Source organism: Rhinatrema bivittatum, chromosome 3, assembly GCF_901001135.1.
Source record: "Rhinatrema bivittatum chromosome 3, aRhiBiv1.1, whole genome shotgun sequence".
Taxonomy (NCBI): domain Eukaryota; kingdom Metazoa; phylum Chordata; class Amphibia; order Gymnophiona; family Rhinatrematidae; genus Rhinatrema; species Rhinatrema bivittatum.
Window position 1 is genome coordinate 432,129,756 of NC_042617.1, and position 487,587 is coordinate 432,617,342.

The following is a 487,587-nucleotide window of genomic DNA, read 5'->3' on the forward strand; positions in this document are numbered from 1 at the left end:
GGCACATGACTGGCAGGATTCCACATAGAATCGGACATCCTTGTTGACCTTGGGCCACCAATAGTAATGGCGAAGGGTCTGTAAGGTCCGATGCTGTCCCAGATGACCGGAGCAACGGGAGTCATGAGCCCACGCCAGAACTTGTTTCCGCAGGTGCGGCGGAACAAGAGATTTCCCGGGAGGGATGGTCATGGTGGCGGACAGCAGGACGCATGATGGCTCGATGATAAACTGGGGATCGTCTGAAGTTTCTGTAGTCTCGAAGACACAGGACAAGGCGTCGGCCTTAAGATTCGTCCAGGTCGGTCTATAGCGTAAGATGAAGTTGAAGCGGGTGAGGAATAATGCCCATCGTGCCTGTCGAGGATTGAGTCGCTGTGCCCGATGCAGATACTCAAGATTTTTATGGTCCATATAGACCGTAAACTGATGTTGTGCCCCCTCCAACCAAGGTCGTCATTCTTCTAAGGCCACTTTAATGGCTAGGAGCTCTTTATTGCCAATGACATAGTTCCACTCTGCCGGGGAGAACTGGTGAGAGAGGAAGGCACAATGGTGTAGCTTGTGGTGGTTCAAAGTCTGACTCAGGATGGCCCCCACGCCTTCTGAGGATGTGTCCACTTCTATGACAAATGGCCATTGCGGATCCAGATGGGGAAGGCACGGCTGTTGTAGGAACGCCTCTTTAAGTCGGAGGAAGGCGGCCTCCGCTCCCAGAGGCCAGTTCTTGGGGTCCGCGCCTTTACGAGTCAAGGCCGTCATCGGAGCAACAATGGACGCGTAATGGGGAATAAAGGAGCGGTAGTAGTTGGCGAAACCCAAAAACCACTGGAGTGCCTTCAGTCCGGACGGTTGCAGCCATTCCCGAATGGCTTTTAGTTTCTGGGGGTCCATGTGGAATCCCCTCACTGGAGACAATATACCCCAAGAAGGGAAGGGACTCCTGCTCAAAGAGGCACTTTTCTAGTTTGGCATAAAGTCTGTTTTCTCTTAAACGTTGAAGTTCCTGGACGATGTGCTGATGGTGAGTGGCAAGGGAATCAGAGAAAATCAAAATGTCATCAAGGTACACGACCACACACCGATACAAGAGATCGTGGAGTTTTTCATTCATGGTGTTCTGAAACACCGCTGGAGCATTACAGAGCCCGAAAGGCATCACTAGGTACTCATAGTGGCCGTCTCGGGTATTGAAGCCATTTTCCATTCGTCTCCCTCCTTGATGTGAATCAGATTATGGGCCCCTCGGAGATCCAACTTAGTAAAGACCTTCACACCTTGCAGACGATCGAAGAGCTCGGAGATGAGGGGCAAGGGGTACCGGTCCTTGACCGTTATGGCATTCAGGCCCCGGTAGTCGATGCAAGGGTGAAGGGTTCTGTCCTTCTTCGCAACGAAGAAAAACCCAGTCCCCGCTGGGGATGTTGACTTGCGAATGAAGCCCCTATCCAGATTCTCTTTGAAGTATTGAGTCTTGGCTCACGTCTCCGCAAGCGAAAGGGCATAGGTGCGTCCCCGAGGAGGTTCAGTGCCAGGGAGGAGGTTGATGGCACAGTCGAATGGTCGGTGAGGCAGAAGTATCTCGGCCTTTTGCTTGGAAAAGACATCCGCGTACATGGCATAGGAGAGTTGCTTACCTGTAACAGGAATTATCCCAGGACAGCAGGATGTAGTCCTCACATGTGGGTGACATCACTGGATGGAGCCCTATCATGGAAAACTTTCTGTCAAAGTTTCTAGAAACCTTTGACTGGCACACTGAGCATGCCCAGCATGCCATGATCCCTGTATCCACAGGGTCTCCCTTCAGTCTCGTTTGTAGCAATAAGTACGAGCGAAAAAATAAAATAATAAAACGTTTCGGACCCAACTCCACAGGGTGGCGGGTGGGTTTCATGAGGACTACATCCTGCTGTCCTGGGATAACACCTGTTACAGGTAAGCAACTCTGCTTTCTCCCAGGACAAGCAGGATGGTAGTCCTCAAATATGAGTGATTAGCAAGCTACAGGCTGACTCATGTTTTATCAGGTCAATGGCACGCAACTCGTGCAACAGGCAGAACAACTGGGATGCCATTGATTATGATGAGGCAGCCTGAATCTCAGCAGGTGGTTGTGGAAGGAGTTGGGTATTATACTGGAAATAGATTTTTCAAGACAGATTGTCCGAAGGCAGAGTCTTGACGTCCTTCCTTATCTAAGCAGTAGTGAGCTGCAAATGTATGAAGAGAACTCCAAGTCGCAGCTTTGCAGATGTCAGCAATCAGTACTGAACGGTAGTGTACTACAGAGGTTGACATAACCCTTATTGAGTGCGCTTTTACTCGCCCCTGGAGAGGAAGGCCTGCTTTCTCATAGCAGAATTTGATACAGTCTGCTAGCCAGTTGGAGAGAGTTTGTTTGCCCACTGCAACTCCTGGTTTGTTTTTGTCAAAAGAAACAAAGAATTGGGTGGATTTTCTATGAACTACAGTGCAGTCTAGGTAAAATGTGAGTACACATTTATAGTCCAAGGTGTGCAAAACTCTCGCCCTGGTTAGAGTGAGGCCCTGGGAAAAAAGTGGGCAAGACTATAGACTGATTCAAGTGGAAGGCAGTAACCACCTTGGGAAGGAATTTAGGATGAGTACGTAGGACCACTCAATCATGTAGGAACCTGGTATAGGGTGAATATGTGAAGTGTATGTAACTCACTGACCCTCCTAGCTGATGTAATGGCTATTAGGAAAAGGACTTTCCATGTAAGAAAATTTACATCACAGGAATGCAAAGGCTCAAACGGGGATCGCATGCGCCTTGTAAGCACTATATTTAGGTCCCATTCTGTAACCGGTGGTCGAATGGGAGGTTTAAGCTGAAGTAAGCCCCTCATAAACCGACTCACTAGGGGTTACTGTTATTGGGGCATCCCCTATTCCTTTGTGGTATGCCGCAATGGCACTCAGGTGTACAGGTACAGAAGATGTCTGGAGATCAGAATCTGAGAGGTGCCATAGATAGTCTAATAGAGATGGAGTGGGGCAAGAAAAGGGGTCAATATCTTTTTGATTGCACCAGTTGGTAAATCTAGTCCACTTACAATGGTAAGATTTACATGTGGAAGGCTTTCGTGAAGCTACGAGAACCTAAGAGACTTGAGTTGAAAGATTGAGAGGTTGTAGGATCAAGCTTTCAACATCCAATCTGTTAAGGCAAGGGTTTGTAGGTTTGGGTGGCGTAATTTGCCGTGATTCTGTGTTATGAGATGGAGATCCATGCCCAGATGAATGGGTGTCTGGGCTGAGAGATCGAGACATATTGGAAACCATATTTGTCAAGGCCAGTATGAGGCTATGAGGATCACTGACCCTCTGTCCTGTTGTAGCTTCACGAGAGTTTTGGCTATGAGCGGTATCGGAGGATACGCATATAGAAGGCCTTTGTTCCAGGAGCGAGCAAAGGTGTCCCTGGTGAACATTTGTCGACGACTGTGGAGGGAGCAGAATCTTTCCACTTTGTGGTTCAGTTTGGACACAAAGAGGTCAATGGTTGGGTGACCCCAGCATTGAAAGATTTTGCTCGCTACACAGGGATCCAGAGACCATTCGTGGGGATGGAAATGTCAACTGAGATTATCCGCTAGGACATTCTGTATGCCTGCCAGATAAGTGGCCCTGAGATGCATGGAATGTGACAGGGCCCAGGCCCAAATCTGCACTGTTTCTTGGCAAAGCAGATACGAGCCTGTGCCTCCCTGTTTGTTTATGTACCACATTGTTATTATTTTATTATTTTAAGTCTTTTCTATACCGTCATTTGGTGGGGACCGTCACAACGGTTTACATTAAGGCACATAAAAGTAATGATACTACAATTTGTCCATTTACATAGGTGCCATAAGGTTCGGTAACATAGTTTATTATCAATGTTAGATGTTAAATGTGATTAATCATGTCCATGTCTTTCCTTCTCAGTTTTAATTACAGAGCTAATTTTACAAATGTAACTTATCCATTAGTAATGGTGTGCTATATCTTAAAACTACACACTTAGTGAATTTCTGCAGTGTGTATGGTTGTTTAATTGTTCGTGCTTTGCCCATTCCCGGCTTCTATTCTCCCTTCTCTCTCTGGAAGGCCTGTTTAAATAGCCAGGTTTTCAAACCTTTTCTAAAGGTTTTGCTGTCTCTTTGTAGTCTTAAATCCAAGGGTATGGAGTTCCATAGTTTGGGTCCTGCCAATGATGGTGCCCTCTCTCTTACTTGTGTTAGTCTTGCTGTTTTGACTGATGGTATGGTCAGGAGGGCTTTGTTTGCTGACCTTAGGTTTCTGTTAGGGACGTGTACTCGGAGGGCTGTATTTAACCAGTCTGCGTTTTCGTTATGTATTAATTTATGTATGGTGCACAATGTTTTGTAATGGATTCTTTGTTCGATCGGAAGCCAGTGTAGTTCAACCAGTGTTTCCGTGATATGTTCTCTTTTGTTTTTGCATTGCTACTGTGTTGTCTGTTTGTATCAGCACAGTCTTGTGTGAGAGTCAGTCTTTGAAGGCTTAAAGGGCACAGCGTAGCGCTCAAAGTTCCAGAAAGTTCATTTGATACTTTGCTTCGAGCGGGGTCCACGTACCTTGCATTTGTAAGTTGTTGAGGTGAGCTCCCCAACCCAAGGTGGTGCATCCATTGTCAAGGTTATTTGAGGAGCTGGTTTCTGGAATGGCAGGCCAATCCATAAGGCGGGTTTGTTTGTCCACCAGCGAAGTGAGACACGTAGCTGGTGGGTGACTCGTATCAGGGAGGAAAGAGGTTGAACCACTTGGAGCCACTGAGATTTCAAAGTCCATTGAGTCCTTCACATGGCTAACCTCACCATAGGGGTAACGTGGACTATAGATGCCATGTGGCCCAGTAGTGTAAGAAATTGATGGGCAGAAGCTACCTTGCATATGCTTAGAGAATTTGCAAGATTTGCAAGGTTGTATGCATGGTCATTTGGCAGAAAAGCTTTTGCGACTGTGGTGTCGAGGTCTGCTCTGATGAAGGTGAGGAGCTGAGATGGGTTTACATGTGATTTTTGATAGTTTATTAGGAATCCCAGGGAATATAACAGAGTTATGGTGCTTTTTAGGGCAGCGAGAGTTCCCTGTTTGGATTGACTCCTGATGAGCCAATCGTCTAGGTAGGGAAAAATGTGAATGCTGTTTTTTCTGAGATGCACAGCAGCTATTGCAAGGCATTTTGTGAACACCCAAGGTGCTGAAGCCAGTCCGAATGGTAGAACTCGATATTGGAAATGTTTTTGCACCACTTTGAATTGTAAATATTTTTGATGTGGGGAAATGGGGATGTGAGAGTAGGCGTCTTGAAGGTCCAGAGAACAGAGCCAGTCTCCTTGTTGTAGTAAGAGAAGAATGGTCCCAAGGGAGACCATCCTGAATTTTTCTTTTTGAAGAAATTTGTTGAGATTTCGGAGGTATAGAATAGGATGGAGGCCACCTGTTTTCTTTGGAATTAGGAAACAGCGGGAGTAGAACCCTCTGCCTTGTTGAGACCGGGGGATAGTTTCAACAGCTCTGGAATTCAGCAGGCCGAAGAGTTCTGAATTTAGATGAGATTTGTGGTTATGTGACCACAATGGAGTGGGTGGTGAATTCGGAGATATTGTGAGAAATTTGAGACTGTACCCTCAGTTCATGATGGCTAGCACCCACTGATCTGTGACTATAAGGCACCAGTTTTGTATAAAATAATGGAGTCGACCCCCCACAGGCAAGTCTGGTCTTAGATTGTTGGATTGGCTGCTGCTCTCTGGAAATCTTTCAAAATCCAGATGCCAGTCCTGTTTACGGGGCTGGCTGAGTTCTGGTTTGTTTAGTCTGGCATGGACGTCCCCATTGAGGTGGTCTTGTAGGTCACACACTAGATGCTGATGGGTAGTATCGATGAGGTCGGTAGAATGGTTTCCTAGTGTTCTTTCTTATGGGCTTCCAAGCTGAAGATGGATGCTCAGCCGGTAACTGTGAAAGCTGGCGTAGTGTCTCATGGTGGTCTTTTAACTGTGAGACAGCATCTTGAATTTTATCACTGAAGAGGTTGTCTCCGGTGCATGGGAGATCTGCCAGCTTATCTTGCACTTCTGAGCAGAGATCTGAAGCCTTTAATCAAGCCCATCTTCTGGCACTGATTCCTGTAGCTGACATGCATGCAGAAGTTTCAAAAGAATCATACGCCACTCAGACTTCGTGTTTACCTGACTCAAGTCCTTTTTGGATAATGCCACTGAGTGGTTACCTTTGTTGTTGTGGAAGATTGTCAGTTATGTCCTGTACCTGCTTCCACAGGTTTCTCTGGTACTGTGTCATGTAGAGCTGATAGGGTGTTATACATGACAGTAGCATGGATCCTTGGAAAATATTTCGGCCTAATACATCGAGAAATATTTGCTCTTTTCCTGGTGGGGCAGAAGAATGCGGATTTTGTTTTCTGGCTTTCTTCTGTGCCAATTCCACCACCACTGATTGATGTGGAAGTTGCGGTTTTTGGAAACCCGATGTATACTGTACAAGGTACGTAGCATTCGTTCTTCTATTTACGGGTGGAACTGTACAGGGATGTTCCCAAAGACAGTGCTGTAAATCTAAAAGCACTTCATGGACTGGTATAGCCATGACTTCTTTGGGGGCATCGACAAATTGTAGGATTTCTAGTGTCCTCTTCTGTGACCAGGTCAAATGGTATTGTCTCAAGCATTTCTTTTATGAAATTTGAGAAAGACAGGTCTTCCAGTGGAGGCTTTCTTCTTTCCTCTTGTGGAGAGGGCTCTGAGATGAGATCATTTGTATCAGTGTCCGTATCCACGTCTTCCCATGGATTATACTGGGGTTCTAAGTGAGACCCAGGTGGAGGATGAGTATCCTGTATAATAGGAAGTTTTGGTAGCGATGAAATTTTCAATGCCTTTCAAGGAGCATACTTCGACATCGAAGGTGGTAAGTCAGGCATCGATGGTGATTCAGATGGCATCGATGGCCTCGATGGGAATCGATGTCTGGTGTCCCCCGATGGACCGGGAAGAGGCATCAAAGGCATCGATGGAAGTCTCGGTCGATGGGTTTTTGAAAGCCCCGATGGACCAGGTAATGGGTCCGATGTTGATTCCTCATCTTCCAATGAACCCGGAATGGGTATTGTCGGTGGAGTCATCAGAGGTTCCATCCGTGTCACCAGCATCGGTTTTGTTGGGAAGGCACCGATCAAAGCATCGAGCCTGGTTAACAGTGGCGCAAATACCGATGGCTCTGGTGTCAGTGCCGGTACAAGGGCTGGTATCAGTGGAGGCTGTAAATTCTGGACTGCCTCGATTACTGCCTGTTTGACTAGGACATTCAGCTCTTCCCTGTAGACTGGGATGGGATCCACTGTCACAGGACAAGGCATGATGGGCGCTACTGGCTTATCCACTTGAATATGTGGTGGTTCAGTCTCCAACACTGGTCCCGGTGGGGAGTGCCTCGGTGCCTTGGGTACAAAGGGCATGGAGACTTGTGTACCCAGGCCCGCTTCGCTATCAGATCGATGGCCATCGATGCCGATGCGGTATCAGTTCCTCCACTTGCATGGGATCGGTCCAATGATGGTAACGTCTTTTTCCCCAATGCTCAGTCTTGTCTTTACCTGGCACTGAGGAGGAAGTCACTGATGTCCCAGATGGAGTCGGTGATGGACGGTCATCCAGTGACTTTTTTCGATGGAAGAAGGTATTATCAGTGAAGATCGTGTCAATGTTGATGGAGTAACTTTTTTGAAGAGATTCTCCATCTTATCTAGATGGGCACACCTGCCCTTTGGAGTCATCTGTGAGCAGGTGGAACATGTGCAGACATCATGACTGGGACCGAGGCAAAGTACATATATTTCATGCAGATCAGTGATAGACATCGTTCGGGGGCAGTTAGGACATTTTTTAAAACCCGTGGCCATGATTAAAAATAAGGCCAGAAACGGTGAGGTAACAGGAACCAACTGAAAAAACCCCCAGAACAGTACTCACTGGACGTTGATTGAAGGGAGACCCAAGTAGGGAACTTTAAGAGAAAACTTTGAATTTCCATGAGGAAATATTTGTGAGAAAACTCAGAGCTCCTTATACATGAGACTAAAAGCAACGCGGATAAAAGAGACTGAAGGGAGACCCCTGTGGCTGCAGGGATCATGGCATACTGGGAATGCTCGGTAGGCTCAGTGTGCCAGTCAAAAGTTTCTAGAAACTTTGACAGAACGTTTTCAGTGATAGGGCTCCATCCAGTGATGTCACCCATATGTGAGGACTACCATCCTGCTTGACCTGGGTTAATATAGTAAGAACATAAGAAAATGCCATACTGGGTCAGACCAAGGGTTCATCAAGCCCAGCTGTTTCCAACAGTGGCCAATCCAGACCGTAAGAACCTGCCAAGTACCCAAAAGCTAAGTCCATTCCATGTTACCATTGCTAATGGCAGTGGCTATTCTCTAAGTGAACCTAATAGCAGGTAATGGACTTCTCCTCCAAGAACTTATACAATCCTTTTTTAAACACAGCTATACTAACTGCACTAACCACATCCTCTGGCAACAAATTCCAGAGTTTAATTGTGCGTTGAGTAAAAAAGAACTTTCTCCGATTAGTTTTAAATGTGCCCCATGCTAACTTCATGGAGTGCCCCCTAGACATTCTATTATCCAAAAGAGTAAATAACCGATTCACATCTACCCGTTCTAGACCTCTCATCATTTTAAACATCTCTATCATATCCCCCCTCAGCCGTCTCTTCTCCAAGCTGAAAAGTCCTAACCTCTTTAGTCTTTCCTCATAGGGGAGCTGTTCCATTCCCCTTATCATTTTGGTAGCCCTTCTCTGTACCTTCTCCATTGCAATTATATCTATTTTGAGATGCGGCGACCAGAATCGTACACAGTATTCAAGGTGCGGTCTCACCATGGAGCGATACAGAGGCATTATGACATTTTCCGTTTTATTCACCATTCCCTTTCTAATAATTCCCAACATTCTGTTTGCTTTTTTGACTGCCGCAGCACACAGAACCAACAATTTCAATGTGTTATCCACTATGACGCCTAGATCTCTTTCTTGGGTTGTAGCACCTAATATGGAACCCAACATTGTGTAATTATAGCATGGGTTATTTTTCCCTACATGCATCACCTTGCACTTATCCACATTAAATGTCATCTGCCATTTGGATGCCCAATTTTCCAGTCTCGCAAGGTCTTCCTGCAATTTATCACAATCTGCTTGTGATTTAACTACTCTGAACAATTTTGTGTCATCTGCAAATTTGATTATCTCACTCGTCGTATTTCTTTCCAGATCATTTATAAATATATTGAAAAGTAAGGGTCCCAATACAGATCCCTGAGGCACTCCACTGTCCACTCCCTTCCACTGAGAAAATTGTCCATTTAATCCTACTCTCTGTTTCCTGTCTTTTAGCCAGTTTGCAATCCACGAAAGGACATCGCCACACACATTTCAGTTTTGTTTAAAAAAGAATAGGCAAAAATTATTTGTGTACAGAATCAGAAAATATATGTTATGTTATGTTCCTGGGCCATAGTTTGCTCTGTGAAAGCTTAGTGCACACTCCCAAATTTTCCTGTAAGAACAGTAACTAAACAATATGGCATCTAGTTATAACTTTTAATTTTTGAAACTGAACAAAATGTTGTATACAGGACAGTATGATTTTTGTTGCATAAAATTATTTATTAATTTTGATGAATCATATTTCTTATATATATATATATATATATATATATATATATATATATATGTCAATGCAATGTACATAATCAAAAATACACATACCATACATTAAAGCTAATAGTGATTAAAAACAAATTAAAATTCAGGATCTTAAAACTAAAATTTGGAATCTTAAAACAAAGAAAAGATAAAAATGAAAATAAAAAATCAGATACAGACAATAGTAATTATAATAAGTAAACTTAAATACATGTATAAAATTAAGTAAAACTTGAATACATATAAAATCAGAAAATAATTTGGGAAGGCCTTTGTGAAAAGGAAGGTTTTAAGAGGCTTCCTAAATTTAAGATAGTTTTCTTCCAGGCATAATGTCAAAAGAAAAGAACTCCAAAGACTGAGAGCCAAAAAAAGAAAAACATATTTCATGAGTGTATTCCGGTTTTATCAATTTAGACAAAGAGAGAACTAATAGCTCTTGTAGTGAGGAACGTAGAGTGTGTGCAAGCAGGTATGGGATATGAAGATTGGATAAATATGACTATGTTACTATTGCCCAAATAAAAGTCGAGTAGTATCATGGAATGTAGTAAAATGCTCAGATATTTGCTAAACCTCAAGAAGTATTATGGGTAACAGAAATTTGTTTGAGAATGTTGGATCCCCTATCTTTCAAAACAGCATGTGTTTTGTGTGTTGTGATCCCATATTCTGAACACATGAAATTTGTAGAAGGGGGAACAATCAGGCAGATTTTTTGTTGCATCTCATCTCTCCTCCCTTCATCCCATCACATACCAAGCAGTTTCCTCCCCTCTAATTTCTCTTTCTACCCTGTCACTCCTATTTTTCTTCTTTTCTTATTCTTTCGTCTATAATCCATCCCCCAACTGTCTCTCTCCTTTGCCAGAAGGCTAAGACTATTTTGCTGGCCTCTCTTCCTCTCTGCTTCCTTGCTAATTGAAGCAGCAAGGTTTTTGGTTAGACAATTTTACCTCAATACCTTAAATAAGACTGATGCACTTTCCAGTACTTCACTTACCACTGCTCCCTGTGTTTGCTATGATCATGTCTGTAGGAGTGAAGGAGGAGGGCAGGTCTAATATACAGTGTATATACCATTGGGGGATGAATATATTCTAATAGTGACCAAAGAGTTAAAATGTAACATTGTTAGTGCCTTTTTAATAAATCATGTGCTTCTATTAACATTAGTGCTAACCCTTTGGTGCTGATCTAAAGCTTCATACATCAGCCTCATAGTGCAGAGCCATGAAAATAAAAGTCAGATAACAACTTGCGTATCAACACCTCATGGCACTTTACAGAAACTGTATATCTGGTATTTCTCACACACAAATAAATTGGTTTTTATACTAGATCAGAGTTAATCGACTCTGGTCCCTCAGATAAGAGCAGGTACCTATCACACCAAGATGAATTGCTCAAAGCATTGTTAATAATGTCTATTGCAAGGTCGGCAGAGTTTTCATAAAGTTAGCTGTGACCACAAAGAATCTTTCAATTCCTCTACCAGCTGCCTTGCATGCTGATATTTTCTCCATTTGCAGCTTTTCAAGCATTTTAGCCTCAAACAATGTCATGGCTGGACAGGTCTGCTACTTTAAAAAAATTATTTCTTAGTATTGAAGAATAAGGTGACATGGATTTTTTTTTTTTAAATGTGTATAGCTATTCACCCCTTTATGGGGTCTAACTAGAATACAGAATGGGAATGAACCCTCTAATTTTAACTCTGCATAATCTTTTCCAGGACAATAGCAGCATTTCAGCAGCCCCAAACATCTGTCTTACAGAAAACCGAATGACAGATGCAGCTGCATTTATATAGTTCCAGCTTCCACCCTTCACATACAAAATGATTCATTATGTGCAGCTAAGCCACACATATCAGTGAATATGCTCTGACTCAAAAATACAAGCACTTCAAAGTCCTGACTGAATCAATCAAAAAAATAAAAATTACAACCCTAAAATTATCCCCAGAAAGGCCTCATCTTCACTTGAAACACCCAGCCAGAGTTGGAAAATCTGAGAAAAATCATAATAGGCCTACAATCACTTCTTCTGGAGGATGAGTCATGGAAAGAAATGCCCCCAGTTTTGCTAGTACTAGCACTCCAGTAACCACCTAATCTAAAGCAAAAATCAGTAAGAAGGAAGCATCTAACAGAAACTGTGAAAGAAGAAAATAGCACAAATCCCTGCAACCTACCATGCTGCAAACTATGCCAGCACATATCAGAGGATCCCATAGCCACCCACTTGAGAAAGACAATTAACATAAGGGGGATTCTATCATGCTTATCCTCTTAGTAGGGATGGCCATTTGGGAGAAACAATATAGGAAATGAGATGAAATTTCCTATTTCATTTTGGGTCATTTTCAAAATGGAACAAATTACATTCTGATGAAATTTCATTGGAATCTCATTTTGTTTTGAAAATCGATTAAAAAAAATAAAGTCATAGGTTGGGTCTATGCCAAAATCCAAAGTTGAGGCCTTGCTAGGGAATAGGCTGAGACCCAAAGTAGAGATCTCGGCCTTCGCCCGAGCACAACACCAGAGTCTCAACCTAGACCTTGGCCCAATTCCAAGACCTCAGCCAAGATCCAAGGTGAAGTGTACCCTTGGGCTGAGGGGGAAGTTGGCATCACCTGTTTTCTCAGACACATTTCTCAAGAATGTAATGCCGCTTTATTTTACCACATGTAATTAGTCCCTCCTGATGCAGCCCTTGAGAAACACGGTCCATGTTGGGGGACTCACATTTCAATAAAGATTTGGCATTTTGGAATTATTGAACTTTTCCTGTTTTAATTGGTTTTTTTGTTTGTTTGTTTTACATGGACCTTTGCAATTGGTTTTCCTACACACCTGTTGGATTGTATTTATTACATTAATACCCTCCAAAGCCTGGGGCATAAGCAAACCTTTTCAAACTGAACATTTTTATCACACTGTATAATAAAACACTTCGCTTTATTAGCATGACATTAGTTGAAACTAGGTGGCGCCTCACTGTAAGGCTCATAATAAGCTGGATGAGGCTTATTAATAACCACCCCACAAGGCAGGTGGCACTGAATAGAATACTCTGTGGGGTGAGTCAGATAAATGTTGGAAACCACCCCATGCTTATTTATTTATTTATTTATGTAGAGGCTTTTCTATACCGATATTAGAGGGTACATCATATCGGTTTACATCCAAACTGAAGATAGAAATGACATAAAACCGGGAAGGGGGATGGGATAACAGTGATTAAAAACTAAAAAACAACTAAAGGATGGTGAAGGAAAAAAACTGCAGAGAAATAGTATGATAACATCATAACATGGTAACATCATAACATGATTATTAGACATTTAGAGGCAACAAATGTGGGGATAAGTTTATGGAGGAGGGTCCTAATCTGGGTATGCCTGTTTGAAAAGCCAGGTCTTTAATTTTTTCTTGAATTTGATGGTGCAGGGCTCGAGGCAGAGGTTTGCAGGTAGTATGTCCAGCGGGCAGGGCCTGCAATGGACAGGGATCAATCTCTTATGGAGGAGAGGTGTGCCTTTTTGAGGGAAGGGATATGGAGCATGCCATTGTGGCTAGTTCGGGTGGGACGGCTCTTCAAGCTAGTTAGAATTGTGTATGTAAATGGATTAATAAATAATGGTAAGGGTTTTGAAGAGGATACGTGAGGGGATAGGGAGCCAATGAAGGTCTTTGAGGATGGGGGTGATATGGTCGGATTTGCGGGCATATGTAATGGTTCAAGCTACAGCATTCTGCAGCATTTGGAGTGGTTTTGTGGTGGAGTAGGGGAGTAGGGGAGTAGGGGAGGCCAAGAAAAAGGGAATTGCAGTAGTCCAATTTGGATGAGAGGGTCGCCTGAATGACTGTGCGAAGATCGTAGATGTGGAGAAGCTGTTTGAGCTTTTTCATAATGTTGAGCTTATAGAAGCCTTCCTTTAGTACTTTGTTGATGTGTTTTTTCATGTTTAGAGACTGGTCAATCAGGACACCAAGGTCTCGTACGCAGGGCTGAGAAGCAATAGAATTGAAGGCTGGGTCGCTTGAGAGGGAAGGCTTAGGGCTTTGATGGTTGGATATGAGAAGCAGGTCAGTCTTGGAGGAGTTAAGGGCAAGGTGGAGATTTGCGAGTAAGGGGTTTATGGAGTTGAGACATTTCTCCCAGAACTTTAGTGATTCTGAGATAGAATCTTGTATCGGTATGATGATTTGGACATCATCAGCGTAGATGTAAAATTTGAGGCCCAGGTCGGTTAAGAGGTGGCAGAGTGGCAGGAGGTATATATTGAATAGGGTGGAGGAGAGGGATGAGCCTTGAGGAACTCCTTGGGTGAGGGAGTAGCGAATGGATTCTGAGTTGCCTATTTTGACAGAGAACTTTCTGTTGACAAGGTATGATGTAAACCAAAGGAGGGCTGTGCCACAAATGCCAATATCGGTGTCGAGATAGAAGGAGGTTGTAGCTTATTGTGTCAAACGCTGTGGAGAAGTCGAGGAAGGCGATTGATGTTGCTTATGCTTATGGATGTTGCTTATGCTTATGGATGGATGTTGCTTATGCTTATGGACGTTGTGGCCCAAACATGTTTCACACATCCACCTGGCCAACCTTCGGGGGTAATCAGGATGGGCTCTCCTGAGCCCAGGATCAGAGGAGTTCTTCACAATCTTCAATCAGCCTCCTCCAACAGACACTCCTCATGGTTGTTTACCACAAACTCCAATATGTGCATGGAAACATAGGAGTAGTGGAGTCCGAATTCGGTCAACACTCTCCTGCAAACCAGCCTCTCTGCCTGGGAGGATTTCAGCAGATCATGCTGGTTGCTGCAGGTGCTATGCACAACCAAAGACTACTTGCAGATGTCTGTGTACATAGCCTGATTGAATAGTTTGCTGGGTATAGTGACTCTGGTAGCAGCTGCTGGAAAGTAGGCTTAGCTGGGGACTGGAGACTGACATTGATGAATCCTGCAACCCCACTCCAGGTGAGCCGGTGCCTGATTAAGAGATGTTCCCCAATGAGATGCCAGAGCTAGTAGACACCACGCACCCCCTTGGAGGAGTGAGTTAGCAACAGTATTAAAAAAAAAAAAGTCCCTGTCCCCGGGGGCTTAACAGTGTAAGAGGCCTATTTTCTAAAGGCTTTCTTCTAGTCTGTTTGTGGGGAAAATACTTAGTAAATAGGGCCCTCACTTTGTACCCGAGGTAGTGAATGGTAAAGTGACTGCCCGAGATTGAATGGAACTTGCTGGGCAGACTGGATGGACCATTTGTTCTTTGTCTTTACTATGTAATCCTGGAATGTGTGGTAGTGCTGCTCTAATACTAAATGATTGCTCCTGATGCACTGCTCTCTGCCTCAAGGCTGTTGCTGTAGCAATTGAATGAAATTTACTCTTTCATTGGAAAATTAAAGAAAAATGAATAATCTTTTAATATCTTTAAAAAATGTGGGGTCTCTCATGGTTCTTATAGTAAAAATAGTGAGGCAGGAGTAGTGGAGTTTGCTTCTGCCTCATTCAGAGCTGGCAGAATAAAATACTGAGGAAAGGGGGTGGAGATAAGTTTGGAATTTTAAAAAATATTTATTGGGGGAACCCTAGATAAGATATTTATTTCACTTTTTCTTTAAATTAAAACCAGGCAAAGGAACATAAAAACATGAAAATGTGTACAGTACTCATGACCAGTCTAGGAAGAGGTGCTGGGTGGATTCCTGTTAAAATATGGGAACAGTCCCCAGGTGGCTGGGACCTTTTAAGGTTAGTGATGTCGTCAGCCCTGGTTCTGTCTAAGCCTGAAAAACACAGGATTTAAATATTGAAAATCACTGCCACCTTAATTGATTTGAAATATAAAACTGGAGGAGATCTCATTCTTTTGCAAAGCATGGGCTGAGGGGCAAGTAAATTACATTAGACATGTTCAGGAATAAATGGTTGAGAAGGAATGAGATGTGGGATGGGAGAAACGTGCATTCTTCCTCATGATCTGATATTTAAAAATTAACAATTTTAGGCCATTCCCATTGTATATATATTATATATATATATATATATATATATATATATATATATATATATATATATATCTCCTTTCAAATAGTAAAACAAGGGATGCTCTATGAAACTTAACCAGTAGATTCAAAATAGAAAGTACTTTTAGCACGGTACCAAGCTGTGAAATCTGTTGCCAGAGTATATGCTCAAGGTGACATGCATAGTGGGGTTTAAAATGGATCTAGAAAAGTCCCTAACACATTATTAACCAGGTAGACTAAAAGCTATTGCTATCCCTGGGAGTGAGTGATAGGAATTAATCTACTTTATGGGATCTACTAGGTGCCTGCACTCAGGATACAGGATGCTGGACTTGATGGACCTTAGTCTGACTCAGCATGGCAATTATGTTATCATAGACATTGCGCAGCACTCTCAGTAGCTTTGCAGTTCTTTGGCATAAAGATTGATTTCTAGAGTGGCGATCACAAATCTCTCCTGTGTCATCCAGGCACTAATAGCCATGTTCCAGTCCAAAACCCCTTTACTTTTCTCCTTTGAGTGATATTGGAGTCCTCCTGAAGACCTGAAGCTGAAGGATCAGGTATCCAAGTCCAGCTTCTGTCATGACCCAAGTCCAAGGGTCGCAGAGCGTTGGGAGGCTCCTCTTTGTCGTAGCTCAATTACAGGTCTCCTGAGGGCAGGCCTACTTTGTTCAATGTTATTTTTCTTCCTCCACTTCCACTCTTGAAGCTTCTTCTACTGTGAATGACCCTCCCAGGAGGGAGGGTCATTCACAGATTGACTGATGATTCCGCCGCAATTTCTGGTTTGATGGTAAGGGCGGCCACTTCTGAGGTCACACTCACCTCTCCCAAGCCTTTTATGTCACCACTCACTGTTGGAGCAGTGGATCCCTGCGGTCCTTCCAGCAGGGTTCCCCAATGGGCGGCATTATCACCAAGTCCCTCGGATGTCACTGATGGGGAGATAGAGCATGCCTTTAGAGCAGCTGGCTCGAGCTCGAAGGCTGAGGGCAACCCAGAGATGTACATCACTGCATGCAAATTGGGAACCAGGCCTTGGTGTAGACACTGGTGGCACTGGAGCTGTAATAGCTGCGCTGGCTGGAGGTTGCAGCAATCATCACATTCCACTGTGCTCATCAATCATGCTCCTTTCAAAGTAATTTTCATCCTCCCGCAAGGGATGAAGAACATAGGAGTTTTTCTTACCTCCATAGAGGTCCCAGCTGCTGCCCCGGAGGAGGAAGTGATGTTCCGGTCTGGTGACCTGGTGCTGATCCCCATCCTGGGATGGTCCCCTAGTCCCTCTTCTGAGCCGTAAACCTATGGCTGCTGCCACATCACATCGAACTGGCCATCAACATTAGCATTCGAAGAAGTGCATCATAGATTTTTGTGCTCGCTGCTGCATTGCCACCCAGCTCTGGCCAGGCTGTTCCTCAAGCTTCATGGTCAATGTGATGACATTGCTTGTGAGTCACAGTGTCGACCTGGCTGAAGACTTCAGACGCCAACGCATGCCTCGCTGCCCCGCCCCTTTCCTTTGGTGCGCTTTGATTTGGTGTGAACAATTTTGGCGGGAGTGGCTTAGGCATAAACTACAACCATCATGGTAAAGGTCGCATTTTTTTTCTATATAGTATCCAACTACGATGAGTAGCTGTAACCCGGCGATTATCAAGTCCACATTGACTTGATGCACACTCCCGCACTCGTTCGAGCCCCAAGACTTGGTAACCCCAACTCCAGGTGCGGACTGCTACCTGATGAGGCCATAAAATATTTGTTGTTCTTGTGGAGACAGGAACCCTGCCAGGCTAGCTCAAGTACTGACGCTTCCTTCCAGGGACTGGATCCTTGGTCAAGTGAGGGCAGGGAGGTAACTCCTAGGGCCCTGAGTGCTAAGGTTGGCTTCCTTGTCTCTTTTTGCTTTCTCTCTTGGGCAACCAATGTATGTCTGTCCCAGAGTGTGTTGGGTGTGCCAAAGAAATATCCAAATGAATAGTTACTGATGAAAACAAAGAAAACTAGCACAATCTTAATTCACAGCAGCACAATGAATTCTCTTGTCACAATTTCCTTCTCTATCTTTGCAGGAAGGTCAAAAGCCAGCCAAGGGAATTTCTACTCTCCAAGGCTTGGAAAAATAGGATACCCAGGTGGGCAGGGTGTCTTTTTGATGGGCAGAACCACTCCTTCCAAATGGAAAGGATATTTTGTGGCAGTCTGGACACAGAGAGATAAATTCCTCTCTCTCTCCAGGGTTTGGAAGCACCGGTTGGGAGACTTCTTGATTAGTAGGCTTTGCCTTTACTCACAGTTTGTTGGATTAGTCTTGGTTACTGTTTCAGTCCTTGTTCTTTTCTTTCTTTTGGATCCCTGATGGGAGGAACTCAGGAGCAGGACTCTTAAGGCTCCTCTCAGGATGGAAGGGCAGTCAGAACATCTGACCCTGATTTTGAAATTAAGATTACCCAACTCAGGAAAACTCTGGGGTTGCTCACAGCAGGTTACTACACCCCATTCTTCACTGAGGCTCAAACAGAGGGCAGATCTTCCCTAACCTGTCCAGGCCCAAACCCAGGGTTCCCCATTCCCTGAGCCAGGCATTGAACAGGCGCCAGAAAGTCCCCAATACTTAAAGAGTAAAAGTTCCAACAAATGACTCGGAGGGGAATAACCTAACCAGATAGGTTGATTACTGGAAAGGAACACCTCCTGACCCTGGCTAGGACCACCAAGCAGGGCTTTCCTGGCTGATTCCAGCTGGGCCTGTAAAATAACAAAAATCTCTAACTCCTCTCTACCTTCTGTACTTGTCTATTTATTTATTTATTTATTTATTTATTTATTTAAAGGCTTTTATATACCGATGTTCATGTACTGGTACATATCACGTCAGTTTACATAGAACCAAAGTTGGAAATTACATCGAACAAGAGGGTACAAATAACAGGGCTAACTTTGTAAGAACTTATAGATAAAGCTGAGAATGACTTAAAATTATTACAAATAACAAATAACAGTCAACAAACTCGGATTTACGACAGGCTTAATAAGCATGGTTGTGTATTAAAGTACAACTGACAGGAGAATTACTTAGTACTAAACCCAAAGGACTGCCTCCCGAGTTGAAGCTAGTGCATGGTTATATAGCATTACAAGTGGGATGGCCATAGCAAACCCCCAAAGGAGGAGGGGCTGCATCTGCATGGACCTCCCAAATCCTTCTCTGACTAGCTGAGATTATCACTAAACCCAGGGCTTACTGGTGTAGCACCCCCTCAAGAATTATGCTGCCAAGGGAGAAGGGCTGCACATGAAGAATAAGCCCCACCTGCCCCTTTGGGTATGATTATCAGAGTGGGGGGTTGCGGGTTACGTTAGTATCTCTGGGATAAATGATCCAAATGCCCCGACCCATCTCTTCTAGGAGCCTCTGTGGTTCTCACTCCCTCTCTGGGAACAGTGTACAGCACTAAAATCACCACTTTACTGTAAACATTAACTTCTTTTACTGTTAACAGATACACAGAACACTGCAGAAATGATAAAGCAAACAAAGTGAAAATAATTAGTAATAGCACGCATCCATAAGCATAATCAATCACAATTTGGCCAAATATTATTCTGGTACATTAATCAAACTGCCCAGTAAAGCAGGGCTATGAGCAACTTGAATTTCAGTAGCAGCCTGAGGATACTCCTGTTCAGACTGTCTTCTGGCAAACCTTATGGTTACCCAAGACCTTAAGGGTAAATGTCATACCAGTGCACAAAATAAATGTTATATGGTTATTCTCATTAGTCCCCAGTCCTAGGAGTGTATAACGTCCCCCCCCCCCAAAAAAAAAAAAAAAAAAAGGAAAATCCCAAGAACGTTGGGCACGAGTATCAGTAAGAAAGTAGTTGTTATATCCTAATCAATGCAGGCTGTATACGTTGAGAATGTATTGGCATTCTCTGGAAATTCCAGTCTTATAGAGGCTCCAACACAGAGGAAACAAGCTGGTTCCCTGCCCTGATGCAGGGATTTAAAAAGTCTGGGCCGGCCTCTACTTGGTAGCAAACAGCAGGGGTTTATCTTGCAGCTCACTGATGCAACTGTCTGGGGCCCAGAATGACAAAGGAATCTCTGTACTGCTGCTGAGTAAATTAGGATTACTTAGCTGAACTTTATCCTGCAAGAGGGGGATGCCAGTTCTCAGCTCCTGGAATCTCCTTCTGCTGTGCTCTGCATCCTGGTAGCCATGGGCGAAGGGCAAGGAGGGATCCTAGCCCAAGCACAGCTCTCTCTCCCCGATCTCACACACAGCCTCGTGAAGTGTTGCCAGGTTTTCATGAAAGAACAAGCACTTTTTTCCAAAAAAAAACAAGCCCAAAAAAAGCCCAAAACACGTGAGATTGAAACTTTTTTTATTTTTTATAGCATTTAAGGCTTGAAATACTTTTGTAATGCACACAAAACAGCTGACTTTATTGTAATAAATTGTTGTAGCGCTCTCAGTTAACTAAAACAAGGTCTGACAATTAGTGATAACAGCCAGTTCTTCATTCTCTATATTGTTAGCATTGTCACGATACATAGTTTTGTTGAATCGTTTCAGCATATTACTACCTGGCAAAAAGCTGGTACAGCAAATCTCCTCATGCTCATTCCCCCCTCCAAGCACATCCCTGGCCCCCACACACTGATTCCCCCCTCCCTACCCTCTCTGAGCACATCCCTGGTCCCCCACACATTGATTCCCCCCTTCCCCACCACATCTCTGGCCCCCCACACTCTCATTCCCCTTTCCTTACCCCCTCTGAGCACATCTCTGGCCCCCACACTCTCATTACCTCCTCTGAAAACATCTCTGGCCCCACACTCTCATTACCCCCTCCCTAACCCCTCCAAGCACATCTCTGGCCCTCACACTCTCATTCCCCCCTCCCTACCCCCTCTGGGCACATCTCTGGCCCCCACACTCCATTCCCCCCTCCCTACCCGCTCCGAGCACATCTCTGGCCCCCACACTCTCATTCCCCCCTCCCTACCCCCTCTGGGCACATCTCTGGCCCCCACACTCTCATTCCCCCCTCCCTAACCCCTCCAAGCACATCTCTGGCCTCCACATTCTCATTCCCCCCTCCCATCATACTAATTCCTCCCCTCCTGATAACTGGCTGTAGCTGCAGTCTGAAGATTCCTTCTCTGTTGCTTGCTGCTGCACTGCAATGTCGTGCTGCTGGCCTTCCAGGTCTGCCCACGTGGGATGCTTGTGCATGCCATGCTGGACGGTGCTGGGTCTGCCCACAAATGTGCTCGTGAAGGTTTGCAGCTCTGATCGGCTTACTGCTAGCAATATAGGGTACGCGTGCTATGGACAGGCTTCATCGCAGCAGCAGCCAATCACTGTTACTTCAGAGCACAAGTCCCGCCCAACAAGCCCAAAAAAACGCGACTGGCAGAAAAAATAGCCCAATTAAAAGCAACCCACAAATCGTAAAAAAAAAACCCACGAATGACTAGAAAAAGAAGACCAATCTCGCGCTAAATAAGCGAGGTTGGTAACACTGGCCTCGTGTCTTTTTTAGCTTGCTCCGCAATGATTGGTCTGACGGTCTCTCCTCTCTCTCTCTCGGTAGTAAGCTGGCTCCCCATTGGCTCATTGTAGTAACTGAACCCCCCTGTGCCTCTTGTAATCCGATACTGCTGCTTTTTGCAACAGCACAAGTCTCATGCTGGATCTAAACTGAAACAGTTTTATTATGACCTCTCTCTGCTCCACAGGGAAAAACAACAGTGCCCAGTTGTCCCCTTGCTGCAAATTCTGAGATACAGTTGTCACCAGTCCAGTTACTCTCTGTTGTCCTTTTATTTTTCTTGTCCCTGGGTTACACCATACCTCTCTGCCCAGGTAAGGTCTGGGGGGCAGGGACCCGAATCAGGCAGACCAGCCACACTGATAATCTGAAAAGAGCATGGGTAACAAATATGTCCCAGTCACTGTCACTTGCCCTGCAGCCAACTTAATGGGAACTGAACTCCAGGATCTCTGGCAGAATACACATTGCTTTCTGGAGCAAGCAGCAGAATGGTCCAAAAGAGAGGATGGGTGACAAAAATACCTCCTCTCAACAAAAGGAATTCCTTTACTAAAATGTCAAAAATCTTCTGTGGTAACCCTGTCACTGCAGCTCTTCTCTGTTCTAGAAGTGTACTTACTGAAAGATCTTCAGTGACCTGGCTTCCAGATCCTGGGAAATGCTATCTCCAAGAGTATCAGGCTGCAACCTAGCAAAAACGAATCTCAAAGTAGTCAAAAATCCTAATAAAGTCTCTTTCTCTAACTTGAGGTGTATTCACAACCTGGCAGCGGATACACAGGAAGGAGTATCCTCCATTAGAGATGTGCAATCGTTTATCACTAATTAGGCAATTGCAACGAAATTGCCTAATTCGTCGTGGTTCGGGGACCCTGAAACCCGAAAAGGATTTTCCCCGAACTTCGGGGAATTTTCGTTTTTCGGGTTTGTGTGGGGAGAGGGGCACATTTTTTTTTTAAATTAAAAACCACCCCAAACATTAAGATTAAGTACAATACAACTACCCTCCCCCCATCCCAATCCCTCCCCAAGATTTACTAACATCCCTGGGGGTCCAGCGGGGTCCCGGGTTCCATTTGTCCCTCCGTGCCCGGTGTGCTCCTGCAAGCCGTGCTCAAAATGGTGCCAAATAGCCTCTGAACTACTATGTCACAGGGGCTACCGGCGCCATTGGTCAGCCCCTGTCACATGGCCATCGGTGCCATCTTGTGCTCATACCATGTGACAGGGGCTGACCAATGGCGCCGGTAGCCCCTGTGACATAGTATGGGCAAAGGCTATCGGCACCATTTTGATTCCTGGCATCCGATGGTACGAGTGAAGGAGATCACTCTTGGACCCCCGCTGGACCCCCAGGGATTTTTGGCCAGCTTGGGGGGGCCTCCTAACCCCCCCCCCCAAGGCTTGCCAATAATCCCTGGGGGTCCAACGGGGGTCCGGGAGTGATTTCGTTGTCGGCTGCCAGGAATCAAAATGGCGCTGATAGCCTTTGCCCATACTATGTCACAGGGGCTACCGGCGCCATTGGTCAGCCCCTGTCACATGGTATGAGCACAAGATGGCGCCGATGGCCATGTGACAGGGGCTGACCAATGGCACCGGTAGCCCCTGTGACATAGTAGTTCAGAGGCTATTCGGCACCATTTTGAGGAGCACGGCTTGCAGTAGCACACCGGGCACGGAGGGACAAATGGAACCCGGGACCCCGCTGGACCCCCAGGGATGTTAGTAAGTCTTGGGGAGTCTTGGGGAGGGATCGGGATGGTGGGGGGGGGGGGGTTGTATGCAATGTAATAAAATGAATTTAAATGCTTGGGGTGGGTTTTTTTTTAGCTTCGTTTCCCGCTTCGTTTTTTGGGCCGGTTTCGGGTTTCCTCGTTTCGTTTTTCAAAAAAACGAAACGAGAAAACCCGAATTTTACCATGAAGTATCCGAGCCAAAAAACGACCCGGTAGAAAAAAACGAAGCACATCTCTATCCTCCATACATTTACTAAGTAAGAATGTAGGCTTCAGTAAAAGGAACCACTCTAACAGAGCTCCTTTCTCTACAAAATCCCAATTCAAATGCCACACCTCCTATTAGGTCAATCCTTACATATAAGAAAGGTCCACACACTCAGCCTCTAGATGAGGAGCTGAACTGTGGTATCCTTCTAGCTGGTTTGTGGGATACTAGGGACATCACATGGCCAACCTAGAGGGGTGTCACACTCCTCTTTTGGCAAAGACCAAATCATAGCAAATCCCTTACTCCTTCCAGCTCTCTTCAAGTCCTTTCCTTTAACCTATGAGCATTCTCCAGGGTGTATATATATTATCCAGACACAATCCACAAAAAGGTGGGAATAAAGCAAGAGGCGGATTAAAAAATGAAAAAAAAGACAAAAACCCTCTCCCTGATGGAAAAGATGGGGAAACAATGTAGTGGCAGGCAAAGCCAGGTCACACAGTGAAAAAACATTATGAGGGAGTTGAAGGAAAGGATTCCCTAGTGCAAAGGATTTCTATGACTTATCACTGACTATATTTTTTTATTTTTTTTTTTCTATATGGATTGTACTAGACAAGTATACTATGCCAAATACTGGGGCAGATTTTAAAAAACTACGCCCGTGCGTACTTGTGCGACCACCGAAAAAACAAGAGTACGCCGGATTTTAAAATCTGGGGTCGGCACGCACAAGGCTGCGCAAAATCGGCAGCCTGCGCGCGCCGAGCCGTGCAGCCTGCCTCCGTTCCTTCCACCTCCCGCACCTTCCCCTCCCTTCCCCTACCCAGCCCAATCTAAACCCCCCCCCCCTACCTTTGTTTGAAAAGTTACGCCCAAGGCAGGCGTAACTTGCGCTCGCCGGCCGCGCAATTCCCCATCGTGGGAGCAGTTTCGGAGGCCTCAGCCACGCCCCTGAAATGCCCCCAGGCCGGAACCATGCCCGCGGCCCCGCCCCCAGATGATGTGCCGCTGCGACATGCCCCCCAACAAGCCCCCCCAGGAAAGTCCCGGGACTTACGCGCGTCCCAGGGCTTGCGCACGCCGCCGAGCCTATTCAACATAGGCTCGGCATGCGCAGGGGGAACTTGGGGCAGGTTTTCGGGGGATATGTGCGTATCTTACGTGCGTACCCCTTTGAAAATCTGCCCCACTGTATTCATCTGCATTAAATACCTCAGTAAATAGATTTATGTTGTAATAACCCTAGAATGTGTGGTCTTGTGCTTAATTTCCTAAGAGGTGACAAAAAGACATTCTATAAGCATAAGGGCCTTGAAAGAATTCTCTTTCCCCTGTTTAGTGGGAACAAACCCAGGGAGCATGGGATGTTGACTTACTGATCCCAAATGTCCCCCTAAATTCTACTCGCCGGCAGAACAACGATTACAAAAGTATTAAATTAGTCCAATAAAAAGCTATCAACATATATTAATTTTTGCTTGTTAACCTTAATTTCCATGTAGTACCATAGACACTGATGAAGAGTGCCTGGAAATTATTAAAACAGAGAACAAAGTGGAGATGGTATAATGATCGCCTTGTTTCTCCAGACAGAATAGATATAGATTTTCTATAAAACTTTGAATTGAATGTCTTTCAAAATGGCTGAAGTAAATACGTTCATATCTAGAAAAGCAATATTGAGCATCTTATCTCAGTTGTTTCCTTAGAGTCACTCTGCCATCTTCTGGCCAAATGAGAGAGCAGTCTCTGAACTTATGTTCTCAGATTCCTATATGCAAAGAAAAATGAAAAGTGCCCCCTTGCAAAACTATTTACTCAAAATTCCCAAATTTCATCTACTAATCTAACAGGATTCATAATAGTAAACCTGAAGATACATATATACAAATTACTTTGCCCATTATCTGCCTTATCCTTAAGTTGCCGGTGAGACACCATAGTCTCCTTTATCCTTTAATAAATCTGTCCAGTCCCTAACATGATTACTAGATATTCATGAGGCAAAGCATTAAATATTCTAATAAGTGTAAAGATAGGGAAATAAAGGGGTGATACATAGAAATACATCTATCAAATCCCTGAATTCACAACGTTGTTCAAATTACTAAGTTACCTTTTGTTAGTTTTTATATATAGTATGGCTGTAAGAGATAGTGTTCTGACCACCACTTCCCTCTCAAGATCTAAAGAGTAGAAGGATGACAAATCTGCAAGATAATCTCCTAAATTCCTCAAAAATCTTGCAAAATTGGTGAGGAAGATCACATGAGAGTGGCAAGGACTTTTTTTTTTTTTTTTTCAAAATGAATCCTGGGCGTGATGAACCTTTGGTCTGATCCAATATGGCATATCTTTTGTTCTTATATTTTAAATCCAGAGAATACACCAAAAGTTTCAATAGTGTTAATTACATGCAATAGCAAGTGCTCAGAGAAAAAGGGGGAAAGAGGAATTGCATTCAGGCGACAGCCAATACAGGCCCTGACTTTAACCGGCTGGGGTACTGATACTCAGACATAAGGGAAAAAGCACAGGACTGCTTCTACAGCTAAGTCCAAAAGCAAAGTACAACAAGCACAAGCAGCATTATCTGAATTTTCAAGACGGCTCCTCACTCAGTAAAAATGTTGTTAGCAGAAATATTTTTATGGGTTTGGCATTTGCTTACTTTTGTTTGTAAATACTATTACCCTTGTAAGGTTTGGGGATAACTGCACGGAGTGACAGTTACTATCCTTAAAAGAAACATGGGAGTAACCTGCATGGCGAGATAGATACTACCGTGGGAATCTTGCTGTGCAGACTGGATGGATCATTTGGTCCTTTTCTGTTGTCAATACCAAATAAAAATAGACTTAGTTTTTGGGTACTTGCCAGGTTCTTTTGGCCTGGATTGGCCACTGTTGGAGACAGGATGCTGGGCTTGATGGACCCTTGGTCTGACCCAGTATGGCATTTTCTTATGTTCTTACTATGTTACATAAGCATATCCTCTCTACAAATAGAGGGGGCCCTGGAGACTGGATGCTGAATAGTGGGCTGTCATTTGTCCCGGTGTTTTGTCGGGGCTCAGGAGGCCCAAGAGGTGATGGCCTGGTGATGGTTAGGGTTCAAAGATTCGGCTGCTGCATTTTTTTTTTTTTAATGAAGTGCTGGGAGGAAGAGCAGCATGTTGTTGCTGCTATTGGCTTTAAGTCACATTTGAAATTGAAAGCAGCAGGCAGCCGCGAGGTGCAGAGGGCTGTGGGAGCCTTGGGCAAGCTCCTTGCAGTGAAGAAAGAAGGCAGAAGGCAGGCCACATGGTTCGGGAGCCAGATCAAGCAGCAAATCTGACTGCTGCTACTGCTCTGGGACTCCCAATGCCACTGGGATGGCCCCAGAGAACAGCGGCAGTACTGTGCACTCTGCCACTTTAGCAGGAAGCCAGCACAAAGCGGTTGCTGTGGGAACGCCGCTGTTGCAAGACTGAAGGCACAGTGATCGGGGACCTTAGGCAAGCCCTGGTGCCATGTGTATGTGCAGGCCTGAGTCCCACTGATGTCAGCAGTGACATCAGCGGGTGGCCAGAGAAACTGGCTGAAGCAAACTTTAAAGTTAAAGAAAAAATAAAACAAAATTAAATAAAATAATGAAACTAATTTGATTTAGGTGGGCCGCTTGTGGAGAGGCTCCCACCCAAATCTCAGCCACTGGGAAACAGATCGGTGGACCTGGCACCAAAAGTATAAAAACATTTTAAAAATGTAGAATCTTTGGGGTTTGCCAGTGGTCAGGTTAGGTTAGGGGAAACTGCTAACCTGACCACAACCAAAATTTGAGGTTAAAAGTGTTTTTGAAAGAGATTTTTTACCTGTTTTCTTTATGGGGTCTCTGAGGTCCAAAAATAGTTAAAACACTTTAGTGGTGATCACCTGAAGGGATCATAAGAACACTGGTTTGGCCATTTATTTGAGTAAATATATTTTAATTTTTGAAATATGAACATAGTTGTCCCTTGGGTATTTATATTGGGTTCTGTAAGTAAAGACACAGGAAACCTGTGAGGGATTTAGGTGAGGTTGGGTTGATTTAGTCCAGTTCTTGTGTCAATGGAATTTTTATAGTTTTATTTTATTTAATTTTCTGCATTTATTACAATGGATTGTGCTGAGGCAGGTAAAAAAAAAAAACAAGGTGCATTCAGCTCTGAAGGTAGAAAAATACAGGGCTCTGAAGCTGTATCCAAGGAGACATTGTGGTAACATCATAGCAACCCTATATGTACCTTGAGCTGTCAGGTAATAAGTTCAGTGTAATGACATCTTAAATGGTCAAAGTACAGTAACATTTAATAATTTAATTTTACTAAAGGAAATTTTTAAAGTTGTCAAAAATCTTTTATTATCTCACATCCCTGTGTCAAGGAGTTTATGTTTGGGTTCATAGGGTTTAAATGGGATGTTTAAGTAAGGTCAGATCTATTCTACTGAATGACATCAGCAATGTATGAATATCCTATCAGAAATTCTTGTTAGTGACAGAATGAGATGAGAGCTGCACTGGGAGAGGGACAGAGAAGCACCATGCTGCCTGTTTCTGTCACCAAGGCCCAATTAATATGGGAAAAACAATCCAGTAGAAAACGCTGAATTAGTGTGAATGAAAGTTGTGTTATGATATTTAAAACTGGCAAAGATAAGATAAAATTTTAATCAACTTTAAGTTAATAAAGCTGATTCATGGGAATTTGGCAGCTTAATTAGATAGCTGGATGTGAGAAAAGCTGAATGGAAGAACTTTGGTGATTCTATTTGAAGTGAACACCAAATAAAAATTCTATTACAGCTAAGTTAAGGAGTATTTAAATTTCTTGTAAAAGCCTGAGAAATTTTAATCATGGCAACCTGTATATAAAGGTTGATGTTCCTTTGAAGGAATACCCAGGAATACAGGCTGAAGGAAGCTGAAAGTGGTGTGATAAACTGGTCTTCATGACTATTATTTTAAGAAAGGTGATAATAATTAAATACTGTTTCAAAGTACATAAGTAACTGTAATTTATTATTACCACTGAGACACTATCTTTGAAAGAAAAAAGGATAAATTAAAAGGAAACAAAATAGTTAATTTGCTGGAAAAGATAGTGAATGAAGCAGAGGCTTTCCAGATTAGCTATACCTGAGCTGTGCCAGTGTGAGAGACGTGAGAATGCAGGAATGAGAAGATAAATTAGTACACTGTCCTGCACTCTGACTTTCCCTTTAAGAACGCTTACTGCATATACCATCTCCTAACATCCACACTCAGCCCCTTACTGTCGTTAGCTAGGGATTTAATAATTTTCTTTTTTTTTTCTTTTAAATAGTTTGAGAAATAGTTCAATAAGATGATGAGACACACAGCCAGGGCAACATTTTTAGTCTATGGAAGATTAGAGTTGTACAGAGAGAGTTTTTCTTGTGAGTTTGTTTAAAGACAGTGTAGTAGGAAAAGACAGCTGCATCCAGGAAGTCAGGGTCAAAAGTGGTGAACCAGAGGTTCCTGTCAGCACTATCAAGCAGGAAAGATAGCCCCATCTACTAGCCAACAAAGATTCTCATCATTCCTGGAATCCTGATTCGAAGCTCCCTACTGACACTCTCAAGCCCCACCCTCTAGCAACTACAACAGTGAAAGTAGAAATAAGTGCACCAATGTATTGTTGCAAAAGTGTGAGAAACACTAAAGACTTCTTTAATTGCAAGCACCGTTTAATACAAGTGAAAGTAATAAAAAAACAATACACAAAATAAGAAAGACAAATATATTAGTAAAATGTTAAATATATAACATACAACTTACCTGTATGAATTCTTTGAACTGTTAGAGAATCCTGAAGAAACCTGAAACGATAGAAAAAAAATCACAATCAATTCTTATAGTGAAAATTGAATTGAGTATCTAGTTACATTGAGTAATAGAGCGAGAAAAGAAAATAATTTAATTTATACTTCTCTGATCTTGTTTGAAAAGTGAAGTCTTTTCTAGAAACCGGATTCTGATCAATATTTCTGTGTCTGAAAATATAAAAGTATTTTGCTAAATACTTTTGAGAGTTAACAAAGATCTCCAATTTTTAACAATTGTATTGAAAGGTTTTATTGTTGAAATAGCAGAAATTGTTTTTCAGAAACTGAAACTGTTGAAACCCAGAACTTACCTATCTGCCAGTTAAAGTTTGCTCTTCTTATACAGAAATGTCTTTGATTTTTAATAGTGAAAATACACTGTGTGTACTAACAAACTATTTCTTTAAACTTCTATAAAATGGAAATACCTACAGCCTAAACCATTTGGCTATCCAAGTGACATTGCCGGAAATAGTTTCCTCACTCAGGATGTTTACAAATCAATGAGATTTTCACTTCCTGCTTGCTTATTTAAAAAAAAAAAAAGAGTAAGGTCCCTCAGAGCAATGCCAAGAGATTCAATACCATTAATGACAAGAATTGGGAACAATCTTCTCTGGTCCCTTTCTTTACAAAGAATACACTAGACAAGGTATAATTAACCAGAGGAACTACACATGGATTATGTAATGCTCCTTACATCCAAGCACCTCTGGCATAGCATCCCATTCCATGCAGCATCCAAGGGCCATGTATAGCACTTTCTACATCAGGTGCCCCTCTTATAGACCCTGCTACCAGGATTTCATTGGGGGCTAGCTGATGACATCACATCCTGTCTAGCTATATAAGCAAGTCCTCTGCTTCAAGCCAGTGCCTCACAACAGGTCTCCTGCTGTGTGTGTGGTGATGTGAGTCTGGCTTTGTTCAGTCTTATCTTACCATGTTCCTGCCTGTCTTACCTTCTTTGCCTACCCTACCCTGTTTTGCTTTACCTTCCCTCTCTTATTAGCCTTTCCTTGGACTGTTTTGCTGTTGCTGACCCGGATTGCCTTCTGACCTTGCTTGATCTCTGCCTGGTCACTGACCTTACTTGATCTTAGCCTGCCCCAACCCTCTGCATTGACATTGTCTTTGTGGATCTCTGCCTCAGTTCCTGCAAGCCTCAGAACCCAAAGGTTGTCTGAGAAGAAAAAGGCTGATACAGGTGATATTGTCCTCTTACCATTCCAACCTGTGGTATAACTGTTTCTGCCTGTGCGGGCCTGGTCTATGTTTCACAGACTGGGCAGTATCAACTCTGCAGTAGTCTAAGGGCTCACATTCCACTGAGTATGACAGGTTAGAGGAAAGTCACCTGACGTCATCAATGTATAACCTACAGAAACCAAATCACCCATTAGAACAAAAACTCTTGTTGAAGTGATATCAGAATTGGTAACATCCATTTAACATGGAGAAACTTCTAGTTTTTGAAGGTTCATTTAGCATGCAAAAGGGAAGAAAGTGATGCTTGAGTGACAGTGTGGCCCTTATCCTAAAGAAGCATATACATTTGGGAGTATAAGAGAGGCTGTTCCACATGGAACAAGGGCTGGTCACTGAGGAAAGGGTCTCTGAGAAGGGAATCTCTAGAGGGGTCTGAGTCATAGGAAAGGGAAAAAGTATTACCCACAGTGGTGTCACAAGTGTTAAGAGGAATTAAGGAGCTGAGAGGAGTCTGGGGCTTCAACAAGCTCTAAAGAAGTGAGTCAGAAGAGGAAGGAGCTGGGAATGTGGAGTTTGGAGAGAAAGAGTAACAGAGTCTAAGGAGATTAAAGGCTGGAGAACAGTGAGAAGAGAGAGGAGCAGCAGTGGAATCTGGCAGTACCCAAGGAAGAGTGGGGCCTTTGTGCAGTTCCAGAGCAGGGCTCTGGAACTGCATCTGCCTACAGGAGGTGGTGAGTTACCCTGGATCCATTCCATGTGCTGTGAAACTGGACTGTGAGAAAAGGAAGTGACTAAAAGCCTTTGAGCGGCTGAGGAAGTTGTAAAGAGATTTTGGGAGGAGAAACATGGGGGAAAGTCTTTGTTTTGGTCTGGGACCACACAGGATCTGGAACAGGATACAAGAGAAGTAACTGTGAAAGAACAAGATGTTGGCAGAGTGTGACTGTAACTTCTGATTTTTTTTCATTGTGCTTTTCCTGATTTTTTACTATAGTTCTGCACTATGAATTCAATATGGGGCAGATTTTAAGAGCCCTGCTCGCCTAAATCCGCCCAAATCCGGGCGGATTTAGCCGAGCAGGGCCCTGCGCGTCGGTGCGCCTATGTTCAATAGGCCTACCGGCGCGCGCAGACCCCGGGACTCGCGTAAGTCCCGGGGTTTGGCGAGGGGGGGGTGTCGGGGGCGTGTCGGGGGGCGGGCCCGAGCCGCGCGGCGTTTAGAGGGCGTGTCGGCAGCATTTTGGGGGCGGGCCTGGGGGCGTGGTTACGGCCCGGGGCGGTCCAGGGGCGTGGCCGTGCCCTCCGGACCCGCCCCCAGGTCGCGTCCCGGCGCTGGCGCGCAGGGATTTACGCCTCCCAGAGGGAGGCGTAAATCCCCTGACAAAGGTAAGGATGGGGTTTAGACAGGGCCGGGCGGGTGGGTTAGGTAGAGGAAGGGAGGGGAAGGTGAGGGGAGGGCGTTAGAGGATTCCCTCCGAGGCCGCTCCGATTTCGGAGCGGCCTCGGAGGGAATGGGGGTAGGCTGCGCGGCTCGGCACGCGCCGGCTATACAGAATCGATAGCCTTGCACGCGCCGATCCAGGATTTTAGCGGCTACGCGCGTATCTACTAAAATCCCGCGTACTTTTGCTGGCGCCTGATGCGCCAGCAAAAGTACGCCTATTTGCGCGGTCTGAAAATCTACCCCTATGTGTGTTGTGTTGCTGAACTGGTTATTTGTGGAAGTAAACTGTCTTTATTTTGGAGCTCAAATATAGTCTGGACATTGTTTTTTTTTGGTTGTTTTTTTTTGGGGGGGTTCAGGGAAGTATATTCAATTCTTCATCCCTTTGCAGGAGAGTCTGACCTCCTGCCCAAGGTATCTAGAGAGTGTGAACCTTCCTACCACCCTGGATGAACTGAACCAATGCTTCCCAGGGCTAGGAAAGTAACCCCTGGTGAATGTGGGGTTACAAAAGAAAGCAAGTAAAGAAGAGAAGAAGAACAGAGAAATAAATGTGATACTAAATTCCATACTTCTGCTGGAATGGATACTATATTCTCTCAAAAAATGGAACCCTGTTTTCTTCTCTCAGTTATAAGAATTTCTATATCACAAACCACCCTCCAGTTTTAACATGACCAATACATCTGATTTTAATATTAAAATGATGTGATCCAGAATGTGATTACATTAAATTCCACATTAAACTGAACCTAATCATTAGGGATGTGCAGAAGGAAAAAATTCATTTCGATTCATATTCGTTTCACCAGGATCCAAATGCATTGCATTCGTTTCATGGGGGAAAAACCAATTCGTTTGATTCATTTTATTCATTTTCCGTTTTCCCATTAAAATCAATGGGGAAGTATTTGCAGCCTATTTTTGGCTGCAGAATTGGGGTTTTCTTATCAATTCTGATGAAACTTCTGGGGAGCAATCATCAGAACGAGAAAAGAGCTCCAATGTACTTAGACTGTGGCAAAGTGGCACTAAAGTGGCATGAATAGCCTAAGGCACTGTAAAGGGGCAAAGGGGTACCAGGAGTATATAGAGTTCTTTAATAGAGGTGCAAAGCAGCAGCGAGAGTGTCAAAAACACAGCACAGCTTCAAAAGAGAGCACCAATAACAGTTGCAGTAACCCTCGAAGGCAGCACAACAGGCAAAGTGGCAAGCAAGTGGCATCAACATCCTACAGCACAATGAAGGGGGAACATAGCAAGTAGAAAGAATAGCACCAACACACGTGGTCTCGGGTGGTGGCTGGCTGCACTATTCTTTTTTTTTTTTTGGCCCCGCTGGCCTACTCTCCATCGGCGGCTAACTGCTCCGGTCTTCATTTCTCCAGCGGCGGCTGGAAGCTGCCATCTTCATTTCTCCAGCGGCAGCGGCTGACAGCAGCCATCTTCTTTTCTTCGGCCCTGCCGGCCTGCTCTCTTCATTTCTTTGGCCCGGCGCCCTCAATGGCCTAGAGCAGAGGAGGCCACATGATCCACTAGTCCGGCCCACCGGGGGAAGCCCGATCCCTCGATAGGCCAATCCGCCCATACTCTCACAATGCCTTCTATTTCAAATGGCGTGAACCAAAAGAATAAAACTAATGATATGTTGCATTCATGGGGGTTCGGCATGCGTTTTGCGGATCCACGAATGCAATGAATAGGGACCTATTAGTTGCAGATTGTGCATTCATTCAAAACAAATGCACATCCCTACCAGACACATTAACATTGTCGGATTCAGTGGTATTCCCTGAATCCCATATTAGCTGGCCCTGAAAAATCAGGTTGATTAATGTAGACTTCAGGAAAACTGATGCAAAGAAGGAGGGAATTCTGCCTCACCTTCTTCCCAAAGATGAACACTATTGTCTTTGTCCCAATCTCCCTCCTCAACCCCCCCAATAAATAAAGTATCCCAGTCCAATAAACCCTACATCTCTGAACACAAAAAGAGACTTCTGAACCCTCCCTTACAATCACCTGTCCCAGATCCCTCTCACCCTTTAAAAGATTTGCAGAATCTTCTGCTGGAAGCAGAGATAAAATCAAAATGGTACTGCTAACACTCTGACCAACACTGCCAAAGTACACTTTAAAGCAGTGGTTCTCAACCTTTCTAATGCCGTGACCCCGCAATACAGTTCCTCATGTTGCGGTGACCCCTCGCCCCGCCCTCGCCCCGTGAGGGTGGGGTGAGGGCGGGGCTTTGGTCATATGGGGGCGGGGTTATGGATGGGGTTGGATTTTAGTGCACACTTAACATTTAATTATGACATTTATAATGTGAATGTAACTCAACTCACCATAGGTTCTCACATGCATGGCACACTGACCCATGATCGTCACGGGGCTAGATGTAAAAGTACAGTTTGTATCCACAGGAACCCCCCTGACCCACAATAATGGATGTAAAGCAGAATTATGACATTCCCCATACAACTCACCCTACAAAAAAGATATTCTGGTTCTAGTGACATCTCAGTAACAGCAACTCAAACTCCTTCTATTTCCAGGCTCAATAGCCCTACTTATGAAAAGACAGCAGTTTACCACCAATGCATGTCCTCTGAGAATACACAACAAATAAGACCGATACAAACGCTTACATGCTAGCAAAATATCTCATCTCGGTAACAGACACAGAACCGACCTAACATACTCCCAGGATCTGTAGTAATGCACATAAACTAATCCGCACACAGTTACACCTGTATTATGGAATACACTCAAACAGGAGCAACCCTATCTATGAAAAGGCAACACTACAAATATTAAATCAGGTCCTAAAAACCAATACACCTCTTATTAGGAAAACAGAACTAGCAAGCAGCTATAGATCCCCACACAGAAATAATTGTAAAACTATACTAATAAGCAGAATAAATGTTTCAAAACAGCTATGAAAATCCAACAATTAAAAACGCATAAAAACTATTAAACATTCTCCAAACACCAATAAAATATTTCAAAAAAGCAGACATCACACAATTAAAATGGCAGTCAAGAAAAATAAACTTAAAAAGCCACCTTTACTTACCCCCTCCAGCAGCTCTCCTACTCCCCTTCCCTGCAGGCCGTGGCACTCACCAGAAGCAGCAGTAGAAGCTAAGCTCTATACTCCTGGTCCTCCTCACACACACACACCATACCAGTCATGCCCCCATGACCAGTTTCTGTCTCTCACACACCAATCATCTCCCAAACAGTCTTTGGCACACACACACCAGTCACCTTCCTGAACAGTTTCTCTCATGCCATACACACACACACACACACACACACACACACACAGGCTTCCCCACTCCCGTGTTCTACTTACATATATGGGCTTCTCACTCTCATAATCACTTTCTCTGTCTCTCTCTCTCTCTCTCACACACACACTCACTCACCAGTCTCTCACTCCCATGCTTGTTCTCTCCACATGCACAGGCTTCTCATTCCCATAATCACTTTCTCTCTGTTACACACACACCAGTCTCTCTCATTTCCATGCTCACTCTCCACGTGCACAGGCTTCTCATTCCCTGAATCACATTCTCTCACATTCACACACACACACCAGTCTTTTTCTCTCACACACACCATCACCTTACCAAGCAGTCTCTCTCTCTCATGCATGCACACTCACGCTGGTTTCTCACTCCCATGCTTTCTTTCACCCACACAACACCAGGCTACTTACGCCCATGCTTTCTCACATATCCAGACTTCTCCCTTCCATGCTTTTTCTCTCTCTCACACACACACATCAGTGACCTCCCTGACTAATGTCTCACACTCTCACACACACATCAGTCACCTCCCTGACTAATGTCTCACACACACATCAGTCATCTCCCTGAGCAATCACTTTCATTGTCTCTCACATACACACACACATCAGCTCTCTGACCAGTCAATCACACACAGGCTGGCTGGCTGCTTCTCTCTCTTTCTCTCACTCACTTCCTCTTCTCCCCCGAGCACAAATGGGAGCTGCAGCAGCCTCGCTGGCCAAGAAAGAAGAATCCCATCGGCCGCGGGAGGCTCGTGCTGCTCTCTCCTTTCTCCATTACCGGCTGCTTCAACTGCTCGGGGGCCGATGCTGCAGCCGCCGCTGCTACTTTTTCGCGCGGCACGGCTCTCTCTCCTTCCCGCGCACCACGATTCACTTCCTGTTCCGGGTCACGGGAGGGGGGGGGGGCAGGCGCAGGAAGAAGAAAAGGCCCAGCCGCGGGTGCAGAGCTTCTTCTAGCGCCGCTGCCGTTCCCGCTGAGCTTGAACGTGCTGACAGCCCGGCGGCAACGGCAGCGGGAGAGACCGGGAGCGCGCGACCCCTGCGTTTTGGGCGTTCGACCCCCGCCGGGGTCGCGACCCATAGGTTGAGAACCGCTGCTTTAAAGGGATGCATGGGATATAGGCCAGAGGACCCTTTTGATGATCAGGGAGTATAAGAGGCCTCGGAGCGAACGGAGGAAGGCTGTGCGGCTTGGCGTGCGCAAGTTGCACAATTGTGCACCCCCCTTGCGCGTGCCGACCCTGGAATTCATAACATGCGAGCGCATGTTATTAAATCGGGCCCAGAATTCCAAATGAGGTCTCACCAGGCACTTCCCATTTTTCTTCTGACATTCCTCTCCCTATACATCAAAGCATCTTTCTGACTTTTGCCATCACCTTATCCAGCAATTTCATCATCCTGAGATTCTCAGATATGATCACACCCAGATCCTGCTCTTGTTTCATGCATAGAATTTCACTGCCTATTACTGAACAGCTCCCTTGGATTTTTGCAGCCCATATATATGACTCTGCATTTCTTAGTATTAAATCTTAGCTACCAAACTATAGACCATTCCTCAAGCTTCATTATATCCCTCTGCAAGTTTTCCACACCTTCCTGGGGACCTATCCTATTATACATTTTGGTATCATCTGCAAAAAGGCAAACTTTTCCCTATAGTCCTTTTGCAATATCACTTACCAAAATGTGGAAAAGAACCAGTCCTAGGACCGATCCCTGAAGCACACCACTGGTAATGCCTTCTTCTTTGGAGTAAGCTCCATTTACGACTACCCTCATTTGCCTTCCACGTAACTAGTTTCTAACCTAATCAGTCCTTTAGGGCTCGCACCAACAGGCTGATGCAATAATCTGAGCATTAAAAAATTGTGCACTGATTTGCAGCGCACATTTTTAATACTCAGATTTTTTTTAAAAATGACTCCCGATACAGTAAGCTAATGTTATGCAAATGCATCAGGAGTTAAAAACATAGTAACATAGTAATGATGGCAGAACAGGACCAAATGATTCATCCAGTCTGCCCAGCAAGCTTCTTATGGTAGTATCTGCTGCACTGTGCAGATTACCCCTATGTTTCTATAACGGGTAGCAATTTCCTTTCTGTGCAGTTTTCACTAAGCCTTATGATAACCCATAAAAATTTACTGCTAGCAACATTTTTACTGGATGACAAGCCTTCTTGAAAATTCAGACAGTGCTGTTTGACGTGCTTTGCTTATGGACTTGGTCTTAGAAACAGTCCGGTACTTTTCCCCTTATATCTGCATATCAGCACACCAGCCCATAAAAGTTAGGGCCCGTGATGTTATCTGAATACAATTCCTCTTCCACCTCCACCACCGTCAAAGCAGAGAGCAATGTTGCAATTGCATCAATAGAATCAAGGCTTATTGGTTAAGGATGGTAATACCAAGCCTTATGTAAAGGGTAGTAACTGTTGCAGGTTACCCCCATGCTTAATAGCTCCCCAGACCGTAAAAGTCGGAGCCTTCCTTGTCTGAATCCAACTCCCCTTTTCCCACTGTGGAGAGCAATGTTGCAGTTGCATCAAAAGCATCAAGGCTTATTGGTTGAGGGTAGTAACAACTGCACCAGTAAATTACCCCCATGAACCCTTTTCTTCATTTCCATCCTGTAGCCTTTAGGGATACACAATATTTATCCCATGCCACTTTGAATTCTTTGACTGTTTTTATCTTCACCACCTCCTCCAGAAGGGCATTCCAGGCATCTACCACCCTCTCTCCATGGAGAAATATTTCCTGATGTTGGTTCTGAGTTATCTCCCCCTAGAATTTCATTTCATGATTTTTTCCAATGGAAAAGGTTTGAAGTTCATGCATCATTAAAACCTTTCAGGTATCTGAAGGTCTGTCTCATATCTCCCCTGCACCTCCTCTCTTCCGGGGTATACATATTTAGATCCTGCAGCCTTTTCTCATAAGTCTTCTGATAGTAACTCCACACCATTTTGATAGCCCTTGTCTGGACCACCTCCATCCTGTGTCTATCCTTTTTGAGATACGGGCTCTAGACATGAACACAGTACTCCAGGTGAGGTCTCATTCAGGGCTTATAGAAGGGAGTTATCACCTCCTTTTTCTTGCTTGTTATTCCTACTACTACTACTACTACTTAGCATTTCTATAGTGCTACCCGACATAAGCAGTGCTGTACAAACATACAGAAAAACAGTCCCTGCTCATAGAGCTTACAATCTAATAAAACATACAGGACAAGATACTTGGTTAAAGAAAAAAAAGTTAGGTAAGACTAAAAGCAGACAAGCAGGCATAAGATTTAAAAGCAGTTTCAAAAAGGTGGGTCTTTAGATGGGCTTTAAACATGACAAGAGAGGAAGCATGATGCACCAGTTCAGGAAGACTATTCCATGCACACTGTGTAACCAGGTGGAAAGCACAGAGTCTGGAATTGGCAGTAGAGGAGAAGTGCATGGATAGGAATGACTTATCCGATGAGTGGAGTGCATGAGGAGGGGTGTAGAGAGAGAAGAGAGGAGAGGTAGTGAGGTGCTGCAGAGTGAAGGCATTTGTGGGTGAGAAAGAGGAGCTTGAACTGTATGCAGGAGTGGATAGGGAATCAATGCAGTGACTTCAAAAGAGGAGTTATGTGAGCATAGCGACTTTGGTGAAATATAAGTTGCATAGCTAAACACCGAGGTCTCTTATTTTAGTGCCAAGATTAATCTGAAGGTTTTCATATTGAAAGTGATGCTTATTGTCTCTTAAAGATGTTTTCCTTTCTAGGAGTATAATTTCAGTTTTTTCTATGTTTATGCATAATTTCATTTGTGTTAGAAGTTGTTTTATCACATTAAGGTACATAGCTGTAATTTGAAATGTATTTTCTAGATTGTCAGTAATTGGGATAATGATCTGGATGTCGTCTGCATAGATGTAGTAAGTTAAACCTAGGCCCGAGATGAGATGACAGAGAGGAATCAAGTATAGATTGAACAGTATTGCTGATAAAGTAGAACCTTGTGGGTCTCCTGTTTCATGTTTTATAAGATCAGATGAGGAATTATTTAATATTGACTCGATAACTTCTATTGTTGAGAAAGGAGGTAAACCATTGTAGTATCTTATCGCTCAAACCAATTTCAATAAACAAGAGGAGCTTGTAAGACTGGACGACTGGTCTTCCAAATGGCAGATGAAATTTAACCAAGACAAGTGCAAGGTGATGCATATAGAGAAAAATAACCCTTGCTGTAATTACACGATGCTAGGTTCTACCTTAGGAATAACCACCCAGGAAAGAGATCTAGGCATCCTAATGTATAATACATTGAGATCATTGGCTCAGTGTGCTGTGGTGAACAAAAAAGCAAATAGAATATTCGGAATTATTAGGAAGGAAATGGCAAATAAAAGGATGGAAGTCCTTTTATTTGCCATTTATTTATTTGTTACTGTAAATAAGCCATGTTTAACGTTTTCAATGTAAAAAGTTTTAAAGTTTTAATGCAATGTTATGTAAATTTAATGTTTTAATGTAAAAAGCCCTGGCCAGACAAGCCCCGGGCGAGTTCCCGTTCTCTGTAAACCGGATTGATTTGTATCTCATACAGGAATTTCGGTATAGAAAAATTAAAAAATAAATAAATAAATAAATAAATAATGCCTCTGTATTGCGCCATAGTGAGACCACATCTTGGATACTGTGTGCAATTTTGGTCACCACATCTCAAAAAAGATTTAGCTGCACTAGAGAAAGTGCAAAGAAAGGTGACCAAAATGATAAGTGGCATGGAACGGCTGCTCTATGAGGAAAGGCTAAATAAGTTAGGGCTGTTCAGTTTGGCAAAGAGACAACTGAGGAGGGATATGATAGAGGTCTACAAAATCATGAAATGTCTTGAACAAGTTAATATAAATTGGTTATTTACTCTCTCAGATAACAGAAGGACCAGGGGGCATTCCATGAAGTTAGCAAATAGTTCATTTAAAACAAATTAAAAAAATTATTTTTCACTCGGGGTAGATTTTATAAATTTACGCAAGTGTGTACTTTTGTTCGCGCACCAGGCGCGAACAAAGGTACGCTGGATTTTATAAGATACGTGTGTAGCCGCACGTATCTTATAAAATCCGGGGTCGGCGCGCGCAAGGGGGTGCACATTTGTGCAACTTGCGCGCGCTGAGCCCGGCGCGCGCTGCCTGTTCCCTCCTAGGCCTCTCCGAAATCGGAGCGGCCTCGGAGGGAACTTTCTTTCCACCCCCCCCCCCCCCGCACCTTCCCCTCCCTTCCCCTACCTAACACACCCCCCCCTAGCCCTATCTAAACCCCCCCTACCTTTGTTGGCAGATTTACGCCTGCTGAAAGCAGGCGTAAATATGCGCACGCCAGCGGGCTGCTGGCGCGCCATCACCCGATCCGGGGGCTGATCCGGAGGCCTCGACCATGCCCCCAGGCTGGCGCCATGCCCCCGGTCCCACCCCTAACCGCCCCCTGACCCCAGACATGCCCCCAGACACGCCCCCTCCCTGCCCCTTTTATGAAGCCCCGGGACTTATGCGTGTCCCGGGGCTGCGCGCGCGCGCCAGCAGCCTATGCGAAATAGACGCGCCGGCGCGTGCAGGGCTTTTAAAATCCGGCCCTCAGTGCATAGTCAAGCTCTGAAATTCATTGCTGGAGGATATGGTTACAGCAGCTAGTGTAACTGGGTTTAAAAAAGGTTTGGATAAGTTCCTAGAGGAAAAATCCAAAGCAATAGTAGCTCATGATTTATTTAATGTTTGGGTACTTGCCAGGTATTTGTAACTTGGATTGGCCACTGTTGGAAACAGGATACTGGGCTTGATGGTCTCTTGGTCTGACCCAATATGGCATATCTTATGTTCTTATGCTGCTTTACGGTTTTCCTCATGTAATCCAATTAATAATGTCGGTGTTGAACTTCTTTTAAGGACTCTTCATCTAACCACAGCATTTCAGACCCTTTTCCCTCCAAGTTACTACTGGAACCATCTCTCTCTCTCTTTTTGACCCTATTTCCCATATGATTAATAATTCATTGTCTAGTAGTTACTTTCCTAATCTGTTAAAGATTGCTAGAGTCAAACCAATCTTAAAAAATTACCCCAGTCCTGAAAAGTTTACACTGGCTGCCATCACTATACCATACTAAATTCAAGATCCTGATCCTGACCTATAAATCCCTCAAAGATCTAATTACCATCTAATATGCCATCACACTTACAAAGGTCACTGTCTCAGACCCACCTTGAGATCCCATCACCAAGATCCATGTGCCTCATGAACACCAGAAAGAGAAAATTTGCAGGTCCTATGAAGCTCCTCCCTACTATCAAGCTTGCCTCTGACCTTCATAAAATTGATAAAGGCTTGGTTGTTTGAATCAGCCTTTAGTTCTACCCACTAATTACAAACCCCTGCTAAGCCTACATGCAGTCACCTAATCACTTGCATCACTATGAACTTGCCAGAACTTATATTTAAATACTAATGAACTATACTGTTACCTATTTTATGTGACCTATTGAACATAACTCTATTTGAAATGTCTGGACTATACCAATACCTCCTTTAAGACTGATCCATTTTATCTGCCATTAGCCTGTCTGTAACTCACTTCGAACTCTTTTGGTGAAAAAGTATGTCACAAATAAAACAATTATGATGATGCAATACCATTCATAGGAATAGTACTTTGTATTTCCTCGAATAAATCATCATAGAAGCATTGCCCTCATGAATAAAACCATGTTCTGTTGTAATATTTGGTTGGTGTTGGTGTTTTATGTTTTTTAACCTTCTGCCCTCTTAGGCCTTTCTTTCCAGCTGCTTAAGCCTCCAAATTTACCATCCCTGTTGAATGTAACTTTGATTCTTCTGTTTATTTACCTGTTTAAAAAAAGTTTACTCTGTTACAGTCCCCCTGTTCGATGTAAACCGATCTGATATGGTATTTAACCATGAAGGTCGGTATAGAAAAATGCTAAATAAATAAATAAATAAATAAATAAATAAATAAATAAATAAATGTTTTATTACTTACAGTGGGGGTAATTTTCAAAAGGAGTTACATGCGTAAATGTAGCTACTATTGTAGCAATTTTCAAAAGCCATTTACTCAAGTAAAGTGAATTTATTTATTTATTTATTTATAGATTTTTCTATACCGGCATTCGAGATTAGGAACCCCATCATGCCGGTTTACAAATAACAAGAGGGTGTGCACAAAAAACAGAACATAAACAAGTGCAAACAAGTGCAAGTTTACAACCAGTAAACCTGGTTTTTACTCGAGTAAATGCTTTTTAAAAGCAGGCCCATTGTGCATAATTTTCCAAGTCATATTTACTTATAGAATGGAAAAATATCTTATACTATTTTAACTTAATGCTCTTTACAATATACACAATAAGTCTTTATTATACTGCTTCATATATTCTAATTTGGAAAATATTATTTTAACCTAGCAGTCTATGACACATTTGATTCAGCTATCAGGTACAATTCCTTTTTACGGCAATATTATATTAAAAAGTTAATCTAAAAATAGCCTTAGCAAGTTACCTTCAAATATACATTTAAAATACTTTATACTTTCACATCCATGTCAAAGAGCTGAAGGAAGAGAGCAAGATCTAAGCAATATGTAATGCTAAGAACATGAAAGAAGTAGATAAAGTAATAGGATTATTGATTTAACAAGCTATTTACACATATGTACGCATATATAGAGACTTTCAGCTAACTGCTTTACCAGCTTTATTCTATGAGTAGTTATTGTCATTTCAGTGACCTGTAAGTTCAAAGAAAGAAAGCCATTACATAAAAAAAAATACATCAAGAGACACATTAAACTCCATCTTAGTCATTTTGGGTAAAAGAAACAAACAGCAGAGGAGTAGGGGCAGGGAGAAAGTTCTGCAAGAATTGTTAGTGAAGTGAAGAATTGACTTTGTTAGGTTAGAAGGGGAAAGATAGTTTTATTGGGGTTTTATGTAATAGAGGTTGGATGGGAAGAGAAGGGTGGGTTTGTTTATATGCATTTGTAATGTTTATAAGAACATAAGAAATTGCCGTGCTGGGACAGACCAAGGTTCCATCAAGCCCAGCATCCTGTTTCCAACAGAAGCCAAACCAGGCCACAAGAACCTGGCAATAAATGATGAATAATGACATTTTTATGGTTGTATTGTATAATTTTTATGCTATAAATCATTTCATGCTATTCAGAGGTGATCAATGTAAATGAAATAAAAATGACATTTTAATAGCTAAAGTCTCTGATCCTTTGTAATTGACGTATTGCATTTCAATTTGTCAAGTGAATTAATTCTAGTATTAAACTAGAAATGCCAAGATAATTTTTATTGTACCTACTGTCTATAAAATATGAGGAATTTTGTGGATACTCTCCATGGATCAACATTCTCTGTTTTTAGAAATTACCAGTATTTAAAGCTGGATTTTCTAAGGTCACAGACATTTAAAAAAATCAAATAAATTATTTTTCACTCAATGCACAATTAAGCTCTGGAATTCATTGCCAGAGGATGTGGTTAGGGAAGATACAGTAGTTGGGTTTAAAAAAGGTTTGGATAAAGTCCTGGAAGAGAATTCCATAAACTGGATATTAATCAATAGGGAATAGACACTGCTTGTTGCTGTCATTAGTAGCATGGGATCTATTTAATATTTGGGTACTTACCAGGTACTTGTGACTTGGATTGGCCACTGTTGGAAGCAGAATGCTGGGCTTGTTGGATCCTTGGTCTGACCCAGTATGACATATCATCTATTCTTATTTAAATGAAAAACAAATCAAAATAAAAAATGTTGAATCCAGCATGAGTCCCAGGCTCCTGCTGTGAAAATGTACACAAAAACTCTCCCAACAGCCTTTTGCTTCATTTGTTTTGGCTTCACAGGGAAGAAACAATCAACAGTCACTCTTATCTTGCTGGGGCAATAATGCAAAATGGCACCAATTGACCCGAGGCCAGGTTCATTTTGTTATCTAAGAGAATTTCAAAATTGTGCCAGCCTCAGATTGGTTGGTGTCATTTTTTATGGAGCAGGTGAAAATGAAGATGGTTCCTACCCTGAGAAGACACAACAGTTGGGATAAGAGGCTAGGGTAGGGGAACTTGGGAAAGGGCCAAGGAAGTTTTTTTTTTGTGTTTGCTTTCATGGCAGGGGTAAGTTGAAAACAAAAGGAAATGAAAATGAATTCAATTCTGATTATTTTTCTGTCATTTCACGTGCAGTGATGTTTTTTGCACACAGAGAGAGAGAGAGAGAGAGGAGAGGGAGAGAGAGGGAGAGAGAGAGGAGGAGAGAGAGAGAGAGAGAGAGAGAGAGAGAGAGAGAGAGAGAGAGAGAGAGAGAGAGAGAGAGAGAGAGAGAGAGAGCACCTTACTATAGTGCCTATGCCCTACATAGGTATTTGAATCCCTATGGGAGGGCTACCTACTAACTCGGGGTGGGGATTAGGTATGAGCGTCGGGGGTTGGGGGCCACTTTCGCATTCCACATGAGACCTACGGACAGAACAGTGGTCTCTAGTGCAGATTTGCTGGCCGTCGGAGTGAGGACGCTCACTCCAAGAAGTGGTTTGGGCAACGTTCTCTCTACCTAGCTTGATGGACACTCTACCTGAGCAACAACATGCTAGGTGGAGAGAATGTTGCCCAAATCTCCTCTTGCAGTGAGCGTCCTCACTCCGACGGCCAGCAAATCTGCACTAGAGACCACTGTTCTGTCCGTAGGTCTCATGTGGAATGCGAAAGTGGCCCCCAACCCCCGACGCTCATACCTAATCCCCACCCCGAGTTAGTAGGTAGCCCTCCCATAGGGATTCAAATACCTATGTAGGGCATAGGCACTATAGTAAGGTGCTCGCTCTCGCGTTCTCTCTCTCTCTCCCCCCAAAAACATCGCCGCACACAATGTTTCCCCACTGCATGAAAGAAGCCTCATTTGCATAAACAGGTTCCCACTTTACATATGCTCTGCCCCCTGAATACCAAATTACTAATTTGCATTCACAAATTGCATTAACAGCTGTTAACGCAATTTGCGAATTTATCGCACTCAGTAAAGTGCTTGGAAAATGAGGCCCTAAGGCTTTTTCCTATACTGTGTCTATGAGGGAAAAGCTTAAGAAATCAGGCCCTGTGTCTGCTTGTGCTCACTTGGCACTGCGAAAAGACATACCATGCTCACTTCACACAATGAACAAGTATTTATTAAAAGAATAGAAAGACTGAATGTCAACACTCACTTGTCTATCGTCAGATGTGTCCATTTCTTTCTGCATGTCATGTTGCCTAAATGTCTAATGAAAGGGATAAAGGATATCATAATGAAGGTCAAATCAATGTAAAGAGTCTAATAGGAGGTTTTTATTTATGAATGTACCAACAGTGTCACATTTTACACAAGCAGAATTCTAAGGTTGCTAGCAGAGATCCCGAACTCCAACATGAGCCGTGTTTCGCTACAAGGTAAAAGGAAAAACTGACACAGAAAGACCTGTGTCCTCCCTTTCTCTTGCTATTCACATACTATTTGTTACATTGTTCACCATCATTGGACAGTACTTTCTCCCCTACAGTTATTTCATAACTCTCCCTGTTTTGCTTTCAAATGTGGGTGTAATTTCTGTGACTCCCTGGTTTCCTCAGATTTACTCTTCTAGCCGAATCGGAATTCTTTCAGTGTTACTGGCAACAACCCATACGGCTCTTGTGCCACCTGTATTTATTCATTAACCATTTTAGAATGTATCCATCCATCTTCAGGACATTCTTACCCTTTGAAACATAATACCGACTCTAACTCTTTTGGGGTTGCCTATGTAATTTATTTTTGTTTGATTTGTTTTTCATTTGCCGGTTGCCATTAAAGTCAAAGGGGGAAGCACTGCTGCCTATAAGGTAGATTTTGAAAGTCTTGCACTTATAAAAATGGCCACTACGCATGTAAGTGGTCTGTGCAGGAGCTACGCAAATTTTAAATAGTTGATTTGAATACTGCATCTCTGCTAGTTGCATTGTACAAATAAACTCCTTTTCATCACTTACAAGGTCAAAAATGCTTTAATGATGTCAATTTTACAATGGATACCTCTGAAAGTATCTGTAACAACACTCCCCTAACCCCAACCCACCTCCCAAAAATTCACCCCACATCAAAGTGCCCCCTTACAATGGTCCATATATAGAGTATCAGACAAATCGACTCTTTTTCATCACTTATAAGGTCAAAAATTCTTCATTGATGTCAATTTTACATTGGATACCTCTGAATGTATCTGTAACAACACCCCCCTAACCCTAACCCACCTCCCAAAAACTCAGCTCAAATCATCGTGCCCCCTTACAATGGTCCATATATAAAGTATCAGACTGAGCCCTATACAAAGTCTCTCTCTCTCTCCCCCACCCATGGACATTAAGTGCATCAGTGCTGGAATACCCATGCTCTGCCGCTATTTGTGGGCACGTGTACCTCAATATATGCACACCCATCCCGACTATTTAAAATTCACGCAGTCCCATGTGGCCCACTTATGCGTGTATATGACCGTTTTTGCATACATAAGGCTTTTAAAATCTAACCTTTAAGACTGTAGAGGGGTAGAAGAAAAGGAAACAATATAGAACAGGTGCCATGCCATGGCAGTAAAATCTGTATCTTTACTGTTTTCAAATGTTTGTTCTGGGGACAAAACACCCCAGTATAACAAACCAAGAAGAATACTCCAAGGCTCCAAAATAAGGCACTAACAACATTATGGTAGGTTGGTATTTGGCAGCTGGTGGTAAGTATGACAGTATAGCAGCTAGGAGGGTAGGTATGACACAGCAAATTAATTGTAGGTGAAACTTGTTTCTTTTGTCTTTTTTCACATTTTTGTTCTGTGGACAAAACACCCCAGTGGAACCAACAAAAAAACAGAGTGGGAGAACCAGGCTGGGATCATTATAGAGAGGTTAAAACAAAATAAAGAACCACAAAATTGGTGGAGGGTTGGAAGCATTTTTTTTTAATGTTTTACTTTTTTTTTCTGGAGAAAAACAATCACATCAAGAAACAAACAATAGCATACAAAATGGAAGCACAAAAAGTATAGTAAGTAGGCAGAGCAGTAACTATGGTGGTATTAGGGGTATAGCAGGTAGGCATCAGGCAGGAAGTCCCCCTATGGTGGAACCAGGGGAATGGTAAGTAGACCTGTGCCAACATGTCCTCAATGGTGGTATAAGGGTTATGGCAGCTAGCCATGTGCCAGCAAGTCCATGTGAGGGAGTATATAGGCAATTCCTTCAGAATACCTTAAAGGACTGGCCATTGCTATCTGGGCTTTTTCTCCTTAATAACCAACCCTGTAAGAGATTCTGGACTGAGGGAGACTCCACTCACTACAAGATAAGAAGTCAAGACTCAGAAGAGTTAGAGGTGACCTGGAAGAAGGCAAGAAACCAGTCTATACAAGGACTACCTATATTTGAGAGTTTTTGACTAATATAAGAGACTGCTGAGATGGGCAGCTTTTATACTATACATTTTTCTTGCCTGTAAATAAACTATTCTGGGTGGAACCAGCCAGAATATAGCCTCTTATAGCCTCCTTTTGCTCTCTTGATTGTTTCTGAACCCGTGGCTGCTCATAAGCATCCATAGTTCCCTATGATGGTATAAGGGGTATGGCAGATAGGAATGTGCCATCAAGTCTCCTATGCTGGCATTACTAGGAGTACTGAGAGTAATAAACCCAAAAGGTAAACAAAAAAGAATAAGCACAAAAAAGTTTTACCAAAAAAGTCTAGCTCCAATATTATCCCATATGAGATAATACCAACAGATGATCATATCACCTGAGATGCTGACTGTATTCAATAATAGTGCAACTCATGTCTAATGATCCAACAGTGACTATGAGTTATAATAATTAGTCATCCACTTGTAGCATATTGGGGGTGTGGGGGTGGTGGTGGTATAATTTTTAAGTGAAATAATGCAAAGAGAAAATTATCTTAGCAAGAAGAGTGAGAATTAATCTCTTCAAAGCTGGCCTGACAAAATAGCAGGGTTTCTTGTGATCTGCATCAAAGACACAAAACAGAGCATAAGTATTGTCATAATGCTCATAAACATAAATGAAAAGATATATTGAACAGAGGAAACATAACAAATAACAAATGAGAACATGAAAAAGACAGTACCTAATGATAATAATATGGATTTAAATAGTTAAATGATGAAATTAATGAAACAGTTTTTCCCATGAGAATGGAATGTATTTGCCTTTATTAGCAGGCAAAACAAATATGGTAGGAGAAACAGAAACTGTTTTGCGTAGTGAACTGTCTGCAATTCAAGGCCTAGTTACTGAGATAAGGTATTTTGTAGTATTTCCCAGTAACAGTACGTTTCAGTAATTCTCTACTCCAAGAAAGGGGGGTGGGGCATCCTAGAGAACACTGTCAGCGAAATTCTGTATATAAGACTGTAATGTGTAACTAAGAAACTGAGAAGACTTAGATAAGTCACTGTCAAGATACTCTAAGTCACTCCCAGGAAAACTTGTATCTTTTCCTGTATTCTTCTTCTGGCTTTTACTTTGCTGTTCTATAATAAACAGTATTATTGAGAAATACAAAGAACTGTCAGTGTTTTCTATAATAAGGTAGTAAATTAAGGTTTAAAGTGGTTAATTATTTGTGAAGTGCCAGCCTTCATTGAACTGTCTGGGATACGCAGCCCCACATATATGAACATAATAGTAACCGTCCGACGTGATATGATTAAAGACTGGCTGAGTAACGGTGCCAGCGTGTCCCCATGATGAGGTAAGCAAAAAAATAGAAGAAATTGCGCTCAGGAGCATTGGGTGAGTTATAATTTTGTTTTATTATTTTGTGTTGTAGTAATACATTTGTGAGTACTCCTTATTGTTTTATTAAGCACTGTATCCAGTGCTCAAAGTGCCCCTACAGTCTTATACAAGACTGCCCAGAGAAGACCATCTCGTGGAGTCTTTGGTCCCTGAGACAGAGGTCTAATCAGCGTAAAGAGGTACAATGGACCCAGAGAAGAGACCCTAATTTCATATGTTGGCATTGTGGTAAGTGAGGACATTATTCTCGTGAATGTCGTGGTCTGCCTTACCAGGACAGAGAAGCCCCATATCCCAAGGATGGGATCCAGATCAATGGAGACCTACCTCAGCCCCACGTCAATCTCCCCCTACCCAATGACCAACAAAGGGACAAGCCTTAGTGGTACACACTTGGTATCAGAAGCTTGAGTGCCTTAATATTAGTTTGTGAAGAGTTTCTGCATGAATGTATTGTGTGGGCGGAGCAGAATGCGTTTACGAGCTGGTCTGAGGACGAACGTTTTTTCAGCTTCGGTTTGGCAACAATTGCTGCAGTTTATTAAACATAAAAAGACAGGAAAGTCTCTAACATAATATTTACATTATTTTAAAATGTTCATGATTACATGAAAGTATTAGATGAGAACAGGATCAGATTCCCAAGCGGCAGTGTCAGTTTTACGCTCCCATCCCCCTTACGAGAGTCAAGAATCATAATTTACCCTTAGATAGGCTACAGCACAGGAAAGCCTGTCTCTTATAGAAGTACAAGATTTTCTTTTCCAAATTGTCCAGCATACTTAATGAAAGCTTATTCGGAAGTGATACTTGCCTGTATAGAGTTAAATTTGATATTTTATCCCTATTATTCCAAGAGATGAGGTGAAACATGTAGTTAGTTTCTGAGTGTTTTTCTCTTTGAATAATTTCTTTTAACTTCTTCTACTTTCTGAGCTTTCTGAGTTAATATATTAGGAAAGTGTTATGCCAGTAACTAGATGAGAAATTCTAGAGTTACTTCTGCAGTAAGAAAGTTCTTTCCTATTTGTCTTTGTTTGTTTATTGTTCCCGTTTTCTGCCCTGCACTATGGAATTGTAAGACATTGCTTTTCCTTGTTTCATACACAAAAAGAATTCCCAGGAGAGTTAATGGTTGATTGTTTTCTGGAATTATTATAACATGTTTGACTGGACTCTAGCATAGTTACTATAAATTTATAGCGCTAAGTTAAAATACTAATTTGATTGCTAGGAAAAGTTCTTACTAGTGTTAAAGTTTAGAACTTGAAAGGACACTGGCAGTTAAGGGTTAACAGCAGAGATGATTACCAGAGAGAAAGAGAAAAAAAAAGGTCGAGCCAGTGTGGGTAAATGCTGAGAAGTGCTTTCTCCAGTGAAGACGAGCGGAAAGAAAAAATTAAGTTTTGTTTGTTTAAACAGAGCATTATTATTGGATATTGTTTGAAGGTGTGTGTATGTGGATAAAGATGGAGTTGTGGAATGATAATGTTAATTAAAGGGAAATAACTACGGAGAGAATTGAGATTGTTTTGAAAGCACGGAGATACATTGATTTCTTGGCATGCAATCACTGATGGAGGTTGGAACAAAGCATTCAAAAGTTTAGTACTCGCACCAGGACATTTAAAGCACTCCCAAGGTTTTTTTCTTGCATATCCAAATTGAATAACATATGAATTGCCCTAACGATGTTTTGCTTTTTCACAGAAATGAACGAGGTTTTTCCAGCAGTAAAGGGAGAGATATCTTTGTAGCTCAGAGTTATGTTGAACGAATTTATTTCACCAAGGTTATAAATTAAAATTGGTTTTATTCCACAGAGCTGCTTGCGGTAGCACCCATAATAGAAATACGAAAGAAGTTAAAAAATGTCACTTTAATCATTCTATTAATAATTTTGTTGTATGCTAGATTTTATTTTCCAGATTCACAGCCTTCCTGCCATGATAGAAGTGAGGCTGATATTTTTATTTTTCCAACTTTTTCCAGTTTATTTTCTTTTTCAGTTTTAAACAGAATTCTGATTTTTGTTTTACCCTGGCCAATCCAAACATTTTCCAGACATTTTTTCAAACACCTTTTTTGGTCTAATTTTACTTTTTGATTTAATTTTTTAGCTTGAAATATGTGTTAACTGTTGTCTGTCTTGATGTTAAGAAGGCAATGAACAAACATTTGTGCAATGAATGGATGTGTGACAGTTCAGTGAAAAATATGTTTCTATGTAATGTCTGAGTACCTGAGTTGTTGTGGTCCTGATTATTGCAAACGAAGTCTTATAATTGATTAATTTGAATTTGTGTTGCTCTATTACATTACATTAGGTTTTGATCCACACACACATCTCACTTATGCCTCAATGATAAAAGAAATACACCATATTGAAAGAACTGTATACACCATACGTTATTGATTCCAGAAATCAGCCCATCACGCCTTTTCCATGCTTTTGCCACATACATCATGCCATTGTCACAAAAGTCAACTTGACCTCTTCATTACTCCATTTGCCTGATTTTCACTTTGTAATTGTTTTGTTTTGTTATGCCTTGCCCAGATGCAGTTTTTCTTGATTGTATGAATCAATGTACTTTTGTCTGACATGTGATAATTGATTGTCACATATATCTAGTCAATATGCCTTTTTGCAGATGCCATTGTTTGGATTTTCAAGTTGATGATACAATTTGAGTTAATGAAGTTTTATTAGTCCCTACATTCCAAGTGTTATGCAGCATTTTAAAACTAGTCTGAACATGTTTAAGATTCCAGGAATATATAATTCTTTTTCCTTTTTCCTTATTTCTTGTTTTTATTTTCTTGAATTTCTTCACTTTCCTGTGCAGAGTCTCACGCAGATGGTTTAGTACATTAATTTGCATTTGAACACATAGCTTGCTGAGCACCTTCCCACAGAGTGAGCTGTAACTTGTTTCAGTGTCCTTACATACACATTATCTGAATTTGTCTGTAGTTCCATGTGTTTATTTACTTATTCCTGGTTACAGGTTAAAGAGAGAATTGCAACAGTCTTTAGATTTCCTAAATCTTAACACCACGACCCTACTAGCAATTATAGGTGTCATTCCATTAGTTACAGGGATTTCTTTTCCAATTTATGGTACACAAATACAGAGCTTACAGGCCATTTTTAAAAGTTGTTTCTTGTGAATTTGAATATATTTTAACACAACTATTAATGAATTGTCACAGCCATATGTACAAATGATTGTTATTATCCCAGAGCAAAGTATGTCAATTTTAAAAGGACAAGGCTGTATTTCCATTGAATTTGGTCTAATTGGCGGGAATAACTGTTAAATTGGCTCACATTTCTAGAGGTAATTGTCGGTGATTTCTTGTTGCTTGCTCTGATCCTTTGCTTGTGAGTGTGGAAGCAGTGTGAATGTGTTTGCCTACCTGTTTATTGTTTTGATGGGCCTGAAACAACGTCTTCTATCACCTGGAATACATTCAATATTAGAGGTCAACTATGACACAGAACCTCCATGCTTACTTTAATGCAAAAAGTGCCCTTTCAAAATTCTGCCAGCCCCCGACTTGCCCTGCCTCCGCCCCCCCCCCCCCCCCCCCCCGTGCCACCCTCCTGACGCCCCCCCTGGTGGTCCAGTGGAGGGCCCGGGAGCAATCTGCCACTGCTGGGGCCTCGGCTGCCACTAACCAAAATGGCGCCGGTAACCTTTAGCCCCTACCATGTGACAGGGGCCAACCAATGGCACCGGTAGCACCTGTCACATGGTAGGGGCTGAAGGACACCGGCACCAGGATCGGATTGCCCTATCAGAGGATCGTACCTTCCCCCGCTGGGGCAATCCACCTCTGGCGCCGGTGGCCTTCCCAGCCAAAGAGAAGAAGAGGGTCTGCTGGCGCACGGCCCGAAGAGAAACCTGCGGGGCCACAGCAGAGCCATCCTGCCACAGCTGAAAGACAGCCATGTGGGGCCAGAAGAGAGGCCTGCAAGAGCTGAAGAATGAAGAGGGGCTGCAAGCCCCCGCTGAAGCTCAAGCAGAAGGGGCTGTGAGCCACTGCCAGAGACCAAGCCAGCGGTGGCTAAAGAAAGGAAGAGGGGCTATGAGCCGCTGTGAAAGCCCAAGCTGGCGGTGGCTGAAAAAATTAAAGACAAACCCATGTGTCGCTGCTAGAACCTGAGAGAGTGACGTCGCTGCCAGCCGCCGCCCGCCAGAGACCAGGCCGGCGGGGGCCAAAGAAAATAAGATCGGCGCTGTCAGCTGCCGCCGGAGACAAGGCTGGTGGGCTGAAGATGAGGTTGTTCAGCTGAGGGCCTTTGTGTGTGTCTGTGTGGCATGTATGTGAGACAGGGAGGGTGCTTCTGTGTCTGTGTGGCATGTATGTGAGGCACAGAGGGTGCTTCTGTGTCTGTGTGTGGTGTGTATGTGAGGCAGGAAAAGTGCTTCTGTGTCTGTGTGTAGTGTGTCTGTGAGGCAGGGAGGGTGCTTCTGTGTCTGTGTGTGTGGTGTGAGGCAGGGAGGGTGCTTCCATGTGGTGTGAGTCAGGGAGGGTGCTTTGGTGTGTGTGTGTGTGTGTGGTGTGAGACAGGGAGGGTGCTTCTGTGTGTGTGTGTGTGTGTGTGTGTGAAATGTGAGACAGGGAGGGTGCTTCTGTGTGTGTGTGTGTGTAGTGTGAGACAGGGAGGGTGCTTCTGTGTCTGTGTGTGTGGTGTGAGGCAGGGAGGGTGCTTCTGTGTGGTATGAGTCAGGGAGGGTGCTTTGGTGTGTGTGTGTGTGTGTGTGTGGTGTGAGACAGGGAGGGTGCTTCTGTGTGTGTGTGGTATGTGTGCAAGAGAGAGATGGAGCATATTTTTGGCTGGCTGTGGCTGTGAGAGAGAGGGGGCATATATATGATTGAGCCTGTTTATAAGTGAGATAGAACATGTGTGTGACTGAGAGCTTTTATGTAAGTGAAATAGAGAGAGCATGTGTGTGATTGAAAGCCTGTGTATAAGTAAGAGAGAGTGAGAGCATTGTGTGATTGAGAGAGCTGGCCAGAGAGTTGACTTGTATGTGTGAGAGAGACTGATCAGGGAGATAACTGGTATATGTGTGGTGTGTGTGTGTGTGTGTGTGTGTGTGTGTGTGAGAGAGAGAGAGAGAGAGAGAGAGAGTGAGTGTGTGGTTGGGGAGATGATTGGTGTGTGAGAGAAGAAAAACTGGTCCTGAGGATGTGACTGGTGTATGTTTGTGAGAGAGAGAAGAGATTAGTTGTGGTGCCTAAGGAAGAGAAGGACAGCTTCAGCAGCTACTGCTGCTTCTGGTGTGGCCTGCAAGGGAAAGGAGTAGGAGAACTGTTGGAGAGGGTAAGTAAAGGTGGCTTTTTAAGTTCATTTTTCTTCATTGACTACCATTTTAATTATTGGGTAGTATGTGATGTGTCTGCTGTTTTGAAATATTGTATTGGTGTTTGGTAAAGCTTTCAAAATTTGCATGAGTCTTTAATTATTGGATATTCTATTCATCAGCTGTTTTGAATTTATTGTATTAGTATGATTTTACTATTATGATTAATGATTTATATATCTTGATTTTATTGATTGTTTCATGAGGAATGATGATTTTTGTTTTTCTATTGTGCACTGTAGAGTCTGGCATGAAGCATTTTACAGTTCAGTTTTTGTCTGCACATTTCTATTTATACTAGAGGTGTGAATCGTGTGATCGATCGTCTTAACGATCGATTTTGGCTGGGGGGAGGGAAATCTTATCGTCGTGTTTTGTTTTTTTTAAAAATCGTTAAAAATCGTAAATTGGGGGAGGGCGGGAAAACCGGCACACCAAAAAAAACCATAAAACCCACCCCGAACCTTTAAAATAAATCCCCCACCCTCCCGAACCCCCCCAAAATGTTTTAAATTACCTGGGATCCAGTGGGGGGGTCCCGACGCGATCTCCCTCTCTCTCTGGCCATGGCTGCATTGAGAAATGGCGCCGGTGGCCCTTTGCCCTTATCATGTGACAGGGCAAAGGTAGCGCCGGCGCCATTTTGGTTCCTGGCTCCTGACATCACGCGTGCAGGAGATCACCCCCGGACCCCCGCTGGACCCCCAGGGACTTTCAGCCAGCTTGGGGGGGCCTCATGACCCCCACAAGACTTGCCAAAAGTCCAGCGGGGATCCAGGAGTGACCTCCTGCACGCGGGCCGTATTGCCAATCTTCAAAATGGCGCCGGCGCTACCTTTGCCCTCACTATGTCATACGGGCAATGGTCGCAGGAGGAGCAAAGAGAGTGTCCGAATGGAGTGCAAGGGTCAAAGCCAGGGTATCCATCTGAGGGTGGTCAGTCAAAGCAAGGGTCAGTTCCAGGTATCAGTCCGAGCGTGGTCAGTATCAAGCAGAGGTCAGTTCCAGGTATCAGTCCGAGCATGGGCAGCATCATGCAGAGGTCAGATTCAGGCAGCGGTCCAAACATGGTCAATGGCAAGCCGAGGTCAGTACCGAGTATCAGTCCGAGAAGGTACAACCTGGGTAGGGAACATAGACGCTGGAACACAGGAAGGACCAAAGGAACACAGGAAGACAGGAACACTGGAAGACACAGGAACACAGGAACACTGGAACAATCACAGGAACAAGGAACGCAGGAACACGAACAATCACAGGAACAAGGAACACAGGAACAAGCACAGGAGCAAGGAACGCAGGAACACTGGAACAATCACAGGAACAAGGAACACAGTTTTGACAAAAGCTACGCTGGAGCTTGCCATGAGCAGGTAAATACATATTCTGCTCCCGGCAAGGATTTCTATGGTTTGGGGGGGGGGGGGGGGGATGAGGGAGGATCCGGGGAAGAGGAAAATGCAGCATACAGATGTTTAGACTACAGCAGGGAGGAGGGACTGGTAGGAGAACTTTACAATTGTGCTAGATTTGGGGAAGGACTGAGGGGGGAGGATGGGGGACACCAACCATGGACCACAGCACATATTTTATTACATTTAAAAGGAGATTGGGTACAGAGGTGCATGAACTGACAGAGCATTATGGAAAGTTTGCGGGGAAGGCTGAAAATTGGGCCTAAGGCCTTTTAATAATTCTTCTTTTATTTAAATTCACAGTGCTATTTACCCAGGTATCGTTTGGAGATATCTGAATAAGTAGCAAATTATCTGGCCATGTAAGGCCAGATAACTTTAGACCTGCTCTGAAGCAGATCTAAAGTTTCCGCCTAACTTAGCTAAATATAATTGAAATTTGGCTATGTTTGCCTGATAACTAAACCCCCTCCTAGAAACACCCCCAGAAAACCTCTTTTTTCATTTGGCTAAATTTAAATCCAGAGTTATCCATCTAAATGGCTTTTGAATATTGACCTTGTGGTTCCCACTTCACAGTTTATAAAACACAGCCATAAGTTCAGGTAGACCCACTTAGGTATATATGTCCTGAGTTATGTACATTATTGAAAATTACCCTGTTTGTATTTTTTTATCTTTTCCAATAACAATCATAGTGCCTGATTTACTAAGGCTTTTCTCCCATTTTGTGTCTTTGGGAAAAAGTCTTAGTAAAAGAGGCCCATAGTATCTACTCTTAAAACTTTGTATCTACAAAGTTACTGCCTGATTCACAAAGGCTTTCTGCCATTCTGTGTTTATGGGAAAACAACTTAATGAATCAGGCCTTTACAGGGTCATTTATCAAAATGTGGTAGGGCGTTACCACGCATGTTCTCTCTACCTAGCTTGATGTACTCTCTACCTAGCTGCAATCAAGGTAGGTAGAGAGTAAATGGTACAAATCTACTCTTCTTTCACCTTTCATCCCTCCAAATCACATTAAATCTTCAATGATAGTAACTGTGCTGTTCAATTGTATGACTGTGCATGTAAAACTGCCCCCCAAAATCCATCTCACCCCACAAACCTCACCCCAAGTTACTAGTGCCTCTTTTTACAATGGTATAAATAGTTAACTTTTTTGTGAGCCTCTACAGAGGCACTCTCTCTCACTCTAACATGGACATGGTAGATAACTCACTATGTGATGTGAAAATGACATGCAGCTGCAGTGGATTTCTCAGTGGGCAATGTGAAAATAACATGCAGCAAATACCTACGCGATGCAATATCAGGAAAATTAGACTAACCATTCCCCCTTTTTTTTTTTTTTTTTTTTTTTTTTTAATCTCGGGTGCTATTTTCGCTATATTTATAGCAAAATGATGAATCTAGATCTTAGTTAGTTACAGGGAAATACTAACTAACCTGCAACATTGGCCACAAACCAGAAACACTACCAAGTTAATTTAACAAAATTTGAATAATCATGTACAAAATACTATATTTTTGGACTTTGCTTAGATACTTGTCTCTCATGAGTTTAGATACTAAAAACATAACCATTCTTTGGGAGTTACTGAGGCTCCCCAGTTAATTCATTCTGCTTATTTCTCCTAAATTTCTCTTGTAGGAGCTTTCAAATGTTGGCATGAATGAGCCCAGGAGATAAACTCCAGGCAATAACACAAGCAAACACCACCATCTAGTGGATGACTCAAAGGTTTGCTAACTTTCAACTAAGACCTGGATTTCATTATTATTGTGATCCCTTTTAATTTATTTATTGTAATTTGATTTTCAACCTTATCAAAATAAACTTAAAGCAGATTACAAATTCATAATATCAAACTTTCAAGTCTTATGAGCTTTATATACTTACATTTACTGTAACATGCAGTTACAACAATAAACAGAAGGCATGGGGGTAACCATAGGCATATACTAAACTGTACCAATTTACTCACTTTGGAAAAAACAATTAGAAAACAAGACCTCTCAAACAAATATAAATGGAATTAGCTTATTAGAATTATTTTATAAATATAAAAATAAATATTTCACAGAATTTGATATGTACTTGTAGTCCATGGATTACAGGGTTTTCAGAACCTATTGTCTATTTAGAAAGCCTCTGAATAGACAAGATAACTGGCTAGGTTTCCAGCTGAAATTTCCCCTAAATCTAGCTGACTAAAATCTGACCAGCTAGATTTAGCTGATTTACTAACGTTTTTCTCCTATTTTGTGTCTATAGGAAAAATGTTTAGAAAATCAGCACTAAGCAATTAAAAGGGTCATATACTGCCCTGCGGTACCCAGACCACAACATTGGAAACCGCATGATATTGGCCCCAAGGAAAAATTATATGGGAAAAAATAGTGAGGAGAAATTTCTAAAATATAGCACAATGGTGGCCCCCTTTACCTAGGGCCACCGTTTTCTTAAGGCCACGCTGGCCTTAAATAGCCCCCTCCCAACAAGTGAAAAACTGACCCCACCCCTCTAAAAGTGGCCCACAAGTAAAACAAAAAAAAAAGAAATAGCCAAAAAGAGATTTTAAAAGTCACATAGCGAAGTCCCACCCCCCACCCTACCCAGCTAAGCCTGCGGTACTTTTCCTGGTGGTGTTTTACCACCACTTAGTATATGACTCCCTTAGATTATAAGCCCTCTGGAGATAGGGAAATACCTATTGTATCTGAATGTAATCCACTTTGAAGTGTTTCAAAAGGTGCAAGATGAATAGAAAATTATTATTAAACTAGACTTCTGAAAATTGCCCAGCCTCTGTATGAGTAAACGTGAGGTCAGGAGAGTGAATATCCTTTTCCCCATGCACTGAACCTGCACTAGGGATGTGCATTCGTTTTGAACTTAAATGTAAAACGCAACTTTTTTTTTTTTTTTTTACTTAAAAAAGTGATGAGGCGAAAACGATCGGATTTCCAACTTATTCAACATAGCTATGTTGAATACGTTGGAAATCGCGATCGTTGATCCTAAATAAAAATTTAAACCCCTCACCCTCCTTAATCCCCCCCAAGACTTACCAAAACTCCCTGGTGGTCCAGCGGAGAGTCAGGAAGCCATTCCTCTAGTCCTTTGCGAGGAGCATGTGACGGCCGCGTCACGTCGATGACGTGGCCGTCACGTGGTCCACCGGGGTTCCGCTCCCGGACCCCTCGTTGGACACAAACTGAACTTTTGGCCAGCTTGGGGGGGCCTCCTGACCCCCCCAAGCTGGCCAAAAGTTCAGTTTGTTCAAAACGAGGGGTCCGAGAGCGGAACCCCGGTGGACCACGTGACGGCCGCGTCATCGACGTGACGCGGACGTCACGTGCTCCTCGCAAAACCACTGGGAGGAATGGCTTCCTGACTCCCCGCTGGACCACCAGGGAATTTTGGTAAGTCTTGGGGGGGGATTAAGGAGGGTGAGGGGTTTAAATTTTTATTTGCACATATGGACATAGACTCAACTTATGGAATTCTCCATATGTCCATATTGACCTCAAATGACCCCCCCTTTCGACTTATGGACTTATGAACATAAACTTTTGCTCTGCACATCCCTAACCTGCACAACTAGCAGGTGCAAATCCATGGACATTTTTTTACCCATAGATTTTAAGGTCAGATTTTCAAGGGGATTCTCTGTGAAGAATTTCTGTTGAAAATGAGCTTTCAGGCCCATTAGTATACGGTACCCACAGGCCTGAAGTTCTTCAGGGATACTGAAAATTGCTCTCAGAAATATGATTTCCTGAAAACATGCCAAGCTAGACAACTATAGAAACTGGTTGAAGATAGGTTAGCATATTAATATCTATACTTTTAGCAGCTTTTAACATAGAAATAGAATACATTACAGAAAGAATTCATTTTGAGGTCCATCTTTTTCCCCTTTTTTGGTATTCTTTACAAAATGAATGCTTCATGTACAGGTCATACCCATCCATTGAGCTGTCACCTATTATCAGCAGAGAAACCAGCAAATGGATTTTGAGAACACTTTATATTTAGCAGACACAAATAAGAGTTACAAATGATGCGTTCTGAATATATTTGTGAAAAAAATGATTGCGTTAGTAAAGAATGCCAGTGGGAAGACGTGTTGCCTATTTATTTCTGGCTCATGAGGGATGTATCCTTTATGATTTATTTTGTTTATTTATTTATTTATTTACAATCTTTTCTATACCGTCGTTAAGCGGGTGCCATCACAACGGTTCACAAAAAGGCACAAAAACTATGTTGTATAAAGTGTTTAGAATTCTAACTCTTAAACAGGTGCCATCAAAAATACTGTAACATAATATCATAATAAATACTATTTGGTGAGTGTTATAAGTCATGTCCAGTTTTTCTAACTCCATTATAAGATTTGTGTTGCTTAACTCTAGTTCTTTGTTGTATAAAATAAAAAGAAGAATTTAGAATGTAGGAGACATTGACATTGGAACAAAGTGCATAGGTACTTTTTAATTTATTTATTTATGTATTTATTTATTAACATAAAGACTTAATAGTGCGCTCCACTGTCGGTCCTTACCCACCCCCCACCCCCACCCCCAAGAATACGCAGAGACATTATGTGGTATCAAATTTGGCCGCAGTTTATTCATACAATGTAACCCGAGCCCTTACAACCAACAAATTTAACCTATAACATAATAGCCCCCTCCGCCTTTTCCCCCTCCCCTCTTTCCTCCACTACCTTGTACCCCAGTGGTGAAGATCATCCCCTACTCCCCCCCCCCCCCCCCCCGCCCTGCCTACTCTGCCTCGCACCAGCGAGAGCAAGTTCAAACTGGGAACTTAGCCCCTCCGTTCGCTGGCCATCCCATGTAGTGCCCCCCCCCCCCCCCCCAGCTACACAAGGCACTCCTCCCCCCCTCCAACCATCAACCCCACAGCATTTCAATATAACCTGGGCTCAGGTTAACCGCCACGAACAAGCCGACCTTTGTCGACTTGTTCCCCCCACTGCGGCCTTCTACCACTTCGCTATTTCATTTTCCAACCCCTCCTGCAAGGAGTTATTAAATAAATCCATCCCTATTTCAGACAGATGAATTCTGTCCCCGCTGAAGAACCCTGCCTCCCTCGCCCAGGACCACTGATGCCTGACCCAGAATCCCCCTTCCCATCCCATCTACCTCCCCAACTGCCTGTTCAATTTCTTAACCCCGGATTGCCAAATTGTTTCTTCCCTGTTTTTGGGACGGACTATGACGTCCAACCACGCAAGCCGTACTTGTGGCCATCTGATCATAAGTTGAGAGAATCTTTTTTCCTGCAGGTGAGAAAATCTCTGCAGGATTTGCCACTAATGTCGTTGCCCCCCAAGTGGATGAGCAAAATATTGGGAGGACCCCACATATCTATCTTCTCCTGCACGAAGGGTAGGAGGTCATCCCAAATCATGCCCCGTTGATTGAACCAAGACAATCTCCAACCCAATTGCTCCAGGTCTAGGAATTCCCCTTAAGGGTGCTTCAGTGCTTGTTTCTGTGCTCAATGGATATATGAATGGCCCACGATCCAGGCACATCCTGACATATGCATCAACCCCAAACGCTCTGAAACAGAGAATACCAGAGTTAGTAATCAGACCATTTCCCTCTCCCTCCCCCTTTGCCTTTACCCTTACCCTCCTTAAGAATGCACATATGTCCGGAACGTGTTGGACTTCCATCGTCCCATGCATTTTATCCCAGCTGTAGGCATGCCCGCCTCTGCTGCAGAAGTCGCCGCTCTGATTCGGAATGAGTGAGAACTGTAATCCCTCCCATTCTTACCTACCGCTGTAATTGCCATGTTTAAAACTCTGCCAAACTGGAACGGCGTCAATGGCGAACCATCCTCATGTACCAGAAATGGGCCATTAACTTGTGGATGTATCCATAGATATCTCTTGTGCCCTTCTCACTGGGCATACTATAGCGCAAGGTACTGGGAGCAACTTGATGAACGTGCCCTTGCCTGTCTGATCTGTCTTCGATCGTGGGATAAACAACATCACCCCATTTTCCTAGACTTGGGCGCATTGCACAGTGATCCCTAACTCCCTGCTGCTATAACCTGATTTGGCCACGAGCTCGCTAATCCTCATGGCTCCAAAGAAAGCCCACGAAAACACTACCCTTAATAAAGCTGTCTCGAAGCTGGATCAGCAGATGCTCGGCAGCTGAAACAACAAGACAACCAAATCCTCATACTTTATCAGTCTTCGCCTATCCTCACAAATTCCTATCCCCTTCTGCCAACCCGCTAACACCCTCCTCAGCCGAAAACTCACCATGGGACTGCCCCAGCCGTGCAGCTTGTGAAAAAAGGAAAACACGGCTAGATACGATCGAACTGTGGCTGCAGAGCAACCCATGTCCTTCGCCCAAATAATATATCGGACCATGTATCATGTATATCACTGCTAAGTATCCTTTGCTGTATCAATGCCCACTCAGCTTTGGCCCCAGGCTCCAAGAACACTCCCGTACCAATATCACCTCGTGTCGCATCCCAGGGCCCTGCCGACAGGGTACCTTTCGCCGACGAGATACCTTCTATGAACAAAACAATAGTCATCCTGCACTGGGAAGCTGATACAACCAAGCATAAATACACAATGATTTCAACTGACAATTCAAACCTGAGAAAATTAACTCCTCATAGTCACCGCAACGCTATCTAACTGTCCCCTAATCTCCATATGTGTTTTTTGTTTTTATTTTTTATATACCCCCCTTTTCCTTCAGGTAACCCATCCAACTGATGGTGTCGTCATGCTTTACTCCCTGTCTTGTGGACCGGTACCTGTTTTTGAATGCATTTGGTTGCTGGATGAGCTCCATTACAGGAGAAGCAAGCATGCCTGAACTTACATTCCGGAAATAAACATGTGGCTCTGTTGAATCTCCAGCATAAATCTGAAATCCTGACCTCTCCAAGCTGATCTGCCACACATTTCCCACTGGACCCGGTACCGCAAGGGGAACTGACCGGTCCGATGGGTGGGCCAGACCCTACGCTCCCACCTCCCGCGCCACCTATACTCGCTTTTCGGCTCCTGTGTTTTTATTTGTCATCTGCATAAGCCACAAGTTAATATCCTGTGCCCCAGGACATGAATTTATTTCCTTCCATTTTATCCCTAAACTTTTCATCATAATTAAGTCATGCCCATCCCCCGTAATCTTTGAATGCACCCAGTATACTGTCGCCGTACGCTAGTAGAACTCCATAGAGCCCTGGCTGGTAGTGCCCCACTATGCTTGCTAAACTAAGGAAACCTCTGACCCAGTTGATGATGTTCTTGGATACTTTGGGGGTTGAATCATTCTCGCTCCTCTTCTTCTTACGCTTTTTATGACCTTTCTTGCATCCTCGACGCCCTTCTAATAACTGGAATATATTCACATATCTCCGCTTCCTAATTCTCCTGCGCAACCTTTTAGGCACCCTTTCCCATAGTTCTGACAAAGAGGCCAGGGCCGAATGCCCCATGTCCAACATTGGACCCTGGCTGGAGAGGCCACCGGGTCTCCCTGTCGAACTAGCCTCTGAAGAACTGGTGCTGGAAGAACTGTTATCCGAGCTGGAAGTGTCGTAGTAACCTCCCCTTTTCTTTGACCCTTTCTTATGCACTCGTTTGCTGGAACATACGCCCTCTTTACCTGGGGTAATGCTTTGCAATATATCTGACATGGCAGCGCCCCCTCCTGGTACTGGCCTCTCCTTGTTGTGAAGGCTCTCACTTCCTGTGTCCCGTTCAGGCATTTGTTCCCTCCAAGATTCCCGCATAGAGGGCCCTGGGAAATCCATCGCTGGAGCACCTGAAAAAGGAGAAGAACCAGCCGCAATACCCATCCTGGATTTGAAATACCCCCTTCCACACTTATCCCATCCCCCAGAAGCCACTTCTCCTGAAACCTTTTGCCAGGGTAGGCTCTCCCCATAACCTTCCCTGCCCTGTGCACCCTCCTCTGAGTGGCGCAGAACTCCGCTGACTACAATGTCAGGCCTGTGCAGGCTGCCTGCAGAACTCGCTCTGCCTGCTGACCCATGTAAGGGTTCTGCAGTGTATGATTCTCTACTCCTCCCCTGCAATCCGGTTAACCACATTCCCCTCAGCTGCCACCCGTACTCACCTCCTGGCATGCTCCGATCCACGCAAAATGGGCCTCACTGCCTTGCCTCTGGAACTGCTGTGCTCGTGTGTCCTCTGCTACGACCTCGCAACCGCCTTTCTCCCTCCTGTCTTCCCGCAGTACCCACCGGACGTCCTCTCCTTCCCACGCTTAACGACACCACTCTGCACCTGACTGGGCCCTTGACTTTCAACGCCTCTCCGGAACCTCCTACCTGCGGAACGAAATCCCCCGGCGAGCTGAAAGATTCCTCGGTTTGGGACGAGGTGCAGATCTGCTGCATTTCGCGCACGCAAGACGTTGGCGAAGTCGAAGTACGCAATAGGGGTTGTCCCTCGGCTTCCAGCTGGGAGGCTTGCGAGGGATCCCCTTCGGGGGCGGGCGTGGGTGGAACCATAATGGGCACCGGTTGGTCAGGCTGGGCGGTGCCGGCCGCAGCCGTGGCCTGCTAACCGGGCCGCTTACTCCTGAACTGGCTGCCTGTGAGGAAGGAGGGGAGCGGGGGAGCGAGCTGGAGCCGCTGGCACTGGCCTGAGAAAACGGGCGGCATCGTGCGTGCGCCTGCCACGCTTGATTGACAGGGCCTGCCCCCGCTCCAGCTTGCCTCCCCGGTCTCGGCTTCTCCTCATCCCCGGTGCTGCAATGAAATGACCCGCTGCTGGATTCAAGGAACTAAAGTTACGCCACAAAAGTTGAGCGCACCTTCTGCTTGCCCTGCCTGAACTAATGTGGCTGGCTCCTTCACCCCACGTCACCACCTCCCGGCCAAATCCTGACCCTGTATTTAAAATTTGCCTCTTAACTGTCGCTCCCCTATTTCCCGCTTCTGTCTTCCTGCCCCTTACTTTCCCGCCTTTATTTATCCCCTCCCCTTCCCCTTCTTGCGGCCCTTCAGTTGCCACTTTTTTAATCTAATGTTACACATTTGTGGCGCTGGACCAGCCAGCACCGCTGCTTTTTTATTTTTGTCAAATACTTTTTACTTCTAGTCATTGCACCAATTTTCAAAGCAGAGGTATGTGACTATTACCACTTTGAAACTTGCCATGGTTATCATGAACCACCCAACATTTGTGCTGATGCACAGCAGCCAAGTCTAAAAGCAAAGCACATTCAAGCATTGTTTGAATTATGAAGAAGGAGCTCATCTGATAAAATACTGCTAGCAGTAATTTTTGTTATGGGTTTGACAGCTGTTTGGTTTTAACTGTAAATATTACTACCGTTAAATAAGGCTTGGGGGTGACCTGCACAGACCAGCAATTACTTCCATAAGAAACTTGCTGGGCAGAATGAATGAACCATTTGGTCTTTTTCTGTGGTCATTACTATGTTGCCTGCTTTTTGTGCAGATCATTTTTTCATTGAAAATAACTTGCATAGATTTGAAAGTGGGATACATCCTCTAACTGTGGAACAATGCAAATACTTTTAACTACATTGAGGGAGAGCAATTTTCAGACAGCCAATTTCACCTATAAAAATGGCTTTGAAAATTGCCCTCTGCTAGATTTAATTGAAAAAGTTAAAGTTTGTTTTTTAAAAAGAAGCCACGAGAAGCTCTATAATGTTGGTACCAGACAGGTTTCAATCAGCACAAGACTGAGACTCCTCTAATTTGATGCTATATTTTCTAATGGGTAGATCATGCAATATGGCTACAACTAAACCTAGCACATGAAAACACTATGACAATGACATAATGAGTTCAGGGCTCTCTGTCCTTCACTCAGGCTGGAACCCTAGAGACTCTCTGCTGCTTCTCCCTAACAATTCTTTTGATAATGGAAGTTCTAGGTTTTTTTTGTATATGTCCACAGAACAGTTATAATAGTTAGTTAATCCTGTGCTGTGAATATGAACATATTTGCTGCCTTTCACTTAAGGCAGCAGTACTAAGAAGAATTTTTAAGGTAATATAGCTGGTTCTTCAAACAAAGAAACTCATTGATATCTGTTCTTTCATTCCAAATATTTTTTGTTCCTGAAAAGATATCAGTGTTCAAAAGTTTTTGAATGCTTATTCCATGTTGGCACTCCCACCATTATCAATCCAGGTCAATCAGGGAGCTATTCACAGATGCAACATAAATAATGGGAGGGTGGGAAGAAACATCTTTACTGATAAAGCAGTCAATATCTGCAAAGGAAGTAGTAAGGAAAGCCAGGACAAAATTTAAGCATGTTTGGGGCAGATACTGGGGCAGTGGTAAGAAAAGAGGTAGGAGAAAGGTAAGAATAAAGAAATGGAGGGAGGTGTAGGACGATGTTAGTTTAGGCATGGAAACTAATATGCTTATCTATCTGAAATGGTGAAGATACAAAAAAAGGGGGGGGATGACAAAGGCAACTTGCACAGATTAGCAATGCAGTTGTTTTTGAGCTTCTCAGGATAGGTGGCAGGGTCAACGAGAAAGGAGTGATGGTAAGAAAATAATAACATAAGAAATGAATAGTGGATCAGCCCAAAGGTCCATCAAGCCTAGCATCCTGTCTCTGACAGCAACAATCCAAGTCACAAATACTCAGCTGGATCTTAAAGAATCGATCCAACCCTTCTTACTCATAACCAGACAAAAACAATGGCTTTCCCAAATCTACATGACTAATAATGGTTAATGGACTTTTCTTCCAGAAACTTGTCTAAGCCCATTTTAAACCCAGTTATGTTAACTGCTTTCACCACATCCTCTGGCAACAAATTTCACAGTTTAATTGTGCACTGAGTGAAAAATTACTTTCTCCAATTCATTTTGAATGTGCTACCTATTAGCTTCATGGAGTGCCCAAAGTACTAGTACTATTTGAAAGGGTAAATAACCATTTCCTCTTTTCCATCCTACTCATGATTTTATAGACCTCTACATATCTCCTTCTCAGCCACCTTTTCTTCAGGCTGAAGAGCTCTGACCTGCTTAGCCTTTCTATCCCCTTTATCATTTTGGTTGCCATTCTCTGTACCTTTTCTAGTTCAGCTGTATCTTGAAAAAGTACAGAGAAGAGCAAGGAACTTTGAAATGCTTTCAAGTATAATTGCGGAGAGGGGGGCACAAGATGGCAGGTCATCTAGCATGGGCATCAGGTTTACTTGTCTATTTGTCTACAATTCCCAACTAAAAGCATAAAGGATAAGAAGCAATCTTTTGTGGGTGGTAAAACTTGTACAGCTGACAGCTGGAAAATGTCCTTAAATAAAGCAGAGCAGGCAGGGACAACTGGGCAGATTAGATGGGTCAAGTGGTACAAATCTGCTGACATTTATTGCATTACTAAATGTTACAATAAATGCAAAGTATGCATATAGTATAAACAATAATGAAAAGCAAATTCAGGAAAGGAGTTTAAAAAAAAAAACCACAATGCAGTTATAATGAAAAGCATTTCTTCCAAATAAGATTTTTAAAACTAGAATGTGTTAGGACAAAATAATAGGAAGATCTAACTTTAAGGCCAAAAGAGAAAGCAATAATGGTTAATAAAAACAGATGTTGATATTCTTAATAACTAGTTAGTTCTGCTTCTTTAAGAGAGTGACAGAGAGAGAAAAAAATGCGTGCATGTAAAAGTTATATCTTTTCTAGATGTGGGCTTGTTAAATTGACTTAAGTTCCTGTACTAAAATCTAACAGAGTTTACAGTCACAAGATTGCTTTCAATTTTAGCTGTAATAGTATCTCCTTCCTACTCAAAAGGATAAAGTAAGGCTAACAAAGAAAACTTTCTCCTCAGTCAGGGCAATGCCAAAAGATTTTGCAGTTAATTATAATGCAAACAACAGTCATGAAAATCCAAGTAGTGGTTGCTTATCTGCATGATTTAGATTAAGTTGTTCATGTGTTTTGGCAATATCATGGTATTCTGCTTAGAAATTATTATTTGTGCATGCCAGAAGTACAAAGCACTGTTCAGAGACACATAGGGCCTCATTTTCCAATATCGCATTGGTAACGCATTAGGGGGCGTTACCAATGCAAATGAGGCTTCTTTCGTGCAGTGGGGAAACATCGCGTGCGGCGATGTTTTCGCCATTCGCGAAAACATTAGCGCAATTCTCTCCACCTAGCTTGTTGTTGCCCAGGTAGAGTGTCCAGCAAGCTAGGTGGAGAGAACGTTGCCCAAATCTCCTCTTGGAGTGAGTTTCCTCACTCCGACGGCCAGCAAATCTTCACTAGAGACCACTGTTCTTTCCGTAGGTCTCATGTGGAATGCGAAAGTGGCCCCCAACCCCTGACGCGCATACCTAATCCCCACCCCGAGTTAGTAGGTGGCCCTCCCATAGGGATTAAAATACCTGTCTAGGGCATAGGCACTATGGTAAGTCTCTCTCTCTCTCTCTCTCTCCAATCACACGCGGTAAACTGCTTGGAAAATGAGGCCCATAGATGGTAACTTTCAGAGCGATGCACGGGTACACATTGATGCATGTGCATCAGCACGCACCCAGAGACATATCAATTTTATAAATTGCACACACATTATAAAATACACTGGCCCTGCACACATGCTCCCAGTTTTAAGTGAGTGTGCCTAGGCACATAAATCCCATTTCTACCACGTCAGGGTATTTTGTAACAGGACCACGTCCATGCCATTGCCGGTTTCACATGTTCATCCACCAGTTTGCCCAGTGGACAGCTAGGTCCTCCAAACCCCCCTGGTTTAATAGCCTGCAGTCATTCCAGTTACCCCAAGCTCTTTAAACCCATCAGAAAAGGCTATTTTCTTTATATTTTTTAAGTTACACCTCCTCCATAGCAGAAGTAAGCTTCGCACTGGTCCTGGACATGTGCCTAGGTACCTGAGTATTAACACGCACATCTCTTGTCTCCACCCCTGAATGCACATGCCCCTTTTTGAATCTCAGTGATATGTATGCACAACCATAGAAACATAGCTAGAAATGACAACAGAAAAGGACCAAATGGTCCATCCAGGCTGTCCAGCAATTTTAGAGTAGTATCTCTGCTGCACCAGGTATAAGCACCCCATGCTTATAAGTTTCCTAGACTGTAAACGTCAGGGCCCTCTTTGGTTCCTGTTTGAATCCAATTCCCTGTTATCCCATGCTTATCAGTTTCCCACACCATAAAAGTCAGGGCTTTTAGTTACTGTTTGAATCCACTTCCCTGTTGCACCATGCCACTGAAGCAGAGAGCAATGTTGGAGTTGCATCAAAGTATCAGGCTTATTGGTTAAGGGTAGTAACTGCCATATCAGCAAGTTACCCCCAAACTTATTTGTTTCCCCAGACTGTAAACGTTGGGCCCTCAGTTGCTGTTTGAATCCAGTTCCCCTTTTCCCCAAGCCGTTGAAGCAGAAAGCCATGATGGAGATGCATCAAGAGTATGAAGGCTTATTAGTTAAGGGTAGTAACCGCCACACAAGTAAGTTATCGCCATGCATTCTTTCTTCATTTCCATCCTCTAACCTTTAGGGATCCACAGTGTTTATCCCAAGCCCCTTTGAATTCTTTCACTATTTTCATCTTCACCCCCTCCTCTGGAAGGGCATTCCAGGCATCCCCCACTCTTTCAATGAAGAAATATTTCCTGACATTGGTTCTGAGTCGACCTCCCTGGAGCTTCATTCCAATGGAAAAGGTTTGTCAAATGTGCATCTTTAAAACCTTTCAGGTATCTGAAGGTCTGTATCATATCTCCCCTGCATCTCTTCTCTTCCAGGGTATACATATTCTGATCCTTCAGCCTCTCCTCATAGGTCTTCTCATATAGACTCCACACCATTTTGGTTGCTCTTCTCTGAACTGCCTCCATCCTGACTTTGTCCCTTTTGAAATATGGACTCCAGAATTGAATACAGTACTCCAAGAGCGGCCTCACCAAGGATAAATACAAGGGCATTATCACCTCCTTTTTCTTACTGGCTACTACTTTCTCTATTCAGCCCAGCATTCTCCTGGCTTTAGCTATCACCGTGACACATTGTTCAGATCTCCAGACACTATTACCCCAAGATCCCTCTCCTGGTCCATGCACACATCTCAGAGCTTTGAAAATACTGTGGGCATGTGTAAGCCTGACATATATGCATCTTCCATAAATTTAGTGTGCACTGGTCTTTTAAAATCTATTTCATAATGAATGGACTGTACTCCCTGGAGCAGAGATAAAGGCTCTCCCTGTTCATTTTGCTAGTGGCTCCAGACCCCCATCACCTACAATACTCGATTGGCAGCTGCTCCTACATAAGATACTTTCTGACTGAGGTGGCAAAGAGGTGGGGCAAGTAATTTTGGGAGGATGGACTTGTCATCATGTATCAACACCTATGTTATTCTAACTAATCACTGCTCTCCATACCATAATGACTGGCAGCTGCTCCCCTTCCCAGTCACCCTCCCACACTCACTGCTATCATTCTTCTCACCCCCTCCTTCCTTCACCTATTGGCCACCATACTTCTTCCCACATGTTTTCATACTCTCTCCCTCCCTCTGTTAGCAGCTGTCCACTACTCCCTTTACAAACCCATCATACAATCCTTCTGTCACTTTATTGCTGACCCCTTCTTCTCTGCCTTTATTTCCACCTGCCCTCACACACTCTCACGCTCACACAAACACATACACACACACACACATCCATTCCATACACATTCCAACCAGCTACCTTCCTATCCATTGCACCATCTTTCTGTTGCTTTACTTTCCTTCACACACACACACACACACACACACATATACACCAACCTGCTACCACTTTGCCTCCTTTTCGTGCACTAGCCTAAAGCTGCTTTACTCCACTCATTTCCATCATGCTGGCATTGCTTTATTACCCTCCCACATCAGCATTGCACTACTTTATTCCCCTCCTCATGCACGCACGCACGCACGCACGCACACACACACACACACACACACACACACACGAGCCTGCCATTGCTTTACAGCCTTCACCACTCTCCTAACAACTTACTGGGACTTAACTTTCCCTGCACCATTCTGACACTTCTTTACTCACACCCCTGCAGATGCTTTTTTTTCTCTCAGTGTTAGTTTGTCACCACTTTCTTTACCCACTAGCCCCATCAACTGACCAGTGACCACCACTCTTCTTTTAGCCTTCTCCCCTCCACATTAAAGTCTACTACCTCTTCTCTTCCCCTTGTCCTCTAATTGCCTATTGCTTCTTTTCTGAAGCCACTACTCCCTCACTAGCCTGTTGTGACTTTCTTTCCCCTTATTTATTTATTTAAAATATTTCTATACCACATTATCTCATCATTCTACGTGGCTCACAGATCACATACAAAAGTCAGAAAAGCATCATAAAAACACATAAAATTAAAGCATACTCATATAAAAAATCATAAAAACAAACATAAAATCATCAAAATGAAGAGAACAATATCCTGCCTACTCATTAACCTAAATATAACTCTGTGTGCCCTCAATAAGCTCAAACACACTCTGACACAGATGAGTTTTAAAACATTTTTTACATTTCTTAAAACAAGGCACCAGCCTGCCACTGCATAACTTTCCTCATGCATTAGCCTGCAATCACTTGCAACTGCTTACTTCCCTCTAACATCACAAACTGGCTGTTGCTTTCTTTCCCTTTCTCCTACACCAACCTGACACTTGTATCCTTCCTTCCCCTTACACCAGCCTGCTTCTGCTTTCCTTCTTCCTTCCCTTGCCAGCTATTGCTCTCCTTTCCTGCTCTGTTCCTCTCAGTGCTCCTTGCTGAAGCTGCAGGGGAACATTTTTTTTTTTGAAGGGGGGAGGGGCGGAGATAACAAGCTGAAAGGGAGATGCTAGTAGAGGGAAATGAGAAGCCGGAGAAGCATGAAATAAGTGACAGTCTTGAAGACAGAGACTGCAGGGTAGAATGAAAAAGGATGAGGACTGGTAGCAAGGAAGACTGCAGAAAAGATAAAGAGAAGGAGAGAATCTGGGAACAAGAATGATAAACTAAAGGAGTCGAGGAAGTAGAAGCAGTATATTTGGGAAGGAGAGAAATAGATTAGCAAGAGAGACCATTGATCTGGGGTGTAGCTAGAACTGTTTTTAGGGGGGGGGGGGCATGGTTAACATGGGCGAGCATTGTACTATCCTCCAGCTCTGCACCCATCCCTTACAACATCCTATGTAAAGGCTGGGTGGGCTCGTCCCTCCCAGCCAACATTAACATGGGCAAAGAGAGTGTGGAGTGAAGAGGCTAGAGGTAGGAGGGGTAGGGGTTGGGATAAGCTTGTGACCGATAGTGATGACAACAATTTTGAAATGCTGCCTCACTATTGGCCATGGGCTTTAGTGCGTGAATCAGCTCACCATTTCGAGCACTCGGTGATGGGCAGCACAGGAGGCAGCAGCTAGCTTCATCTTTTCTTCTTTTTCTGTGGTAATTTTGTTTCGCGGCAGTTATTTGTTTTTCTTCTCACCTCTGGGATTTTTGCATGGTAGCGGCGGGCTGAGTTTCCGGCGTCATGAGACAGCATTCCAAGGACCGTGGGCTTAGCACGATGCCTGATTCATCTAACCACTCCCACCAAAAAGCTCCCAAGCTGGCAGTTAGAGGAGGGAGTACTGTCATTCCTGATGCAGATGGGCCCTTTATGCGCCAAGCAAGTGATATGCTTTTTTCTCCATCTTCTGACTCAATTGGGCAGGCTCATGGCGCATTGCCCGCCCTTCCTTCCCATTCTCCTGCCCCCTGTTCCTCCCCAGCTGGTGCCGATCCGATGAGAGCAGCTCGGAAATCAAGGAGACAGTTCAGGCAGGCCCTTCCTCATACCCCCCTTCCCCACCGGCGATTTTCCGAGTGATGAATCATCCGGTTCTGGCATGGACATTTCCTTACATGTTCCTATTGGAGACTCCTCCTTTACTACCCCCTCTGCTCGTCCCTCTGCTTCTTCCCTGCTTTCCCATCCTTACCTACCTCCTCTCTTTCTGCCGGCTGCCCCACCTCCTGCAAAACTCCTGCCAGTGGCCCCCCCCCTGCTGTTTCACAGGCCAGCCTCTCTTCTTGCAAAAACAGTGCAGGAAGAAGCCTAAGAAGCATGTCAGTTTGCAGCCCCTTCCTTCTCCTTCAGGGCATGCCTCCTTCCCTGGTGGCAATGGCTCTGATCTCAACCCCTCCTTGCCTAATACACACAAGGATATCAGGGTTGTTCATCAAAAGAAGGCAGGCAGGTAGAAGGCCTGGTAACCCTAAGGCTTTGAGTTCAAAAGGAACGAGTGCACAGAGTCTTAACTCGCATGATGTTTCTGACAGCAATTTCCGGGATCGTTCAGCCCATAGTGCCTCACATGTTTTCTCAGCTGCTCCTTACTTGGATCAGGCCGGTTCTTTCCAGGGTCAGCAGCCTGGTTTTGGTTTCCTTGAGGGGGAGGTAGTAGGGGTTACTGGGGTTGGGAAGGTTTTGGGGGACGGCCTGTGTGGTATGGGGGAGATTGTTTCGGAGGGAACGTTGCACCTGGTAAATGGCAGCAGGGTTGGTGGGGTGGAGAGCGCCTGGTCGCAGAGAATATGGCGGCTACTCAAGCAGGTGGATTGGGAATGCACACATCTCACATTAATAAAGGGGTGGCATTGTCCAGGGGCAGTTTGGCAGGCTGTGTTCCCTCTGTTTCAGACATGGCAGGTGAAGCAGCATTACCTGGGATATCACAACAGGACTCATGGCGGGAGAAGGCTTGCCCAGCTGAGGCTGATCGTCAAGCTACATGAGTTTCTCAACTGGCAGATAGATCAGCAGTGGCGCCGAGTGTTTGGGAACAACACTTTGGAAACAAAGAGAACAATTTGGGTTCTCTTCAGGACCTTAATAGCAGGGTGGGGGACAAAAAGAAAAAGAGGGCTCATTCTTCCAGTTCATCTTCTTCCTCTCGTTCTGCATCGTCTGCGTCGTCCTCCTCAGATGATTCTGATCCAGGCAAGCGCACTGTTCTGGGTGAGGGTCTTAAGCATGACATGGGGCATCCAGTTCTTACTTCTTTAACAGAATTATGGGAAGAGATACCTAGAAAAATTAGGAAGCACATTTGCAGACATAGCTATGTGAATATTATCAAGCTGTTGGAAGGTAAAAGGGGCAGTAAGCAGGAGAAGAGTAAGGGCAAAAAGAAAGGTTAAGAAGATAATCTGTGTTAACAGTCTCCAAGAACATTGTTAACTGGGTCAGAGGTTTCTTTGCTTAGCGAGCGTGGTGGGTCATTTTGAACCATCTCAGTATGGTACATTATTAGCTTATGCTGACAGCATATTGGGAGCCTTTAAGGATTACGAAGGTTGGGCTTGGCTCAACTACGATGAGAAGTTTATGGATAAAATGGCAGGCAACCATTTTATGTCTTGCGGCACCCAGGTTATTCACTTATGGTTAACCCACATGACTAATAAGGGAACAGTTAGTTTCAAAGGGGCAGGAGATAGCAGAAGCCTTCCTAGCGAAGCAACTACCACAGGGGGTGGGGGAGGCATCTCAGGTTCCTTTTGGACATTCCGGGGCAATCTTAAGTCCGCCGCTGGAAGGAAACCTTCCACAGGAGGGTCAGATGTCTGCTGGAGATTTAATAAGGCAACCTGTTTATTCCCTGATTGTAAATTCCAACATGTTTGCTCCACATGCGGAGCAAGTCACCTGCGACGAACTGCATCAGAGTCACATTGCTGCTTCCAACAAAGGTAGTAAGACATGAGGTGTTGTGTCAAAAAGCTGATTCGCTGATAATTTTATTGGAGTTGAGGGTTTGTTTAATGCATTATCCTGACAGAAAAGCAGTACTTTTGCGTTATAAAGGTTTTAGGGTGGATTTTAAGATCCCTTCTGATGGCCCAAGTTTGGGGGTTCGGTTAAACACGCGAAGTCAGCGGCACAGTTGGCAGCCATAGCGTGTGACAAATTGTTATCAGAGTTACATCTGGGGTGCATGGCAGGGCCTTTTGTTGATCTACCTTTTAGAAGAATGCATCTCTCTCCCTTAGTAGTAAATCCCTAAGAAAACCCCGGGAAAGTTTCACCTGATTCTTAATCTCTCTTTTCCGCTGGGTCTGTCCATGATCGATTTCATTCCTAAGAGAAAGTGTTTGGTGTGATACATGTCTTTCAACGCAGCAGTTGTTTTCATTTGTACGGCGGGCAGAGATGCCTTAATGCAAAAGCAGATATAGAGTCAGTGTTCTGGTTGTTACCTATACACCCTCACAACCACATTTTCAAATCCCCCCGTACATAAAATCCAGGGGTTACACATGCATTTTAGAAGGGGCTCAGCCACTCGCATAACCCCTGTTATGCGCACAAGAGCCGGGCCTCAGCAAAGGGGCGGTCTGAGGGGTGGGGAGGGGTGGTCCAGGGGGAGGAGTAGAGTGGAGCTGAAGGTGGCCGGTACAGTGGCCATTTGCTGCTGTGCCAGGGGATCGCACACCGGCAGCCTGCCGGCACGCGCAACTTACGCCAGCTCAGGAGCTGGCTTAAGTTGAAAACAAAGGGAAAAAAGGTATGAACTCTTAAGAGGTCGGGGAAGAGGGTAGGTAGAGGGGTAGGAAAGTTCCCTCCCAGTCTGCTCCTTAATTGGAGTGGTCTGGGAGGGAACTGAGGAAGGCCCGATCTTGTCTCCATGCGTAAATTGGAAACATCTACCCCCCCTCTTCGCACACTGCCCAGATTTTATAACATGCGCACCGATGCACGCTTGTTATAAAATCGTGCATCCATGTGTTTAAAAATCTATCCCTCAGAGTGTTCTTTTCTTGGGTTACTTTTTCGAGGGGCAATACTTTATTGGTCGTTGCCTGCCCATGGGATGCGCGGTCTCTTGCACTTTTTTTAAGACATTCAGCACTTTTGTGCAGTGGGTTACCATGCAACATAAGGGAAGTGACAGCATGTTACATTACCTGGATGATTTCTTGTTCATTGGGCCTAGACATTTAGGTTTATGCAATTCTTTGTTGGATGGATTTTTGAGGGAGGCAGTTTTCTTGGGGGTGCCTATCGCAGAGGACAAGACTGAATGGCCAGTAGATAAGTTCACATTCTTAGGTATCGAGCTGGATTCTGTATGCATGGTGTCCCAATTGCTGATGGAAAAAGTGGTGAAGTTAAGGGATTTGGTACAAACAGTGCGGGGATCGTCAAAAGTAACATTACAACGTATACAGTCTTTAATAGGTTTGCTTAATTTTGCTTGTCATGTGGTTCCAATGAGACGGGCTTTCACCAGATGGTTGTCAGCAGCCATGGCAAGTATCAGGGCAGGACATCAGTTTGCTAGGGTGACCCGAAGAATCTAAGACAAACTAGGGGTCTGGGATGCATTCCTTACGTCATTTAATGATGTGCGTATTATGCAGGAGGACGAGGTCTTCAACTATGATTTTGAGCTCTATTCGGATGCAGCGGGGGCCTCGGGTTTCAGGCTTTATTTCCAGGGTCAGTGGTCTGCACAGCCTTGGCCAACAGAGTGGGCAGAGGCTGGCATTAGCAAAAACATCACATTTTTAGAATTGTTTCCCATCATTTGGGGGGCTAAAGTTAAGGATAAAAAAAGTGGTATTCTAGTGTGATAATCTAGGAGTTGTCCAGGTTATTAATAGGGGGTCAGCTAAATGAAATAGGGTGGCGGCTTTGGTAAGAGAGTTGGTTTTCCTATGCTTGAAATGGAACATTGCCATCAAGGCTAGGCATGTGTCTGGGGCACAAAATTTTATTGTTGATGCCCTTTCTCATTCCAAGTAGAAGGTCTTTCAGGCATTGGCACCACAGGCAAATCTGAAGGCAGAACAATTTCCAGAGCACCTATGGCGTCTTAGCCTTCTGAAGCATGGAGATTGATCCAGAAATCACTTGCACTGGCAACATGGGCTTCATATGTAGTTGGTAGAGGTATGGTTGGGTGTTTTTTACAATCTGTGGGTTGATATGGGGACCCATTAGTGAAGAACTGGCTGTCCAATTTATTTTGTGGGCACAGAAAAGTGGGTAAATTTTATCTTCGGTGTGCTCCCATATTGCAGGTTTTTCTTTTTTCCAGTCACCAGTTTTCTTCTGAAGAGAGGACTGGGCAGGTAGACCAGGAATCGCAGCAGAGTAATGGATAAGCAAAGGCCCATTTGGTACTCTGATTTAGTTATTATCTCAGAGCACCTGATGGGGGTATGTTGATCTAGGTATGAGGTGTTGCTGTTTAGAGCAGCTTTTGCTCTTGCCTTTTTTGAAGCTATGAGAATCAGTGAGCTGGTAGCGAACTCCAAGGAGAATGCGTCATGGGCGGGGCTGTTGGCGAGTAATGTTTGGGTATACAGTAATTCTGTACAATTGTGCATTCATAAATTGAATGTTGATCAATTAGGGAAGGGTCATTTTATAACTCTGCTACCAGCAGGGGATGAGATACAGTGCCCTGTTCGGTTGACCCAGGCCTTTGTTAAAGTGTGGCCATGTGTTCATGGTTCCTTTTTGGTCCACGCAGATGGTACCCCCTTGATCAGGTTTCAGTTTACAAAAGTGTTGAAGTTGGTGGTATCTAGTTTGGGATGGGATGCGGGCCTTTATAGCTCACATTCTTTTCGCATAGGGGCGGCTACTACAGCTGCAGAATTAGGGTTCTCTGAGAGTTTGATTCAATCTATAGAGAAGTGGAAATCCAAAGCATTTGTGTCTTACGTCAAAAGGTAAGCATGTGGAAGGGGGTGGAGGCATTGCATCATTGTTAATTGTGTATTTCTTGATTTGAAGAATTGCAGTAGGTTCCTGGTGAGCGGGAGGGTGCCTGGATTGTGGACCATTCCTTCATTCACTAGGTGCAGCACAGGGCCTTGAGGAGACCTTATGGGGAGAACCTGATGCTGGATGCAAAGAAATGGATGATTAGGTGGTTCGGTAATAGGGGGATGAGGTAGGTAGAATTGTTGTCCTTCCTTCAAGGGCTTATTCTAGTTTGTGCCTCAAGTTCTTTTGATTCACTTGGGGGGGAGGGGGGGTAATAACGTGGGGGGTTGTTAATGTCAGGAGATCGTGGCCATAGCAAGGAAATATTTAGTATACATGATGAATCAAATGCCCAATACTTGAGTGGGATGGTTGGACATAATCGTTAGGCTCAAACAAAAGAGTGAACCTACATGATGTTAAATTACTACTGTATTTCTCTCTTATCCCAGTTCGATCATCCTTGTTATTTGTAACTGCAATTTCCTTTGCACAGGTTCCAGTTTTAATGTATTTTGCACCCCTTGTTCAACTGTAAACTAGCAAGATGTGATTATATCATGAATGCCGGTATATAAAAACCATAAATAAATAAATAAATAAATAGATAAATAAATAAATAAATAAAATTTGGAAGCGGGGTGTTAAAAAAATGAACAGATTTGGAGATGGGCAGTGCGACAAGGGAATTTTTGGATTAGGCATGAGTTGTCTTAGGATGTATCTGTGGGTTTTTTTCATGCAGATGGGGTGCATTTATCTGAGGTAAGTGTTGATTTGTTTAACAATACCTTGCAGGAAGTATTGGAGAAGTTGATCAGAGGGTTTTAGTAGGCTGTGGTAGGGGAACAAGGGCAACTATGGTTGTCCTTGTTTTGTGGCAGAAACCCGAGCCCAAAATTTGATAATTGTCATTATTGCATTGTCAAGAGGGGCACTTTGGGAGGGGGTAACCTCGTGTAGTTGGGGGAGGGGCTGCTACATGAGATGGCCAATGAGCGGGGGGGGGGGGGGGTGCTGATGGTCAGGCTGCAGGCTTACCCTTGCTGGGATGAGACAGGGTAAGAGATAGGGATGCATCGTTGAGCCTTACCACTGGGATGTGGTGGTATGGGCATGGGTTGGAGGTGGGCACTGTTAGTTTCATTTATCTAGCAAAGTTGTTAGGGCTCGAGTTCAGTTTTGTAAAGCCATAACCGTGTCATGATTTTTGTATGGAGGAGAGAGAAGAATGACGAAACTCGATTCTTGCCTCCCTATATTAGTGAGTCTATACAGTATTGGCTACAAAACCCTTTCATTTCTAACAACTCTCTATATCTTCTTTTTACTGTCTCCATGCCCTAGCTGTTTGTTGTTTCTCCCTCTCCCTCTGTGGTTATGGCAGCTACTCTATAAGAGCTGCTGAAGAGGAATAATGTAAATAGGTTTACACCTAGGCCATGCATTCTTTAACTTTTAAGGTGTAGAGTGCAGGAGGGATAATTATCTGTCAAAAGTAAACAGAAATACTTTGATGGCCTTAAACTTTTATAGGATTAAGCCAAGGGCAGTGTTGTTTCCTTGTTCAAGTTAAACCTTCTTAAAAGTGCAAGAGATCCTGTACTTTCAGTGATTCCAATGCCTCCAGGCCTTCTAACAGCTGCATCTTTAAGGGCTGACCCTGCTGCTAGGGGTGGGATCCTGAGCCAAATATGCAGGGGCATAGGCCTCAGGGGCATAGGCCCCTGAGGCCTATGCCCCTGCATAGGGTATGAAATAATAAAAGAAACAGAAAAAAGGAAATAAAATAAAATAAAGACAGGGAAAAATGTAATGGAGGCAATAAAGAAAAAAGTACAAAAGAAATTATCCATACACAAAAAAAGGCTTAGAAACTATTGCATAGTTTTACATTTTTTTTGCATATTAAAAAACTGAACAGCAATTTACAAAGGGATTTAGATGCCTAACTATAAAGACAGGTATCTAGGTCCCTGCATTTTAAATTTGCCCTCAGCAGAGAAATTAAATAGCTGCATAGTTTCACAATGTATCTATATTTATTGGCTGTTATAGACGTTCTTGGGGGATGTGTTTGGTTGGGGATGAAAATTATGTAAATGTAATTGAGTTTTCAATTTTATACTTGTAGTTTCTCCCCTAGCTGCATAAATAATAGGGGCAAAGTACGCAGGTACTTTTGTACTCATGTACCTTTATGTAATCCCCACCTCAGGAATGTGATTTTATATTCCCTGAATTTCCTCTGTCATGGTTTTAACTCCCATTAAAAAGTTATTTAAAGGAATACCTGTTCCTGAGAAAGAAAAGGCACATAATAGAATACACCACACCTCCATGCTGTAATAAGATATAAACACACATTGTTTCCCAAAAGGCAGGGGTGAAGGGATAGAGTAAAAAATAAATTAAAATTAACAAACTTTTATTGTAAGTTTGAATATTAAACAAAAAGTGCTGACAATGCTTATACTTATATATATCTATTATCTCTCTCTCTCTCTCTATATATATATATATATATACACACACACACACACCTTTGATTAAATGTAATGTATTCCAAATTATTATGTTAGAAATCAAGTAACACTTTAACTATAAATAATTAAAATTATTTTTTTTCTTCTATAGATGTACTAATGTTCTCTTCTTACTATGTATCTGAGCTAGTAAAACACTTTTCTATATTTTTCTTCTATAAATATACTTTTTAGAGTTTTCAAAAGTGCAACCAAGAGAGATCATCATTCATTTTCTCCTTCTATATATAGCTATACTCTCTCAAACTACATAATTGTATAAATCAGTGTGTGATCTCCTTTTATTCCAAGATTCCTTCAGTGTTTTATGAGACTAAGTAAATTAAAACAAAATATAACCAAAGGTTTTGCTCTAGCTCTACCTACCCTTTATTTTTTTTCTTCATGTTATTTTACTATTACAGAAGATAACGAATATCTTCAGAGAGGCTTCTGAGATAAGCATCTATAATATTGTAAATTTGTAGGGATGTGCAGACGGACGCCATACGTTTCATTCGGGATTCGTATTCGTCAGGGGGCAGATACATTGCATTCGGCAAGGGGGGCCCCCGATTCGTACATGCATTAATTCTTATTCGTTTCCCAGCTAAAATTGAATTAAGTACAACCCACCAGCCTCCTGACCTCCCCAAGACTTACCAAAACTCCCTGGTGCTCCAGCGCCATCCATTGCTCCTACCATGTGACAGGGGCTGATCAATGGCACCAGTAGCCCCTGTGACATAGTAGGTCAAAGGCTATCTGCGCCATTTTGAATACCGGCAGCCGAGGGTTGAGTGCAGGAGATGGCTCCCGTACCCTCTGCTGGACCACCAGTGAGTTTTGATAAGTTTTGGGGGGGGGGGGGGTCAGGAGGGTGGGGGATTTGTTTAAATTGGCTCCTTTAGACGGCTGAATAATTATGCGAAGATTCGTTGTATTTGTGGGGAATCGCGATACGTTTTGCTTCCCCACGAATACAACGAATATGGCCCTATATGTTGCGGATTACAAATATGTAGGAAATGAATGCACACCCCTATAAATTTGTGTACTCAAAACTTTACTATGAGAAATATTTTTTTCTTAGCTTTAAAACTCTAACTCCATAGAATGTTTCACTTTAACACTCTCTGGCACCCATAAAATATCCACAGTCCCTTGCTGCTTTCAGAAATCTTATTTCTTGAGACTGAAGTCAAGATTCTTTTAGTGCTGTGGGCTCTGCTCTTTTCTCAAAAGAGACTTCATTAGGCCCTAGCAGATTATAGCGTTTCTGAGGCTTCTGAGCCAGCAAGTATGGGGTCTTAAAAGACTAGGGGTGTGCGTTCGTTTTCGCTGTATTGGCGATCTGCAACGTATATTGCACTTTTCATTATATATGTGGTGAGGCGAAATGCATCGTGACTCCCCATGTATATAATTTATTATCCATCTAATTCAGTGCGCCCCACAGCACGTGCTTTTAAGAACATAAGAACATAAGAAAATGCCATACTGGGTCAGACCAAGGGTCCATCAAGCCCAGCATCCTGTTTCCAACAGTGGCCAATCCAGGCCATAAGAACCTGGCAAGTACCCAAAAACTAAGTCTATTCCATGTTACCTTTGCTAATGGCAGTGGCTATTCTCTAAGTGAACTTAATAGCAGGTAATGGACTTCTCCTCCAAGAACTTATCCAATCCTTTTTTAAACACAGCTATACTAACTGCACTAACCACATCCTCTGGCAACAAATTCCAGAGTTTAATTGTGCGTTGATTAGCTAGCTATGATTTCACAAAATGGCAGTGCCCATACCCTACATTCTGGTATCCATGCTGACCTGTCTGACCCTTTCCTGTGAGTCACAGTGACTCACAGGAAAGGGTCGGACAGGTCGGCATGGATACCGGAATGCAGCATATCAGCTCTGACATTTTGTGAAATGCACTGAATGCAGCCAATTGCGCTGTCATTCAGTGCTCTCTGTGGATTTTACTGATGAGTCAGCACTATATATACATCAGCACGAGGAGAACCACACACTTACTTTACAGTGGTGGTGTTGGGAGGTGGGGTTGGTATAAGGAGGCTGTTGCACTGAGGGATAGACTAGTAGTAGACTAAAGAGACTAAAGAGAAAGAAAAATCAATGTATTCTTTTTTTGCTGCAGTGCCAGCTAGTCCTGTTTCTGTTTGTTTCAAGCAGTTTATTTAGGTGATCTGACTGAGATGCTGTGCCAGGGAGAGAAGCTGCTAGGGTGTTGTGGCTGGCTGGGAGAGATATATTTTCATCCATTTTCCTGGTGTGACAAAAATTCCTGCTTTTTTAAACTGAGTTTTTTAAATTCAAGTCACAGTCGCTCTGTGCACTGGGCTTCAGTGGGCAGTGGGTAGTTTAATAGACTGAACTTTATTATTGGGACGGTCTGTGCAGTCAAGTGCCCAGTCTGCCTCTTTTGTGCTTACAAGCAAGCAGCGTCTGTGTGCACACCACACACCTTACATTAGTGCACTGCCAGGCACCGTGACAGTGGGCAGTGGGTAGTTTAACAGACTGAACCTTATTATTGGGTTGGTCTGTACAGTCAAGTGCCCAGTCTGCCTCTTTTGTGCTTATAAGCAAGCAGCGTCTGTATGAACACCACACACCTTACATTAGTGCACAGCAAGGCACCGTGACAGTGGGCAGTGGGTAGGCACTACTCAGTGACATTAAATCCATAATGTCAGGGAAAGCTAGATGTAATCGAGTGATTGGGACTGGCAGAGGAGGCACCTCAAAAGACACTAGTGCAACTCCCCCATTAAAGTTAAAAAGGCACCTGTCACAATCTAAACTCTTTGTAGGTGCCGGCAGTTCCATTCCAAAAAAAATTAAATCTGACCATGATGCATTGCCATCGCCACCACATGTTTCTGGCCCTGTAGTTTTGGAGGTGAGGGAAGGAGAGGCAGAGTCATGCCAGACAAAATGTCGACACCCAAAAGCAGCAGGGGGACAGAAGTCTCGACTAACAGCGTTGACAATGTAGCGCAGTCACTGTTTGCTTCTGATTCAGATGAAGAATCATCTTGTGTGGGATTCTCATCTGAAATGGAAGAAGTAATAGCTGACGAAGCTTTAGGAGGATCAGTTAGTCCTGTCTTAGCCCCCACTTCAGTGCAGCAGGGGAGAGATGAAACTGATGAAAGGAGGAGGAGGAGCAGTCAGCACAGAGGGTGACTGAGGCCCCTGGCATTGCTTCTCAGGGTGCACCCACTACATCAGCTCCAGTGGCAGCTTCCACCACCAAGGCTTTAGAGAGGGGAGGATCACAAAAGACATCTGCGATCTGGAGCCACTTTAAAGTGACGGAAGACCCACATTTTGCTCGGTGTAATTACTGTGCCAGGGATATTAGCAGAGGCAAGCAAATGGGACATCTATCTAATTTTGGCATGAACCATCATATGAAGAGGCAACACCCAACAAGATTACTGCCATCTGGGGATGGTGGCAGTACCAGTCGAGGGACCCCCTTCCAAGCAGTGTGCAGTGGTACAAAAGCAGCAGAGTCAGCCCACGCCCTCATCCCCTTCTAGCAGTCAGGTGGCAGGCCAGCAACCCGCTGACATGTGGCAGAAGCGACAACCCACCATGGAGGAAATGGGGTGGAGTGCGATAACACTATCCCGGGGTAGGAGGCTGGCAGCCTCAAAAGTTGTAACTAGGACCATTGGGGAAATGATTGCCCTTGATGACCAGCCATTGCAGTTAGTGGAGAATGTGGGTTTCAAGTGTTTTCTGAAGGTCGTACTTCCAAATTACAAAGTCCCCTCCAGAACCACATTTAGCAGAAAGGTCATCCCCAGCCTGCACAAGCAGTGTCGCAGTCGCATGCAAGCGCTGCTAGCTAAGGCAGAGGGGAGAGTGCATTTCACCTGCGATATCTGGACAGCCATGAATGCTGCACACTCTTACCTCTCTCTGACAGCACACTGGTGGGACCTGGCTGAGGCAGGGGCAGCCAGCAGCTCTATTACTGAACAAGTATCAGGGTGGAGGTGGGCTTTACTGCAAACCCACCTGTCGGACCAGGCCCATACCACAGCCAATATTCTAGCATGCATCAAACAGATGCTGGAGGGCTGGCATCTACTTATGTCCATACATGGACTTGACCTCTGTCCTCGAATGCTGTGCCTGTCAGTCCAGGCCTTATGTTCCTACACGGGTTTGACTTAGATTGCAAGCCCTCTGGGGATAGGGAAATATCTACAGTACCTGAGTGTAATCGACTATGAAGTGCTACAAACCTTTGAAAATAGGAAGATAAATTAATTAAGAAAAAAACCTGCTGTGCTTGTCCGTCCAGGGCTTGTGTCCCTACAAGGGTGTGACCTCCACTGTTGTGCCTGTCCATCCAGGGATTGTGTCCCTACAAGGGTGTGACCTCAATTGATGTGCCTGTCCATCCAGGGCTTGTGTCCCTACAAGAGGAGTAACCTCGATTGCTGTGCCTGTCCGTCCAGGCCTTATGTCCCTAGGTGGGCTTAACCTCTTGTCCTCGATTGCTGTGCCTGTCTGTCCAGGCCTTATGTCCCTAGGTGGGCTTGACCTCTGTCCTCAACTGCTGTGCCTGTCCATCCAGGCCTTTTGTCCCTAGGTGGGCTTGACCTCTGTTCTCAACTGCTTTGCCTGTCCGTCCATGTTCCTACAAGGGTTTGACTTAGATTGTAAGCCCTCTGGGGATAGGGAAATACCTAAAGTACCTGAGTATAATGGACTATGAAGTGCTGGAAACCTTTGAAAATAGGAAGATAAATAAATAAAAAAAACCAAACTGCTGACCATCCAGGCCTTATGTCCCTAGGTGGGCTTGACCTCTGTCCTCGATTGGTTTGCCTGTCCATGCAGGCCTTATGTTCCTACAAGTGTTTGATCTCGATTGCTGTGCCTGTCCGTCCAGGCCTTATGTCCTTAGGTGGGCTTGACCTCTGTCCTCGACTGCTTTGCCTGTCCGTCCAGGCCTTATGTTCCTACAATGGTTTGACTTAGATTTTAAGCCCTCTGGGGATAGGGAAATACCTTCAGTACCTGAGTGTAATAGACTATGAAGTGCTAGAAACCTTTGAAAATAGGAAGATAAATGAATTAAGAAAAAAACCTGCTGTGCCTGTCCATCCAGGGCTTGTGTCACTACAAGGGTGTGACCTCGACTGCGATGCCTGTCCATCCAGGCCTGAACTCTCCCCGGGTGTAGCCTGCCTGTTTCTACCCTCCAACCCATGTTGAACCACTGTTTAGGGGCGAACCCATTCTAGGGAACCCTTTCCTGCCCAAAGGAAAGGGAACTCTCCCTGGGTATAGCCTGCCTGTTTCTACCCTCCGACCAATGTTGAACCGCTGTTTAGGGGCGAACACATTCTAGGTAGCCCTTTCCCACGCAAAGGAAAGGGAACTCTCCCTGGGTGAAGTCTGCCTGTTTCTACCCTCCGACCCATGTTGAACCACTGTTTAGGGGTGAACCCATTCTAGGGAGTCCTTTCCTGCGCAAAGGAAAGGGAACTCTCCCCGGGTGTAGCCTGCCTGTATCTACCCTCCGACCCATGTTGAACCGCTGTTCCATTTTGAAATCAGCCTCTTTCTATGCCAAGCACTACTCTGACTGCTTTCCGGCCTACCTGTCTTTTGTCAAGGATATTCTCACACATTAAAGTCCCTTGGGGTCCCGTGTGTAGCCTGCCTGTTTCTAACCTCCGACCCATGTTGAACCACTGTTTAGGGGCAAACCCATTCTAAGGAGCCCTTTCCTGCTCATAGGAAAGGGAACTCTCCCTGGGGCTCTTGTTCGAATATTTGCTACTACCACCAAAATCTGCACCCGCAGATGATCCACCCCACCCAGGCATAGTTCATCATTTTTCAGGTCCTAGCACTCATGTTAGACTCCCTGGTCCCTGTTTGAAGACGGGTCGGTTGCACAGTACGCCCAATTGACAGTCCCGCCACATGCTGAGCCTCGTCTCCTGGGAGCCAGCTCGAAAGCGGCTTGCAGCAGTCCCCCCCCCCCCCCGCGCAAGTCCCGAGCGCCCAAATTGATGTGCGTCACGCCCGCCCGTCCCTGTGCTTTCATTGACTTGAGCGCCCGTCAATTTGGGCACTCAAGCCCATGAAAGTACGCTTCGCTTCGCTTCCAAGGCCGTAACTCAGCAGTCTTTTTTTTTTTGGGGGGGGGGGGGTTAGCTGTCAGCCAGAAGTCGAGTTGGCTCCCAGGAGAACCGGGAATTGCGCGGGGGGGGGGGGGGGGGACGACCGCTGCAAGGTGTCAGAGCAGTGCTGGAAGTACTGGGAGCAGGGCAGAGGGTGCCTCACTCCTGGCACAGATAAAAAAAAAAAGTTATTGGCCGAATGAGGAGGGTCGGGGGAAGCTAGGCTCCATGATTCTTTGTTGTGGATGGGTGGGGGGGGGGGGGAAGGTGGGGAGGCAGCCAAATGGCATGTTTACTAGTTGGGACTGGGGATTGGAAACTGTTTGCTGGCTCTTCAGTTTTAAATATATTTGGAGAGAGGGGGGTGGGTGGATATAATAGACTATGGCCTGGCAAGGCTTTAGCATCATGCTTAGGGGGGATGGTGGACTGGCCACCCACTAATCTGAACCTGTTATTTTGTAGGGTGACAGCGCTATTTAGCTGGATAACTTTTAAAGATATCCAGTTAAGTAGCGTGTTATCAGACCACACAAAACCAGATAACAATAACTTAGCCGGCTATATTCAAAGATATCCGGTTATGTTTTTCTTATCTGGCTATATGTAGCTGGATAACTAGGTTGTTTATATTCAGCCAGTCATTTATCCCGCTGAATATATGTGACAAGTTATCCGGCTTAGCCGGATAATTTGTCCACTAACCGGCTTACTGAATATAGACTCCTTTGTGTCCCAGATAAATACTTCATAATTAGCAACACAGAAAAAAAAATACATTTCTATCAAAGCTAAATGTTCATCCTTAAAAGAAAAAAATAACAAGAAGGATGTCGTTCCCTCTTAATGCCTACTGATTATTATAAAATATCTGTAGTTTAGCATTAGTTATTGAGCAGTTGAAGTTTAATTGTGTGTTTAAAGTGGGTAAGTGGATAATGAAAAGTAGGAATTGATTTTTAACTGTTGCTAATTTCATTGCAAGTTATACAAATATGTTTTTACTTCTTAATATTTCATAACACAGACAAAGTCTATATGTGGGAAAGTACACATGAACAAAGTAGATTGTGTTTGGGGCATGTTAGGGCATGGTTTGAATGTCTGCGTGCACTTTGCAATCTTATAATAAATGTACATGCAAACATCATCAAAAATTACTTGAAAAAGACCCAAAATATAGCATGTATTAGAATCCACATATAAATCACAAACTTGCTATATCAAGTATCAATCAAGTAAACCTTCATACGATATGAAAAAAAATGCATTATGCCCATTGTATATCAAATATGAATACACACTATTCAGGCCACCAACATATCTTACCCCAGCTCACTAATTTATATCAAAACGATCAATCACTTTTTTAAGTGAAAAAGTTGTTTTTTTTTAGATCAAACTTTCATGTATAAATATTATCCTATAAAGCTTCCAAATGGAAATATATATTATTTTCCCAACAGACCAATTAACAACATGTCTCAATCTTTCATTCACACCAACATACCCCATACACATCTTTTACCCCATTCTTGCACACCTTTACCCCATTCTTACATCCCCATAAAACATATTCCACTGCTACCACAACTCCCAAACTATTTTGTAAACATCAAAGTTGCAATGGATAACACATTTGATTCTTCACCAAAGCTGAGTATGGTAAGTTACTTTGGTCCATCAACCATATATTCAAGTCCACTTCTTTTTCACTTTCTAGATGTGTAAATAAGAGAGAACTTGCTGGTCAACAGATTGATAATCGCATACGCCAGTACTCCAAAGGATAATGCTTCAAATGCAACAATAGTTGCTAATTGTAGTTGAAAGTCACAAGCTCCACTCCTCCAGAGAGCCCACTTTAAATGCAAAAAGCTGCTAATTGCAGTTGATGGTCACACACTCCACTTCTCCAAAGAGACCTGCTTTACAGCACACCCGACGCCATGGCGTTTCGGCAGCCGTCCTGCATCAGGGGATTGTTTCTACTCAGCTTTCGGGATATCACCAGCTCGCTGGTATATGATGAATCTTCGAATGTATCTTCTAATTAACAATGATAAGTCCACAAATTATCCTGGAAAGACACTTCTCAACGCGGCTAAGAATATAGTTAATTGGGTGCGGGGATTTTTGCATTTAGCTAGTGTAGTTGGTCATTATGATCCCTCGCAGCTTGCTCCTAAACACTCCTAATATGCTACCAGCATATTAGGAGTGTTTAGGGATTATGAAGGTTGGGCATGGCTCAACTATGATGAGAAGTATATGGACAACATGGCAGGGAATAGATTTATGTCTTGGGGTTCACAGGATATTCACCTGTGGCTAACTCAAATGACATACAAAGGGTTTCGTATGTCAAGGGGTGCAGCACGGGGGAGTGGGGGGAATGGGGGTGTTGCAGGGTCTGGGGGGGAGAGCAGCATGGTTAGTTCTTTTCGGGCAGCCGGAAGTACTAGTAAGCCCATCACAGGCAATAAGTCAGTGGCAGGTGGCACAGATGTGTGCTGGAGGTACAACAAGGTGGCATGCTTTTTCCCAGACTGCAAGTTGCTTGTTCGACATGTGGAGGTGCTCATGCAGCCACAAAATGAACCCAGGGTTCAGGGGGAGCCCCCACTAGAGAAGGTAAAGCATAAAGTTTTGAGTTGTAAAGCAGACTCGCCCATTTTATTGAAGGGCATGGAGGAGTGGTTGTGGTGCTATCCCAATCATTCTGTTGCAAGTTTGTTGTTTATGGGTTTTAAGGAGGGTTTCGTGATCCCGTATGAGGGACCGGGGAGGGGGGATGGGGGGGGGGGCGGAATGCCCAGTCAGCAAAACAGTATGCAGAGATTGCTCCTGCAAAAATTCAAGCTGAACTCCAGTTAGGGCGAGTTGTAGGGCCTGTTTGATTGCATGCCCTTGTCTCCTGTAGCTGTCATTCCCAAAAAGGCTTCAGGTAAATTTCGTATGATTCTGAACCTGTCTTACCCGAGGGGCACATCAGTAAATGATTTTATTCCAAAGGAGTTATGTACAGTGCGGTATGCATCTTTTGATGAAGCGGTGATGTAGGTGCGGCAGGCAGGTAAGGAGGCGTTATTAGCTAAAGCGGATATTGAATCTGCTTTCCGCTTGTTGTCCATTCATCCATGCAGTTTTCTTTTATTAGGTTTTCGTTTTGAAGGCCAGTATTTTGTAGACCATTGTTTTCCGATGGGCTGTGCCATGTCATGTGCGTTTTTTGAGGCTTTCAGCACTTTTTTGCAATGGGTTGTAATGCAGAGTACGGGTTATGATAGCATGCTGCATTATTTAGATGATTTTTTCTTTGTTGGACTGAGTCAGTCCGGTTTATGTCAGTGGCAGTTGGATGGATTTTTGCAAGTGGTGCAATCGTTGGGGGTGCCCATAGCGCCTGATAAGACAGAAGGTCCAGTGACGCGGCTCACCTTTTTAGATATTGAATTGGATTCAGTGGCAATGATGTCGCGTTTGCCAGATGACAAAGTTGAGAAGTTAAGGTTAGTGCAGTTCGTGCGCAAGGCCTCCAAGGTTATGCAACGGCAGATGCAATTTTTAATAGGTGCTTTGAATTTTGCTAGTCGGGTGATTCCGATGGGTCGGGCGTTTATTCATTGGCTGTCGAGTACTACTGTGGGGATTAGAGCAGGTCACCACTTTATTAGGGTGACGCATAGGGTGAAGGATGAATTAGGTATATGGGAAGTTTTCTTGGCATCGTTCAATGGCGTTTACATCATGCAAGAGGAAGAAGTATCGAATCATGATATTGAGCTTTTCTCTGATGCAGCGGGTGCATTTGGGTTTGAGGTGTACTTTCAGAGGAAGCAGTGTGCAGAGCAGTGACCAGGAGATTGGATAGAGGACGGTCTGATCAAGAATATCAATTTTTTAGAATTATTTCCAATAGTAATTGTATTGTGTATTTGGGGACAGAAGCTGGTAAATAGAAGAGTTTTGTTTTAGTGTGATAACTTGGGGGTAGTTCAAGTTATCAATAAGCAGTCAGCGAAATGCCCAAGGGTGTCCGCTTTGCTTAGGGAGCTCATTTTCCTCTGTTTAAAATGGAATGTGAACATTAGGGCTAAACATGTGCCAGGAGCACAGAATTTAATAGTGGATGCCCTTTCTCGTTTTAAGTGGAAGGACTTCAGAGAGCTCATGCTGGGAGCAAATTTGACGGGGGACCCTTTTCCAGACCATCTATGGCAACTAGGATGGCTGAAGCCTGGACATTGATCATGAAGTTGTTGGCTCCAGCAACTTGAGCGTCTTATCTGGGTAGTTGTGGAGTGGTAACGAGATATTTATGTGCTGCCAGATGGCAGAGTAGCCCGGTGGATGATGGCAGCATTGTACAATTCAATCTATGGGCAAAAAGCAATGGGTATTCACTGTCATCAGTTCAATTACAGATTGCTGGGTTTTCCTTTTTCCAAAAGTTAAAGAGATGGGGTAACCCGGCAACAAGTTTTTTGATAAAACGGGTTTTGGAAGGTTGGCGGAGGGAAAGAAGGCAAGCATTAGATAGGAGACTCTCCATTAGGTATGGAGTGATTGTGAGGAATTTGGATATGGTATGTTGGTCCTGGTACGAGATGTTGCTCTTTTGGACAGCTTTTGTGATGGCATTTTTTGGTGCCATGAGATTGAGGGAGTTGGTAGCAAGTTCTAGGGTGAATCCTACCAAGACCAGTCTGATGGCCAGTCATGTGTGGGTGTGCAGTAGAGCAGTGACAGTCTACATCCATCACTCTAAGGTAGATCAACATGGAAGGGGGTCATTTCATAATGTTGGTCCCAGCTGCGGAAGTGTTGGCATGTCCATTGCGAACTATTCAGGTTTTTGTTCAAGTGAGGCCGAAGGTTCTGGGTTCATTTTTGGTACATGCTGATGGATCGCCGTTGACGGTCTTTCAGTTTGTGCAGATGTTGAAAAGAGTAGTGCGGGGTTTGGGATGGAATACGGAGCATTACATGTCACATTCTTTTCGCATAGGGGCAGTGACATCTGTGGCAGAAGGGGATTGTCCGGACAGGCAATACAAGCAATAGGTCGGTGGAGGTCAAAAGCCTTTTTGTCTTATGTAAGGCATTGATCATAAGAACGAAGGGATGGTATAGGGAAGGGGTGGTATAGGGAAGTTGTTTCTTTTCTTCCAGAATTATTGGGGAGACACGGGGGTCGGGAATGTGCCTGGGTTGTGGGTCATTCCTTTGTGCACTGGGCACAGTACAGGGTGGAGCGAAGGCCATACGGACAACACCAGAACTGGAACGCCAAATGGTTTAGCTGTCGGGGGATGAAATGGGAGGGTTTGCTATCCTTCTTGCAAAACTGTGTTATTGAGAGCTGGGGTGCCGCAAATTATTTTAATTCATTTGATGGGTAATGATATAGGGGATTGTTCATGTAAGGACATGGTGGAGAAGGTAAGAAAAAACTTCTCGTCCCTTATGAATGAGATGCCCAACACTAGGTTAGGGTGGTCAGATATAATAGTGTGGCTGCAATTTAAGGACTCACCATTATGGCATAAAGGGGTTAAAAAGATGAACAAGCAGATAGGGAAATGGTTGGTGAAGCATGGGGGGTTTTGGGTGAAGCACGACTGGTCTTGGGAGGTCATACCCGGTCTCTTCCGGACTGATGGGGTCCATTTGTCAGATGTGGGTATCGACTTATTTAATAATGCTTTGCAGGAAGGCTTAGAGTAGGTGATTGGTGACAGATAAGGGGCCGCAGTAGGAGGAACAAGGGCAACCTGGGTTGTCCTTGTTCTGTGGCGGTAAACCCAAGCCCAATGTTGTTTATTTTGTTATTATATTGTAAAAAGGCATCCGGGGGGAGGGGGAATCTTGTGTAGCATGGGGGCTGTTACATGAGATGGCCAATGAGCAAGAGGGGGGGCTGATGCTCAGAGGCCGTGGCACTTACCCACGCTAGGAAGAGGCGGGGTATGACAAAATGAGGACATTGGAGTAGCTCTACCACTGGGACGTGGTAGGGGCAAGTCGTGATGGATGTGGTGGGGGGGTAATTGGTAAGATTGTATCAATAGTTATGGGCTTGGGTTAAGTGGAAAAATAAACTGCGGCCTTTATTTAACCAAATAAATGTTGTTCGTAATTTGTGGGGATGAGGGGGGGGGAGGGGATAGGAGGATACGGAGGTGGGGAACGAGAGTCTTGCCTCTCCCAGTTAGAGAGAAACATACAGTTATGTTGATGCAGCTTTGTTCTTGAGTTCATTGTGAAACTTATTGCACTAGGCAGCCCTCTCTTTTTTAGTTTGATAAGAAAGCAGCCTGGAAACCTTTAAGGACATAGACAGCAAAATATAAAATAAAGATGGAGGCATTACCTAGTCAGAGAATAAGAACACCTTTTAGATATGAAAGAAAGCAAGCTGGCAGGGAGTTAATAATATCTTGTCCTTTTCTACCTCTTGAGGAACTATTGTCCTGAAGTCAGATCATGGGATAAAATCTGGAGAGAGTTGAATAAAATCAACCTGGGTAGGAAGAGGGTAAGCTGTATTCTTAGGGTGACTTGGGTCAGGGATGAGTGAGATGGGGAGGAGGAGGGGGTGGAAAGATCAAAGGAGGAACAAACAGCTTATATGTTTTTTTTGTGAAGAATCGAACAAAGTCTGCAGCTGTATGATCCCTTGTGATGGTAGAAAGTGTTTGAGGGTTCCAACTTGGAGAATTTCTGCACCATTTTGAAAAGTTTACTTGGATAGTTTTAGTTGCTTGGAGATGAAATCTTTTTTAGCATGACAGATGACTGCTTTGTAATGTCTTGCATGTTCTTTGTAGAAGTGAAGGTTAGTATCTGATTTTTGTTTTTGTTATGACGATTCAAGTTGACGGGATTATTGTTTAAGGAGAAACATAGAATCATAGAAATGATTTCAGAAGAAGATCAAATGGCCCATCAAGTCTGCCCAGCAAGCTTTCACACTTTTTTTTTTCTCATACTTATCTGTTACTCTTGGCCTTTCGTAACCTTTTGGTTCTATTTCCCTTCTACCCCCGCCATTAATGTAGAGAGCAGTGCTGGAACTGCTTCTAAGTGAAGTATCTAGCTTAATTGGTTAGGGGTAGTAACCGCCACAATAAGCAAGCTACTCCCACGCTTATTTGTTTACCCAGCCTGTGCAATTCAGTCCTTGTTGGTTGTTATCTGAATATAAATCCACTTTCCTTCATTTCTCCCTGCCGTTGAAGCAGAGATCTACACTGGATATGTATTGAAAGTGAAGTATCAGGCTTAATTGATTCGGGGTAGTAACCGCTGTAACAAGCAAGCTACACCCATGCTTATTTGTTTACCCAGACTGTGTAATTCAGTCCTTGTTGGTTGTTGTCTGAATATAAAATCATCTTTTCTTCATTCCCCCCTGCCATTGAAGCAGAGAGCTACACTGGATATGCATTGAAAGTGAAGTATCAGGCTTCTTTGGTTTGGGTAGTAACCGCCGTAACAAGCAAGCTACTCCCCACTTTTTTGTGAATGCAAATCCTTTTTTCCACATTTCCTCTTGCCATTAAAGCATAGAGCACTGTCGGAGTCGCATTAACCGTGTGTATGTCTATTGAATAAGGGTATTATCTCCAGTAATAGCCGTCTTTTCCGCAAGCCACCCTCTCTTCATTCACATCCTCTAGACCAGAGCTTTCCAAAGTGTGTGTCGGGACACATTAGTGTGTCACCTGTAGTGTGGAGGTGTGTCGCCCGGTCCACAGGGCCGGTGGAAGCAGGGAACTATAGCAGGAAGATCGGCGGGCAGTGGTGGAGCTTACATCACCACGGCCCGAAGAAAAGGGTCACGTTCACTCCTCCTCCTTCCTGCCTGTGCAGCCCTGGAAGAAAAACGTTGCCGGAGCCGCGTGGGCAGGAAGGAGGAGGAGCATCTGCTGCGTACAGAAGAAGAGCAGCATTAATGGGCCGTTGCGGATCCCACGTTGCGACGGCCCGAGAAGAGGAGGAAACCCGATAGCAGGGCCGCTGCGGATCCCACGTCGCGGCAGCCCGAGAAGAGGAGGAAACCCGATAGCAGGGCCGCTGCAGATCCCATGTCACGGCCAGGGAAGATCAGGGCCTCTGAAGAGCCCATCCTTCGGCAACCCATGCAGAGGGACAGCATGTGCCAGTGAGAGCCTGTGCTTGAGCAAGAGAGCATGTAGGAGTGAGAGAGCCTGTGTGTGTGAGAGTGAGACAGCATGTGCACGAGAGAGACAGTATGTATGTATGTATGAGAGAGAGGCATGTGAGAGTGAGAGCTGTGGATGTGTGAGATTGCATGTGAGTGAGAGCCTGTGTGTGTGAGAATGTGTGAGATAGCGTGTGAGAATGAGAACCTGATTGTGTGTTTGAGGGAAGACAGATGGAGAGAAAAGAAATAGAAAAAAAGACCCTGTAAAAGGAATTGGCAAAAAAACAAGAAAGGAAAGGTGGAAAAAAAAGCCTGTGACCAACCGATTAGAAAACTAAGATCAGACAGCAAAGGTAAAAAAAAAAATTACTTTTTAGTGATTGGCACATGTAATCTTTGGGAATGTGCAAGAGTAGCACTTTCTCTATGCCGATCTCACAATGTACGAGATCAGCATGGAGGAAGTGGAAGCCTGCAAATATTTATTATGAGATAGGTTGTGTTGTGAAACATTTTATTTATGTATATATTTAAGGAAACATACATAAATTGTTGAAATACATTTTGTTCGTTTAACCTTTAACTTCTGGTTTGCTGGTAGACTGAATTACTGTGTCACGAAATTATGTTTGTCTAAAAAGTGTGTCACCAACATGAAAAGTTTGGAAAGCTCTGCTCTAGACTTTATGGAGCCACAGTGTTTATCCCATGCCCCTTTGAAGTCCTTCACAGTTTTAGTCTTCACCACTTCCTCCGGAAGGGCGTTCCAGGCATCCACCACCCTCTCCGTGAAGAAATACTTCCTGACATTGGTTCTGAGTCTTCCTCCCTGGAGCTTCAAATCGTGACCCATGGTTCTGCTGATTTTTTTCCAACAGAAAAGGTTTGTTATTGTCTTTGGATCATTAGAACCTTTCAAGTATCTGAAAGTCTGTATCATATCACCTCTGTTCCTCCTTTCCTCCAGGGTGTATATATTTAGATTCCTCAATCTCTCCTCATAAGTCATTCGATGAAGACAATCCATCTTTTTGGTCACCCTTCTCTGGACCACCTCCATCCTGTCTCTGTCCCTTTGGAGATACAGTCTCCAGAACTGAGCACAGTACTTCAGGTGAGGCCTCACCAAGGACCTGTACAAGGTGAAGATCTTTATGGAACCATGGAGAATTTCTGAGGGCTCAGGTAGGATTGGGTTTGAGAGGGCTAGAGTCTCAATCACTGTGGAGAATTCATCACTATGGATGTGCAGAGAAAAAAATTTTCATTTTCCTTATTTGGTTTTTTTTCAGGAGGTTTTTATTTCCATGAATTTTGGTTCATGGTTATTTCATTTTTTTCTCATGAATTAAAATAAATCACTCAAACAATTTTAAAAAATGGCCCCCAAAAATGGCCAGAAAATGAAAAGGAGGCTCTGGGGGCCTCCACCCAGAAAAATTCAGAGGCCAAGATCCCCACCAGACCCCACTTACCCGGTCCAGTGAGCATCTACCAGCTTCGGTCTAGGCCCAGGCTGAGGAAGTGGTAGCTTACTGCCACCTCAGCCTACTCAAGGCTGGGGCTTTGGCCTGACCCAGAGACCAAGTCCCAATGCCAGGGCCTTGGCCCGGACCCAGGCCTGAGACCATGACCTGACCCAGAGGATGGGTCCCTACACCAGGGCCTCAACTGAGGCCTGGACCCAGACCTGATGCCACGACCCAGCCAGGAGGCCAGGTCCCATGCTAGGATCTCAGCCTGGACCCAGGCCTGATGATGCGACCCGACCTGGAGACCGGGTCCTGACGCCGGGGCTTAGGTATAGGCCCAGACCCAACACCGAAACCTAGAGGCTGGGTTCTGACACCTGGGCCTCAATTCCAGGGTCAGGCACAGACCTCGGTGTCCAGGCCTGGGAGCTCCCCATCCAACATCTTCTTTATTCGGCTCTTCACTGTCAAACGACGGCATCCACTGGGGTTGCGCCAGAGTGAATTAACATTTTGATGTATGGCATGCCATGACCCAGCCACCAGGTTGGGTTGTGGCAACAGGCCTGAGTCTCGGGACTCAGCCTTCGATGGAACCAGACAAATCAGGTAAGTCATTATTTATTTATTTTAAAATTTTCAGGGGGCTCAGCTGAGTCCCCAACATTGTGGTCAGGCCTAGGGACCTGTGCCTGCTTTAGGTTTTGGCCTATGCCAGAATATGATGCTGGTGCCTCGGCCTAGGCCCAACGCCAGTGCCTTGCCTAGGGCATAGGTTGCAGTCCGTCATCCTATGCCCTAGGCGAGGCCCCTGGCTTTGGCCGAGAACTAGGCCCAATGTATTCCCTGAATGAAACAAATTAGCTTTATTCATCGTATTTTACAGTTTCATTTTAAATGTATTATATAGGCTTAAACACTTGTTGGAAATGGGAGATTTTCAAATTGTAGTACAGGCTTCTAATCCTTCCAATATTGGACTAGTGTAATTCTGTCTTATTGGGTTTACTAGCAATTACTCTAAAACCTCTCCAACTACTTATTAATGCTGCGGCGTGTCTCATTACTGGCACAAAAAAACGGGAACATATTACCCCAGTCCTCATTGATTTGCATTGGCTCCCAATAGCTAAGCGATTTAAATACAAGGTTGCAGTGATCACTTTCAAATTAATTTCTTCTGCTGTCACCTCATAGTGCAATGCCTTGTTGCGATTGTACTGTACAACTTGCCAACTTCACTCCTCGCAGAGGGGCCTGCTAGACATAAGCCTGCACATGCCAGGCTCAGCTGTATGAGAGACTGTGCATTTTCAATCTCTGCCCCATTTCTCTGGAATATATTCCCTGAACAACTGCAATTGGCAGACAGTCTAAAGATCTTTAAGCAGTCACTAAAGACATGGCTGCTCAGGAAGGCATTCTATTAATTGTCCATTTTGTATGTTACTAACTTTTTAAGAATTATATGAGCATCCCAGAGCTCATGTTCTCACCAATGGTGTGTTGTCGGACTTTTTTCCCATTCAGAGGGGCACATGGCAGGGTTGCCTCTTGTCACCGTTACTCTTTGACCTGGCTATAGAGATCTTAACTATTCATCTGAGGGCTAATAAGGGAATCAATCATGAGCATTCCAGTTGGTGATAAGACTCATCTCATTTCCTTATATGCGGAAATTCCTTATATTATTGTTTCTTACTAACCCACAAGATCCGGACCCCGGTTGCTCGCTGAACTTGCGGCCTTCGGCCAAATTGCGAGATATAAAGTTAATTATCATATGTCAAAGATCTTTCCCATTGGAGTTATCAAGGTAGTGAATATTCCCCTTTGTTTTGCTGCCTTCAAAATGGCACAGTCTCACTTTAAATATGCGGGTGTTATGATACTTCAAAACATTGCAGACTTATATTGTTTAAATTATGCACCAATCTTCACAAAAATACAAGATGACCTATAGGACTGTATCCTCTTTATCTTTCTCTGGGAGGACGCATTCATGTTATTAAGATGAATGTCCTACCCAGACTGCTTTATTTATTCCAACACCTACCATGCTTTCTCCCACAATGCTTCTTTACTACAATGAACAGTATGTTTTTAAATTTTTTTGGAGGGGTAACCCTGCAAGAATTAAGCTACAAAGCTTATGCAGACCAAATGAGTGGGGGGGGGGGGGGGGGGGGGGGAGGGCGAGGCTTTCCCTGACCTATAAGCATATTTTTGGGCCACTCACTTAGGGGGGATCTTTTCTTGGCTATATCATGACCAGAGGGTATCTTGGTTGTATATAGAAAGATACTTAGCTGGGGAGGTTACCCTCATGTCACTACTTACTTCTCACTCCTCAACTCCCCTGCGCAGACGAGTATCTCAGATTTGTCCCTCCATTGCATGCACAGTGAGCATTTGGTGAGCAATGTGTATAGGGTTTAAGAATTACAGTGCAAGATCCTATGGTCTTTTCCCCTTTCTGGAAGAACCCTGCCTTATCCATTCACTCATATAGTACAGTGGCCAAACAGTAGTGGGAGGAGGACTTGCAGTGCTTGAATGACTTATATGAAGGGGATTCTTTATGGACTTTTGAAGATATTCAAGATGAATTTGATGTGCCTAACCAATCCCGGGTTTATCATGACCATTTGTTGGCAGCCCTATGCCAGAAGCAATGGGAGGGGTGGTCATGGTTGGGACTTTCACCAGTTGAGGCAACCCTTGCTGGAGGATTGGTTTGATGAAAGGCTTGGGCCATGCTTTATAGAGCAATTATACAGACCTACTTGAACCGCTCCCCTAAAGGTGGAACAGTACTGGGCTGCGGATCTGGGGGTACAATTTGACTCCAAACAGTGGAGACTTATCTGGCGTAAAGCGCATCACTCGTCTTTGTGTGCTAAATGCACAGAATTGTTAATTTGGCTGATAAAGTACCTATAGATACCCCTTGTTCTATTGTAAATTTGATAATACAGCATCTCCCCTGTGTTGGTGGGGTTGCGGGCAGTATGGATCATATTTGCATGTACGGTGGTCATGCCCTCATTTATCGGCCTCCTGGCAAAGAATAGGATGTCTAATTGCACAAACTGTAGGGGTGTTAGTGGCCTTCTCACCAGTCTTATGTTTGCTGGGCTTCTGGGAAGATCAAAGTCTTAGTCGATTTCAGAAGCAACTAGTGCAACAGTTGTTCCATGCTACTCGCCTCTCAATTGCACTGAAGTGGAAATCTGTACCTACTCTGGGGCTTTGGCAATCTCAATTGCATGATGTAGTGCTGCTAGAAAAATTGACACACATGTTACAGGATAAGGAAATGTTATATAACAGAATCTGGGAACCTTACTGGAAATTCTATCACTCTGAGGCATCTGGTACTTTCACAGGACAAACCATACCTTCTAAGCCTATGTAAGAGGGAGATCTTTGTAAATGTATTTTGGTCTTGCCTGTATTCCAACTTTGTCCATGGTTAAATAAATAAAAAGTTAAAAAAACAAACAAACAAAAAAAAAATGATTACCACATGGATGCAAGAGGCTTAATACAGTCATAGTCTCCATCCGTAATGAATGAGGGAAATCAATTGCTAGTAGATGGCAAAATTCTATAAATACATATGTCGATAAGTTTTCTGATATTATTAAACTGAATTCTCAGTCAATTGCAATACATAATCAAAAGAAAATACTTCAGGTTCCCTGTCCATCTCATCCCATCAGAGCAAGCTGACATTCAATCCTGCTTGATAATTGGGTTCATACAAAGCATATGATATGCCTCCACAAATATGTCTGAATCATGTAAGGTTTTACAAATGCTTGAAACATTTGTTTTGCTGAAATACACTTTACAATTGAATTAATCTATGAATGCTATGATTTTCACTTAATTCCCTTCTTTTGAGATGTGGCATTTTGCATATGAAATACGAACCATCAAGCTCTACTAAATTAGCAATATATGTGATTTCTGCTTAAGTCTGTAGTTTTAGCCATTCAGACAAAGCATAGCTATGAAGTCAGCTGCACCCGTTGAGCCTGCTTGTATTCATTTCTTTGTTGTTCATATATAGCTGAGATACACACATATAAATTCAGGGAAAGACTCTGTTTTAACCTTTCATAATGATTCAAAGCAAGTCGTTTCAATTTCCTTTAGCTAGCATTCTTATAAACAAATCCAACTGCATTTCAGTAAAATCAGCAGTATCGGTCTTGCATGATAAAGTTCATAGGGCTTTTCATTTTTGCAAATAATGCATTTTGTCAGGAACAAATGCCTTTATTCAGAAGTAATGAATAAGGGTCAATTTAAAAAGTTTTAAAAGGCATGTGTCTGCCATGAACTAGGATTATCAATGCACTGTAAATTCCCACTAAAATGTGACATGCTTTTATCTTTAATCAGCAGTACTGCAAGGGGTTAAAGTACATTTGCCTTTGTTGGTGGAAAAAGGATTGTGAGAAACATGAAGGAGCAAGTTTTGCTGACTCTTGCAACCACAAAGCTTGACAAAGTGCCTGAAAGCACATTTCCCATGCTGTCTGTTAGATGGAGTGAGCGTTGCTCTGTGATACATAAAATATTGGGAATATGTGAAACATAAAAGAAAAGGAGTAAACACTTTCTAAACAGAAACGTTTTCTTAGTACACAAATTCATTTCCATAGCACTGTCCTGAATGGGACACTTTCTAAATACCTTATCAGACTTTACAAACATTTGATCAACTATTATGGGCTAGATATACTGAAGTGCAATAAGGCATTTATTATGCAATAAAGCCTTTAAGCACATGTTAAATGCCTTACCCTTTATATTAACCATTTATTTACTGTTCTTACCGAAACTATTGCCACTACATTTACTAATATAAATATGGTAATGAACACATAAATGCAGATTAATGAGGCAATTAGTATATACTGGCAGAATGTCTAAAGTGCAATAAGTAATATTGTATTTGTGTGATATTAGAGGGTGGAATAAAGTACAGATTGTATGAAGGTTAAAAGTCCACACCACACATGAAAACTTGTTTCAGTGATGTACACCCCCCCCCCCCCCACCGCCTTTTATTTGAATGCGACTGCGGTAACAGAAAGAAAAGGAGAAAAGAAAAAGAGAGAGAAGATTCTTCATGCTTATCTCATATCTTCTTGAATTCTCTTACTATTCTGGCTTCCCATTATCTCCAGTGGGAGGCTGTTCCATGTATCCACTATCCTTGCTCTAAAGGGTGTACCACTCTCCATGATACTGTGTAGGGATGTGCATCGTTTTTATGACAAATTAAAATATCGTACAATATTTCATAATTCGTCATGTATCAGGGATCCCCAAAAATGATAGGAAAACCCCACAAAATTTTGTGTGGTTTTCTTATTGCTTTGCGGGGGGGGGGGGGGGGGGGGGGGAGGAGAAAGGGCACACAGAAAAAAAAAAACCCAAAACCCACCCCAACCCTTCAGATCTAATTATTTACAATCCCCCACCCTCCCAACCCCCCCAAAACTTGCCTAAGGTCCCTGGTGGTCCAGCGGGGTCCCAGGAGCGATGTACCCCTCTCGGGCCGTCGGCTTCCAGTAAATAAAATGGCGCCGGTGGCCCTTTGCCCTTACCATGTGACAGGGGCTATAGGAAGTGATTGCCGGTACAATACACATCTCTAATACTGTGTGCATTAGAAAAAGAGGGAGAAAGGAGGTTTCTGAGAATACCTTATCTGCTGACTCCAATATAGAGTATGGGCACAAAGGTAAAATGGTTTGCCAAGACACTAGGTGGAAAAAAAAAAAGGAAGATTATATAATTCTTTGTGGCGCATACATAGCTGTGGACTTAAAATGAGAAGCTCAGCGTCAAAGGCAGTCCACCACAGCAGTCACCTATTGGTCAGCCACAGTTGTAATATTATTAAAACGACTATAAAATCTTTAATTCAGTCGCAAATTGTCCTATAAAGAGGTAAAGTGGGAAGGGAGTCAAGTAAAATACTCCAGTCACATCCCTGGTGGGATTCTAGGGCAAGGGTGGCCAACTCCGGTCCTCAAGAGCCACATTCAGCTCTAGTTTTCAGGATTTCTGCAATGAATATGCATGGGATAGATTTGCATACAATGAAAGCAATGTTAAAAGCTGACATTGGGACTCGGTAAGATTTACTGTCTGGACTTTCAATATTTTAGTAAAATGCTGTTGTAGTTCTTCTGAATTACATTTTGCTCAGATAGGAGAGAAATGACTTTATTGAATCACCTACTATAGATACTGAAATACTATAGTTCATATTTTGGTAAATGATTCATTTGGTGGGGTTTTTTTTTTAATACATTTACAGTTTTGCTGGTGTGCTTACTATGGCTTTGTAGCCAATCCTCAGTTTGCTATGAGATGTACTTATTTAAAACTGGTATTTTTCTGAAGATTGAGATAGTAAAATGTGCAGGGAAAAGAGTTTTAAATGTGATAAAAAAAAAAAGAAAAATTTTAATTTTGGGAAGAGTAAGACATCATAAAATTATTTTTCTAGAAAACTATGTCCTAATAATACCAGAATTTAAAGAAGGAATTATATGTGTTCTTATATTTATTTTACTGGTTTCAGTACTTGGAGATTCACTGAAATTGAATTATAACATAAAAGAAATTTGTGTTTTAGTGCCTGTCTAGATGGATATAATGTGAGAGTGGAACTGTGAATGAATCGTCTTGTCTGCAGCTGGATTCCACTCAAATGTTATTAGACCCTTGAAAAAAACTGGACCCTAGAAGTTTAATGCTAGTCAGTTGAAGTCAGACTATTACAAATGTAAATTGGTAGGAATACCTTCCCCCTAAACATGTGAGTTAACAGAGTTTGGAAGGGTGTAAAAGATTGTGAGCTTTGAAATTGACAGTTCTACCCTGTGATGAGAGTGCATGAAGAGCACTTTATTGCTGGCTGAGTAAGGACAGCCAGTGAAAGTGAAAATATAATTTTATTTTCCTGTTATTACTATTTTATACATTTTTCTCTTTTCATTTTAATCACTTTGGGATGAATTTTTATAGCTACTTGCATGCCTACAATGATGTTATACAGACTTATACACAAAAGTTTGCTTTAAAAATGTGGGATAAAGCCTGCATGTAAAAGTTATATGAAGACTTTACTCCTACTGACACCCCACACAGTCATAAGATTACCCTCGCCATGTATTATTTCACAACACATTTAAAATTCTCATGTAAATAATCAGAATCTGTCCGTTCCTGATCTGCCCTGAGTCGAGAGTGCATAAAAAGGAAGGGGGGTGAGGTATAACTGAAGCGTAACTAATGAAAGCCAGTGAGTTACGTGACAATATTCAAGTGTCACATAGCAATATCCTCAGAGGACTGTAATTTTTTGCCAATAAGTAACTAAGGAAAACAACATGCATTAGCTATTGTTGATAAATGAAAGAAAAATATAATCTGGTTTTATGTTATTAATACAAGTGCAAACATAGACAATAGGTATAACAGCTCAGGGAAGCCCCTTGTCCCATCATCCTCACACCCATGAAGGAGCGCCTCATGCAAATGCTGGGACCAGATGTCTACGAGGGCATGGATGGGTGGCTGGACACCACATGAGCTGCAGCCGGTAAATCCACCTCACTTGTAAATGGCCAGGCTGCAACAGTTGTACCCATCATTTGGCATAAGATGCTCACAATGCTTAAGAGGCAAAGTGTACCTCTGATACAAAATGCAAAATAGATACTTCCTGCCATTGATATTTATGTCTTATTATTTGTTTCTACAGCTCTCACCCATGAAGCTGCCGGTCCCAGCCAACAAGACCCAGGGACCAGCATTTCACCAAACCCTTTGCAGCCTTCATGATGGATGCCCATACCCATGTGAGCGAGGAGAAGGAGGAGCAGCAACAGCAGCAGCAGCCACCTCAGAAGGCATTACAGATGCTTCAACCCCTGGCTTCACCCACTCCACTCAATGTGTCCCTCAACATCTCTGGCTTCAAGGAGGAACCCAGCCTTGACTGGGAGCCAATTAATGTAGCACAACCTCAAGCCAGCACACCACAGCACCAGTCTGAAGCATCATGCCCTCGGCAGGAGCAGCCCAGCAGCCCACCTCATGCCACATTTGAAGGCCCAAATTTTAGTACTCCATACCACCATCACAGCACCGCCACCAGCACTGGCACCATCCCCAGCAACAGCACTGAGCAGCAGGACCAGCTGGAAAAGATGCATGGGGTACACCTCCAACACATGCAGGCTGAGCTAGTGCACCTCAGGATTGCTGTGAACAGGCAGAGCCAGACCCTGTTGGACAGGCTGCCACACACATGCAGGGTGTAATGATGCTGTTGTGTCTCAACTCATCTCAGCTCATGCTGCCTCCATGCTGCTAGGTCTCATCTCCTTTCAACTCATGTTGCTGCTGCTGCCTCCCTTTCTGCTATTTCTTCTCCTGGGCCTTCTGCCTCCATGCTGCTGTGTCTTCTCCTGGGCCTCCTGCCTCCATGCTGCTGTGTCTTGTCTCAGTCCTCAGTCTCCAAGCTATGCTTTTTGGGTCTGGTCCTGCTGCCTTCTTGCTGAACTCTGCTGCCTTGGCCCATAGACTGTCCCCTTGAGTGCACGCTTTCAACATGGACTGCCTGGGGCCTTCACTTGAACTCCGGTGCCTTGGCCCTTAGGCTGTCCCCTTGAGTGCACTCTTTCAACATGGACTGTCTGGGGCCTTTTCCTTGCTATCACATAGCAAGGCTGCTATCAGCTCCAGCATTAGAGCTGTATTATAGCTATTGGTGGTGCCACTTCTGCTTTCTAGGTTCTTTGTTGTAAACATGTTTGTGCCAAAAGAATAAGATACTAAGCCTGTATATGTAATGATGCCATTTCAAACAATGTATGTACAGGTTTACATAGAATGTGCTATTCAGTTTATTTACAATGTTTTATGCTATTTGCTATTTTAACCTTCCAGAATATGATTACCAAAGATATTAACTTTATTTCAAACAGTGGACTACACGTGATTGCTAATAAAGTGGTCAATAGTTTGAAAAATATGCTTTCTGATTGGATCCTTTCATTGTGTGTTTTTTGTGTTAACAGTTCACTAGGTACAATTATATGCCCTCCATATGACCTTGCTTGCTAGAACGCCCTTGCACATTCAAATTAGCCACTTATCTAGCAGGCAAGACCATATGGATAGCAAGAGCTAAAGAAGAAGTTCATTACCGGGGACCTTCAGTACTGCCTCTTGTTGCCCTCTTCACACAGCATACTCTTAGCTATATCTTGTTAACATGGGCCTGTATGTAAGATGGACACTAGCTAACTGGCCCACAGAGTATATTGTGTACATGTAGATCTTGTGTGGTATTAAGGGGAAGTTAGAGTCATCATCACACAAGACTTGACCTTGGGCCCTTTTACTTGTGTCATGACTCAAAGGCTATCCATACCCAACTATTTATAGGTTTCACACTAAACAAAATATACTGTCTACTTGCTGATTGCTAGAACAGAGTGTCAGCTGATATGTGACAACTAGGGAGGAGGTGTGAGGGAGTTCTATCATGTCAAGAATGTCCACAGGCCTAGAGGGCTGCTGCTGCTGCTGCTTGGAGCAAGGCATGCTTCCACAGACTGTATGGCACCCCTTTATTGGCCTGGCTTGGGGATCTATATAATATGTGTAAGGTAAGGATGATTGAGGTACTGACATGGGCCTCTCAGGGCCTTAAGTAGAACTAAATGCATGTCTTGCAAAAGACCAACACAGAAAAGGCATAAGCCATCATGCCAACCATATCAGACCTCTGGAAGCAGTAGGCCTATACATTCAGCATTGTGGCTCGTTTACTATGGAGGCAGTGCAAATCACTGACAGTGTAGGAGTACACCTACTCTGTTCACCTCTAACTGTAAAAGTGACAAACACCACATCAAGCACAGCCTAGAGGACAGCACCTCTTCCAGATTGCTCACAAGTCCTGCCAGCCATGTGGATCAGCAAGGGCCTGCAACCATAAAACCACGGAAATGTGGGGGAGTGACGTTGGAAATGGAACAATCTGCAAGCTGTTCCTCCCAGGAGTACTCAGCCTATATACTTTAAGGATGGTCACAGATCACATCAGAACTGTAAGTGATACTAGATATCACTACAAGCAAACTACTCTGAATATTTTCTGGGTACATACATACACAGCAGCACCACATGACTATCCTTGAACTACAATGGCCAAGAGCCTTGCAGCACCCTGACATCTCCATATCTGACTAGGGCTACCTGTGATGGCTGTGTCAAAGCCAAGAGCTTCTAATACACATTAGTGTTGGGTTCTTTGATGTAAACCTTTGCTTAGGAGAGATGTGGGTGCTCTTAGAGTCATTAGAAACTAACTATAATAGTGACATATCGGAGGTAATTGGAAAATACAAGTGAAGGCAGGACACCATCTGATTCCCAATCCTGCCTTCTCAGAGTTGTATGTGCATCCTTGTGTAGCCTCCCCAAGAAGCTAACCAAATCTACATGACATCCCAACAGCCAAGGCCCTCACGTTCTGCATATGATCATTGACAAATAGCCTATCTAGGTGCATGCAACCACAAAGAGGTAGGCTAGCTTGGAAGGACCTGTAAGCATTGTGGAAATGGCCCCATGTAGCATGGGTGCTTTACCCAAGGCTGTAAGTGAAGGCCTGCTAGGTAAGCACTCTGATGTCAGCAGTAGGGTTGCCAACTGGCTCCTATTTTCAGGGCAGGTAGATCCAGTCCTGGTTTTAAAGCCATTGCATGCTGGGATTTGTTCTGATTTCCCTATAGCTTTTCCTAGCAAAACAAAGACTATAAATACCTGTATGCATGGGAGTAAGACCAAAACTGGATCGATATCTCCTGTAAATCTTGAGCCAGTTGGTAAACCTAGTCAGCATTGTCTCAGAAACTGCTGAGGCAGTGGTGTCAACTGTGTCTTGGCCCACCCATGTGTCACTAAGCCTCCCCAGTAGAGGTGGATAACTTCACTTGCACATGTTTCTCAACTACAAAATAAAGCAGTAAAATGGGAACTCTGTCATTGAAACCTTAAACTGTTTACCTATATATTTAGGATGTGCCTTTAAGGTTCAGAGCTAATTGAGATTTATAGCATTTCTAGAGCTGTTGCTCTCCATGTTCGAGGCCCAGCTAGGGTCCCATCACACTTATAGCACTATCTTACCCACATGTGAGGATGGGGTCTGCTGGAGAGGACCACCAAGCCAAATGGCACTAGCTAGGCCAAGCTATGTACACTGTGTTGGCAGTCATACACAAACTCTCATGCCACACATGCCTCTTTTAGTCTATCAGACAGCACACATTATGGCAGCCATATGTATTTGATAGAGATGTGCATTGTTAACACCTTTCGGTTTGGGCTTCATTTTTGGGCCTCCGCGAGAGATTTCATTTTTCCCGCAGTTCGGTTTTTTTTATTTTCATGGGTTCCGATTTTCGAGTTAGCACACACTAAAATTTTTAAGTTAGTGCTCGTAAACTCCCATTAGCGCTCACTAACATGAACTATGAATTTTTCCGAAATTTCAGAAAAATTCCATTCGTTTTTCGGTGCCCATGAACCATGACAAATTAGACAATTTCATTGAGATTGTCTAATTCATGAAAAACAAATGCACATCTCTAGTATTTGATGTTATCTCTACTTTGACTACTATTTTTCAAGTAGTCTATTGCTCCATTGTCAAAAGGAATCTAAGTAGGCATTCATGTTTTCTGTTACATACTGACCCAGACAGAGAAACCGTGAGAGAAAGAAAGATGATAGAGAGGAGAGCAGCAGCAAATATGCTACTGGCCTCTTTCCCTGGAAGGGGATGGGGTAGGTGAGGCCCATCAAGAAAAGTATCATTGTATAAGGTTTTGCCAAAGCTGGCTGCCACTCAGCGTGATGTCCTTGGCTCGTACAGGAGCACATGAAAGATCTAAGGGGAGATCTGGAAGTATCTCCATTGGTAGTCCATGGCGTAGAGTGAGATTATAGAAGACACAGCAGAGCAGCACTATATCTCCAACTTTGGGTTGGGCATACATTAAAACTCTACCCATCAAGTCCAAACAGCGAAATCAACTTTTGAAAACTCCTAAGGTGTGTTCGATGACACAGTGCGTAAAACATAAGGCCTCGTTGTACTTCACCTCTGCTGGTGTGTTGGGAATGGCAACAAACATACCCAGAATCTCCTGAGGCAACAGATTTAAGGCATCAATCATAGCACAGTCACTTGCAGATCTGGCTGGCAAACCACAGCATGCTATAAGACAGTATAAGCTAGCCTGTAGCTTTGCCTGAGCCTTAAAAGCTGATTTCCCTACCTTAAGTGCATTCCACATTGTTCTGGAACAGTATATGTGCAGGACAGCAGTAGCCAGATGTAACTCATTTCTTAAGTACTACTAAATTGAGTCTGTGGATTCCAATAAATGTGTGCCAGATCCTCGCAACTGAGCTAAGGCTACTGGTATGCAGCAGTAAGCCAACCTTGAAGCAATACATAAGAGCTGCCACACCTGTGCTAGCAGAAAAAACACTACCTCATGGTGTGATTGGGCAACTCCCTGCCTGCTCTGCAGTATGTGCTCCAGAGAAACTAATTTGTGAGCCCTGACACAGAGAATATGCCTGACCCCCAGAATGCACAGCCCACTGCTTCTGGTTTAGCTGTGTGATGGCCAAGACAAACTGTGACCGACATTCTGGCTGATAAATCACTAACAGGCCACACGTGATCTGGCAGTACCAGCAGTATGGATACTTCAAGCTTGTGATTTACCAGTGAGATTTCAACAGCTCCCAATGGGATGATAGGAACAGGTGAATTTTGAAAGTGAACACGTAGAAAGTGTAGAGTGCCTACTCACACACCAAGCTTTAGTTGTAAGTGCATTGTTTGCATTCACAAGATTAGAAGGACGCTGCAACATGGGAAGAAAAAGGCAGGCTCTGGGGCAATGGTCTACAGATGTAAGTTTACAAGCTACTTGTCATGGCAGCGATGCTGTTACATCCTCCACAGCACCCCCCCCCCCCCAATGTCTGTGCCATTTCCCACAAACACATAGCCATAGATGGAATAGAGAAAGAAGTATCTCACTTATCTATAAGCCAACAATCACTGTATAGGTCATCTTCAAAATTTTCACACAGGCCTGATTGCCTAAGAATAAATGAATCGTGCATGGCTCCCAGGTACTTGGCCACAACATTGAGGATGCACATTCAAGTGTCACCGACCACTTGCATGTTGATGGAGTGGAAGAGCTTTCTGTTCGGTACATCTCCTCCCTGTCACGGAGTGGAATGATGGCCATATGAGCGCAATCGATAGCTCCCAGAACATTGGGAAAGTTTGCAAAAGCATAAAAGCCTCTGTTCAAGTCCATTGAGTCCTGCCTGACCTGAGGATACGCTATGTAGCGATTCATGTGGTCAGACACAGCTGTGATGACCTGGTCCAGACAGTGGGAAAAAGTGGTTTGGGACATTACCCCCATGACCCCTACTGTCATTTGGAAGGAGCTGTTTGCCATGAAAAGCAGGATGACCAACAGTTTGGTGAGGCCAGGCACAGCCTGGGACATTTCTGTGATCGGATCCAGATCCCTTCAGATTTCTTCATATAATTCCTGAATAGCCGAAGAGCTGAGATGATACCTGCTAACCACATAATCCTCTGGCATGCTCAGCAATGACGCTCAGGGAGGAAAGATGTGCTCCTTGTATTTCCTTTGCCATGGCCACCTGCATGCCAGGTGCTGCTGTGGGCCCCGACCCTGAGGGGTCTGTGGCTCGGCCTCCAGTGCAGAGACTTCCCTAGGAGGGCTTGGAACTGCCCTTGCCTGTTCTCAAGGATGTTGTTGTTCCTCTTGTTGTCTGTGGCGAGCCTCCTGAAGCATCCAGTATCCCCCACAATTAAGATTGCCACAAACATTATGGTTTTAGGAGACTAGACCAGGTAAGAACAGGTGTTTTTATTGGCCCAGGAGGGCCTGGTACGTGTATCTGTTACAATACCTCTATTTATCGCACGCGATAATCATTGCAATAATACCCGCAAACTGCGATATCGGCCGCGGGAGCGCGATAAAGTTTTTTTCACCATACCGTAAAAAAAAAAAAGTGTAGATATTTCCAGCATTAAATCCTGTTTAGTGTGTGGTAATCTATTGCATTCCACACTAGCAGACCCTCATTTCCATAAACTCCCCCAAACTCCTCCCAATTCACAGTTCACCACTGCCTCAGTCAAATATTTCTGTTGATTTATGAAAACCTTCATGCTCAGTTCAGTCTGATACCACAGTTAAACGAAGACCTCAGCTGTTGTGCTCATCATCAGTAATAGGTACACAAGAGAGTTATTTAACTCCCTTGACAACTATTGGTTCTCTAAAAGTCTATCAGAGTTCCCTTTACTTTTCTTTTCGGTACATACTCCCTTCTTTGCAGTTCATTCAGCTAAACTAATTATGCTGTACTAAAATTCTGTGATACATCAGCTTTATTAATTTTTACCTTAAATTACTATCTTCTTCCCTTGATAAGATTCCCTATTCACTCTTCTTCATACATATTCCTATGTGTGCACTGTTCTCTGTCTTTAAACTGTTGTGTTTTTTTTTTTTTTTTACAACTTTAGCCAGGCCTCAGAATGCAGCTGAAGAGTAGCCCTTATGCTCTTTTAAGTCCTAGCTTGATTCTTTCCCCCAAATTGTAAACTCTCACAACCTCTTCCTAAAGAGTAAAACTCCTGCTCTCATGAAATCACTCTTTCAAATAGTTCTCTAGCTGGGTGAATTTTTCCTAAACTAGTCTGGTGTGGGTTCTGTCTTTACCCTGTTTCAAGTGAGGATAACACTGGAAAAGGTTTGGTAGCATTATGAATTCTAGAAACTGAATTTATTCATCTTTAACCAATGCAAGTTTCATTCCACCAGCCTGATCACTGGTTGCCAGCCAAGCCGTTTCCATGCTTCCCCAGCAATGACTTCAGAATTGCACCTATACTGAGGTATTGGCATTAGTTTCCTGGGGGAAAACCCACTCAGAAACTACTGGACCTGATTCAGTTCAACAATAAAAATAAAATGTTAACTTTCAGAAATGCTCACAAGATATTCCTTAAGTGATCATCTCATGTATAGCGACATCTGGCACTATTTTCAGTCAGTTTAGCCTATTTATTAATCCTAAAATTGGCCATTGATACTGGTGCCTGTTTTTTAAACATCTATAAAATTATCAAGCAAAGTAAACATGAAATAAGGGTCTCCAGTCCCTGCCCTGGTGTTCCCATACCCTAAAAATGTTCTGTGAAAAATGAAGCTTTGTCCATACCAAAAGCTTTTCTTCGGTTCTCAAGGGCTGCCTACCTACACCGTGCATTTATTTATTTTAAATGTGGATGATTTTGAGCATTTTCGGATTCAATTGCATCAGGGTCACCCAGAGCTTTGGCACACTCATAGGAGCTCTCCTGGCATCTTCCACCTGGGGTACAGCTTTTTTTGGTAATTTATTTATTTATTTATTTTCATTTTTATTTTCTGGTCGGCAGTGCCGCGGTCCCGAAAGTGACATTGTGTTGACAATACCGTCAGACTGGGCCGGCTCTTCCTTTGATTGCCAGGAGTTTGCCTAAGGCTCCTAGCCCTTGTATCAGCTGTTGTTTATTTGAAGCGCAGTGGCTCAAGTGTCAAAATGCTGCTGCTGTGGTCAGGAGAGCAGTGACAGCAAGAGACTCTCCCCTGCCATGTGTCTCCAGTGAAACAGCCTCAGCAGCTCTGGAAACTGGCTTGCTCCTTCTCCCTCCCATCAAAAAAAAAGAGCCTGCCCAAGAGCTGCGGGGGAAAAAATGGAACTATTCCCATGGCTCTGCTGCAGCCGAACACTGTATTTGTTTCTACTTCGCTGCCTGTCTAAGCCACAGTTAAGCACTACAATGCTGTCCTTTAGCCACTGTAAGCAAATTAATTAATTAATTAATTAATTAATTAAACAACTGCTTGCAAGCAATGCTCTGTATCCAGCCAGACAACCAACTAGCCAGCCAGCCTTGCCCGGTTAGGTAATTTAACATTTTATTTTTAGTTTTAACACTTTAATTAATTTGCTTCCCCTTTTCCACATTTGGTAGTTTCCCTTTGATAATTGCATCCAAGATTTACAGGCAAAAAAGCGCCTGCGTACTTTGTACTTCCATTTTTTGCTGGCTATAGAATGGTCGCAGCAACTTTCAAAGTGACGCGCATCTGCACACATTTGCCGGCACGCGTACACGCGCGCACGATTTTATATCCATGTGCGCGCGAATGCCATCTCGAGTGCGTAAGTGGGGAGGATTTTAGTAGATGCACACGGCGACGCATTAAGCTTATTTCCCAGTTCACCCCAGTAAAAAATAAAAAAAGAGGACTTCCTAAACCCTCTAAGTAGCCTCCCTTTTACCCTATTAACCTCGACCCTTAAAACCCTGCTAACTTCCTTTTTTTTTTTTCTATGTATCTTCTAACACGCAACCCATAGCAGAAACAAGTTACACATTTGTAAGATCCTGGCATCCTAGTGTGCGTAACTGCTTGCTGCAGTCCCAACCTGCCCATGCCCTGCCTGCATCCAGCCTCGTTTCAGGCAAATGTTTTTTTATCCACATACCGGGAGATAAGCACGTGGCAGCGGACCTCTTAAAATCTGCATGGTGCGCGCACGTGCGAGTCACACGCATATCTCCCAGTTTTGCAGCGCAACCCTTTTAAAATCTACCTCTATGCATATATTTGAAAATCCAAATGTAAACACATTGTTGACTCCCATGGCCAAAACAGCCCTTTCCTTTAGAAAGCCATATTTTAAGCTTTCTAAAACTATACATGTTGGAAAATCCTGCACATACTATCAGTTAGTCTGAGGGAGACAAGTTTCAACCTGGGCAATCTAGTCAGGTAACTACTTAGTTACCTGATTCAATGCCTTGGAAAAGGTCCTCTAAATCTTGAAGGCCACCAGAACAGGAGCAGCAGAATCGAAGGGGAATTCATGAGTTGGCCCCCTATGTATTTGCTTCAGATGGAAACAGATGTTGATATGTAAAGAGCAGTTTAAGGTTTCCTACTGGTAATGGGATTGGATATTATCTTCCTGGAATTTTGTGAAGCAATGCAGAAAAGTGAGCAATATATTTCCAGGGAGTAGAATGAGAGAATAGGTAGAGCAGCATAAGAGAGTGGAAAGATTCATTGATGTTGGATGTAACTTGTTGATCACTGTTCATTTTTTTGGAAACTGTATCTTGGTTGTGAAAGTCTGTGAACTCGGATTAATTCAGCATTTTTTATAACCCTCTATCATCTTGTAAATATTAAGAACATAAGAAATTGCCATGCTGGATCAGACCAAGGGTCCATAAAGCCCAGCATCCTGTTTCCAACAGAGCCCAAACCAGGCTAAAACAACCTGGCAAGTAGCCACTAAGAAGATCCCATGCTACTGATGCCAGTAATAGCAGAGGCCATTCCGTAAGTCTACTTGATTAATAGCAGTTTATGGTTTTCGCCTCCAAGAACTTATCCACACCTTTTTTAAACCCAGCTATATTAACTGCACTAACCACATCCTCTGGCAACAAATTCCAGAGTTTAATTGTGCATTGAGTGAAAAAGAATTTCCTCTGATTAGTCTTAAATGTGCTACTTGCTAACTTCATGGAGTGCCCCCTAGTCCTTCTATTATCTGAAAGTGTAAATAACCGATTCACATTTATTCATTCAAGACCTCTCATGATTTTAAAGACCTCTATCATATTCCACCCCCCCCCCCCCCCTGGCCAGCCATCATTTCTTCAAGCTGAACAGCCCTAACTGCTTCAGCCTTTCCTCATGGGGGAGTTGTTCCATACCCTTTATCATTTTGATCAGCCTTCTCTGTACCTTCTCCAGTGCAACTATATCTTTTTTGAGATGCGGTGACCAGAATTATACACAGTACTCAAGGTATTGTCTCACCATAGAGCGATACAGAAGCATTATGACATTTTCTGTTTTATTCACCATTACCTTCCTAATAATTCCTAACATTCTGTTTGCTTTTTTGAATGCTGCAGCACACTGAGCCAACAATTTCAATGTATTATCCACCATGATGCCTTGATCTTTTTCCTGGGTGGTAGCTCCTAATATGGAACCTAACATCGTTTAACCACAGCAAGGATTATTTTTCCCTATATGCAACACCTTGCATTTGTCCACATTAAATTTTCAACTGCCGTTTGGATTTCCAATCTTCTAGTCTCGTAAGGTCCTCCTGCAATGTATCACAATCCATGTTAGGATTTGTAGGTATGTGGGCCCTGGGCCAAGATGAGAGATGGTACCGCCCACAGGGAGGAGCCTGTGAGCCTCACCGTCGGGAGGCGAGGTCTCAGCAAACATCTGGAATAGAGTCTTTATTAGAGAGATAGAGAGGCACTGCCCGTGGAGCGGGGAGTGCAGGAGAAAGACACAGAGTCTGTGCTATGGGGTATACCCAAGGGGAATACCTCTGTAGTGGAGATACAGCAATGATCCATGGAGCGGGGTACACCAATGAGGCTCCTCAGTAGAGATGATATGGTACTGGTCCGTGGAGCAGAGCATACCAGTGAATGGTCCTCAGGAGAGATGATATAGTAGTGGTCCACAGCATGGGGTACACCGATGAGGGGTTCCTCACTTAGAGATGACATGGTAGTGGCCCGCAGTGCAGGGTACACCAATGAGAGTTCCACACTAGAGATGGTACGGTAATTGTCCGTAGTGCGGAGGTACTCACAGTAGCGAAGGTTCCAGGAGAAGCCCCAGGGAATGGGGCAAGCAGCAGTCCAAGGCAAAGGCCCTCCGAGAAGTGGATAGCCAGAGACGAGGAAGGGCCCTAGAGGAGTGGGTACCCAGAGCATCTCATGCTAAAGTAGCAGGAACTGGAACGGGAAGTCCATAGTAAGCGAAGCAGATTCAGCAATGAGGGAACTCGTTGCCAAGTCGTAGGTAGGCAGGGCCAGCCAGCTTAAATGTCCTGGAAGGATGATGTCATCCAGAGGGGATGCCCTCGAGTTTCCCACCATGACATGCTTAAGACTGGCCCGTGCACGTGCCTAGGGGATTCAGAGGGCAAGATGGTGGTCGCAGTGTCCGCAGCATCCATGGAGGCCCGGGAACTGTAGGCAGGCCGGCGATAGATGGTGGAGGCCGCAAGTCTTCCCCATGGAGTCAAAGCTGCAAAGGAGGAGGTGAGCAACAGCAAAATAACATCTAAAGTGGAAATAACAACAATAAAAATAAGATACCAGATTTTACTGCTTTATTAGGCCAATTTTGGTAGCATCTGGGTACTTTTTTCAGTGTTTACTAACAATCTGCACAATGTATTGCTTTTCTTTTTCGTTCTTGGTCAGAATGTTCTGATATTCTTGGATTAGCTTCACTCCTCTCTCAGCCACGTCATTAACTACTACAATGCTTTTCAATGTTTCCAAACCACATTGGAAGCTGACATCATTTTTCCAAGTAGATAGGCATTTTTTTTTAGAAAATTTGTGTTTATTTAAAATTTTGAGAAGTACATCTTTGATTCTGTGGAAATAAAATCATTGAAGTGTTTTTCTTTTAAATGGTTGAGGTCTTCACTACTAACAATGTATCATTTTATTTGATTTTCTGCATCACTGTCTTCTGTAGTCATCATTATAGTAGCCATTTTTTGCTTAATGTCTAGTGGAACTTCATCATCAAAGAATGCGAATGCCGCAGTTTCTGGTGATAGATATCATAAATGGTTTGCAAATTTTTTCATGGCAGCACTACTAATTTCTGGATCTACGTCCTTATACTCGATTAATTTCAGTAAAAAATTGTAATCTAGATACAGAGCTTTCAGAGCCAGCAGTAATAGGAACTAGGCTCATAAATAAAGTCTGATAAGAAAAATGCGTTTTGTTCTGATTCAATCGTTCTCTTTTTTGGTCAGTTTAAATTGATCATGGAATAAATATATTTTAAAGGCATAAATAGTCTTTGCCATCCACCGAGCATGGCTCACATGTCCAGGAACATGAAATGAGACTCCTTTTGGTGGAGTACCACCGAGGAAGGTCATGGCCAATTCTAATAACTTGCGGTAATCATCTCTCTGCTGTTTATGAGTAACTGTTCTTGTAGAAATTCCAGCATATGGACACAAACATCTTTGGTGACATCTTCTATCCCACTATAGTATTTTTTGTTGTCTATGGCCAACCAGGTTTCCCTATATCTTTTAAACAAATTCACATCTGGTCCAGAAGTTGCACCCATTACTGCATCAAAACTACTTCTCAAGACTAATTTGAAGATGTGATGTCGACATGGAAAGTAGAGTAAATCACGATCAACATTTTCTCAAGATTTGTACAGGCAAAAAACAGTTTAATGTACAAAATATTGAGTTTGTTAAAGTCTGAAATTTCAGGGCCTTTGGGAGCCATTTTAATATTAATTGATTGAGCTGAAATTTTACAGAGAGTACTTTTACATGGATTGGAACAATATTGGGGGGTGGGAGATGAAAAATATTTCACTTCACAAAATTATATACAACTAAGCACCACCCTAGTGTGCGTATATATCTATAACTATCTATTTATAGATAGATAGATATAAGTTTTCAATGCCCTGATATAATCTGTACAATGTGCAAGAACAACTGAAACACCATCCATTTCTTCCCACTTACATTTAAAATCTGGAATGGAAGAAAAGCTAATATAGAATATTGTGTCAAATACTAGTTCTGAAGAGTCATAGCTTTGGGAATGCTTTCCAATATAGATTTATATAAGAGGGTGATAGGGTTTTTATGCAACATATTGAGACATGTTATGCTTCAGTGTGGTTTTTCCACTTGTTGCAACCATGGCTTAAGATGGAGTGAAGTAGCAATTTGGAAAGTACGCATTTGTATGAGCGCATGCACGGGTGTGGTCTTAGGAAGGATTTTAGTTCTTATGGGAGGCAGTTAGATGCTGTGGAATGTTGGCAAGTGGTCCATTCCAAAAGCCCCCCCCCTCCAGAGGCTTAGCCCAAAACAAAACTGAAGCAGAATTCCAATTTATTAGGCTACCACAAAACATTCTGGTAAAAATTCAAACTTTAAAAAGCAAGTGAGGAAAAGTGGCTATGTAAACAGACCCAAGAAGAGTGACAAATTTTAAGTATGAAGATAGGAAGAGGTGTGAATGTAGGGGTATGTATGTGATTGGTGTAAAAGAGGGGTGCATGGGATATCTGTTGTGTATGCCTGTAGGTGTGGGTTGTTAATATGGAGGTGTGGGGAATGGGGATGTGTGGAGGTATTTGTAGGGTTTTTGTGTGGGAGTGCGGGGGGATGTAAATATAAGTGTTTGTGTGGAGGCGTATGTGTAGTGAGCCTTTGCTTCCATCAAGCCAATTTTGCTGACTTATTCTTTCTTTGCAGAGTTATTTTGTCCCCAAGATAGATATAAACCACTTTTACCTAATTATTTCCCACATTCCTTATTTACCACTTAATAAGTGTGGGCTATAGTGCCTATGCCCTAGACAGGTATTTGTATCCCTATGGGAGGGCCACCTAGTAACGAGGAAAATGTTCTGCACATTAACTTGTTGAAAAGGCCCAAAACATTGTCCCCTTATCAGAAGATTCTTCTGGGTTTGCGAGTCTTTGGAAAGTATCTTCCTCATATAGCCTGTTTTAGATGTTTTCAGGCAACCAATCTATGTGGAGCAGCAATAGCTTTTGTAAGAGTAATTTTCCCTTCTCTGCCACGATAAACTTGGCATGCAATAATAGAAGATAGTGTTTTAAAATTACCTTACCACACAAGCAGCAACTGTTTCTAACTTCTGTGCCCAGAGTGAAGGCTCCCATGCTAAAGCACAGATACTTAGCCTGAGGAGAACTGCAGAAGCATTTAATAGTGCTATAATAACATGATCAAACTGAAAATGTAATCACTGCTGCTAAAAATGGTGCATTTTATTTTATCTTTTTATAAACACAGTGCTACCACTTTAAATGTACCAGCTTTCTCAATTGCAAGGAGCCAATTTGGGTTTTCGTAGCCTTGCCAGCTTTCTTAACACAAAGCGGTGGAAACCAGTATCACAGCCATGTCAGCTTTCTCTGTGCTGCATTTCATCCTGCCTGTTTATCTCAAGAATTTTAAAAGGGTAACTGTTCCTGTCACACTTGTGAGGAGTGAGGTATGCATGATTTGATCATCCCTAAAACCACTTCAAACAGATGCAGGAAGGTTTTTCTAGCATATCAGAAGGGGAAGGCACAGACCCTAAAGGGGAAGAAACCTTTGTCCTCAGTTCACTGTGCTCCTCACACAATACTCTTCATGCTGACCCTAAGAAACCTTTGTCCTCACTTCACTGTGCTCCTCACACAATACTCTTCATGCTGACCCTAAGAAACCTTTGTCCTCACACAATACTCTTCATGCTGACCCTAAGAAACCTTTGTCCTCAGTTCACTGTGCTCCTCACACAATACTCTTCATGCTGACCCTAAGAAACCTTTGTCCTCACACAATACTCTTCGTGCTGACCCTAAGAAACCTTTGTCCTCCTTCACTGTGCTCCTCACACAATACTCTTCATGCTGACCCTAAGAAACCTTTGTCCTCACACAATACTCTTCGTGCTGACCCTAAGAAACCTTTGTCCTCCTTCACTGTGCTCCTCACACAATACTCTTCATGTTGACCCTAAGAAACCTTTGTCCTCACTTCACTGTGCTCCTCACACAATACTCTTCGTGCTGACCCTAAGAAACCTTTGTCCTCCTTCACTGTGCTCCTCACACAATACTCTTCATGTTGACCCTAAGAAACCTTTGTCCTCACTTCACTGTGCTCCTCACACAATACTCTTCGTGCTGACCCTAAGAAACCTTTGTCCTCCTTCACTGTGCTCCTCACACAATACTCTTCATGTTGACCCTAAGAAACCTTTGTCCTCACTTCACTGTGTTCCTCACACAAAAATACTCTTCATGCTGACCCTTGAGAGGAATGAACTAAAATATAGTTTACAGTTATTTTGTCAGGCTTACAAGGAGTGTTAGATGTTTGGCCCTATATGAAGGAAAACCCATATGGGTGTGATAATGGAGGATTGTTTTAGGGATTTTTATTCATGTTTTTATAGTATGTTTTAAAAAGGATACTGTAACTATTATGCACAGAATACACGGCTAATTTTCAAAGTGATTTTGTGCATAAAAAATTGTTTTGAAAATTCTGGGTGAAGTCCCCGCGTTCGCGGACCAGTTAAATACAGGAAGCTACACCTGTTCCTACCAGTGTATAATTTCTGTGTGTGAATTTATGCACAGACTTTTTAAAACCTGCATAAGTTCTCTCACATCCCAACTCTACTTGCAGAACACCTACTGCGAGTGCACATAAAAGTTCATGCATAATTGGGTTATGCAAGTACTTTTACATGCATACTAGCCAGCCAGGGCTATTTTCAAAGAACCAATTATACATATAAAACTAGGTTTTATGAATTTAAGTGGCTTTGAAAATTATTCACATGAAGTATAACTTACTAGAATTGTAATATTTTATTAACTTGTATTTAAGGGTTCATTATGTTCAATATCTGTGTTGTATTATGTTGTGCTAAATTATTTATTTTCATTTAAATGTATTTTATGTATGCTGTACTTGGATTTGTGCATACTATGGAGAAGCAATTCATACATTTGATAAATACATTTCTCACATATTTCTGGTGTCTGCACTAAGTCTGCTCAGACTTTGGCTTTCCACCCACATGGCTGCACCGATTGTTCTCGCCCTTTCAGCCATGTGGGTGAAAAGCCAATGTCTGAGCTGACTCTAAGACAGTGCAGACACCAGAGATGTGTGAGCATGCACTGTAATGGCTCCAAGAGACAGACACCATTTGCAGGAAGCAAAGCAAATTTATTTATTCACTTTGGTCCCTGAAATAGGTGTCTGTCTCATAGGGCCAATAATGTACTAACTCACAGCTCTGGTGTCTGCAGGCAATAAGAAGCAGCTCAGGCATTGTCCTTCCATCCACATAGCTGAAAGGCAGTGGGAAATCAGTGGAGCAGGTTAGCACAATCCATGCAGACCAATAGAGACAGCAAAAGCTGTCATGGTTAGATCAGCCTTTGTGGATCAGAGAAGGAAGAGAGTGACAGTGGTAGGATGTGAGATATAGGGAGACATACTGCTAGTAAACAGAGAGATAAATAACTTCATAAAACAAAAACTGAATTTTCATATAGTTCCTTTAGCTCAGTACCATTATATCAACAACATGAATTTTTGAAGACTTAGGGCCTCATTTTCCAGTATCACAGTGGTAACGCATGAGGGGGCGTGTCCCATGCAAATAAGGCATTTTTCGTGCAGCGGGGAAACATCGCATGACGCGATGTTTTCGCCATTTGCGGAAATGGATTCGCAATTTGCGAAAACATCGTGCACCGCGATAAAACAACCAATGAATCTTCGCCCTATTGCACAACACCGGCCGGGGAAGAGAGAGAGAGAGAGAGAGAGAGAGAGAGAGAGAGAGAGAGAGAGAGAGAGAGAGAGAGAGAGAGAGAGAGAGAGACTTGCTATAGTGCCTATGCCCTAGACAGGTATTTGTATCCCTATGGGAGGGCCACCTAGTAACTCGAGGTGGGGATTAGGTATGAGCGTAGGGGGTTGGGGGCCACTTTCACATTCAACATGAGACGTACGGAAAGAACAGTGGTCTCTAGTGAAGATTTGCTGGCCGGAGTGAGGAAACTCACTCCAAGAAGAGATTTGGGCAAAGTTCTCTCAACCTAGCTTGTTGTTGCCCAGGTAGAGTGTCCATCAAGCTAGGTTGAGGGAACATTGCCCAAATCTCATCTTGGAGTGAGTTTCCTCACTCCGACGGCCAGCAAATCTTCACTAGAGACCACTGTTCTTTCCGTACATCTCATGTTGAATGTAAAAGTGGCCCCCAACCCCCTACGCTCATACCTAATCCCCACCTCGAGTTACTAGGTGGCCCTCCCATAGGGATACAAATACCTGTCTAGGGCCTAGGCACTATAGCAAGGCTCGCTCTCGCGCTCTCTCTCTCTCCCTCCCCCCCCTAGCCGTTCGGAATTGTCGTGGACCACGATAACCCTTTACTGGCCCGTAGCGCACAACATAACACGAATGAAAGTGTTGTAGCTATTAGCCGCGATAGGAGCCGCGCTAACACTGCGGCTGTTTCGCGGCACACGATAACTGTTTCCCGTTTTACATATGCTCCACCCCAACTCCGCCCCCTGAATATAAAATTACGAATTTGCATTCGCAAATCACGTTAACGGCTGTTAGCGCGATTTGCGGTATTATCTCCCGTGATAACAATTAGTGAAAACAATTAGTGAAAACAATTCAAAATGTAACACTATTAAATATTAAAGGATATTCCTGGTAGCCTACATGAACTGCCTTTAAATAGACCCCTTTTTTCTTGTTTATTGACATTTCCATTCTACTTACTCATTATAATATTTTGGTCTCTTATGTCTCTATCTTCATTGGACCACAATTTTTCATCTGATGGGTTTAAAGTTGAAGTGGGGAAATTCCAACATTTGAACATCTGTTGTGGTATTTGGAGAATAATTCTATCAAATTCAGCAAGCCAAATAATTTAATAATGAAACAAATTATTTTGAAACATATGGAACTGTTTAATAGTTTAAATAAAGTGCACTGTCCTTGAGCTGTAGCCTTATGTTCTGTGACTTATATCAACATAAATGAAATCTCTTAGTAACTGTTTAGGGCATAATATACCATAGTTTGCTTTTTTTTTGCTTGTACACATCTGTTGAAATACACAAAGACCTGGCAAATTAGCAAGTATCCATGAATTTCAGATTTAGCTTTAAACCACATGTACTTAATTAGAAGCATAAGTAGAAATGAGGAGACACAATAGAAATGTTCCTTCCATTGCATATCCAGTTACACTAGAGAGACCCGATGCAAGTACCTACTCTTCAAATTTCTAGGGTATGCAGTCTTAGGGTTGGATCCTAGGCATCCTCCCTGCTGTCTTTGTAATGTTTGAGCACTGTTCATTATTTATTTATAGAAACGTAGTATTCCAAACTGTCAAAGTCAGGGCCCTTGTTGGTTGCTGTCCAAGCGATTAATAAATTTCTTTAAATGAAATGAAATGAAGTCTAATTCCCCGTTACCTCTTGCCATTGAAGCAGTCAGCAATGTTGGAGTTACATCAAAAAAGTACCAGGCTTATTGGTTAAAGGTAGTAACAGCCACATAAGCAAGTTACCCCTATGCTTATTTGTTTTCCCAGACCATACAATTCAATGTCCTTGTTGGTTGCTGTCTAAATCTAATTCCCCTTTTCCCCCTGCCATTAAAGCAGAGAGCAATAATGAAGTTGCATCAAAAGTATGAAGGCTTATTGGTTAAGGGTAGTAACCGCCACACCAGCAAGTTACCTCCCATGCACTCTTTTCTTCATTTTCATCCTCTAACCTTTAGGGATCCACAGTGTTTATCCCATGCCCCTTTGAAATCTTTCACCATTTTTGTCTTAACCACCTCCTCTGGAAGGGTATTCCAGGCATCCACCACCTTCTTCATGAAGAAATATTTCCTGACATTGGTTCTGAGTCATCCTCTCTGGAGTTTCATTATCTTACCTCTGATTTCTTTCCAACAGAAAAGGTTTGTTGATTGTGCATCATTAAAACTTTTCAGGTATCTGAAGGTCTGTATCATATCCCCCCTGCACCTCCTCTCCTTCAGTTTATACATATTTAAGTCCTTCAATCTCTCCTCATAAGTCTTCTGATGGAGATCCCCCACCATGTTTGTCATATAGATGTATTAGTCACTCTCCTACTATAGTACTTTAAGGTATAGGGTTATGTAGTAACTTATATTTGTGTGATAGAAAAGACAATAGGTCGCTTCATGGATAAAAGAATGGGTGATGGCAGGACCTAAGGGTGAGAGAACATGGGATGAATTAAATCAGGGAATGAGGTGAGGAAAGAGGTGGCTTAGTGAATATAAGATAAAAGAGATAGTGAAAATACAGAACTGGATAAGGGGCAGGATTTGTAGATTGGAGAGTTAGACAGGTGATGCATATGTTACAGTACATATAAGTATAGTGCAATGTATAGTACAGTGCAGCATAACATAAAGCATAAGATAGCATATAATATGTAGTAGGTTGATAATAGTCTTTACATGCAGTAAGATGGAGGACAGAGCAGGGGCTAGCAGAGATCAGATGAGTAGGCCTGGCAAAAGAGCCTGGTTTTATCTGTGCGATGGAATGAGAATATGTTTGTGTCCAGTATGGCCTTTGTTGGGAGAAAATTCCAGAGCTTAGAGGGGAACAGGAAGAAGGCATGCTTCTGCATATAGACCAGCCTGGAATCTTTGGGAACAAGGAGGGCCCCTATTTTAGATCTAAGCCTCCATATGGGTTTTAGGGGGATAGACAGTCTTTCAGATAGATAGAACCTAATCCTTTTTGAGCATTGAAGGCAAAGCAGAGGATGTTGAAATAGGGTCTGAAAAAGATAGGAAGCCAATGGAGGTCACAGTGAACTGAGGTGATTGATCCCTGTAATAACTTAAAATAATAAACTTAAAAGCCTTCGAACCTACCACTTCACTTGAAATTGAATCCATTCTCAAAAAGATGAAGCCATCCTCACACCCGGCTGACTCTATTCCCTCAAAATTACTGCTCACTGTCCCAGAAACCATCTCCAAGCCTCTAACGAAGATTATCAACTGCTCTCTAACACAAGGATCAGTACCTGATGTCCTGAAACTCGCAGCTCTTAAACCTTTACTCAAGAAACCTAACTTGAACCCCACGGACCCAGCTAACTATCGCCCCATTGCTAACCTTCCTTTTGTCGCCAGACTCATGGAAAGAATTGTGAACAAACAACTGTCGGATTACCTAGAGGAACATAAGATTCTAGCTCCCGCCCAATTCGGTTTCCGCAAAGCTCTCAACACGGAATCTCTTCTCATCTCTCTAACGGACAAAATCCTCACAGGCCTCTATAAAAAGACCCCATACCTGCTAGCACTACTCGATATATCTGCAGCTTTTGACACGGTGAAGCACTCCATCCTCATCAACCGCCTCTCAGACATTGGAATATCAGGAACAGCCTTGGAGTGGTTCAAGTCCTTCCTCAATAACAGGAAATTCAAGGTCAGAATTAGCAACAAAGACTCGCACCCTGTCAATGCCACTTTCGGAGTTCCCCAAGGATCTTCCCTATCCCCCACTTTATTCAACATTTACCTCCTTCCGCTCTGTCAGCTTCTCACAAAGCTAAAGGTTATTCATTTCATTTACGCAGATGACGTTCAGATCCTGATACCTGTCAAAGAATCAATCGCAAAAACGCTCACTTTTTGGAACAGTTGCCTACTGTCTATTACCACCCTCTTTACTAACCTTAATTTAGTACTCAACACATCTAAAACGGAATTACTACTTATCGATCAAGAGGACAACAAACATGCTCGGACGCTCCACAACCTCTCTTCACTCCAAATATCTACTACCACAAATGTAAGAGATTTGGGAGTAACTATAGACAATCGGCTGAATTTAAAAAAATTCGTCAACAACACAACAAAAGAATGCTTCCATAAATTACGCATTCTAAAAAATCTGAAACCCCTCCTTCACATGCAGGACTTCCGAACAGTTCTCCAAACCATCTTATTCTCAAAAATAGATTACTGCAATGCCCTTTTAATCGGCCTCCCACCTATCACCACCAAACCATTGCAAATGCTACAAAATTCTGCAGCAAGAATATTAACCAACACCAGTAGAGGAGATCACATCACTCCCGTCCTTATGTATTTACATTGGCTCCCTATCAAATACAGAATTCAGTATAAAGTGCTAACCATGATCCACAAAACTATTCACTCTCTAACCTCCCTCGAACTATCCTTCCCTCTGCAACATCACTCAACCTCCAGACCAATGAGAACAACATACCTAGGTACCCTCTATGTTCCCCCCGCCAAGTCAGCTCTCAAGAAACGAGCATTCTCTATTGCTGGACCATTACAATGGAACAATCTGCCCTCGGAACTCCGAACAGAACCCTGCCTGCGGACGTTCAAAAAAAAAACTGAAGACCTGGCTCTTCTCAAGAGCATTTACTTAAAGTTCCATACCTGACCCTATTTTATAGAACTTAGGTTCAAACGTGTCTAACTGATCGAAATTCCCCGTAACCTTTATAATGTACTCCCTGTGCTGATTATCATGTTTTCCTTTTTTGATATTCCCCATATTCCACTCGTTATGCTTGTTCAACTATAATTCTATTCTTGTACAATTTTGTTAATTATGTTCATATAGTTTGCTGTACAATTTTTTCTTAAATTAAGTTCATATTGTTTGATGTAATTTCCAAATGTTGGTTCACTGTAAACCGAACCGATATGTACTTGTACATGATCTTCGGTATAGAAAAGTATTTAAAATAAAATAAATTTAAAAAAATAAAAATAATAACAGCCCAACAGCATCCAAGCAACACTATTTTGCTTTAGTTGCAAGCAATAGCTGAGCTTTCTGTGGTAGACGCATGCATAATGTCTTGTAGTAATCTAGCTATAAAAGGCCGCGCACATGTTATAAAATCCGGGGTCGGCGAGCGCAAGGGGGTGCTACTTGTGCACCTTGCACGCGCCGAGCCCTAGGGGAGCAGAAATCGGAGCGGCCTCGGATGAACTTTACTTTCGCCCCCCCCCCCTCCCTATCTAACCTGCCCCCCAGTCCTACTAACTCCCCCCTACCTTTATTATTTAAGTTGTGCCTGCCTCTTGGCAGGCATAGGTTGCACGCGCCTGCCTAGCAGGCCTTCGGAGGCCTCTGGTCACACCCCCGCCCCTCCCCTTTTTTCAAGCCCCGGGACACATGAGCGTCCCGGGGCTTGTGCGCGTCACCGAGCCTATTCACCGAGCCTATGCAAAATAGGCTCGGCGCACGCAGGAGTGGGTTTTCAGGGTTATGCACGTAACCCTTTGAAAATCTGCCCCAATGTGTATTTGGATTTTCAGAAGGCGTTTGACAAAATCCTATATGAGAGGCTTCTAAGAAAACTAAAAAGCCATGTGAATGGAGGTAATGTCCTTTTGTAGATTGCAAGCTGGTTAAAACACAGGAAACAGAGAATAGGATTAAATGTCAGTTTTGACACAGGAAAAAGGTAAACAGTGGAGTACCTTAGGGTTCTGTACTTGGACCGGTGCTTTTTAATATATTTATAAATGATCTGGAAAGGGGTACCATGAGTGAGGTGATCAAATTTGCGGATGATACAAATTTATGCAGAGTAGTTAAATCTCAAGCAGATTGTGGTAAATTGCAGGAGGACCTTGCAAGACTGGAAGATTGGGCTTCCAAATGGCAGATGAAATTCAACATGGACAAGTTCAAAGTGATGCATATAAGGAAAAATAACCCTTGCTGTAGTTACACGATGTTAGGTTCTATCTTAGGAGTTACCACCCAAGAAGGAGATCTAGGCTTCATAGTGGATAATTCATTGAATTTGTCAGTTCAGTTTGCTGTGGTGATCAAAAAAGCAAACAGAATGTTAGGAATAATTAGGAAGGGAATGGCAAATAAAACTATGGATGTCATAATGCCTCTGTATCGCTCCATGGCGAGACCGCATCTTGAATACTGTGCGCAATTCTGGTCACCGCATCTCAAAAAAAATATAGTTGCACTGGAGAAAGTGCAGAGAAGGGTAACCAAAATGATAAGGGGCATGGAATGGCTGCCCTATGAGGAAAGGCTAAAGAATTTAGGGCTATTCAGTTTGGAGAAGAGACGACCGAGGGAGGATATGATAGAGATCTACAAAATCATGAAAGGACTTGAACAAGTTAATATAAATTGGTTATTTACTCTCTCAGATAATAGAACTAGAGGGCACTCCATGAAATTAGCAAGAACCTCATTTCAAATAAATCAAAGACATTTTTTTTTCACTCAGCGTATAGTTAACTCTGGAATTCATTGCCAGAGGATGTGGTTATGGCAGTTAGTGTAAGTGGGTTTAAAAAAGGTTTGTATAAGTTCCTAGAGGAAAAATCCATAAACTGCTATTAATCAATAAATAATAGCTTGAGATTTATTTAATGTTTGGGTACTTGCCATGTACTTGTGACTTGGATTGGCCACAGTTGGAAACAGGATACTGGGCTTGATGGACCCTTGGTCTGACCCAGTATGGAATATCTTATGTTCTTATGTAAGTGGCAAACCTTTCTGTTCATAAATTGCATTATAATTATACCATTCTAGTAGTTGAAGTCTTAAATAATAAGATGATGTCTTCTTCTAGTGTAGCACACAGAGATCTCCTTTAGCTCTTAAGGTGGAGTTGGTGATCTTAATACCAGAGGTGGCTGGTTAAAGTTGAACCTATAGGAAAAAACTAGAAAGGCTCAGAAACGGTATCCACAAATAAATATACTAGAGTTAAATTAAAATTAACAGTACTTTATATAAAAAGTAACCAAAATGTTTAATAGCTAGGGATTCTGATTTTAGGTGCTCAAAATTTAAATTTGGGTATTTATATTTCAGCATAGGTACCAAAAATCAGAATTTATCATTTCTTGCCCAGTACAGATACTATTGTTGGGTACCTTTTCTGGTTGAATCAAATACATACACTTGTGTAGCTGAGAAGGCATGGAAAAGACACAAACACAAAGCAGAGGATCCAAAGGAGGGGTGAGAAAGTACTAGGGGAAATGGTGTTTAAAACACCTATTTTATTTTTTTTCACATCAAGGGAAGTTTTGTCAGGATTTATCGGATAAGTCCTAAAATCAGAAGCCCTAATTAAAGTGTATTTAATATAAATTTTAACTAATAACAAACAGATGCTAAATTAACTAACCAGCTCAAAATAAAAAACCAAAAATGTCCATATAAAGTAATACAAAATAATGGAAAATAACTTCATAAAATTCAGTAAAAGGATTGATTCAAACAAGCCTTATTATCCAAAAAGAAGAATCTTCGCCTCAAAGCACTATGATATACCCTATAATTGGCTTTACTTGTTTGTAGAAAGAAGTTAGTTCACTGAGCAGGATCCCAACAGGAATGAAATTCTCAAGAGTACTCGTAAACAAAAGTTCCAGACACAAGGTACATTTCATCTGAAAAAGCTGCTTCAGGGGAAGTCATTTTTTAGCTGCCTTCACCTGTCTGAACTTATAAAAGTATCAAAGGCTTCTTTTTATGCAATAAAGAATTTACATGTAAGGATGGGGAATATGAAACGAGTTCTTTACTAACTGAAACAAGAGGATAATCATTAGAAATTGTATACCAGAACTAATTAAATTGCAGCTTTTCCAGAGACCTGAGAGATTCAAATCAGCCCAGCAGTTCCTGGTTTGGATTTACAATGGCAGAAGTCACATATCATGCTTACTTCTTGCTGTGAATATCATTACATTAAATACCGAGAAGTAAATGTGATATGTGAGTAAGGGAGTTATAAATATGATCTAAAACAAGTGTACTTGTGAAGAAAAAAAAACAGAAAATGAGAAAAAATTAAGTCAAAGTAGATTTTTACCCTTTTCTTCACTATACAGACTATAACAAATTGCTAGGCCAAAATAGCTATGAAACAGGGAACCAGTCCTGGTAAACAACCCAGGACAGTGCATAACCCCACATTTTAATGACATCTCCCATCCATCTGGATTTCTGCTTATGGTGTCAGTTGTCTGCTTAGCTTTTTCCTGCTTGAACAAATCTTGAGCACAGAGCAATACATCAATGATGGATCTATCATGGTCATGGAAAGGAAGATAGTCCAACACACTTGGTTCAGCCTGATTTAATAACAAGACAAGAGCCCTTAAGACAAGGTGTCTCACCTCTAGCCCCCAGCTTCTACTCTTTTCTATTAGCTATGTATGTTCTGGCCTTCTGCATGCTCCAGTTTTAACTACATTCATCTGCTGTGGCCAAGGTAGGAGTTATGGAGGGCCAGATTGTATGCTATCATGTGGTCTTCTTGCTTTTCTACAGTTGCCAATAGAATATTGGAATTGCTACAACCACCCATAAGGGCTAATTTTAAAAGCCCTGCGCATGGCGATTTCGGGAGATATGCATGTGGCTGGGCTGTGCGTGCAATGCACAGATTTTAAATGGCCTGCAGCCACGCATGTATCTCCCGGTACGTGCACTAGAATGGTGTGAGCCAAAAGGGGCAGGGCAAAGGCGGGCTCTGGATGGGGAGTGGGCGGGCCGAGACAGCACCATCAAGGCACCGCAGGTAAGTAATCAAACAAGAAAAAGAAGGGCAGTTAGCAGGGTTTTACGGGTTGGGGTGGATAGGGAAAAAGGGAGACAGGTTAGTGCAGGGTTTAAGACGTTCCCTCCCAGTCCTCTCCTTTCTTGGAACAAACTGGGGAAAGGGTCTATCGTGTTACTGCTCACATCTTGTAAGATTTCCCCCCTTTACACATGTGAGTCAGCACGTGCACACACATGCACGCACCGGTTATAAATTTGGGCACGCGTGTGCGCGCAGGTAGCGTATTTTGTAACGTGCGTGTATCGACGCACATGTTATAAAATCGACATGTCTATGTGCGCACGCCGGGAACCGCGCGCACATAGACACCCACGTGCATGTTTTAAAGTTTACCTTTATAGTGTATTCTGTTTCCTAAATAGGAAAGGATCATTGAATTTATGTTGAAAATTAGTTCAGCAGGAAATGGGGAAAAGGATGGGGATTAGTTCATTTTATTTAACCGGTTGGAAGAATGAAATAGGGAAGGAAATCTAAAGTGAAACATTATAAAAATGCTTAGCTCTAATGTACCATATACATTTTTAATGTTATTGCTCATTGAGGGCTTAATAAAAGATATGTGCACTATCGTTGAACCTCATAAAATTCAGGTAATAATCATTATGGATTGGGGAAGCCTGAAATGTACAAGTTATCTATAGTTTGAATGGACAACGCATTTCAGGCAAATCTATTCTGCTATTCAGATCTTTGGATGGATACCTGTGTTATTCTGGTGTAGCAAAAATGACAGAGGTGGGTGGCACCTTATAGAGTGATCGATTTATTGAGGAATGAGCTTTCGAGGACAGAGTTCACATCATCAGATGCTTATGACAAAGGGAACTCTGTCCTCGAAAGCTCATTCCTCAATAAATTGATCACTCTATAAGATGCCACCCACCTCTGTCATTTTTGCTATTCTGCTATTGTGCATAATTATCTCACTCTTCTGATTTTATACCAAGGAAATGTATATTTTTATTTTTATTATACTATCTCTACCCAAACTATACTACCTCTCTAAGGGCCTCATTTTCTAAAGTATCGCAGGCCTGCGATACTTTAGAAAAATGCGGTAATGAGGGGCGGGGGGGCTGAAACGCTGGGGGGGGGGGGTTGTGTGCTAGCCGGCAGCGATCGCACCTCCGCGGTGCGATCACTGCCGGCATCGCGCCCAATAACTACACCATAGAAGTTGTAGTTATTGGGTGCGAAATAGGCAGCGAAAAGGCTCCTTACCTTTTCGCTGTCTGTGCCGTCCTCGCAGAGTCAGCCCCGATGACGCCCCGACTCCTCCTCTCCCGGGGCTGACTCCGCCCCGATGTAGGTAGCGCAGGTGTGCGCTACCTTTGCTAGCTATCGCAGGCTTGCGCTGTTAGCACAAGCCTGCGATAGCCTTAGAAAATAAGACCCTAAGTGTTTAAATTTTTATTATTTAGCCTACTATTTAGTTTATTATGTCAATTATTTATATTATGAAACAATGTATTTACTTCCTTTCTTCTTTGGAAATGCAAATCAATTTTAAATGATTAATTGCTAACTACTGGAAACCAATTTGATATGCTTGCATGAAAAGTTGGTATATAAAAATTATTAAATAAATACATACATACATACTCCTGGGGGAATTCTACACAACTGCACAACATACAATTTGTTCAGAATTTCCCACCTCCATCCCAAGCACAAATATTACCCATCTGCATGCAGAATTTCTGGAGCGTCAACTCACATGAGCACAGCAATGTGAACAGCCAGGCCCATAAGCTGGCGAGAAGGAGCCAGTGCAGCTGCATCTTCATGAAGACTGGCCACTGCTAGCCTGAAAGAAATGGAGGAGCTGATGCTGTCTTTCTGTACCACACGGCTGTCAGAGTGAGCCATGCAGTTTCCAGATTCCCATGTTGTTTTTATGAGGCTTTGAGAACAGTACTAGATTTTGGGTACCATGCCATTCACGGTCTGAGAGGTGAACAAATGCAGGAAAAAGACAGCTATGCTGCGTCAGTACTTCTTAAGTGGGTCCAGAGGTGAGCAGGAGAGAGAGGAGGAAAGGAACTGGCTAACGAAGGCTGACAACTGAGAGAGGCAGATGGTGAGAGAGACTTAGAAAGAGAATGTGAGGAGAGGGATGTTTGGGGGAGACAAGAGCTACAGGAATGTGGTTGGAGGAGGGCAACCAGAGTATTAGGGGTATGGAATGTGTGATGAGGGTGCGCAAGAGTATATGGGAGAAGATGAGCTGGGGAGAAGTGGGAGCACAAGTGTAAGTGGGAAATGGATTGGATTGTAAAATATTCTCAACTACGTCACTTGCCATCTGTTTATAAACATTTGCTCATAGTTCCTTCATTTAAATAACTGCATCTTCAATCTACCCACCACTGGGAATTTTCAGGAGCTTCAAGACATCAATGGCCTTTGTAAAACAGTTAAAGCCTTCTTGTTTTTTAACTAACTTGATAAGGATGCTATTAAGTCTATGTTAATTTTATTCTTCTGTTCTATATTTTGAAATGTCACTTTAGATATTATGTATGTTTAAATTGTGAACCATTTGGAATTGGTATTCCATTACAGGTGATATGCAAAAAATTAACAAAATAAATAAATAAAATGAGATGGGAAAGGGAAGAGAGAGTGTATGTGTGTGGGGGGTGAGAGTGTTAGTGGGATGAGCTAAGTGAAAGGGAGATAAAGAAGGTGCGGGAGGATAGCGGTTCCACTGCCTTATAATTAAGGTTTCTGGTTTTCAGGGATTTTAATTTTGCAATGCATGAATCTAAGAATTTCTGAAGGCAGTACAGACTTCTTTCAGCAGCTGATATTTGTAGCAACAACTACAGACAAAGCTGTCTTGCCATAAGTATGAGCAGCTACCAGAAGTCAGCACTGCCTGGAGCTCAGCGTTGTTTTTGGAATCCGAGAATTGCTAAAGTAAAATCACTGAAAACCAGAAGCCACTGTTCTAGTGAGCAATTACTGTGCTCCTGGGAGAATTCTGCACAAAATATTTTATCTGTAAAATTCAGTATATTATGTTTATCAAAATAATACAATATAATTAGGGATCTTCATTTTCGGTTTTTATTTTATTTTGTCCCGGAATTCCAATGTTATAACAAAAAAGGTCAGTGGAAAAATTACTTTGATTTAATATACAAGAGAAAAGTTATGGAAAAGTCATTTTTCCTCTGATTTCTTTTGTGTTCTCACAGTGAAATTCCCAGGCAAAATAAAATAAAAACTGAAAACAAAGGCCTCTAAATATAATCATTGTCCAAGCAGTAGTAGAAGTAATTAATTTAAAATTCAAAATATGAAAAACAAGCTTTTACTTAAAGATGCAGGAGTAACCCTCTCCCTATTGCCAACAACATAGAGGATAATTTTCAAATGGATTTACATGCATAAAAAAGTAGTATATGTCATAGCAATTTCAAAAGCTCATTTATGCACTTAAAAGTGAATTTTCAAAATATTTCATGCATTAAAATTAAAATATATGCATGCAGAGGGGTGTGGTGATGCCGTCATCGTGAAGAGCCACTCTTTTCTCCTGCTCCCTTGAAGCATTTTTTAAAATATTTTTACTGTTCCTGAGCCCAATTCAGTCTCCGCCTCCCAGATCTCATTGGCAGGTGTCGGCGGCATCCCGGAGGGCGACTTTGCAGCACGGATGCTGCAAAGTCGGATGCTGCAAAGTCGTGGGTGCACATAGAAACTGAGAACAGAAAATGTGTGTGCGGTAGAGAAGATAAAATGGCGCAGGAGGCAGGCCCAACCTCTGGAGGTCTATCTGACGTGGTGCTGCAGGACCTAATCCGCGCTGTGTCTGCCGCTTTGTCAGATCAGCTGCAGAAGATTCAGTCGTCGGTAGACAAACTGTGGGACAAAGTGGTCACTTTTAATACTATTATTGGCAGCATGCAGGGTAAGCTCCCTGAGCATGATGACCACGTGCTCGCTTTGAAAACAACTGCCGTAGAGCTGTGTGAGAAGAATAAAGCGCTGGAGCTCAAACTAGATGAGCTTGAAAACTGAAGCTGGCATAATAATTTACAGATTCTGGGGATCCCTGAGTCTGTAGAAGGAGAAATGGCTCCCAGAGGCGCTTCAAGTCAGCGTGGAGCCTCGGCCGATTTTTGTAGACAGAGTCCACAGGCTGGGGAGCTGGAGGCCTAAACCAGGATCGCCCTCAGCAGGTGATTGCTAAATTTCTGAACTTTACTGAGCCTATCGCAAAAGTAAAGCTCTCTCATTTGAGAATCGTAAGCTTCTGTTTCCAGATTTTTCAGCAAGAGTCATGGCGGCCCACAAATAATTTATGCCATACTGCACTCAGCTGTTTCATAAAGGCGTACGCTTCTCTGTACAGATCCCTGCTCAACTCAAGGTTTTTCATAATGGGGAGTCACAGATCTTAGCTACAAGTGCTGAAGCCAAGAGGTTTGTGGCCCAGCTTGTCTGACTGCTGGTCTGTTTCTACGGATGCCGGATTTGCTGATGTTTCAGGAATGTTCTGGATCATTAGTTTGGCTTTCCTGAGTGACTGCCGAGTTGTAAACTTGGGTTGATTTCTATTCTGTGTTCCAGCAGTTCTTCATATCCTTTTTTTTCTTCTGGATCTGTGCGTTGAAGACTGAGCTTGAGTCCCTATATTTTTCTCCAGGGACTTCCCCCCCCCCCTTCTCTTTTCATTGCTTGATCGTTGCCCCTCTCCTTTCCTTTTGGGATATTATCCAGTGACTGTGAAATGTGCATTTTTTTTACTTTTCAGTTATCTCTTTCTTGTTGAGGGGCGGCAGAAAGGAAAATTGTCGGTTACAGAAACAAGTGTTAATTAACCCCGGTACGTCTGTGCGATGGACCTCCTTCACGAGTTCTGGTGAGACCTGTTGGCTGGATTTGAAAATTAGCTGAAGTGCAGCCCTGGACCTGAACAAGTTGCATTGCATCACTGGCTTTAGGAGGATTCTGTACAAGAGAACATCTTCCTGTCGGCGAGATTTCCAGAGTCAACATTGTTTCGCCAAGGACATGGGGGTGGTTTCTTGGGCAGGAGGGGTGGGGGTATATCTGTTGTGATTGTGTGTGAATGTGCATGTGTGGTTGATTTCTTTCTTTTGAAGGGAAGCATGTTGGGTCTCGGAAGAGGTCTTTTGAGAATTTGGGGGGAGACCTGAGCTAGGGGCTCTTGCTCTCAAATATGTTTAACTCAAACGGCTTTGGTAAAGAGCTTGGGATAAATTATGACTACAATTACTATTAGCACTAATAGCATTCCCCTATTAAAAGAAAAAAAATTACTCACCGAGTTACGGCAGAGGAATGCCAATGTGGCCTTTCTCCAGGAAACTCACCTGGAGGATGGTGAGCATAAGAAATTGCACAGAGAATGAGTTGGACAATGTTTCTTTTCTTCCTTCACTGCTAAGAAGTGAGGAGTTGCGATCCTTATTAATAAACCTGTAAATTTAAAGTACTCTAATTCCAACTCCCTTAGTATCCTAAACTTAAATAGGAACTCAATAAAACTAAGATGAAGGCAGCAGTCCAGCAGCAAGAGGGGGGGGGGGGGGGCTTTCCAGTCTTTTGCATTGAGTATCACATGCATGCTTTTTTACCCGCTGGTGAGAGATTTTATATGTGCACTCGGTGCAAAGAGCTCCTGGCTCTCAGGAAACAAGTCCGATTTCTGGAGGCTAGAATAGCAGACTTGGAGGAGCTGAGGCAGACAGCGAGGTACATTGTGAGACCTTCATGGACATAGTAGCCAAGTCCCAAATCCAGTCTGGCAGCCCCAGTGCTGCCTTGGATCAGAAATGTCTCCCAGTAGGAGAACATTACCCTGGTGTAGCAGGAAGTGATCCTGTAGCAAGGACCTGCTCTCCAGGTGATGCATTGTCCTCTCACAATGAGGACAAGTCTCCCAGGGCTACTGCCCAGGAGGGAAGGATTAGGTTGGCCATCATAGTTGGTGATTCAATTATTAGAAATGTAGATAGCAGGGTGGCTGTTGGACATGAGGACCGCCTGGTAACTTGCCTGCCTGGTGCAAAGGTGGCAGACCTCAGGTATCACATAGATAGGATTATAGACAGTGCTGGGGAGGAGCCAGCTGTCATGGTACATGTGGGCACCAACGACACAGGAAAATGTGGGAGAGAGGTTATGGAAGCCAAATTTAAGAGTTTAGGTAGAAAGCTAAAATCCTGAACCTCCAGGGTGGCATTCTCTGAAATGCTTCCTGTTCCACGTGCAGGTCCCCAGAGGCAGGAAGAGCTCCAGAGTTTCAATGCGTGGATGAGACGATGGAGCAGGGAAGAGGAATTCAGTTTTGTAAGGAACTGGGGAAACATTTGGTGAAGGGGGACACTTTTCCGAAAGGATGGGCTCCACCTTAACCAGAATGGAACCAAGCTGCTGGCACTAACTTTCAAAAAGGAGATAGAGCAGTAATTAAACTAAGACAAGAAGGAAAGCAGACAGTCACTCAGCAGTGCATGGTTCAGAGAAATGTATCCTTTACGGATACTAATGAAACAGGTGAATTAGAGCATCCCAACAGAGAGGTTCCAATAAAAGCAAATGTAGTCCATGTGTTGCACTGGAGGTGGATCCTTGACCTGGTGCAGGATTGGTACGGCCCTCAGGTCGGACCCAGAGAGTACCTGCCACCAGGAGGCGGAGCACAGGAGGAGACAGAGGCTAGCGGGAGCTTTGCCAATAGCAACCCGGGGTTTCCGCAGGTTGAGCCCTTGGGTACTGGTCCGCCTGGTCTTAGGTGGGCCTTGCAAGGTCTCCTAGAGAGGAAGCACAGGGGAGTGCCCAGCACAAACAAGGGTGTGCGGTCAATGTCCAAACAAGAAGGTCCAGAGGTCACAGAAGGCCAGAATAGAGTGTCCGAGTGGATAGCGAGGATCAAGGCCACAGTATCAGTCCAGAATGGTCAGCTGAAGCAGGGGTCAGTACCAATAGTCAGTTTGGGAATAATCAGATCAGGTAAAGGTCAAGTTTTGGGCAGCGGTCAGACATGGTCAGTAGAGAGGCAGAGGTCAGTTCCAGGCAGCGGTCAGATGTGGTCAGTAGAGAGGCAGAGGTCAGTTCCAGGCAGCGGTCAGATGTGGTCAGTGGACAGGCAGAGGTCATTCCAGGCAGCGGTCAGACATGGTCAAGAACAAGCAAAGGTCAGTACCGAGAGATCAGTCTAAAGGGTACTGCCAGGGAATGGAGAGGTGCAGGAATAGGAGACGCTGGAACAGGAGACGCTGGATCAGGAGACACTAGAGCAGGCAAACTAACGATACCGGAGTGTAGACCCGATTGCCAAGGCAATGAGCTAAGGCCTGAGCCCTGTTATACATACAGGGCTCAGGTGACATGATCATTGGGCGCCGCCCATGAGTTTCCTGCACTTGGCCCTTTAAAGCTGTGAAAGCTCCGTGTGTGCACACTAGGGGATGGGGCTGACGCCTCGGAGAATGCAAGCCCCGGCGTGAGGAGCGCTGCAAAGTAGAAGGCCCCAATGGGCCTGGGGACGCTTGGGGATGACGTGGACGAGCAGCGCTGGGGTTGAGTGAGGAGCTGGTAGACAGGTTCACCAGGTGAGCAGGCCTGGTCGTGGCACCAACGCGGCCGGGAAGCACAACACCATGTGCCTATATGTAAAAAATCACCAAAGCTAATGTTTTCCAAATTATCCCCAACTGAAAAGCAGGTTGTTAATACAAACAAAAAACACACTTTGAAATGTCTGTATGCCAATGCCAGAAGTCTAAGAAGTAAAAATGGGAGAGTTAGAGTGTATAGCAGTAAATAATGAGATTGACATAATTTGCATCACAGAGATTTGGTGGAAGGAGGATAACCAAAGGGGCAGTGCTATATCACAGTACAAATTATATCGCAATGATAGGGAGGATCAACTTGGTGGAGGTGTGGCACTTTATGTCCAGGAGGTTATAGAGTCCAACAGGATAAAGATCATACAAGAGACTAAATGCTCAGTAGAATCTATATGGGTAGAAATCCCATGTGTGTTGGGTAAGAGTATAGTGATAAGAGTATACTACCATCCACCTGGACAAAATGGTCAGACAGACGATGAAATGGTAAGAGAAATCAGGGAAGCTAACCAATTTGGCAGTGCAACAATAATGGGAGATTTCAATTACCCCAATATTGACTGGATAAATCCTGGATGTATTAAATGACTGCTTCATGGAGCAATTGGTTCAGGAACCAACAAGAGAGGGAGCTATTTTAGATTTAATTCTTAGTGGAACGCAGGATTTGGTGAGAGAGGTAACGGTGGTGGGGGCCATGTGGCAATAGTGATCATAACATGATCAAATTTAAACTAGTAACTGGAAGGGGGACAATAAGCAAATCTACAGCTCTAACTCTAAACTTTCAAAAGGGAAACTTTGATAAAATGAGGAAAATAGAAAAAAACTGAAAGGTGCAGCTGCAAAGGTTAAAAACATTGATAAGACAGGCGAAGAGAGAATTTGAAATTAAGTTGGCCCTAGAGGCAAAATCTCATAATAAAAACTTTTTAAAATATATCCGAAGCAAGAAACCTGTGAGGGAGTTGGTTGGACCATTAGATGAATGAGGGGTTAAAGGGGTTCTTAGAAAGACTACATGAATTCTCTGCTTCCATGTTTATTAATGAGGATATTGGGGAGATACAAGTACTGGAGATGGTTTTCAAGGGTGATGAGTCAGACGAACTGAACCAAATCACTGTGAACCTGGAAGATGTAGTAGGCCAGATTGACAAACTAAAGAGTAGCAAATCACTTGGACCAGTGGTATGCATCCTAGGGTACTGAAGGAACTCAAAAATGAAATTTCTGATCTATTAGTTATAATTTGTAACCTATCATTAAAATCATCCATTGTACCTGAAGACTGGAGGGTGGCCAATGTAACCCCAATATTTAAAAAGAGCTCCAGGGGTGATCCAGGTAACTATAGACCAGTGAGCCTGACTTTAGTGTTGGGAAAATAGTGGAAATTATTCTAAAGATCAAAATCGTAGAGCATATTGAAAGACATGGTTTAATGGAACACAGTCAACATGGATTTACCCAAGGCAAGTCTTGCCTATCAAATCTGCTTCATTTTTTTGAAGGGATTAATAAACATGTGGATAAAGGTGAACCAATGGATGTAGTGTATTTGGATTTTCAGAAGGCGTTTGACAAAGTCCCTCATGAGAGGCTTCTAAGAAAACTAAAAAGTCATGGGATAGGAGGCAACGTCCTTTTGTGGATTACAAACTGGTTAAAAGACAGGAAATAGAGAGTAGAATTAAATGGTCAAGTTTCTCAGTGGAAAAGGGTAAAGAGTGGAGTGCCTCAGGGATCTGTACTTGGACCGGTGCTTTTCAATATATATATAAATGATCTGGAAAGGAATACGACAAGTGAGGTTATCAAATTTGCAGTTGATACAAAATTATTCAGAGTAATTAAATCACAAGTGGATTGTGATATATTACAGAATGAACTTGCAAGACTGGAAGATTGGGCATTCAAATGGCAGATGAAATTTAATGTGGACAAGTGCAAGGTGTTGCATATAGGGAAAATAACCCTTGCTGTAGTTACATGACGTTAGGTTCCATATTAGGAGCTACCACCCAAGAAAAAGATCTAGGCATCATAGTGGATAATACTTTAAAATCGTCGGCTCAGTGTACTACAGCAGTCAAAAAAGCAAACAGAATGTTAGGAATTATTAGGAAGGGAATGGTTAATAAAACTGAAAATGTCATAAGGCCTCTGTTTCACTCCATGGTGAGACCGCACCTTCAATACTGTGTACAATACTGGTCGCCACATCTCAAAAAAGATATAGTTGCGATGGAGAAGGTATAGAGAAGGGCAACCAAAATGATAAAGGGGATAGAACAGCTCCCCTATGAGGAAAGGCTGAAGATTTTAGGACTGTTCAGCTTGGAGAAGAGATGGCGGAGGGGAGATATGATAAAGGTCTTTAAAATCATGAGAGGTCTTGAACGAGTAGATGTGAATCAGTTATTTACACTTTCAGATAATAGGAGGACTAGGGGGCATTCCATGAAGTTAGCAAGTAGCACATTTAAGACTAATCGGAGAAAATTCTTTTTCATTCAAGGCACAATTAAGCTCTGGAATTTGTTGCTAGAGGATGTGGTTAGTGCAATTAGTGTAGCTGGGTTCAAAAAAGGTTTGGATAAGTTCTTGGAGGAGAAGTCCATTAACGGCTATTAATCAAGTTTACTTAGGGAATAGCCACTGCTATTAATTGCATCAGTAGCATGGGATCTTCTTTGTGTTTGGGTAATTGCCAGGTGATTGATGCCCCCGCATTTATATCATGACAAAGGCTTTGTGACTTATCTTCATAGTAAATGGAAAGATTATGATGATTTTAATCTGCTTCCTGATACTGATCCTGTAGTATTTTGGAATGCATCCAGAGTGGTCATGCATGGACACATTATTTCCTAATTAGCTGGGGTCAAAAAAACGAGGAAAGACTAAGTGCTGGAATTGACCATAAAGGTTGTGTGATAAAGTACATCCAGCTTTGAGGCAAGAAATCTCGGGCTGGATTAATGCTGGGAGAATCAGGAGCCGAGATAGGCAGCAGAGGGTGCCTAGGGGTAGAAAAAGGACTACAACTCCCAGATTCATGGAGGCACAGCTGAGCCAATGGGCAAGGGAGGAAGCTGATCAGGCAGCTGAGCTGAGCTCCAGTGAATCAGACACACCCGAACCAATGGTGATAGAGGAGGAAGGCGGTCCAGAGTGATTTGTGTGGCCTGAAAAGCTGAGCTCCTTGGGGAAGGAGTAGGAGATGGACATTGATTCCCCAGCAGAGGAAGCCTTGGACTCCAGCATGGAAGCGGAGTGAGTGACACTGCTGAAAGGGGGGGGGGGGGAGATTTTGTATGTTTTGGGGATGTTTTTACTTTATTTTGCTGCACCGTGTTTTTGTGTTTAATGGAATGGGAAGGCCACAACCTGCTGCACAACTGAGGGGAGTTGGGGTGAGTTGGCAACTCCCAGGCAGGGCAGTTGTTTTTTGGCTGGAGAAGCCAGACGGTGTTTGTCCCTGTACAGTGGGGTGAGTACTGTTTGAACCCACGGGGAGTTTTTGTGGCCCACGTGATTGTTGATGGGAACTATAGGAAAAAGCAAAGACTGACTGCTAGGCAGTGTCCCAGAATGAGTGCAGGCTCTGTAGAGGCCTGGAAAAGAGAAGGGTAGCTGACCCCAGGCAGTGGAGATTCCGGTAGAGGGAGAGATTTCGGGACAGTGCGGCACTGGACTACCCCCCCCCCCTGTGAGTGACATCATACATGACCTGCAACAATTGCGGGAGCGACTTCCTTCACTCGGGCCGTATTGCCAGTATTCAAAATGGCACCGGCGCTACCTTTGCCCTCACAATGTCACAGGGGCTGAGGTCGGGAGAGGGGGGGTGGCTAAGGGGGTAATTTTAAAGGGTCGGGTAGGTTTGGTTTTTTTTTTATCGGCGCGGGCCTCACTAAAAAAAATTAGTGATGTGAATTGGAATCAGAACCGATCCCAATTCACATCTCTAACGATCAGATTCCCCCCCCCCCCCCCTCCCAGTCGAACCCGTTCGTTAAAACGATTGGGCACACGATTCACATCCCTACTCTCGATGGATCTAGCATCGCTTCCCAATCTTAGGCATTGTAATGAGTGGATGAATGGGGTGTGATTGGAGAGTGAGTGTGTGTGTGTGGAAGTTCAGTTTTCTTCATTGTAAAAAGCTGTTTGAGCCTAAGGATTCTCTTACTCTGGGGATATTTTCCCTGCACTATTGATGTTATCACCTGCTATGTATCAGACTGAGCTGTATACCATGTTTATTAGCTCAATAAACAAATTTTCAAAAAAAATAATATATATGTGCATGCAAGTAGCCTCTACTTGCATATTCCATAAGTTATAAAAGTGCAAAATACACAAGTATTTTCTCTTTCATGTGCACTTATATGCACTTAAAAAAGGGCTGATTTATGGTTGTGGCCAGCTGTTACACATGTAAGTTGCAATATTAAAAGATACACATGCATTTTCCAACTTACTCGCATATTTTTTGACCTGCTAATTATCTGGCATAAGTGATGTTAAACATGTTTATTGTGCATTTCTGATTAGGTGAGAGGACTGGGTGCAGTGGGTGAGCTGGGGGGAGTTCAGGCTGAAAGACCAGGAGTATCTCAATGACCTGGAGAAGGACTGGGCAAACTGGTAATTGGTTAAACATGTAATTTCACGTGCATGGTTTCAATGCATTGTATGTATTTGCATGTTGGTCTACCTACACACATTTAATAACTTGCATGTATGTGATTCCCGCGTGTTATAAAAAAACTATGATAAACTGTGTGTGGCTATATATGTGCTTATTTACCACTGCTCACAGTTATTTGAAAGTTATCCTATTAAAGTGCATTTAAGGGCTAATTTTACAAGCCCTGCTTGCAGTGATTCCAGGAGCTATACTCGTGGCTGGGCCGCGCACACGCCACCTGGTTTTTAAATGGCCTGGCCGGGGCAGGGCGTAGGCGGACTGGGACAGCGCCATTAAGCAATGTCCCACTGAAGCACGCACCAGGATCCAACCGGCATGAGCAGGTAAGTTTTAAAACATAAAAAATGTAGGGCAGTTAGCAGGCTTTTAGAAGTCAGGGTTAGTAGGTGAGTTTAGGAAGTTCCCTCCTAGGCCGCTCCTTTATTGGTGCAGACTGGGAGGAGCTGAGATTGAGGCCTATCACACTGCCGAGTGCATGTTTTAAAATTTCCCTCCCCTTACACGTATACCAATATAAAATCAGGTACGCATGTGTGCGAGGGCAGCAAATGTTATGACATGCGCATGTTGACGCACATATTATAAAATTGGCACGTCCATGTGCGTGCCAGGAACCATGTGCACATGGACACCCGTGCAGACCTTTCAAAGTTACCCTCAATGAGTAAATCTATTGACAATCCAATAGCATGTATTGTAGCATTTTTCAAAAATGCATTTGTGTGTGTAAAAGCTAGTTTTAAGCATGGAAATCCTTTTAAGAAGTACCCTCATAGAGAGAGATGTATACATATATACCCCATTTAAATATCTGCACCAAATTTACAATTTAGAGAAACACCCATCAATCGCAGCTTAATTATGCATATGCCATGCCAATACTCATTGGCCATATTTTGGTGCACAAATTATCGATTTACATACTGAACTCTTAATATAGTGCCCAGAGGATTGATGTTAATAAGCACAATATTTGCTAAGTTGTATCAAACCTGTTCCTTTGTTTCCATGACATAAATCATTTTGTAATTTAACAGAAAATTACCTATCTTGTTAAAACTATTTGTTTTAATGGAGCTGAAAGATTCTTCTAATCATTCATCCTGGATATGTTCAGCATATGGAAGATCACCTTTCAGCAATAAATCATAACTTAAAGCAAGGTTCAATGGAATATTGAGAATGAATGACTGCCATGCTATCTAGTAACTATGTACATTTCTTGCAAGCGTGATTCCCTCCATGCCAGCAGGAAGAGAGAGAATGATTAAGAGACAAAGTTTTATTTCCTAGGTTTGATGAATTATGTAAACTTATGCCAGAGACAGGCAGTTATTCCTTTGATTAAATTAGCTATCATTTGAGAAAATCCCTGCAGGTCTAATAATAACTTGGCATCTACCTGAAACCTCAACTTAGTTATCCTTTGAAGGAAAACTTATGAAGTTTCCAAAAAAAGAATTGATGCAGTAAGAAAAACTCATTTTGGAAGGTGCCATAAATACTGTGTGAAAAGGTGGTACATGAAATAGAGGCCGAAACATTCCTAAAAATAGGTTCCCTTTGACATCTAAAGGAGAAGATTTTCCAATAGACGAGGACATTTTATCTAGGAGACATAGAGAAATTAATAGGATGTACAGGCCAAAGATTTTCATTTGTTTCTATTTAATTCTCTTTTTCATTTCTTTGTTTTCTGAAGTTTATGCGTATAGTTCCATAGTTGCACACAAAAAGCACTTCCAATGTCCATATACAAAATGCTTTTTCTTCATACAATTGTGAACTGTATGCACAAACTTCCAAAAATGAATGCAAACACAAATTATCGTTCTTTTTGGAGTCACTGTTGATTTGGTTTGTTCAGTTTGGAATGAACCAAAAATCAGCTTTTTCATTCATAAAAACACATTAATTTCAAATAAATGCACATAACCCATTCATTTCAAATAAATGCACATTCCTTGAAATTAAGCACTACCAAATAGCAAAATAGTTCTCAATTGTGAATATTTTGACTTCATTCAATAACTCAGTGGTAGATTCTGCAGAAAGGGTAAGATAATTCAGTAACATTTATTTATTTAAAACCATTTGTTAATTGTTTAATTGATAAAATCTCTCTAAGTGATGTATAGTATAGATCATAAAGATTTCAAAACCCATAATACAGTTAAATATATCCTACCATGTCAAATATGAGTGGGAAAATCAACAAACAAAAGCATAACTCTTTAGCCAGATCTTTAGCTGTTTCTGAAATCTCAACAGGTCCATTTCTTCCCTCAATATCAACAGGAGACCATGCCATAAATTTGGAATTATGGAAGAAAAGGACCTATTCTGCAAATAAAAATGACAGAAAATCTTAACCCCTGAGATTTGTAAAAGATGTTTCCTAGCTGACTGTAAATTCCTACACATCTCATACTAGGGGTGAGCATTCATTTCAAACGTATTGGTAATCCGCAATGTATAGGGCCATATTTGTATTCGTGGGGAAGTGAAACGTATCGCGATTCCCCACAAATACAACGAATCTTCGCCAAATTATTCGGCTGTCGAAAGGAGAGAATTTAAACAAACCCCCCACCCTCCTGACCCCCCCAAGACTTACCAAAACTCCTAGGTGGTCCAGCAGGGGGTCCAGGAACCATCTCCTGCACTCACGCCCTCGGCTGCCGGTATTCAAAATGGCGCTGATAGCCTTTGACCTTACTATGTCACAGGGGCTACCGGTGCCATTAGTTGGCCCCTGTCACATGGTAGGAGCAATGGATGGACCACCAGGGAGTTTTGGTAAGTCTTGGGGGGGTCAGGAGGGGGGGGGTTGTAGTTAATTCAATTTTAGCCAGGAAAAAAATAAGAATTAACGCATGAACGTATCAGGGGACTCCCTTGCCGAATACAACGTATCTGCCCCCCCAGTGAATACGAATACTGAATGCAACATATGGCATCCCTCTGCACATCCCTATCTCATACCACTTCAATCAACCTCTCAAATGCGGAGGACCTTAAATAATAGATTTATAAACTTACATTGTGCGGTCACAAGAAGCCAGTGAAGGCCCCGTTACAACAGGCCTACAGATCTACATCTGGAACTACCAGCATCAGTACATGTGTGATTATTGTATATTAATTTCAGTTTAAGAGTCAGTTTCATAGGAAGCCCTAAATACAAGGCATTACAATAAACGATTTGTGAAAGCACAAGTGCATAGGCAACTGATTTTAGTGCTGACAAATCTAAATAATATAAGTTGTCTTAACATTTTAACTTTTAAATGAATATTCCAAGCTGAATGCATAATGTGCTTTTCCATACGCAAAGAAGAATCCAATACAATTCCCAGGGATCTTACCTCTTTCTTAAGGATCACATCAATACCATTCAAGTTTAATGGTTTCTGAATGTCACCACTCCCTAAATATAATAACTCAGTCTTTGATGTATATAAGACAATTTACTTACTTTTACCCAATCCGCCACACATTTTAAACATTGAACTAATCTCAAATAGCTTTCCTTGGGGGTCACCCCAAAGGAGATATATATATATAGATAGATAGATAGATAGATAGATAGATAGATAGATAGATAGATAGATATAGATATATAGATAGATAGATAGATATGGCATAAATACTGCATCTCGTACACTACTGCCCAATTGACCCATAAAAATATTAAAAAGAATAGGTGAAAGGGAAAAACCCTGAGGAACACCACAATTAATATCATACCAATCAGAAAATTTCCCATGAAATAATGTGATCTGTCTTCTCCTGTGCAAAAATCTTTCCAAACATTTTAACACCATACCCTCAGTACTGATATTTCACAGCGCTGCAACAACTAATCAAAAGTGCTGGAAAGATCCAACAATAGCAAAAGGGCCCCTTCCCCCTTATCAAAATGAGGAGAACATCATCCATTAAAGTAATTAAAATTGATTCAGTGCTGCATCCTCATCTAAATTTTGCCTGAGTTGGATCCAAAATCTCTAAAGACTCCAAAAATTCTGAAATTTGTTTGGTTACTTCCTTCTCCACTATCTTAGAAATAAAAGCTAGATTTGATACTGGCCTGTAGCAATAACATGACCTTGGATTAAGTCAGCCACTCTTTAATTGTAGAGAAACAACAGTGGATTTACAAACTAAAGGTGCAGCACCAGTATTCAAGGAACAGTTGATCATGTAGACATCTATCATGTTCTGTCACAATTTTTTTCCCAAGCAAAAAGCCATAAGTTTTTTAGCTTTTCAAGATTCCCCAATCCTCTCATCATTCTGGTTGCTCTTAGACATAAGAACATAAGTTTTGCCGTGCTGGGTCAAACCAAGGATCCATTAAGCCCATTATTCTGTTTCCAATAGTGGCCAATCCAAGTCACAGGTATCTGGCAGTATCCCAAAAGGTCTATTGATTCCATGCTGTTTATCCCAGGGACAAGCAGTGGATTTCTACAAGTCCACCTTAATAATGGTTTATAAAGTTGTTGTTTTTTTTGCAGGAACTTGTCCTATCCTTTTTAAACCCAGCTACATTATCAGCTTTTACCACATCCTCCATCAATGAATTCCAGAGTTTATGTTTTGAGTAAAACAGTATTTTCTCCCATTTGTCTTAAAAGTATCACCAGTACCTTCATTGCATGTCCACTAGTTTTTCTAATCTTTGACAGCATAAACAACCAATTTTTTTATTTACCCATTACAATTTACTCATTTTATAGATCTCCATCACGTCTCCCTTCAATCATCTCTTCTCCATGCTAAAGAGCTCTAACCTCTTTAGCCTTTCCTCATAGGGAATTGTTCCATCTCCTTTACTATTTTGGTCGCATTTCTCTGGAACTTTTCTAATTCCATTATATCATTTTTGGGATGCAGTGATCATAACTGCACACAGTATTCAAGGTGTGATTGAACCAAGGAGCGATACAGAAGGATTATTATATTCTCTGCTTTATTCTCCATTCCCTTCCTAATAATTCCTAGCATTCTATTTGCTTTCTTGGCTGCAACCACTGCACACTCGACAGAGGATTTCAACATATTATCCACAATGACACCTAAATCATTTTCCTGGGAAGTGATTGCCAATATGGAACCATGCATTGTATAGCTATATAATCTTCCCTATGTGTATCATTTTGCACTCTTTCACAAAAATGCCAGCTGCCATTTGGATGCCCAGTCTTGCAAGGTCATCTTGTAATTTCTTACAATCCTCTTGTGTTTTAACAACTTTGAATAATTTTGTATCATCAGCAAATTTGACCATCTAACTCATTATTCCCATCTCTAGGTCATTTACAAATATGTCAAACAGCAAGAGTCCCAGCACAGATCTCTGGGATACTCTGCTATCTACTCTATTTTCTATCTTTTAACCAGTTTTCAATTCATAATAGAACATTGCCTCCTTTCCCATGACTTTTTAGTTTCCTCAAGAGTCTCTCATGAGCTACTTTGACCAATGCTTTCTGGAAATCCAGGTACACTATATCAACTGGCTCACCTTTATCCACATGTTTATTAACATCTTTAATAAAAATATAGCAGATTAGAGAGGCAAGATATCCCTTAGCTAAACTGATGTTGGGCTTGTCCCATTAAACTATGACTAGATATAGGTTCACCAATTTTGTTCATTATAATAGTTTCAATAATGTTTCCCAGCACTGACATCAGGCTTACCAGTCTGTAGTTTCCTAGATCACCTCCGGAACCCTTTTAAAAAACTGGTGTTACATTGGCAAACCTCCAATCTTCAGGTATCATAGTGGATTTCAATGATAGATTACAGATTAATAATAGGTCTGTAATTTCATTTTTTAGTTCTTTCAGTACTCTGGGATATATACCACCTAGTCTAGGTGATTTGCTACTTTTTAGTTTGTCAATTTGGCCTATTAAATTTTCCATATTTGTTTCATTTCCTCTGAATCATCACTTTTACATATTGCTTCTAGCATGGGTATCTGCCTTACATCTTCCTCAGTAAAAACTGAAGCAAAAAAAAAAAAAACCCACAAAAATATTTAATCTCTCTGTTATGACCTTGTCCTCTGTTAGTATACCTTTTATCCTTTGATCATCAAATGGCCCAATTGACGTTGAAGCTTCTTTTCAAATTCTATCTTAGCCTTCCTTATCATTGCTTTGCATCTCTATACATTTTCAAGCTCCGCCACATCTTTTTTAGATAGGATGGCCAAACTGTACATAGTACTTCAAAGTATAGTCACACCAAAACTCTTTACAAAGCATGATAATATCTGCAAATTTATCATTGACACTTTTCCAAATTATTCCTAATATAAGGTTGGGTTTTTTGGCCACTACTGCAAACTGTGCTGATGGTTTCAGTGTGTGGTCTGCAATAATTCCAAGCTCCCCCTTTTGATAGCAGCTTTTCAGAGAAGACCTTAATAATGTACACAAGTAGTTTAGAGTTTTTCTCACAACATGCAGCACTTTGCACTTTTCTATATTAAATTCCATCTGCTATTTCCAGTTCTTCTAGATCCTCCTGCAGTTTTACTCAATCAGCTTGCATTTAAATTGCCGTACATAGTTTCATATTATATGTAAATTCTTCAACCATACTTGCTTTTGCACCTTGTAGTTCATTTGTAAACAAACTAAATAAAATCTAGGCCTAATACTAACCCTTGGGACACTCAGCGGTGTACCCATATCCGGTTAGAGAATTTGCCATTCAGCCCCTCTAGCCTCCTTCTTCCCTTTAACCTGTTACTGAACCATGAATGTACATTTACTCCTACCCCCACATTAGCCTATCAGTTAATAGAGAAATATCTCATGCAGTATGTTGTCAAATGCCTTTTAAAAATCCAAATACACAATATTGACTATTTCACCAGTATCTATGTGCCTAGTTACAATTTCAAACAATTAAAAGAGATTTGTGAGATGTGATTTGCCTTCCCAATATCAGTGCTGGCTATTCCTAATTATACCATTTACTTCTATGTGCTTAATGATTTTGTTCTTGATAATTGTTTCTATCATCTTAACCAGTATTGATGTTAGGCTTATAGGTCTATAATGTACTCATTCCCCCTAGAGCCCTTTTTAAATATTGGAGCCACATTGGCCACTTTCCAATCCTCTGGTACAGAAGCTGTTGTTAGTAGAAAATTGTAAATCAGTTTGCAATTTCTAGTTTTAGTTCTTTTAGAACTATGGGGTAGATTCCATCTGATCCTAGAGACTTGTTACTATAAAGCCTATCAATAATTCCTATCACTTCTTCCTGCTCCACACTTAAGAAGCATCACCCCTAGGGAAGGCCTCTGGGTTTGGGAATCACTCCAACATCCTCTCTGGTGAAGACAAAGAAATCATTCAGCATATGTGTAATGGCCTTATCATTGAGAACCTCCTTTTCTTTAATCCGTTGGTCATCCAGAGGGACAACTGCATTTCTTGTGGGTCTCTTGCTTTAGATGTACCGGAAAAAAATGTTATTATTTCTCAACTCCCTGAAGAGTTGCTTCTCAAAATCCCTTTTGATCTTTCTTATCAGTGTTTTACATCTGTTCTGGAATTATTTATGCTCCTTTCTATTTCACTTGGGTCTATTTTCTACTTTTTAAAGGAATCTCTTTTGGCTCTGATAGGTTTGTCACCTCATTATTTAGTCATGCTGGTAACCACTTGGTCCTTCAACTTCCTTTTCTGATAAGTGGGATGCATTTCAACTGGGCTTCCAATACAGTATTGTTGAAATTATCCTGTGTCTTATGCACACAGTGAACCTTGCTGTTGGATTCCTTTAGTGTTTTTCTAACCAGCTTCCTCATTCTTTCATAATCTCCCTACTTGAAATTCTGTCAGGGTCTGATTAAGACAGGCACAATAGGCTCACTTCATAAACAGTTTTAATGAAAGAAACATAAATCAACATAACCTGTGTGTGCTGTCTTACAAAATCAATGAGGAAAGCAAGCAAAGTAGCCAAGAAGGCTTCCCTTACCGGGCAAGGAAAGAGGGAGGTCCAAACAGCTTAATAGAATTCAGTGCAGCCCTCTTCAGACCCAGCCCCAAGGATAGAAAAAAATGTGCACACTGTTGATTTACAAAGTTGGGTCTACCTTTCGGCCAATGAGCCTCTGGCTTGGCGTAACCCAGTTCACAACACCTCAAACGTAACAGCAGTATTGCTTCCTAATTTTCTACCATAAGCATAGCTCACTCAGGAGAGCTTTAGCCCACAGTTCCCAGCATCTGTGATTCAAGACCTTGTGGGTCCATATAGAATTTCCCCTCTCATTCCTTGCAGATCAAAATCACTTTTTATACTGCCAGAGTGAGTTAAAACAGTTAAAAAGGCATAATAAATAACTTATGCCACAGTTGAGTGCGAGAGGGGACCCACTGCCCATATCTCTCAGCTGAGGAAAGGCAGGCTTGACTCTAACAGAGCTATCTCTTAGCCTGTATCTGTGTACCTCATGTCTCCATCACTGAGGCACTGACCAGTTGAATCTTGTAAGGACTCCATGCTGGGAGCCTTTTTCTTAATTTTATCTTTATTAAGTTTCAAATATACAACTCAGAAAACCTTGAACACAAGAAACACATGGCAACATAACACCCAAATAATAATTCTAAAAAGAATATTCAGCAAAGAAAAATAGTAACTGCATATAATTGCCACTAATTTAGATCACAAGTGGGGGAAAGCAATAAGGAAGAAAATGCACATAAAGAATTCCACACAATTTACATAAATCTTTATCCTAAAATTATGAAACAGCCTCAGATAGTATAGACTTATTTGAAAAAACCTTCCAATTGCATTGGGTCAAAAAAACCAACATATTTTATACCTTTGAATTTTATTACACATTTATAGGGAAATTTTAAATGGAAACTGGCCCCAAGGGCTGCAATCCTCTGTCTCACTGAAAGATATAATTTCCTTCTCTACTGTGTTTCTTTCACTAGGTCAGGAAACACAGATATCTTTAGACCTTAGAAACAGGCATCTCTTTGGCAAAAAATTAAAAAAAAAAAACCTCAGTGTCCATTGAATATCCTGTTCCTGAATATAGATAGCCAAGAGGGTTGCCCTCTCAGCAACTACTGATTGTGATTTTTCTAAAAGAAAGTTAAAAAAAATACTCATTGATATCAATTCAGCCTTACCTATATTATCCATAGGAGACTCCATTTTCCAATCAGGCAAATAATACACTTTTGAGAATGATGGAGAAGATTCTTCTGAGACATTTAGAAATTTTATTTAGAGTTTCCTCACCAACTCTGAGATATTAAAGAGCAATGGGGAAAATTTAAAACATCTCAGTTATAATCTTCTCACACCTATAATTCCCCATATTTTCAATTTTCTGATGTAAAGCCTGATTATCATTACCACTACGTTATATTTTTGTATCTTAGAATGATTACTAAGTCAGCTAACTTACCACCTTGCTCTTTAATAGATGATGAATGTGAATCATTAACAGAATTCAATATTGAGCCTATTATTGAAGATACAGATCTTTCCAGACTAGCAGTGGCTGTGAATAATGTATCAAGAGTCACTAATGCTGGCATAAGAAGTTGATCCAATTCTTCCCTATTTACAGGGGGCAATGATGTCAGAGCCCCACTTGCAGAGAGCTCCCTGTCTCAAGGGGGACAGGAGAGGAAATGTCCCAACATCTCATCCTCACTCCCAGCTCTTCTAACACACAGCAATTCAGCCTTCAAAGGGAAAAGGCCTTCTGGATTTAAGGATACTGATGAAGCCTCTAGAACAGTGCCTACGGCTCCATGTTCATTAAGACCAGTGATAACTTGTGGATGCACAACAAAGGGGTCTGGAGTCAACTGGGAAGAAGAGGAGGAAGGTAAGGCTCAGATGGGTAAACACAATCCAGAATCTCAGTAAACAATGAGAGTTCCAGGTGAAAAAAGAAAAAAAAAAAACCTGACACTACAGGCGCGTCCCTTTGGTGAGCAGTTTTAGCATGCCAGTGGCAGTGCACCACTGCCTGCAAAGTTAAGTAAGCCCAAACTCCTCCAGATGACGATGTCAGCATAGGGCAGCTCTCATAGCACATCCAGCACATGTGGGCGGGGACTCACAAGCAGCACTGGTGATGCTTTCTCCATCGCTCACCCCGGGGGCCTTTTCCTTCCATGCCCTTTCTTTTTTTGCAAACAGGCATTTGTTGTCTGCTTCTTCCTTTTTTGATGGTGAAAGCCCCTTTTACAAAAATGGGGCCCTGAGGGTTTTTTGCCGGTACTCTGTCCCCTGCAGTAATCTCCCTGGGCTCTATAAACAGCCCTTCTTGAAGTCCTTGGGTTACAGCTCAAGGATCTTTTTGTATGCTCCAACATTGCTCTCTGCTTCCATGGCAAGGGTTAAGGGAAATTGGATTCAAACAGCATTCGAGGGCCCTGATATTTACGGTCTGGGAAACTTATAAACATGAGGGTAACCTGCACTGTGCAGCAGATTCTGGCATAAGCATAAGCTTGCTGGGCAGACTGGGTGCATCATTTGGTCCTTTTCTGCCGTCATTTTTGTTTCTATATGTAACGAACTGCTTCATCCAATTGGGTTATATCAGGCAGGAATACGGTGTCCAGCTTGGGCAGAAGAGGCCTCACTACCTCCCCCACTTCCAACATGCAGGCTCTCTGTATTTGTTCCACTAGTGCAGACCTTCAGAAGTGGTTTCTTTGCCTGGCTTTCACTACCTGAGACTCCATTGTGTTGGCAATCCACTTGACGCTGTCCATTTCCTTTATTTCTGGGACAACCTCAGTCTCACATGCCCCTAATAGCTCCATATCCCTCTATACAGAGTCGCATGTTAATTCACAAGGCAACTTCGCTTGGGGACACTGGGTCTTAAAGAGTCCCAAGCCCCCGCATCATAGGTAGCAGAAGCAAAGTCATTGCTGAAGTTGTTAAGTAATGCCCTTGGAATCTGATGGCCAGGAGGGGGCAGTGCAGACTTGCATAAGCTCCTGAATTTTTTTTCATCGATTACTAGTGAAGAACTTAGTAAAGGGAGATGCGGTTATCCAAATGTCTCTCTTCACTCCCTTTTACATTCAACTAGATGTTGTCTATTCAGATACACTTGTTAATCAGGTCTTTAATCAAGGAAGGAGGTTCAATTTGGACCGATTCATCTTTAATGTCCTCTCTCAGATCAAGCAAAACTGGTGCCACAAGGGTTCCTCGCTCAATCCCACATCCACTTGTAATTGGTGGAAGCAAGCTACATAAGAAAGGACAGAGCCTGCTCCTTGCTGCAGGCATATTAAGCCTCACTTCTCCATGTATTTTTGATGTGGGTCAGAAAACATTGTTTTTTAATTCTTGAAAGAACAAATTCCAAGTATTGCCTGGTTCTCATTCCATTCGAGTGGTGGCCTATTTCAGGGGGTCCCCTGTGAGCAGGGTCACTACCCAGCACATTTTCATAACTTCATCTGTGAAGTATTCCATATACAAATTAATGTGCATTTCACACTGGTGCAAAAACCTTCAGTAGTGACCCTATTCCCATCAAATCGTTCTGGAGGCAAGGCACTAGTTGCTGGGTAATTCTCTCTCATCACTGCCTCTAATTGCTGGCACCTTTGTTCACAATGTTTGTGTGCAGCTTTGAGCTGATGGCACTTCTGCTTACAGAGTGTATGTGTAGTCTCTAGCTGTTGACACTTCTGTTGCCACAGCTGGGTTATTTGATTATATTTAGTTTGTAGTGTCTGCATCTACTGTGATAGATACTGGATTTGTTGTGGATGACTTTGTAGAGTAGCCATGGTCAATCGGTGTAGAGGAGAAAAAAGAAGGGAAAAAAACTTACTTTAAACTTCAGGTAGCAAACAATATTAAAATTCTGTTATACAAGAGACTGGAGCCCAGAATTCCTGGGTCAGCAAGCAAACAAAATGCAGGGCATGGCTCACTTCTCAGCTGAGCACTGCAGTTGTGGCAGGATTCTTATTGACTGCAGTTAACAAAATAAAAGCAAAAGAAATAAATACCTAGCTCAGCTAAGCTCTTAATAATTGGAATTATTTTCCCCCACTGCTCAGGTAGGAATAAGTCCTTTGGCCTCTATAGAAAAAAAAAAAGATAATACAGCCAGAGCTAGTCAAAAAACTAAAATAGAGCCTTAAGATTCTTACAGGCCGATGCAATGCTGTGTGCTATGGCTGAACACACGACTGAATGCATGTTTTGGCCACATGTCCATACCCCCCGATGCAAAACGGGGAATAGCACGTCCAAAACACACATCTAATCAAGTATAAAGGTAATAGCTCTCATCACATGTAAATTCATGTTGATGAGGCTATTACTTATTTCTCCCCGATGCAAAAAATAAATGTGCCCCCGACGCACACATTTTAACCCGCAAAAATAAATGCCTACTCGGAGCAAGTATTAATTCTTGAGAAGCCCCCAAAAAATTAAAGAAAAGCAGAAAATACTGCTATTCTGTTCCAAAAATAAAAGTGTGTCACGATCAGGTTAGGAAAAGGGATGCTCAATTAACGAGCATCAATTTTACTAACCCGTGGCTGTGCACAGGTTTGGAAAGCAGATGCTAATAAATTGAGTGTCAATTTTCCTAACCACCTGACAGTCACCTCTCCTGGGTGCCCACTACTAAGGAGGTGCTAGGGGAACCCAATTTCCCCTAGCACCTCCTTTTTACCACAGCACCCGGTTTAATATTAAATCAGGTGCCCGGAAGTGGAGGTTTGGTGCGCATTAAGGGAGTGGGCACTCAATAATGAGCGCCCGTTTAACGTGCGCCAGTATTGCATTGGCCTGTAAAGCTGTTGGATCTCTGGGTGGGCTGGCACAATCTGTCAGGATCTGATTAAGACAAAGAAACTATAGGCTCATTTCTTCAAAGGTTTTAATGAATGGAACATAAACAAAACATAACCTGTTCTTCCTACCTTACAATCATGCAGGAAAGCAAACAAAGTAACCCAAAAGGTTCCCCTTACCAAGCAAGAGTGAGATCCAAATAGCTTGATATAATTCATCTCAGTCCTCTTTAGACGCAGCCCTAAGGATAGGGAAAAATGTTGCTGGCTAGAATTTAAAACAGCTCATTCAGCCAATGAGCCTCTGGCTGGGCATAACCCAGTCCGCAATACCTGAAAAGTAACAGCATTACTGCTTCCCCAACTTTCCACCAAAAGCATAACTCACCTGGCAGGGCTTCAAACCTACCATTCCCAGGGTCAGCAATTCAAACTGCTATAGTTTTGTCCTGGAACTTTATTCCATCAAGTATATCAAATTTAATTATATTATGATCACTTTTACCTCCTGCAAAAAGTACTGCATTCCACTGAGGACCGAGTCTATCACTCATCACCTTACATTTCAATTCACCAATAATGTTATTCTGACTTCTCCATGTCATAATATAAAGACACTTTATGAAGTATAAAGACACTTCAGTGTGTCTCTGTTTTTTATGGTCTTATTTTCTGCCATTTGGAATTTTTCCTTCAGGCAACCCAGAATTTTTCCTGGAAGCTAGTACTTTATTTAAATGCCTCCCACACTCTGATTCAGGGAAACCTATTAATTCATAACATCTGTAGGCACAAAGGTGCAAATCATGCACACTTGAGCAACTGTTGGATTTCCCCCACCATTTAGTTTAAAAGCTTCTCTATTTCATTTCTTATTTTTAGTGCCAGCAGTCATCCCAGTTAAGATGAAGACCATCATTACGGAATAAGCTCCCTGTTCTCATTCATGGTCTTACTATCTTAACTCAAAGTTTCTTAAATGTATGTCCGGTCTTTCTTGACTAGATTGTAAGCTTGAAGGAGAAGGAAATGTCCATTATTGGTTAAATAATCAAACTACACATATTCTTGGAAAACTTTGCAGAGTTTATTGAAATAAATCAAAACTACATAAGTAGTTTTGCTTTGATTATCGCCCCACAAAAAGTACCTGCCCAAAATATATGTCTGTATTTTATGTGGGTATTTATTTTTAGGGAAAACTACATGAATAAGTTTGATTTTCCTAATCCTGCCCTGGGAATACCTCCAAAGACAAAGACATACACTGGTAATTTACCCGTGTAGAGGGCGGGCAATAATAAAACTCATTTTCATGGCTAAAACAGCATTTTATCATTTCGAAAGAGATTTCATTATTGCCCTCTATGTTTCTTTGTACAGTATAATTGTTGTGTTTGTTGGCTTGTGGGTTGCCCCCACAAGCCATCGCTCTCCACTCCGCAGCCAGCATGCTCTAGCCAGCCACTGCTGTTCTCGGTGTGGCAAGTTGCCATAGACTCTTTCCTTTGGTAGGAGGCCACCAACCACCATGTAGCAGGATGCCGCCAGCTCCTACACCTTAGGCGTGTACATGCCTGATGCTATCCCTCTTAAAGGGACCACAATGGGAAAGTCCCCATGGCCCCTGTTAATGACATCACTGTCTTTGCCCTATTTAAGTTCAGCTTCCCTTTCAGCAACAGGTCCAGCTATGTCCTGTAGTGCATGTTACTTCCTGTCTTCATCTTCTCAGCCTGTTCCAGCCTTTGTCTACCCAGTCTGCTCCTGCCCTTTCTGACCAGCCTGCCTCAGCCCTATCCATCCCTCTTCCTTTTCCCTGGAATGGATACCTGGTTTCAACTATTTCAATTATTAGGCTACATGTATGTTTATAGCTTCTGAACAGCAATACCTTGTCACTTCATTTAATGAGCCAAGTTTCCCTATGAAGCAATAGATATTGTTTAAAGTACTTATAACAAAGCAAAATTTCAACATATTTGACTCTCAATTGGTATGTTCCCAATACAGCATGAATCACAAAGTCTGCACCTGAACAATACTCATGTTTAAGATTATATTTCTCTAATGGTAAAAAATCTGACTCCTGGGAGATGTATTTCCCTATGCCTTGCTGGCAATTACATATGATTACAGATCTCATTTTGCATTGGATTTCAGAGCTAAAAATGTTTTATCTGGTTCTAATTGCGATAGAAGCAGACTAAGAAGAAAACATTATAATGCATTCAAAAGGTAATTTAACTGTCAATGAAATGGAAATTGTAGATGCACAGGAACCAGAAGGCCAAAGTGATACATTTTCTGGCATCTTTTGGAGACCGTTTGGTATTGAAGATGTGCTGCCAACTTACAATGAAGGCTGCTATCTTTGAAATCAGTTGGTTGGTAAAAAAAAATCATGTAGTGAGTGCTGCATAAAAATCCCATGTCTGAGCAGAAAGAAGGAACTGTGCAAGCCTTTAAAGGGCTCCTTTCATAGAGCAGAAACTTAGCATGAAAAATTATTTCAATCAGCATCTATAAGGAGGAGACTCAGACGTGTGTTCTGACTTGCCAGCCACATGTTTTGTTAGTGTTTGATGCAGATGTGATTAGTTCAGCAAGTGACAATTCTGTTTTCTGAGCACTGTAGAGGATAAATAGGGTCACGGAGATTTTTTTTTTTTGGCTCCACATTTTCCACCTCCTTCTTTGAGCTTTCAGCTCAATTGGAGCCTACTAGTGTTTTTTTCCCATTTTCATGCTCCCTCTCCCCTCCTCCATCCTTGCTAATGAGCAATAATATTCTGCTTGAAGTCACAGATTGCAGCAACGTGTCATGCATGTAAGTGTAATTTTTGCAAGATGGCTCGTATTCCCTCCTCTCTCGCAACCAAAGGCCAAGGTCAGGAATGAAATTTGGACCTCCAACATGGCATCACACAGAACTGGCTCAATGTCATTCTGCAGGCTTTCATGTCAAGTTAAATCTAGAATAACAAACTTTAAAAGTAGGCTTTCATGAAGACAGTAGGCACAAATGATATTTGTCTTTTCTTTGTGTCTAAACATGTGCATTCATTTGTGGATTTTATGTTTATCTATAAGACAGCATTTAATTCAAAAGTGAAAGAACTAGAGATGTGCATTCATTTTTGCCGAATTGGAAAATTTCAAAGAAATTGTCCAATTAGGCATGGGTTGGAGGACCCAAAAAATGATTGGGTTTTCCCCGAAATTTTGGGGAAAAATCATTTTTCGGGTTAGGGCGGGGAGGAGGGGCACATTTATTTTAAAAAAAACCCAAACCCACCCCAACCCTTCAAATTTGCTCCTTCCATATGACAGAGACTGACCAATGGCACCGGTAGCTCCTGTCACATGGTAAGGGCATAGGGCCACTGGCGCCATTTTTTTACTGGCAGCCGACGGCCTGAGAGGGAGAGATCACTTTAGTAAGTCTTGGGGGGGGGAGGATCAGGATGGTGGAGGGGTGTATTTAAGTAAATTTAAAGGGTTGGAGTAGGTTGGTTTTTTTTAGCGAAAATTGCAGAGAAAAATAAAATGACCCGTTGGAAAACAAAGTTTTCCATGAGTCGCCCGACCCGGCAGATAAAAACTAAGTACATCTCTAGAAAGCACCAAACAAAAAAAAATACACAGAATGGCAACAATAATAAAATACTCTTCATCACAAATGTCTTTCTCTTACCTTACAGCCCTTCCCTCTATCTGTGTATTAACCTTACTAGGGCAAGGGACATATCCACTCTGCAGGCTTAGGGAACGTGGAGTTCTCAGGTGGACAGGGTATCCTTAAGCTGAGCAGAAAACCCCCTTCCAAACTGGTAAAAATAGTAAATATAGTCTTTTGCACAGTCAAATTCTCTCTCCAGGGGGACTCTGGATGGGTATCCTCAGTGATCTGCATACTGTTCCCAGCAGTCCCCGGGAGAGGACTCCAGAGGTCTTAGTGAGTGATCCAGGCTTCAAACTCCACAGCCCCAATTTCCAAAGGCCCCACACACCTTGCAGCAGGAGATAACCAGAAAGCTCATCTGTATACCATTCTCAGCAGCCCTCGGGAGAGGACTGCAAAATCTACAAAAAATAGAGTGACAGTGGATGCCCTTCAAGGGGGCTCTGCTCAAATAAATAGTAATGGAACTCACAAGGGAGGGTGTGAAACTCAGCCTAGTGCGCAGAAATGGGTATAATGTCTCTAATGTCTGCATAGGTAGGTGCCTACCTGAGCACCAGTGATCATCATACAGTATGGTTTGATATCACAAATAAGATATAGAGAAGTCACACAAAGACCCGAGTTTTGAATTTCAAAAATGCAGACTTTGTCAAAATGGGAATGTTCTTAGAGGAAGAACTAGAAGACTGGGAGAAAATGGATGAGGGAGAACAACAGTGGGCCAAACTAAAAGGAGCTATTAGAAGGCAAGAGTTCTATGTGTTAGAAAAATAAACAAAAGTAAGAGGAAAAAGAAACCAATCTGGTTCTCAAAGAATGCGGCTAAAAAAATAAAGAGGAAAAAGAACAGCATTCAAGAAGTATAAAGGATCCAAAAAAGAGGAACACAGGGAAGAATACCTGGTGAAACTGAGGGAGACAAAGAAAGAAATCAGAAAACCAAAAGGTCAAGCAGAAGAAAGGATTGCCAAGGAGGTAAAGTGAGGGGACAAAACATTTTTCAGATACATCAGTGAAATTAGGGAGGCCCGAAGTGGAATAGTGAAACTGAAAGGTGACCAGGAGCAATGTTTGGAGAGAGATGAAGAAATGGTAGAAATATTAAACAAATATTTCAGTTTGGTATTAACAAAAGAAAACCCTAGTTGAGAATAGTGAAGATGGGAGTGGGTTAGATGAAACTCTGCTTACTGAAAATAATGTATGGGAAGAGCTAGAAAACTGAAAGTGGACAAGGCTATGGGGCTGGATGAGATACATGCCAGGATACCGAGGGAGCTTAGGGATTTTATAGCAGGTCTGCTGGAAGACCTGTTCAATAGATCCCTGGAAATGGGAGCGAGTCCATGTGACTGGAGAAGAGTGTGAATGGTTCTGCTTCACAAGAGTGGTAGCAGAGAGAAGGCTGGAAATGTCAGGTCAGTTACCCTCACTCTGGAGGTTGGAAAATTAATGAAGATGCTGCTGAAGGGAAGAATTGTGACCTATCTACAATCTGTTGGGTTGCTGGACCCTATGCAGCATGGATTCACCAGGGGAAGGTCCTGTCAGACAAATCTGATTGATTTTTTTTTTGTTTGGGTAATTAGAGAATTGGATCGAGGAAGATTGCTAGATGTGATTTACTTGGATTTCAGCAAAGTTTTTGATACGATCCCATATAGGAGGGCTTGTGAATAAAATGAGAAGCTTGGGACTTTGCACTAAAATGGTGAAGTGGACTTCAAACTCATTGACTGACAGAAGACAGTGTGTAATGGTAAATGGAGCATACTCTGAAGAGAGTATCTCATTAAGAGGAGTGCCATAGGGATCACTTTTGAGACTGACTCTGTTCAATCTCTTTATGAGTGACATTATGGAAGGGATAAAAGGTAAAGTTTGTCTGTTACGGATAAGATCTGCAACAGACTGAATACACCTGAAGGAGTAGAGAGAATGAAAAGTGATTTAAGAAAGCTTGAAGTGTGGTTGAAGACTTGGCACTGGGATTCAATGCCAAAAAGTGTACAGTCATGCATCTGGGGTGCGGTAATCCAAAAGAGATGAATGTGATAGGTGAAAGACTAATGTGTATGGATTGGGAAGGGTACTTTGTGGTGATAGAGTCGGATAATCTGACAGTGATGAAGCAACATGACAAGGTGATATAGCTAAAGCCAGAATAATGCTGGCTGTATAAAGAGAGGAATAACTAGTTTTTATTTATTTATTTATTTAAAGCTTTTTATATACTGAGGTATAGCTAGCTGCCTTCACTCCGCTTTAAGAAAAAAAGAGGTGATAATGTCCTTGTATAGGTACTTGGTGAGGCCTCACCTGGAGTACTGCACTCAGTTCTGGAGACCATATCTGAACAAGGATAGATGGGGTGAAAGCAGTTGAGATAAGGGACAAAATGGTGTAGGGTATGTAATGGAAGACTTATGAGGAGAGGCTAAAGCATCTGAATATGTATACCCTGAAACAGAGGAGGTGCTGGGGAGGTATGATATAGAATGTCAGATGACCGAATGCTTTTAATGATGCATGCTATTCAAATCTTTTCAGGAGGAAAACAAACAGTAGAACTAGGGGACGCGATATGAAATGTCAGGAGGTACAGTTAGAACCAATATCAGGAAATATTTCTTCATGGAGAGGGTGGTGGATGCCTGGAATGCCCTTCCAGAAGAGGTGGTGAAGACAAAAGCAGTAAATGAATTCAAAAAAGCATTGGATAAACTGTATCCCTAAAGGCTAGAGTTGGAAATTAAGAAAAAGGCAATCAGCATGGAGTGGCAGCTGCTACATCTAACAGAAGGCATGGGGATTATTACCCTTAACCAATTAGCTTACATGATTTTGACACATATGGATTACTACCATTAACCAATTAGCATACATGATTTTGACGCAACTGCAGCATCACTCTCTGCTTTGATAGTGGTGGGGAGGGTGAGAGAAAATGGAAACTGGATTCAGATGACAACCAACTCTGACTTTTATGTTCTAGGGTACTGATATGCAGATATTATGGAAAAAGTGCAGGACTGCTTCTATGGCCAAGTCCAAAAGTAAAGCACATTCAAGCAGCAGCACTGTATAAATTATCAGAAAGTCTGCACACTCTCAAGCAAATTTTAAAAGGAGCGCATGTGACTCCATAAATGCACTTATTGGGCACGTGAGCAAAAATATGCTTAATTTTATATTGTGCATGCAAGTATACATGTATTATTTTAAATATCCCTATCGTGCGTATGTGTGGAGCATTTACATGTGTACTCACACAAGTGACCATGGGACTGGGGGGAGAGACAGACTTTGTTAGAGAGACAAAGTGACACTCTATATATCTCCCACTGTAGGAGGGGCACTTTCAGCTCAGGTTGGTTTTGGAGGGGTGGTGTTACAAGGGTCTACAGACCTTGCACCCTAGGCAGACCAATGTAACACCGCCACCCTCCCAACACACACCCTGAGTTGAAAGTGCCCCTCTTACAGTAGGGCCAGAGGATGTGGTTAGTGCAGTTAGTGTAACTGGATTTAATAAAGGTTTGGATAAGTTCTTGGAGAAGTCCATTAACTACTATAAATGACTTAGGGAATGGCCTCTGCTATTACTGGCATAAAGTAGCATGGGATCTTCTTGGTGTTTGGATACTTGCCAGGTTCTTGTGACCTGGTTTGACCTCTGTTGGAAACAGGATGCTGGGCTTGATGGGACCTTGGTCTGACCCAGCATGGCAATTTCTTATGTTCTTATGAGAAAGATTGTCTCTCTAACAGAGGCTGACTCTCTCTCTCTCTCTCTCCGATAATTCGTGGGAATACCCATGACTGCCCCTTTTCTGCCTCCTTATTTCTGACATGTGCACAGATATGTATGGGCATTCTTCCCAGCTTCTTAAAATTGGTGTTGCTCATGCACGGCCTACATACGTGAGTATGGGGCCATGTTTGCACAAGCAATGCTTTTAAAATTTGTCTGTAAATAAGTTACTAACAGTAATTTTGTTGTGGGTGGGTTTGACAGTTACTTGGTTTTGATTTTTAATATTACTACCCTTAACATAAGGCTTGGGGATAATCGCATAGAGCGGCAGTTACTACCCTTAACAGAATCATGGGGTTATCCTGCATGGAGCAGCAGTTACTATCATAAGAAGCTTGCTCATCAGACTGGATGAACCACTTGGTCTTTTTCTGCCACCATTACTATGGTACATAAGAGAGCTAGAGGAATGTTTAAGCCAGTGGGTGTGTTTGAACATGAGAGCGAATGAGCATGTGTGTGGGAGCAAACGTGAGCCAGTGAATATGTGTATGAGCCAAGGAGCATGTATGTGAGAGAGAGCATGTGTGTGAGAGAGAATATAAGGGAGTTTGTGTGAGAATGAACATTTGTATTACATTGTGAATATATATGAGAGAGAAGAAAGTTTGTGCATACCCAGGTATGGAGAGCAGGACATTTTTTTTAGCCTTAGTTTTAGTTATTAAGTGTTATTTGATGTATCTATTTTGAAATATTTTATTGATGTTTGGAAAATTTAAAAAGAGTGTTATATGTTTCTAATCATTGGATATTCTAGTCATCAGCTGCTTTGAAAATGTACTCATTTTACGAGTATAATTTTACCATTATAATTGATTTATATTTCTTGATTTTATTGTTTGATGTTTAATGAGGAATAGTGATTTTTCTGTTTTCCCATTGTTGCGCTACATATGGAGTCTGGCTTGTTACAATTTTTATTTCAGCTTTTGTCTGCATGTTTCTATTTATACATTGTCTCTTTATTCTGTATTTGGTGAGGGGCTGTCTGTGTTGTGAATGTATGACTGAGCTGAGGTAGTCTGCTAGCTTGTAGTTTCTGTGCAGCTAACTATAACAGCATGGTTTGTTCTGTTTTCCTAATAGCATGTATATTATTGTTTTAAGGCCTGGTATAATCTTTGCAATGTTATCTATTCATAGGTAAGTTTGTTACTGTTTGAGTGCTGGCAATTAGTGCAGTTTTCATATGGGTGGTTTACTATATTGTAATTTGGTTTACTCAGAGCTTTCTGAGGGCTAACACACTTTACAATAGTCCTAAAATCATATGGCTGTAGGTATCTTTTTTTTTTTTTTGCAAAGTTTTTCGGCTGGTATCATGACACTGCATGTAAGTAGTATACATGTTGCAAGTGATATTTTTATCTTAGAAGACTATACTTTGAAGGGGTTTTTTTTTCATGTAAATCTGTTATGTGGGGAGGGGAGGGCCAGGAGTCTGTGCAAGGCTGTAACACCCATAACACCTAATACCCATGCACCAGTCAATGCTGCACTGCTGTGCAAGAAAAAGCAGGATTCCATCTGGAACTGTGTTACTTTGGATTAAAGGCACTCCCCAGTCTCGGCCTAGGCTTAATTTTCTCTTTTTATAATCCCAGGGAACAGTGTGGTTCACTTCTGGTCCCCCCTCCCCTGGAATAGGTAGGCAGAGGAGAGACTGGGGAACTATAAAAGTAGCAGACTGTGTAGTCATAGGCAATGGGAATGCACTGGAGTGGTGGAAGGGTGACAGAGAAGTGGAGGCAAGCTGCAAACACAGGAAGGAAGCGGGTCAGACAGGAGGAAGTGCCTGTACAATGTTGGTGAGACTTCTGTTTGAGTTATTGAGGAGCAGTTGGCTGTGGAACCAGCGAGTCTCCTAGAGAGTGGGATCAGGAAAGGGAGAGAACTACTGCAGAATGGGGAAAGGTTGGCAGCAAGCAAGCACATTACACATGATGCAGCAGTGCTGGGGGCACTCACTTTCAGGTTAATTTAAAAATGAATGCGTGTGTGTGCGCACGAAGATACAGTGCAATTTTAAATCATGATTGCACTTGCACGTGTATGTTTTAAATTACACCTCATGTGTGTAAGTATGTTCCTAATCTTAAGAGATTGCTCAAGAAAACATACTTTGTGTATGTTTCTTGGGACTTTTCCGGCTTTCACGTGCATAGGTAGGTGGATTTAAAAAAGGGACAACCCAGTTTTTCCAATTAGTCCACCAGTTTGCCCAGTTAATATCAGGACCTTCAAGATCCCTCTGGTTCTTCATCCTGTACTCCCCACATTTGACTCAGACCCTTCACCCTGTCCTGCAAGGCCTAAAACTTGAGATCTACAGACTTGCTCCTCATCTGGAGCAGCAGTAAAATGCGGATAACAAGCCAACATGCGTCACAATCTCTGTTTTTAAAATGCAGAGTTATGCATGTAATTGTAGGCTCCGCCCCAAAACATCCTTGCCCCTTTCCACTCTTATTTTGGATGCCCACACAGTATATATGGATTTTTAAAAGCTGCATTGCTCACACATGTGGGCATTTTGCGCAAGCAACACATTAAAAATAACCTTTCTGTAAGCACAAAAAGCAGCTCAACACTAGCATGTCAGAGAGAGTGTATGTGTGTCTGTGTCAGAGAGAGAGAGAGAGTGAGTGTGTGTCTGAGACAAGTGTCTGAGAAAGTGTGTGTGTTTGTGCAAATAATGTTTCTGCAATCTAAAAATCTATTTATGTAACTGAGTGTGTGTATGTGTCTGACACTGTCTGGCAGTGTGGTTGTCTCATTATTTGCAGCTGGTTTAAAAGCTGATTGGTTGGCAAAACCAGGAAACTAGGATATATCTATATAAGAGATATAAGCAGAATGGTGGAGGACCCCATTGATTTGGATGGAACGGGGCTGTAGCTCTGCTCACCCCTGGCCTAGAATGTGCTCAACTCCTTAGTTATTTAGGAAAGGTTCTAGGGTTAAATTTGGTGCCCTTTTGGGTGCTGTTGACAAATGTGCTGCAGGGAAAGTACACGAGGCAGTCAGATACCCCATGGGGCAGTTTTGAAAAATATCCCCCAGGCTGAAATTTTCCTGCAATCTTACTACCATAAGAAATTTGCTAGGCAGAGTAGATGGTCTTTTTCTGCTGTTATTACTATGTTACTAAATAGCTATATTCAAGCATAGCCAGTTAAGTTTTAAAGTAACCGAATAACTTTACTCAAGTGTATTCAGTGGGAAGTTCATCCCGCTGAATAATATATGGCACAAGTTATTTGGTTAACTTTAGCCAGATAACTTGTCCCCCAAATGACCTACTGAATATTAGTCTCTAGAAGATTTTCTTAGTTGCAGTAAACCATTATTATTTGAAAACTATTCCAAGTGCCAGGCTGATTCTTTCTAATCTGAGGGAGTACAAGCCAACACATCAAAGAGTGAATACCATTCAGAAAGCATCTGGAGTGAGAGATTGTTCAAGGGTCCCCACTCTGGTCAGCCTAGGACCCTGGAGAATTGTCATCCTCCTTACTGGAAGAACCCCAGCACCCTGGTGGTCAAAAGCTTGTGAAGACATATTGAGAAGGAGAACTAAGAATAAGAGTGGCCACAGAAACTGTTTGTGCCCCTGCATTCCAGGAGATCCCTGAAGAAGGGTTAAAATACATAATAAGCCCACATCATAGCAAGGGGGAAAACAATGTTCCAAGACAAAAAAAAAAAAAAAAGACACACACCATTAATTCCCATCTAACCCCACAATGCAAGGCATTAAAAAAAAAAAAATCAAAGAAAATGTAATTGCCCACATTCTTATCCACAAGAAACCTTTCCAAATGTAAAGGATCAGAGAAAATAAACTTGTTTCCTGGATAATATTTAATCCACTTACACAGGAACTTAAAAAAAAAAAAAAAAAAGCTTCCAGTGTAACCACTCGCTGCCTCAGCTGGAGGAAATATTTCCTCCTTAGATGAGTTTCACAAGCCACGTCAGGAAACATCTGAATTTTCTGACCACAGAAGAAATCCTCTTTATGTTAGAAATATTGCTTGAAAATCAAAGCCTTATTGGTTTCTTGAACAAAGTTAAGAATGACTATAGCCCTAAGAGAGATAATATCTTGAGAGGATTCTAAAAAGGCTTTAAAATCAATAGTAACAGTAGCTACTTTAATGGCATCTAATTCTCCCTCAACTACATTAACATTGCTTTTTTCCATGAATATAAAAATGTTTGGAAAGACTAATGTCCTTTTGTTGAGAGATCTTCAAAAACATCTCTGATATAATTTTGAAATAGCTCCTTTGCTGACAGCAATCTGGATTTAGGGAAATTAAACAGTCATAGATTTTTTGACCTGGCCATATTTTCCAAAGTCTCCATTTTATTATGAAGAAACAACTTGTCTTTAATGTAAGCCACCCCAGAAACTTGCAAAATGGAAACTTGACTGCCAGTTGCAGAATCCTAGCCCTCTAATTCACAAATTCTTTGTTCAAATTCACCCAATTTCGAAGTGGTTCCCATGGAAAAGTTACATAACTTAATAGGGATGTGAATCGTTTTTTGACGATTTAAAACAATCGTCAGATACATTTTAAATTGTCAAAAATCGTTAGAGCCGCGATACAATAGCAATTCCCCCGATTTATCGTCAAAAAATCGTAAATTGGGGGAGGGCGGTAAAACCGGTTCACCAAAACAACCCTAAAACCCACCCGACCCTTTAAAACAAATCCCCCACCCTCCTGAACCCCCCAAAATGTTTTAAATTACCTGGGGTCCAGTGGGGGGGGTCCTGGCACGATCTCCCGCTCTCGGGCCACGGCTGCGTTAATAGAAATGGCGCCGGTGGCCCTTTGCCCTTACCATAAGACAGGGCAAAGGTAGCGCTGGCGCCATTTTGGTTCCTGTCACCCGACGTCACGAGTGCAGGAGATTGTGCCCGGACTCCCGCTGGACCCCCAGGGACTTTTGGCCAGCTTGGTGGGGCCTCCTGACCCCCACAAGACTTGCCAAAAGTCCAGCGGGGGTCCGGGAGTGACCTCCTGCACTCGGGCCGTATTGCCAATATTCAAAATGGTGCCGGCGCTACCTTTGCCCTCACTATGTCATCGTATGGTATGGTATGGCCATGTGACAGGGGCTGAGCAATGGCGCTGGTAGCCCCTGTGACATAGTATGGGCAAAGGCTATCGGTGCCATTTTGATTCCTGGCATCCGACAGCATGAGTGAAGGAGATCGCTCCCAGACCCCCGCTGGACCCCCAGGGACTTTTGGCCAGCTTGGGGGGGGGCCTCCTGACACCCCCCCCCCCCAAGGCTTGCCAATAATCCCTGGGTGTCCAGCGGGGGTCCAGGAGCGATTTTGTTGTCGGCTGCCAGGAATCAAAATGGCGCCGATAGCCTTTGCCCATACTATGTCACAGGGGCTACCGGCGCCATTGGTCAACCCCTGTCACATGGTATGAGCACAAGATGGCGCCGATGGCCATGTGACAGGGGCTGACCAATGGCGCCGGTAGCCCCTGTGACATAGTAGTTCAGAGGCTATTCGGCACCATTTTGAGCATGGCTGGCAGTGGCACACCGGGCACGGAGGGACAAATGGAACCCGGGACCCCGCTGGACCCCCAGGGATGTTAGTAAGTCTTGGGGAGGGATCAGGATGGGGGAGGGTGGTTGTATTATAGTTATTCTTAATGTTTGGGGTGGTTTTTAATTTTAAAAAAAAATGTGCCCCTCTCCCCATACAAACCCAAAAAACAAATTTTCCCCGAAGTTCGGTGAAAATCCTTTTCGGGTTTTGGGGCCCCCGAGCCACCACGAATTAGGCAATTTTGTTGCAGTTGCCTAATTCGTGATAAACGATTGCACATCTCTATGCATTAATGCCCAAAATTTAAGTTCATTTACAGGGCTATAATTAAAGGCTGTCATCTGCAAAAACTGATGCTAATTAAATTTCTTTATTTATATTTTTATTCCTTAATCAATTTATATTTGCATTTCTTAATCACCTTATCTCAAAATTATAAATCACACAATATGCAATGTCTAATAAAAAAAAAGTCTTCTATAAGCCCAGGCCTAGGCCTTGGTGCTGGAACCAGGCCTCAGGCCAGGCCCTGACACAGGGCCAGAACTGGGCCTAGGTCTCAGCACCAGGACCAAAGCCTAGTCCCACTGGAGGCCAGTTTCTTTTTTTTCTTTTTTATTTTTTTATAATGCAACAAATGCAAAAATAACCCTAAATTTTCTGATATTTTCATAGGTGGCTACTTTTTGATTCATTCCATTTGTAAAGAGCCATAAATAGCACCATTTGTTGCATTTTTTGCATTCAATATAAATGATTGTACATCCCTAGGCAGCAGTAAATCTGCATTTTCCATCCTAGGACCACTACAATGAGCATGCCTGAGTTCTGTGATCCTCTGCTAGCCAGGTGATATATGCTTAAACTGAACTTGTTAGACTATTGAGCTCAATACATTTTCTAACATCTGGGTCTTATGAAACCTTTGTGGCTGTTGATGATGGTTGAATAGAAGAGCCTACCAACTCCATCAGGTACTACAAGCCATGATTATAAGAATTATGACTTACAATGAATATCCTAATTAGAATACACAATCAGAAGCTGAGAAGGTATTTCTGTGATATTGCCAGCCTACCAAATGAGGAGTTCTATTGATCAGAATCATAGAAACAAAAAATGATAGCAGATAAAGAGCATATGGCTCGTCCAGTCTACCCATCCACATCTCCTGCTCAGCTTTCCAGCCTCTTCCTCTCCCTCAGAGATATGAAGTTGTCCCATGCTTTCTTAAATACCAGTACTGTCTTGGTATCCACTAGGGATGTGCAAAGCCCAAACTGAAAGGTTTGGGCTTTGTTTTCGGCACGCTGCAGGAAATATCATATTTCCCGTGGTTCAGGCATTTGAAATTCGGGGGGGCCCCGAATTTCAGGTGGTGCACCCTAACTCCTGTTAGTGCATGCTAACATTTTTATATTAACGTGCACTAACGGGGAGCTAGCATGCAGTAACTCCCGTTAGTGTGCACTAACCTGAAAACTAATTTTTCCTGAAATTTCAGGAAAAATCCGTTCGGGTTTCGGGATCCATGAACCAGGACGAATTAGGAAATTTCTTTGAAATTTCCTAATTGGTCCTAAACAGATGCACATACCTAGTCTCCACTACCTTCATAGTGTGATTGTTCCATGAATCCTTCACCCTTTCAGTAAAGAAAACTTTCCTTAGATTACTCCTGAGCCTAACCCTTTTCACATGGATCCCTCATTCCAGGGCCTCCTTTCCATAAAAAGAGGCCTACTTCTTGTTATGGGCTCCGGAGTCCAGGAAACCCACCTGGGAAGCAATATGGGACAGCAGGGCAGGACTCAGGACAAGACAAAGGTCAGTCTTCTGCCTAGCCAGCCCCCTTCCCCGCAGGTTAAGCTGTTGGGTTCTGAGGGTTAATAGGTCTCTGCAGTAGCAATATATCATAGTAGTTAGTCCACACAGGCTGGAATACAACTAGACATGGAAAGGCTGGGCAGGCAAGGCTGGGCAAGCAAAACCGGACAGGGAAAACTTGGATAAGGCAGGTTTGACAGGTAGGACAAGGCAGGCTGGATACTAAGCAGGACCTGGAACTAGACAAGACATTGTTAAGGCGAGGCAAGGACAGGACTCTGGTAGGGCTAAACTGGACAGGATACTGGAACAGACAGGACAAGACCAACAAGGTAGACTAGGGAAGGACTAAGACATGGGATACACTGAACAAATTCATGGAAACCTTAGGGCAGCAAGCCTTGGAACAGACAGAACATTCCAGAGGGCCTCAAGGCAGGATACAAGAGAGAACAGGCCAGAGGACTCAAGATAGGGAACAATACAAGATAGACCTGAGGGCCTCAAGGCAAGACAAGAGACTACAAAGGCCTGAAGGCCATAAGGTTAGGCAAGAAGCCCCAAAGACCACAAGGCAAGGCAACAAGGCAAGAAGGCCACAACAGGGTTAGGTTATGATATGTTATGTTTTGTTTTGACCCGTTCCACTGTTATGTTTTTGACCCCTCTGTTTTGTTTTTACAGCGTTTCCTCGGTTAACTGCCTCCCATGTTCTATGTACTGCCTCTGAGCGAATTTTGCAGTTATATTGTAAACCGATGTGATTTGTATGCTTACAGGAACATCGGTATAGAAAAGTAAAAAATAAATAAATAAATAAATAAATAAACAAGGCACGGCAAGACAAGATCAAGGGTCAGTTCATGGAGCCAGGAGTGACACCATGAGAAGACAAGGAGCTTCTGGTAAGGGTTACATAGGGCTGATTTTTGAATTTCCCTAAGGTTATAGGTGAAAATTCCTATCAAACTCTTAAGAAATATTTTTTGGAAATATTGCAATTTGTTGGAGGGGGAAACTCCCTCTATAAACAAGTCATTCTTCCTACCAGCTATGAATAAAGGGAAAATCTCTCAAAATCAAAGTCCTGATGCCATCGCTGATTTAACTCAATTTCTGGAGGACTCTACTGCAGAAGTTTATGATAGCTCAATGCTTCTTTTTCTCCTTAATTTCAGAATATAAACAGAGTGAAGCTATGAAGAGGTAAATTAAGAACATTTCTTTACCCTTTTATGGGCAGATAATTTGTATCTTCCCAGACTTTGCTCGTGTTACCCAAGAACGAAGATGTAGTTTCCTTATTCTCCGCTCTCAGATTATTTCATTGGGGTTCTCCTTTGTATTAAGGTATAATTTATTCATCGAACAAATGCTTTGTATTCTTTTTTCCAGAACTGCTTAAATCCTTTATTAACTCCAGGAGTATATTGAATTCTTCTCCTGGATAAATTAGGTCTACTTAGATCCATGATATAATGTAGCCGATTTCACGTTAAGCCTATTTCTTTGAATGTTTGATTCCTATATTTCTCCCAATATTACGTCCCCTGCACATAGAATTTCCTTTTGGGAAAATGACTTATTTTTAATTAGATGTAGTTTTCTAAATACTCCAACCTTCTAGAGCAGTTATCAAAATCTTTAATCAATTTTGCATTACAAGGCTGGGACTCAGAAGCCGTAGCCTCCAGGGCCCTCATCTGAAACTCTAGCTCCCTATGGGGGTCATTTTTCAAAATGCGGTAAGGCGTTTTCGCATGCGTTAAGGGCTTATCGCATGCGAAAAGCCCCGTTTTCGCATGCGATAGGCCTTTAACGCATGCGAAAACGTGTTTACTGCATGCAATCACACCATATTGCATGGTGCGATGCAAATTCCAAAAATGGGAGGAGTAGGGGCGGAGAGTGGGCTGGGTTAGGCTCCCTGCGAAGAGTATCGCACAGCCATAACGCGGATGTTTAGCTACACCTTTTTGAAATGCGTTAGGCGGTGCGACAGCGGCCGTGACCATGCGGAAAGGGTTTATCTCCATTTGCGATGTGTCCCGTACGGCTTATTTCTTAGGATGTGAAGGCTTCAGAGCCCCGGGGGGGGGGGGGGGGGGGGGTGAGAGAGAGACGTACGAACAGAACAGTGGTCTCTTGTGAAGATTAGCTGGCCTTCGGAGTGAGGAAACTCACTCCAAGATGAGATTTGGGCAAGGGTCTCTCAACCTAGCTTGATGTTACCCAGGTAGAGAGTCCATCAAGCTAGGTTGAGAGACCCTTGCCCAAATCTCATCTTGGAGTGAGTTTTCTCACTCCGAAGGCCAGCAAATCTTCACAAGAGACCACTGTTCTGTTCGTACGTCTCGTGTACAATGTGAAAGCGGCCCCTAACCTCCTACACTCTTACCTAATCCCCACCTCGAGTTACTAGGTGGGCCTATCCTAGGGATACAAATACCTATGTATGGGACATGCTATTATGGCCAGTCTCTCTCTCTCTCACCGACCCTGGATTTTATAACATGCTTGCGGCTGCACACAGGTTATAAAATCAGGCGTAGATTTGTGCGTGCCAGGTTGCGCGCACAAATCTACACCCGCGTGTAGGTCTTAAAATTCTGCCCATTCTGAATTAAGATGATAGTTTCAGGAGCTGGTATCTTTAAATAACCCTTTTGTAAAATATAACAACATTAAAAAAACATTCTGAGCTTTGCATTCCATTTACAATTTAGGCCGGATTTTAAAAGGCCCATGCGCATAAAACCCGGGGTTTACATACATATCCGGGCCTTGTACGCGCCATGCGCATTTTAAAATAGGCTCAGCAACATGCGTAAACCCCAGTATGTGCACAAGTGCTGGGCTTCTCCGAAGAGATGGGCCGAGGGCAGGGAGTGGCGAGCTGGGACAGCACCATTCTTTGCTGTCCTGGGGAAGCACGCACTGGCAGCCAACCAGCGCACACAGATTACTTCTGCTCCAGAAGAACAGTAAGTTATAAAGCAAAAAAAAAACAAAAACATTAGTAGATAGGAAGGGTTTAGGGGGTTGGGATGAGAGAGGAAGAGGGAGGAAGTTTAGGTAGGGGGGTAGGGAAGTTCTCTCCTAGTCCGCTCCTTAATTGGAGTGGACTGGGAGGGAACTGGGGGAGCTCTGGATGCATTTCTGATTGTATTAATGGAAAATTTGCCCACACATGTGCGCGCAAATTTAAAAAACCGGCGCACGTGTGCGTGGCCATCAGATTTTAATATATGTGCAAACAGGAACGCACGTTATAAAATCGGCACGCCCATGTGTACATGCCGAGAACCCGCAAGCACATGGACAGCCATGTGTTCCTTTTAAAATTCACCTTTTTTTTTTTCTTCAGCAGAGATTCGTTTTAATGTCATGTCTGTAGTTTATTTAGAGCAGCCGTGAAGGCGAGTCATCTAAAGGCTACATTTTCCAAAAACAAAGGTTGGCTAGAAAATTGTATCTTGACTTTATTGAATTGCTTATGTAATTTTTAGGATGCAGCAATTAATTATTTACTTCTAATTTCAGTAAAACAAAGGTTATGAAATCACTGATACTTGGCTCATTTTTTGTCAATGGGGTTTTCCAATTATTTCTATATGTTAATAACTCAATAAAACTGCTGCATGTATATTTGGGCACTTATTTGCAATAATGCACGAACAATTATCCAAGCAACTGATGGAGCCAGCCAAAAAAAAAACAACATGCACAGCTGTTTGCTGTGAATTCCATACAACTGGATATTAAACAGAGGCAAGGAAATAGGACATGCTGCAAAAGAACATAACAATATGAAGCAAAATAGCTGAGATGTGTTACACAGAGTATAATTTACAGTTATTCCAACATGTTTCAAAACAAGGGTCTTTCTTAAGAGCTTGTAATCTCCTTATACTCAAACATCAATTCACTGCATAAGGTTCAAAGAGCACAAGTATTCTGTTGGTCCCAAAAACGACTATATTTATAAACACAAACTGATAAGTTGATTAGAAATATTTACAGTTAATGTATGTGACAGCAAACAAATAACTTTCCATATACTTTCTATTTTGTTGGCATAAGTTTTCTCATATACTGAAAAAACAGAGAGGCAAAACAAATCACACACTGAAACAAGGATAAAACAAAAAGCACAAAACTGGTAATGAAAAAATATAAACTAATTAGTAAACTACAAGAGCAATCATATGCATTTTAATATTGTCATACAATGGGGTAGATTTTCAAAGGGGTACGCGCGTACCCCCCCCCCCCCCCCGAAAACGTACTCCAAACCCCCCCTGCGCGTGCTGAGCCTATTTTGCATAGGCTTGGCAGCACGTGCAAGCCCCGGGGCCTTGCAAAGGGGGCGTGTCGGGGGCGTCTCAGGTGGGCAGCACGAATTTTGGGGCGGGAGGCGTGTCGGGGCGTGATGCCGGCCCGGGGGCGTGGTCGGGGCCTCCGGACCAGCTCCTGGGTTGGGTGATGGCGCGCCAGCAGCCTGCTGGCGCGCGCAGATTTACGCCTGCTTTCGGCAGGCATAAATCTGCCAACAAAGGTGGGAGGGGGTTTAGATAGGGCCGGGGAGGTCGGTTAGGTAGGGGAAGGGAGGGGAAGGTGGGGGGACGTGGAAGGAAAATTCCCTCCGAGGCCGCTCTGATTTTGGAGTGGCCTCGGAGGGAGCGGAGGCAGGCTGTGCGGCTCGGCGCGCGCAGGCTGCCGATTTTGCGCAGCCTTGCGTGCGCCGACCCCGGATTTTATAAGATATGCGCGGCTACGTGCATATCTTATAAAATCTGGTGTACTTTGTATGCGCGCGCGTATGTTTTGAAGATCTACCTCAATATGTTTAATCATCTGCACCAATCAATATTGAAAGGAAAAAATATATTTAAAATAACCCCTGAAACTGAAATTTTAAAAGAGAATTTCTATTCTAAAATAAAACCAGAAACCACCAATGCCAAAATAATAATTATATATGGCTGAACTTAAAAACAACCCCAACATGGCCAGTATTTGGACAATTAATATGCCAGCATCCAGGGAGCCTCCATTACTAAAATCAACAGCTACTCATTTAAACAATTCAAAAATACACTGTGATCCCAAAGAAATAAATTAAATTTCTCATTTGAAAATATGTTCAAATAAAATGGCATGATCCTTTAACAAAAAATAATTTACAAAGAGAAAATTATATATTGCACATTTTTAGTAAACTTGCTTTGGAGCTACAGCATCAGGACAAAGTCTGTCCGATAAAGGAAGAAAAACAAACCATCAAAAACTAAATCCAACATATAAATGGGGTGGTTAAAACACTATTATAGGAACAATTATGTAAAGCACCAGTTATATACATACATTTCTTTTAAGTATTGTAGCAGCGGGGTGTCAGAAATACAATGGCTCAGTTTGACAAAAGTTTAGTGAGTCTTCTGAATCAATCATTTATCCCAATTGCACCGTGTCCATGGCAAGAATGAAATCTCAATTTATCAAAGTCCCAAAATAGCAGCTTCTTACTGAAGTCAAAGTCCAAAATTCAGTCCCAAATGAGATCGCAAATCAGCCCCATCAGACTGTAATATAGACTTTTAAGGAAGAGACTCATTTGAGATCCACTTGGGATTATATGCTGAACTCTGACTTCTTCATTAAGAAATTGGTCTTTTGGGATTTTGGTAAATGGGTATTTCATTCCTTCCAAAGCACAAATATGAAAGAACGTTGAGTAAACATGGGCAGAGCACATAACTGGTGCTGTATATAATCATTCCTAGAAAAATGTTTTAACCACTCTTTTTTTCATGTTGAATCAGGACAACGTAACTAATTTGGTGAATTTTATGTGGGATGATCATTACCTCAGTGCTCATGGTGACTGCTTGTAAGAGAATGCTGATGCTGGTGCATCTGTCTTCTGACTGGATTTAGAGGATCTTCCTCAGGCAACATAGAGGGCACTTTTCCAGAACTCAGTTCCATAATGAACAGAGGGAGGAGGGGATAACAGCTGCAAAATAAAGCAGGACCTTGGTTTTAGATCTGATGTTGCACTTAAACATCTGTTTCATCAGTTGAATCAAATTTACAGTGGTGTCACAGAGTACGAGCGAGCAGTCTATGGCTGGCAGGAGGACAAATTCACAGTCTGGACACCAGTTTTCCTCTTGCACAACTTTATCCTTCACACACCAAACATAATTCAAAACTGCTTACCTTGTAGTACGTCAGCAAAACAACTTTAGTAGGTCAGTTATGTTATAAGGAGCTGTCTTCTCCTCCCCAGGAACTGTCTTGCTCTCTTCTGAACTTACATTTTATTCCTGCCCAAAGGAGAGACCCTGCACCCAGAATGCCCAGTGTTAAGGTGGACCGGGTCCAGACTGCTGGGACCAGTCTATTAAGGTGTTCTGAGGGTTTCTATTAGAGATGTGAATCGTGTCCTCGATCGTCTTAACGATCGATTTCGGCTGGGAGGGGGAGGGAATCGTATTGTTGCCGTTTCGGTGTGTAAACTATCGTGAAAAATCGTTAAAATCGTGAGCCGGCACACTAAACCCCCCTAAAACCCACCCCGACCCTTTAAATTAAATCCCCCCCCCCCCCCCCCCCCCCCCCCAAATGCTTTAAATTACCTGGGGATCCGGCGGTGGTCCAGAACGGCGGCGGTCCGGAACGGTCCCCTCAATAAAATCGTGTTGTCTTCAGCCGGCGCCATTTTTCAAAATGGCCGCCGCAAAATGGCGGCGGCCATAGACAAAAACAATTCGACGGAGGAGGTCGTTCCGGACCCCCGCTGGACTTTTGGCAAGTCTTGTGGGGGTCAGGAGGCCCCCCCAAGCTGGCCAAAAGTTTCCTGGGAGTCCAGCGGAGTTCCGGGAGCGATTTCTTGCCGCAAATCGTTTTCGTACGGAAAATGGCGCCGGCAGGAGATCGACTGCAGGAGGTCGTTCAGCGGGGGTTCCAGACCGCCGCTGAAAGACCTCCTGCACTCGATCTCCTGCCGGCGCCATTTTCCGTACGAAAACGATTCGCGGCAAGAAATCGCTCCCACCGCCATTTTGCGGTGGCCATTTTGAAAAATGGTGCCGGCTGAAGACAACACGATTCTATTGAGGGGGCCGTTCCGGACAGTCGCCGTTCTGGACCACTGCCGGATCCCCAGGTAATTTAAAGCATTGGGGGGGGGGGTTCGGGAGGGTGGGGGATTTAATTTAAAGGGTCGGGGGTGGGTTTTAGGGGGTTTTAGTGTGCCGGTTTTCCTGCCCTCCCCCTTCCCCCGATTTACGATTTTTTAACGATAAATTGGGGGAATTGGTATTGTATCATGGCCCTAACGATTTTTTGACGATTTAAAATATATATCGGACGATATTTAAATCGTCAAAAAACGATTCACATCCCTAGTTTCTATAGGGCACCCTATAGAAGGCCAAGGCACATAATTTATAGTCCTTATTTGATGCTTCAGGTAGAAAGACTGAGAGTCTGTGCCATGGGGACTCTAAGGGAAGGTATGGTCAAAGAGCCATGCCTTAAAAGTTTTCCTGAAAGTGAGGTAACATGACTTGAGGTATAGAGGGAATGATACCTTGTTCCAAATTTTTGGAGTATCAGAAAGTGACGGGATTAAGTCTTGTACAGGATAGTTTGGCTGAAGCTAGATGAGGGGAAACAAGAAAACCATTTGGGAGGATTGCAGTTCTCTAGTGGGACTGTTGGAGAATAGAAGCTATGAGAGATATTCAGGTACTTTTTTATTCATAGACTTGTAGATGAAGCAGAGGGTTTTAAATTATATCCTGTTTTCAACAGGAAGTCAGTGCAGATAGTGTAGTATTGGTGTTATGTGGTCAGTTGCTTTGGCCCTTACCATGATTCTAGTGCCTGTATTCTGTAGAAGCTGAAGGTGTTTCAGATGCTTTTAAATAGAGAGTTGCAATTGTCAATTTGGCTGGCGATTAAAGCATGTATCACAATAGAAAGATTGTGTTTATCAAGGTGGTCGCATACTTGACAAATCTGGTGTAGATGCAAAAAGGAAGTCCTTACCATCTTAGAGATATGAATGGAATATAGAGGGAATCATTAGGGATGTGCATTCGTTTTGAATGAATCCGCAATCCGCAATGTATAGGTCCCTATTTGTTGCATTCGTGGGGTTCCGAAACGTATGGCAATTGGCAAACCCCCACGAATGCAACGTATCATTAACGAATAAAACCCCCAACCCTCCTGACCCCCCCCAAGACTTGCCAAAAATCCCTGGTGGTCCAGCGGGGGTCCTGGAGTGATCTTCCTGCACTCAGGTCATCGGCTGCCGGTATTCAAAATGGCGCCGATAGTCTTTGCCCTTACTATGTCACAGGGGCTACTGGTGCCATTGGTTGGCCCCTGTCACATGGTAGGAGCACAAGATGGTGCCAGCCATCCACTGCTCCTACCATATGACAGGGGCCAACCAATGGCATCAGTAGCCCCAGTGACATAGTAAGGGCAAAGACTATCGGCGCCATTTTGAAAACCGGCAGCCGACGGCCCGAGTGCAGGAGATCACTCCAGGACCCCCGCTGGACCACCATGGACTTTTGGCAAGTCTTGGGGGGGATCAGGAGGGTGGGGAGCTGTAGTTAATTAAATTTAATGGGTTGGGATGGGTTTTTTTTTCAACTTTAATGGGAAACGAATACCATATGTAACTAATGGACGAATCGGGGTCCCCTGAAAACGGAATCAATAGATTTGGGTCCCGACAAATCCGTCCCTGCTGCACATCCCTAGGAATCATATGATTGTTCCTGCATGAGCAGTTTCATTTGTATTCTCTGCTTCCATCTTCTGTTATTTTGTAATCTCTGATAGAGATGTATATTTATTTTATTTCATTTCATTACTTTATATCAATTATATGTTTAAAAGCTGATTTATAGACATTAAATCAACTTTATGCACAAACACGAACACATATGCACATTGGGGTAGATTTTGAAGGTACGCGTGGGCGTAGAAGTGCGGGCGCTACCCAGTGCGCACACATGGATGCCCAATTTTATAACATGCACGCGCTGGCACACGCATGTTATAAAATTGGGGTGTCAGCGCACGCAAGGGGATGCACACTAGTGCATCTTGCGCGCACGCTGATGCCCATGGCCTTCCCCGTTCCTTCCCAGGCCACTCTGAAATCGGAGCGGTCTGGGAGGGAACTTCCCTTCCCCCTAATCTTTCCACCCCTTAGCCCTATTCTAACCCACCCCCACCCCTGGACCACCCCATTTTTGAAGCCCCGGGACTTAGACTCATCCCGGGGCTTTAGGCCCGGCATGTGTAGAGCATTTAAAATCCAGCCCATAAGTAACAAAACAAAATAAAAAAATTGGAGCATGAAAGAAACAAGAAAATTAAAAGAATAAAATTATCCCCATGCATACCCCTACTCTGACTGGTTGTCTGTATGTATAGTTTCTAAACTAGGAATAATATCATAACTAACATGATGACCTCAAAACCAGATCCAATAAAAGTAAAAAAAAAAGCTGTTTTCATTACTAAAAAGCTAATGAAACTTTTGTGGCAACAGTGTTTAGCTCAGGGGCTCAACAACATTTGCAGGCAGAGTGCAAAGGCCCCCACCCCCTGCAAGATCTACTTGTAAGATGTTGGAGTGCTGGAAGAAAGAGCAACAAAATGGGGGAGAGGGGTTAAATAACTGGATGCACTGAACCTTGTTACAGTTAATAATCTGACAAATGTTCTTTGGGGTGCTTAAGTAAATATCAAATTTTCAACACCACAAAAATTAACAAGTAAAAAATGTTCTCAAATAAATCAAAGCTGTTATCTCTTCTCTTCTTGCTGGCTAGTCTTTCCACAAGTTAAAACGCCGATTTCTCCCACTATAACAAGTAATCACAGAGCCCCAATGCCTCTGCAGAGTCGTCGTCAGTGTCCACACAGTAGGAAGAGGCACCTTCCCTTGAATCACAAGGGAAGCTCAGTCAAAGTCTGCCAGCATGTGATGTGGATCTGGTTTCACAGATTTTACACCCTTCCGGATTCCCAAAGCAGATTCTCCTTTATTGATTGCTTTTCAAATAATTACAACAAATAAAACAATACAGTTGAAATGTCATAATGGCTGAATCGTATCATATTCTATTAACTGAAAAAAAAAAAACAATTTATGACCATATCAATCCTTCAGATTCTCCTTTAACTGGTTTGCTTGTCACCATTTTGCAGATCGCAAAAAGTCATTGTCAAGTAAAATCCAAGGGCAATTTATGGTGGAAAAACAATTGATATTGAAGAAATCTCAGAAGCTAAATTCTCAAGTGGCCTTGAAGACTCTGCTCTCTAGTGTCCCCTTTCAATTTGTGCATTTTTGAAAATCAAGTCCAAAGACTAAACTGAGGAAAGTACATTAAGATGAAATATTCTTATATGCAGTAGAAGAGCTTGCGTGCATTTAGCCTGAGGACAGCTGGGATGCTGTTTGGCTGCCAGTTAAATAAAATCCCAGACCTTACAAAAATGTTACATCCTTCTAAAAAATAAAAAAGGAAAAGGAAAGGAAAGACTTGCAAAGTTCACTCTGGAGATCAGGAAATCCCATAGCTAGAAAGGTATTTCTCATTGTTTTCTTAAAAAAAAAAGAAATGAACATCTGATTACAATTGGTGTCTGGGAGTACATGTACATGAGATGAGATTTTAAGACCAAACTATTTTTTTTCCTAAGACTATGAACATTTACAGTCAGAGTACCAAAAACATTTGGAATGCATTTATGAATAAGGGGAAAAAGTTATGTAGCTGCCCACTACAGATTGACATTTGATCTTTCCAGTACATTTCTGTTATATGGCAGAGAAGCTAACATCTATTTCCATGGAACAAGAAATTCTTCTGGGTGATTGTTTTATATTTCTTTGTAAAAATTAAAAATATAATAATCATGACAAATAATGTGATTTCTCATATCTAGTTAAAAAGTTTAATTGTAACCATTTCTATTGAATAGCTAATGAAAAATCTACTATAGCGTGTGATTTTTAAAAAAAAATCTGATACACTTTTTCTCCAAGTATTTGGGAAGATCATAACTGACATCTCAAATATAATGAAGGGGAGTGTTATATTTAGAGCTCGGATGGAGAATTACATATACGATTAGTGATCAGGATAAGCTCCTGAAGAATGCCGTACTATGAAACCTCTCATATGAACATTTTTATTTTTGACCTACCATATAAGCTGTTGCGTCCGACGGTTGCAGATGGCTGCGACCACTCTGCCTTACCTCTTTTCTCCCCTTTCTCTCTCTTTGGGCAAGATGGCTGCCTCCGGTGCCGAGTGCCTCGGCGTTTCCAGACCAGCATGGGCGTCCCCATCCGCCATGCTCACACCTGTGGCCTCCTAGGGCGCGAGCGCGCACATCTCAGACGCTGAAATACACATCATGGTGGGAACCTTGGGGGCGGCCCCACCACATGACATCAGTACCTCCGGGTATATCTAGCCTCCGCATCCGCTACCAATTTGAGTTAGCAAAGACTTTGCTTCGCTACTCTGCCTGCTCTAAGCTGTACGCTTAGATGCCACTTTCACGCTAAGGGCCTCACTACAGCAGAAGCTCTGGACACCCACTCCTCGAGGGTCTCTCACTTACAACTTCCCTTGGGGGTCCTCACTAACCAAGATGACTGCTCCTTGGGGGCCTTTTTCTCTCTATTCTTTCCAGGATATTGGACTACTGGGTACTCGCTCCTCGAGGGCCTATCTACTTCATGTCCCGCACCACAGACCTTCGGTCCCACCATTCTACCATAAGGAAGATGCCTTCACTCTGTGAGTACCTTTACGATCCGGCGCTCCAACTCCACCCACCAGCCGCGGCGTCAGCCGCACTGTGGGCTCCTGCTATCATGAACATCTGGGTGAGACTATACTTCCGAGCCTGTTAAGCGTATTGGCACCTCATGGATCTGTGCCTTACCTTCCTGTTCACCATCTATTTACAGCAGTACAATAAAGATTCTATCCATCTGTGTCTGCTATCTGTGTCAGCCAATCGCAGTGGTTCCTCACGGGGTTCCTCCCCATGGGCGGAGTCAACTCCACTGTGACCAGGGTCCACAATGCCTCAAACACAACACAAGCCTCTTACAATGCAAGGAATAATATACATTTATTTATTTATGTAATGCTTTTTTATACCAGCATTAGTGGTTACATCATACCGGTTTACATCCGAACTAAAGGTGGAAAATACATCAAACAGGTACTGGGGATGGGACAACAGAAAGAAGAGGAGGCCGAGAATTAGCAAAACAAGGGCAACAAATTGCATAACATTTGAAACTCTGTTTAAATTTCTGCAATGGGCAGAAGTTTGACAAAGTTCCTCATGAGAGGCTTCTAGGAAAAGTAAAAAGTCATGGGATAGGTGGCGATGTCCTTTCATGGATTGCAAACTGGCTAAAAGACAGGAAACAGAGAGTAGGATTAAATGGACAATTTTTTCAGTGGAAGGGAGTGGACAGTGGAGTGCCTCAGGGATCTGTATTGGGACCCTTACTTTTCAATATATTTATAAATGATCTGGAAAGAAATACGACGAGTGAGATAATCAAATTTGCAGATGACACAAAATTGTTCAGAGTAGTTAAATCACAAGCAGATTGTGATAAATTGCAGGAAGACCTTATGAGACTGGAAAATTGGGCATCCAAATAGCAGATGAAATTTAATGTGGATAAGTGCAAGGTGATGCATATAGGGAAAAATAACCCATGCTATAATTACACAATGTTGGGTTCCATATTAGGTGCTACAACCCAAGAAAGAGATCTAGGTGTCATAGTGGATAACACATTGAAATTGTCAGTTCAGTGTGCTGCGGCAGTCAAAAAAGCAAACAGAATGTTGGGAATTATTAGAAAGGGAATGGTGAATAAAACGGAAAATGTCATAATGCCTCTGTATCGCTCCATGGTGCGACCGCACCTTGAATACTGTGTACAATTCTGGTCGCCGCATCTCAAAAAAGATATAATTGCGATGGAGAAGGTACAGAGAAGGGCTACCAAAATGATAAGGGGAATGGAACAACTCCCCTATGAGGAAAGACTAAAGAGGTTAGGACTTTTCAGCTTGGAGAAGAGACGACTGAGGGGGGGATATGATAGAAGTGTTTAAAATCATGAGAGGTCTAGAACGGACATACTATAATACACAATGATTCTATTTGGATGAAGACATGAAAGCTAGGCAATTCACCTCACTATGATGTCTTCACTAACTGAGCCGCTCTGCCAGACTAAAAGATAGAAATAGAATGTGTAGTGCAAATACCTAGAGAAAAACCTATATCAATAGAAAGTGAAAATATAGACATGTAGAGTACCTTACAATCTCACCACTCAAACAATTAAGGATTTTTAACCTTTGCTAATTTCAGATAAAAAATAAATACACATATTTACTGAATAATCTCTCCAGCCTACTTACCAGGAACAACATTTATCTAATGATACAATAAGAGGAACCCTCTCATAATAAGAAAAAAAAAGATCTTCAAAGCATCCATCACACAAACTTCCATTCTAACTGTATTCCACAAACCCAAGAAGTACATGGATAATTCACCTGAAAATTCAGCAATGTTAGTATACTTTATTCAGTGCAAGACATGCTCCAACAAATAGTGTGTGGGAGACACCAAAACAGGCTCTCCAAATCAGCATGAACATAATAAATGGGGAGGCAATAATTGTGCTTGACTCGTCGCCCTTTTCCCCCCAACAAACACATGACACATTTATTTTGGCTTCTAAATAGGCCGCAGTTTATTAACCTAACCCGAGCCCTTACAACAATAACTTTCTTAACACAAACACTGAACCCCTCCCCCTTTCACCCCCCTTCTCCCTCCCTGTTATCCTCCACCACCCCATCCCAGTGGTGAAGCACAGCCCCTCCCCCCCCAATGCTGCCTACTCTGCCTCAATCCAGCGAGAGCAAGCTCTGACCGTGAACTTAGCCCCATAGTTCACTGGCCATCCCGTGTAGCAGCCCCCCCCCCCCCCCCAGCTACATGAGGCATGCCCCCCCCCCAACCCCAGTTCACCAAGGCATTCAAATATAACCTGGGCTCGGGTTTCCGCCTCCACTGCAACAATACAACAACCCCCCAGACACCCCTCTCCCCCAACCCCGCAACATAACAACAAGGGCGGGTGGGAGGGACAACCAGCCAAGCGCTCCTTTCGCTGGCTCGGTCTGGTCAATGTAGCAGGGCTCTTTCACGTTACCAGACTCTGCCAGACAATCAGGGAACCTGGATTCAAATCTCTGCTCTTCAGCACCGTTATTCCTCCCCCCCCCTTTACCCTTGCTTCTCGCACAGTTTCCCGCTCTCCTCTTTCCTGCCCCTTTTTCCTTCCCCCCTTTCCCATCTCCTATTTCATCGCGCTATTTTTCCCATGTTATCCCCACTTAGCAGGACTAGTCTGCACCACTGATCTTTAACATGGGGAGGCAATAATTGCGCTTGACTCTGTACCCTTTTACCCCCAATAAACACATGCAACATTTATTTTGGCTTCTAAATTAGCCGGTTTATTAACCTAACCCGAGCCCTTACAACAATATATTTCTTAACACGAACACTAAACCCCTCCCCCTTTCACCCCCTTCCCGTTATCCTCTACCACCCCATCTCAGTGGTGAAGCACTGCTCCTCCCCCAATGCTGCCTACTCAGCCTCAATCCAGCGAGAGCAAGCTCTGACTGTGAACTTAGACCCATAGTTCACTGGCCATCCCGTGTATCAGTCCCTCCCCCCAACCCCAATTCACCAAGGCATTCAAATATAACCTGGGCTCGGGTTTCTGCCACAAACAAGCCGACCTATATCAACTTGTTCCCCCACTGCGGCCTCCTACCATATGCCCTTCTTTCCTTCCATCCCTGTTGATCTCGTTATAGCACAGATATAATCAGCAGGCAGGAGCAGCAGCATAGGTCCAGCAAAGTTTTGCAATTCTGTGTCTATGCAATGTTTTCTCTTCCTTTCCCTGGAGCACATTACCTCTATGGCAGCCCTACCTCTTCTTGTGTGCTTCACAGGAGCTGTGCAGCAGAGAGATGAGGTGGGGCTGCTGCACGCACAGCAAGCATCCTTTGAGGGGAAAAGGAGCTGCTGTGGGGACAACACAAGTAGCACTTTTGCTGTCACATTTGTACTGTTCCTGCCTCATTCTTGCTCCAGGGTTATGCTGCCATTGCATTTCTCTGTCCCACAGTAGTAGTTCTGGTACTGCCTTAGACTTGGCTGTTGTAATTTTCATAAACTATTTATTGATATGCTCTGTAACTAAATTCAATAATGTTGTTCTGCACAAGCTCAGCTTTCTGCTCTTAGGCAATTACCCTGCTACCACTTGTCTGTTGCAATAACCTGACCACTCTCTGGGCAGATGTAGCCTGAATCCTACCCAGCTACCTCCATGGCCTGCGGTGTCACTATTTTACATCCTGCTTTTTGGTACTTCATAGTGGATTGCACTCGGGTACTGTAGGTATTTCCTGATCCTGAGAGAACTTACAATAGGGAATGGTAACTTGTAAACTGGCATGTGGGCATACATTGGCATGCATGCATTGGATCGTGCCCAGGAATGCAGCTATTTTATAACTTGGGTGCATAATTGCATTATAAAGTAGCATTGCCGTGCACCCAATTTTAATTGAGCATGCAAATCCTGCTTCCACCATGTAAATCGGGGAATTTTTAAAGGGGTGCATGTGGACACCATTCCCAGTTTTATCAGTTTGTTCACCATTTTGCCCAGTTAACAGCTAGGTCCTGCCAACCACTCCTAGTTTGATAGCCTGCATTCTTCCCCACTTTGCTCAGACTCCTTTAACCCTATTTTTTCTTTAAACTTTTCTTAAACTTACATTTCGGCCCTAGCAGAAGTAAAGTTACATGACAGGGGACCTCGGGGCATGCCAGGGCATGTACGTATTTATGCACACATCTCTTGGCTAGGCTCCAAAATGACCATGCTTCACCCTGACCTTTTTGGAAACAAGTGGTATATGTGTACGCCGCAGGAGATGCACATGTATCTTGGCAGCTTTTACAATTGACTCAGTGCATGCCAGTCCATGTGGGTGCATCTCCCTAATTTGGCATGCGCCAGGTTTTTAATATTCACGTTTAAGTTTGTAAGTTTGTCACTAGGTCATACGTCCACTATCGCATGCATAAAGATTTTAAAAGCTGTACGTACACAAAAACGGCCATTTATGCGCCTAAGTGGCCCGAGCAGGAGCCAGCACTGAAACGGGTAGCCTCTAATTTTCATCAGCAGGTATACGAAACATTCATTAGCTGCACTGTACAAACCAACTCCTTTTCAGCACTTATAAGGTCAAATTCTTTAATGAGGTCAATTTTACAATGGATACCTCTGAATGTCTGTAACACCCCCTAACTCCAACCCACCTCCCAAAAACTCACCCCAAATCAAAGTGACCCCTTACAAAAGGCCTTACATAAGAGTATTAGGCTGAGCCTTATAAAGAGGCTCTCTCTCTCCCCTCCTTCTGCGATGTTCTCCTGACTCCTGTGCCCAACAAGGAGCAGTAGCAAAGATGCGTGCATTTGTGCATGCATGTGTGGAAATTATTTTATAACCTACGCACGTAAGTTATAAAATAGCATGTATTTTTGTGTGCGAGATATGCGCGTTGATGGATGTGAGCGTGGACCGTTTAAAATCTACCTTATATTTTGCAACTAATAATCCTTTGTGTTTATCTTGAAGTGTTACTGTTTTAGTCTCCACTACCAGCTCCAGGAGGACCTTCCACTTATCTATCACCCTTCAGGTAAAAATAATTTCCTGTTGTTGGTCCTGAATCTACTCCCTAGTAGTTCTACCACTAGCTTTCTAAGCTCTACTTGGCATTAATAGCTGTCAGGTATTTGAGTGTGTATTTTATCTCTCCTTCTCTTTTGTCCTCAAAGGTTTATATATTTATGTCCTTAAGTCTTATCGCACTTGCCTTTTGCTGCAGATGCAGCCTCATTTTGGTTGCTTTCCAGTTTGTCTATATCCTTTCAGAGGTACAGCCAGCAGAATTGGACAACACTTGTAATTGGACAGAATTTAAAAATTCCCTCTGGCCTCCTCTGTTCTGCTATCCCTTCTTAGAAGTTTCCATTTTCCCATCAATCAACTCTTAAAGAGGTCAGAGAAGAGAATCTTTGAAATGAGCAATTAAGGCACTTAAGTTAAGTTATTTACCAAAAAATTAACTTTGTTACAATCAAAGTTGAAAGCTTTCCCTTTTCCTTGGGTTACTCAGGCTACAAGCAATTCCAAGAGCAAATGGAAACAATTTTACGAGAAAAGCAGGCTTTTTGTTACCTCTTCTTCTTAATTTCTTCTGTGGTGCAGGCTACTGCGATTATAATTCTAAGTATGCATTTAATAGATCAAATGTTACAAAGAGCATATTGTCAAACAGATAATGAGATACAGTTTTATTAAAGACAAGAAACAAGGAAATGCCTAATAATGTGGGTTATGCTAGACATTAATTTAAATATTTTTTCTTTAAATTATATTATTTTATTTATATTCCGCAGCTTCCTAAAGCAATTCATTCGGAGCGGAAGTCTTGTATTTATATGTTCGTCTATTCAGTTATTTACACTATCTTTTCAGTTTATATGCAAAATTCTCTCTCTCAATTTGCACACCAAAGTCGCATGAGGTATATGTTTAAAAAGCAAAATGAAATTTCCTTCATTTGCTAATTGCTAATTTGTGTTTAGTATTCTAAAAATGCAGTATACCTAAGTTGTTTTTTTTTTTACCTTTATAGGTAAATATGTGAAATGATTCTACAAATGTATGTGGTTATATAAAGTCATATGAATTGCTTTAGGAAGCTGCGGAATATAATAAATTTAAAATGAAGAAAGGGGACAATATTCAGTATGCCAATGAGGTGACAAGTTATTTGGCTACAGTTAACTGGATAACTTGCCCTGGATATTCAGAGGAACAAATGTCCCTCTCAATATCTATGATTAAAGTACCATAGCCAGATAACTTTAAAGCTAACTGGATATTATTTTGAATATCACTGGTTAGGTATAAAGTTACCAGGCTCTGGTTATCAGATAACTTTTGACTTAACCAACTATATTAAAAAGAATATACAGTAGCTGGTTAAGTGGTGAATTGAGGCTTTAAAAAAAAAATGATCATGGGCCTACTGACCCTACCACATTCCCCCCCCCCCCCTTCCCCACAGGAGGTTCAAATACTCAGCACTGCTGCAACCCCCTGCCCACAACTTCCTTCATCTGTTTCAAAAATCAAAGCACCATGGTTGGTCCCAGTCTCTCCATTCCCAGCCTCTGCTCCTGGGTCTCATCAAAATTTAAAAAAAAAAAAATGTAGACTCCAGGCCCCCTCCCCAAACCCATACCTACCTGGTACCTTAATGTCCTTCAGCCTGGATGGCAGTAGCAGCCTACAATGGCCCAAGCTCAGTGCCTCTGCTGTTGCTGATCAGCTACACTAATAGAAATGAATTTTAAAAGAGATGTGCACCCAAAATTGGGAGATTTATTTTATTTATTTTTTTAACATTTTTCTATACCGAACTTCATGACAACCTTCATATCAGGCCGGTTTACATCAAACTTAGGGGTTAGCTTAACAAAAACCATATAACAAGAAGAGATGGGCATGTATCTAGTGATTTTGTGAGCTGATGTGTGAGCATTTGCCGATAAGCACACACCTCCCATCGGAGAAAAAGGGGTGTGATGTGGATGGGGCATGCGTGTTCCGGGGCAGGGCCAGGAGATGTGTACACAAGTATCTAGGCACCTGGGCTTGGCTGCAGGTCCAGTGCCTCGTAAGTATACTTCTGCTGTGGGGGAGGAGTAAGTTAAAAAAAAGAAATAAAAATGCAGGCTTCCCTGAGGGGTTTAAGGGGGTCTGGATTAATTGGGGGATGTGCAGGCTAAAGAATCAGGGAGGTTTGGATAATCTAACTAGATTGGGGAAGCTGGTGGACAAACTGGTGAAACTGGTCACAGAGTGGACACATGCCTGTTATAAAATTCCCCCATTTGCCCAGCTGAAACCTGACTTTAAGAGGCTGGGCACACCCACTTGAAAAACTGGGCGCATACATACGAATGCCTAGGCTATTTTATAACATGCGCATGTACGTGCGCATATGTTATACAATTGCTGCGTCTCTGGGTGCTCGCCGACGCACACGTGTACCCATTTGAAAGTTACCATCACAGCGCATGCTTCCAGCATATATCTATGGAAGTGCTTTGCCAGGCACTACGCTTGCAGAGCAGCTGCTTAGTGAGGGCTGAAATGCTGGACCAGGGCCACGGTAGGCAGATACCATGACCCAGGCTGAAGATTAGAGGACACATTTTAAGTGGGCGAGTGCAAGTGCGCGCAAATCGGGGGTTTTTAAAAGGGGCGCGCACTGACACCATTTCCAGTTTTACCAGTTCGTCCCCCGTTGAGAGAGGTCTTTCATACCCCCTGGTTTAATAGCTTTCACACCGCCATTACCCTTGACCCTTAAAACCCTGATCTACCTAATTATCTTTATTTTATAACTTAACCGGCATTCACAGCAGAAGTTAAGTTATGCGGCAGGGGACATCGACACGCGCTGGAGTCCGTAAGTATTTACATGCACATTTCAGCTTCATGCCCCACCCCTTTTTGAAAACTTCCAAGATTGTGTGCGCTGCGAAACTGATGCGCATATCTGGGCAGCTCTTAAAATCCGCTCGGCCCGCACAAGCCCAACATATTCTCGCATCTCCAAATTAAAGCGCGCATCGGGCTTTTAAAATTCACTTTAACGTGAACACGACCTACACTTGTAATGTTCTGGGAGAACTTGTGACTTGTCTGACCATCTGATTTGGACTCCATCTCGTTCTACCCTTGGTAAATGCAAAGAGAGGGAATTTTGAATCACCCGATGACAGTTCAATAAATGCCAATATTTCCTGATGATGGGGAATATGGCATGTGGTTTTGTAGAATGTCTCAAAATGCATGTTAAGTATGCTTCCTGCTCAGATTGTTGGTAAGATAATAGTAAGTCCCAGTTGGCATATAGTGCCCTTTTATATGCAAATTGTATTGCCCATGAAAGATATTGTTGGTAAAATAGTCATTTCCTGTGCTTAAAATTTGTATTCCTGAATGTCTGAACATAAACATCTCAGTCGCAGGAACTGGCTGATCGGGAGACTCAACAGTAACCTGCGTAGATGAAAACTGTCAAATTTTAATAAGTTGTTTCTTTTTTTAGGTTTACAGGGAATGGAAGTCTTTATCATATTCTCCCTGACTGTGATCTAAATGTCTAAAATGAATGAAACTACCCAGTGAATTTTAGATGTGGATCCAAAGAACTGAACCACTCCTGAAAGAGAAAATGTTCTTCTGTGGAGTGATGCCAAATAAAAAACAAAAGACATCTTCTATTTATCTTTCTCCCTATGACAGTAACTTTCAAACCAGCACGCGGGTGCTCTCTGGCACGTGTGTCAGCACTTGCCCAGATACGTGGCCGTTTTATAACTTGTGTGCGTATATGCGTGCAAGTTATAAAATAGTCTGACTGCACGCATATGTGTACCCATTTTTAAGTGGGCATGCGCCTATGCACGTAAACCCCGCTTCTACTGCATAAGTTGGGGAATTTTAAAAGTGAGCGTATCCATGTTATTGCCAGTTTCATCAGTTCGTCCACCAGCTCACTCAGTTAACAGCTACATCCTCCAAAGCCCCTCCCAGTTATGCCAGACCCTTTAAAATCCCTGAGAAATGGCTTTTTATTTTATTTTTTTTTTAACTTGTACCTCATCCCTAGCAGAAATAAACTTACGCAGCAGGGGTTCTGGTTGTGTACCCAGGTGCATAAGTATTTACGTGCACATCTCTTGGCAACACCCCGAAATGCCCATGTCCTGCCCAGACTACACCCCACCCCTTTCTTAAAACTTTTGAGATGTGCAGGCAGTGGGTGATATGCACGCATCTGGGTGGCTTTTAAAATTTGGTGGGCACGTGTGAGCCTAACTTGTGCATGTATCTCCTGATTTTGGCATGTGCCGGGCTTTTATAATTCACCTCTTATCTGTATATAAGATAACCATTTAGAAGAGAATTAACGTTGCTGCTCAAATTCTTCAACTTAAAAATTAGCCAGCCTGGGAGCTTATCCCGTGTGTTTGAATGAAAAACTCAAGATTGAACTGAAAATAATTATTAAAGAGAGCTATTTCTGCCAGTTGTAAAATGAAATTATTTGGAATGTGTTGTGGAGCTGGTCTTAGCTGTACAGTAGATTTAATCACTGGAAGGACTGCCAAGGGGATATTCATATAAACAGACTGGATGTCCACCAAGAGAGAACCTTCCTACACATTAACAGTGTGTTGTAAGAAGAGCAGCATGTGTGTCGAGTCTTTTACTCATGATGCTGTTTCTTGTACGAAGGGCTTTAAAAATGCTATCGGTCCTAACAAAGAATCTATTGCAGAAGCAACTGGTCTGCCAGGAGGAGCAGATAAAGATTTGTGAATTTTGGGTACAGTATACAGTACAGGTGTAATAAGATGCAATACTTGGAGAAAAGAGAACTCACTTAGTAAGAAATTTGTTGTCCACGGCCCGTTGTAATGTAACTGTAATCAATCACATGACCTCTGTTGTAGGATTTTGCAATACTTTTTTTTATAGAACGTCTAGTCTGCCAATTGTGACTTTCAATGGAATGATCCTATTGTTGAATCATTATACCACTGCTCTTATCAGCAGACTTGATCATATGATTATTAGCTAACTCTTTCAACACTCTGCCTGGCTTTTTAAGAAGCATCCTAGGGATATCGGAATGTGCACTAGCACCCCGATGTCCCCGGGATCAGATAACTACAACTTCTTGAAATGCATTAAAGTAATGCAGCTGACTTGAGGCCAGCCACATTATTTTGTTTGCATTAGATTACCTATGTATCAGCTGCTTTGCATTTATTAAGTTTATGCAGGCCAATTTAAATAGGGTGGATTTTGGGAGGAAAAATAAATGCTATTTTATGCACTTTATACCCTTATCATGGTTTAGTAAATCTACCTATTATGCTATTATCTTTCTGCTTCTTCATCACCACCACTGGTCTGTCTCCATAGAAAACCCATCAAAACAGCCTTACAAAATCTCCTGTGCCTCTGCTTCCATTGCAAGCAAAGGAAATAGATTTGTTTTTTTCTTTTATAGTTATTTTGGAGATTGCTAATATGCCTGAGGATTTAACTGTGCAGTAGTTAGCTCTTTTCTCTCTATATCCAGTTCGGGCCCTTAGAGTTGTGACCTAAGAGAAAAGTAAGATTTAGGACTACTGCCTGCTATGAGAAATAAAACATTTAACCCTTGTTAAGATGTGCTAGGTAACAAACACCATCATCCTTGGCATATTTGGATTTAAAAGAAACCTTTCCAAACTTTTTTGTGGATTAAACAGAATAATTTATCCAGAAACATTCTCTACTTATACGTGCATCCTTCCTTTTCTTTGCAGTCACATCTGAAGGGATCTCTGTGGTCTCAAGACCTCATGAACTAGAAGTGTGGTCTTTTTCAATCAGCTGAGAATTTGGAGTTAAGTCAATGATCTAGATATAAGGGTAGTTGACACCTTTATCATGACCCAGAACAGATATTCCCTAACCACAGCCTGCTAAGAAATTTTATCTGGTCCCCAGTCTCCCCTGCCCCACCACCAGAGAGAAGAGATGACATGGGGTGGGGTGGGGCAGGGCAGGTACAAACGAAAGCAGCAGAAAAGACTGACATGGGATGAACAGGCCACTGAATCACCAGCAACGTTGAGAGAGACCTGGGCTAGATTCACCAATAGTGTGAGGAGACAGGCACCACAGTAGTAGAAGGAAGACAGATGAGGGGGTAGAAGCGAGGTGGAAGGGGAACCTCTGCGAAGGAAATTTGAAAAGCCATTGGTGACTGCTGGGGGGAGGGGGGGATTGTGATTGTGAGCCATCTGAGGACAGGAAAATACCTATAACACTTGAATGTAATCTGCTTTGAAGTGCCTGGAAGGTGGAATAAAAATCAAATAAAAAATAAATGCTTTGAGTGAGAGAGACAGGTAGAGATGAAATGAAAGAAGAGGTGAAAACGTTGAGAGAGGGATGGAGAAGAGCAGAAGTGAATAGGTAGTAATGTATAGAAAAGAGAAGCAGAGAAGAAAAAAGATGGTAAGGAATAGCATGAAATAAATACACAGGATATGGTACATAGGTGTCAGACAGATGAAGGGGAGGGGCAAATGGAGAACAGAGAAGACATAAAGAAGATCCAGGAAAAGACAGTCAAGATGAAATCACAGGAGTAGCTGAGAACAGTATATGAGAGAAAAAACACAAAGGGAAGAAAGCAGAGTTGCTTCCCTGTAACAGGTGTTCTCCCAAGACAGCAGGATGTTAGTCCTCACGTATGGGGTGACATCATTAGATGGAGCCCTGTCACGGAACACTTTTGTCAAAGTTTCAAGAACTTTGACTGGCACACTGAGCATGCCCAGCATGCCACTAACCCTGTAGCCACCAGGGGTCCTCCCTCAGTCTCTTTTGTAGCAAAAGTACGAGCGAAAAATAATTAGAAAATGTAACGAACCCAACTCCGCGGGGTGGTGGGCGAGTTTCGTGAGGACTAACATCCTGCTGTCCTGGGGGAACACCTGTTACAGGCAAGCAACTCTGCTTTCTCTCAGGACAAGCAGAATGGTAGTCCTCACATATGGGTGAATAACAAGCTACAGGCTACCTCATAAGAATTTGGCCATGCAGCACCCAACATGTGCAACAGGCACAACAACTGGGGGTGCTGTGGCAACAATGAGGCAGCCTTGAATTCATAGTGGGTCATAGTAGGACGAGTTAGGTTGTCACACTGAAAATAGATTGCTTGGATAAACAGGTCAAAGACAGAGTACTGTCGTTCGGCCTTGTGCAAGTAATAGAGGGGTGCAAAGGGTGGAGAAAACTCAATGTCGCAGTCTTGCAGTTGTTGGCAGTTGGTAATGAATAGAAGAGTGTTACTGACTTTGCCATGGTCCTGACAAAGTGCCTCCACTCTTCCTTGACATGGAAGGACCGCTTGCTGATGGTAGAAGGCAATGCATTGTGAGGCGTAAATGAAGATAGCTTTCATATCCACTTCAACTCTAGGCTTGCTTTTGTTAAAGGGCAAAGAGTTGGGTGGATTACTGGTGGACTGCGGAGTGAACACTTAAATTGCAAGTGCATGCCTATAGTCCAAGATATGTAAAAGTCGAGCACTCGAGTGAGTGCAAGACTTGGAAGAGTATGGACAGATTTTCATGGAAATCAGTTATCTTCTAAGGAAGAAATGTAGATGAGTGCGGAGAAATACCAGGTCATGGGGTAATGCTAGGTAGGGTGAGTAGGCGTTCAGGGACGGAAGTCATTGATTCTGCAAAGAAATGGAAAGGTTATAAGGAACAAATAAAGTTCCTGGTAAGGTAATTTAGTTTGCAGGAGCATAGTGGAAGCACGATATTGCAGTGCTATACCATGATCGGTGGCCAAAGAAGAAGCTGAAGCTGAGATACAGGTGTTATAAGCAACTCAACAAGGGTTGGACTGTTACAGGGTATCCCTTATATCTTTTAGGCAATATGGAAAAGGGGCACTAAGTGAATTCGAGTTCACGGGTGCCTGAAAAGTATGATAGGTGCGTTGTGGACATAAGAGATGAAGCTCTTCGGTGTGCAGCACTCTTCCGTGATGAGCGTTAAGAGTGTCATTTGGAAGGCTTTCACGAAGCTACGAGGATTTGAAAGACGGCATTAGAGGAATGGAATTAAATTTGCCGCTGGCTGAAAGAAGCCATGGATATCATGGAGCTTTCGTTCTGGTGTAGCTTCACGAGAGTCTTGCTATAAGCGGTAGTTGAGGAAACGCATATAGCAGACTTATGCTACAGGGATGGCGAAGGCAACCATGGAAGGGTTTCCTCGGCTCAGTCCCTATATTGGGAGCAGAAGCGTTCATTCTGCAAGGTAGGCTGGACGCGAGAAGCAATGGTCAGTTGACAGCATTTGTGAAGAATTCCGCTTGCAACAGAGGGATACAAGGATCACTTGTAGGGTGGAAGTTTTGGCTGAGTCGGTTTTCCAGTGCATTCACTGTGCTTGCCCAAAAGTGGTGTGTAGTACAATGGAGTGGCATATTAGCATGTTGGAGAGGCATTTCATGAATGCATCGAGGACATCCTGACTCTTCCGAAACTCCAGGAAGTGAAAATAATAGGTCATTCCGTTCATATCTGAGGTTCCTGAGGTTGAAGGCCTACGACCGAGGCACTCCAACGTAGGATGGAGATGTCTGCATGTTAGGTTACCCAAGGGGCTGATTGCTATAAGAGTAGACCTGTGTGTAAATTGGTCTTCTGTGTCCATGCATCAAAGTCAATGGAGTGGACTGGTGGAGTTAATAAGGGACTTAGCGTCTAAGTGGTGTAATGCCAGTGAGACTGAAATCCACCATGTCAGGCTTCTGGCTAATTGTGCCAGTGGGGTGACATGAACAATTGATGTTAAGTGGTCGTCCTTCGACTGTGTATGGCTGGCAAGGTTGGACAGTATTGATGCAGAAAAGAAGGGATACCCCTTTGGTTATTTATAAAGTCTAGATCAGCTCTCAATGAGAAGACTGTGTCGACTGGGATCTCTGGTAGGCGATTAGAAATACAAGAGAATATAAGAGCCGTATAAAGAGTCGAGTGAAGTCGAAGGTTCCATGTCTGTACTGGCTGTTACAAGACAGTTGTCCAGATATGAAACTCTAACGACTCTTTGGTGTAGTGGTATAGCCACTACTGCCAGGCTCTTCAGGAACATTTGTGGGCATATGAAATGGACTCCAACATTGCTCTATGCTTCAACGGCAAGAGGAAATGTGGAAAAAAGGATTTGCATCCACATAAAAGCAGGGGAGTAGCTTGCTTGTTACGGCGGTTACTACCCCAAACAAAAAATGCCTGATACTTCACTTTCAATGCATATCCAGCATAACTCTATGCTTCAATGGCAGGGGGAATGAAGAAAAGATGTTTTATATTCAGACATCTACCAACAAGGACTGAATTACATAGTCTGGGTAAAACAAATAAGCATGGGTGTAGCTTGCTTGTTACGGTGGTTACTACCCCAAATCAAGCCTGATACTTCATTTAGAATACATATCCAGCACAGCTCACTGCTTAAACGACAGGGGGAATGAAGAAAAGAGGATTTATATTCAAACCACCAAGGACTGAATTGCACAGGCTGGGTAAACAAGCATGGGAGTAGCTTGCTTATTACGGCGGTTACTACCCCAAACCAATTAGCTGGATACTTCATTTAGATGCAGCTCCAGCACTGATATCTACGATGGCGGGGGTGGAAGGGAAATAGAACCAAAAAAATTATTTGAAGGGACAAGAGTAACAGAAAAGTATGGAAAAAAAAGTGTGAAAGCTTGCTGGGCAGACTGGATGGACTGTTTGGTCTTCTTCTGCCATCATTTCTATGTTTATGAAAGTCCAAAGAGCAGGTCCATTCCCATTGATATTGTAGAGGAAGCACGGTGCCCAAGGATATCAACATATATCTTTCTTTAGAAGGAGATGAGTATAAGGCACAGAAGTGCATAAAAAGTCGGCGAGCGATCGTTGCCCCCCCCCTTTTTTTTTAATTTTGTAAATTTGTGGAGCAAAGCCTACTCCCCTGATGGTTCAGGAAAGCGGTTTACTTTTCTGAGACATAGGGGGTATGGTAGTCCCGGCTTCCCACTGAAGGAGGGGTGTCCGGGCTATAGGCAAAACATTTTTACGGTTCCTACTGAAATCAAGTGAGGAATGGAACTGCTTTCTGTAAAAATTTAAAATGTAGCCAGAGGAGCAGCCTGTGGAGCTGGTTGCACGCTAGGTGTCCTTACCTATCGTGAAATTCCTCTCTCAGGAGTTCTAGCTCCTCGAGTATGGGACCCAGGGGGGATAATAACTGCGTGGTCTGTAAAATTGTTTCCTTACGTCCCTACGTGTGCCCCTGTGGTTTTCCGAAGGTACATCTGGGGAAACAATGGACAATTGATGCAGGGTCTCATTATGGTCTTTTAATTGAGCCACTACATCCTGGATCTTGTCCCTGAACAGGTTGTGTCCTGTACAGGGAAGATCTGCGAGTTTATCCTGTACTTCTGGACTTAGGTCTGAAGCTCTAAGCCAAGCCCAGCGCTTTGCACTGATGCCCGCTGCTGAGACTCTAGATGTGTCTCAAACGAGTCATAAGCAGCTCTGACTTCGTGCTTGCCTGCTTCTAATCCTTTTTGTAGGATGGAAGTTAGGGAGTCTTGTTGTGGTAAAGTTTTGGCAATTTCTTGCACCTTTTTCCACAAATTTCTATTGTATTGGGTCATATATAATTGATATGCCGCTATCCGTGCTATCAACACTGACCCCTGAAAGACTCTGCATTCTAATGCATCTAATGCCTTCTATTCTTTACCAGGAGGAGCAGAGGAATGTGGATGCAGTCTTTTAGCTTTTTTCTGGGCTGACTCTACCACTACAGAGTTGTGGGGCAGCTGACTTTTTTGAAATCTTATTGCACCAGGTACGTAGCATTTGTCTTTCTGTTGACTGGTGATACAGTACCTGGGTGGTCCCAGAGGTGTTGTAGAAGATCAAGAAGTACCTCATGTACTTGTATTGCCATTATCTCCTTTGGAGGATCCACAAATTGTAGAACCTCCAACATTTGGTGACGAGTAACTGCCTCTGTAACTAGTGGAAAAGCAATAGTTTCAGGCATCTCCTTGACAAAGCTGGCAAAGGAGGGGTCTTCTGGAGGAGAACGTTGCCTTTCTTCCGGAGGTGAGGGCTCTGAGAGCAATTCCTTGGAAGTGTGTGAAGAATCAGAGGATTCATCTTCCCAAGGATTATGGGGGGTTTCCCCTTCTCCTTGTGGATCTCCTGAAGGAGGAAGTACGTTGAATCCAAGAGGGTGGGAAGGCCTCGATGGATGGCGAAAAAGCTTCGATGGAGGCTGCGTGGCATCAATGGAACTGGTACTGGCCTCGATTGAATCGATGTTGGAATCGATGCAATCGGTGTTGGAATCGATGCAATCGGTGTTGGAATCGATGCAATCGGTGTTGGCATGGATGGCATCGAAGAGAATGAGGTACGCTTAGGCCTCGACAACCCCGATGGTCCTCATGTGGGTTCTGGTATCGGTAGCTGCTATGGAGGGATATGGCCGGCAACCGTCTCATCTTCCTCCGAGGAACCCGATATAGGAATTGGGACCTGTGGAGGCCTTGATGGATGACTCGATGCCAACGTATCGGATGGCATGGGATGAGTCGATACAGCACCAATGAGCGCATCTAGGTGCTCGAAAAGCTGTGCAAACATCGAGGGCGCCAAGTCTGGTGTCGGTATGGGGGCCAGCACCGGTGGTGAATGGAAGCCTCGAAGGACTTTTAGCACTGCCTCTTGGACCATTTTGCCCAATTCCCCCTTTGAGGCTGGCATAGATTGCACTGTTTCTGGGGTTGGAAGCAGGCTAGGCATTACTGTCGCCTCCACAGGGGTCTGTGGAGGCTCAGTACCCAGCAACGATATCGGTGGGTAACTCTTCAGGGACCTGGGTCCAGAGGAGGATGAGGGCTCCTCTCCCCGGATCTTCTTCACAGGTGGCTCGATGGATATCGATGCCGGCACTGGACAGGGACGCATGTCGGTGCCGGTGTTTCCCTTGACGCTCGGCCTGGTCTTTCTCTGGCACAGAGGATGATGAAGCAGATGTCCTCGAGGGTGTAGGTCACAGATGGTCAACCGCTCCGCGATGCTGTTGGCTAGGTGTCTCTGAAGTCGATGGACCCTTTTTAGTTGGCAGTGCCCGAGTTGGAGACGATGGAGCAGCACACTTTGAACCAAAGAGCTGCGCCATTTTCTCCAATCGAGCACAGCATCCCTTAGGGGTCATCTGTGCACAGTTTGGGCACCGATGGACTTCGTGCAAGGGCCCTAAGCACAAAACACAAATTTTGTGCTGGTCTGTTATGGACATGGTCCTTAGACATTCAGGGCATTTTCTAAATCCCGTTGCCATTACAAAAATTGGCGTGCGTGCAGTCGATGACCGTCAGGCACCGAAAAGAATGCTGCCGGGAATCGACCGCAAACAAGGGGAATACACTTACCAAGCGCCTGACGGATGGATCGCGATGGGGGATCCTGGTGAGTGCAATTATTCTGAAGATAAACTTCAAAAGTTCCGTGTGGAAAAAAAAAAAGAGACTGAGGGGAGGACCCTTGGTGGCTACAGGGTTAGTGGCATGCTGGGCATGCTCAGTGTGCCAGTCAAAGTTCTAGAAGCTTTGACAAAAGTGTTCCGTGACAGGGCTCCATCTGATGATATCACCCCAATATGTGATGACTACCATCCTGCGAGAAATAAATATACTTTAATAGACTGATTTTTCTTAATGTAAGTGTGCAGTCATTTTATATTGGATATACTTTTTAAAACAGATTTTCATATACTAGGCATAATGCTGACTTGTAGCACTGTTTTAGCCTTATTTATATCTCCTGCATTATTTAGTAAATACTATTTTTAGAAAGCTCTGGTAGTGGGGTGATATTGCCACCACTGCTCTGAGCAAACGCCCCAGTGTCCTGGCATTTTGTTTTTTTTGGATCTGGACAGACTCCTCCAGCATCCTGGCACTTCGTTTTCCAGCTCCTGTGGTGGAGTGACATTGTCTCTGCTGTTCCAGCTTGGCTCCCCTAGCACCCTGACTTTTCTATTTTCACTTCCATAGTGGTAAAGGTTAAGTTACTGCCACTGCTTATTGGCACGCTAGTGTCACAAAGCTTCACTTGTAAGGCTTTTTTGTGGGCTGCAATAGTTGAATCGGATTTCATTTTTGGGCAAGAAGGGCACGAATGTTTATTTTTCGTTCTGTTTTGTTTCTTTTGTCCACAAGAAACCATCAATGTGTATGGTAGACTTTTATTGTATAGTACTAGATTGGTTTTTAGTATATTGAAAAGTTACTGTGTTAATATAAGTACGCAACGAGTTTTATTTTTACATTCTCAAAGTCAAATAGCCTCTTGTCTTATAATTGCAGTTAATTTCTTCTTACCGCCATGCTTTCCACTGCCAGACAACACTGATCTGGCCCTCAGTCATTTTAAATCTTTTATGTGGCCCTTATTAAAAAAAAAAATAAAAACAATTTGGGATCTCTGACCTAGAAAGTCATTTTCCTAGATGATTAGGACACGTTTGCTGCCCAAATGCAGTAGGAAGTTCAGGTGTAATTGTTGAGTATAACAAGTCAAGTAGTTTCTTGCTCAAATAAATCAATTTAATTACACTTTAATTACCTCTGCAGAGAAAAAAAAAAGAGAATTAGAGTTTAGAAATTTGGCCTATTTATTTTAATTGAAGAGCATTCAATATACAGTGCAAACATTTCTTTGGTAAATTCACTGTTAACAGTATAAAGAGCAAAGGCATTCTGCTTTTGGCAACATTAAAACTGAAAATAAATATGCGGAGTTTGCAACATTACACAGCATTATCTTCACAGTGGATAATGAAAATAAGATTATCTAGCATTGGCACCACTGGTGTAGAGATGTCACACTGCACAAGGAAGTGAACATTTCAATAAGAATATAAAAAACTTCAGTATGTGAATTATACTGAAGGTATGGATACAAATTTATTTAGCTAATTTGATTTTCATTTAACTTATGTGTAGGTTTACAGTGGCTTTGCAGATTTCTCTTTATATTGAGGGTAATATGAGCCTACCCATAATAATTCTAGAATGCAATACTTCCCTGTTATTTAATATGGCTATGCATTGATAAACAGGTCTGTTTTGTGTAAAAAAAAAATCAAGTGTTATTTCAATAGAACAATCATGGATGTTTTGTGATCTGAATACCTGAGCATGTTTTGTTTTATTTAAGAAGTAGAGCAATAATACAAAACACAACGGATGTAAAATATATTTTAACTGATTTTTACAGAATAGCCACCTGAATTCAACTATTCAGGTGAATTACAAGGTTCAATATAAGCGTATCAGACTGTTAAAAAGTAGTAAGCTCCACAGATAAATCAATATGTTATCTGTATACTGTTAAGCAGGAGATTACGTAAACTAAAGTAGTGTATAAAATTAATTAAAACATTCCTAAAAATATATTTCAGAAGATGGACAATTTGCCCTTCTTCTGCTTAACCTATGATATGAACATAATGCATCGCCCTTTCTAATATTAAATCAGTTTATTAGCCTCACACAGTCTTGTCCATTCTGTTTCAACCATGCACTGTGGTATGTGCATGTTTTAGATTTACACAACTTTAAAACTAATCAAGATGACGTGTGCTGAAAATTTATGGTTGAAGGTTCCGTTTTGAGGTTTTGGCAATTAAAAGTGGATAAAATAAAAAGAAATAAAAATACTGCACACACAGGCTACAATAAGCACTTGCCTATATGCTGCATCATGGGGTGCCTTTGTGTATGTTATAAAATATATAATGTGTGGAGTTTTCCGATCTGAATGATGGTATCAGAGTGTACAGTGTATTACTGGTATGTCTTATTTTGCATTTAATTAATACTTGAGAAAGTTCAGAGAGGTCAGGGATTTTTTTTTCAAGCACCATGAGTGAAAAAACAACTCTGTTAATGAGGTATAATTGTTGTCCTTCACTATACTTCATAAGATCTATATACAATAAAATAACTAGATGTTAAAAATGACAACTCTGGCAGGAGACTGATGACATTAGATCACTGAAGTGAAAAAAAGGATTCACAGAATACCACTGACCAGAAGAGGATCTGCAAACAGAATACCTGAAGCTCAAACAACTTGTCAGAAACACAACACGAGGAAGTAGTCAAACCACAACGTTAATGCCATTGGGTAGCTTGTGTGGAGAACAAATAGAGCCCCAAGACTGAATACTTATGTATATACGCTATTAGCCTTTTTCTGGCAATAAGTATAATACATAATCAACAGGTATTTTGGTATACAAGAAAAGGCAAGATTAAAATAATTTCAAAACAAGTCACTGTAACAATCTCTGAGCACCTCAGAAATAACAAAAAAATGTTATATGTATGTTTGTAAATCTGGCCTGTGTAGAAAGGCTTATTTTTGAAAAGAGATGGCACGCAAAATGCAGCTACAAAATTCCACATATTTTGATAAGGTTGCATGCTACTTAAAGACTCATGTAGTGTGTTTTCTTATATTTTCTATACACTAACAATGAGGCAGAGAAACATATGAAGTAGCACCAGATTAAATTAATGTAACCTGAGAAGCTTTACACAAACAATATATGAAAGATGCAATATTACCCTTTTTACCCACTTTCTTTCAATATTTTTCTTTCATGAGTGTATTTTGGGCGCCTAAATAAAGTCAGACACAATCTTAGCGAACTTCAACATTAACGTGATTTGTTTCATTCAAAGTCTTGAAATCAGGTTCTGACTCTGCAGCTGCTATCTGCAGACATCAAGACTATTCGGAGGTGGATCGCTCATCCTAAACTTAAAGGTGTTTTGAACAGACAGGACAGCAAACTCCTTCAACCTTCAGTGGTGTCAAACAATCAGAAGGTGGACATGTTTCAACAAAACAGGTAATCTGACCATCCTAAGAGAAAAAGAAAAAAAATTAAAATAATCTATATATACATACACAAACAGCTTTCATACACACACCCACACAATATATTTCCACACATACAAAAGGTCATCTGTAGTACCCTAGGATTCACAGACCTTTAACACTTGAATAATTGCACCTATTAACTAGGGATGTGAATCGTTTTTCCGAGTATGTGACAGGGTATCCAGGCCGGCCAATGGCACGGCGCCATTTTGATTAGTGGCAGCCGATGGCCCGAGAGTGGGAGATCGCTCCCGGGACCCTCGCTGGACCACCAGGTACTTTAAAAATTTTGGGGGGGAGGGGGATGTGAAAGAATTAAATTTAAAAGGTCGGGTGTTTTTTTTTGTTCGAAACAACCGATTAAAACGGGTAAGAATCGTGGGAATGAAGATTTCCCGCGGTTTTTACCCGAACTCGAAACCAGAAACGAATCCGGTACCGTTTCACATCCCTACTATTAACAGACCTTCCAGTGCAACACAAATAAGAGCGGTTGTGCAAATTTAAAATAGAAAAAAAACATAAAATGAATTAATAGCAACATTAATAAGGCTGATGCCATTTAATTCACTCATGCTAATTATGTGGGGGAAATGAGGCAAGTTAGAAAAAATGTGCAGTTAGAAAGAATGTGATTCCATAATTTTACTCTCAAAAGAGTAACACCTATATGTTAATTTTGTAGACAGTTACACTCTAAGGAGCCTATTTACTAAGCTGCAGTAAAATGGTGTGGTACTGAGCCATTTTACCACATTGAAATTACCACATGATTTTCTAAATTGTGGTATCAGAGTATGGCAGTTAGTAAGTATTGTGGTAATTTTAGGCACATTGCCATAGCCAGGAACACTGGGCATTCCTAGCCACAGCAAAATGTAATGGTCGTTTCCTTTTCCTGGGCCACCATATTTTAAAGGACCTGAGGCATGATAAAAAAGTTTGTCCCTCCTCCAGGGGATGCAAATGCCTGGTGGGGTACTGGTCTATACCCTCCCTTGGCTTTCTGAAGCCTAACAAAAGCTCCACCTCTCCAAGCTCCATTTTAAAGGTAATGTCCCTCACCATGGTGGATCCAACCACTACCCCCCTCACCCTCAGAAAAATGTACCTGAAAGTCTCTGGTGGTCCAGCGGGGCAAGAGTGATGCCCACTTGCTCCTACCATGACAGCACCACTTTTCAACATGGCATTGGTGGAGCGGGAGCAAGTGCCCCCCTTGCACCACCAAAGGCTTTTAGATATATTTCTGAGGGTCCAGGGATGGGGCGCGGATCCAAGAAAGGTGGGAGACATCACCTTTAAGCTAGACTAGAGGAAGGGTTGGGGATCATGTGAGACTTCTGAGAGTTTGGTGGGGTACAGGGAGGGAGACTGCTTTTAGACTACTATACTTGTGCTTCATGAGAGGGAGGAGCAAACCTTTTATCAGGCCATAGGCCCTTTTGTATCTCACCCAGGAGCACTGAAAGGTGCACTAATGTTCTGATGTTCCCTGGAGAAAGTTACATACACTTTCAGAGGTGTAGTTAATTTTTCTGGTAATAAACACAGCATTTGCTATTTAGCACAAGTTGTATTATTCTCTTTGCATAATAATGAGATGTTTTGCCTGTATTTGCATGCGATACAGCTCATTGTCTATGGTCATGTGTTAGATCTGATTTTTCCAGTGCTAATGCTACATCAGGGCAATAAAGCACATTTTTCACAGTTTATTAGTCAAACTTCCATTATTGCCCTAATGCAACTTAGTAAATGATCATCTTAGGGTTTTATGTACTAACCGGTAAGTTATCTGCCTGCTTTAACAGTGGTGTTACATTGGGCTGTAACACCAAGGCCACCAGTAGATCTCCAAGGTGACTGGATTACTGGGCCTGCAAATTCTCCACCCCCTCAGCTGATGTGGCCTCTCTGGACCCCATCAATGCTCTGTCAAATTTGCGGTTACCCCCTTGTGCCCCCAAACATGCAGCACCATTGGTTTCAGGCCCCTGGCCTCATGTACCACTGACATTCTTCCTAAAGTTACAGCAACAAGGCTCTTGCCTATCCTTCTTCCTCCCCGCCTCCCAACCGGGTCCCCCACCAATCCTGTTGAAAATAGTTGAAGGCAGCAAAGACTCAGCCACCCTGTACCACTAAGAACATATTGCATCAGCTCTCCAGATCCTCTCTCACCCATGAAAGTTGCATGGGCCTTTCATGCTTTCACATTCCAGTCAGTGCCCCCTGCGTTATTTTGTTTTGAGCACCAAGGCTAGCAGGAGGAAAACTGTCTCCTTACTGCTGGCGAAGATTTCCAGAAGCTCAGCTGGCTTGGTAAATAGAGCCTGAGGTATCACTGAAGGTGTGTGTGTGTGTGTGTGTGTGTGGGGGGGGGAGGAGATTTGAGCTCTGAGCTCAAAGGCCCCTGTGTCAGCCACAACTGCTCAGAGGACTGGGAAATCTGGATTTTGATGCAATAAGGCTATGATGTAGAAGATCTGCTGGGTAGCTATCTTGATGGCCCATGACTCGAGGATGCTCTGGGAAGTCCAGAGGGCTCTAGGTCTTTCTGTGATGAATAGACTGAGACTTTTGGAGGGGAAGTGGGAGATATCAGGGCTCGGGTCTTGACACAATTTGAGGAAGGGAGGAAATAAGGGGAAAGACACTGAAAGGGGGGCACCAACAGGGCTACAAGCATGGGGAGAAGATGTGTCTGGGAGGGGGGCTCAAGTCAGCTCATAGGTTTGGGGGGGGGGGTTACAGGCCCAGAGGCTTGATAGTAGTAGAGAATTTGGGAAGTTCAGAGCCCAGAGGTTCCACTGTTGAGAGTCATTGCCAGATCTTAAGGGTGTAGGGCAGGTAGAAGTTTATGGGTCTGCGGCTTGTGTTAACATGGCTTGTAGAAATTAAACCGTAGGGTGAATAATCAAATGATAGTAAAATTCAAAATTCACCTGTATTTCATATACAGACCATTGTGAAAAATTCCTGAATGTTTGTCATCATTTTGTCTATCTTAGCTATTTATTTATGTTGTTTTTTGTACACAGCTTTATAGCCTCTGTGTAGTGATAAGTGCAGCTGTCATATTGTCTTTGCACGGTAATGTTTCACTCATTGAAATGTTTGCAGATGAAACCTGCTTAATATCTATTAATGCCGGTTTTGAAATGGAGTTGGCTTTTAACCTGCTGATTAACTATGCTGACCTGTATCACCAGGAAAACATTTCTGTGCATAACTTGTACTGCACTGCAACAAGTTAATGTGGGTTGCCTACATGGGTGAAGGTCACCATTTTCAGATTAGACTAAAAGCAAACTTGTCTAGCCTGTAGAGCTTAAGAGTAATTTCAGAAAGTGCAATAATATTCAAACCGTGCCTTTTCTCAATTCCAAAACAATTCAATCCTTTGCTGTCTTAATTCTTTTATAAACTGACAATTTTGCTTTCCAATCCAACTATGAAGCATTTTGTAACAAAACAGATGTAGCTGCAGTTCAGAAACAGAGCTGACTGAATAATACGTAACTCTGATGTTCCACAGTGCTTTGAAATAGCTGTGAGAATGAAATATAATACAGAATTCAACATGTTTTGTGGTTTAATTATCTATACATGCATTGATGCGCGCATGTTCTAGAACTAGCTACCTGCGCGTACATTCGCTCACGATTTTGTACCGATGCACGCATGTGTGTGTGAATGCCATCTCGTGTGCATAAATGGGTGGGATTTTAGTAGATGTGTGTGGCAAGGCATTAGGCCTATTTCCATTTCACTCCCTATTTCACCCCAGTAAAAGAGAGGACTTCCTAAACACCCTGCCTAACTAGCCTCCCTTTTACCCTAACAACCCCAATCCTTAAAACCCCGTCAACCTCCTTTTTTTTTTTTAATCTACTTACTCGCAGCCCACAGCAGAAGCAAGTTACGCGGTTGTGGGATCCTGGCGTGTGCTAGCGTGTGTGTAACTGACTGCCCAGACCATGCCCTCATCCCACCCCTTTTTCGGCAAACTTTTTTTATCCACGTACCGGGAGATACGCGCGTAGCCACAGGCCTTTTAAAATCCTTACATCTCGCAAGCGTGCCGCGCGCATATCTCCCGATTTTGCCGCACGCAAATCTTTTAAAATCTCTCTCTTAATCTCCAGTGAACAATAAATCTGTATATCATTTATTTATTTATTTAGATTCTTTTATATACCGAAGTATAGCAGGCTGCCTTCATTCCGGTTTACAATGTAACCAACATCATACATAAAACGCATTCATAACGAACATATTGAAACGTATATAGACAACTAGTAACAATTCGGCATATGTCAGAAATGTGAGGATAGGTATAAGAGAGTAAGACTTACAAATTGGACTTGCAGTGGGAGAGCATGTATAATTAAGCATTTAAATACATAACTAAACTGAAAACACGCTTGGGTGTGGTTAAGGAGACTTATACAAAAGGGAAAAGAGAAGTGGGAGGGAAAGGAGGAAAGGGTCCTAGGGGCCCATGGGAGGAAAAGATGTGCATGATATAATTTGAATAGAGGGGTAAAGGAGAAACGGTATGGAGGGTAGGAAGTAAATAGAGCATGGTTAGAAAGGGAGGTAAGTAAAGCATGGTTAGCAGAGGAAGTAAGTCTGATCGGATGGGATTAGATTAACCAACTCCGTCTGTGAATGTTTGTTTAAATAACCATGTTTTAAGTTCTTTTTTGAAAGATTTGGAGTCTCTGATCGAACTTAGGTAGACTGGTAAAGAGTTCCATTCTTTTGGTCCATCATCACCCTACATTGAGAATTCAAGACCCAGATCAGTAATCAATATAACAAGGAGTAACATGTAAATATTAAATAACACTGGCGATGAGACTGAAGCTTGTGGGACACCTGATATTAGGTCTCACAGAAGGGACAGACTGTTTCCCCATTGCAGTCGTTGATGACTCTCCTGTGTAGGAAGGTGGTAAACCAGGCATGGATGCTGCCTATGACATTGATGGAATCCAAATGAGATAAGATCTCGTTATCTGCACTGTCAAAGGCAGCTAATTATATCTAGGGAAATCAGTACACAATTCTGGCCTAAGTCCACCAAGGCCAATGGCAATCTTTCAGTGCTAACTGGTATGAAATCCAAGATATCAAAATTTCCTAAATAATCAGTCAACTGAGTTACAACCATTCTTTTGATCATACCAAGACATGTCAATTTGCAACAATTCAATATTTTAAAAAAAGATTTCAGGATGCAAAACAATGCAGCAACTCCAAAAGAAAGAATTAGAGATTATTCACACTCACTTTGCACTCACACTTAGTACAAGGATCCCTTTTCCATTGTTCATTGCCAGAATGTAATTCACCATTTTCATCAGTGCATTCGGTTCTACTGAGACGGGATTCAAGTTTTTTTATCTGCAAAAGGATTTGACCAAATCAGTTACCACAACCACCAGAGAAGTCCTGTGTGTACTTTTATTAGACTGAGGCACACAAATTCAACTTCCAAACTTACTTCATATATGCAATTTGTGGAAAAGTTGAAGCCAAACAGATAAAAGAGTACAGATATTCATACTCAGATAAAATGAAGTAATAAGTAACTTCATAATTGTGTCTTATTGTAAAAAGCATGGCCTGACCATGAAACAGAAACCACAACAGGTTGGGAACTTTAGTAAGACATAAAAATAAAGGAAATAATTTACTAACCCACATGATTTTTCCAGACAAGGGAAAAATACCACAGGAGCTTCCAACGTTGCGGTAGTGGGTAGTGCAGCTGTGAAACTGGCACATATTTTTCCCCCATGGAAAAATACTGTGCAGAAAAATGTTGCACGGAGTTAACTAAAAACCTGTGTGATGGGCAGTCCCCTTTGCTTGGGGCTGCCATCTCTTTAAAGGGCCACAATGGCCTTACAGCCCCCCCCCCCCACCAGGTGTCTTGAAAGAGCCACACCTACCTCTCTCCAGCCATCTAGAGGTGGCCCACAATTGAAAAATGTAGAGAAAACTAAATGTAGAAGTCATATGACACCTTCCACCAGCCCACTTTTTTCAAAAAGGGAAACCCCACTCTTGATCCAAATAGGAAACTCCCCCACCTTGCTTCACCCTAGCTCAATTCCCCCGGGTATACTTGATGGTCTAGTGGGGCCCAAAATGTATCCTAGGGTCTAGGCTAGTTGATCTCTGAATCCAAAATGGCGGCGGACATCATACTAGCTGTGTCCCTATCGATAGTATGACGGCCGGACGGTGCCATTTTGGATTCAGCGATCAGTCAGCCTGGAGTCTAGGGGGTGCTCCAGGCCCCACTGGTATACCTTGGGGAGAATGGGCTAGGGTGGGTTGGGGTTGGCAGCTTGCTAGTGTGTCGGGCGGAACTATTTGGATGGGGGATTGCCTTTTTTGATAAAGGGCAGTTGGGAAGGGACTACAGTACTTTTTTTTTTAAACCTTTTTCTTCCTCCGACTTAATATTGCCATGATATTAAGACTTTTCTGCTTTTCTGTACACTTTTTTGGGCCACTCAGAAATTAACGCCTGCTCTGAGCTGGCGTTATCATTTGACTATCCTCTACTCCTTAGAACAAACCATACATATCAGCTACATCAACGAGCTCAGTAATGCCTTTACAAAGGAATTACCATATTAAACAGGGTCACAGTATTTTCTGAAGACGACACAAAAATGACCACATTTTTAAAAACCTGGAATAAAAAATATATATTTTTTTAAATTACATTGTAAATGCTTATTTCACATATCTATTATAAATACCAAGCGACTTTAAAGTTAAGACAGGAGAATGAGATGAAATGGGATACATATAAAGAGCTATCAATGAAGATGTGTATACAAGATTATAAGGGGCAATATTCAAACTGTCTGCATTGCTATGAAGTCCATGCATATATTTTACCCATGGTGTTTGCACCAGTTTCAAAGAGAAGTATGTAAGAACTTTCATTTTGAAAACAGCTGAGGATGCACATTATGCACACACCTTGCATCTGCTTTTTAAGTGGGGTAGAATTATGCTGAAAAAGTACACATGTAGATTTGAAAATTTAATTTATGCACATATTTTTCTTCCCCTGACCTAAACACACCCTTAGGAATTTCATCCTCTCGACGTGGCTAAAAGTATGTGAGTTCTTCTACAATGTGTGGACTCAGCTGCATTGAGGGTGGGTAATTTTCAGACAGTCAATTCCATTGATAAAACGCTTTTCAGCTATGGAAATTGCTTTGAAAATTGTTATTACAGAGAATAATTTTTAAATTGCATACATTGCTACAAAGTTTGAGAGTACTTTTTACCTGTATTCTCTGCACAAGTTTTCAAAGGAAAAGTACGTGCATACATGTCCTTTGAAAACTGCCCCAGGGAAAAGTATTTACAGAGATTAGCACCTGATTTTTCTGTGGATACTTTTTCTAAATAAAGCTATGTGCATAGTTTTCATCCCTGACCTAAAACCATCCCAAGAATGCTTCCACTACAATATGGGTAAAAATACATGGGTTTTGGAACTATATGCAAACTTTCACCTGCATATAGGGTGGGCAATTTTCAGACAGACAAATGATGCAGGTAAAAAGAAAAATGTGGTCTTACCTGATAATTTTCTTTAAGTCCTCTCAAATCACACTTGGGTTCTGCCTGTCTAGTAGCAGATGGAGATAGAGAACAACTAGATTATTGAACCTACCCTATATAAGATTCATGCAGCCTGTAGCTCTCCAGTATTTCCTTATCCAAGAAGAAAGTAAACCTCTTTCACTCTCTGATGAGTAGGAAATTGGTAAGGTCACTGACTGGCATTGGACTCCCACAAACTGAAGGCTTAAAACTGGTAAAACAAACACTAGCTTGTGAACTCCAAAAAGAAATTAGGCAGAAACTCTTCTGATAAGCAGGCTAAAGCAAATCTGGGTGGGAAACTGGACTGGTCTGATAGGACTCAAGGAAAGAAAATCATCAGGTAATACCAAATCGTTCCTTCTTTTTTATCCCGCCAACCCAGTCTAGAATCATGGGATGCACCCAAGCCACCCTTATACTGCAAAGTATTCAGCAATGTCTACTCTCAAACATCCAAGCGGTAATTCTTGGCAAAGTAATGCAAGGAAGCCCAAGCTGCAGCCTTGCATATCTATTTTGGTGACGCCAAGTAATATTTCACACATGAAGCCACTTCAAAAGGGCTTGGAGCTCATTTGGATCTGGACAGCTTTTGGAACTTTAAGCCAAGCCTATCGCCTTATTAACCATCGGATTATTATAGCATTTGATGCCATCTCTCCTTTGTTCTGTATGTTTCTTTTAATTAGGTTGTAAGCTCAATTGAGCAGGGACTGTCTCCTATGTGTTTTTTTTACACCACGGTGTATGTCAAGTAGTGCTATATAAGTGAGAAGTAATGGTAGCTTTTTCTCTTGCCCAGAAAAGAGAATGAACAATTGATCTGATCTCCTGAAAGCATTTGAGAACTTTAAATATCATAGTAGAACGCTCCACAAATCCAGAATGAGAAGCTCCCTGATTCTCTGCTATATATTCCTTCTTGAAGGATGGTAGACACATCATTTAACTTGTGTGAAACAGAGAGACCGCTTTCAGCAAAATATATAGTACCATAAAAATGGCTACGCCTTCCTTTGCAATGGCCAAAAACAGCACTCTACAAAAATGTCTGCGATTCCGACAAAGAGCTATTATAAATGCACTTGAGCACAAGGTACTTGATTGATGCTCCTCTTAAGGGCTTAAACAGAGCCGAATCCAAGTACCAAATTGAGGTCCCAAGACGGCATTATAGTCCTTACTGGAGGATGCAGGTGCCTCAGGAAACATATAATCTACGGATGAGCTGACAAATACACCCTGCACACATTGTTGGTGACTTTTGTTTTTATGCAAGATGGCAATAACATCTTCCATCTATATTTTCATTACAGACACATTTTATTCAAAGGCCAAAAAATTTGGATGTTTCCAGATATATCAAAGGCAATGCAGGAACAAAGAAAGATGTAGTTCTTTCTTTTGGAGCCACATATATTATACGTTATTCTTGCAAATGTATGATAACTCTTGATTCTGTTAAGATTCACTTTTTTCAATCCTAGCTAGTTACAACACTTTCTGGATGCCAGATGAGGGGTTGTGGTTCCTTCCTCCTCTGTTAAAGTGGATATTGTTTGATAGGGTATTATTCTGCTCTGCAGTTTCCATCCTTATCATGGTTACATTTTGACTTGTGTGTCTTAGCCATTTCCCATGGTTATTTTCTTGTTCCCCCCTTTTTTTTATATTGGGGGTCTAATGTCGCAATTTACATTGATCTAATTTCCTCTCATTGTTTTACTACTGGTGTATAATTAACATGTATATTGCCTATTTTTCTTTGTCAAATATTTTTTATATATTTGATTTGAAATTATAAAGTTAAAAAAATACACCTTGCACCAAACCCTTACAACAAGCAATCATCAGCACCTGAACATGAACAGGGGGGGGGGGGGGATATGCCTTCTTTCTAAACAGCTGCAGCTGTGCGGTTGGTGACTGTTGGTCACCGTGAGGAGAATAAACGGGAACAGACTGCAAAAGCGCGAAGTGAACTCACCGAAACGTCGAGGAATCGATGTGCGATGGGGGACCCCGGCACAGGGTAGAGAGTGAAGGTAAACTTCAAAAAATTTCCGTGAAGAAAAACTCACAAGAACCGCAAGGCAAATGCTACATGGAAAAAAGAGAGACTGAAGGGGGATCCCGTGTGGCCACAGGGTTGGTGGCATGCTGAGTATGCTCAGTGTGCCAATCAAAGTTCTAGAAACTTTGACAAAAGTATTCAGTGAGAGGGCTCCAATGTGATGATGTCACCCATCTGTGAGGACTACCATCCTGCTTGTCCTGGGAGAATGCCAAAACCAAGGCATCCATCTTAAGGACCTCAAACTTCTCTTTTGCCTCAGTAGATAGGGGTATAACTTATCCATCACCCTGTCCACCTTTAATCTGACCTCCAGAGCATCCTACTCTGCCAATGTCAAGGCCCTAATAGAACAATGTTTAAGAAAATACTTTGCAAGTTTCCTTAACCTTTCCAGGAAGGGATCGCCTGCTTCTGTGCTGTCTTCTCCACTATTTTCAAAGATGCCAGTGCCTGTGTGATTAATGATGGCAACATCTTTCTTTTGAAAGATTGTACTACCAGTGGATTACCACTATTGGCTGCTGGAATCTCTCCCTACTCTAAGTCCCCTCCTTCAGAATCACTACTCCGGTCTTCTATACTCCTGGAGCCTAAATGAAGAAAATCTGATTCAAAAACCCCAGAACACTCATCCTAGTCCAATTCGACCTCACAACTCTGATGTTCTGGGGCCCTGTGATGGAGGAGGATTGAAGGGAGCAGTAGTTCAATAGCTGGGAAGCAGCCACTAAGATAGAAATTTGATTCAGACAAAAAGCCCGATGAAGCAACAACTCAAACTTTGGGAAAAATGGCATAGAATGCTGCTGCAGGGCAGAATCCCCTGCCTCTTGATCAGATACTTTCTTACTGTGGCAGTCAAAACTCCAGCTCCATTGGAATTAAGCTAGTCCCTGCGTAAATTCCACAGAGCAATCTGCAGTTAAGATGGCCACAGATCCTGAAGTTTCAAGTTGTCCCCTCTTCCTTCACCCTCCTGAAAGTATCCTTCCGCCATTGCTGCTGCTGACCTTGGGCCTGATGTAGGCAAACACTCTCCTATACCTGTACTCAGCTGGGGGATTCTTTGCTGCACTCAACCTCAGATAATCCTCATCCCCAACACAGCTCCTGCATAAAACACAGCTGCAGAGTTTCTGAGACTTCCCACATAAACCAAGCAGTGCTTCTCATTCTGTACTGGAGCCACCATGCTTGGCCTCCATGTGCAATCTGACACTGCACAATTCACGCAGGGAGCATGGGCCATGGAGGCGCCATCTCTCAGACTCCTGTCTTTGGAATCAGCGATAGAAGTGCACTGCTTACTGGCCTATGTCAATAATTCTTCCCTTTTTTTTTTTTTAAACAACTTTACTCCACCAGCAAATAGGCTGCTAAACCTACAAGCTAAGCTGCATTTGAATTTCCTGGCTCCAAATATCTTCTGTATTTGTTTCTCAAAAAAAGGTGGGGGGGAGGAGATGGAGAGAGGGAATCAAGCTCCTTTGATTTTTAGCTGCCCTCCCTTTCCTCCACAGTCCTGGTGGACCAAAATCAGTCAGGGTCCATTGACTTCACTGCTCAGTCCTACTCAACTGTGAACTACTCTAGGTCCAACCAAAAGCATTTTTTTTTAAGACTTCTCCAGCTGCACAGGTCTTGCAATTTGCCATCTGCCGGACATAGAGAATACTTGAAAACTATAAGCTCATCAGGACCTTATGTACGCCAGGTTCAGAAATCTGGTTGTTCTTTATCTCCATCTGTTGGCTAGGGAGGCAAAACTCATGTGCCCAGACTGGTCTGTTGAGATGAAAAGGAATGCTTTTTACCCATGTAAATCCCTCTGAAAACTGTCCTTATAATGTATATATACAGTGAACATAAATTAATAGTAAAGACCAATGTTATGCCTTTAAACATCTTTTTAGTTAAACTTAAGATTTTATGAATTGGAAAAAATCAGAACTGAAAAAGGCACTCACATGTCAGTCACTGGTAATGATCTTACCTGTTTTCTAAGACTTGTGATTGTCTTTTGCATTTCCAAAACAAATTCCTTGAAGTCATTCATCACAGGCACATTCACAGGCTGACCAGATAATGAAGTGGTGTTAAGAATCTTTGAATGATGCTTTACTATGCTGTAATGAATAGGTAAAATTAAGGTCAAACTTACATCTAAGAAGATTTTAAGATACATTTTCCCACACCATTTTCATGATATCTGCAATTTAGACTTGGATCACTCCAAAGACTTGGCTCATACTACAATACATTAGCATCTACCAAGCTCAGGTTTAGGAAAAAGACCATGGAGGTTGCTAGTGCCTTATAGGATTAAGAATGACCTAAAACTTAATCTTGGTTGGAATATTAACAGTTGGAAACATTCTGCAAATTATTCTTAGTCTCATAGTGACATCATCAATTACTATATGAACCTGTTGGCAGTCAAAGAAAATGGTATTATAAGCAGAGTTTGCTCAGAGAACAAAATTACTGGCAGAGTAAAGAATGTTCATAAAAGCTATTCAGAAAAAAAATAGTTGCATATTTTGGAGGATGGGGAGGGAGAAGGATAAGGGAGAGAAAAGACTGGGGAAGCTAAAATCCAACAGTCAAACTGTAAGAGATTTCCAAATTGTTAGATCAGAAAATACTCAAGAAACAATGTACCATATTTTCCGGCGTATAAGACGACTGGGCATATAAGACGACCCCCCCTTTTTATACACATTTTTAAGAAAAAAATAATTTTACACTCAAACAGGAGAAACCCTATCTATGAAAGGGCAACAGTACAAATACCGTATATCAGGCCATAAAAATCAATACACCTCTTATTAGGAAAACAGAACTAGCAAGCAGCTACAGATCCCCACACAGAAATAATTGTAAAACCATACTAATAAGCAAAATAAATGTTTCAAAACAGATATGAGCAGAATAACATCCAACAATTAAAAACTCATAAAAACTATTAAACATTCTCCAAACACCAATAAAATATTTCAAAAAAGCAGACACATCACATAATATTAAATAATTAAAATGGCAGTCAATCAAGAAAAATAAACTTAAAAAGCCACCTTTACTTACCCCCTCCAGCAGCTCTCCTATTCCTCTTGGCCCATGTCTCTCACACACACACACCATACCAGTCATGTCCCCATGACCAGTTTCTGTCTCTCACACACCATTCATTTCCCAGTCTTTGACACACACACCAGACACCTTCCTGAACAGTTTCTCTCATGCCATACACACACACACATACAGGCTTCCCACTCCCGTGTTCTGCTTACCGTACATATACGGGCTTCTCACTCTCATAATCACTTTCTCTGTCACACACACACACACACACACACACCAGTCTCTCTCTCATTTCCATGCTCGCTCTCCACGTGCACAGGCTTCTCATTCCCTGAATCACATTCTTTCTCTCACATTCACACACACCAGTCTCTCTCTCACACACACCGTCACCTTATCAACCAGTCTCTCTCTCATGCACGCACACCCACAGCCCTCCCACTCCCATGCTCTCTCTCACATAATCAGGCTTCTTACTCCCATGCTCTCTCTCACATAATCAGGCTTCTTACTCCCATGCTTTCTCACATACCCAGATTTCTCACTTCCATGCTTTTTCTCTCTCTTACACTCACATGCACATCAGTCATCTCTCTGAGCAGTCACTTTCATTGTCTCTCACATATACACACACATGAGCTCTCTGAACAGTTTCTCTCAATCACACACATGCTATCAATAAAATGCATTCTCTCACTTACACATAGGCTGGCTGGCTGCTTCTCTCTCACTCACTTCCTCTCCCCTCCCCCGCCCCCGAGCACAAATGGTAGCTGCTGCAGCCTCCTCCTCCAGCCCCCGCAGGCCAAGAAAGAAGAATCTCATCGGCCGTGGAAGGCTCACGCTGCTGTCTCCTTTCCCTATTATCAGCTGCTTCGATTGCTCGGGGGCCGATGCTGCTGTCGCCGCTGCTATTTTTTCATGCGGCACGGCTCTTTCTCCTTCCCGCGCACCGCGTATCACTTCCTGTTCCGGGTCGGGGGGGGGGGGGCGGGAAGAAGAAAAGGCCAGCCGCGGATGCCACAGCTTTTTTTTTTTTTTTGCACCGCTGCCGTTCCCGCTGGCCGCTGGGCTTGAACGTGCTGATAGCCCAGCAGCAACGGCAGCAGGGAAGGAAGAGCAGCGGGAGAGACCGGGAGCACGTGACATACCTGCTGGTGCTTGGTGACACACTGGTGAGAAGCGCTGCCCTATAAGACGATACCCGGCGTATAAGACTACCCCCAACTTCTGAGACGATTTTCAGGGGTTAAAAAGTCATCTTATACGCCGGAAAATACGGTATATTACTCTATACCTCATAACTACATGACAACAAGCAAACAGTTACACAAAAGGAATCAGTGTATAGGTGTTAGATTTAACAAAAAAAGAAGCCATCTGATTATACTTGCAGGTCAGCTGAGGTAAAGATAGCGGATCTTGTAGGTCTCTTTTTTCATGTTTTTCCTACAGATATCAGATATCCTAAGAAGAGCAGAAGGATGGCTGGAAAACACTGAAACAAAGCTGATACCATAGTTACTACTCTTGCCTTTATCCAGATGGATATTCTAACCTGCAGCAAGAAAGTGGTTTGATCTGAAAGATGCCTGTAGATTAATTTGGAAAACAGGTGGCAGAGCTGAGGGACAAAGTGGCGAGGCTTAGAAGCATTCGTTATAACAAGGACTACATTGATGAAATGTTTCTTGAGGCATCTAAGATGGAAAACTCCAGTAGAGGGGAAAGAGAAACTGGACCGAAAACTGACAGCTGGACATAGATTACTAAAGCCAGTAGAATCCTCATCTTGTCCCCATGTTCATTCAAACTGAAGAGCTGTTATACAGCCCTGGAAGTAGAGAAACTATCCCAAGATAAGGAGAAATCTAAGCTCATATGCCCCAAAGCAGAAGGATCAGCAACCACTTTGTTTAGCAGGTGAAGGATAGTGGTGGTTGGTGATTCTTCTGAGGGGAAGTGGCATCCATCTATTGACAAAACATGCTGTCCTGGGAGGCATGCTGGGTGCCAAGATCTAAGACATCATGGAGAGACTGCAGAGAATCATCAAGTCTGTTGACTATTATCTGATGTTAATTATCCATGGCATGAATGATATGGCTAGGTACCACACAGATCATATCAAAAATGACTTCATGGCTCTGGGAGACAGAGTTAAGCAGGTGCCCAAGTAGTATTCTCTTTAATCTTCCAAAATCAAAGATGAAGGCTTAGGCAGGGAGGCTCATATTCTGAAGATGAATGAATGACTGAGCAGATGGCATCAATAACAGAGTTTCGGTTTCCTGCACCATGAGATATTTCAAGGACTGCTGAGTAGAGATGGGGTAAACCTGTCAAAGAAAGGGTGCAATGTCTTCTAGGAAAGACTGGCAAATCTACCGAGGAGGACTTTAAATTAAGGCTGTCAGGGATGTGTGAACAAAGTCCTCAGACTAAGTAAAACATTTAACAGATGCATAGACATGGGGAAAAAAAGAGAACAATTGGAAAGCTATGTACAGTACATTAATACTCATAGTATGGGAAATAAAGGGCAGTCATGAAAGAGGATGCTAGTTTCTATCTTAGGAGTTACCACTCAGGAAAGAGATCTAGGCGTCATAGTGGATAAGGACCAATAAAGCAAATCGGAAGGCGGTCCCACGTAGCCAAGGCAAAAAACAACAAAGGGACTACCTTACACCGTGGAAGATTTTATTAGAGGTGCCCGACTCGAACTGAGTTTCGCCAACAAGGCTGCATCAGGGGCTAAAAAAGTTAAAAAAAACAATCAATATTTTTTATAAAAGGATTTTTAAAACACTTCTGTTAACCCAAAATCTATATCATAAAAAACACTTTTTGCAAAAAGCATAAAGAAATACTTATTTGTATATTAAACATTTTTCATAAAATGAACCATCATAAAAATATAAACGCATCCATTCATGACATGCATAACCAAACATTTTTATATTATCTAGCAAAATCTTAAAGATGTGCTTATCAATTTCTCATACTTATGCAAACCAGAAAATCGTATATAATGGTAAAAAAGCGGGAATAATTACCTTTATGCTGTAAACATACTCTCACCACAGTAAGAGTCAATATACCAATCTGTGTATTGATTGTTGCAATAAAACTAAACAAAAAACACAATTTAATGTTGTTTATACAAATTAACAATCATATATTATAAATTATTATATATGATTAGATTGACTTCATATTCTCAACAGCAAATTGAATATTGTGCTTACTCAAAAGTAATCATATCCTTAAAAAATACATAATATTAAAATATATTTATAATTATATTAATTATCATTAGCACAGACATATGCAGTATGACAGTGTATAGCATCATGAAACTAATAATGTATGCTCATCACTATAGGACAGTATAGAAACTACCTTGTGATTTTAAAAAAAGGGGGAAAAAATGTCACTGTATCAATTAAGATTTATGCTCAATCAAAAAAACATGATTAAGTGACAGCAAGTAGGTAAAAATTGTATATATACACACACATATTACTGATCTCAAAAAATTCTTTAACAGAATCACTTCAACTCTTAACATTCATTCCGGAGAGTCATAACTTTTCAAAGCAGCAAACAGTACTGCAACTCAGAGGGTTCATTCACTATGTATTTATTTATATAGTCACTCAGACAAAATAAAAAATGACATCACTTTCATCCAAATATGTCAGTCAAATGTATTCTGCAGTCAAATCAATAAGTAAAATGCAAATCTTTAAAAATTCAAAAAACTAGATATTCAAACATACTTAAAAATGCTACAACCATTAATCAAAAAGCCTTAGCGATCTCTAAAAGGATTTATTCAATAACGATAGTATAAGCACTTCAAGAAACATCGCACCAAACACTAGGACGTCTCTTAATGCTATTCAATGATTAAGTAACAGCAGAGTGATAATAGAGCAATAAAACAATGTGTAAACCCCTTACTAATCTTAAAATCTTAAAATCTTTACAACATAATTACCCAACCATTTCCATTCTTAGCATTCACACAAAGAAGAACCAGTCATTACCTTACAACACAGCGATCTGTCAAAGAACAAATAATACTGCAACTAAGGGAGTTCATTAGTTGTATAGTCATTTATATAGTCAGCTCAAGACAAAACCGTGCCAAAAAACTATGATGTCATTTCCTTCCAAACATGTCAATCAAACAAATATATCAACTCTACAGTCGGTAGAAAATGAAATAAAAAAAACTTATAAAATAAGTGAAAAAATGAAAAATAGGATATTATAAGATACTGCATCCATTAGTGAGAAAAAATTTTTTTTGTATTATTATTACGTCAGAAAATGTGACGTCATTTCCTTCAATTTTGACATTCAATGAATAAATTCACTCTATGAAAAGATTATAAATTACAAAGTCTGATCCAGAGATACTGCAGCCATTATTAGTCAGACGCAATACATTCTTATCATAAGTGTTACAATTGTAGCACATCAAAATAAACCTTACTTGTGTAAAATGATGTTGTTATTATGTATCATTTCTTGCATAGGCAAACCTGAATACTATCCTAGATTCTAGACTGCCAAACAAATTAGCCTTTCAAAAAGTAGACCCATCCTATACAGCTAATGAACTCCCTTAGTTGCAGTATTATTTGTTCTTTGACAGATCGCTGCGTTGTAAGGTAATGGCTGGTTCTTCTTTGTGTGAATGCTAAGAGTGGAAATGGTTGGGTAATTATGTTGTAAAGATTTTAAGATTTTAAGATTAGTAAGGGGTTTACACATTGTTTTATCGCTCTGTTATCACTCTGCTGTTACTTAATCATTGAATAGCATTAAGAGACGTCCTGGTGTTTGGTGCGATGTTTCTTGAAGAAGTGCTTATACTATCGTTATTGAATAAATCCTTTTAGAGATCACTAAGGTTTTTTGATTAATGGTTGTAGCATTTTTAAGTATGTTTGCATATCTAGTTTTTTGAATTTTTAAAGGTTTGCATTTTACTTATTGATTTGACTGCAGAATACATTTGACTGACATATTTGGATGAAAGTGATGTCATTTTTTATTTTGTCTGAGTGACTATATAAATAAATACATAGTGAATGAACCCTCTGAGTTGCAGTACTGTTTTTGCTGCTTTGAAAAGTTATGACTCTCCGGAATGAATGTTAAGAGTTGAAGTGATTCTGTTAAATAATTTTTTGAGATCAGTAATATGTGTGTGTATATATACAATTTTTACCTACTTGCTGTCACTTAATCATGTTTTTTTGATTGAGCATAAATCTTAATTGATACAGTGACATTTTTCCCCCCTTTTTTTAAAATCACAAGGTAGTTTCTATACTGTCCTATAGAGTGATGAGCATACATTATTAGTTTCATGATGCTATACACTGTCATACTGCATATGTCTGTGCTAATGATAATTAATATAATTATAAATATATTTTAATATTATATATTTTTTAAGGATATGATTACATTACTTTTGAGTAAGCACAATATTCAATTTGCTGTTGAGAATATGAAGTCAACCTAATCATATATAAGAATTTATAATATATGATTGTTAATTTGTATAAACAACATTAAATTGTGTTTTTTGTTTAGTTTTATTGCAACAATCAATACACAGATTGGTATATTGACTCTTACTGTGGTGAGAGTATGTTTACAGCATAAAGGTAATTATTCCTGCTTTTTTACCATTATATACGATTTTCTGGTTTGCATAAGTATGAGAAATTGATAAGCACATCTTTAAGATTTTGCTAGATAATATAAAAATGTTTGGTTATGCATGTCATGAATGGATGCGTTTACATTTTTATGATGGTTCATTTTATGAAAAATGTTTAATATAGAAATAAGTATTTCTTTATGCTTTTTGCAAAAAGTGTTTTTTATGATATAGATTTTGGGTTACCAGAAGTGTTTTAAAAATCCTTTTATAAAAAATATTGATTGTTTTTTAACTTTTTTAGCCCTTGATGCAGCCTTGTTGGTGAAACTCATGAGAGGTAAGAGAGGTTGGGTAGGAGGGATGCTTGAGTATGGGTTTCAGAGAGAGGGAGACTATATGAGGGGAGGGGGATGCCGGTGAGAGAGAATGTTGTGTGAAAGAGGAGAGGGGGTGTAAGGGATGGTGAGAGACAGCTTGGTTGGTAAGAGGGGGCGTGGGGGGGGATGCTTGAGTGTGGGTTTCAGAGAGAGAGCCTATATGAGGGGAGGGTGACAGCAGGAAGTTGTGAGAGAGCATGGGAGGTAAGAAAGGGTGGTGGGGGGGATGCTTGAGTGTGGGTTTCAGAGAGAGGGAGTCTATATGAGGAGATTGTGAAGGAGTGTGTATGTGTGTGAGAGATTGGGAGCTCTTGTGTATGAAAAAGGGGTCGTGTGTATGTGAGGGTGCTAGCCTGTGTGAAGGGATTGTGTATGTATGAGAGAGCTTGTATGAAGGGCTGCGTGAGAGAGAGACATAGGTAGCCTGTGTGAGGATGTATGTGTGAAAGAGAAAGGGAGTTTGTGTGTGTGTGTGCATGCAAGAGAGAGGGCAATGATTGAGGGGATGTGTATATGTGGAAGGGACACTCTTACAGTGAATTTCTAGGGAAATTCTGCTCAAAATATTTAAAATTCTGCAACTTTAAGTAATAACTTTTTTCCCTGTACGTACCAGGATCAGTCCAGACGGTGGGGTTATCTCCCCCTTCCAGCAGATGGAGTCAATTAGAACTTTGAAGGATGCTTCCTTATAAGGTAGTGCACCCTCTACTAATCCTCAGTATTCTCTTGACTCCAGCAGATGACAGTGGTGGCTTTCGTTCCCCACTGAGATGACTAGAAAGCTATTTTAGGAATTTTCTCTATTTTCCTCAGCTTTCCTTTCTTTTGGATGGATCAAGTCTAATTTAAAAAAAAAAAAATCTTTGAATTTTGAATTTTCTGAGGGAATTATTTGGAGAGCTTTCCTGTAGCCTCCGCTCCTGTTTTAGTGGGAGCATTCTATTGCTTGCAGGCAGTACTATTTGTAGCTCACCCCACCCCTCCCATCTCTGTTGTTGGGGTACGTTTGTTTTTATTTCCTTTTGACAGGTTATTTCCTCTCTCCAGGGTGCAAGTCGGTGGTGCCAAAATCTCTCCCTGTGGCTGCTATCCGACCCGCTGCCCCTGAGACGCCATTTTCCTCGGGGCAGCTGGCACAGAGAGGCGTTATTCCTCTGTGCCTCTATCTGTGGGTCGCTGAGGGATAGAGAGAGAGAGCAGGACTGAAGCGGAGGCTATTACCTGCTTCTTACAGCCATGAACCTGGTGAGCGTGAGGAAGAACAGGCTGAAGCGGAGGTTTTTCCCGCTTCCCGCAGCTTTAAACCTTGCCTGTTTCTCGCGTTAAGAACAGCTGGTTCCCTCGCGGCTCCGTCGGGGTTCCCCATGCCTCATTCATCCAGGTGCTGCGCTTGTGGAGAGCCCGGGTCGAGGCTCTCCCGCGAGGGGATTTGCACAGCTTGCCTCCCTGGTGGGGAGGGACCCTCTCAACTGCCGGGCTGCTCTGGTTCTCATCTTCTGGCGTGCCTCGACGCTCAGGGGCCGGCCCCGATCCCGCTGACTGTGGGAACGGCAGCCATTTTGTCTCCAGACTCGGCAGAGTCTGCAGCCATTTTGTCTCCAGACTCGGCTGCTCCGGCGCTAACAGGAGAAGAGCAGGAGGCTCCTTTTTCTTCTCAGCCGCCGGTTTTGACACCCGTTCCACCTCTGGAGCCTTTTCCTCCGTCAGGGGATCTTCCCACTCTTCCTCCATCGGGGCCACCTCCGTTTTCCACGGATTTTGTTCTCCTGCTTCACAATGCTTACCTGGCCAGAATGGGCCAGCACCAGGAATTTTTGGTGGGACCTCCTCCTCCTAAGGTACCCAGAATGGATAATTCCACTGAGGTCTTGGGAAATGCCCAGACCATGGGGAGTGCCCAAGAGTCAGCAGTCCCGGGACCAGGGGTACCTCCGACCACCTCGAGCACTCAGAGGGTCGTTTGGTACATCCCTCTGCTGGGGGTTCTGTTCCTCAGCAGGACCCAGATCCGGATGAACCTTCAACTACAGCTCAATTGGAAGGGGATGATCCTAGAGTCCTGCGGATCTTCCAGAGGGATGAGCTGGACCCCCTCATTCCACATATCCTACAGGAATTGGACATTGAGGCCCCTCAGGACCTGCCTGAGCCTAATCCACCAATGAAGAAAGGGGACCCCCTTCTGGCTGGTCTATATCCGCCATGTAGGTCCTTTCCTTCCCATCCTACGTTCCTTCAACTGTTATCCAGGGAATGGGATTCTCCGGAGACCTCCTTCAAGGTCGGCAGAGCCATGGATAAGCTATATCCTCTCCCGCATGATTTCCTGGAGCTTCTTTAGGTTCCCAAAGTAGATTCTGCAGTGGTGACGAAAAGAACTACCATTCCAGTAAAAGGGTGGTGCAGCCTTGCGAGATCTTCAAGATTGAAAGCTGGAAGTTTATCTTAAGAGTTTTCGAGGTGTCTGCCCTGGGGGTCCGGGCGGCCATTTGTAGTTCTTTCACTCTCTTGCAGGCCTCCGCTGGCTTCAAGAGCTACTCAGCTCCCAGGAGTTGCCTCCTGAGGAAGCACTTCAGGCAGACCACCTGGAGGCTGTCACAGCATATGGAGCAGACGCTCTATATGACATTCTGAGAGTATTGGCAAGATCTATGGTTTCTGCAGTCTTGGCTAGACTCCTCCTCTGGCTTCTCAACTGGTCGGTGGATTCTTCTTCCAAGTCGCAGCTGGGATCCCTACCCTTTAAGGGCAAGCTACTATTTGGGGAGGATCTGGAGCGGATTATCAAGTCCCTCGGAGAGAATAAGGTACACAAAGTGCCAGACTATGGCCCTCGTTCTTTTAGGTCTTTTAATTCCACTAGAAGCCGATTCAGGTATCAACGTCGTTTCCGCCAGGCAAGGACTGCAGCTCCTCGTTAGCTGTCCTCTCGATCTCAATCCTGGACTTAGTCCTTTTGTGCCTGAAGACAGCCCCGCCCTGGTCCAGCCCAGGGGACTTCTTCCAAATCTTCACAATGAAGCTATGCCGGCCCACTCCCCGATCACCAGGATAGGGGGACATCTCTCCCTTTTCTACAAGGAGTGGGTCAACATCACGTCAGATCAGTGGGTCCTCTATATTCTAAGACACGGCTACGCATTAGAATTTGCTCGATCGCTAAGAGACAGGTTCCTCTTCTCTCCATGTGGCCCAGTCCAGAAACAACTCATAGTCTGGCAGATACTCGACAGGCTTCTGGCTCTCGGAGCGATTCGTCCGGTTCCCCCCCCTGGAAGTAGGCCGGGGACATTATTCGGTATACTTCGTAGTCCCCAAGAAGGAAGGTTCCTTCCGCCCGATCTTGGATCTCAAGATGCTCAACAGGGCCCTCAAGATTCCCCACTTTCGGATGGAAACCTTGCGTGCCGTGATAACGGCGTTACACTCGAGAATTTTTGGCCTCCCTGGATCCACATTCCCATCCTCCAAGCGCACCAGCGTTTTCTGCGATTCAAGATTGTGGGACAGCATTTCCAGTTCCAGGCTCTACCCTTTGGTCTTGCGACCGCTCCTCGAACCTTCACGAAGGTGATGATAGTAGCTGCCGCTCTCTAGAGGGAGGGAGTCGTGGAGCACCCATACCTGGACAACTGGCTCATTCGGGCAAAGTCCTCAGCCCAGTGCCGCCAGGCGGTTGACAAAATGTTGATGCTTTTTCACTCCCTCGGTTGGGTGGTCAACTTCGCCAAGAGCAGCCTTTGTCCATCTCAGTCTCTGGACTTCCTGGGGGCACATTTTGACACAGTGCTGGGCAAGGTGTCTCTGCCCCCGGACAGGGCTCATACACTCATAGCTCAGATACAGCGATTCATTGGTCTCTCGCTTCCAACGGCGTGGGATTACCTCCAGGTCCTGGGATCCATGGCTTCCACCATCGATCTGGTCCCCTGGGCGTTTGCACATATGCATCCCTTACAGCGCGCCTTGCTCTCCCGCTGGAAGCCGGTGTCTTGGGACTTCCATGCCATCCTTTCTCTCCCACAGGGAGCCAAGGACAGTCTCTCATGGTGGTTCAACCTGTCTCATCTTCTCCAGGGTGTTCCTTTGGACATCCCGAAATGGGTAATCGTCACGACGGATGCCAGTCTCTCTGGCTGGGGAGCAGTGTGTCAGATGAGTTCTGCGCAAGGGAAGTGGACACTGTCCCAAGCAACTTGGCCGATCAATCGCTTGGAGACCAGAGCAGTGCGTCTGGCATTGAAACGCTTCCTACCTCTCGTTCATCATTGCGCAGTCTGAATACTCTCAGACAATGCGACCACTGTGGCCTACATCAATCGCCAAGGGGGCACGAGGAGCCAGCATGTCTCTCGGGAGACAGACAGGTTGATGGCGTGGGTGGAGACTCATCTCTCCCGCCTAGCAGCTTCCCACATCACAGGCATAGACAACGTTCAAGCTGACTTTCTCAGTCGTCAACATCTAGATCCTGGAGAGTGGGAACTCTCAGAGGAGGCGGTGAATCTCCTGTTCCTCAGATGGGGGGACCCCCTATCTGGATCTAATGGCAACCTCCCGGAATGCCAAGGCAGCTCAGTTCTTCAGTCGCAGAAAAGAGTACGGCACAGAGGGAGTGGATGCTTTAGTCCTCCCCTGGCCCCGTCACGTTCTCCTCTACGTGTTTCCCCCTTGGCCTCTGGTGGGCAAGGTGCTCCGGAGAATAGAGTCCCACCAGGGTCTGGTAATGCTGGTGGCGCCGGAATGGCCCTGTTGTCTGTGGTTTGCAGACTTTACCAACCTCGCAGTGGATGGACCTCTTCGTCTGGGTCACCTTCCACGCTTGCTGCATCAGGTCCGGTATCTTTCGCCCAGGCCGATCGCCTCTGTCTTGCGGCCTGGCTTTTGAGAGGTGCCGGCTGAGATGGCGTGGATACCCAGAGGCCGTTATCTCAACCCTCCTCAAGGCTAGAAAGACGTCTACCTCCATCTCCTATATCAGGGTATGGAAAGTTTTTAACAACTGGTGTGCCTCCATACCTGTGTCGCCACGGACCGCCTCGGTGGCTCAGATCCTATTTTTTCTTCAACAGGGACTGGACAAGGGTCTGGCCTACAACTCGATGAGAGTGCGTCTTTGCCTTAGGCTCTCTACTTCATGAACGAGAGGGAAATTCCCTCTCATCTCACACGGATATCATCCGATTCCTCAGGGGGGTGAAGCACGTGAAACCCCTGGTCCACGCTCTTTATCCTTCGTGGAGTGTCAATCTTGATCTCCGAATCTTGGTTGGTCCACCCTTTGAACCCATGCATTCCGCGACCCTCAAGGATATCACTCTCAAGATGGTTTTCCTGGTAGCTATCTGTTCTGCCTGCAGAATCTCGGAGCTTCAAGCACTCTCGTGCAGAGAGCCCTACCTTTGTTTTACGGATTCGGGAGTTTCCTTGCGCACTGTGCCTGCTTTTCTGCCCAAGGTGGTTTCCGAGTTCCACTTGAATCAGACGGTAGAGCTTCCGTCCTCAGCGGACGCATCGGTGAATCTATGCAAGCTAGATGTCAAGCGTATCCTCATTCGCTATCTGGAAGTCATTAATGATTTTTGCATGTCGGACCATCTTTTTGTTCCCTGGCATGGTCTGAGGAAGGGGGCCAAGGCATTGAAAACTACCATTGCTCGCTGGCTGAAGGAGGCGATCTCGGTGGCCTACATTGGAGCGGGTCGACAACCTCCGGCGGGTGTCAAGGCCCATTCTCTTCTAGCTCAGGCTGCTTCCCGGGCGGAGATGCAATCGGTCTCATTCCAGGAGATTTGTCGAGCAGCAACTTGGAAATCATTACATACCTTTGCTCATCATTATCATCTACACATACAGTCGCCTACTTTTGGCTCTAGGGTCATTCGAGCAGGGCTTTCCGGGGCCCACCCTACGTAGGGAAGCTTTGGTACATCCCACTGTCTGGACTGATCCTGGTACGTACAGGGAAAAGAAAATTATTCCTTACCTGCTAATTTTCATTCCTGTAGTACCAAGGATCAGTCCAGACGCCCTCCCTGACTGTTTTATTGGGTTTGGGATTGCCTCTCTTCTCAAATTGTTCTTCAGTGCCTTTTTTTCCTTTGGCTGGTTAATGGTTCATTCTGCAAGTTTGTTGTTTGACACTGTTTTGTGCCTTTTGCACACTGTTATTTGTTACTTAATTCTATTGTTCTTGATCCATCCTGATTTTCCTCTTTGCTTTGATATACTCCATACTGAGGATTAGTAAAGGGTGCACTACCTTATAAGGAAGCATCCTTCAAAGTTCTAATTGACTCCATCTGCTGGAAGGGGGAGATAACCCCACTGTCTGGACTGATCCTTGGTACTACAGGAACGAAAATTAGCAGGTAAGGAATAATTTTCTTTTTCTGTAATAATTTAAAATGTAATTACTTAAAGATTGTCATGTAAATTGTGTTATTTGACCAATATAAAGTTTGCAGAATTTTGCAGAATTTTCAGTTTTTGTGCGCAGAATTTAAAATTTTTTTGCCCAGAATTCCCCCAGGAGTAGCATTTGGGTTGCAAAAATCCAAGGGACAGTGTTTATGTGGGGCAGAAGAATGGATCTAGGGTCTTCTGCTCACACCATATGGAAAACCTCCTCCACTTCAGTCCATAGGACTTTCTAGTGGAAAGCTTTCTGGAAGCCACCAAGCCCCAAGAAACATCCTCAGAGAGATTGAGCAGTTGCAGAATTAACCTCTCAACATCCAGGCTGTGAGCGACAGAGACAGGAGGTGAGGATGCTGCAACCTGCCTCTGCCTTGAGTGATGAGCTCTGGGGAAGTCCCCAGACCGATTGAGAATTGTCCATTTCGGAACCAAAGAGGTGGAAACTAGACCTGTCTTGGCCAAGGAGGAGCTATGAGAATCATAGTCCCTCTATCCTTGCGAAGCTTCAAAAGTGTCTTCACAACTAAGGGAATCAGAGGATATATGTACAGAAGACCCTCGCCCCAATGGTGAGGGTAGGTGTCTGAAGCTGGTTTGCCATATGTTCTGTACAGGGAGCAGAACAGAGTCATCTTTCTGTTGCAGGGGACATGAACAGATCCACTTCTGGGCTCCCCCAGAGGCGGAAGATCTGATTCACTACCCCTATCGTAGCAAAACCATACTAACAAAAAGAACAGATTATTTCAAAACAGCTGATGAATGGAATATCCAATAATTTAAAAATTCATATAAAAAATTTCTACATACCAATAAAATATTTCGAAATAGCAGACACAAAGGCCCAATAACGAAAAATAATAAGGATACAAAAAATGTTTTGCTCTGCATGACTGTGAACGTTTGGTATCCAGGTGCCCTGAGATTGTTTTGAATTAGCAGGAGGAGGGATGGTTTGCTTGCAACTTTCTTTTCTCTCCCTCTCACACTGTCTTTCCATCGCTCACATATACACATGCTTTTTCTCTCTCAATTATATAGGCTCTTAATTACACATTTACACTCGTGCTGTCTTTTCTCGCTTACATACACAGGTTTTCAATCACACACATACATACTGTCTTTCTCTCACACACACAGACTCTCATTCACATGCTTACACACATGATCTCTCTCCTTCTCTCACTTATACTTGGGCTCTCAAATCACATACTCAAATGCTCCCTCACCTAAACCAGCTCTCAATCTCACACAGACACACATGCTCTCTCTCTTACTTATACACACGGGCTCTTAATCATACATACACATGATCTCTCTCACAAACAAAGGATCTCAATCACACACACAGTCTTTCACAAAAACAGGTTTTCAATCACAAACTTACACATACAGGCTCTCAATCATTCACATACATGCTGTCTCACTCACACACACACATGCAGGATCACAAACACATATGCTTGCTCATTCACTCACTCTCTTCCCCCCCCCCTCCCCCATAACTGGCAGCAGCAGCCCCCTCCTCCACTTCCAACCCTAAAGGTAGCAGGCAACCTCCTTCACTTTCAGCCCTCTCGGTGAAAGGAGGGCCATCGGCTGCGGGGGTTGACATTGTTCCTAGTTTTACTCCGAGGCGGGTTGCTCATTCTTCAAGCCACGTCTTTCTTCTCTTCTTCGGGCCGATGCTACCCACACTAGCATGGTATCTTCTTCTCGCGCATGCACCTGCTGCTCACCACTTCCTCTTCCGGGCCGCGGGGGGTGGCGGGAAGAAGAGAGCATGCCGGTGCCGCTGACATTAGCTGTCCTGCCGCGTTCAGGCGAAGGACCTATTTCGCTTGGGTAGTGGGAGCAGCTGGGTCAGCGGGGGACCGGGAAGTGTGGCGACACACCTACGTGTGCTTGGTGACACATCGGTTGAGAACCACTGTTCTATCCCAATAAGTATTTAAAAGTCAAAATATTTTACACTATGGAAAAATCATCATATACTGGACCAGCTTGCTACATTAAAATTAACATTCAGGCACTTACTTGAGAAGAGTTTGGGCGGGGTTTATGAAAATGAGGGGTGTTTAACGTTGCATGAGATAATGTAATGCACGTTATTTGAGATATTTATCGCAAATCCCGTTTTGGGCAGGAGAGGGGAGAGAGAAGCAGGAAGAGGGGAGTGGTCTAGAGGGGAAGAGAGAGAGCACCTCTGGGGTTGCACACATTTGTCATCTATTGATACCACTGTAGGAGGGGCAGCTAGTAACTCGAGGTGAGGTTTGGGTGGTGGTCTAGGGTTTGGGGACCAGTTTTACATTCACAATCAGATGTACGAACAGCACAGAATACATCAGTGAGGATCTGATGTGATTTGGAATGAGGAAAGGTACATAAAGATGAGATTTCTACAATGTACTCTTGCCCTAGCTTGATAGCACCCAGGTAGAGAGTGCATCAAGCTAGGGCGAGAGTACATTGTAAAAATCTAATCTTTGTGTACCTTTCCTCATTCCAAATCACATCAGATCCTCACTGATGTATACTGTGCTGTTCGTACATCTGATTGTGAATATAAAACTGGTCCCCAAACCCTAGACCACCACCCAAACCACACCTCGAGTTACTAGATGCCCCTCCTACAGTGGTATAAATAGTTGACTAACATGAGAGCCTTCTAAGGAGTCTCTCTCTCTGTCTCGGAGCAGCCCAAAACATGGAAATGCCTGCCTGGGCACTTCTCAGCTTGCAAAGTGCAAATATTGTGGGTGCAATAAATTTAACGTGTGTAGAGGTAAATATCTATGTGAAGCCCTAAAAATTACGTGCGTTGCGGTAACTTACAAAATTTTCCTAACCATGCCCCCTTTTTTTTTTTTTTATCGTGGGTGTTAAACATGCGAAAATTACAGCAAAATGATGAATCTAGCTGTAGTTTAGGAAGTAGTTGAATGATTGACAACAGAACATACTAGTAAATGGAGTTTACTCTAAAAGAAGTGTTATCAGTAGAGTGCTTCATGGATCGATCCTGAAAAAAAGGTATATTTATATGGCTGGAGCAAAGACATGGGGTCTATAGCAAATGGAGAACATAATGATGCCTTAAATTTGCTCATATAATGTTAAACTGACAGTTTAAAATAAAGTTTACAGATTCTGTTTTTATTCATATTAATAGAAAAAAATCAACAAGGGCATAAAGGATAATGAGATCCTAGACGATGATACTACTGGTGTGTGTTCTTATCTAGCCTGTAATTGTTCTAATACCAATTGGTAGAATTTTAGGGTCTCTATGGGAAAACAAACTACAAAGAATCTGCTTCATGTATAACAATTGAAATGGACAGCAGCTATGTTTTTACCATCCTGTTGCTAACACACCACAATACTGTGAACGAGATTCGCAGTTAAAATGTTTAACTGAGTAACATATGGATTTTTATATTAAGTGTTCTATGCTGATACCATCTCCCCCTTCCCGTCTCACATTTCTGCCAGACTTTACTGATGGCCAGGTAGAACTACATGATGGGGAGCAGTAGAACAAAGGAACTGAAAAGCATTTTATGAGTATTCGTCATGAATATCCAGAAAGCGAGAGATGGATGAGAGTTGAGTTTAGGAACTATAACATACAACACTCAATCATTTACATTTTTCACACTTGCAAGTGTAATTTTCCTCTATTCAGAATTTTTCCAAGTTATCTTCACTCAAAGGCACTGCATTCACTGTGTACATTTCTATGAAACCATATTTTCTATTCAGACTAGCTTCGACAGACATAAAGCATATAATGCTAGTTAGCCATATCATTCAGACAAAAAAATGTGGATTTAACAAGAGTTTTCCCCTCCCACAGAAAAAGATGTCACTCATTTTGTGTGTGTGTGTGTGTGTGTGTGTGTGTGTATAAATGTAGGAATACCCAAAGATCCAAGAATATTGCTTTATGAGACTATGCAGTATTAAAGAAATTAACCTTTTAGATCCTGCTCATTGAAGGAATTATTTCCTGATGCCCGTTTTTACATATCTTAGTTAACTAGACCCAAATATGGTATAAAAAAATTTGCAAGTAATTAAAAGTATATGAAAAAATGTTCCACTTGTGGAACATTGGTGCCTAAAAGGTTAAGGAGGTTAATCTCTCCCTACAACCGAAAATATTTCTATTAAACGGGTGGTCAGAATATGTCAGAAATGGTTCTAATCAAAAATTAAATTATTGTCCACTGACAGCTGCTGGCCTAGACTTAATCCAGAAATGCCAGCTGAAATTACACCTAATAAGTTCAATTTCTGACTTAAATCAAAGCTGCTTCTTTGTTTTTTGTCTACGTGTGTTTCATATATATTTGTCCTGACTAGACTGTAGGCTTCAAGGCGCAGGGATGGTCTATTATGTTTGTCTTTTCTGCATTGTGCACATCTGGCATGTACTACTCAACTGATGATGATGATTAGAAAGAAAAAAGCATACTGTCACTCTAGAGAAGCAGATGCCTCTCAGGAGTGCCTAAAGAAATATATCGTGATACAGTCTCGATTTCTTAATGATATGAATAATACAGGAAGTGAAGGGTACCCTATGTTATTTAACAACATTTATGATTGCCTTCCTGATTAAAAATCACTCAAAGCGATGTACAATTTATAACATAACACAGCAAGAAGATAAAATAAACAGTTACATTAATACAAGCAGTGCACATAAAATATACACTGAAATATCATACCAGTGCACTATAAGCTTCAAAGTGGGAATCTGTTTTAGTTAAAATTCTCACCCTTGAGACATTAGCCAAGTTTTCAATCTTATAGAATTTCAGCAAATTTCTCTCAAAACAATTGGCAATTCATTCCAAAGTTTGGGGATAATGGCAGAAAAGACTCAGTTTTGAAAATGGACGTGTCTAAAAACCTTTGCAGATGGAAGCTGGAGCACAGATGTGCAATTCCTTCTCAAATTCAGAGAACTGGCAGGCCATTGTGCATGATTTTTCAGATGAAGAGGACAGGGATCATTCAATATCCAAAATTATTTACTAATTTCTTTATAGGTAATCATTTTTGGTATATGATGGAGGTTTCAGTGGTTGAAGGTTTTTCCTTTTTTCCTATTATTAACTAGGTACTCGATGTCTAGAATCTCTGCTTGTGAGACATTTCTTTGGGGAGGGGTCGGAATTTCTCCCTTTGAAAGTTTAGTAGAATGTCAGCCTACCCTGCCTGCAGTTAATGTTAAGTCACTCAGTTGGCTAATGGTGTGCATTCTTTGAAATACTAGATAAGTGTAATGATAATAAAACTTTCAGAGCAACATAATGTAATGAAATTTTGTAAGTGTACTGTTGCTGTTCAATTAAAAGATATTCTGAAAATGTATACCATACTTACATCTCCCCTTTATATCATATATACACACATATACATAATATATATATATTAATATTATATACACACACACATATGTATATATCCAATATCTGGGTACAGAAACTGATTTTTAAATTTAGTCTTACCCAAATGTATTTTCCATTTCCTTTTTCAGTGATGGCTTTTCTTCTTGAAAGCTATATTCTGTAGAGCGCCTTCCTCGGAAGTGATGTGAAAGTGCATTAAATTGTCCTCTTGTTCTACAGTCTGGAAACAAAATGTTAACCTGTTAAATTAATATCTGAATGTGCCTTAAAAACAAAGATCATAAATCTGTATGGCTCAGTGAGTACTGTAATTTGTTCATAATATACACAATACTCTGTGCCCTATGCACTAGAATGTGTGCTAAAAATGATTTAGCATGCATAACATTCAAATTTACAATGCATGCTAAAATTTCACTTAACATAGGGTGTACAACACTCATTTATGCACCCACTAAAAAGCAGCCTCTTTATTGGCATGTACACCCTGCATATCAAAATCCATATTAACTGTGCCAAAATAAAAGAGCAGGCTAGTTGGGAGGATTTCATTCTCTCCCTAAGTCCCCGCCATCTAGAACCACAATACCTAACCCCTCAATTTCAATATGCAGCATGAGTGCAAAAAAATGAATACCTAGTCTGAAAGTGCTAACTTTTAGGTTTCAACAGGCCCATGATAAATGACAGGTGGAAGGAGGCACACAATACTACTACTGTGCACATGTGAAAGCCTATTTCGCATACAACGTTCCTTCATTTATATAAGGGTATACACAAATGATAACACATACTTGATAATGTCCTCTGACTTCAGTTTAGTGTGCACGCTAGGGCCTTAGTACATAGCCTGTTATTTTTTGCACATGCAAAATCACCTTAACATGCACATTAATCTTTAGTGCACAGGCCACTAAATCTTTTACCTAACCTCCATGTGTATGAAATTATAGATACATACATATATATATATATTACATACTGTATATACTCACAGCTGGCAAGGAGTATAATCAGATCCATGAAATTGTGTATTTACCTATGGTGTGGGTTTACCTATGGTGTGTGTTTGTGTTTGAGCATCAGAGTTTATCGCTTGACACTTAAAGAGGTGGGGCGCCAACTGTTTCATACTCGGAATGCAGAATGCCAAGTGCTGAGATCTCAGACCTCCCAGGAGTTGCTGAGGATCAGAGGAATTGAGGGTCAAGGTGTGGATATGGCAGCTCTTGTGCAGGCTGGACAGGATAGGGGAATTTTTCCATCAGGTTAAGTGACTCTGGGGCCTCGTTAAATTATTCAGTCACTATGGCAACTCTTTTGCTTCTCCCCTGCTTAGGCCAGAGACTAGCCTCTTTGCATTAAGCTGTTTCCACTTAAGCTGTTTCTTCAACTAAAGTTGATGAGCGACTTAAGGCTCAGGAATTTAAGTTATCTACTCAAGCCCATGAGTTGGAGGGGATCTTGACCCAAGTTAAGCAGTTCTCTTTGGTTCAAGATAAGATTTATAACCAATAAGAAATTGGAAAATTTGGAGAACTGTACTTAGAAATTAAATTTGAGGTTTCTCAATTTCTTAAAGTGATTATAGCTTCTCCAATAGATCTGTTCTAAAGGTATCTAGATGAAATTTTAAAGATACCAGAAAATGTTATTCCACCTCTTAGGCTTGATTTATTTATTCAGCATTGCTTATATTCCACAGCTCTATATAATATTCACTGCGGATAACAAATAATAATCATAATCTTCAGCAATAAATTAAACAAAACAATTGACAACTTAAATATTAAAAGCATTTATAAAAAGAAAAGCCTTCAGATTTTTTTTTTTTTTTAAGAAAACTTCACATCAGAAGTGCTATGAAATTCACAAGACAGCGCATTCTAAAGTATTGGGGCCACCTTTCCAGTTTACAGGACTGGACAGATGGTACCCTCAACAAATGTGCATCTTGAGAATTAAGTGCCCTTACTGGCATGTATTTTTGAATGGTATCGACCAAAGAACATGGGTTTTCAGTATGCAAGTTTAAAGATAATGACTACCAGTTTAAACTGTGCTCCAGCCTTAATTGTTAATCAATGCAGCTTAAGGAATATTGGGGGATATATGATCCCTAATTGAAACTCCGGTTAATACCCAAGCCAATGTGTGCTAAACCAACTGTAATGCTCTTAACTGTTTCTTTTTTTGGCGAGCCCATAATAAAGGCTATTACAATAGTCTTACTGTTCAAACAATAAGGCTTGTAGCACTGATCTGAACAATGTTGGGGACAACATGAATTTCAACGGTCTCAAAACCTTCAACCTGTAAAAAGTTCTGTTTACAACCTGTTTTATCTGTGGGACAAAATTTAACCCAGAATCAAGGATAACCCCCACATTTCATGCTTATAAGTTGCAAAGGTATACCAGCAAAAGATAAGGATCCAACTTTTGGCAACACGACCATGTCAATTTTCAATAATATAGTCTTTGAAACATTTAATGTTAAATGATTTTGAGATAACCAATCTTCTACTGCTATCATACACTGGAAAAACAAGTCCTGGAAATTTACCATCCATACCAGGTAAATAATATTGTAGATCATCAGTCTGGCCTCTATTTAGACATCTTACATATCGTCATTCCATGTACAGATCACAATGGTTTATAAAATGACATTCTTAGTTTTAACTCAACAAACAATGATTGGTTAAGAGATGGAATTCATAGACAGGCATTAATATTTATCAGGTGAAATTTTGTAGTACATATTAATTATAAATCACGTACTTAAGACAAAGAATCTTGAAAATAAAAACAAAATTATATTTTTCACATCTTAGTCAGTGGATTGTTTTGAGAATCTTACATTCTCACGTTTGATTTATTCTCATGATTCGATTATCTTTTGTCCTTGTGGCTCTGTATATTCTGATGTTTTTAAGTTAATTTATATGCATTTTTGAATAGCCAAGTCTTTAGCTCAAATTTAAATCTCTATCTGGTAAAATACTTAACGTCTCAGGCAGAGAATTCCAGAACTTTGGACCCACTATGGAAAACACAGGATCTCTTATTTGCATCAGATGTGTGCTCCATATTGTAGGAATGGTCAATAATCCTTTATTTTGAGATCTTAGTGATCACTGTAGATTGTATAGTTGTAGTGTCACTCCTAACAAGCCGATGTTATTGGAATGAATGATGCTGATTATCATCGTTAATGCTTTATAGCAGATTCTGGATTGTACTTGTAATCAATGCAGTGACATCAGTGAGGGCGTAATGTGATCATATTTCCTAGATCCTATTAAGATTCTTGCTGCTGCATTTTGTAATAGTTGTAATGGTTTTAAGTGACATGCTGGAAGACCAAGTAGTAAGGAGTTACGTAATCTAGGTTTGAGAAGATTAGAGTTTGCAATACAGTATGGAAGTCCTCAAAAGTTAATAATGGTTTCAACTGATGTAGTATACGCAACTTGGCATAACTTGTCTTGATTAATTTACTGATGTGCATTTTCATTGTAAGATTTTCATCTAGCTGTATTCCTAAATCCCGTACTTGATTTGAGGGATTAATTTGAAAATTACCCAGGTTTAGGGCAGGTGGTTTAACTATCGATGAGTTTCTACTCAGCCAAATTATTTCATTCTTTTTAGGATTTAATATTAATTTAAGGTGCAAAAGTTCTTGTTATACTGCTTTCATACAGGTAGAGCATACTGAAGCTGCATTTTCAAATGATCTGGAGAGTGGGATGCAAAACTTCTCATATGCTGTGTCATCAGCATATGAGAAGAAAGTTATTCCTAGATTTGTCAGTAATTTACATAGTTGGAGCATGTAAATATTGAATAGTGTTGCTAAGAGGGCTGAGCCTTGAGGGACACCTGTATCACATTGGAAAGTATCAGATATATGGTTGCCCAGTTTGACCTGGAATGTTCTATTAGAAATGAAGAGAACCATCTGAGAACCTGGCCTTTGATCCCAATGTTTCTCAACTGATGGCATAACAGGTTATAGGAACAATAAAGAGAATAATTATAGTTAAATAATTTGTTTGAATACTTTTTTAAACAAAAAGTTAAAAAGATTAACAAAATAATTCTCAAATTTTCACTAAGTATACAAAAACGTGAATCAGTATATACATTGAAGTGCCATTAAATATAAGCCACAAACATAATCATTCCATAATTGTATAACTTAGAACACAAAAACATTTTAAGACAATCTCACCACTGATACACCTGACTCATACATACTTTACATGAACAAAATCATACAAATACACAATAGAAATAATTCATTAAGTATTATAATAGTATGTTCATAATAGTTACCAAGATGTTAAAACATATTTCATATAGCAAATGGTAATCTTCATAAATTTTTTTTTTTGGTAAAAAAAAGTCTGCCGCTTTGTCAAACACTTTCTACTTGTCACTATTTCAGCATATTATAGCATATGTTGTCTCAACTGTCAATCCTTAAAAGCTGTTATTCCCAAGAAAGACTGTTATGGTCCACAGTGTTGAAGGCAGCCGTTAGGTCAATTAGCACAAGACAGTAAGATTCATCTGCATCAAGCCCTCATAAAACCGAGTCCGTTAATGAGAGGAGTAATGTTTCAGTTGAGTGATGTTTCCTAAATCCAAATTGATTTGGGGAGAGAATATTTTGATCTTCTAATTGATTTACAAGCTGGGATAACACTGCTTTCTCAAGAACTTTTGCTAGAAATGACAAGTTGGATATTGGACGATAGTTGTCCCAATCGTCAGTTCTATCATTCTTATTTTTTAGGATCGGCTTTATCACAGAACTAGCGGCAGCAGCAGCCTCCTCCACTTCTAACTCTAAAGGCAGCAGCAACCTCCTTCACCTTCAGCCCTCGCGGTGAAAGGAGGCCCTTCGGCTGTGGGGGTTGACGTTGTTCCTAATTTTATTCTGAGGCATGCTGCTCATTCTTCAGGCCGCGCCTCTCTTCTCTTCTTCGGGCCGATGCTACCCACACTAGCATGGTATCTTCTTCTCGCATATGCAGCTGCTGCTCACCACTTCCTCTTCTGGGCCATGGGGAGGGGGGGGCGGGAAGAAGAGAGCATGCCGGTGCCGCTGACCTCAGCTGTCCTGCCGCATTCGGGCAGAGGACCTATTTTGCTTGGGTAGTGGACCGCTTAACAATGCCTTTTGACTTTTCAGGTGCTTTTGTTGGAGAACAGCTAGGGAATTGTGTTTCAACTTACTGATTTTGTCTAAGAATGTGGTGGATTAGTCATTACAAGTGCCCTTTGTGAAGTTGTAACTTCTCGAAATGTGCCCTTTGTGAAGTTGTAGCTTCTCTTTAAATGTTTAACAACCCCAAAGAGTTGTTTAGAATTAAATATTAGGGGTATGTATAAAAAAAATTTTCGTCCCCGTTTCATTTTCGGGTCTGGGGAGGGCCATTTCGGTTCACTCCCCGGGTCGGAAAACTTTTATCGTGCTATTTCGTGAAAAAAAAAAAACCACAAAAAAAACCCATCCCAACCCTTCAGAGATTTAATTAATTACAATCCCCCACCCTCCCGACCCCCCCCCAAAAAAAAAACTTGCCTAAAGTCCCTGGTGGTCCAGTGGAGTCCCAGGAATGATCTTCCACTCTTGGGCTGTCGGCTGCCAGTAAACAAAATGGCGCCGATGGCCCTTTGCCCTTACCATGTGACAAGGGCTAGCGGTGCCATTGGCTGGCCTCTGTCACATGGTAGGAGTAATGGACGGCTGGCGCCATCTTAAAAAATGGTGTGAGCCATCCATTGCTCCTATCATGTGACAGGGGACAGCCAATGGCACCGATAGCCCCTGTCACATGGTAAGGGCAAAGGGCCATCAGCGCCATTTTGATTAGTGGCAGCCGATGGCCCGAGAGGTTAGGAGATGGGGCATCTCAATGGCAGAAGAAATTGAATGTGGGTAAGTGCAAAGTGATGCATGTAGATAAAATGAATCCCAACTACAGATACACGATGCTGGGTTCCGTGTTAGGAGTCTCCACTCAGGAAAAGGACTTTGGATACCTTGTGGACCATGCTTTGAAATCTTCAACTCAGTGAGCAATGGCAGTCGAAAAGGCAAATAGAATGTCAGAATTTATTTGGAAAAGAATAGAGAACAAAGCTGAGACTGTCATAATGCCTTTGAATAGATCCATGGTGTGACAACACTGAGTATAGTGTGCAGTTTTGGTCACCACATCTCAAGAAAGACATAGTGACTTAGAAAATGTAGAGACAGGTGACAAAAATGATAAAGTGGACAGTAAAGCTCCCTTATGGAGCAAGATTAAACAGATTAGGGATCTTTAGTTTGGAAAAAAAGATGACTGTGTGAGGATATGATTGAGATTTATAAAATAATGAGTGGAGTGAGACAGATAGGGAATGGTTATTTACCCTTTCAAACAACATTAGGACTAGGGGACACTCCATGAATCTAGTAACTGGCAGATTTAAAGAAATCATAGGAAGTATTTCTTCACACAGTGAAGTATAAAGCTAAGGAATCAGCTGCCTGTGGAAGTGATCACGGCAACTAACATACAGGCCGATGCAATATAGTGCACCCAGAATTACGCACAGCTTAACCCTCGTGTTGGCTGCACGTTTTGGACGCACTAGAATAACTCCCGATGCAATAATAGGACTAGCGCATCTAAAATGCACGTAGATAATAGTGTTCATCATATGTAAATGCCATGTAAATGAGGCTATTAGCCATTACCCTCGACGTAGAAAAATCGCTGCTTGGCTAACGCACCATTTCTAATGTGGCAAATTTATTGCCAGCCCGGGGCTGGTGTTAAGTCTTACCGCAAATCAAGGGTGCATTAGTGATTGCTTAAAATCAAGCAATTCTCACTAGGGAGCTAGAGAGGCTGCAGCTTAGTGCAAAGAAGAGGAAATAGGCTCCTAAATTTCAAGGTTGAGAGAGAGGATAATGCTAGTGGCTGGGGCAAGTCGTCGCACTGCAGTCAGTGAGCTAAAAGCTGCCTGCTGCTGCTTAGAGGACCGGAGTAGCATGAGAAGCAGCCTCCCAGGTGCTGACAGGGGTCTCGGGGCTGAAGCAGGGTAAGTGAAGGAGTAAATAAATTAATGTTACATATAGGGCACTTAATATTAATGTATTCACTCCTGAAAGGAACAATCCCCTTTCAGAAGGCTGTCCTGACAAGCATTAGTGAAAAGGCGAATCGGGTACAGCCCTGCCAGGGGGGTGGGGAGGGAGCTCTGGCCAGACTGTGGGTGCCCAGTCACTTCTCCTGGGCACTCGATGCAGAGAACCAGGGATGCACAAATTATCCATTGCGCATCCCTTTTAACACGGCAACTCATTTGGGTATTGCGTTGGACACCCTGGAGGGGAGAATGTGCGCGCGTTGAAAAAACGTGCGCCAATTTGGACGCACATTTTTTGAGCTTTATATTGCATCAGCCTGAATGTGAGATTCAAGAGAGGACTGCACAAGTTCCTGAAGAAAAATTCCATAAACAGTTATTAGGTAGATTTGGGAAAGCCAATGCTTATTCCTGGGGGGTGAGACACAAGAAACAGATCAATTAGGGGATCTGTTGGGTACTTGCGACCTGGACTGGCCATTGTCAGGATGCTGGACTTGATGAACCTTGATCTGATCTAGCATGGCACTTGTGTTCATGCTTACTGCCTTTTGTTTACAGTGCAGGCACAGTCCTTATGTTTGCAGCTGTGGCAGGGAAGGGATCAGACATTCAATGGCAAAGGGGATAAATGAGATTGGAGGTCCGGGCAGAGGAGGGATTGTCTATCTGTGTAGCAGGCAGGAACTTTGCCACCATCCAGATTTTTGTCACCCTAGACACAGGCGTAGTAGGCCTGAACATAAATCCAAGACTGAATGTGTTATTAGTGTATATTTGTATGTTTATGTACACTGGGAACTAGGGGACAGCAAGAATACGATCACATGGAATATGTACGCATCCTGGATGGTTTTAAATGTTAGTTCAACCTGCCCCAGTAGTGTCTCGCTGACCAATCAGCATGAGCAGCCATCCAGTGCTCATGCTGACACATGAGAGAGAATTTTGACATTACACATACTGTAGTATAATGTCAGACCAGAAATACAGCCAGAGTATCCCTCTAATTTTTTTTAACCATAGACATAAAGTAGGTTTGATTGTAGGAAGCCCAAAATTCAAATCTGGGCAACATTAATTTTGCCTTTTGCAATTCAATAGAAGTCATTTAGGTAGAGGCAAAAAAAAGTGTTACACTCTTGTCTTTTTAGTGGAAGACTTTCTTTTACAATCACAAATGACATCTACTGAATCAGCAATGTAGTACAGAGTTCTAGTAGCCATACAGGCACTAAAGAAAACTATAATCTTTGTACCCTCTGATACCTTTTATTGAACCAACAAGAAATTGTCTTATCCTAAAAATACCTAATCAACATACAGTATTTCTTTTCCTGACGTAACACTGTACCTGTAGCAAATCACGAATTATGAAACTAATTTTCCTTTAGACTTGGTGGCAATTGCAGCACTCACACTGTAATCTGGCCAGCAGTTGCTACTTAAACAGATGTTGTAGCATAAGAACTATGGTGACCACATAGAATATCATATTACTGCCTAGTCACAAACACTAGTCATTTTCACTTGCATTATCAAAGAAAAAAAATATATTTTTACCCCTAAATCGTATTATAAAACCATGAGTATGTCACTTTCATATTGCTACAAAATCTACTGAATTTATGAGGAGAATTCAATCTAGGGACCATGGGACAATGATCTGAACCACCAAACTGAATATTTCCAACTTTAACATTTATTTTCTACCGTACAAAACATGTTTCTTATTAAGAAAGGAATGTAAAGACACAAATAAGAGAACAATGAAGAAAATTACTTATAAGACTAGGTTTTACAAGAGAAAACAAGAAAATTATATACACTGTATACATTTTAAATTTTAAAATTACATTCTGCCAGAAAAGCAACTCGAATGCTTTGTTTTAAAAGACAACTGTTTTAATCCATGGTCTGATTTACTGTCAATGTCATGCATTCCTCCAAAGCTGTACAAAACAGAAAGCAAACAACATTCTGGTTTCCTATGAATATGTTACCCAAAACATCTGTGTTATCTAAACAACTTCTGCAGTTTCATAAACATAAAAAAACATGGAAATATATCATTGTCCAAAACAAATCACTGAGTTAAGATAACGGAGCAATTGTGCATTACTAAAGTTATTTAGTGCTTCAACTGATAGTGGCTGAAAATTATCTGCATATTTTAATCACTTGGACTAGCTTCTAACAAATGGAAAACAGGGATCAAATCTTCAAACTGCCATTTTTTAGTTAAATATTTTAATTAAAGCCTTTCTTAGTACAAGAAACACAAAACATGCATAATACAAAACATTATATCACGATGACACATACAATTCTTTGAAAGGAATTGGAGCAACCGTGACTCATCCAACCATGTCGCCTTATATTTACAAAGAATGCATAACAAAAAAAAAACAAACTTGTACTAGAAATATACATAGCTACAGCCTTTATTAGATACCTGACAAAGCAGAGTTGCTTACTTGTCACAGGTGTTCTCCAAGGACAGCAGGATGTTAGTCCTCACACATGGGTATCATCATCACATGGAGCCCCAATGCGGGAAAACTTGTGTCAAAATTTTGAGAATTTTGACTAGGCACACTGAGCATTAGGGATGTGAATCGTTTTTTGACGATTTAAAACAATCATCAGATATATTTTAAATAGTCAAAAATTGTTAGAGCCGCGATACAATAGCAATTCCCCCGATTTATCGTCAAAAAATCGTAAATCGGGGGAGGGGGGGAAAACCGGCACACCAAAACAACTCTAAAACCCACCCCGACCCTTTAAAACAAATCCCCCACCCTCCCGAACCCCCCCCAAAATGTTTTAAATTACCTGGGTCCAGTGGGGGGGTCCAGGCGCCACTGGGGGCAAAGGTAGCGCCGGCGCCATTTTGAATATTGGCAATATGGCCCGAGTGCAGGAGGTAGCTCCCGGACCCCTGCTGGACTTTTGGCAAGTCTTGTGGGGGTCAGGAGGCCCCCCAAAGCTGGCCAAAAGTCCCTGGGGGTCCAGTGGGGGTCCGGGAGCAATCTCCTGCACTCGTGACCTCGGATGACAGGAACCAAAATGGCGCCGGCGCCATTTCTATTAACGCAGCCGTGGCCCGAGAGCGGGAGATCGTGCCGGGACCCCCCCCCCACTGGACCCCAGGTAATTTAAAACATTTTGGGGGGGTTCGGGAGGGTGGGGGATTTGTTTTAAAGGGTCAGGGTGGGTTTTAGGGTTGTTTTGGTGTGCCAGTTTTCCCGCCGATTTACGATTTGACGATTTTTTTAACAAAAAAAGCCATGACGATCAGATTTCCCTCCCCCCCAGCCAAAATCGATCGTTAAGACGATCGATCACACGATTCACATCCCTACTGAGCATGCCCTATACCACGCATCCATGCGGGGTCCCTCATCAGTCTCGTAACATAGAAATACGATTAAAATAAAAAATAGGAGAAATCCAACTCTGCGGGGTGGCGGGTGGGTTTTGTGAGGACTAACATCCTGCTGTCCTTGGAGAAGCCCTGTTACAGGTAAGCAACTCTGCGTTCTCCGAGGACAAGTAGCATGGTAGTCCCCACACAACGGTGAATTCCTAGCTACAGGCTGCTCCCCAACAAGTGCCCCAGGGATCTGTACTGGGACCACTGCTTTTTAACATAATTATAAATGACCTACAGATGGGAACAAGTAAGGTAATCAAATTGGCTAATGATACAAAATTATTGAAAGTTATTAAATCACAAGAGGATTGTGAGAAATTGCAAGAGGACCTTATGAGACTGGGCATCCAAATGACAGATGGCATTTAACGTGGACAAGTGCAAAATGATGCATGTAGGGAAGAACAACTCAAATTATAGCTACACAATGCAAAGTTCCACATTAAGAGTCACTACCCAGGAAAAGGATCTAGGCATCGCCATGGACATTATGTTGAAATCCTCTACTCAGGATGCAGCAACAGCCAAGAAAGCAAATAGAATGCTAGGGATTATTAGGAAAGGATTGGACAATAAAACAGAAAATATCATAATGCCTCTTAATCGTTCCATGCTGTGTAGTTCTGGTCACCACATCTCAAAAAAGATATAGTGGAATTAGAAAAGTTACAGAGAAGGGCACCCAAAATGATAAAAGGGATGGAATGATTCCCCTATGAGGAAAGGCTTAACAGGTTAGAGCTCTTCAGCTTGGAGAAGAGATTACTGAGAAGAGATTTGACATAGCTCTATAAAATAATGAGTAGAGTTGAACGGGTAAATGCGAATTGGTTGTTTACTCTTTCAAAAAATACAAAGTCTAGGGAAAATGAAGTTACTAAGTAATACATTTAAGATAAATAAGAGAAATATTATTTTTTACTCAATGCACAATTAAACTCTGGAATTCATTGCCGGAGGATGTAATACAAGCAGTTAGTGTAGTTGGGTTTAAAAAGGGACTGGATAAATTCTTGAAAGAAAAGTCCATGAATCATTAAGATGGACTTGTGGAAATCCACAGCTTATCTGTGGGGTATGGAGAATGAAATCTATCTACCTTTTGGGATCCTGCCAGGTACTTATGATCTGGATTGGCCACTTTTGGAAAACAGGATACTGGGCCTGATGGACCTTCGGTCTGACCCAGTAAGGCAAATCTTTTATATTCTTATTGTTGATTTAATTCAAAAGTTTTTATATCCCTAGAGCTAGAAACAAAACAGAGTTGTTTAGTTTAAGGCTTATTTCATCTTAATTCAGAATAAATGGGCAGCCACTGTGCCAGGGGGATGGGCATCACCTATAATGCCCTGGCCCAGAGCTGCCTTGGCATAAGGAGGCCTGGAATAACTGGAGTAAGGAGGCCTGGAGTTACTGGAGAAAGAATTTCCAAATAGGAAAGAAAGTAAGAAGTAAGGCTCATTATACTGCAGTCATCAGAGAACAATTGTAGGTATGCAATTACCTATTATCTAATGATAGACAGAAATAAGCCACATTGGTGGAAAAGGCACAAAATCGTGACCACACACAAGTAATGTTTTGATGAGTACTCTTGTAAGAGGGTCATTTACTAAACCACAATATTTTATCATGGAAGGGGCAAAATATCACAGGTGGGTGTTCCTGCAATATTTTGCCCCTCCTCAACAAAATATCAGGGCAGTGATCACATGTTGAGCTGAGCTGGCAACAACAACAAAAAAGTAAAACAAAAATTGAGAATTGTCAAATAAACCTAACTAGTGAGATTTAATGGGATTAAAATGCTAGACTAGAAATTGTTTCAGAACCGCCTAAGAAGGATAAAATTCTGTAAACAAGCTGTGGACAACAGTGGCAGTACCCATCTAGCAGGACATTCTCTTCCTCCAAAGGATGGAAATGAAACTGACGAGCAGCAAGTAAGGGGCTATGTGAGAAATCCCCATGCATGCTTCTATTTATTTATATATTTTTAAATATTTGTTGCCCGCCCTTCATAAGTTCAAGGCGGGGTACAAAAAAACATATACAGTTAAAAGATGAAAACACATTAAATAAAATAAAGTAGAAATGAAAACAAAAGTGGACAATAATGATAAGACAAGACATGTGATCTACTATGGCCTATTTTAGCTGCTTGTTATTGGAGAACTTCTTTAGTTTATCCGTGGTATAAGGCCTATGGGTATGAGACACAGAAGTCCAAAGATATTTTTAAAACATTATTAAAAATAACATAATGGAGGGCCAGGCCAGTGGCAAGTCCTGCAAATTGTCTTGCAGAGGAGTTTGGTTCTTCAGTTTCCAGGCCAGGACTCTGCTCGCCAGACTGTTGCTGGGGGCTGATGCAGAAGCAGAGTTCACCGCCCCCGTGGGGAGAGAAGTCTCTGCCGCTGCTAAATGGCAGCACATGAGTTAGACTCAGGGTCTCCGTTACACTCTGTGGGTGATAGCTGAGAACTGTTGTTGCAGTGCCTGGGCTAGCAAGGAGATTATAAAAAAAAAAGGGAAAGAAACCCCAACTGGTGGAGTATAAAGTCTCATGGTGCCATGCCCAAAAAGAAGTCCAGTTGAGGTGAAAACCCAAAGGAGCAGGGTAAGAAGTGCTGAGTAAGAAACAAACTGTCCAGGATAATCTTTTAAATGAAATGCAAAGCCAAGCTGCAAAAGTCATACATGCATCTGCCAGAGATTAAAAACAATTATTTTTTTCCATACTAGGGGCAAGAAATATCCTAAATGCCATATGCCAAAAGTACCATTAGCACTGGAGTTTTCTACATAGAAAGTACAGTGAGCTATTCCACTCAACCCACTCTCAAGACAAGACAACATAACATTATTCTATAGAACAAGCTTGGTTAATAACATTTACTCTTTCCTGTAACAGATATAACAGTCAACATTCAAACAAGCTTTCAATAACGAAGTAAAACTACTGCAACAAATCAAACCAAGAGAGAAGGGTACCATTCGTAGACACTTTCTACAAAGGTAGAAAGCTCTTTCAGCAAACAGAATGCATCTTTCTTAGCAAAGCTCTGATACATATTTTATTTGAACAAACACTGGTGTGCAGTTAGCATTAAGTTTTCAACTCTTACTGTTCTTTGATTCTATATGCAAAATATGTTGAGACTACATAGTAAAATTCTGAAATCTTGAACTTCCTTTACTTAAGTAGAACAGAAATGATAGTCTTTAATAAATGAACAGTATTATAACCCGAGCTCAAAATTTGGATTATGTTTAATTCCTACACCTATTATCCCAAAACTGGACTTTTTGAAGTTTTTAGTCAATATTTTAAACAGGGGTCTCAATTTACAAGTTGTCAGTAAGAGTGGGAAAAAACGCTATCACGTGGGATTGACAACAACAATGTACAAGAAATAATTTTAGTAGAATAAACTGGTCATTAGATCAGCAAGAACTGGGACATCACTCATTCTTTTGTCTTACATCAGCCAGCATAAAATAATCTGGTTTTGATTTTAAATAAGAGAAATACAATATACCAGCCACTAGCTGCCTTCAATAATCCTCGGTTTCATACACCCTGCGCCATCCCTTGACATGACCTCTTCAAGAAGCCATAAACCCCTCCAGTAACCACACTGTATCCCTACGCAAAAGCTGGGCTTTGATGTGACAGTTCCACTTGCCCAATGCTAGGTCTTCTACATCTCAATAAAGTAGTAACAGAAGATATAAAAACTGATACAAATGGGTTCACGTTCTTTGCAGCAGTGGCAAAACAAATTACAAACTAACCAACCAATCAATCATGGGGAGGCAGAACACTCTTCAACATAAGAGAGGGACACAGCAGGAGAGAAGATGCCTCTATGCCCTTGATAAAGAGATGCCCATGCCCTGCTTCTCACCAGGTAGTCTGGCCTACCAAGCCAATTGGCATCCTTTGAATCAGCCAACCGACTTGAGTTTCTAGCACCCTATCGACCTGCCCATTTTTGGCCCTGCACTTATCTCAGCCCTCACAAAATGTAGGGTGAGGATCCCCCTTACAGAGGCCACAAATCCGGGTCCCGCTGTGTTTGCCCACCTTACATGCTTTGCTTGTACAGCAGCTATTATGCACATTTTTTAATTCAGAAGACCATAAATGCCTAAGATTACGCAACAAAATGGAAGATTTTGATTGCACTTATAGAAGAAAATATTAAGAATTCAGTGCAACCGGGATAGAAATGAATGTCTATTACCCACTGCTAGTAATGCTAATTCCCAAAATTTCATGATTATAGCAAATCATTTCAAATGCTCAAAACAATTTAATACTACTAATAAAAATGTAAACAAACAAAGGCCTGGTGGCAAGCGCTGCACAATGCAACAAGGAAGACCTGTGGGTTTAATTCACAGGTCAGGCTTCTGCTCTCTTTGCCAGCCAGAGCTGGGGATGCTGAAAAGGCAGCATTCACAGCCCCTGGAAGAGAGGGAGTTCCAGGCATCGCTCAACAGTGATATCGAGTGGCCAGACTTGAAGTCCATGATAGTTTCTAGAGGGAGCCATGGTTGCAGTTTCTGGCTGAGGACTGTGATTAAGATAACTGGGCTGAAGTGGGAGGGGGAAAACCCCTGAGCAACTGTGAACCAAGGATCATGACATTTTAGTCCTGTAGAGACGGACTCTAAATGAGTTGGAGGCACAAAGGAGGAAGAGCAAAACAGGCCAAAAAAAAAAAGTAAATCTTAACCAGCTAAAACAATATCTTGTTCATAATTCTGTTATGTGCCAACTATCCCTAAAATGCTGCTGTTAAACATGAGCGATAAATCTAGACAGTCAGAATTTGTTCTTGTTATATTTTCTAAGATCAGTCTGAACCAGAGTTCTGTGTAGAAACAGCACATTAAGAAAGCTATCTAGAGACTAGATACCTACCTTCACAGCAATCTTGCCACATCCTTAGGTCCAGTTTGGGAATTTCTGCACAGCTCACATAACCATGTGGGAATTCAGCCACTTTGAAGACATCATGCTGCACCCTAGTTATATTGTCACTGTTGTCACACAAAATTCTGGAGAGGGATGTTTGCTTGATCTGTGTTAGCTGAGCTGCATTAAATACACCGGGATTTTCATACCAAAACCTATTGCCTCACAGAAAAAAGAAAAAAAAAACTATTAGTGGCAGATTTTATTTTAGAAAATGTTAATCTAATCAAAGACATGTGTCTAAGCTCTGAATCCTTGCTCTTTGCTCCAGATCTTAAAAGTATGCATATTATTGTGAGTGGAGGAAGATGTACATACCGTATTTTTCGCTCCATAAGACACACCTGACCATAAGACTCACCTAGGATTCAGAGCGGGAAAATTAAAAAAAAAAATGGTGTGCTAAACCGGCTCTGTTCCCGGGCGTCTGTGCGTCTTATGGAGCAAATTATGGTTTTTTTTGTCCCCATTCCCCATCCTAACCCTTTAAATTTAATTAACTACAACCCCCCACCCTCCTGACCCCCCCAAGACTTGCCAAAAGTCCCTGGTGGTCCAGTGGGGGTCCGGAGCAATCTCCTGCACTTGGACCGTCGACTGCCAGTATTCAAAATGGCGCTGATAGCCTTTGCCCTTACTATGTCACAGGGGCTATCAATGCCATTGGTCGGCCCCTGTCACATGGAGGGAGCACAAGATGGCGCCGGCCGTCTACTCTTAATGATGTTGGGCAAGTCACATCACCCTCCACTGACTCACGTTCAGATGATAAAGGCCTTACACAACAAGAAGAGATATTTGAAATATCTCATGTTAATACAGACCTGGCATCGTGCATTTAAATTAGCTCATTAGTATGCAAATGCATGATAATATTTTCATAAATACCCCAAACTATGTAAATTGAATAACACAGCTTGCTGAAAAATACACATACCACATAATTTTAACTGACCTTAGCTACAACTCATGAATTGTAGCTAACTTTCCCTGGGTGCATCAGGATAACAATGCATTTTTCAATGCACTTGGGTCCCTGTCTTAAAGGGCCAATGGCCCTGAGGAAGGCTCTCCCCTCCCACAAGAGTGTGGTAAAACCCCAAGTCCCACATCCCCTGTAGTTGAAAATGTAAAAAGTTCTATTTGAAGGAGGTCCTGCCCTCTCCCAACCCCTCCCTTTCAAAATGGCAACCATCAAGTGGGGAAAATACCATGGCTTAGTAAATGACTCCCTTAGGGCCAACGCAATAAAAAGTGCGGAAAGCGGGCGCTGAAAAGTCAGCGCCCGCTTTCCTAATGTGTGCATGGCACCCGAGTTTACTGGTGTCAGTCTTCATAATTCGGCGGTCTGCCGAGGTTTTTTTTTTTTTTTACTTAAGAAAAGAAGTACAGAAAAGCAGTTTTTTTCTGCTTTTCTGTACTTCTTTTACCTGCGCTCAGCTATTAACGCCTGCTCCAGGCAGGCGTTAATATCTGAGAGCAAAATGTGATTCTGAGACACACTTTTTTTTTGGCATGCAAAGAGAATGAGTAATAGCCTCATTCACATGAATTTGCATGTGATGAGCGCTATTGTATTCACTCCACATTAGGGGATGGATTAGCACCTATTTAATTTGCGTCGACAAGAATCATAGAGCTGCTACCTAAGAGGCTTGAGAGGAAGGAAGGCCAGATCCCTTCAAAACTAAACTAAAATTCAAGTTGAAGAACATTTCCACAGCAGAAGACTCGTGTTCTTGACTCCCTAGAAGAAAGCATCCCACCTGAGAGAGTACCAAGAGAGCTTCCCTGACTATGTCCCTTGCAGCAAACCTGAGCTAATCTCTGATCTCTGCAAAATTTGTGGGTTGTGTGTTCATCCCAGTCTCCTCTGGTAGAAGGACAAAACTGAAGGAATGGATCCCTCAAACAGAAATATGGTCTTCTCCGTAAAATGATCTTGCAGAGGCTCCAAATTCTAAATCAGGTCCGCTACATTGTCCTGTTTCATACCACTGAAGGCATGAAACTCTGACATTTAAGTATCCTCACTATGTAGCCTGGTTCTCGCAACAGAAAAGCTTGTAAAAGAAAATGGAAGGGATCTTTTAAGGTGGAAAGGGATGAAGGAGCATCTTTGCTTGCACTTCCAAAACTTGGTCCAGGAAATATCCAGGCTCCCAGTTGGAACACACATTGCAGTCTGGATGTCAGTCATGGTTGTACTGGGATATCCAAATACCAGGGCTTCTGTTCTGTTTTCCTTTTATTGGACAAAGGACTTGTTCATCTTGGAACTTTATCAGCCTGATCTGAAATCCACTCGCAGATGTTCCTTACCTGACCTCTTGTAGGGCACAGGCTGCTTCTGCCAGTTCTTATATTTAGGGTCTCAAGAGCATCAGCTCAAAACATGTCTGATTGCCATATGAGCTGTTACTACATCCTGTAGGGGACCTCCATCCCAGAACAAATGTGACTCGCTTAGCAGGGTACCTAAGGGTTCCTAGATTTTTGCAGCTTGTTCACATCAGCTAATGGCATTATGTTGACTATCAGGCTAGAGGCTGGAATTTCTGAAGCTCTAAGGCTGGCTCTGGCCCTCTACCTAGACCTGCTGATGCTCAACTAGGATTCCTGTTTTCATTTCAGTTGTCCCAGATCAAAACTCTCCTAATTTGCAAGGCATGCTACAGTGCAAAATAACCATGAAAGCTGCAAATCCATTCCCTACAGGACAGAACTATGAAAAGCCACTTTCCCAGGCTCTTTTTAACCTTCCAAGAGAAAAGAAAGTAGTCTTGTGACATTGAACTACTGGATTACAACCCTGAAAAGAGTGAGAACTGAGTAAGAAGCATGTGGGTCTGCACTCGATGTACTACATTCTAGCCCCTTGACCTGGAGCCTAGGACTTTCAGAACGGCCCATACTCTGGGCGGATATGGAAATGGAAATCTGGACAGGAGTAGGGCCTTCAGCCTTTGAAGTTCAAGGCCATAAGACCACTTTCTTCTTTGGATATGGAAGGGATTCCTTATACTCCAGAAACTGGGGAGGACTAATTACTATTTAAGATAATCATCAATCAGTCTAGAGAGACCACACATGCATAGTCCTTGTTGTGGCCTAATGGCTTTTCTGCTCTGACTTAGCCTGAATAGTCAAACATCTGACTAATGGAAGCATAATCCATCTCTACATAAGGAGGCCTTTCCTTCCCCTCGACTAGCAAGTACCTGAAGCCATGGTTAGCAGAAAGGCACAGACTGATAGCTGTCAGTAATAGGTCCAGGATAATGCATCTGAGAAATATGTGGTAGCAAACCCTGGAGGAGATAAGCAGGAATGCCCTGCGTATCCATGTGGGGAATTGCCTAAGAGTTATGCCATTTTGCATGGAACTTGAAGAATAGGAGAAATCACAGCCCTTTCTGGGAGATTTGAAATAGAAACTATGGCCTGACCTCTTTTCATGGAAGAGAAGGAGCCACAAAACTTGCAGCAGATGGAAGCAGCCTAATACTATCACCCCGAAGGCTTACACTTAAGGGCAACAGGAAACTCCCCCTGAGTGGAATTCAACCACCCAGAGCAGAAGACTCCCAAGAGTTACTCTGAAGGAGTACACAGCAGCCTGCACAAAGGAGGAGCCAACCCCAACAGAACCCATTATCTTGGACTACCTCCTCAAGGAAGGGAGAGAACTAGGGATGTGCCTTCATCCAGGATGAATTAGACAATTTCAACAAAATTGCCTAATTCGTCCTGGATCGGGAGCCCGAAATCTGAAGGAAAAATTTGTTTTGGATTTAAGGCACGATAATGAAAAATTGTCAGTGCTCACTAAACCGAAATTTGGGTTTCCTCGAATTTTAAAGGCCTGAACCGCAGGAAATACGAGATTTCCCGCAGAGGACCGAAAACGAAGCCCGAACCGATAGGTTCGGGCTTCGCACAGTCCTAGAGAGAGCTGCCTGAGCAGATTGCTTGTAGCCACTGAAATGGCCCCGACTAGGACTGATATGGGGGATTAGAGGGGGAAGAGGGTCTTCTGATAAAATTCAGAGGCTGGCTAGGCATGCTTGATTCATAAACTTTCAGGACTACTGCAAAGGATAGTAATCTCAGAGAGGGTAAAAACTGTGCAAAAAGGCAGAGACTGCAATAGTTATCACTTTGTAGAGGAACTCCTGAGAAGCACGGCTACAAACACTGTGGCCCTATCTTGAACTAGGTCCCAAGAAGCAAAAAGGTAGGCAATCTAGAAAAGCCGTTAGGAAAACAAAGGAGATAAATGCCAAGGTCTTTTTCAATTCTTTATTGAAGTGGAGATGTATCTAAAATATTACAGCCAGACTCTGGCCGAGTTTCGCTGTTCACACAACGGCTTCCTCAGGGGCTAAAAATAAATCATAAAGAACACTATCTTTAATAAAAATAAACCTCAGATGAAATAATTAATAAATAATTAAATTCTAATAGCTCTAAATATTAATAAAACATCATTGTTAAAATACTAAAAATTAAAAAATTGAGAATGGTGACATTTTAAATAAAACTATATTAAAAATCTTTACGGTTAAAATTTGCCTATATAAAAAAAATCTCAATTTACAGAGTTGATATTCTAATTTTTAGATATCAAAGATAGTTATATTTTGTAATACAATGTACCTTGAAATTTCTTGAAACATTTTTTTTACCTTAGATATGTATATTTTGTTAGGACTCAGGGTGGCTGAGCAAGCTATAGGCTTGTATATCAGAATTGTCTGTGCATACGTAATCCGCGATGGCACTGAATCTGTAAAAATGTACATTAAATTGTATATACATTGGTGTTAATGTGAATTTTCATTTATTTGCAAAATAATTTTTTTAATCAATAAAATTGTCTGTTTTGGTGAATAGCCTGACCTTATCTCTTTTAAAAGTGAATCATAATCTTGTAGACACGATTCTTCTATTGGCTCCTAAATTCAAAAACCGCATTGGTTATATAGTACAGCAAGAATCATGTTTCAAAAATCAGTAAATGGATCGATAACAAAATACTGATAGAGGTGTTTATTTCTTAGTAACCTAAGTGTGAGTTTATAAATTGAAGATAGCTCTGCTTGTACTCCCCAACTATAAAATGAATCCCCTTCCGACAGAAAATTTCTCAAGTTTAAGGAGCATAAGTAAAGCCTTCAGTGTTTCGTTCCATTTCTTTAATGCTGGAGTCTTAGCACACTGCGTTAATCACACATACTTTACATGTATCTCAATGCATTTGCTTTTTACTGTCGGAAGGGGATTAATTTTATAGTTGGGGAGTACAAGCATAGCTATCTTCAATTCACTCAATGGGTCACATTATTCATATAATTTCGGAGGAGGGAAAGCACCCGGAGAGCTTTGATTTCCATTTCCTGGTTTCCTGGTTCATTGGCAGCTACCCCGACGTCAGCGGGAGGGGCCGAGAGACGCAATAAGAGCAGCGCCCCAGAGGTACCTGAGTTGCAGCGATTTCGGAGGAGGGAAAGCACCCGGAGAGCTTTGATTTCCATTTCCTGGTTTCCTGGTTCATTGGCAGCTACCCCGACGTCAGCGGGAGGGGCCGAGAGACGCAATAAGAACAGCGTCCTCTTGGCGCGCCACTGTCGCCGGCGCGCGGCTTTGTTCGGCTTCGTTCGGCATTGGGAGGAGTTGGAGGTGAAGCCCTGCCGGAGTTTGCTGCCACAGAGGCAAGTAACATTTTAACATTGTTCCAAAGAACGAACAGCCTGTTGTAAAGTATAAGATTCCTTAAGATGCCGCCAAAACGAAAGGGGAGAATAAGGGTGTACCCTCTCTACCGCCTCCGTCACCAATTCAAGAGGAAATAGTCCGTTTTTTGTCAGCACCTGCAGTAATTCCAGTGACTAAGGATACCGCTGGCTCGAGTACTTTGGGAGGAGTATCCGAGTCTATGGAGGAGGCATCACTGAGCCCGAACTTGGATAAACCACCTATGTGTAGGGCAACAGAGGGTCCTATAACGGGCACACCTGAGGAACTCAATACCATTGAGTCACAATCCCATATCGAGAACATCATAAGAGGAACTGGAAATGAGACACAAGATCAAGTCTCAGATGGTGGTCATATAGAGACTCCTGAACGCCCTCCGGTGGTAACACTGGATCTGCTTTGGGACATTATGACTAAAATGTCTATAGATATAAAGAGGTTAGACAGGAAAGTGGATACAATGGCAGGGAAAGGTCAGCAGGATATAATGGACATCCGTGATACAGTAAAAAAATCTGAGGAAAGAATTACCTTATTAGAGGACAGGGAGAAAAAGAACTTGGAATTCCAAGGTTTGGTGGTAAAGGATAGAGATTCACTATCTAGAAGATTAGAAATTTTCGAGAATAATAGTAAACGATTAAATCTTCGTTTGCTCAATTTCCCTCGGGTGGTTGGGCAGACATTGATGGAAACGTTAAAGAAGTTTTGGATAGAAACAGTGAATTTTCTAGAAAATGAAATCCCAGTCATCAGTCATTGTTATTTTCTTCCTAAGAAAGATCCAAACTTAACAACAGAGGAAATGCCCTTCCAAGGCAACCTCACTAATTTCCTTGAAAGTACCAATAACTTAATAATAGATAGGGGAACTTTAGTAGTATCTTTTCTTAATTTAACTGATCTTAATAATGTTATGAAACAATACTTTGCTAAGTACCCTATCACGTTCTATGAAAGTTTGGTAAAAATCTTTCCAGATTTATCTATTACAACACAAGCAAGGAGGAGAGAATTTTTGTTATATAGACAAGAATTGATTACAATGGGATATACATTTACCCTGCGATATCCCTGCAAATGTGTGATTAAGAAACAACTAGACGTATATATCTTTTTTGTCCCTGATCACTCATGTAAAAATTATTTAAAATAAAATAAATGAAAATTCTCCACATAAGGTATAATCTAGATTTCTTCATTGTAGGCTAAATCAAACCCTATATTGGCTGATTTGAATCATATACAAGTTTGGACTGGTCTATGGCATCCATGATTGTCTGGCTCATGGCCTTTGTGAATATGCCCCAAAGCTTACAAGTAATAAAACTACAAGTGGCACATGAAGGATAAGAACAGAAAGATAATTCTTAGGTAAAAGTCTCTTATTATCCAAAACATTTGAAATTACCTGTCACCATTTCTTAGATGTTTAAACTGTGTGGCTAGAAGGCACATCAAAGTTTGCCCCAATCTGCTCCCAGGCACTAAATCCTCTACCATAAGAGCAGGGAATAAATCTATGTTGAGTGTTGAACCATATAATCTAGAACAAAACCAAAAGAAGAGTAATATTTACAAACTATAATGAATTTTATATCAACAAGGAATCCATAATAAACATTCATCCAATTCTGTTAAAAAAAAAAGAAAAAAGAAAAGAAAAGAAAAATATTGTTCATTCATTTTTGTAATACAACTGAAGCTTTAAAACTAAGGCATTTGTAACCTTCATAATGGCACAATATTTTAGAAGAAAACTATATGCCCTTATTGAGACAAAATATAATTATAATCCAAAAATTTATCGCAAATTGCGTTATGGTCGTTTTGGGCATATAGCAAGCCTAACACCTGGAGAAAAAAGTGTAGTTATTTCCATCGTTAAAACCGTGCGATAGCATGCGTTATGCTATTGCATGGTGCAATATTTCCCCTCATTTAACTAAATCACGCCCCTCCCAAAAATTTGTATTTGCACCATGCGTTACAATTCCTTTTGCATGTGTTATGGTGTTAATGCAGGTGAACGTTAACGTCATAACACATTTTGATGAATGACCCGGTATGTTACTGAGACTTCTGCCCATGACACAGCCTGAGCCTTAGTGGAACGAGCCCTGAACTGACTAGGTAACTGCTTCCCAGCATCAACAAATGCAGCCGTAACTACCTCCTTAATCCAGCAAGCTATGGTAGCCTGGGAGGCCAGCTCTCCCTGTCCAGCACCGCAGAGAAGGACAAGCAGGCAATCTGTCTTGCGCAAGGCTTAGTGACCTCCAGATACCTGACAATATGTCTCTTAACATACAAGGACTGCAACAGTCTTGACAGAGAGAGACATCTCTCTCTGTCAAGAGACGGCAGGGAGATGGACTAATGCAAGTCAGTGACCACCTTTGTTAAAAAAGAAGCTGTACCGTACCTGGAGTCACCTGGAGGAAGGCTCCCAGCAAGACAAGGCCTTCAGTTCAGAAAACCTATGCGCAGAACAAATTGCCACAAGAAAAATAAACTTTTCCAAGTCAATAACCGCAAGAACAGAATATGCAGCGGACTAAACGTAGGGCCCGCCAAGAACACCAAATTAAAAATCCATAAAGACACTGGAAACCGCAAAGGAGGACAAGGATATTTCACTTCTTAAAGGAATCAGGCCACATCAGGATGAGTTGACAGGGAACCTCCATTCACTTGACTCCTGAATAGGTGAAGGCCACTACTTGTACCTTTAAGCAATTGAGGGGCAAGCCTTTATTCAAGCTATCCTACAAAAATTCCAAAATGAACAGGATTTTGGCCAAACAAGGAAGAGCAACTTGATCTTCACATCAGGCCTCAAACACTTGCCAAACCCTAACATAGGCGAAGAAAGTGGATAACTTTCTAGCTCTTAGCAAGGTGGAAATCACTGCCGCAGAGTATCCATGTTTCAGCAAGTGAGCCCTTTTAAGGGCCATCTAGAAGACAAAATCAAGTTGGATCTTCGTGAAGAACTGGTCCCTGTCACAACAGGTTCCTGTGTGCCAGAAGTCGAAGAAGCAAGTCCACCAGGAGCTGCCGCAGATCCGCATACCACAGTGTCCAAGGCCAATCCGAAGCAACCGAGAGCACCATTCTTCTGTGGCATTTTTTTTTTTTTTTATAATCAACCTGCCAAACATGGACCATGGAGGAAAGATATATCAACTTGTCTTTGGCCACTTCTTCAACAGGGCATCGATCCCCAAAGACTTTGGATCTCTCCTGTGAATGAAGAATCGTGGAACTTTCGCATTTCGAAACGTTGCCAACAGGTCTAGGGACGGGAGACTCCAACAATCCAGAATCAGCTGAAATGCATCGTCCAACAGTACCCATTCTCCTGGGTTCAGACTCGCCCTACTGAGAAGTCTACTCTTATTTTGTCTTTTCCTGCTATGCGTGAGGCTGAGATCATCTGGAAATGCACTTCTGCCCACTCCATAAGTTGATCTATGTCCTCGATGGCTCTTGATTCCTCACTGCCGGCTGATGTATGCCACAGTCATTGCATTGTCAGACATTATCCGGACCCTGCAGCTTATCACCGAACTGCAAACATGCCAACCAGACTGCTCTGGCTTCCAAATGATTGATGTTCCAAAGAGACTCTTCTGCATCCCAGTGCCCTTGCACAGACAGCTCCTGACAGTGAGCACCCAAACCATGGAGGCTCGCATCTGTCATCAGTAGTAGTGAATCCGGTGGTGCTAGGGAAATTTCCTTTCTTAGATGATCCAGCTGTAGTGACCATTGCAGTCGGGAGGAGACTTCCAATGGCAGCTGGAGCCAAAGTGAATAGTCCAGAGACTGCAGGTTCCACAGAGACAATAGGGAGTGCTGAAGAGGAAACACATGCGCTCTCACCCATGGTCCCACCTCCAGGGTTAAGCCATTAAACCAAGTACCTGCAGATAGGATCATAAGGTTGGGCGCAGAGTGTTCATCAATAGACGTAGCTTTGCCATCAACTTCTGAATATGAGCTTCTGGCAGGAAAACTTTGCCTTGCTCCATGTCGAACCAAACCCCAAGGTTTTCAAATGACTGAGCAGGCTGATGACTGCTTTTGGCCAGGTTCAACACCCAGCTGAGCTCCTGCAACAGGGAGATCACCTTGTGGGTCACCAGGTGGCTTGAATCAGCCAGTCATCTAAATACGGGTGTACTAGGAACCCATCCTTTCTCAATTCTGCCGCAACTACCACTATTACCTTGAAAAAGGTCCTGGGAGCGGTGGCCAGACCAAGGGGCAGTGCCCAAAACTGATAATGGTGTCCCAGAGCTGTGAACTGCAGAAAGCGTTGAAGTTCTAGCTGAATGGGACATGTCCAAAGAAGTCAAAAATTCCCCTGACTGCACGGTCGTTATCACCAAGCACAAGGTCTCCATGCGAAAATGTGTCACCCACAGATGACAGTTGACACCTTTTGAGATTCAGGATGGGATGAAAGGATCCCTCTTTCGTGGGCACAATGAAAAATTGAATATTGCCCCATATTTTCTTGAGACATGGGCACTAGAATCACAGCCCTCAAACTAAGGAGCCTTGCCAATGCATCCTCCACTGCTTGCTTCTTCTGCAGGGAGAGAGCATGAACACGTCCCGAGGAATACTGCAGGAATCTAACCCTGTGTCCTGGAGGTGATAAGAGAAGGATATGTGCTGGAGTTTTGCAGTATTCCTCGGGACGTGTAAAAATACAGAGACAGAGAAGGAGGGGTTTTTTGTGTATGGCTTGGCTTTCTCCTTCCCCCGGTATCCATGCTCAATGCGCCATTCTGACGTTCATCCCGCTCCATGGGAGTTCGAGGAATGTGGGCAGCCTAGCGGGTTGAGCAGCCTCTAGGCTAGGCCCCACTCAGGCTTTATCACTGCATGACGCGTGGTAGGCCTCAACGGCGTTTTGCTCGCTTTCCTTAGGCTGCCCTCTACAGGATTGTCTGGTGCATCCAAGTTGTGTGTCCAGTTTTTGGATGCTTAGGTGGGCCTAGTAATCAGTGCCTCCAAGTTAAGTGGCGCCTTAAGTGGCTGTCCAGTTATCTGTGCACAAGTTGAACTTTGCTGTGAGCTTAAGTTTATTTATTGTGCCTATCCTAGAGATGTCTTATGTCTTGGACGCCTAGGCATTGGGATGCCCAGGTCTGAGACACTTAAGCTTAGGATGCCTAGAATTTTGGACATCCTAAAAAAAATAAAGCTAGACGCATGCCTCCAATCGCTGATCAGTACGCTGCCAGCCTTATGCCACCTATATCTAAAAAAACCTAAGTGCTTTCCCCTTGTACTGCCTATCATATTCGGACATCTCAGACAGGAGTGCCCGCTGACTTGTGCCAGCGCTGTTTGGAGGCTCAGGGAGATTTATCTTGCTCTGATTTCACTAAGCCTGATTCTTCCCAGCCAGAAGTAGGTCTGGATAAAGATGATTCAGGTACATGCATGATTTTGGACCTCCCCTATCTGATTCATCAGCAGGGGACGATGGTTCAGTGAGTGCACCTCAGGTACCTCCTGGTTGAATTTTCCAGGGATTGCAATCTTTTCTTTAGGTGCAGTCCTCAGCCTTGTCTTATGTTCCCAGGGCAGAGTCGTAAGTAGGAACCTTGCCTGGACCTGCTGTTAAGCGCAGGAGTCATCCTAGAGTGGGACTATCCAACAGAGATCTAGATGGCACGAATAATGATGTCGATCATTACTCTTATTTATTTATTATTTATTTGTAATTTTTATATACCAACCTTCTTGCATGATAATGCAAATCAGGCCGGTTTACAGTGAAACTGAATAAGCAGGAAATCTAATTCCTTAGTCTGATACATTGAACATCTAAAACAAAACAAATGTTAACATAGCAAAAAGCTAAACAACTTAATAAAGGTTAATTAAAAGACAAACATAACTAATACTTATTTTAAACCATGCACAAAGGTTAGCATGAAGGGGAGCACAAAGGGGATACGAATCAGTCAAGAAAGTTCCTCTATTTTCTAAAGCATGAAAGCTGACACTTATTTTCATTTATAAACTAATGACTATTCAAGGTTCAAGAAAACAGTGCATACAAAATTAGAAAAAAAAGTTTTTCATAAATATGCCTGTACATTAAATTTTCATTTTTACTTTCACAATACTAGATGACAAATTTTAGCCTTTTGAGGCAAAAAAAAAAAATATAATCACCTTGCAAGTTTTTCTCTGATTTCAGAACTCCTAATTTCATTTTTCAGATCTTCAAAATTATGAGCTGAAGAGAGATTGCAGTAGACTCTGAAATCATGGTAAGGAGGAACACCATGATCTCTGCCTCTTTGGATATTGATTGCTGCTAGATCTAGAGCAACAGTGTGTGACATAGAAAAGAGCCTTTCTGTTAGTTCTGTGTTCAGTAACTGTGAGGGAATACGCATCTTTGCAGCAACACCAATTAATCCCCTGAGCAGTGGATCAATGCCTCCTTCATTCACAATTCGAAATGGAGAAAAAAAAGCCTTATGAAGTGGTACATGACCTTGTGGTAGAGGTTCAAAGTTTTCATCCAGTCTGTATAATATAGGATTGATAAGTGTGTGACCAAACCTAAAAGCTGCAGTAGCAAACTCATTAAATATGCCAGCATTAATGTTGGGATCATAACCACTGTATTCTCCAAGCATCTTCATGCCCACTTCACCCAAAATCTTTGGCAGCCAATGGCTATATGTTATATGTTGCATTTGTGCCCCAACTATTTTACGTGTTTCATGATAGATTGTGTCACCATCCCAATGTGCATTGAGCTTCAATAACTCAGTAGCAATTCTGTTATGTTCTCTAAACCACAATGTATGCATGCTTGTAAGACCTAACTGTTCATTAGCACGATGATCTCCAGCTAAGAAGCAAGGAATAGGGCTTTCATTTTCATCTCTCATGCATTCTGTTGGGGGTCCAGTAGCAAAAGGAAGAAGAGGCTTTCCAGATCTCTGCACAATGCCCTGCCTCAGAAGACCCCTGTGACTTGCTGAGTCTCTGATTTCCTGTGATTCATGATCTGAGCTTCCATACACATTGGATGCATCAATATAAGAAGTTAATTGATTGATCTGTTCTCGAGGATAAACAGAATTCATCAGAAGAGAAGTCATACCACTTCCACAAACAGGACTAGAGCGTACAAAAAACATACAACGCGCACTGTTTCTGATTCTAGGGTCATTTGGTGGTACGACGACAGGGAAACATGGGGGATCATTTGTGCAAACTGAACTGCAGTGCTGGCCATCAGAAAATCTTGCTTGACTTAAAGCAACAACTGTTGAGTCAAGGTCATGATCAAGAAATTGTCCCCACTGCATCAACATGTGAGTAAATTGTTCATCAGGGGTTATTGTTTCAGTTCCTATAAGAGAAGTAGAAACCAAACGAGGCAGAGGAAGTGGGAATCCATTATAAAGCCGTTCAGATCTCATACCCCTGGGCAAGTTAAATCCATTTTCATACACAGATTTTAATAAGCGTTCAAAGGCAGTTAGGGAGGCTCCCCACATTGGATGTTGCAGATTATTGCAAGTTCCATCATGTGTTCTGTACTTTTGATGAAAGCACATGTCAGAGCAGTTATTTATTCGTCTATGGGCAGTGCAGCCTGAGAGATTAGCAATCAGGTTAAGGTACTGTGGAGACACAAGATCATTATAGTGGTAGCCTGAAACAGAAGAAGCACAAAATATAAATTACTACCTTTAGAAGATGGTGCAACAAATACATTCATTTTTTATTCAGTTTTAAGAAAACTATACTACTGGTGAGTACAGCAGCAAAATCGTGTAACCTTTCAAGGAATAAGCTAACATACAAACTTTTTTTTTCATATTTTTAGTTTAACAGTAATATTTGAAAATTAAAGCTATATTGGAAAAAATGAATCAAAGACCAGCGATCAAGTTGCATTAAAGCCTATGATTTATTTTGGACATATATTACAAGGCATGGTACTGTACATCATATTGCAAATATATCACAACTATTATCAATCAAAAATATAACTACTTATTCCAGTTCATTTAATGCATCAAACTTCAAATTAGATAGAACAAGGTAAATAAAGAAACCACAACCATAACTACAACATAACTCTCAAATTTATAGTCATGGTCTACCCAAAAACTTTGATCATAAACTGTCTTTAAATCAGGATATTTCCCATGGGTAGGGTTTATCAGATCACAATCAGATGGTGACAATAACCCTGGAAATTTGGGGAAACAATGGCAAAATCTTGAGTAAATTGCAATATGATGCCACAGATATCCATTTAAAGCAGCAGCACAGGATAATTTGATGCCTCTTTCTCCTTCTCTAAGCACATCCAAAACAGTGCTAAAGTGGTTTATTTCTTCCACTCTAAGTTTCCCATCCCTCACCTGGAGAAATACCAAGCCAGTTGGGTTTTCAGGACTGCCACAATAAATATGCATGAGATAGATTTGCATACATTGGAGATCCAGTATATGCAAATAGATTGTAGGCATATTCATTATGGATATCCTGAAAACCAGACCGGTTAGATGTGCTTCCAGGAGAGGGATGGGCAACACTGCTTTAACACATTGCTAAAATCCTCCTCTTCTTTTCTTAGTAAATTCCCAAAATGCTCATCCACTCTCTTACTGCCTTTCCATTTAAGAGTACCGCAATTTGCTCTTCTCATGCCTTCCACTGAAGCATCTTGGTACGTTTAATTCTATTCAAAATTTGGCTGCATGACTTTTCTTCTTCCAGCACTGTAATGCTCATGTAATTTCTTTTCAAGTCACTACATTGGCTCTCCATATGTTTACACATACAGTTCAAGCTTCTTTTACTCACCTACAAATGCATTCATTTTGCAGCTCCTCATTACCTATCTTCTCTCTCTCTACACCCTTCCTCAAGTCACTCTTAACTGTCCTCTTCTCCACTGCCAACTCTTGACTCTCTGCTTCCTATCATGCTGCAATCCTCGCCTGGAATAAATTGCCTGAATTGGTATGTCATGCTCCCAGTCTAAAAACTCACATTTTTGAGGCTTTCAAATCATAACCACTTCTCTCCAATAAATACACTTCCAATAGACTTATTTGTCATGAGCACTTATCTTGACTAGACTGAAAGCTGCAGAGGAGGGACTGTCTCTTATGCCTATCTGCAGAACACTGCATATGTCTAATCGTGCTTTAGAAATGATAAATTGCAAAAGTAGTAGGATACATATGCAAAATACTGCTTCTCAGTTTGTGATTCTTCATGTGGCCTCCTCTAAGGTCTTCTTTTTATATGACTATACTTTCTTATATTTTCACACTTGCTAATCAAACCATATTTTAAAAACATTTACTTCGGTACAGTCTATGTGATGTCTACATGGGGCTATGACAGTTATCAGCATATCGACAAAACATTTTACTCAGATACATAATGGTGGAAGTTGCTAAGTAGCAGAACTTAAAAAATCCTTAAAGGTATCACTTCAGGAATATAAAAAATAATTTATGCATATTGTTTACAAATAAATGCTTGCTGTAGAAAAACAGCCAAAGTAGTTAAGCATTTCCAAACATAAAACAAACAAAAAATTCATCATCAATTAGCTGAATCTACAAGCAAGAAATACAGAAGCAAAAGCTAATTTCTTAAGCAGTGAAAGATACTATTGGTCCCTTCCAAGCTTTCAAGAACTTGCTTGATGCGGCGGTTACTACCCTTAACCATTAAAGCCTTATGCTCACCTTTGATGAAACTCCAACATTGCTCTCTGCATCAATGACAGGGGATGGCAGGAAATTTTAATCAAACAGTTACCAACAAGGGCCTTGAACTTGGTGGTTGATGAAACAGATAAGTATGGGAAAATAAGTGTGGAAGCTTGCTGGGCAGACTAGATGGGCCAATTGGTCTTTTTCTGCCGTCATTTCTATGTTTATGTTTCTATATTAGCATTTTAAAGCACTATCCTCAATCACAAAAAGATACATGGAAAGAAAATTTTGCTTTTCTGTTTATTTCTGTCATACAGCTGTATGGTATGCTCGCCAACATTCTTTAGCACAGTGGTTCTCAACAGGTATGTCGGCGAGATCCTGGGAGATGTGTCGCAGGACCAGCAGATGGCTGCGAGTTGGCTGACCTCTCTTACATTGGGCCTGATGGGAAGCTACTATCACTTCCTTCTCTTCTTTCTGGCCCAGTGGGAGGCTGTTTCCTCTTTCACCCAGATCAGAGCGAGACATTGCCAGCTCCTGTTTTGGGCCTGATGGGTCACAAACTTTATTTTTCCCTGCTGAGTCTGGGAGTGATGCTGCTGCTGATCTCTTCACCCTCTGGAGGGTGGGGGAAAGGAGGATGGAGGATGCTGGGAAGATGAATGTGGAACGGAGAGGGAGTGTGGGGGCTGCTGAGCAGGAAGGGCTGGGAAACAGGAGTTTGGGGTAGCTGGGCAGGCAGGGAGATGGGATGAAGGGGGTAGGGAAAGTTAAGCAGGGGAGAAAAGGAGCACAGGGAAGAGGATGTGGGGGGTCAAGAATGCTGGGCAGGGTTATGAGTGAGAGCAGATGATTGAAAGGGAGTAACTGGGAAAAGTGAAGGATGATGGAGGCATGGAAGGGGAGTGATGTGGTACAAGAGCCATAAATGTCAGTTTTTGCAATGTGCATTTCTTCTAACTTTGTACTTTTCTTAGTGTAAGAGGATATGTATTTGTTTCTAGCTCTCCAGTTTTGCACTGCATGCAGAGTGGCTTTTTGAGATTTCCATTCCAGTTTTTGCCTCCACATTTGTAATTTATATTCTTTTCTTCTGTATTTGGTGAAGGTAGGATCTGTATGTGTGACTGAGGCAAGGTATTTAACTAGTAGGTAGGGATTTGTATCAATCATTCTCAATAGGACACGCATTGGTGCTGCACTGCTGTCTTTTCATAGGAAGGGCTATTGCTATTTGAGTTCTTGGAATTAGTGTTGCAGTGGTATGGAAGGTTTGCTACACAAGTGCTGAGTGTTTTTATTTTTCAGGTTTTGTATTTTACAATACGCCTGGTAGAAATAGAGTTTGTGTTTCTGTTACTGAGATAGCACCAGAATCAGAATATCGACTTGTATTTGAAATATCCTAGTTCTGCTCTGCATTCATTGTTTGGGGACAGGGGGTGGGGGGTGGAGGAGTGTGGGTTCCTGTGGATGTATATATTTACATTTAGCCCCGTGACGGTCAGGTGATCAATGTGACAAGACTGAAAGCATTATCTGCCAGGTATGCACACATTATCTGCCAGGTTTAGCACACTGAAAATATAAATGCTTTGATTAAAAGGCTTGACAGATAACATCCTGTGGCTAGAAGATAAAAATATTTTTAATGAATTCCAATAACATGCTCTTATAGTTACATTGATCTCTATTTTTAAATAGGGCAATATTTTACCGTCAGAAATGGTACCTTTAAAACGTGAGTGTGCATGCCCATATACGCACGCTTGTGGGCACAAGCCCACAGGCACTAGGATTTTTTTTAATTGTCCTTTCAAGTGCACGCACATTATATAAAATATGCTTAGCACGCATAGGTGTGTTTCAAATTTAAAGCACTTCCATAAGGAAATTTTATTCACATATTTTCTTTAAGGACTTGTCGGCTTTTACACGTGCAAGTGAGCACATTTTATAACATGCAATTGTGAAAGAAATTCCCAATTTTACCAACTAGTCCACCAGTTTTGCCCAGTCTATCTCTGTCATCCAAACCCCTCTGCTTCTTTAACCTGCATTTCCCCCAGTTTACCAAGGCCACTCACCTAGTCAGTTTTTGGCTACAAAGTTTTCTTCTAATAAGGAGCAGAAGTAAATATGCGCAGGTAACAGCCCTATGCGCATTGCATTCGCTGGTTATAAAATCAGGATCTATGCGCATAAATGTCAGCCCTGCCCCAGAATGCCCCTGCCCCACCCCCTATTGTCTTTATTTGATCAAAGATATTCATGTATGCACGAGGTTTATAAAATAGCGCTAGTGCGCATGAGCGCTTTTTGTGCATGCATCGCTTTTAAAATTCACATTTCATTTATAGTAAAGTCTGTTCAGAAACATTCTGACAGGCTGATAAGAGAATGATGAGCACCTTTGCTTTATGCTCTTAAAGTCTGGAGATAGTCCGGTGAAATTTCAGCTGAAATTAGCTGCCTCGGTTTCAGGCTGAAAATTCATATAATTTAGGTGCCTAGACAGATGCCTAATTTTAGGCTATTATTCATGTCCCTAAATGTAGGTGCTTAAATCAGGTGCATGGTGTTGAATATCTGTGCTAAGTACCCTTCTTTCCCTATTGTTGCCTTGCCTGTTTTTCAGATCCCTAAATTTAGAGGTCTAGTGAAAATAGACAACATTTAGGCACTCAATGTAGGTCAATTTAAAGTTGGTCTCTATGTGATTAAAACAAGATAACCAATTTACAACTGGCTTCGTTTCTATGTAATGTATTTCCAGAAGCAAAGAGCAGTACTTTAGTAAATTTGTTATATGAATAAAGCAGCTCATAATGTCCAGTCATTTTAGGGCAAAAGCAGAGGAAAAACATGTCTTGTATGAATGGTGGTATATGAAATTTAAATAATAAAAGTAAAAAGAAAAAGCTATGAATTCCCTCATTGTTGTTACAAAGTATACTTGTTGCCGTATGTCAGAGATAGCACTAACAATTAGCTGCTCCTACCCCACACGCTTCCTGAGTAGCTGGCCAGGTACTGGAGACATTGCAGCCCATTTGCACACTCACTTCTCACAGCTGCCTTGGTGGTCGATTACAGAACTCATCACGACTTGACATGCTCCCAAGCATTTCTCAAGCAGCTGGCCAGGTACTGGGGTGGTTGTAGGGCTATTTCCTATGACTCCACTACATTTTCTCTTCCTGATACTAATATGCCCCAATCTTATTCACTTCTAATAATCACTACTAACACCAAACCAATCTTCTCCCTTTCCCTATTGCACTTCCTTTCTGTTATCTACATTGTCCAAAGTTTTCTTCCTCATCCAGTCATTTCCAGTCTGCCTGACAGCATCTTATCCTTATTGCTGTTGTTACAACTCTACCTCTCTTAAGTACTCTCCTGTTCCTCCTCCTATTCTCAGTTAGGGATATCAATCCCAACCTTGGCCCTCCAAGTCAACTTTTATCCCATTGTAGCATTTCAAACCATTACCTTTCCAATCTTATCACTATTCCTATTCTCCCTCACTCTTCTCTTCCTTGCTTATGCCCCCTGTGGAATTCCCACTGTATTTCCAAAAAACATTCCTACATTCATGTCCTACCCGTCTCTTACTACATCTCCTTGCCTTGAATTGAGACCTGGCTTTACCCCGAGGACTCTGCTTCAGTTGCTGCTCTGTCATGGAGGTGACTTTTCTCCCATACACCTTGCACAGTAGGCCGCATTGGTAGTTTTGGACTACTGCTCTCCCCCCTCCTGTAGGTTTCAACCTCTTCTTCCATCTCTTTTCTTTGTTTGAGGCCCATTCTATTCACCTTTTCACCCTACTACCTCTCCCAGTAGCTGTCATTTATTGACTCCCTGATAACTCTCCTCTGCCTCCTCCTCTCTCTCACTGACTCCTGACTTTCTTCTTCCTTGACCCATTTTTCCCTTTCCTTATTCTTAGCTACTTTAACCTCAATACTGATGACTCCTCTGAATCTTTTGCCTTAAACTCTTTGTTTGATCTCAAATTCTGCTATTCCACCCCTGCTCACAAGTATGGCCACTGCCATGACCTAGTCCTTTCTTCCAAATGCTACCTCTCAGACCATCATCTGATAACATTCACTCTAAACCATCCTCTCCCACAGCCTTGTCCAGTCACCAACATTTTCAGGAATTCCAGGCTGTTGACCCTTGTACACTCTACTACTTTTTCATCTCTTTTTACCTCTTCTTTCCTCTGGTACATTGTCTGAGTCAGTTGATGAAGCAGTTTCTTCTTACAGCACTATATCCTCCTCTGCTTTAGGCACTCTTAATCCTCTCCTTACCTGTCTTGTAAAGTGCACCAAACTCCAGCTTTGGCTCACCGATAGAATTTGCTTCCTACATTCTTGTGCCCAATCTGCAGAACATCTTTAGCTAAAATCTCATGTCCATTCAGACTTCAAACGTTTCAAATTTATGCTGACCTTCTTCCAGTCTGCTATTGCACTTGCCAAGCAAAACTACTACAGTCATCAGACAAATTCTTTTGCATCAAACCCTAGCTGACTCTTTTCCACATTCAATTCCCTCAAACTTCCTTTGCCTTCTACTCCCCTTCACAATCTGTCCAGACTATGGCTGACTACTTCCATGACAAGATTCACAAAATTAAGTCAAGTTCTCAACCAGGTCACCTCTACCTCCCTTTCCCCCCACTTATTTCCTCTACCTTTCCTCTGATTCTGTTCCCATCCATTTCCTCAACTCTATTTCTACTGCAGCCATCCCTTCTGTCTGTCACATCTTCAATCTATCACTTTTCAATGTTACTGATCCTGTTGCCTTCAAACATGCTATGATCACACCATTCCTCAAAAATCTATCACTGGATCCTACCTGTCTTTCCAACTATCATCCCATTTCCCTCCCCCTTTTGCTTCCAAACTACTTGAGTGTGCTGTTTACTGCTGCTGTCTTGACTTTCTTTCATGTCAAGTCATTCTTGATCCATTCCAGTTTGGTTTTCACCCTCTACATTAAACAGAAACAGCTCATGCCAAAGTTTCCAATGACCTGTTTATAGCTAAAACCAAATGCCTTTACTCGATTCTTCTCCTCTTTGACCTATCTGATGCTTATGGTACTGTTGATCACCATATACTCCTTGATACTGTAATGTGCTGTTTTGTGGCTCCCTAGCTTCTGCCCTCTTAAGATACACGTTTCCCTTTGTCACCTCATGTAGGTCCCATGGCACAAAAAAAGACTTGGTGACTCCAGATGACGTCAGGCCCTTTGGGCCATTTAAACCCAGCTAGATTCCTGGATCTTTGCCTCAGCATTATGTCCTCCTGTAGCCTTGCAGTGCATATTGCTTCCCATGTGCCTCATTACCTTGTCTACTTTGCCTTGTCTGTCCTGCTTGTGTTTTGGTTCCCCTGTGTCTTGTCTGTCCGTCTCTGCCTGTCTCATTATTCTGACCCTTGTAACAGACTCTGAATTCTTTTTGGAACACTGCCTGTCCTGGCTTTATCTTAGACCTCAAACTGCCTGCCTCCAGATACTGTTTTTCAGTCGCTTGCCCTGCCCTCAACTTGGACCTCAACCTGCCTACCTGTTGCCTGCCACAACCATGGCTTGGACCCGGTTAAGGTTTGCTCACTTCCTGCCCTGACCACTGCCCATCTCTCGATTATATCTGACTGCTCCTTACAAGACTCTCACCTAAGTCCTACTGGCACCTGCAAACCAAGGGCTCAACCCTTGGGAAATGGGGCTGGTATAGGTGAAACTCCTGACCTAGTACTAGTAAGAGAGTCCACCTGCTATTGATGTGGGCCTAGTAGGCTTGCCTGCTAGGTTGGGTCAACCACGCCACATCCCAAGGGTCTACGTCCGTGACAGTTTGCTGAGGCCATAAGCATGGTGGACTTATCCCCAGCTCAGTCTATCTCAGGGTTGGCTCTCCAGGACCAGCAGCAGCAGGACCAGCTCAATAATTTGACCAGCATACTTGAAGGCCTGGTAGCTCGAATGGAATCCATGCAGGTTCAGGACCTGCTTCTGCACTGGCATCTCCTCCAGCCACTCCTACCCAGCATTTGGGACCCATGCCACATATACCACTGCTGCCAGCTTTGAGGGGGATCCTAAAATCTGCTGAGGTTTTAGCAATCAGTGCAGAATACACTTCGAGCTAGAAGCTACCAGCTTTCCCTTAGACCAAGCTAAAGAAACATTTATACTGTCTCTCGCCTACCCTAGCCTGGGCATCACCTTCCTGGGAATAGAACGATGCCATGGTGGGGAATCTGGAAAACTTCCTGAGATAATTCTGACAGGAATTCAATGAGCCTGGTTAGGCCTCATCCGCAGGTACCGAACTATTCCATATTAGACAGGGCACCTGCACCATGCGCAATTACGTCATCCAATTTCAGACACTGGCCTCAGAACGCCGTTGGGATGGAGATAGTCTCTCTACCATCTTTTGGTAGGGCCTTTCAGAGCACATCAAGGATGAGCTAGAAGACTGGGACTTATTGCCTGCACAAGAGGATCTTATCGCCCTGGCCATACAAGTGGACTCCACTTCTAAGAGTGGGCCCCGGAGAGGGAGGCTGCTTGTTGGCACTTCAGGCCAACGCCCAACTTTCAACATCTTCTGGTCCTTACCATGGATGCACCACCTGCTTCCTCCTGAACTATCCCATCCAACTCGGTAAGGTCCAACTCACTGAGGAAAAGCAGCAGAGGCGTTGGTGGCACAACCTCTGTCTTTATTGCGCTGTTCAAGGGCATTTTGCTAGCCTTTGCCCGAGAAGGCAGGAAACTACCGAGCCTAGGATTGGTTAGAAAGGCAAACCTAGGCTGGCCCTCATCCTCTCCTGAATTGCTTGTGCCAGTTTTCCTCATCTCCCACAACACTGAGGTGCATACCAAGGCATTCCTGGACTCTGGAGCTGGTGGCAACTTAATTGACGAGGCCTTGGTTTGCCAGTACAATCTTCCCACAGTGACTCTGTTTATGGAGAATCCTTCCTTGACTAGCTGTCCTTGGTCACTTTACCAGTCATCCTTCAAACTGTATTCCTGCAAGGCAGTCAATCCAATCATCATCAGAACATAAAATATGCCATATTGGTTCAGACCAAAGGTCCATCAAGCCCAGTATCTTGTCTCCAACAGTGGCCAATGCAAGTCAGAAGTACCTGGCAAGTTCCCAAACATTAAATAGATCCCATGCTACTAATGCATGCAACACTCAGTGGCTATTCCCTATTGATTATGGACTTCTCCTCCAGGAAATTATCTAACCCTTTTTTAATGCCAGCTACACTAGCTGCCTAAACTATATTCTCTGGCAATAATTCCAGAGCTTAATTGTGCATTGAGTGATTATGTAGCATCCTTGGCTGATGCTACATAATCCGTCTATAGGTTGGCAGGCTGTGTAGATTGCCCATTGGGGGTCCTCTTGCCAGCAACAATGTTTCACCCAGGTTGTTCCACCAGTGACTCTAGCCTGGACTCATATCATGGGTCTCCTGGGTCTTCCTCCTCAAAATGCTGTGTTTGTAGACATCTTTAGTAAAATGTATGCTGAGATACTGCCTCCTCACAAGCCTTCCAACTGCCCAATCAACCTGCTCCTGAGTAAGATGTCTCCTAGAGGAATGGTCTACCTACTATCCGCTCCCGAAACAGTGGCCATATCAAGCTACATCTAGGAGAACTTGAGTCGGATTTTATCCAGCCTTCATTATCTACTGCAGGGGCAGGATTCTTCTTTGTGGTTAAGGATGGCTCCCCTTCTGGCCATGAATTGACTATAGGGGCATCAAAACCAAACCCCACAAGAACAGATACCAGCTGCCCCTATTTACGGAACTCTGACTGCCTGTGTGAGGCACAGATATTTACAAAACTGGATCTCAGAGAAGCCTACAACCTCATCCGATGCAGGAGGAAGATGGGTGGATGATGGTCTTCAACACCCAAAATTGGCATTATGAATATCTAATAATGTCATTTGGCCTTTGCAATGCCCTGTCTTCCAATTCATGGTCAACAAGATATTCAGAGATATCCTCTCTTCTCATGTCTTAGTGTATCTGGATGATATACTCATTTTTTCACACTCCTTGGCACAGCATCATGAGCATTTGTAACAAGTACTATAGAGGATCCAAGAGAATCACATATGCCAAACTCAAAAAGTGTACTTTCAACAGGATGAGCTACTGCTCCTGGGCTATATTATCTTCCATCGTGGTCTACATAAGAATCCAGAGAAAGTGAAGGCCATTCAAGACTAGCCTCAGCCTGTGGGGCTCAAGGCCTTCCAAAGTTTTCTTGGTTTTGCCAATTACTACCGACAGTTTGTGCATGGATATTCCTCACTGGCCACTCCTCTCACTGCTATTACAAAAAAGGATGCAGATACCAGATATATTGGTATGAAGGTGCTATCCAAAATCTTTCCATCACCTCAAGCAGGTCAAAGACCCCTATCTCCAACACATGGACCCTTCTAGGCCCTTTATCATGGAGGTATATGCCTCTGCCACTAGGGTAGAGACTGTCCTCACACAGCACAAAATAATTTTCATGCCTTGCTTCTTTTCTAAAAAATTCAGGCCCTCAGAAAGAAATTATGCTATTGGAGACAGCGAACAGTGAAAATGGTCCTGGAGGAGAGATACCATCTACTGGAGGGGGCTAGACACCCAGTCACAATCTTCACAGATCATAAAAACTTGCAGAAACTTCAGCAAGTTTGGTGGTTAAACACACACCAGACGCGATGGTCTCTATTCTTTAACAGCTCTGATTTTGAGCTCTGGTACCAACTGGTGCAGAAGAACCAATGGACTGATGCTCTCTCACAGTCCTTTGAAATAGAGAACGTGACAGAACCACCTTGACACACTGTGGATTCTGCAAGGATTGTGTTAGCCACAGCAGTCTCTGTACCACCAGGGAAGATGGTGGCTCCCAAACATCTCTGGGAGAAGATACTTAAGTGGGCCCATAATTCCACCTGGTAGGTAACTGCAGAGTAGTGAAAACCATGGAATTTTTCCTCCACCACTATCGGTGTCCTCAAATGAGACATGATACATTGCCTTCCCCCCAAAAACATGGACATGAACCTCTTTCAAATGGCAGTACTTCCATTTGGTTTGCGTTAGACCACTTCTCAAATATGGCTCATTTTATACCACTTCCCAGTCTTCCCTCAACACCAGAACTGGCTAGTCTCTTTTTTCATTATACACAACACAATACTGATGACTACGTGGTAAATGAATCTATAATACTACAACCACATATAAGCGTATAAAGCCACTATACAATGAAAATAGGTGTTAAACCCTCATAGGTAAGCAGATAATATAAACGCAAGCGCTTTTTTTCAATTTGTTCACTTATTGGTAAAGTGTAACAATAGATTCTGCTTCATATGTTTCGATATCTTCATCAGGGGCTATAAATATCACTGAAAAAAGGAAAATATATTTTGTGTATATCCAAACTATCAAACAGCTTTCAACTCATAGAAATACACACGTGTCTTAGCTGGAGATCAATTGTGTGGCATCGGCATTTTAGCAAAGATTTAGCAAAGATGTTCTTCCGGGCTGTTCTTCCGCCCGGAAGAACAGCCGGGCGGGAGAACAGCTGAGAGCAAGGAGGCGATTTAAAATATTAGTTGGAGAATTAAGCAATATATGCACCGTAAAAAAGATAAGTGATTAAGTAGAGGGTTTCACATAAATGATAAGATTTTTAAATAAGTAATTTTATTAGGTAAGGTGGGTTATATTTTTCACAGTTGACACGGAGAAAAGAAAACTTTTACGTGGAAAAGGTAGATGACGTGATTCAACAGTGCTAAACACATGAGAAGGGTTGTAGCCCTGTAAGGGCAAGAGCCCATGAGACTGGGAGCACTTTTATAATCTGATACCATTTCCCGTAATTTTATTAAAAATTGTTTTTTGCAGAGTGTTTATAAATTAATTTTCTGCTTGTTAGCAGTAGTCCTCAAGGGATTTTTTGTTGTTTATTCTTAAATACCATGCCAGTAATCGGATGTTCCCAAGTGCTTCCCGATATTGTCGTAGTGCACATGTCACATTGTCCACAGGCTGTATTGTGTGTATTCTTCTGAAAAATCAACAATTTTAGGCAATGCGGCTTTCACGACAAAATTTTTTATATTAGATCCTCTTTGAAACGAGATAAGTGGTTGTTCTACAAATTCAGGATGGAGTTGTAATATATGCGAATGCTGGCGAATGCTGTGGACAATGGCAGATGATTGATCCGTGAGTTGTAGTACACAAATATCCTGTGACAAAACCCTTTTGGCTTGATATTCTAACAATGATTCCCTCGGAGAATAGAGGGCATGTTTATATGCCGCCCGCAGGACTGAAATGGCCATGATTGGTCATGTCCAATGTCCACACTGGAGCTAATGCTGCACTCAACACAACAAGTGTACTCAACACGATAGCACCCTCAGATTTACCTATCGAAGGGGGAAAAATGTCCGTGACATGTTAGTACATTCCACTTACTTGAATAGGAATACTTTGCCCAGCAGGGGAGTCCACAAACCATGTGGTCACTGCTCGGTATATGTGCATACATACACCATTACAGATTTCACACATCCGGTCACCAAGAAAATGTATGTACTATATGGGGCATCAGACTGTGATTCATCAGGGTTAATATATATAATCAGCTGCCCGTGTCATAAACTTTATGTGGGTAAGAGATCACATATGATTAAGACCCGCATTATAGAACACAGGTCTAATATCAAAACGGGTAAGGAAAACACTCCATTAGTTAATCATTGGACACAACTGTCACATACTGTGTTAGATTTAAAGTTCTTTGTTATCGATGTTGTCACACCTCCCGCGACGGGGGGAAATTTTTCTAAAATTTTGATTAGAAAAGAGCAGAAATGGACTCATACTCTGGACACAGTCTCCCCTAAGGGTTTAATTGTGGAACTTGAGTGGAGTTATTTTATCTGACAGTATGTTTATGTCATCTAGCCTGGACATGTGGTGATTGGCCAATATATCCGCTCCTCTCATTGGTGCGCGGTTTCGCGCCTAAATGGTTGTCAGAGTTTAAAACCCTCTTGTAAAGCCAACTCAGTGCGCTCCTGTTAAAGTATGTTACAGTCTATAACACAGGTATGTTGGCATGTAAGAATGTTTAGACTTATGACTATTTCACCTGTTGCCTCAGTCCCAGTTTCTTGTATTTTGGTCACTATATACTGTTCTTTTCTTACAGATTGTTAGTAAAAATAGTCATCCCTCCCGAAGCAGCCGGACTGGTGAAACACGGGATCCATGTTGGGGGATTTACTTCATAACACTGTGTTTAACAAAGTGGAGTTGCCGAATGTGAGAATAAACAAACAAATATCCTATGAATCTCGACCAAAAAAGTTTATTTGCACTTGTGTGTTCACATGATTGGTCATGGCCATGATTGGTCAGTTCATGATCTAAGCACGCTGTATAAACGTAGTCTTCAAAATGGCAAATCTTTGCTAAAATGCCGATGCTACACAATTGATCTCCAGCTAAGATACGTATGTATTTCTATGAATTGAAAGCTGTTTGATAGCTTGATTGGATATACACAAAATCTGTTTTCCTTTTTTCAGTGATATTTATAGCCCCTGATGAAGATATCGAAACACTCGCGGTGTTGGTCATCGCAGAGCAGTTGTTTCATGCTCTTGCACTACACAAAAGGATAAGTGTCTTTCTAAGCTTTGTTTGGTGTTGGAGTGATACATCTGTGTTTATCAAAGAAAGTAAAAAGAGAAAAAAAAAGAAAAAGTATTAAAATAATTTTCGAGAAACATACTTACAAGGACAAAGTGGCACATCATGTTTGTATAGAGTGTTAATAAACCCCATGATTAAATATATGAAGCAGACTCTATTGTTACCCTTTACCAATAAGTGAACAAACTGAAAAAAAAACCCACTTGAGTTTATATTATCTGCTTACCTATGAGGGTTTAACACATATTTTCATTGTATAAGTGGTTTTTTATGCTTATATGTGGTTCGTTGTAGTATTATAGTCTCTTTTGTCAGCATATCTTCTGTCTAAACTGCTTACCTGAATCAATTCTCTCAGACTGAAGTGTGCAATTCACAGCATGGTTCTGGAGAATCCTGTGCAAGAAGTTTGGAATTTCTTTGGGCTTCTCCTCTGTGTACCATCCACAGAGCAATGGACAGACGGAAAAGCCTAATTAAATTCTTAAGGTATTCCTGAGGGCCTATGTACACAAATGACAGAATGATTGAGCATCTCCTTACCTGGGCAGAGTTCTGCCATAACAACCACACTGCGAATTCTATGGGGTCATCTCCATTCCAGATCCTGAATGGCAGACATCCACATGGCCCATTCCCTATGCCAGAAACAATGCTGCGTCCCGTAGCCGATGTCGTGAGTCAGGGTCTTAAGGAGTTGTAGCAAAAAACCTGCCAATTTCCCATCTTGGCCGCTGAGTAATACAAAAGTCAAGTGAACAGAAAAACTCTGGCTGGCGCCTTATCTCAAACTTGGGGATTTGGTATGGCTTAACACTCACAAGCTACAACTTAAGAATCCATCTACAATGTTCTCACCTCATTTCGTTGGACCATTTCTAAACACTCAGCAGACTGGATCAGTGGCATATCAGTTGAAGCTGCCCCCCTACTCTTAAGGTCCACAACATTTTCCACACCTCTCTCTCCCTCAAGCCTCTACTATTGTCTTGGTTCTCAGGATCTCCCCTCAAACCAATGGAGTTAACATTAGAGGAGGGGACAGAGTATGAAGTCCAGGAGATCCTCAACTTTAAATGCATCCCAAACAAACTCCACTACCTCATTTTGTGGCAAGGCTTTGATCCAGAAGAAAATATTTGCAAACCCACCTCAAATGTTCAAGCCCCTTGACTTACCTGAGAGTTCAATTGCCTCTTTGCACACAAGCCTAAACTCAGAGGCCTGGGGAGGAGGGGGGGGGCTTAGAGGGAGTGATGTAATGTTTGGGCAGTTGTAGGCTGATCCTGTGATGAACCACACTCACCAGAACATCAACACACTGCTTTGTGGATCCCATGCCTTCGCCCTCCTTAGGCGCATGCACATGGCCCGCCTCGCCTGATATAGGTCCCATGGCAGAAAACATGCCTTTGGGCCATTTGAACCCAGCTGGATCCCTAGATCTTTGCCTCAGCAACAGGTCCTCCTGCAGCCTTGTAATGCGTGTTGCTTCCCATATGCCTCGTTACCTTGTCTGCCTTGCCTCATGCCTCATTATTACCTTACCCTATCTATGCTGTTTGTGTCTTGATCCACTGTGCTTTGTCTTGTCTGTCCGTCTCTGCCTGACTCTTGGTTATGACCCTTGCTATTAATTCTGACTTCTCTTCTGGACTGCCACCTAACCTGATCTCAGTTTGGACCTCAACCTACCTGCCTGCTCCAACCTTGGCATGGACCCAGATACTGTTTTCTTGCTGCCTGCCTTGACTGCTGCCCATGACTCGACTATGTCTACCTGCTTCTTATGGGACTTTTGCCTAAGTCCTACTGGTGGTAACAGGGCTGATAAAGATGAGACCCCTGATCCAGTCTTAGTAAGAGTAAGTCCACTTCCTATCGGCATAGCCTAGTAGTATTGTCTGCTAAGCTGTGTCAATCATGCCACAGCCCAAGGGCCCTCATCCATGACAGATACTCTGTCATCTCTTGAATTTTGAGTCTCAGTCCTGTCTTGGCTCTTTTCTTACCTCTCCCATTGCATTTTTAGTGTTTTTTCTCTAGGGAATCCTCCTTTTCTGTCATTCCACTATCATTTGGCCTGCCTCAAGGTTCTGTCCTGAACCCTCTTTTCTTTTCTCTGAATACTAATTCCCTTGGTGCTCTGATTTCCTTTCATGGTTTTTATTTCCATCTTTATGCCGATTCCCAGATTTACCTCTCTATGCCAGACATTTCATAAGGAAACTACTCCCATGCCAGACATTTCATAAGGAAACTACTCCCATATCTCAGCCTGGTTGTTTACCATTGCTGCCTGGATGTCCCACTGACACTTTAAACTCAACATTGCCAAACAGAGCTTCTTATCTTTCTCCCCAAGCCAGTTTCTAATCTTCCTAATTGCTCTACTTCTATGGATAATGCTATAATCCTCCCAATTTCCTCGACCCATAACCTTGCAGTCATCTTCAATGCCGCTCTCTCCTATACTACACTGCTAAAATGTGCTGTTTCTTTCTGCCTATCACCATCAAAACCCATCCCTTCCCTTTTGAACACACTACCAGAACCCTTATCTACGCTATCATTTCCTCCCACTTAAGACTATTACCATCTGATCCTTACAGGTCTCCTAGTTAGCCACTGCTCCACTACAATCCATCAAAACTTTAGCTGTGTGACTTATCTTTCGCCAAAGTCACTACATTCATATAACCTCAAGTCACAACATTGGCTCTCTATCTATTCCCGCATAAAAGTTCCTCTTACTCACCTTTACACTTTTGGATAACAGAAGGACTAGGAGGCACTCCATGAAGTTAGCAAGTAGCACATTTAAGACTAATCGGAGAAAACTCTTTTTCACCCAATGCACAATTAAGCTCTGGAATTTGTTGCCAGAGGATGCGGTTAGTGCAGATAGTGTAGCTGGGTTTAAAAAAGATTTGGATAAGTTCTTGGAGAAGTCCATAAACTGCTATTAATCAAGTTGACTTAGGGAATGGCCTTTGCTATTACTGGCATCAGTAGCATGGGATCTTCTTGGTGTTTGGGAAGTTGCCAGGTTCTTGTGGCCTGGTTTGGCCTCTGTTGGAAACAGGATGCTGGGCTTGATGGAACCTTGGTATGACCCAGCATGGCAATTTCTTATGTTCTTACAGAAGCCTTAATTCTGGAGCTAATCACTACCTCTCCCCTCTCTTCACCTCTCCATGTGCATGTTGCTCATCAGACAAGTCTCTTCTATCTATGCCCTTCTTCTCTACTGCGAATTCCTGACTCCTTGCTTTCCACCTGGTTGTACTATAAGCTTGGAACAGACTAAGGGGCCAAATCAATAAATTTGCGTAGAACACGGGCGCTGAGAAGTCAGCGCCCACTTTCTTAACATGCCCCAAGTGCCCCCAAGGGGGGCACCATACAATATTTAAATTAGGGGGTCACGTTAGTAAGGAGGCGCTAGGGTTGCTTGCTCACTATGTGACATATGAGGACAAAGGCTAGTGCCGGCGCCATTTTGAATACTGGCAATACGGCCCGAGTGCAGGAGGTCACTCCTGGACCCCCGCTGGACTTTTGGCAAGTCTTGTGGGGGTCAGGAGGCCCCCCCAAGCTGGCCAAAAGTCCCTGGGGTCCGGGAGCGATCTCTTGCACTCTTGCCGTCGGGTGCCAGGAACCAAAATGGCACCGATAGCCTTGCCCTTACTATGTCACAGGGGCTACCGGTGCCATTGGTCAGCCCCTGTCACATGGTAGGAGCACAAGATGGCGCCGGCCATCCAGTGCTCCTACCATGTGACAGGATCTGGCCAACGGCACGGATACCCTGTCACAAGGTAAGGGCAAAGGATGGCCCGGTAGCCGGAGGACGGCCCGGAGCGGGAGATCGTGGGAGATCGCTCCCGGGATCCCCACTGGACCACCAGGTACCTGTAAAAAGGTGTGTGGGGGGGGGGGGGGAAGCTAAGGGGTTACTTTTAAAGAGTTGGGGTGGGTTTTTTGTTTATCGGCTGGGCAGCCGATAAACAAAATGTGATTGGGCCCGATGGGAAAAAACCCACATGTGAATCTGAACCGATTCCGGTTCAGATTCACATCTCTATTGAATAGTTAAGTAGTAATAGTAGAAGAGAGGTTGCATCTTCAACAATAATGAAAAAATGGGCAACTATAGATTGTTGATTTCTCTAATACTTTGTTGATATGGGAAGTAAACAAATATGACAATTCAGTAAAATATAGCAAAGTACGATGTGCCATCTTTTAAATAAACAAGTTTAAAACTGTTCTATTTTTATCTCTGCAAATCTAATTCCCAGGTTTCTTTTAATTTTTTGCACACTTTGCATATGTACATTGTATCAGAAAATTATCTGATACACTCTGTTTAGCCAACAAGAGAGCTAAAAGATCAACAGAAATATGGTACCCATAACTAATGGATCAAGTGTAGATACATTGTTCAGAATACTGTACCACCTACAGAACTGAAGAAAAGCACTTTAAAGATGTATGTGGATACTCATGAAATTGTTGCAAGATTTTCCAAGTTTAAATTTGTAGGATGGTGATATCGGTCCAACAGTTTCCATGGAAAATAAAAAGAAAGTAGCAAACAGTGTTTTGTATTACAGTAGTTACAAAATTAATTCATGTAAAAATTAATTTTCATTGAACCATCCTGTGATGTATTCATATTTTCATGAACATAAAGAAGGTTGCTGTAAATAAAATGATGTTCATTTAGTACCATGGTCAACATGTTTCTTGTAGATTCAATGCAGACATATCTTTCAATATCATATTACAATAATATATACCTCTACCATTTTAATACAATTCCAAAAATTCCATTTGATAAAAAACAAATATAAGTTTGCTGTCAGATTCTTGCCTCTAGGATGATTAATTTCAGTGCTGCATGCTATTTCAGATTGAAGTTGGCGACCATATTTGCTTGCAATATGGCAACCAAATTGAATTCATCCTCACTGTGCAACCAATTTAAAATACAAGCTGGCAAGAACAATAACCTATTACCAAAATAAAATTTATCAAGCACGTATCTTCCTACTTAATTGTAGCTAGCTCCTCCATCAACAGTGGCCTTCTTGAAAGCTATATTTTTGTTGATTGTGAGCATCTTTTTTAGGGTGCCATAGCTTAAAATTTCGTTTTGCAGCGCAACACCAGATTTTTGAAAGAGCTTCTGGACTGAATGTTTTGATCTCCTTGAGTTAGCAATGGTAAAGGTATTGTTTCAAGAGAAAAAAACCCCAATTTACATTAACACATCTATAAAGGAGAATCTTATCACACCAAAATATTTCTCACTTTCTCAGCAGGAACCCTTAGTTATTCAAGATTCCAGCCTTCTCTACCTCATGTGCTGCAGTAAATATATTTGTATTGCTATTTTTATATATTTGGGATAGTTTGTTAAGCAAGGTGTAAGAATATCACCAAGAATACCTGAGAGAGATACATAATGTTTAAGGGTTTTTTGGTTTTTGTTTTTTAAATGCTTTGAAGTATGAGACCTTGCCTTTAACCACTAAACTACACCGCCTCCTTTTTTATACCAAATACAACATAGGAAAACAGATGTGTACTAACTTGTGCCATTTAGGTCAACCATTAAACCATCCTGAACATGTTCCTGAATGAGTTGTAAGGTCCTTTCAAATATTTCTCCAGCTCGTGCTTGTTCAACTGTATAGGGATCTCTTGGGTACCGAAATAAAGCCAACAAATCATTTGGAGAACGAGGTCGACTAAAAGGAAATTTAAAGAAACCACATATAAAAGTTTTCATATCAATAAGTAGGACAATGAAAGAGAATGGAGAAATTATTTACCTGATAATTTTGTTTTCTTTAAGTGTAGACAGATGGACTCAGGACCAGTGGGTTTATGCTCCCCTGCCAGCAGATGGAGACTGAGCAAGCTGACATCACAGTATATATAAACCTTGCAGTGACCCCAGCATGCCAGTATTCTCTTCAAAAACAACTGTAGACAGACCAGCAAAAAACTTGATTATTAACCAACCATAAACACTGAACTCACGTAAGAATCTAGGTACCCCCAAGCTAGGGACTGGATGAACGCTTACCAGTAATTCCTTGGGACCCAGAGCCCCACCAGAGGACTATTAACACACTCATGCGGCAGCCGAGGGCAGGAAGCTGAGTCCATCTGTCTACATTAAGGAAAACAAAATAATAAGGTAAGTAATTTCTCCATTTCCTAGCATGCAGACAGATGGACTCAGGACCAGTGGGATGTATCAAAGCTACTCCCCCAACAGGGTGGGAGGCTGCCTGCAGTCTAGTCAACACTGCACATGCAAAGGCTGCATTCTCCCGGGCTTGCAAATCCAGACGATAAAACCTGGAAAAAGTGTGTAAGGAGGACCATGTCGCAACTCAGTAGATATCGATGGCAGACAACAGACTAACCTCCGCCCATGACACAGCCTGAGCCCTAGTGGAATGAACCCTAACCTGAGTAGGCAACAGCTTTCCAGAACCCACATATGCAGTCGTGACTACCTCCTTAATCCAATGAGCTATGGTAACCAGCGAAGCCGAAGCACCCTGATTACTCCCGCCATGGAGAACAACAGGTGATCAGTTTTTTTAAAAGACTCAGAGACCTCCAGTTACCTCATGACAAGATGCTTAACATCCAAGGAGCTCAAAAGGCGAAACTCCTCCACATCCCTGACCTTATCCAGGGATGGCAAGGAGATGGACTGATTCTAATGAAAGTCCGAGACTACCTTGGGCAAGAAGGATGGAACAGTACGCAGCTGTAATGCCCCCAGAGTCACCCAAAGGAATGGATCCTGGCAAGACAAGGCATGCAGCTCAGAAATCCGACACTCAGTCTTCAAAGTCAACAACCGTAAGGAAAGGCTACGCAGTGGTTGGAACACAGGGCCCGCCAAAAATTCCAGCACCAATTTAGACTCCACAATGGAGCCGGTAACCACAAGAGGGGCCTAAGGTGTTTTACTCCCTTCAAAAAAAGTGCCACATCAGGATGAGACAAGGAAACACCATTCACTAGGCCTTTGAAACAGGCAAGAGCTGCAACCTGCACCTTCAAGGAATTATGGGCCAAGCCTTTATTCAATCCATCCTGCAAAAAATCCAGGCCTTAAAAACTCTCCAAATCCGCACATAAGCCAAGGAAGTGGAGAACTTGCAAGCGCGGAGTAAAGTGGCAACCTCTAAAGGGCCAAACTGTAAGAGAGAATTGAGTCGGATCCTTGTGAAGAACCAGTCCCTGCTCTAGCAGGATCCATGTGTGGCGGAAGATGAACGGGGGCCCTCTACCAGGAGTTGTCGCAAATGAGCATACCATGGATGCCTGGGCCAATTCGACACCACCAGGAGTACTAGCCTCCTGTGGCCTTCAATCATGCAAATTATCTTGCCCAGCAAGGGCCACGTAGGAAAAGCATAAAGTAATCTGTCTTCTGGCCAGTCTTGTACGAAAGTGTCAATTCCCAGGGTCCATGGATCTCTCCTGAGACTGTAGAAGCGAGGAACCTTCGCATTTTGAGAAGTCGCCAGCATGTCTAGGAGTGGAAGGCCCCAGCGATCTACAATCAGCTGAAATGCCTCAGCTGACAACACCCACTCTCCTAGGTCCAGACTCTCCCTGCTGAGAAAATCGGCTCTTGCATTGTCTTTTCCTGCAATGTGAGAGGCAGAGATCATCTGCAGATGACCTTCTGTACATTCCATCAGCTGGTCTATTTACTGTGACATTTGCTGGCTCTTGGTTCCTCCCTGGCGATTGATATAAGCCACCATCGTCACACTGTCCAGCATCACGTAAACTGCATGATTTCACAACCTACGACTGAACTGCAAGCATGCCAGCCATACTGCCCAGGCCTCCATGCGACTGATGTTCTAGTGGGACTCTTCGGCATTCCAGTGCCCTTGGGCCATTAACTCCAGACTTTAAGCCCCCCAACCATGGAGACTTGCATCTGTCATTAGTACCAACCAGACTGGAGAGGATAAGGGAACTCCCTTTCTCAGATGATCCTCCTGCAACCACCACTGGAGGAATATAGTGTTCTTCAACTGACGTACTTAAGAAATCAATCTCTGGATCCGAGCTTCCGGTAGGAAAACTCTGTCCTTTCCCGTGTAGAACCGGTCCCCCCAGCTACTCCGACTGGGATTGTTGAAGGTTGCTCTTGTTCAGGTTCACCACCTAACTGAGCTCTTGCAATAAGAAGATCACCTTGCCTGTCACAAGGCGGCTCTTTTCCTGAGACTTGGCTCCAATCATTCAGTTATCCAAATACAGGTGCACCAGGATTCCTTCTTTTCACAAGGTCGGCACTACCACCATTATAACCTTGGAAAATGTTTTGGGAGTGGTGGCTAGATCAAAAGGCAGCGTCCGAAACTGATAATGACACCCCAACACCGCAAAGTGTAGAAAACGTTGGTGTTCCAATCTGATGGGAATATGAAGGTAAGCCAATGACAGATCCAAGGAAGTCAGAAATTCCCCCAACCGCACCGGCATTATTATAGAGCGTAAAGTTTCCATTTGAAAATGAGTCACCTTTAAGTGATGGTTGACTCTCTTGAGAACTAAGATGGGAAGAAAGGAGCCCTCCTTCTTGGGCAGAACAAAATAAATGGAATATCACCCAATACTTTCCTGAGAAGTAGGTACCGGAACCACAGGCCTCAGTCTGAGGAGCCTTTGAAGCGTGAACTCCACTGCCTGCTTCTTCTGCAGGGAATGGCAAGGGGACACCAAGAACTCATCCCAAGGCGGACTGTGAAATTCCACTCCATACTCTTCACGCATCACCTCCAGGACCCACTGGTCAGAAGTAATCTCGGCCCACCTTTGCTAAAAGAGAGACAGACTTCCCCCCTATTTCCTGTTCTGGAAGGTGGGTCGGCAAACCTTTATTGGGAAGCTCAGGAAGGTCTACTTCCCAAGCCCACTCCTCTCTTGGACCACCAGGGACAAAAGATCCTTACAATGTTATTATATGTAATTATCTTACATTCATTTTCCTTCTTTTTCCAAGTTCTATATCTCCTTGTTACATGTAACTGCTTTTTCTGCACTAATGTTCAAGTTAAGTTTATTTATTATATTCTGCACTCCCGTTTCTTGTGAACCAGCATGATGGGACTATCGTCTTGAATGTTGGTATATAAAAGACTTAAATAAATAAATAAATAAATAAATAAAAGGACTGAGACCTACCGAAAGGCCATCCCCATGTAGGGATGACAACACCTGGAACCCTGGAAATGACCCCTCATACCAAAGGGGCGCTGTAAAGGAAAATTGGTTCTTACATGCATGATGGACCACGACAACTCCTCCGGAGACCAGCGTCCTTGTGATACTTGAGACTTACACACAGCCCCCAACCGGATAGGCTGGCATCTGTTGTAACCACTATCCAGTTCGGAACCTCCAAGGCCAACCCACAACTCAAATTGTCCTGGCACAACCACCAATCCAGACTCTACTTGGCATGTTCCGTAAGAGGCAGTGGTAGATGAAATTGCTCTGAGACTGGATTCCATCTGGAGAACAAGGCCGATTGAAGAGGCTGCATATGAGTGAATGCCCAAGGAACCAATTCCAAAGTGAAAGCCATAGACCCAAGGAACCTGCAGATAATCCCAGACCTTGAGAATCACATTGTTTAGCAATACACCAATTTGTCCCTGGATCTTGACAATCCGCTCCTCACTGAGAAAAACTCCCCCAATCCTGGTATCAAAGTACACTCTGAGCAACTCCAGGACTTGAGACGGTACCAGCTGACTCTTGGGAAAATTCACAACCTAGTCTAGGGACTGTAAGTGCTGCAGCACCCTTGCCACTGACTGATGACAAAGATCCTTTGACTTTGCATGGATCAACCAGTTGTCCAGGTATGGGTGGACTAGGATGCCTTCCTGCCAAAGAGCTGCTGCTACCACCACCATCACCTTCGTAAAGGACCTCAGAGCGGTTGCCAATCCGAATGGCAGGGCGCAAAACAAAGTGATTTCCAATGATCATCAACCTGAGAAACCTTTGATGAATTGAAATGTGGAGATTGATATCCCTACATTTGACAGAGGTCTAAAACTCTCCTTTGCGTACTGCAGCAATCACCGACCTCAACGTTTCCATCCAAAAACGAGGAACCCTGAGCGCCAGATTTACCTTTTTTTAAATCCAGAATCAGACGAAAGGTGCGGTCCTTCTTCTGGACCACAAAATAAATGGAAAACCTTCTGGACCCCCATTCCTCAACCGGCATTGAAACTATGGCCCCCAACAGATGAGGACGATACAGTCTCTGAAACCCCCCGGTTTTTTTGCTCATAAGTGCAAGGGGACCTTATGTACAAATCTTTTATCAGCCAAGACAATTCTAAAGCGTAACAGTATTCTATCACACTGATCCGAGGTGATCTTGGCCCACTCCTCAAGAAAGGATGTTAGCCGACCTCCAATGCGTAGAACAGAAGAGCGGGCTGGCCTCGCTTCATTGGGAGGACTTGGTACCGAAGGCCTTGAAAGTACTGATTCCATGACTGTTGTCTCCTGTCCCCTTGCCTCTGAACTCCTCCCGAAGGGCGAGACTGATGGGGAGACGGCTTAACCAGAATAGAGTCCGTGTTTAGGAGAAACCTCTACCGAGCTTCGGTTTGTCCTCTGGCAGCTTGTGCCTTTTTGACTCTCCCAGAAGCTTCACCAGCTGCTCTAAGTTGTCCCCATATAGCAGTTTTTCCTTGAATGGGAGTGATCCCAGCTGAGACTCAGACAAAACAATTGCAGACCAGTTCCTTAACCATAACAGCCTTCTTGCAGAAACCGCTGATATCACTGAACGAGAGGAACTGCGGATGAGATCATACAAAGCATCTGCCCTGTAGGCTACCATGGCCTCTAGCATCTCAGCCTGCTGTGCGTCCTCCAGAGATAAAGACTTTTTTATTCAGAATAAAAAGCTTAATAAAGAAAGACTTGTCAGACTGCAATTGCTGAACCCAGTGAAGCCTGGCCCAGAGCATAAAACTGCTACACACCGCAGCACAAATACCCAAGGCCGACACCTCAAAGATCTTCTTGAGATGCAGTTCCAACTTCCTATCCTGTATATCCTTAAGTGCGGCCAAACTGGCTACCAGGATTGTTGTCTTCTTCATCACAGCAGAGACCGAAGCATCCACCTTCGGTAACCGCAAGATATCCAACATGTTTTCCGCAAAGGATACAATTTCTCCAGAGCTCTGCCCACCTTCAAGCCTATATCTGGAGCTTTCCATTCTTGAAATACTAAATCTTTCACTGACTTGTGGAAAGTAAAATTCTTTGTCCAACCCCTGAGGCCCCGTATGACTGGATCCACATGTGGTCTGAATCCGCTTGGGGGCTCCTTGTTTCTAGTTCACTAAGAACATATGGTATCAGGGGCCACAGCTCCTCCCAGCGAAAAAGGCGAACCACTGTTGGATCGCCCCCTCCACTGAAGGTGCTTGATCTCGTGCCTCCTCTGGGTCCGTGCCGTCCAAAACAGGTTCCATCCCAGATGGATCCGCCAATAGGGAATCTTCAGTCTCCAAACTTTCTGAGCTAAAATCAGCCTTCCCCTAAGGCAACTGATGAGCCAGCAGTCTCCGGACTCTGGTTTCCCCACCAGAACAAGACAAATGCTGCCTCTTTGCCACAGCTGGCTCTGACAGGTCCAGTGCTTTGGAATGGTGACGTCCAGCCGCCCTTTTGGCTAAGAAAGCTTTATGCATTAACAAAACGAAATTGGGGGAAAAATCCCCCGACACCTCTGAATACTGCTCAGGGAAGTCCTCCTCCACTAACAGAGGATCCCTGGACCCCTGGGACTCTGAAAGCCTTCTATTAGCCGGCAATAGCAGTGGGGGCATGGCAGCACCTTGCAAGCCCTGTCAGACATGGCAGTAAAAGTATTCAAAATGGCCACCATTCCTGCCAAAATTGGGAAAGCATTAACGGGCTGCTCGGCTCCTCCTGCACTAAACGCGAAAGATCGCTGCTCTCCGCGGTCGCCCTTGTGTTCCCCAAGCTGCCTTCCCCACTGGAAGTGCAGCAGGAGCAAGTGCCGACAAGGGAGTGGCGCGCGTGTGTCCCCCACATGCCGCGCATTGACTGCCATGAGGCATGGTGGGAGAAATAATGTCGGAAGCCTTTTTTTTTTTTGCAACTAATCTCGGAGCCGACTCGCTGCTAACAGCCTACGTTCCGGGCACCTGAAGACACACGGAATGCCGCAATGAATGAAAGGCACCTGAACGGCACAAGGGGCAAAGGCAAAAAAACAAATAGCGAGTCTTCTATTTTATTATTTATTTATTTTTTGTGAGCTTTATTCTAAAACTGTATACTTGTGGCTGCAGGCTCTGGCTGTGCTCATGAGGGAGGGAGGAAATGGAACTGGCCCCACAATTTATCTCCCCCTTCCGCAGGTAAAGGATCCGATCAGACCCAGGGATTTACAACCCCTCCCACATGGCACATCCTTCACCTGAAAGGATGGCCCCACTAGGACCTACCAACATTCAGGGAGGGCTAAGAAAGAACTAACGCTAAACCTAGACATTATTAATTAACTTACTTTTTTTTTTTTTTTAATTCCTTCAGACTGCAGGTTCTGCACCACCCTCCATCTGCTGGACACAGAGAAATACTGACAGACTGCAGATGACACACCAATTTAAGGGACAATGTCAGTAAAACTTTCTCTGTCTCAATCTGCTGGAAGAGAGTCTGGACCGATCTAGGTATGTACAAGGAACTGCTTCTTAGGGGTGTGCATTCGTTTTGAACGTATATGTAAAACGCTACTTTTTTTTTTTTTAACTTAAAAAAGTGATGAGGCTAAAACGATCGGATTTCCAACTTATTCAACATAGCTATGTTGAATACGTTGGAAATCGCGATCGTTGATCCTAAATAAAAATTTAAACCCCTCACCCTCCTTAATCCCCAAGACTTACCAAAACACCCTGGTGGTCCAGCGGAGTTTTGGTAAGTCAGGAGGTCAGGAGGCCCCCCCAAGCTGGCCAAAAGTTCCGTTTGTGTCCAACGAGGGGTCCGGGAGCGGAACCGCGGTGGACCACGTGACGGCCGCGTCACTCCGACGTGACGCGGACGTCACGTGCTCCTTGGAAAGGAATAGAGGAATGGCTTCCTGACTCCCCGCTGGACCACCAGGGAATTTTGGTAAGCCTTGGGGGGGGATTAAGGAGGGTGAGGGGGTTTCAATTTTTATTTAGGGAACCGGTGCACGTATGGACATAGACTCAACTTATGGAATTCTCCATATGTCCATATTGACCGAAATTGACCCCCCTTTTCGACTTATGGACTTATGAACATAAACTTTTTGTCTGCACATCCCTACTGCTTCTTATCCTCCTGCAACCGAGGCACTGGACACTCGCCCCACTTACTGGCCAGTTTCTCCAACTCGCTCCCAAACAAGAGCGAGCCTTTAAAGGGCATCTTTGTAAGACTGGCTTTGGAAGCTGTATCAGCTGACCAATTTCGCAACCAGAGTTCATGCCTGGCTGCTATCACTGAAGCCGCTCCTCCAGCAGAGGTCTGGTCCAAATCACAGCCTGTGTCTGCTAAAAAGGCGGCAGCAGGCTCCACAACCGCTCAGGAATTCCCTCTAGACTCATCATCCTCCTGAGAGAGATGCAGATAAGATCTCGCCACTAGGGCGCAACAGGAGGCAATCTGTAAATTCATCGCCTCTGCCTCAAAGGCTTGCTTAAGAATAGCCTCAATCCTTCAATCATGTATATCCTTCAAGGATGCGCCTCTCTCTATGGGGATAGTCATCCACTTAGACACGGCACATACCAAAGCATCCACTTTGGGAAAATGCTCTATCACAGTTAGATCCAGGGGGGTACAGGTCTTCCAATGTCCGATCCCCCTTTAAAATTTGCCTCTGGAGCTTCTCATTCCAGATCAATAAATACCTGGATGGCATCCATCACAGTGAAAAAAACAAGGGGTTTTACATAAGGAAACCAAAATGGGATTCCTTCCTCGGCTCTGACCTAGCATCCAAACCAGGAACACTCAGCTGTTTCAAGGTCTGGGAAATCAGGGCCATCAGTTCATCTCTATGAAAGAACTGCAACATGGTTCGATACAGTTCCAGCCCTGGAAGAATTTCCCCATTTTCCAGGGAATCTGGATCAACCTCATCATCAGTGCCATCCGGATTCCTGTCAGGAACACCTGCAGGGAGATGGGGCGAGCCCCGGTGCTTAAGCATAGGACTGGAAGAGGGAGTAACCACTGGCTGAGGGACTGACCTGACAGAAATGGGGGAAGCGGAGGACTGCGTCTGAAGAAAGGCTTGCAAGCCTTGAAAAAATTCCACCCAAGCAAAAACAGCCTGGTCCAGACCAAGCCCAGGAGGAGGAGGAGGAGGAGCTGGTCCCACAGAATTGCCCTTGCCAGCGGAGGAACCAGTCAAGGGAGAACAAAGATCTGGCATCCCCCCAGTCAAGACTGTGACCAACCCATCAGAATGGGAAGACCCAGGCTTAGCAAAATCCAAGGAAGACAGTGCTGACAGGTTAGAAGCCAGGTCAGGCCGAGTAGCCCTAATATATAACAGGCAACACAAATAGGAAGACGCTTAGGCTTCTTGCTTACCCATACCATCGCTGCGGAAAACATGATCCATGCATTAATACATAATCCTACTACTTGGTTATGTTCGACCCTTCATATTTATCAACCTGCAAGGCATTTAAGGTCACTATCAAAAAATCTGCTGGAAATCCCCTCACCAAAATCGACTAGACTACATTACACAATTCTATACCTGACACACTTCGACAAATACACAACAGAAAACAATTCAAAAAAGATCTCAAAGCAGCTCTCTTTCAGTTAGCTTACAATATCTCAGAAAACTGAAAAAACATTACCACAAATTATACCTGTTTTTTCTTGGAAGTTGTTTGTAGCACTAGTAGGCTCATGCTTTCTTTTTTCTTGTCATGTAAGTCAATATTTTTAAACTTTTGTTTAAATTAATGGAATGTTTGTATTTTTCTTCTTTTATTTACTTTTATTGATTTCGAATTTATTTTATACTTGTAAACCGTTTTGACTAAGTCATTGTAAAGGCGGTATATAAACATTTTTAAATAAATAAATAAGTGTCGGAACGGCTCGCACTCAAAAAGAAAATGCATCCAAAAAATATGTGCCTAGAAGCAAGCATGGCAAGGTACACATACAACCTGTGTGCCAAGCGCGTAAAAGTTTGTGTGCATAAAAAGCGCGCCCAAAAACCAAACTTATAAAGCGTGCGCAGAACCAACACACTGCGCACACCAACGGCGTATAGAGGGCAGCAGATCATACACAAGAGTGCATGGAAAATGGCTGCAGTGGCCTACCATGCGGTGTGCAAGAAAAAAATCCTAAATGCGGGGCCTAGCCCACCAGGGGCCGCTCAACCCAGTTGAGCCCAGTTCCCCAACCCCAATGGGAGCGGGAATGAATGTTGGCATGGTGGGTTGAGAACAGAGAAAGTCCCGAAACCCATCTAACTGTCTCTGATTCTGGTAAAACTTTCTCTTTTTTTTTTTAACCTTATCTGAGCTCAGCGCTTACCGGCTGAGTACAGAGACTGTCTCCTGCTGTGGGGGAGAGGGGGTCTGCCGTCACTGCCACGCTTGGCTTCCTGTACTCGCTGCTTTTCAGCTGAACTAGCAGCTAAGTCCACGCCGGGAAACCCAGCTATCATAGCAAGGCACACCTCTGAGGGACCATGGAAATCGCCTCAGGAATTCTCAACTGGGGAATGGACCTTTAGGTATCACCGCAGGAGAGCGGAGCTTTCTGGTCCTGAATTTAGAATTTCTAATTTCTCCTTTCAAAAATCTCAAAGCAACTCCCACAGGGAGATGCACATCCACCATCTGGGGTCACTGCAGGGTTATACTATGATGTCAGCTTGCTCCGTCTCCATCTGCTGACAGGGGAGCATAAACCAACTGGTCCTGAGTCCATCTGTCTACATGCTAGGAAATACTAACATTAAAGAATACAAATGTAAAAAATGGATATGATGAAATCTGAGTTCAACTAATAATTTTAAACAGGGGCATGCTATGGCACAGAGGTAATTCACCTCTTGTCCTATAGCTTGCTGCGTCTTCCAAATTAGAAATCAAATAAGCAAAAACAAAAAGTTACAGTAATATAATATTAGTATGGGAAAACTAGGTACAAATTCATTCAATAAACTATTTAGTGTTAAGACTTTAGATCCAACTATGGAATGTCAGAACATGGTAAATATAACGGTTTAGCTGGCTTAAGCTCATGGAACATGCAGTTTCTGCCAGCCAGAGTAACTCCTCAGGGCCATATTAGGTGAATATTTTGTACATGAATCATACTGTGGTCCAGTTTCCATTCAGAGAAATCTCGTCTTTCCTGTTCTCTCAATTATGAGGAGCAAAGACACCGAACAGATGTTAAACTTTATTCATTCATTCAGAACAATGATATTCTCACTTACTCTGCCTTTAAAAGATTTAGATTATTGTAATTAACTTATGTTTATTACTATAGGATCTCTTTTTACACAAAAAGAAAATACTTGGGACTTAAATGTTTTAAATTTATACCTGTCAAACAAATGTTTGCGTGTTGAATTAATAGCTCTGTCGACAGTTGCAATTGCTTCAACAATTGATGATGCTACAAATGGATCTCCATTTCGACTGACTTCGGGTACTAGAAAAATATGAAGTTGCATAGTAGTGAAAAAACTACTGCAAGAAATTTCAATTGTATAAAAGCAATGTCTAGACGCTACATCACTTCTGCTTACAAAGAAAATTACAGCATAGCTTTTTGGACTTTTCCAGAAAACAAAACTTAAAGATGAGTAATCTTTTTGGAAGTCTGATGGAGGAATTAGATTGCTATAAATAGGTCTACCTTAATAATTTGTGTACATGCAATAATTGGTGATTTTAAAGACAAATTTATTCCATGTCAAAAAAAGTAAAATATAGGAAAGATTTTAAAAGCTAATTCAAAACATGGCATAATTAAGGGGGGTGTGAAATATTTTGTAAAGCTGGAAAGAGAAAATGGAAAAAGGATGATATAGGCATTTCAATGCTTACTATTTTTGTGCAAGATTAGGATTTTTGTATCTATCAACAACTACATATGAAAGAATATACAACAGAAAGGGTGTTCATGAGATAAACAAATAATCAAAGTATGTTAACATTTTTACAAACTGGAATGTATACGGGCACACTGAAAAATTTCACTAATTGCTAATACCTCGACCAGCGGACATATTGTCTCTAGATGCATCAGGCAAAAACTGAAACACTGAGTAGATCAAATACGTATCACATCATCCTATTTTTCCTGTACATTTCATGAAGATATTTCTCTCTTACCAAAGACACTTAGCACCATGCTAACCGAAGAGTACCCTATCGTATTCCGGGCAACACACTCATAACGGCCTTGATCTGCAGGTCCCACATCACGAATTGCCAGAAATCCTTCAGGACTGATATGGAACTTTCCACTTTCTGTTACCTGAATCCCATCCTGTAACAAAAGCACATTGCAGAAATTTTTTTTCAACAGCTAGATTATAATATTCTATGACTCTGATATGTTTATTACTGATATGTTTATTATAATATTCTATGGCTCAGATATGTTTATTACTTTTTTTTTTTTAACAATTTTTTAACAATTTTTTTTTAACAATTTTTTATACATTTTTAGTGGACAGAAGACCATTTTTATTCTCTGCAAACACCTACAAAAAAGGAATTATACACTGTGTTAAACCACAGGGAGATAATCTCATCAAATACAATCCCTAGGAGGCATTCAAAAAGCACAGGACTGCTTCTATGGCCAAGTCCAAAAGCAAAGCATGCTGAAAGCAACATGGTCTAAATTACCAAAAAGGCTGCTCATCTTGTAAAAAAATTGTTAGCAGTAATTTTGTTACAGATTTGACAGTTGCTTGGTTTTATTTGTAATTATTACTACATAAGATCTGGGAGTAACCAGCAGGGAGTGGCAGTTATTTCCATAAGAAACTTGCTGTGCAGACTGGATGGACCATTTGGTCTTTTTCTGCAATCACTGCTACGTTACTGTTATTATGTTTTGTGATATTATAAATGATCTAGAACTTCAAAGATTCCTGATACATCAGTCTCAAAATTTACCTGAAAGAACATTTGCTTGTAACATTCTTGAAAACACAGAAATCATGTGCATTTGTAGAGAACCGTGAATAGACATTTATGTTACCATAACACTATTTATGCTTTTATTTGAAATACTTTTCAGTTAAAACAGTTTGGCATTCCAACCATCATGAAACAAGATGATATTAAAAAGGCATATACTACTATTTAAGTAATCTGTGTTAATTCAGAGGTTCATTAGAAGTTTAAAGACAGTTTTAATGGGTCATTCATTTTGAAAAAATGCTGAATTATTAAATTCTAAGTTGTTACTGAGAATATGGAGGCTTATTGGACTTGCTTGTTTTAAAAAACTACATACCCAACTACTAGAAGCCTGATTTACTGGTACTGAAGTTACTGAAAAAATGACACTATCTCACAGAAATATCGCACAACAGATTACCTTATTCCATGTTATTACTGGCTCAGGCTCTCCTTGAGCACTGCAAGGAATCTTGATATCTCGGCCAATCTCTATTGTCAAGTCACTTGGAAAAGTGGCAAACACAGGGGTAACTAAAATAAATGTTACGTTAAAATAGTCAATATACAATTTTGTTCCTAAAAATTATTGCAATAGAAATGAATAAGTGCACATCATATCACATAAATGACCAGATTGAATGCACATGATGGCTATTTGCAGAAATCTTATAAAACATTCAGCTATCATTACAAACAGTGTAGCTCAGAGCAGCTGGTTGTTCATACAGCTAGTTGTTAAACACAAAGAGATCGCTATCAGACCATACTTAGCCAAATAAGTGGAAGCAATTTAACATCTGGCTATGTTCAGCAGTGCCCACTTAGCCGAATAAGTTACTTTTCCAGCTACGTAGTTAGCTAGTCAATGGGCAAGCAGTGGGCATAAATGTATGGTGCTAATTGTCTGGCTAACTAAGGCCTAGATTCATCATCTTGCTATAAATATAGCAAAAATAGTGTCTGGGATAAAAAAAGTTGCATGGTTAGGATAATTTTCCTGGTGTTGCATAGGTAATTTACCGCAACGCATGTTAGATGTATTGCACCCACGTTATTTTCACATCGCAAGTTGAAAAGTCCAAGAGAGAAAGACTGTAGAGGATCACAAAAAAGTTAACTATTTATACCACTGTAAGAGGGGGCACTTTTACATGTAAAGTCATATATGAACAGCACAGTTACCATCAGTGAAGATTTAATGTGATTTGGAGGAATGAAAGATGAAAGAAGAGTAGATTTGTACCATGTTCTCTCTACCTAGCTTGATTGCAACTAGGTAGAGAGTGCATCAAGCTAGTTATGCCTGCGATAGCTGTTACTGCTGAAATGGGATTTATCGCAAATCCTTTTTCGGGAGGGGAGATGAAGGGGGGAGGGGAGAGAGAAGAGAACTTCTGTGGAGCCCCACTGATTTTTGAGATTTTTATACCACTGTAAGATGAGGCATTATTTTATTTATTTTATTTATTTATTGTTTTTGTTATACCGAGTTTCATGATAGGCATCACATCAACCCGGTTTACAAATAACAAGGAGTGTAAAGCATAACGTAACGTAAAAAACAATATTTTCAATAAGAACCTTGAACTTTAAATACAGTGAATCAGAAAAAGGGAGAGGGAAAGTTACAAAAAACAAGGAAAATAAACTTGGGATGGAAGGGGAGAAATTGAACAGCACAATATTTACATTTCAGCCTATTGAAACTCCTATTATGAACTCTGGGTGAGGTTTATGAGGTAAGCTGGATTTTATGGGGCAGTTTAACATGCTCACTTATACGTACAAACAGCACAGTTACCATCAGTGAAGATTTAATGTGATTTGGAGAGATGAAAGGTGAAAGAGTAGATTTGTACCATGTTCTCTCTATCTAGCTTGATTGCAACTAGGTAGAGCGTGCTATAGGGATTAACTTTACAAAGCTGAAGCAGCTCTATTACATATGGACCAGTTTTGTCAACCATTTTACAAAGCAAACCTGTAAATGTTGCGTTCGTGCCTGTTCTCGCCCTCGCTCCACCCTCTCTACCTTAGTGGCGACTCCCTTCGGGTTTGACGGCAGATGCTGCTGCGGCTTCTCCTCGCCATACTTCCTGGAATCCCCAGGCTGGCCTGACGCTGTGGATCCGCCATGTTCCTGATGACATAAGGGCGTGCGCTCCAGAGATGTACCAGCAAGGGTGCGAACCGCGGGGGGTTCCCCGGTAGTGACATCATCCGCTTCCAACTTAAAAGGTCTTTGTTTGCTACTTCGAAACGAGTTAGCAAGGAGTAGGAAGGAGGAAACTTCTCTGCTGCTCTGCCTTCACAAACATACCAAGGGGTACCCGCTCCTCAGGGGCCCCGCTCTCTTTTCTTGATTTCAGTGCTAGACGGGATCCGGTACTCACTCCTCGAGGGCCTACGTCCCTGAATGCTCAGAAGACTCCTTACTGCCTGGAAGCGATCGCAGACGTGAACACTGTGAGATCTATTTATAGATAGGAATCGGTACTCGCTCCACGAGGGCCTATGTTCCTAATCTCTAAAGACTCCCTTCTGTCTAAGACGTTATCGCAGGTACGGAGATTGTGAGTTACTATTGCAGATAGGAACCGGTACTCGCTCCACGATGGCCCATGTTCCTAAAACCCTTCATAGACTCTCTTCTATCTCAGAGCTATCGCATACCTATATCTGGTACATTACTATTACAGATAAGAACCGGTACGCGCTCCACGAGGGCCTATGTTCCTAAAACTCTCCAAAGACTTTCTTCTATTCCAGAAGCCATGTCATACACAGATATTGTGAGTTCTTATTCCAGACTGCATATAGGAACCAGTACTCGCCTACGGCTCCTGTTCCTGAAAATACTGAAGACTCTCTGTTGTATAGAGGCTATTACAGATATCTACAATTGTGAGTGTATCATCTACTACTGGTTATGTATCCAGCATACCCTGTCTACTCACTATCTATAGTCTCTCTCTACAGCTCAGCAACCTCGAGATCGCAGTTCCAGTATCTGAGGGACTTCAGCCCTGCCGGGCACGTCAGCTCACTACTGCCACCTATGGTGGTTCCACTTCCTGTCTAAATAAAGAACTATCTGTGTTTGTCTCCATACTCCAGCCTAGCCGGTGGGGGCGCTGTCATCTGCCATCGGCCCAAGGATTCACCAATTTCCACTGTGTTTATTCCTTAAACTACTAGAGCAGTATCATACAGACTGCCACACTGTGGGAGCCAACCCACAACAGATCATTGACCCTGCCTACGGAGTATTACAGATTGCTAGCTCCTCCCCTTGAGGGAGCAGCATTGATCAGATTACTCACTCCTCCCCTCTGGAGGAGGTGATCCATAACAGATTGCTAACTCCTCAGCAGATTCACAACAGATTGCTAACTCCGCTCCTCGGGGAAGCTGCTCGATAGCAGTAAATAATTTTAAATGTAGCTTGAAAACTAAAATGAGGAGGGTTTTGAAGTGGGTGTTGTCAATTTAAAAACTTTATAGATAGCTCAGGAGGTTTCGCAAACTGTGAAGATATTTCTTGAATAGTAGATCTAAATATGCTCTATTTTGGCAGTCAGCGATATGATATCAGTTTGTATAAGATCCAACTAAAACCATGATTAAGGATGTGCTCCTATAATATTGTGCTTACATTTAGAAAATTATAGTAAAAACATGATTCACTTTAGTACAAATGCATTTGAACAGGCCTACAATGTTTAACAATGTTCTTATGTTAAATACTGCAGGCTTCTTCAAATGCATTTGTACATTTATATCTATCTATATATTTAGCAGGCACTATCGATTTTGATGATATACCATCACAGCCCTTAAATTAAAGAAAGTGAAATTAGAAAGCCATGTAAATATCACATCCAAAATCTAAATATATACCATGCTAACTTGGTAACCAGTGTGAAAAAAGGTCTTGATTTTAAAGTGAGTGCTCTTGTACTGCAGTCTAACTTCTAGCTAGAAACTTGGGGCCAGATTTTTAAACCTATGCGCGGGCGTAGAATTGTGCACGCAACCTGGCGTGCACAAATCTACGCCCGATTTTATAACATGTGCGCGTAGCCGTGCGCATGTTATAAAATCCGGGGTCAGAGCACGCAAGGGGGTGCACACTTGTACACCTTGCGCGCGCCTAACCTTAGGGGAGCCCTGATGGCGGGAGCTTTCCTTCCGCTCCCCCCCCCCCCCACCTTCCCATCCCTTCCCCTATCTAACTCACCCCCCAGCCCTATCTAACCCCCCCTGACCTTTGTGGACGAAGTTGCGCCTACCTCCTGGCAGGAGTAGGTTGCGTTCGCCGGCCGAGTGCCGGCACGTGAGCCCCCGTCACGACCGCTGTGCTGGAGCCCTCAGCCCCGCCCACTCCCCAACCATTTTTTCAAGCCCTGGGACATAGGCTTGGCGCGCGCAGGAGCGGGTTTTCGGGGTTACGCGTGTAACCCTTTGAAAATCTGCCCCTTGGAATTTAGACTTGCAATCTCCTGGCTCTAAACTAGGTACTCTGCCACTGAGCTATTGGAGTAGCTCTATTTGCTGATTTGGAAGGCAAATCCAGTCTACTTTAACCGGGCTACTCATTTCCTTCCATTATCACAGAGAGGAGAGAGAATAGCAAAGTGCATATTTTCTCTAATCTATACTTAAATATAGTGATAAATGATCTCACATCTTCCTTAAATCAAACATGAAAGCCTTAAAAAAAAGATAAAAGGCTTCAGAGAGGCAGCTATGCTATAATCACATGGGAAACAGCATTACTTTGGCAATATTGTATCACAGTCTCAAGCTAATCTAATTTATCTTTTTTCATTGGCATTGCATGGGCAACCTGCTATATATCTATGTACAACCTGGAAAAATATATTTGTAATACGAAAAATACTCATGACTATTGCAAAGATATTTATTATTTATTTACTTAAATGCTTTTAAAATATACCGACATTCATAGGACATATCATGCCGGTTCACAATCAACTTTGGAAAGCGAGAAGGAGAAATTACAAAAAACAGGGAGGGGGGAGGTGGAGCAGGAATGGAAAGAGGAGAGGATGGGGGCCAGGTGACAGCAAGCGCAGAAGATGCGGGAAGGAGAAAGGTAGTGAAGAGCTAGGAGAGAGAGAAATTAAGAGGAACTGTGTTAAATAATTGTAATATGTAAACAGAAATAACATCCACATTAAAAGAATTTAATAGACTCTATAATTGATCAAGCAGTTAACCATTTACCTGTGAGCTGGCTAGATGTCATCTCAGTGTTCTAATTTATCAACATTTTGGTTTGAGATATAGTTCTAGTTTCAAGAAACACTGGAGGTAATTTTCAAAGGAGTTATACCCATAAATGTAACATACCATCGTAGCAATTTTCAAAAGCCATTTCCTCGAGCAAAGTGCCCTTATGCAAGTAAATCCTAAGACAATTCAATAGCATTTCTTGTAAAAATGTTCAAAAGCCCACTTACTCGAGTAAAATCCATTTATACATATAAAACCTAGTTTTACGCACATAAATGCTGTTTAAAATCAGGCCTATTTCTTCTAAAAGTGCCATAATTAAAAAAATAAAGAAGGTGCTTCTATTTACATGGGTGTGGTCTACAGGGCTCCAACTCAGATCAAAGAGCTGGACAGAGATCTAGTCAAAGGCATCCAAAAGATCGGAAGGAAGGAAGACATGTTGCTTGGAGATTTTAATCTGCCGGATGTGGATCAGAGTATCCCTTCTGTAGAATCTGCAAGAAGAAGAGAGGTAGAGGATGCCCTTCAAGGGACTATGCTCAAACTATAATGGAATCCATGAGGGAGGATGTGATTCTTGACCTAGTGCTCACTAATAAAGATGTCTCTAATGTCCAGACAGGTGCTCACCTGAGCACCAGTGATCATCAGACGGTATTGTTTGATATTGCAAATAAGATACAGAGAAGTTACACAAAGACCTGAGTTTTGAATTTAAAAAATGCCGACTTTGTGAAAATGGGGACGCCCCTGGAGAAAGAACTAGAGGATTTGGAGATAATGGGATAATGTGAGGTGGAACAACAGTGGGTCAAATTAAAAGGAGCTATTAGAAAGGAAACAAAGGAGCTATTAGAAAGGAAACAAATCTTTATGTTAGAAAAGTAACAAAAGTAAGAAGAAAAAGAAACCAATCTGGTTCCCAAAGGAGGTGTCTGAAAAAATACAGGCAAAAAGAAAAAAGTGTTCAAGTATAAAGGATCCCAAAAAGAGGAACACAGGGTATAACAACTGGCGAAACTGAGGGAGAAGAAAGAAATCAGAAAAGCAAAAAGTCATGTGGAAGAAAGGATTGTCAAAGAGGTAAAGCAATGTGATAAAATATTTCTCAGATACATCAGAGCAAAAAAGGGGGCCCAAAGTGGTCTGGTGAAATTGAAAGGTGACAAACAGCAATGTGTTGAGAGAGATGAAGAAATGGAAGAATTATTAAATAAATACTTCAATTCAAAGTTCATTAAAGAAGACTCCAGAGAAGGACAAGACTATAGATGGGAGTGGGATGGATGAAACTTCATTTACAGAAGAGAATGTATGGGAAGAGTTAGGAAAACTGAAAGTGGACAAGGCCAAGGGGTTGAATGAGGTACATCCCAGGATACTGAGGGAGCGCAAAGATATGCTGGTGGTTCTAATGAAAGACCTGTTCAACAAATCCCTTGGATTTGGGAGTGGTGCTGCATGACTGGAGAAGAGTGTGTTAGTCCAGCTACATAAGAGTGGTAACAGAGAGGAGGCTGAAAACTACAGGCCAGTTAGCCTCAACTCAGTGCTGAGAAAATTAATAGAGTCTCTGCTTAAGGAAAGTATAGTGATCTATCTACAATCTAGTGGGTTGCTGGACCCAAGGCAGCATGGATTCACCAGGGAGAGGTCCTGTCAGACAAATCAGATTTTTTTATTATTATTATTTATGCATTTTCCAAATACAATTTCAAAAAAATCACTTGAACTGCAATCAAAGACAGAAAATATAAAATCAATTAAATTGAAAAAAAAACCCCAATAATAATATTGCTCTATAGAGGGATCCAAGTCCACAACCACAGGAATATTTTTTCCACTCTTTACAAGAAAAGATCTAGCATATACAGAGAGCAAATCAATACTAACAGACTAAATTGCTAGAATCGTACTCTCAATCAGGAACACTAGGAGAAGAACTTAAGAGTGCTGGACTTTGTCGCTCAAGGAGGAGGAGAGTTGTGAAGGTAAAAAGAAAAGATATGAAACATTCTGGTATTTGATAATACATTTGCAGGGAAACTTAAGCAGGGAAAAAAGTACCCAGTTATAATACTCTGGGCCTTAACAACAAGAACTGCCATCTCTTTCTTTGAGTCACTCTAGTCAAATCTGGATAGGCACAGAGTTTAAGATATAGAAAGGGTTCCGCACGATGACAAAAAAGCATCCTTAATATCCATTCTCTATCACAGCGGTTCTCAACCGGTGCGTCGCGACACACCAGTGTGTCGCCAAGCACCGGCAGGTGTGTCGCGTGGCTCCCGGTCCCTCCCGCTGCTCGTTCTTCCCTGCTGCCGTTGCCGCCGGGCTATCAGCACGTTCAAGCCCAGCGGGAACGGCAGCGGTGCAAAAAAAAAAAAAAAAGCTGTGGCATCCGCGGCTGCCCTTTTCTTCTTCCCGCGCCTGCATCCCCCCCCCCCCCGGACCCGGAACAGGAAGTGATGCGCGGGAAGAAGAAAGGCCGTGCCGCGTGATAAACTAGCAGGCACGGCCTTTCTCACGCGGCACGGCCTTTCTTCTTCCCGCGCACCACTTCCTGTTCCGGGTCCGGGGTGGGGGGGGATGCAGGCGCGGGAAGAAGAAAGGCCGTGCCGCGTGATAAACTAGCAGCGGCCGCTGCTAGTTTATCACGCGGCACGGCCTTTCTTCTTCCGCGCACCGCGTATCACTTCCTGGTCCGGGGGGGGGAAATGCAGGCGCGGGAAGAAGAAAAGGCCAGCCGCGGATGCCACAGATTTTTTTTTTTTTGCACCGCTGCCGTTGCCGCCGGGCTATCAGCACGTTCAAGCCCAGCGGCAACGGCAGCGGTGCAAAAAAAAAAAAATCTGTGGCATCCGCGGCTGGCCTTTTCTTCTTCCCGCGCCTGCATTCCCCCCCCCCCGGACCAGGAAGTGATACGCGGTGCGCGGGAAGAAGAAAGGCCGTGCCGCGTGATGAAGTAGCAGCGGCCGCTGCAGCATCGGCCCCCCAAGCTATTGCAGCAGACGGTAATCGGGAGAGGAGAGAGCAGCAGGAGCCTCCCGCGATCGATGGAATTCTTCCTTATTGGCCTGCGGGGGCTGGAGGAGGAGGAGCAGCTACCGTTGGGGGGGGGGGGGAGGGAGAGAGAGAGGAAGTGAGTGACAGAAAGAGAGAGAAGCAGCCAGCCAGCCTGTGTGTGAGAGAATGTGTGTGATTGAGAGCCTGTGTGTAAGTGAGAGAATGTATTTGATCGAGAGTATGTGTGTGATTGAGAGAAACTGGTCAGAGAGCTGATGTATGTGTATATGTGAGAGACAATGAAAGTGACTGCTCAAGGAGATGACTGATGTGTATGTGAGACAGTCAGGGATGTGTGTTTGTGTGTGTGTGAGAGAGAGAGAAAAAGCATGGAAGTGAGAAATCTGGGTATGTGAGAAAGCATGGGAGTGGGAAGCCTGTGTGTGTGCATGTATATGAGAGAGACTGGTTGGTAAGGTGACGGTGTGACTGGTGTGTATGTGAATGTGAGAGAGAGAATGTGATTCAGGGAATGAGAAGCCTGTGCACGTGGAGAGCGAGCATGGAAATGAGAGAGAGAGAGAGACTGGTGTGTGTGTATGTGTGTGTAACAGAGAAAGTGATTATGGGAATGAGAAGCCTGTGCATGTGAAGAGAGTGAGCATGGGAGTGAGAACCTGGGTGTGTGTGAGACACAGCATGGGAGGGAGAAGCCTGTGTATGTAAGACAGAACATGGAAGTGGGAAGCCTGTGTATGTGTGTGTATGCATGCATGAGAGAGATCAGGTGACGGGTGTGTGTGTATGTGTATGTGGGAATAAGAAGCCTGTGCATGTGAAGAGTGAGCATGGGAGTGTGTGAGATACAGCACGGGAGTGAGAAGCCTGTATATCTGAAAGAGAACATGGGAGTGGGAAGCCTGTGTGTGTGTATGCATGAGAGAGATCAGGTGACGGGTGTGTGTGTATGTGTGAGAGAGAGAAAGTGATTATGGGAATGAAAAGCCTGTGCAGGTGAAGAGTGGGCATGGGAGTGAGAAACCTGTGTGTGTGTGAGACACAGCATGGGAGTGAGAAGCCTGTATATCTGAAAGAGAACATGAGAGTGGGAAGCCTATGTGTGTGTGTATATGCATGAGAGAGATCAAGTGACTGGTGTGTGTTTGTGTGTATGTGAGAGAGAGAAAGAAAGTGATTATGGGAATAAGAAGCCTGTGCATGTGAAGAGTGAGCATGGGAGTGTGTGAGATACAGCACGGGAGTGAGAAGCCTGTATATCTGAAAGAGAACATGGGAGTGGGAAGCCTGTGTGTGTGTATGCATGAGAGAGATCAGGTGACTGGTGTGTGTGTATGTGTGAGAGAAAGTGATTATGGGAATGAGAAGCCTGTGCATGTGGAGAGAACAAGCATGGGAGTGAGAGACTGGTGAGTGTATGTGAGAAAGAGAAAGTGATTATGAGAGTGAGAAGCCCATATATGTAAGTGGAACACGGGAGTGGGAAGCCTGTGTGTGTGTGTATGGCATGAGAGAAACTGTTCAGGAAGGTGACTGGTGTGTTTGTCAAAGACTGGGAGATGATTGGTGTGTGAGAGACAGAAACTGGTCATGGGGGCATGACTGGTATGGTGTGTGTGTGTGAGAGACATGGGCCCTAAGGAAGAGGACCATGAGTATAGAGCTTAGCCACTACTGCTGCTTCTGGTGTGTGCTACAGCCTGCATGGAAGAGGAGTAGGACAGCTGCTGGAGGGGGTAAGTAAAGGTGGCTTTTTAAGTTTATTTTTCTTGATTGACTGCCATTTTAATTATTTAATATTATGTGATGTGTCTGCTTTTTTGAAATATTTTATTGGTGTTTGGAGAATTTTTAATAGTTTTTATGAGTTTTTAATTGTTGGATGTTATTCTGTTCATAGTTGTTGTGAAACATTTATTCTGCTTATTAGTATAGTTTTACAATTATTTCTGTGTGGGGATCTATAGCTGCTTGTTAGTTCTGTTTTCCTAATAAGAGGTGTATTGGTTTTTAGGGCCTGATTTTAATATTTATAGTGTTGCCTTTTCATAGATAGGGTTGCTCCTGTTTGAGTGTATTCCATAATACAGGTGTAACTGTGTGTGGATTAGTTTATGTGCATTACTACAGATCCTGGGAGTATGTTAGGTCGGTTCTGTGTCTGTTACAGAGATATTTTACTAGCATGTAAGTGTTTTATCAGTCTTATTTGTTGCGTTTTCTCAAGAGGACATGCATTGGTGGTAAACTGCTGTCTTTTCATAAGTAGGGCTATTGAGCCTGAAAGTAGAAGGAGTTTGAGTTGCTGTTACTGAGATGACACCAGAACCAGAATATCTTTTTTGTAGATGAGTTGAATGGGGAATGTCATAATTCTGCTTTACATCCATTATTGTGGATCAGGGGGGTTCCCGTGGATGCAAACTGTACATTTACATCTAGCCCTGTGACGATCATGGGTCAGTGTGTCACGCATGTGAGAACCATCTGTCAGGTGTGTCCCGACAGAAAAAAGGTTGAGAACCACTGCTCTATCAGATTCCAGGAGAAAATATATGAGTGCAGCAGGAGTAACCAATTCCTTCTGGGTAGTTTCCAATATATTAGTATGATCCAACTGAGGAGAATCAACAGTTTTAAGGGCCTGAATCCCCTTTTGATCAGGAGGGCCCTTTTTAAATGGTGGAATATAATAGACTCTTGAAACAAGAGGCAATGCCTGCTCAGGAATTTTAAGAATCTGGAGTCAGGTATCTCTTCCACATGTCCTTAGGAGTAAGTAAAGGATCTTTTGGAAAATTTATAAAATGGAGGTTCCTCCCATGCACTTAATTTTCCAATTGCTCCAGTCTGTTGGAATTTGACGGGTTCTCTTTAATTAAATTTAGTTGAATATCCGTAATGTTACTAATATCCTTTCGCAAAGAGTGCCAGGAATTCTTATTCAGATTAATGTAATTTTCAACAGATTTCTAGCGGTTATCCAAGATGCCCAGAGAACGAACTACTGGGCTCATTTGGTTGAATAAGATATTATTCAAAGTTGTGTATCACTTCCCATATGGCGTCTAAAATAATTAAAGCAGGTCTTACCAGCTCTGTCTTCTGAAAGGATGGTAAGTCAAAAACGTCTGCGATTCACTGAGAGACAGTGTTACTAGCAAAATCCCTGGCTTCAACAGAGGTTACAGGGAACTCCTGGGGGTTTCCCAATGAGCTCTCAGCCTCCAACCGTGGGCCAGCATCTTCCCCGTCTTTTGGTTGTGCTGCTCCACAGGGCTGGTCAGATGATCTTGCCTCAGCTGGGTTAGTTGGGAATAAAGTTGTTTCAATCTCATGGAAAATGTCAGATCCAAAGCCTCCCGAACATTTTCCAGAGAGCTATCTCCTGGAATGTGAGCTCCCCGCCGCACATGGGCATTCATCAGGCCCACAGATTGAGTCACCGAGGAGACAGACAAAGCCTCTCGTTCTCTGGCCCACTGTTTCCTCATGGAATGAGGCATTTCAGAAGAAACTAAGTATGTCTAGCTAGATTGGCCATCTTGGATCTCAGTCTGATTTTTTTATTGGGTGAATAGAGAATTGGATCACACAAGAGTGCTAGATATAATTTACTTGGCTTTCAGCAAAGCTTTTGATACAGTCCAGCACAGGAGGCTTATGAATAAAATGAGAAGCTAGGAGTCGGTGCCAAGGTGGTAGATTGGACTACAAATTAGCTGATTGACAGTAGACAGTGTGTAATGGTAAATGGAACCTACTGTGAAGAAAGCACGGTGTTAAGTGTTGTGCCACAGGGATTGGTTTTGGGACCAGTTCTGTTCAATATCTTTGAGAGTGACATTATGGAAGGGATAAAAGGTAAAGTTTGTCTATTTGTGAATGATATTAAGATCTGTAGAGTGGACATGCTTGAATGAATAGAGAATGAAAAGCGATTTAAGAAAGCTTGAAGAGTGGTCAAAGACTTAATGGCTAGGAATCAATGCCAAGAAGTACAGTGTCATGCATCTGAGGTGCAGTAATGGGGGTTAAAAATTGATGTGCACAGACTATGAGAGGGATCTTGGGGTAATAGTGTCTGGGGATCTGAAGATGGTGAAGCAATGAGACAAGGTGATAGCTAAAGCCAGAAGAATACTGGGCTGCATAGAGAGAGGAGTAACCAGTAAGAAAAAGTAGGTGATAATGTCCTTGTATAGCTCCTTGGTGAGGCCTCACTTGGAGTACTGTGTTCAATTCTGGAGTCCATATCTCAAAAGGGACAATGTCAGGATGAAGGCAATCTAGAGAAGAGAGACCAAAATAGTGTGGGGTCTGTATGAGAAGACCTATAAGGTGAGGTTGAAGGATCTGAATATGTATGCCCTAGAAATGAGGAGGTGCAGAAGAGATATGATATAGACCTTCAGATACCTGAAGGGCTTTAATGATGCATGAACTTCAAACTTTTTCTGTTGGAAAGCAGATAGTAGAACTAGGGATCACAAAATGAAACTCCAGGGGGAGGGGGGAGACTAAGAACAACATCAGGAAATATTTCATCATGGAAAAGAGTGGTGGATGCCTGGAATGCTTTTATGGAAATGGTTGGGACAAACAAATTAAAAAAGGCATGGGATAAACAATGGGGGTTTCTAAAGGCTAGAGCATATAAATGAAGAAAAGGGTGCATGGCTGTTACCTGCATAGAGTGGCAGTTACTACCCTTACCAAGTAACTTTCATGATTTTGAAGGAATTGCAACATTGTTCTCTGCTTCAATGGTGGGGGTAAAAGTGGAATTGGATTCAGATGACAGCTAACACCAAGCCTTGACTTTTATGGTCCGGGGTACTGATGGGCAGATATTAGGGAAAGTGCAGGACTGCTTCTATGGCCAAGTCCAAAACCAAAGCACGTTCAAGCAGCATTGTATAAATTATCAAGGCTGCTCACCTTGTAACAATGTTGTTAGTAGTACTACTACCCTTAATATAAAGCTTGAGGGTAACCTGCATGGAACAGAAGTTCTACCCTTAACAGAAACATGGGGTAATATGCACAAAGCGGCAGTTACTACTATAAGAAACTTGCTGGGCAGACTGTATAGACCATTTGGTCTTTTTCTGCCATCATTACTATGTTACTATGAATATCAACAGTGATGACAGAATGAACTTGCCTTGTCCATATGTTTTACATGACTGTTCTCAGATTGTTAAATGCTGTTGGTTTTTTTTTTTTTTTTTTCAATGTCTTCAATAGTTTTATGTATCAGGTTGTTATAATTGTAAACCGGAGTGAAGGCTACTCTGCTCTACCTCGGTATATAAAAAATGCTAAATAAATAAATAAAATAAATAAACTAGTAGGTGGTTCTGTATGTCATGCTGCAAGTACAGCAATAAACTAGAAAGTTCTAGCAGAACCATGGGTGCAAATGTAGTCAGGTCTGTCTAGCAGGTTGAAAATACAATACAAACTTGAAGTCCTAGTGGCAATGGAGGCACTTATGTAGCTAAGTCTCTCTGGTAGGCTACACCAGAGCATGTACACTGGGTCAGTTTAGCATGGCCTGGTTGGTGTTGGCAGGGCACTACTGGGAAAAGCCATGAGGAAATAAGAAGTCTGACAGCCACACTGGTATTAGTGACTGCTTGGATTATTGTGAGATTGTATGGTTGGACATGCTAGAGGACAGGGTGCTGGCTGTGAACTATAAAGGGGATCCTGCATGCTCAGCAACCCAGGAGGGTGGAGTTCAATGAAGGAAAATGACTGTTTTGGATAAGGAGTAGAATCCTACAGGCAATGACGCTCTACAGCTGGCAGCTGATATATCTTTAGCCAAGTGGACAGGAATATTGGGCAGACTGGTTGGTCTTATTCTGTTGTCATCTATGTTACTAGGCAATAGATGGAATAGCCTGGGTAAAGACATTTCTGGAGAATCCATTCCAATTTTTCACATGCCAAATAATGGCAAAATAATGAGTTACCCAGTTCCAAGTTGTTGAAATCAGAGTAAAATGTTTTTTGTCAGTGTCCTTTGCAAACTTACTAGACAAAAGAAAAGGAGGAAGAGAAAAATAAGATATAGATTACTTAGGAAAAATAATAAAGAATGGAAGATGGGAAAGTTCATAAAATACCTGCCAAAAAGAAAACATTCATGTGATGTCATATTAGCTCGGACGTTCTATTACTTTCCATTGCAACTAATCCTGCCAGTTTCAAACATGCTGTGATCCCACCATTCCTCACAACATCTCCACTAGACTCTAAATATCTTGTTAATTGCCTCTCTACTCCCTCCCCTTTTCCACATCCAAACTACTTGAATGTGCCATTTACGTTTGTTATCTTGATTTTCCTGCATTCTCAAGTCACTGCAATCTGGTTTCCACAAACTGCTTTTCATAGAGACAGCCTTTGCCAAAGTCTCCTGTGATCTCTTCATGGTCAAGACCAAAGACCTTTATCTGCTTCCCATCCTTGATCTATCAGCTGCCTTCAAAACTGTTAATTGCAATTTATTCCTTGACAATGTCTTCACCTGGATTTCAGGACACCATTCTGTTTGAGTTCTCCTTTACTGCTCCCACCACACTTTTCGTGCGTCATCTGATGGATCCTCCTCCACCAATTTCCTATGCTCAGTTGGTGTATGTACTCTTTTCTCTCTATACTCATTCCCTCTGTGCCGATTTCCTCTGATGGCTTTCAGTAGCCTTTTTATCCCAATGATTTCCAGATCTACTTCTTTGCACCAGATCTTCCACCCAGAATCCACTCCCAAATTTCAGCCTGCTTGTCCAACATCTCTGCCTAGATAGTCCACCATCTTAAACTTTTTTTATACTATTTATTTATACATTTTTTACAATACAAAGCAAAATACTTTGCATGAAGCAACAAACTGGGATAACACGAAGAGGAAAATTAGTAATTAATAGAAACCAGTTCCACAGTAACCATCGAGATTAAAAGCTTGGGGGGGGGGGGGGGGGTGTGAAGAGAGAAAAAAATCCCCAAAACAAAACAGAACATACAAAGAAACAGCTACAGCATGACAAGTCTGCTCAAATATATAGATCACATAAGGATTCTAAATGTGTGCTAGGGAATCCAAAAAAGATTTAAATTACTCAGGAGCAAAATATATGTAAACAACTTTATTACATTCAACAACACACTTGGAAGAGTATCTTAACAAAAAAGAACCACCTAAATCAAACATTCCCTGCCAAAAAGCTAAAAAAAAAAACCCCCAAAAAAACCTTTCTTTCTCTCAAGTTGTTCTGAATAAGTTTGGATAGATCCTTATAACTTGCCCCCAAAAAGCAAGTCATATTCTTATAATACAGTTCAATAACAGTGCTGGTATCTTGTTCAGATGCAAAAGACACAAAGCATAGCATGCTGAATTATTTCAGGGCCAGAAGATTCCAAGAAAAGTTAAATTCAGAATAAGAGGAAGATAGAATGTCTTGATTCTGCGCACTTTGACGCGAGTTTGGTAAGAAGTACACCTTGCTAATGGAAGGAACATTGCTGGAGGAAGTATGCAATATATCCAGCAATTATTTCTTCAAAGCTAATATAGGAAGTTTACCCATAACTTTAGGAAAATTGAGCAATTGCACATTTTTATGTCTGGAATAATTCTCAAGAGCATGTAATGGTCTCAAATCACTGCTGCATTAACCATATGAAAACCTTTAATCTCTGTTTCCAAATTGCTAATCTTATCAGTATGCTCTGGCAACAAATTTGCATGCTCTGAGACAATAAGATCAAGATGAGCAGATACTGCATCAATTTTACTAACACAGGCATTCAAGGACCTAGCAAGTCCAGCCATCATCTTCCAAAGCTATTGCAAAGTCATCACTGCCAGCTTCATGAGTACTGGAAAGAACTCACCGCCAGGCTGTTCTGAACGTCCCAGTGAAGCTCCCCAAGAAGACACATCTGCATCTTCCTGCACCTCGCATTCTCTACCAGAAATTGGGCCAACATGAGGCTAAACACAGGAATTCTCCAACGACATTGAAAAATGTTGATTCCACGCAGACTCTAAATTGACACCCTACCTCACAGTCGTGACCTCATCCACAGGCGTCAAAGTTGAAATAGCACAGTACATCTCTCCCTCAGCGGCTCAAAATGATCTTGGGGGCAGAAAGTATTCTCATCCCCTTCGCCAGTGCTCACAGCGGGAAGCTGCTCCCTGTAGGCCTGGGAGACATGAAGGATGTGATAAAAGGCAGCCTTGAAGGCATATTCAGGAAAAAAGATAAGGAAACAGGAGCAGCTCAGCCTCAGCTCATGCCTAAGCTCTGCCCCTCCATATTAAACTTAACAAGGCCAAGAAAGAAATTATTTTCTTTCTTCCCAAACCCATTATTCCCGCCTCCTTTTTTAAATATCCGTGATAAAACTGTTAAACTTCTACCTCCTCAGCTCACAACTTTGGGATCATCTCCAACTCTTCTTTGTATTCACCTGCACATATCCAATATTTTATTTATATTGCTCCTTTCAGACACTTAAATGCTCTGGAATTCATTGCCAGGGGATGTGGTGAAAGATATTAGCGTAGCTGTGTTTAAAAAAGGCTTGGACAAGTTCCTGGAGGAAAAGTCCATTAAACATTATTAGGGTAGAGTTGCAGAAATCCACTGCTTATTCTAGGGATAAGCAGCTTAGAATCTGCCTACCCCTTGGAATCCTGCTATGCACTTGTGACCTGGATTGGTCACTGTTGGAAACAGGATACTGGGCTTGATGGCCCTTTGGTCTTACCCAGTATTGCAAGTCTTATGTTCTTATTATATTCAGGTACTCCTAAAATATGTTTGCTTCTCTGTATCACCAAAATTTGTCACTTTGTTTCTGAATACACTATCTTTTATTCATTATTACTTCCTTCATAGGATACTGAAAACTGCTCTTAACAGATCTCCCACTAACCCATCTGTCTTCATTATAGTATATCCACAATTCAGCTGTGTGACTTACTTTCCTTAAGTACCATTATGGCTATGCAACATTTCTTCTCAAGTCCCTCCACTGACTATCCATCTGCAGGCTCCTCTTACTCGGTAACAAGTGCATTCATTCTGCAGATCTTATTACCTCTCTTCTATTATCTCTTCTTACCAATTTCATGTGACTTATGCTCAAGTGGGAAAGTTGCTCTTATCTGTGCCCTTCTCCTTCATTTCCAACTCCAGATTATTTGCATTCTACCTTGTTGTGCAGCATGCTTCAAACAGCTTTCTTGAGTCAGTGTATTATGACCTCTCTAGCCAAAGTCAAGTCTCTAGCCACAGTCAAGTCTAAAAACTTTTCTTTATGAAATTGCTGTTAAACCTTATTTATTCATTCAAATTTAGCAAATACTGTTAGCCAGAATCCTACAGTGATTTACAAAAAAAACAGAAAACAAAATTAATTATAAATTAGAACAATCATATCAAATATAAGCAATTCATTTGAAAATTACAGAAAATAAACTCACACAAAATAAACAAACACACAAAATCCCATAACAAATAAATACAAATCCACATAAGATGTAAGGGCAACAAAATAATAAAGATAGATTAACTAAAAGACCTAAAAAAAACCCCCCAAGCTTTTACATATTTCTAAAAGATTGAATAATCCTTCAATAGTCTATTCTCATGGAGCAGACTGTTTCAAAGACTAGGGAGCTCCCACACGGCTCGATCCAGTAAGGCCGCGGTAAAAACAGTGCGGTAGTGTCAGGCGCACCCTTCCTCCCCGCACGCACAGTTCTCTTAACTAACTCCCCGATACTCTCCTCTAATCGCATGCAAATGCATGCCGCGGCTTTAAAGCGGTAGGGAAGGGTTATGGCCGCGTAACCCATTTTACTGTATAGGCGCTTAATACAGCGCCTATACAGTAACCTGGGTGCGCTGGTACCTGTCATTTCAAATGACATTTGAAATGACAGGTACCAGGAAGTGTAAAAATCAAAATTTGTAAATACCTGTCGGAGGGCCGCGTGGGTCCAGGCGGCCGGCGGGATCCGGGGGGCCGGTGGTCGCGTGTTAAATCTAGGCCGCGGGCGGGTGGGCGCGGCGGCAGCGGCGGCGGGGGGACACGCGTTAGTTCGAGACGGCCGGCGGGCGGCGGGTGGTCGCGTGTTAAATCTAGGCCGGGTCCGCACAGGCGCGCATTCATTCATTCACTGCCGGTGGGGGCTGCCGGAGAGGCAACCCCCACCGGCAGTGAATGAATTCATTCATCCAGGCGGAGGAGCCGGCTGCTTTCGCCACCGGCTCCTCCGCCTGGATGAATGAATGCGCGCCTGTGCGACCCCTGCGTTTCGGCGCCGAAACGCAGGGGTCGCACAGGCGCGCATTCATTCATCCAGGCGGAGGAGCCGGTGGCGAAAGCAGCCGGCTCCTCCGCCTGGATGAATGAATTCATTCACTGCCGGTGGGGGTTGCCTCTCCGGCAGCCCCCACCGGCAGTGAATGAATGAATGCGCGCCTGTTCAGCGTTCAGCGATACAGGCGTGCAATTGGGTAGGGTAGGCAGCAGCGGGGTCCGGGGGTGGCAGCGAGATCCGGGGAGCCAGCAGCGGCAGCATGATCGATCGCGCAGGCAGGTAGGTGGCAAAGTAAAGATGGCCGCCTGCACGGGAAAATCGTGCAATTGGCCGCTGAAGACGTGACGTCACACCCCGTGACGCCAAAACGTCGTGACGTCACGTCTTCAGCGGCCAATTGCACGATTTTCCCGTGCAGGCGGCCATCTTTACTTTGCCACCTACCTGCCTGCGCGATCGATCATGCTGCCGCTGCTGGCTCCCGGATCTCGCTGCCACCCCCGGACCCCGCTGCTGCCTACCCGCCGCTCCCGGATCCTGCCACTGCCCCCCCGGACCCGCTGCTGCCTACCCGCCGCTCCCGGATCCTGCTGCCGCCCCCCCCCCCCCGCTGCCGACCCGCCCGTGCGATTTTGGCGCTCATCCAGGGAGGGAGGGAGGAAGGGAGAAGGGACTACCGGATGCCGCTGATGGCTGCCCGCCGCCCACCGGCCGCCTGGACCCACGGCCCCTCCGACAGGTATTTAAAATTGTTTTATTTTTTTATATAACACACAGGTATTTTTGTTTTTTACACTTTTTAAACTTTTTTTAGCAGGCCCGAGCCTTGCTACTTTTTCGTTTGTTTTTTTTTGCCCTGGTCCCGTCCGGTCTCCTGCAGCCCCGTCCGGTCCGGACGGGGCTGCAGGAGACCGGACGGGACCAGGGCGGGTAAGCAATGTTTTTACCCTACACTACACTACACTAACTCCTACTAGGGGGAGGCGGGTAAAGTAGCAGGTTTAAGGCCGCGGCAGAACAGCGGGTTAGGGAGGAGATAATATCAGCGCCCGTTACAGTATCGCAGGGGAATAGATAATTCCTTCATTATACAGCTTTTTCGTTCATTTACATGCCGGGTGCGGAAAGGGTTATGCGTCTGTTTTCAGAAGCGATACGGACGCGTGAAACTGGAGACTGTATCGCCGAACTGCCTTGCGTGCCCGAATTGTGCGCTACGAGCACGTTACAGACGGGCAATCCTCGAGCGGACGATACTGGATCGAGCTGACAGAAAGGCAGGCTTGTCTTTTGCAAATGAATAGCATGGGCGGAGGGGAGAGCTAATTATTTGAGAGAAGCTCAATAAATGGGTAGAGTCCCAACAGCTTCTCATAAATAGGAATGTCTTTATCCCAACAAAAGCCTATGACTGAATGTCAAGACTTGTATTTCCCACAGGCCACAACAGCAAGTCAATGAAGATTCTTGAGAATCGAGGAAAGATGACCATGGTATTTCTCGCTGCCAATAATTCTAGTTTCTGCATTTATTAGGGACTTTGTTTTCAGTTTTTATTTTATTTCTCCCAGGAATCCATCAGTATTTTCTGCTAAAAGAATAAAAATGGCCTGTTGCCAACAAAATTATTATTGTGGTTGTGCCCATTGGCATTATTTTTATGGTCCCCCTTTATTTTGGGGGGGGGGGGACACCTATAGCTAGGGATTCACTCATCCTATTATCCTCAGAGAAAGTAGAGTTCCTTACCTGTAACAGGTGTTCTCAGAGGACAGCAGGATGTCAGTCCTCACTAGATCTGCCCACCTCCTCATGGAGCTGGGTCTCTACTTTAAGTGTTTTCATTAGCTAAATTATTAGATTTAAGGGACCCTGCATGGACGCATAGTATATTGCATGCATGGGCATGCTTAGTGAGGCTCAGTTAAAATTCTAGAAAATTTGACAAAAGTTTTCTGTGCTGGCCTCGATCAGATGATGTCACCCATGTGTGAGGACTGCCATCCTGCATGCCCTCGGAGAATGTGGCATGCCCATTTCTTGAGGATTTAGAACTATTAGGTTTGAAACAGATACTACCTGTGCCTACATATCTTGCAGCTAATAAGTTAGGCTTAATTTTTAATCAAGAGCAGTCAAAAGAAGGTCCATGGATTTGTTTTCTTGGTGAAATTCCGGTCGTATGATCAGATCATCACTTGCTTAAATTTTCAATGCATTCCTAGTAATCAGATTACTACTGGAAAACTTGTGGAACACAAAAAATGTGGATCCTAAGCAATTTTGTTAGATTTTGGATTTGAGTTCAGCTCCTAAATCTTTGAATGCATATCTCTTGGTTAAACTGTGGCATAAGACTTTAGAGAGGCTTTGGACAAGACTGCTCCATTTAAACCTTTGAGTGTAAACTGGAAAAAATTCTGCTTCCTTTTATACATAATCCATAAAGGAACTAAAGGATAAAGGCAGACAGATGCAATGTCTTTGGCACAAACACAATGGCAGTAAACAAACTGAAATGGCAACATATGAAATATTACATTATATATATGGCAACTGAAAATATGATTGATTCTTTTGCAAATTATCCTAAAGAGATCAATTATTAAGAAAAGTTCCTCTATTCCAAGTAGTGGAGAGAAATTGCTCCCCATGATGTAGTACATTAGTAAATTACTCTGAGACAGTGGCATAGCTAGAAATCAATTTTTTTTGGGGGGCCCAATGTTAACATGGGTGGGCAGTTGACATATAAGTCAAGGCCCTACTATTTGTACTCTTATCAATAATACCTTAAAGTGAATTTACCAACATTAAAAACCTTATTAATCTATATTAATTTATTTTATATTTACTGCAGCTTATAAATACACCAAGTAAAAAGTAACAAAAGTTTAACAGAAACATTAGATCCAATTACATAATACAACAAAAATCAATGTATTCTTTTAGGAATCCTCTTTCCAAAAATGCAGAGAATATCATAACTACAATAAAACATTAATAATCATAATCATCATCATAAGAACTTAAGATTTGCAACAGGTGCAGAACAGAATTAGAACATGCAAAAAAATATATATTCAAATGCTGGTGCCACTTCAGTGACAGCAACACAAACTCCCTCCAATGCCAAACACTTTGTGAGGTAAAACAAATCCCTACAAAACACAAACAAACAAATAGCACATAGAACCTTCCCAATCCCATCCCATAACACCAGTAACTCACAGGACTCAAACAGCAGTAACCTTATCTACAAAAAGGCAGCAAAGGCAAATATTATACCAAGCCCTAGAACACTAATACACTGTGTAGTGGACATACAGAACAAGCTGAACTTCTACAAAATCCCTACTGAGAAACTACACACTAGCCAAAATACTGCTCTTCTGTCACACATGCACAACACAGACAGAGCCTTACCTAATACAGAATAAGGGAGATACAGACAAAACAAATGGAAAGCCTGAGAAACCAGCCTCAGCGAACACTGGAATATTGAAGAAACAGCAAAATACAAATATATAAGAAATGCACATTCCCCAAAGATGGCATATTCCAGTTGCTGAAAGGCAAAATATATTTTTTTTACCTTTGTTATCTGATCTTATTTTTATAATCAGTTGGTCCCAGTCTCTTTGTTCCCCTTGTCTGTCTCTTTTTCAGGATCTCTTGTATTCTGTTTATTCTTTCCCCTCTTGTCTTCTTTCCTTCCTCCTTCATGCACACACACACACACACACACACACACACACACACACACAGATTCTCTCTCACATGTATTCTCTCAAACACATGCTTTCTCTCACACAGGCTCCCACTCTCATATGCTCTCATTGTCACATTCAGGCTCTCACTCACAGGTTCCCCACTCCCACACACATAAGCTCTCACTCTTACATTCTCTCTCACACAGAGGTTCACATTCTCACACAAACTCTAACATGTGGGCTCATACACACACAGGCTCTTACAAACATGCTACCACCCCCACACAGGCACCCAATCTCATGCTTTCTCTCATAGGCAGGCTCCCACTTCCACGCACATACATACAGCTTTTCCATTCCCACATGTCCTCTTACATACAAACACTTCCTGGCAGGCTCCTATTCACATCCCCCACTCCACGGCAGGCTCCCATTCACACCTCCACCCCATGGCAGGTTCCCAGCACACCAACACCACCCTCCCTCAGGCAGGCTCCCAGTCATACCAACATCCCCCCTCCCCCCCCACACGGCAGGCTCCCATTCACACACACACATCCAGACTCCCATTCACTCGAAAACACAAAACCCGGCCAACCCATGGCTACGTAACTGCTCTGAGATAGCCATTTGAATGCTATATAATCCTTAGGACAGCAGAGAACTGAAAATTAGCAATTAAAATGATCAAATGGTACAGCAATTTATGAGGTGAAAGATTCATACTAATTCATGTTGGCCCAGAAATTAATCATATATATTCAAAGAAAAGACCAAGTTAACAGTTGAACTTGGACTGATCAGCAGGATTTCATGCTACCAAAAATAGGCACCACTTTTTTAAAAGCATAAATTTAACACTTTTTGCTTTCCTTCAACTACATTCATTCAAATAAAGGTCTCTGCCAAAATTATGACTACAACAAAAAGAATTTTAAAAAGCTTATTTAAGTTTTAAAAACTGAAAGCACACAACAAAAGACAAAAAAATAGCTGGCTGCGTTTGCAATCCGAGTGCTCACTAGTAAAATATCTTGTTTAAATAAATCAGAATTGTTTTGCTGTCTAAGATGAAAGACTCAAAATAGCATTAAAACAAAACAAACCTAAACTATGGCAAAATAAAAATCACAAAATGAATGTTTTAAATCATTTTGCAACAACATAGGCACCAATATTGCCAACATACCTCTGGGCTGTACTGTTAGAAGAACAGAAATCCTTTGAGACCCTACAATGTTGACAGCTTGGCATTCATATTGGCCTTGGTCATGCAGAGCAACTCTGGAAATCCTCAAAGTCCCTGTTGATAAAACTAGATGTCGTCTATCTACAGACAGCTGGCTCCCTAAAAGACAATATCAAGTTATTCATTACTCATCTCTACACACAATAAACCATTAAATACACAGAAAAACATAATCAGTAAGCCAGTGAGAGGACAAGTTATCCGGCTAAAGTTAGCTGGATAACTTATCCCAGATATTTAGCAGGATAATATCCCAGATATTTAGCAGGATAAACGTTCAGCTAAAGATATCCAGCTACCTTTAGCCAGATCAGTTTAAACCTAACCGGCCAGCTTTTGAATATGGCCAGTTAGGTCTAAAGTTATTTGGCCTTCTGTAACCAGATAACTTGCTATCCCACCAAATATCTTTAAAATAGATCAGGTTAAGTGCAGCTATCATTAAACAGTAATAAAAAGTAAAGAGGTCTGCAGCCTGACTCCCTCTCTCCCTCCTCCTCCTATATAGCAGCATACTCTAGAGCTGGAAACGTGGATAGCTTTTGACTGAAGCAGCGCTGGATTGCCAGGAATAGGTGAGTTTAGACCTTGCTTCTGGCAAGATTTTTTTTTTTTTGTATCGGGGGTGGGATGGGGGTGAAGCCCAGACAATTGGGACAATGGGTGGGTGGGAGGAGAGGGGAGACAGATTAAGATCTTATTCAAAACAGGGTTGGGGGGGGGGGGATGGAATGGATGACCTGTAGACCACAACAATTTTCATTAATTTAGCAGAGTTTTAGGGGGTGGCGAGTTCACAGCTCGATAGGGCCAGATATGAAATTTGGGGAGTGACGAGAATAATTGGGCAGCAGGCCCCTTTACTTTTTATTTATTAGTATTATTATTTTTTTTTTAATGACAGTGCTACTTAACAGGATATCTTCTGAAGTTATCCAGTTAAGTAGAAAGTTATTTGGCCACACAAGGATGGATAACTTAACTGAATAGCTCTGAAAATCGGTCAAGTTAGCTGGATAACTTAACTGCTCCCCAAAATGCCTTTTTTATCCTGCTACATTTTAGTTGTATAATATCCTGCTAAAATCTGGATAAGTGGCTCAATATTCAAACCCATGCCATTTAGACAGAGTTCTCAATTGCAGATCTTGAAGAACTTGATGCACTGGGGATCACTGCTAGCTCAGAAGGGTTTCAGAATCCAAAGTAAGCCGAATACCTCACTTGATTAACAGACTTGGAATAGTCATTTTTTTTCCATTATGCTAGTTTACAAAATACACAATTTTTCATTTTTACTTTAGGATGTGAAGTATTTTGTGCCATCATAAATTTCGTTATCCCAAAATAAAGTCACATGCCACGCAATTCATTGAATAAGGTATACCCTTCCGCTTCATAAATTTCATGACATCAACAGGAATACCAACTGGTGAAGATACTTATTTTAACAGTCGCTCATCAAAGATAGAGTATCACTAGTCACAAATGTGGGTGAAGTCACTTGGCATGGATCAGAAGCTTTCTAGAATTTTCCTCAAAAGTGTTAGTAGACAATTTCAAGTACATAGGACAGTTCCTTCTCATTTAGCTCACAAGTTCAGTCACAGAAGGAAAGGAAGAGTATATGTGTGATCAGTGAGCCACTGTCTTCAGAGCACACCTGCTATTTGGTAAGCAACACTTTTTTTCTGAAGAGGCTCACCCATCATACATGTGAGAATCCCTAGCTAAGGCTCTTCTTTAAAGGGGAAAAAACAAACAAACTCACTCTACCAACATCTCGTAAACCTATTTTTATTAATTAGAACTCCCCCTTTCCTTCTTTGTTTTGGAAGGCAATCCTAAATCACAAAAGTGGGATCTAGAGAGCCTGTAATTGTGCTCTAACCCTCACAAAGATCCTGGAGACTATATTGCCCAAAACTGCTGTTGCATTAAGAGTCAGAGTCTAGGCAGTAATGGGACATTGTGTGGTGTAAACTCTACTTTCAACCTTGCAAATCTCTATAGAAACTGACCTAAAATGGGCCTCTGATGCAGTCATTGCCCTGATATTATGGGCTTTGACATATCCTCATATTCTTATGCGGTTAAACCTGCTTGTGCATAAGTGAAAGAAAAGCAATCTGATATCCAATTCAATGAAATCCTCTTCAATACTGAAATACCAGGCTTCTTAGGGCAAAAAGAAATAAAAATCTTAGAGACCTTGTAAGATCTTTAGTCTGCTCCAGATAGAAGATGACAGTTCCTTTGAAAGCCCGTTATGGTCTATGGCTCACAGACACAGAGACCATAACCCAAAAAAGTAACCTTCTAGGTCAGGTACTTTAGTTCATAGGAGCCAACAGTACCCAGGACTCTGAGGGTACCTTCAACTAAGGCAGGCCCCACATAAATGTAACAACTAAGGGTTGTATAGAAATTGATCTTCCATCTGTATAATAGTGGTATCCACCAACTGCACTGAGATGTACCTTAGAGTTAGTTTTGAAACAAGTCTCTGAGATATATATAGAAGATACTGAAATAATTTTTATGTAGGTCAGAAAAATAGGATCTAGGGCCTTGCTGCCATAGAAGACAGCAAATCTCCTCCACTTGGAATTACACGATGTGAAAAAAAAAAAAAAATGGGACTAGGTGGTTTGTCAGAAGCCGTGCCCTAAAGGTGGTCCACTGACAGGATAGACAAAAATTAAGAAAATTAAAAAAATACTGAAAATAAATGTAACTAGGGGAGCTAGCAGGAACAAAACATTTCTGAGGAACAATGAAGCTGTAGAAAAGTCCAAAAAAGTACTGAAAAATATCTGAAAAACATTAGGCTTTAAAGAAAAATACATCCATACAGTTGTGCAAAAAAAATGAAAACCTAAGAGAGGCAGGCTGCAGGGTCATGAAAACTGTTGAAAATGCTAAAAAAAAAAAAAAAAAGTGTTTATTAATACTTTTTATGAACACTGTATAAAGTGTGCAATCAGCACCAGACGACAATGATATAAACTGTACATATGATGGGTGTTTCACTTCCCTTCAGAAAACAATTTTCTACATTTATGCGCGAGTCAGAAATTTATCTGTCTCAATCAAGTTCATTAAAATAAAACAAAACTGTTGCTCACCTCCCTTAGTCCATGCAATCACTGGCTGAGGGTAACCCTGTGCTTCACAATGGAAATCAACTGTGTTTCCCTCAATGGCATTTCTGTCTTGAGGAGTAATAGTAAACTGTGGTACAGCTGCAGGGAAAGAAAGGGAAGATTTATGCTGTTAAACACATAGGAAACATAAGAAATTATTTTGCTGACAACCAAAGGGGACATCTGCAGACTAAAAATATAATTTCCTAGGACAGATTTCACTAGAAATGTACATTATGCTTCAATAATTTACATATAGAATAATCATCAAGTTCACTGTTTTTTTAATGCAGTTAAGGTAAAATTATTAGATAGTTAAGAAATATTAGTACTGGTTGCAACTACTCATTCACTTTAATGGATGATTGCCATTACTTTTTACTTTGCATTAATATCTAGCTTAGTGGAACAACAACTTCAAAATATACTTCTCTAATTAATATTACTTACCTTGCACTATGATGTAAGCAGTTGAATGGATTGTATCTAAAGTGTTAGTGGCAAAGCAAGTATACTCGCCACTATCTGCCTGGTTTACATTCTCTATATAAAGTCCTCCTGAAGGAGTTATGTTGATGCGAGGATCATCTGGCAAAGGGGCCCGGTCTCCTCTTGTCCATGTAATACGTGGTTGCGGCTGACCTGTTGCACTACATTCCAGTGTTACGCTTTCTCCAACCAAAACCTCTGTGTTTTGGGGCTGGATTACAAAACTGGGTCTAGCTATTCAAAAAAAAAAACAAAAAAAAACAAACAAATTCAAGTTTTCTAGCATCTGTTTTCTGAATGTAAGGGCCAAAGCAACAATTTTACTTTCTTCCTCAGAACATATTACCTCCACTTGCCAAATCTTTATTCCAGACTCTAGACCATTTATTTATTGCAGGTTTGTGTATGGTAGCTCAAAAATCATTCTATTTTGGCTAACACATTGCTGGAATGTTCATGACTGGAAACAGATGTTTAGGTTACCATTTCAATTAGGGAGAGTACTTCAGCCTGCAGGAATATCGCATTTCATCTTTCAATTGTTTTAATCTAGTTGGGTATTTTTCTAGGCAGTTTAATAAATGTAAGACTTACCACAACAGTCGAATGAAGAAAAATTCAGGTGGCTCTGTTTATTTCTGAAGTACAAAACTTATAATTAGCTACCTCACTGCATAAGTGCTTACTACTACATCCTGAAACGTACTCTCTTTACCTGGTGATCCAAAATATCTGAGTGTCACTTCATGAGTTTTCACTTCACCCGCTACATTTTTGGCCATGCACTGGTAAACACCCTGGTCAGTTTCCTGTGTGTTCTGAATCATTAGTGTGCCATCGTCCAGTACATTTAAGCGGGAATCATCTTTCATGCTCAACTCATTGCTGTAAAGAAAGGAACAGGACTAAAAAAAAAGGTTTTAGTTTTATTTAGATACAAACATTTGATATTTTGCTTTTTCCTAAAGTATAACGAAAAATGCATTTATATAGGTAAAACATACAGATAAGAGGTAGACTACAGGTACATACCAAGGTATAAAGCAAAGTTACTTACTTGTAACAGGTGTTCTCTGAAGGATGTATGTCCTCAGACGTGGAATGACATTATCTGATGGAGCCTGGTATAGGAAGGTAAAGGCTTCTAGAATGCACAAAATAGCATGTGCAGCCTGACCCATATCACAAGGGACCCCAGCAGCCTATACAGAAACTAAAAGGAACTTAGACAATCAACTCCAAAGGGAGACAGGAGGGTTTTATGACAACATAAGAACATAAATTGCCATGCTGGGTCAGACCAAGGAGTCCATCAAGCCCAGCATCGTGTTTCCAATAGTGGCCAATCCAAGCTACATGTACCTAGCAAGTACCCAGACACTAAGTAGATCCCATGCTACTGATGGCATTAATAGCAGTGGCTAATCCCTATGTCAACTTGATTAATAATAGTTAATGAACGTCTCCTCCAAGAATTTATTCAAATCTTTTTTTAAACTCAGCTACACTAACTGCACTAACCACATTCTCTGGCAACAAATTCCAGAGCTTAATTGTGTGGTTGAATGCCAAAAAAACTTTCGCCGATTAGTTTTAAATGTGCTACTTGCTAACTTCATGGAGTGCCTCCTAGTCCTTCTATTATCCGAAAGAGTAAATAATCAATTCAAATCTACCCATTCTAGACCTCTCATGATTTTAAAGATCTCTATCATATCCCCCCTCAGTTGTCTCTTCTCCAAGCTGAACAGCCCTAATCTCTTTAGCCTTTCCTCATAGGGGAGCTGTTCCATATCCTTTATGATTTTGGTCACCCTTCTCTGTACCTTCTCTCCAGGGCAACTATATCTTTTTTGAGATGCGGTGACCAGAATTCTACACAGTACTCAAGGTGTGGTCTAACCATGGTGTGATATAGAGGTATTATGACATTTTCTGTTTGATTCATCATTTCTTCCTAAAAATTCCTAGCATGGTTTGCTTTTTTGACTGCTGTGGCACACTGAGCCGATGATTTCAATGTATTATCCACTATGATTCCTAGATCTTTTTCCTGGGTGGTAGCTCCTAATATGAAACCTAACATTGTGTAACTACAGCATGGGTTATTTTTCCCTATATGCAACACCTTGCACTTCTCCACATTAAATTTCATCTGCCATTTGCATGCCTAATCTTCCAGCCTTGCAAGGTCCTCCTGCAATGAATCACAACCCACATTTGATTTAACTACTCTGAATAATTTTGTATCATCCTAGCTCTCCTGTTTCATTAGTATTCTTTAAAGATACATTCCTCCGAACCATGCATTGCTGAGTAACTGTCAGCTTTCCCCCTTTTCTAGTTTAAAAGCCACTTTATGAAATAACATGAAAACCTGCTAAAAAGACATTTAGAAATTCTATTGCATGCCAACCATATCATAAGAGTACTAAAACCCGAGACTTGAACAGCAACAACCTTTCCTATGAAAAAGCAAGACCACAAATATAGAATACAGTACACTTACTATTGAAAAAATAAAGAAAGCCAGACTGCTCTAGATTCCTACACAGAATCTACATGCTAGTTAGCAGAATTTCTCACCTCTGTCCAACATACAGAATGCAGACTGACTTATCTAATACAGAATAAAAGCCCATAAATTATAAACAAGCATATAGAGAAAAACAAACTACAAGAAGTAGTTGGGAGGGGAGGTGCAGCAGGATGGCGGGGCTGGATACAGCATTTATGGCTTTGATTGGTGGTGGCATTGAAAGATTGAGGAAAAAGCAGCAATAGGGAGCAGTGATGAGGAATTTTAAGAATCAGCTTCTTACTCTGCACTCTCCTCAAGCAGCAAACACACGTGGCTCTTATAGAAAGCTTGGACTTGCTATGCCAAATCTTTGGTGACACACCTTCCACCCCTTGGTGGCACACTGCCACTGCTATATATTACTACAGGAGGAGAGATATATCGTGCATGGTGGAGGCATTCCTACAATATTTGACGCCTCCCCAGTAAAATAGCTATTTTCCCATGTATTTTTTTATCGTGAGAAAAACATGCAATTAAAAATATCATAGGGAAAGGGTGAAAATGCACAATGGCAGCCTGTCATTTTTTTAAAAGGCCAACATCGGTCCAACAACCCCTCTAACGTGCAAGCCACCCCTCCCTCCCTAGGAAGGGGTCTTGGAAGATACCCACCCCTTCACTGCCTCTAGAGGCAGCTTTAAAGAAAACAAATTATATACTGCATTTTTTAAATCATGCTGTGATACCACAACCCTACTCATATGCCTCCCTTTTCCCAAAAATTCTCCACTCAGGTTCTAACAAACCCTCCCCTCAGGTTCTCTCCTCCCCCCCCCCCCCCCCCCCCACCACAGGTATCCTGGACTCCCCTTCCAACAAAAGAAGTGGTCCCTAGTAGTTTAGTCGCCTACCTCTGGACCTCCCCCACATCAATTTTGAAGAAATCCCTGGTATTTAGTGGGGCCTGAAGCATCTCCTAGGCCTTGCGCCAGTCAACACCATTTTCCAAAATGGTACCAGTCTGCCTTTTCCCCTCTTACATGATAGGAGTAAAGACTGGTCAATGCCATTTTGAAAGCTGGCGTCAATCAAGCTGGGGCCTAGGGGACATTTCAGGCCCCACCAGATACCAGAGCTTTCTTCTAAAGGTATGGGAGTGAGGTCCAGGGAGTGGGGTATGGGCCACTAGACTAGCAAAGAATACTTTTAATGTGTGGCCTGAAAGGGGGGGGGGGGGTTGGAACCTGAAAAAGTTCATTTTTTCACAATGAGAAGGGGTTATGTAAGAGGCAAGGTATCACCAAGAGATTTTAAACTTGCAGTTTGTGAGGTGTTTTTTGGTTTTGTTTTTTTTTTAATCTTTTAAGCCACCTCTGGGGGAATGGGGTAACAGGGGTCTTTTCCACTTTGGAAGGGACCATGGACAGATTCAATAGCAGGGTTCAACACCTAGAATCTTATTTGCATATGTTTCAGATCTCACTAAGTCCAAATTTTCCTTACAGTCTCCTGAAAATTTAAAAGAAAAAACTAATGAATTTGCCACCTTTTTCATTGATAAGATTCTTTGCATTCTAAATAATCTAGCTACTTCTCCTAATCAAGTCATATCACTTCCTTCCAATCCATTAGCTGGTCATCTTTCGACACGGTATCATCCATTGAAATCGCTAATATCCTTAAAAAGATGAATCCGGCAGTTCATCCACAAGACACTGTCCCAATAAAATCACTCCAATCTGTCCCCGACATAATTGCTCGGCCATTAGCAGCTATTATCAATATCTCCTTAGAAGGTCTTTTTCCAGACACATTAAAATGTGCAGTTGTTAAACCCATTTTAAAGAAGCCCCTATTAGATTCAGACAATCTAGCAAAAGTCCGGCCGATTTCCACTCTCCCTTTCCTAGGAAACCTTCTAGAAAAGGTAGTTAAACAATTAATGGAGTATTTGGATGATAATCAATTGCTTTACCCTTCACAATTTGGGTTTCGAAAACTCCACAATACAGAAACTCTTCTTACATCTCTTTCAGATATGTTAAGAGGTCTTGATTATGGTAATTCCTATGTTCTAATTATGCTCGATATCTCAGCAGCCTTCGATACTACTAATCATGAATCAATGATCTTAAGACTTCAAGAAATTGGCTTTAAAGATGTAACTTTTGCCTGGTTTAAATCTTATTTCTCAAACAGATCCTTTAGGGTAAAAATAGGACCTGCCGAATCTGAAAGAGTTTGTCTCATCTCAGGGGTCCCGCAGGGCTCATCAGTATCTCCCTCACTTTTTAACATCTACATGGCTCCGCTGTGTAAGCTCTTGGCAGGCCTAAGACTAGTCCATTACACAACACATTGAAACTCTGGGAAATTTATTTTAACTCTATAAAAAACAATTACTCACGCAAATGTCTCTCTCTTTAAATAATTAAAAACCAAAATTCTTCTTATAAGTAATAAAATCACAGAAAAAATCTCAATGAACATTAGCCTGTGCCTTCCCTCCTATTAAATTAGTCAGGAAGCAAGGAATCTTGGCTGTATTTTGGACAGCAAACTTAACCTGAAGGCATTTATAAAAGCAACAGTCAGACGGATTTTATAAATTCCAAATATTGAAGAAATTAAAACCCTTGCTCCGTAGTAGAGACTTTCAGACAGTACTCCAAGCCCTTTTTGTTGTCCAGACTCGACTACTGTAATGCCCTCCTTTTGGACCTGCCTTCAGCATCAATCCGTCCTATGCAACTCTTACAAAATGCAGCTGCACGTCTACTAACTAATTCTAGGAAATTCGACCACATCACTCCTATATTGATGGACCTTCATTGGTTACCAATCCATGCCCAAATCCAGTACAAATGTCTGACCTTAATCCAAAAAACAGTATACGGTGAGAACACAGATTGGTTAAATGCATCTCTTCATATACACACTCCTTCACGCAATTTAAGATCTCTCGGCAAGGCACTACTTTCCATCCCATCACCGAAGTCAGCCCATTTAAATGCAGTCAGGGAAAGGGCCCTTTCGCTAGCAGGGCCAAAACTTTGCAACTCTCTTCCACTTGACATTCGACAAGAAGCAAACATACAGTCATTCAAGAAAATGTTGAAAACATGGCTGTGAACAGGCCTACACCCAGTCAGGATAATCCTAAGTTTTATTGACTCTCCCATCACTATTAATTGCATGATAAAGAGCTTTTTTAATTAATGTGTATCGTGTTTTTTGAATTTAATAATTGTATTTTATTATTTTGTAATTTTATAGCATATAATTGATTTGATTAAAATTTTATTTTATTTAGTAACTTTAAAGGGCAATTTTTCTTAATTTTCCTAATGTTAACATCATTTATATTTTTTATTTTGTTTTTTATCTCTATTTTTATTTTACGTTATTACTTAACTTGTTTTACTGGACAAAGAATAATGGTTTGTCCTCTTTCCTATTGCAAACTGACATAAGGTTAACACAAATGTTCGGTATATAAAAAATGTTAAATAAATAAATACATACATACATACATACTGCACTTGGTGAAGCTGCTATCAGCAGAAGTTAAGGGGCTTATTTCTTCCATGAGTAAGCTGCTTAGAAAGAGAGAATTGCCTGGAGAGACAGCAGTTTTCTGCTGGAATGCAAGGGGGGAGTGGGGGGCAATACAAAAACTTAAATTCAGTGCACAGGCGGGACTTCCGGATACATCACTGAAGTCGGAAGCCTGATCTGCTAGCTCCAGGCCCAACCCTCCTTCAATCGGGTGACATCACCGGCCCGACCAACCCCTTGAAGTCCCAGACAGAGTCCCTGACATCCTTGCATGGAGGGCTGTAAAATCGCCAGCTTTTTGTGCAATTTTGATGGGTGGAAGGCGCGATATGCACCATCGATCCTTGCGTGGCCTTCCTGGGACCCGCAGCAACATGGCCAAGATGGCCACCGAGGCCAGTGGCAGTAAGCAGCTCGCAGCGATTTCAGTGGAGGCTCTCCTTCAGATTTCTGCCAGTGTTTCTGCAGTGCTTGATGAGAGGCTCTTGAAAATACAGGCATCTATGGAGAACATTAAATCTACTGTGGAGAGTCAAGCCTGGAGGACTGAGATGGCAGAATAGCCTATTTCTGTTATGACCGCCGGCCGCGGCAGCCCGCAACCGGGGTCGACCATCATGGCCGCCAGCTGCAGCGGTCCGGTCCTAATGCTCACCCGCGGCGTCTGGTCCGGTCTGAGACTCCTGCTAGTGCAGGCAGCATTCCCCGGCGTTCTTCTCGCAGCCATGGCTGCTGCTGAGGCCGGCCACATGGTCCTGCATGGCCTGAAGACTCCGCCCCCACCAGGGAAGCTAGGGCTGTGCACACGGTTGAAGAAAAGATTTAAAGGGGCCACGACAGGAAGTTGTTGTGGCTCCCTCCCGGGACTCCTCCCTCACCTTTTAGTATTTAAGGCAAGGTCTGAATCTCAGACCTTGCCTTGGTATTGAGGCTCCTGTGCTCCGTGATCCTGGTTCCGGTCTCCATTCTGTTCCTGCTTCCGAGTGGACTGCTTCCTTGGCTTTTGACCTTCAGACTTGGCTGCAGTGATTTCTTGGTTTGACCCTGGACTGGCTTCGGATCTCTCTCCTGATTAGCTCCTGGACTGGCTTCGGACCATTCTCCTGTCTTGCTTCTTGACCGGCTTATGACCCCTTCTTTGGACTTCGACCCTGGAACTGGCTTGACTATTCTTCGACTCACGCTCCTGCTGGAGGCGCCAGCCATCCGGAATCCACGATCTGCAGGAGGCGCCTGCGTCCGGACCTATCTTCAGTCTTTGGTGAGTCTCCTAAGTCCCAGCGGCCGGGTTCCTACGGGCTCCTCCTGGGGGAACCACGAGCTTCCAGGGCAAAGTCGTCAGTCTACTATTGTATCTTCAAGCCTTGCCCTCTGACGGTAGGGACCAGAGAGGGTTGATTCTCTCTTTGGTAGCATTAACCTTACCTCGGACTAAGGGTCCACCTCCTGGTTTGTAACAATTTCTGATCAGGAAGACAGGCTGAGCTCCACAGAAAGGCAAGTGCAAACATCCAGCAAGCCAATTTTCTAGCCAGGCTGGAAGACCAGGAGAACAGAAAAAGGAGAAATAATATTAAAATCATAGGCCTCCCAGAGTCCTTACCCTGTTATCTGTATTCCTTTGTGGAGACATGGCTCCCTGATAAACTAGGTCTGGTGCTGGCTCCTGACTGCTTACGCTGTGAATGAGTCCATAGGGTGGGCCCCCCGAGGCAGGCAAATAGCAGACCTAGACCAGATGTGGAAGGATCCGGAGGGGCGTTATCTTGTTGTTACTGGCTTGCTCCAGCAGCAGAGAGTAGCTTTTTGCAATGTTTATGCCCCGAACTCCTACTCGCACTAATTTTTCACCCACATTATAGCCATCCTGGCTAAATTGTCTGACCATGCCCTGGTAGTGGGCGGGGACTTTAATACGGTTATGGATAAACAATTGGACTGTAAGCCCCCTCGTTTACAAGGAAATAGAGATTACCTTATGGGAGTGCATTTTGTCAGTGCAGGGCTGGGTTTGCTAGATATATGGCGGACCCTACATCCCAGGGAACAAGACTTCACATTTTTCTCCCAACCCCACTTATCTTACTCAAGACTTGATTATTTTTTACTTTCTGAATCCTTGTTTTGTAGAACAAAAGAGGTGACCATAAGAATAATATCACTATTGGATCACGCTCAGTCAGCCTGGAGATAGGAAAACCTCAAAGGCCAGCTTTCTCCTGGCGTATGCCCCCAGATCTAATTTTAGACAAATCCTTTCAGACCTATTTGCAGATGAGTTGGAAAAACTATGCCCGACTCAATGCTACTCCCCATATGACCCCAGATATTTTCTAGGCCTCAGGGAAGGTGGTGATGAGTGGTCAAATCATTGCTTATGTAGCTAAACGAAATAGAAAACGCAATGAGGAAATTTTGCACTTAACTGGGCTGCTTTCAGGTCAGCTGTTAAGACATATATCTGTTATGTCTGCTCCAAATAAACAAGAGGTAGAAAATATACGATTGGCTCTCAATGCCCTATTATTTCAGCGGGCCTCTAAATCTCTGCGGAACTATAAATATCAGCTTTATAAACATGGCAACAAGCCTAGTAAATTATTGGCCAATCTGGTTCGAACTAGGGGCCCAAAATCAATTAAGAACATAAGAACATAAGAAAATGCCATACTGGGTCAGACCAAGGGTCCATCAAGCCCAGCATCCCGTTTCCAACAGTGGCCAATCCAGGCCATAAGAACCTGGCAAGTACCCAAAAACTAAGTCTATTCCATGTTACCATTGCTAATGGCAGTGGCTATTCTCTAAGTGAACTTAATAGCAGGTAATGGGCTTCTCCTCCAAGAACTTATCCAATCCTTTTTTAAACACAGCTATACTAACTGCACTAACCACATCTTCTGGCAACAAATTCCAGAGTTTAATTGTGCGTTGAGTAAAAAAGAACTTTCTCCGATTAGTTTTAAATGTGCCCCATGCTAACTTCATGGAGTGCCCCCTAGTCTTTCTACTATCCGAAAGAGTAAATAACCGATTCACATCTACCCGTTCTAGACCTCTCATGATTTTAAACACCTCTATCATATCCCCCCCTCAGTCGTCTCTTCTCCAAGCTGAAAAGTCCTAACCTCTTTAGTCTTTCCTCATAGGGGAGTTGTTCCATTCCCCTTATCATTTTGGTAGCCCTTCTCTGTACCTTCTCCATCGCAATTATATCTTTTTTGAGATGCGGCGACCAGAATTGTACACAGTATTCAAGGTGCGGTCTCACCATGGAGCGATACAGAGGCATTATGACATTTTCCGTTTTATTCACCATTCCCTTTCTAATAATTCCCAACATTCTGTTTGCTTTTTTAACTGCCGCAGCACACTGTACCGACGATTTCAATGTGTTATCCACTATGACACCTAGATCTCTTTCTTGGGTTGTAGCACCTAATATGGAACCCAACATTGTGTAATTATAGCATGGGTTATTTTTCCCTATATGCATCACCTTACACTTATCCACATTATTGCTGGAGTTCGAGGTAAAGACGGTGGCTGCAAAACTGCCATAGAAGATATTACCTCTAGTTTTTTGCACTATTACCAATCTCTATACAGTGCAAAACCCAGGAACACTGAAGCCTCTGAGGTTTTCTTTCGAGACTTTCCCTGGCCAAAGATAATTCGAGAAAGACTGGAGCTGCTAAATAACCCCATTAGAGATAGCAAAATCTATGCTGTTATACAAAAGTTGAAGATTAGCAAAGCGGCCAGACAAGACAGTTTAAGCAATGACTTTCATAAGGTATTAAAGTTTTCCCTGCTAATGACTTTAACATGTTATTACAATAATCTTCTTATTCACAAACATACCAGAGGCAGACAATCTATCTATGATCGTCCTAATCCCTAAACCAGGAAAGGATCCCTATGATGTGGGTTATCAGCCGATCTCGCTTATTAATGTTGATATTAAAATTTTAGCGTCTGTCTTGGCCGCCGGTCTCAATGCTATCCTTCCCGAGCTAATACACTCTGACCAGATGGGCTTTGTTAAAGGACAGCAAAGGGTACAGAATGTAAGGCGACTGATACTGGCCCTTAGAATCAGCGCCTCAGCCTGGGGATGATAGCTAAGTCTAGATGCAGAAAAAGCGTTTGATTCTCTGTCTTGGGATTATTTGTTTTGGGCGCTCCAGTGCTATGGGTTTGAAGGAGAAATTATGCATTGGCTACAAGTGCATTATGTGAACCCTAGTGCTCGACTGCTAATCAATGGTGCTTTGTCCTCGCTCTTTTCCCTGCACTGTGGGGTGCATCAGGGATGCCTTCTCTCTCCCCTATTATTTGTCTTAGCAATCGAGCCTTTAGCTGCCATACTTCGAATTGATAACGAGTTCTGGAGCCTAAGCATTGATAATCATGTGTTGAAAGTGGCGATGTCTGATGATATTCTTTTGTTTGTGGGTCGCCCCTGGGTGAGCATCCCCATCACAGTTTCGATTTTCTCACAATTTCAACAGAAGCGGGCTTACAGATCAATTTCTCTAAGTCCGAGGCATTATCCTTAAACCCGCAACTGCAAGCAACTTGGCCCAGAGCTTTCCCCTTTCTATGGGCCTCTGGGAAACTAAAATATTTGGGGGTATGGATTCCTAGAGATCTCACCACCCTTTCTGATATGAATATACGGGAAACAATCACGAATATCGGAGCCTAGCTGCTGGCCTGGCCCCCTCTACCCCTGACATACTTTGGGCGATGTGCCCTAATAAAATGGTGATTGTTCCTAAGCTTTTATATAAGCTGCATATGCTCCTTATTTGGCTATCTACTGCCAATTTACATCGGCTACAATCCATTTTCCATAGCTTTATATGGGCTGGTAAGAGAGCACGTATTAAGTACCAGGTTCTGATGTGCTCTAAGGAAGGGCGAGAACTTGGCCTCCCAGACTTTCGGAGATATAATGTTGCCTGCCAGATATGTTTTGTGGGAGAATGGCTTTTAGATTCTTACTCTTATTGTCAGCGGGGTTTGCTTACTAATATGTCTGCTCCATGGTCTCCTTTATATCTTCTGCAAGCCAGTCAGCAGACGATTCAGACCGTGGACACCCCAAAAGTGTTCCTTCGACCTTGCTGGCGGGCTTGGTAGTGGCTGCGGCGACAATGCAACATGGTGGGCTCCTACTCCTTATTGCTGCCACTAGTGGGAAATAGACTTTTCACCTGGACTCAATAGTAGTGCCATATTTGAAGCTTGGGCCCATAATGGTCTGCCATTTATTTTCCACCTCAATGAAGAAGACAGCCCAGTGGTCAGAGAGTTCACCTCCATGGCTCGCACAAACCACATACTGTCGAAACACTTTTTTTGCGTATCTGCAGATGCGACATTACCTCCACTCCTTTCACTGGACACGAGAGAGATTCCAGCGAGAGTCCTCCTTTACCAAAAACATATTTGACACCGCATACTCTCGCAACTCTATTAAGGGATGGTGCACCTTGAGCAAGCAATATGCTACAACAGAGTCCTTGGACACGCTCACTGCTTACTGGTTGGCGGTATGGACAGAGCCAGTCACTAAGTCCTATATACAATTCTGTTTTAAGACTTTGCACTGTCACAATCCAGATTTGTGACTGCGTGAATTGCAGTTCAGAATCCTTCATCATACTTTCTGCGATGATGTGTGTCGATTCAAAATGGGCCGTCTGCCCTCACCGCTATGTATTAAATGCACGCAAGAGCCAGGTACCATGTTTCATCGGCTTTTCGCCTGCTCCAGCCTTGAGTCCTTCTGGCCTACCGTCTTGGAGTTCCTCGAGAAATGTATTAACAGGCAGCTCCCGAAATCAGGTAGACTTCTTATAGCGGGGCTGAAAGGGTCCTTACCAACCTGCTTTGTTTCCCATGATCATTTCAGAAGACTTGCTATTCTTTTAGCGTGCAGAGAGATTCTGTCGGGCTGGAGTGACCCTCTTGCGGTACCTCAAGTGACTGCCTGGTATTGTTGGGTGGCAGCTCTTATGCAGCTGGAGTGGATGGACAGTGTCAAGAGTTGCACGAAACCTGATAAGAGATACTGTGAGAGTTGGTCCCGTTGCTACCAGCTTTTACCTGCGGATATACAAACCAGCCTGGTGGCGGCCGGATACCGGATGAACTGGCTGTAGTGAGAGTGGGCCGGCACTCTGGGCTTTTGCCACAAATTCCCATTTTCCTGAGTTGGGGGAAGGAAGCATTTGGGGTTTTCAGTGAGGGCCACGGTTCTCTTTGTATCTCCATGTATATCTGTTCATATGCTGTGTACAGAGTGGTTGGTCTCCTTGGGACGGGGACGGCTGGGGAATACATAGGATGTGTGGATTGAAAGTTAGATGGATGATGAATGGCTGGAAGTGTTGGGCTGTCTGTGAGTGAGTCAGTGGATGAATGGGGGTTCTTTCATTGGTTTAAAAATGAAGATTGCATGCTGGTAATTATGACAGAGCAGTAGGGGAGGACATGATGGTTGTTTCAATTTTCTCAATGACTACTCGCTATCTCTGGTTTTGCCTTGTATTTGTATGCTATTGTTCTATGAGCTGCATATCTTCTTAATAAAAGGATTCTGCTAAAAAAAAAATTCAGCACACAGTTTAACGTACAAGCTATGTTATGTTCTTATGGCTGGCTGGGAAGTGATTTTGAAGTACTATTACTGAGAGGATATCAGAATTTGAATATATATTTTCTGTAAGGTGAGTTGAAGGGAAATTTCCTAACTCTGTTCTGTATAAACTCCAGAAGAGATCAGAACTTTCTGAGGTTGATAGTGAAATGCATGAGTGTCTATATCAAAAAATTGTGTGCTAAATATGCATATTGGTCGCGGATTTCTCACAGATGCAGTAAGCACATGAGCTACTGACAGGTATGTGATGATGGAAAAAAGGTTGAGAACCACTGATATATAGCACCATAGTAAAGGACTCTTTTAGCCAGATAACACTGAATATCTGTCCCGGGACACTCTTGAATCACTCTGGACATTATGGGATATGTTTTTAGCCAGAAAGCAAGTTTTCTGGCTTTTTCAGAGGTGTTAGATTGTCAGGATTTTTAAATCCTACTGTTTGTTTTGCAAAATGCCAAACTAGTTGGACAAACACACTGAATATGGAATCTTGTTTCTAGCCTGTTGGCAGGATCTAGCAATTAATAAAAAGTAGTCACGTGTGCACTTGGGGTTTGTTGGTGTTGGGCAGATGGTGCATGTGCACTTTCGAGCAATCCGCTACACAAGCTGACAGTGGCACTTGTGTTAATTCAATCCTTTTTTGTGTCTGTTGCCATGTGTCCAATAGGCCCACATGCACTGTAGAATTATAGTTAAGCAGAATTTGCATATTTACCAAGAATACTTTTCATTACAGATCTAAGGAAATGGATCTCCCTCGGTGGCTGAGATCATCACTTGGCTGCGAGTATACTTTTAATTAACTTGAACAGCCTAAAAGCCTTGACATTTTGAAATTTATATACTGAGAGGACGAGGATTGTGGAAATGTATGATTTTTGTATTTTTTGGGATTGACTGTATTTCTGCTATTTTTAAAATCATGCTTTTCTACCAGTCCCCCTAAATGCCCTCCCCACAAAAATTGCACCTATTGATATTTAAATATCAAAGGCAACTCCTTAAGTTTCAGCCTGCCTGCTAGCCAGCCATTTTTGATCCAGTCTTGAACTAAGTAAATGTGCTTTGTTATACTCACCATTTTGGAAGAGTTTTGTTTTTTTTTGTTTTTTTTAAAGACGATTGAATCATGAATGTTTGTGAAAGATGTGCGCAAGGGTTGAAGCCTCGACGATTGTTAATATTGCTCACAAGTTTCAAATCTGTGCAAATTTCGACCTTTTTTTGTGTCCGTTACCATGTGTCTAACATATGCGCAAGCACCTTTCAATGGCACAGCAGGCAGGGGGCTGGGTCCCATCTGTTGATGGGACCCAGCCCCCTGCCTGGGTACATGATGCCAGGGGGATCTGCAGAGCTGGTAGGAAGGTGTGGACCAAAAGGACAAAAGGAAGTGGAACTGTGGAATGGGTGGGGAACTGATGTGGGATGGAACGAGGCTGGGGCCGGAGCCAGGTGTGATCTGTCAGGTCAATCCAGTAACGAGCATTAGGAAGAGCTGCGTTAGTGCCCGGCGCACCCGCGGTTGCCGCACGCACAGTCCAGCTCACCTACCACTCGATCCTGTATGTAAATAGCTTGCAAATGCAAGCTGCGTCTAAGAAGCGTCTGTGAAGCGTTAGGCCCGCGCAACCTGTTTTACTGTATAGAGCACTATACAGCGCCTATAAAGAAACCTGGGTGCGCGGGCCTAATGCTTCACGGACACGCTGGTATCTGTCATTTCAAATGTCATTTCAAATGACATTTGAAATGACAGGTACCAGGAAGTGGACAGTTCTCCGACGCTCGGGATTGTCAGCCCTCTCTCCCCTCCTCCTGAAGCAACAAAATCGAAAAAAAAAAAAAAGTTGCAAGAGAGAGGGGAGAGAGGGGACGGGCAATCCTACGCTCGGGACTGCCAATCCCCTCTCCCCTCCTCCCGAGGCAAGGCGTGAAAAGCAGCCTTGCTCCGGGAGAAGGGGGAGAGAGGATTGGCAGTACACTGCACGGGAAGAGCACCAGAATCTGCAGATCCCTCCCTGCCCATGTGGCTTCCCAGCTCCAACCAATAGCATCAAAGCGAGTCAGTACTCCGAGTCGGACGGAGGCAGGAGCTAGAAAATGCAGGCAGCTGCCCAGACTACCAAGCGACGAAGCGACTTACTTTTTTTGCAGCCCCCCTCCGGAGACGGACATCGGCGAGGACGACCGCAGCTGCCCGCGAAGATGGACGCCTGCACGGGCGAAAGCGGCCCCTGTTCGTGCAATTGGGCCGCCCAAGGCATGACGTCACATGCCGTGACGCCAAACGTCGCGACGTCACGCCTTGAGCGGCCCAATTGCACGAACAGGGGCCGCTTTCGCCCGTGCAGGCGTCCATCTTCGCGGGCAGCTGGAGGCAGGGAGCCGCGGTCGTCCTCGCCGATGTCCGTCTCCGGAGGGGGGATGCAAAAAAAGTAAGTCGCTTCGTCGCTTGGTAGTCTGGGCAGCTGCCTGCATTTTCTAGCTCCTGCCTCCGTCCGACTCGGAGTACTGACTCGCTTTGATGCTATTGGTTGGAGCTGGGAAGCCACATGGGCAGGGAGGGATCAGCAGATTCTGGTGCTCTTCCCGTGCAGTGTACTGCCAATCCTCTCTCTCCCTTCTCCCGGAGCAAGGCTGCTTTCCGCGCCTTGCCTCGGGAGGAGGGGAGAGGGGACTGGCAGTCCCGAGCGTAGGATTGCCCGTCCTCTCTCCCCTCTCTCTCTTGCAACTTTTTTCGATTTTTTTTTTTTTCGATTTTTTTCGCTTTTGTTGCTTCGGGAGGAGGGGAGAGGACTGGGGCTGCCCCGGAGACCAGCACCCATGGACGCGGCCAGGGCAGGTGAGCGGGGACTGGGGGAAAGTTTGCCGCCAACCCTTACCCCTGCCTCTAACGCAGGGGTAAGGGTAGGCGGTAAGTTAGCAGGTTACACGTGCAGCAAAACGGCAGGGTAAAAAAGCGATAGTCGGGGCGCGCGTTACTGGATGGTAGGGAATAGCTAATTCGATTGTTTACATGCAATATACATGCCGCGTGCGGAAGGGGTTGCCCGGGGATTTAAGGACGCGGTAAGAGTAGGTTAAAGGGGATTGGGGATCGCAGGAAGGGCTAATGCGGCCAGAAAGTGAGTAGAAAGCGGGTTAGGAACGGGGAAAAAGCGGACGCACTTTACAGGATTGACCTGTGTGTGAGGGAGAGACGCCTGATACGAACTCTTTCCTACACACAGACACACTCATATATATGAACACATCCAGTAGCAGCAGAAGCAGTGGGTATGACAGACATTTACCTCCTGTCTCTTCATCCTTTCCCATCCCCTTTCATGCCCAGCCTTTCGTGCCAGAAAACTGCCCAAAAGTCAAGGTCAAGTGGCTGCTCTTTTTTTGCGGTAAGCAGAAACAACACTCTGATCTGCTTTCTCTGGGGCTCCAGAAATGATCCTTTCATCACTGGCTCTGCTCCATTTCTGCAGGGAGCTGGAACTGATTTACAGCTTCAGCTCTGTTCCATTTCTATAGGGGTGCTGGAACTGATTTGTATCAGCTCTAATCTGTCTCCTTGTATCCTGGAAAAAAGGTGGCAGAATGGGTTGTTCCACCAGAAATTAAGCCCCGAGTAACAAACACAAAAACAGGACGAATTAGCAGAAGTCTGAAACTTGTGAGCTGTAGTGCTTGCCAAGGCCAGTGTTAAAGCCTCGACTGCTGGCATTATTACACATAAGTTTCAAACTATTGCTAATTCAGCCCCTTTTTGTTTCTATTTTTTCTCTGCAGCATCAGCTTCAGTATTACCCCTTCTCCTGTTCCCTGTAGAAGAGAAGGGAAGGGGAAATAGGAGGGAAAGGATTGGATTAGGGAGTAGAGTGACTGTTCTCTGCTCTGCCTGCTCCAGTCTCAATTTGTCCCCTTCCTCTTCCCTGCAGGCTGCCTGAAGAAGAGGAGCTGAGCAGAACACTCTTAAATCTGAAAAGAAGTGGTGGAAATGTGTTCCAGGTAGTTCCCCCACAAATTAAGCCCTCCAGAATAGCTAGGCAATTCGGTCTTTTTCTGCCTTCATGTTTCTTTGAAATCACAATGGAGGAAACTGCCCTGCTTTCCTCCAAACTCACAATTTGTTCCTTTGACCCCTTCCCACCCAACTCCTCTGTTTTATTTCCCCTGCAGTTATTTCTTCCATTTCCCACATCCTCGTATCTATCACTTTCAATTGCAACTCTGCCCGCCATCTTCAAACATGCTGTTACCACACTACTTTTCAAAAACCCAGGCACTGGACCCTACCTGCCTGCTAACCATCACCTTCTCTCCCCTCCTCCCTTTTGCATCCAAATTACTAGACTGTGTTGTTCATCGCTTGTCTTGATGTTCTTTCATCTCAAACAATTCTTGATCTACTCACGTCTGGTTTTTGCCCTCTATATTCCACAGAAACAGTCCTGCCATAGTCTCCAGTGATCTATTCATGGATAAAACTAAAGCCTTTACTAAGTCCTTATCCTTCTTGACCTATCAGCTGCATTTGACACTGTCATCACTATCTTCTCCTTGATATTCTGTCTTTACTTGGATTTTGGGACTCTGCGCTGTCTTGGTTCTCGTCTTACCTCTTCCATCACACTTTTTGTATGTTCTCTAGTGGATCCTCCTCCTCTACTGCCATCCCACTATCAACTGGTGTGCCCCAAAGCTCTGTCCTGAGCCCTTTTCTCTTCTTTCTATATACCAGTTCCCATGATGCTCTGATCTCCTCCCATGGTTTTCAATACCAACTTTATGCAAATGATTTCCAGATTTACTTCTCTACACCACAAATGTAATTTGAAATTCAGTCCCAAATCTCAGCTTGCTTGTCTGACATTGCTGCCTGAATCTACCACCAACACCTTAAACTCAATATGGCCAAAATAGAACTCCTTATCTTAGCCTCCCAAGCTTATTTCCCCTCTTCTTCCTTTCTCTATTTATGTGAATAACACTACCATCCTTCTAATCCTCTCAGCCTGCAACCTTTGGGTCATCTTTGACTCCTTTCTACACATATCCAACACACTGCTAAGATGTGTTGTTTCTTTATATCAACATCTGTCCCTTCCTTTCTGAACATACTACTTCTGAACACCTCTTGCTTAGACTGCTGCAACCTGTCCTCACTGTCTCCAAATACAGTGTATCCTTATTGTTGTGCAACGTCTCTTTCAAAGTCACTACACCTCTTCTTAAATTGTCACATTGTCTCCCTCTCATTTTCAACATACAGTTCAAGCTCCTCTTACCAACCACAGCCTTCAAACTCTGCAGCTCCTCACTCTTGCCGCTCTCCCTACACCCCTTTTCGAACTCAGCTCATTAGGCAAGTCACTCCTACATATGTCTTTCTCCTCTATCGTCAACTCCAATTCTGTGGTTTCCATCAGACTGCACCATTTGCTTGGAAGAATCTTCCTGAGCTGTTGCATCATGCTCCCCTCCTGCCTTATTCAAGCCCAATGTAAAACACACCATTTTGAGACTATTAAAGCTTAATTCCCGATTATAGCCTTATTGATTTTAACCATTTTCTTAATAAATGAAATTTTCAAAGTTTATTTTGTTCTGTATATTTCTCTTGATTATACTGAAAGCTCTATTAAGAAAGGACTGTCTCGCGTGTTTTTGTACAGCACTGTATACTTCGAGTAGTGCTATGGAAGTGATCAGTAATAGTATTAAAAAAAATAATATCAGGACCAATGCCTCTTGATGCACTGATGATGATACACAACACCCACCAAAATATAAAGCAATCATTCTAAAACAAATGAAAAACCTACCTAGAAAGGCTAAGAAGGTGGAGAAGAGGGCCGTAAGGCCCTGCAAGGACAGCTTCTGCACCTCAGGAAAACTCTCTCAATTTGAACAATCAGCGCCAGATAAACCTCAACTGAAGGGTTGTGTGAAAAAATAGAGTGAAAGTGCTCTTTGCACACAATGACATGGATCAAGCTGCACATTCCCTAGTAAGCATGTTAAAAGCTTCTAAACTTAAGTAATCTTCCCACATCAGGCTCCAACAGATGACATCACTCCTGCTTGTCCTTGGAGAAATAATACATATAAATAGGAGAGGGCTGTGTTGGGTAGTAATAGAGAAGTTGAAATAAATTGGTAAATTGGCATAAAATATGCTTAAATATAACTCAGAAGTAAGTTATGTATCAGGTATGAGAAATATTAGGAATTAGCTAGGTAGAAACAGCCTCTAAGTAGGCTAACTTTGTGGGAATCATGGTCAAGATGGTTTAGGTAATATCATGTATTGAATATGATAGTTGTGTTTTTGTATTATCATGTTTATTCTTTGGGTTCTGCCAATAAAAATAGATTACAAATAAAAAAAAAGATGGTTTAGGTAGGCAGGTACTGTGAAATCTAGGGGAAGGCCTGGCAATAGCCAAGCTTTGACTATTTTTTTTCCCAGAAAAAAAGATAAAGGAAAATTGGTTCTACCTGCTAATTTTCATTCCTGGAATACCACGGATCAGTCCAGACTCCTGGGTTTATGCCTTCCTTCCAACAGATGGAGACAGAGATTTTCACTGACACTGGCATATAACCCAGTGTGCCACCTGCAAATCGGTCAGTATTGACCTGTACCCAAGCTAAGAATATTCCTTTAACAACCTAAATTCAAATGACTTTCCATAAATGAACAAGAAGAAAAGAGGTTAAACCCCAACAAAAAACTGTACACTCAAACTCCAAACCAAAACCAACCTGAAATCTTAAGCAGCACTGCATACTAAAGAAACCAGAATCAAGTCAGAAATACGAACAGACTCTCTCCCACACAGGGTAGGACTCTGGACATCCGTGGTATTCCAGGAACAAAAATTAGCAGGTAAGAACCAATTTTCCTTTCCTGTTCATACTTGGATCAGTCCAGACTCTTGGGTGTACCCAAGCTTCCTTAATTAGGGTGGGAATGCGAGAGTCCCGCTCGAACAACACTCTCACCAAAGCCCATGGTCTCTGGGGCTTAGACATCCAGCCGATAATGTCTGGCAAAAGTGTGCAATGACATCCAAATAGTCGCCTGACAAATTTCTTGTGGCGATACCAACTGACACTCAGCCCAAGAAGTCGCCTGAGACTGAACTGAGTACGCCCTCAAACCCTCCGGAACCGGACACCCCTTACAGATATAAGCCAAGCTTATTGCCTCTTTCAATCATCTTGCTATCGGGGACTTTGAAGCCTTCTGACCCTTCGTAGGACCACTCCAAAGCACAAAGATGGTCAGACACCATGAAGTTATTGGTCACTTTGAGGTAGTGCAACAAAGCCCGCTTCATATCCAAACATCGTAGGGCTTTAACTTGCGGAGCTGATGTGTCCAAACCTGGAAAGGCTGGAAGTTCCATAGTCTGGTTCAAATGAAATGCTGACACAACCTTTGAGAATGTTGCCTTCCTTTCTCCCAAATATATCCCAGAATCTGAGATCCCCAGAGAAGGTTCTCTGCATGACAATGCTTGAAGCTCAGATTCTCCAGGCAAAACAAATAGCTACCAGAAACACCACTTTCAAAGTAAGATTCTTTATCATTGCCCTTCTTAAAAGTTCAAAAGGAGCCACACACAACCCTCTAAGAACTAAACTGAGGTTCCAAGAGGGACATATCTGCCACACAGGATGCGACAAATGCATTGCTCCCGAAGGAAATGAACCACATCTGGGTGAGTAGTAAATGACCGTCCATGCACCTTGCCTCGCAGGCAGCCCAAGGCCGCAACCTGAACCTTAAGACAGCTAAAGGCCAAGCCTTTTACCAAACCTTTTTGCAAAAATGCCAGGATGAGAGCTATTGAGGCCTGAGTTCAGAGTATTCCTTGACCTGTGCACTAGGACTCAAAGACCTTCCAGATCTTTACATATATGATAAAGAAGTGGAAGTTTTTCTAGCCTGCAACAGGGTGGAAATGACATCCTCTGGATATCCACTCTCTCTCAAAAGCCAAGCCGAGAGACAAAAGCGATCCACCCTCTCTGAAAATATTGGACCCTGCCGAAGAAGTTTTGGTAAATGAGCAGGTCTCAGTGCACCGTCCACTGCCATGTTGGTCAGGTCCGCGAACCATGGGCGCATTGGCCACTCTGCCGGGGTGATTTTCTATTCATCTTATTCATTTTCCTACCAGAGCCTATGGAGGGAACATGTAAAGAAGAATCCCTCGTGGCCAAGGAAGAGCATCTACTCCCTCCCTCCATGTTCTCTTCTGCCACTGAATAACAGGGGCGCTTTGACATTCTTCCACGACGTCATCAAGTCCAGCTAGGGAGCACCCCACTGGCGACAAATCAGAGCCATTGCCTCCTCCGACAGCTTCCACTCCAAGATCCAGCTTCTGGCGGATGAGAAAGTCTGCTTTTATATTGTCCTCTCTGGAAATGTGAGATGCCGCTAGCATAGCTAGATGCTGTTCCACCCAAAGAAACAACTCCTGAGCTTCCTGGGCCACTGCTCAACTCTTTCCTCCTCTTTCTTGTTTTTGGGTTTTTTTCCAAAAAGAAACCAGATTTTTTTTTTTTTTTGTAACTTTACTCACAACTGAGGAAGACAGCAAGACTTCCTCAAAAGAAATGTTGCTTCAGAGCTGGCCCCACCAGTTATAACCCTCCCCCCCCATCCCCCCCCACCCCACCAGCAGCGACCGACCGAGAAGGACCAGAATTCCCAACCTCCTGCTCGTTTCTCTCAACACCAGGAGGGATAGCCCCACCAGGGCCACACAACCTCCTGGGAGGATAGCTGAATAGAATTTAAGATCTTTCTTTTTTTTTTTCCAGACTGCAGGGATCGCACCTCTATCCATCTGCTGGAGACAGAGAAATACTGAGGAACTGCTGGAAGGGAGGCATAATCCCAGGAGTCTGGACTGATCCGGGTATGAAGAATAACAAATTTCCAAGGGAAACGGCAGAGGTATCCGATTTCATATTTTAGGGACAATGAGGCAAAGGATATTGAAGGAAATAAAAATCTATGAAAAATGTAACAAACTGTTGTTTGTAAAGGAAGTATTAGAAAAATGTTGGATTCTGGAATAACTATTAAAATGTGAAGGAGAAAAATATTTTTTCCCCAAAGGAAAAGTATTGAAAGAGGACACATAACTAGTAAGTTCTACCAGGTAAATTTCAACAATACTTATTACAATGGTTTCTTGCAAATGGACTGACAATTGTATAAATAATGAAGAACATTTTTTTTTATTATTATTATTATTCAGAATATAACCTTACACAGAAAGAAAATTTACTGATTTTTAGCAGCAATAATATTGAAGTAACTTAATAGAAAAATTGTCTTTTGGACACAGAAGATCAAATTTTAAACTCCAAATGCCAACACAAATCTATCTGATGCACAAGATATATGAATTTTGAACCCCCAAAACTGGAAGTGCTATGGCTAGGCAGGTCTAAAGTCTGATTTGATGGTATCCCCCCCTCTTTAGATGGAGAAATTCTTCCCATTAACATGCAAGCTCGCAGTTTAGGGGTCGTGTTGAACGTCGCCTTTTCAATGGAGTTCCAAATTTCAGTTGTTTCTTTCGAACGAGGAACTGCATAGCATTCATCCCTTTTGGAAAAAGTTCATGTTCACAATTGTTCTTCATGCTTTTATCATCTCATGAATTTATTATGGTAATTCACTTTTTTACAGTGTGCCAAAACAAAAATGTTGAAAATACTTCAAATTATCCAGAATACAGTAGCTTATCTGCTTCACAGTTCTAAGTAATATGAACACATTACAATAGTTTAAAAAAAAAGCTCCACTGACTCCCAATTGAATTTTGTGTGAAATTTAAATGTATTTAACATTTATCTGGATAATCAATTACATTTTCATGGCCCTCTTCACATTGCTGCATTCTTTAAAGGAGGGATGTTTAGTTATTCCATTACTGACAGAGATGAAATTGGTAAGGACGATTAGAAAGCTTTTTTCCTCTGCTGGCCCACTTTAGTGGAAACCAATTTTTCAAAAAACAGGTTAAAGCCTGGATCTTTGACCATACATTCTGATGGTTTTACTTCTATACTTTAATGAGCTTCAGTAATTTTGAATTGATATAATCTTTGCACTGTATACTATGTGCTTACCCAATGTTATTAGGTTAACTTTTTGTAGGTGTGTTCTTTTAGAAGGTGATTTTCGAAGGCATTTCTTCAGATAATAAAACAGAGCTTTAACCATGGAAATGGCCTTGTACAAAACCGCTCAACCGATATGTAGGCAAACCTAGGCATATATGATACATATGTATCATATATGCCTAGGTAAATTTATACTGAATGGATGTATGTATCATATATGCCTACAGTAAATTTATACTGAATGGACATGTTCCCAGGGATGGAGTTGGCGAGGGGTTTTCATTTACGTGCATGTTTTCAGATTTTTAAAGTATGTGTGTAAATTTTCTTGACAATAATCCATACACAAATCAGTAGGTGTTATGTGCGGGTAGATTTGGTGGAACAATACTCAAAGAAATAAATAAATGCACATCAGCTTGCTTTGAAAGTTGGTGTAACTTGCATGCATATTTGATTTCAAATTAGGCAGGCTGTTACAAAGTTACTAATTTATTTTAAATGTATAAAAAATTATATTGAACACTTTTATGTTACATATTTTGAAGGTATTAATTTTATGTGCTATTCTGCACATTACATTATATTTTCACTTTTGAGTTCTACCTTTTACGCTTTTTCATTTTATTATAGTTATGATGATTTTAGAGGATACTTTAGATTTATTAATTGCATAATAGTTTATATAGTTTGATTTATAAATACAATTACATTTTATGTTTGTTTTCATTTACTGTTGTGAAGCACTTTGGGCTTCTAAGGAAAATCGGTATAAAAATAACACTGGATTGTATCATTGTTTTTTCTTTTAACTTACTTGTTTCGAAGCCAAATAATTTCTGGTTTGGGATTGCCTTCAGCTCTGCAAGTGAAATACACTGTATTCCCTGAGGTAACGTCGACATCCTGAGGTTCTGATGTAATCCTTGGCCTCTCTAACATCAACAATATCAAGAAAAACATTTTTTCAAGGTTACAAAGAAAATAATTTAACCACATACTAATCAGTACATTGTTCGCATGCCCTTTCTTCAGTTCTAGAATACATTCAATGACTTCATACAAAAACTACATTTCAGAAACATTGGAAACAAAAATCTCTGTGGTTCCTTCAAATTTCAATTTAGGATTTGGCCATTTTCCAACTGAGAATGCTAGCACAGCTTAATATTTTATGACTCTGTGTCTACAGGAAACCATGATCCAACCACCAAGGGGTTATTTTCTAACTGCCTGCATGGTGCAAAGTCCACAGATACTTTTTACTGCAGACTCGGACCAACTTTCAAAGACAAAGTAGGTGCATATTTTGGCTTTGACAATTATCCCAGGAAAACTACCTGGCACACATTTACACCTGCTAATTTGTGTGGTCAGTTTTCCTGAGAAAAAAGGTAGGGCAAGCCTCTCCCAACTCTGCCCCGGGAGCAGCTCTTTCCATTACATGTAATGTCATGTACGCAGTGGCACTACACACCTAAGGTTACCCATACACAGGGTGGACAATTATTGAAAAGTCTTTTTCTGAGGGTGAAGTACTGTTTTACCCACAGAAATGGTTTTGAAAATTACCCTCCTTATTTGCTAAAATATGATCTGCAGTAAGAATGTTTCCTGTTTGTCACTCCCACCAGCATTTTTCTACAAATTTGTATTCTCTGGCTATATACTTGTAATCACTCTATAAATGTATATGTGCATTTGGGATATGACATGAACCAGTGTCATCTTGAGCTGCACAGTGATAAACATCAAAGAAAAAAATATCTAAGAGCCTGATATTCAAAACATCACTTAGCCGGCTAAGTGGTGCTGCTGAATATCTGGCTGCAGTCAGCGGGGCCAATTAAGCTACCTAAGGGGGTCATTTTCTATCGATTTTGCATGCGAAAAGTCCCTTTTCACGTGTGATAACTAGATAGGGGTGGAATCGAGACCAGAAGAGGAAGAGTCAGGGCGGCATCGGGGCAGACGCGGCGGAACTTCGTTGGCGGCGATAAGGTAAGACCCGTTATCGCCACCAGTAGCTATTGGGTGCGAAAGCTGGCAGCGATAACGCGGTGGTGCGATCGCTGCTGGCTTTCGCAGGCCCGCCTGCCCCCCCGCTACCATGGAATTCAGAAAGCCGTGCAATATTAGAAAATCCAGCCCTAAGTGGCTTAGCCGGCTACGTTTTTAGCTGGACAAGTCAGAGGTGGGAATGGGTGGATTGGGGAGGAATCGAGTTGGATATTAATATTCAGAGTTAGCCGGCTGATTTATCCATCAACTCTGGTAGGGCCAAAGGGCTGTCCTAAAGTTAGCAATCATTCAGCACTCAACATCTAAGCCACCAAGTTTAGGAAGGGAAGGTTTGGATGAAATAGCCTTCCCTCTTCTTGAGTTAGCAAGGATGAATCAGAGCTGAAAGACTGGAGGACTGCTGGAGAGATGTATCAGATAAATGAACCAAACTTGTCTGAGTCATGCTGTAACTATGAGGATCAGACAGGCCTCGTCTTTGAGCACTTTATACATTGTTCTAGCTTTCAGTGAAACTGGTAAAAAAGTATACATCAGATCTGCATTACACTTGTGTAGAAAAGCATCCTGAGCTGATCTAAGCTCACTGGCAAGACTAGTTTTCTGTTTTTCTCTGAAGCCAATAGGTCAATTGGTGGAAATCCCTATAGACTAAATAGTCTGCCAGCAGTTGCCTGCTGCAGAGACTATTTGTGTGATCAAAAATCTCCACTGAAGTATTCTGCTAATGTGTTGGGAGATCCCTGGGAAAAGTCACTTACAGAACAGCCCGATTTTTGCATGCCCATTATTATATCTTTATCACGTCTTGACACAGAGTCAATGACCCTGCACCCTCTTACTTGTTCATATACAATATGGCAGTTTGGTTGTCGGTTTGAAGCAACTGAATGTTGTTAGACTGTATCTGATTGCTCTTAATTATAGGGGATTGATTTGGAATGACTATGTTCCTTGAGTTCAAAAGGGTCCAGGTAGGCCCTACAATGTTTTATGGAGGCATCTGTCACCAATGTAACTTGGTGAGGAAGCAGATGTAAAGATCCCTCCTGAAGGATGTAGGGATCCTATAAAATGCTGACTTTGGTCACTAGCGGTTGAATTAGCGGCTCCCACTGGGAGTGAAGGCTCCAGAGAAAGAGTGATATGTGAAGGGAGGCTAGTGGAACTACGTGAATGACAGCTTCCATGTGGTCCAGAATGACTACAATTTCTCTGACTATTGAGAAAATATCCACACGCAAATTAATTTAATTTTCTGGGAGAGAATCAGATATCATCTCAAAATTCAATATAAATCCTAGTGAATGTAGTCACTGAATTGATTTTTGCAGGGAAGTTAGCACACTTTCCTTGGAGCTCACCTCACAAGCAGGTAAGAGAAGACTTGGATGCCCTGTTATCTCAGTTGTGCTGCTTCTACAGCCAGGCTCTGGTGAAGGCTCATAGTACTGCTGAGAAGCAAAAGGAGAGTCCTCTGTACTAGTACTGGAAGAGCCCAGGTAATGCCAGTGGGAGGGATAGATGGGAAAATGAATGCAAGCATATTTTAGATACAAAGTGCACATCTACTCCCTCCACCGGAGGGAGGGCAAGATTGTGTAGAGGGAATGCATTTTGAATTTCTTTCAGAGTATATGTTTGTTCAGCATTCTTTAATACAGGATAGGTTTCAGTCTCCCAGATTTCTTGGGGAATAAAAGTAGTGGGAATAGAAGCCCTGGCCATGGAAATGGAGAGGAACCGGTTCTATTGTCCACTGTTCAAGGAGCGACTCAACCGCCACTCATTTGGTAGTGCTAGATTCTCAACACCCCCCCCCCCCCTCCTCATTAGAGAGAATGGTTGCTGAGCTTGAAAGATGGACAAAAGCTTGGTCCAGACTTTGGCTGAACTTATGTTATTTTTGGTTGACATTGCTCATTCTGTCAAATGTGATAGAGACATTGGCACTGTTGTAGAAGTAAAGGCCGTACGCAGTATCGTTGGAATTGCTAAAGGAGCATCTCTGGCCATATGGTCTTTTAGAAGCATAATAAAGGCATTTTGCAGAAGACTGTTTTTCCTATCCCATGGAGAAGGACTGGACCACCACATGTTGTTCCTTTATTTGAGCAACTCTCTTTAAGCTTTCTCTGAAAAGATGATCACCCAGGCATGGACATCCACCAACTTGTTGTGGACATCATCATGTAGACTATTCACCCTCAACCAAGCCATACAGCATGTTCTGATGGATGTTGTGGAGGTGAGTGCTGTGGTATTGAATGCTTCATAGACAGATCGAATAAGATGGTATATACACTCTTCAGCATCTAAGAGCAGTTGAAGGTATATGATTCTGCCTTCACCAGATGGAAGAAAGGGTTTCAAAAATTGTGTAAGTGTTGAACCATGTAGAACAGATGAGTGGAAATACATGAATTAAGCATAGAGCTTTGAAATACCTTTTCACCAAAACTGTTCACTAGCCTGGGGTCTTCCCCAGGCAGAATACTCTAGTATATCTTTGTTTTCTTTGCTCTTTTAAGAGCTGATTCTACCACAACTGATTGATGGCATAATTGCATTATAGTAATGGTAACTATATTGATTTTCAATAAATTATTCCAAAGCTTGGGAATTTTTGTACTCTATACTTGAGGTCCAGTTTACTTGCTATTGGGGCACAGGAAATAGGAGTTTCCTACATTCTGGTTTACAGTTGCTACAGGATATCATGGATTGGATTTACTGCTGGCACTGGTAGCGTTTACAAAATTTGGAAAAGAAGAATTTGTGTGAGGATCTTCATCCTTACAGACATTCACTCTTTGTGCTTATCCTAGCTTGTCTAGAAATTTGGAGCAGGAAGAGTCTTCCAGTAAAAACGAGTGTTCTAGAGGTTCCACGAGGGGTTCAGAAGGGATCCTGTCAACCCTTCTTCAGAGCATAGAGGTGTGGGAGCACTGACCTAGGACTGCAATGTAAAAGAAGGTGACAGAGGTCGCCTTGGAGGGGTATACTTCTAGGGGACATCCTCAGACTTGACTCTGCTACAAGCGAATGCTGTGGACTAGAACCATCTTACGGGGGTTCTGATGAAGTACCCACTTGAACCGGGGATACTGAGACTCCTTACGGGAGTAAATCTGATATCCTGGAAAGGAGAGGTTGGAAGGCTCCCTCCTTATTCTTAGCCACTACAGAGGTAAAAAAATCCTTCACCAACTATGTTATCTGCTCAAGAGGCTGATTGCCCTTTGCCCTGGCGTGGGTTGTGGAAAAATCCTCTTCTGATACCAAAATAGAATTCTGCACATCTTTTGAGCTCTGCAGAATTTGAATGGAGGCAGATTAGATATGAAGTATCAGAAGGCAAATGGAATCTGGAGTCTCCAGGCATAGTCCTTGTTCCAAAAATCTTATTGGTATAAGGTATCTGGTAACTTGTAACTGGTGGAGGTAAGTGTACTATATCTCCCCTCTGCCACTGTCAAAATTCTATGCAAGCCAGCATATAGCTGTGCTGGAAGTACTGAAGCACTATGCATCAATAATGGAGTATCCTGTCCTGATAGTAAAGGTATTGAGGAGAGATGCATTTCATGTTCCAGGGCTCAGTGCATCGATGGCACCAATGTGTTGTGGTTCGACAGCACCAATGGTGCCCATGCACTATGTGTCGATGGCATATAATGACCATGTGTAGATGGGTGCTCAGTGCTTTTTGCGTGCCAGCTGTACGGGCAGCTCCTTAGGATGAACCCGCTTCTTCTTTGACATATTTTTGGTTACTCAACCCAGTGGATTCAGCCTGTTCCATCAACAGGGGAACTCAACTCAATTCCCAGGAAGGAAGAGGAGGTTGAGCTCCAGGACAACAGACTGTAGCTTCTGAGAGACTTATGAAGTTCCTTCATTTTACAGGCTCTGGATCTTTGGGTATGTGTGGACATCCATTCACAAACCTAACTTGGCCTGGTCTTGGTCCAGTTCCAGGCAGTAGTAGCAAAGATTATGTCCATCTGTAATGGTCATTCTCCTATCAAAAAAAGTCCTTAAAATCATTCACTGAGGGTTTCTTCTTACTGGACATGGTGAAGTAAAAATGTACTTAATTTTACTTTTTATTTTGATAGCACTGATAAGTGCTGTTTGCAGGCTGCTGAAGCAGCAAGGCATCCTTAAAGAAAAAAGTTATCAAGTTTTCACAGGAAAAAACAGAGAAACAGAAGCATACGTCTATGCTTGTGTTCAGTTGAAAAAAGACTAAGGGGACTCACGAGGCAACATCTGAGTGGGAATTCTGCACGTGCTCAGTAGAGCAAAAGCTCTACTAGCTAGAGACAGAGGTCCGTTCAGTGTCATCAGATGACACCACCCACACATAATGGTTAATTCAGCCCTGCTTATCGATGGAAAATGCTGGGTAATGAGTTGCTTAGAAATGTGCATGAAGATGCACTAATTATAGCGTTGATTTAGTGCAGATTTTTTCATCTCTAAAGCCCCTATTACATAAAGAGATTACGTTACTGATGAAAATCTTGCACCAAAACAGGAGTTAAAAGCCATGCTAGAACTAGCATGGCTTTTTACATCAGTCTTTATGAGAGGTAGCAATTGTCCCTGAGTTTTAGCAGGGATGAATTTCCAAATTCAGTCTTAGTGTTTAAATTTGTTTATTGAAATTTTTGCAGACAAAAAGAGAAAACAAGCGGTTTAAGATAATTCAACATGATATACATATTAGTATATCTCATACAGATGGATAAACTAGATATTAATAATCTAAAATAACAATATGGGAGAAAACATAAGGTAAATGTACCTTGAGGGGAAAGAGGAGTGAGAAAAATAGAAAAGAAAGAAACAAATGACAAAGAGCAAGGAAATAAAGGAGGAAGAAAAGAGGAAGAGAACAAGAATGCCAACATACAATGGAGATAGCAACTTGAGCCAGCGGTAGATAAAGCATATTATGAAGCTATAAATTGTTCTAAAGGTTTCCACACCAGAGACCATTTAGCCAAATGATTACATTTGATCGCCATGGCCCGTTCAAATTTATAGTACATGCAGACCGAATTCCACCAGAGGTGCTGAGAAAGCATATCATTTTGCTTCCAATTAGACATGATATTATGTAAAGCAATTAAGAAAAAAATCAAAAAGTTTCTTATGTGGGAGGGAAAGTTGTACAGAAGGGGTAGCCCCTCGAAAAATTATCAAAGAATATGTGAGCGGGAGGTGACACTTTAAAATATTTGTTATATTTGGCCAAATCTGTTGCCAAAATAAGTGAATATATGAGCAAGAAAAAATCATATGTTCCATAGTGGCTTTTGGAGCAGAACATGACAAACGGGCATGAGAGGAAATCAAGCCTGCACGGTGTAACTTCAACGGTGTCGAAATTGCCCTATGAATGATAAAAAAGGAAGTCTGGGTTAAACTGGAGGTCAGTGATATGCGAATGGAAATTGACCACAGATGAGTCAAAACAGCATCTGAGAATGTCTCATTAGTATCAGATGCCCACAGGCTGGGTATAACCTTTTATTGTTCAAAGGAGAAGAAAAACTTTTTATCAGTTTATAAATTCTCGAGGCCAGGTGACCTTTATCACCGTATTCTAAATATAATTGAGGCAATAAAGGCAATTGGTCTAGATTCAGTTGAGAAAGTATCATAGTACTAAGAAGGTTTCGCAATTGTAGCCAAGCATAAAACTGAGTAGGAGGTAAATTGTACCTTTCTCGAAAAAAGAGAGAAGGATAGCATATTGGAGTTGACCCAGATGTCTGTGAGGAGCCATATGCCTTTATTTCGCCAGATGGACCAATTAAGCGGATGCGTCCCAATCTTAAAAAGGGGATTATGCCAAAGAAGGGCTAGCTTAGAGTTATGCCAGATGACAGCCGTGAGCAATTGTCGAGAATCAAAGTCAACAAAGGCTTTTTGTAAGGAACCTATGATAGAAATGGCCATATAACATGAAGGCAATAGCATCCCAGGAAGGCAATGAATTGGATATGGGTATAAAAGATGGGTATAAAAGATGTTCCAGTGATATCCAGCGCGGCATAATCCATACCTGAGAGAGATCTAAGAAATCCAAAAAATAATAGCCTTGCTGTAAAATAAAGGCCTGATTGGCATAGAAATCTGGAAAGTTAACTCCACCCTGGGCTTTGGCTGCTTTCAATTTGAGAAGTACTACCACAAAAGCCACAAAAATGGGGGAAATTGAATCCAATGTCACTATATATCCCGCATTGCCTTTTTTTTTTTTTGTTTCAATAGTTTATATTACTCTGATAAATCAAATATTGATCTCTATTTACCCACTTCTTATTCATACATCGCTTTTCACAACCAAAATGTTTTGCAAAAACATTTTTTGTATAAAGCCCCTCAAGGTTTTAAAAGACAATTTATAAATGGAGAAAAGTGATGTTTCATAAAATTATTTAAAGGTACCATCCAGGTTACCCTTAATGGTTTTTAATCATGAACACCACGGTCCATCCTAAATGCCTTTATTACTTTCTCACATCAAAAAACTTTTTTTTTGTTGTATTTCTTTTGAATATTTTTTTTTAAAATGTTGTGAAAAGTCCATGATACACCTAAATGTAAAACGTCCACCACCACACTAAAAATCACTTATGTTTGTTTCTTGTAATGCTTCTTAGTAAGCCATACTTAACTTGCAGCTGTGATCCTAAATCGATGCAACCAAAGCTTCGTATAAGACGTATAAGACAGTTTGGTTGCACTGATTTCTCAGGCAGTGTAACTTATAATATCGCCACGAATCGTGGCCTTGAAGGCAGCCCATACAGAGGAGGGTGATATCTCAGGACTATTATTGAAATGAAAATAGTCAGAAATTTTGGAACAAAGCAAAGTCATGAAGTCAGAATCAGCCAATAGAGTAGAATTAAATCTCCACTGGCGATCAATGGAGACAGAAGATTGTAGTTCACATTTCAGGAAGATCGCAGCGTGATCAGACACTAATATGGGGCAGATGGTTGCACTGGCAATCCTAGGGACCAGCTGATTGGAGATCAGGAAATAATCAATACGTGAATAGGATGAATGAGGATAGGAAAAGAAAGTATAGTCTCTTTCCATGGGATTGATTAAGCACCACGGGTCCGACAGTCCATAGGATTTCATGAGATGGTAAAGTACCTTGCAGGATTTAGAAAGAGTTGGGTGAGCAATGGATTTCTTATCAATGTATGGGTCAAGTAGTTGATTGAAATCTCCACCAATGAAGGTAGGAGAAGAGTCCACAATTAGAAGGTTTGTAAACACGTTTTGAAGAAAGGATGGACCATCTATAGTCTGAGCGTATATATTAAGGATTGTAAAGACTTCTTGGTGAATCGAGACTTGGATAAGATTCCAGCAGCCTTCCGGGTCTGCCACTTGATGAATGACTGAAGCTGCTATTCGTCTGAAGTAAAATAGCTGTACTCCATTTTTTATGAACAGCCGGGCTAAAGTATACTTGTCCAACCCATTGTTGCTTGAGTTTTAAAGTTTCAGAGGCTGACAGGTGCGACTCCTGGAGTAAGGCAATATCCGCTTGTCGAGATTGAAGATAAGTGAGAATCTTTTTCCTTTTGATCTGGTGTTGGAAGCCATTAACATTTAATGAAACGAGATTAAATGATGAACTGGTTGATGCCATAAGTATAACCAGTCATGAATATCCGCTGGTTACTAGATGTCCTGTCAAATGAATGCAAGGTTGGATGTGATCCGAGTGGAAAAGTTGGAACCTGCTTGTAAAATAAGGCAGCAGAATAGAAAGAAGAGAGAAGAGAAGTAAGAAGCAGAGATGAAGATAGAGGGGAGAAACAACATGAAACAAGAAGAGGGAGAGAAAAAAAAAGCATGGAGTGCTGTGAGAAAAATCTCCTAGCACAGGCACTATGAGATAGTGAGCAAGTAAAGGGTCTCTGGGCAGATCATAAGACACTCAAGATCACAGCTCCACTCCTTTGCTGATTCAACTGCGTTTATGAGAAGAGGGGAAGAATAATATGAGAAAAGCATAATTATAACTTAAGATCTCATAAGGGATTATCCTCAAAAAAAAAAAGAAAACTATTGTCCATTCTCTATGAAAAGCCGCTTTAACGGACAAATGGGACCTCTTATGGAGCAGTGAAGAAAAAATGGGAACCACATGCATGATTCATGGCATAGAAGCTATATTTTGTCACAGAATATATAACAGGATTGGTAATATCAGCTATATGAAATAAGACATTGAAGACCTCCTTCAGATTACCATGTCCTGAGCGTGTTCAATGTTGATCAAAAATTCGTCAAGGTCTTTTGGATGGTGAAAAACTTTTGTCTGATTATGACAGATAATCCGCATCTGAGCAAGATAAAGCAGCCCATATTTGGCTTCCAATTTTTGTAACTGGGGCCTAAAAGCTAAGAATGCTTTCCGCCTGTCCGCGGTAGTTGTCGCCTGATCGGGTACAAATAATATCGAGCGTCCTTGATATTGTATGGGTGCTTTTGTTCTGGCTGCGGCCAGAATCGCAAGTGCTTGAGGATATCACAGCAGTTTAAAAATTATTGGATGGGGATACTTAGAATTCCGCAGCAGCCGCAAAGGAACTCTGTGAGCCTGTTCCAGCTCAAAAGGCTTTTCAAATTCTAATTGCAAGCAGGTAGGAATCATTTCAAGTAAAAAGGTGAGAATGTCCGTACCTTCTAAGCCTTCCAGTATGCCTAGTATGTGGACATTGTTTCATCTGTTACGGTTGGCGAGGTCTTCTATGTCTTGGTACAAATTTTCAAGCTCCTTAGAGAAGTGCGACACTGGCTCCGTCATCATAAGCAACCAGAGACCTGTGTCTCAACGCCTTCCAAACGGGCTTGAAAAGATTCCAACTTTGTAGACATATTTTGGAGATCACCGTGAATAGCAGTAGTAGCATCAATATTAACCTGAACTAGATGTTTTAGTTGTTTAATTTCGGTAAGAACAAGGTCAGCCAACACCATCACTTTAGGTGGCGGGGCCTTGATGGGCGAAGGAGGGTCCTGTTTAGCCCGCTTGGATCCAGAGGCTGCTGCAAAGGCTGCCTCAATTTTACCAGATTTATTGGTAGCAATGTGTTTGCCACAACTGAAGAGCAGCTCGCTGAGAAGATTAGGTCCCTTTAGGCGCCGTTTCCCCCAAAAAAGAAGCGAGATTGAGAAGTTACAAGCTCAGGTGACCATTTTGATCGCTGCGCTAGAGCGCCCCTACCTCCAAATTCAGTCTTGACTCATCCCCATTTTTAATATCTTTGACAGCTGCAAAATCTGTGAACCCACAGTGAAAGGAAGCTGCAGGGCTAAGAACAGCATTCACTGGAAGTCATGAACTGTAGAATTTATTTATTGATTTGCAGAATTTATAAATCACCTATCAACTATTTCTAGGTGACTAACAATCTTTAGCCTTCCAATGGGAAAAGAGAACTGATGGGAGCAGAAGCCAAGAGCAAAAATGACAGATAAGTGCCTACACAGTAGATGAAACTAGAAAACTGAGAAGAGCAGCATTGGAAGAGATTAGGAGCTGTAATAGTAGCAAGCCTCAGTCAGATGAGGATATGAACAGTAACAGCAGATAAATGTCCACAGTACAAGGAAAATGGGAAGCCAAAAGCAGTGGTAGGAGCTGTGGTTAAGGACAGAGTTATGGGAGCAGACCTGAGAGACGTAGTAGTTATGAATACACAGTGGAAGCAAATCAAAATATGCACTAGCTGTAAATCTGTGGCAGGCTGAGATTAGAGTTTGCAGCAGTTTGTGTTGTAGATTAGTTAACAGAATGTTCTTTTGTTGGCATTCCGAAAAAATGCTCTGCAAGCTGCAAGACTGATCTATGGAGTAAGTCGAACTATTCATTTTTCACCTGTTCTTAAAGAACTTCATTGGCTGCAAGATGAGCAAAGGGTCCAATGTTGAGATTACTTACCTGATAATCTCCTTTTCCTTAGTGTATGCAGATGGACTCAAAACAAATGGGCATAGTGTGCTCGTGCTAGCAGTTGGAGACGGATCTGATGTCAGCACGGGTACATATACCCCCACAGGAAGTGCAGCAATTCAGTAATCTTCCTTGCAAAAGCTTTTAAGGATATATGTGTGACTGACCGATCGATTAAATAAACAGGATTACCCTGACCAATTGATGGTAGCTGGAGACCGCCAGTGTTCTCAGCCAGAAGGCATCGACACCCGACAAGGTGGATGCCCTATATAAGAAAAACATGGCTTACCATGAGTCAGTAAATCCCCATGTATACCGGCAACCGGGCGGGATGCTAAGTCCATCTGCATAAACTAAGGAAAAGGAGATTATCAGGTAAGTAATCTCAACATTTCCTAGCGTGTAGCAGATGGACTCAAAACAAATGGGATGTACAAAAGCTACTCCCGGACTGGGCGGGAGGCTGCCCGAGGACCGTGTAGGATTGCCCTCGCAAATTCTGTGTCTTCCCTGGCTTGGACGTCCAGACGGTAGAATCTGGAGAAGGTATGTAGGGAGGACCACGTCGCCGCTTTACATATCTCTGCAGGCGACAGCATCCTAGTTTCCGTCCAAGAGGCCGCTTGCGCTCTGGTAGAATGAGCCTTGACCTGTAGAGGAGGTGGTTTTCCTACCTCTACGTAGGCTGCCTTGATATTTTATTTATTTATTTATTTATAATCTTTTATATACCGACAAACGTTGGGAACATCTCATCGGTTCACAGTAAACAAAATGCAGCTAACGAGCTTTACAGAGAACAATGAACAATCATTAATAGGTAAACTAGCTTTACAGAGAACAAGCAATAATAGGGACTTTGTTTTACAGAGAACTATAAACAATCAATAAAAGGGGGAACAAACGAGGTAGGGAAGAGGGGGGCTGGTATCTTTACAGAGAACAATCAATAATAGGGAACTATAAACATTCAATAAAAGAGGGACAAAAGGGGCAGAGAAGGGAGGGGCTGGGTGTTAGGGGGGATCTAAACAGTGAGTAGAGAAAATGGGATTAAGAAGTACAGGAAATCTAGTGCATTAAAATAAGTTGGTGTTCAAAATATGAGGCAGGAGAACGTAGAATTAAGATGGGAAAAAGGCACTTATCATAAAAAGGCCCAATGGCCTTTTTATAACAACTTCTTTAATCCAGCGGGCGATGGTTGGCCGTGAGGCTGCTTCCCCTTGCTTCTTCCCGCTGTGCAGGACGAACAGGTGGTCCGTCTTTCGTACTGCTTCTGACATTTCCAGGTATCTGGACAGCAGTCTGCCGATGTCGAGATGGCGTAGCCTTCGACCTTCTTCCGACTTCTTCAAATCTTCCGTGGTAGGCAAGGATATGGTTTGGTTGAGGTGAAAGTGTGAGACTACTTTGGGTAAGAAGGAAGGAACCATGCAAAGATGGATAGCCTCTGGGGTGATTCTGAGAAATGGATCACGGCAGGACAGTGCTTGTAGCTCTGAGATGCAGCGTGCTGAACACACAGCCAGCAAGAATACTATCTTCAAGGTTAACACACGGAGAGACAGGCCTCGAAGGGGCCTGAAGGCGGATCCCGCTAGAAATTCCAATACTAGGTTGAGGTTCCACAGGGGCACTGGCCACTTCAGTGGCGGGCAAATGTGTTTGACTCCTTTCAGGAAACGTGAAACATCTGGGTGTTTGGCAATGGTATTGCCGTCACTTCTGGGACCGTAGCAAGACAGTGCTGCTACCTGAACCTTGATGGAGCTGAGGGACAGACCCTTCTGAAGTCCATCTTGTAGGAAATCCAAAATGATAGGAATCTTAGCGTCATGTGAATCGGTGCTGTGAGAGTCGCACCAGGCTTCAAAAACTCTCCAGATCCTTATATATGTTAGTGATGTGGAGAACTTGCGTGCTCGGAGAAGTGTATCTATTACCGACTCTGAGTATCCTCTTTTCTTCAGTCTAGCCCTCTCAATGGCCAGACCGTAAGAGAGAATTGAGCTGGATCCTCGTGGAGGCTGGGACCTTGCCGCAGTAGGTCCCTGTGCGGAGGCAGGCATAGAGGATTCCCTGCCAGTAGTCTTCTCATGTCTGCGTACCAGGGTCTTCTTGGCCAGTCCGGGGCCAATAGAAGAACTAGACCTCTGTGTCGCTGAATCTTGTGTATAATGGCGCCCAGCAGGGGCCACGGAGGAAAGGCATATAGCAGGATTCCCTGATGCCACGGCTGTACCAGGGCATCGATCCCCTGGGATAGCGGATCCCGCCTGCGGCTGAAATATCTGGGTACTTGAGCGTTGGACCTGTCTGCTAATAGGTCCATGCCCGGCGTCCCCCACTGATCCACAATCATCTGGAAAGCTGTGGGCAACAGCTGCCACTCCCCCGGGTTTAGGCTTTCTCTGCTGAGGAAGTCTGCCGTCGTGTTGTCCTTCCCGGCAATGTGGACGGCGGAGATGTCCTGAAGATTTGCTCTGCCCAAATCATCAGGGAAGATATTTCTAGGGACACTTGTTGGCTTCTGGTTCCGCCCTGTCGATTGATGTATGCCACCGTGGTGGCGTTGACTGACATCACTCTGATCAATCTGTCGCGAAGTATGTGGGCAAATCGCAGGCACGCTAGCCTGACTGCCCGTGCCTCTAGTCGGTTGATGTTCCACCTTGACTCTTCTCTGGTCTACCGCCCTTGGGCGGTGAGTTCCTCGCAGTGTGCTCCCCATCCGTTCAGGCTGGCATCTGTGGTGAGCAGAATCCAGGTTGGGGAGGACATTCTTAACCCCCGGCTCATGTGGTTGGGCTGTAACCACCACCGTAGCCGATTCCGCACTCTGGTCGGCAGAGGTAGGTGTATGGTGTAGTTCTGTGATCGTGGGCTCCATCGAGATAGAAGGGCGCGTTGCAATGGTCTCATATGAGCTCGCGCCCATGGCACCACCTCCAGAGTGGATGCCATGAGGCCAAGGACTTGTAGGTAATCCCGAGCTGTGGGCCGGCTGGCGCTCAGCAGGACCTGCAGATGATTCCGGAGTTTTGACTTTTTCTTGGAGGTCAGGCTGACCTTGTCTTCTTGGGTGTCGAATTGGACCCCTAGGTATTCCAGCGACTGGTACGGCTGTAGGGAACTCTTGTGTATGTTGACTACCCATCCTAGGCTTTCCAGAAGAGCTATAACTCTGTTGGTTGCCCGGTGACTCTCCTCCGGTGACTTTGCCCTGATCAGCCAATCGTCCAGGTAGGGATGGACGAGAATTCCTTTCTTCCTGAGTGCCACCGTCACTACTACTATGACCTTGGTGAAGATCCGCGGCACGGTGGCTAACCCGAAGGGTAAAGCTCGGAACTGAAAGTGCTGATTCAGGACTTTGAAGCGTAAATAGCGCTGGTGATCCCGATGGATTGGGATATGCAAATAGGCTTCTGACAGATCTAGGGAGGTGAGAAACTCCCCTGGCTGTACTGAATTCTTGACAGACCGCAGAGTTTCCATGCGAAAGCTGGGGACCCGTAGGTGTCGATTGACTGACTTGAGGTCCAGGACGGGCCTGAAAGTGCCCTCCTTCTTGGGTACCATGAAATAGATGGAATAATGCCCAGAATTTCTCTCTCCTGCAGGTACTGGGATTATGGCTCTTAGGGCCAGGAGCCTCTGTAAGGTCACTTCTAGTGTTGCTTTCTTGAGCGGTGAGCAAGGAGATTCCACAAACTTGTTCAGCGGAAGCCGAAGAAAATCCAGGTATTATCCTTCTCGGATGATGGCGAGGACCCACTGGTCCGAAGTGATCTCGACCCACCTGCGGTAGAAGAGGGTTAGCCTGCCCCCTATGGCTGCTACCCTCGGATGGGTCGGCTGATTGTCATTGTGGGTTGCGGCCGGGGCCAGAACCTGAGCCGGTTCTCTTCTTGTTGTGCTTAGTCCGAAAGGGCTGGTTCCTGGCCTGAGAATGAGGTGCTTGATAGCGAGTCCTGTAGGGGTTGAAGCGCTGAGAGTTTCTACCTCTGGATGGTCTAGAAAAAGAACGCTGGCTCCTCCTCGACCTGTCTTCTGGTAGACGGGGTAATGGAGAGGCACCCCATTTAGTAGCCCAGTTCTCAAGATCGCTGCCGAACAGTAGGGAACCCTTAAAGGGCATTCTTGTGAGTCGTGTCTTGGAGGACGAGTCGGCCGCCCAATTACATAGCCAAAGTTGTCTCCTGGCTGCCACTGAGGAGGACACTCCCTTGGCTGCCGTACGGACGAGGTCAGAGGCTGCGTACGTGAGAAAAGCGAGAGCTGATTCCATGTCTTCTCCCGGGGTGTTGTTTCTCGCTTGTGATAAACAGGAACGCGTCACCACGGTGCAGCAAGTCGTGATTCGTAGGGACATGGCTGCTACCTCAAAGGCTTGTTTCAGAATGGTGTCCATGCGTCGGTCATGCGTATCCTTGAGGGCCGCTCCCCCCTCCACCGGAATGGTAGTGTGCTTCACAATTGCGTTAACAATGGCGTCTACCCTGGGGCACGCCAGCAGCTCCTTGGCCGCCGGATCCAAAGGGTACATGCCTGACAAGGCCAGACCCCCTTTGAATGAGGCCTCCGGTGCCTTCCATTCCAGATCGATTAGCTACTGTGCTGCTTGTAGAAGGGGAAAATGGTGAGCCGTTTGGCGCAGGCCCTCTAACAGGGGGTTCATTTTAGGGTCCCCCTGGGGTGTCCTGGCCCGGAATGGCCAGCTCCGATAGGCATTGTGAGACCAGGCCTGGAAGATCCTCTTTCCGAAAGAAGCGTCTCATGGTCCGATATGGTTCTAGCTCCGAGGGAAGTTCACCCTCCTTGGGGGGCTCCTCATTTTCCTCGGAGCAATCCGAATCCCCATAATCGGGGCTGTTGGGTGGTCGCGCCTAGGTCTTGAGGGTCCCGGGGCCGGATCAACCGGGATGGAAAGACCCATATGAGGAGCAGACTGCATCTGGACAAAGGCGTGAATCGCCTTGAATAATTCCACCCAGGAAAGCGAAGCCGGATCTGGCCGTAGGGGCACCAGGTCTCTCGGGTTCCCTGGCTGCTCGCCGCGGCCTGCTAAGTCCGGTGTGTTCCCTGAGGAACCGCTGGGCTGGGACCGGTCCTGTCCTGGAACTCCCATGGCCTCCTCACATTGGGCACATAGTGAGTCTGCTTCCTCGCTCTGTGTGGCTCTGAGGTTGCATGCTGAGCAGAGGCTTAGAGCTTTCATGCCTGATTCTGGAGGTGCCGGCTCTGTGGACGCATGGGCTCTCTTATGCTCCATTCACCTGAAATTCGGTGTCGTCCAACAATGTGCGCCTAACACGTGCGCTTAACAGCATGCGCCTATAACGGGTGTCTTATAAATGTGCGCGTATCCTAGTAGTGTGCGCTTAGTCAACGTGCGCCTATCGCGCGCGCTAACAACGTGCGCCTATCGCGCGTGCTAACGTGCGCCTATCGCGCGCGCTAACAACGTGCACCTATTGCGCGCGCTTAGCAACGTGCGCTTAGTTGGCGAAGATGAGTAGGCAGGCAAAATGGCGACCTCCTCGGCGGGCTGCCTCGTAGGCCGGCCCAGTTAGTCCACACTTCCTCGGAGACCAAGTAAAGATGTACGCCTTACCTTGTCTTCGGCGCTTCCCGGCTGCGACCCGGGCGGTCTCCGGCTGTGGGGGGAGAGGGTGAGTACCTTCACCGCCGCGCTTAAGGAAGTGCACCCACTGCCTCTAGGCCGCGCCCGAACTCGTCTCGCTCGGGGGCCAAGTCCACGCCGGGACCGAGGCTGCCTCTAGGCCGCGCCCAAACTCGTCTCGCTCGGGGGCCAAGCCACGCCCGAGCCCTTCTCACTCGGGGGCTGGGTCCCTGCCGCGAACCGGCCACCGGACCGAGGCTCTTACCTCCGAGGGACCACGGAAGTCAGTTCGGGAAACTCAACTGGGTGAGTGACCGCCTGGTATCACCACAGGAGTGCGGGGCTCGTCTTCAGTAGGTTTCTTCTATGAATTTAGTCGTTAGAATTTGAAAACACGCTCAGCGAGCGTGAGGTAGCTCCAAACTGCTTTGGAGACAGAAATTACTGAATTGCTGCATTTCCTGTGGGGGTATATGTACCCGTGCTGACGTCAGATCCGTCTCCAACTGCTAGCACGAGCACACTATACCCCTTTGTTTTGAGTCCATCTGCTACACGCTAGGAAATTTAAAATTGCTCTTTTGATTCACAAAATACTATAAATGGACTCCTTGCCAAGGATCAACCAAATGCTTCATATTTATAACCCCCCTCAACAACTGTGATCCTCTCAAAGACGATCATTACACATGTAGTCTGTTTCCCTAATACATCTGGCAAACTTGTGTGAAAGATTTTTTTCTGTATCAGGTCCCATGCTATGAAACTTGCTTCTTTATAAGGATTACACAGTGCATAAAATCTTTTTTAGCACCATTAATTGAAGACTTGAGCATTATAGAAAGAATATCATCTCCCAACTTTGAAGGTTACAGCATTGACAGAGTTCCAAATTATAAAATTTGTATTGATTATGTTTTCTAAATTTGGAGGTTTTGAGCCACTGGGATATAAATCTATGCTGAATGCTAAAGCCTGTACTGTTTTTCCAACTGATGCATTTAAGTATGTCTTTACATAATCTACTTTTACACAATCTATGTATACAAGAAAAGTATGTAAGTATGATGACGTGATTTTGAAAGTTATATTAAGCCATGAATACCAAATTTAAACAGTACATTAGCACATCATTAAAAAGTCTTACTTTGCACTGTTAATTTTCTTAATAAATGCTTAGAAATGTATTTTTACCACCATAAACATCAGCTGTCAGTTTAAGCAGCCAACTCACCACAATGAAGTTCTTCTGGTGTTATTGTGGACACTGATCTTCCTTGAAGTCTCCGCGGATATTCACATGTTGCTGCTGCTTGGGCATTACCAGATTCTGCATAGGTCTTCAACAGATCTGCCAGCCACAGGATTTCACAGTCACAGTGAAGGGCATTTGAATCTAAACGCCTGTTTGAGTTAAGAACATGAACAGTTGATGTCTAATCAGTCATTTGTGCCTCATCATGGAATATATGCCTGTCAACATAGGTAACTGTCTTCAGGTCTAAAAAGTGTTAGCCAGGAGGCTGTGACGTCAGCTAGTGGAATGGCAGCTTGAGCCGTGGGCTCCCTTCCACCACGAGCAATTATAGTTAAAATCTCCAGCCATCCCCGCTCTAGAGAGGATTTAGGTGGCGATCTGACTTGGATATAATTTGTGGGCATGTCACAGAAGAAGAAGGGGCCTGATCTACGTCGCTTTTCTTACTTAAAAGCAGGTGGAGATTTTGTCGATCCTGACTGCGAGCCAGGCCCAGAAATGGCGGCCATATCGGAAGAGGAGTCCGATTCTCCCGAGATGGAGCAAGCACTGAAAGGTCGGATGTACCTACCCGATCGGAATTCAGACAATGGTTCAGCGATCTCAGGGGAGACATGAAGAAGAATAGAAAAGAACTGTTGGAGCGGATGGACGAATTGAAAGAGGAGATGTGTGAAATAGGCCGGAGAGTGGATGACTGTGACATCCGGCTGGAAGCACAGGAGCACAAATTAGGAACTTTGCAGAAACGATGCGATTCAATGGCTGTGGAGGGAGACAGTATGCTGTTAAAATTGGAGGACTTAGAAAATCGGAACCGCAGGAGTAATCTGCGGTTTCGTGGTGTGCCCGAGACGGAAACCTATGGGGACTGTCACGCGGTGGTCCGTTCATTGAGCCAATTTTTCTTGGGGCAAGGCAGTGAACAAACTAATGACGACATTTCTCCTGGCCTAATTGAGTTGGAGAGAGCGCATCGTACACTCGGCCCGCGCAAGGGCAATTTGCCGAGGGATATCATTGCTTGTTTTTTGCGTTACCCCGAGAAGGAGAAGGTCCTGATGGCGGCGAGAAAACAACAAACGTGGTCGTGGGAAGGCCATAGTGTATCGGTTTTTGCGGATCTCGCCCCGGGGACTTTACAACGTCGGCAGACTTACCAACATCTTACAGCTGCGCTCCGGAAGGAGAAAATTCGATATCGCTGGCTATTCCCCGCGGGAATAGCTATCACTATACAGGGCTCAACCTCCCGGGCGAGTAACCCGGATGAAGCGGCGGCCATCTTGCAAACTGCAGGCATTGCGGTTGCAGCACCAAAACCCCAGGGCAGCTCGAGCAGACCGGAGCCAGCTAAGTGGCAGAGAGTGGAGAAGGGAGGTCGCCGCCTGCGTCGTAATGAGGATCGCCGAGGAGCTGGAGCAGTCGAGGGGGCAGGCTGAGCAACCTCCTTCTGGACTAATGTGACATTGGGTAATTGGCAAGTTCCAATTTGACTCTCCATTTTAGGGGTGTTTATGAGTGGGTCTTCCTCTGAGTTGTTTAGCATGCCTGTTTAGCTGTTACTGCAAAGTTGGATTGATTTCATGCGATTTGAGAGCGGGGATGGGGGGAGGGAAAGGGCAGAGGGGGGTGGGGGAGGTGGCGGTTCTGTCCTTCTTTTTGACGAACAGTCTTGCTAGCCTGCCGTGGCAGGTATGCCATGGAATCATGGCAATGAGTGTTGGGGAAGGGAGGGAGGGGAGGGGAGGGGGGGGGTGGGGGGAAGGCGGAGGGAGGGCGGAGGAGTACTGGTTTTAGGGTGGGCTAGAGGACTTAGTTTTCAGATGGGTGGGCAGAGCGTAATAGCAGGGGGGGATAAACAGCTTTCCCTCCTGAGAGAGAGTGGTGAGGTGTGTCTGAGGGGTACAGCCGGCTTGCGGGCTGGGGATGAGGGTCTTCGCCAGGTGAGCATTTCACCTATGTCTCCTTACAGTATTTAATGGCCCTTAAAATCATCTCCTTGAATGTCAAGGGACTTAATATACCGCGCAAACGGCAACTTTTAAAACAGGATATCGCTGGTCAGGCAGCGGGAATCATATGCCTACAAGAAACCCACCTGAAGCGACGCTATGAACACCTATTAGCGTGGCCCATGTTTTCTCACAGCTACTTTTCACCAGCAAACAAGGATCAGAGATATGCGGGGGTATGCACATTGTTTAGGCAGGGGCTGGATTTTGTTATAAAAGCACATGTGGTAGATCAAGGTGGGAGATATGTCTTAGTGACATTTGAGTATGGGGGTGAAACATTCACTCTTTTGAATGTTTATGCTCCTAACACGCAGCAACAAGATTTTTTTCTATCCCTCGATAATCTCCTTGTGAAGGAAGGGGTGGGTCATATAATTGTAGTGGGGGACTTCAATTTGACTTTATGCCCCCAGCTTGATAGTTCTGGGGGTTCCATCTTGGGGTCAGGAAAACCCAGGAAAAAGCTGAGATCTCTAATTCAGCAGTGGAACCTCTCAGATGTGTGGCGCCAGCGCAACCCGACAGATAAACATTATACCTTTTTCTCTACGTCCCATCACTCATATTCTAGAATAGACTTTTTTCTTCTGGACAAGATGCTACTTGGGAGGGTTGCGGGAGCACACATAGATCCCATCACATGGTCGGACCATGCACTCATTAGCTTGTAGTTGGGGGATAAGGGAAAGGGGAGAGGCTTTAGCCCTTGGCGGCTGAACGATTCCCTACTATTAGATGGGGATTACTGCAAATCTCTCGGGGAAGTGTTGCAATCATACCTGACAACAAATTCTGGCGACCCATGTGTAGTTTGGGAGTGTCTGAAAGCTGTAGCGAGAGGACACTTGATTTCCAGAGGTTCATACATTAAAAAACAGCAGCTAAAGCTGAAAAATTCCCTGATTGATAGCATAGCCAGACTGTCTGAGCTGCATAGGGTCACATTAGATAAAAAATTGTACGCCCAGATTCAGACAGCTAGAGGTGACTTACAAAGAATGGCAGATGAGGAATTGAAGGCCAAATTATTTCTGCAGACGCGGGAAAAATTTGAATGGGGAAACAGATCGGGGCGACTACTAGCCCGCTACTTAAAAGTTAAGCAATCCCAATCTCAGATCACAGCATTTCACAATGCTGATGGGGCTACGCTTACTTCCCCGCCTGACATCAGGCATAGGTTCCAGCAATTTTATGGAGAGTTGTACTCAGCTGACTCCACCATCAATTTGACCAGGATTGAGGAGTATGTGCAAAATGTAGCTCTACCTCAGTTGTCTGAGAAGGAGCGTGCCTTTTTGGAAAAAGAAATCACGCAGGATGAAATAGCGGAGGCTATTAAAGGCCTGAAGCCCAACAAGGCTCCGGGCCTTGATGGATTCTCATCAGCCTTTTATAAGACATTCTCTTCTGATCTTATTGTCCCACTACAAAATTTCTTTAATCATCTCCGAGCTGGGAGCTCCTTGGGCATAGGTTCCAATACTGCCGGAATTACTATTCTTGGAAAGCCGGGTCGGGACCTGACACAATGTGGGTCTTATAGGCCCATCTCTCTCATTAACGTAGACCTAAAATTGTTGGCTAAGGTCCTGGCTACTCGCCTCAATAGCGTCCTAGCCAGATTAATACACACAGATCAGGCGGGATTTATCCCAGGGCGAATGGCTTCTGATAATATTAGAAAGATAGTGGACTTGATTTGGTGGGCTAGGGAACAGGACGTCCCGTTAGTGCTTTTATCGGTGGATGCCGAAAAAGCATTCAATATGGTTCATTGGCCATTTTTGTTTTGCACACTTCAGCATATGAATTTTGGTCCCTTTTTCTTAAACTGCTTACAACAATTATATAAAGACCCCAAAGCACGGGTTAAGGTAAACGGGACGTACTCTGAGGCGTTCTCCATTGGCAGAGGAACGAGACAGGGATGCCCCTTGTCGCCCTTGTTATTTGCCATTTTCTTGGAGCCTCTGGCGATAACAGTGAGGGCCAACTCCCAAATCTCAGGGGTACCTCTGGGGACTACTGAGTATAAAATGTCTATGTTTGCTGACGATGTGCTTTTTTCCCTCACTAAGCCAGCTCAAGCTCTTCGGGAGACCCTACAAGAGTTGCAGACTTTTAGTAGTGTGTCCGGCTTTAAGCTTAATGTAGACAAGTCGGAAATCTTGAATATCACTGTGCCTGAGGTGGAGCTGCACAACTTGAAATCCCAATTCTCGTTCAAATGGGCCCCAAAGAAAATTAAATACTTGGGGGTGTATATTAGTAAAGATCTCCAAGAATTATATCAATTGAACTACCCCCCACTTCTACAAAAATTCTTCTATGACTTGGACCGGTGGTCGGGCCTTTATTTGTCATGGTTTGGAAGAATATCATCCATCAAGATGAATGTTCTACCGCGATTGGGATACCTTTTCCAAGCGTTACCCATCCATCTTTCCAATAAGTTGCTGAAACAGTTGCAGAGGAAAATTTTCTCCTTTATATGGAGACGTAGACCCCCCAGGATATCACAAACCATTCTGTATCGCCCACGGCTGCATGGGGGGCTGGGGGTGCCCAACATTCGCTGGTATTATGCGGCGGCTCAACTGCGGACACTCCTAGACTGGCATCAGAAAAGGGAGATGAAACAGTGGCACTCTATTGAACAATTCCTGGTAGGAGACATGCCACTTAATGCTACTGTGTGGCTGCCTAGAAAGGCTTGGTTTCCGTTACGTAGTATCCCACTGCCAGTGCAGACCACTTTCAAACTGTGGGATATGTGGAGGACACACTTAGTTGGGGATAGACACTATTTTCACAGTTCTAGCTTGACGGCGAACGCTCAATTATTACCTGGGAGGGGCTCAACATTTGCTCGGACGTGGGCCATGAGAGGTATTCACGTAGTGGGGCAAGTGTGGTCACAGGGGGCCTTAATCTCTTTTCCAACATTACAAGAGCAGTTTCAGCTTCAAGCTGGGGATGTGTTTGCCTATATTCAGGTTCGCCATTATATTCTGAAGGAGGAGATTGGGCGTGAACTTGCCAAGGGCAAAACACAATTAGAGCATTGGTGCGCCAATGCGGATTATCTGAAGAAAGCAATATCGAGGTTATATGGGTTTTTCAATGCAGATCCGGACCGGAAATTATGGTATATGAGGGCCTGGGAGGCGGATTTGGGGAGGGTGTTGTCCAAGGAACAGTGGGATGAGATTTTTTTGGCCACCAAGAAGGCGTCTCAATACACGCCATTAGCTGAGAATTGCTATAAACTTTTACTAAGGTGGTACTATTCCCCTGAACGGCTTCACCGAATTGTACCCCAGGTCTCTCCGTTGTGTTGGAAAGGGTGTGGGCTGGTGGGAACTTTCTATCACTTGTGGTGGTTATGTCCTAGGGTGGCTAACTTTTGGACGTACATAACAGATATCCTTAACCAGATGCTTGGTGGACAGCTCGCATTGAAACCTGAGAATGTCCTCTTGAACCTCCCGGTCGATATACCTCATGCTCAGTGGAAGATTGCTCATATAGTCATAATGGCAGCGCGCTGTGAGCTTGCCCTGGCATGGAAATCGGATAAACTTCCTTCAGAGACTCAAGTGAGGCAGCGGTTAAATATGTTGCGGCGTTTTCTTGCGGGGATCTTAGCGTCACGCAGGCGCCAACCGCAGTCCAGGAATTTCCTGGAGCCGCTTGAGTGGTGGCTGGATTTGGCACCCGATGCCTCAACTTAGCTACTATTAATCCCAGGTGAGGGACACTTACTGTAGTATAATAAGCTGAAAGGGCAGTACGGTAAATGAGAGGGCGCCGCCTCGTTCATTATCAGGGTGGTGCGCCACCTTTGTGGTGCAGGGGCATTGACCAGATATCACTGAATTATGAATCATCTTCTCCCGATAAATTTGGACAACGCCCATCGGATGTTTACAGAGTGCTATATCTCACACCATAATATGTAGGAATAATTGTATAGGTATTCCTGTTGCCTCTAGTTCTCGGGGAGGGGAGGGGGGATATGGGAAGAGTTATCACTTTGAGTTTGGGCAAGCAGAGATGATGCTTTGCACGGTAAAAAGATCCGGTGTTTTAATTTCATTTCATAACTGTTTTGTTGGAGGATGTTCATTGTTATGTTGGGTTACAGTTCTTGTATATTTGGATTATATATGCATCTTCTGCTTTGTGATTCTTAAGCTGTTAATATGAAACTTTAATAAAATTGTAAATTACAAAAAAAAAAAAAAGTGTTAGCCAATATTAGAACATTATATTGGAAGATAATTTGATTGTGGCATAATCCATAGCAATTTATGAATATTCCTTTGTGTAGTACTCTGTGTTTTGAATCTCTTTTCCTATGGAGAAGTGCTTCATTCTGCTAAACCAGTTAAATTTCCACAGAAACCTCATAGCACAGGATGTAATGCTGCAGTGACAGTCCATTTAAATTCTAAACACTTAGAGCAACAGGCTCTGCTTAGACTATTACTTTCCTGCATTTACCTATAACAGGGTTCTCAACCCAGTCCTCAGGACACAGCCATTCAGATGTTCAGGGTATCCACAATGAATATACATAAGATAGATTTGTATGCACTGCCTCCGCTATATGCAAATATATCTCAAACATTCATTGTAGATATACTTGATATCTCATAGCATTATGCTCCTGTTGTGTCAGCAAAGCTACAGTTTATGATTTTTAACCATTTTTTGTAGAAAGGTAAAAACAAGAGCAGTGTCATGCTGTGTCAGTGCAATGTTCCAGCGAGCCTTAGCATTCTATTTCCAACAATGGCCAATCCCAAAAAGTAGGTCCAATTTCTTTTTGTTCACTCTCTGACAAGTGATGGCTCTCCCTGAGACGATGTCCTTTCGTAGATTACAAACTGGTTAAAAGACAGGAAACAGAGAGTAGGATTAAATGGTCAATTTTCTCAGTGGAAAAGGGTAAACAGTGGAGTGCCTCAGGGATCTGTACTTGGACCGGTACTTTTCAATATATATATATCAATGATCTGGAAAGGAATACGACAAGTGAGGTTATCAAATTTGCGAATGATACAAAATTATTCAGAGTAGTTAAATCACAAGCAGACTGTGATACATTACAGGAGGACATTGCAAGACTGGAAGATTGGGCATCCAAATGGCAGATGAAATTTAATGTGGACAAGTGCAAGGTGTTGTATATAGGGAAAAATAACCCTTACTGTAGTTACACGATGTTAGGTTCTATATTAGGAGCTACCACCCAGGAAAAAGTTCTAGGCATCATAGTGGATATTACTTTAAAATCGTCAGCTCAGTGTGCTGCAGCATTCAGAAAAGCAAACAGAATGTTAGGAATTATTAGGAAGGGAATGGTTAATAAAACGGAAAATGTCATAATGCCTCTATATCGCTCCATGGTTAGACCACACCTTGAATACTGTGTACAATTCTGGTCGCCACATCTCAAAAAAGATATAGTTGCGATGGAGAAGGTACAGAGAAGGGCAACCAAAATGATAAATGAGATGGAACAGCTCCCCTGTGAGGAAAGGCTGAAGAGGTTAGGGCCGTTCAGCTTGGAGAAGAGATGGCTGAGGGGGGATATGATAGAGGTCTTTAAGATCATGAGAGGTCTAGAACGAGTAGATGTGAATCGGTTATTTACACTTTCGAATAATAGAAGGACTAGGGGGCATTCCATGAAGTTAGCAAGTAGCACATTTAAGACTAATCGGAGAAAATTCTTTTTCACTCAACGCACAATCTGGAATTTGTTGCCAGAGGAGGTGGTTAGTGCAGATAGTGTAGCTGGGTTCAAAAAAGGTTTGGATAAGTTCTTGGAGGAGAAGTCCATTAACAGCTATTAATCAAGTTTACTTAGGGAATAGCCACTGCTATTAATTGCATCAGTAGCATGGGATCTTCTTAGTGTTTGGATAATTGCCAGGTTCTTGTGGCCTGGTTTGGCCTCTGTTGGAAACAGGATGCTGGGCTTGATGGACCCTTGGTCTGACCCAGCATGGCAATTTCTTATGTTCTGCTGAATAACCATATTCGGATGTTTCTTTCAGGAACTTTTCCAAACCCTTTTTAAACCCAGCTAATGAAGTTATCTTGACTATATCCTCCGGCAATTAATTCCACAGCTTGACTGTACTGAGTAAAAAAAAAAAAAAAACCCCAAAAACATTCTCTCCAATATTTTAAAATTTGCTACCTGCTAGCTTCAAGGACTGTCCCTAAGTCCTGGTGTTATTTAAAAGGGTAAATAGCTGTTCTCTATTTACTTATTCCACACCTTTTCATGATTTGTAGACTTCTATCATATTGCCCCATCAACCATCCCTTCTCCAAGCCAAACAGTCCTAACCTGTTTAGCCTTTCTTCATAAAGCAGCTGTTTGTTGTGTCCGTCGGTCTTCAACAGCTTCACCCCACCTACCTCTGTCTACTTGCGGCTCCTCCCGCTCACCTTGGACTGATGGCCTCCACAGCGTCTGCTTGCCATTTTTTCCGGTGTCCCCGGACTGGCTTTGGTGCTGCCTCCCGCCATTCTCCTTCAAGGACCTCTAGGGTGCGCACACGCACGCCGCCCCCATCTTTATCTTCACGACTCCAGGGTATATCTGCCTACAGTATTTGCTAGCTCGTTGAGTTAGCAACAGGATTCATACGGATGGGATTCGCTCTCCGTTCCTAAGCTACTCTGCCACTCCAGCTGTACCTGGAACTCTTACTACCCTTCGGGGTCGCTAACAGGGTACCCGTTCCTCGGGGGCCTCTCTGCTTCTTTCAGGTGCTATCAGGAAACCAGTACTTGCTCCTCGAGGGCCCATGTTCCCTGTGTCACTGCTTGCTACTTCTACCCTTCTACTTGGAAGAACTAACTTACCGTCACCATCAGTGAGTACAGAAATCATCTCTCTCTACAGTACTGCTTCGCCGGAATCAGGTACTCGCTCCTCGAGGGCCTGCTCTCTGCTCCGGTGCCAGACCTTTCGTCTAGTAGAATCTCTGCTACTGCTAGTGGGTACAACACCACTGAGTCTCTCTGCTCTAAGGGATCAGGTACTCACTCCTCAAGGGCCTGCTCTCCCTGTCTCAGAGCTCTCCTATCTCTATTTGGGACTCTGAATGCTAATCTTATTGTGAACTCATATCTCTGTGTCTCTTTCCACTACAGCACTGCTCAACAGAGGATCCGCTGTTCCAGCGTTCTGTGAGAGATGCACCCAGCCGGGCTCTACAGCCACTATTCACTACTGCCACCTCTGGTGGTTCCATAAACTGTTTAATAAAAGATTCAAATCTGTGTTTGTCTGGAGTTTAGCCTGACACTGTGGTCCCTCACGAGACTGCCTCCCCGTTGGCGTGGTCAGCTGCCACAGTGTCCAAGGATCCACCCAAACACCATTAACCATAACATTGTTCTAACCTCTTAACCATTTTTGATGCTGTTCTCTGAATCTTTTCTAATTCTGCTATATCCTTATTTTGAGATGGAGTAATCAGAATTCCACACAATACTCAGGATGGGGCCATACCATTTATCTACAATATATATAGAGAGACATTATGATGTTCTCTTTTTATTTTGTTCATTTCCAAAAATTTCCTAGCATTTCACTTGCTTTTTTGACAGCTGCGGCATACTGAGTTTAGGATTTCAACTGCCCACAATGACTCCAAGATCCTTTTCCCTGGCCGGATACTCTTAATGTAATCATTATGTATGAAAAATCGGGGTCATTTTTTCCAATGTGCATCACTTTACACTTGTGCACATTAAATTTCATTTGCCATTTAGATGCCCAGTTCTCTAGTCTTGCAAGGTCCTTCTGTAGTTTCTCACAATCTTCCTTGTTTAACTAATCTGAACAGTTTTGTGTCACCTTCAAACTTAATCATTTCACTCATTGCTCCCTCTCTAAATAAATAATTAATGAATAAGATAAACACTGATCTCAGGAAAGATTTCTGGGTCACTCTTCATTTTTCTCCACTGGGAAAGCTGACCTTTAGGACCTACTCTGTTTCCACAATGAGATAAGGCTTCCTATCTCATAGCTTTTTAGTTTTCTAAGAAGTATTTCATGACAGACTATCAAATGCCTTCCGGAAATCCAAATGTACTATATTGATTGTCTCTCCTTTATCCTCGAGCTTGTTTATAATTTCAAAGGGCTCTAATAGGTTAGTAAAGTCAGTAATGCATGACTTCCCTTTCCTAAATCCAAGCTGGCTCTTTCCCATTAAGCCATGATTATCTATACGACCAGAAATTTTGTTCTTTATTATATTTTCCACAATTTTATGAGGCACAGACATCACCATCGAGCTGCAGTTGCTTGGGTCACCCCAGAGTCCTTTCTGAAAACTAAGTTACATTTGCTACCCTCCGGTCTTCAGGTATAGAGGCAGATTTGAATGACAGATTTAAAGTTTCATATTTGAGTTCCTTTAAAACTCTGGGATGAATACCATCAGGCCCTGGAATTTTGCAACTATTTGTCAATGCACTTATTCCAGATTCAAATAGATTTGATTCAGTTCCTCTGAGTCATCACCTAGAAATAAAATGGTTCAGGTGTGGGTATCTTCCCTTCATCCTCTTCTGTAAAGACTGAAACAACACTTATTTGCTATAGGAGAGGCGGTGCAGGCTGGTCCTGCACCGACGACTATAACACAGGGAAAAGCACGCGGTGGTGAGGTAAAAAACTGGGGCTGGGGGAGGGGAAGGCAAAGTGCCCGCGCAGAAAAAGGGCGGGACGAGGCAGCGATTTGATTTGCTGCCTCCCCACTGGCTCGCAGCGGTGCATTACCAGGACGTAGGCGGAGGCGTGAGCATTCTGTCAGGCGGGCAGCAGCAACGGCGGGGTCTTGGCTCGCTGTCCCTCCTTCCCTCCCTAATGGATGTGTGTGGGGTTGATGATTGTGGGGGCTGTGTTTGTCGCAGTTGGCGGCGGAAACCCAAGCCCAAGTTATATTGGGGAAGAATGTACTGTTAAATGGAGTGGTGGGGGGTAGCATCTCATGTAGTTGGGGGGGCTGCTGCACGAGATGGCCTTGGAACTGTGGGGCTAAAGCTCAAGGCCAGGGTTTGACCTCGCTGGGGGCGAGGCAGGTTAAGCAAGAAAAAGAATGGCGGGTTATTGTGGACAACTGCAAGGTGATGCATATAGGGAAAAAACTCACGCAGTAGTTACACAATAGTAAGTTCCATATTAGGAGTTACCACCAAAGAAAAAGATCTGGCACTCATAGTTGATATTACATTGAAATCAGCTCAGTGTGCTGTGACAGTCAAGAAAGTAAACAGAAGGTTAGGAATTATTATGAAGTGAATGGCAATTGAAACAAGTAATGTCATAATGCTTCTGTATTGCTCCATGGTTAGACCACACCTTGACTACTATATGCAATTCTGGTCGCCACATCTCAAAAAAGATATAGTTGTGATGGAGAAAATACAGAGGAGAACAACCAAAATGATAAAGGGCATGGAATGGCTCCCTACTGAGGAAAGACTAAAGAGGATAGGGCTGTTCAGTTTGGAGAAGAGAAGGCTGAGGGGGGATATGATAGAGATCTACAAAATCTTGAAAGGACTTGAATAGGTAAATGTGAAACATTTATTTACTTATTCAAATAATACAAGGACTAGGGGGCACGTCATGAATTTAACAAGTAGCACATTTAAAATGAATCAGAGAAAACTGTTTCATATTCGACGCACAATTAAGTTCTGGAATTAGCTGCCAGAGGATATGGTTAAGGCAGTCAGTATAGCCGGGATTAAAAAAAGGTTTGGACCATTTCCTGGAGAAGTCCATAAACTGCTATTAATCAACAGAGAAATAGCCAGTGATTGTTGCAGACATTAGTAGCATGCCCCCTAGAAGGACTAGGGGGCATTCCATGAAGTTAGCAAGTAGCACATTTAAGACTAATCGGAGAAAATTCTTTTTCACTCAAGGCACAATAAAGCTCTGGAATTTGTTGCCAGAGGATGTGGTTAGTGCAGTTAGTGTAGCTGGGTTCAAAAAAGGTTTGGATAAGTTCTTGGAGGAGAAGTCCATTAACGGCTATTAATCAAGTTTACTTAGGGAATAGCCACTGCTATTAATTGCATCAGTCACTAACCAACCTCCTTCCCTTCTCAAAAATACTCCAACTTGAACTTAATAAAAGAATAATAGACGGAGGTTCACGAGAGGATAACTGCAAATCGGTTACCCTCATTGAATAACCCCCGTACAAGATTACCACCGAGCAAACATTCCCTCGCATGTTCAAGTTGGAGTATTAATTGCATCAGTAGCATGGGATCTTCTTAGTGTTTGGGTACTTGCCAGGTTCTTGAGGCCTGGTTTTGGCCTCTGTTGGAAACAGGATGCTGGGCTTGATGGACCCTTGGTCTGACCCAGCATGGCAATTTCTTATGTTCTTATGTAATTTATTTAATGTTTGGGTACTTGCCAGGTACTTGTGACTTGAATTGGCCATTGTTGGAGACTGGTTATTGGGCTTGATGGATCCTTGGTCTGACCCAGTATGGCACATCTTATGTTCTTATGTTACCAGTTTTCTATTTTTTTTTTACTGCCTTTCCCCCACAATTTTAAATTGATTTACTTACAATCTTTTCATAGATTCCAATTCATGAAATGTTCCAGGAGCTAAATTAGATAGTCTGTTGTTATGTAGAAATCTGCCAAAAATAGAATGGACATCTCAATCAAAGATTTACATCAAAGTATCACAAATAATTGTAAAAGAAACAGTAGATAAACTTACAGCCTCTCGAGTTTTGGAAGATGATTAAATGATTCTGGTTCCAAAGTTTCTATATGGTTAAAGTGAAGATACCTGAAAAATTAAACAACATTTTACTACAGCCAAGTATGAGGAATAATATCATATTCATACTGTTTAGTATTTACAGAAGTCAAGTCTCACATTTAATGACTACAGCACTAAAGGGGAATTTGATAATAAAATGGCATTGACATGTGGTATTATAAGATATTAGAGATGTGCATTCGTTTTTGCCAAATTGGACTATTTCAAAGAAATTGTCCAATTTGGCATGGGTCAGAGGACCCAAATCCTGAGACAGATTTTCCCCAAACTTCGGTGAAAATTCATTGTTCGGGTTAGCGCGGGGGGAGGGGCAGATTTATTTAAAAAAAAAAAAAAACCCCAAACCCACCCCAACCCATCAAATTTACTTAATTACAACCCCACCCCCCACCATCCCGATCCCCCCCAAGACTTACTGAAAGTCCTGGTGGTCCAGTTGGGGTCCCGGGAGTGATCTTTCGCTCTCGGGCCGTCGGGCCTGCCAGGAATCAAAATGGCGCTGGTGGCCCTTTGCCCTTACCATGTGACAGGGGCTACCGGTGCCATTGGTCGGCCCCTGTCACATGGAAGGAGCAATGGATGGCTCACGCCATTTTCTAAGATGGCGCCGGCTGTCCACTGCTCCTACCATGTGACGGGCCGACCAATGGCACCGGTAGCCCCTGTCACATGGTAAGAGCAAAGGGCCACCAGCGCCATTTTGACTCCTGGCAGGCCCGACGGCCCGAGAGTGGAAGATCGCTCCCGGGACCCCCACTGGACCACCAGGGCTTTCAGTAAGTCTTAGGGGGGGGATGGTGGTGGGGGGGTTGTAATTAAGTAAATTTGAAGAGTTGTGGTGGGGGTTTTTTTTGTAGAGAATCGCCAAAAAACCCCCCCAAAACATTGGAAAACTAAGTTTTCCAGGAAGCACCCGACCCGTAGCCCGACCCAAAATCTAAAAACGACACACATCTCTATAAGATATCAGCAGATACAGTTTACTCCACTGATCACAGGAAATAACTGGCTATCAAAGTTAAATGGAAACATGATTAACATCATAATGATGGTTTGGAAGAGAAAGTGAAATAGCGGGACAAGGAGAGTAAGAAACAAAAAGAATATTTTTTTAACTTTAAAAAAGGTTCTCTGTAGAAAGCAGCATGAATCAGCCATTACATGTGGGTGACATCATCTAATGAAGCAGACACAGATCCAGCTGTCTCGGCTTCGTAAAACCTTTACTGAGTATTTACGGAAGTTCCCACATGCATGCTGTCTCATAAGCCCCTCAGTTTCTTCCAGAGCTTAAGCTTTTGTAAGGTAGTCAATACTCTAGAGAGGCAGGCAGGTATTAAAAATGGCTAATTCATCCTGCTGTCTATGGAAAACTCTGTTTACCAGTAAGCAGACTTGCTTTCTCCATCAACAAGTAGGCATGAATTTGCCATTATATGCAGGAAATTCCAAGCAGAGGATTACACTTCAGAAGCCCTTAAAAACAACCTGGCCCCCGTCAGGTGAAATGTGAACTATTGGGTGATCATGTGAAAATCACTCCTTATCCAAAATTACTGTCTACACTTTCCAAACAGTATTGGTTGTGAAAATGTGCACAGATAACCAAGTACATCTTTGCATGTGTCTTCCAAAGATGTGGCCCTAAGAGGAGCCACTGAATTTGCAATAGCTCTCACTTGAGCCTTGACATAGTTTTGTAATCTGCAAGCCAGCAAGAGCATAACAGTGGATAATACACTCTGCTAGCCAATTTGACAGAGTTAATTTGGCAACTGCCCTTCCCAATCTATTGGGATCAAAGGACAGAGTTGAGAAGCTTATAGGTAAGGTTGAGTCCTCTTTAGGTAATATGCCAGGACTTTCTTACAACCTAAGGAATGAAGAGCCCGTTCTCTTTTACATGTATGATGTCTTCGAAAGAATGTAGGAAGCACAATAACTTGATTAAAAAGGAATGCAGACAGCACTTTTGGAAGGAACTTGGGGTGGGTCCATAGAATCACCTTACTGTGAAAAAATTGCAGGTATGGCAAAAACGAATCCAGAGCCTGTATCTTACTCTTTATGCTGAATTGACAGCACAATATATTTCTTGTTGAACTAGGACTATATTGAGAGCCCGAGGCACTGGAGGTTTACTGATCTGAGGTCTGGAATGCTACAGGCCTTTCATCAATTTGGAAACTGAAGGATAAAGATTGGAAATCCTTCTACTTGGTGGTGATATACTGCAATGGCGCCGAGATGAACTTTGACTGAAGAAATGTTATGGCCTGAGAATAAGAGGAAGAACAGATAGTGAAGCAAATTCCTCAGGTAACAGGAGAAAGGGTTCAGATGGCGTACCCCAGACCAAGTTGAGAACCTCTTCCACTTGAAACTATACAATCTTCTTGCTGAAAGCTTTCAAGTCAAAATGAGTACATCCTCTACCTTCTTTGGAAGGTGTAAAGAAAAGGTTACCACACGCTCAACATCCACGCTGTGACAGCCAGCTATGGCAGGTTCAGATGGCAGATTCTGCTGTCCTCCTGAGTGATGACTGTCAAGAGATATTGGCAGAGGTAGCAGAAATCAAACCAGTGGCCCTAGGTGTCCAAGGCCAGAGAATCCTGCAGTGGAGCCACAGGGGTTCTGCACCATCAAGAACCCTGCAGAAAATATTAAGCAAAGCAAAGTTAGGGAGACCCACATAAAATGTATCTCAAATTGAGGGCTGTATATAAGGAGCTCTACCCTAACACACCTTTGCTAGTCCGACACTCCACACAGAGTTCACAAGATGACATCCTGTTGCCTGGCCGTTTTTCCTGTTTTCTGCTCCAGTCCTTGGATACAATCATGGTCCCTGCTCTGGTCCTGGTTTTCGGGTTCTTCCTGGTTCCTGCTTCTGTCTTGGAAATCCTGGCATCCGTCTGCACCCAAGGGGAATGGCAGCTGTCTTAGGCAGAAGACGGCAGCTCCAGACCATCCAACCTCTTTGACGTACTCCTCCGCGTAGATATCTGACCTTCTCACAGTCCCCAGCAGTGTGAGCCCTGTCAGATATTCTCAATGGAACTGAAGACTAAATTGACAAATGGACGAGACATGAATACCATTCTTGTCTAGGCCAGGCTAGTGCTGTAAGAAATACCCTTGCTTTGTCCTTAAGGATCTTCTAGACAGTTTTAGTGATCCCAACAATCAGTGGGTATGCATAGAGTAGACAGATGCTCCAGCTTAGCAGAAAAGTATTGGAAGCTGATCTGTAGATGCTCGGATCCCATGGAACACAGCTTTGACCTCTGTTGACTTCTAAGACAAACAGGCTGATTACCAGCTTTCCCCAGCAACTAAATAAATTGTCTGATACTTTTTAGTTCAAGGACCACTCATGCAGTAGCAACACTCTTCTGAGGCAGTTCACCAATGTACTTTGGATTCCCTAAAGTTAGGTTGCCTGGAGATGAGCATCGTGATGATTTGCCCATGACGAGATTCAAATGGCTTCATGGCAAAAAGCCTGTACCTCCCTGTTTACAACAATTTTCCCATGGCACACCCAGCGCAGGAATCATTTCATCATAGACCACCACCTTCATAATTATAATTTTTTCTTCCCTGTCATCCCACCTCTGACATCACCTTCCCTCTTCCTCTACCCCTGTCCTTTTCCCCCATCCCTGGCACCATCGCCTTCTCTTTTCTTCCTTCAACCCTCTATCATCATCACCTTATCCTCTCTTCCTTCTTCCTTCTTCCCTCTATCCCACCATCCTGGCATCATCACTTTCTTTTCCTTTCCCCTGACATCATCACTTTCTCTTCCCTTCTCTCTCTCCCACACCCTGCATCATCACTGTCCCTCACTCTCAACTCTTCTGGCATCATCAACACCTTCCCTCTCCCTCCACCCACACCACCTCCTCTTCCCTTTCACCTTTTGGGCATCATACCACCTTCTCTTCCCTTTCTCCTGATATTACCTTGTTTCCTTCCCTTTCCTCCAACCCCTCTACCTCCATCCACTGGCAGTATCACTGCTTTTTCTTCTTTCTCCCTCCCCCTCTGGCATCATCATCACCTTAATCTTCTCTCTCCGCCAGTATTATTACCTTCTCTTCCCTTTCGGTATCATGACCTTCTCTTCCCTCTCCCCTAACATCATTACCACCTTCCCTCTATCCAACTCCTCTCCCTCCATCCCCTGGTATCATCACCACCACCACCACCACCTTCTCCTCGCCACCCACCTTACATAACCACCACTTTTTCTTCCCTTTCCCTTCTCTCCACCTTTCTGGCACCACTACCACCTTCTCTTGCCTCTCCTCTAGCATCATCTTTCCTTCTCTCTATCTCCATTCCTGGCATCACCACCTTCTTCCTCCACCCTTTGGAATCATCCCTGCTTTCTCTTTCTTTCCCTCCACCCCTCTAGCACCATCATCTTAATCTTCACTCTCCCCTGGCATTATCACCTTCTTCCCTTCCCTCTCCTTCTACGCCTCTAGGATATCATCACCTTCTTTGTCCAGTCACCCATCCCAAGTCAAGCCCTTGTCACAATTATCTTCTCTCTTTCCCACCCCCTGCCATGATTACCTTCCCTCCCCGGCATCATTTCTTTCCCTCTCCTACACACTCTATGGCACATTCATCTTTCCTTCCCTCCACACCCCTTGGCATATTTAGCTGTTCCTCCATCACCACAGGAGCCAACACATGTCTGAACAGCACTTACCTGCTGCTGCTGCTGCTGCTGCTGCTGCTGCTTCCTCCTCTGCTGACATTCCTCTGCAATAGTAACAGCATGAGGCCAGCATGTCTTGCAAGAGAGCTAGCAGAGAAGGAAGAAGCAGCAGCAGATAGGCACCGCTCTCCAATGCCCTCTGCTAGCAGGAGGATATCCTGCAGGCTAGGAAGGGAGAAAAATAGAAGACTGAAAGTGCCCTCTCTTTCCATTCCCAGTTCTTGTGGCACACCTGCAGGTTAGTCACGACACACTAATGTGCCACAGCACACTGGTTGGGAAGCACTGGTTTAGAACATGACCTCTAGGTTGACTGACTGAATTAAGATTCTCTTTCCCAAGAGGAGGTGAGAAAATACCCTCAGACCATAGTGATTGGCTTGCAGCTCCAGGTGGTTGTTTGTAGATGACTCTACTGGGAACACAATCCTCAGGTCCATGTTCTACCAGTATGTATGCCCTAACCTTTCTTGGAGGCACTGGTAGGATTGACATGGTAGGATACATAGCTAGAGACCCTCCTGTACAATTTTATGATTCCTCTACCACAGAAGTGATGCTCTCATCCTGGAGATTACAAATTTGGCAAGATAATGGTTGACAGAGCTGATCCCACTGGCTTCAGAGGCCCCACTGAAGTTCCGCATGTGCAGACAAGAGCACATGTAATGCAGCTGCTTTATGGCCAAAAAGGACTAGGACCAATCTTACTGATACAAAGTTTTGCTGAAGTAAAGCCCTTACTATGCCCACTAACAATGTGGCCCTTTGGACAGGAAGAAATTCCTTTTCCAGAACTGAATCTATCCAGGATCCTATAAACTGAACTCTTTGGGAATGACTTGGCAAAGGTGACCAGGAAGCCCAGGGATTGGGAAAGTCAAATGGACTTCAAGAGATTCCAGAACGCCCAACGGAGATGGATCCATCACCAATCATTTGCCCAGATATGGGAATATGCAGATGTCATACTGACAAAGCAGTGTCACCGCTATTGTGAGGCATTTTGCAGACACCCTTGGGGCTGCCAAGAGACCAAAGAGGAACACCTTGTATTAGTAGTGCACATTATTCACCATGAACCTGTTGGAACTAAGAATGGGTGAGATGAATGGGAATATGTCCATAAGAGTATTTCAGAACCAGAACACCCATCCAATCCCATGGTTGAATGAAGGAAAAGATCACCTGGAGGGAGTTCATCTTGAACCCAAATCAACAATTTGTTCATTTTTCACATGTGCAAAATAAGCTTTAATGCCTCTGACTTCTTTGAGAATTAGGAAGTACCAGGAATAGAATACTTGGCTGCACTCCTAAAAAGGGTCAAGTTTGACTACCCTCTGCTGGAGATGAGACTCCATCTCCTGCAGCAATTGAGAGGACTGACTAAGAAGGGTCAGAGATGAAGACCAAAATCCACTAGGTTGGAGAGGGCAAGAGACATGTTAAAGATAGCCATATGCCAACATTCTCAGGACCATCTTTGGTGACTCAGAGCCATTCTAGGAAGCTAGAGTGAACCTTCCCCTCCCCCCCCCCAATCAAAGGAGGTGGTGCTAAGTTTAGGCTGTGTTTGCTGCAGAGCCTTTGGCTGATGCCTTTCCCTCTGCCGACCTCAAGTGGGCAGCTGTTGAAGAGTAAGAGGAACCTGAAATGAAAAGAGTAGAATGGAAATCTTTGTAAGAATAGGCATAGCAAGAAAAGTATTGATGTTGAGCAGAGTCCAATTAGTCTGTAATATCGGTTGATGCTCCTTAAATTGGAGCCAATGTCTCTTGAACTTTGTCGCCAAATAGGGTGTCCTCTGCATAGCGCACATCACTATGATGATCATATGTGTCCTTTTGGAGGTAGCTTGCCCACAACCATGCAAGACTTCAGGCACCTGTAGAAGCAGCCAAAGTCCCGACCACCATACTGAAAGCTTTTGTGCAAATATTACACCACATGGAGTTGATGAACCACAACCCAGGCACTCCAAATGGAACCTTGGAAGATTATCTTTTCAAATACTTCCAATACCTTCAGGTCCTTACGTAGGGAATGTTGGAGTGATCAAGAGTGCACTTAGCATGCTTGAACACAAATTCTAACACCATGGAAAGGTGCAGCAAATGGACCACTATATTTCAATTCCAGTTTCTGTGCTAGTGAAGACATGATGCATGTGTCTGTCATCCTCATCTGCAGATCCTGGAGAAGTTTATGAACTAGAATAGCCTTAAAAAAGTACTGAAGTTGAAAGAACTGAAGGAGCCTGAAAATGTCTGTTCTTGGGTCATTTTCTCGCCTAGTACTGATAGACAGAGTCTTTGTTAGCTTCTCCAAGCATCTGCAGTGGCAGAGATCCTCCAGAGGGGAGGTATGATGTGGAAAGTCTGGAAGGGGATCTGATGTAATCCCTGTGATGAGAGGGGAATATACTAAGCCATGATCTTGATGATGAAGGCATTGACCAAGGTGGAGCCTTTGTTGGTCCCAGAGGGGAAACATCCAGAAGTAATTTAGAGTTGGATAGAGCCCACTTTTTCACCCTCCAATTCATGAAGTCTCCCTTGGAGGAGAAGGGTCCATCAGCTAACTCTGAAGGTTCACATCTAATGCTGGAAACTCTTGTAATAAAGTACACACCAGCGTAGGACTTAAAGCATTCTTACTAGATGGGAAAATTTCATCCAGCTTGGACAGGAAAGGTTCTAATAATTCTCCTTCATCTTTAGGACCTAAGGAGGCAAAGAGATTCTTCACTAGATATGATAACCTGTCTCCTTCTTGTTCAGGGACCCTCTGAGCTGACATTGGAGGAAATATATCACAGCAGCATTCCCTGCTGCAGAGGCTGCTGGTTGCATCAACTCCTCTTGTTAACTAGCATACCACTAGAACTGCTGGTTCCTTCCATACCATAACAATCATTGCAGGACTCTTGGACATATAAACCAAATAACTCTGCTCAGACACCACTTACAGCGCCATGATCTTCCGCATCTATTATGTAGACTGCTTATTAGTATACAAACTCTGCACCAAGAACACAGATATGGGAAGGACCGGTGAACACCAGGAAATCTTTATTCTGCACAAACCAAAAGCCAGACTCAGGCCAGGCCTGGTGTTCACCGGTCCTTCTCATCTCTTGGTCGCTACTGCAGTATTGGATTGGTTTCCGGTTTGTTTCTTTGGACCTTCCAAGAACACAGATGGCACCCTGCTTGGCCCCGGGTCCAGAATAAACAAATGGCTCAGTGCAAAGGGATTCCTCCACACTATGAATGAAGATGGCATATGCACAGATAGGGTTAAGTCCTGCTTTGGTATCGTAGAGAATACTGCTCTGGTGGAGCCTGCTCTGATGGTGCTGATCTCTTCTTTGATTCTGAAAGGAATGGCCCTGAAAGGGTCCCTCATGCTTAGATGCTTGTCTTCACACCACATTCAAACCCTGAACTAAGGCAGAGCTGGAGCCTTCCCATGCTTGCAGGATCAAGGAGAAACCTCTCATTTTGATTTATTGTGCCAGAAACCCAACTATGCTTTTCTTCTAGACAAAGAGTGGCTTTGCTGCTCGGCAAAGTGCTGACACTTAAAACTATTATCTGCCAGCACCTTCCTCAAGGTCTCTATCTTCCAGGCACGGCACTGTGCACCCTGAAGGACATCCGACCACAACTGCAGCAGCTAAAGGAATCATGGTCTGGACTCAAGCAGCAATAGCAGCTGGAATGGAAATCCATGATGGATAGCCAGCGCTCAAAGATGAACATCTTAAAGCCATTTAATGCAGTCTTCTTGGGCACCACCATGCTCTGGGCCATTTTACCTCTTAAAAATCTTCATTTTTTTAATTGCTTAAAAATTCTGTTTGGGGGTTGACGAGACAGTGGCAGAAAAATTTTAAATGAGGTACACAGAAGCACTACACCCCTAGAAGCAGAAAAGTTCTAAGACTGGAAGGCATCCATGCAGTAGCCCGGACGAAGAAAGAATGAGATAGCGTGCGGGTGTAGGAACTTCCATGCATGCTCAGTAAAGTCTTTACTGAGCTCTGAGAGCTGGGTCCATGTTGGCATCAAACATCGTCACCCATGTTTTATGGCTAATTCATGCCTGATTGATGATGGAGAAACCAAAATACTGGGATGAGGTGAAACAAGGCCTGCAACAAGGATACTGTTTCTTAGAACACAAACATCTTGTAATTCTGAGTAAGGATGATAAATCTCGTGGAAATGAACATTTTGAAGTATTTCCCTGGTAATTAATTTAAGGAGGTCTATGTGCAAATGCTCTGTTTCTTTTAAATCACATTGATTCAGTTTATAAATTAAAATTCTGATTTATCAGCTTGGTCCTGCAACTTAGCGATAGCATTGCACATTGCGGTATAGGAGACTTCAGTAGATGGGGCTTGGAAGCTGTTGGGGTTTAAGTAAGCCTTGGGCAGTGATGAATACCAACAGATGCTATTGTTATGCTGAGGACTTCAGTTTTGGAGAAGAGCTTCCCCTCCAGAACCTGACCAGAAGACACCAAGGCATGTCATGTAGGCGAGGGAAGAAGTAGTGGGAAAAGGAGAAACCCAGTTTTAAACAAACTCACTGAATGGTTAAAAACAAAAACAAAAAAAAACAGAATACCAAAACTCAATGTGCATTCTTTCATTTAGTAGCTGATGCTAGGAAATGAATACATTTCACCAAAGACTATCCTACTGGCTGAGGACATTAGCTACAGCAAAAACACACTGAGCTTATATATAAAAGGTTCTAACAAGTATACTGAAAGTCCCAGAGCAGCCAGATAGAGAACCTGAAGATTTGATTTCTACAGTGAAATATATATATATATATATATATATATATATATATATATATATATTTATTTATTTACTTATTTATTTTTTAAATCTCCTCTCTAACACAAAAGTTTAAACATATCATTTTTTATTAATTTCTCCAGTTAATCAAAAGCACCAAGGGAGACAATTTTCTTCTGTACAAGACTCATATTTAAAAATAAGTAATCAGTAAAATATTTTCTATAGTATACAGCAAAGGTCCCCAAACTTTGTTTTCCAATCTACCATGCTTTTTCTTCCCGCTGCCAGATAAAAGCCACGGAGGAATGTTTTAAATTTTTGCTCATACGGCAGCAGAAAGCTAGTAGCAACAGGAACAGTTTTGATCAATTCCTGCCACTGTCAAAGCTTTGGGGAAGGTACAGGAAGAGCATGAAATGCAGTTGCAGTGGCTGTGACAAACCTAAAAGTGAGAAACTGGATTGTGATGCTGCTGAACATAGGGGAAGGCTAGAGAGCAAAAAAAAAAGTGAAGATAAACAGCAAGCACCACTAAGAAATGGCAGGGGCTCTGAGAAGGCACTGCCGGTGAAAGCCAGTGCTCCAGCTGCATGGAGATAAATGAAGGCAAGGGGATGGAGGAGAAGCAGTAGGAGTGTGTAACACACATCCCATCCACCCACTTACCTATACCTCCCCCCCACCCCCTTCTCTCTGCCACGAACAGGGCTCCCAGAAGTGTGGCAGGGATTGCCAACTTCTGAGAAATTGGATTATTTCCCATGCCCCTGGGAACTCTGGCCCATGCCTTCCCCAGCATGTCAAATCATCGGAAAGGTCAGGCATGCCCACTCATCCAACCCCCTCTCCCCTCCACCAATCAAACTCTGAAGGGAACCTTTCCACCAGCCCTCTCAGAGATTTCAAGTTTTTCTATGTGGACCTTCTCTTCAAAAGTCTGGGGGGCCCAGGTATACAGCAACATGTTAAAAATTAGTTAATACCTGCATCGTTAAAACTTGCTACATATGTATTCTACACAAGTTTCCCTCATTTTCCTTTATGTTATACACAGCATTCACAGCACAGTTTTTATCATATGTATTCATAATCTGATCTACAGTGTGAATTCTAACACACTTCTGAATATATTTTAATTATAATGTCTAAAAGTTTACTCAAAGGTTATATAAACATCTTATAAATTATCTCGACTTTCCAAGGCAACAGCCTTTGGATATATGTATGTAAATCTGGAGTTCTCAGGTTCAAATTGATATGATCCAGCTTCTGTGTATATCTAATAGCACTATGGAAATGTGTAGTAGTAGCTTCTCAACCTTTTGAGATATACAAGGATGAGAATCTGCGGTAATTAGGTAATAATTATTTGGCCTATCCATAAAAGATAATTTCAGAAAAGAGAGTTATAGAAGAACACATTTACATAATGTTAATAAATTAATTTCAGTGTTCACCTATATTTGTTTACATATTTCATTAATTGATACCTTTATGGTGTATTTAAACTGTGATCATACGGGAAAAATGTTATTCAAAAATATGAAAGCTTAAGTACTGCACAATCTGCCTGAATCTCCAGGCAAACGAGAAAATAAGCAGTTACAGCGATAGCATGTTAAAAAGCTGAGATACATGATTTGTATTCTAATAATTAGCAAAATGTTAAAAACAAGACTGAAAACAATATTAGTATTCTGTAAGAATTTTACATTTATAGCTGTTAGGGATTAGAAAAAGCTTTGTGATCTTTTTGTGTTCAGCGTCACAAGGCATTTATAGCAATCCTTACTCAGAAGAGAAAACCACACACACAACCAGGATTAAAGGACAAAATACACAGTAGTAAACTGAACACACAGGAGTCAGGGTTGGTTTTAAATCATTTTTAAAAACCTATTACCTGCCTTATGCTGTGTAATTATTTCAAAAGTGCACATGAGATGTAGCAGTATACGCCTTTTATTAACCATTAATTTTTCATTATTTAAATGTATAAAGCAGCTCTCACAGCAGCCCTGATAATGCAAGAACATATTAGAGTTCATAAGCACAATATTAACAAATCAAACATTTGAGTGAGATCATTCTGCTATACCAGCAGCACTATTTCCAGGATTAAAGGAAATTGCCAAGGAGCTGCTTAGTGAATTTCAACAACTTTATAGTACAATTCTTAATTGATACAGGCTGTGCATCAAATTGTCATATGGAGTTTGAAAACTGCACAGCTCTAGTCACTAAACTACTCTATTTATAATGATTTAAGCTCTTCCCCTCCCTCAAATTCATCACAGAAGAAAAATAAAAGCCATCATCTAATAAAAAATTGAATTGAAGTACTGACTTCTTGTTCCTTTTTAAGGTGTAGATGAAAAGAAATATCCATCAGGCAAGAAAAATATTTTTTCTTCTTAGGAGCTGCTCAGAACACTGCAATTCTGGTGTTTCCCTCAAAAATATTTGAGTGAAAAAGCAAGCAAAGTACACTTTTCATATTAACAATATGCTGCAGTACTTTTACACTGCTCATTTATAAATGCTCTGCACGTTTTGGAGCATCAAGCTTCCAAAAAGACTGGTTAACCTGCATGGAATAGGAGTTGATGATAGGGTTGAAACTGTCGCCAGAGAAAGGCTAGCTTTACTAATGTTAGTAGATGGATTACTCTAGAGCTGGTTGCGAGACATTGAATGGGGCTTCAGAGTTGGATTAAGTATAGGACTTCTAAGGACAAAAAAGAGGAAGACAATGCCTGGAATGGCCTATCAGTGTGTGTGTGGGGGAGGGGGGGATCAGAACTTTGTTAATGTTTACATCTATTCTAAGCATGTTTAGAGGGCACTGACTGGTAGGGATGAGAGACTGGGGAAAAAGACATGGGGTTGGGTGGAAATGGTGTTGGTTTGAGTATGAGAGTTTATGTATTCATCTACTCAAAGTACTATAGAAACAGGGAAGGAAGACAGCTGGACAGGTCTTAACTGCCATCATCTACCAATGGCTCTAAAGAGGTCTATGATGACTGTATCTTCATAAACGACATCATGCATACTGCATGAACCAGATACCAATACATGTGGTGCTATTTGTGAGACTCTTGCAACATGGCTCCTTAAAGAATGTAATACCACAAGAGAGACTGTTTGCTCTTTGTAAAGCACACAGAGGGAATAATTTACCTTTAAGTTTTGAGATATACAGTACATCTCAAATTCAGAAATAAATATGGTAACTTTACTGGGTCCTTCACATGAGCATGTTAATTCTATGCCACAGTAAGTGCTGCCAGAAAGGCAGTATATATGGTATTTTAAAAACCAGACTTATGTCTTATATTGGATCTAAGGGCCTTATTTCTAAAAGTGTTAGTGATTTCATAAACAATACCCCAATAATGATCTCTATCAAGATAATAGATTTGCTACCAGCATGCAAGCAAGCCCTACCAGTTGCTGTCAGTATGTTGCAGTAACCAGTTCTAGAGTGGAAGGAAGAGGAAGAGACAAAGGCATTAAAGAGACAAATTAGTAAAAAATAAAAAAAAAAAATAAAAAAATAAAAAAATCCTGTTTTAACTACTACTCATGCTTTTGACAATTATATCTTTTGAAGGTAACCAGTGGCCTCAAAATGTGTATACATTTACTGAAAGACTAAAACTGACTTTTTTAATAAAGATAATTGTCTGTGAAAATACTATCAAGTATTATAAGGCTTATAACCTTAGCCCTGTACAATTATAAATGAGGGATGTACACAGTAGAAAAAATATGTTCAATCACTATTTGCTTTTGCGATCACATAGATCTAAACTTCTCGCAAAACTGAAGAATTTATTTAAAAAAATCTTTAAAAAGAATGTACTTTACAAATATGCAGCTGAACCAGAAAAAAACAATTTGAAATCTTAGAGCTGCATGCACAAGTTTACAATGTCTTTTGTTCACTTTTAGCAAAAATGTAAGTTTAAGTTTGATTATGAACCTGAACATCATAATATTTTGTACTTCCAGAATGCCTTTCCAATTTTTAGCTCAAGGTGGTTTACAATTATTTTTTTCAGGTAAAGCTAAAAATATCCTCTGATGGTTTCTGCATAAACATTTTTGTATCGTAAGAGGTATTAAAGCAGCCTTTCACAGTATTTTCTAGTTAGCCATATTCAAATTTCGGACTGGAGATAACAAAAGTTTTAAAACTCCAAAAATACTCTAACCAAAATATATAAAATGTATACTTTAACCCACAAATAAGATTTGTTAAAATATTTTACTAATGGCCAAAGGTAGGCGCTAATTTCTTCGGGTACCGGGAAAGTGCACAGAAAAGCAGTAAAAACTGCTTTTCTGTGTACCCTCTGACTTAATATCATGGCGATAGTAAGTTGGAGGTCCCAAAAGTTACCAAAAGTAAAAAAAATAAAATAAAAAAAAATTTTAAGTCGGCTCGCGGGTCGAAAACCGGACGCTCAATTTTGCCAGCGTCCGGTTTCCGAGCCCGTGGCTGTCAGCGGGCTCGAGAACCAATGCCGGCAAAATTGAGCATCAGCTGTCAAACCCGCTGATAGCTGCCGCTCCGGTCCAAAAGGAGGCGCTAGGGATGCGGTAGTGTCCCTAGCGCCTCCTTTTACCTGTTTTTACCGCTGGGCCTAATTTGCATACTGAATCGCGCGCACAGGAGAGTGGCCTGTGCGTGCACTGCCCGCTCTCCCATGGAATTTACTGTATCGGCACGTAAGTCTGATACTTTTGAAGCAACTCCATCATTGCTCTCTGCTTCCACGGCAAGGGTTAAGGGAAATTGGATTCAAGCAGCATCCAAGGGCCATTCCTGCTTCAAGACTACTATACCATGTACTGGGAATCTTGTGGTATGAACCAATCAGTAGGACAAACACAAAAAGCAATAATTTGAAAAATTAAAACAATTGTGTTTATATCATGCAAATAGTTAAAGAAACATTCAGTTATTTCTATCTTTATCAATTAAATGTAGACATGCAGGTAATGGTTGAGAAAATGAATGAAAGCATGGATTATTCTGTGAAATGTAAATTGGCTAGTTACATGAGGAGTCACTATATGACAGCATGGATAGAGAAAGGACACTTACAGTTGTTCTAGAGAGGCAAGTCCCTTAAATGCTTGCCTGTCAATTGAGTGGATTTCATTCTTGTACAAATAGCTGAAACAAGAAACAATCACTATTATTAGTATACAAACACAAACTAATTAATGTAGATAAGTTTATGTTGACATATAAGCCTATTTTATAACTATGGTATTAGAATGCATAACATTTACACACAATTGCCATAAAAATGTATCTAGGTTTCTCATACTAATAATGCTTAAAATGTCCAAGTCCCTTAAGATTCCCAGAGGTACAGTAATCGTATTATTTCGAATGTTTTTTAGCCAATTAAAACTGCTCTGTGCTTAGAAGTCCATTAAAAAATAGTTCTCATTTCTAATATCCTGAACACATTAAAACATAGGAAAAAAAGCAAGTTTGCTTAATGTTAACAAATTGGAAGATGAATTAGCCATAACGTGGGTGACGTCATCCAGCAGTAGAGAACAGATCTCTTGGTCTCATTTGCTAGTAGAGCTCTTGCTCTACTGAGCATGTGCAGGAATTCCCGCTCAACGTTGCCACATGAGCCCCCCCTCAGTCAATTTTAGAGCTAATTCTAGCTAGGTAGTAGACTCTCCATGAAGGCAGGCGGGTATTTAATATGGCTATTTCATTCTGCTATCTATGAAAAACACCATTACTGTAAGCCAACTTGTTTTTTCCCATCAATAAGCAGGGCTGAATTAGCCATAACATATGGGGAGTACCAAGCTGAGGGTTGCAGTGGAGCATTCACTGAATAAGCAACCCAGTCCCCACCATGGCGAGTAGACTATGAGATGAATAGACTACATAAAATTGATTGTCCAATTTCACAGCCACTCTTTGAGAGATCATCCAGACAGTAACGTGACGTAAAAGTGCGCACTGACAACTATGCTGCAGCTTTGCAGATATCTGAGGCACTCAGCTCACGGATTAGTCAAAAATGCAGCCATGGTTCTAATCTGATGAGTCCCTATGGTGTCTGTAATTTGCAGGCCTGTTAGCCTATAGCAGTGTTCAATGCAGTCTGCTAGCCATTTAGACAAAGTATATTTGGCCTCTGCTATGCCCAATCTATTGGGATCATAAGAGACGAGCAGCTCAGAAGATTGACAATGTTGCTGAGGTTTTCTCTTCTAGTAAGCCAAAGCTCATTTACAGTCCAAGGTATGAAGGGCTCTCACTTTCATGTGCGTGAGATTTCAGGAAGTACATAGGTAGAATAATGGATTGATTAATGTGGAAAGCTGAAATAACCTTTCACAGAAATTTTGGGTGGGTGCAAAGCACGAACCTATTGTGGAAAAAAAATGCATATATGGAGGATAATGAACTAAACCCCAATTTTGTAGACACTTCTGGCTAAGATTACTGTGACCAGGAATATTACTTTCCATGCTAGATGTTTGAGTGAGGCCGTCTCCAAAAGTTCAAAGGACGACTTAATCAGTTGTGCCAGGATCATATTTAAATCTCACGGAACAGGAGGTTTTATAACTGGTGGTTTAGTATGCCACAAGCCTTTCATAAATATCAACACTAATGCATTAATGGAGATAGGCTTTAACTTGGATTAACATGGTAAGTTGCTGTGATACTGAGAAGTACTCTTACTGATGAGGTGGCAAGGTCAGATTCAGAAAGCAAAAGCAGATAATTTAATAACTCTTTTGGTTCACAAGCAAACATCCAAATTATGTTGACAGCATGTGGAAAACCTTTTCCATTTGAAACTAAGTTCTTCTAGTTGAAGGTTTTCATTAATAATTCAACTTCCAAACTGTCAAGTTGAGGGAGGGAAGATTCGGATGACATATGAGGAAAGACTAAAGAGGTTAGGACTTTTCAGCTTGGAGAAGAGACAGCTGAGGGGGGATATGATAGAGATGTTTAAAATTATGAGAGGTCTAGAATGGGTAGATGTGAATCGGTTATTTACTCTTTCGGATAGTAGAAAGACTAGGGGGCACTCCATGAAGTTAGCATGGGGCACATTTAAAACTAATCGGAGAAAGTTCTTTTTTACTCAACGCACAATTAAACTCTGGAATTTGTTGCCAGAGGATGTGGTTAGTGCGGTTAGTATAGCTGTGTTTAAGGATTGGATAAGTTCTTGGAGGAGAAGTCCATTACCTGCTATTAAGTTCACTTAGAGAATAGCCACTGCCATTAGCAATGGTTACATGAATAGACTTAGTTTTTGGGTACTTGCCAGGTTCTTATGGCCTGGATTGGCCACTGTTGGAAACAGGATGCTGGGTTTGATGGACCCTTGGTCTGACCCAGTATGGCATTTTCTTATGTTCTTATAAAAGTCCATCTTCTTGAATTAATAAGTATGGATCGGATCTGCAAGGTATCAGAGGATGACTGGAGTGCTATATTAGGATAAGTAAATCAGACTTGTCTTGGGCTTTGCTGGAGATATAAGGACCAGATTAGCCCAGTCCTTCAGTATTTTTTATACTATTCTGGCTATCAGGGGAACTGGTGCAAAGTGTATGAGAGCTGCATTCCAGTCAAGCAGAAAAGTGTCCTGAGCATATCTGAGTTTGCTGGGAAGAATGAAGTAAAATTGTTCTAGTTTTCTGTTTTGTTCTGAAGCAAATAGGTTCATTACTGGAAATCCCCAGAGTCTTGTCTGTGGATTGCAGAAGAGACCATTCATGTGGATAAAAGATCCTGCTGAAGCGATCTGCCAATGTGTTGGAGACTCCAGGAAGGTAGGTCATATGTTTGTAGTACAGCTTGTCTGCATGCTCATTCCTAGATTTTTATTTTTATTTTTTTATCACTTCTTGACATATAATCCAAGATCCCGTGCCTCCTTGTTTGTTCATATAGAACACGGTGACCTGATTGTCTGTTTGGACAACATTCTTTGCTTGAAGGAGGCGAGTGAAAGTTGTTAAAGCATACCTTCTTTCTATCAACTTGAGGAAATTGAATTGAAATTGTTTCTCCAGGAATGACCATGACCCTGAGTTGGAAAGGGGCAGGTGTGGGCCCCCAACCCTTTCTGGAGGCATCCATTAATAAGGTTACTTGGTGAGGAACTTCACGCAGCAGTGTTCCTGCCTACAAAATGAGGGGATCTAGCCATTAACTCAATGCCTGCTTCATTTCTGTTGAAATTTGTACTTTGGTCATTAGGGGCCAAATTAGCAGATCCCATTGGAAAAGAAGGCTCCACTAAAGGTGACATATGTGCAGGAAGGCCAGCAAGACTACATAGATTGCTGCCACCATATGACCAAGAACAAACAGCACTTCTCTGGCAGTTGATTGGTCAATATCCAACAGTCTATAACAAATGCCCGAAGAATTTGAGCTTGATCTGAAGGAAAGCTCTTTTTTGCAAAGAATCTATCCACACCCTAATACACTTGATTTTCTGAGATGGAACCAGAGTCTATTTCTTGAAATTCACAAGGAAACCCAGTGATTATAAGAGAGACATTGATTTTTCCAGGAAGGTTAGAACTGCTCCTGGGAATTCACTGTCACAAGCCAGTCATCCGGGTAAAGAAAGACTTGGATACCCTGAGTAGGTGTGCTATTATTACAGATAGGTTTTTGGTGAAGACTCTTAGTGCAGCTAAGAGACTGAAGAGGAGCACCCTGTTGATAATGAGAATGATCCACCATAAAAAGTAGATAATGCTAATGGGAGGAGTGGACGGGGATATGAGCAAAAGCATCTTTTAGATCCAGAGCACCATCCACTTCCCTTTCTGGGTGAAGGAAAGGATTATGTGAAGGGAATTCATTTTGAATTTCTTCCAGAATATATACTTGTTCAGGCTTCTTAAAACCAGGATTGGTCACCGTCCCCTTGATCTCTTGGGAATGAGAAAATAGCAGGATAAGAACACCTGGCCATGGAGATGGGTAGGGACTGGTTCTATTGCCTGATGTTCAAAAAGCAACTCCACTTCCAGGCTGAGCTGCACTGAGCGAGATTGATCTGTATTGAAGGCTTAGCAGTGGGGGAAAAGAAGATGTCTGAAGAACCTCAACCCAGACTCCATAATTTTGAGTGATCTTGTGCCATTTTTCTAGGTAGTGATGGATTCCCTCCTCTATTATAGAGGATAGTTCTCCTCTATTACAGAGGATAGTTGTTGCTCTCTGGTGCCACTTATATCCAATCAGCCAACACTACAAATTCTAACAAGCCCAGATGTTTTGCAGCATTCCATTTTAGAATCAGAAGATGATGATCCACTATCTACACCAGGTTAGAAGGCACATCTGCCACTTGGCCAAGTAGCAGAGTTGATGAAGGGTTTCTTTACCTCATTACTGGCAAAGGATAGGGAAGATACGATTCAACCTTTGCTTTCCATCTTTACTTCCATGAGAAGACTCCCAGAATCACCTGGGAGTCTTCCATCGGATCCCCTGCAAGGGGTTTTTAGCTAATGGCATTCGCATGCAACAGATTAAAAGCACTGTGTGATGATACTCTGCCTCCCATGATTTCAACTACCCCCTCAGTCCAAAACACCCCCTTACCCCCCTATTCCCAATATCTGCCCCCCCCCCTTTTTTTTTTTAATTCAATAGTTTATATTCCATGGCTTCCAAACCACAGATGTCCAGTGTGGAATACGAAAAGAACATCCATAAATACAGCACTCATAACACTAAATACAACAAAATTAAAATACAGGATGACATAACTAGCACTAAAATGCCTCCCTAAATAAAACAATCTTTAACTGCTTTCTGAATTCCTTTATATTGATATGCTCTCTGAGCTGATCCGATACAGAGTTCAATGTTGTCGCTGAAACATATGAAAATGCTCTAAACTTAGTTTTCTGTAATTGAAAGTTATAATTTTTTGGGACACACTAAAGCATTTTATCTGCCAACCGTAACTTATAGCCCGGTTTGTACCCCTCACTTTTTTTTCACACTATACCGTTATCTGTATATAGAAGTTTGTGTATTATCGTGGCTAGCTTAAATTTAGATCTAAATTTCAACCGCAACCAATGTAGCTCCTTCAAAGTGGGCTGTATATGATTGTGTTTGCATAGACTCTTAAGCATTTGTGAAGTAGTATGCTGAATCAACTGATGTACATGCAATAATTTATCTGACTATCCCACATATAAGGAGGTACAATATTCAAGCTGTCCTAAGACCAAAACTTGAATGACTGTTCTGAACATGGTAAAATTTAAGTTTTGCAACGTAAATGAAGTGTGGCTAGCGTGAATCACTGATCAATACATTTCGAAAAGAAAATCTTTTATTATAGACAGTCACATCAGCAGTGTACATTAATCAATGGAAAACTCTTTTATAATATGAATCCAAGGACCCCGACATGGCTGTGTTTCGCATAAGGGATGCATCAGGGGGACAAAGCACTCTATGTGTCTTCAAAAAATAGCTAAAAAAATGAGGCTCAAACAAGAAAAATGTTCTTAACGGGTGACTGTAGGTAATAGAGAGATGGATTCTTCATCAATATGCAGAATGTTAGGTCCATGCCCAGAGTCATATATATGCTTATTGAAAGGATGCTTACAGTGAAGCAAGTGAAATCTCAGAAAAAGAGTTTGGATATGTGCCACGAGTCGGCAGGGTAAGCTGACCCCGGCACGGGGAATTGATACTGGCCTTGTAAATAGGGTTCTAGTAAAAAATTGAAGACTGCTTCAGGAAATGGCAGAAAATGACAGCCCCAGCCTGGAGTTTTTGTGTAATTTGTTATATTTTACTGCAAGGGTCTCATTGACCGATCACAGTGTAACAATTTTGGCATTTTTAGCTTATAAAAAGCTAGTTGTGCCACATGTCACACAGGAGTGGGTAAAGTTAGCTGAGAATCCAACAAAATTCCTAAACTTCTCACCTCAGTCAATATTAGCCTCACCGTATTCTCAACAATAATTGTGGAAACATCAGAAATAAGAATACTAATACCAACCCTAATCCTCACCCCTCTCATGGGTAGAGATCCTCCCACTATGGTGACTGAGGTAGGTATAGATAATGATGCTTCTGATGTACCCAGAGGAATCACTATGTTTATGAATAAAAGAGTGAGGATTAGAAAATTAAAATCCTTCTTCCAACTGGGTTTCCCTGAAAAGGAAATGGGGTTAGTAATCCACCCAGTACATCTGAGGGGTAAAGAGGGAAGGAAAAATTTGAAAACAGAAAATCTGACAGAATCAACAGAAATTGAACAATTTAAATCAGAATATTAATATTTATAATTTTAAAAAATTGGTAAGCAGACAAGCAATTATGTCCAATCAACAAATTGTGTGTGTGTGTGTGTATATATATATAGATAGACAGATATGCAGTTCAATAAGATAATTATATGAGAGCTCTATTTTCCTCTCTCTTTTTTAGGTCACTGAATTATCCAGAACCGGTTCTGCTTTATTATTAGATAAATAGATCTACTATATATATGATGTAGTCCAGATGTTAACTACTATCAATGTGTACAATTTATAAGAGTATTAGAACATAACATATGCCATACTGCATCAGACCAAGGGTCCATCAAGCCCAGTATCCTGTTTCCAACAGTGGCCAATCCAAGTCACAAATACCTGGTAAGTACACAAACATTAAATACAACCCAAGGTACTAATGCTAGTAACAAGCAGTGGCTATTCTTATTGATTAATAGCAGTTTGTAGATTTCTCTCCCAGAAACTTATCCAAACCTTTTTTAAACCCAGCTACACCAAATGCCTTTACATCCACTGGCAATGAATTCCAGAGCTTAATCGTGCATTGAGTGAAATAATTTTCTCTGATTTGTTTTAAATGTGCTAGTTGCTAACTTCATGGAGGGCCCCCTAGTCTTTCTATTATCTGAAAGAGTAAATAACCGATTCACATTTACCCATTCAAGTCCTTTCATAATTTTGTAGACCTCTATCATATCCCTCCTCAGCCGTCTCTTCTCTAAGCTGAACAGCCCTAACCTCTTTTGCCTTTCCAATTGGTCCTTGTTATCCTTAATGAAAATGAGAGGTAAGCTAAACTATGTTTATGTTTCTTTGTCCTTTCTGCTTCTTATGTGATATCGTCTTCTTTTCTCTGTATCACTTTCTCTTTCTCTGTCCAATTCCTTATTTCTGATCTTTACTCTTTTGATGTCTTTGTTTTTTTGTTTTTATCCCTGCAGTTTCACTCTGTCGCTTTGTTGTACAAGTGAACCCTTAGCTGTATGATGAGTTACTTATGCTGCTGGCTATCGAAGACAGAGGTCAATACTGGTATAATGAAGAGCTCCATGTTCCTTCTCTCTCTCCCTCCCTCAAACTCTCCATCTCTGAAGTCTCTGCTCCTCAGCTGAGTTATGTCATTGGGATATAGAGGCTCTTTGCCCTAAACTAACTACAAGAATTAGGATATGCTAAGTATACTAACCACCGTCACTCTTCCACAAGTCTTCTAAGGAGTTGGCATGTGAATACATAGCTCCACTTGTTTGAATTGTTTTGGCGGCATTCACGTATCTGACAAATGGTTAGTGTGTGCACAGAAATGATTGTTATGCACATATATCCTCGGAGTATTCATATACGCACACCATTTCTGCACGGACACTATCCATTTGTCAGATAAACACATGCCACCGAAATGAATCAAATGAATGGAGCAACAAATGCATATGCCTACTAAGGAGTTGCTATATGTTGTCCTGAAGATTAGTGGAACTGGTCTTGTCTTAGTGAACAAATAAAAATAGAATAGGAAATACATATATATATAATTTCTTCTGAGGGAACGAGTAGAGTGTTGAGAGGCTAAACAATATATTGCATTCACTCTTTTTCTCTCTCTCTCAAATGTCATTGTGTCTGATGCTTAATGGAGCTGTAGAGAATGTTACTATTACTGGCAGTACATTCTTTGTTGTATGCAAATCCACAAACTCATTCTCCATAAGATGTCTATTCATCAAAATAATATGGATTGGTTGATTTCTTCAGTACAGCTATTAAAATGTCTATACAGAAACAACCCTTAATATATTTTAAGGATAATTATCACCAACCATTACGATGTCTAAGCTGAACTGGAATAAATTCACTAAGCTCAGTATTAGAATACACAATTAGCAGTGTGTGAATGAGAAATGTTAGACTTTTATGAGATTTGATAAGAAAACTCCAAAATATGGTTCAGAATAGGTTTAGGTGCATTTAAATTCAGATGAACCATGGATTATTACTCAGTTTATTGAGAGACTAACATGAGAGAAGAGTGAATTTCGGCAAGAAATGTCAATAGAAATACTGATGGTGCTGCAGTGTCTACTATAGTCACACACACACACAATGTGTATTCCCCTTTTATAAATACTCAGCAGTGGCTAAGTTAACAAAGCCTTATTTAGTCCTTAATTAACCATATAAAGGCACAGCTGTATTTAAAACCAAATTCTCATTCCCTCTGTGTTTAAACTTTGTTTTAGAAATTGTAGCAGCCTCTGTGAAAGAAGAAGGAAAAATCCCTCTGCTCAACTCTCTTTCTCTCTCAGAATTAATCTTATTGTTCCAACTGTACTTTCTGCTGTAAAATCATTCCTTCCTCTAATGTCATGGAAAAATAGTTCAGAGGAGTGAATGTGGATGGGGTTGTTGTGTTTCAAATTCATGAATCCCTTCACCAAGGAATACCATGAATACCTCACCAAGTTTTACTATCATGACTTTGCAACTGTACAACAATCTCTGAGTCTAAAAGTTCCTCATATTTTTATTGTATATATATTGTAGCTTTAATATGTCATTATTTCCACATTAAATAGTTAAACTGTACATATTATATTTATTTATTACTATGTTAAACTAACATTCGGTTATATTGTTCCAACTGTTCTATGGTTCCATGTAAAGCCCACTTTCCCTTTTGGGCAGTTCATCGTTTTATGTAAACCGGAGTGATTTGTAGTTTTTACAAGAACTTCGGTATATAAAAATTAAAAATAAATAAATAAATAAAATATTACAGGTTAAAGGGATCAATAATGATTTTTGGCACCAATGGATTTTGTGTCAGCACTTTCAATAGTTACAGACATGAACTGATTTAATACTAATTTAGTGTCGTTATGGTGGCCACTTTACACTAACTCTCCTGTCACCATGGCATGAGGAACCCAGGTTGCCATAGATAGAGCTTCACTGATAGTTAAGTAGCTTGAAATGTTGGCCAAATTGTGCCGAGACTGGGGATGGGAATCATAAAACCCTGAACTGCATTCAGAAACCAAATGAATCTATTAAGTTGACAGAAAACTCAGGGTTCAAATCCATTTTCCCCTCAGAAGTGAAGCACACCTTTCCCAGAGGGTCCACTAAGTTTCAGTGATTCTTAACCCCCAGCAACACCAATTTCAATGACAGAAAAGAGTGAATCCCATACAGTGAAAACTATACTTTTTTTTTTTTTTTAATATATATAAAACTCAGTTTACCTATCCTCAAGCCCTCCTCTGCTGTTTCGAATCTCTGCTTCACTGGTCTGAAACACCCCAAGCACTCAATTCCCCATACCACTAATTTAAATTAAAAAAAAATACCTCTTTAAGAATTCTTTTGGACGTACCACAGGAGATATACAAGCATGGATTCTGCCCTTGGACATTTATCCTTCATTGGGGGAGGGTGGGAGGGTGGGGGGGGGGGGGGGGTAGGGGTGTTGTTTGTACGCTGTGGTGCTGATGTTATTACGAGGTCTGTGTAGAGGTCAGTGTACAACCTCTCCAGACCACTATCTTGGTTATATACTTTGACTATTATGATTGAATAATAATAAAAACCGTTTGAAACTAAAAAAAAAAAAAAAAAGAATTCTTTTGATGGCAGCTTGGAGGTTTAGAGGCCTCCTTACTTGTTCACATCAATTTCATAGCATTAGTTGGTATTTGAATAGTTTTAAGTGTTTTTAACATCTGAACCGCTGAGCTTCATCCGGGGTCATAAATTATTTTATATGTAGTCTTCTGAAGTGCATCCGACTTCAGATCAAGGGTTATTTTAATTATTAAACAAAGTTTTGCCTTATTTTTACTTTTAAAGCCAGCCGCAGTTCTGCTGTAAAACCAGATATGATGTCACTGCCCAGCGTGGAGAATCATAGATCAACATTTTGCATTGCCAAGGGCTTTTCCCAAGGCCCCTGATGCTAAATTGTGGCTCAGACTGGCAGTGACAGTGTTTCCATGACTGCTGCTGTTGATTGCAAAGTGACCCACGGCAGCTTTACTACTGCCGTGGGTATTTCACTACCATTTCCGGCTCCTTCAATCAGCTGCAGGAGAAACATAAAAACCTCTCGGCTGCTTCCCAGCCCCCCCTTGAGCCTTCTTCCATTACAGGGAGGCATAGTGTGGCTCCTGGAGCCTTACCTCTGCTGCAGTCTGACACTAGCTGCAATTTACAGCAGCTCCAACCCAGCAAACTACTGTCTCCTCAAATCTGAGCCATGACAGCTCTACAAAAGCATGAGCCATGATAGCCCCCAGTAATGGCAAGCCACTGCTTTCTCTCTTGGCCATGACAGTCCTCAAGCAAACCTTCACAGCTCTCCTCCATCACCTTGGGCCACCAAAGCTTCTTCAGTTGCCTCAGCCAGGTAATTTTAAATGCATTTTTGTCCCTTAGTCTCAATTAAAAAACTTACCCCTCTATTTTTAATTTTTTTTAACCCCATAGGTTACATAGGTAACACTATTCTCAACAATAAATCAGGAACATCAGAAGTAAGAGTAGCTATACCAACCCAAAGAAATTTAGTTTTTGTAATATTAAAAACCAAGCCATTCTTTGTGGCCATTATTTTATCTCTAGCATGCACAATTGAAAAAATGTTACTGGAAAACAGCCGGATGCATTACAGAGAAAATAAACTTGCACATCATCTGAAGTAAAATAAACCTAAATCCTTAACCAGTTTTCCTAATGGGAAGTAGGGATGTGTACTGATATTTATTTTTTTTGTCTCATTTACGTCTCGGGTTACCAGTTTAATTTTGTTTTTAAAATGTTTCGGCGGTGTTTATTTTGTGTTTCCCCAATTTCAGACTTAATGCGCACTAACAGGACTTAATGCGCCCTACTGGATGTTAGCATGCACTACCGATAGTATGCGTTAACATTCAGTAAGTGCGCACTAAGTCCTGTTAGTGTGCACTAAATTCCGTTAGTGTGCACCAACTCAATACTAATTTCACTAAATTTTGCTTTTTTTTTTTTTTTTTTCATTTTGGGGTGTTCCCAAAACAAGACGAAAGACAATTTTGTTGCCATTATCTAGTTTAAAATGAATGCACATCGCTAATGGGAAGAAATAAACATAAAAAAAAAAAAGCAGATGACAGTGCTGAACCCTGTAGGATACCTACGCCGATATCATGTCACACACAGTGTGACTCTACTATTGAACACGTTTGTCTTCTGCCCCTTAGAAATCAGCAGTTCTATTGCAAATCACTCCCAGATGGTCCAATTGCCATAAGGCGAGACAGAACAATATCATTTATAGTATCGAAGGCTCAAGAGACATTGAGTTGAGCCAAAATGCCAGTTCTACCCAATCCATATGGCAAAGCAATGCATCAAGTAAATACATTAACATTAACTCTGTATTGTGCCCCCTACAAAAACAGTTTTTTCTCAAATATGTCAATCATTTAAAACTCATCTAATTGTAACAAAAACACTTTTTTTCTATTATTTAAGCCAATGTAAGCAAATTAGAAACACAGCAATAATTAGTCAGATCACTAGTAGGTTTACTGTTATCTTTCTGAATAGGTCTAATTGTCACTTGCTTTAACAGATACATGTCCCTCAAACAAGGACTGATTAACAATATATCTGATAACTTCATAACAAATATATTTTATATTTCTGATGACTGAGAATGGGCAAGGATCTAGGCAGGAAACTGTGGTTTTCAAATTAAGTAAAATACATAAGAACATAAGAAATTGCCATGCTGGGTCAGACCAAGGGTCCATCAAGCCCAGCATACTGTTTCCAACAAAGGCCAAACCAGGCCACAAGAACCTGGCAAGTACCCAAACACTAAGAAGATCCCAATCTACTGATGCAATTAATAGTAGTGGCTATCCCTAAGTAAACTTGATTAATAGCCATTAATGGACTTCTCCTCCAAGAACTTATCCTAACCTTTTTTGAACCCAGCTACACTAACTGCACTAACCACATCGTCTGGCAACAAATTCCAGAGCTTTATTGTGCGTTGAGTGCAAAAGAATTTTCTCCGATTAGTCTTAAATGTGCTACTTGCTAACTTCATGGAATGCCCCCTAGTCCTTCTATTATTCGAAAGTGTAAATAACCGATTCACATCTACTCGTTCAAGACCTCTCATGATCTTAAAGACCTCTATCATATCTCCCCTCAGCTGCCTCTTCTCCAAGCTGAACAGCCCTAACCTCTTCAGCCTTTCCTCACAGGGGAGCTATCATGACACAACTGATAGATAATGCTCACATGCATGAAACATTGCACACTATATTTAACAGCTATACAAAAAAAAAAAAAATCCTAGATATTTTGTTGAAAATTATGCAGGAGAAAGATAATGTTTTAATTTCAATACCTGCTTATAAAATATTAAATGTTATATTTTTCACAAAAATATTAATCTTTGCTTTCTGCTTCAGTGAGAAATCTGGGACCGATATGCATAATGCAGCACACAGTTTTTCAATACAGACAAACTCTCATGCATTTCACTGTCAACCTCAAAGTTCTGACCTCTTCTGGAGTAGGCTCCTCCCTACGGGAACATATCATCCCCATTCTTCTATCTCTGCAATGTTTTCCAGTACAAGATCAGATTTATGGTATTCACAATGGTCTTTAAGGCCCTATATAAGCAGGTTCCTCCTTGTCTTCAGCAGACCATTAGCTGCTACTCACCCTCCAGTGCTCTCCATTCCTCTTCCCAACATTTACTGGATGTGCCCACTGTGAAATATGCTCATTTATCTTCTACTAGAGAACAGATGTTTGGGATTACAGGTCCTTCCCTTTGGAATGCAGTATCTGAAGTGCTGAAAACTGAAAATGACCTGCTCCGATTTAGAAAACTTCTTAAAACTCATTGGGTTTTTTATGGCTTTCTCCGATAGATGCCACTAATGGCAGCTCAGCCTACTGTTGTGGCTAGCAGTTTTTTGTTTTGTTGGATTTTGTATTTCACATTATGCATGTGTGCAGTTTTGTTTTAATTTTGTATTGCCCAGAAGTACCGAATTGCTCGAAGCACCAGGAAGTTTATCTGAGAGTGAGCGTCAGAGGCAGCCCAGAGACCTTGCGTGTGGATACTGTTCACATGGGCTCCCCAGCCCTGAGGGGAAGCATCAGTGGTGAGAAAGATCTTCCCAACAGGATAGGGACACTCTTACAGGGTCCGTGACTGTGACTGGTACCTCGAGATTCTGGGAAGCCTGCCGCCACTGGAACCATAGGGTCCATTGGGCTCTCCTCATAGGTCAAATGAACAGAGGACGCCATGTGGCCCAGCAGGCAGAGCAGAAGGTGAGCTGGTACCCTCTAGCTGTTCCGGACGAGGGTAGCCAGCAAGGCAAGGGCGATCGCCCGGTCTCAGGGCAAAAAAAGAATTTGCCTGCACCGTGCCCAACCTGGCATATTGAGAGGTGGTGGGCTATTTTTTCTATCCAAGATAATTATTTCTGTCTTTTCGATGTTTATTATGAGTTTCATGTGAGTTAGTAGGTTTTTTTCAGAAAGATACATGGCTGGTTTTTTTTGCAGGTTTCGTCCAATGTATTATGAATTGGGATTAGTATTAGGATGTCGTCTGCATATAGGAAGTGAGTCAGTCCAAGTCCAGCTAGAAAATGAGGTATCGGAAGTAGGTAAATGTTAAAGAGCGTCGTGGATAGGGCTGAGCCTTGGGGAACTCCGGTGTTTAGATTTATTTTCTTAGAAAGAGTATTGTTGATTATTACCTGGTAGCTTCTGTGTGATAAGTAAGATGAAAACCATTGCAGAGTTTTCTCAGTTAATCCTATTTCAGTCAGACGGTCAAGAAGGATTGTGTGGTTTACCGTATCAAATGCTGCTGATAGATCTAGGAGTATTAGTAGGTAGCTTTGGCCATTGTCAAAGCCTCTGAGCACGGTGTCATTTAATGAGAGGAGTAGTGTTTCAATGCTCAGGTGTTTCCTGAAACCAAATTGCACAGGGTATAGGATGTTGTTCCTTTCTAGGTGATCGGTGAGTTGTGAGTGGACGATCTTTTCAATGATCTTGGCAATGAATGGTAGGTTAGATATGAGGTGGTAGTTTAGTGGGTTGTCTGGGACGAGATTGTTCTTTTTTATGATGAGTTTAATTACAGCTGATTTTAAACAGTCAGGATAATTTCCTTCTGCATGAGATAAATTAACAATGTCGGTTACAGTTTTGGTTAATGATGTTTCGATGGCTTTGATCGTTGGTATAGGAATGCTGTCAATGGGGTGATTGGCTGGATTCATTTTTTTGATGATTGTTTGAATTTCCAGTGAAGAGGCGATGATTGTTTGAATTTCCAGAGAGGAGGCTAGGTCAAAGTTGGACCAGCTTGATATTTGTTTTGTTTGCATTTTGATGTTTTGAATATTATCACTGAGATTGTTATTGATTAAGTTATTAATTTTATCTCTAAAGAATTCTGCAAATTCGCTGCTTCTGTTCTTGGTAAATGGTGTTTTATGCTCATATGGGGATTTAGTAAGGTTTTGAACAATGGAGAATAGCATTCTGGGGTTATGTTGGAACTTATTTGAGTAGAATTCTCTCTTTGCGTTGTAGATAAGTTTTTTGTAGTAGGCTAAGTGTGTTCGATAGGAGGTAAGAAGTGGGATTGTTTTATTCTTACGTAATGCTTTCTCTTTTTTCCTGATTTCACGTTTGCCCGATCTAATATTGTCGTTGTACCATTGATTCTGATGTTTTGGGTTTTTCATTGTCTTTTTGATAGTTGGATTTATATTGTCCGAGACTGATTTAGTAATATTGAGCCAAGAAGTTGTGGCATCTTCAGAGTTGGATAGATCTATGCTTGTTAGTTCGAGTTGTAGTTTTTCTTGAAGCGTTTCAATATTAAAAGGAGGACGGTAAATAATAGTCATAGGGATATTTTTTTCCGTTGTATGATTAAAGTCATAAGTCACGTAGGACTTTATTAGAGAGTGATCTGACCAGGGAATTTTAGTTATATTTGTGTGGTATGTTGACCAGGAGTCGGTGTTAATAAAGACAAGGTCTAGGGTGTGTCCTGCTTTGTGTGTTGGGCCAGTGATGATTTGTTTTAATCCTAACGTTAATAGGGGCGGATTTTCAGAGCCCTGCTCGCCTAAATCCGCCCAAAACCGGGCGGATTTAGGTGAGCATGGCCCTGCGCGCCGGTGAGCCTATTTACATAGGCCTACCGGCGCGTGCAGAGCCCCGGGACTCGCGTAAGTCCCGGTGTTCTCCGAGGGGGGTGTGTCGGGGGCGTGTTGGGGGGCGGGCCCAGTCGTCGCGGCGTTTCGGGGGCGTGTCGGCAGCGTTTTGGGGGCGGGTGCGGGGGCGTGGCTACGGCCCGGGGCGGTCCGGGGGCATGGCCGCGCCCTCCGTACCCGCCCCCAGGTCGCGGCCCGGCGCGCAGGAGGCCCGCTCGCGCGCGGGGATTTACTTCTCCCTCCGGGAGGCGTAAATCCCCGGAGAAAGGTAAGGGGGTGGTGTAGACAGGGCTGGGGGGGTGGGTTAGGTAGAGGAAGGGAGGGGAAGGTGAGGGGAGGGCGTTAGAGGATTCCCTCCAAGGCCGCTCCGATTTCGGAGCGGCCTTGGAGGGAATGGGGGTAGGCTGCGCGGCTTGGCGCGCGCCGGCTATACAAAATCGATAGCCTTGCGCGCGCCGATCCAGGTTTTTAGCAGATACGTGCAGAGCCGCACGTATCTACTAAAATCCAGCGTACTTTTGTTTGCGCCTGGAGCGCAAACAAAAGTAGGCCTATTCGCGGAGTCTGAAAATCCGCCCCATAGTGTATATATAATGCTGATAGTATGTATACAAAATACTGTTTGGTCTTTGGTTTCATAGTAAATTTTATTTCTATAATCATTCGCTGATTTAATTTTAAATGTTACATCAACAGGACAGGTGAAATATTATGCAAACATAAATATACAAAAAAGAACTAAGTTTACAATTTACTATCTACACACTAACTATGCAATAGACAGACATAAAATGTAAAAATGTAAATATCATGGAAACAGTAGCCAATCACCTGGTTTAATTGTCATATTTGAATTCAGCAAATCAACATTAATAATAAATGGCACATTTAATCAATGAAGCAGACATTTAAAAATGTGTCTACCAGTGTAATCAACCATCACGACGCCTGTGCTCATCACAACAAAATTTACTCTACATTCTTTCCTTTAACTGGCTAAATCAAAACAAAAAACATTTTTGTTGCGCTGGATATTGTCTTTGGAATGTACTATCATTGGACACTAAATCCATATATGATCTGTTAACCTATTGGAAAATGAATATAGCTTGGTTGTTCATGAAAGCATCTGACTGATCTGAATTTTTGTATTTTATCTGTAATTAGCATCCTAAACTTTTTTAAACCCAGCTAACTGCCTTAACCACATCCTCTCACAATTAATTCCAGAGCTTAAATGTGTGTTGAGCGAAAAATATTTTTCTCCAATTTGTTTTAAGTAAGCTACATGCTAACTTCATGAAGTGCCACAATCCTTGTATTATCTGAAAAAGTAAATAATTCATATTTATCAGTTCAAGTACTTTCATAATTTTATAGACCTCTATTATATCCCCCCCCCCTCAGCCATCTCTTCTCAAGCTGAACAGCCTTTCCTAACAGGAAAACAGATTCATGTCCTTTATCATTTTAGTCGCCCTTCTCTGTAGCTTCTCCAATACAGCTATATCTTTTTGAAATATGGTGACCAGAATTGCACAAATTATGCAAGGTGTGGTCTCACCATGGAGCGATACACAAGCATTATGCTATTCTCAGATTTATTCACCATTCCCTTCCTAATAATTCCTGACATTTTGTTTGCTTTTTTGACCACCACAGCAGATTTCAATGTATTATCAATTAAGGAGCCTAGATCTTTTTCCTGGGTGGTGACTCCTAATAAAAAAAAACCCAAACTATCATGTAACTACAGCATGGGTTATTTTTCCCTACATGCATCACCTTGCCTTTGTCCACATATTTCATCTGCCATTTGGATCCCCAATCTTCCAGTCTCGCAAGGTCCTCCTGGAATATATCACAATCCACTTTTGATTTAACTACTCTGATTAATTTTGTGTCATCTAAAAATTTGATCACCTCACTTGTTGTATCCCTTTCCAGATCATTTATAAATATATTGAAAAGCACCAGTCCAAGAACAGATCCCTGAGGCATTCTACTGTTTACCTTTGTCCACTGAGAAAACTAACGATTTAATCTTACTCTTCATTTTCTGACTTTTAACCAGTTTGGAATCCACACAAGTATACTGCCTCCTGTCCTATGACATTTTATTTTTCTTTGAAGCCTCTCATGGGGGAATTTGTCAAATGTCTTCTGAAAATCCAAATACACCACATCTACTGGATCAAGTTTATCCACATTTTAATTAACTCCTTCAAAACGATGTAGCAGATTTGTGAGGCAAGACTTAACTTGGGAATTCCATGCTGGCTGTATCCCATTAAACCAAGTCTATCTATATGTTCTGTGATTTAACTTTTTAGAATAGTTTCCACAATTTTTCCCAGCAATGAAGTCAGACTCACCAGTCTATAGTTTCTTGGATCACCCCTGGAGCCTTTTTAAAATGTTGGTGTTACATTGGCCACCTTCCAGTCTTCAGGTACGATGGATAATTTTAATGACAGTTTATAAATTATTAGTAATACGGTAGATCTGAAATGTCATTTTTGAGTTCTTTCAGAAACCTGGGGTGTATACCATCCAGTCCAGATGATTTGCTACTCTTCATTTTGTGAATCTGGCCTACTACATCTTCCAGGTTCAACATGATTTGTGTCAGTTCATCTGAATCATAACTCTTGAAAGTTTTCTCCAGAAGGGGTATCGCCCCAACATGATTATGTTGCAAAAAGCAAAGAATTCATTTATTTTTTCCACGATGGCCTTATCTTCCCTGAGTACCCCCTTTAACCCCTCAATCACCTAACAATCCGACTCCCTCGCAAGCTTCCTTCTTCGGATATATTTTAAAAAGTTTTCACTGTGAGTTTTTGCCTCTATGGCCAACTTATTTTCAAATTCTCTCTTAGCCTGTCTTATCAGTGGTTTACATTAAACTTGTCATTAAACTTTACATTAAACTTTTTCCTATTTTCTTCAGATGGATCCTTCTTCCAATTTTTGAAGGAAGTTTTTTTTGGCTAAAATAGCCTCTTTCATGTCATCTTTTAACCAAGCTGGAAAGCACTGCACCATTCTTCCACTTTTCTTAATGAATGGAATAAATCTAGACTGTGCTTCCTGATTGCACCTTTCAGTTTTTTTCCTATCTTCTTCATTTTTTCAAAATCTCTCTTTTGAAAGTTCATTGCTTGAGCTGAGATTTACTTATTGTCCCCCTTCCAGTTATTAATTCAAATTGGATCATGTTACGATCACTATTACCAAGAGACCCCACCATCATTTCCTCTCTCACCAAATCCTGTGCTCCACTAATAATTAGATCTAAAACAGCTCTCTATCTCTCTCAAAGATTTGTGAACCAATTGCTCAATGAAGTAGTCATTTATTCCATTAAGGAACGTTACCTCTCCAGCATTTATTTATTTATTTATTTATTGGGTTTTATATACCGGGGTTCCTGTATGAGATACAGATCACCTCGGTTTACAGTAAACGGTAAACTTGCTCATGAGCTGTACATATTACATTGATCATGGGCTATACATAGAACAGTAGATAACAATGGAAAACAAGAACAATGGAAAACAAGAACAGTAGAAAAACTTCGCTCGCAGCATGTCCTGATGTTACATTTACTCACTCAATATTTGGATAATTGAATCTCCCATTATTACTGAATTGCCAAACTGGTTAGCCTCCCTTATTTCTCTTAGCATTTCATCATCCATCTTGTCATTTTGGCCAGGTGAATGGTAGTATAATCCTATCACTATACTCTTCCCCAACACACATGGGATTTCTACCCATAAAGATTCTACTGTGCATTTAGTCTCTTGCAGGATCTTTATCCTGTTATACTCTATGCCATCTCAAACAGGGTGCCACCCTGCCTACCAAGTTGATCCACCCTATCACAGTGGAATAATTTGTACCCTGGTACAGCACTGTTCCATTAGTTATCCTCATTCCACCAGGTATCGGAGATGACAATTACACCTCTTTATTTAGTGCTATACACTATAACTCTCCCATCTTACTTCTTAGACTTCTGGGATTGGCATAAAGACATTTCAAAGTATGTTTTTTGTTGGTATTAACAACTGCTTATCAGTTGACAATGAGAATTTGGAATCTTTTAGCTCAGGTGATTCTTTACTTATAGGCACATGAACTACTTTTGCTTTTATTGGAACCTCTCGGTTGGGAAACCCAAAGTCTGTTTCATTAATATCTTTTGAAGATACCTCCCTCCGAACCATGTGCTGCCTAGTGACTGTTGGCTTTCTCCTTACAGCAACTTTTTAACCAGAATAATCTCCTTTCTAAAGGTTAGTGCCAGCAGCCTAGTTCCACCCTAGTTAAGATGAAGCTCATCCTTTCGGAAAAGACTCCCCCCCTTCCCCAAAAGGTTGGCTAGTTCCTTATAAAATTGAAAGAGTCTTCCCTACATCATCTCATTCACACATTGAGATGCTAGAGCTCTGCCTGCCTCTGAGGACCTGTGCATGGAACAGGAAGCATGTCGGAGAATGCTACCCTGGACGGTATCAATTTCAGCTTTCTACCTAAAAACATAAATTTGTCTTCCCAAACCTCCCTCCCACGCCTTCCTATGAACTTATTTACATTCCATTACAGCCAGTGTGACATTTAACCCAGAGCTGACACTTTTAGAATTATGTGATGATTTAACAATTTATATAGTACTTTATTCTTTTGAATCATTTCAAATTGTAATAGCAGTTCCAAAATCCAAAGAAGTTGCTTTCCAGAGGCTTTTCACCATTAAATTAAAGCTACATAAAGCATACTCCTTTTGCATATCCTGAATAAATCACTTCTGAAAGAAAAAAATCAGCAGATTTCTAAAATCATCCAAATTAAACCTCAATTTTAATTAATGCAAGAGATTAAACTGACTTACAGATATTTTAGACTTTCAAGATCTTCAAATGCTCCATTTGGTATTCTCTTAATCTGATTGTTGTTCAGAAGCCTGCAAAAAAGAGAAAATATTTAATAAGAAAAATGCATATTTGTTTTTCCCCAGAGTAGTCAAAAAAAAAAAAACCCCAACAACAAAACTGACAAATCCTAAAATGCTTTTATGCTAGGGGTCTGAAATTATTTTGTACAATATTTTCCAGCATTATCAACTGTCAGAATGTTACCAACTTACTGAAGGGTTCTCATGGCATCATTACCAGATCCTTCTTTCTTTATACACTCTTTGCTTTTATCCTTTTATTTATTGATTGAGTTTTTGGTATCATCTATATGTAACTAATAAACCAATCTTTAACCAAAAAATATTTGGTTAAACAATAGGAAACAAAGATGTACTTGCAACATGGATTGGCCACCGTCAGAGACAGGATACTGGGCTCGATGGCTCTTGATCACCATGGAAATTAATTCTTATGTTCTTATGTCCATGACGGACTAGGGTCACACCACTCACAGGCCTTAAATACATGAATAGAGGTCTTCTTGGATTCACAAATTGTCTTTTTTTATTTTTTTTTAAGCTAGGATTAAAAACTCCTTTTGAGAGGCATACGATGCAACAGCATGAAAATGGTATTAGAAAAAAAAAAAATCCAAACAATCTGAACCAGCAAATTAAATTAGCCTTCTGGCCGCTAGTAGCAACTCCTGCCCACTCTCCCTCCTGCTGCTTCTACTGTCAGGAGCAGGAGAAGAAATAGTGGGCTAAAAAAAGACATTGGACACAGATGCGGTCAGAAAAAGAAGAATGGAGTGGTCCACTAGGCTAGATGAAAGAGCATCGACCCCCCCCGCTCTAGTCAAATGCAGCTTAAGATGTCCATGCTGCTTTCTATAAGTATGGACATCTCCCAGCACTTGAGAGCAGGAGTGCAGACTGCAGAACTAGAAGCAGCAGCAGCATTGGCCCCCAGCAGGGAGGAGCAGAAGGAGTTGTAGGATCTAGCTGCTGGAAGAGGCAGAGTCTAATGGGCCAGGGGGCTGGAGGAGGCTCTTGGTGCTGCTCCTTTTGTCTTTAGTGGAGAAACAAATGGGGGAACATGTGTGTATGTGTGTTTGAATAAGCATGTATGTAAGTATGTAAACATGTCTATATGTGTGCAAGAGTAGACTGTTTGTGCGCAGCAATTTCCTCTCCTCGTCCCCTGCAAATACATGACATTCTTAGAACATCTGAAAATCAAAAGTTCCCAGATATAGAGAGTAAAGGATTAATCCTTTTTAGTATTAATTATTGATGTTATTTGATGTTATTTTATGTATCTGCTGTTTTGAAAGTGTATATTGATGCTTGGAAAATTTTTAAAGATGTTTGAAATACTCTTCTTATTAATGGAGAGATTACTTACCTGATAATCTCGTTTTCCTTAGTGTAGGCAGATGGACTCATTACAAATGGGTATAGTGTGCTCGTGCTAGCAGTTGGAGACGGATCTGACGTCAGCACGTGGTACATATACCCCTGCAGGAAGTGCAGTAGCTCAGTAATCTTCCTTGCAAAAGCTTCATGGATATATGTGTGACTGACTGATTGATTAACCGAACATGATTAACCTGACCGATTGATAGTAGCTGGAGACCGCCAGGAAGGCGTCGACACCCGGCAGGGTGGATGCCCTATGTAAGAAAACATGGCTTACCTTGAATCAGTGAAACCCCCTGTATATCGGCAGCCGGGCAGGATGCTGAGTCCATCTGCCTACACTAAGGAAAACGAGATTATCAGGTAAGTAATCTCTCCATTTCCTAGTGTGTAGCAGATGAACTCATTACAAATGGGATGTACAAAAGCTACTCCCGGACTGGGTGGGAGGCTGCCCGAGGTCCGTTTAGGATTGCCCTAGCAAATGCTGTATCCTCCCTGGCCTGGACGTCCAGACGGTAGAATCTGGAGAAGGTATGGAGGGAGGACCACATTGCCGCTTTACAGATCTCTGCAGGCGACAGCATCCTAGTTTCTGCCCAGGAGGCCGCTTGGGCTCTGGTAGAGTGAGCCTTGACCCGTAGAGGTGGTGGTTTCCCCGCTTCTACGTAGGCCGCCTTGATAACTTCCTTGATCCAGCGAGCACTAGTCGCCCGTGAGGCCGCTTCACCTTGCTTCTTCCCACTGTGAAGGACGAACAGGTAATCCGTCTTTCGTACTGCTTCCGACATTTCCAGGTATCTGGACAGCAGCCTGCCGATGTCGAGATGGTGCAGTATTCGACCTTCTTCCGACTTCTTCAAACCTTCCTTGGTTGGCAAGGATATGGTTTGGTTGAGGTGGAAGCGTGAGACTACCTTGGGTAAGAAGGAAGGAACCGTGCGAAGATGGATAGCCCCTGGGGTGATCCTGAGAAACGGATCACGGCAGGACAGTGCTTGTAGCTCTGAGATGCGGCGTGCTGAGCATACGGCCAGCAAGAACACCATTTTCAAGGTTAGCAAACGGAGGGACAGGCCTCGGAGAGGTCTGAAGGCAGGTCCCACTAGGAATTCCAAGACTAGTTTGAGGTTCCACAGGGGCACTGGCCACTTCAGTGGCAGGCGAATGTGTTTGACTCCTTTCAGGAAACGTGAAACGTCTGGGTGTGTGGCAATGCTGTTGCCGTCACTCCTGGGGCCGTAGCAGGATAGTGCTGCCACCTGAACCTTGATTGAACTGAGGGACAGACCCTTCTGAAGTCCATCTTGCAGGAAATCCAGAATGATGGGGATTCTAGCGGCATGCGGATTGGTGCTGCGAGTTTCGCACCAGGCTTCAAATACTCTCCAGATCCTTATATAAGTTAGTGATGTGGAGAATTTGCGGGCTCGGAGGAGTGTGTCTATTACCGCCCCCGAGTATCCCCTTTTCTTCAGTCTAGCCCTGTCAATGGCCAGACCGTAAGAGAGAATTGAACTGGATTCTCGTGGAGGATGGGACCTTGTCTCAGCAGGTCCCTGTGAGGGGGCAGGGGTAGAGGATCCCCTGCCAGTAGTCTTCTCATGTCTGCGTACCAGGATCTTCTTGGCCAGTCCGGGGCCACAAGAACTAGGCCTCTGTGCCGCTGAATCTTGTGTATAATGGCACCCAGCAGGGGCCATGGGGGAAAGGCATATAGCAGGATCCCCGGAGGCCATGGCTGCACCAGGGCGTCGATCCCGTGGGATAGAGGATCCCGCCTGCGACTGAAGTATCTGAAGTATCTGGGTACTTGAGTGTTGGACCTGTCTGCTAGTAGGTCCATGCCCGGAGTTCCCCACTGATCCACAAATATCTGGAAGGCCGTGGATGACAGCTGCCATTCCCCCGGGTTTAGGCTTTCTCTGCTGAGGAAGTCTGCCGTGGTGTTGTCCTTCCCGGCGATGTGGACGGCGGAGATGTCCTGGAGATTTGCTTCCGCCCAAGCCATCAGGGGGGCTATTTCTAAGGATACCTGTCGGCTTCTGGTTCCGCCCTGTTGGTTGATGTATGCCACCGTGGTGGCGTTGTCCGACATCACTCTGACTGCTCTGTTTCGAAGTCTGTGGGCAAATCGCAGGCAGGCTAACCTGACTGCCCTTGCCTCTAGTCGGTTGATGTTCCACCCCGACTCTTCCCTGTTCCACCGTCCTTGGGCGGTTAGCTCTTCGCAGTGTGCTCCCCAGCCGCTCAGACTGGCATCTGTAGTGAGCACGGTCCAGGCTGGGGAGGACATCTTTGACCCCCGGCTCGTGTGGCCGGGCTGCAGCCACCACCGTAACTGATTCCGTACTCTGGCCAGTAGAGGTAGATGCACGGTGTAGTTCTGTAATCGTGGGCTCCACCGAGATAGGAGGGCGCGCTGTAACGGTCTCATATGAGCCCGTGCCCATGGTATCACTTCCAGAGTGGAGGCCATTAGGCCGAGGACCTGTAGGTAATCCCAAGCTGTGGGCTGAGTGGTGCTCAGCAGAGTCTGCAAACGATTCCAGAGTTTTGATTTCCTCTTGGAGGTCAGGCTGATCTTGTCTTCCTGGGTGTCGAATCGGACTCCTAAGTATTCCAGCGACTGTGAAGGCTGTAGGGAACTCTTGTTTATGTTGACTACCCATCCTAGGCTTTCCAGAAGAGATATAACTCTGTTGGTTGCCCGGTGGCTCTCCTCCGGTGACTTTGCCCTGATCAGCCAATCGTCTAGGTAGGGATGGACTAGAATGCCTTCCTTCCTGAGTGACGCCGCCACCACTACTATTACCTTGGTAAAGGTCCGTGGCGCGGTGGCTAACCCGAAGGGTAGAGCCCGGAACTGAAAGTGCTGATCCAGGACTTTGAAGTGTAAGTAGCGCTGGTGATCCCGATGGATTGGGATATGCAAATAAGCATCTGACAGATCCAGGGATGTGAGATACGCCCCTGGCTGTATTGCACTTCGGACTGACCGCAGAGTTTCCATGCGAATTCCTGGGACCCTTAATGGCCGGTTGACTGACTTGAGGTCCAGGACAGGTCTGAAGGTGCCCCCCTTCTTGGGGACAATGAAATAAATGGAGTAATGCCCAGCATTTATCTCCCATGCAGGCACTGGAATTATGGCTTTTAGGGACAGGAGTCTCTCCAAGGTAGCTTCCAGCGCCACCCTCTTGAGGGGCGGACAAGGTGATTCCACAAACTTGTCCGGAGGGAGATGAAGGAAGTCCAGGTAATACCCTTCCCAGACAATGCCGAGGATCCACCGGTCTGAAGTAATCTCGACCCACCTGTGGTAGAATAGGGTTAGCCTGCCCCCTATGGCTTCTTCCCCCAGATGGGTCGGCGGATTCTCATTGTGGGGTGCGGCCGGGACCCGACCCCGAGCCGGTTCCCCTCTTGTTGTGCCTGGTCCGAAAGGACTGGTTCCTAGTCTGAGAACGAGGTGCTTGGTAGCGAGCCCTGTAAGGGTTGAAGCATTGAGAGCTTCTACCTCTGGATGGTCTAGGAAAAGGGCACTGGTTCCTCCGTGACTTGTCTTCTGGTTGACGGGGTAATGGAGATGCGCCCCATTTATTAGCCAGTTTCTCGAGGTCGCTGCCGAACAGGAGGGATCCCTTAAAGGGCATTCTTGTAAGGCGGGTCTTGAAGGAGGAGTCGGCCGACCAATTTCGTAGCCAGAGCTGTCTTCTGGCTGCCACTCCCTTGGCTGCTGTACGGACTAGGTCAGAGGCAGCGTCAGTGAGGAACGAGAGGGCTGATTCCATTTCTTCTCCCGGGGTGTTGTTCCTGGCTTGTGATAAACAGGAGCGCGTCACCACAGTGCAGCAGGTCGCAATTCGTAGGGACATGGCTGCCACCTCAAAGGCTTGTTTCAGAATGGCGTCCATGCGCCGGTCATGTGCATCCTTGAGGGCCGCCCCTCCCTCCACCGGAATGGTGGTGCGCTTCACAATTGCGCTAACTATGGCGTCTACCGTCGGGCACGCCAGCAGCTCCTTGGTTGCCGGGTCCAGGGGGTACATGCTAGACAAAGCCCGACCCCCTTTGAATGAAGCCTCCGGCGCATTCCACTCCAGATCGATTAACTGCTGTGCTGCTTGTAGGAGGGGAAAATGGTGAGCCGGATGCAGGCCCTCTAGCAGGGGGTTCATTCTAGGTTCCCCTGGGGTGCCTGGGCCCGGGATAGCCAGCTCCGACAGGCATTGAGAGACTAGGTCCGGAAGATCCTCCTTAAGAAAGAAGCGTCTCATGGTTCGATACAGTTCCATCCCTGAGGGAAGTTCTCCCTCCTCGGGGGGCTCGCCCACTTCCTCCGAGTAATCCGAGTCCCCATAAGTGGGGCTTCTGGGTGGCAGGTGGCAGTGCCTAGGTCTTGAGGGTCCCGGGGCAGGTTCATCCGGTACGTATGGGTCTGGTCGGGGATCAGACTGCATCTTGACAAAGGCGTGAATCCCCTTGAATAATTCCACCCAGGAGAGCGAAGCAGGTTCTAGCCGTAGGGGCACCAGCTCTGTGGGGTTCCCTGGCTGCTCACCGCGGCCTGCTAGGTTCGGGGTGTTCTCTGAGGAACTGGCAGTCAAACTGGGCTGGGACCGGCCCTGGCCTGGAACTCCCAGGGCCTCCTCACATTGGGCACATAGGGAGTCTGCTTCCTCGCTCTGTGTGGCTCTGAGGTGGCATGCTGAGCAGAGGCCTAGAGCTCTTATGCCTGATTCTGGAGGTGCCGGCTCTGCGGACGCATGGGCTCTCATAAGCTCCATCGCGTCTGTTATCCGGTGTGCTCTCAGCCTTTCAATGTATGCCTATGAATGAGCGCCCGTCAACGTGCGCCCAAATATTTTCGGGCGCATATCATACGCTCCCGTCGACCCGCTTAGTCTGTACACTAGATCGAGGCGGCGAACCCGGGCAGATGGCGACGGCGAGCAGGCAGGCAAAATGGTGACCTCCTTGGCGGGTAGCCACGTAGGCAGACCCTGCTAATCCTCGCTCTTCGGAGACCAGTAAAGTAAAGATGGACGCCTTACCTGATCTTCAGCGCTTCCTGGCTGCGACCCGGGCGGTCTCTGGCTGCTGGGGGAGAGGGTGATTACCGTCACCGCCGCGCTCGAGGAAGTGCACCCGCTGCCTCTCAGCCGCGCCCGAACTCGTCTCGCTTGGGGGCTATGCCGCGCCCGAGCCCTTCTCACTCGGGGGCTAGGTCCCTGCCGTGATCCGGCCACCGGACCGAGGCGCTTACCTCCGAGGGACCACGGAAATCACCTCGGGAAACTCAACTGGGGGAGGGACCCGAGGGTATCACCGCAGGAGTGCGGGGCTCGTCTTCAGGTAGGATTTCTTCTAAGAATTTAGTCGTTAGAATTTGGAAAAAACGCTCAGCGAGCGTAAGGTAGCTCCAAACTGCTTTGGAGATGGAAATTACTGAGCTACTGCACTTCCTGCAGGGGTATATGTACCACGTGCTGACGTCAGATCCGTCTCCAACTGCTAGCACGAGCATACTATACCCATTTGTAATGAGTCCATCTGCTACACGCTAGGAAATATGATTTTACTATTATGATGATTTTTATTTCTTGAGTTCATTGTTTTCTAAGGAATGGCGGTGATTCTGTTTTTTCATTTTTGTACTGCAACAGGGTCTGGCATATTGTGGTTTCCAATTAAGTTTTTGTCTGCATGTTTCTACTTAAACTTTAGGTTTTCTTTTTTCTGTATTTAACAAGGGTCTGTTTGAGTTCTGCATGTGTAATTATGTATGTATACCTATGAATATAAGAGAGTGGAAGGGTTGTATGTGTAACTGGGGAAAAGAGAGAGAGTGGAAGTATTTTGTGTGTGCGCGTGCCTGGGAGAGAGAGGGAGTGGAAGGGTTATTGATGTGTGCGCATCTGGGAGACAAAGATTGGAAGGACAGTACGTGTGTGGGAAAGAGGAAGACTGGAAGGGTTGTGTGTATGTGTGTTCTATCAGAGAGAGAGAGTGGAAAGATTGTGTGTGTCTGGGAGAGAAATCATGGAAGAATTGTGTACATCTATGTCTGGAAGATAGTGAGAGAGAGGGGAAGGGTGATTATGTGTGTGTGCGCGCGTCTGGAAGAGAAAGTGGAAGGGTTATATATGTGTGTGTGTGTGTGCGCGCATATGGTAGAGAGAGTGGAAGAGTTGTGTACATATCTGGGAAAGAGGGAGCGTGGAAGGATTGTGCGTGTTCTATCAGAGTGGAAAGATTGTGTATATGTTTTTAGGAGAGAAAGTATGGAAGGATTGTTTATGTCTGTTTGGGAGAGAGAGTGGAAGGACTGTGTGTATGGTGTGTGACAGAGAGAGTGGAAGGACTGTGTGTGTGGTGTGTCACAGAGAGAGAGAAAGAGAGAGTGTGTGGAAGGACTGTGTGTGTGGTGTGTCACAGAGAGAGAGAAAGAGAGAGTGTGTGGAAGGACTGTGTGTGTGGTGTGTCACAGAGAGAGAGAGTGTGGAAGGACTGTGTGTGGTGTGTCACAGAGAGAGAGAGAGAGAGTGTGGAAGGACTGTGTGTGGTGTGTCACAGAGAGAGAGATTGGAAGGACTATGTGTGGTGTGTCACAGAGAGAGAGATTGGAAGGACTGTGTGTGGTGTGTCACAGAGAGAGAGATTGGAAGGACTGTGTGTGGTGTGTCACAGAGAGAGAGAGAGAGAGGGGAAGGACTGTGTATATGGTGTGTCACAGAGAGAGAGTGGAAGGACTGTGTGTATGGTGTGTGACAGAGAGAGTAGACGGACTGTGTGTGTGGTGTGTCACAGAGAGAGAGAGAGAGTGGAAGGACTGTGTGTGTGGTGTGTCACACAGAGAGAGAGTGAGAGAGAGGGGAAGGACTATGTATGTGTTGTATCAGAGACAGAATGGAAGGGTTATTTGTGTGTGTCTGGGAGAGAGAGAGTGGAAGGGTTGTCTATCTTTGTTGTTTGGCATGAGAGAGAGTGGAAGGATTGTGTGTGTGTCTATGTGAGAGACAGAGAAAGAAGAAAGATTACACATGCAACCTGTGTCTGTCTGGAAGAGAGAGAGGAGTTGTTTTTTTTTATTTTGGAGGCAGCCTTCTCCCCCTATCCTGCTCACTCATGAAAAGTACGGCAGCTATCTGTTACTATGAATTTTGGTTTTATGGCTGTTGGTGCATGAAAGGCTGGCCACTCCTGATATAAAACTAATGAACTTTCTGATAACCTGGTAAAATTTTCAAGGCAAGCCAAGTCACTGGAAGAGTCAAAGTATATATGTATAATAAAATGAGCTAAGGAGATGACAGTAAAAAAAAATTACTAGAAAAAGTACACAAATACAATACAGATTAAATGCATGACATGCCAAAATGCATCAAAAGGTATTTTTGTTTAGGTTGAATTGCAAAATAGAACAAAAATACATGACTTATTACTAGAATAAAGGACTACTTATAACGTGCCTTGTGATAAATGTCATATTTTGATGACCAAAATTATCTTTATACCCCAAGTAACACAGATACAACAAAATGTTGACAAAACGGGAACTAAAAATAAATAGTTTTGCCATAGAGAAAACAGTAAAATTGGTAGAGATGAGAGAAATGTCTATCTAAATTGTTCAGATGGTAGAAAACTTATTAAATAGATCTCACTTCACTATCACATTAGTTGATCTATTATATCAACCTGCTGTACCTTAATTTTGCTTTTTATTAAGAAGACTTAAAATATGTAAGAAAATATAATAAGGGAAAAGAGATAAAAAGAACAAAAATCTTTATATTTAAAACTCATGCAAGGCTGGTTTAAATTAGTTATCTAACAAGTAGGAAAGCAAGTTTTCTTACCATAAACAGTTCTCCAAAAATAGCAGGATGAGTTAACTATCGCATGTGGGAAGTCATCATCCGATAGTGCCAAAATAACCCCTCTCTCTGAACTCAGTGCAGCTTTACTCTACTGAGCGTGTGTCTGAGCTCCTGCATGGGTACTGCCTCAGTCAATTGTAGAGCTTAAGTTTAATGAGGTAGTCAACTCTCTGTAGAGAAGTGGGTGGGTATTAAACATGGCTAACTCATCTTGCTGTCTATGGAAAACCATGTTTACGTTAAGCAAACTTGCTTTCTCTGTCGACAAGTATGACTAAATTAGCCATGAGATGTGGGAAGTTTCAAAGAGACAGCTGTAAGATAAGCAACAGAGGTAGCCATGGCCATCACTTGATGGACTTTGACTAAATCCGTATTCTGGAAGCCAACCAGCGCATAGCAATTTACAATGCAGTCCTCCAGCCAATTCGACAAAGTGTTTTGCCACTGCCTGCCCCATCCTGTATAGATCACAAACAGTTGAGATGCATGCTAATGTGGTTATTTGAAAGTAGTAAGCTATAGTCCTCTTACAGTCCAGTGAATGAAGCGCCTTCTCGCCCCTGTGTGCAGTACTCCAGGTGAGACTTCACCAAGAACCAGTACGAGCCCATATCTCAAAAAAGGATATAGATAGGATAGAGGTGGTCCAAAAAAGGGTAACCAAAATGTTTATTGGAAGACTTATGAGGAGAGGCTGCAGGATCTGAATATGTACACCATGGAAGAAAGGATATGCAAGGGGGATATGATACCGACCTTCAGATACCTGAAGGATTTAACGATGCACAAACTTTGAACCTTTTTTATTGGAAAGGAAACAGTAGAACTAGAGGTCATGAGATTAAAATCCAGAGGGGGGGGGGGAGAGTACTCAGAGCCAACTTTAGGAAATAATTTTCACCGAGAGGATGGTGGATGCATGGAATGCCCTTCTCGAAGAGGTGATAAGGATGAAAACAGTAAATGAATTCAAAAGGGCATGGGATAAACACTGTGGATCCCTAAAGGCTTGAAAATAATGAAGAAAAGGTACATGGGGGTAACTTGCATGGAATAGCACTTAGTACCCTTAACCAGAAAGCATGGGGGGATTACTACCCTTAACCAATTAGCCTTGATGATTCAGAGGAAATATTTATTGTTTCATGAACAGGTACTGAGGTCTGTGTGTGAATGAGGGCCTGGCTGAGAGCTGGTGTGAATGGGTGCTTGGGTGAGAGCTAGTGTGAATGGAAGCCTGGGTAAGAGCATGTATGTGTGATTGAGAGCTTGTATATAAGAGACCATGAGTGTGATTGAAGTGTGTGTATGTGAGAGAGACAGACTGGTCAGGAAGATGACTGGTGTGAGAGAGAGACAGACTGGTCATGGGGTCTAATTGGGAGGGGGGGGGGGGGGGGAAGAGGACTGTGAGGACAGAGCTTCAGCAGCCCTTGCTGCTTCTGGTGAGTGCTATTGGCCTGGAAGGGAAAGGAGTAGGAGAGTTGCTGGAGAGGGTAAGTAAAGGTGGCTTTTTAAGGTTATTTTTCTTGATTGACTGCCATTTTAATTATGGGTATTATGCGATGTCTGCTGTTTTGAAATATTTATTGATATTTGGACATATTTTAATAATTTTTATGAGTTTTTAATTGTTGGATATTATTCTGTTCAGCTGTTTTGTAACATTTTTATTAGAGCTTCACAATTATTTCTGTGTGGGGCTCTATAGCAGCTTGGCTTATTCTGTTTTGCCAACAGGAAATGTATTAGTGTTTAGGGCCTGGTTTAATAGTTGTATTTCTTAGATAGGGTTGTTACTGTTGAGTGTGTTCCATAATACAGGTGTAACTTTGTGCGGGTTAGGTTGTGTGCATTATTGCAAATCCTGAGAGTCTGTTAGGTGCTATATTTCTCTTTCCATCTCTCCAGGTTCGCACTGCATGCAGAGTGGCTTTTTTGGTTTTCCATTCCAGTTTCTGTCTCCATATTTATAATTTGTGGTTTTTCTGTACTTGGTGAAGGGTGTGTGACCGAGGTGAGATTTAACTAGCATGTAAGCATTTGTATCAATCTTATTTGTTGTGTTTTCTCAATAGGATATGCATTAGTGGTAAATTTCTGTCTTTTCATAAGGAAGGCTATTTTGCCTGTTAGTAAAAGGAGTTTGTTTTGCTTTTAGTGGGATGTCATCACAACCAGAATATCTTTTTTGTATGGTGAGTTGTACAGGGTAATGCCCTAGATCTGCTCTGTACTCATTGCTGGGGGTGGAGGGGATTCCTTTGGATGCAGAGTGCATGTTTACATTTAGCCCCTTGATGGTCACATGTTCAGTGTGTCACGCATGTGAAAACCATCTGTCAGGTGTGTCCCGGCTAAAAAAAGGTTGAGAACCACTGGGCTAGAGAAGTGGAAAATTTCCTGGCCCAAAGTACGGTGGAAATCACAGCAGGTAAATACCTCCCCCCCCTTTCAATGGCCAAGCATAAGAGAAAATAGACCCAGATCCTTATGTAGAATGGGTCCTTGTCGCAACAGATCCTCCTGAGGCAGTAGCCTGAGGGGACTGCCCACCAGCAGTCTCTGCAGATTGGCATACCATGGTCTCCGATTCCAATCTGGAGCCACTAAAAGGACGGTGTTGATTTGACGTGCCTTCTTCCAGATGAACCTGCCTATCAGAGGCCATGGCAGGAATGTATATTGCAGGGCACTGGGTGGCCACTCCTGAATGAGAGCATCGATGCCCAGTGCTTTTGGATCCCGACTGCGACTGAAAAAGCGTGGAATTTTCACATTGTTGAAGGTTGCCAACAGGTCTAGGTCCGGTCGGCTCCAGTGGTTCACAAGGAGCTGAAAGGCTTCGTCCGCCAGCTGCCATTCTCCTGGGTCCAAGTTTCTCATGCTGAGGAAGTCGGCCCTCAAATTGTTCTTTCTGGAAATGTAAGAGATAGATATGCCTAGAAAATGTTGCTCCGCTCACACCATGAGCACATCTATTTCCTCTGACACCTGTTGACTCTTGGTTCCACCCAGATGATTGATTTAAGCCACTGTCATCGCACTGTCTGACATTATTCAGACCACACAAGCCCCTAGATGCTCACTGAACCACAAGCATGTTAACTGAACTGCCCACACGTCCAATAGGTTGATGCTCCACTGCCGCTCCTCTGGATTCCAGAGACCTTGCACCATTAATTCCTGTCAGTGAGCCCCCCAACCCAGAAAGCTCACATCTGTCGTGAGCACCAACCAATCCGGCATCTCCAGGGAAACTCCCTTCCTGAGATGATCCACCTGTAACCACCAGTGCAACTGAGACCTCACCTCCAATGGTAGAAGCAGCCTCACCGCATAGTCCTGTGACTGCAGGTTCCATCGGGAAAGTAATATGCGTTGAGAGGTCGCATATATGCCCTTGCCCAGGGAACATCTTCCAATGCGGCAGACAGACATCAACCCCAGGACCTGTGTAAGACCATATGGTTGGGCAATAGTGTTCTTGAGGGTTCAAACTCGAGCCATCAACCTTTGGATTTGTGTCTTGAGCAGAAATACTCTGCCCTGCTTTGTATTGAAGTGAACTCTGAAATACTCCAGAGTCTGAGCTGGCTGCAAATTGCTCGACCAGATTCACCACCCAGTCTAGCTCCTGCAGTAATTAAACTACCTTGCGAGAAGCCTGAAGACACTTTTCCACACTCTTGGCTCAAATCAACCAGTTGTCCAGATAGGAGTAAACCAGAATGCTGTCTTTGCGTAAGGCCACCGCTACCACCATGACCTTTGGAAGAGGTCCCAGGTGCAGTGGCCAGCCCGAAAGGCAAGCCCTGAAACTGACAATTCAGAATGGCAAACCAAAGGAAATGTTGATGTTCCCATCAAATGGAAATATGAGGATATGCCTCCATGAGATCCAGAGATGCAAGGTTTTCCCTTACTTATACTGCTATTATGACAGAGCGCAGTTTCCATCCTGAAATGAGTAACTTGCAAATGATGATGATTGACTCTTTTGAGATCCAGTATGGGTCAAAAGGAGCCTTCCTTCTTGGGCATGACAAAAAAAAAAAGGATTAATGGCCCATATTTTGCTGTGATTCGGGAATGGGAATCACGGCTTTCAGGTCCAAGTTTCCAGTGCTACCCTCTTCTGAGGGGAGTTGCATGGAGATATCAAAGATATCCAGAGGAATGCAAAGAAATTCTAGAGCATATCTGTCCCGAACAACTTCAAGGACCCATTGATTCGAAGTAATCTGGACCCATCAGTGATAAAAATGAGATAGGTGCCCACCTATCTCCTGCACCACAGGTGAGCATGCAAATCTTCACTGAGAAGACAAAGAGGCTCCACTTCTGAAGCCCACATCCTTTCGAGGCCTTGGGGGGGGGGGGGGGGGGCAAAAGGACTGAGATCTGCGGAAGGGAAGACATCTCTAGGAAGAACTTCCCCATAAAGCCGAAAACACTGTTAGTCTTGAGAGCAGCCACTTGCCCGAAAAGCCTAGGAAAACAGCTTCTTGTCCTCTGGCAAGCGAGGGTCCTAGATTTCCCCCCATTTATTTCCCATTTTCTCAAACTCACTACCAAGCAAAAGTGAATCCTTAAAGGGCACCTTGGTAAGACTGGACTTTGAAAAAGTATCTGCTGACCAGTTGCACAGCCACAGCTGTTGTCTGGCCACTATAACAAACAGCTCCAGTAGCTGTGAAAACCAGGTTACAGCCCGATCAGCTAAAAAGGCAGCCCCCAGTTCTCCCATACATCCAATGTTGAAGTGGTGCTGCTAGATTCTTGAGAAAGACGCAAGGTAGCTTGAGCTACCAGAGCACAAGAAGAAGTAATTTGCAAGTTCACCACCACTACCTCAAAGGCTTGCTTTAGGATAGATTCAATTTTCCTATCCCAAGCATCCTTAAGAGCTGTACCTCCCTGTTCTGGAATGGTGGTTCATTTCATGACAGAACACAGCAAATCATCCACCTTAGGGAAATGCAACTGCTCTCTTGCCTGAAGATCCAAGGGGTATAAACCCACCAAGGCGCATCCCCCTTTAAAGGAGGCTTCTGGCGCACCCCAGTCTAGATCAATCAACTCTTGAATCACATCCAGCAGGGGAAAGAAACATGAAGTCTTGCATAAGGTGGCCAAAATGAGGTCCTCCTCCTGCACCCCCAAGGAGCCGATTCCAGCCACTCCAAGGGTCTTCAAAGTTTGAGAGATCAGGGTCGGCAACTCATCTGTATGAAAGAAACAGAGGTCTATGTGGTTCCAAATCTGGGGAAAATCTCCCCTTCCTCCACAGGGGAGCCACCGCCAACATCATCGGTGTCATCTTGATCCACATGCATTTGAACCTTGTCAGACCATGCTGCATCACAGCGCTTGACCATGGTGACGGTCATAGGAAAACTGAGCGCATGGACCCAAACTAGTAGGTATTTTCCATTCAAACCTGTAGAAAGGTCTGTAATTCCTGGAAGAATTCCACCCAGGAAAGGACGGTGGCTCCATTGCAGGCCCCAGGCCTGAACCTGACATCCTGAGAGTGAGTCTCCCTGAAGATTCGACCAGTGGATCAACCAAAGGAGGCAACACCAGTATCGTGGTGCCTTCGGTCCCACTACCCTCAGAGGAGATGGACCATAGTCGGCAAAATCAAAAGGAGGAAAATCCCCAGGAGGATCCAAGTAGCGCTAACACAGGCTTGTAGAAAGCTCTGGCTGTAACGCCTTGATGTGGCATGAATGCAGCACAAATAGATATGTGCTTTGACTTCTTTGCCACCGGTGCCATAGTTGTAATGTTCTCAGACAGAGGTATAGGCACGCATCATTCTAGAAGCACAAAATGTGCACCTAGGTACCTGCGTGTAAATAGCACACCCAAACTGGGTGCAGAAAAAACATGCATCCAGGTACACATAATTTACTACGCTCGCCCAAACTAGGCGCACAAAATGTACATCCAAAAGAACTGATCAGATACATACACACGCCCAAAAGGGAATGCAGAGTAGATGCACATTGAGGCGCGCGCCAATGAACACTAAAAAACACGCAAACTACCACCGCGGCCTACCATGCGCCAAAAAGGAGAAGTCTGAGAGCAGGGCGTAGCCAAAAGGCTGCTCAACCCGCCGTGCCTGAGCTGCCTCATTTTACAAAACTCCCCAGAGATGTGAGCGGGAAAGTTGAACGCCAAGGAAACAGACCTGGTAGGAAAACTCTTCACTAACAAGTTCTTCTTCTTTCTTCTCTCTCTTTTTTTTTTTTTTTTTTTTTTTTTAAATATATGAAGTAAAAACTTTTACCTCAGCTTAGCCATCCCTGGCTGAGAGCAGGAATGGGTCCCAACTACTGGGGGAGAGGGCAAAAGCCTATACCACAGAGGCTCTCTCAGCCTGCAACTGCTAATTTTTTATTTTTCTTATTTTATTTTATTTTTAAGTCCACGCCACCCAAGGCTACTAGACGGAAAGCTACTGAGAGAGAGAGAGACCAAACAGTATCACCTCAGGAGGCATGCGGTGCTATATATGGGTTAGATTTTAAAACACATGTGCTCTGGATTTTATAATCCGTGCGGTGGGGGGGGGGGGGGGAATTTTTTGCAAATTTCGCCCAGTGACACAATGGGGCCTTCCCCAATTCCCTCCCAGTCCACTCCAATTAAGGAGCGGACTGGGAGGGATTTTCCTTAACCCCCCTGCCTAACTTTCCTTCCCCTTCCCCTCCCCCTCCCACCCCCTAAACCTAACCTACCTTTCCTCATTTTTTTTTTATTTTTTTATTTTCTTACTTAATGCTCCTCAGAGCAGAATTAGGTTATGCCCACCGCCGGCTGCTGATGCGCAGTTTCCCAGGAGAGCGGCTAATGACCACTGTCCCGGCCGGCCTCCATCCCACCCCCTCCCCACCCAGACCACACCCCCAGGCATACCCCTTTTTTAAGGCCTGGCCCTTATGCGCGTATCACCACTTAACGCGCATAGCCGGGCCCTTTTGAAAATGTTTATGGCTCACACAGGGCCCAGTCACGTATGTAAGTGGTGATTTTTACATGCACCTGGCTTTTTTTTTTTATCTCTTTATTAATTTTTAACAAAAATATTCAAAGTATCCACTTTGAAACAGCAACATGGCATTACATAGAGACAATACAAAGTAAATTTCAAAATACAGGAAACAAATCAAATAATTGCTCCAAATGTAACACCCATTAGACCACTAATATTGAGGGGGTGGGTACAGCAAAATCAAGGAGAAATCCTATGGAAATTCATATATCATATAATTGCATTGTCTAACCATATATTTTACTCAAGACCAGAAACATTAATGCTTAGTTGATGAAAAGCTTTCTTTCCTTCCACAAAGCTTTTTAAATGTTCTGGTTGATAAAAAATGTGTCCTCTTTATATTTCACGATGCATTTGCATGGGAAGCGTAAAAAAAAAGTCGCTCCCAAAGCAAGCACCTCAGATTTTAAATCCAGAAACGCTTTTCTTCTCTGTTGTGTTATTTTAGTAACATCTGGATAAATTCTTACCACGGCTCCCATAAAACTTTTACTGGCCTTGTTGAAATAGGCCCGCATAATATCTCCCATATCCTTTTCATTAAAGAATGAGATTAGGAGCGTAGGTCTCTCTGCGATTTCATAAGCTGATGATTCTAAAAATTCCGTTAAACTTTCTAGAACATTGGGGGTTATTATTTGTCTTTGTTGAATATTGCAAAGAGGGAGAAAAAATACTTTATCCAGAGGAGGAGTTCTTTCAGTGGTAATTTCTAGAACTTCCATGAAGTATCTCTTTACAGTCATTCGAGGTAACTCTCCTACAACTCTGGGAAAATTCAATAACCTTAAATTTAAATGTCTCGCAGCGTTCTCAAGATTTTCTATTTTTCTATTAATAGCCTCAATGTTCTGTACCATGGTTGTCTGAACTGTTTTTACATGCTTAATTTCTTCTTCCATTTTCTGAAACTTTTCTTTTACATCCAATTTAGATTTCCCAAAATTTTCATTGAGCAAACACATCTGAGAGGATAAGACACCAATATTTGTGGAACATTCATTTAAAGACTTTGCCAGGCTTGAAGTTAGAGACCATAGGGCCTCTAAAGTGATTACCTCCGGTTTCTTGATGTTCACCACTTCGCTGGGTATAATGGGGGTAATAAAAGATAGTTCCTCACCTCTTCGGCTGACCAAATTACCCTCCATTTCCAGCCCTAGGCCTCCAGCGGAATTTACTCCGATCCCATCGGGCATCTTGCTCCCCCAACGCAGCCCCCTCTGCTCGATCAAGATGTACATCCACATCGGGACTGCCGATCAGGCAAGGCGCCGAGGTTTCGCGCTCGGCAGGAGGTAATCTCTGGTCCGGGCTGAGAGAATGTAACTTCGAAGCCAGTTCGTGGTCTCTCTCCACGGAGCCAGCAGCCGGAGAACTCAAACCTTCTTCCAATGGTTTGGTGGCACATTGCGGGATGGTTTTTTGCCCTGGGGGTAGCGAGGACGTTGAGAGGTAAGTTCTCTGCTTCCCCTTTCATTTCAGAGCCATCAAGATCAAAAAGAAATTCAATATAGAAGGAAAAAATGCCAGAGGAAATCGCTATGCTGCCAACTGCAACGCCATCTTGACTCCACCCCTTCCGCACCTGGCTTTTAAAATCAGGCCTTCTTCTAGATGTCTTCTTTTTCTTCTATTTTTTTTCCTCTGGCAAGCCCCAGTGCATGCCCACCATCTGCTGGAGAATACTGGCGGGCTGATATTTAGTAGGACTATTTTCGTGATGTCAGCTTTTGCTCAGTCTCCATCTGATGGCAAAGGTGCGGACTTTGCAACTGTGCGAAAGTTCTGAAAATTACCTCCTTTATGCCCTGCTACCCGATTCCCATTGAACATAAGAACATGATATGCCATACTGGCTCAGACCAAGTGTCCATCAAGTCCAGTATCATGTCTCCAACCTCAGCCAATCCAAGTCAAAAGTATCTGGCAAGTATCCAAATATTAAACAGATCCCATGCTACTAATGCCGGCAACAAGCAGTGGCTATTCCCTTCTGATTAATAGCAGTTTATATACTTCTTCTCCAGGAACTTATCCAAACTTTTTTAAACCCTGCTACATGCCTTAACCACATCAATGAATTCCAGAGCTTAATTGTGCATTGAGTGGGTGCATGAAACCTTTAGGACACTGGCTAAACCAAAAAGTTAAATCTCACATTTAAAAAATGTTCAGAAGTTTCCCTATTATGATATAAACACCACAGAGGCCAGGGGCACCTTATAGACTAACAGATTTATTGAGACATAAGCTTCTGAGGTCCTTGAAAGTCTATAAGGTGCCACCAGCTTCTGTGTGTTTAGTATTATAGACTAACAGGACTAGTCCTCTGGAAACCTACTACAATCTGTTTGTATTACTATAATATACTTAAAATGTTTTATATTCATTCAGTTAAGCACAGTTCAAAACTTATAACAAAAGAAAATGATACCAAAAAGGGAAGCAACAAATTCAGATAATTCTTCAATATACACTTTCAACCTGTTGAATTTTGACTCTCTCCATTCTGAAACTTAGTCACCTAACTATAGATAAAAAATAAAATGCACTTACAGTGTGTTAAGGTTTTTAAGACGTCTAAATGCCCCAGGTTGGATTTCTTTAATTCTGTTGAACCGTAAATCCCTGTGGAAACAAGGAGAAAGAAAAACAAGGTCAGTGCATCACTAAGGATAATTTATTACAATTAAAAAATTAAAATATATCATCCTTACAACAAAATCTGAATATGGCCATCAAAATACATGATGGGAACCAGTAAATAGCCTACTTCTCAAAACAGATTTCTCTTAGTTGGACAGGAATGTAAAGTGGAAAAAAAAAGATAATTACTACAGACATCACCCTAAAGCTAGTACCAGAAAAAATAATAGTAATGGTGAAGGAATGTAATTTGCTGAAAATGTATAAACACAGTAGGCTGAACATTGCATACTAGACCACTTCATCACATCTGCATTTACACATGCCACAAGCATTCTATGCATGGTGGTAATGACAAATTTATTCCTTTGCAGATTTAACTGCTAGTGTGAAAAATTGATGGGGGAAAAGTGCACACAAAACCAAACAGAAAATATACCCTAAAGTTCTTTACTATATATAACCTGAAAACACTCTGTACACTTCACTGCTTCCAAGGATAGTACTGTATGAAACTGTAGCTTGATAACGACAGGCTGAATAAATAGTAAGATCACAATTTAAATAAAGGGCAACTATATGAAAAGAAAGGGGTCTTCAATATACAAAATAGATCTTGAAAGCTCTGCCATGGGACACTATCCTAAACTCATCTACACCATACAAAATGTTTTAACATTGTGCTAACAGATGTCTTAAGTTCACAGAAACAAATCTGGCATCATGGTTCATCCATGAGCAGAGCGAGGACTAAAATATCTCCTTACAATTAACTGCTGCTGAGGAATGTGTGTTATTTTAAATAACCCACTCCCTGCAGACTGGTGGAGGCCAGCATCTTTGTTTTGGATTGGTTCCTGTGATTGACCAGTTTGGTCAATGGCTAGGGTCTGGCACAAGAGATGTGTTTTAGGTCTTATGAAATCAACTGTTATGTACTCTACAGTTACACAACAGGGTTGATTGCAACTATAGCGTATATAACAGTGGATCTCGTAGGACATATATATTTAAAGTGCTTTACACAGAAAACTAACAGAAGACCATAATGATGAGCTTGTCCTCATTTACTGGACCTGAAAGCCACACAGAGAAATCAGTTAGGGAAGAAGTAGTTTTTCAATACGTGATACATAATTCAATAAATAAAATTCAATTATCCCATTTATAACAGGAAAACTACACAGAAGCCCTAGTAATTTCTGCAGGCATACTGCATACAATTCCTTGCTTTATTTTGTTGTATCAATCAGCAGAAATATAGGAAGTACCACACTAAGGGCCAGATGTACTAAAGGTTTAATTTTTATTGTGTGTCTATGGGTAAAATGCTTAATACATCACAATCTATGATCTGAAATTGAATGAGCATGCTTGATTTACTGGCATCAAATAGATATAGTTTAGATAACTGCTGGGCTCTCTCTACCCTAGCCCTTCCCACCCCCCCCCCCCCCAACCCCCAAAAAAATAAATAAATTCCAGTCTATATACATAAGCATAATTGTGACAAGAAATAGTTGTCAGGTGTGCAATTTTTTGCACGATTGGACCTGATGGAGTTGCATGCTTCAACTAGAAGAGAATAGAAAACCTTTAACCACCGCATGTTTGTGAATGACAAACAATTGAAGCTTTGCAGCCTGCACTCAAGTTTGCAGGTGCTGTCAGTAAATTGTTATTTTGTGACAAATCGGAAAGAGATGCTAGAGATATTTGAAATAAGTCACTGCTGACCACTGTAATAACTCCCTGAAGAAGCCAAGTCTTCACTGAAACAAGGATCCCATGTTGGGGTGATTTATTTTAATGTGATTAGGGTTAAAATGGAGTAGTAAAGGACTTACAGATTTTTTGATACGGTGGAGTGTTTTTGTATTTTTGTGAAGATTTATAAAATTTAAAGATGGAGCATTATATAAAGTGGTTTTGTTTTGAAACATTTTTCTGAGTTTTTAAATAGATGTGTAACGACTATCAGCATCATGACAAATGAAGTGAAGCTATATTCGTTCACTGTTTTATGAATACAGCTATTATTCACTCAATCTTTTCACTTAATTTTTTTCTGGTTTATAAAACAGTAATAAGTATAAAATTCAGTATATTGTAGAATCTTTTCATAGTCTCCCCCTTATTTGCATGATACACATTTAAACTTCCTTCAAGCTGGACATTAAGACGAAAACTCCCAACAATTTATGCGAAGAAAAATGCTCCCATATCATCACATGCATATATTATAAATGTGTGTTTCTAAGTCCATTGTAACTATTATAAACAGGATCAGCAAATGGCAACCTAATTTTTAAAACTATGAACAACAACTAACTTATTAAAAAAAAAAAAAAAAAAAAGTTCTTTGTCCTGTTGCACACTAACATGATAGGATGACTACTGCCACCTATGGCAGCCTTGCATGGAGAGAATGAGAACAATGTTAGTTCACCTCAATATTCTTTCCATGTGTGCAGTAACCTGGAATGTGAGAGCAAGTAGGTAAATGTATTTTAGTTGCATGGCCCAAAATGGCAAGTCACTTCTTTGTAAATTGACATATGTACATTTTATATGAATTATAAAACATTAAAAAAGAATGACTGTCCAAAATATGCTCAGTTTTATTTAATTTGCAAGTTGATCAGTAACTAGAGGGGAGAGAAAAGAAAGAAGCTGAACACTTAAGGGTCTGTCTTTTCAGCCACTCTTTTTAATATTATATCAGTCCGTTAGTTTTCATATTGGATAAATCTGTTTTGGGGTTTGTTTGTTTTTTTTTTGGGGGGGGGGGGTTGCATCTATGCTGATGACTTCTAGCTGTTTTTTTCCAGTGCAACAACATTTATCATCTACTCTTGTGCAAATTATTAAGTCTGCAGAGCAATTTTTCTAAAAAGGAGGCCATGTGGTTCTCTCACACCTCTTTACAAGCAATAGGAATGACAATAGCTGTTGATAGCACTGATGTTCCATTTGTGAATTCTTTCAGGAATTTAGGCTTTTATTTTGAATCAAATCTTTCTGGTTTATCACATATTCATAAATTAACCCATGTAGGTTTTTTAAAATTCCATTTATTATGCCATTTATGCTATATTTTGCCAATCACTGATTTTAGAAACGTTATCCAAACATTTTTGTGACAATGCTAGATTATAATAATTCCCTGAATACCTAAATCTTATCTGAAAGCAATTCAATTATTACAAAATGCCATAGCTCATTTAATTTTACTTGTGTGGCATGGCGAACATATCACACCATCTTTAGTAAAATTACATGGTTACAGATTCAAAGAATCCATAATATATCGGGCTTGGAGTGTGTCTGTCAGTGATCACGGATGTTCCGCAGCCCGCCGATAGATGGCGCTATAATGTATCAGGCTGCATGTTTCCCAGCCTGCCGATAGATGGCACAGGCAGCTCAAACTGCACAGGTAGGAAGGACAGCGGCCATCGCGGGAGAGGCAGAATATAGCAGAGGAGACCCTGGCATGCGCGAACGGAGCATATCCCGCTCCGTTCGTGGCGAGGAGGAAGGCCCCTGTGTGCCGTAATCGGCGTGCCCGGGCCTTCATCTTCGCCGCGAACAGAGCATGTGCCGCGGGACGCGCTCCGTTCATGGCATGCCGGGGTCTCCGCTGCTATTTTCTGATCACGCCGAAAATGGAAGGCCCCCCCATGTGTCGTGAACGGCACCGGGCCTTCATCTCCGCTGCGGATCCCGCGGCTTGCCGGTGAGAGATAATGTTTGTAGGGGAGGGAAGGGTGAGAGAGAGCAGGAGGGTGTGAGACAGAGCATGGGGCGGGGCGATGCCGGTGAGAGACAATGTGTGTGTGAGAGAGGGGGGTGATAGAGAGCATGGTTGGTGAGAGGTGGGTGGGAAGGGTGTGAGAGAGAGCATGTGAGGTAAGATAGGGTGGGTGGGGGAATGCTTGAGTGTGGGTTTCAGAAACAGGGAGCCTATATGAGGGGAGGGGTGTGTGTGTGAGAGAGAGTGAGTGAGTGAGTGAGTGTGTGTGTGTGTGTGTGTGTGAGAGAGAGAGTGAGAGGGGGTGTGACAGAGAGCATGGTTGGTCAGAGGGGGGTGGGGAGGGTGTGAGAGAGCATAGGGGAGGATGCCGGTGAGAGAGAATGTGTGTGTGTGAGGGGGGGGTGACAGAGAGCATGGTGTGGGGAGGGTGTGAGAGAATATGTATGTGAGAGAGGGGGGTGACAGAGCATGGGAGGTAAGAGAGGGTTGGGGGATGCCAGTGAGAGAGAATGTGTGTGTATGAGAGAGGAGAGTGGGTGTGGGGGAGTGCGAGAGACAGCTTGGTTGGTAAGAGGGGGAGTGCGTGGGATGCTTGACTGTGGGTTTCAGAGAGGGAGCCTATATGAGGGGGATGTGTGTGTGTGCCAGAGAGTGAGGGAGCCTGTATGAGGGTATGTGTATGTGGAAGGGACACTCATAGTGAATTTCTAGGGAAATTCAGCTCAAAACAAGAGCAGATGTGCCAATAAAAAGGCTCGCCGCCCGGGCATAGAATGGGTTCAGTTGCTAGTTACATTTAAAATGTAAGTATTGGCATTCAAGGTTATTTCTGGCAAAGTTCCATCTTATCTGTCTGAGTTACTCACATGGTATGTTCCAGCTATAACTATAGCCAATTGCTTTAAAAGGTACAAATTAATAAGGACATGCTCACGAGCCTCCTCTATTATTGGCCCGAGCCTTTGGAATTCTCTGCCTAAAGATCTGCGGTCAATTACTGATATTTTTTGCAAGCTGCTTAAAGCTTATTTAAAGACGTCTTTGGTAATATTTAATGTATTAACTGATATTTGAGTGGATAAGAAATATTTGAAATGTATTTTACTTATTTTGTTTATTGTTATATACTAATGTAATTTAATGTTTTAAAACTGTTGTGATGTTTGCAATTTGATTATATATGTGCTTGTATAAGCCGCATAGAATGTTTTTCAATCACGCAGTATAAAATTAAAAAAAAATAAAAATTGAATTGAGGGAAATAGAGAGATGGAATGGAAGACCAGAAACAAGGAAATAGACCTGCCTTATAAGGCAAAAGATATATATCAAGTTACTCATTTCTGTGTGGTAGGGTTGAGATATTAGTTTATTCATTCAGAAAAGACAGTGTATAGTGCACCAAGAAACCCAGAACTTGCTTTGAGACTTAAAAATCCAAGCTAATCTTTAATGTTTACATCAGTATAAAAAGAAAACTTGTGAGAACTCATGCCTGAGGTGTACTGATTTGCAGCATGTTTTCATTCAGTAGCTGTAGAAAAATATTTTGGAATAGGGTTAAAATCCCTTTTTGCAGACATTACAGTGTATATGAAACAACATCAAAGAATGAATTTATACAGCAGATAGGCAATATAGAACAAATTATGAAGATCACAGTTTCTCCTCATTTTTATGTTGGTTGTACAGAGCAACAAGCTACTGTGATCACAACGGTAAAAATGGAGGATCACTGAAACTTACTATACCAGCAAATGGGAAAGTATGATGATGACTTAACTGTATTACAAGCTGAAGAGAACATTCAGTTCAGTTCCAAACATCTTGATTAGTCTGAATGGATGTTACAAGTTTCCTGGAAAAGTGCCAGATACTCATTTTTAAAGCTATAATAGGGAAAACAAGCACCACTAAAACACATTTCTGCTTACATTAGTAAAATCTTAGGGACAAAGATTTTTCAGTCAGCTACTGCCTTCATGAATTAAGGATGAGATGTTTTCTTCACAGAGATCATTAACAGCAAGCTACTATAAAGACTTGAGAATACTGCTTGAAAACACTAGTAACATACACTGCTTTGTACAGGTCTCCACACCCTGTACATTTCTCACATTCTACTGTCTAAAAAATGCAAATCAAAATGCATTCAAGTAGGAGTTTGTTTAATTAAATCTACACAACATACTCTACATTTCAATTGAGAAAGAAAACTTCTGGAACATTTCTATAATTAAAGTATAAAAATAATCAGGGACCAACTTGGGTGAATTGTGTATTTAAGACGACAGGTAATACATTTAAATAAATAAATATCTTGATTAAGAAGTCTTCACACGCTTTATCACAGAAAATGGAGAAATTAATTACGTGATAATTTTGTTTTCCTTAGTGTAAACAGATGGCCTCAGGACCAGTGGGTTTATGTTCCCCTGCCAGCAAATAGAGATGGAGAAAGCTGATGTCACAGTATATATATATAACCCTGCAGTGACCCCAACCTGTCAGTATTCTCTTCAAAAGCAACTGTGTACAGACTAGCAAAAAACTTAATTAAGAACAGAACTGTACTCAACAACCATAAACACTGAACACACATAAGATTCTAGATACCCCAAACTAGGGACTGGATGAACACTTACCAATAATCCCTTGGGACCCAGAGCCCCAGAGGAGGACTATTGGCACACTCATGAAGCAACCGAGGGTGGGAAGCCGAGTCCATAAGTCTACACTAAGGAAAACAAAATTATCAGGAAAGTAATTTCTCCATTTCCTAGCATGTAGACAGATGGACTCAGGACCAGTGGGATGTATCAAAGGAATTCCCCAACAGGGTGGAAGGCTGTCTGCGGTACAGTCAACACCACACATGCAAAGGCTGCATCCTCCCAAGCCTGCACATCCAGATGGTAAAACCTGGAAAGAGTATAATGGAGGACCATGTCGCAGCTCAGCAGATATTAATGGGAGACAAACAGACTAACAACCATCCATGACACTGCCTGGGCCCTAGTGGAATGAGCCCTAACCTGAGTAGGCAACGGCTTTCCAGCATCCACATATGCAGCTGTGACTACCTCCTTAATCCAACAAGTTATGGTAGCCTGTGAAGCCGGAGCACCCTGCTTACTGCCGCCATGAAAAAAGACTCAGGAGACCTCCAGATACCGCACAATAAGACGCTTAACATCCAAGGAGCACAAAAGGTGAAACTCCTCCACATCCCTGACCTTATTCAGGGATAGCAAGGAGCTAGACTGATTCAAATGAGATTCCAAGACTACCTTAGGCAAGAAGGATGGAACAGTATGCAGCTGTTACGCCACCGGAGTCACCCGAAGAAACGACTCCTGGCAAGACAAGGCCTGCAACTCAGAAATCCAATGTGCAGAACATATTACCACCAGAAACACAGTCTTCAAAGTCAATAACCATAAAGAAAGTCTACGCAGTGGTCGGAATGTAGGGCCCACCAAAATGTCCAGCAGCAAATTAAAATTCCACAACTAAACCGGTAAACTCAAGGGAGGCATAAGGTGCCTCACTCCCTTCAAAAAAACAGGCCACATCAAGATGAGACAAGGAAACACCATTCAAACAGGCCTCTGAAACAGGCAAGAGCCACAAATTGCACCTTCAAGGAATTAAGGGCCAAGTCTTTATTCAATCCATCCTGCAAAAAATCCAGAATAAGGGATCTTAATTGAATGAGGAAGAACACCCTGTTCCTCACACCAGGCCTCAAAAACTCTCCAAACCTGCACATAAGCCAAGGAAGTGGAGAACTTGTGAGCGTGGAGTAAAGTGGCAATCACCACAGAGGAATAACCACGCTGTAACAAGTGAGTCCTTTCAAGGGCCAAACCTTAAGACAGAATCGAATTGGATCCTTGTGAAGAAGTAGTTCCAGCTGAGCAGATTCATGTGCAGCGGAAGACAAAGGGGGGCCTCCACTAGGAGTGGTCACAAATCTGCTTACCACTGATGCATGGGCCAGTCTGGCACCACCAAGAGTATTTGTTGCGACCGTCGCTGCTCGACGTCTCCACTCCGCCCTCCTCACCTCCTTGGTGACTCCCTCTTGCTCAAGTGGAAGGTTGGCTGCCGCGATGTCTCTCTGCCGTCTTCCTCTGGCATCCCCGGAGCGGCTCGATGCTGCGATCCACCATGATGCTCAAGGGCCTAAGGGCGCACGCGCAGCCCTGACTGATATACCAGCAGTGGCACGAACCTCAGGGGCATCCCCCTGAGATGATGTCATCAGTACCAGATATATAAGGTCTTAGAAACCGCTAACTAATCGAGTTATCAAAAAATGGGATCAGGATACGTTCTAAGCTACTCTGCCTCCTTGGACTTACCAGGGGTACCCACTCCTCGGGGGCCTCGCTCTATTTGTTTTTCAGGTCACAGTCAGGAACTGGTACTCGCTCCTCGAGGGCCCATGTTCCCGGACTGGTTGCTGAATACTTATTCTGCCTGGAAGTCATCGCTGCCTACTACACCAGTGAGTCACCTTCTCTCTCTCAGAGCTTTCCCTGGAACCAGGTACTCGCTCCTCAAGGGCCTAACTTATTCCAACACCTGGACTATTTCTAGAGACTATTGTGTGAGTGTTACCATCAAGGCTCTGTTCCTGAACTCTGCATACCCTGCCTACTCACTATATTCAGTTTCTCTACAGCTCAGTTGTCCAGGATCACTGTTCCAGTACCTGAGGGGCTACAGCCCTGCCGGGCATTTCCAGCTCATTACTGCCACCTCTGGTGGTTCAATATACTGTTTAATAAAAGAACTAGTGTGTGTCTGTCTCCATACTCTGAGCCTGACTGTTGGTCCCTCTTGGGATCTTCCCCCAGGGGCATGATCGTCTGCCACCGGCCCAAGGATCCACCCCACAACTACCTCAAACACCAATAGAAACACCAACAGTACTAGCCCCCTGTGGCCTTTGATCTTGCAAATTATCCATCCCAGCAAAGGCCACGGAGGAAAGGAATAAAACAATCTGTCTTTTGGCCAGAACTGTACGAAGGCCACCTATTCCCAGGGACCATGGATCCCTACTGCAACTGTAGAAGTAAGGAACCTTTTCATTTCGAGAAGCCGCCAGCAGGTCTAGGAACAGAAGGCTCCAGCGATCCATAATCAGCTGAAATGCCTCGGCAGACAACACCCACTCTCCTGGGTTCAGACTCTCCCTGATGAGAAAGTCTGCTCTTATGTTGTCTCTTCCTGCAATGTGAGAGGCAGGGGACATCTACAGATGACCTTCCGCTCATTCCATCAGTTGGTCTATTTCCTGTGACACTTGCTGGCTCTTGGTTGCTCCCTGGCGATTGATATAGGCCACCATAGTTGTGTTGTCCAACATCGCATGAATCGCTTGATTGCACAGCCTGTGGCTGAACTGCAAACATGCCAGCCATACCGCCCAGGCCTCCAGGTGATTTGTGTTCCAGCGGCACTCTTTGGCATTCCAGGGCCCCTGGGCTGATAACTCTAGACAGTGAGCCCCCCAACCGTGGAGACTCACATCTGTTGTGAGTACTAACCAGACTGGAGAGGACAAGGGAACTACCTTTCTCAGATGATCCTCCTGCAACCACCAATGGAAGTTAGAACAGATTTCCATCAGAAAGTGGAGCCAGACCGCATAATCCAGAGATTGTGGGTTCCAACGAGATAGCAGAGAGCACTGAAGAGGACATACATGTGCCCTTACCTACAGTACCACTTCCAGGGTAGCTGCCATCAAGCAGAGTACCTGTAGGTAGGACCACACCGTCGGGTGTATGGTGTTCATCAACTGACACACTTGAGTCATCATTATCTGGATCCAAACTTCCAGTAGGAAACCTCTGCCCTATCCAGTGTCGAACTGGACCCCCAGATACACCGACAACTGGGATGATTGAAGACTGCTCTTGTTCAGGTTTACCACTCAACCGAGCTCCTGCAAAAAGGAGATCACCCTGTGTGTCACCAGGCAGCTTTCTTCCTGAGACTTTGCTCAAATCAGCCAGTCATCCTAATATGCATGCACCAGGATTCCTTCTTTTCGCAAGGCCGACACTACCACCACCACCACAATCTTGGAAAATGTTCTGGGAACGGTGGCTAGACGAAAAGGCAGTGCCCGAAAATGATAATGGCGCCTCAATACTGCAAAGTGTAGAAAGCGTTGGTGTTGAAATCGGATAGGAATATGAAGGTAAGCCTCTGACAGATCCAAGGAGGTCAGAAATTCCCCCAAATGCACCGCCATTATTACAGAGCATAAGATTTCCGTTCAAAAAATGAGTCACCTTCAAGTGACGGTTGACCCTCTTGAGATTCAAGATGGAACAAAAGGAGCCCTCTTTCTTGGGCACAACAAAATAAATGGAATATTGCCCCATACTTTGAGTTGTGGGCACCGGAACCACAGCCCTCAGTCTGAGGAGCCTCTGAAGCATAAACTCCACTGCCTGCTTCTTCTGTGGGAAGTAGCAAGGGAAAGCAGAGTTGCTTACCTGTAACAGGTGTTCTCCCAGGACAGCAGGATGTAGTCCTCACATATGGGTGAGTATGCCATGATCCCTGTGTCCACAGGGGTCTCCCTTCAGTCTCGTTTGTAGCAAAAAACGCAAGCGAAAAAATAAGATAATAAACATAAGTGGACCCAACTCCGCGGGGTGGCGGGTGGGGCTCCTGAGGACTACCATCCTGCTTATCCTGGGAGAACACCATGAACACATCCCAAGGAATACTGCGAAATTCCAGTGCATACCCTTTGCGTATCAGCTCCAGGACCCACTGGTCTGATGTGATGTCGACCCACCACTGATAAAAGAGAGAGAGAGACGCCCCTCTATTTCCTGCTCCTGAAGGTGGGTCAGCAAACCTTCAATAGGAAGCTCGGGAATCCCACTCCTATCTTGGCCTGCCGGGGACGAAGGCCTGAGACCTACCGAAAGGCCAAGTCCGCTGAAAGGTCATCCCTCTCTAGGGACGTAAATGTCTGAAACCCTGGAAATGAGCCCTCATATCAAAGGGACGCTGTAATTGTTTCTTATCCTCCGGCAACTGAGGCACCGGAGACTCGCCACATTAACTGGCCAACTCGATCCCAAACAAGAGTGAGCCTTTAAAAGGGCATCTTGGTAAGACTGGCTTTGGAAACTGTGTCAGCAGACCAATTTCGCAACCTGAGTTGACGCCTGGCCACTGTCACTGAAGCCACTTCTCTGGCCAAGGTCCAGAACAAATCATGGCCTGCATCTGCTAAAAAGGAAGCAGCAGGCTCCATAACTACTCTGGAATACCCTACAGACTCATCAACCTCCTGACAAAGGAGCAGACAAGATCTCGCCACTAGGGTACAACAGGAGACACTGAAAATTCATCGCCACTGCCTCAAAGGCTTGCTTAACAATTGCCTCAATCCTTCTATCATGTACATTCTTCAAGGTCGCTCCTCCCTCTACAGGGATAGTCGTTGACTCTTTGGCACTTTCTTTTCCAATAAGACATTTATTTCTTGCTTTGAATGGAGGATCTGATCAGGAAGTAGTTGATTGGCTAAACAATAATAATCCTGAAGACTATAAGTAAAATTCAGGAAATAACCATCTTTTACAACCCAAGAGTTGAAAAGATGGATATTTGGTGAATATTACAACAGACTCTTAACACCTAAGAGTCTGTAGTAATATTCACCAAATACTTGCTCCTTACTGGAATAGTGTGAGTACACTTGTCAAAAAGATTGCTGCCCTTTTTGCAGCTGCTTTCACCCTCCTCTCAATCTATAGAAGCCTGAAACAAAGGTTATTGGTAAGTAAGCTGTTGATAGTTTCCTGGTTTGTAAGACTGATATGGTTGGAAATATTTCTTTGAATAGTAACTAAATTGTTTATTGAACACTGTATATCTCTTCTAACTGAAGGGATTGAACACAGAAGTTGTTAAAGATTGCAATGCAGTACAATGATCTTTCATTGTGTTAACAGCTTCCTGAACTTTTGTTCCAAATAGGTTGCCACCAAGACATGCCACATCAGCTATTCTTTCCTATAGATCCTCTCTCAAATTTGAAGCTTTCAGCCAGGCAAGGCGTCCCATTGCTATGGCTGTAGCAGATGGATCTTGAAACTGTGTCAAAAATGCCATAAGCTGACCTAGTAAGGTGTCTAAGTAGCTTCTTCCATGTCACTTAAATGCCAGTTCAAAATGTTGATGTCATGCAAAAGATGAGAATTTTTTTCTCATCCAGCAGATGATCTTTATGAGGTGGCACTGTGGAGTAAGCTTTTGATTTTCTGGCTTTTTTGAAAGTGGACTCCACCATCATGAATCGTGTGAAGCTGAGGCTTTTGAAAACTTGGACTATTGTGTACTTTATACTTAGCATCTACTATTTTTGACATAGATGAAACTATAAACTGTGTTGTCCATACCTTCTTCTGCACTCTCTCTAAAGACTTACAAACTGGTACTGCTTTCAAAGTAGGTTTAGGCTGAATGCCCTTGAGAATGCCTGGTAGATCATCACTTGCAGATTGTGACTCCTGCAATTGGAATGGAACTTTTTCAGGACATCTTTTCAATGAACTGATGATATGACATCTTGGTCAGATGAAGAAGGGTTATCCGTATTAGGAGAATCGTCATGAGGTATATCGAGATCTGATTCTTCTGAGCCTTGCTCTGAATGCGATCTTTCTAGTTGTTCCGGCGAGTCCTCTGTGGATTGTATAGGGTTTTCCATCAGAATATCTCATTGAGGTGGGGTTTTTTTAGTATCATCTTGGGCGTTTTGTGTAGGAGTCATATCACTTTTTAACTGTTCGCAACCACCAACCATATGCACCTCATGAGATCTTCAGGGAATGGTGGATTTTCCTTACTAGCAGGCGAGTGCCCTGACTGATGCTGAAAAAGAACCCTGGTTGAAATCAATAGTGGAGGTCTTCTAGAAGGTGAGGGTGACTAGTATATTCTACACTTCCTTTCAGAAGAACAAGATTGCATGGAGTCGTCCAAGAATACCTGAACCGCTTCACTTGATGAAGAGGATCAATAAGGAACATTACCCTTATAGTGATGTTTTGAATGGCTCTTTATGGATTTTTATGTTCCTGAGATCTGGAAGCTTCCTAATTCTCTTAGTCTGAAAGCTGAATTATCTCTTGAAGTTAAGAGGTCCTCCACTTGTGACTGGGAGATTCTCTGCTCTACTGTATCTAATATGAGTTCAGTTTCATAATTGTTCAATTCTTTTTGAAGGTGCCATTGGTAAATACCTGGATGGCTGTGAATAATAACTACCAGGTGAGTGCTCCTCTGAATCCGAACATTGAAGTACTGGGTCTAGATGAAATAATTCTATGACATGATCTCTAATTAGAGATTGTGCCCTACTTCCCAGTGCAGACTCTTGGTCAGGCACCAAACTTTGATATTTAGAATTCTGTGCTGTTAGTGCTATAGTCTTCAGTGCTGACTACAGTGTCAGCGTCATCTTCGGCATCAACGAATGCTTCAGCACCGATGATGCCTGCATCACTAGCTTCAGTGCCTAATAGGGATGTGCATCGGGTGCCCGATCTTTTGCGCTCCGGAGTCTCAATGTGTGGATGAGACGATGGTGCAAGGAAGAGAGATTCAGTTTTGTAAGGAACTGGGGAATCTTTTGGGGAAGGGGGAGCCTTTTCCAAAGGGATGGGCCACACCTTAACCAGGGTGGAACCAGACTGCTGGCACTAACCTTTAAAAAGGAGATTGTTCTAGTTTAAAAGCTGCTCTTAAGGGGAAAGCAGACAGTCACTCAGCAGCGCATGGTTCAAAGGGAGGTATCTTCAAAGGATACTAATGATGCATTAGAATTAGGGCATCCCAACAGTGAGGTTCCAATAATAAGAAAGGTTGTCCAAGTGCCTGTAATTAAAATCTCACCTGAGCTAAAAAATTCCAATTTATCCCTATCAATTAAAAAACAGAATGAAAATACAAACGAAAACACACTTTGAAATGTTTGTATGCTAATGCCAGAAGGCTAAAAAGTAAGATGGGAGAATTAGAATGTATAGCAGTGAATGATGACAGACTTAATTGGCATCTTATCTAATGTTTGGGTACTTGCCAGGTACTTATAGCTTGGATTGGCCACTATTGGAAACAGGATGCTGGGCGTGATGGATCCTTGGTCTGACCCAGTATAGCATGCTCTTATGTTCTGTACCGATGTATGTGTTATTTCTTTTGGCACCAACATATGCTTTGACGTACATACCAGTACACTTGTTTCAATAAAATGTGGTCTCTGCACTAATGATCTTGACCTCAGCACTGTCGTCAAATCTTTCGATTTTTTTGAAGCAGATATCAACATTTTTCTGATTTTTAAGTCTTTTACTTTGCATGTTGTCTCCCGTTTTTGACTTTGATAATGTGGCATTAGGTTCTGACCTATGCTGTTTGCGAGGCATACTCATTTTCCCCAAGGGTAAATATTGCCTTTTTTGTGAGACATACCATTCTTGTTAAGCTCCAGTGATAGCCTGTAATACCAGTAATTTAGGGCTATTGGGTGATACACGTCCACAGGGACCACAATTAGTTGGGTCATGTTCAGGTCCCAGGCAGTGGATGCAAAGCTTGTGCAAATCCTGTGCTCCCATTTTCCTGCTACAAATTTGACAATTTAAAAGGTGCCTAACCTTTAGAGGAGGATTCCATAATAATGAAATAACCACTTGTTAACTATAAAATGTCACAGTGAACTCTTAAGGAAGTCTAAGAAATGCATCCGAATCTGCCAGCAGAAAACAGACAGGAGTAGAGAAGATCGTTATCTCAGCGCAGGAACTGTCATGCATATACTCAAAAAAAAAACAAAAACATTTCTAGAAATATCAGTTGGGAAGTTCAAGATTGGGCCATCTTGGCATTATCGGTATGCTCATCTATGGAAAACAAGGCTATCGGTGGGAGAGTTACACATGCAGCCTGTCACTGGCTGCAGCCCAGCTTCAGGATTGGGCCACCCCAGGACTTTTCATCAGTTCTCCAGCAGCATTGCTCTTCAGAAGCCCAAGTCAGTTTTACTTAAAAAAATAAAATTATACCCCCCTCCCATTTTTATTTTATTTATTTATTTTAACTCTAGGGGTTATACTACCGCTGCTGTATAGCTGACACCCACAGCTCCCACAGTGTCTCACTTCCACCCCCAATTGGGACCACAGGCTACTCACTATCTCTAGGCTGCCAAGGATCCTATTTCATCACCCATGTCGGCCCTGCAACCCCATGGGCTTCTCCTCAATCTGGGCCTTATCATTGCTTGCTTGTTAGGGTTTTTTTTTTTTGTTTTTTTTTTGCAACTTTATTCCAGCAAGACAGCAGGGGAGGAAGAGAGAAAAAAAAGGGATCAAGTAGAAGTAATAAAGAGGCAAGAGAGAGGAAGTTAAGGACTCGAGCCGAAACTTCTCCCCCCACCCCAAAGGCTAAGAAGCCCAATGGTATATATGTCAGGAACGCTTCCTGGGATCCTGTCCACAGAGGGGAATCCACAGATCCCTGGGAATTTTCCTGGGGTGCCTTCTACACGATTCTCTATTGAACTAGAAGCAGATGTTTCTCGAATAGGCAGAGGCTGCACTTTGGTTCTGAGAGCCTCAAAAAGGTATTAAGGAAAAAGTCTTGCCCATTTTTTTTTTTTAGTAAGTTCTCTAAAAACTGCTGGAGACAGAGCCTGCTGGCAACTGTGTAAGTCCACACCCCCTTTATTCCCAGCAAAAAGAGCACAAGGGGAAAAAAAGGTGCAGTCTCTGGCAGCTGCGCGAGATATCCCATTGGTCCAGACTGGTCTAGCATGAAGAAAAAAGACATTTGCCTCCTATTTTCTTTCCTTGCTGACATATAGCTAATATAAATGTAAAAACCCATCTAATGCATCATCTCGGTCTTCTATATTCTTCATTGAACACAGGCTATGAACTTTCTATAAGATGTCTTTTTTTAAACCTAAATCATTATGCTAAACATTAAATAGGACTATATCTTTCAGCTCTGTACACTTTTAAAAATAAATAGCTATGAGAAGCAAAGTGTTAACAGTATGAAAAAGAAAACAATTTGATAGCTGTATGTAAACTCGCATATTAGTCTGCAGAAAGATTTTACCCATAACTGCTTCAAAAACAGAAGAATTAGATTTTTTGTCTAATTTGTAAATGCTGATATAGGAGTTAGCTTTGTATTGCCTTCCTGAGGCAAATAATGTTTCATCTGATGAAAGTAACCAGCTGAAATTCAACATTTTTTGCCTTCCTCTGCATCACAACAATTGCCTAAGACTATAAAAAATGTGCTCTCTCAATCAAATTATGTGACCAAACATAGTAACATGAAAGGACATACAGCAGTTTGGAGTGGTAAATGTTTGCCTGGAGAAATTAGAACCAGTCTATCACTTTTCTTAAGTTTACAGCCATGAGGTTTTTCTTCAGTACAACCACTGATCTCATGTTTTATTGCATGACAAAGCTGCAGGACTTCACTTTGTGGTATATTACATGCCAGAGTTGATTGATCAATGGTGGATCATCTGGCACTCAGATAAAAGGACTTCTGTCTAAAACAGAAATAACCATACTAATAAAGTGTTAATACATTATAAAAGCATTAGGATTTACGAAGCAAAACATATTTCCATTTAAATCAATGTGTGTTGCTCATGATTTCTGGAGTATTTCACTAGTACTACTGCCAAGCAGGCAAGGATAGTTAAATCCTTAGCTTAAATTTGTGCTACGCAGATCACTCAGCATAATAAAGGGCTGTAGAGAAGCACATGATAGGAAAGGTCTTTCAGCGAATTTAGGAGTAGCACTCAAGCAGTCTCACAGCAAATTGCCTTCAGCTTTCAATTATAACACGATATTCTGTGCTTCTGTCTAAGAAGGAGCAAAAAAAAAAAGGAAGAACAACGAATACAGAAAATTAAAGCAAAATTGCAACACAGTAGACTAAATACTAGCTGCAATGAAATGTAGACCTGCAAGAATATAGAACTGTTAGAACATTATTCAACTGTTAGGTCACATTCCCCCCTGGACTCTATAATTCCCTAATATCCTTCAAAGCTTTTTACAACTGATCTGGAAAAGTCTCATTGGAAGAAGAGAAGGAGAAACAGCTGTTAGATGGAAGCACCTATATACTTTCACTAGATTAGAAGTAGGCAAACTATGGCCCATTGGCCATATCTAGCTGAGCTGACTAGTGCAAGTTACTTCCCATTGGAAATGATTACAGTGGAGGAGGAGGGTGCAAGAAGGAAAATGAAACTGTCAGCTGTTTGAAGATGGAGAATTTATTTAGAACATTACAACCTAAAGGCTGAAAAATGTAGCTGCTCTTAGCAGCCAAAGCCCTTTGGCAACTATGGTATATGGCAACTACGTTTTTCATCCTGATGCACACTTCCAAAATCCACACATCATTCTGCAGGCAAAGAAGCACCTCACTCATGAATTCCTCAAGGTGCTGAACAGAAGTGGTATGTATGGCAGTTCTCCTGTGACCGGTTTAGCAAAAATTCCATGGCAACAATAATAATCAATTTGCCAACAAATGTTCAACTGTAGTAGCCAAGTGGCCAAACCTTATAGCAGAGTTTTCCAAAGTGTGTGTCGCAACACTTTAGTGTGTCGCCTGCAGTGTGCCGCGCAAGCCAGGTGCACGTGATGGGGCGGAGCAAGTCGTATACCGAGAAGAGGTCAGGGGGAGCCAATGCGGCCGCCGGTGGACCTCATCCCACTGGCGGCTGAATAGTGAAGTATCGCTGTGCTGTGCCGGAGACACACAGCAGGAAGATGCAGGAAGATCGGCAGGGCCGTGGTGGAGCTCACGTCATCACAGCCCGAAGAAAAAGGTCACGTCTAAACTTGCAGGTGCTCCTCCTCCTTCCTGCCCACGCGGCCCTGGAAGGAAAATGTTGCTAGAGCCACGCGGGCAGGAAGGAGGAGGAGCATCAGCCACGTGCAGAAGAGGAGCAGCGTTGTTGCAGCGGGCTGAGAAGAGGAGGAGGCCCGGTAGCAGGACCGCCACCGCGGATCGGACAGAGAAGATCAGGGCTGCTGCAGAGCCCATCCTGCAGCGACCTGTGAAGAGGAGGCCCAGAGGTAAGAGAGAGGCTGAGGGCCCATAGAGTGTGTGTATGAGATGAGTTGAGAGACTGTGTGTCTGTGTGTGAGAGTGAGTTGAGAGACTGTGTGTGGGAGTGAGGACCTGAATGTTTGCAGAGACAGCATGTGAGAGCCTGTGTGTGTGAGAGAGAGACAGCATGTGACAGTGAGAGCCTGTGTGTATGAATGATTGTATGAGAGAGAGCATGTGACAGTGAGAGCCTGTGCTCGAGCAAGACAGCATGTGGGAGTGGGAGAGAGCCTGGGTGTGTGAGAGAGAGACAGCATGTGATAGTGAGAGCCTGTGTGTATGAATGATTGTATGAAAGAGAGCATGTGAGTGAGAGCCTGTGTGAGTGTGTGAGAGAGAGAGAAAGCATGTGAGAATTAGAACCTGACTGTGTGTTTGAGGGAAGAAGATAGATGGAGAGAAAAGAAATAGAAAAAAAGACAATATGAAAGGAATTGGCAAAAAAAATAAGAAAAGTAAGGTGGAACAAAAAGCCTGTGACCAACCGATTAGAAAACTAAGATCAGACAGCAAAGGTAAAAAAAAATAAATTACTTTTTTACTGATTGGCACATGTAATCTTTGGTAATGTGCAAGAGTAGCACTTTCTCTATGCGGATCTCACAATGTATGAGATCAACATGGAGGAAGTGGAAACCCATGTGGCCTGCACAGAGGAGGCAGCAGTATGGGCTTCAGTGCCAGTAGCAGCAATCAGCACCTCCCCAATAGCCATGTGGCAGCAGTGACAGTGGCAGCAGAGGAATGAGAAAGGCTCAGAGGTTGCTGGCAAAAGAAAGAGAGGGGATCTGCCTTTTGTGTGTGCATGTGTATGAATGGGAGTCTGCCTGGGGGTGTATGTGTGTGAATACATGGGTGCCTGCCTGAGGGTGTGTCTGTATATGAGAATGAATGGGTGTCTTCCTGGGGTTTGTATGTGTGAGAATAGGTGCCTGCCTGTGTGTGGTGTATGTGTGTGTGAGAATGAATTGGTGCCTGCCTGGGGGTCTGTGTGTGTGAGAATGAATATGTGCATGCCTGGGAGATGGTGAGGGAGTGGTGTGAAAATGAATGGGAGCTTGCCTGGGTGTGTGTGTTTGTATGTGAGGGAGCCAGAGAGAGTGAGAGCAATGAGTGTATATGAGAAAATCCAGGGGGATTAAGAGTTTGTGTGGGGGATGTGTGTGGAGGGGGAGACTGTCTTAGAGCCTGAGAGTGTGTCGGTGTCTGTGAGAGCGAGAGGTTATAGTGGGTATAAGAGCATGAATGTGTATGTATGTGACAGTGTATGTGTGAGAGAGAATGGACATGTATGTGTGTGTGTGTGTGTGTGAGAGGATAACCTCCTAATCCTTGACAATATCAGGGTGACTGGAAATCAAAAGCTCCCACATATGGACAGCAGGGGCTTTTTAAAATCCTTATTAGTTTTAATTAATGGGTGTTATTTGATATATGTGCTGTTTTTAAATATTTTATTGGTGTTTGTAAAAAATGTATATGATTTTGATTAATATAAATTCCATTTATCAGTAGTTTTAAAATATTCTTTTATTAGTATAGTTTTACTAAAATAACTGATGCTTTATGTTTCTTGATTTTATTTGTTTTATGAGGAATGGTGGTTCTGTTTTTCCATTGTTAATACACAGAGTCTGGCTTCTTGGGGTTTCCATTTCAGTTTTTGTCTAATTTGTGCTCTTTTATTTTGTATTCTGTATTTGGTGAGCGTCTGTCTCTGCTCTGTGTGTGTGACATGATGAGAGATTCTGCTAGCATAGGGATCTATAGCAATCTGGTTTATTTCCTCAGTAGGTGGTGTATTGGTATTCTAGGACCCAGTGTAATATTTACCCTTGCTTTTTCACAGGTAGGATTATTGTTGAGTCCTTGGTGTTATTACTGTTATGTTACAATGGGATTGCAGTATAGATTTTGAGTGTCTTTTTGCGGGGTTTTGTGTTAGTTCACAATGTGCCTGGCAGTGGAAGGTGTTTGTGCTGTTGTTACTGTGAGGTGACACCAGAATTTGAAAATATCTTTTAGTATGATGAGCTGTAAGGGAAACATCCAAGCTCCATTGTTTGGGGGAATTTCAGTGGATGCAGAGAGTTACAGAACTGGAGGGGCAGGATTTATATTGACATTCTGTCCCTTCCTATAAATTCCAGACTTCACTCTCATAGCCTCATTCAATTAATTCTATGTGGCTATCAAATAATTTTATAGTGTGAAACTGGCCAGCTTTTAAAAATTACGCAGAATACCCTTTGGACTTTTTTTTTTTTTACACCACCAAATATTCAAAAGCTGTGTTCATCCCATCAAGCTCATATATCTCATTAAAGAGGTAAATTGAATAACACAATAACTTTGCTTTATTATTGTTATTCATAAATTATATCAATAACATTAATCTTGGAATATTATATATATTTAATATAAATGAAAGGTTTTCACAACATAGGTTGTGTCGTGCAACATTTTATTATGTACTAGCTGTACCCGGCCACTCGTTGCTGTGGCTCAGTCTGGTTAAATGGAAAAGAAAGGAAAGAGAAAGCGCACATTTCGAATATGTTTAATTGCATAATGCTTGTGGGTATACAATATTTTTTGTTGTTCATTGTCTGTGCAGATAGAGAGATTGTCTGGTTTGCAGACTCTAGAACACACAACATAATTGTCCATGTGAGAAGCAATCCATGTCTAGATGTAAACCGCATAATTCTAGAAATGAAAAACAATGAAAAAAGAAAAAGCAAACTATACTCACTAAATGAACAGTATGGTAAATGACACAACTCAATTCCAACGCAATGTCACACGAAATTAAATCAAAATGAAAATAAATCGAAATCTATGAAAATTCAATTTAACAATGCAATCGGAAACACTGAAATGGAATCGTAAAATATGTAGTCCAAGCCGTTAAGCCCGTTAAAACGGGCAAGATATGTCCCCTCTCCTCCTACATCTTTGCTCTGCTCCGCTCCTCCCACCCCCCACACCACGAAGAGCCAGAGGCGGCGGCAGTGGTAGGAGCTGCAGCGGTGGCCGAGGGGGATCTCGCGAGGCATAATGGTCCTGCCATGCCAACTCCCTCCCTCTTCCCCGGTGGTGGTGGTGGTGAGACAGGCTCAGACCCCTTTCACGCTATCCTTACAGGCTCCAACTCCTTTGCTCTCCCATTCCCCTCTACACTGAACCCCTTCCACTGTAACCTATAAGTGGAGAGCTGGGGGGGGTGGGTAAGAGAATCTCTCTCTCATACAGCCCCCTACATAGGCTTCCCCTCTCTCTTGCACATACACTCTCCTCTGTCCCTCACACACGCACACCCAATCCCTCTCACACACATACACAATCCCTCACAGTCTCCCTCTCTCTCTGGCACTCACACTCGCCTTCAGCGCACATTACCACACTTCTCTCTCACACAGTTAAAACGGGTGGGATTTCTGTCCCCTCCCCACCTAAGTCTTTGCTCTGCATTCGCAAGAGCTTGAAAAGTTCCCACGCCAGTTGTGTCTAGGAGAATGAGGAAGACACTCCATCCCCCCCCCTCGCAAAGGGCAGGCAGCAGGCACTCCAACAGATTTGGGACATGTTGCCTAGCTTACTTTGCTCTTTCTGGGAGACCTGTGCCTTTAAGAAATCCGATCGGGGGCTTGAGAGGGAGGAGGGAGCAGGGCTCTGGCTTTCACTTTTGTCACGGTGCTTTGCTGGGAGTGGGGGTGGAGTGATGCCCATGTAAACTCTTCCCGTGGCGGCTGAGACCCACAAGCGGGTTGACAGCACTGCCTTCCCCCTCCCCCCCCACCGCAGTTGCAGGATATTTACTTGGCTTCTCCTTATCTGTGGGACTCAGGGGGCGGGGGAGGAGGGCGACCTGTTCTCCCGTTCAGCTCTTTTTCGCTTTGGCTGCTGCAGCTACTTGTGATCTCTTCACAGCCACTTTCTACTGCATTTGCTCTGCTCCGGCCGTCCCAACTCCCTCCCCCCTTTTCCCGGCAGTGGACGGACTGGCTCGGTGACTCTTCTACCCTTTCCTCCTCCTGTGTGTAACTGTCCGGCAGTCCCTACTCCCTCCCCCCTTCCCCAGCGGGGGAGGAACGGGCTGAGCAGTTTCTCTGAGCGGGGACTCGTCTGCCCTTTCCTCCTCCCCTATGTGACACCCAGCACGTAGCACAGAACTCAATGGTCCGCACATGCGTGGTAGAGCTGCTCTCTACTGCGCATTTGCAGGCCGGTCAGAGCCCATTTATATTGTACATAGTGTGTGTTGCTTGTACGTCCAACAGATGGCGCTGTTTTTCCAAAAAAGCATGTTTTTACCTGTCACAGGTGTGACATCTATATAATATAGGTATATAAAAACACATGTGTATTCGAATGCAACGTTGTGTCAAAATTTCAAAGCAATCTGTGAAGAACTTTCGGAGATTTAAGATTTTGAACAAACGAACATTTACATTTTTATTTATAAAGATATATTTAAGGAAACATACATAAATTGTCGAAATACATTTCGTTCGTTTAACCTCTAACGTCTGGTTTGCTAGTAGACTGAATTACTGTGTCACAAAATTATGTTTGTCTAAAAAGTGTGTCACCAACATGAAAAGTTTGGAAAGCTCTGCCTTAGAGGGATTTCTGCTGTTCTGTCTGCAATACTACTGAAATTATCACCACAAACACCAAATACTGTTGTATAATGACTCTAAACATGTGGCTATATTATTATAACAATTTTATGATACTGTAATTAAACATTTTCAGGCACGTGAACACATTTGAGGACGTTCATCCTAATCGTTTATTGCAGTAATCAAGAGTGTTTCGAAAGGCTGCAATTAACATACCATTATAGAGTAATTGGGTAGTGGGGTAGGAATAGGTGTTTTCTGAAGGTAGCAGTGTAATTAACTATACAGTTGAACTCCATGTCTTTAAATTTAAAAAAAAAAAAAAAAAAGGATGAACTGCCTATAGGCAAGAACTACAAACATTTTTCTGGAGGACACCATCTTTTTACTATTTTATTCTTTCTTACAGGCCGATTCAGTAAAAACGCGGGAGAGCGGACGAACGCCCACTCGCCAGTGCACGCGATACAGTATGCAAATGAGGTGGTGCGGTAGAATCAGGTAAAAGGAGGCGCTAGGGACACTAGTGCGTCCCTAGCACCTCCTTTTAGCCCAGAGCGGCAGCTGTCAGCAGGTTTGACAGCCAACTCTCAATTTTGCCGGCATCGGTTCTCAAACCCGCTGACAGCCACGGGCTCGGAAACCGGACGCCGGCAAAATTGAGTGTCCGGTTTTCGGCCTGACAGCCGCGGGCCGAATTCAAATTTTTTTTTTTTTAACTTTTTTTTTTACTCTTCGGGACCTCCGACTTAATATCACCATGATATTAAGTCGGAGGGTGCACAGAAAAGCAGTTTTTACTGCTTTTCTGTGCACTTTCCCGGTGCCGGAAGAAATTAGCGCCTACCTTTGGGTCGGCGCTAATTTCTGAAAGTAAAATGTGCGGCTTGGCTGCACATTTTACTTTCTGTATCCTGCGCACATACCTAATAGGGCCATCAACATGCATTTGCATTTTGAGGGCGCTATTAGGTGCCGCGGGTTGGACGCACGTTTTCCTCCCCTTACTAAATAAGGGGTAAGGGAAAACGCGCGTCCAAGAGCAGGCTAACAGTGCGCTCTGGAGCGCACTGTACTGTATCGGCCTGTTTGTTTTGTTTAATACAAGATCAGAAATAAACATAGAACAAAGAAAACCCACAACAAAAATAAAATGGGTCATTCGAGGGAAGGAGTTAGGCTTTATTCTGCAAACTGGCCTTTTACAGTGGGCAGTACAAATTTAGAAGCCCAATCACAGTGCACACCTTGGCAATAGGGGCAGATTTATTTATTTGTTTTTATATACCGATGTTCGATTTGACATATCACATTGGTTTAGAGAGAACAAAGTGGTGCTGGAAACCCCAATGTCTCCTTTTTTATTTTACAGATAAACAGTTGTACGTAATCATAACTATAGAGCATAGAATATAGGGTTAACCTCAAGGTTTCATTTTGTTTTTTTACAGATAAACAGTTGTACATAATCATAACTATGGAACATTGAATATAGAATTAACTAATGGTTTGGGTTTGTTTTGGTTTTTTTTAGATGATTTGTAATTAGTCATCAATATGGAACATAGGGTATAGATTTGCTATAGTAAGCTGAAGGAGTTGACAGAACAGGGGAAACAGGGACTACCTGGGATAGTCATAAATGTAGTCAAAGATATAGTACATAGGGTCATAAATGTAGTCATAATGTAGCATATAGTCATCAGAATAGAACATAGGGTATAGTTTAAAGTGAGCTGAAGGAGTTGACAGGACATGACAGGGGGAGGCAGGGACTAACTGGGATAAACAAGGGATAATATCATATGTCATTATAGGTAGAATAATGTGTCCGAGGGGCGTACTCCATGCGTTTATGTGGGGAAAAGCCATCAACATGATGTCCACATAAGAACATAAGATATGCCATACTGGATCAGACCAAGGGTCCATCAAGCCCAGTATCCTGTATCCAACAGAGGCCAATCCAAGTCACAAGTACGCAAACATTAGATAAATTAGAACCTACTATTGCTTATTAATTACCGTAATAGCAGTTTATGGATTTTTCCTCTAGGAACTTATCCAAACCTTTTTTAAACCCTGTTACGTTAACTGCTGTAACCACATCCTCTGGCAATGAATTCTAGAGCTTAACTATGCAATGAGTGAAAAAGAATTTTGATTTGTTTTAAATGAGCTACTTGCTAACTTCATGGTGTGCCCCCTGGTCATCCTGTTATCTGAAAGAATAAATAACCGATTTACATTAACTTGTTCAATTCCTTTCATGATCTTGTAGACTTATATCATATCCTCCCTCGGTTGTCTTCTCCAAACTGAACAGCCTTAACTTTCAGCTATGCAAATCTCTTCTAAGGAAGCAGACCTTATTTTAACAAGAACCAAGGAACGTTGGTTCTGAATGATTAGGTTCAAAGAACACCCTAGCCCAATGGGTTTCTAGACAGATGTGTTTTTCTTCCTTGTGGAGTTCAGTAAAAAGGCACCAAGAGCATCATGGATCTTCTGTCTTGTTTGAGACTTACCAAGATTTTGTTTATCAGAAATATCAGAGGATATGCATACAAGAAACCTGCACCCTTGGTGTCTGCTACCAGTCTGCCTTCTGATCTCCTCCAAGAGTAGAAGACTAGTACTTCATGGTCAGATTGTCACAAACTGATCCACTCCAGGTAGTCCCCACACAAGGAAACATTTGTTTTCCATATTCTGATCAAGACAACAGAGAACATTCCCAAGGGTCCTAATGGTGACAGCTTAGTCTGATAAGTAGCTCTTAAGGCCCTCTCTTGAGAGCTGATTAAGTTCCATATCCTGGCAGCTTTATCATACAGAAGACAACATGCTATTTCCCGTGCTTGTTTAGGTAGAGCACAACTACTACCCAGTTGTCTATCTCAGTTAATCCTATTTTTTTGGTTACCCAATTTCTGAGCTCTTCTATTTAACACAGCCTTCATCTCAAAGAGGCCGATGTGAAATTTTCTCTTATGTGGGCTACCTAGACCATGTCGGATGCATCAGTGATCAGGATGATTGAATATTGAGTTATTTAAAAAGGGAGTCTCTTGGTCAAATCTGAATATTAAAGTCACCAAGACAATGTTAATAACAGGGGTGAAGGCTGCTAGCTATACCTCGGTATAAAAAAACGCTTAAATAAATAAAAATAAAATAAATGTTAACATCTGAATGCAGTCCTGGAAATTGACTGGTCTGAGTCTACTGAAACTTTTAAGATCTATTCGGCTGTTTTAGATGGAGGCATGGGAATGGTGTGAACTGTTGAAGCCATGTAACAGTTGCAGCACAGAACAATGTTGATGTTTGCTTTCAATCATCTCACCTTCTGCAGCAACAATACCCTGGGTTTTGTCATCAGAGCAATAAGCCATGGCCCAAGTTGTGTCTATCAAAGCCCCAAGATGACAAGACTCTGATAAGATTTAGGGATGATAAAGAATACCAGTGGCTGAAAACATAGGTCATCTGCACTAATCTGTATCTCCCTGCCAGAGACATGCCCTTAACCAACTGCCCAGTTAGGGAACCACAAATACTCCCAGCTTGTGCACATGTGTCACATGGATAGACTGTCATTTGGTGAATACCCATGGAGCAGATACCAGACCAAAAGAGTATGTAATATTAAATGTATATGTTCTTCCTATGAATCTGAGATAGGGATACTTGGCTATTTAAACTTGGCTATTTAAACAAGCCTTTCCCGAGTCTAATATCCATTGAGAGACTTTACTGCATTATGTAAATATTATACATAAAGAGACATTACCGCACAATGTAAATTAATTTATTTCTGTAAAGATTCTATTATTCATGTCTATTGCTTCTCTTCTTCCTTCCCCAGTTTCAACAACCCTGTTATATTGTAACTTTTGCTTCCTCTGCACTTGTTAAAAGAACAAAGTTATTGCACCCCCCTGTTCTTTGTAAACCGGCATGATACGATTGTATCATGAATGCCGGTATAGAAAAGCTATAAATAAATAAATAAATAGATAAATAAATAAATAAATAATACTTCAGAGTTCCAGAAAATATGTGGGTATAGGCTCCTGATGTACAGAGAATACTGCCAGATCCCATCAATTTATAAGGCAAAGAACTGTACCTATGGAAACCATCTTGAACATTCTCTTTTTCAAGAACGTGTTCAAGTTCTTCAGGCCTAGGATGTGTCTCAATTTCCTGGTATTCTTAGCAAAATCCCTTCCCTCTCTTCCAAGGTGGAACAGGTTGAACTGCATACGCCTGCAAGAGGGAGATTTCCAACCTTGGCAGTTCCTAGTGCAGAGAACCTTTAAATACTCTTAAGGAATTCAAAAGGAATTTCTAAAAAGTGCAATCTGTAACCATCCCTGACAAACCAAAAGACCTGGTTATCTGAGATTACAAGCAGCAAATCTCCCTGAAGCTTTACACCTGCAGCCATGCAATTCTGCAGGAGATAATAGCCATAATAGGTCCTCAAAGTCATCTGAGATGTATCATAGGCCAAACAGATCAAATGCATCTTGTGCACCTCTGCTTTCTCCATTATATTCCCTGTGCTTCTCTTCAGGGAGAAACTGAATAAAAGCCTGCACTCCATCTCAGAAGTTGACCATATAGACCTGGTATTCTGCTGTGAGAGAAGATCATAGTATTCTAAGCATCACTTTCCAATAAGATCCAAAATCTTAGGCTCCGGGCCTAGCAGTACAGACGCTTGCATCTTAGGCAGTGCCCCAGTTTCCTGCGATTCCGCAGCTGCGGTAAGGGCCGCAAAATTTGGCACTTCCCATATAATTGGCTAATCCTAGCAAAATTGCCACAGGAAACCAGGAACCAGGTCCCACCCGGAAGAAAGCTGGCATTGCCAGTAGTGGAGCACGGCACATTCCTCTTCTTCTGGCCCTGGTATTTGATAGAAGTGAAGTACTGATGTGAACATAAAAGATTCTGTGGTGGTGATTATACCCGATGATCTCAATGTAGCAAAATACGTTGTATCCTAGAAATCAGGAATATGATAGGGGGCAGAGAGGATATGCCAGAGACAGACAGGGTTGGAGAAATCCTGGTCACCCAAGCAACTGAAATTAGATTTCTAACACTTGCACAGACCTCCCCAAGATCTTTGTGCTGTCTATGCAAAATATGATTTACAACTCATGCATGCTCCATTTACTAAGTTAAAATATGTATCTTTACACATTCAGTTACTCTGCATAAGAATGAATTAGCATAGTTCTTTCAGTACGATATCATTAAAACAGTTCTTAGTCCTGAAGAGCTCAAGGTGAAGATTCTTTTTGATAACTTTTCCTTGTATTGCCTCTAATTTCTCTCTATTATTTTGTAGATATAGGCAGCAGCCTTTAGAATTGGACAAAATACTCTTTATGGGTGGTCTCACCCATTTCCTGTGCATTGGCACATTTTTTATACTGGTCATACCTTTCCATATACACCCTAGCTCTCTACCTCCGTTACTGCTGCCTTATTCCACTGTTTGCCTACAGTTCAATACTTGGAACATTTTTCCTTCTCCATCTCTGAAGCTCTTGTTATAGGAAAGCACAAAGAACGGACACCAAACACATTCTAGAAATAATTATATGCACCAAGGCTTTTCAATATATTTATAAATCATCTTGAAAGGAATATGATGAGTGAGGTAATCACATCTGCAGATGATACAAAGTTATTCAGAGCAGTTAAATCACAAGTGGATTCTGATAAATTGCAGGAGCACCCTGCGAGACTGGAAGATTGGGCATCCAAATGGCAGATGAAATTTAATGTGGACAAGTGCAAGATGATGCAAATAGGGAAAAATAACCCATGCTGTAGTTACATGATATTAGATTCCATATTAGGAGCTATCAATCAGGAAAAAGATCTAGGCATCATAGTGGATAATACATTGAAATTGTTGGCAATTTCTCATGTACTTATGTTCACGCTGTGCTGAAATCAAAAAAGCAAACAATGTTAGGAATTATTAGGAAAGGAATGGTAAATAAAATGGAAAATGTCATATTGCCTCTGTATTGCTCCATGGTGAAACCGCACCTTGAGAACTGTGTATAATTCTGGTCGCCACATCTCAGAAAAGATATACAGGTCAATACAGTAACGTTGAGTTAAAGATTCCCCGTCTGTAACGTGCTGGGAGCGCACAATACAGAAGAGTAAGGCCATCCAGCGATACAGTCTCCAGTTTCACGCGTCCTTAGCGCTTCCTAAACCCTTTCCTAAACCCTTTCCACACCCAGCATGTAAATGAACGAAAAAGCTGTATAATGAAGGAATTAGCTATTCCCCTGCGATACTGTAACGGGCGCTGATATTATCTCCTCCGTAACCCGCTGTTCTGCCGCGGCCTTAACCTGCTAGTTTACCGCCTCCCCCTAGTAGGAGTTAGTGTAGTGTAGTGTAGTGTAAAAACATTGCTTACCCGCCCTGGTCCCGTCCGGTCTCCTGCAGCCCCGTCCAGTCCCCTCCTCCCGAAGCAAAAAAAAAACAAACAAAAAAGTAGCAAGGCTCGGGCCTGCTACAGTAAGTAAAAAGTGTAAAAAACAAAAAAACCTGTGTGTTATATAAAAAAATAAAACAATTTTAAATACCTGTCGGAGGGCCGTGGGTCCAGGCGGCCGGTGGGCAGCCATCAGCGGCATCCGGTAGTCCCTTCTCCCTTCCTCCCGATTTCGCACGGGCATTCATCCAGGCAGAGGGAGCCGACGGCGAACGACCTCCGGCTCCCCCTGCCTGGATGAGCGCCAAAATCGCACGGGCGGGTCGGCAGCGGGGGGGGGGGGGGGGGGGGGGGCGCGGCGGGGGGGGGGCGGCAGCAGGATCCGGGAGCGGCGGGTAGGCAGCAGCGGGGTCCGGGGGGGGCAGCGGCAGCAGGATCCAGGGGCGGCAGCGAGATCCGGGGAGCGAGTAGCGGCAGCGTGTTCGATCGGGCAGGCAGGTAGGTGGCAAAAAAAAGATGGCCGCCTGCACGGGAAAAGCGTGCAATTGGCCGCTGAAGACGTGACGTCACGACGTTTGGCGTCAAGGGTGTGACGTCACGTCTTCAGCGGCCAATTGCAGCTTTCCCCCGTGCAGGCGGCCATCTTTTTTTCCCACCTACCTGCCCGATCGAACACGCTGCCGCTACTCGCCCCCCGGATCTCGCTGCCACTGCCGCCCCTGGATCCTGCTGCCGCTGCCCCCCGGACCCCGCTGCTGCCTACCCGCCGCTCCCGGGTCCTGCTGCCGCCCCCCCCCCCCGCTGCCGACCCGCCCGTGTGATTTTGGCGCTCATCCAGGCAGGGGGAGCCGGAGGTCGTTCGCCGTCGGCTCCCTCTGCCTGGATGAATGCCCGTGCGAAATCAGGAGAAGGGACTACCGGATGCCGCTGATGGCTGCCCGCCGCCCACCTGCCGCCTGGACCCACGGCCCTCCGACAGGTATTTAAAATTTTTTTATTTTTTTATATAACACACAGGTTTTTTGTTTTTTACACTTTTTACACTTTTTTACACTTCCTGGTGCCTGTCATTTCAAATGTCATTTGAAATGACAGGTACCAGCGCACCCAGGTTACTGTATAGGCGCTGTTACAGCGCCTATACAGTAAAATGGGTTGCGCGGGCATAACCCTTCCCTAACGCTTCACAGCCGTGGCATGCATTTGCATGCGATTAGAAGAGAGAATCAGGCGTTAGGTCAGGAGAACTGTGCGTGCGGGGAGGAAGGGTGCGCCTGACACTGCCGCACTGTTTTTACCGCGGCCTTACTGTATCGAGCCGATAGTTGCGATGGAGAAGATACAGAGAAGGGCAACCAAAATGATAAAGGGGATGGAACAGCTCCCCTGTGAGGAAAGGCTAAAGCGGTTAGCTTAGAAAAGAGATGGCTGAGGGGGGATAAGATAGAGGACATTAAAATCATGAGAGGACTAGAACAGGTAAATGTGAATCGATAACAGAATGACTAGGAGGCACTCCATGAAGTTAGCAAGCAGCACATTTAAAACTAATCGGAGAACATTCTCAATACTCAACGCACAAATAAATTCTGGAATTTGTTGCCAGAGGATGTAGTTAGAGCAATTAGTGTAGCTGGGTTTAAAAAAATGTTTGGATAAGTTCTTGGAAAAGTCCATTAACTGCTATTAATCAAGTTGACTTAGGGAATAGCCACTGCTATTACTGGCATCAGTAGCATGGGATCTACTTAATGCTTAGGTACTTGCCAGGTACTTGTAGCCTGGATTGGCCACTGTTGGAAAGAGGATGCTGGGCTTGATGGACCCTTGGTCTGACCCAATATGGCAATTTCTCATGTACTTATGTTCACGCTGTGCTGATCAGTGTCAGAAAAGTGTGTCATTTTACCACTAGGATAGAGCCAAAACATGAAGCATAGACAAGTGAAAAGCAACCATCAAAATGGAATATGACATGCAGACAGGACAGGCACATATAACTAGCATGCATATACATTGGTGATATCCTAAAAACCCAAATTTGTCCAAGGAGCAGTTTCAGCACCACTGAGTTAAGAGAGAAATATAATTAAAAAAAACAAACACATGAGAATATGTATTTCGAAGATTGCACAAGTACTTTTAAGACTCAAACTTTGCCACTGAAAAATAAAATGGAGAAATTACTTACCTGATAATTTCATTTTCCTTAGTGTAGACAGATGGACTCAGGACCAGTGGGTTTATGCTCCCCTGCCAGCAGGAGACAGAGCAAGCTGATATCACAGTATATAACACTCTGCAGTGACCCCAGCCTGCCAGTATTCTCTTCAAAAGCAACTGTGGACAGACTAGCAAAAAACTTGATTAAAAACAGATAACCAGAACTATACTCACCCAACCATAAACACTGAACTCACATAAGATTCTAGGTACCCCAAGCTAGGGACTGGATGAACACTTACTAGTAATCCCTTGGGACCCAGAGCCCCACAGGACAACTACTGACACACGCATGCTGCAGCCGAGAGCGGGAAGCTGAGCTCATCTATCTACACTAAGGAAAACAAAATTATCAGGTAAGTAATTTCTCCATTTCCTAGCATGTAGACAGATGGACTCAGGACCAGTGGGATGTATCAAAGGAAATCCCCAACAGGGTGGGAGGCTGCCTGCGGTCCAGTCAACACCACACGTGCAAAGGCTGCATCCTCCCGGGCCTGTACATCCATACGATAAAACCTGGAAAAAGTGTATAATGGAGGACCATGTCGCAGCTCGGCAGATATCAACGGGAGACAAACAGACTAACTACCACCCATGACACTGCCTGGGCCCTAGTGGAATGAGCCCTAACCTGGAGTAGGCAAAAGCTTTCCAGCATCCACATATGCAGCTGTGACCACCTCCTTAATTCAACAAACTATGGTAGCCTGCGAAGCCGAAGCACCCTGCTTACTCCTGCCATGGAGAACAAACAGGCGATCTCCACATCACTGACCACTTGGTCACCCGAAGGAATGGCTCTTGGCAAAAATAGGACTAACTCAGAAATCAGACACGCAGAACATATAACCACCAGGAACACAGTCTTCATTCAGCAACTGTAAGGGAAAGCTATACAGTGGTCAGAAAGTAGGGCCCGCCAAAAGTCCAGCACCAAAATAAGGCTCCACAATGGAACCGGTAACCTCAAGAGAGGCTTAAGGGCTTTACTCACTACAAAATATGGGCCACATCAGGATGAGATAAAGAAACAGCATTCACCAGGCAAGAGCCATAACCTGCACCTTCAAGGAAAATTAAGGGCCAAGCCTTTATTCAATCCATCCTGCAAAAAATCCAGAATGCGAGGGATCTTAACTGAACAAAGAAGAACACTCCCACTCCTCTCACCAGTCCTCAAAAACTCTCCAAACCTGCATATAAGCCAAGCAAGTGGAGAACTTGTGAGCGCAGAGTAAAGTGGCAATCACCACAAAGGAATAACCACACTTTAACAGGTGAGCCCTCTCAAGTGCCAAACTGTAAGACAGAATAGAGTTGGATCCTCGGGAAGAACCAGCCCCTGCTGAAGCAGATCAATTTGCATTGGAAGACGAAGTGGGGTCTCCACCAGGAGTCATCAAAAATCCGCATAGCATGGGGGCCTGGGCCAGTCTGGCACCACCAGGAGTACTAGCACCCTGTGGCCTTTGATCTTGCGAATTATCCTGCCCAAAAAATGAGAAAAAGCATAAAGCAATGTGTCTTCCGGCTAGACCTGTACGAGAGCGTCTATTCCCAGGGACTACGGAACTCTCCTGCAATTGTAGAAGTGAGGAACCTATCCATTTTGAAGTTGTCAGCAGGTCTAGGATCAGAAGGCCCCAGCTGACAACACCCACTCTCCTGGGTCCAGACTCTCCCTGCTGAGAAAGTACACTGTTACGTTGTCTCTTCCTGCAACGTGAGATGTCGAGCTCATCTGCAGATGACCTTCCGCCCATTCCATCAGCTGGTCGAATTCCTGCGACACTTCCTGGCTCATGGTTCCCTCCATGGTGATTGATATAGACCACCGTCGTCACATTCTCCAACATCATGCGAACCACTTGATTCTGCAGTCTGTGGCTGAACTGCAAGCATGCTAGCCATATCACCCAGGCCTCCATACAATTTATGTTCCAGCAGGACTCTTTGGCATTCCAGCACCCCTGGCCTGTTAACTCTAGACTGTGAGCCCCCACAACAGTGGAGACTCGCATCTGTCGTGAGTACCAACCAGGCTAGAGAGGACAATGGAATTCCCTTTCTCAGATGATCCTCCTGCAACTACCACTGGAGACGGGAGCAGATTTCCATCGGCAAGTGGAGCCGAACTGCATAATCCAACGAGATATCAGAGCGTGCTGAACAGGACGTATATGTGCCCTTTTCCACAGCACCTCTTGCAGGATAGCTGCCATCAAGCAGAGTACCTCTAGTTCGGACCACACAATCAGGCATATGGTGATCATCAACTGACCACATGACACATCAATCTCTGGATCCAAACTTCTGGTAGGAAAACTCGGTCCTCTCCCTTGTTGAACCAGATCCTCCAACGACCGAGATGGTTGAAGATTGCTCTTGGTCAGGTTCACCACTCAAGTGAGCTCCTGCAATATGGAGATCACCCCGTGTGTCACCAGGTGGCTCTATTCCTGAGACTTGGCTCGAATCAGCCAGTCGTCCAAATACGGGTGCACCAGGATTCCTTCTATTCGCAAGGCCGCCGCTACCACCACTATAATCTTGGAAAATGTTCTGGAAGCGGTAGCTAGATCAAAAGGCAGCACCCAAAACTGATAATGGCACCCCAACACCACAAAGCGTAGAAAGTGTTGGTGTTCCAGGTAAGCCTCTGGCAGATCCAAGGAGGTCAGAAATTCCCCCGACTACACCGCCATTATTACAGAGTGTAAGGTTTCCATTTGAAAATAAGTCACCTTCAAGTGACGGTTGACCCTCTTGAGATCCAAGATGGGATGAAAGAAGCCCTCTTTCTTGGGCACAACAAAATAAATGTAATATTGCCCCATACATTCTTGAGACGTGAGCACTGGAACCATAGCCCTCAATGTGAGGAGACTTTGAAGCGTGAACTCCACTGCCTGATTCTTCTGCGGGGAGTTGCAAGGAGACACAATGAATACATCCCAAGGAAAACTGCAAAATTCCCTTCGCGTATCACCTCCAGGACCCATTGGAACAATGTGATTTCGACCCACCTCCGATAAGAGAGAGAAAGAGAGAGAATGTCCTCCTATTTCCTGTTCTGGAAGGTGGGTCAGCAAACCTTCATTGGGAAGCTCGGGAAAGTCCATCATCCAAGCCCGCTCCTCTCTTGGGTTGCTGGGGACAAAAGGACAGAGACCTACCGAAAGGCCGAGTCCACTTAAAGGTCGTCTCTCTGTAGGGACAAAAATGCCTGGAAGCCTAGAAATGACTCCTCATACCAAAGGGGCACTGTAACTGTTTCTTATCCTCCAGCAACTGAGGCACTGGAGACTTGCCCCACTTACTAGCCAGTTTCTCCAACTCACTCCCAAACAACATCGAGCCTTTATAAGAGCATCTTGGTGAGATTGGCTTTGGAAGCTGTGTCAGCTGACCAATTTTACAACCTGAGTTTTGCGCCTGGCCGCTATAACCGAAGCCACTCCTCTGGCAGAGGTCCGAACCAAATCACAGCCTGCGTCTACTAAAAAGGTAGCAGCAGGCTCCACATAAAACACTCTGGAATTCCCTCCAGACTCATCAGCCTCCTGAGAGAGAAGCAGACAAGATCTCGTCACTAGGGCGCAACAGGAAGCAATCTGTAAATTCATTCCTACTGCCTCAAAAGCTTGCTTAAGAATAGCCTCAAGGGGCGTGTTAAGATGGCGGCGTGAACGGACGTGCTGGTTCCTGCTCCTCTTAACATTACCTCTTAGACCCGTTTGTTCGGGAGTTTCTTTTTACAAAATGCCGCATAAACGAAAGGGCAAGGTCCGCGTCTACCCAGCTGAACCAGGCCCTTGCACGGAGCAGAGTTTGATAACTCAATACGCCGTTCCAATACTACCTACAGCGGCGGGGTTAAGCCCCATTGACGGGGTAGGAGGAGGGAACCTACTTCTGTCCGGGGATGTTACACTGTCCCCGCCGGACCCCAGACCTCCTCCGATGGCTTCCTCACCGGGGACTTCGGGCGATGTTCAGGCAAGAGGCGGGACATCCGCTGAAGGTCCTGAATACGCTGGGACCGCCGTTGTATACCCGGAAGTGTCTGTGGCGTTAGGAAACCTGTTACCCCGAGAACACGCGAGCGGAGGACTGACTGGAAGCCCTGGGAACCTTGTAGTGGAAGAAGGGCAACATGGAGAGTTCCCTGGAACAACTAAAACGCAAATGGAGGATTTTACGAAACCGGAGGTGGTGACGATGGACTCGTTATGGGAATTCATGGCAGGTATGTCAAAACTCCTATGAGAACAAGCTAAACGTGTTGCAAATGTCGAAAAGAAATTGGATTTAATAAGAAAGGAAGATTGTACGACCATGCAACAACAATTACAAACGGTGACAGAAATAAAGCAAGAATTAAAGAGCGTTCAGGAAGCCACTGGTGGTCTTACTCGTGAAAATACCTCTTTATCATGTAGATTGGAAACAGTTGAAAATTATTTAAGGCATCTGAATATTAGAATTTTGAACTTTCCGAAGATAATGGGAGAAATTCCTTTATTAACATTGAGAAGATACTTGAAAGATGTCTTAAAGATTGAAGAAGAAAAGATTCCTGCCTTCAAAAAGATAAATTTTCTTGTACAGAGAATGGCTTCAACTCCTCAGAGAGGGGAAGCTAATTCTAATATTCCTGATTTGACTCATTATTTGGAAAATTCTGTATTGGAGGTGGTAGATAGAGCAGTATTGTTTATTTCATGTTATTCAGAGGCAGATTTTTCCCTAATAATGAAAGCATATTTTAAAAATCTGAATGCTCTGTTTCATGATCAGAAAGTGCGTCTGTTTCCAGATTTAGCTAGACCAACACAAATCAGACGTAAAGAATTCTTATCTCTGAAACCCGAAGTAATAGCAACAGGCGCAAAGTTTACACTTCGCTATCCATGTCGTTGTATTATAAAATGGTCTAACAACACCTTTATCTTTTTTATTCCTGAGCATCTAAAGCAGTTCTTGGAAGGAAGGAGACATAGTAATGCAAATGATAATACTGGGGTATAAAATGATATTGATGTATTGAGCCGATCCATCTACTTTGTTTTTGAATGAATATCTTATAATTCCTCTTAATATAGAATATACTCCCCCCACAATTTCTTATTATGATGTAATAGTAAGAAATAGGAATATAATGCATAAAATATGACTGTATTCCTAATATTTCAAGTTTTTTCTTTATTACTTAAAAATATTTCTTTTACTATTGCACCGAATATTTAACAAAGTTGGTTCTTTGTAATTATAATTGTAAAATTGCATAAATAAATAAATAAAAAAAAAAAAAAAAGAATAGCCTCAATCCTTTTATCATGTACATCCTTCAAAGCCGCTCCTCCCTCTAAAGTGATAGTCATCCACTTAGACACGGCATAACAGAGCATCCACTTTGGGAAAATGCAAACACTCTCTCACAGCTAGATCCAGGGGGTACAGGCCTTCCAATGTCCGATCCCCTTTAAAATAGTCTCTGGGGCATCCCATTCCAGATCAATCAATTCCTGGATGGCATCCATCACTGGCAAAAAACAAAATGGGATTCTTCCTCGGTTCTGACATAGCATCCAAACCAGGCACACCCAGCTGTTTCAAGGTCTGGGAAATCGAGGCTAGCAGTTCATCTCTATGAAAGAACTGCAACATGGTTTGATACGGTTCTAGTACTGGAGGAATTTCCCTGTCTTCCAGGGAATCTGGATCAACCTCATCATCAGTGCCATCAGGATTCCTGTCGGGAATACCTGCAGGGAGCTGCAGCGATCCCCGGCACTTAAGCATAGGACTGGAAGAGGGAGGAGCCCCCCAGCTGAGGGTCCGATTGGACAGAAATGGGGGAAGCAGAGGACTGCATCTGAAGAAAGACTTGTAAACCTTGAAAAACTTTCACCCAAGAAAAAGCAGCTGGGTCCAGACCAAGCCCAGAAGGAACTGGAGCTGGTCCCACAGAACCGTCCTCGCCAGCAGAGGAGGCAGTCAAGCAAGAACCAAGATCTGACGTCCCCCCCAGTCAAGGCCGTGATCAACCATCATCATAATGGGAAGATCCAGGCTTAGCAAAATCTGAGGAAGACAACTCTCCCTGAGCTTCTAAGGACTTATGCTCTGACACAGGTTAGAAGCCAAGTCAGCTGAGAAGCCCTAATATGATAGGTAACACAAATAGGAAGAAGCTTAGACGTCTTGCATACAGTCACCATCGCTGCGGTAAACGTGCGTTGGATCGGCTCGCTCTCAAAAATAAAATGCGCCCAAAAAATAGGTGCCTAGAAGAAAGCACGGCAAGGCACGCGGATAACCTATGCACCAAGTTAAGCACATAAAGAAGTTTGTGCGCATAAAAAACTTGCCCAAAAACCAAGTGCACAACGGTGCACAGAGCTGACACACTGCGCACACTGATGGCCTATAGAGGGCAGCAGAACACGCACAAGAGCATGAGAAAACAGTCGTGGCCTACCACGCGGTGTCCAAGAAAAAAGCCTGTGTGGGGCCTAGCCCACCAAGTTGCCCAGTTCCCCAATCCCAACGGGAGCGGAAACTAAAGTCGGCACGGCACGCCGAGAACAAAGTCCTGAAACCCCTTTGACTGTCTCTGATTCACATAAAACTTTTTTTTTTAAAACCTTACCTGAGCTCAGTGATTACCAGCTAAGTACAGAGACAGTCTCTGGTTGCGAGGGGAGGGACATCTGCCATCACTGCGCCTCCTACACCCGCTGCCTTTCAGCTGAACTAGCAGCTAAGTCCTCAACGGAAAACCCAGATACCGGACCAAGGCACACCTCTAAGGGACCAGGGAAATTGCCTCAGGAATTCTCAACTTGGGGAAGGACCGCTGGGTATCACCACAGGAGAGCAGGGCTTTCTTTTTCTGAATTTAGAATTTCAATTTTCTCCTTTCAAAAATCTCAAAGCAATCCCCATAGGGAGATGGAGAATACTGGCAGGCTGAGGTCACTGCAGGGTTATATATACTGTGACATCAGTTGACTCTGTCGCCATCTGCTGGCAGGGGAGCATAAACCCACTGGTCCTGAGTCCATCTGTCTACACACTAAGAAATGTCAATACATTGACCTGATGAAGGAAGCATAGCTCTTGAAAGCTAGTAACAAATATATTTAGTCCAATAAAAAGATATAAACTATAACTTGTTTTTTAATTGTTTATTTCCAAACTACACTATTTTACTGAAAAATTATTCACAAACAGTAATTAAAGTACATAAGAACTGAGTATGTGCAACTTGGAATGGATTTATCCATTATCTGCCAGGTATTTCCTACAAGGACTAACTGGTCACCCTGAATAAGGAGTGGTGTGCAACTATGAACTAAACTGAATTCAGGCCAAGCCACACAAAATGGAAACCAACACTACGTGATACCTCCTACAGTTTTTGTAAGTGAAGGTCAAGCTGCCCTGAGAAGAACACCTACAATAGCTGGATAAATTGAGCATTCTTTCTTAATAGGCTAGTACCGCTGAACACTGACTTGACTGAGCTTGTGTCTAATTAAGAGGTCTTGGATAATCAGATGGTTTCCAGCATGTTGTCATCCACCTGAAATCTATGTGAATGTCAGCTCTGCAAGAAAACAGCTTCTGAAGCCCACCAATCCTATGCCCAAGGGATTATGGTAATGTCCAATCAAAATATTGATTTTTGCATCCTATGGCAATTGCATTAAAAACATATAAGCTCAGAAGCTTCTAGCCTAGGCTTTTGACCTTTGCTTTCCTAACTAAAAAACTGTTTTAGAGATTTCCCTGCCTGTAAAATTTTGAATTTCCTACCTGCACTTTGCCGGCCAAATGCTGATGTTCCTGCTTCCCCACTTGTCTCAGACCTGTGGCAATGTCATCTGTACTCTGTTACCCTTGGACTGTGAAGTATCTTTAGGAACCTTCATTTTCAGTTTCAACCAATTTTCATATGTAAATTCCCAGATTTTTTCAAAAGTGAAAATCAATTTAAATAGATTTTTACCCTAATTTTGTGTGTCTTGAACAGTTGCAGACACTACTTTTCCAAACCTCCCAAAAGCCAGTCCAGGCAAAAGAGCCTGCGGTATTCAAGTCCCTCCTTCCTCCCCCACCCCCAGTGAAAATATACCTCAGACCTCCTCCAGACAGCAGCCTCATCACTGTGCACCGAGAGGAGCCTTGCAGGCTCATTTCTGATGACCTCATCTCTGTGCACCTGGGAAAGCACTGCTTAGGTGAATGCTTTCCCGGCACACTGAGATAAAGTCACACAGAACAGAGGTTGCATGGCTCCTCTTGGCTCCTGCAGGAGAGTTTAGCTGCCATTGGGGACAGGGTTGAGCTGCTAGTATAGCTCCAGGGAAGCTCTGGAACCGAAGCATTGGCAAGAGCATGGCTTCACAGTCACCCATCCAAACACAGATAGGAAGAAACCCCCCCCCAACCAGAAGAAGTTTCTGGCAGGATCCCTGTCTCTGCAATCTCAGAAGTGCAATATAGGACTTCACTACAAATCGCAGGAACATGAGCATGCTGCTGAAAATGGAAAGAAAAGGAGCCTGAAGTCACCAGATCAAGTCACAAATAATATTTGGGGGAGGGAAATTTTGTGAGTGGAAGAGAGGTTGGATTCTGTGAGGGGTGACAGAATAGGGGGCTTCTTGGAAGGGAAGGAGAATTTTGAAAAGAAGGGAGACAATGAATAGAATTGGAGTGGGAGAAAAGGGGAAAATGCTGGGGAGAGGGGTAAAGATATCAGGATCAACTGAAAAATAATTTTAGGGGAGGTTATATAGGTGTGTTGGGAGGGAATGGGACAGTGGATGTCCCCCACAATAAATTTTGATATTCTCCCAGCTGGTGCACAGAAAATACTTCTGCTCCGGAGGAGCATTAAATAGTAAAATAAAAAAAATTTGGGTAGTTAGGTAGGGGTTAGGGGTCGGGGTGGAGAGGAGAGGAGAAAGGGAAGAAGGTTAGGCAGGGGGGTAGGGAAATGCCCTCCCAGTCCGCTCCAATTAAGGAGGGAACTCGAAAAAAGGCCAATTGTGTCGCTGTGCATAATTTGAAAATCCCCCCCCCCCTCCTGCACACGTGAGTAGTGGTCCACCCGCACATGGATGGTAAAATCCAGCGCCCATCAGATTTTATAACATGCGCGCGCCGGCGCATGCATGTTATAAAATTGGCACGCAGTTTTGAAAATCTACCCCCAGGTGTACTGATCTACAGCACAATGTTTATGTTGATGACTCCTAGATCTACTTTGCTGCCCCAGAAATTTCACTAAGAATCTGGTCCCCAAATCTTAGTCTGCTTGTCTATCACCACAACCTGGATGTTCCACCACCATTTTAAACTTAACAAAGCCAACAAAGAAATTATCTTTACTCCCAACCACTCTCTCTCTCTGGATAACATTGCAATCATCCCAGACCCTTCAGCATAAAAACTTAGGCTGAACTTTCATTCCTCTCTCTCCTTCTGGGCACACCTCCAAAACACTGCTATAATATGTTTCCTTCTCTTTAACACTAAATTCTATCCCTACCTTTGTGAACACACTACCAAAACACTTCTCCACTGTCATCTATTGCAATCTGCCCCTACCAGGTATACCAATGGATCCATTACAGTCTATTAACAATTCAGTTACACAATTTTTCTTCCTCGGATCTCATCACAACCATATAAAACATCTTCCCATGCCACTACCTTGGTTCTTCATTCCATTCAACATACAGTTCAAGCTTCTCTTACTCACCTATAAGTACACTCACTCTGCAGCTCATCACTACTTCTCCTCAACTCCTACACTGCATCTCACAAACTCTCACTGCGATGCAATAATCTGTGTGTTAAAAAAAAACTTGTGTGAAATCCAATGCAGTTTCTTAATGCACAGATTCATTTTTTAACTCCTGATACAGTAAGATAATGATATACTAATGCATTTGGAGTTCAAATATGTGTTTAATGAGTTTAAAACATGTATTTAGCATGGGCTGAATGCACATTTTAATTTGGAAGAGGATGGGGTGTAAGGAAACCATCACCGGAACAGTCAAGCCAATGACAGCCCTGCAGCGCAGCACTGTATATGATGCAGAGCAAGCAAAAAAAAAAAAAAAATCTCTCAGGCCAGCCAGACAACTACTGAGTTATACGTGTTAAGTGGCAGCACCTAAGCTCTGCCATTTATGTGGCAAAGTCCATACTTATCTGGCAGTCCTCAGGAAAATTTCTCTTTTGCCTATCCATCTGTAGACAGCAATGCTAAAAAATTTTACACCACCTCTGATCAGGCATAAAGTTTCCAGAGTTAAAAAAAAATGTGTTCAGCCAGCGCATCTCTCTGCATAGAAAGGGCATACTTAATGCCCTCATTAGTATAAAATTTCCAAGCGAGGGCACTAAGGTGACTGCACATTATTGATGGCTCAATTTATGAGTGTAGAACTCCTAGTACTGGGGGAATTCTGTGCTACTGCGGAGCGCAGAATTTGCACAGAATTCCCCCCTGCACAGAATTTGGTAATTTTGCGCAGGGGGGGGGGGGAATGGCAGAGGAGACCCCTGCATGCCGCGAATGGAGTGTGTGCCTTTCACAGTGAAGATGAAGGCCTCCACGTGCCGCAGGACGCGCTCCACTTGCAGCCTAGATGAAGGCCCCGATGAGAGTAAATGTGTGTAAAGAGGAGTGAGTGGGTGGGTGGGTGAGTGTGAATGAAAGAGGGGGGATGCGAGAGAGTGACAGCAGGGGTGAGATAGAGAAAGAGCGACAGCAGGGGGGTGAGTTAGAGAGAGCAGGGAAGAGAGGTGCAAGCAAGAGCGCAGCAGCAGGGGGGAGGGAGAGAGACAGAGCACGAGCGAGCGCGGGGGGGGGAGGGGAGACAGAGCGCGAGCGAGCGCGGGGGGGGGGGGGGAGACAGAGCGCGAGCGAGCGCGGGGGGGGGGAGACAGAGCGCGAGCGAGCGCGGGGGGGGGAGACAGAGCGCGAGCGAGCGCGGGGGGAGACAGAGCGCGAGCGAGGCGCGGGGGGAGACAGAGCGCGAGCGAGCGCGGGGGGGAGACAGAGCGCGAGCGAGCGCGGGGGGGAGACAGAGCGCGAAGCGAGCGCAGGGGGGGAGACAGAGCGGCGAGCGAGCGCGGGGGGGGAGACAGAGCGCGAGCGAGCGCGAGGGGGGAGACAGAGCGCGAGCGAGCGCGGGGGGAGACAGAGCGCGAGCGAGCGCGGGGGGAGAACAGAGCGGCGAGCGAGCGCGGGGGGGAGACAGAGCGCGAGCGAGCGCGGGGGGGGACAGAGCGCGAGCGAGCGCGGGGGGGGGAGACAGAGGCGCGAGCGAGCGCGGGGGGGGGGAGACAGAGCTGCGACGAGCGCGGGGGGGGAGACAGAGCGCGAGCGAGCGCGGGGGGGGGAGAGACAGAGCGCGAGCGAGCGCGGGGGGGGAGAGACAGAGCGCGAGTGAGCGAGAGGGAGCCTATAGGAGGATATTGTGAAGGAGTGTGTATGTAAGAGAGATCCTGTGAGATGGGGTGCATGAGAGAGACACAGGTAGCCTGTGTAAGGGTGTATGCTTGAGAGAGAAAGGGAGCTTGTGTGGGTGTGTATGCAAGAGAGTGAGGGAGCCTGTATGAGGGTGTAGGTGCACTAGAAAGGAAGCATGTGTGAGAGAGAGCGAGAGAGAGGGGGACAGAGGGAGCTGTGTGAGGGGCAGTACTGAGAATGGGGTCAAACTCTAGGAGTGGCAATATAGAATGGAAGGGGTTGAGCCTAGAGGTGGAGGAGAGGGGGCCTGAGAGGGCAAACTGGCCAGGGGATTAAGTACAGTGAGTGGAAGGGACACTCTTACAGTGAATTTCAAGGAAATTCTGCTCAAAATATTTACAATTCTGCATCTTTATTAACTTTTTTCTGTATTAATTTAAAAAGTAATTAAAGACTGTCATGTAAATTGTGTTATTTTGACCAGTATAAAATATGCAGAATTTTAAGTTTTTGTGCACAGAATTCCCCCAGGAGTAAACTCCTTGCTGAATCAGCAGTAAGGTTTATGCTCACAAAATGAGCTTCAGAGCAGGTAAATCTGTGTGTTTAGCTGAACGCATCTTTGTACATCAGCCTGCTCATTGGGCAAGCTGCTCTTCTGTGCCTTTCTTTGTTTCCAATTCTCAGCTCCTAGCTTTCCATCTTGCGAATCATATGCCTGAAATAACATCTCCCAGTTTGTGCATTATGATCCCTTCTCTAGCTATATTAAAATCCTGACTAAAATCCTACTTTTTTTTTTTTTTAGGATTTTTAACAATTTAAGGGTGAGCAAATTTGTTTTGTTTTTACACAGGGTCACATTTGTGGCTATAGTCTGGAAAAGGAGCTGGGAGGGGGGACATCCCCCTCATAGCACTAGGGTCCAGTCAGGGAGCTAGGGGGGGGGGTGAACCCCTCAGCGCTTTAATCAGGTTATTGCCCTTAAAAAGGATAACATATTCCCAGGCTATTTAATTACAGAAGACACTAATCCCTAGATTAATCAAAATGCTATAAATTTCGCATGAATAATGCCCGTGATAAAAAAAGGGGCATGGTTAATGTAATTTTACAGATCACCAACACATGCTGAGAAAGAGAGAGAGACACATACACTCTATAAGGCTCTCATATTAAACCATCTATTTATACCACTATAGAAGGGTCATCTAGTAACTCAAGGTGAGGTTTTGGTGGTGGTCTAGGGGTTTGGGGGTCAGTTTTACAAGCACAGTTAGACATACAAACAGCACAGTACATATTAGTGAAGATTTGATGTGATTTGGAATTAGGAAAGATACACAAAGATGAGATTTCTACAAGGCCTCTCTCCCTAGCTTGATGCACTCTCTACCTGGGTGCTATCGAGCTAGGGCTTAACGCCAGGAAAAAAAGGTGCATTTATCCGGCGTAAAACATGCGATAACATGGGTTATACTATCACATGCAACATTAAACATACCTCATTTTCATATCCCCTGCCCAAACTCCTCCCCTTTGACTAAATTGTCAGAATTTGCATACGCATCGTGTGATGAAAGAATAAGGCATGCATGCGGGTGTTAACACCCTAATGCACTTTGATGAATGACCCTGTAAGTTTTTGCAATGTATGTTGTACTCAGCAGAACTGTAGCAGTATTAATGATGCATTGTAAAGTGCATCGAGTGCAAGTTTAATCATAGAAAAGCGTAACCCCATAAAAAAAGAATTAAATTAGTTAATTCTATGGAGCACTGTGCATCTATTGCAGTGGTACAGAAATAATAAGTAATAGTAGTAGTGTTAGCAATTAACCCTAGTCCAAGTTGTTTATGTAATTATGGTTACATACCTGTGGGTTTTCTATTGCATATCAACTCCAGCTATGTAAGAAAGCTCTCAAAACCTGGCTTTTTATCCAGGCCTTCCCAGAATGCATTGATTTAACTGTGTAAGCTATGGGAGGCTAAAGAACCATTGTTATGTTATATTTTTATATTAATTGTTATCATTCTGCATTTATGCTTAATATTATTATATTTTTGTAAAGCTAAGAAAAGGATGATGAGGACTACATACTAGTCACCAGTGGAGGTATATATTTGTTTTCCCAAGCTCTATAGTGTATTGGGCAACATAGCAGGACAGCTCAATCTTAACCCTTATAACTATCTTCAATCCCCAAAGTCCTTTAAACACAAGAGTGGGTACTACAAGGAACCATCTCATCACAATACAAAGCTTCCTAATCACAAATCTGTATAGTTTACAATCTACCCCTCTCCCCAGTCCCTAGCCCATCAGACAAAATTCTCTCCTATTCTCAGACCCCAATTTCTTCCCTTCTCTCAAAATTCCTAAAATCTCAGGATGATTAACAATTTTAGGTTTCCCTTCTACTTCCAGTCTCTGCATTTTATTTTGTGCTTTGACAAAACCTCAGATCAAATTTCACTACACACTACAGTTACTAACATTTTTCAAAAAGTGAAATAAATCTGTCCTTACACTGCTCTCAGCTGTCATTAGAAGTCCTTTTGTTCTAAAACAATTCATTAAATTCTTGTGCAATGGATCACCAGAGCTTTGAATCATATTTTTAATTAACTCACTTTGTTTTATTATGGCAAGAAAACCAGAGACAGTATAAATACAATTCATTTTCGCTTAACAGACAAGGTTTAAACAGCTAGGCATGAAAGTTTGTCTTGCCTAACTTTGTTCCCCTGACTCAATCACGCCACCCAATATTACACGTATGGTGTTATGCTAACTTACAACTGCATTGGATTCTTTAGAAGCTGTGTCCAAGTTTAATATGCATCTGCATACTGTAAACAAAAAAGTGCCAAACCGAAATAAAAAACAAAACTAAACTAAAAACTTTAAATAAAGTCAATGCATCAACTGATTAGAGAAGTTCTGTAAATGCATTTTGATGCAACCTAAGTATTATACCATATCCCGCCACTTCCTGTATGGTTCCCCAAATCCTTTACTTCTGCACTACTTTAAGGATCCTGGCAAAACGATTATCCAGTTTGTAAAGGAAGCCCGTCAAGTACGGAAAATAGAAAATAAAATGAAAGTTATATACTAAGCAACTTAATAAACACATCAAAACTCCAAGTCCCCAGTGCATCAACGGTTATGTTTTTCGCATCCAAAAATATAAGCAAGGAAGAAAAAGCTTTATGTAGCGGTAAGCGAGTCCTCCAAACCCTTTCCACAGCCAAGGCCAAGCTGTCTTACTCGTTTTAATTCTTATTGCGATTATGATTCTACAAATAAAAAATTGTGTTTGCATTTTTTTTAAATCAAAGTCACACTATGTAGGTGGCATGCGATCAGCACAAAGGTTCAGCAAAAGGAGTGGATCGTTTTAAACAAGATTGTAAAGATGCATGCAAATTCCTCCTCCAAACTATGTAGCCACTCAACTGCCATATGTAAGACAGTACCCAAGATATGAAGTACTAAATGACTGACTTAGAACACTTTCGAAAACAAACCAGAAACAACATAAAACTTGGGCACACTTTGGCGGCATCTCGTTATCCCGCTATGCGTTCGAATAAGATACATATTTGCCTCTGGAAACAAATGTTATATACTTCCAGCTCAGAAGGAAAAGTTGTTGTTACTAGGCGAGACGGGGGGATAGGGCTGCCCCAAGGAGATCGGCTCAAAATGTAAAGCAGTAGCAACTACAGTCCAGCCTCAGGAGCTTCGGATGAGTAAAACTGAAGCCTGCGCCCGGCCCAGAGCCCCTTCTCCCGGCAAGGAAACAAAGAGCAACGAGATCGGCCAAGGACAGAACAAGGGACACGTGTGCAGCCACCGACCACAGGCGCCCCCGAAGGACCCGTGCACCGTCACCCCCCAGCGACCCTCACTTACAGGATGGTGGTCTGCGGGGATACAGCGGGTACGCTCTCCAGCATCAGATGCATGCATCTCACCGTGGTGCGGAAGCAAAGGCAACGGCTCGGGCAGGCACTCCCTGGCCGCGGCAGGGCAGCGAAAAGCCAAGAACCAAACAGCAGCAATGCACAAAACGAACGCCGACTGCCCAGAGCCATAGTGAGAATTGAACAGGGAGCTAGACGGGCACTGAAACCAACGGAGCGAAGAACCGAGCGCCTACCCGGCGCCAGCCACTAACCCGCCCCCTCCGCGCGCCCGCGCCGCGCACGGACCTGCCCCCCTCCCCCGCGCTCCCGCGTCCAGCCCAGACCCGCCCCTTCCGCGCTCCCTCGTCGAGCACGGACCCGCCCCCTCCGCGTTCTCGCGCTGAGCTCTCCGTGCGCGCTCTTGTGCAGATACTAAGCTACTGACTTGAATCCATCTCCGCGCTCCAGTGTGCAGCACTGACCCGCCCCCTCTCCGCGCTCGCACCGGCCCCTAGCCCTCCCCCTCCGTCCTCTCACACCGGCTTGGGACCCAGCCCTCCGCGCGCCCAAGCAAGCATGTGACCTTCGCTTTCCAGTTTTTGACGCAAGTCAGCGCGTTCCTGCCGAAGAGATTAATAAATACTTTCACGTAAACCGATAGTAATTGCTTTGCCTCCTCCGCGCTTACGAGCTGGTAACGGTCCTATGTGCTTCAACCACTGCAGCGGAGGCCATTGTATGGCCTGGATATGCCTTCCTTGTCTATATCGTAAAGGCAAGCTTTGTAGCTTCAGTTCTGCTTATCGATGAAGGAATTTATGCCGAAGAAAAAGTAAAACACGTTTCATGTTCACCAACATTGTTTATTGGGAAAAATTAGGTAAAGGGTCTTATTTAGCTGAGAGCAGAATAAACTTCCCAAAGCTAGAAATGAAACTTGCCAAAGTTTGCTGTAACAACCCCCAGGGTGGGCAAGATCAGTTTTGTCTGCGCACAGGTAGGACAGGAATCCCCTTATTTACATCTTCTGAGAAGAGATGGTTTTAGTCCTGGGGGAATTCTGCGCAGAATCCCCCCCCCCCCCACGCAGAATTGCCATTTTTGCAGAATTTGGTAATTCTGCGCAAAATATGGCAGAGGAGACCCTAGCATGCCGTGAACAGAGCACGCAAAGATGAAGGCCCTGGTGTGCAAGGCACATTCATCTTTCCGCTTGCAGCGAAGATGAAATCTCCAGTGTGCTGTTCACGGTGAAAATAAAGGTCCCCAGCGCCATTCGCGGCAAAAATGAAGGCCCCCCGGTGCCACGGGATGTGTGCTGTTCGCCCTGAAAACTGTGCCACAAACGGAGTGTGCACAGTTCGCTGCGAAGATGAAGGTCCTGGTGAGAGTGAATGTGTGTGTGTGAGAGAGGGAAGGCTGAGAGAGAGCATGGGAGGTGAGTGGGGGGGGGGGGGGGGGAATATGCTTGAGTGTGGGTGCCAGAGAGAGGAAACCTATATGAGGAGATTGTGAATGAGTGTGTATGTGTGTGAGAGATCGAGTGCTCGTGTGTATGAAAAAGGGATCGTGTGTATGTGAGGGTGCTAGCCTGTGTGAAGGGATTGTGTATGTGTGAGAGCCTGTGTGAAGGAGTGCATGAGAGAGAGACATAGGTAGCCTGTGTGAGGATGTATGCATGAGAGAAAGGGAGCTTGTGAGGGTGTGTATGCAAGTGAGAGGGACCCTATGTGAGGAGATGTGTGTGTGCGAGAGAGTGAGGGAGCCTGTATGAGGGTGTGTATGTGTACTAGAGAGAGGGAGCATGTGTGTGAGAGGGTGGTACAGAGGGTGCCTGTGTGAGGGGCAGTACTGAGAACAGGGTCAAACTCTGGGACTGGCGATAGAGTGGAAGGGGTTGAGCTTAGAGGTGGAGGGGAGAGATACTGGCAGGTGGAGGAGTTGGGGCCTGAGAGGGCAAAGTGGCCAGGGGATTAAGGACAGTGAGTGGAAGGGACACTCTTACAGTGAATTTCTAGGGAAATTGTGCTCAAAATATTTAAAATTCTTCATCTGTAAGTAATACATTTTTTTCTGTATTAATTTAAAATGTAATTACTTAAAGACTGTCATGACCAATATAAAGTTTGCAGAATTTTAATTTTTTTGCGCTGAATTCCACCAGGAGTACGGTGATGGACACAGGAATGAGGAGTTTGGGAGCAGAAAAAGTCTAGCCTAGGGTTGCCTCCCTGATCATAAGAAATTGCCATATTGGGTCAGACCAAGGGTCCATCAATCCCAGCATCCTGTTTCCAACAGTGGCCAATCCAGACTACATGTACCTGGCAAGTACCCAAAAACTAAGTATATCCCAAGCAACTGATGCTAGTAAAAGTGGTGGCTATTTTCTAAGTCAACTTGATTAATAGCAGGTAATGGACTTCTCCTCCAAGAACTTATTGAAACTGCAGTAACCACATCCCCTGGCAACAAATTCCAGAGTTTAATTGTGCGTTGAGTGAAAAATAATTTTCTCCGATTAGTTTAAAATGTGCTACATGCTAACTTCATGGAGTGCCCCCTAGTCCTTCTATTTTCCGTCGATAAGCAGGGCATTTAGCCATGCATGCTGGGTGATGTCATCCGTCATGTCACCAAGGCGGAACTTACTCATAGCTTGAAGAGCTTTGAAGTGTGCATGACCTCAGGTTCCCGCGCTCCTCAAGCTTCCCTTCAGTTTTAGTTTTCCATGGTACTAAACGGACATGTGGGTACTCTCTCCCTGACAGAAAAATTAAAATCTTTAAAAAATTTGAAGAAAAGAAGAAAGAAGATGCCGAAGAGCCCATGATTTAAGTATTGCTCCTGCGGCAAGATCATGTCGGTGACCGATGAGCATAATTACTGTTATTTATGCCTCGGTCCCGACCATGATCAGGCTGCATGCAGGGACTGTGGGAGGATGTCCCCGCGAGCAAGGAGACAGAGGGCTGAGAAAATGGAGAGGCTGAGGCACTCCTATGCCCCCTCTCCAGCGGATAAAAGATCGACCAAGTCTTCACCGGGCTTACAAAAGCCTCGGTCCGAGACTCCTCGACGCGCGCACTCGGCTATGGAAGGCCGTGCGTCGAAGACTGCGTCAGTGACCACACATCATGCGTTGAGTGCCGCGCCGGATATGACGCGCCGTTAAAATCTGCGTCCCTTCCGGTTCCAGGACATCATACGACGCAATCAACGCATGCGTCGGCAATACCGAAAGCATTGATAACCACGACGCATCCAAAAAATCTATGACGCATCTCGAACACCTATGAAGCAAGTGCCTCATAAGCATAAAAGCCTTCTCATCATCAACTGAGGAAGACAACTGATACATCTAAACTGCAGGACAAGCCACGTAAATCGGTTTCTAAAACAAAACATCTTCCTCACCTCCGGTATCAAAATCTGCTCTGAGGCACATTACACCTTCGCCAGGGGGTAACCATTCCCCTTCATCAGTGTTGTCTGATATCATTGTAGACGATCAAGCAGGGGGCTGGGAGTCATCTCCAGACATAGTATCTCTTCCTACAAAGCCTCATAAGGGACCAAAGTCACCTCATTTACCACTGCCAAATACACCGGTCAAAAGATCCAAAAAGTCTACCAAAAAACCGGACCAACCTCTACGCCCGACAGCGCAGGAAACAATGTCTCAGATCACCACTCTCTTACACTCCTTTATGCAAGGCTTACCACAAGAATCTAATCCTTTACCATTAGATTCACGAAGTCCTGCATCACCACAATGCTCTCCCTCTCCACCTCGGGATGTACCATCTCCATGACACTCTAAGTCCCCTGAATCTTCTGTACACACGATCTCCCCGGATCTTTCTCCATTGTCAACTCTGGGAAGTTCAACCGGTATTCCATCTAACCCTCCACAAGATCTTCCCCAGCCCACTTCACCGCCGGAAGATCTCACTTATGCTAAGTTCCTGGAGAAGTTAGGCTTAGCACTTAATATCGAAACTAAGAAACTTCCAGACCCAAGATCTGAGGTAATGGGACTTCTGCAAATATTAGATGTTCCAGCTGAGCCTACTGCTCTACCCCCACATAAAACTTTGGAAGGTCTCATGGACAAAGCTTGGGATACTCTACACCTTCTTCCACCAATATCGAAAAAGTTGGACTTGAAGTACAGGATGCAGAAAACCTCATACTATTCAAATGTACAGATTCCTCACAATTCATAGTAGTAGAATCGGCAATGAAAAGTGCGAAAAAGAACAGGCTATATTCTAACATGCCCCCTGGCAAAGACAACAAGCTTTTGGATGACTTTGCAAAAAAGGTCTATCTGAATTCCATGCTAAATTCTCGTATTAACCATCATCAATTTTATATTATTCAGTATTTGTTTAATTGTACACAGCAGTTGCAACCCCTATTATCCACCACACAGTGTGACACTCGGCTACCTCAGTCATTTCTAGACCTCCAAGAAGGATTGCGTTATTTGTTGCACACATCATATGAAGCCTTTGATACATCTGCAAAGTCATCAGCAATCTCCTTATCAGCTCATTGTCTGGCATGGCTATGAGCCAGCAGTATCAGAGACGACGTACATGATAGACTTGCGAACTTACCATGCAGGCCAGACAATCTTTTTGGGGAAAAGCTTAGAGAGACTGTTTCTTTAATTAAGGAACAGAACATTACAGTCCAGTCTTTAGCAATACCTCTGGACACGCCTTCCACTTCTCAACGTTACTTCAACCAGTATAAAAGGGGTTATTACTATCGCAGATCATACCGCTACTATCAACCCTACCAGTCCAATTATAGGCAACAATCTTTCCAGCCACAACGGCCTACGTCTCAGCCACAAAGCCAGAGACCACGGCAGAGAAGACCACAGAAGCCGCACCTCCAAAACAATCTTTTTAGATCAGAATGCCACAGCAATAGCTCAGGTGGGGGGGGGGGGGGGGGGAGACTGTCTTTCTTTTATTCCCAATGGGCCAATATCAGTGGGTATTAAGCATCATTTCACAAGGATACTGTCTACGTTTCAGTTCCTTCCCAGTACTTCCGCATCTGATCGCTTCCAAAACACCCCAAATGCAAATCCCATCTCTCAAGAAGGAAGTGTCACTCCCCCTTCAACAGAGAGTGATCCAGCTGGTGCCTCCCTCGCAAAGGGAAAATAAATTCTATTCCCAATACTTCCTCATTCCCAAGAAGTCAGGAGGCCTATGCCCCATCTTAGATCTCTGAGCACTAAACAAACATCTAGTAAAAGAAAGATTCAAAATGACTTCTCTCAAGACGGTTCTCCCTTTTCTGCAACCAAACAACTGGATGTGCTCACTGGATCTGAACGATGCTTACACTCACATTCCCATTCACAAGAATTTTTGGCGTTACCTCTGTTTCCAGGTGGCGAATCACCACTACCAATACAAGGTACTCCCTTTTGGTCTCATCGGCCCTGTGGGTTTTCACCAAATGTCTAGCTGTTGTTGTGGCACACCTCCGCAAACAAGGGATAACCATATTCCCTTACTTGGATGACTGGCTCATTGTGTCTTCCAATGCTCAACTCCTATTGCAGCAGGTGGAAAGCACTCTTCTTTGCCTCGAGAACTTGGGTTGGATAGTCAATTACGAGAAATCAAAATTCCATCCCTCCCAGACAATTCAATTCATAGGAGCAGTTATTCAAACCACTTTCCAGAGCCTTTCTACCTCTGGACCGAACCAAAACTTTGCAAAACCTTTCTTGTGCACTTCTACGTCTCAAGATAGTCCCAGCACGACATATAATGGTGCTCTTGGGCCATATGGCTGCAGCAATACATGTTGTCCAACATACTCGACTCCACATCCGACGTCTCCAATGGGGTCTAAAATATCAATGAAACCAACTGACACAACCGATGTCTCACAAGGTTCAAGTAACAAATTTCATGAAGAAAGACATTAAATGGTGGCTTCGTCCCTCAGTATTGACCGAAGGGAACCCATTCCACCAGCCCCCTCATCAGCTAATACTCACAACGGATGCATCCACGAACGGATGGGGTGCCCATCTCTTACATTTAGAGATGCAGGGACTTTGGTCAAAAACCGAGAAAAGTCTCCAAATAAATCTGTTGGAACTCAGAGTAATACGAAACTCTCTAAGAGTATTCCAGTCATGGGTACAAGGCAAATCAGTTATGATCCACACCGACAACTTTTATATAAACAAGCAAGGGGGATCCGGTTCATTGCCTCTTTGCAAGGAAGCAGTTCGAATATGGGAATGGGTAGAACACAACACGATCTTTCTTCAAGCATACTACCTTCCAGGGCTTGCGAACACATGAGCGGACAGGCTCAGCCACCTTTTCCACCCACACGAATGGTCACTAAATCAAACGGAAGCGAACAAGATCATTGCACAATGGGGTACGCTAGAGATAGACCTCTGCGTCGGAAGAGAATCGCAAAGTGAACAAATTTTGCTCTCTTCTTCCCAGTATACTCAGAATGTCCCAGGATGCTTTCCTGATTCTGTGGAGCAATGGCCTTCTGTACACTTTTCCTCCCATACCACTAATTTCACGCACAATCCAAAAATGTATTGCGGATGGAGCAGATCTAATACCAGTAGCTCCAGCATGACCGAGAGAATCATGGTATACTTATCTTCTTCGACTCTTGATCTGTCCTCCAATACCATTACCAACAGTCCCCTTTCTCCTTTCACAAGACAAGGGAACTCTGATTCACCCCATGCAATCCTCCCTCCCATGCAATCTCCCTCCCTTGACGGCATGGAGATTGAACGGCACATACTAAATTCTCTGCAACTTCCACTGCACATAACGGACGTTCTCATAACATCTCGAAAAACTTCCACCAGGAGAAATTATGTCTTCAAATGGAAAAGGTACTCAACATGGTGCTCCCGTCAAGGACTTGACCCCCTTTCTTGTCCGGCAGCATCGCTTTTAACTTATCTACACAGTTTATCTCTTTCAGGTCTAGCAGTAACGTCCATAAGAGTACACCTTAGTGCAATTGCAGCTTATCATAATAGAGATAAGGATGGCTCCATCTCTTCCCATCCTTTGATTTCCAAATTCATGAGGGGATTACTTCATCTTCACCCGCCTTTTCGAAAACCAGTAGTTCCATGGGATATTAATATTGTTCTAGAAGCGTTGATGAATCCTCCTTTTGAGCCCATTCCAACCTCTTCACTAAAATTCTTAACCTGGAAGGTTCTTTTCCTTGTCGCCATCACTTCTGCAAGAATAAGTGAACTTCAAGCATTAGTAATCAATGCTCCATATCTTCAATTTCATCATGATAAAGTGCTATTGCGGACTCACCCTTCTTTTCTACCAAAAATAGTGTCTGCTTTTCACATAAATGAAATAATATCTCTACCGGTTTTTTGCCCAAAACCACATACTGATAAACGGCAGAGACATCTTCATACGTTAGATTGTAAAAGAGCTTTGGCTTATTACAAGAATAGAACTGACTCAGTCAGACATACCTCTCAATTATTCATCTCTTTCAACCCAAATAATCTGGGTCAACCTGTCTCAAAGCGAACACTGTCTAACTGGCTTAACCGCCTGTATACACTACTGCTATTCTACAAAGGACGTACCTCTCGCAGGTCCAGTAAAGGCTCATCAAATTAGAGCAACTGCAGCTTCCATTGCACATATCCAGGGTGTGCCAATCCAGAACATTTGCAGAGCAGCAACCTGGTCATCCATTCATAATTTACATCGCACTAATGCCTCGATCAGCAGTCTGCATCAGATTCCTCATTGGGATCTGCAATTCTAAAGACTATGTCAAAGCTTTAATAATGGCTGTCCACCTTCCATAGGTTGCAAAAAAAAAAAAACTGCAACCTTTGAGCTTGGGACTCCCAGCATGCATGGCTAAAAGCCCTGCTTATCAACGGAAAAAAAGCAAGTTTGCTTACCGTAAACGGTGTTTTCTGTAGATAGAAGGGAATTTAGCCATGCATTCCCACCCACCTCCCTGGACAGCCAATAATCTAAACAACGTCTACACCAGCACTCAGCTTGGAAAACTAACTGAAGGGAAGCTTGAGGAGCGCAGGAGCCCGAGGTCATGTGCACTTCAAAGCTCTTCGAGCTATGAGAGTAAGCTCCGCCTTCATGACATGTGGGTCAGGGCCTCAGCAACCTGTTAGTATTGTGGACCCTTGTGTTGGTGTGAGGTTCACACAACCTACAGGGAAGACCCTGTAGGTCCTCACCGCCTGTTGGCAGAACAAACAGTGCAGAGACTGAACTGGAGTGTTGCCTGTACCAAACCCTTTGAGCTTTTGTATTCTGGGAGCCAGCAGGTCTTAGGTGGCAGTCTCTGGGACGCAGGCAGAAGAGTAGATCCAGAGACAGGCTGAGGTCGGAGGCAGGTGGCAGGCAAGAATAACAAGAGTCCAGGCTATGGTTTATGGCAGGCAGCAGGCAGGGATAACGAGAATAATCCATCCAAGGATAGGAATGTGGTGACTAGGTAAGGCCGGAGGGATGAAGGCAAGGCTGAGGAGACAAAGGCAATGCTGGATTGGAACAGGACCCGATGCTAGAGCTGCAACATACACTACCTTGATAGTCGTCCTGTTGCTGCGACACTTCTGTATTGCACGGCCGGGTTTTAAATACCCAGGCGTGTGATGTCATTAGAGGGCGCCAAGGAGGTCTGTTCCTGCCACAGGGCCTTCATACTTTGGCACGCACCGCGTGCATGCTTAAAGGAAGGTCCCGGCAGTGAAGACAGCGGCATTCCTAGCCGCATGGAGCAGCGGCATTGGGTGAATTAGCCAGCTCATGGGAGCAGCCCATGAGCTGGCAAATGTAACAGTCAGTTTCAAGAAGTCAAATCCCATACATGCTCAGAGAATCAAATTCATCATGGCATGGGTTGACACACTACAAGAGAGAGCGTTTCTACTGTCAGAATGAGTGAACAGCATGACATCATTCATTCACAAGCTACTGACCTCTCAGGGCTCGACAGCCAGAGCTGTTCTCATTGTATTAGGTCACATGGCAGTGGCTGTTTACATAAGGTCTGTGCTGTCAATGGTCTCAGCTAACTCAACCATTGTCAACCATAGTAAAGTTTTCTGGGGCTTTGAAGCAGGAGTTACGCTAATGGGTGAAACTCCACTCGCTTCAGGATGGAGCTCCACTGTGTGCTGTTCCCCATTGAGTAATGTTAGTGACAGAGGCCTCCACAGAAGGATGGTGCACTCAAACAGGATCCTTCTAAACCCAGGTCATCTGGTCTCTCAAGGAAAGCCTCTTTCAGATTAATCTCCTGGAAATAAGGGTGTTTTTTTTTGGAGAAGAACATCTTGAATCAAATATACAACCAAGTTGCCAAGGGTCATGGCCTCTCTGCCAAGAAGTATTGAAAATTTGGGACAACTAAGCTATCGTACAGGCTACCTATCTTCCTGGAATCTCCAACATGTGAATTGCCTCAGCAGAGTATTCTATCCACATAGAAACATATAGAAACATAGAAACATAGAAATGACGGCAGAAGAAGACCAAATGGCCCATCCAGTCTGCCCAGCAAGCTTCACACATTTTTTCTCATACTTATCTGTTTCTCTTAGCTCTTGGTTCTATTTCCCTTCCACCCCCAGCTTTAATGTAGAGAGCAGTGATGGAGCTGCATCCAAGTGAAATATCTAGCTTGATTAGTTAGGGGTAGTAGCCGCCGCAATAAGCAAGCTACACCCATGCTTATTTGTTTTACCCAGCCTATGTTATACAGCCCTTAGTGGTCTCTATGATAATCAGCAGCCGACATGGTATTTAACTTATGGGGTCTACCATCAGTCAACCTATTTCCTTAGAATAGAACAGAAAGTTATATCAATTTTGCTCATTTCTACTCAGCGAGCTCAGGCTAGCTCAGAACGCTTTCTTCCTTGATTGGGAATCAAGCCTCATGTATGCTTTTCCACCAATACCACAAATTGCCAGAACAATACAAAAGCTGCTGCAAGATCTCGCTCACTTGATATTCATAGTGCCAGAGTGGCCCAGACAAATGTGGTTTGCATATCTTTCTACAAACTGCAAGTTGTAGAAACTTCTATAAACTGCAAGT

At 42.9% G+C, this 487,587-nt stretch overlaps 1 protein-coding gene across 3 annotated transcripts; it reads right to left on the bottom strand.

Moving 5' to 3' along the window:
- Window positions 1-202,228: 202,228 nt before the first annotated feature.
- Window positions 202,229-477,723, bottom strand: PXDN (peroxidasin). Of its 3 annotated transcripts, none has more exons than XM_029595788.1 (23): window positions 477,449-477,723; window positions 430,622-430,693; window positions 411,659-411,730; window positions 391,266-391,337; window positions 376,524-376,595; window positions 376,366-376,437; window positions 363,683-363,852; window positions 345,609-345,726; window positions 322,594-322,763; window positions 321,840-322,112; window positions 321,372-321,488; window positions 318,184-318,342; window positions 295,060-295,172; window positions 293,838-293,994; window positions 293,043-293,151; window positions 281,950-282,107; window positions 260,994-262,497; window positions 256,201-256,335; window positions 248,976-249,184; window positions 233,543-233,663; window positions 214,438-214,570; window positions 208,013-208,126; window positions 202,229-202,693 (listed from the first exon to the last, which is right to left on the bottom strand). In XM_029595788.1, exons 1-23 carry the CDS (start codon window positions 477,628-477,630, stop codon window positions 202,589-202,591), a joined length of 4,407 nt encoding a protein of 1,468 aa, XP_029451648.1. In that variant the 5' UTR covers window positions 477,631-477,723; the 3' UTR covers window positions 202,229-202,588. The 3 variants fall into 3 exon arrangements, with proteins under 3 accessions (XP_029451648.1, XP_029451647.1, XP_029451649.1); XM_029595787.1 differs by having other exon boundaries at window positions 322,585-322,763; XM_029595789.1 differs by lacking the exons at window positions 202,229-202,693; window positions 208,013-208,126; window positions 214,438-214,570; window positions 233,543-233,663 and having other exon boundaries at window positions 249,059-249,191; window positions 322,585-322,763.
- Window positions 477,724-487,587: the final 9,864 nt, after the last annotated feature.

Excerpts from the sequence above, each read along its gene's own strand:
- PXDN (XM_029595787.1), bottom strand. The coding sequence starts at position 477,630 with ATGGCTCTGGGCAGTCGGCGTTCGTTTTGTGCATTGCTGCTGTTTGGT. Across the intron at positions 430,694-477,448 it reads TCCCCGCAGACCACCATCCT|GGATTTACGGTTCAACAGAA; the intron begins GTAAGTGAGGGT and ends TTGTTTCCACAG. Across the intron at positions 345,727-363,682 it reads ACCAGAAGAACTTCATTGTG|AGAGGCCAAGGATTACATCA; the intron begins GTGAGTTGGCTG and ends TGTTGATGTTAG.